The sequence below is a fragment of the Typopeltis vanoorti genome, chromosome 5, assembly GCF_054136105.1.
Source record: "Typopeltis vanoorti isolate ZY-2024b chromosome 5, IOZ_Tvanoo_1.0, whole genome shotgun sequence".
Classification (NCBI taxonomy): Eukaryota; Metazoa; Arthropoda; class Arachnida; order Uropygi; family Thelyphonidae; genus Typopeltis; species Typopeltis vanoorti.
In genome coordinates, this window is record NC_143553.1 from 169,730,190 (window position 1) to 170,218,568 (window position 488,379).

Sequence of the window (488,379 nt, forward strand, 5' to 3'; positions counted from 1 at the left end):
TAACCAGGTTCAGAATATTCTCCAGTAACCAAGTAATCCGATGAGCTATTTTAGCGACTTTAACAATATGTCCTCTAAATATCAAGTCTCTGTCCCCAACATCCCCAAAATCCCTGGAATCATTAATTTCTTGGAGTAAATTTCGATCATTATAGTACATAGTTGGTAATACTTTCACCACGAAATGCATAACTTCACACATTACCACATTAAACGGATATCCATTTTCCTTTGTCCATGCATCCAAACTATTTAAATAATCCTGCAAAATTTTAACATTATCTTTATCCACTATTGCTCTACCCAATTTTGCATCATCGACAAACAATTGAATATTTGCTCTCAGATCATTTCCTATAATATTAATGTACATATTAAATAGGAATAAACCGAGTAGAGAATCCTTCAGCATTTCACTAGCCACAGGCCTTCTAATGGACATCACTCCTAAATGAACTATTGACTACAACTCCATCAACCGCCCTCTTACTCATTTCACCAACTTCATATCCACCTTCGTTTGCTGCAATTTATTTATCAGCATGTCATGCGCTATACTGTCAAAGTGCTCTGCAAAGTGCAGCAGTATCACTGTACTTTAGCTTACATTACCATATGTCTATTACCATTATCCAAATAAGCTGACACATAAAAAAGTAAGTTACTGAGGCATGGCCTACCCTTCGCGAAACTATGTTGGCCCCGATACAGTATCCATTCCTGAATTTTTCTCAACCAAGTTCTTCAATACCTTGACCATCACCTACTAACATGCTGTTCAATCAATAATTGTTACCTAGGTTTCAGAACCTTCTTTATGTAATGAAACTATTTAAAGCTCCCTCCATTCCTTGAGTTGGGATTAACCCAGAACTGAGACATATAATAAACAATGCGATCAAAAGCACCGAATATTCCTAGCCACTATTAGAGTATTAGAGAAAGTATATACCATCCAATCCATAACTGTATTCGCATCAGTGTTGTGTAATATCTTATGCTCTTCCAGTACATCCACCTATATTTCCATATAAGCCATTGCCTCTACTATTATTATTACAATAGCCATCCATCCATCCATCAGTGGCTTTAACAGGCACTTAAGCACCCATAGCGTTCCAAGTGCCCTTAGATTTCTTCATCGGTAATACGAGGATAAGGCAGTTACTCTTATGCTACCAACTATTCTTGTGTGTAAATTGCGTGTATTCTACTGGCCGGTTAGCCTGTTCTAAGTGACGAAAAACAAAAATCCCGAGTTTCGGGAGGAAAAACCCTTAATCTTCAACTACAGGAATAACTTGTTCCAGTAGTTGAAGGGCCTTATGATAATAACGTGCAGCACTCGCATTGAGCATACCGATGCATACTCTCCGCATCATCTTTTACATCCATTGGTTTACAATAGAAAATCAACTGTATATTTGTCTTCTTGATGCAGAAGATCAGTTTATCAACAATACCTGTACCTCCCATTCTTTTCTGTCTATCCTTTCTGAAAATAATATATTATGCTTCACATTCTATACCACTCAGTACTAAATATAAACTCACTCAACAACAACACACACACACACTCACTCATCCTAGTTTTTTTTAATATAAAGGGATAAGCAAAACGTTTATGTTGGAGACCACTTTGGATCAGAGCATTCGTTTTTATTGCAAATCTTTGTTAATTAAAAATTTAGCTGTTGTGTAGCTAAGAGGAAGCGGCATGTGCCGTCCACGGGCCTGGATCGCACGAAGAAACAGCGTCTTAAGATCAATTCTACTCGCCAATTAGAGAAACCTTTACTAAATCTTTTTTCGACAAGTGCCGCCATCTCGTGGTCTCTAACCCTCACACAATATATTTAATGTCTGAAATAGTGTGGGCTATACGATCGAGTTTCTTCAGTTTACGGGACGAAAAACCCGAGTTTCCGGGAGAAAGAAACCGCTTGCCGGTGCCAGAGATCGACTAACTCGGTAACCGGTCGTAAAAAGACTTAAAAAAATTACCTCTAGTCGCTGACTAGGTCGAATTTTATTAATACAGAGCCTTATCAACTTTACCTATACAACTTGCTTTTTACATCTTTATCTCACTCAGAGTTTCTTATTCAAAGTAAAAGCACCTTGTAGCAACTTGTATAGGTAAAGTTGATAAGGCTCAGTATTACTAAAAACCTTGGTATTTAGGTCTAGCTACTCACTGAGGAGACCTCAAAAAAAAAAGGTTGAAACCGGTCTGGGTAGTGATCCTCCACCCATAATGTATAACAATATACATCTCCTAGTGAGATGTGGTGAGATGTGTTTTTATATGGGAAATACTAAGAATAGTGATCAGAGCTTTATCCATCTTTACAACCAGTTGCCCTGGTGTTGCACTACCTTTAGACTTGAACTACATTCAGGCACAAACTTAACTGTTTTGCTTACTTGGGAGGAGTAAAAAAAAAAAAAAAACCAAGTTTATAAAATTACTTGGTATCCTTAATATATATATATAAATAATTAAATAAAAATTTATTGATGTAATTATTTACCTCCAAACATTTTCTCCACCCCCTCCTCTGGAAAATTTTTTACGGTCATCCATGGCCTTCGGATACACAAGTGAATCCGATTCCTGGAACATCGATTCAAAATGACTCTGTCGAATCAATTTCATAAAATAATTTATTAGAATATGATATTGGTTCTTACGTTGGAGTTTCTGCTTATAGCACCAACTTTAAAATTTGAAATCCTTCCTAATAAATATGTTCCCAACAAGGACTATGATTTCAAAAAAGATTCTTCTGGAAAGAGATTTGCTATAATTAGTTAGAGGAATACTTAGGTGTGTTATTCAAAATTACAAAAAGATGCGTTTTTTTTTTTTTTTTTTTGTACCAAAAGTACATGAGCGCTGTCACGGTGTGTTTATAAAAACTTCATTTATAAAATATAACGATTTTAGCCAAGCCGCCAGAAATCACAGGTCACCTCAATGGCACAAAAAAGCTGCTATTGATGCACAGAATTTTCCAACAATCGGCAAACATCCAGAAAAAGCTATAATTTGTCAAATTGATAAATCAATACAAAAAACTATAGAGTCCAATAGCATTAAATTAGGTTATATTTTATAAGCCATTGCATTTCGGCCCACACATTATTCGCCGTTACGGGGGAAAAGGTGTGATTCTGGAAAGTTACATGATTTATTTTGATTTCGGATCGAAGCGGCAGACCTAATTTTAAAAGATCATTTGATGAAAGCTCCTGCAAATGGCTGGTACACTTCTGTAACAACTAATTATCAACTAGTAGCACTTTGTGAAATGGAAATACTAGAAAGCATTGTATCTGCTGCAAATAAATCTATTGGATTTTCAATAGGCGAGAGTCAGACCAGAGTGTTGCCTGTTTGGTCTGGGTGAAGGTAACACCCGTGGAGAAAGACTGTTGGAATTTGTCCGTGCTAACAGATTAGTGATTACCTATACCTGCTTCCAGAAACGTCCACAACGGACCTATACTTGGACATCTAACATTGACACGTCAAGGCACCAGATAGATTACATCCTGATTCTCCAGCGGTGGAAGGCGAGCATCTCTTATGGGCATGCTTGTCTCGGAGCAGATTGTGGTGAAGACCATCAGCTAGTAAGAGCCAAAGTAAGAATAAGACTCTGAAAATTTCCAGATCAGGCATATCCCACTAGATTGGATGTTAGAATAATTCCTAGTGCATTCACAGAAGAAACATCAATTCAGTTAGATGATTTTTTGGAGACCAATGAAGGAAACTCACCGGAAATGCTTTGGGAAGTAGTCAAGGTGATAATACAGGATAGAGCGAAGAAGTATCTTGTCCCAATAAGAAGACCAGAAACCCATGGATATCAGATTCAACATGGGAAATAATCAAAAGAAGGCGGTTGGAAAACAAAGAGACACAGGGACTGAAGAATACAAGAGATTTCATATAAAAGTCAGAAGTAGAATCAAGCGGGACAAAGAAAAGTTCTATACTAATAAATGTGAAGATATAAAGTTCCAGATGAGGAAGCAGAATTAAAAAATGATGTTTTATTTAGTTTGTGACTTATTTTACCACAGGTTTATGCCTAAATTGAATGTCATCAAAGAAAGGAATGGAATATTACTAACAGAAGAGTAGGAAATCAAAAACAGATGGAAAGAATACTGCGAGGAACATACAGCAGAGTGCACATAGAGAAAATGTGGAGCCCTCTCACCAGGAAAATTTTCATTTTGGAAACACCTCCACTTAGGCATGAAGTTGAAAGAGCAGTTAAGCAGCATAACAGCAATCAGGCCAAAGATGGAGATGAAACCCCAGCAGAGTTAACTAAGACTACAGGGGAGAGATACATAAGCCCTCCATCATAGAAAAATGTAAAAATTCAGACTCCCTTTGCTAACGTGCTTCTTAGAACTACTCTAAAGCTTTAACTGTGTCGAGCACGTGAAACTTGTGAAACATGTGAAATAATAAAAAGAATGAGTTTTCCTCAAGACACTATCAGGTTGATAGCCAAATTGTACAGGTAGCAAGAAGACACGGTAAGAACAGGTGTTGGTTTGACTGACTGGCTTCGAGTTGCAAAGGAGATAGGCAATGATGTTTACTTTCTCCTCATTTCTTTAGTATATACGGAGGACATCTTGCGTTAAGCATTGGATGAGCTCAGGACAGGAATTAGGATAGGCGGTATATTGATCAGTAATCTGAGGTATGCTAATGATATGCTACTCCTATGTAATGACATGGAAGAACTAGGAAAAATTCTTGATGGACTTAACAAGATCTGTAACAACAGAGCACTTCAACTCAATCCTAGAAAAGACAAAAATCATGGTTCTCAAAGGAGATACAAACAGAGAAGCTCTTGAGAAAGTTGTGTACCTTAATGGAGAAAGAATTGTGGAAGTCAGCAAGTTTACCTGGGATCCATTATTAATGTGAAGAATAATTCCTAGTGCATTCACAGAAGAAGCATCAATTCGGTTAGATTATTTTTTGGAGACCAATGAGGGGAAACTCACCGGAAATGCTTTGGGAAGGAGTCAAGGTGATAATACAGGATTTTCAATGTTCAGAAGACGTCAGAAGATGGTTAGGAATGGCGACTTATGGGACTTGGAACCTGAATAAGTCAGATAAGCTGCTTTTGAGATGTGGTGTTGCAGAAGGCTGTTGAGGATACTATAAACTGAAAGGCATACAAATGATTATGTGTGTTAGAAAAGATCAGTAGAACTTTAAGGTCCTTAAGGATATTTACAGAAAAAAGTTTTTACAGAAGAAATATTTATACACATAGAAAGGCCAGAAGGGGGACTTCTCAGAACATAATAGATAAGTTCCTGGAAAAATAGAAAGGGGTAGACCAATGATATGAATAGATATTGTGAGTGGAGTGACTGATCTTCAGAGAGTTGAGGTCGCCAGAAAAGCAAACAATAAGACAACATGTAGTTCTGGTGTGGCACATCACCGAGCATCAGAGAAACCATATGGCATCTGAAGATGCCCATATGCCAGATGCCCAGTGAATATATAGTTAGATAGATAAAAGATTTTCAATGTTAGCTGAGAAAGCTGCAGATATTGCTGGAATATCACTTGACATTAGGTTTGTGACAACAATAAAAATATAAAGGAAGAATTTTTCGTACTTACAAAACTCTATGATATGGAGCTCTTTTAATTATTTAATTTAATTTAATTTTTAATTATTGATTTTAATTGATTTAATTTTTCCTTAACTAATTAATTAATTAATTGAAAATTTATTGATGTAATTATTTGTCTTCAACCTTTGCCTCTTTCCCCCCTTGACAATTTTCTGCAGATGCCGATACAAATTGGTGTTCTATAATTTCATAATTCGTCATACCTGGACTTTATGATTTCGAGTGTTTCTCTGTGGATCTCATCAATCGCCGATTGATGAGGGGATCTCACTCCAGAAGTGAGGCAATCTCGCTCCAGATCAAAATCCAAAAATGGTTTCACTCCATGAGAACCCACTTGCCAAAAAAATTATGGCAAGGATATTACTTAAAGGTAAACCAACAGACATCTCCACAGAAAAAAGGATAATTCTGTATCCTCTGAAAGTAAATTACATTTAGTCTATGACCTTAGCATATCAGATGTATTGAATATTTTATCAGAAAAGATGAACACTCGCCTACCAGACTTCCCACAGTCAGTTGAAAAATATAAATCTGTCTAAGATAAGCTCGAAAACTGGACAAGCAAATCTAATTATCGAATAACTATAACTATTACTATATGTCATCTTTTTATATCAAGATTTTGAGATAAGTTAACGCAGAAATTCGTAATTTAGCAATCAATAGTAGCAATAATAATAACAAGATAGGTAAAACAGTATATAAGAAAAAGATGACATATTTGTGCGTATTTTAGTGCGTCTGTTTGTGTGTTTTTGGTGTGTTATAACCTATAATTTGATAAAACACGTTGCAAATAAGAATGGTAACTGTACGAAGGAAAATGGCGGCCAGTAATGATGGTTCGCCATCTTTATCAAAGAACGGTAGTATAAAAGATATGAGCCAGTGTACTAGCTGTGAAATGTACGCTTTGCGGAGTGCGGTCGGAGTGTGGTTAGAAGATAATAAAGGATTGAATGTATGTAGAAAATGTAGGGAGAATGAGGAATTAAAATATATTTCGGATAGTGAGTGTGATATTTTTGTCAAACTTCAGAATGAAGAAACTAGGGATATGACAAGAAACGGCAAGGTTGTACATGAGAATTGTGAGAGTGTGAATATAGAAAGTGTGAATGATAGTATTAATGATTTCTCAGAGAATAAAAAAGATGAGATAGATGCATTGAGTGAGATCGCGTTGTTGAAAGGTGCGATAGAAAGGGCAAAACAGCAGCTAGAGTGCATGAACAAAAGTAGACTGAATGAACCAACCAATAATAAAAGATATGACATGAAAAATAGACGTATGAATGTGAACATGAACAAAATGAAGGATAGAGTGCTGTATGGAAACTCGTTAGTACGAGGTGTGTTAGTAGAGGATTTGACAAAATCGTACCAACCTGGTGCAACCATAAAGGACGTAACTGAGTCTATTAGAGAGCAAAGGAAAGGGTGAAAGAAATGATTGTGTGGCAGGTACAAATGACTTGAAAGGAGATAAAATGGAAATGATAGAAGACCTGAATGAATTGTTTGAGGTAGCAAAAGAAAAGAGTGAGAGAGTTAAAATGATTAGTCTTTTGCCACGGTATGACAGTGAAATGTTTAAAAGGAGGGCCATAATTGCAAATGACTTTATGCGTTGGTTATGTATGACGAGTGGTGAGGAATTTGTGGATGTGTGGAGTGAGTTTGATGGGCGAAAGGATCTGTATAAGATGGATGGCTTGCATTTGAATGGTTACCGTGTAAGAAGACTTGAAAAAGTGTTGCTGAATGTAGTAGATGTGCCAATTCAGGGAAAGTAAATTTGTTAAGGGTGGGGAGTAGATATACAGTCCTCAGGGAGGTAGTTCAATGCAAGAATGAACATAATATGCCAGCGCAAATAAGGACAACAAATCAGAGTGGGATTGTTAATATAAGGCATCGAGGTAGGGTTGGGGCTGATGGGGATCTTAAATTCATGCACACTAATACTAGGAGTATTAGCAACAAGAAGGAAAAGTTTTTGGCCATGGTTGGCACTTCCAGACCACAGGTTATTGGTATTAGTAAAAAATGGCTGACTGTAGATGATATAGCCAGTGGGATTGAATGTGATGTGTATAGTGTGTTCAGGAATGACAGAGAGAATAAAATGGGGAGGAGTATTGTTGATGCTAGCTGATGAGCTACAGCCAAGGAGAATAGAAGTTGAATTGCGGGATAGAGAAAAGAGCACATTTGAGGCCATTTGGTGTGAGATTGTGGCTAGCAGAACTAAATATACAATTGGGTGATGCTATAGACCAGGCGATGGAAAAGATGGTGGTGACAGTATGCACAAGCAAATAGAAGAAATGAGTGAAAGGCGGGTGATTATTATGGGAGATTTCAACTATGATCGCATTCATTGGAGTGAGGATAGGACACACGGGAGGAAGGAATTGGATTCTAGGGGTCAGAGAGTGCTTGACCTGGTAATTGCATCTGAGGATTTGGCTGTAACAAATATGACCATATTGCCACCAATCGGTGAGAGTGATCATAGGGTCTTGACTTAAGAGGTGGCTAAAGGTGTAGAATTTTCAATTAAGACAGGGTACATGTGGAATTATCGGGCTGGTAAGTATGACAAGCTTAGGAGTTTGATTGGCTCAGTGCCGTGGCATGTACAACTGCAAGGACTAGAAGTTGGTAGTGCATGGGAGGTAGTTAAGAATTGCCTGCATGAAGCAATGGCTGACTGTATACCCAGAGTCGGAATAATAAATCAAATAGGGGTTAAATGGATGAATAACACCATTAAACTTGAGCTGCAAAAAAAGAAACAACTATGGAGGGAATTTAAGGAGAAAGGTGACCGGCAGGGCATAAAGTGCAGGCCAGAAGGGTGACGAGTGTGGTAAGAAAAGCAAAAAAGGATTACGAAAGAACATTGGCCATGCAGGCTAAAGAGAATCCTAAACAGTTTTTTAGATATGCAGCAAGTAAAAGGAAAAATGTACATGGCTGAATGATTTTAAAGAATGCCGATGGTAGGGAGGTAACTGAATCAGTTGAGATAGTTGAGTTACTGAGAGAGCACTTTGCAAGAATATATCATCCAGGTGGTGACATTGCAGAAACGAATAAACCAGTAGATTATACGGGAATTGTGGTGAATGAAGTGGAGGTGAGTAGTCTATTGCATAACCTCAATGTCAATACATCTGTGGGATTGGATGGTATACCAGCTCGTGTTGTACGAGAAGCAGCTAAAGAATTGTCAGTATCCTTGACCATTTTGTTTAATTTGAGTCTCGGATCTGGGTTAGTCCTGAGCGGGTGGAAAGAGGGGAAAATATTTCGACTGCATAAAGGTGGTTCCAAGACTACTGTTGTAAATTACCGACCGATTAGCATATCAGGAATCATTGTCAAGGTCTTAGAGAAATTAGTCATGAAAAGAATAAGGATTGGATAGATGAAAATAGGATATTGTATGGGGGACAACATGGTTTTGTGAAGGGTAGATCATGCCTCAGTAACTTGCTCACGTTTTATAACACAGTGACGGCTGAACTGGATAGGGGTAAGGGGTTTACAGTGATACTACTGGACCTTGCCAAGGCCTTTGATAGGATACCACATGGAACCCTAATCAGTAAACTGGAGCAGATGGGGGATAGATATAGGGTTGGTGAGATGGATAGGAGGGTGGTTGAAGGAGAGATACCAGAGAGTGGTTTATTCAGGAGTGTAGTCTAAAAGACGTCTTGTGACTAGTGGAGTGCCGCAGGGCTCTGATCTTGGACCACTGCTTTTCAATTTGTTAATCAATGATATTGGAAAGGATTTGAGAGGAAGTATTCACTTGTATGCTCATGATGCAAAGTTGGGTAGAGCAATTGTGAGTGCCCAGGATGTCAAAGTTTTTGCAGGATGATTTGGATAGTTTGAAGAACTGGGCTCGGAAAAATGGATGTCAATTTAATGTGGCAAAGTGTAAGGTTATGCAGTTTGAGGTGAAAAGAATAGCAGCAGTATATCGCATTGGTGGAACCGTACTCTAGGAGATTGATGAGGCCAGGGATTTGGGAGTGTTGGTGGATAGGGAGTTGAAGTTTAGGGGACACATTGCAAAAGTGACTAAAACAGCTCACCAAATCACTTGGCTTCTGAAAAATTCTTTAACATGCAGAGACAAACAAGTTGTTGTTCCACTGTATCGAGCCTTGATAAGACCCAATCTGGACTTCTGAGCCCAATTATGGGCACCAGGGTTTCTTCGTGATGGGGAGGAAGTGGAGAGGGTCCAGAGACGAGTGACTAAATGATAGCAGGTCTGTGGAATGAACCTTATGAGAATAGGTTGAAGATTTGTTGGTTGCAGAAATTGGACGATAGGCGAAGGAGGGGTGATATGATTGAGACAATCAAATTACTGAAGGGTTTTTATAAGATTGATCCAGAAGATATTTTTGAAAATATGACTGGTGGTGGGAGGACTAGGGGCCATGCATGGAAGCTGGGCAAGAGCGTGGTTGACAAGGGTGTTAGAGCTAGGTTTTTTACTTGGAGAGTGTTGAATGAGTGGAATAAGCTTTCAGAATTTGTTGTGGGTGCTACGACCGTGTACGAGTTCAAGGCAAGGTATGATAGATACTGTGTGAATGTTGAATAGTTGTTCTTGACATGATGTTAGGGCCTCCTTCGATGAATCTTTCGACTCCGTGGAGTTTCACGGAACAATAATAATAATAATAATAATAATAATAGTAACAGTTATAGATATTCTATAATTAAATTTGCTCTTGACATAGGAGTAACTACATCGAGCTTCCAGGAAGCTAAAATAAAGGATGAGACAATGGCAAAAGAGAAACAAGAAAGGAAAGGAAAGGAAAGGAAAGGAAAGAAAGGAAATGAAAGTAAGGAAAGGAAAGTAAAAATGATGGTAGTGCTTGTTGGAAGTAATGAATTTAGAAATGACAAATATATTATGCGAGAGATAGGATATGAAAGGATTGTCGGAAATAGCGAGAATTAAAAGTTAGAGGGAAAAAATTGCTAGTTTATTAACTAGATAAAAGAACACTGAGTTAAGGAGAGCTGCGAAAGCAAATGAATTAGCGTTCAAGCAGTATAGAAGAAATGGATGTGAATGTTTGAAGTGAGTTTGATGGTAGAAAGAAAGATTCGTAGGCGGCTGCAGTTGAATGGATTTGGCATTAGGAGCATACAGAAATCATTATTTGGATTGAGGCCTAACAGACAGCAAAGAAAACCAAATCATCTTGGGAAGAATGCTGAGGATGTATATCTAATTCCAACTAGGATGTACACACACGTAATAATGTGTACTATTATGTGTGTACATAAGGCTGCAGCCGTGGACTGCGCTTTGGGTTAATGAATTTTGAGTTTGTCTAGGAATGGAAAAGAAATGGTTTCTTAACCTAGCCAAGCATCAGATGTAATTCTGCAGTCTAACTGCCTGCTTGACTGAGTGATTACTGTATCCACTCTACAACCAAGGTGTAGCTCAGTGGATGTGATGTTTGCATACCACGGCGTTTGGCCGCACGAAGGAAGACTTGGTTTTGAGTCTAGCCGGCGACTAGAGGAAATTTTTCTAAGCCTTTTTTCGACCGGTTCCCGAGTTAGTCGATCTCTGAGACGAGAAAGCAGGTTTTTTCGGCCGGAAACTCGGGTTTTTTGTCCCGTAAACTCAAGAAAATCGACCATGTAACCCACATTATTTCAGACATTAAATACGAGTATTAGGGTTAGGGACCACGAGATGGCGACACCTGTAGATCCATCTCTCTTCACTACGTGCCGCTTAATTAGTGATAGCGTTGGGTCAGCTATCTCTGATTGGGTACTAGTGGAGATTGAACTGTGTTTTGAGCTAAAAACGGCCTCACCTTCTCCCTGTATATATGGGAATAAAAAGGCGTTAGTTGATTTTTTTTGTATAATAAATAAATCAGCTAACGCCTTTTTCACTCCCTTATAGTAGGCAGTAGGCGTGGCCTTTAAACCCTATCTAGCTTTTAGAGACTGAGTGACCAGTTCAATCTTCACCAGTAGCCAATCAGAGATAGCTGGCCCATGTCACTCACTAATTACATGGGGATACTGATGAAGAGACCAGGAAACAAGTGTTACCATCTCTTGGTTCCTATCCCTAACAGGATATGTTACTGTCTGAAATAATGTGGGTACGACGGTCGATTTTCTTGAGTTTACGAAACGAAAAATCCGAATTTCTGGTAGTAAAATCCCGCTTGCCCGTGTCTGAGAGCGACTAACTGGGGAACTGTCGGAGAAAGGCTTAGGAAAAGTTCCTCCAGTCTGCGAATAGACTTGAATATATATACTGTATATATATATATATATATATATATATATATATATTTATATATTTATATGTTCAAAAAAAAAAAAAAAAAAAATATATATATATATATATATATATATATATATATATATTTATATGTTCAAAAAAAAAAATAATAATAAAAAAAAAAAAATATATATATATATATATATATTTAAACATAGATTTAATGACTTAAAAACCAAGATAACTTATAAAGATTTTAATGAGAATAATACAACTAGTTTCGGCTTATAACAACCTTTCTCAGGTATTTATAAAGGAAAAGAATAGTAATAAACATTGAAGTATCTAAAATAAAACTGAAATCACAGGTAAAAATTGCCACACATAGTTGATACATAAAAAACGTTGTATTTTTTCAAGTTGTTCTAACAGGCGTGCCATTGTTTATTTCAAGTGTGCGTGCAGGCTCACGTGAACGCCAATATTGAATAAGTGCAGCATGGCTATCTGGGATGTTATAGCTCAGATTGTTGTTTAAGTGGACAGGGTTCAGCAGGATATCCCTTGATTTTTCAATTTTTCTCTCAAACTCATCACAGCGACAAATATTTTCTGACCTATCCCAGCAAACAGAGTGGCCTTGTTGATCATCATTAGGATTATTTGAAAAAAGATTATGACTGGATAACGCAGTTGCATGAGATCGTTTTCCAGTCATGTTCTTTTTTCAAATAATCCTAATGATGACCAACACGCCACTCCGTTTGCTGGGATAGATCAGAAAATATTTTTCGCTGTGATGATTAGTTTGAGAAAAAAAATTATAGAATCAAGGGAAATGCTGAATCCTGTCCACTTAAACAACAATTTGAGTTATAACATCCCAGATAGCCATGCTGCAGTTATTCAATATCGGTGGTCACGTGAGCCTGCACGCACACTTGCAATAAACAATGGTACGCCTGTTAGAACAACTCGAAAAACAACGTTTTTTATGTATAGATTATGTGTGGCAATTGTTACCTGTAATTTCCAGTTTTTTTCAGATATTTCAATGTTTGTTACTATTCTTTTCCTTTATGAATACCTGAGGAAGGCTGTTATAAGCCGAAACTAGTTGTATTATTCTCATTAAAATCTTTATAAGTTAACTCTGTTTTTAAGTCATTAAATCTATGTTTTAAAATATATTAGAATAACCGAGTAAAAGCCTATGATCATATATATATATATATATATATATATATATATGATCATAGGCTTTTATATATATATATATATATATATATATATATATATATATATATATATATATATATATATATATACACACATTCTCAAAAAAACTGTCAAAAAACGGACTCTCACATGTGTTTAGGAAGTGGACGCAACGTTGGGACAAATGCATCGCGTCTCACGGTAGTTACTTCGAAAAAGACCATGTAAATGATGACGATTAAAGGTAATCTGTTTTCTGTATAAATATAGTCTTATTACTTATTGAACAGCCTACGTAGATTCTGACAATATGATTATTTTGTTTTCCTCCTCCTGGACAACTGTTTATTTTGAATACTTTTTTCAAGAAACGTTCAAAAGTAGATGAAGTTGGCAATCACCGTATGGAAACACAAAAAATGAAATAGACTACATCTTAACAGACTGTAGAAGACCGATACACAAAATGTTGGTGAAATAGGCGAAACATATTTCAATATACGTGGGCTATTCAATAAGTAATAAGACTAATTTACTGTGGCGAACCCACTCATCACAATCTTAATTTCTGTGGAATAAAGAAATGTTGCTGTATGTATTAACAAAAGAGGTTGATAGATGGCGTATACAGGCTGATGTGCCAGAGTGTCACGTGACTAAACGCAAGTGCTCATCGGCGCGCCTACGAGGTGTAACCAGTCTTCGAAATGGAAGCGTCCTTGGATCAGCGTTATGCGATTAAATTTTGTGTGCGTTTGCAAAAATCGGCATCGGACACTTATAACATGATACGCGAAGCTTTCCACGATGAAGCCGAGGGCAAGTGTTTTTCGCTGGCATAAAACTTTTAAGGAAGGAAGGCAAAATGTGGAAGATTTTGATCGTGAGTGAAGACCTTCAACGTCTATCACAGAGACAATGATCAACACAGCAGCGATTATCATCAAGCAAAAGGAAGCGTCCATTGCCGAAGCATGGCTTCTTATTGCACCACGATAATGCAAGGCCACATATTGCTGGTTGTGTAGTGGACGTTTTGCAGAAGAACAACACAGATATCCTACCACACCCTCCATACAGTCCTGATCTCGCACCGTGCGATTTCTGCCTGTTTCCGCAGCTCAAGAAACCACTAAGAGGCCGCCATTTCGAAAGCAATAAAGCAAGTGTAAAAGCTGTGGAGGCGGTTTTGAAAGAACTCTCAAAAAACGGACTCTCACATGTGTTTAAGAAGTGGACGCAACGTTGGGACAAATGCATCGCGTCTCACGGTAGTTACTTCGAAAAAGACCATGTAAATGATGACGATTAAAGGTAATCTGTTTTCTGTATAAATATAGTCTTATTACTTATTGAACAGCCTACGTAGATTCTGACAATATGATATGAAAAATGTGATGTGAGGAGATCATGGCCTTGTTATGGGTCGGTCATGTTAGTAATATACTAATTTTTTATATTAGATTAATAGCTGAGTTGGATAAAGGAAATGGCTATACGATGATTCAGCTGGATTTTGAAAATTAATTTGACAGAATATCACACGAACCTCTGTTACGCAAATTAGAACAAATGGGAGGCAATTATGATACTAGTCGTAGAAAACAGGGTAGCTGCTGGCCAGATATCAAAAAAGAAAAGTGGTATATGGAGGAGGAAAATCAAGTCGAAAACAGGTGACTAGTGGTGTACCCAAAATTCAGTGCTGTGTCCACTATTGTTTAATTGTATATAAAAGATATAGGAAATAACGCGAAAGGAAACAGTCAATTATTTGCTTATGATGTGAAATTAAGGCGATATAGCGAACTTGCAGGACGATTTAAATAGGCTATCTGTATGTGAAAAAAATAACGTTTTGTATTTTTGGAAAAATAGATTACCAGCAGGGTATCACATTGATGGAACTATACTCCAGGAAATAAATGAAGTAAGAGATTTATGGGGTGGTAGCCGGGGTTAAAGTTTAGTGGATATATTGCTAAGCTTGCTAATGTAGCCCATTATTATACTTGGCTTTTGAAGAAAATATTACAAAGTAAATATAAGGAAGTTGTCCTTACTCTTTATAAGGCAGTTCTACATCCACACGTGGATTACTGTGCTCAGATCTTATCTTTTGGGTTTCATTAGCATGAGGTAAGTGACCAACATGGTATCTGGTCTGTGAAATATTCCCTATGAAGATAGACAGAGTGTGTATGGATTGCAGAAGTTGGTTGATAGGATAAAAAGAGGGGATATGATAAAAATATATTAGTAGCTTATAGGGCTTTTATGAGATTGCCGTAGGGGAAATATTTCAGCACTTAGCCAGAGGGACCAGAATAAGAGGTCATCTCTGAAAGTTGAATAAAGGTACGGCTACTTGGGGTGTGAGGACTAGATATTTTGCTTGGAGAGCTGTCAGTGAGTGGAATGAGTTGCCAGAGTCAGTTGTGAGTGCTTAGTCTGTCAATGATTCACGAAGAGGTATGATATGAAAACGACCCCTTGCTCAATAACAAAAACTTTAAAGTTACTTTGTATAAATTAAACGAATCAGATTAATGAATATTTTCTTCTTCTTTGAATGCCATCTCCTATCGGAGTTTGGCGACCACCTTGACAAAATTTGAGCGATAATCTGAATAATCTTCCAGAGCTCATGTCAGTCTACTGTGTGATGTCTGCCAGCAAAAATCTTCTTCGTCTTCCTTGTTCTTCTTCCATTAATAATCCCTTTTATAATCAATTGAAGTATCGTATATTTTTCATTACGACGTAGGTGATCATTATATGCAGGCAGGCCCGTTTGGTGGTGTGTGCGAAATGTGCAATATACACAGGCGCTGCAAAAGAAAATGCGCCTAAAAGATGTCAAAAAATATGAGATAAGAGTTTAAACGAACAACGAATGGTATATATAATTATGAATGTACGTTGTCTTCCGTTCGGGCCCTTTCAGATCTTCCCAGAAACGAACAAATAAATTCTGAAATTATATCCTGAACCCGATTATATCACTGTAATTTTTGATTAAAATTTACGAAAATATACCTAAAATAGTTATTCTTTATTTTTTGATGTATCATAAATCAACTTATGATTAATTGTTCAGTTTCGTGTTAAAAAAATCGTATAAGCAGAACTAATCCGTAGGTAACATTATACTGTAAAGCGATTTTCATTTGTTTTTCATTTCCTGTTGGTTTTATTCACACTTTATTCAAAAAAAACATTTTTGGAAAGGCGCCAAATATTAATCGCACATACAAGAAAAATACTAGGCGCAGGCGCTGTATGCAGGTTTCTTCTTTTTATGGTATGTAAAATTTACGTGATTTCCCCCATTTGTTCCAGTAATGCGATTTTTAACATTCTTTTGTTTAACAACTTCTCAGAGACTTCAAGTTTTGCTTTTTATCGATGGTTTTTTCAAGTTCCACGTTTGTGCACCGTATAGCAGTCAAGACCATGCATAGCATTTAACCATGTGTATTCTAAGCTCTAAATTTAATTGCAGTTACACGGTGTTTATTTCATTAGGAGAAAATTTTTCTTGCCATTTCAATTCTAAGATTTATTTCCATTTCTGGGTTGTAGTCTCCATTTAACCAGCATCGAAGATATATAAATCTTATCACTTTTTCAATTTGTTTCCCGTTTAAAGTAACGTTGAATTAAGTATTAGTTTCCTTTGACATTATTCTTAATACCATATTTTCATTCTCTTCGGTCGCTGGTTCGAAAAGATTTTGAAGATACTGAATATTGTTAGCAAAGAGAGCTGAGTTATCAGCATATCGGATGTTATTGATGATTTACCATTTATATTGATCCCTTTCTATCTTTCTATTAAGATTTTTTGAAATATATACCTTCTGAGTATATGTTGGAAAGGAAAGGCGACAACACACATCCTTGGCTTACTCCTCCATTGATGTTAATTGAGTCTGTAATAATGTCATCAATTTGAACGATGTCTTTTAGTTCGAATATAGGTTTTCGATGATCTTGATGTCTTATCATCTTAACTTTACCATCTTTTTAATAATTCAATCACTTTAGTCTGTTGAATCTTGCCAAATGCTTTCTGGAAGTCGATGAAACAAATAAATACTTCTTTGTTTCGGTTACTATATTTTTTGGAATAACATTTGAGAACAGAAAAGAGCCTCTCTTGTTTCTTAAACCGCTTGTAAAATCGAATTGGGTATCACTGATGGTATCTTCACATTTTCTGTATATATTTTTTGAATTATTTTCAGAAGTATTTTGAGAACATGAATCATTAGACTAATCACTGTTATCATTACAAGATTTATCATTTGTTTTTTTTTAGGTATCATGCAGGGGTGCGCCGTCCATATGTACAATGTGTGCGACGCATACGGGCGTCAGGATAGTAAAGGCGCCAAAGAGGAGGAAATACTAAAAAGAAACCATTTTTTTTAAAGTGATTTTTTTATTAGAGGGAGGGGGATAGGGGCGCCTACTAAAGTTTTGCACACAGGCGCCGAACACTGCTGGCGCGCCCCTAGTATCATGATGAAGGTCGATTGTAACCCGTCTTGAGAGATTACGTATGTATCATAGATTTCATTAAATAGCTTTACTAATATAGTAATTTTGTCTCCTAATAAATTTACTATTTCTGCTGTTATGCTATCAGGGTCCATGGCTTTATCATTTCAGCTGAGTTCAGCGCATATTGCACCTCTGGTCTTAGATGCCTGGAAGTTCCATCTGTTCATAAATATTTTCTGAACTTTGTCTGTTATAAGTAAAGAGTTTTTCTACATTATTATTATTATTATTATTTGACACCTCTAGAGTCCAAGGACTCATCGAGGGAAGGTACCTGCTCTCCAACTGCGTCTCCACCAGTCAATCGCCAGCTGACCGCAACTGCACCAACGCCATCTACCTCCGACCACCACCACTGGAATTTCCACAGACAATCACAAACATCCATGCCCACGGCTGGATTCGAACCCACATCCTTGTGGCAAGAGAGCGGATAAGCTATCTATCCGCTTATGATTATTATTTCATCCATTATGAGGTCGAGATTATGATTTCGTCTATTGTTTTATTTTATCACCTTTTCGGATATTTAATCTCCCTTTTTGTTTCGAAGACTACAAGTTATTTTTTCTTAAATATATTTGAGTTCTCTTTCAGCTTTTTTGTGTAGATTAAAACTATCATGTTTTTTCTGTAGAAACTCTATTTCTTTCAATTTCTCATTCATCCAGATTTCTTTTGCTTCTTTGATCTTCCTTTGAACAATTTTGTGAACATCTTTATATTTTGTTGGACTATGATTTTTATGATGTGCATTGATCTATGAGAGAAAGCAGTTCATCAATTATCCAGTCTTTCTTTTTTTACTGCTCAAACAGGACATGTGTTGACACATTTGTCTATCTATAAAGGCAGATTTTAATGTCTCATGATTCATTAACACTTATGACGCTATCATACTTTACAACTGTTATCTCTTGCTTCGGTTCTTGACTCAGTATTTTTCTTATTTCTGGTTTCTTTTTAACTTTTCATACTTTAATATTTTTTGTTGATGTTCCTTAAGTATAGTTTGCAATCCAAGGTTTAATTCTGTGATTAGAGTAGATTATGATCAGAAACAATATCTGCTCTAGGATAGATTTTTTGCTCTTTATGGAACTTCGAAATCGTTGATTAATTCGTAACTAATCAGTGCAATTTCTGACTATATCTGAATGATTATCCTGTGGTGATCGCCAAATATATAGTCTTTGGAGTGTAGCTTAAACCATGTGTTTGTGAGTCTTATTTCCTTTTCTTTACAAATTGAATAAGATGATATCCTCTGTCATTTTTGTTCTCAGGCCATGTTCGACAAGTATATCTCCACCTCTCCCAAGTTTATCATTGAAATTATCCATGCTGATATCAATCTTATGTTCCTTTTTGTTTTTCATTAGTTCTTTTAATTGATCATAAAATTCTTTGGTCTCGGTATAATTCTTGGCAGCAGTAGGGGCACTGATCTGTATAAGATCGATATCTAATGGTTGACTTTTCAGTTTTAATAACATTATCCTATCTGAGTAGTGTGTGGAGGCCAACAGTGATATATTGGTTTAAACAAACCAGCTAACGCCTTTTACACCTTTATAAAGAGTAAGCGAGGATGTTTAATCCTATCTAGCTTTCGCAGACTGAGTGAGCAGTTCAATCTCCACCGATAGCCAAGCAGAGATAGCTGGACCGTGATTATATCTAATTATTAGCTGCAGCCGATGACGACACGAACAAAAAAGTGCTGCCATCTCTTGGCTGCACTTGCATTTCAGCATTTCTGAAATAATGTGGATTCTACGGTCGATTTTTGTGAGTTTATGGGACCGAAAACTCGAGTTTCTTGGAGACAAGATCGACGAGCACTGTCTCGGAACACTTCTGCATCCCGCGCCTCATTCGTGATGGACCTCGCAGTCAACCTAGGAAATGCTCCGTGAACACCTGTCTGCATCTAGAATTGTCTTCAGACAGTTGCATGCCTTAGGTTACCACAGCAGAGCTGCTGCAAACAACCCACACATCATCCCCCTCTTCGCCAGACGACCTGCGGACTGATGCCTTTCACACCGTTCCTGGACCGAATGGAAAATTGTTCTGTGGAGTGACTAATATAGTTTCCAATGTTTCATAATCCTGTTTGGAACTGGAGATTACCGGGCGGAGCGGCTCCATCAGGACAGTATCATTCCAACTATCAAGTTTGATGATGCTCGGTACCGAGATGTTTCAATTGGATGGGGCTTGCTCCATTTGTCGACATGCCCCAAATCACGACATCTGATGGCTACATAGACAACTTCATGCTTCAAACGCTGTGAAATATTTCGGCAATAGCCATTGCATCTTCAGCATGACAGTGCTCCGTGCTATACTGCACTGCTTCTTCGAGACTGGTTTCCACAAAACAATGTTCAAGTGTTGGTCTGATCTTCTCTGAACCCAGACCTTAACCCCATCAAGTATCTTTGGGCCGAATTCGCTGCAGACTACAGAGGCTGTCATCAGCAAAGTTGTTAAGAATGTTGTTGCAATTTTAGGTCTGTTATAATTTAATTTTCACCAGATAACTTACTATTTTTAGTGCTTTAATAACATTGTCACCTGCTGTCAGGGATGGTTCATCGATTGTGGGTTCTTCAGCGTTTTCTTTTACACATTGTATCTCTGGTGAATGTTTTCATCTCGTCCGAAATTCTCAACAATATCATCGTCTTCTGAGCAATTCAGATATAGGCTTTTTATGTCCTGTTCCTGCTCTGCTGATGAAGTTTGTCTTTCCATCTTTGTCTTGGACGTCCGCGGTCTCTTCTTCACCGAGATCGACATCCTCAGCAATATATTTTTTGTAAATATCAGTTGCCCACTAATGTTCAAAAGTTAGGTCTAAAAGTCTTGCCTACTCCATTTGGGGAATAAAAGGGGTTAACATGTTTCCCCCCTCGTTTATATCCTTTTTTATGTATCCCACTACAAGGGAAGAATCTCTTTTGGTTATTTGTATTATTTTTAGTTTTCTTTTCAATATATATATTTTTTGTACATATTTTTGGTCATAAAGTGTTACAAAATAAATACTTATTGTTACATAGACCATGTATTTATAACGTACTTAAGCTCTTACAAATTGCCTACCGGTTTCGCTAGTAACTGACTAGCTTTCTCAAGGCTTGCATAGTACAAAAAAAGGTAAATGCAAAAAAGGTTTAAAAATACAAAGAACCGTTAGTAGCTGTTAGGTAGCTAGGGTGACACGTTCGCGTGACATATCTACTCAGCATCATGAACACGCGTAACATGCAAACGCGTAATATGATTATTTGCGTACTGTAGCGCTGTTGAACTGAGGGAGTTAATTATATTTTCCCAGGTATCGTTCAGAATGGCCCCTTGATTTCTGTTTAGGTTACTTCCCGTACGTAATTAGAAGAAACACACGTATAAACCACAGTGAAAATTATTTAATTGTAAATATTTCATCCTAAGTATCTTAGGACATCATCAGTACAGTATTTAAACAAAAATTAGGAATAACATGCAGTTAGGGCGCATGATTACAATAGAATCTCATGAAAACGTGCTAAAGTAGTACAACAACAACAACAACAACAACAACAACAAAAAAAAAAAAAAAAAACACGTTAATTATTTAACACAGTTTTGTATGATAATTTCCCATACTTTAGGAATAGTAAGAACGTCGTTGCGGTTTAGGTTTGGTCTGTGTAGTAGGGCTTCAGAACTTTCTTTGTATAAACATTCATGTTTAAATAAAGCTCTATGTAAAAGTTTAGCCTTTTCCCAATGGATCCTATGGTGTGGATTTTCAATTACGTGTTGAGAGAGGCCAGATTTCTGCGGTTTAAGAAGACGAATGTGGTCTTGATGATCAAGACCACATTCGTCTTGAACATCAAGACGAATTTTTTTTTTTTTTTTGTTGTTGTTGTACTACTTTAGCACGTTATGCACGTTTTCATGAGATTCTATTGTAATCATGCGCCCTAACTGTATGTTATTCCTAATTTTTGTTTAAATACTGTACTGATGATGTCCTAAGATACTTAGGATGAAATATTTACAATTAAATAATTTTCACTGTGGTTTATACGTGTGTTTCTTCTAATTATGAACGCACCACAGGTTTCGTTATTTAAAAAAAAAATTCCCGTACGTAGTACAACTGCCGCTTCTTTAAATACTCGATGTCTGTAATCCTCGTCTATGTAGGGCATGGAGCTGTTATTCCAGTCTATAGTGTGGTTCGAAGTTGAAGAGTGATGTGCCAATCCTGAGGTGATCGTTCTGTTGTGATTAACATTGCCTACATGTTCTTTCTGTCTTATTTCCAGGCTTCTCGAAGTCTGTCTAATGTAGGAAAGACCGCACATGCATGGAATATTATACACACCTGGATATTTATAAAATGGCACACTGTCTTTAGGAGATCTTAGGACCTGTCTTATGCTATTTGTTGGTTTAAATACAACCCTGATGTTATATGTCTTTAACAATCTTGCAATTTTTGTGGAAGTTGAACCTATAAAGGGGATGACTGCTGTTGAGATTTGCTGGGCGACTGTTCTTTCTTGTTGGTTATCTTTGTTTAGAAATTTGTTGATGATGTGTCTAGGATAACCATTTTGTGATAGAGTTGTAGCTATTTGAGACAGTTCTGTTTGGACTTCCTCGTCAGAGATAAATTTTCTAGCTCGGTTTCTTAGCATGTGGATGATGCTGTGTTTCTGTGACCTATGATGGTTAGAAGAGTAATGTAGATATCTTCCATTGTCCGTTGGTTTTTTGTAAATCGACAGTTTGATACTGTTTCCTTGTCTTTTTACTAGTAAGTCCGAAAAGTGTAGCTGTTCGTTATTTTCTACTTCTAGAGTAAATTTTATTTTATTGTGGAGTGCATTGATTCTGTTAACAAACATGTAGGCTTTCTAAATATGTAGGCTTTCTAAATTGTCTTTCCATATGATGAAGATGTCATCCACATATCTCCACCGTATAGAAGGTTTAGGAGTAATGCTGGTGAATATTTCATCTTCAAATTTCTCCATGAAAAAATCTGCACATGGTGGCGACAGAGGGCTGCCCATGGCTAGGCCTTCTAATTGTTTGAATATCTTGTTGTTAACTTTGAAAAAATTTGATTGTAGGCAATGCTTGAACATCTTTGTGATATCTGCAGGAAAGAGACCTTTGATAATGTTCATTACTTCTTCTACTGGTACATTCGTAAACAAGGACACTATATCTAGGCTGGCCATTATGTCTGTTTGTGTAATTTTTATGTTTTTTTAGTTTGTCCACAAAGTGTTGAGAATTTTTTAAGTAGGACTCTGTTTGTCTAATTTTTCCTTTAAGTAAATTCGCTAGGTGCTTAGCCAATAGGTACTTAGGGGAGGACCTGCCATCCACAATCGGACCAAGTGGCACTTCTTCTTTATGCATTTTAGGCGCCCCGTACAGTCTAGGAGTAATGGGATGTGAGGATTTAAGTTTTCGTTTTAGTTCTTCAGGCCAAGTATTCATGTTACGGATCAGGAAGTTTGTCTCATTGTGGTTCTTCATTGTAGGATCTCTGCTGAGGATTTTGCGGAACTGTCAGATAGTAAGTCGTTTAACTTGCCGGCAAAGGTTGGTCGATTGGTAGAGCCTCTGCTACTAATGGCTCAGTTAAGAAAGTTTGAGCGCGGTTAGTAGTTGGAAGGGGGCCAATCGTTCGATGCTGTTGGCACACTCTCCCTCGATGAGTCTTTGGACTCCCTGGAGGTGTCAAATAATAATAATAATAACTTCTTAATGTAGTCTTTTGAGTTAAGGATAACGGTGGCATTCCCCGTTATCCTTCAATTTTTTTGTACTATGCAAGCCTTGAGAAAGCTAGTTAGTTACTAGCGAAACCGGTAGGCAATTTGTAAGAGCTTAAGTACGTTATAAATATATGGTCTATGTAACGATGTCTTTATTTTATATATATTTTTTCCTGCTAGTCTTTTTTCTCGACACAGTATTGGACTAGTTAAATTTTTGTAGGCCCTCAATAATTTTCAATATTTTCCGGTGATGGGCACCTAGAATTTTTAACGTCACCTTATTATTACGATAAAGAGCCAAGAGGCTATTATTTTAAATTTTTTAAAGTTACCTTATTATGTTTCTTCAAGTGTTTTTCTTTGTGAATTGAAGATGTCTTCTGGTCTGTGGAGATGAGGCGCTAGTGAGTTTAAATGCCTCTGCTAGTTTCATATCACGTGGTAGGTTTTGGCGGGAATTCAGCATTTCGTTGTTGTCAGTTACATGCACTGTACTGTGCTGTGCGAATTCTTGTTGCCGTGTGGGTCTACACAGTTGATAGTTTAAGTTATACAGCTAGCTGATGTATCTGACAGTATCTTTCTCAAGAAGAGAAATATCCTAATAATACACTGTTCTCGAGTATAATATATTAAACCATGGATGTGGAAGTTGATCAGAGGCTTCGTGATATACAAAAGGAATACTTAGACTTCTTGGATGATGATGTAGGTTTTATTCGGTGTATATTGCCCCCCCCCCCGCCCTTAACATACGTATGTATTTTATGACTGTATATCCGTGTATGTGTGTTCACGGGTCGGTTTTCCTGTTCTGAGGGACGAAAAACCGAGTTTCCAGGCGAAAAAACCCTCGACCATCGTATGAGACCGGTTAACTCACATTTAGTCGAAAGAGACCTGATAAAGGTTTCCTCACGTCATGGACGGGAATCGAACCCAGGTCTTTCCGACCAGAGGGCTTCGTCTATACTGAGCTACGGAAGCTTTGTACTATTATTAATAGGTATACCGGTACTATGGTAGCACTGCAGGATAAAGTTTACGTTATTATTAACTTCATATCAAGAATTTTCCACCAAATTAATTTATTATTTGTCTGGTATCCAATATTTAAGACCTTATATTTTGGTCTTCTAAAATGGTTCCAACAGCATCAGTCCATTTAGAATGGTCTGGGTATTTTTCAGGGTTCCTATATCAAAAATATTAACGTCAAACACCTGTTTTTACCAACTTTTCCTTTCTCCTTCAGTGACCATACCATTTAACTCTGCTCACCCACGTAATGCTGACAATGCCACGTTCCTTTTTACTACCATTTTTAATATGATGATGCCATTGATTCAATCTGTTCACTCCCCTAATTTTTCTGAAACTTATCTTTCATGTTTAGCCTTTGATTCACTGTTTTATTTCTAATGTAACTGTCAGATGTACAAGTCAAAATTAGTTTGAACACTGTTTTCTAATCTGTTACTCCTAGTGTTTTGGCTAATTTCTCTCTTATTCCATATAAATTTATTCATCTGGGTTCCCACCTTGCTAGGTTTGCTTTTTCTATATGCTGTTTGTTGTTCCATTAATCCCATATAACTGCAACATTTTGAAAATATTTCATCTTTGCACCTTTTCATGTTCATTTTCCATATCTGCAAAACTTTAATATTCCCTGCTTTTTTTATGTTCCCATCGATTTTTCAGCTACTGGTTGTAAAGTGAAATCTCTGACAGATTTCACCCTAATAAATAGTTATAATGGTACATGTGCATGAGACATTATATTGAAGTTTTTGAATAAAATTCTATATATATATATATATATCTTTTTACAGGTGTAAGCTGTGAAAGTTATTTAAATAAATTTGACGACTGCTATTTCTTTCAACTCTTCACTGTATGCAGATCCATCCATGTTTAGAATACCTCTCACGTTTGGGGTAGTACACCTAAAACTTCCCTTAAAATCCTAAATGCCATCCAGATCATGCAATTAGGCTCATAGACGATCCGTCCCTTATAGACTCATTTCAACCTCCATCTCACAGGTGCAGTTTTTCATCACTGCATCTGTGATGCATCGGGGGGGGGGGAATGATGGTTGTCAATTCATTGGAGCAGTGATCATGGAAGTACTTGTCTATCGTACAGGCTGCATGATCACTGCTCCAATGATTTGGCAACCATCATTCCCTCACTTTCTGTTGCACCTGTCAATAAAAGAGCTGCAGCTTCCTTGCACCACCTTTACTGTGCTACTGCAAACACACTGAACATGATCCTACTCATCGTCTTTTATTCAGTCCACCTCTGTTCTCTGGAATGGCCATTCTCAAGAAGTATTCCCAAACAACGACCTCAAACTCTTCAAAAAAATAAATAAAATAAAAATCAAACTTCTGTCTCAGTTTTCATCTGTACCTTCACATGTGGCACTGATGCATCTGTAGGTCCCTCAACCTCTTGTGTATGGGATCTCTCTCTCTCTCTCTATATATATAAATTTCTCCCAGTTTGTTCATCCCTAAGTTTCTCTTCCAAATTTTTTTGTAGATAGGAATATGTCTTCCTGATAAAAATTTGGGAATGCTATGTTTTCTTTACCCAACCAACTTATGGTGTTATCTTGCAATATTTAATTATTTATTATAAATCACATAAATCCCTTTCTATAGTGATAAGTATATAAAAAAAATCCTATGTATATATATATATATATATATACTTATATATATATATAAGTATCTACATAGCCAAAATAGTCAAAAAAAGGAGAGCCAAAATAATGGTATGCTAACGGAGCTATGTGAGGAGAAGGGAGTGGAGTTTATGGATGTATGGCATGTGTTTGAGGGTAGAATGAAATTATGCAGGCATGATGGGCTGTATTTAAATGACTTTGGAATGGGTGTGCTGGAGAAAGTGTTGCTGGATCGAAGTATTGTGTGGAAGTGCAGTATGTGATGCGTGCCAGAGATCAGAAGAAAGAGATGAAAGGAAAAATCAGGAGAATAGTACTGAAGAGACAGAAGTGCTTGGCAGTAGAACAGTAGTGTGAGAGAGAAAGAAAGAACGGGAATACAAGAGGAACAGGGAAACGGGAGGGGGAGGCTCGGGTGGACAAGGAGTCGTGGCATAGAGAGAGTGAATGTTGAAAGTGAATGTGTGTATGAAGATGGAATATATGCAATGTGGGTGGAGAATTGAGACTGAGCAGATGTATGTGGTAAGCAGTAATAAAGGTGATTGGGCAGGTGTAGTGGGGAAATCACAACCAACACATGGCTTGGGTAGGACTAACTATAGACCTAAGAATGAACTGCTGTGTCTGTTTACAAATGCCAGAAGTATCAGGAATAAAGGGGATGAAATGGTTTCAGTGATTGAGTTTATTCACCCCCAAATTATTGGAATAAGTGAAACATGGTTGAATGAAGATATCATAACGGGAATAGAAATGGAAGGGTACAGTATTTTTTGCAAGGATAGAAAGGGGAAGAAGGGAGGGGAATGCTGCTGATGATAGCAGAGGAATTAAGTCCACATAAGGTAGATATGAAAGGGGGAAATAGTGGCAGTGGTTATGAGGCAGAGTGTGGTGTAACCTGGGAGTTGAGAGGAAGACGTATTTATTATTATTATTATTATTATTATTATTATTTCAGGCGACTCCAGGAGTCCTTAGACTCATCGAGGGAGGCCCTAAACATCTTGTCCACACAACTATGCGATTACATTCTCACAGTATCTATCATACCTTGCCTTGAACTCGTTCACCGTCATAGCACCCACAACAGACTCTGGCAGCTTATTCCACTCATTAACCACTTTAAAAGTAAAGAACCCAGCTCTAACACCCCTGCTAACCACACTCTTGTCCACCTTCCATAGGTGTCCCCTAGTTCTCCCACCACCAGTCCTGATCTCAAAAATATCCTCTGAATTAATCCTATAGAATCCCTTTAGCAATTTGAATGTCTCAATTATATCTCCCCTTTTCCGCCTATCAACTAGTTTCTGCAACCCACAAATCTTCAACCTGTTCTCATATGGTTCATTCCATAGACCTGTTATCATCTTAGTCACTCGCCTCTGGATCCTCTCCACCTCCTCCCCATCAAGAGGGAACCGAGGTGACCAAATCTGGGCACAGTAGTCGAGATGAGGTCTTATCAAGCTCGGTACAGAGGTACAATAACTTGCTTGTCTCTTGCTTGTCTATTTAGTTGGATGTTGCTATCGGCCTGGGAATGTGGAAAGTGGTGATGTATAAAGAACTTCGATTAGTGAGCAAAGGAAGGGTAATTATTATGGGTGATTTTAATTATGGTGGTATAGATTGGAATGAAGAGATAGCATCTGAGAATAAAGAAAATTGATTTCTCGAGTTCTTGAGAGATAACTATCTCAGGCAGCATGTAAAGAAGGGCACGCAAGGATCAAGAGTTCTAGATCTCATCATTTCATTTTAAAAGAGCTTTTAAAACATTTTAAAAGAGCTTATTTTATTAAATTATATATATATATATATATATATATTTAGTTTAATCCTTTATCCAAGTGTAAGCAAATAAAGTTTGACCCGAAGTATCTTCAGGACTGGAGTAACTCGTGGTAAAGGTGGTATAAGTTCTCATCACTTGCCTTAGTATCTCCCTTAATGCATAGCTTTATACATGTCTGCAAGGAGATGTGCTTTGCATTATGGGAGATACTAAGGCAAGTGATGAGAACTTATACCATCTTTACCAGGAGTTGTCCCAGTCCTGAAAATACTTAAAGCACAAACTTTGTTTACTTACACTTGGATAAAGGATTAAACTAAATATATAATTTATAGTTTAACCAAGTGTAAAAACTTCGAACAGCTTATTTTATTATTATTATTACCCTAAGACCCCATAGAGTCAAAGACTTATCTAGGAGGTCCTTTTGTCATACACACAACGCATCATAACATGCCTCAATCACATTCAAATTCTCTGCAGACACCACACTCTCAGGCAAGACATTCTAATCATTCACAACTCAGTATGCAAATAATCTGCTTCTCACTCCCTTGTTCATACTCGCCTTGTACAGCTTCCAGGAATGACCTTGTTCTTCCCTGATCTCCCACCATTTTATGAAAAACCTCTTCAACATTGATCCAATCTGTACGTCTCTATCATATCATCCCTCTTCCTCCTATCCACTACACTGTAAATTGTATCTTCTCAACTTTTCCTCATATTCAACATTCCAGAGATCTGAAACTACCTTAGTCAGTCGCCTCTGGACTTTCCGACATCTCTTCCTTCTTTTGAAAACCAGGTGACCACACATGGACTACTGTGCAAAGTTGTCCATGTATATCCTAATCAGAGTCCTATACAGTGGAATAAGAATCTCCCTGAAACATAGTTCTTTTAATGAGATCTTCAGCCTTGTGAAAATAAAAAGGTGATGCATTTAAAAAAAGGTTTATATATATATATGTGTGTGTGTGTGTGTGTGTGTATATATATATATAAAAATGTTGCCATTTAGCTGAATTATGATATGCCTATATACTTTTGTAGGATGACCAAGGAGTTTATAGCCAGTTGGTGAAGGATATGATCAATAATGATCAGTCTCGCATCATTGTTAATGTAAATGATTTGCGTCGGAAAAATCTCAAGAGAGCGCAGGGGTAAGTTATTTGCATGATTTTAAAATTTATAGATTTCATAGTTTCCATTAGGAATGTTTTTCACACTGCATATGTAACGACTTGAGCATTTTAAAAATATAGTTTGTAAGTGCATTATCTGTTAGATTCAATGATAATTTTCTGTTGGTAACTTTCCATATACATCGATATTATGTAATCATTTACATTGAACAAAAAAAAATTCTAGCAGCATGCAATGTATTGGTCCCTAATGAATTATTTTTTTGCATTATATTTCATTGTCAAATCTCTTTTGTACATCCTCAAGGAGTGTATAGGATACTATAATAGTACTATATGTAAATATACTATTATTGTACTATATGTAGTATTATAAGTACTACATATACACTCCAGGAATTTTTGTCATGTATATCAGTATCAGAATTGCATAAATAACTTTTTATGTTGTTCCCACTGGCGAAAGGTTAATTGTAAACTTATAGTACATTTTGTACTAGCGTGGGCTGCTTCTGATATCTGAGTGCTATAATAGAAAATGTGTTTTTCTTAGTTGGGGCTCAGTATAATATGCAAATAGTTTTGACACTATTTGGTCTGGGGTGTTTCCACCAGAGGCAAAGCTGCATGCCACCAGACATGTCCCCAGGTTGCAGATCAAGAAATGGCCTAGCTGCAAATAGCCAATAAGCAGTCCCAGACAAGAAGCAGCAATACTAACAGGACATGGAAGGTTAGTGTACAACTCCAATAACTCTATAATATGCCACAGAAGTCCAATGACAGTACTCTGTCAAGGTGAGCTTAGGCCTCCCTAAGCCTAAACATAACCTATATGCTCATTCTTACATCTCTCCCAAGCTCTTCAAGGAAGAATCAGGGTTTGTCAGATCAATGTCGATGTGCTGACAGTAAAGAGAAAATACAATTGAAATCTGATGCCAAAGAACAAGAGAAAAGACTCATGCCTGCTTGGACATCACACCGAGTCAAACAAGGTCTGCATTCCTAGTTGAGCAATCAGGGTTGGATCGAAAAATCAGCTACTGAAAACAAAGAAATCAAACTGAAGCCTGTAAGGGATGGAATATCAATAGGTACATGGAATGTCTGCACATTATGGGCAACTGGAAAATTGCAGTCGCTTCAATAAGAAATGAAGAAATACAGATGTGATATCTTAAATATTTCAGAAATGAGATGACCACTGTCAGTAGCAGTGGTGGCCCATGAAGTTTTAAGTGGGGGTGCTGCCTATACAAAATAATTTAAAAAAAATTATTTTTTTCCTAATCAGGAACCGATTTATTAATAAATAAATATTCATTAATAAATAAATCGTTTCCGGACCAGAGAACTTTTCCAACATTTACCCCACTTAAAACTTCACGGGCCACAACAGGGACCAAATGTTGGAAAAGTTCTCTGGTCCAGAAACGAAAGTAAGCATGAAGCTGATAGTTTCTGACCACTTCCCATGCACTACTGGCATTCTTTGTTACTTCTCAAGCCATGACATTTCCCTCAAGATTCCTCTGACAGACTTAGGTCTGTCAGAGGAATCTTGAGAGATAGATAATTATGATAATCTTGAGAGGAGATAATTGTGACAGACTTAGGTCTGTCATAATTATCAGCTTCATACTTCAACATAAACCTTTCCTTGATATTTGTACAGAAAGGCTTAGGTGTTGTTGTAAATTATCCATAATATAGCTTATCAGTATAGCTAACACCAAGAGGAAAAAATACATTTATTAAACTCTATTAATATTTTGCAAGTTTACTACCCAACATCATCAGAGCATAATGAAACTGTGACAGGCACACAGAACTAAACTAAGTAATTGTAGAAACAATTTAAATTGTAACTGATATCAAGTAAGTTTGCATTAATTTACCAAAGATCTGGAAGACTATCATTTTAAGACCTAATTGCCAGACTTCTCTAAATTAACTTTGTAGTTATCTGACCCATAGAGGGTGCCACGTAAGGATATTAGGTGTCAGTTACAATTTAAATTGTAACTGACACCCAATATCCTTAGTGAGTTTAATTTAATTTTAATTAAATTTAAATAAAGAGTTTAATTAGTGAGTTTAATAAATATATTTTTGTCCTCTTGGTGTTAGTTATACCTTCCTTGACAGAGAATTTCATGTTTGGCAACTTTCCAGAACAAGACAGCATGCTCACTGCTCACTCTCCCCAATTGGGGACAGAATGTTTACCTTGGTTATGAATATATCTTCTGATGCTATTGCAGATCCAACACTTTCAAAACCCTTGTCTCTTCTGTAATATGTTGTTTCGTGTAAATTTCCCTTAGCAACTGTATAAATTCCACTTCTATCTTACCATGCTCCCCTAGGGCTGTACTTATGCACAAGTGTATGATGTTCTAGCTTGGGGCCCTCAAAAAATTAGGGCCAATTTAAGGGCCCCAAACAATGAGATGGTACCATGGAGCACTCTAGCACCCCTGGCCCTGCCCTCATTGGGAAAAGTTTAAGTACAGCCCTGCATGTCCCCTTTTCTCCTTCTAATCTATCTTCCCATAGTTAAAGTTTCTCATAATGGTTATTCGGCCTGCACTCATTATGCTAATCTGCCAGTACACGGTATCTACATTTTCATGTGGATCCCCTGGTATATAACAGTATCTAACAACATATTTTTTCCTATTAGCCTCTATCTCACACCAGACAGCCTCAAATGAATCATATTTCCCAGACTTAAATCTTCTTTAATTTCTAATTTTGTTGGTTGTAAGTTTTCAACTATCATCAGCTTCTCTCCTATTCCTTCTATACTCCATGAAAATACAATACCCTTTACGTTCTGTCTATGTAACTATATCATTTTCTATCAACCAGGTCTCATTGATGTCTATAATTTTTGGCCAAGTCGAACTGACCAATTTAAAAAACGCCTCTCTCTCATTCGTATACTTGCATTTCAACATCCCCTTGTACCCACAATTTATCTTATACAATATCATTACCAACCCATTCAAATTGGAAACCTGGGAAATCATATTCAGCATTGCCTAATGGTTTACTAAACAGGAAGGTCATGTTTTAGCAATTTGCTCATATTTTATAACAATGTTACAGCCGATTTGGATAAAGGGAATGGATATACTATGATAATGTTGGATTTTTCCAAGGCATTTGAGAGGATACCACACAAAAGACTGCTGCATAAACTGGGGAATATGGGATTGTAATATAAACTCTTGACTTGGAACAGGGGATGGTTGACATACAGATATCAAAAAGTGGTATACAGTGAGTGTGAATTTGCCAAATTTAAGGTGACCAGTGGTGTATCTCAGGGTTCAGTCCTTGGGCTATTATTATTCAATCTGTACATTAATGACATCAGACAGGGTATAGCATCAGATGTGCAATTGTTTGTCGATGATGCGAAGATAGGCAGGGCAATTAAGGATGTTACTGATATTCAGCACCTACAAAATGATTTGAATAAGATGGAAATTGGGGCAAACAAAAATGGCGTTCAGTTTGATGCTAGTAAGCATAAAGTTATGCACTTTGGCATGATGAGATTTCCAGTAGCATATTATATTAGTGGGGTTATGCTACAAGAAACTGAAGAGGCAAGGGATCTTGGTGTATTTGTGGATAGGAATTTGAAGTTCAAACATCACATAGCAAATGTTGCAACATCTCATAGGATAATTGCGATGTTGAATCAAACCTTGACATCTAAGGATAAGGAAGTCATTTTGCCTCTTTATAAGGCTTTGATAAGACCACACCTGGATTATTGTGCACAGATTTGGTCTCCCAGATTCCAAGGGGATAAAGAAGCTGTGGAAATTGTGCAAAGAAGTGTTACAAAGATTATATCTGGATTATGGGATTTAGATCATGAGGACAGATTGCGAGTATGTGGATTACAGACTCTGGTTAACAAGAGAAAGAAGAGTGATATGATAGAGGTCTATAAACTTTTGAATGGGTATATAGGATGCCGTCTGATGAAATTTTTCATTATATGGAAGGTGGGGAGAGAACACAGGAGCTTCCATTAAAGTTAAGTTTGTTCACAGTCATGGAAAAAGGTAAGAGCTAGATTTTTCTCTCACAGAACAGTGAGTGAGTAAAATAGTTTGCCTTTAGGAATAGTGAGTGCATCTAGTGTGAATGAATTTAAGGGAAGATATGACAATTGGTTTGGGTTATTTATAGCCTTCCTGATGAGTACTTGACTCCCTGGAGGTCTCAGATAATATTAATAAATAATAATAATTTCTGTATACACACAAATTTATCACAGGGATGGCCAGACACATGCTTGATTACATCCCTAATATCTCTTGTTTCCCTGGTTTTGCACTTCCAAACTCTCATTAAACAACATTTTCTCCAAACATCTAACTCCAAAACCATTTAAATGTAGTTTAAATGCCAATGTAGTTTAAAAACCATTTAAATGCATTTAAATGTATAGACTTATATATGCCTAACAGATTACATTTAAATGTAATCTGTTAGGCATATATAAGTCCTTTTGTCCATCAAATTCACACCATACATCAATAAACTGCACACCATTCCTCCTGCACAGTCTTCTCATGGACTCATTAGCAATCGTGGTCCTTCTTCTCAACTCTGTTCTGTCATGTCAAGACAGCAGTCACAATTTTTTACTTCCTTACTCTTCAGTTTTCTTTCTTGCAACATATTCTCTCTCATTGTATATTTCTCTCCTTTCAAGTCATTTGTTCCTGCCATAATAATCATCTTTCACTTCTTCCTTCAGCAGACTAACAACATCACTAATATCCTAGATATTTGCACGTTGGAATAGGGCTGTACTTATGCAAATATGCACGAGGCTCTGGTTGGGGGCCTTGAAAAATTAGGGCCAATTTAAGGGCCCAAACATTGAGATTTAAAATTGAATTAATGAAAGTATAAATACTTCAAATTGAACATTAAAAAATTGATTGTTTTCTGTTAAATTTCCTATATCACTCTAATATATATACACACACACATATATAGTATACATATATTTTTTGTGTCCATGACATGTTTGTAGTCATGCATAAACAGGTAACATTCATTTTCTGTTCTTAAAAGGGTGAAAAATTATTTATGTAACTCTTTGCATCAGGATAAAATGTCAAATTTTTCACTATTATTTATTGAAAATGATGTGAATAATTTTAATTATGATATTATTGATCCATTTGTGGAAGAGAAGTCTAGGGAAAAACATTTATAACATCTTTACTTAGCATAAGTTTTTTTTAATAAATGAAATAAAAGTTTTTTGTATATATTGATTGTTTTTATTTGTTTTTATTCATTTTGTAAGGGTGGAGTCTCAGCACTTTAGCACCTTGGGTCCAGCCTGCTTCTGGAAAAGTGAATTAGGCCCTGTCTGGGAAACGTACTTTTGTCATTTAATCATTTAGTATACCTCTTATCTAACTAATCTCCATGCAATACCATATCCTTGTTTGCAATTTCTCACACTTTCACATTTTACAAATTCACATTGCTTTTCATTCTCCCACACTGCAATCATTTCTCCAATCACTCCAGATCCTGTTTTGTCCTGTGAAGGATACAACATAAATGTGCTATTTCACTCCTTACCATCACTTTATCAGTCACTTCTAATATATTGTGTATTGTACATATTATAAATTCCATGTGCAGCTTGGTGTAAGAACAAGCAGGAAAAGATTCCTCCAAAATGGCCTCCCTCTATGGATCGGTTTTTTCTCTAGGTCTCTTCAATGTTTATATATCATTATATAAACATTGACACACCTTCCATAGATTCCCACAAGTTCATGTATACTGATGACCTAGCTATTATTAGTCATAAGCCCAGTTTTGGCGACGTGGAGAAATCCTTTGGCAATGACGTAATACAACTGGGAAAGTATTCCAACTACTAGTATCTAAGACCTAATCCAGCAAAAACTGTCTCATCTACATTCCACCTACTCAACCCTGAAGCTAACCGCACACCGAATCTTAATTTCTGTAATAAAGTCATAACCCATGAAGATTGCCCAAAATATCTAGGAGTCTCCCTTGACAAAACTTTCACCTACAAAAACCATATACAACAACTGGGAAATAAGATTGAAGCTAGAAACAATATTATCTCTAAAGTGGCTGGGGATGCAGGGCCTCCATGCTTGGAGTGTCTGCCCTGGGTTTGGTCTTCTCAACAGCACTCTGCTGTTAAGAAGACCAAATGATCCGATCTCAGATGTACTAAACAATCTGCCATGAACCCGATTCAGATCACGTACTACCATTTGGTTTGAGGGACAGTTATCGGAAACTCACAACTTTAATCCTGAGGATGAATGGAGGAATCATTGGAACAATTCTAACATTAACCAATCGATCACTTATTGAAGATCCCTGTTTCCGAGCTTCCTAGATTTGATCTGCCACGTAAACAGTGATCCTCCCTAAACAGGATTAGGACAGGCCATGGAAGATGCAGATATCTACTTCATAAATGGAAAATTGCCATTCAGCTAAAATCACCATATTGTGAATGCTCTGTTCTGCAAACCATGTCTCACGTAGTGGAGTCCTGTCCAATTTTCCAGAGGCAATAGCAGAATTATGTCAGGCTATAAAGGGAGCAAGGTGCTTAAGGGTCAAAGCTGTATAACTGAGAGGAGACCTCCACATAGCCTTTAAAGGAATGCGGAAAACCGACCAGGGCTTCTTACCTAATGTCCAATCCTCACCTTCTTGTGGTGCACTCTGTTGGGTATCTACCTGGATACTGAACGAACGAGGATGGGCTGGCAATTTGGGATTTAGCCGACCAAATTGTATTCTTATTAAACCAAAACATAAAATGATGGTACAACATGACAAAATTTCATGCCGGCTGGAGCGTTGCCCAGTTAAACAAGGCCTATTGTTTTCACCAGGGAACCAGGGTGAACAGCAAAAAGTCAAATACTGGAACAAATCTGAAAAAACATCCCAACTCAACATCACCAGAGTTAAAGATCAGTACTATCAACATAAGAAGCCTGAATGGCAAAGAAATGGAGCTAGCTGAGGAATTAGATAAGAACCAGATCGACATAATAGGGGTGACTGAAACAAACAAAAAAAAACTGGTGAGATCTTTCTGAGCAATAAATACAAAATGTTATATTCAGGCAATGACAATCAAGGAAAAGAAAGAGTAGCCATAGCATTCAGCACTAAATACGAGGCTAATCTTCTTGAATGGCAGGCAGTCTCAAGTAGAGTGATGTGGGCAAATATGAGAAAGGGGAACTGGACAATGAGACTGATTTGTGCCTATGGTCCCACAGAAGGTTCTACTAAGGTAGAAGTGGAGGAATTTTTTGAGGATTTAGAGAAAGCAGCTGACACAACGAAAAATGAAAAGTTGGTCCTTGTTTGGGATCTAAATAGCAGAGTAGGAAATGATTGTCAGACATACAAAAATATTTTGGGAAAATTTGGAGAAAAGAGCAAAGCTAATAATAATGGCAAATATCTGTTGGATTTCTGCTCAGGACATGGACTGGTTATTACTAACACCATGTTCCAACATAAAAATGTGCACAAATTCACATGGAGAGAAGAGGCAAAGAATAACAAAAGTCTCATTGACTATATTATTATTAATAGTGATGTTTTCTCCCTGGCACAGGACACCAGAGTGGACAGAATATTTAAAATTGGAAGTGATCACTATTTAGTCTTTAGCAGGATGAAATTGAATTTCATATTGAAAACAAGAACATGTAAGAAAGTTTTAAAGTGAATAAAAGTTGATCAAGTCATGTGAACTGTAGATTAAAATACACAAAGATTATTCAAGAAAAAATGAAAGAGTTTGAGAACAGGAACCGAACCTTGGAGATTCACTGGCAAGCCTTGAAGAAAATCTTGATTGATTCAGCAAGAGAGGCATGTGATGAGGTTGTCTTCAAGGATAGAAAAATCATAACTCCATGGTGGAGGACACAGGAAGTTAAAGTGGCAGTGAAGCAAAAGAAGAAAGCATATCAAAAGTTCCTGGCAAATAAGTCAGCTTGTGCTCTTAGAGAATACAGAGACAAATGTAAGAAAGCGAAACACTGTGTAAAACTAGCTAAACAAAAGTCATGGGAGGACTTTGGCAAGAACATAGAAAATAAATATCAAGAAGGTGGCAAAATATTCTGGAGGTTGTTGAAGCTTAGAAATGGAGGAAAGAGTGCTGTAAAAGGAGTTAAAGATGATAAAGGTGACATGAAAATGGTAGAAAAAGATATCCTTGAAGTATGGAGTAATTACTTTGAAAAACTGCTAAATGAAACAAGCAGTGATGACAGCACAGTGATAAAAAAACACTGACCAGGCATGCAGTCAGGAATACATATCCATACTTGAAGTAGAAAAAGCCATCAAAGGTTTGAAATGTGGAAAGGCAGCAGGAGTAGATGATATTCGACCAGAAATGCTGAAGTATGGTGGTATAAAAGTCTTACAGTGGCCGCACTGCATAGTTCAGAAAGCCTGGACAGAGGGACGAATTTCCGATGATTGGAGTAGAGCTCTCATTGTATCTATATATAAAATGGGAAATAAAATTGAATGCTAGAATTACAAAGCTATTTCCCTACTGAATGTTCCTGGCAAGATCTATGCAAGTATACTTGAGAAACGGTTGAGAAGAATTGTGGAAGAAAAGTTTGGTGAAACAACAGGATTCAGGCCATATAGAGGCTGTCAGGATAAGATCTTCACTTTACGACAAATAGTCGAGAAAGCATGGGAATATAACAAAGATCTATATTTAAGTTTTGTCAATCTGGAAAAGGCATATGACAAGGTGCTAAGAGAGAAGCTATTCAATACGCTGCAGTTATATGGTGTCAATGGGGCATTATATCAAGCAATACTTAGTCTTTATTTGAGTTCCGAGGCGGGTCAGCATTGCTGATATCCGATAAGATGGCATGACGGCAATGTATTTCTAGTTGCTGAGTGGCACAAATCGAAGAAGTTGAGCACGAGATGACGACATTGTTTCGAGTTTCGGCCATCGGTCTGGTTCTAACCGATGAGAAGGCAGCAAAGGATTCCCTTTGAAGATAATTTGTGTTAAAAGCAGCGTCGCGAAAAGTTTGTAAGCTCAGAGGAAACAAAGAAAAAAAATCGGGATAAGCATATGACTCCACGTGCCGGCAGATCACCGTAAAAGGGGACGATCCATAACAAAGAACAGACGGAAGGATCGAGAAATCATCTAACAAGGTGGTAATGCACAAAATCTTCATTTTGTATTATCTATTAGTGATGATTGTAAAAAAAGAAAAGTGGACAGAGATTAGAAAAGATGATAGTGAGAATTTAGAGACAGTTTCATATGTTAAGTTGATTGAATTGGACTGGTAGTCTACGTTCTTAGATTGTCTAAACCCTAGTTAATGTGTATGGGTCGTTAGTAGCACTAATTTAATTTGATATCGGGAACCATGTTTGTGATTTAAATGAATCATGAGTGTGTATAAATAACTTGCCTGTTTGATTACCACTGCCTTGCTTTACCTGTTTTTTTAGTATTGATCTTGATTAGCTTTGAATATACGTGTTAGTCATATTAATCTAGTAGTCTGAAAGCATGAGAGCATGCAACGCTTAGTTGAATGTGAATTGATCTTTGTTAGCAAGTTTTATTTAGAATGTGAACTAGTGTTTTATGATGAATGTGTACTTATTTAACCTAGAGATGTGAGATTAGAGTATTTTGATAATTAGAATGTTCCTTATTGTTTAGCTAGAAAATTAGAATTTTGATATGACATATCTTTGATGTGTGGAAGCTTCATGTATGTAATCTTGATAATTAATAAACATGTTTTTCCTATGTAAGTCTGAGTGTCTGAACATGAGATTGAAATTACCACTTGCTAAAGTTTGAACCTGTGAATAAGGGGAAATTAAAGAGAGTTTAGAAAGTTTAGGCCATAACTGCAATGTTGAAGTCTCTATAGGCACTTAATACTTTAATAAGATTAGGTAATACTTAAACTCTGGGAAGGTTTCTTTGTACAAGAACTCTTCTGTACTAGAACTCTGGCCGGCGCAGCTAAAATGAATAAATTTTGTCAGAGTTCCAAATAGAGAAGCAGCCCCAGAGAGATACGTTAGAAATTTCAGGCTTAGTTGGTACGACAAGGATTTAAGATAGAAAATTAGCAAGAAAGTGACAGAACGCGAAGACAAGAAAGAAAGAATATATAACACAATACTTAGTCTGTATTTGAGTTGAAAGTCAGCAGTTAGAATTGAAGGAAGTACAGGTAGATGGTTTAATGTTAAATCTGGTGTGAGACAAGGATGTACATTATCCTCTCTGTTATTCATTATCTATATGGATCACATTATGAAGGAAAGTGGTATTAAACATGATATCAGAATTGGAGATGTTAATGTCAGCTCTTTGCTTTATGCAGACGATGTTATACTTATCGATAACAAGTCTGTAAGATTCCCTGTCTAAATTGAATAACTGTTGTAATAGATATGGTATGAAGGTCAGCAATAAAAAGACAAAGACAATGAAAATAGGCAAAATCATTGAAAATGTCAACTGCGTTGTGAATGGTGAACCTGTGGAACAAGTAAAACATTTCACCTTCTTAAGCACGATTTTTAGTGAAGATGGTAAATGAAATATGGAAATAGACAACAGAATCAATAAAGCTGTTATAGTAGGAAGTCAAATGAATAAATTCATATGGAATAAGAGAGAAATTAGTCAAAACACTAAATTAGCTGTATACAAGACAGTGTTCAAACCAGTTTTAACTTATGGATCTGAGAGCTGGGTTAGCAGTAAACACTTCACCAAAGACTAGAAACCGCAGATATGAGAATCCGGAGAAAGATTAGAGGTGTGAACAGATGGCATCAATGGCAATATCATATTAAAAATGAGGATATTAGGAAAGAACTTGACATTGTCAGCATCCAGGAATGTGTTAGCAGAGCTAATCTCATGTGGTATGGTAATTTAAACAGAATCAGAGAGGAAAGATTAGCAAAACAAGTGTTCTCTGCCAGGTTGGCAGGAAAACGACCCAGAGGAAGACCAAGATATAAGTGGATTGATATGGTACAGAGTGCCTTAGACGACAGAAATATATCTGATAATATTGGAGTCTTGACAAGTAAGAGACTGATCTGGAGGAAAATTGTAGATAGGAAGTTAGTAATTAAGTAAATTTTTCATGTTGTAGTATCATATCCTGTACACCCCTTGAGGGTACATGGCAGGAATTTGATGATGATGGTGATATAAAGGGAGCAGTGTAATGGTTGTCCAATTTAAAACTTGATTTGTAATAAATGTAAATAGCTCTGTTTTGCTGTATTTGACCATACGAATAAATAAATTTTGAAAAACTTTTCTTTTGGTTCTGTCATATGTCCTTTCCAAATCTACAATCAACTATAGCAAGCACCACTATAATAAATTATCGAAAAACCGCAACCGTAGCTCCATAGTTTGTTCTCTCTCTCTCACACACACACACACATGCTATTTTTTTTTTGTATTTCGTAAAGTATCCAGCAGTGATAGTTGACTGTACAAACTGATCCTTGTTATATTCCCATAATTTCTCAAGTATTTGTTTTAAAGTGTGTATCTGATAATATTGATGGGGCCTGAAACCAGCTCATTCTTCCCCAGATTTCCCTTCCATAATTTTTCTTAAGCTCTTTTCATGTATGTTTGCATTAAACTTATGCAGTGATTTGTCCAGATAAATCGCTGCATGTGTTGTGTCATTAGACAGTTTGTTTGCTAGAGAAACATCAGCCTAGTAATTGTTTGAACAGACTAAGTATAACTTATTTTAGGCTGATAATTATAATTTTGCTCACACTTCCAGCACATTTTGATATCATTAAGTAAATATTTTTGTGCTTTGACACTCAAAAAATGAAACAGCATGAAATTGTTTAAGTGAATGAAAAGTAGAAAAATGATTTAACTAGAATAGAAAAAAAATAATAAAAAAAATTAATTTACTAAATATATCATCTTATAACATTCCTTTCAGATTGCTCAATAGTGCATTTGAAGAATTAACAGCTTTTCAGAGAGCTTTAAAAGAATTTGTTGGAGCTGCAGATGCAACATATGCAAAACAATTTGAAGAATTTACTATTGGTCTCGAAGGAAGGTGAGTGGATGATACATTGCACTAGTTGCTTTTCTCTACATGATTGATTTGTTATACTTAAAATTTAGTTTATCAAATTTATTAAACAGATAGTTTATTCTAAAATATTTCTATTTTCTATAGTTTATTCTGTTTTACATCAGTAGTAATATTTTTTGTTAATGAGATTATTGAGATCTTAAGTCGCAAAAAGTTTCTCTATGACAATTTTCTGAAGTTCATCCTCTCTCTATAATATGTTTTTGAAAGAAGAGCACAATTAGTTATTATTTTATTTATTTAGTGTATGGGGAATAATACAAGAAATTAATGAGCAAAACTATATACAGATTGAGGGTTCACTTAACCAATCAGTGACACTATCTGGGAGTAAATGCAAGTTCCTTACTTCTCCAGTGAAGTGGTTTCTGTTTCTCAATAGAAATCATTTATGCATTATTTAATTTTTTATGAATTTTTTTATATCGATTATTCTGTTTCCAAATTTAATTTGTCATTTCCACTAAAATCATTGGGATTAACATATAAATAAATAAATAAATTTATTTATTTATATGTTAATCCCAACTGGTCTTAAGGCGAAAATAACTAGGAGGAAACCCCCACATAGACTAAGAAATGTGGATAACTAACTAAGACTTCTGATTGAATGTCCAGTCCTCCATTACTAATTCCCCCACCCTCCCATTACTGATCAAAATGGTAAGGGATTTAGGATCTTGGGATTTAGTCATATTACCCTCTCCACACACACACACACACATACACACTGTTGTACTCTTAGGTTTCAGAACTAACATTCATTCTCCTATAATACTCTGTTATACTCATCTGGCATCCTACAGTATTAAAGCAAGAATATATACAGGTATCCCTTGCTTAACGTGGATTTGATTATCGCAGCGAAATTAATTGCGGCAATCCCTTGATATACACGGCAAGAGTTTTGATTAATGCGCCTTTAAATTTACCACGTAAAATCATGCTCACGACTCATGGTCGTCCAAATTCTCTTAATGATCTGTATGAGAATGTGAAAGTTTTATTTTCCCCACCAAATACAACATCATTGTTACAACCTATGGACATGGGAGTCATTGTAACTTTCAAAGCCTATTTTCTTAAAAAGACATTTTCAAAGGCAGTTGAAACAACAGCGGGTGAAAATCATGAAAATCACGCCATGAGGCTGAGTGCCAGCCAGTTACTTTGCTGCTAGCATTGAGAGTGGGTACATTACAAGCTCCAGTTGTTCTGTTGTACGTATTTACAAATTACGTTCTTCGTAAATTTTACAGCCCATTGACCATGTCGAAGAATAAGAGCAATCCCACAATGGGTCATTAAGTGAAAAAAAAAAAAAAGAGGAAGGTAATTACCTTAGATACAAAACTTTATATAATTAAAAGATTTAAGTAAAAGTAAAATTTAAGTGAAAGTAAAAGTAAGATTGGATGTGAATTTGGTTTTAACGAGTCTACAATATGGATTATTTTATCCAAAGCTGATGAGCATTGCGAGCAAGGTAAAGTGGCATCTACATATGCAAGTATGCAATGCACACGTAACCGGAGTGTTATAATAGTTGAAATGGAAGATCTGTTGGTTATTTGGCTGGAAGACTGCAATCAAAAGAGAATTCCAATTAGTGCCTTTAATATCATGGCCAAAGCTCTAATACTGTTTTCAAGACTTAAAAAGACTAAAATATAAAGAAGACAATTCAAAATTCGCAGCTAGCAAAGGCTGGCTTGAAAATTTTAAATCTAGAGCTGGACTAAAGAATGTGAAAATAACAGGTGAAGCTGCAAGTGCCGATGAAGATGCTGCATCCACATTTCCTGCTGAGCTGCAGAAAATTATTGAAGAAAATTATTATGATTACCGCCAAATTTTCAGTGTAGATGAAACTGGAGTCTATTGGAAAAAAATGCCATCTAGAACTTTTATATCAAAAAAAGAAGTAGCGCAGCCTGGCTGTAAAGTATCAAAAGATTGCTTAACTGTTATGCTTGGAGGGAATGCTAATTGAGATTTTAAATTGAAGCCACTGCTTGTCTATCGAACTCAGAACCCAAGGGCTTTAAAAGGATGTAACAAGAACTCATCATCATCATCAAATTCCTGCCATGTACCCTCAAGGGGTGTACAGGATATGACAGTACTACATGAAAAAATTACATCATTACTAACTTCCTATCTACAATTTTCCTCCAAATCAGTCTGTTACTTGTCAAGACTCCAACATTATCAGATCTTATATTTCTATCGTCTAAGGCACTTTGTACCATATCAATCCACCTATATCTTGGTCTTCCTCTGGGTCGTTTTCCTGCCAACCTGGCAGGGAACACTTGTTTTGCTAATCTTTCCTCTCCCATTCTATTTAAGTGACCATACCATCTGAGATTAGCTCTGCTAACGCATTCTGGATGCTGACAATGTCAAGTTCTTTCCTAATATCCTCATTTTTAATATGATATTGTCATTGATGCCATCTGTTCACGCCTCTAATGTTTCTCAGGACTCTCATATCTGCGGTCTCTAGTCTTTGGTCAAGTGTTTTACTTCTGACCCAGCTCTCAGATCCATGTTAAAATTGGTTTGAACACAGTTTTGTATACAGCTAATTTAGTGTTCCGACTAATTTCTTTCTTATTCCATATGAATTTATTCAATTGACTTCCCACGATACCAGCTTTGCTGATTCTGTTGTCTATTTCTATATTTAGTTTACCATCTTCAGTAAAAATTGTGCCTAAGTAGCTGAAATGTTTTACTTGTTCCACAGGTTCTCCATTCACAACACAGTTGACATTTTCAATGATTCTGCCTATTTTCATTGTCTTTGTCTTTTTATTGCTGACCTTCATACCATATCTATTACAACAGCTATTCAATTTAGTCAGAGACTCTTGCAGACTTGTAGCAGATTTATTTAGAAGTATAACATCATCTGCATAAAGCAAAGAGCTGACATTAACATCTCCAATTTTGATATCAGGTTTAATACCACATTCCTTCATAATGTGATCCATATAGATAATGAATAACATAGGGGATAATGTACATCCTTGTCTCACACTAGATTTAACATTAAACTATCTTTCTGTACTTCCTTCATTTCTAACTGCTGACTCACAACTCAAATAAAGACTAAGTATTGCTTGATATAATACCCCATTGACACCATATAACTGCAGCGTATTGAATAGCTTCTCTCTTGGCACCTTGTCATATGCCTTTTCCAAATCGACAAAACTTAAATACAGATCTTTGTTATATTCACATGCTTTCTCGACTATTTGTCGTAAAGTGAAGATCTGATCCTGACAGCCTCTATTTGGCCCGAATCCAGCTTGTTCTTCACCAAGCTTTTCTTCCACAATTCTTCTCAACCGTTTCTCAAGTATACCTGCATAGATCTTGCCAGGAACACTCAGTAGGGAAATACCTGTGTAATTCTCACATTCAGTTTTATTTCCCTTTTTATATATGGGTACTATGAGAGCTCTACTCCAATCATCGGGAATTCGTCCCTCTGTCCAGGCTTTCTGAACTATGCAGTGCAGCCACTGTAAGACTCTTATACCACCATACTTCAGCATTTCTTGTCGAATATCATCTACTCCTGCTGCCGTTCCACATTTCAAACCTTTGATGGCTTTTTCGACTTCAAGTATGGATATGTATTCCTGACTGCATGCCTGGTCAGTGTTTTTTATCACTGTGCTGTCATCACTGCTTGTTTCATTTAGCAGTTTTTCAAAGTAATTACTTCATATTTCAAGGATATCTTTTTCTCCTGTTTTCATGTAACCTTTATCATCTCTAATTCCTTTTACAGCACTCTTTCCTCCATTCCTAAGCTTCTTCAACAACCTCCAGAATATTTTGTCACCTTCTTGATATTTATTTTCTATGTTCTTGCCAAAGTCCTCCCATGACTTTTGTTTAGCTAGTTTTACAGTGTTTAGCTTTCTTACATTTGTCTCTGTATTCTGTAAGAGTAAAAGCTGACTTATTTGCCAGGAACTTATGCTTTCTTCTTTTCCTTCACTGCCTCTTTAACTTCCTGTGTCCACCAGGGAGTTCTGATTTTTTTATCCTTGCACACAACCTCACCACATGCCTCTCTGGCAGAATCAATCAATGTTTCCTTCAGAGTTTGCCACTGAATCTCCAAGGTTTGATTCCTGTTCTCAAACTCTTTCATTTTTAATAATACTTCTGTATTTTAGTCTACAGTTCACATCTGAGAGCTGCTCAACTTTTATTCGCTTTAAAACTTTCTTACATGTTATACTTTTCAATATGAAATTCAATTTTATCCTGCTCAAGACTAAATAGTGATCACTTCCAATTTCAAATCCTCTGTACACTCTGGTGTCCTGCACCAGGGAGAAAACATCACTATCAACAATAACATAGTCAATGAGACTTTTCTTATTCCTAGCCTTTTCTCTCCATGTGAATTTTTGCACATTTTTATGTTGGAACATGGTGTTAGTAATAACCAGTCCATGTCCTGAGCAGAAATCCAACAGATATTTGCCATTATTATTAGCTTTGCTCTTTTCTCCAAATTTTCCCAAAATATTTTTGTATGTCTCACAATCAATTCCTACTCTACTATTTAGATCCCCAACAAGGACCAACTTTTCCTTTTTCATTGTGTCAGTTGCTTTTTCTAAAGCATCAAAAAATTCCTCCACTTCTACCTTAGTAGAACCTTCTGTGGGACCATAGGCACAAATAAATCTCATTGTCCAGTTCCCCTTTCTCATATTTGCCCACGTTACTCTACTTGAGACTGACTGCCATTCAAGAAGATTAGCCTCGTATTTTGTGTTGAATACTATGGCTACTCCTTCTTTTCCTTGATTGTCATTGCTTGAATATAACATTTTGTATTTATTGCTCAGAAAGATCTCACCAGTTTTGGTCTTTTTTGTTTCAGTCACCCCTATTATGTCGATCTGGTACTTATCTAATTCCACAGCTAGCTCCATTTCTTTGCCATTCAGGCTTCTTACGTCGATAGTACCGATCTTTAACTCTGGTGATGCTGAGTTGGGGTTTGTTTTCAGATTTGTTCCAGTAGCTGACTTTTCGCTGTTCGCCCTGGTTCCCTGGCGAAAACAACGGGCGACGCCCCAGCCGGCTTGAAATTTTGTCATGTTGTGCCATCATTTTTTATTTTGGTTTAACCAATAAGAATACAATTTGGTCGGCTAAATCCCAAATTGCCAGCCCATCCTTGTTCGTTCAGTATCCAAGTAGATACCCAACAGGGTGCACCACGAGAAGGTGAGGATTGGACATTAGGTCAGAAGCCCTGGTCGGTTCTCCGCATTCCTTTAAAGGCTATGTGGAGGTCTCCTCTCAGTTATACAGCTTTGACCCTTAAGCACCCCTTGATGTGAAGTTAACAGCCTCAATATACAAGTGGACTGGTCACGAAGCTACTTCACTTGCAAAATTTGTTTGCCTATGCTTGGGTAAAGTATCAAAACAAGAATGTAATACTTTGTATCCAGGCAGAAAACTTTCTTACAATATGAAGTCAGTGTGTATATGGATGAAGACCTTTCCAAGATTACTCCAGAACTGTCTATCCATGGCCCCTTTCCCAAGTCACTCCTGCAAATCTGATGATATCATCAATCCACCGTGATTTAGGTTGGCATTGTGGTCGTTTTTCCTCTCATGGAATCCAATCCAATACTTCTTTTGTGCATCGTTGATCTTATCTTGGAGCAATATGCCCAGCCCATTACTACTTCAGATGTTTCACTCTTCCTATAATGTTAGAGACTTTGGTTTGATTTCTTATCTACGTTTTCCTTTTGTGATCCAGTCTTGTGATACCAAGCATACTAAATTGTGTTGTTTTTAATTTTTGAATTTCCTTTGCATTCATTGTCCATGTTTCACAGCCTTATGTCAATATAGGAAAAATAGATTGGTTAAAAATGTTTCTTTTCAGGCATAATGGCAGTTGGCTTTTGAATATTGAATGTAATTTTCCAAATGCCTTCCACCTAAGCATCATGCGTCTTTTAATTTCGTCCATGATATTTTGTTCCATTGATATCTGTTGTCCTAAGTATATGTAATGATCTACTTGTTTAATTTCATCATTATTGATTTTTATTATTTCTGGTTGGACATAGCTATTAAACATAACTTGGATCTTCTTTAGGCCAGCTGTTTTGCTAGCAATTTAGAGTTCTTGGATACGAGTCTGTAATTCATGTGCAGTTGAAGTAAAGATAACTATGTCATCTGCAAACTGTAAATGGCTTAATTATCTTCCATTTATCTTCAGACCTTTCTCAATCAAGAAGTTTGAATATTTCTTCTAGGCATGCTGTGAATAATTTCGAAAATATTGTGTCACCCTGTCTTATACCTCTCTGTATTTCCACAGTAGGAATGTTTCCATTGAAAGAATTGCTGCTGTGGCATTGGTGTATGCTAATTTGATGGTCCTGACGTATGGCTCCTCTAGTTGTTGGTTTCGTAATGCTTTAAGTATTGCACAAGTTTTACTGAATCAAAGGCTTTCTCATAATCAATAAAACCAAGACATAATGGTAATTGATATTCCTTACACCGTTCAATAATCTGCTGTACAACTTGAATATGGTCTATTGTGCTAAAGCCACTTTGTAAGCCTGCCTGTTCTTTTGGTTGTGCTAGGTCCAGAGTCATATAAAGCCTATGAGCTAAGACTTGTAAACACTTTGTAAACCACTGATTGTAGACTGATGGATCAGTAGTTTATCAAGTCTTCTACCTCACCTTTTTTATGTAGTAGAATTAGGGTAGCCTTCTTCATAGTTTTACTAAGAGTTTATCAATCATTTCTCCACCTTCTTTTAGAAATTCAGCTATGACTCCACCTCACCTGCAGCTTTTCCATTTTGCCAGCTTTGGATGCTCCACATATCTTCTGGTAGAATCTGTGGTACTTCAGCTATTTCGTGGTTGTCTTTTTCTTCATTTAATTCATCATCCTGATATAATACTGAGTAAAATTCTTCATGCTATAGCATATCTGTCGCTAGTTAGTTTGACTGCAACCATCTGTTTTGCACAGTTCAGTGTATTCAATTTTATTGTGTAGATTATTCAATTGTTTAATTTCTCTTCGTTTCTTCATACACTGTTTTGTTTCTTCAGAAATTTTGTCTTGTTTCTGTTCTGTTGTACCAGCTATTTCAGGATCTTTTTCCTGCCAACCTGGAAGAGAACACTTGTTTTGCTAATCTTTCCTCTCAAATTCTGTTGAAGTGACCATACCATCTGAGATTAACTCTGCTGATGCATTCCTGGATGCTGACAATGTCAAGTTCTTTCCTAATATCCTTGTTTTTAATATGATATTGCCATTGATGCCATCTGTTCATGCTCCTAATCTTTCTTAGGACTCTCATATCTGCAGTCTCTAGTCTTTGGTCAAATGTTTTACTTCTGACTCAGCTCTCAGATCCTTAAGTTAAGATTAGTTTGAACACAGCCTTGTGTACAGCTAATTTTGTGTTCCAACTAATTTCTCTCTTATCCCATATCAATTTATTCAATTGACTTCCCACCATACCAGCTTTGCTGATTCTGTTGTCTATTTCTATATTTAATTTACCATCTTCAGTAAAAATCTTGCCTAAGTAGCTAAAATGTTTTACTCGTTCCACAGGTTCCCTGTTCACAACACTGTTGACATTTTCAATGATTCTGCCTATTTTCATTGTCTTTGTCTTTGTATTGCTGACATTCATACCATATCTATTACAACAGTATTCAATTTAGTCAGAGAATCTTGCAGACGTGTAGCGGATTTATTTAGAAGTATAACATCATCCGCATAAAGCAAAGAGCTCACATTAACATCTCCAATTTTGATATCATGTTTAATACCACTTTCCTTCATAATGTGATCCATATAGATAATGTACATCCTTGTCTCACACCAGATTTAACATTTAAACCATCTTCCTGTACTTCCTTCAGTTCTAACTGCTGACTTACAACTCAAATAAAGACTAAGTATTGCTTGATATAATGCCCCATCGACACCATATAACTGTAGCATATTGAATAGCTTCCCTCTTGGCACCTTGTTATATGCCTTTTCCAAATCGACAAAACTTAAATACAGTTCTTTGTTATATTCCCATGCTTTCTCGACTATTTGTCATAAAGTGAAGATCTGATCTTGACAGCCTCTATTTGGCCTGAATCCAGCTTGTTCTTCACCCAGCTTTTCTTCCACAATTCTTCTCAACCGTTTCTCAAGTATACTTGCATAGATCTTGCCAGGAACACTCAGCAGGGAAATACCTCTGTAATTTTCACATTCAGTTTTATTTCCCTTTTTATACATGGGTACTATGAGAGCTCTACTCTACAGGGTGTTCGGGATAAATTTGACATATTTATAATTAATTATATTTTTCCGTAAGTTACATGTATTAACACACACTTCTCTTCATTTAAAAGTTTGGACCCTTCTTCATTCATATACAAGATGTCAGAAAGGATGGATAGCTGGAACCCACCTGAATCATGGAAGAGAATAACTTGTATCATGATGATTCGTGCCCGCCATCAAAATAAGGATATTACGACTGCTGCCCAATGCTCCCTGAATACAGTAAAAACAATCAGGCATGAACTAGAGACTTGCAATGGTGACTACGAGGATGTAGCAAGAAGAAAGATCCCTAGCAGACGATCTGATTGCGTTCGTACAGCAGAATTCCTCGCAAATCTGCAGGAACAGGTGTTGAAGAACCCTGGCATTGGAATTCGGGCTTTGTTCGTGGAGTTGCTAACTGTAGTCAAGCCCTGGATAACAGGGGTAGCCAATGGTAGGCCGTATGTATGGCAGCAGGATTCGGCCCCTTGCCACACCTCTGGGAAAAGTCAAAAATGGTTGTCTGAAAATTTCTACGACTTCACCAGTCCAAATGTTTGGCCTCCAAACTCCCCAGACTTTAACCCCATGGATTATTTTGTATGGGGCGCAGTTGAAAAAGACACCAATCGCACTTCCAGTAATACAAAAGCCCAGTTAATGGATAAAATTAAAACAGTTTTTGCGGCCCTTCCCAGGGAGACTGTAGCATCAGCTTGTTCGAGGTTCCGAAGCAGAATTGAAGCTGTGATCGATGCTAATGGTGGTTAATTTGAGTAAATCTTGTTGATAGTATTGTAATTAACTCTGCCTGTAATGTTTTTTTGTCAATTCATTAAATTTAATAGATACAAAGAAGATTTTCTTTTTCCTTACGAAACTGTCAAATTTATCCCGAACACCCTGTAAATCGTTGGGAATTCGTCCCTCTGTCCAGGCTTTCTGAACTATGCAGTGCAGCCACTTTTAGACTTTTATACCACCATACTTCAGCATTTCAGGTCGAATATCATCTACTCCTGCTGCCTTTCCACATTTCAAGCCTCTAATTGCTTTTTCTACTTCAAGTATGGATATGTATTCCTGACTGCCTGGTCAGTGTTTTTTACCACTGTGCTGTCATCACTGCTTGTTTCATTTAGCAGTTTTTCAAAGTAATTACTCCATACTACAAGGATATCTTTTTCTCCCGTTTTCATGTCACCTTTATCATCTCTAACTCCTTTTACAGCACTCTTTCCTCCATTCCTTAGTTTCTTCAACAACCTCCAGAATATTTTGCCACCTTCTTGATATTTATTTTCTATATTCTTGCCAAAGTCCTCCCATGACTTTTGTTTAGCTAGTTTTACACGGTGTTTAGCATTCTTGCATTTGTCTCTATATTCTCTAAGAGCACAAGCTGACTTATTTGACAGGAACTTTTGATATGCTTTCTTCTTTTCCTTCACTGCCTCTTTAACTTCCTCTTTAACTTTCTCTGTCCACCAGGGAGTTCTGATTTTTCTATCCTTGCAGACAACCTCACCACATGCCTCTCTAGCTGAATCAATCAGGGCTTTCTTCAAGACTTGCCACTGAATGTCCAAGGTTTGATTCCTGTTCCCAAACTCTTTCTTTTTTTTTCAATAATCTTTGTGTATTTTAGTCTACAGTTCACATCTGAGAGCTGCTCAACTTTTATTCGCTTTAACACTTTCTTACATGTCATTCTTTTCAATATGAAATTCAATTTTATCCTGTTCAAGACTAAATAGTGATCACTTCCAATTTCAAATCCTCTGTACACTCTGGAGTCCTGCACTAGGGAGAAAACATCGCTATCAACAATGACATAGTCAATGAGACTTTTCTTATTCCTTGCCTCTTCTCTTCCAACATAAAAATGTGCACAAATTCCATGTGAATTTGTGCACATTTTTATGTTGGAACATGGTGTTAGTAATAACCAGTCCATGTCCTGAGCAGAAATCCAACAGATATTGCCATTATTATTAGCTTTGCACTTTTCTCCAAATTTTCCCCAAATATTTTTGTATGTCTCACAATCATTTCCTACTCTGCTATTTAGATCCCCAACAAGGACCAACTTTTCCTTTTTCATTGTATCTGTTGCTTTTTCTAAAGCATCAAAAAATTCCTCCACTTCTACCTTAGTAGAACCTTCTGTCCATAGGCACAAATAAGTCTCATTGTCCAGTTCCCTCATTCTCATATTTGCCCACATTACGCTACTCGAGACTGACTGCCATTGAAGAAGATTAGCCTCGTATTTTGTGTTGAATACTATGGCTACTCCTTCTTTTCCTTGATTGTCATTTCCTGGATATAACATTTTGTATTTATTTCTCAGAAAGATCTCACCAGTTTTTGTCTTTTTTGTTTCAGTCACCCCCTATTATGTCGATCTGGTACTTTCTGGCAGCTGGAGATTCTTTGCTGTCGAAATGATCTCTCGCATGACTGCAGCTGCTTCTGATTCTCCAGCTGCTTGGTCTGCACTGTTGTCATTCTGAGAAAAATTAGGAATGAGTTTCTTCTACGATGCACGAAGGGTTCTCTGTGTCACTCCATGTCAGGCAGTTTTAATAAAGGAAATGGTGTGGAGAACGTTGAACTTGGTATATTCCAGAACTGCTTGAATGTCTTGTCAGAAGAGTGAGCCACGTTGAAAAGCCGTGAGAACAAAACCTTGGTGTAAAGTTTTTTAAAACAAGCAATCACTTCTTGATCCATAATGATTTTCTTCCCAAAACACCGAGGATTTTCTGAGTGGTAGACCAGAAATGGCTTTAGTTTAAAGTTTCCACTTGCATTTGCTGCCAATAACAAGGTAAGCCTATCATTAATAGGCTTATGTGCTGGGAGATTCACTTAGGTTCGATTTTGCAAGCGCTTCCAAAATAACCCAATTTCTTCCCCATTAAAAATTTGCTGTAGCAGGTAGCCTTCTTTCCTGATTAAATCTTCAAATTTTTTCACAAACGTTTCTGCAGCCTCTCTATCTGCACTAGCAGCTTCTCCCTGTCTGAGAACACTATGGGTTCCTATTCTACCTTCGAATCTGTTAAACCAGCCTTAACTTGCTTTGAATTCCACAGTTTGATCTGAGTTACATCCTGGAGTTTTCTTCTGCAATTCTTAAAAAATTAACCTATCCTTCTCACAAATCATCGCCCGAGTTACTGGATCTCCCTTCATCTCTCATTCTCTAATCCAGGTGATAAGCAGCTTTTCCATCCCTTCATTGATTGAAGATCTATTATTGTCAGAAATCTTCATTACACCAGCAGACACCCTAGCACCCATAATCTTCTCGATCTGTTGCCAAAAAGTTGCCACAGTTGATCTAGGAATGCTATAACTCTTGAGCTACATCTGTAATTGTTCTACCTTTCTGCACGTCATCTACAATTTCTCTCTTCTTCTCTATGCTCAATCAAGTGTGCTTCTTTCCTGAATTATTTCTCTGTTCACTTCTCTTTAAACCCATTCTTATATTTTACTCAAAAAAATAATGATAACTGCGAATGCACAAAATTTTTACTTTCTGAAAAATGCAGAATTGAAAATTAGCACAAACAACACGAGCAAACACCAACGCAGCCCAACAAGAAATGACAAATGACATCGCACAATTCCATGCACTGGCCCACGAAATTCAACTGTCGAATTTCGAGGCACCACTGTATCAGGCCTAATACCACTTTCCTTCATTATGTGATCTATATAGACAAGGATGTCTGACACCAGATTTAACATTAAACCACTAAGTAATGCTTGATATAATGTCCCGTTGATACCATATAACTGTAGCATATTGAATAGCTTCTCTCTTGGCACCTTGTCATGTGCCTTTTCAAGATCTACAGAACTTAAATACAGATCTTTGTTATATTCTCATGATTTCTCTACTATCTGTCGTAAAGTGAAAATCCGATCCTGACAATCTCTATTTGACCTGAATCCAGCTTGTTCTTCACCAAACTTCATTTCCACAATCCTTCTCAACCTTTTCTCAAGTATACTTGCATAGCAAGTATACTTGAGAAACGGTTACTAAGAACACTCAGTAGAGAAATACCTCTGTAATTCTCACATTCAGTTTTATTTCCCTTTTTATATAATGGTACTATGAGAGTTCTACTCCAATCATCTGGAATTTGTCCCTCTGTCCAGGTCTTCTGAACTGTGCAGTGGCTGAACTGCATAGTTCATTGGAGTAGAACTGCTGCCTTTCCAGTCTTTTCCGTCTTATGTTTCAGGCTTTTAATGGTTTTTTCTACTTCAAGTATGGATATATATATTCCTGACTGCATGCCTGGTCAGTGTTTTTTTACCACTGTGCTATCACTGCTACCTTCATCACGAACATCAATTCTTTGAACTTGAATAATAAAACTTTCATAATGTTTACAATTGTGATCTAAATGAGTTGCTATCTGTGGAACAGAAACTCTCCACGCACTCAAGTTCTTTAAACGTGGATCATCTTCTATCTTATATGCATCTCCATCACCATGAGAATTAAGAGAATTTTCACACTAAGCAAAAAGTCTCCAAGGTGAACAGCCTCTAGTCGATAGAATAATGTAGGTAAGGGAAGTCGGCAAGACGGATCCGTAACCTCGGGACAAGGATTGGCTCTGAGGACTGGGCCGGTCGGGCTGGGGTCCGAAGCGGGTATGGCACTGCACCGGGACTGGGCGAAACTGTCCAGTGATGGAACGGTTGAGTCTGGACCAGCGTCGGGGCCTTCTTGTGGAATGCCTCAGCTGCGCGGCGTGCCAGATGGCCCCTTCTGGCGCGACCGTTTTGGCCGGCAACTAACAGCCAACTCAGAACTGGCATGGACCAGGGGAATCCGACTGTCTAATTAAAACGAAGCATACTGCGAAATGGTTGTTGAGAGTTGTTGACGCAATGTGATTTCTACCCAGTGCTCTGAATGTTTAAGTGAAAGAATATCAATTAAGATCGTGGGTGATCGGTGGTAGTAAACATGACTCTCATTGAGGTGGACATGTAATTACTGATTGTGAGTAATTGTAATGAATGAATAACAGGATAATAATTGAATGAAGTATAACTAGCCAATTTTATTTGTATATTGTGAGATTGGAGAGTGCATAATGCACAGTTTGTAAGAGAATTTTATAAATATCGAGCAGGATTATATTTGAATGATGTTTATATAGTCAAATTTCTATGGTGAGATGGGAGAGTGCATAATGCACAGAAGTTAATTCCCGGAGACAGCTCATGCCACACCGGGTCCGGTTGGCCTCACAGAGAGGTCCCGAAGGTGATTGCTATTAAAGCAACACTTGACGTGGAGAAGTGGCCTCCAGATGTCTTTTAAAGGCATCATTTTGATTTTCTTTTTCAGTAGCATAATTCGTTGGTGTGAGTCCATTGATGGCTGCTTTAAATCACCAGGGGAAGCCTGGTGAGTGCTTTTAGCACATTTGATAATTCCTGGAGTCACTTTGTGATAATTCAGGTCTGGTTGGTCTCCGAGTGAGGCCGCCTAAGGAGTATGCTCAGTAGGGATGTTACTACTGAATAATGCTGCTCTTAACGTGGGGAATTGCCATCCCACCCATGCACCTACGCACACGAGCTTTATCGTAGGAAATTTTGGCTATCTGACCCACTGTCTGTGGTCGGGAAGAGGTGAGAGTGCCCTAAAGGCTCTCGCTGCTCCCCTATGAGCATATAACGTAGGGAATCTGTCTTTAATCCCGACTCATTGGCATTGGGCCTCTCATGTGATTGCGGATTGTGGAACTCTGAGTTGACACATCTAATTATGAGTTACTCTAGATAAATATGTAGAAAGGCTCAAAAAGAATAAAGAGCAAAGTTTATGATATGGTGATGTTTTTGTTCATTGATAGGGTTAGGGGGAATCTAGTTAATAGTTTTAAGTTAGTATGTAAGTTAATTCTAAGCTACGTTAAGGAAATGAACATACAATGGATTGGTGAAAACAGTAGTAATTTAGAGCCTTTCAGGAGAAGTTCTAGTGGCCCAGCATAGGCTGGTGCATCTTTTGACGAGAGTGAGAGCATGAACTATACAGGTCTGTAGAATTATTAATAGTGGCAATTAATATGGCCTTTAGGTCATTAAAGCAAGAGTGTCTGAACTGATATTGTAATAGGTGAAGTTGGGGTGATGAACCTCAAGGTTGATGCAATTGTATACTATAAGAGAACACTAGAGTGGGCACTAGTGATATGAAATAGTATAATGAAAGACAGTATTATGAAGGGTGATGAACTTCAAGGTTGATGCAACTGTATACTGTAAGAGAACACTAGAATGAGCACTAGTGGAAATCAGTATTGAAGTAGTTGGGTATTGTAAGAGAGTACTAGTCAGGGGTATGAACCTCAAGGTTGATGCAATTGTATACTGTAGGAGAACATAACCTAATGATAAAGATTACAGGTGAGGTTTACCCTACTGATGACTAGTCGTTGCGATAGTAATCCTGCTCAGTACGAGAGGAACTGCAGGTTCGGACACTTGGTACATGTGCTTGGTCGAGTGACCAGTGGTGCGAAGCTACCATCCGTGGGATTATGACTGAACGCCTCTAAGTCAGAATCCCGTCTAGCCACTGCAACGATACAGAGCCTCCAGAACATTTTGCTAACCTCCTGATATTTATTTTCCATATTTCCATTTTCCATATATTAAGAGTGACTGACCTGCAGAGGGAGATAGATGAGCTGAAAGAGGAGGTGGAATGTCTTGTGAATGAGAGCAGAAGTATGAAAGATAAGATTAGGAGAATGGAAGAGATAAATGCAAGCCTAATCAGAGTAGGGGAAAGAGAGAATTTTTGGAATGTTAGAAGAGGAGAGAAAGGAAACAGTAGAAGAGAGGGAATGAGTGAGAGGTATGGGGGTGCTAGAAGAGGAGAGAATGGAAACAGTAGAAGAGAGGGAATGAGAGAGAGGTATGGGAATGCTAGCAGATGAGAGGATGGAAACAGTAGGAGAGATGGAATGAGAGAGAGAGATATGGAAGTGCTAGAAGAGCAGAGAATGGAAGTGGTAGGAGAGATGGAATGAGAGAGAGGTATGGGAATGCTAGAAGATGAGAGGATGGAAACAGTAGGAGAGACGAAATGAGAGAGGGATGTGGAAGTGCTAGAAGTGGAGAAAATAGAAACAGTAGGAGAGAGGGAATGAGAGAGATGTATGGGAGTGTTAGAAGAGGAGAGAATGGAAAAAGTAGGAGAGAGAGGTATGGGAATGCTAGAAGAGAGAATAGCAGTAGAGGAGAGGGAATGAGAGAGACCTATGGGAATGAAAGAAGAGGAGAGAATGGAAACAATAGGAGAGAGAGAATAGTAAGAGGTATAATGTATGGTGACTCAATGATCCGTGATGTTCAAGATGCGTCAGGAGTGTTTGCCAGGAGGAACAATAGAAATGGTGGCTATGGCAATTAAGAGAGGCGAAAGGGTGGATGAGATGATTGTGATGGTAGGAACAAATGACTTGAGTGGCAATGTAAGTCAGGCAGCAAGATATGAGATTTTTGCTTGAGGATGTACGGATGAAAAAGACAGAGAGAGGAAAAATAGTGTGCGTGTTGCCTAGGTATGATAATGATGAGCTGAGCAGAAGAGCAGCAATATTGATGACATAATAGCTAGAATGTGTGACAAGAGAGGACTGGTATATGTGGATGCTTGGAGTGCGTTTGAGGAAAGAGAGGAGAGAAGACTGCTTACATTTGAATGAGGAAGGATGTAGGCATCTGGAGAGATTGCTGTTCTGAACGAGTCAGTGTGTCCCAGGGAGGATGATAGCAGGGGTGGCCTCTTGTGGGAATGGATACTTGGGAGAAGGGACACGACATCAGGTAACACTGAGCCCAGTGGAGTTGAGTAAGGATAATGCTGGGTATGGAAACAATGGCATTTATATGCTTTATACTAATGCCAGGAGTATCTGGAATAAGGGAGATAAATTGGTGGTGCAGATAGCATCAGCCTGGCCAGAAATGATTGGGATCACTGAGACGTGGTTGACAGAAGAGGATATAATAACAGGAATAGAAGTCGCTGGGTACAGCATTTTTTGGCAGGATAGGAGGGGAAAGCGTGGTGGTGGGGTACTGCTTATGATAAGTGACGACTTATGTCCTCTAAGAGTGGAGGCTTTGGAAGGCAGCGAGCAAATGATTTTGAGAGTATATAGTGTGAGGTAGAGGTGGACAAGACAGGATATTTAGTGAGGTGTTGCTACAGACCCAGGAGCACAGAGGATGGGGACCAGGAGATGTTTAGACAGTTAAGTTTGGCAAGTGCAAGAAGAATGATTGTTATGGGAGATTTTAACTTCAGTAGTATTAATTGGAGAGAGGAAGATGCATGTAGCAATAGTGGAATGGAATTTCTAGAATTCTTGAGGGACAAATGTCTTAGGCAACATGTAACAGAGGGAACAAGAGGTTCAAGAGTTTTAGATTTGGTTATAGCATCAGAAGAGTTGATAATAACTGAGATGAGATCTCTCCCACCAGTTAGAGAGTGACCATATGGTTTTGACTTGGAAAAATGAATAGACATGCAGAAGTATCAAAAGATGGGAACTTATGTGGAATTATAAAGCAGGTGATTATAATAGTCTTAGACATCAACTTCGGGAAGTTTCATGGAGGGAGGAATTGGAAGGCTGGGATATCATTAGTGCATGGGAAATTGTGAAAGAATATTTGTTAGCAGCAATGGTAAGTTGTATACCACGAGTGGGGAAGAGGACACAATTTGGAGTAAAGTGGATGACAAACAATATTAAACAGGAATTGCATGCGAAAAAGAGACTATGGAAGAGATATAAGGAGACAGGTGAAGAGAAGATGCATATAGAATATAAGACACAGGCCAGAAGAGTGACTAGTGGTAAGGAAAGCGAAACTGGAATATGAGAGGAGATTGGCCCTAAGATCCAAAGACAATCCTAGGGAATTTTTTTAATTATGTGGCCAGTAAGAGGAGAAATAACTGTGGAAGAATGATATTGTGGGATAAAAATGGGAATAGAGTGACTGATGCAGAGGACATAGTGGAATTGTTCAATGAACACTTTATTGGAGTATTTCATCCTAGAGGAGTCAGTTTTACTGTTAGAGGGATAGGGCAGGTTCGAGGTTTAGAGGTACAGGAGGAGTGTGTGTTTCAGATACTGAGTACTCTGGATGTCAGTAAAGCTTTGGGACTGGATGGTATTTCACCACGAGTTTTGAGAGAATGTGCTAGAGAACTGACAGTGCCTTTAACCTGGCTTTTCAATGAAAGTCTGGCATCGGCAAAGGTGCCCAGGGAATGGAAGGAAGGTAAGATAGTGCCATTGCATAAGGGTGGTAACAGACTGGAAGTGTCTAATTAGGCCAGTTTGTGTGTCATCAGTAGTTGTTAAGATCTTGAAGAAAGTAGTCAGGGACCGTATACAGCATTGGGCAGATGAGGGTGGTGTTATCCATGAGAGTCAACATGGATTTGGGAAGGGGTGCTCTTGTTTTAGCAATATGCTAGCCTTTTATAATAAAGTTACAAGAACATTAGATGAGGGAAAGGCATATACTGCAATTTTCTTAGACTTAGCAAAGGCATTTGACAGGGTTCCACATGATAAGCTGATATTTAAGTTGCAACACATGGGTCTGGATGTCAGATTGGTCAACTGGATTCAGGATTGGCTGTCTGATAGGTATCAGAGTTGTGTATGGTGGAGCAGTTTCAAGGAGACAGAAGGTTACAAGTGGGGTCCCACAGGGAAGGAATCTTTATATCAATGACATTGCCAGTGGATTGCAAGGGCATATTCAGTTGTTTGCAGATGATGCGAAGCTGGGAAGGATTATTAGTAATAGTGCAGATGTGGTAGCCCTGCAAGAGGATTTGAATAAGCTAGATAAATGGGCAAATGAATGGGGGCGTCAGTTTAATGCAGCAAAATGTAAGGTCTTGAGGTTTGGGAAACATCGATGGGATGCTGCATACTCTATGGGAGGCGGTAGACTGGAGGAAGTAGGGGAGACAAGAGATCTGGGGTTGATGATTGATAGAAACCTGAAATTTAGAGGACATTGTAAAGGTGGTGAAAGTAACACAGAGGATTGCTGCAATTATGAGAAGGACACTGACCTGTAGAGATAAAAGGGTTATCATTCCGTTGTATAAGTCTCTGATCACACCACACTTAGACTATTATTCTCAGATTCGGTCCCCAGGATTTGAAGGGGATAAATTAACTGTGGAAAGGGTACAGAGATGGATGGCAAAGGTGGTTTCAGTACTGTACAATTTTGGTTATGAGGATCGGCTGAGGGAATGTGGACTGCAGAGTTTGGTGGATAGAAGTAGGAGAGGTGATTTGATTGAGACTTTTAAACTGTTGAGAGGTGGTTACAGGGTTGACACTGGGGAGTTCTTTCGCTTGCTTGAACAGCGGGAGGGAGTGATGACAAGAGTCCATCCCTGGAAGTTACGAAAGGAAACTGTGAGCAAGAGGGTGAGGAGTGGTTTCTTTGCATGGAGAGTGGTTGAACCGTTGAATGCATTGCCTGATGGAGTGGTGAGAGTGAGAACGGTCAATGAGTTTAAGGTGTGGTATGATAGACTTTGTGTTTCTTAGGGGGACCCCCCCCCTCGATGAGTCTTGAGAGACTTTATGTTCTTACGAAGGACCTCCCATGATGAGTCTTGACTCCATGGAGGCTTGAATAATAATAATAATAATAATTCTCACCAAAGTCTTCCCATCACTTTTGTTTAGCTATATAACAGAATGTTAGGTTCTCTATGTATCTGTCCCCTGTTTTTCAAAAAATATAATTTCTAAATATTGCAAGAATGATGGAGTTATTCAGAAAGTTCGATATTGTATAAAAATACTGAGAGAGATTTTTAATAAAACATAATTTGCATCACAATTTTGGTTAAACTTGAAAAGGGGAAAAAATGCATATTATTTATTTAATTTAAATTATAATAGAAAATAAGAAACTTAGAAGAGTTTGGATAGTTTATATATTCCAAGCAGTGAAAGAATTAAATTGATTTTCTTTATAACATCTTTTACTAACAGCAAAGTCACCTTTCTAAGATTTTAATATTCTCAACTCTAACTGGCTTCCCTCCTCTAACTACATGAACCTAAAGTGTAGAGATGCCTAGACATTTTTATCACCAGGTAACTAACTCCAACCACTCAAAATCTACATTCTTTTTATACTAATGACCTAAGTCATTAGTATAAAAAATATACAAGACAGTGTTCAAACCAGTTTTAACTTATGGATCTGAGAACTGGGTTGTTTTCCTGCCAACCTGGCAGAGAACACTTGTTTTGCTAATCTTTCCTCGCCGATTCTATTTCAATGACCAGAGATTTGCTCTGCTAACACATTCCTGGATGCTGACAATGTCAAGTTCTATCCTAATATCATCGTTTTTAATGTGATTTTGCCATTGATGCCATCTGTTCATGCCTCTAATCTTTCTCAGGACTCTGATATCTGCAGTCTCTAGTCTTTGGTCATGTGTTTTATTTCTAATCCAGTTCTCAGATCCATAAGTTTAAATTGGTTTGAACACTGTCTTGTATACAGCTAATTTAGTGTTCTGACTAATTTCTCTCTTATTCCATATACATTTATTCAATTGACTTCCTACCAGCTTTGTTGATTCTGTTGTCAATTTCTATATATAAATTACCATCTTCACTAGAAATCATATCTAAGTAGATGCAATGTTTTACTTGTTCCACAGGTTCTCTGTTCACAGCACAGTTGACATGTTCAACGATTCTGCCTGTTTTCATTGTCTTTGCCTTTTTATTCCTGACCTTCATAGCATATCTATTACAACAGTTATTCAATTTAATCAGAGAATCTTGCAGACTTGTAGTGGATTTATTGATATAACATCGTCTGCATAAAGCAAAGAGCTGACATTAACATCTCCAATTTTGATATCATGTTTAATACCACTTTCCTTCATAATGTGATCCATATAGATAATGAATAACAGATGGATTAACGTACATGCTTGTCTCACACCAGATTTAACATTAAACCATCTTCCTGTACTTCCTTCAATTCTAACTGATGACTTACAACTCAAATACAGACTAAGTATTGCTTGATATAATGCCCCATTGACACCATTTAACTGTAGCATATTGATTAGCTTCTCTCTTGGCACCTTGTCATATGCCTTTTTAAAATCGACAAAACCTAAATACAGATCTTTGTTATATTCCCATGATTTCTCGACTATTTGTCGTAAAGTGAAGATCTGATCCTGACAGCCTCTATTTGACCTGAATCTTGCTTGTTCTTCGCCAAGCTTTTCTTCCACAATTCTTCTCATCCATTTCTCAAGTATACTTGCATAAATCTTACCAGGAACACTCAGTTAGGAAATACATCTGTAATTCTCACATTCAGTTTTATTTCCTTTTTTATATATGGGTACTATGAGAGCTCTACTCTAATCATCGGGAATTCGTCCCACTGTCTAGGCATTCTGAACTATACAATGCAGCTACTGCAAGACTTTTATATCACCATACTTCCAGCATTTCTGGTTAAAATCATCTACTCCTGCTGCCTTTCCACATTTCAAGCCTTTGATGGCTTTTTCTACTTCAAGTATGGATATGTATTCCTGACTGTATGTCTGTTGTTGAGTGTTTTTTACCACTGTGCTATCACTGCTTGTTTCATTTAGCAGTTTTTCAAAGTAATTACTCCATACTTCAAGGATATCTTTTTCTCCCATTTTCACATCACCTTTGTGATCTCTTACTCCTTTTACAGCACTCTTTCCTGCATTTCTAAGCTTCTTCAATAACTTCCAGAATATTTTCCACCTTCTTGATATTTATTTTCTATGTTCTTGCCAAAGCCCTCCCATGGCTTTTGTTTAGCTAGTTTTACACAGTGTTTAGCTTTCTTACATATGTCTCTGTATTCTCTAAGAGCACAAGCTGACTTATTTGCCAGGAACTTTTGATATGCTTTCTTCTTTTCCTTCACTGCCTGTTTAACTTCCTGTGTCCACCATGGAGTTCTAATTTTTCTATCCTTGGAGACTACTTCACCACATGCCTCTCTAGCTGAATCAGTCAAGGCTTTCTTCAAGGCTCGCCAAGGTTTGATTCCTGTTTTCAAACTTTTTCATTTTTTCTTCAATAATCTTTGTATATTTTAGTCTACAGTTCACATCTGAGAGCTGCTCAACTTTTATTCGCTTTAAAACTTTCTTGCATGTCATTATTTTCAATATGAAATTCATTTTTATCCTGTTCAAGACTAAATAGTGATCACTTCCAATTTCAAATCCTCTGCACAGTCTGGTGTCCTGCACCAGGGAGAAAACATTACTTTCAACAATAACATAGGCAAGGAATAAGAAATGTCTCATTGACTCTTTTCGCCATGTGAATTTGTGCACATTTTTATGTTGGAACATGGTGTTAGTAATAACCAGTTCATGTCCTTAGCAGAAATCCAACAGGTATTTGCTATTATTTTTGTATGTCTGACAATCATTTCCTACTCTGCTATTTAGATCTCCAACTAAATAGTGATCACTTCCAATTTCAAATCCTCTGTACAGTCTGGTGTCCTGCACCAGTGAGAAAACATTACTTTCAACAATAACATAGGCAAGGAATAAGAAAAGTCTCAGTGACTCTTTTCGCCATGTGCATTTGTGCACATTTTTATGTTGGAACATGGTGTTAGTAATAACCAGTCCATGTCCCGAGCAGAAATCCAACAGGTATTTGCTATTATTTTTGTATGTCTGACAATCATTTCCTACTCTGCTATTTAGATCTCCAACAAGGACCAACTTTTCCTTTTTCATTGTGTCAGTTGCTTTTTCTAAAGCCTCAAAAAATTCCACTTCTACCTTATTAGAACGTTCTGTGGGGCCATAGGCACAAATAAGTCTCATTGTCCAGTTTCCCATTCTCATATTTGCCCACATCACTCTACTTGAGACTGCCTGACATTCAAAAAATCAGCCTCGTATTTTGTGTTAAATACTATTGCTGCTACTGCTTTCCTTTTATTATCATTGGCTGAATATAGCATTTTGCATTTATTGTTCAGAAAGATCTCACCAGTTTTTGTCTTTTTTGTTTCAGTAGCCCATTTGTTTAGTTCTAGTATGAATGCCAAATGAGATTATCTTTGTGATTCTCTGCCTCATTCTAAAGTCACCCTTGATATTACACACCGATCAGTTTTATTTGGCAATGTATTTCATTGTTAAATACTTTATACCACTTAGTATATCTCTCTCTCTCTGAGAGCCAGGTTTCATTAATGCCTATAGTCTGAGGCCTCAGTAAATAAGGAGAGTAAGATAATAAACTCTACCGTTTTGTTCCTAATTCTTTTTTTTTTTAATACAGTAGACCCCTCCCTTATCTGTGAGGAATATGTTCCAAGACCCTCAGCAGACTCCTTAAACCACGAACAGTACCTAACCCAATATATACCTTTTTTTTTTATATACATGCATGCTTATGATAAAGTTAATTTATAAATTAGGGCACAGTAAGAGATTAACAACAATAACTAATAATAAAATAGAACAATTATAACAATATACTATAATAAAAGTTATGTGAATGGAATCTTAGTAATCTCAGCATATGATTTTTTTCCTTTCCTTATAAAGTCAAGAACATTCACTTTTTCACTTAAAGGAAGCACTTTATGGCTTCTGTTTGGCATATCTGAATTGTCAGTATCATTACTCTTGTGCTTTGGGACTGTTATTAAGTAAAATACGGGTTACTTGAACACAAGCACTGTGATGCTGCGACAGTATATCTGATAATCAAGACAGCTACTAAGTAACCAAAGGGCAGGTAGCATATACTGTACAGTGTGGATATGCTGGACAAAGGAATTATTCATTTCCCGGGCTGGACGGCATGATATTTCATCATGTTACTTATAACAGCATGCAACTTAAGACATATGAATTTTTTATTTCTGGAATTTTCTATTTAATATAATAGTATTTCAGCAATGCTGAATTATAAGGCGGACCAAATCCAATGCCTGCTAAATTCAGCTTGTGTAGTAGTCCGAAGTGCCATAGTTTGTCAAATGCCTTTTCTAAGTCGAGAAAAACTGCTCCGGTGTACTGATGCCAATTGTAGCTTGTGGTAAGGAACGCAATCAGTCTATGGATTTGTTGAGGACTGCTGTGAAACTCGCAAAAGCCAATTAAAATGCCTCCGTAGCACAATTGGAAGAGCTACGGTACATTGCGCCCTTTGATTGGAAAATGCCTAAGTTCTATTCTCATCATGATGGGAGGAATCTTTATATGGACTTTTTCCATTGAAGGTGAGTTAGTCGATCTCATACGGAGGTAGCAGGGTTTTTTTTTATCCCGGAAACTCAGGTTTTTCATCCTGCATACAACAAATCGGCCCTTCAGAACACACGAAATTTACAGAGAGAAAATACTAGCTGTGATGGTGACCAGTAGATGGCACTGATGTTGTTGATTAGTAGTAGAGGTTCGGTGTAGTGGTGGAGACGGAGAGTTGTACAATGGGTGTCCTCCCGCGATGAGTCTTCGGACTCCTTGGAGGTGTCACGAATAATAATAATATTAATATTTTCGGACTGTGGTTGACTGTGGGTAACTTTTATTTATTTGTGTGGGGTTCCCCCTTTCCTCTGCAATCCCCTAGGACTGGTTGAGCTCTCCTAATGAGGGATTAAGTATGTATTTTATGACTGTAGATGCGTATTTGTTCATGGGCCAGTTTGTCTGTTCTGAGGGATGAAAAACCCGAGTTTCCAGGTGAAAAAACCTCTACCTCCATATGAGATGGCCAACTCACCTTTAGTTGAAGGAGACCATATAAATTCCTCACGTAATGAATGGAAATCGAACCCAGATCTTTCCAACCAATGGTCTCTGTCTATACTGACTAAGCTACAGGGGTCTCATGGGTAACTGAAACTGCAGACAAGGGGGGGGGGGAACTATTGTACTCATCTCTGCAGTCTGCATGATCCAGTTGGACAACTTGTGGATCTCTGTTTACATTTAATGTCTCATTTGTGCAGAATCTTTTGCACATACTTAATAAGTCCAAATTGTGAATGCACACACAATCATCTTTTCATCATAATCACCTCTGTGGTTATGCACATTTTCATAACTTAGTTGCTCTTATGCATAGATTTTTGCTAGGATCCAGTTTCCTGACTGTATTTTGTCTTATACTAATAAATTTCTTCAGACTCCTGATACCAAATGCATTCAGTTGCAGGTCATTCATCTTATATAGAGATATAGTAGCCTGCCTACAAAAGTTTGGAAACTACTTTAAGTCACCAGTAAACAAACTGTTGGTGATATCACCCTTTAATTCACTACCATCTGATAAAAATCATGTGCTGTCTGTTATGTAATAAATGACATTTAATTGATATCAAATATCAATTAAATAACATTATAAATTGTTATTTAATTGATATTTGACCTTATCTGAATTCAGTAAAATATTTGAAATGCATAATGTTTCACCAGAATTACTCATTTCATAACTTTTTTCACCAATAATATAAATTTCTTATTATTTTTATGGCTATTTTGCCTGTTTTTGTTTAGGAGTGCCCCTTTTTAATGTCATTGGCTTTTTACTCAAGAATTCTTAGGGCATTGCAGATGTATTTTAGAGACAAATATATGTTGCATAATAGAAGAAAATTCGCCCATACCTTTTCTTGGATGTTATTGCCTGTTTTCTTTCTGTGGTGTGCATACTTCTGCTGTTATGTTGTTGAAAGGGGAGTGGGGGGAGTACCTTAGGCAATGTGGGAGAATTGATTTGATAAAACCTATTTTTTTTTATATAATATATACATATATATTATGTATGTGGCGAAGGAGTGGAAAAATATGCTTTGGGTTCAGACCTTTTAGGTATGTCTGAGGAGGGAAAAGAGAAAATTCTAGAACAAGACCAAACACATTGCATATCTAATTATAAGAATATAATTATAGGTCGTAATTTATTGTGTCTATACACAAATGCCAGGAGCATTAGAAACAAAGGGGTTGAGTTTGTTGCTTTATTGAATACAGTGTGGCCTAAGATTGTTGGCATTAGTGAAACCTGGCTATCAGAATCAGATATGGTAAGTGGGATCGAGTGTAACGGATATACTATTTTTAGGAATGACAGAAGAGATAGGGGAGGAGGAGGAGTGCTACTAATGATATCAGATGACTTAAGTCCAGTTAGGGTAAAAATACAAGAAAACAATGATGGTAACAATGTCCCATGTAGCAATGAGTTTGAGTCTATTTGGTGTGAAGTGGAGGTTAACAGAATGAAATATATGATGGGGTGTTGCTACAGACCTGGCAGCTCAGTTGCAGGGGACGAAGAAATGCATTGCCAATTTAGCCTTATGGGCACCAGGTGAATGATCATTATGGGTGACTTTAATTTTCCAAACATTGATTGGGTAGAAGAGAAATTTCATGATCAGAAAGAACAGGAATTTATTGAATTGTTGCGAGATAACTTTCTCAAGCAGCATGCGAAAGAAGGAACTCGAGGTCAAACAGTGGATTTGCTCTTAGCATCAGAAGGGATCTCTGTCAAGAATATGGCTATTTTACCACCAATCGGTGACAGTGATCATGCTGTTCTTTCTTGGGAAGTATCTACATGTATTGAAACTCCAATTAAATCAGGCTACATGCTGAATTACAAAGCTGGAAATTATGATCAACTTAGAAGAATACTATCTTTGGTCCCCATGGTATCAGTTACTGAATAGAAAAAATGTCAGCAATGCATGGGAATCTTTGAAAAAGTGCTTGAATGAGGCTGTATCTGAATGTATCCCTAGTGTTCGAAGAATAAATATGTTGGGAGTAAAATGGATGTGCAGCCTTATTAAACTAGAGATCCATAAGAAGAAGATGATGATGTGGAAAGAATATCGTGAGAATAAGAGTGAGAGGAGTTATGAAATATATAAAACTCAGGCCAGAAAAGTAACGAGTATCGTGAGAAAAGCTAAAACAGAGTATGAAAAAAATTGGCCATGCAAGCTGAAGGCAATCCAAAAGAATTTTATCGTTATGCCGCAAGCAAAAGAAAGAATGAATGTGGAAGAATAACTTTATTGAATGCAGATGGTACACGTGTGTCGGAAGCTAAGGAGATTGTTCAGTTAATGAGTGTTCACTTTGCTAAGATATATCAACCAGGTGTATGTAGTATGGTGCATAGAGCTACTGCTATGTTGGATGAAGGGTTAGAGGTTCGTGAAAATGAGGTTGAAGAGCTTTTGCATAACCTGGATAAGAATTTGTCAATAGGGACAGATGGAATATCTCTGCCCGTTTGTTAAAGAAATGTTCAGCTGAATTGGCTAGGCCTTTCACACATTTGTATAACTTGAGTCTCGGCTCATGAATGATACCACAGGAATGGAAGGAATGTATGATAGTTCCATTGCACAAGAGTGGTGCAAAAACTGATATGTCTACCTACCGACCTATTAGTATCTCTGGTGTGGTAGTGAAGATTTTAGAGAAGTTGGTAAGAACTTGCATACAGAAATGGGTAGACAAGCATTCTATACTCTGCAAGGAACAACATCGGTTTACTAAAGGAAGGTCATGTTTTAGCAATTTGCTCATATTTTATAACAATGTTACAGCCAAGTTGATAAAGGGAATGGATACACTGTGATAATGTTGGATTTTTCTAAGGCATTTGATAGGATACCACATGATAGACTGTTGTGTAAACTGGAGAATATGGGATTGGAACATAATCTATTGACTTGGATCAGGGGATGATTGACAGACAGATATCAAAAAGTGGTACACAGTGTATGTGAATCTGCCAGATTTCAGGTAACCAGTGGTGTACCTCAGGATTCAGTCCTTGGGCCATTATTGTTCAATCTATACATTAATGACATCAAGCAGAGTCTATCATCAGATTTCCAATTGTTTGCTGATGATGCGAAGATAGGCAGGGCAATCAGGGATGCTACTAATATTCAGCAATTACAAAATGATTTGAATAGACTGGAAATCTGGGCAAACAAAAATGGCTGTCAATTTAATGTTAGTAAGTGTAAAGTTATGCACTTTGGCATGATTAGAGTTCCAGCAATATATTATATTAGCAGGGTTATGTTACAAGAAACTGAAGAGGCAAGGGATCTTGGTGTATTGGTGGATAAGAATTTAAAGTTCAAAGGTAACATAGCAAAAGTTGCAAATACAACTCAGAGGATAATTGCTATGTTGAAGTGAACCTTAACATGTAAGGATAAGGAAGTAATTTTGCCTCTTTATAAGGCTTTGATAAGACCACACTTGGATTACTGTGTGCAGATTTGGGCTCCCGGGTTCCAAGGGGATAAAGAAGCTGTGGAAAGGGTGCAAAGAAGAGTTACAAAGATTATATCCGGATTATGGGATTTAGATTATGAGGACAGGTTGCAAGTATGTGGATTACAGACTGGGAGAAAGAGGGGTGATATGATAGAGGGCTATAAACTTTTGAATGGGTGTTATAGCATTTCAAATGATGAAATGTTTCGTTATATGGGAGGCAGGGAAAGAACATGGGGGGCATCCATGGGATTTTTCTCCCAGTGAGTGAGTGGAATAATTTGCCGTTATGGGTAGTGAGTGCATCTAGTTTAAATGAATTCAAAGGAAGGCATGATAGCTGAGTTGGGTAATTTACAGCCTCCCTCAATGAGTCCTTGACTCCCTGGAGGTCTCATATAATAATAATATTATTATTTTTAAGGGTGGACGGACACTCTTTTTGTAGGGTGGGAAAAAGGTGAAAAAGGGGTTGAAAATAGAAACTGTTTTTTAGAGGATGGGGAAGGGTTTATGAGGAAAAGGGGGCTGGGGGAGAGGGTTGATGGGGTGTGAGCCATTTTGTGGGTCGTCGCCTGAACTCATGGAGGAAGTGTGTGCTAAGTTGTGTCGGCTTGGTGTTTCTGCCTTTGAAGTGTTTGTGTTATCACCTGTCCACCGACCCTACATAAACACTCGGAGTTTATGTAGGGTCGGTGGACATTGTTTGAGTTCTCGTCAAATTTTATGGCTATCGTTTCCAATATTCTAAGCATTCTTGTTGTCTTGTCTGTCTATTATGATGGCCTTGTCGATTTGCAGGGTATGTTTCTGTTCAAGGGCATGAACTGCTATTTCTGTTTTCCCTGTACTTGGTATTCTGTTTTTCTTTTTGATGTTCAAAAACGCAACATCAAAAAGAAAAATAGAATACAAAGTACAGGGAAAATAGAAATAGCAGTTCACGCCCTTGAACAGAAACATACCCCTCAAATCGACAAGGCCATCATAATAGACAGACAAAACAACGAAACAATGCTTAGATTATTGGAAACGATAGCCATAAAATGTGATGAGAACTCAAACAACGTCCATCGACCCTACATAATCTCCGAGTGTTGGAAGCTCCACAACATAAAAAAAATTAGATCACAACTCCGACTAATAGGCGATAACACAAACACTTCAAAGGCAGAAACACCAAGCCGACACGACATAGTATCCACTTCCTCCATGAGTTCAGATGATGACCCACATAGTCGAAATGGCTTGCACCCCATCAACTATCTTCCTGGCCCCCTCTTCCCATAAACCCTTCCCCTTCTTCTAAAAAACGGTTTCTATTTTCAGTCCTCTTTTTCATATTTTTCCCACCCTATAAAAAAAAGTGCTCCGCCCACCCTTAAAAATAATAATATATGTATATATTATATAAAAAAACCCCTTTCAACACCATAACAGCAGAAGTATGCACATTGCAGAAAGAAGACAGGCAACAATATCCAAGAAAAGGTATGTGCGAATTTTCTTCTATTATGCTACATATATTTGTCTCTAAAATACATCTGCAATGCCCTAAGAATTCTTGAGTAAAAAGCCAATGACATTAAAAAAAAGGGGCACTCCTAAACAAAAGCAGGCGAAATAGCCATAAAAATAATTGTTTTTAAGAGGAGTAACATGGGAGTTTTCCCAGAAGTAATACCTATAGATTTCTTAATTTAAAGTTTTTAATCTTTGCTTTTAGCTTTGGCAGTAAACATGTGACACCCCGCACGCTTACATCTCGTTTGCTTGGGAGTATAGTCTGTGTGGAAGGTATTGTAACTAAATGTAAGTTTCTTTTAATTAGTAATGCACAATTCACATAGCTTATCTATAATTATTTAGCTACACATGAAAGATTATATAGTAAGAGAATGTTCTATTTTTATGCAAGGAAACATTTTTCATTCATGTTTAATTTTTTTTTTTTTTTTGTGTGTGTGTGGGGGGGGAACAAAATAGTATAGGTCTTAGTTTCATAAAATACTATTTACTTACTAAGGAAGGGGAACCATTATGGTTCCTGTTTGGTTTTATGTAATACATTATGATACATCAATGAAGCTTTTTTTTTTTTTTTTGTGAGTTGTAGTCTCTTTTGATTATAGCAAGAGGCAGAGCTAGTATGTTGGAAATGAATAACTTTATCAGGATATAGAGTAATGTATCATGATTGGCAATGAAGAGAATGAATGATTAAAGAAAGGTCAGTGTGATAGAGGAGGAGTATGGCAGTTGAGATGGATAGATTTGACTGTATAGCTAAATTTTGGATGAGAGCAGGAATATTTGGAGAGGAAATTAAAGTTGTAAGGAAGGGCATGGAAACTATGTGAGTTAAGGAAGATTAATGAATAAAATTAGATTCAGGAAGAGATTAGCTGATGCATATAGAAGTGAGAAGTATAAAAAATGAGTAGAGGGGAAAGGAAGTCTGAAGAATAAGAGATCAAGAAAAGAGAAGAGAGAGAAAGTGGAAGGAGAAAGGATGATGGGTACTTGTGTAAGAAGAATGAGTAAGGCTGTAAGGAATGCAGTGCAGGGTGATTTGATCATTCAAATTTTGTGAAGGTTATTCCATATGACATGCATGATTCCTATCCCCCCAAAAAAAAGAAAATCTGGCCTTTCTGTTCATGCCCTGTATACTCTAAACAGAATTAACTGGAAATGCATTTCTTCATCACATCACACTAAAACTTAGTATGAGTGTAAATTTAAAGATGCCTGTGAAATTTTAATGTCACCTTATTCTGAACAATAACGATGTCCTAAAATTCTCAAGTCTTTTTTGTGTAATTTTTAGTAGTATTTTCGAAGCATGTGACTAACAAAGAAGGCTGAAGAGTACATTAGCAATGAGACCAGTTTAGATTCAGGAAAGAACAGGGAACAAGAGAAGCAATCCTAGCTCTAAGAACAGTTATCGGAAGAAGATTTTGAGAAGAATCAAAATACACTGGTATCTCGCTAATCCGAACATCTTTAGTCCGAACTCTCCAGTAATCCGAACTGCGGTTTGAAAGAAAATAAAGTTTTATTTATTGCATATTATTATTTTGTGTACTATTATTTTTATTTAATAATTATTATTTTAACTATTATTATTTATTTTATTATTATTATAATACAGTATTTTTTTCATACTGTCGATTGTATGGTTATACTGTAGGCCTATTTTGATTTACTGTGTGTTCACGTTTGCTTTTTTATGCTGTACACAAATGTAAATTTCACAAACAGATGTTACGGAATGGATTACAGGTAGAACTGAAAGTGAATTTGAAATCAAATCAGATGCTGAAATTATAAATATGAGGCTACAGAATAAATTAGAAGGCTATGATGACGATAAAGGACTCGAAGAAAGAACTAGAAAAAAAGGAAAACAAAACATGAAGAGGCAGTTGACAGTTTTAATATGTGTATAGAATGGGATAAGCAGAATGATATGCCATTCCACAAATTTTATCGCTAATGCAGCTCCAAGAAGAAGCATTAGAAAAAAGTTTAGCTTCTAAGAAGCAAAAGAAAATCAGTGACTTTTTTTTTACAAAGAAATAAAAAAAAACTTTTTTGTGTGTTATTTTGTGAAACTTTTTTTTATGTTGTGTACAAGAAAGTGATATTTTTACACAAATTAAGTTATGTACTGAACTATGCAATTTTATTAAATCAGACTCCTCAACAATACAGGTACATAAAAACTGAATTTTTTACTAAAATAAATGTGTACTGTATTATTTTTTAAGTTTTACATTGCAGTACAGTAGCTTTTTTTCTATCAGTTACTTCATTTATTTACAGAATTAAATTGATGTACTATTAAAATCTGATTATTTTTGTCTTAAATGATAGTTATTGTTGTCTCTTGGGGGAAAATTCGCTAATCTGAATGAGCACTGTTTTTATTAGTTCGGATTAGCAAGATGCCACTGTACTCTGATAGTCTTTCTGAGAAAGTTTTCGATAGTATTGACTGGAACCAAATGTTTTACCTCCTAAAAACAGTAAAGGTAGATTGGAGAGATAGAAAGCTCATATTTAATCTTTACAAGCACCACTAAGCCCTAATAGAAACAGCCAACAATAGAACAAAAACTGCAATAGCAAGAATACATAAAGGTGTAAGACAGGGTTGCTCTCTTTCACCCATACTGTGTAATCTCTACATTGAAGATGCAATAAATAAATTGAAAGAACTAATAGAAACAGGAATTAAGATAAATGGAATTGATATTAGCTGGTTATGGTTTGCAGATGATCTAGCAGTTATAGCTGATAACGAAGACAAACTGAAATCCACCCTGACAAAGATGGAAGAAATTTTCACACAGTACAGCCTAAAAATTAATTATAAGAAAAAACTATTAATTACAAGTAAAGCAAATTCAATGAAAATAAACCTGGAAATAAATAATAACCTACTACAACAGATATCCTCTTTTAAATATCTTTAAAAGAGGATATCTGTTGTATCTGTAGATACAACAGATATCCTCTGTTGTATCTATTGATATCTGTAGAAGGAAAGATGCCATGAGGCAGACCAGTTTCATATATAAATAACATAATGATGTTAACCGGCGCTAAGAGTTATGAAGAGATAAAAAGGAGGTCACAAGACAGGATGTTATAATGTGCTGCTATAACTAACCAATCTTCGGATTGATGCACCAAGAAGAAGAAGAAGAAGAAAATTCTCAAGAATATGAAAGACGCATATTAAACCCACATAACCTATTGCTGTAACAGGTCATAATTAGAACTGGAGTACTCTAAGATTCTAGCCATTGCTGTTGCTATATCAAAATTGAATAAAGGTAATATTAATTTGTTTTGTGACCATGTAAAACAGCACATAGCATTGGTGCAATTTTTTTTTTTATTTTTAAATTTGGTCCACTGCTAGTCTACTAACCTAACAGGTCAGGTCAGTAGACTAGCAGTGGACCAAATTAGTGTTACTTTGGCATACTGTTTGAATTGTAATGTAGCTTTTCTGTGTGTGTGTACTCCAAATGTTGACCTTAACATGAAAGTCAAGACGTTAGGAAATTATTATTATACAGTGTCTCCATGGGGTCCAAAGACTCAATGCGGGACACTCACTACTTTTTATACACACAAAAACTTGTCATACCTCTCTTTTAACCCTCACTATCAGGACACTCAACTAATTCTGGCAATCCATTTCACTTGTTCACCACTCTCCACACAAAAAATCTAGTCCACACACTCTTACTAACTATATTCTTACAAACTTCCATAGATGACCCCTAGTTCTATGACTATTTGTCATATGTTGAAAAATTTCCTCTGCATCAATTTCATAAAACCTCTTTAATATCTTATAAGTTTATATCATATTCCATCTTTTCTACTTATCAACTAAACTTTGTAACCCACACACTTTCATCCTATCCTCATAGGGAGCATTCCGCAGACCTGTCACTCATCTCTGAATCCTCTCTACTACCTCCTGATCTGTAAAAAGCCCAGGTAATAACCAAATCAGTGCACAGTAGTCTAGATGTAGCCAAATCATAGCCTTATAAAGAGGGATAATAACTTCTCTATTTTGACTTGTTAGCATGTTTTTCACTAACAATGTAATCCTTTGAGCTGTTTAACCAGCTTTTGCAATATGACTTCTGAACTTCATTCCTCACTCTGTCCATCATTATCTCCAAGTCCCTAGCCTCCTCAATTTCCTACAACGCCATCAATGTGCTATACGCTATACAACCTGAAGTTTAATCTTTAAAAGTACCTGTGGCATGACTATAAACAATAAATTACACGATAACCACAGTAATTAACTTTACATCATCAGTGTGTAGAAACAAGCAACAGGAAATCGGTGGTTTACCAATTAAAAATCTAACATGCTTTGGGCAGACAGGCCATTCTGTGGAAAAAAAGAATTAATGAACATCAGTATTATATCAAATACATGAAACCTCAAAAGTCTGGTCTGGCACAACATAGTATTGACACTAAACATAGTATCCAGTAGGATGAAGCTCATCTTCTTCATAGAAGCAGGTTTAAATATGAACGCCTTTTCAAAAAAAGTTGCAAAGCCCTTTTACATCGGCCAAATCTGAATTGGAACAGTTGTCTCTCTCTCTCTCCCAAAAGTTTGGGAGATTCTTATATTATGTAACCATCAAAAATAGTTTTTAATAATATTATTTATTAATATTAATATCTAGCATGCGGCAACAGTTTTTAATTAGTAAACCAGTGACTGCTGTATGTACCTTGTATTCCCATTCCTTTGATTTGCTTGTTTCTACACACTGATGATGTACTGTTATTTTCAGTACGAAATATCCGTATTTTCATTTCACTAAAGTTAATTACTGTGGTTATCGTGTCATATCGTATCATCCCGCAAAGCAGGCAGGCCTTGAGAACTTAACACTACAGGCCATAGGATATACCGGGGCATAGGGCTGGCCACTTTATCCTGTAAACGGATTGAGGTCCGATGATCAATGGACCCTCGACGCTGCAAGGTAAAAGAGGGTATAAAGAAGAAGAAGAAGAAGATGAGTTATCGTGTCATTTATTGTTTATACAACCTGAAGTGCATAACCTTACATTTTGCAGCATTAAATTGACAATCATTATCTTTGCTCACATTACCAATTTATTTAAATCATCCTGCAGAATATCTACATCCCTTTTATTAGCTATTGTCCTTTCCTAGTTTTGCATAATCTCCAAACAACTCAATATCCCCCCCCCCTCCTTATATTTTCCCTATATTAATAATACACAAATTAAAGAGTAGCGGTTCTAGTACAGAACCCTGAGATACTCCACTAGTCACTCTTGTTATCCTAGATTTCACTCTACCATATACTATTCTCTGGTGTCTGTCAGTCCCCCAATCCAAGCTACTGGCTTTATATCTATTCCCATTTGCTCCAGCTTTTGTAACACTTTTCCATATGGTATTCTGTCAGATCCCTTTGAAAAGTTAGCAGTATTACAGTGTAGTTATTTCCTTTATTCAATTCTGCTGTCAATTTATAATAAAAAAAAGAAGTGAATAAATTATTAAGACAGGACCCACCCTTTGTGAAGCTGTGTTACCCATTATAGAGTATCGCATCCCTATCCACCCAGTGATGAATTTTACCTTTAACCAACATTTTCAATACTTTAATAACCATACCTGGTATATTAATTGGTCTGTAGTTTGCTACTTCTGGAGCCACCTTTATGTAATGGAACTATCTTACCCTTTTTCCACTCCCTTGGAACCTTGCCAGAGCTGAGACTTAGATTTGAACAACTTCATCAGAAGCAATGCCAATTCTATTGCATCACGTAGTACATGGATTGACATGCCATCCAGTCCTACTGATGTAGTCACATTGATATATTTTTTAATATGCTGAAAACCTCCTCCCTCAGTATTTACCTCAATATTGACATGCATCTCTGTCACATCAGCAACTGCAAAATCACCTGGATTTTGCAGTTGCTGATGTGACAACTTCTCAAGAACTGCAAAATCACCTGGATTTTGCAGTTGCTGATGTGACAACTCGACTATTTCTTTTGTCTCTGTCATCTTCCTGCCATGAGCATTAAAGTCATCATACCATAGTCATTTTCCCTCTTTCTTGCTACATAATGGAAAAACTCTTGGATTTACTTGGCCTTCTTGGGTAATTTTCTCTCATAATCTGATTTGGCCTTTCTTCCTATACTAGTTACCCTTCTTGCTTGCATTTTGTTCTACTCGTGAGTATGCCAATCACCTTTTTTATATATATATATGTGTGTATGTATTTATCTTCCCTCCACAGTTTTTTTCAGCTCTTGCTTTATATCTCTACTCATTCACTCAATTCCCACTTGGTTTATCCTCCTGACCTTCGTTATGCAGTATGATACTTCAAACAATCACTGACCACTTCCCATGCACTACTGCCATTTTTTCCTTGTAGCTTCTCAAGCCCTGACACTCATCCAAGATACCTCCTAAGTCTGTCATAATTACCAACTTTATAGTTCAACATAAATCTTTTCTTGACAGAGAATTCCACATGTTTAGCATCTTTCCAGAACAAGACTACATGGTCACCCTCCCAGATTGGAGGTGGATTGTCTACCTTGGTTATGGATATATCTTCTGATGCTATTACCAGATCAACCATTTCTCAAATTAAAAGCATTATTCTTAACACAGTAGTAGTCTCCCTAATTTCATGGGGATTAATGGGCATTAAATCTACTATGTTAGTGTAGTTTAATGCTGTAATTTTTTTTTTCTCCCTGTTATAATTCCATTTTTATTCTCCAAACAAGGTGAAATCCCCTCTCCCCCTCATATAATTATATCATTTGAGTAGCAAAATTAAATCAGAGTTTTAGTGAAGATGGTAGACTAAATATAGAGAGAGACAGAATTAGTAAAATTGGTTTGGTAGGGATTCAATTAAATAAATTTATATGGAATAAGTGTGATATTAGGAAAATACTAAAGTAGCCATATACAAGACAGTGTTCAGATCAGTTTTAACTTATGGATTTTTGAGAACTGGGTTAGAAATAACACTTGATCAAAAACTGGAACCACAGATATGAGCTTCCTGAGAGAAATCAGGGGAGTAATTAGATATCATCGATGACAGAATCATATTAAAAATGAGGTTATTAAGAACTTGATGGTGTTAGTATTCAAGAGTGTGAACTGAGTTAATTTCAGATGATATGGTCACTTAAACAGAATGAGAGGGAAAAGGTTAGCAAATCAGGTGTTTTTTTGGAATGGTAGGAAAAAGAACAAAGAACTAGAGAAAGACTAAAATCTAATTGAATTTATTCTGTTCTAAAGCTTTTTTGGTCTTATAAAGCACTTCTGTAAGAAGTACTTTAGAAGACCAAAATATAAGATCTAACAATACTGGAGATGGATAACATATTAATTTAGAGGAAAGTTATCTATAGGAAGTTGATAATCATGTAAAACTTTCTATGTAATAATAATAATAATAATACTTGTATGATGATACATGCCGTGAGTCCCCTTTAAGAGGAGGTACGGCACCATCTCAGCCCCCCAAATTTTATCCGGGCTCCAGAACCAGCATAGCTGACAAATCGGATCTATGGCTGGGTCAGTATTCCTGACTGTAATCCATGTGTGTTCACTGGACCGGTTTGCATGCTTGTGGGATGAAAAACCCCAGATAAACTGGAGGAAAAAAACCCTGCTGTCCACGCCCAAGACTGGCTAACTTGGCTATGGCTGAGGAAGATCCTTAAGCTCCTTGCGTCATCGACGGGAATCGAACCTAGGACACTCCTTCCCCAGGCATATGGTTGCAAAGCGCATAGCCACTAGGCTAACTGCATGGACTTTCTATGTAATACTACCATAATATTCTGACCCCCCCCCCAAGGATGGTGGCAGGCTTTTTCATCCTTTCAAAGCTGGAAAACCAGCCATTAGAACACACACACACACACACACACACACACACACACACACACACACACACACACACACACACACACACACACAATTAATGCTCAATCTCATTTTGCACAAATTATGGACTCTACAACTGTCATAAATAATTATTTTAATTTCCCGACGTTTCGACCTTTATATTAAGGTCATCATCTGGAGTACAAGTCATTATCATAAATACCAGCTTGACCATAGTTATTATATTTAATGTGTAAAACCTCTTGCATAATTAAAGAACTTACTCAACACATCCAAGGATCCACTGGCCCACCCTTGGGTATACCGTATTCATTGCACCTGTAATTCGCCCTGTATAGGGGAAACAGGATGCACAATTCCTATCAGAAAAAAGGAACATAAACGACACATTAAATCTAATAACTATGGTCAAACTGGTCTTTCTGATCATGCTCTGAAAAAAAATTATTTATAACATGGTTGTAGAGTCCATAATTTGTGTAAAATGAATGCTGATCGGCGTGTAACACTAAAGGAAAGGAAAAGAATTAATGCTCAATAATTAATATCCTCAGTTGCTTTATCTATAAATTCAAATAAACCAAACCAAACTTTTCCTGACCTGAGGTTACATATGAATAATATGATGATGATTGTGGTGGTGGTTTTTCCCTTTCAGTCATTTCCGACCCTAAGTGACTTTGTTGCATTGCCCACAAAGTGTTCGTGGTGCGATTTTTTACAGGGAAGTTCACCATTGCTCCCCCCCCCCCCCCATTTCATCTTGGCTTGGGACCATCATATGGCTGGGATGTATTCATGACTGTAATCCATGTGTGTTCACAGGGCCAGTTTGCTTGTTCTGGGGGATGAAAAATTCAAGTTTCTGGGTGAAAAAAAAACCCTTACCTCCTTATAAGACTGGCTAACTCACCTTTCGTCAAAAGAGACCAGATAAAGATTCCCTCAAGTCACCCATGGGAATCGAACCCAGGTCTTCATTTATACTGAATGAGTTACGGAGGCCCTATGATGATGACAGTAAAGCAATATTACATATACCTTATTTTCAGATTATCTTATCCTTAACCCATCTCTAGAGATCAAACATGAACTTTTTTAAGCCACTTTAGTCCTCTGATAAGTAGTATTGGTTGCTATGATAATTAGTCTCACTATTCAAGAATGCCATTACAAAAGATATGATTATATGTAATTGTTTCCTTGTTCTATAGGCAAATTCCAGGAGTGTAAGGAATAAAGGGAATGGTGTATGAATAGATTAGCCCTTGATTATCTGTCAGAAAATTATTATCATCAGTGAAACGTGGTTGGCAGAAAACAGTGCTATAACAGAAATTGAGAGAAATTGATGTAAAGAAGTGTTACTTATGATAGAGTTTGTGTATTGAGGTAGAGCCATGCAGGATATGATATTTAGTGAAGTGTTGACTTTAAGTCTAGGAATTTGGCAGGCAATATTTGGTCAGATTAGCTGAACAAGTGTGAAGCAGGTGATCATTATAGGAGACCATTATAAATTGGAAATGATATGGCAATAAGGGAACATAGCTTCTAGAATTCTTGAAAAACAGATCTTAGGCATCAGTTGTGGGAGAGAGAGAGAGAGAATGCGAGGAGCAAGAGCCTTTGATTTGATCATAGCTTCATGATCTGATTATGATTGACATATTATCTGTGCTTCCTTTCACTGACTTGTGAAAATGAACATGCAGTCTTGATTTTGAGGAGGGAGGAAATTATTATTTTTACTACTCCAAGACCTCATGGAGTCAAAAACTCATCTGGGAGGTCCTTTTATCACACACACAGCTCATCATACTATGCCTTGAATGCATTCAAACTCCTTGCAGACACCACACTCTCAGGCAAGGCATTCCAATAATTTACAACTCTGCATGAAAAAACCTGCCTCTCACTCCCCTACTCACACCCTCTTTATACAGTTTCCAGGGATGACCTCTGGTTCTCCTGATCTCCGACTATTTTCTGTAGAACTTCTCCAGCATTGATCCTATAACAACCCTTACCAACTTGTAGGTCTCTATCATATCTCCCCTCTTCCTCCTCTCCACCAGACTCTGCAAATTACATCTTCTCAATCTTTCCTCATACTCTACATTCCAGAGGTCAGAAACTACCTTAGTCAGTTGCCTTTGGACCCTTTTCAACATCTCTTCATCCTTCTGAAAACCAGGTGACCAAATCTGAGCACAATAGTCCATGTGTGGTCTAATCAAAGCCTTATACAATGGAACAAGAATCTCCTTACTTCTACACGTCAGTGTCGTTCACATCATTTCTTCCACCTCCAACAATATATCCTCACCAAGCATAAATTATGTATCCCATCTTTGTTTTCCAAATTTTAAAACCTTACATTTTGCAAACATTGAACTCACATCCCCATTTCCATGTCCAATCACTCAATTTATTCAAGTCTTCTTGAAAGGCCACAACATCTTCACTACTCTTCATGGTTCGTCCCAACTTTGCATCATCTGCAAACAACTGAATATCCCCATCCAAATCTTCAACAATATCATTAATATACAAGTTAAACAGTAATGGCCCTAAAATAGACCCCTGAAGCACTCCACTAGTGACTTTCCTTTTTAGGTGGTGGTTTTGCAGAGAAAGGAATTGATGTGGAATTACAAAGTAGGAGATTACAATTAACTTAAGAAACAGCTTGGATTATTACCATAGATGGAAGAACTTGAAGGAAGGAAGATCAATATTATATGAGAGCCAGTTAAGAAATATTAGCTAACGGCAGTAGCATATTGTATACTTCAAGTGAGAAAGATAAATTGATTTGCAATAGTGTATTGAACTTACCAGTATGTTACTGGTTTTCAAGCCAGCATCATCAAAACACAAATTACAATTATAACAAGTGCACAACACTCCACTGGATAACTGTAGAAAGAATTCACATTGTGACTGAAAAAGAATTAATGTCATTTTTTAGGGAAGCAGATAACCATAAGGTTAATTTGGAGAAGTCAGGCTATATTTGGTCTAAGAATGACTATCATCATCTAATTCCTGATAAATACCCTCAAGGTGTGTACAAGATATGATAGTACTATGTGAAAAATTACATCATTACTAACTTCCTATTTACAATTTTCCTCCAAATCAGTCTGTTATCTGTCAAGACTCTAACATTATCACATCTTATATTTCTATCGTCTAAGGCACATTTTACTGTATCAATCCACCTATATCTTGGTCTTCTTCTGGGTCTTTTTCCTGCTAACCTGGCAGAGAACACTTGTTTTACTAATCTTTCCTCTCACATTCTATTTAAGTGACCGTACCGCCTGAAATTAGCTCTGCTAACACACTACTGAATGCTGACGATGTCAAGTTCTTTCCTAATATCCTCGTTTTTAATGATATTGCCATTGATGCCATCTGTTCATGGCCCTAATTTTTCTCAGGACTCTTGTATATGCGATTTCTAGTCTTTGGTCAAGTATTTTACTTCTGACCCAGAAGTAAAATACTCTCAGATTAATAAGTTAAAATTGGCTTGTATAGAGATAATTTAGTGTTTTGGCTAATTTCTCTCTTATTCCATATAAATTTATTCAGTTGACTTCCCACCATACCAGCTTTGTTGATTCTGTTGTCTATTTCCATATTTAATTTACCATCTTCACTAAGTAGCTGAAATGTTTTACTTGTTCTGTAAATTCTCCATTCACAATGCAATTAATATTTTCTATGTTTCTGCCTATTTTCATTGTCTTTGTCTTTTTAATGCTTCATACCATATCTATTACAACAGTTATTCACTGTTTAAATTATACATATTTTTGGTCATAAAATGTTAAAAAAAATAATAAGACCTGTACACTGACCATAGATTTTTAATTCGTACGTATGTTCATACAATATTGCCTACCAGTTTCACTAGTAACTGACTAGCTTTTTCAAGGCTTACACAGTACAAAAAATTGATAAATGCAAAAAAGGTTAAAGAATACAAAAAAACGTTAGTACCTGTTAGGTAGTTAAGGTAACACATTCGGGTGACATGTCTGTATTTATTGCGACTTTCTACTCAGTATCATGAACATGCGTTACATGCAAAGCGTAATATGATTATTCGCGTACTGTATTCTATTGAACTGAGGGAATTAATTAGATTTTTCCAAGTATAATTCAGTATGGCCCGTTGATTTCTGTTTAGGTTGCTGCTTGTACGTAGCACTACTGCCGCTTCTTTGAATAATCTATGTCTGTAATCATCAACTACGTAGGGCATAGAGCTGTTCTCCCAGTCTATAGTGTGGTTCGAAGTTGAAAAGTGATGTGCTAAACTGGAGGAGATCGTTCTGTTATGGTTTACATTGCCAACATGTTCTTTGTCTTATTTCCAGGCTTCTCGAAGTTTATCCAATGTAGGAAAGACCGCATGCGCATGGAATAATATACACACCGGGATATTTATAAAATGGAACACTGTCCTTAAGAGATCTTAGTACCTATCCGATGCTAGTAGTTTCTTTAAATACAACCCTGATGTTATGGGTTTTTAACAATCTCGCAATTTTGGTGGAAATTGAACCCATAAAGAGGATGACTGCTTTTGAAATTTGCTTGGAGACTGTTCTTATTTGTTGGTTATCATTGTATAGAAATTTGTTGATGTTGTTTCGAGGATAATAATTTTGCGATAGTGTTATAGCGATTTTGGGCAGTTCTGTCTGAACATCTTCGGAGATAAAGTTTCTGGCTCGATTTCTCAACATGTGGATGATGCTCTGTTTATGGGACCTATGATGGTTTGAAGAGTAATGTAGATATCGTCCAGTGTCCGTAGGTTTTTTTGTAAATGGACAATTTGAAATTGTTATCTTGTCTTTTAACTGGTATGTCCAAGAAGTATAGTTGTTCGTTGTTTTCTACTTCTAGAGTAAATTTGATTTTATTTTGGAGTGAGTTGATTCTATTGACAAACATATGTAGGTTTTTCCTGTTGTCCTGCCATATGATGAAGATATCATCCACATATCTCCGCCATATTGAAGGTTTAGGAGTAATGTTGGTGAAGATTTCATTTTCATATTTCTCCATGAAAAGCTCTGCACATGATGGTGACAGAGGGCTGCCCATGGCTAGGCCTTCTAATTGTTGGTATACAGTTTTGTTAACTTGGAAGAAATTTGATTGTAGGCAGTGCTTGAACAGCTTTGTAATATCAGCAGGAAAGAGATCTTTGATAATGTTCATGACTTCTACTGGTACATTCGTGAATAAGGATACTATGTCTAGACTGGCCATTATGTCTGTTTCTGTTATCTTCACATTTTTAAGTTTGTCAACAAATTGTTTAGAATTTTTTTATGTATGACTCCATTTGTCTGATTTTTCCCTTAAGTTAGCCAGGTGCTTAGCCAATAGGTAAATGGGGTGACGGACCTGCCATCTATAATCGGACGAAGTGGCACTTCTTCCTTATGCACTTTAGGCGCTCCATACAGTCTAGGAGTAATGGGATGTGAGGATTTAAGCTTTCTTTTTAGTCCTTCAGGCCAAGTGTTCATGTTATGGATCAGGAATTTTGTCTCATTATCGTTCTTCATCGTAGGATCTTTGTTGAAGATTTTGTACTTGGAACTGTCCGGTAGTAAGTCGTTTATCTTCTTGAAATAGTTTTTTGAGTTTAGGATGACAGTGGCATTCCCCTTGTCTGCTTTAGTTATTATTATTTCTTTGTTCTTCCTCAAGTTCTGAATAGCTTTCCTTTAATATGGAGTGGTATTAAGTTTTGGTTGTTTTGTTGTTGCTAGAATAATCGTGCTTTGGAATCTAATATTGTTGGCCACAGCTTGTGGTAGCAGGTAGAGACTTTTTTCAGTTCCGCACATAAAGTCCATTTTAGGAATGTAATTTGGAGTGATTGAAAAGTTAAACCTTTGTTTAGGATATCTGAGTGTAGGCAGTGCTTGAACATCTTTGTAATATCAGCAGGAAAGAGATCTTTGATAATGTTCATGACTTCTTTCCAAACATTAATCAGATATCCTAAAGAAAGGTTTTAACTTTTCAATCACTCCAAATTACATTCCTAAAATGAACTTTGTGTGGAATTGAAAAAAAAATGTCTACCCGCTACCACAAGCTGTAGCCAATGATATTACATTCCAAAGCACGATTATTCTAGCAACAGCAAAACAGCCAAAACTTAATACCACTCCATATGATAGGAAAGCTATTCAGAACTTGAGGAAGAACAAAGAAATAATAACTAAAGCAGACAAGATGAATGCCACTGTCATCCTAAACTCAAAAGACTATTTCAAGAAGATAAACGACTTACTATCAGACAGTTCCAAGGTACAAAATCTTCAACAAAGATCCTACCGTGAAGAACCATAATGAGACAAACTTCCTGATCCGTAACATGAATATTTGGCCTGAAGAACTAAAAGGAAAGCTTAAATCCTCATATCCCATTACTCCTAGACTGTATGGAGCGCCTAAAGTGGATAAGGAAGAAGTGCCACTTCGTCCGATTATAGATGGCAAGTCCGTCACCCCATTTACCTATTGGCTAAGCACCTGGCTAACTTACTTAAGGGAAAAATCAGACAAATGGAGTCATACATAAAAAAAATTCTAAACAATTTGTTGACAAACTTAAAAATGTGAAGATAACAGAAACAGACATAATGGCCAGTCTAGACATAGTATCCTTATTCACGAATGTACCAGTAGAAGTCATGAACATTATCAAAGATCTCTTTCCTGCTGATATTACAAAGCTGTTCAAGCACTGCCTACAATCAAATTTCTTCCAAGTTAACAAAACGGTATACCAACAATTAGAAGGCCTAGCCATGGGCAGCCCTCTGTCACCACCATGTGCAGAGCTTTTCATGAAGAAATATGAAAATGAAACCTTCACCAACATTACTCCTAAACCTTCAATATCGTGGAGATATGTGGATGATATCTTCATCATATGGTAGGACAACATGGAAAACCTACATATGTTTGTCAATAGAATCAACTCACTCCAAAATAAAATCAAATTTACTCTAGAAGTAGAAAACAACGAACAACTACACTTCTTGGACATACTAGTTAAAAGACAAGATAACAGTTTCAAATTGTCAATTTACAAAAAACCTACGGACACTGGACGATATCTACATTACTCTTCAAACCATCATAGATCCCATAAACAGAGCATCATCCACATGTTGAGAAATCGATCCAGAAACTTTATCTCCGAAGATGTTCAGACAGAACTGTCCAAAATCGCTATTACACTATCGCAAAATGGTTATCCTCGAAACATCATCAACAAATTTCTATACAAAGATAACCAACAATAAGAACAGTCTCCCAGCAAATTTCAAAAACAGTCATCCCCTTTATGGGTTCAATTTCCACCTAAATTGCGAGATTGTTAAAAACCCATAACATCAGGGTTGTATTTAAACAAACTACTAGCATCGGATAGGTATTAAGATCTCCTAAGGACAGTGTTCCATTTTATAAATATCCCGGTGTGTATATTATTCCATGCAGTCTTTCCTACATTGGACAAACTTCGAGAAGCCTGGAAATAAGACAGAAAGAACATGTTGGCGATGTAAACCATAACAGAACGATCCCCTCCAGTTTAGCACATCACTTTTCAACTTCGAACCACACTATAGACTGGGAGAACAGCTCTCTGCCCTACGTAGTTGATGATTACAGACATAGATTATTCAAAGAAGCGGCAGTAGTGCTACGTACAAGCAGCAACCTAAACAGAAATCAACGGGCCATACTGAACGATACTTGGAAAAATCTAATTAATTCCCTCAGTTCAACAGAATACAGTACGTGAATAATCATATTACGCTTTGCATGTAACACGTGTTCATGATACTGAGTAGAAAGTCGCAATAAATACAGACATATCACGCGAATGTGTTACCTTAACTACCTAACAGGTACTAACATTTTTTTGTATTCTTTAACCTTTTTTGCATTTATCAATTTTTTGTACTGTGCAAGCCTTGACAAAGCTAGTCAGTTACTAGCAAAACTGGTAGGCAATATTGTACGAACATACGTACGAAAAAATCTATGGTTTTATCTATAAGTCTTATTATTTTTTAACAGTTATTCACTTTAGTCAAGGGAATCTGGCAGAGTTATTTAGAAGTATAACATCATTCGCACAGAGCTGAGATTAACATCTCCAATTTTTGATATCATGTTTAATACAACTTTCCTTCATAATGAGATCCATATAGATAATGAATAACAGAGGGGATAGTGTACATCCTTGTCTGACACCAGATTTAACATTAAACCACCTTCCTGTACTTCCTTTGATTCTTACTGCTGACTTACAACTCAAATAAAGACTAAGTATTGCTTGATATAATGCCCCATTGATATTATATAACTGTAGCATTTCTAATAGCTTTTCTCTTGGCACCTTGTCATATGCCTTTTCCAGATATACAAAACTAAAATACAAATCTTTGTCATATTCCTAAGATTTCTCAACCATCTGTCGTAAAGTGAAAATGTTATCCTGACGCCCTCTATTTGTCCTAAATTCAGCTTGTTCTTCACCAAGCTTTTCTTCCACAATCCTTTTCAACTGTTTCTCAAGTATACTTGAACATATCTTACCAGGAACACTCAGTAGAGAAATAGTGTGTAATTCTGACATTGTTTTATTTCCCTTTTTATATATGGGTACTGTGAGCTCTACTTCAATCATCTGGAATTCATCCCTCTGTCCAGACCTTCTGAACCATGCAGTGCAGCCACTGTAAGACTTCTGTACCTCCATACTAGAGCATTTCTGGTCGAATATTCCTGCTTTTCCACATTTCAGGCTTTTGATAACTTTTTCTACTTCAACTATATATATTTATTCCTGTCTGTATGCCTAGTCAGTGTTTTATACCACTGTGCTGTCATCACTGCTTGTTTCATTTAGCAATATTTCAAAACAATTATTCTAAACTTCCAGAATATCTTTTTCTCCTGTTTTCATGTCACCTTTGTCATCTCTAGTTCCTTTTGCAGCATTCTTTCCTCCATTTCTAAACTTCTTCAACAACCTCCAGAATATCTTGCCACCTTCTTGATATTTATTTTCTATGTTCTTGCCAAAGTCCTCCCATTACTTTTGTTAGTTAGTTTTACACAGTGTTTAGCTTTCTTACAGTTGTCTCTGTATTATCTAAGAGCACAAGCTGACTTATTTGCCAGGAATTTTTATATGCTTTTTTCTTTTCTTTCACTACCTCTTTAACTTCCTGTGTCCACCATGGAGTTCTATTTTTTTATCCATACGGACATCACCACATGCCACTCTGTCTGAATCAGTCAGTGTTTTCTTCAGGGCTTGCTACTGAATCTCCAAGGTTTGGTTCCTATTCTCAAACTCTTTCATTTTTTCTTGAATAATATTTATGTATTTTAGACTACCGTTCACATCTGAGAGCTGCTCAGCTTTTATTCGCTTTAAAACTTTCTTACATGTTCTTTTTTTTCAATATGAAATTCAATTTTATCCTCCTCAAGACTAAATGGTGATAACTTCCTGTTTCAAATCCTCTGTACACTCTGGTGTCCTGCACCAGGGAGAAGTCATCACAATCAACAATAACATAGTCAATGAGATTTCTCTTATTCCTTGCCTCTTCTCTCCATGTGAATTTGTGCACATTTTTATGTTGGAACATTGTGTTAGTAATAACCAGTCCATGCCCTGAGCAGAAATGCAACAGATATTTTCCATTATTATTAGCTTTGTTCTTTTCTCCAAATTTTTCCAATATATTTTTCTATATATATTTTTTGTATATATATTTTGTGTATTTATTTCTGACAATCATTTTCTGCTCTGTTATTTAGATCCCCAACAAGGACCAATTTTTCCTTTTTCATTGTGTCAGTTGCTTTCTCTCAAGCCTCAAAAAATTCTTCCACTTCTACCTTAGTAGAACCTTCTGTGGGATCATAGGCACATATAAGTCCCTTTGTCCATTTCCCCATTCTCATATTTGCCCACATCACTCTACTTGAAATTGCCTGCCATTCAAGAAGATTAGCCTCGTATTTAGTGTCAAATACTATGGCTACTCCTTCTTTTCCTTGATTGTCATTGCCTGAATATAACATTTTGTATTTATTGCTCAGAAAGATCTCACCAGTTTTTGCCTTTGTTTTGGTTACCCCTATTATGACGATCTGGTACTTTATTATTATTATTACGGGTATCTCAATGGAGTCAGTAGACTCATCGCGGGAGACCCAAACTAGCAAAACAATATCTGTCATATCTCTTCTTGAATTCATTTACAGACAAAGAGCTCACAACTAAGTCTGGCAATGAATTCCACTCATTCACCACCCTCCAGGCAAATAACCTTGTTCTGACACCTTTGTTAACCACACTCTTCTTTAATTTCCAGAGATGACCTCTTGTTCTTCCATCACTATCACACAGCTGAAACATTTCCCCTGCATCAATCCTATAAAAACCTTTTAGTAATTTGAATGTTTCTATCATATCCCCTCTTCTTCGCCTATCAACCAATCTCTGCAATCCACAAGCTCTCAATCTATCAATGTAGGGAGCATTTTTTATACCACTCACCAACTTGGTCACTCTTCTCTGAACCCTCTCCACAGCCTCCTCATCTCCAAGGAATCCAGGTGACCAGACCTGAGCACAGTAATCCAAATGTGGAAGTATCAATGCTTTATAAAGGGGAATAATAACCTCTTTATCTCTGGATGTCAATGTGTTCCTCAACAACCAAGTAATCCTATGTGCAATCTTGGACACCTTAGCAATGTGTCCTCTGAACTTCATCTCCCTATCTACCAATACCCCTAAGTCCCTAGCCTCATCAATCTCTTGGAGTACCTTTCCATCGATGTAGTACACAGCTGGTAATCTTTTAATCCCAAAATGCATGACTTTACACTTTTCCACATTGAACTGACATCCATTTTCTTTTGCCCATTTTACCAGCTTATTTAAATCCTCCTGCAAACTTTCAACATCAGCTTGATTTTTTATTGCACTACACAACTTTGCATCATCAGCAAACAATTGAATATCTCCCTTTAAGCCATTTCCTATATCATTTATATACAAATTAAACAACATTGGCCCAAGCACAGAGCCCTGAGGCACACCACTGGTCACCTGCCTCATTCTGGACTCGGCTCCTCCATACACCACCTTATGGTATCTCTCCCTGAGCCATTCTCCTATCCATATCACGAATTTAATATCCATTCCCATCTGCTCCAATTTGCGTAACAGTGTTCTATGGGGTATCCTGTCAAAAGCCTTAGCAAAATCCAGAAGTACCACTGTGTAGCCAGTTCCTTTGTCCAACTCAGATGTTATTCTATTATGAATAGTTAATAGATTGCTAAGGCAGGATCTACCTTTAACAAAACCATGTTGGCCTCTATAGAGTATCATATCCTGATCCACCCATTCTTGAATTTTGTCTTTAACCAACTTTTCCAATACTTTTACCACTACTCCTGAGATGGTGATTGGTCTGTAATTCAATACCGCAGTTTTAGAGCCACCCTTATGCAAAGGAACCACTTTGCCTAACTTCCACTCCCTAGGGACCATACCAGAGTTCAAACTTAAATTAAATATCCAGGTAAGAGGGGTTGACAATTCATTTGCACATTCACGCAACACCCGAGCTGATATTCCATCTAAGCAGTGTTTGCATTTAAGTTTTGCAATATATTTAATACCTCTGATTCTTTAGCTTCAATTCTCACATTAGGTATTGCTATAGGTATAGAAATATCCTCACTTGGGTGACTTTTGAGAAGTGATCACTCAGTAACTCGACTATTACATCTGATTTTGTCACTTCAATACCATCAGCACCCACTAAGGTTATCCTTCCGAAGTCATTCTTCCTCTTACTTGCCACATAGCGGAAGAACTCTTTGGGATTACCCTTGATCTCTTTGGCTAAGGTCTTCTCATAATCTGATTTAGCTTTTCTTAGTATGCTGGTAACCTTCCTAGCTTGAGCCTTGTACTGCTCATGGGTGTCCTGATCGCCCTTCTCCTTGTAAATTCTCCATAACATTTTCTTTTTTTGCAGTTCAAGCTTGATACTACTGCTCATCCATCTAATGCCTGCCTTGTTTGACCTCCTGACCATAGGGACACAATCTGATATTGCTTTCCTCAGATACCCACTGATTTTATCCCAAGCACTGCTAACATCTTTCCCTTGCAATATGTTTTGCCATGGGATGGCTGCAAGCTCACTCCGAAGCTTGTTATAATTGCCTAACCTGTAGTTCCGTACATACCCCTTCTTAATAGAAAAATCCACAGATTTTGCAACCTCCCAAGTCAATACCACATGATCGCTTTCACCAACTGGAGGTAACGAGGACACCTTACTTATGCATATAACCTCTGAACCAATAACCAGGTCCAACACTCTCACACCACGTGTCCCTTCAGTTACGTGCTGTTTCAAGTAATTATCTCGTAGAAGATGTATGAACTCCATTTCCTTTTTGCTACGTGATATTTCCTCCTTCCAATTGATATCACCATAATTAAAATCCCCCATAATAATCACTAAGCCTTCACTCATTGCACTAAGTTGCTGATGCATGAATTCAATATCTCCCCCCGTACTCCCTGGCCTATAGCAGCATCCAACTGTATATTTGGTTGTGTTGGTCACTATTTCGCACCAGACTGCCTCAAATGAACTCTCATTCACATGTCTATCATCATGATATACTACTTTCTTTGGCTGCAACACATCAGCTATCATCAACAGTACTCCTCCTCCTGTTCTATCTTCTCTATCCTCCCTGAAAATACTGTACCCATCACATTCAATTCCAGTGACCACATCTTCTGCTGACAGCCGAGTTTCACTAATGCCTACAACTTTTGGTGAGATTTCACTGACTAATGCCAAAAATTCTTCTCTCTTATTTCGAAGCTTCTAGCATTGGTATACAAAAATTGCAGATTCCCTCTAGATCTTGTACCGGCTTTAGAACTGATATATAAGTCACTAACTACCGTAGTCCTATGTCGATTTTTATCCCCGCTCTTCTGCAATTTATTCTGCCTATAAGGATCAATAAATACACAATCAGTGCTAAAGTTTCTCTCTCTTACACTCAACCTTTTCAATATTAGTTTCCCTGCCCAATAACTTCAACCTGTTCAGAAAACAATAACTTCTTCAATCGCTTATGTCCTTCCATGTTAAGATGCAGTCCATCTCTAGCATACAATTGCCTTTTTCCTTCAAACACGCTCCAAACATCAACAAACTCCAGACCTCTTTTTCTGCACATTCTTGCAATCATATCATTCATTATCATTGCTCGTCTACTTAACTCGTAATTGTCAAAACGAGGCAGCACACACACTATTCTCCCATTGACACTTTTCCTCTTCACAATATCTAATAATGTTCTTAAATCTTTTCCTACCCGATTTATACTACCTCTCAGGTCATTCTTACCCACCATAACTATCATCTTGTCTGTTTCATGCCCTCTCTTTATTGCTAAAGCCACTCTTTCTATTGTCCCATCAGCCAAGCACTCCTCATGCATACCACTCTCCATACCCTTAATCATAGAATCACCATATATTTTACCACTCATAACTTCATTCAAGTCCACACTCATGGACTCATTTTCTACACTATTCAGCCTGACTCTCCTAGCTTCATTACTCAACTCTCTATTACTTACCCCCCCACTCTCACTACATCTCATTTCTTCTAGGCCACTTGTGGTTTTATTATGTTGACTCCCAATCACTCCCATACTATTTATTACTGAATCATTCACCAAAGACTCACCCATATGTAATCCTGTTCTAGTTACTTCAGCTGAAGTAATCTCTATAGTCCTAATTTCTCTGTTTAACACATTAAACTCATCTTTAACTTCCAGTATCTCCTTACCGATCACTTCCACTTCCTCATGAAGAAGATGAAGGTCATTTTTCATTTTCATAAACTCCCGCCGAAGTTCTGCCGCTACGGTCCCGATGTCAGCTTCCATTCTTAAACGCTCCAGCCTATCCCGACACTTCTCACATACGTCGACATTTTCCTTCTTCTCATTTTGCCAGACCGACCACAGATCCTTCACATTTTTCGGTGCATACATATAGCAGTTTCCGCAACACATCCATTGCGAAAAATCTAACGCTGAGCCAGCCTTTCGTGTAGTAGTAGAAGTCCTGCGCGCCGCTGACGTACGTTTCTTGTTGGACGCCATCTTTACACGTTGATATAGTGAAACAAACGGCAGTAAAAACACAATATATACAACACAGTTCTAAACAATAATACCACTGAAGGACACTTGTTTCTAACCGATGCACAATTGCAGCACAATTTGTGACAAAAAGCCACACTATATTTAACTTTAAAAACACGTTTTCTAGACTAGCTAAACTCGACCGCCACATTTACCAAGGACACTAGCGCCCCAGCTAGCTCCATTTTTTTTGCCATTCAGGCTTCTTATGTTGAACCGATCTTGAACTCTAGTGATTTTTAGTTGGGGTGTGTGTTTTAAGATTTGTTCCAGTAGCTGACTTTTCGCTGTTTGCTCTGGTTCTGTGGCGAAAACAAAGGGGGCCCTTGTTTAACCCAGCGACGCCCCAGCTGAAATGAAATTCTGTCATGTTGTACCATCATTTTTTATTTTGGTTTGAGCCAAGAAGAATACAATTTGGTCAACTAAATCCCAAATCGCCAACCCATCCTCGTTTGTTCGGTATCCAAGTAGATACCTAACAGGGTACACCATGAGAACGTGAGGATTGACTAGAAATTAGGTCAAAAGCCCTGGTCTGTTATCTGCATTCCTTTAAAGGCTATGAACCATGCTTTCTGAGGGTGGAATAAGGGTTCATAGCCATTGCGGATTCTAAAGCAAAGATTGTTCGATTGGTAGAGTCTGCTACTAATGGCTCATTTAAAGAGTTAAGCAAATTTGAGTGTGTTTAGTAGTTGGAAGGGATCAATCGTTCGATGCTGTTGGCACACTCTCCCTCGATGAGTCTAGACTCCCTGGAGGTGTCACATAATGATGATAATAATCATAATAATAAAGTTAGCTCTTTGACCTATAGCAACTTCTATGTAGTATAGATATCTCATTCAATTTAATCTTGCGTGAATGAATACCTAGAGCATAGTGTCCCAATCCCAACCTGCATTAGATCGTGGATGTAATTTTTGTGTTCTTCAAGGCTAATGTTAACAGGTCTCCCTCGCCAACAGTGCAACTCTTCTGGACTGCAATGTGGCAAGATAACATAGTAATGAATATATCTTCATGGGCACTTTCAGACACAGTCAAAACACTTAGTCAAAGTCATAATTTGGCCATCACCTCTTAAAAAAAAAAGTACCAATTTTAGAAATAACAACCAGCATGGAATGTGGTATTTGATAATCTGTTACCTGCAGTGGCTACCGACATTTGTGTAGAAGTGACCTGAATTTTGACAATATCCAAACATCTCACCTGAAGAATTATTAGCACTAAAAATTTATATGGAATGAACAAATTATTTTGACTAATGAATTGAAGATACCAAGAAATTATGTACTTGCTTTAATCCTTTATCCAAGTGTAAGGAAACAAAGTTTGCACCTGAAGTATTTTCAGGACTGGGGCAACTTGTATAAGGAAGCTAAGACTTCACATCACTTGCCTTAGTATCCCATCATGCAAAGCACATCTCCTTGCTGACATGTATAATGCTATGCATTATGGGAAGGATCACTAGCCAGACCAGTTTCGACCTTTATTGAGGTCTCTTCCGTGGGAGCCGGACCCTGAAATGATCTGAAGTCTTAGCTTCCTTATACAAGTTGCCCCTGTCTTGTAAATACCAATACCAAGGTGGAAACTTTGTTTGCTGACACTTGATTAAAGGATTGAACCAAGTACATAATTTCCAGGTATCTTTAATTTATTGTATAACCAAGTGAAAAAATTTCCAACTATTTTAACCAAAACTGATAAGAGAAATGCAACTGGATATATATATAGGATTACAACAGCAACAAAAATAGCAATCTTTTTAAGTCTCTTTTGTATATGTGATTATAAATTGGTTTCCTACCAAACATCAAAAGAATGAAGTATATAAAAAAATATTTATTTTATATATATTTTAAAAAAATTTACTTCTTGGCCCAAAGAAATTACCAAAAAGCTAAAACCTTTATCATGTCAAACCACCTTGGATATATTGGGGTTCCTAAAATTCACAAACCTAGTACTCCCCTTCATCCAACAGCTAACAGCATTGACAGCCCTGCCTATAAAAATCTCCCCTACATGCAACTCACCTTCATTTATTAAAAATTCTCTTCTCTTTGAAACATTAATACAAAATCTAATCTTGACAGACTAAGACATCAGTCAGCTTTGACATTTGAAATCTAGTTCCCAACACAGCCAGACATAAACCAATAGTTTGGTTGTGCTATATAGATGATGTGTTTGCTATTTGATCTCATTGCCTGGACATGTGAGGTGATAGGTTTTTTTGATTGAAGGTGAGTTGGCCAATCTCATATGGAGGTAGAAGGGTTTTTTCTTCCTTCAACTTGGGTTTTTCATCCTAAATACAGGAAAATTGGCCTTGAGAACACACCCAATTTACAGACACAAAATAGTAGTAGTGAACAATAGTTGGTGTTATGTGTAGTTAGTGATGGTAGTAGCTGTTCTGTGTAGTTGATGGATTAAATAGCAGAGAGAAAGAGTTGTAGTGTCCCCCCCCCCCCCCCAGTGAGTCCTTGGACGCATTGGAGGCATCACATAATAATAATAGTAATATATTCAACAGCCAACATCATTCAAAAATACCATTCACAGTACAAAGAGAAAGTAATAATTGCTCCCCAGTATAGGCACACCGTTGACCAATTACCAAATGGTTCATTATCCTTTTCTGATTATAGAAAACCTGAATATACTGGAGGGCATTTACCTAAGCAATCCCACCACCACTCATCTCAACAGTATGGTATCCTCAAAACGCTTAAACACAGAGCTAGTATTGTTTGTTTAAATGACACAACCCTCGAAACTGAGCTCAAGTAGGCCACAGTACATTTTTGGTTAATAGCTACAATCCTTATAAAATTAATAAAATACTACATGCACTCCCATCCCCCCTCCAGCCAAGAGACAAGATCATAACAAAACCATTCCCATCCGTTATGTTTAAGGTCCATCAGAAAAGATTATTAAAATTCTCCACAAATATATCTCCATGCCACTTTCAAACTACTCATTCAGCTAGCTTTCATCTTCTTGCACATCATGGAGAGTATGAAGTATTGCCTGCAGTTTAGCTTTCTTTGCACAGACTGGTAGATCTATTAACATCTGCCTTGAAGAACACAAAAATTACATTTGAGATTATATATGTGTATGGCAAGTCAGGACTGGCAGATCATGCTCTTGGTATCATGCTCCTTCATATAGGATTAAATAGATGACATTTATGGTGCAGAAGTTGCAGTAGATTTTTAGAGACTGTTTTTAGGATCAGCATTGGCTATGAAATGCTCCTTTAACATATGTGGCTGCATTAAATTGTCAAAGAGATGATCATTCTCTGACCACATATATTCTGACTTCTTCAAATTAATTTTATGTGTATCTGCCTCCTAAATTGTGCCATGGACGTTAGTTCTTTTTCCGTTACAGTTCGAAATGTTTCTACAACTACCTAATTGAGACCCGTGTGCTTTTCATGGTTGTCATTTGTGCCTCTGTTGATGCTAGCTTGAAAACCAGCAAAACAGTAACTTCAATAAATTATATTTTTCTCTTGGTGTTGTTTATAACGTAATTCACTGTTATAAATAATGACCAACACCTAAGCCTATCTATATATATGAGAGAAAATTTTAAAAATTAATTAGTAAATTTGTAAAGATTAATTAATTAATCTTTATGAATAGGAATGTAGACATGTATTCATTCTAGTGAATTTCCTAACATCTACATTTTTACATTCCTATTCATAAAGATAATATGAAAGAAGACTAGCACTTTCCAGTGAAAATTCTAACAGTTTATTATATAGCTAGTAGAAAGAGTACTGTTGATGTCTACAAAGTAGCAGTGCTGGATGAGATTTTTACCTCATACTTTAAGAGAATATACCAAATAAACTGACTGTTACTGATCTTTTTTTTTTGCCCAATAGAATCTTATAACTGGGAAATTCCCTAAGGATTGGTAGGAAGGTTACTGTCATTGCATAATGGAGAGATCACACACTTTAGACTGTTTTGTATTTCTTTTGGTTGTCAAGATTTTGCAAAAATTAGGTAGTATTGGGCAGATAATTCCATAGACCATCATGAAAACACACATGAACATCTCCAGGAGAAATGATTTAAAAATTGTATTGATTACAATTTGATCAAAAATATTTGGAAATCCTCAATCAAAAATGTATGAACTTTAATGAAACTAGATTTTGACTTTGATCAGCTGCAAAAATCAAATTCTTCATCGTCATTAGCAAACACCTTTTATGCCCTTACAAGGAGTTGGCGAGACCTTTTAACCTTATCTTGCTTTTGGAGACTGAGTGGGCAATTTAGTCTCCATCGGTAGCCAATCAGAGAAAGCTAATCCAAGACTACTACTAATTATAAGCAGCAATTGATGAAGAGACTGGCAAACAAGTGCTGCTATCTCTTGGTACATAATCCTAACATGATATGTTATTGTCTGAAATAGTGTGGATTCTATGGTTGATTTTTTTCAGTTTATAGAATGAAAAACTTGAGTTTCTGGGAGAAAAAAACCTGCTTGCCTGTGCCAGAGATCAACTAACTCAGGAACTGGTCGAGAAAAAGCTTAGAAAAAGTTTCTCTAGTCAGTGGCGATTTGAACTTCTTCGGGCAACCTAGCACAGAGGATGCAAACGTCAAGTTAAAAATAGCAAACTAAAGACCTTAAGAAATGTTATTAGCAACAAAACTGAAAGATAAAACTATAGAAACAACTCTTCTTCTTATGCTCTAATGGTGAAATCCAGAGGTCTTGACTTTGTGGTTTTCCCACCTCTAATCCTGTCTGTTCAAAACTTTGATTCTTCAGTTTTGACATTGTAACATAATGCTCCTGTCTTGACTAACGGTGTCTACCCAATTTTTTCTAGGTTTTCCTTTTGGTCTTATAGCAAGAATTTTGCTATTTATTATCTTCTTAAGAATACTATCATTTTTCATACAAAAAAAAAGTTCTGCACACTGCAACTTTTTGAACTTGATTATAGTATGGTTTCTTAAAATATACACATGAAAACACAAGGTAGAAGTATTATTTATTAAATATACTGCCATTTATTTCGGTCTGAAATTAGCAGACCATTGTCAGCATTCTACCTTGTAATAACTGTTACAAGGTAAATGCAAACAATTGATTTATTCAAAATAGAATGAGCTGCGTGATGTTAACTCGCCAATAACCTTTAACTGAAGAAAAGGTTAATCATAACAGTGTTAAAATAAACATATATAGCTTATAATATTATACTCAACAGATCATCAGATAGATTCAGTAACTAGTTGGTTTCTTAAGACCTTATGTTTTTATAAAATATCATTCTTGGTTTTAATAATAATTGGGAAAAAAAACTTTAATGACGTGTTATTTTAATTAAACTTTCCCATATTTTTAATGAGAATAGACATTCATTTCAATTCAAGTCAGGATGGTGAAAATTTTTATCGACATCTATGTAGAAGGCGTGTTTCAGACCAAAGAATGTTGTCTCTATTCTGTGTTGAGCTAATCCAGATTTATCAGATTTTTTTGTGGAAAATATATGACTATGTGCTCTTGTTTTCTTTTTTCTATTGAGCATCCAGTTTGTCTGAAGTAAGAAAGTGGTAGTCACGTGGAACTTGGTATACACCTAAAAGAGACATAGGAGAGTGTTAATCTTTAGAGGAGGGAAAATACGTTGAGAGTTTATTAATAGGAATAAAAGTCACCACTAAATCATATTTTTCTTCAGAATTCTTGAATTTGGTTCTGAAATGTCATTGAATTGGAACTCAACGTATTGATTCCTTGTTGTTTGGATTAGGTTTGTAGGAGTCAAACAGATGTGTAGTCCTTTCTGAGAAGTTATTTAATTTCATATGTTGTTTGATATTTGAGAGTCTTCCTGTAAGTGATGAAGAGTTGAATAATTAGTCTTAGCTCGTTGAATTAAGCACTTTATGATTCCTTTCTTTTGAGATGGATGATGTGCAGATTGTTGAAAAATGTAACGTCCATTGAAAGTGGGTTTTCTATAAACTGATGTTGTTAAATTACCCGACGATGAGTGGATGAGAAGAATGTCTAAAAACAATAATTTGTTGTTTCTTTTAATTTCCATAAATGAATTTGATACGAGTATGTAAAGTATTTATAGTAGCTAAAAATGTTGGTAAGGTGTCTATATTGTGAGGCCACACCACAAAAATGTCATCTACATCTAACCAAAATTAAGGATAAGGGTGTATAGATGAAAAAAGGATGTCTTCTACATGCTCTAAATAAAAGTTGGCTAAAGCAGGGTGAATTTCCCATGGCAGTTCCTTCTACTTGGTTGTAGAATTTGTTTTGACAAAGGAAATATACAGAATGCATCATGAATTTGAATAGTTTTACTATATCTTGTGTGAATATTTCACAAAGTAGTTGTAAAGCCTCTTTGAGAGGTACGTTTGTAAATAGGAATTCTACATCAAAGCTCACCATAAGATCAGTAGGTTGTATGGAGACATTTTTTTAAAATTTGTTTAAGAAATCTGAAGAGTTTTTTAAAAAAGAGCGAAACTTGCCTATATGTAATTTCAGGGTTACTAAATATTTGCCTATGCAAAGCGTAGGTGAATCAATGCAGTCTACAATCGAACAGAGAGGAATGTCTTTCTCATGGTTGTATCTGATCCTCCAAAAACAATTATCATTCACAGCTAAATATTTTTCTAAGGATTTTCGTTGCAACAGCTGAAATCAAATTCTTACCCTTGGCATAAATATTCAGGTTTCACATCCAGAGAAAACAGCTGGACAAAATATCGATTTATATATTTTTACTTTAGTCTTCCAGTGAATATCTTTTGAACTGAATATGCATGAGAGAGAAAACAAAACAACTGCAGAAACATAATAGAAAAAAAGAAAATAACTTTCGATAGTGTAGAAAATACATTTCTACTTTTCAACTAGAGAAGATCAGTTATGGTGGTAAATGCTGCAAGAAAAATACTGCAATAATTAGAGCAAATAATGTTGATTACCACAGAAATTCTGGAAATCTTAGAAGAAAAAAGAGTTGCAACAAAATACTTTAAACAGACAAAAATTACAGATGAGAATATGCAACTTTATAAAAGACTGAAAAACAAAATTGAGAGAAAGTGCATATCTGCCAGAAATGCTTAGCTGGAAGCAAAAGCAAACTTGTTCAAAGAAGCCAATAAAAAGAATGATAATAAGACTGTGTATAAAATTATTATTAACACTTGACCTCCACGGAGTCAGGGACTCATCGTGGGAAGTACTCACTATTGCATACAATGCTCATCCAACTGCATCTTAAACTGATTCAATATGTCTACATCCATAACACACTCAGGCAATGCATTCCACTCACCAACTACCCTCCATGCAAAGAACCTGCTTCTCACTCCTTTGCTCACACCCTCCTTATACAGTTTTCAGCAATGGCCTCTTGTTCTACTCCCCTCTCCCATTCTATGAAAAATCTCTTCCATGTCTACTGATAACAACCCCTGACCATCTTATATGTCTCGATCATATCCCCCTTCTTCCTCCTATTCCCGAGGCTCTTCAACTTACATTCTCTCAATTTGTCCTTGTACCCCACATTCCAAAGACCACTGACTACTTTTGTGAATCTTCTCTGTAACCTTTCCAACATATCTTTGTCACCATGAAACCTTGGGGACCAAATCTCTTCACAATAATCCATATGAGGCCTGATCAAGGCCTTATACAATGGAATCATAACTTCTCTATTTCTGCATATCAGGGTTCTCCTCATCATTGCCATTATTCGATGTGATGTCTTCACAACTTGTGCAATGTGGCTTCTGAATTTCATGTCCTTGTCCATCATCACTCCTAGGTCTCTCATCTCCTCTACTTCTGTTAAAGTTTCCCCCACTAAGTGTATACTTTGCATCCCATCGTTGCATACCAAATCTCAAAACCTTACAGTTCCAATTACCTGCCAAATCATGCAGTCTATTCAAGTCCTCTTGTAAGGCATTAACATCAGCCTGACTGTGCATTGCTCTCCCCAGTTTTGCATCATCTGCAAATAGCTGGATATGACTAGTTAAACCCAACCTGATATCATTAATATACAAATTGAACAACAATGGCCCCAAAAACTGACCCCTGCGGCACACTACTGGTGACATTTCTCTTTCGAGATACTGCACTCCCATATACAACTTTCTGATACCTATTTTATAATTATAAAAGAATTAACAAAAACACCCCAAAACAGATCATTAAACATGAAAGACAAAAATAATAGTGAAATTGTAACAGTTCAAAATAAAAGAAATTTGGAAAAAATATTACTGGATTCTTTTCCAGAGAGAACAAGACTTGAAAAATACATATGAAGAGACAGACGAGGAAAAATCACCACCTATAATAAAAGAAAACATTTTGAATGCATTAAACGAAATGAACTTGGTTAAATCACCTAGCTGTGATAAACTCCCTACCGAACTTTGGAAATTTGGAGACACAGCACCCTTCAGTTTCCTGATAGAACTTTTTAAACCAAATACAGTTGACGCTTGAAGTCCTCTTGAAGAACATAGGTTTGTGCGGTTCCACTTATATGCATTTATTTTTATTTTTTACATAAATATATTAGAAATATTTTTGGAGATTTGCGAAAATTAAAAAAAAAAACTCATACAAACTGTGTAGCCTAGAAATATCGAAAAAAATTAAGAAAAAGTTAGGTATGTCATGAATGCATAAAATATATGTACACTAGTCTATTTTATCATTTACTACCATCAAATATACACAAATCTATTATAAAAGTTAAGATTTATCAAAACTTAAGCACATAAACACTTATAGACCGTACATGGCCATTTGCAGTCGAAAGAAATGTAAACAAACTTAAACATGCAATATTAAATAATAACTGTATAAAATAACTTGCTAATTATGTATATTATTTCTAGGAAAACTCCCATGTTACTCCTCTTAATAAACTATTATAATTACAGCTATTTTGCCTGCTTCAGTTTAGGAGTGCCCCTGTTTAAATAGCCAATGACATTTAAACAGGGGCACTCCTAAACTTGCTAATTAATTAATTAGCATAAAATAAAAAAAATTATAACGATTCATTCATTAGTGTATAGGCTAGGCTACAGCGAAGCAAGCGTATCAATTGCACTAGGATACCATAAGCAATCCTATTGCTGCTGCTTCATTATCAATGCATGAATAGTTATACCTGTAAATAAATATGAGTTTCTTTTTCTTCGTATAAAATAACTTCGTATTCGTATAAAATAACTTGCTAATTATGTATATTATTTCTAGGAAAACTCCCATGTTACTCCTCTTAATAAACTATTATAATTACAGCTATTTTGCCTGCTTCAGTTTAGGAGTGCCCCTGTTTAAATAGCCAATGACATTTAAACAGGGGCACTCCTAAACTTGCTAATTAATTAATTAGCATAAAATAAAAAAAATTATAACGATTCATTCATTAGTGTATAGGCTAGGCTACAGCGAAGCAAGCGTATCAATTGCACTAGGATACCATAAGCAATCCTATTGCTGCTGCTTCATTATCAATGCATGAATAGTTATACCTGTAAATAAATATGAGTTTCTTTTTCACATTATTTGTTCATTTTTGATGTCTGGTAAATACAGTACTGTAAATGTATTTTCATTTCCTTATGATTTTCTTTTCTCCAGCTTACTTTATTGTAAGAATATAGTATATAATACATACATACCATATAAAATGTGTTAATTGATTGTTTATGTTATCAGTAAGACTTCCAGTCAACAGTAGGCTATCAATAGGTAAGTTTTTGGAGAGTCAAAAGTTATACATGGATTTTCGAATAACGCAGGGGGATCGGTGCCTCTAATCCCCCAAGGGTCAACTGTACCACATACTGGTCAAATGACAGTGACTGGAAAATAGGTGTCATAATGACAGTATTCCAAAATAGTAATAAATGGAGGTGTGCCAATTATCATTATCAGCAACAGCCATTTTCTGTCCACTACTGGATGAAGCCCCCCCCCTCCCCCAATCCTAAATTCAGTTCTATCTTTAGCTTTTCTATGTCAATGAATTCCAGTCAGCTCTTTAATCTTATCCTCCCTATCTCTTTGGTCTTCTAGCTTTCTTTCCATCTCTGGGATACTATTCTAATATAAACTTGGTCCATTTTTGAGTGTTACTTCTTGCAATATGATTAGCCCATTGCCATTTGGATCTTTCCATGACTGTTACAATGTCTCTCACCCTAGTCTGAGCTATGATCCAAGTATTGCACTTTCTATCTAGAACAATAATGATCTTTCCACTTTCCTCTGGGTAATACTCAACTCGTTGGTCAATTTTTTAGTCAGAGTCTCTGTTTTACTTTCATATATTGTGACCGAAAGTATATAACCGTCATATTTTCCTTTTAAGGCAGATTGGAATGTTTACTTTGAGGGCTTCATGTGTTTTCCAAAGGCTATCCAACCAAGTTGAATTCTGCTTATAATTTCTTCTTCATAGTCTCTCTCTTCACTGTGGTCTTTTGTCCTAGGTAAACATAAGAGGCTACTATTCAAATTAAGGGGATATTAAATTAAGGGATAATGTTTATATCACCGAAATGAAGCCTATTGGCTCTTTATATTTAAATAAGAGGCTACTATATCAACATCCTAGTATTCCATTTTTATTAGCTTTTTGGTGATATTTATTATACACGATTTTTGTTTTGTCTTTGTTTATATTTATTCCTTTCTTTTAACTTTCTGTATTTAATTCATTGATCATTTGTTGAAATTCTTCTGCAGAGTTTCCTAAAAGAATATTTTCATCAGTAAAATTTAAGTTTAGTTTTTTCCCATTTACCAAAATTCTTCTATTTTTCCAATCCAGGTTTTTAAAATTTTTTTCTAAGGACTGCTGTAAATAATTTAGGAGGAATGACATCTCCTTGTCTAACTCCCTTTTTTATAAGAAATTTCATATTTGTTCTTTATTTTATAGTTGCAGATGAATCTTTATATATATGGCTAAGTACAGAGTGATCAAAATTAAAGTATTCCTGTGGAGCAGCATCCAGTGATCCAAATACTGTGAAACTTTGCAGGGGGAAAAGAAAAAAAAAGTAGTTGCAAAATTCACCACCAGGGGTGTTGTAAATACCAAATGAAATGCATGAAATTTGCATATCTAGCAATTCAACAGGTGGATTTAAAAAGATGGACATGGGATTGTCAAAATGAAATGTAAAGCATTTAAAAAATTTATATACTTACTGGAATTGGATAGTTGTGTTACTTTCCGAAATTTTATTGTGGTTTAAAATATTAAGTGTTGTATTTTGTGAAGACATTCTCTTGTCGCTAACAGAGACAACGTGTTAGCCATTATACTTAGCTTCTCGCTTGCCACTTCCATGAAGTGCGCATGCTTGCCGAGGAGTGAATGAATTGCATGAAGTGAAAGTGTTTATACTTAGGTGAATTCAGAATATCTATACTTCAGTGTCAAGAAGAAAGAGTTCTTTTGTGTGCTACATGAGGCCTTAACAGAGAAACTGGCTATGTACATTTTGTTATTGTGCAAACAAAGTGTCTAGTTAGTAAAATGGGATGAAGTATATGTTAAACAAATCAGTAATAGATTGAGTCAGAGAATGGCTGATCTCTTAACTGTACGTTTATTTAAAAAGCCTTTGGATCCAATTAATTTTGTAATTATGTATTTTGTTTGAAGTGTATATATTGTTTTTGTTTTATTAAATGTGTTTATTTTGTATTTAGTCTGATTTTTTTTGAATTCTGAAAGAAAGAGTTAGTCATTGCACCAATCGGAGTGAACCCTTGTGCATATATAGGTACACTCGGAAATAAAAAAAAAAATGTTAGAAACAGAGATTAAATGATACAATTAATATCATAACAAATAACAATGGCACTAACTTTTCCCAACCATGCTTTACTCATGAAGCTATAGTACCTAAACAATTGCAATGCTATTACTTCACTCCATGAAATGTTGATGAGGTTCACTATCTCCATGTGCTCTGCTACAAATGATTAGTCATTCTGAAGAAACAGGATCATTGGGAGTTAGACCTGGCAGAGGTCTCAAACCAATCAGTTCACAACAAGTGAAATTGTTACTGCTCTTTGTGGAGCAGGCCATGAATAACAGCATTGGTTCATGCAGTGCACATGCTGTACTAAGATACAAGGATATGCCTTGCACATCTGTCTGGAAAATTCAATGGGGGATTCTACATTTCTACCCATTCAAGGTAATCCCTGAATCTCATCACGCCCACAGGACTTTGAAAGTTGATTGACATTCGCTTTAACGTTCCTTGCTCAATTGGAGTTGGAAGCTGCATGACCATGGATGATTTTGTGGGAAGATGAAGTTCACTTTCACCTGAATGGAGCTGTGAACACCCAAATTGCCTGGTATGGGCTATGCAAAACCTGCATGCAGTCAAACAAATTCCTTTGCAATCACCAAAGTTACTGTCTGGTATGGGTTTACAGATTTGTTTATCATTGGACATTTTGCCATTCAGCTGAATGATTGCATTGCTGCAAGGGTATATCATCCACTTGGAGATATTGCAGTAATAGTTCTGACAGAGACTTATAAGAAAATAGAGGTAGATAAACTAGATGCAAATACAATTTTGAGACTACATGGGATATCAGCTTGCATATTCCAAAAATATTATTTATGAGTACTCCATGGAGTCAAAAGACTCATTGTGCAAGGGCCCACTCTATCCATTAACATAATACCTATCATACATCTCCTTAAACCTATTCACTTTTCAGGTGTTCACAACCACCTCTGGCAATCCGTTCTGCTCTTTACCACTCTCCAAGTAAAGGATCTAGTCTGCACACCCATACTAACCACAGTCTTGCACAACTTCCAAGTGTGACCCCTTGTTTTCCCCCTACTCCCCGTGTATTGAAAATTTCTTCTGTGTCAATCTTATAGAATCTCTTTAGTAATTATAAGTTTCTCCTCTGCCTGTCAGCTAAACTCTACAACCTACACACTCTCAGTCTGTCCTCATCGGGAACATTTCACAGATCTGTCACCAGCTTGGTCGCTCATCTCTAAATCCTCTCCACCACCACCATGGATCCTCAAGAAACGCAGGTGACCTAATCTGTGCACAGTATTCAACATGTGGCTGAATCATATCCTTATAAAGAGGGATAATAACCACCCTATCTTTACTTGGATGCTAGTGTGTTATTCAGCATCCCAGTAATCCTCTGAGTTCTTTTGCAGCTCTTGCAATATGTCCTCTGAATTTCAAATCTCTATCCACCATTATCCCTAGCCTCATCAGTTTCCATTAAACTCGTATCATCAGTATAATATGAAGTCATGTTGGAGGTTTAATGGAGTAATAACAGCCTAGGAAAGGATTAAAAACTAATTTTAATGCTTCCAATATTTTTCTTCTGTCACTGAGACTTCTTCATGGAGTACAAATAACACTTGTAACACATACACAAAGACAACACAATACTTAATGAAACATGTGAGTGACTGTAAAGTCCTATCTAGGTGGTGCATCCTCTATGGGTGATTGTAAGCAGATGAGGATGTAAACTGACCTCTGATGATTATTGTTTCTCAAATTTTGGGAAGTTTTGTCCATCTGTATTTGTTTAAATTAGGTTGATTTCGGAGCGCTCCTGCAGATTGAAAAACAGTCTTTCCTTTTAACATTTGCTACAGTGGAGCATGGTGATTTTCTCCCAGAAGATCCTGTGAGTTTTGTCTAATACAGGGTTTGCTAGGCCAGATTGACCATAGTCATGATTGCAGATGTAAGAGTTGTGTTCATCTAAATGAATAGTGGCTGATCTACCTGTCTGTCCGAAGTAAGCCAACTTGCAGGGACAGTGCACTTTATATACTCCAGGCACTGAGAGAGGCGGAAGCTAATCTGTGGTAGAACAGAGAAGAGTAGCAAAGTTTCCGGTGGGGCTTAAAAGCTGTGTACAGGTTGTACTTTTTTAAAGACTTGGCTATTTTTTCTGATATGCCACGGACATAGGGGATGGTGGCGATGCATTTCTGAAATCCTTCTGAAGCGATGGGCGAGGAAGGTACTTTTAAAAAAGTATCTTTCTGGCCACTGGATATTACAAAAAAATTCAAAGCCCTTCAGTTCTCGTCCCCCTTTGTGTAAGGTTTACCTAAAATCCACAAACCTACCCCCCCCCCCATGATTTATAGTAGATGCCAATGACGCTCCATACTACAAATTGTCAAAACAGCTGGAAACATCTCTTACCCCGCCCCCCCCCCCTTACTGGACTTGCCACATCATATATAAAAATCTCCACCCATTTAGAAAACCTTGATTGAAAATCTAACTTGAAATAATACAGAATATGTTGGTAAGCTTTGACATCACCACATTGTTTACCAATATTCCCTTAATTGACATCTTCATCATCATCAAATTCCTGACATGTACCCTCAAGGGGTGTACAGGATATGATAGTATTACATGAAAAATTTACATCATTACTAACTTCTTATCTACAATTTTCCTCCAAATCAGTCTGTTACTTGTCAAAACTCCAACATTATCGGATCTTATATTTCTATCGTCTTTGTACTGTATCAATCCACCTATATTTTCTTTTTCCTGCCAGACTGGCAGAGAACACTTGTTTTGCTAATCTTTCCTCTCCCATTCTGTTTAAGTGACCATACCACCTGACATTAGGAATGCTAACACATTCCTGGATGCTAACAATGTCAAGTTATTTTCTAATATTTTCATTTTTAATATGATATTGCCATTGATGCCACTGTTCATGTCCCTAATCTTTCATATGTGTGGTCTATAGTCTTTGATTGAAGTCCGCGTGGTTAGCCTAGTGGCTTTGCGCTTCGCAACCATATACCCGGGGAAGGACTGTCCTAGGTTTAATTCCGTCGGAGACGTGAGGAGCTGAAGGATCTTCCTCAGCCATAGCCAAGTTAGCCGGTCTTGGGCGCGGTCAGTAGGGTTTTCCCCGCCAGTTTATCTGGTGTTTTTCATCCCGCAAGCAGGCAAACTGGCCCCGTCAACACGGGGATACAGCCAAGAATACCTTGAGGCATAGGAGTGACCATTCTATCCTCGTATTTCGGTTACGAAATCCAAGCATGCTTGGAAGGTTGTGGGCCTTAAAAGCCTGTTAAAGCCATTGGGATAGATAGATAGATAGATAGTCTTTGATGAAGTGTTTTATTTCTAACCCAGCTCTCAGATCCATAAGTTAAAATTGACTTGAATACTGTCTTGAATACAGCTAATTTAGTGTTTTGACTAATTTCTCTCTTATTCCATATAAATTTATTCAGTTGACTTCCAACCATATCAGCTTTGCTGATTCTGTTGTCTATTGCCATATTTAATTAACTGTCTTCACTAAAAATCATCGTGCCCAAGTAGCTGAAATGTTTTACTTGTTCTATAGGTTCTCCATTCACAGTGCAGTTGATATTTTCATTGTTTTTGAAATGACATCTTGACACTCTTAAATAAAGTTTTTCCTTCTGATATCTTAGATCTCTTTTCCTTTGCTCTCAATTCTGGTAATTTTTCTTGAAAGAATAAAATATACAAATTGATAGAGGGAACCTCCACAGGTCCCCCCCCCCCTCCTATTGCCAATTTTTATATAGAAAGTTTTGAAAAAATGAGCCATAGACTCAGCTCCTCTTAAATCTTCTATCTGGCTAAGATACGTAAATGATTTGTTCTCTATTTGGCCTCATGGCCACAGACGCCTTAGACTCTTCAGTCACCTAAATAGTCTACATCCAAGAATCTAGTTTACGATGAAAAAGGAAAATAACAATAGTGTATTTTCCCTTCCTAGACACCTTAGTAACATGCCTTCCGAATGGTAACCTCTCCTTCACTGCACATAAAAAAAAGCCCACTCGGACAGGCTAATACGTTCCCAAACTTTCCCACCACCACCCCTCTCAACATATAATCTTTGTTCCAGGGGAACTTCTTTTTCAACTGAACTCAACCATATACACATACACACCTTCTTATCCAATGGCTATAGTGATTACAGAATTTAAAAAAATAATCATTTCCTCCCTCATTCCTCGGCCATCGCTTCAGAAGGATTTCAGAAATGCCATCGTCATCTCCTACGTCCGTGGTACATTGAAAAAAAAAAAATACAACCTCTACACAGCTTTTAAGCCCCACCAGAAACTTACTACCTTTATCTGTTCTAATAAAAATCAGCTACCTCCTCTCTCTCTCTCAGTGCCTTGTATATAAAGTGCACTGTTCCTGCAAATTGGCTTACTTCAGACAGACAGGTAGATCAGCCACTATTCATTTAGATGAACACAACTCTTGCATCTCCAAACATGACTATGGTCAATCTGGCCTAGCAGAGCATGTATTGGACACAACTCAGGATCTTCTGGAAGAAAACCACCATGCTCCACCATAGCAAATTTAAAAACTTAGAAATCAATCTAATTTAAACAAATACAGATGCAGAAAACTTCCCAAAATTTTGGAAACAATAATCATCAGAGGTCCAGTTTACATTCTAGTCTGCCTACAATCACCCATAGAGGGTGCACTGCCTGGATAGGTCTTTAGAGTCACTCATGTGTTTCATTAAGTATTGTGTACTTATTATTTGTACTCCCTGAAGATGTCTCAGTGACAGATGAAATTGTGTACTTATTATTTGTACTCCCTGAAGATGTCTCAGTGACAGATGAAATATTGGAAGCATTAAAATCATTTTTTAATCCTTTCCTAGGGCTATTAATACTCCATTAAACCTCCAACATGTTGTCCTTCCTGCACTTAAGCCTTAACACTCAGATGATATGAAGTATTATTATTATTACCTGACACCTCCATGGAATCCAAGGTCTTATTGCAGGAGGACATTCTACTCTATTTTGCTAAATACATCTCGCCTCCTCCATTACTGTTTAATTCTCTTACTATCGTCAATGCCATCTACTACCCATCATTGGCAAGAACAGTATTTTTTGTCTGTAAATTGGGTGTGTTTTGAAGGCCGATTTGTCTGTGCGCTGGATGAAAAACCCGAGTTTCCAGGAGAAAAAATCCTGCTAATGTAATATTTCATTCTAAAGTGCATACCTTACATTTTACAACATTGAGTTGAAAACCATTGGCCTTTGGCCACACTGTCAATTTATTTAAATCAGCCTGTAAAAATATCTACATCGCCCTTATCAACTATTGCTGTTCCTAGTTTTGCATCATTGGCAAATTACTGAATATTTCATATCCATTCCCATTTACTCCAACTTATGTAATAGTTTTCCATATGGTACTCTGTCAAATACCTTTGCAAATTCCAACAATATCTTGGTGTAGTCATTTCCTTTATCCAATTCTGCTGCCACCTTATTATAAAATGTGAATAAATTACTGAAGCAGGACCTACCTTTTACAAAGCCATGCTGTCCTGCTATAAAGTATCATATTCTATTCCACCCATTTCTGAATTTTACTTTTAACCAACTTTTCCAATACTTTAACCACCACTCCAGAGATACTATAATAAGTTTAGTTTAATCCTTTATCCAAGTGTCAGCAAACAATGTTTGCGCCTGAAAGTATCTTCAGGACTGGGGTAAGGTAGTGCAACACCAGGTACCTCGTTGCAAAGGTGGAGAAAGATCCCATCACTCCTATCTCAGCATCTCCCATAATGCAAAGCACATCTCTTTGCAGATATGTGTAATGCTATGCATTAAGGCAAGGGCCACTACCCATACCGGTTTTGACCTTTATTGAGGTCTCGTCAGTGGGAGCCAGGCCCAGTAGTGGAGATACAAAGGCAGAAGCAATGAGAGGTCATCCTAACCTATAGGAGTTGCCAAAGGGTGTGCAACCTCATTATTAAATTACTCCGGATTCAGAGAAAGATGTTGAGAGTTTATTTTTCACTTGGTTAGACTTTAATAAGTTTAGTTTAATCCTTTATCCAAGTGTCAGCAAACAAAGTTTGTGCCTGAAAGTATCTTCAGGACTGGGGTAAGGTAGTGCAACACCAGGTAACTCGTTGCAAAGGTGGAGAAAGCTCCAACCAAGTGAAAAATAAACTTTCAACATCTTTCTCTGAATCCAGAGTAATTTAATAATGAGGTTGCACACCCTTTGGCAACTCCTATAGGTTAGGATGACCTCTCATTGCTTCTGCCTTTGTATCTCCACTACTGGGCCTGGCTCCCACTGACGAGACTTCAATGAAGGTCGAAACCGGTATGGGTAGTGGCCCTTGCCTTAATGCATAGCATTACACATATCCGCAAGGAGATGTGGTTTGCATTATGGGAGATACTGAGATAGGAGTGCTGGGAGCTTTCTCCACCTTTGCAACGAGGTACCTGGTGTTGCACTACCTTACCCCAGTCCTGAAAATACTTTCAGGCGCAAACTTTGTTTGCTGATACTTGGATAAAGGATTAAACTAAACTTATTATAGTCTAACCAAATGAAAAATAAACTCTCAACATCCAGAGATACTAATTGATCTGTAATTTGTTACTTCTGTCTTGAAGCCACCTTTATGTAATGAAACTATCTTACCCCCTTGGAACCTTCCCAGAGGTGAGACTCAGATTAAACAGCTTTGTCAGAGGCACTGTCAGTTCACCTGCACATTCTCTGTAGTACACAAGCTGACATACTGTCCAGGCCTAGTGCTGTATTCATGTTGATACTTTTCAAAATATTGAATATCTCCGGTTCGTCTACCTCAGTATTCACATCAACCTCTGTCACTCAATAACTGCAAAAAGTCACCATCTGGGTGATATACCCTTGCAAAGTGATCACTTAGTAACTGAACTATTTCTTCTGCTTCTGTCACTTTCCTACCATCAACACTGAGTAAAGTTCTTTCCATAATCATTCTTTCTCTTACTTGCTGCATAGCAAAAAAAAAAAAAAAAACCTTCTTTTCTCTCGAAATCTGATTTAGCCTTCCTGCTGCTTCTTCATGTAGCTTCTTCAGTGAGAGGGTGCAGCACCATGTCCTTCCAGTTTTCTCTGTTGATGACTTTCCTTTTTGTTTCTGCATAGACATGTGATCCTGTCCATTATCTTATATCTTTAGATCTTATAAAATTCAGAAAAAGTTAGGTATGTCATGTGAATGCATAAAATATATGTACACTAATCTATTTTATCATTTACTACCATAAAGTATACATAAAAGTTAAGATTTATCAAACTTATGCACACGAACACTTACAGATTGTACATGGGCATTTACAGTCGAGAGAAATGTAAACAAACTTAAAGATGCAGTATCTGTTTCTTTCTCTTCTCTCTCTCTCTGTCAGTGTTACTGTACTGCTGAACTACTATCTTTAGTATCACTAAGAAGTACAGTGAAAAGTGACTAATAACAGTGGAACAAAGTTGATTAAGGAATTCTCTCTCTCATTTTATGCAGTTTATTCTTAGTTCTGTTTCAAGTGACATTCATTTATTTTATCTGATATTTTCTTGTTTGTTGTTGTTCTTGGAACTTGCATAAATAATTCCATAACTCTTCTCTAAACCTATTAAGAAATAGTTGACTAACTACCCATTCCCACAGAAAGAAATATACAGAAAATTGTTGTGATTATTATTTGTTTTTGTTTTTCAGGATTGATGCAAAAATTTCATGGTGGCAAAAATGATAATCTAAACGAATGTAAATATTTTGTTGGCCTCATTCTTAGTAGGTTTCAGTAATATATCTGTTTTATATTTGTGGTCTTTTGCAACTAAATGTTCATTCATGCCAAATGCTGAAGAGATAGATGCTGGATATTAATATATATTTTAATGATATATTTTATTGGTTTCTGCATAATAAGGTTCTCTGGTGCGACCTAAAGTTGTTCGAAGTGTTCATTATTGTCCCACTACAAAGAAAACCATGGAAAGGAGATACACAGATTTGACATCCTATGATGCATATCCAAGTAGTTCTGTATATCCAACCAAGGTAAGTTCAGAATCTGAACTGGAATTAAATTATGCATGCTTGATTTCAGCCATATTTCAGGGCTAAGATATTCACCATGGAATGCTTCACTTAATCACTTTCATTTAAAAATTTTAATAACACTATATTGACACTAAAATATTTTAGATATTTAGGCAAATTACCTCTCAGACTATAAATATTAAATATGAAAATGGATAACAGAATAAGCAAGACCAGTATGGAAGGATCAGCTGAATAAATTGATGTGGATGAAGACAGAAAGTACATAAAACGCAAGGTAGCAGTATCGAAGAGTATTCAAACCAATTTTAAATTAATCCAGTTCAGCTTCACAAATTGAAAACTTCATGAATCTGAGTTTTGGACTGGAAATAAAATAGTTTATTGTGGATTTAGGCACACAAAAGTGAGTTCTGAGTAACATCTATAATATATTACTAAATCACTTAAGGAATTGACAATGTAGATAAGAATATAAATTAAATTACGCTTTAATAAATATTTCCGATATTTCAGCAACGTCACATTGCCATCTTCAAAAGGAACATTACAAAAAAGGCACATGCACATATAGGCATTACAACACAGTAACTGAGAATGAAGTGATGAAGCTATTGTTCTCCTAAAAGTACTGATGGTGCGTTCTAGTGTGCTAAGTAGGTGTTCTTGGTCGTTGGGCTGAAGGTCTGCTGATGTAAGCCTCCCAAATTTGGGGCAGTCTCATACAACCAAATTTGTTGAGGTTTGGAGAGTTTCTTAGGGCTGAGGCTGATTCCATGAATAGTCTTTCGAATTTGTATTTGTTGCGGTGTATTACTGTAGCTTTCTTCCACCGTATTCTGTGGCACGTATCCAGAGAATGGTCAGGAAGACCAGAGTGGCTGTACTTGTGAAAACGGATGTAGTCCTTGTGTTCTGAAATTTTGATATTCGCTGTCCTGCCTGTTTGCCGAAAGTTAGACAGTTTGCAGCTGCAAGGGACCTGGTATACACTAGGTAGGTCTAGGGGAAGTGGTTGGTCTTGCGGAGTGGATAAGGGATGCCAATTTTCTGTATGGTCTGTAACAGGAGGTCAAGTCTTGTTTTTTAAGATTTTGGTAATTTTTTCCGAGATGCCTCGGATGTAGGAAATGGTGATGGATTTAGAGTAAATCTTGTTGTGGAGGTGCGAGGGGTGTTGTGGTTTGTCATCATCATTAAATTCCTGCCATATACCCTCATGTGGTGTACAGGATATGACAGTACTACATGAAAAATTGACATCATTACTAACTTCCTATCTATAATTTTCCTCCAAATCAGTCTGTTACTTGTCAAGACTCCAACATTACCGTATCTTATATTTCTATCGTCTAAGGCACTTTGTACCATATCAATCCGCCTATATCTTGGTCTTCCTCTGGGTCGTTTTCCTGCCAACCTGGCAGAGAACACCTGTTTTGCTAATCTTTCCTCTCCCATTCTATTTAAGTGACCATACCATCTGAGATTAGATCTGCTAACGCATTCCTTGATGCTGACAATGTCAAGTTCTTTCCTAATATTCTCATTTATAATGTGATGTTGCCATTGATGCCATCTGTTCACGCCTCTAATCTTTCTCAGGACTCTCATATCTGTGGTCTCTAGTCTTTGGTCAAGTGTTTTACTTCTGACCCAGCTCTCAGATCCATAAGTTAAAACTGGTTTGAACACTGTCTTGTATACAGCTAATTTAGTGTTCCGGCTAATTTCTCTCTTATTCCACATGAATTTATTCAATTGACTTCCCTCCATACCAGTTTTGTTGATTCTGTTGTCTATTTCCATATTTAATTTACCATCTTCAGTAAAAATCGTGCTTAAGTAGCTGAAATGTTTTACTTGTTCCACATGTTCTCCATTCACAACACAGTTGACATTTTCAATGATTCTGCGTATTTTCATTGTCTTTGTCTTCTTATTGCTGATCTTCATAACATATCTATTACAACAGTTATTCAATCTATTCAGGGAATCTTGCAAACTTGTAGCGGATTTATTTAGAATATAATATCATCCGCATAACGCAAAGAGCTGACATTAGCATCTCCAATTTTGATATCATGTTTAATACCACTTTCCTTCATAATGTGATCCATAATAGATAATGAATAACAGAGGGAATAACGTGCATCCTTGTCTCACACCAGATTTAACATTAAACCATCTTCCTGTACTTCCTTCAATTCTAACTGCTGACTTACAACTCAAATAAAGACTAAGTATTGCTTGATATAATGCCCCATTGACACCATATAACTGTAGCATATTCAATATTTTCTCTCTTGGCACCTTATCATATACCTTTTTCCAAATCGACAAAACTTAAATACAGATCTTTGTTATATTCCCATGATTTCTCCACTGTTTGTCATAAAGTGAAGATCTGATCCTGACAGCCTCTGTTTGGCCTGAATCCAGCTTGTTCTTCACCAAGCTTTTCTTCCACAATTCTTCTCAACCCTTTCTCAGGTATACTTGCATAGATCTTGCCAGGAACACTCAGTAGGGAAATACCTCTGTAATTCTTACATTCAGTTTTATTTCCCTTTTTATATATAGGTACTATGAGAGCTCTACTCCAATCATTGAGAATTCATCCCTCTGTCCAGGCATTCTGAACTATGCAGTGCAGCCACTGTAAGACTTTTATACCACCATACCTCAGCATTTCTGGTCGAATATCATCTACTCCTGCTGCCTTTCCACATTTCAAGCCTTTGATGGCTTTTTCTACTTCAAGTATGGATATGTATTCCTGACTGCATGCCTGGTCAGTGTTTTTTATCACTGTGCTGTCATCGCTGCTTGTTTCATTTAGCAAATTTTCAAAGTTATTACTTCATACTTCAAGGATATCTTTTTCTCCCATTTTCATTTCACCTTTATCATCTCGAACTCCTTTTGCAGCACTTTCCTCCATTCCTAAGCTTCTTCAACAACCTCCAGAATATTTTGCCACCTTCTTGATATTTATTTTCTATGTTCTTGCCAAAATCCTTCCATGACTTTTGTTTAGCTAGTTTTAACACTGTTTAGCTTTCTTACATTTGTCTCTGTATTCTCTGAGCACAAGCTGATTTATTTGCCAGAAACTTTTGATATGCTTTCTTCTTTTCCTTTACTGTCTCTTTAACTTCCTGTGTCCACCATGGAGTTCCAGTTTTTCTATCCTTGCAGACAACTTCACCACATGCTTCTCTAGCTGAATCAATCAGTGTTTTCTTCAAGGCTTGCCACTGAATCTCCAAGGTTTGATTCCTGTTCTCAAACACTTTCATTTTTCCTTTAATAATCTTTGTGTATTTTAGTCTACAGTTCACATCTGAGAGCTGCTCAACTTTTATTCGCTTTAAAACTTTCTTACATGTCATTCTTTTCAATATGAAATTAAATTTTATCCTGCTCAAGACTAAATAGTGATCACTTCCAATTTCAAATCCTCTGTACACTCTGGAGTCCTGCACAAGGGAGAAAACATCGCTATCAACCATAACATAGTCAATGAGACTTTTCTTATTCCTTGCCTCTTCTCTCCATGTGAATTTGTGCACATTTTTATGTTGGAACATGGTGTTAGTAATAACCAGTCCATGTCCTGAGCAGAAATCCAACAGGTATTTGCCATTCTTATTAGCTTTGCTCTTTTCTCCAAATTTTCCCCAAACATTTTTGTATTTCTGACAATCACTTCCTACTCTGCTATTTAGATCCCCAACAAGGACCAACTTTTCCTTTTTCATTGTGTCAGTAGCTTTCTCTAGAGCCTCAAAATATTCCTCCACTTCTACCTTAGTAGAACCTTCTGTGGGATCACATGCACAAATAAGTCTCATTATCCAGTTCCCCATTCAGATATTTGCCCAAATCACTATACTTGACACTGCCTGCCATTCAAGAAGATGAGCCTCGTATGTTGTGCTGAATACTATGGGTATTCCTTCTTTTCCTTGATTGTCATTGTGTGAATATAACATTTTGTGTTTATTGCTCAGAAAGATCTCACCAGTTTTTGTCGTTTTTGTTTCAGTCACCCCTATTATGTCGATCTGGTACTTATCTAATTCCTCCGTTAGCTCCATTTCTTTGCCATTCAGGTTTCTTATGTTGATAGTACCGATCTTTAACTCTGGTGATGTTGAGTTGAGTTGGGGTTTGTTTTCAGATTTGTTCCAGTAGCTGACTTTTCGCTGTTCGCCCTGGTTCCCTGGCGAAAACAACGGGGGGCTTGTTTAACTGGGCAACTCCCCAGCCAGCATGAAATTTTGTCATGTTGTACTATCATTTTATATTTTAGTTTAACCAATAGGAATACAATTTGGTTGGCTAAATCCCAAATTGCCAGCCCATCCTCGTTTGTTCAGTATCCAGGTAGATACCCAACAGGGTGCACCACGAGAAGGTGAGGATTGGATGTTAGGTCAGAAACCCTGGTCGGTTCTCTGCATTCCTTTAAAGGGTATGTGGAGGTCTCCTCTCAGTTATACAGCTTTGACCCTTAAGTTGTGGTTTGTTGGTTTCATTATTTTTTGGATTTTTTTGGGGGGCAGTATCCATTGGCTACTGCCCCCCAAAAATGGGGTGCAGTAGCCAATGGGGGCCTTGTCATTAAAACAGATTAGTTTAGCCCTGTTGTATAGTGTACCCCACTCCATATTGTTGTGTGTGTGTCGGGGGGGGGGGGATTGTTTGGAATGTACCTGCCTGTATGGGTGGGTTTTCTATAAACTGAGAAAACCAAAGTTTCATCAGGCTGGTGGATGACTAGTGTGTCTAGGAAAGGGAGGCTGTTGTTTTCCTCTTTTTCCAGGGTGAACTTGATTCTGGGTGTTGGTTGTTTAAGTGTGTTAAGAAGGAGAGGAGTGTATCAGAGTCATGTGGCCAAATAGCGAACACATCTTCAACATAGCGAAGCCGTATGGTTGGTTTTTGTGGGGCGAGGCTAAGGCTTTTTCTTCAAAGATCTCCATAAAGAAATTGGCCAAGAGTGGGGAGAGTGGTGAACCCATCTCCTCTATTTGTTTTTAGAATTTTCCGTGCCAAATGAAATTGCCTGAATTCATTGTGAACTGAAATAGGACTGAGATATCGGGAGAAAATTTAGCTTGTATTAGCTCTAAAGTTTCCTTGAGTGGGACATTTGTGAATAAGGAGGAGACGTCAAAGCTGACCAATGCTGGCTTTGAAGTGGGCTGAGTTTTTTATATGTGATGGTGTGTTGCCAGTATAGTGTGTGAGCGCTTTGGCCAAATGTTTAGCTAATTTGTATGTCGGGGAATCAATGCCATCCACTATGTTGGTTTAATCTGTTTGGTAACTTCTACAAGCCAAGAAGTGACTTTCTTAAAGAGCCTGTGAAGTTTTCTGATTTGTGAGTTGGTGGGATTGTATTCGATAGGGAGGTAAGTAGCCCTATCTAATAGAAGAGCATTAAGCTTACCTGTGTGTAGTCCTCTTGGTTAAGTACTATCATTGCATTTCCCTTATACGTTTTGATGATAACTATTTCTTTATTATTCCTCATTTCTTGCAGAGCTTTATATTCCTTGTTGGATATGTTGGTTTTTGGTGGTCTTGCTTTGGAGAGGACGCAAGCTGCATCCAGTCTCACACTGTTGGCGATTTCATTCGGAAGGTGGTGGATTCCGCATTCGATATGGATTATAATATCCTCACTAGGTATTTTTCTGGGAGCAATGGTGAAGTTGTGGCCACTTGAAAGCGCGTTGAGTGCTTCAGGGTGACTGAAGAAAGGTTGATTACGGTGTTGGGAAGTTTTGGATTGACGGTAGAGTTCTTTTTTTAATTTTTCGAATTTTTTGATCTGTCGACCTCATATTTTTTTAAATTCTTTGTCTGCTGCGGTACACGAGACGTCTTGTAAAATTGACCAAAGCTCGTGATTTTAAGTGCACAAAAACTCTTCTTCAAAAGCACGAATAGCTTTGATAATGTTAACTAAGAGAAACCGTGTTGCGGTGTTTTTTTCCCAGAGCAAAGCGTAGCTATTGTGGTTATAGATACGGAGAGCTTTTTGTGAAACGAAACGGTGCCTGAATTTTATACAATTTGGGATTACCTAATTATCATGGCACTGATTTAGGAAAGTTAAATGATTTAATTGTCTAGATAACTTCAACTTCATTTTATGTTTTGGCGGGCATTCCGTGCGATGGCATCTCCATGGATGATGGTAATTCTCATAGACAGGCTTATACATTGGCTATGCATTACTAAATCACTTAAGGAATTGACAACGTAGATAAGAATATAAATTAAATTACACTTTATAAATATTTCCGATATTTCGGCAACATCACGTTGCCATCTTCAAAAGGAACTTACAAAAAGGGCACGTGCACGTAGGCACTACAACACAGTAACTGAGAATGAAGTGATGAAGCTATTGTTCTCCTAAAAGTCCTGATGGTGCTCCCTAGTGAGCTAAGTAGGTGTGTTCTTGGCCGTTGGGCTGAAGGTCTGCTGATATAAGCCTCCCAAATTTGGGGCAGTCTCATACAACTAAATTTGTTGAGGTTTAGAGAGTTTCTTAGGGCTGAGGCTAATTCCATGAATAGTCTTTCTAATTTGTATTTTCTAAAGTGTATTCTGTAGCATGTATCCAGATCATGGTCTGCAAGACCAGAGTGGCTGTACTTGTGAAAACGGATGTAGACCTTGTGTTCTGAAATTCTGATATTCACTGTCCTGCCTGTTTGGCCAAAGTAAGACAGTTTACCGCTGCAAGGGACCTAGTATACACCAGGTAGGTCTAGGGGAAGTGGTTGGTCTTTTGTGGAGCGGATAAGGAATGCCAATTTTCTGTATGGTCTGTAACAGGAGGTCAAGTACAGAAAATTGGCATCCCTTTTCTGCTCCACAAAAGACCAACCACTTCCCCTAGACCTACCTGGGGTATAGCAGGTCCCTTGCAGCTATAAACTGTCTTACTTTGGCCAAACAGACAGTGAATATCTGCTATAGGCTTTCCATATGTCCTGCTTTGAAGGTATGGTCCTGGGCAGTTTGTCATTTTGTCCCGGTTATTTGGTAAAAATTTAAAAGTGCAGAATATGCACGCAGTACAAAAAGTGCAGCCTTGGAAAATGGCGATTAGGCAACACGAATACCCCACTTTTACTCTGGCCTGTACGCTGCATCGCAAGTCATTGTTGAGCATGTGCAATCTTAGTTGAGTTTAGATTGCGAGTCAGTGTTTCTTTTCGTCGTGTTGTTTGGGATTTTTTTTACTTCATTAAATTAATTTAACCCCAAAATGCCAAAAAGAAACTGTGTGTTTACGGATGAATTAAAAAAGGATTATACGTTTTTGAAAAAAGTTTGTGGTCATATTGACAAAGTGAAATGTGAACAGTGCTCTTCAGAATTTTCTGTGGCTCATAGTGGGCGTTCAGACATAAAAAATCACTTGACATATGCGAAAACATAAGGGTAGTCTAGCAGAGGCAGGAACTGCCTCAAAGATATTGTCATATTTTAAAGGTGCCAATCTAAGTGAAAAAGAATTTTAATAGCTGCTAAAGAAGCAACTTTTGCATCTCATGTTGCTATTCACAATCTTAGCTTTAAGTCTGGCGATTGTTCATCTAAATTGATATTAAAGCTTTTTGAAACAAAGTTTATACTGGGTAGAACAAAATGCGAAGCTGTCATTGTTAAAGTGATTGAGCCACTGTTGTTTCAGCAACTTTGTGAAGATTTAAACAAAACAAATTTTGTGATGATATCAAGTGATTCTTCCAACAGGAAAGAAATTAAAACTGTGCCATGTGGAGTAAAAGTTAAACTTTTAGACTTTCAATCAGTCCCAGTGAAACTGCATTAATACTGACAAACCATTTAATGGCAGTTATGAAAACTCATAATATAACAAAAAAAAATTATTGGATTTTGTGGAGATAACTGCAATACCAATTTTGGGTTTTTTTTTGTAAAACGGAGAGGAGAAAACAATATTTACAGTTGATTGAAGAAGGAACTAGGAAGAAATATTGTAAGCATTGGTTGCGGTGCTCACATCATTCACAACTGTCTTCAAACTGCAGTTGATGTTCTACCTATTGAAATAGAAGCTTTAGTAGTCAAAATTTATAAATATTTCCACATTTATACGGTTCGAGTCACTCAACTAAAAGCATTCTGTGAATTTGTAGATGTAGAGTATAAAAAGGTTCTTCAACATGGCAACATCCATTTTCTTTCGCTACTTCCAGCTATTGACAGAATACTTGAAATCTATGAGGGACTGAAATCATATTTTATTTCACAAGAACACTGTGTCCGGTGATCATGAAACAGTTCTTTGATAATGATTGTGGCGAAATGTATTTGTGGTTTGTGCACGGGCAACTGAAAATGTTAAACAAATCTATCTTGATTATGGAAAGTACAAAAGCGAGTGCAACAGATATTGTCATTGAACTTAGAAAATTAAAAACGAATCTTGAGGAAAGGCATGATAACAAATTTATACCTCAAGAAGCAAAAAAGCTTTTTGGAATACTGGAAAATAATGGAAATATTAATACAATACTACAAGAGGTTACGAAATTTTATGACCGATGTCTTTCTTACATTGAGTTTTGGGAAAACAGTTTTGGTGGAGCAGAATCTTTTACTTGGATAAACAACAATGAATTAACTTTGTCGGAAATTGAAGCTTCAGGTGAAAAAAGTAATGAAACTCTTGCAAATAATGCAATAAACATTGATGAACTGTTTGATGAAGTGGTGATTGCAAAAGCTTTTTGGTCGGCAAACTATGACATTTTGAAAAATACAAGTTGCAAAGAAAAATGGATACAACTATTCAGTCATTTCAAAGAAAAGAACATTTCATTGCCCAATCTTGTCCAAATTATAGAATACATTTTCAGCCTGCCAGGCACATCTTCACCTGTGGAAAGGATATTCTCAATAATGAATAACATATAGTCTGAAGAAAGAGGGAGAATGGCTGAAACAACAGTAAAAGCTGTATTGCGCTGCAAACTTAATAGTGAACTAAATTGTAGTGAATTTTTCATCGCTATTAAAAATTAAGAATTTTTAAAGAAAGTTCACGCTAGTGATAAATAGTAATAAGTTATGTTCAGTTAAGAGTAATTAAAAATTATTACTACATAATGTTGTTTTTTGTTAACCACTCCGTTATTTAGCGTTTTGAATCATAAGTACTTAGCGTAGAAGCCGTTACTTTCTGTTTTGAGCAAACTCTCAAAAATGTCCCGGTTTGATTAAAAAAAAAAAAAAAAAAAAAAAAAAAAAAAAAAAATTATGGTAAGTCTATAGATGCCATCAGATCACTCCCCTAATTTTTTTATAACTCATATCTGTAGTCTCTAGTCTTTAATCAAGTGCTTTATTTCTAACCCAACTCTCAGATCCATCATTTAAAACTGCTAGTTTGGTGTTTTGGCAGATTTCTCTCTAATTCCATACAAATTTATTCAACTGGCTACCTACCATACCAGCTTTGCTTATTCTGTTAACTATTTCTAGATTTAACCTGCCATTTTCACTAAGCACTGTGCCTAAATAGCTGAAATATTTTACTTGTTCTATAGGATCTCCATTCAGAATGCAGCTTAAATTTTCTATGTTCTTCCTGCCTATTTTCATAATTTTGGTCTCTTTATTGCTGATTTTCATGCCAAATTTGTTATAGCTGTTATTCAATTTAGTTAGTGAATCCTAGAGACTTCCACTAGATATGTTTAAAAGTACAGCATCATCTCTGTAAAGCAAAGAGCAAAGTGTCACATCTCTAATTCTAATATCAGGCTTGATGCCACTTTCTTTCATAATGTGATACATATAGATGATGAATACGAGTGGATAAAATTCATCCTTGTCTTATACTTTACATCAAACTATCTTTCTTTATTTCCTTCAATTCTAACTACTGATTACAACCTAAATATAGACAATGTATTGCTCTGTATAATGCTCTATTTACACTGTATAATCGTAGTGGTTTGAAAAGCTTTTCTTTGTCATATGGATTTTCCATATCTACTTCCAAAACTTAAGTAGAGATCTTTGTCATATTCCTCTGATTTCTCAACTATTTGAAGTGAAAATCTCATCTTCACAACCTCTATTTGGTGTTGTTCTTTTCAGAGTTTCTCTTCCACAATCTTTTTCAGCCTCTTTCAAGTATGCTTGCATAAATCTTACCTGGAACACTTAGTAGAGAAATTCCACTGTCTCATATTCAGTTTCATTCTCATTTTTTATAGATGGGTATTATGAGAGCTCTACTCCAACCATTGAGAATTTGATCTCAACAGGCCTTCTGAATTATGCAATATAGCCACTACAAAACTTTTATACCTCCTACCTAAGAATTTCTGGTCGAATATCATTTACTCTAGCTGCCTTTCACATTTCATGTGTTTGACAGTTTTTTCCTACCTCAATATGTAGGAAATATTGAGGTAGGAAATATTTCCTACATATATGTACTCCTCTTTGCATTCCTCTTGAAAATTTTCTAGTATGGTTCTGTCACTTCTTGCTTCATTTAACAGTCTTTCAAAGTAATTATTTCAAACATCTTGGATATCCTTATCTTCAGTTTTCATGTCTCTTTTAACCTCTTTGATTCCTTCTACAGTATTCTTTCCTCCATTTCTAAGCTTCTTCAATAGCCTCCAGAACATATTGCCTTGTGGGCAAATATCAGAATGGGGAACTGGACAATAAGACTTATGTGCCTATTGTCCCAGAATATTCTGCTAAGGTAGAAGTGGAGAAATTTTTTGAGGCTTTAGAGAAAATAACTGACACAATGAAAAATGAAAAGTTGGTGCATGTTAGGGATCTAAATAGCAGAGTAGGAAATGATTCTCGGGGTGCTTAAGGGTCAAAGCTGTATAACTGAGAGGAGACCTCCACATAGCCTTTAAAGGAATGCAGAGAACCGACCTGGCTTCTGACCTAATGTCCAATCCTCACCTTCTCGTGGTGCACCCTGATGGGTATCTACTTTGAAACTGAACGAACGAGGATGGGCTGACAATTTGGGATTTAGCCGACCAAATTGTATTCTTATTGGTTAAACCAAAATAAAAAATGATGGTACAAAAAATGACAAAATTTCATGCCAGCTGGGGCGTCACCCGGTTAAACAAGGCCCCCGTTGTTTTCGCCAGGGAACCAGGGCGAACAGCGAAAAGTCAGCTATTGGAACAAATCTGAAAACAAACCCCAACTCAACATCACCAGAGTTAAAGATCGGTACTATCAACGTAAGAAGCCTGAATGGCAAAGAAATGGAGCTAGCTGAGGAATTAAATAAGTACCAGATCGACATAATAGGGGTGACTGAAACAAAAAAGACAAAAACTGGTGAGATCTTTCTGAGCAATAAATACAAAATGTTATGTTCAGGCAATGACAATCAAGGAAAAGAAGGAGTACCCATAGTATTCAACACAAAATACGAGGCTAATCTTCTTGAATGGCAGTCAGTCTCAAGTAGAGTAATGTGGGCAAATATGAGAATGGGTAACTGGACAATGAGACTTATTTGTGCCTATGGTCCCACAGAAGGTTCTACTAAGGTAGAAGTGGAGGAATTTTTTGACGCTTTAGAAAAAGCAACTGATACAATGAAAAAGGAAAAGTTGGTCCTTGTTGGGAATCTAAATAGCAGAGTAGGAAATGATTGTGGGACATACAAAAATATTTTGGGAAAATTTGGAGAAAAGAGCAAAGCTAATAATAATGGCAAATATCTGTTGGATTTCTGCTCAGGACATGGACTGGTTATTACTAACACCATGTTCCAACATAAAAATGTGCACAAATTCATATGGAGAGAAGAGGCTAGGAATAAGAAAAGTCTCATTGACTATGTTATTGTTGATAGTGATGTTTTCTCCCTGGTGCAGGACACCAGAGTATACAGAGGATTTGAAATTGGAAGTGATCACTATATAGTCTTGAGCAGGATAAAATTGAATTTCATATTGAAAAGAATAACATGTAAGAAAGTTTTAAAGCGAATAAAAGTTGAGCAGCTCTCAGATGTGAACTGTAGACTAAAATACACAAAGATTATTGAAGAAAAAATGAAAGAGTTTGAGAACAGGAATCAAACCTTGGAGATTCAGTGGCAAACTCTGAAGAAAACAATGATTGATTCTGCCAGAGAGGCATGTGGTGAGGTTGTGTGCAAGGATAAAAAAATCAGAACTCCCTGGTGGACACAGGAAGTTAAAGAGGCAGTGAAGGAAAAGAAGAAAGCATATCAAAAGTTCCTGGCAAAGAAGTCAGCTTTTACTCTTACAGAATACAGAGACAAATGTAAGAAAGCTAAACACTGTGTAAAACTAGCTAAACAAAAGTCATGGGGGGACTTTGGCAAGAACATAGAAAATAAATATCAAGAAGGTGGCAAAATATTCTGGAAGTTGTTGAAGAAGCTTAGGAATGGAGGAAAGAGTGCTGTAAAAGGAGTTAGAGATGATAAAGGTGACATGAAAACAGGAGAAAAAAATATCCCTGAAGTATGGAGTAATTGAAAAACTGCTAAATGAAACAAGCAGTGATGACAGCACAGTGATAAAAAAACACTGACCAGGCATGCAGTCATAAATACATATCCATACTTGAAGTAGAAAAAGCCATCAAAGGCTTGAAACGTGGAAAGGCAGCAGTAGATGATATTCGACCAGAAATGCTGAAGTATGGTGGTATAAAAGTCTTACAGTGGCTGCACTGCATAGTTCAGAAAGCCTGGACAGAGGGACGAATTCCTGATGATTGGAGTAGAGCTCTCATAGTACCCATATATAAAAAGGGAAATAAAACTGAATGTGAGAATTACAGAGGTATTTCCCTACTGAGTGTTCCTGGCAAGATCTATGCAAGTATACTTGAGAAAATGTTGAGAAGAATTGTGGAAGAAAAGCTTGGTGAAGAACAAGCTGGATTCAGGCCAAATAGAGGCTGTCAGGATCAGATCTTCACTTTACAACAAATAGTGGAGAAATCATGGGAATATAACAAAGATCTGTATTTAAGTTTATTTTGTCAATTTGGAAAAGGCATATGACAAGGTGCCAAGAGAGAAGCTATTCAATACGCTGCAGTTATATGGTGTCAACGGGGCATTATATCAAGCAATGCTTAGTCTTTATTTGATTTGTAAGTCAATTAGAATTGAAGGAAACAGGAAGATGGTTTAATGTTAAATCTGGTGTGAGACAAGGATGTACGTTATCCTCTCTGTTATTCATTATCTATATGGATCACGTTATGATGGAAAGTGGTATTAAACCTGATATCAAAATTGGAGATGTTAATGTCAGCTCTTTGCTTTATGCAGATGATGTTATACTTCTAAATAAATCCACTAGAAGTCTGCAAGATTCTCTGACTAAATTCAATTGCTGTTGTAATAGATATGGTATGAAGGTCAGCAATAAAAAGACAAAGACAATGAAAATAGGCAGAATCATTGAAAATGTCAACTGTGTTGTGAATGGAGAACCTGTGGAACAAGTAAAACATTTCAGCTACTTAGGCACGATTTTTACTGAAGATGGTAAATTAAATATAAAAATAGACAACAGAATCAGCAATGCTGGTATGGTGGGAAGTCAATCGAATGAATTCATATGGAATAAGAGAGAAATCAGTCGGAACACTAAATTAGCTGTATACAAGACAGTGTTCAAACCAGTTTTAACTTATGGATCTGAGAGCTGGGTCAGAAGTAAAACACTTGACCAAAGACTAGAGACTGCAGATATGAGAGTCCTGAGAAAGATTAGAGGCTTGAACAGATGGCATCAATGGCAATATCATATAAAAATTAGATTATTAGGAAAGAACTTGACATTGTCAGCATCCAGGAATGCGTTAGCAGAGCTAATCTCAGGTGGTATAGTCACTTAAATAGAATGGGAGAGGAAAGATTAGTAAAACAAGTGTTCTCTGCCAGGTTGGCAGGAAAACAACCCAGAGGAAGACCAAGATATAGGTGGATTGATACGGTACAAAGTGCCTTAGACGATAGAAATATAAGACCTGATAATATTGGAGTCTTGACAAGTAACAGACTGATTTGGAGGAAAATTGTAAATAGGAAGTTAGTAATGATGTAATTTTTTCATGTAGTACTGTCATATCCTGTACACCCCTTGAGGGTACATGGCAAGAATTTGATTATGATGATGGAAATGATTCTCAGACATACAAAAATATTTTGGGAAAATTTGGAGAAAAGAACAAAGCTAATAATAATGGCAAATGCCTGTTGAATTTCTGCTCAGGATATGGACTGTTTATTACTAACATTATGTTCCAACATAAAAATGTGCACAAATTCACATGGAGAGAAGAGGCAAGGAATAAGAAAAGTCTCATTGACTATGCTATTGTTGTTAGTGATGTTTTCTCCCTGGTGCAGGACACCAGAATGTACAGAGGATTTGAAATTGGAAGTGATAACCATTAGTCTTGAGCTGGATAAAATTTAATTTCATATTGAAAAGAGAACATGTAAGAAAGTTTTAAAGCGAATAAAAGTTGAGCAGCTCTCAGATGTGAACTGTAGACTAAAATACACAAAGATTATTGAAGAAAAAATGAAAGAGTTTGAGAACAGGAACCAAACCTTGGAGATTCAGTGGCAAGATCTGAAGAAAACACTGATTGGTTCACCCAGAGAGGCATGTGGTGAGGTTGTCTGCAAGGATAGAAAAATGAGAACTCAATGAGAACACAGGAAATTAAAGAGGCAGTGAAGGAAAAGAATAATGCATATTGAAAGTTCCTGGTAAATGAACAGTTTGTGCTCTTAGAGAATTCATAGACAAATGTAAGAAAGCTAAACACTGTGTAAAACTAGCTAAACAGAAGTCATGGGAAGTCTTTGGTAAGAATATTGAAAATAAATATCAAGGTGGCAAGATATTCTGGAGGTTATTGAAGAAGCTCAGAAATGGAGGAAGTAATACTGAAAAAGGAATTAGACAACATGAAAACTGGAGAAAAGGATATCCTTGAAGTATGGAATAATTACTTCAAAAACTTGCTAAATGAAACGAGCAATGATAGCACAGTGGTAAAAAAAAACTCAACAGGCATGCAATCAGGAATACATATCCATACTTGAAGTAGAAAAAGGACAGAAATGTGGAAAGGCGGCAGGAGTAGATGATGGTCGACCAGAAATGCTGAAGTATGGAGGTATAAATGTCTTACAGTGGCTGCACTGCATGGTTCAGAAGGCCTAGACAGAGTTACAAATTCCACATGATTGGAGTAGAGCTCTCATAGTACCCATGTATAAAAAGGGAAATAAAACTGAATCTGAGAATTACAGAGGTATTTCTCTACAAGTGTTCCCAGTAAGATTTATGCAGGTATACTTCAGAAACAGGTGAGAAGGATTGTGGAAGAAAATCTTGGTGAAGAATAAGCTGGATTTAGGCCAAATTTACCATGATTAGCTATTTAAGAATTGGAGGAGAAGTAGGAAACCAGGAGGTTGGCTTTTTCTGTGGGTGATGGTGCAATAATACTATCTTGGTTTAGAACTGGTGAGAGTTGTTTTGTGTAAAGTTGCACCCAATTGCTTTGGCCAAAGCCAAGAAGGCATGGCTGCCATTTGGGTAGGATGGAAGTCTCTTGCTTTTAGCTATCTCAGAATCAGTTTTTAATGTGGGGATAATTTTATTGCAGATTCTGGGCTTTGGTGTAGCTATATAGGAAGATGGAGTTTTGGATGCAAACCAGTTATGATATACCTGACTCTTCTTTTGTATAGCCTTGGCACACCTGTGGGAGAACCAAGGCTTAGATATGGGATCAGAATTTAGGGTAGAGTGGGTAATAAATGTTTCCATTGGCATACTTAGATGCATTTTGGTAATTCTTTTTGCACATAGGTTTGGTTCAGTGACCAAAAACAGTAATCTGACCAAGGAAATGAGGAATGGAAGTTGCAAAGATTGTCCCACTTGCCTTTTTAGTAGTTCCATATAATGCATGGAGGCATGTATGTGTTGCTCCATAAGGGAAGAGATCTACACTACATTGTGGTTTGAGCTGCCTAGATGGCAGACAACATTCACAGCATACTTCGGTTTGGTTCAGATGACCAAAAACAGTAATCTAACCAAGGAAATGAGAAACAGAAGTTGGGAGGATCATCCCACTTGACTTTCTGGTAGTGCCATAAAATGCATAGATTCAACTGTTTGTGTATGTTTTGCTCCATGGGGGAAAGAGATCTGCACTACATTATGGTCTGAGCTGCCTAGAGGGCAGACATTCACAGCATACTTAGATGGATCACTGATGAGGAAGAGGTCCAAAGGGTTTGGGAGTGGCTGGGATTGTCAGGTATTCTGATGGGTATATGGATAATTTGTGGCATGAGATCATTTGTGATTACAAAAGTTTTGGCCTCTCTAACCTGCTTAATCTGTGTAGTTGGAAGTGGGCAGCCAGCTAGTGTCATTGACGAAGTCCCTTGGACGTGACTTCGCTGTTTGGAGAGTTTGATCGGACAAAATCAACATTTAAGGAAAGGTGGTTGAAGAGTTTCGGGTGGTTGTTGGCATTAGGAGAGTGGAAGAGACATTATTGGGGAAGGGTGATTTTTAGCCAAAGGAGGTCAAAATTGGGAGATTCTAGATTGGATACTCTCTGATATGGTATATCAGAGTGAACATATGTGCAGACCTCACCTCTGAGGCAAAAGGAGTTAAAAGAATGTGCAATTGGGAAAGCAGAGATGGATAGTGTTTGAGGAGGTTCTGTCAGAAAGAGTAGGTGAGGTTTTGCAAACTGAATGTGGAAGTGAACATCATTAGGTTAGACCTGAGGCCATATATATTTGTGAAATGGATCTGAAAGGTTCTGTGAAGTTTGTTTTTGGCCACAGGAGTCCCACACATTTCGTACGCAATGATTGGGATCAGGTTTTTGCACTGGTTGTTTAAAGAGCTTGATTTTTTTATTAATATCTTTTTTTTTTTGTAATTGATTGTCCATGTTTCTTCTCTATTTTGACATTTGTTTTCTAGTTCTTTTCTTGATTGCTGCCATTTTTGTGCTGTGCATAGGTCAGATCTGGCTGGGCTCGTATACATGATGCTTTCTGACATGCTGTTCATGGCCAATATGAATGCCAATCAGCTTGTCGCTGTATCTCAGGTCACTTTTATTAAGTACAGGAGGTTTGTTTCATCTCTTTGTCTGATCATATACCCAAAACAGTGACACCTGATGATTTTCTTGGGTCAAAATTGCATTGTTTAGTGAGCCTGCAAATGTCGTCATTTAGTGTTGCATTAGTTTCCGAATGGAAGTTTATGATGATGGCATTGTACTTCTTATTTTCTGCTTTGATCATGTCTTGTACTGATGAAGCAGTGAAATCGCAAAGCTTGCTGGTGTTGTCTGCAATAGGAATGTTAACTTAGAGATGCTGATCATGGATTGTTTTGAGGTTTTTTTTTTTTCAATTGTATAAATTTTCCAGGAGAAGGTTTTGTCAAGCATGATAAGCCACTGTTCCAGGCTATCCATGTGCTTACTGCATTTTAGAAATTGTTTAATGGTGGGGAGGCACAGGGTACAGACAAATGGCTGGCTTGAGGGTGCTTAAGATTTTGAACTAGTTCTTTGATTTTAGCATGAGTCCAATAGCAACAAAAATCGTAATGTAAACTAATAGAAAGGGGGATGCTAAATCCCTTTATGTTTCTACAGCCGGGTACGAAACTCAGATCGAAATCCATAGAGTTTTATGCCGAAAAAACTATCGGCCTAAGTGATCATTTACACATGGGCCTGCCGATAGTTTTTTCAGCGGGCCTATGTGTACAACACCAGCGCAACTCCATGCAAAGGTGGAGCAAGCTCCATCACTAACTTTAATATTCTCTCATAATGTAAAACCCAGCTCCTAAGAGATGTATATATATTGTTTTACATTATGAGAAGAGGTCACTACCCAGACCGGTTTCAACCTTTTTTGAGGTCTCATCAGTGAGTAGGTAGACCTGGAATATCAAGGTTTTAAGTGAACACGAACTTACATACCTCTACTATCGAATTGCCGAAGTGGTGTACTTCTATATTTATTGTTAATTACTAAGTTAATAAGCCGAAAGGCTATTTTACTGGCGAATCTGTTAATAGACAGGGGGGATATACCCCCCTCCCCCCTTTCAACATATTCTCTGGTAAAATAGCATTTCGGCTTATTAACTTCGTAATGTAAACTGTTCTATAATGTCTAGTTTGCAACCTTGACATTTTAAAGCTTCAAGAGTTTATCTGTGGCAGCAAGACTCATAGCACTCTGTCATTGATCTGTTTTGTTTGCTGCCATCTTTGTTTCATGCTGCTTGCATGGCTAAATATTAGTTGCTAATGCTTCCTATAGCTGATATTCAAGTATGGGAAAAAAAAAATTTTGAAATGCTTAGACTACTTATGGTTGGTTTAGCTACCTTCAATCTCTCTAACTGTTGCTGTACTTTCTTTTGGGGCAGAAGATAAAGTGAAATCACTTTTTGAAACAGTATAATAACAGCACAATTTCCAAGTAACACAATCTGAAATACCATCTGTTGAGATTTTTATAACCAAGAATGGAGCACAAACAACTCACAGAGGTTTTTGCTCCATTCTTAGTTATGATTCCTGTGCATCTGGAACAGAACTGAGCAGTGTTACATGGGACTAACCTATTGGTAGAGTCTAAGAAGAAGAAAGTAATTAAGAATGAACAGCTGTTGTTGAAGTTTAAGTGGAGCTTTTTGAAAAAAAAAAGAGGGAAAAGATCCCAAGGAAAGAAGAGTAGCTTGTCAGAGAAAAGAGAAAACCAAGGAATCTTCACTCCTTCAGATTCAAAATAAATGCAAGGACATGCTATGCAGGGAAAATTCTCAAACTTTAATTTTATATCTATACCTGAGGGGAACAAGAGAATGCATACTCAACTTTGTCACACTGATATTTAGGCCTCAAACTTGAAAGCAGTTGACTGCGTGATTGAGGCATTCCTGTTCAAATTCTTGTTAGTAGAAGTTATAAGCATAAGTTCATCATTGGCAAATGCCATAGTATTAAGAGTGGTTGTGTCAAGTGATTAGGTAATATGGCTTAGAGTGAAAAAAAAAAAAAAAAACCATCAATGACACAATTGAAGAAAACAGGAGACAGATGGTTTCCTTGATATATATATATATACTTCCAAGTGTTTGGATGGAAGCTGAGCTGGAGCCCAGTGTGATAGTAAGGCAATTAACAGAGTGAATCTCTGAAACATATGCAAGAAAAGCTTTGTATATCCCGCAACATACAGCACTCAAAATATAGTTTGAAGATAGGAACGTTAAAGATCTTTTTTGGTCCCAGAGATGCCATAAAGAAAACTCAAAGTTGGCCTTTCATTTTGGCATCCTATTCTGTTCCTATATCTGATGAAAGGGTGGATGGTAGTCAGAAAGTGTCAATGCATCTTCCTTCTTTGGAATGAACTATGTTCTTGACTGGCAAAAATGAGATCCTGTACAGTTGTAAAGAGAAATAAATCAATTAGATATTGTAACACAGAGGGACTCACTGAAGTTCAGCAGCAGTAAGGCCATTTGGCCCTACAGCTGATGAAGTGGTTGCAAGAAAAGACTTTCATCAAAAGAAGATGGACAGAACAGCTGACTTGCTTGAATAAAGTTCCATGTTTGATCTAGAGTAGTTTTAGGGTTATCTAATCCTCAGTCCACTTATTCTGCTAAAACTGATACACTAGAGGCTTCCAGCCTTTCACAGGTAGGATTCACATAAACAAAAACTTTTGACAAAAGTCCATGGTGTGAGGAAACTAAATCTCTAACTAGGCCTTCTGTTAAGTCGGAGGACTTAACATTGTTATCACTCTCTTGAGGAAAATAATGATTTATCAGAAGTAAAGAAGCACTTGTATAGAAATCGTAATTAGTTTTTATATATCTTATTTAGTATTGTGAAATTTCATTGTATTAATTTTATATAGTTGCTTAGTCTGAATTGATATGTAAATAGCTAATGCTGGGTGAGAAAAATAATAATCTAAATGTGAAACGGCCGACTTCTGAAACATGTGGTGAATGTACTAGTATATCTGTTATGTAGCACGGTGCTTCCCTCCACCGTGACGCTACAAGAGTTACGAAAGGATTCCGCGAGTGGCACTAAGTGCCGCGTGACATAGTGAAAGCATGATGTACACATCGATGACGAAATAGAGAAATGGTGGGATGTTTAAAAGGAGATGTAACGCTGCGAACCAGGCTTTTAGACGTTTTCCTGCTGCCTGTATTCCTGTGCCATGGAAGTCCAGCTGGTATGGAGCCTCCACGTGGGTTTCCTTTGTTCGTGGAAGTTACGACCGAATGACCAAGAGAACTTACCAGTTGGAAACAAAAGCCCAGCAGATCATGATAGTGGAAAACTACCGAATAATTCCAGTTGAAGCATAGAGGAAAATAGTATAGAAAATCCCAAGGAAGTGTGAAGAAAAGCGATCATATAAGGTAGTTATCTGACGAAAGAATTGAAGAAGTGGCCAAAGTAGAATATCAGCAAATTGGTAAGGTGAAAACTTTATGTCTACTAACTAAAGAATTGAATGAGAAGATTTAATGTGTGTGCTAAGAGACATTTCTTTTAACTGTTGCTCATAGATTTAGAAGGAAATGTAATAGTGTCTCATAAATGTATCCTGGAAGAGTGTGAATTACGAATGTTCTTATTTAAATCTGAGATATATGTAAAATTTGAATAGGATTGTTAAAGAGAATTATGAATGGGATTTGATAAGTATTAAGAGTAAAATTTAAGTGATTAGAAAAATTGAATGAAGTGAGTAGAAAATTGAGACTAAGTGATTAAATGTTAGTATTTATGGTTCTAAGATAGAAATTCATGAAAGGGGATAATTAACTGTATGTACGAGTGTTACTGATGTATATATAATTTAGTTGAATGATTAACTAAGTGCTTCTAAGTGTAATATATGATGTCTAACTGTAATTAAAATGTTTTGTTTTAATGTGAATGTTGTCTTGCCTGTACTTCATCCTACTGCACTTGCTCATAAGATATAACGAGCCACAAGAGGGCAGGAAACTGTATAATATAAGGTCATGACTGCAAGTTGTAAATTTATAGCTGAGAAGACTGAACGCTGACTGGTTTCTAACTCCTTGGTCCTACTTTTAGTATATCCTAAAAGTAGGACCAAGTTCAGGGTGGTGCAGCTTATACAAATAAATTTTCTCTGAATTTGAATAGGGAGATAGAACCAGTGCGGAGACAAAGAAATAGGCATCCGCCAATTACATTTCTTTGTCTCACAAAACAACAGCTTCACTCTTATCAGGGATTCGGCCAGTAGTGTAATAGAGATAAGAAAGGGCATATAAAGGATAGGAGATGACACAACATTTCAGAATTGGTGGTGTTTGTTAGCAACCTAAGATTTTTCTCACAGCCATCAAACTAGAGATGCTATACAGAAATAAACCAATGCAGGCATGCCTGCATTGGTTTATTTTACAGGTTTATTGGTTTATTATGCATTTTTTACGGTGGTATCTTGCTAATCCGAACTAATAAAAACCGTGCTCATTCGGATTAGAGAATTTACCCCCAAGAGACAACAATAACTAGCTTTTAAGACAAAAATAATCAGATTCTAATGATGCGTCAATTTAATTCTGTAAATAAAACTAATAGAAAAAAGCTACTGTACTGTAACATAAAAATTTAGTTTGTATGTACTGTATTGTTGAGGATTCTGATTTAATAAAATTGCATAGGTCAGTACATAATTTAATTTGCATAAAAAATATCACTTTCTTGTACAGAACACAAAAAAAGAGTTTCACAAAATAACACAAAAATTTTTTTTTTATTTCTTTGTAAAAAAAGTCACTGATTTTCTTTTGCTTCTTGAAAGCTAAACTTTTTTCGAATACTTCTTCTCGGAGCTGCATTAGCAATAAAATTTTGTGGAATGGCATATCATTCTGCTTAGCCCATATTATACACACATTAAAACTGTCAACTGCCTCTTCATGTTTTACTTTTTTTTCTTCGAGTTCTTCATCATCAGCATTGTCTTCTAATTCATTCTGTAGCGTCATATTTATAATTTCATCATCTGATTTGATTTCGAATTCACTTTCGGTTCTACCTGTAATCCATTCCACAACATCTGTTGGTGAAATATGAACATCTGGATTTATATTTTTAACTAAATTATGCACGTTTTAAATTTCCTCATTTTGTGTATCGCCGTAGTTATCTTAATAAATTCTAGAAGGCCACAGTTTTTTCCATGATGCTCGAATTGCTTCAGGTTCGACGGCTTCCCAAACAGCAGCAACCGAGAATGCTACATCCTTCAAATTTATATTTTTTATATCGATGTGGTAACATCTTAATTTTGGGAAATTTCATTTAAAAGCAGGTCTTTATGCTATTTTAATTTAATGGATTGTATTATGTTCTGATCCATTGGTTGCAACAATGGAGTACAGTTTGGAGGCAAAAACATAACTGTAAAATTTTCATCCTTACTAATCAATTCATCTGCTGGAGGATGTCCAGGAGTTATCCAATAATAAAAGTGCTTTCTGTTCCAAATTTTAACAGACAGTACGAAATCGTTGTGACACCAGTTTGAAAAAAGTTGGATATTCATCCCTCCTTTACATTGACTTCGGTACAAAACCGGAAGGCAGCAGTTCTTAAATGGTCTTGGGTTTCTTGATTTTCCAATCATAAGTAACTTTAATTTAGGTTTTCCTGAGGCGTTTGCACAAGGCATTATCGTGACACGCTCTTTGGACATTTTTCAACCAGGTGCGGAGGCTTCATGTGAACTAGAGTTTTCTCTGGTAACGACCTCCAACAAAGACCACTTTCATCCACATTATAAATTTGATCATTGGTTAAATTTAATTCAAGAATTTTTTCTAAAAAAGCTTTTTGGAATAGTTCTACGGTGGAAAAGTCACTAGACATTTTTTCCCCTGATATTGATAGGTACCGAATACCATGGCATGTCTTAAATTTTTCTAGCCAACCATCATTTGCTTTGAATTTCTGATCTGGGTAAATTTGTGAATGGAAATGCTTAGCTTTCTGCTTTAAAATGTCTCCGGAGATGGGAGTATGACAACTTCTTTCTTGAAGAAACCACGTGTAAACAGCAGAATCAAGTAAAGAAAAATCACTTGTTTTCAGAGTTTGTCTCGTGCTTGGTCCTTCTTCTGTGGTTGAAACATAAGTTAAAATCCTATCTTTGTTTTGTTTTTTTATGTCACTGATTGTAGATTTGCTGACATTGTATTTAGTAGCAAGTTGTACGGCTGCTTCACCCTTTTCCATACACTGAATTATTTTACACTTATCCGACAATGATAATGTTACGTGTTTTCTTTTATTAGGCTTCGACATGGTAGCCATTTTAACGAAATAAATTTTAGTGTTAAAAATAGTAAAATAAAAAATGAAGTTAATATACAATAAAACTGTCACTTTTAAAATTTATCTGAAAAATAAAATCACTCACTAAAACAATCGATAATCATTCACTGAAAATTTATGAAAACACAAAACAATAAACGACAACTCAGACAACGTTTCATTGCAATATCCAAAGAAAAATTGAGCGTTATATACAACCAGGCTTTAGGCTAAATCGTTGTTGAAGGAACGTAAAGATAAACAAACACTGTGCAATACTGGTGACTAATCAGTTCATTAAGGACAGCGATGATGCATGCCGACAATACGGTATGTATTGTACAATATAAAAAAACAAACGTGAACACACAATAAATCAAAATAGGTCTACAGTATAACCGTACAATTGACAGTATGAAAAAAATACTATACTGTAATAATAATAAAATAAATAATAACATTTAAAATAATAATTATAAAATAAAAATAATAGTACATAAAATAATAATACATAATAAATAAAACTTATTTTCTTTCAAACCGCAGTTCGGATTACTGGAGGGTTTGGACTAAAGAGGTTCGGATTAGCGTGATACCACTGTATATCCCTACAAATGCCAGGCCTCTGTGGTGAACCACCATCACCTTGTTTATTGTCAAGTAACAAAAACCATCTTTGGACTTCAGTGCAAAAGTGCAAGATAACACAGTAGTACAATAAAAATGATGCAGGTTATAGAAAGATCCATCATTTCTTCTTTAAGGTATCACTTTAGAACTTTTTATTCTGCACCAACTACGAGATAACCTACATAGTACCGTAGTTCTTCCTTATTTGCAGGTTCACTATCCATGGACACCCAGCTCCAAAAATATTAAATGGAAAATTTCTGAAATAAAAAATTTATAATTACTTTGGCAACGTGGATATTAGATCCAACATTATTTCAAAGCCAAATGTTTGTAGAAACTATGAAAGTTTCAAGTTGACCTGAGAGCTTACGAGAATACAATCCTCAGCATCCCCGAGTTGCCTTAGCTTGCACTACTTAAGTAGCTAAGGCAACTAAGGGATGCTGAGGATTGTATTCTCATAAGCTCTCAGGTCAACTTATGAAACTTCCATAGTTTCTACAAACATTCGGCTTTGAAATAATGTTGGAGCTAATATTTACTTTGCCTATGTAATTTTACATCGCCAAAATGAAGCCAGCCGTATGGCTTTCTTTTAGTAATAGACAATTTATAAGTTTTAAATTGCATGCCTGTGCCTGTTCATTCTGAGTAACTCTTAGTTATCAGATCGAATGTCGCAGTATCATAGTGCTTGTGTTCAAGTAATTCTTATTTTACTTAATAATGGCCCCAAAGCGTAAGAGTAGTGATGCTGGCAATTTGGATATGCCGAAGAGAAGAGGTAAAGTGCTTCCTTTTAAGTGAAAAGGTGAAAGTTCTCGACTTCATAAAATAATAAATAAATAATAATAAAAATAATAAACATATGCTGAGGTTGCTAAGATTCCATTCACATAATTTTTATTACAGCATATTGTTATAATTGTTCTATTTTATTATTAGTTATTGTTGTTAATCTCCCGGGACAGAGCTGACTACTACCGGGTGCATCCCTAGGTGGCGGATCGGGGAACAGCCTTCAGATATGGAGGCTAGCTGCGATATAAGCAGAGCAATCTGGCGAATAAGCAGCCGTGGACCAACAGTGACTGAGCTATCAGGGCGTGGGGGAGCAGAAGTGGCAACTCTGTTTCACGTAAAACCTCACAAAGCCCAATGACAACTCGGTGACATGGCGAGTAGTGCTGCTATTAAAGAAGCACCGGCTGGGGTCACTGCCCCTGACATTGGGAAGCAGCATTGTCAGTACTGACACAAGGTTGAAGCCAAATGATGACGGAAAAGCTTGTGATCAGAGATTTGAAGATGGCAATATGATTATATTGTGTACGTCTGTAATACTGCAGAGCAGAAAGCAAACGGAGAAACTACTGCTCTACCTTATCTCCAGAACAACCAACATGGCAAGCAAACCCTTACAATTGGCACCAAGTTCCCGGCGTCCCTTAAATGGGACAGAGGTGCGAAGAATCTCTGGGCTCAAAATGGTGTCCACTTTTAAAATTGCAACTTGGAATGTCAGAACTCTGTATGAAGCTGGCAAATTAAGAAATGCCACAAGAGAAATAAAGAGGCTGGGCATCCGGATTTTGGGAATTTGCGAGACAAGATGGCCAGGATCTGGAAAGTGTCAACAAGATAATACGACAATGTATTACTCTGGGAATGATGAGAATAAACATCGACATGGTGTAGCTGTAATAGTAGATGAAGAAATCAATAAATCAGTGATCAATTGGATTCCATTTTCTGAAAGGATAATGCTGTTACAACTTAAGGGAAACCCCATTAACATAAATATCATCCAAGCTTATGCACCCACAGCTGACAAAAGTGAAGAAGATGTTGGAGAGTTTTATGAACACCTAAAAGAGATTAAAAACCTAACAAAGAAACATGATATAAACATAGTGATGGGTGACTTCAATGCAAAAGTGGGAAGAGGGGGGTGATGGCAAAATTGTTGGCGAACATGGCTTAGGCACCAGAAATGACAGAGGAGATCACCTAGTCCAGTTCTGTCAGGAAGAAGATCTAACAATAGCAAATACCTGGTTTAAACTTCCACCCAGAAGACTGTACACTTGGAAATCGCCTCAAGATAACCAACATAACATTGTCAGAAATCAAATTGATTATATACTGATAAATAAGATTCCACAGTAGTATAAAGAGTGCAAAGACTTATCCTGGAGCAGATATCTCATCAGACCACAATCCCATAGTTGCAGAAGTACGTCTTAGATTAAAATCAGCTAAAAAATCGCAAAAGAAGAAAAAGAAAATCGATGTAGAAAAACTGAAAGACCCGAACATAAATAAAAATGCCAAGACACAGCTTAACCTGTGATTACAACAGATTAACATAGAAGAAAATAAAAGTGTGGAATCTCTTTGGAATAGCTTAAAGAATGCCATTGTAACAACAAGTATTGAAGAAGTAGGTTATGTGAATAATATAAAACAACAGGAATGGATGACAGATGAGATTCTTTCTCTTATTGATACAAGAAGAATGTACAAAAACAAAGACCTTGCCAGGTACACAGAAACACATAACATCATCAAGAAAAAAATAAAAGAAGCCAAGGAAAATTGGATGAAAAATTTATGTACTGAAATTGAACTGCTTCAGAAGAAACATGATAATTTCAATCTGTATAAGAAAATCAACAAAATTTCTGGAAACCTGAGGAAAAAGCAAATGATGTCTCTAAGAGACGAAAATGGAAAAATAGTTCTAGAAGAGAATAAATCACAGATTTGGATAAAATATGTAACAGAACTTTTCAATGATACTAGACAGAAGCCTATAAATATAAAAGATAACATTCAAGGACCAGCAATCATGAAATGCGAAATAGAGAATGCTATACGAACAAATAAAACAGGAAAAGCTAGCGGACCAGATGGTGTGCAAACAGAATTTTTAAAATTAATAGAACCAGATAGCATCAAACTTCTTGAAAAACTATTTAATAAAATATATGAAAGTGATGAATTTCCATCAGATTGGCTGAAATCTACATTTATCACTGTCCCAAAGAAACCCAAAGCGCATTCCTGTGGTGACTTCCGACTTATTAGTGTAATGAGCCAAACATTAAAAATATTTTTGAAAGTAATTCAGAATCGTATTTATAGAAAAAGTGAAGAAACTTTAAGTGAAACACAATTCGGCTTTCGGAATGGTTTTGGTATTAGAGAGTCCCTTTTCTGTACCCAAATATTGATACAAAAATGCATAGAAAAACAGAAATCTGTCTTTGTGTTTCATAGATTTTGAAAAAGCATTCGACAAAGTCAGACACACTAACTTAATAGAAGTCCTTCAACAAATAAGGCTAGACGAACAAGACATAAGACCAATAACAAATCTGTATTGGAATCAGTCAGCTACCGTTCAATTAGACAACATTACCACCAGTGATATTAACATCAAAATAGGAGTGAGACAAGGATGTGTTCTGTCACCACTCCTGTTCAACATATATGCAGAGATAATCTTTAAAAAAGCATTGGAAGAATGTTCAGAGGGAATCACAATAAATGGAAAGATTGTTAACAACCTTCGATATGCAGATGACACCGTGCTAATTGCAGATAATAATATGGATCTCCAAAAACTCATTGACAGAGTATGCATAGAAAGCCAAAGAATGGGAATAAATATAAACATCAACAAGACAAAATACATGATCATCAGCAAACATCCAGCCTCATCAATGAAACTGACACTCAGTGGGAAAAATATTGATCAAGTGTCAAGATATAAATATCTTGGTTGCTGGCTTAATGAACGGTGGGATCCAGAAATAGATATAAAGACAAGGATTGAAGTTGCACGGCAGTCCTTCATGAAAATGAAAACACTATTCTGCAATAAAGACCTAAACATGGAAGTCAGATGCTGAATGCTGAAATGCTACGTGTGGTCTATTCTGCTCTATGGAGTTGAAACATGGACATTGAAGGCGACAACCATCAAGAAAATCAAAGCCTTTGAGATGTGGCTATACAGAAGAATGCTAAAGATATCATGGACAGAAAAAATTACCAATGAAGATGTCTTAAAATCCATTGGCAAAGCTAAACATCTTGTACAAATAATCAAGAAACGAAAAACATCATATCTTGGCCACATCATGAGAAACAGCAAATACCAACTTCTACAAACTATTTTGATAGGAAGAATTGGTGGCAAAGGAACTAGAGGAAGAAAAAGAATATCATGGTTTGACAACATCAAGACGTGGACAGGAAAGAGCAGTGCACAACTGCTCAGATTAGCACAAGAGCTCAATTTGTTCGCCAAGATGGTCGCTGACCTTCGATAGAAGATAGCACAATAAGAAGAAGAAGTTGTTAATCTCTTATTGTGCCTAATTCATAAATTTAACTTTATCATAGATATGCATGTATAGGAAATAACATAGTATATATAGGGTACTGTACTATCTGCAGGGTGTCTTGGAACGTATCCCCCGTGGATAAGGGGTGACTACTGTAATGATTTAGGAAACTTCCTGGACAGATAACTAATCATGATGGCACTGACTGTTTGGCCAGGTGTGCCTAGAGAATTCCACAAAGTAGTGCTATTGGGGGGGGGGGGGGCATTGTACAATTTGGGAAGTTGAAAATTCACCAAGTGTTATGGCTTAGAAAGAAAAGTTACTGTATATTTCATGTCTGTCTTAATTTCATCTTATTCTAAACAGTGCCCATGAATAATCAAGCAAAGAAAAAGCTTACATGTAGAAACATGATAAAACTCTCAGATCCTTTTCCAAGCACATGTGATCTTAGTTTCATTTCCTGTGATGTCCATTTCTATTTCTAGTATATATACGAAACAGCTACTTTTCCTAATATTCAATGTTGGCTTCAGCCACTACTTGTCTCACTTTTCCCAATTTCAAAAGTCAGAGGGTATTTATACAAAAACCTCTCTCTCTTTTTAAATCTTCATTGACTAAAAACCTCTTTCCTTCACTCTGTCGACTGTGTTTTTTCTATCACTCTTCCAAGTCACTAACCATTCTGAACTTTAGATTTCTTTTCCTTAACAATCTTAATTTTATCCGAACCAACTCTCCTAACAGTGAGCTCATCTTTCCTGGGAGAATTAATGTTCACAAATATTAACTTGACGTTGGCATTCAAGAATGTGTGAACAGAGCTAATTTAAGGTGGTATAGCCAGTTAAGCATAATGGGAAAGAAAAGGTTAGCAAAATAGATGTCTGATGGCAGGAAAAAAGAAGAGCAGATAAGACTAAAGTTAGGTGAATTAATGTAGTCAGTAGTGCCTTAGAAGATCAAAACATATCAGTGTGAGAAAATTATTATAGGGAGATGATAATAATATAAATTTAATTATGTTGTGCTACCATAGTATAGATGCCTGGTTGGCCAAGTGGTTAGCATATTTAATCTCCAGCCTATGGGTTCAAATCCCACTGTGAACAAGATTTATAACCTGTTTGTGATTATCTTGAGTATGTATATGTCTTTTTAATTACTCTTTTAATTACTCTTTTAATATAAATTAAAAATTATATATATATATATATATATATATATATGATCACTTATGATCATTGACTTACTTTTTTGCACCTGGGAAACAGGATTTTGTCACACTTTTGTTAAATACTTCAATAATCATTGAATCTACATAAAAACATCTCCTTAACTTGTTTTTCTTGTTTGTTCGGTTAGTCTTTATTATTCCTTCAGACCAACTGCTTCTTTCTCTTTTCAGCCCCAATGATTTCTTGCCGCTTCTGCAATTTTTCAATTTTGCACTTTGTCCTATGAAGGATAACTTTTAAGCATGCTGTTTCTTGATTAATATCGATTTTGTCCTCCTCTATTTCCACAACCGCATGTTCAGCATTAATAACATAATTGATTGATTTGAATTTATTCTTTCCTAGGATGAAGATGGAAACTTGTTAGAGACAGAGTTTGGGTTATGTACATACAAAGATCATCAGACATTTTCCATTCAAGAAATGCCTGAAAAGGCCCCTGCAGGACAACTCCCCCGGAGCATTGACATCATTGCAGACAGTGATTTGGTGGATTGTTGTAAACCAGGTGATAGAGTCCAGGTTGTAGGTACCTATCGTTGTCTACCTAGTAAACAAGGTGGCTATACTGCTGGAACTTTCAGGTATGTTATGTAAGGGATGAAAAATATTGCTGTACTGATGCACTACTCTGAATGCTTATTGATATATTTGATGCAACTAACTACAGAAACTTGCAAATCTAGTATAGTCTAGAAATCCTACTTCCAGTGTTTCAGATAATTTGGGGTTTAGGACCTGTGGCCTTCATGGGTCCCATAGGGTGTTGTGCTTATTGTGGTCTAGTGCTTGGTATAGAACATAAATATGAAAACTTCATGACTTCTAATTTATTAAATTAAGTAATTTTTTTACGAAGCGGGCATTTTTGAGTGATTTGTGCAGTTATGGTCATCAGGATTCGAGTACAACAATGAAGATATAAAAGCTCTTAGACCGGCCTTGCCAGTCACCAGCATTTGTTTAGACAACCACTGCTTTATATGCATATATTCTTGCAAAAAATTATTTATAGCCTTACATTTGTTAAGAACATTTATCATCATGTTGTTGAATTATATCAATCCAAAACGAACTACCAAAAAACGTAATGAGGACTTTAATAACTGACTGCTGAAAAACATGAGAAAGACCAAGTAAAACTGTTTAACATAACTCTTTGCAAGTTGTAACCTGTACAAGATTTAATAAATATGTTTTTGCATCTATAAATTATTTTTTCTGTCCAAAGTGTGAATATGAGTGTATGCATGGATATGTATGATATGACTATATGCATACTGAGAAGAAAATGTGATTTTCTGGTCTGCAAAATTCCTAGGTGCATTTTTTTTTCCAAGAAATTTTGGACCACACATTCTAATCTTGAACAGGATTCTACAAAATATGGAGCTCATTCTAGACATATTCTTACCATTGTTGGATTCAAAACTTACAGCCTGTTAATTTTAAAGCAGAAATGCTGTACACTCTGCCATTTAGTCAATTTAAAAAAATAAAATAAATATTTTTGTGTTTTATATTGGAATCAAAAAGAATTTTTTTTTTTTTTTAGTCTGTTACTTAGCATCCTTGTTTGCTGAGTGGATTACATGTTTTACAGTCTTTAAGTGTTCATAATAATTCTTAACAGTATAAACCACACCAAGAGGGAAAAAAATACATTTATTAAACTCAATATTTTGCTAGTTTTCTACCCAGCATCATGAGAGCACAGTGATAACTGAGCCACACAGCACTAAACTAAGTAATTCTAGAAACAATTTAAATTGTAACCAACATGTAATGAGTCAGATAACTATAAAGTTAATTTAGAGAAACCTGGCTATTAGGTCTTAAAATGATTGTCTCCCAGATCTCTGGTATATTAATGCAGCCATACTTGTTGAGGTTGGGAGAGTGCTTCAGAATAGCTGATTCTATGAATAGCCTCTTAGACATATGACTTCTATGTAATCTGGATGTTTTTCTGCACCTGATCCTGTGTGAAAGAGTATGCAGAACGTGGTCTGCCAGTCCTGACTTGCCATACATATGATTTCAGATATAATTTTTGTGTCCATCAAAGTGGATGTTACCCGATCTACCAATCTGTCCAAATTAGAGTAAACTGCAAGAACAAGAACTTTATACACTCCAGGACATTCAAGAGGATGTAGTCAATCTTTAGGAGAACATATGAAAGTATCTTGCTGAATGCAAGGTTTGAAAGTAATATGGAGATCATATTTGCAGAGAACTTTGGCTATTTTTTCTGATGTACCTTTAACATATGGGATGGAAATGGTTTATTATTTGTTATAAATTATTAAGAGATATATTAATACTCTGCTAGAGAGCAAGATGCTCTAACATAATTATTCACAAATAAATTAGAACAAATGATAGTGACCAATAAGGACTGAAATTATTGCTTAGAGTCCTAAGAGTTTACTTGAAAGAACTTATGTGGACTGAATGTATGAAATCCAAATACTTGGGATTTTTATGCCACTGTTATTGTTTGGATTAGGATGGTTGATCAAAATTTTCAGTATTCTAATCTAAAGAATAATGGAGGTAGAAAAGATAGGATGGTGGGATGTTACTGTTGATGATAGCAGATGAATTATAATCAAAAAGAATAGAGTAGTCAGGAGGATGGCTGTTCTTTTGAAGCAGTCTGGTGCATGATTTGAGGCCAGTAAGACAAAACATATCGTTGGTTACTGCTGTAGGCCAGGGTTTACAGTGATGATCACGAAGCCATGCGTCAGTAAATTAGTACAATGAGTGCAGGTTGAGTGATTATTATGGGGGATTTCAGTTATGGAGATATAGATTGGAAAAAATAAAGATAACATGGCAGGAAGGAACTGAATTTTTATACACTTCATATGTGCACAGTAGTGCATGGGAGATTGTTAAGGCCCACATAGAGGAAGCAATATCAGATTGTATACCCAGGGTCAGGAAGATTAATTAAGTAGGGTTAGATGGATGAATAGTATCATTTAGCATGAGCTTCAAAAAAAAGAAAAAATAAATTGTTTTGGATTATATATAGGAAAAAGGTGACCAGCAAGCTCATGATCAGTAAGGTAAGAAAGGCAAAATCAGATTATGAGAAAAAACTTGCCAAGCAGGTTGAAGGAAATTCCAAAGAGCTTTTGCTTTGTGGCAAGTAAGAAGAAGAAAGACTATGGAAGGATTACCTTAAGATTGTTCATGACAGTGAAGTGACAGAAGCATACAAAATAGTTGAGTTACTGAGTGACCACTTTCCAAGGGCATATTATCCGAGTGTACTGCTGTGACATGTGTGACAGGGACTGATGTAGGAGCAGAGGTAGATGAAGTGGATGTTCTTAGGATATTGCAGAATCTCAGTATAAATACATGGGATCAAGTAAGAAGAAGAAAGACTATGGAAGGATTACCTTAAGATTGTTCATGACAGTGAAGTGACAGAAGCATACAAAATAGTTGAGTTACTGAGTGACCACTTTCCAAGGGCATATTATCCGAGTGTACTGCTGTGACATGTGTGACAGGGACTGATGTAGGAGCAGAGGTAGATGAAGTGGATGTTCTTAGGATATTGCAGAATCTCAGTATAAATACATGGGATTAAATGGGATATCTGCTTATGCTTTATGGAAAGGAGCAAGGGAACTGACAGTGCCTCTGATTAGGTTCTTTAATTTTTAAGTCTCAGCTCTGGCAGAGTTTCAAGGAAAAAGAGGGCAAAATAATTCCTTCTCATAAGAGAAGCTTTAAGATTGCAGTAGCAAATTATAAACTAATCAGCATCTCAGGCATAGTGGTAAAAGCACTGTAAGAGCTCGTCAAAAAAAATTCAGAAATGGGTGGATAAGAATATGATATTTTGTGAAGAATGAGCTTTGGGAGTGATCAGCCATTCCTTAGTAATTTACTACTTTTTGTAATAGATTGACAACTGAATTGGATAAAGGGAATGGATACACGATAATTCTGCTGGATTTTGCAAAGGCATTTGACAGAATACCACATAAATTAGAACAAATGGGAATGGATATGACATTGATTATATGAGAGTGGCTAATGGATAAATACCAAAAAGTGGTATATAGAGGAGCAGTATGCAGGTGACTAGCAGTGTGCCACAAGGGGTCTATGCTAAAGCCATTACTGTTTAATATGTACATATATGATATAGGAAGTGATGATGATGATATAGAAAGTAATCCGAAGGGATATATTCAGTTGTTTGCTCATGATGCAAAATTGGATACTGTAATAGTTAATTAAGCGATGTGGAGAGCTGTCAGTTTAACCTGGAGAAATGTAAAGTTAGTTATGCATTTTAGAATAAATAGATTAAAAGCTGTGTACCACTTTGATGGATCTGTACTTCAGGAAATAAATGAAACTAGGGATATAGGGATGGTAGTGGACAGAGAGTTGAGTTTAGAGAGCACATTGCTAAGGTTGCCAAAATAGCTCATAGGATTGAAGAACACTCTGGATTCCTATGTCCACGGCTGGTCAGCCAGATTTCCTGGGGATGAGGAAGCAGTGGAGAAGATCCAGAGGTGAGTGGCCAAGATGGTGAGTGTTCTGTGGATTGCTCCTTATGAAGATAGATTGAGGGTTTGGAGGTTGCAGGGTTGCATTCTTTTTTCAAAAAAAAAAAGGAAAAAAAAAAGAATACAAATAAATATACTTGGAATGGCAGAAGACCAAGATGTATAATTGATTATATCATTTACTAATCAGAAACTAGCTCCACGTGTGAGAGATGTACATGTTTACAGAGGAAGTGGAATTTTTTCAGATCATTATTTTGTATTCTCTAAAATAGGAATACTAGCAAAATGGAGAAAGGAAGTAAATAAGAAAAAAAAACAAAGTATTAGAATGCCATATCTATCATGATTAACAGATTACCTAAAAGCAGCCCAAAATATAGAAAATACAATAAAAAAAAAAGGTGTACAAATCACTCCTTCAAAAACATAAAAAGAAAACAGAAGAAATATTCAAAAACAAAAGAAATAAAGCTACTAAAATCATCGTATGGAAAGCTCACCTTTCTGTACTGTGTCAGACAGGGATGTTTCTTATATAGTGAAACCCGTGGCGTATTCATAACTATAAATTCACACGTATGCGACAGTAATTAACTTTTTTAATAATATGTAAATTACTAAAAAGTTAATCACTGTCGCATACATGTGACAGTAATTAACTTTTTAATAATATAAATATTTCGTCTTAAGTATCATAATAGGAGTAGATTAATCAGTAATCTGAGGTATGTGCTGATGATACAATACTCCTTTGTAATGACAAGGAAGAACTAGGACAAATTCTTGACAATGTTAACAAGATATCAGTAATAACAGAGGACTTCAACTAAATCCTAACAAGACAAAGATTATGATTCTCAAAGGAAATACAAACAGGGAAGCTCTTGAGAAACAAGTATACCTTAATGGAGAAAGAATTGAGGAAGTCAGCAAGTTTACCTGGGATCCATTATTAATGTGAAGAATTGCTGTTCAGAAGATTAGGAATGGCTAAAACAACAGTCATAGGCTTGTTTAAAATCTGGAAGGATGGATCTATCTCCATGGGAACAAAGTTGAGGATTTTGGAGGCAGTTGTTTTTCCAACAGCAACTTATGGATGTGAGACTTGGAACCTAAAGAAGTCAGATAAGAAAAGAATAGCTGCTTTTGAGATGTGGTGTTTTGATGATATCTTATGCTGAAAGGTGTACAAATGAATGGGTGTTAGAAAAGATCAGTAGAAGTTTAAGGCTTCTTAAGGATATTGACAGATTAAAGTTAAAATATTTTGAACACATTGAAATGATGGAAGGAGGACTTCTCAGAACAGTAATAGAAGGCAAAGTTCCTGGAAAAAGAGGAAGGGTAGACCGTCAGTGAGATGGATGGATTGTGTTTGTGGAGTGACTGATCTTCAGAGAGTTGAAGCTTCCAGAAAAGCATACAACAGGACGACATGGCGAAGCCTGGTGCGGCACATCACCAAGCATCAGAGTGACCATATGGCATCTATGGATGAATGGAAGATAACATTTTCCCAGACATTTAGGATAGTAAGACAGTTGTTACGGTTAAGAATAGGTCTGTGCCATAAGGCTTCAGCACTTTCTTTATACAAATGCTCATGTTTATATATATGGATTGACGTAGTAGCTTGGTATGTGTTACCATTGGATTCTGTGGTTGGCATTTTCAACTCCATATTGTGCAACACCAGATTTGTGAGGTTTGATAAGGTGGATGTGGTCTTGATGTTCAGGGATGCATTTAGTTACAGATCTTCCTGTTTGTCCATAGTAAGACAAGTTACAAGAACATGGCACTTCATATATGCCAGGTAGCATCAGTGGTGAGAGTTTGTCTTTTGGAGAAGGTAATAAATTGTGAATTTGGTTTATTGGTTTATAGGTAGCAGTGAGTTCGTATTTCTTCAAAATTTTTAACAAACGTTCAGAGATGCCTTCTTGTCTAGGTTGATGTTTTGGAGGTTGGCTAACAATTTTTTGAGTTGTTATTGAATTAAATCCATTTAGTAAGGCTGTATCTTTAATAATTTCCAATTCTTGTTTTAAAGATTCTTCAGAGGAACAAAATTTGTGTACTCTGATACCAAATTTTGAGATGGATGGTGAGCCGACGTATTGTGGATATAATGACCTGAAATAGTTGGTTTTCGATAGATAGCAGTGGAAATGGAACCATCTTGATTATGTTGAATGTATACATTGAGGAAGGAAATACCTTGCGATGATTCCTTATCTGCTGTGAATTTGATGCGTGGATGAAGGTTGTTGATATTATGTAGAAATGAGTAAATTTCTTGTTCCGTGTGACTCCAGACTGCAAAGACATCATCAACATATTGTAGCGATATTGTTGGTTTTGGGTCAAGAGGGAGAATTCTTTCTTCTAAGTATTCAAGAAAAAAGTTGGCTAAGTTAGGTGATAAGGGTGAGCCCATTTCTGTTCCTTCCTGTTGTTTACATATTATATCTTTCCATGTGAAGTAACCTGATGCGATTGTAAATTTGAATAATTCCACAATATCAGATGGAAATTTTTGTGAGGGATATTAATGAAGAGAGAAAGACAATGTTATAGCCTACTAACATGTCTATATCTGACAGTTTAATGTTTTTTATTTTTGTGTGAAGTTCTGTGGAATTTTTTAGTGATGAAGCTGAGTGGCTTATGATGGGGATGAAGAAGGGTAGACAAAAATTTTGATATTTTATACATGGGGCTGCTTATAGAATCCACAGTAGGTCTAAGAGGACAGTGGCTTTTATGTAATTTAGGTGAAACGTATATTCTAGGAGGTCTTACATGGTATGTTTTAAGTCTTTTGATGGTTTCCTGATCTATGGATTTCATCCAGTAACTTGTTGAGTTTTTTTGAGCTGTCTTTTGGTAAGATCATAATTAAGCTGAGAGTTAATTACTGTAGCATACGTGTGAATTTATAGACCAGGGTGTATCTTACTTGCAACTGTATTCATTATATATATATATATATATATATTCCATCAGTGGCTCTAACAGGCACTTAAGCACCCATGACCTTCCAAGTATCCTTGGATTTTCTAACCATAATATGAGAATAAGGCAGTTACCCCTAAGTATTCTTGTTTGTAAATTGTGTGTGTTCTGGCTGATTTACTGTTCTGAGGAACGAAAAACCAGAGTTTCTTGGAGAAAAAACCTTCTACCTCTACATGAGACCAACTAACTCACCTTTAGTTGAAAGAGACCAGATAAAAGTTCCTCACGTCATAGATGGAATCTAACCCAGGTCTTTCTGACCAAAGGGCTTCGTCTATACCAACTGAGCTATGGAGGCTCTTTTTATATATATATATATATATATATATGATCATTAGGTACATTGACTTGGTGATTAGATATGTTCATCTTTTTTTGACTGACTGAAACAGAAAATAGATAAATTAATTTAATGGAGCAAACAACTTGTTTCGTCAAAACGACTTCTTCAGATGTGGTAACACTTAAAGCAAATTAAAAAAACCATAAAAACACTGTACCATTATAATAACAGACTTGTAAACTGAAGTTAAGTTTGAATTGTCGTTATAGTCTGTTCTGTAGTTCTATTGTTGTGCAAATTTAAGCGTATGAGTTCATGCGTACGCCAGTATCTAATGGCAGAAATATGCGAGTCAGGTAGACTATAACCGAGGTTGCTGTCAATGTGAGAAGGGTCTAGGACAATTTCTTTGGATTCCACTATGTGCCGTCCCACTTCATCATTCCACTATGTGCCGTCCCACTTCACCACTTCAATTCACGAATTGAAGCCTTTGGCTCTTCATATATCTAATAATTTATTAGGACACCTCATGGCAAAACTCGTAGAAGGGTTGTAAGTTCTGTTCGCTACAAACTTGATATTAACTAGGTCTGCCTACTCACTGATGAGACCTCAATAAAGGTTGAAACCGGTCTGGGTAGTGACCTTCTCTCATAATGTCGAACAATAATACAGCTCCTAGGAGCTAAGTTCACATTATGGGTAAATATCAAGAATAGTGATCGGAGCTTGCTCCACCTTTGACACGAGTTGCCTCAGCTTGCACTACCTTTAGGGTCAGTTGCTGCAGTATCCAGGTATTTGCTTACACTTGGAATCGCCGAACTTTATTATATTATATAGTTTCTACTATATTCGGCTTGAAACTCTTTGAGTTTCTTATTCGGCTAAGAAACGATATGGGATGTAATATCCCTTAACTTAAACTAGTATAAATATAGATTTATTTTACATATTTATCTGTCTTGCTTTGGCTGCCACAAAATTTTTAATAATATCTTTAATATCTAATGAATCCATAATATTATTTTTAATTTATATAATTGATAAATCCGTTAGACGCTCTCCAGACATTGTTGACCGCAAATAATTTTTTATTAGTTTCAGTTTTGAAAAACTTCTTTTTCCTGATGCTACGGATATTGGTAATGTTAAATAAATAAGCATCACAATCGCAGTATTCGGAAATGTGTCGGTTAATTTATTTTCATATATATAATTTAAAACATCCTGAGGAGTCGACTCTTTTTTAATAAAACATTGCAAAGTTTTTAATTCCTCAAATAAAGTCATACCATCAATATCATGATTGTCGGAATCTTGATTGTCGCTCAGTTTTAAGTGCAAATCTTTACAATGTTTCATTAAATCTTCATCGCTCCAATCTTATAATTTGCTAATGTCTCTTATAACTTTAAAGACTTCACTATGTTGTTTTAAGAGTATAAATCTTTCCGTGACTGAAATTATTGTCGTGTCAAAAATCGCGAAGAAAAAAATTATTTTAAAATTTTGTTTAGGATCATGCATTGTTTCATCTGATGCTTTGTAACCAAACATTTTTGTTTTTGCTCTTTTGCGAATGTCTGGAAAAATAGGAGATTGCTTGCTACTTCTTTTGCAGTTCTAATAATATTTTCAAAATATTGGTCTGTTCGGCGAGCATTTAATTCTTGTATAACATAATCAAGATTTTCTGTAATTTTTCCTATATCAAATATCAGATTCTGCATTATTTTGCTTGCAACATTTACGAGACTTAAGATTTCGTACCAAACATGAACAGAGCAAATAAATTTAAACGAATAAATCTTTGGAATTACGTTGTCTGCCTGAACTCTAGAATCGATATCTTTAGTTTCATCTTCTGTAATATCAAAAAGAGCCTGGTAAATTTCTTTGATATTATTTTTAAGTGGCTTTATTGCTTCTACTCTACTTTCCCACCTAGTAGCAGAAAGTGGTTTCAAATTTAAAACACAAATTAATATAGCCTAACGTTTCACAGATATTGAAAAATAATTATATAATTCCTGTATGACCCCAAAAAAATTTACAGTTTCACAGGATATCTTAGTTGCATCATTAACTACCAAATTTAATGAATGAGCAGCACACGGAATAAAAAAAAGCCCTTGAATTTATTTCAAGGATTTTTTCCTGCAGTCCATTATGCTTGCCTCGCATATTTGAACCGTTATCATAAGCTTGGCCGCGTAAATCCGAAATGTTAATATTCAATAATTTTAAATAATTTTTTATAAATTGAAATAGTCCTTGCCCAGTGGTATCTTCTACAGATTGAAAACCCAAAAAATGTTCATGAATTTCTGCTATATTTGTATCTTTATTTTGATTAACAAATCTAATAACAATAGATACTTGTTCTGTGTGGCTTATATCCAGAGTAGTGTCAAGAATTAATGAATAATATTTCACTTCTTTATCCTTTTCTAAAATTTTTTGTTTTATAGCTTCGGAAATTATACGGATGATATCATTTTGTATTTGCTCACCTAAATAATGAGCAATGTTCCTTTTTTGTGATGTTTGGATGCGATGTAAGTGTTCTACCATTATCGAATCAAATTTAGCGACAGTTTCTACTAACTTTAAAAAATTGCCGTTATCATTTTCAAAAAGTTTTTGTGAAGAACCTCTAAAAGCTATACACTGTCTTGATAAATATTGTATTATGTAGATTAACCGTTCTATAACAGATTGCCAATATTTTTTCTCATTTTCGTATAATCTTTGTTGTGCGCAATCAATAGTGCATTTTTTAATCAACAACAGTTTAAGTTCACTGTATTTTGAACAGTTTTTAATGTGCGCAGAACTTGTCTCGTATATTTTTAGTATATGACTCAAATGTTGCCAATCGTTACAACCGTATTCATTAGTGAGTTGGAAATTTTGACTACCACATATTTTACAATAATAACAGAAAACCGAATTTCGCGATTCTGAATAAACTAAATAACTTCATAAAAGTTTTTCTCCATTTGCTAAAGTTTGATAATAGTATGAATCGGAAAACTTGCGGCCAGATTCATCTTTGGGAAATTCTTTATTAACTACTTGATGCGGGCAGTGCTCAACTAAACAATCACTAACTTTGGTAGTTATATGATTCGGCCAAGTACCTGGATTATTAACATTAAAATTTGAAGTTTCGTGTTTCTCTGAATCGGAATCCAATATTTCTTCTGCTGCAACTTCTGTAGACAGTCCAGTTTCATTTTCGCATGTAACATTTGTTTCTTCATAGTTACCTTGTGTCCTCTCTTTTTCTGGAGTAGAGCTACATGGAGTACTTGCTTCGTCAGAACTTTCTGTTCTTCGTTTTTTCTGTGGTCCTGAAGTTAAAAATTTATTCAGCGATTCAGCCAGTTTATGTTCCAGTTGTACTCGCTGCAATTGTCTTTTCCTGTTTTGTGCACCAGATAACTTCTTTGGCTTTTTTCCCGACATCTAAAGGTTAACACACTTGGTTAGAGTTTAAAATAAGAAGAGCGTTAAAAGTTGTCCACCAAAATAAATAATAATTTCTGAAATTTTCCCTTCAACTTATTTTTTAATCCCTGAACCGACTATTATCTTTAAGGTGAATGGCCCAAGACAGACTATTTTTTTTAATTACAGAATTTGATTTTTCAGATGTTTTGAATAATAAATATGCTTACATTTTAGGTATTTTTTGAAAATTAACATTTAGAGATATTAGCCACTGATTGATTTCTCAGTGATATTTATTTAATATTTTTTACATTCTGGTAATTGTTTAATAATTAAGAAATTTCTAGAATATTAAAATTATTTATTAAAGAAATCAGTAAAAGGATCCCAATCCCAATGTCTTCCAACCAGAACAAGAACAAATATATAAATAAATCTCTTATTGAAAATTATTTACTTTCTAGACGTCTACCCAACATAACATAAAAATCTTTTGTTTTCAAAATAAGATAATTAACTAAAATTAAACAATTTAACTGATTTTCAAACTTAGCAAAAATATAATAGATGTACTTACTTTACGTGAATAATAATCCAAATTCACAAAAAATTTACTAAACAACCATAAATATATTTTATAAAACAAAAGGCAACTGCACAGTAACACTGTTAGTGTAATGCACAAAATGAAATGATGCAAAAATACACCAAAAATTATCAAGAAAGGGCCAATTGCAGTATGTGTAAACAAAGCTCATCTAAAGGGTTTTATAGCTCATAAATAACCAATGTTTATTAATTTAATTTGAGCTGCGTCAGCCTGATGCGCCGATAGTCTATCCCGCATATATACAGGATTTTTAGCTAAAGTCCCTCCGCTGATTAATATGTTTATGATTTATGAACTATTATCTTTAAAATTTTATTTGTCTATCAAAAATCTAAAAATAAGTACACAATTAAATTCAAAGTCAAATTGTCCAAAGTCACTTAAATACAGAATACACAATACACTCAATATGTTTCACATTCAAAATTGAAATGACTCTGAACAAAATGTAAGTGCGTGTTTGGATAGACGCTATTTCGTCTATTCAAATTCGAAGCAGAATTTAAGAAAACGAACATCATAATGTACATCTGTGTTTCAGACTAAATATTTTTGGATAGATCAGTGTTTCTGAAACTTCAGATATCCGTGTACTTTTCTTTAATTTTCATTATTACCAAGTACCTTTTCAAAATACCCTTATCAAAATAATAGTAATAATAATAAATAAATAAATAAAAATATATTTCATTGTAACTGTGTTTTATTTGAATTTAGATGTACATTTAAACAAAAAAAAACATGATTTATTTTTAATAGAACAAAATTTATAAAGATACTAATCATTTTTACTTAATACAAATAATTTATCATCAATCAGAGGAGTGAAATTGCTTATTTCTATATCTGCTATATTGCTCTCTTTTGTGCATTTTATAAATCCAGTCTTTAATCAATGATTCATACTTAACGATTTGAAAGCTAAAAAAATTACCGTATTTACTCGACTATAACTCGCACTTTTTTCCCAGAATTAAAGCTAAAAAATCGTGCTGCAAGATATATGTGGGGATTTTCGGAAACTAAAGTTTTCAGGAAAAAAAAACTTAAAATGGGTATGACTTACCAAGAATCTTCTATTCTCCATCACTTCTTCTGTCCTCAAGAGCGGTTTCCTTGTGTGCAATCAGTTATCTACCTAAAGAGAGTCATCTTCTTTCCCATTATATCAAGCAAAAATTACCAGTAATTTAAGACTTGAGATATGTAATGAACAATCCTTGACAAATTACTAAAGAGAAGCGAAAGATGTGTGCGATTGTAGGCCAGTATAAGAGAAAAAGCCACCATTAAGAAGTGCATATGATTGGTGCGGTATTAACAAAAGATCAAGCTACCCAAACAAAACAAGCTGACAATTGAATTGAAATGCTTATTCTCTTAAACCGATTTCCATAATATCTGAAATGCGTTCACTGTATATTTCTTAGTTTTAACACGTTCATGGCGGGGTAGTGTCAAGCAAAACCATATGTTGCACCTGCTGTATATAGCAGTTTCTGTTGGAGGGAAGATGTCATTCATTAGTTAGTGTTTATATTCCCAGTTGTCTGTAATTGCACTGTTTGTTGAGAAATATCTATTAGTCTGCAAATGATGTCTGTGAACCTTATCCAGTGACATGATAAAACTAATTGGTTTTAGTGTTTCTGCAGTATAATGGCTGTTGGGGATAGTGTATTGTTTATTGCAGGGAGCGAATTATCTCTCAAATGTGAAATTCGAGGAGATAGAAACCCGCAGTTTGAGTAGGAGAATTCATGCATAATATGATTTAATAGATATATATATTTATATATAGACTATAAAAGTTTATGAAATTCACATCGTATGATACTTTATGGGTTGTTTCCTTAAGTATCTAATAAGTGGGTTCGAAAATGTTTAGTTTTAGTATGTATGACTGTAATTTTTTTATTAATAAAATATAATAAGCAGATATTTAACTGTCAATGGGAAATGGTGACTTTTTATTTGTTAACTAAACGCTGTATTTTTGTAAAATATCTTGTTGCCGTAATACGGCTGAGCGAGCGCCCTTATTAAGCAGCGCCGTGAGGCAGGCTGCCTCTATGCTACATCCTGTCGATGGTACCGGGCAAAGCACAGCGTAAGAATGAATTCACGGTCTGTCTTAAACTAACAATTTCCACTAAAAATATAATAAACAATAGACAATATTTATAAAATTTTTGCTGAGTCGATGCTTACTCTGTGAAATAAAATCTGTGGTAATATTGATAACGTTTCACTTCAAACAATATAATTCAAGAATAAGAAAATTTATATTTTTTAAAATTATTTCTCGTGGTGAAATGGTGCCCCTATCTTCAAGTGCCCTTGTGCGGCGCACAATCTGCACAACTGCACGTCTCGGCCCTGCTTGAGGTTTTTAGGAATCTCTGTGTTGTTTCGAGGGCACTGGTATAGTTGCATCTTAATGTTTTTGGAATAGTATCCATTATTTAAGAAAGTTCTTTCTAGATATTTTAATTCATTTTTTAGTTCTTTTTCATTAGACAATACTGAGCGAGCACCGTGAGCCAATGTGGAAATGATACCTAACTTTTGTGCAGGATAGTGATGTGTGGATGATTGTAGGTATCTATCCGTGTGTGTGTTGATTTCCTGAAGATTGAGATCCTTAAAGAATCAGACATCTTAGTAAGCTTGATGTCTAGAAATGAAAGGGAACCATTTTCTTCAATCTTGTTGGTAAATTTTATGTCTTGGTGGAAGGTGTGAAGATTCTCTACACCATGCTCCCAAATAAGGAATATATCATCCACATGTTCTAGGTTTTAATGTTGCTTTAGAGATTGCTTTTTCTTCGAAGAAAATGTTTGCCAGTATTGGAGACATGGGGCTACCTATTGCTAGTCCTTTGTTCTGTTTATAAATTTTCTCTTCAAACTTAAAATGCCCAGAACTAATACAGTGTGAGAGGAGAGCAAAAATCTTTTTAGATATCTTGTTTTTTTAAAATACCGAGAAAATCTTGCTTTGGAACATTTGTAAAAAGTGCCACAACATCAAAGCTCACCATAATATCGGAATTCATCATCAAATTCCTGCCATGTACCCTCAAGGGGGTGTACAGGATATGACAGTACTACATGAAAAATTTACATCATTACTAACTTCCTATCTACAATTTTCCTCCAAATCAGTCTGTTACTTGTCAAGACTCCAACATTATCAGATCTTATATTTCTATCGTCTAAGGCACTTTGTACCGTATCAATCCACCTATATCTTGGTCTTCCTCTGGGTCGTTTTCCTGCCAACCTGGCAGAGAACACTTGTTTTGCTAATCTTTCCTCTCCCATTCTATTTAAGTGACCATACCACCTGAGATTAGCTCTGCTAACGCATTCCTGGATGCTGACAATGTCAAGTTCTTTAATAATATCCTCATTTTTAATATGATATTGCCATTGATGCCATCTGTTCACGCTTCTAATCTTTCACAGGATTCTCATATCTGCGGTCTCTAGTCTTTGATCAAGTGTTTTACTTCTGACCCAGCTCTCAGATCCATAAGTTAAAACTGGTTTGAACACTGTCTTGTATACAGCTAATTTAGTGTTCCGACTAATTTCTCTCTTATTCCATATGAATTTATTCAATTGAGTTTCAACCATACCAGCTTTGCTGATTCTGTTGTCTATTTCTATATTTAATTTACCATCTTCAGTAAAAATCATGCCTAAGTAGCTGAAATGTTTTACTTGTTCCACAGGTTCTCCATTCACAACACAGTTAACATTTTCAGTGATTCATTGTCTTTGTCTTTTTATTGCTGACCTTCATACCATATCTATTACAACAGCTATTCAATTTAGTCAGAGACTCTTGCAGACTTGTAGCGGATTTATTTAGAAGAATAACATCGTCCGCATAAACCAAAGAGTTGACATTAACATCTCCAATTTTGATATCATGTTTAATATCACTTTCCTTCATAATGTGATTCATATAGATAATGAATAACAGAGGGAATAACATGCATCCTTGTCTCACACCAGATTTAACATTAAACCATCTTCCTGTACTTCCTTCAATTCTAACTGCTGACTTACAACTCAAATAAAGACTAAGTATTGCTTGATATAATGCCCCATTGACACCATATAACTGTAGCATATTGAATAGCTTCTCTCTTGGCACCTTATCATATGCCTTTTTCCAAATCGACAAAACTTAAATACAGATCTTTGTTATATTCCCATGATTTCTCCACTATTTGTCGTAAAGTGAAGATCTGCTCCTGACAGCCTCTATTTGACCTGAATCCAGCTTGTTCTTCACCAAGCTTTTCTTCCACAATTCTTCTCAACCGTTTCTCAAGTATACTTACATATATCTTACCAGGAACGCTCAATAGGGAAATAAAACTGAATGTAATTCTTACATTCAGTTTTATTTCCCTTTTTATATATAGGTACTATGAGAGCTCTACTCCAATCATTGGGAATTCGTCCCTCTGTCCAGGCATTCTGAACTATGCAGTGCAGCCACTGTAAGACTTCTATACTTTACTTCAGCATTTCTGGTCGAATATCATCTACTCCTGCTGCCTTTCCACATTTCAAGCCTTTGATGGCTTTTTCTACTTCAAGTATGGATATGTATTCCTGACTGCATGCCTGTTCAGTGTTTTTTATCACTATGCTGTTATCACTGCTTGTTTCATTTAGCAAATTTTCAAAGTAATTACTCCATACTTCAAGGATATCTTTTTCTCCCATTTTCATTTCACCTTTATCATCTCGAACTCCTTTTGCAGCACTTTCCTCCATTCCTAAGCTTCTTCAACAACCTCCAGAATATTTTGCCACCTTCTTGATATTTATTTTCTATGTTCTTGCCAAAATCCTTCCATGACTTTTGTTTAGCTAGTTTTAACACTGTTTAGCTTTCTTACATTTGTCTCTGTATTCTCTAAGAGCACAAGCTGATTTATTTGCCAGAAACTTTGATATGCTTTCTTCTTTTCCTTTACTGTCTCTTTAACTTCTTGTGTCCACCATGGAGTTCCAGTTTTTCTATCCTTGCAGACAACTTCAGCATATGCCTCTCTGGCAGAATCAGTCAATGTTTTCTTCAGAGTTTGCCACTCTGAAATCTCCGAGGTTTGATTCCTGTTCTCAAACTCTTTATTTTTTTCTTCAATAATCTTTGTGTATTTTAGTCTACAGTTCACATCTGAGAGCTGCTCACCTTATATTCGCTTTAAAACTTTCTTACATGTTATTCTTTTCGATATGAAAATCAATTTTATCCTGCTCAAGACCAAATAGTGATCACTTCCAATTTCAAATCCTCTGTACACTCTGGTGTCCTGCACCAGGGAGAAAACTTTACTAACAACAATAACATAGTCAATGAGACTTTTCTTATTCCTAGCCTTTTCTCTCCATGTGAATTTATGCACATTTTTATGTTGGAACATGATGTTAGTAATAACCAGTCCATGTCCTGAGCAGAAATCCAACAGATATTTTCCATTATTATTAGCTTTGCTCTTTTCTCCAAATTTTCCCAAAATATTTTTGTATGTCTCACAATCATTTCCTACTCTGCTATTTAGATCCCCAACAAGGACCAACTTTTCCTTTTTCATTGTGTCAGCTGCTTTTTCTAAAGCGTCAAAAAATTCCTCCACTTCTACCTTAGTTTTACCTTCTGTGGGACCATAGGCACAAATATGTCTCATTGTCCAGTTCCCCATTCTCATATTTACCCACATTACTCTACTTGAGACTGACTGCCATTCAAGAAGATTAGCCTCGTATTTTGTGTTGAATACTATGGCTACTCCTTCTTTTCCTTGATTGTCATTGCCTGAATGTAACATTTTGTATTTATTGCTCAGAAAGATCTCACCAGTTTTGGTTTTTTTTGTTTCAGTCACCCCTATTATGTCGATCTGGTACTTATCTAATTCCTCAACTAGCTCCATTTCTTTGCCATTCAGGCTTCTTACGTTGATAGTACCGATCTTTAACTCTGGTGATGTTTAGTTGGGGTTTGTTTTCAGATTTGTTCCAGTAGCTGACTTTTCGCTGTTCGCCCTGGTTCCCTGGTGAAAACAACGGGGGCCTTGTTTAACTGAACGATGCCTCAGCCAGCATGAAATTTTGTCATGTTGTACCATCATTTTTTATTTTGATTTAACCAGTAAGAATACAGTTTGGTTGGCTAAATCCCAAATTGCCAGCACATCCTCGTTCGTTTATTATCAAAGTAGATACCCAGCGGGGTGCACCACAAGAAGGTGAGGATTGGACATTAGGTCAGAAGCCCTGGTCGGTTCTCCGCATTCCTTTAAAGGCTATGTGGACGTCTCCTCTCAGTTATACAGCTTTGACTCTTAAGCATCCCAATATCGGAATTCTTCAGCTTTATATCTTTGATTTTAGAAGCAAAGCCCGTTGAATTTTTAATGTAAGAGGAAGATTTTCCTACTAGACCTTTTAAGGAGGATGCTAGATATTTTGATAATTTATATGTCGGTGAATCAATTCTATCAACTATTGGCCTGAGTGGACAATTTGCTTTATGCATCTTTTTAAGGCCATATAATCTTGGAATAAGTGGATGTAAGGACCGAAGAGAAAGATGTGTGTTTCTTGGAAGTTCGTTGTCATCTTAAGGAGATTGTTTGTTTGATTATATGTCTCTCTCGTTGGGTCTCTGTCTAGTTCGGAGTAGGTATCTGATTCTTGTAACGTCATGATTTTTTTGCAATAAACTGTTTTATCTAGTACGACCATTGCATTGCCCTTGTCTGCTTGGAGGATAATAATATCTCTATTCCTTTTAAGTTTTTTGATAGCTAGCCTTCTCACATCAACAGTAACCTCAGTTATAGTCTACCTGACTTGCATATTTCTGCCATTAGATACTGGCGTACGTGTGAACTCATATGCTCGCATTTGCACAACAATAGAACTACAGACCGGACTATAACGACAATTCAAACTTAACTTCAGTTTACAAGTCTGTTATTATAATGGCACAGTGTTTTTATGTTTTTTTAATTTGTTTTAAGTGCTACTACACCTGAAGAAGTCATTTTGACAAAACATGTTGTGTGCTCCATTAAATTAACTTATCTATTTTCTCGGTTTCAGTCAGTCAAAAAAAAAAAATTAACACAAACACCTTGATCAGATTATTAAAATATGAAAAACAACAATAAAATAATGTATCCAATTAACCAGAAGAAGTGTTATCAATACAATGCTGTATGCAGAAGATCAGATTATATTACAAGACAATGATGATGACCTTCAAAAATTAGTTTACACATTAAACAAAATAAGCCAACAATACAATTTAAAAATTTCACAAAAGGAAACAAAAGTCATGGCATTTAAAGGGTTGGGATCATGTTAGATCAAAAATAGTTATAGAAAATAAAATAATAGAACAGATGACACAGTTTAATTATTTAGGCTGCATAATAACATATCTAAAAGATAAAGATATAGATTGAAAAAATAAAGAAATTTCAGAAAATCTGTGGAACAATTAAAAGAACACTGAATAAAAAAAACAAGACATGAAACTCGACTAAAATTTTACAAAGTAATGGCAACTCCCACTCTGTTATATGGTTCAGAAACATGGATGATTAAAAAGAAAGATGAAAATAAAACATAAATTATAGAGATGAGATTTTTAAGAACAATTAAAGGATGCACAAAATTGGATCATATAAGAAATGAAGACATCAGAAAATAACTAGATATCTATAACATAAATGAAAAGATCAAGGATTATAAAGAGAAATAGAAAGAACATTTATTTAGGATGGAAAGATATCGGATACCAAAAGAGGTGGATAGATATAGAACAATGGGAAAGAGAGAGAGAGGAAGACCATTGAAGCCAGAACAGACAATTGCGTAATCCTTGAAGGCAAAAGTTGAAGAAGAAAAAGTTGTTTGGGGGCAGGGGGAGAAGGGATATGATAGAAACATTTAAATTATTTAAAGAATTTTATAGGATTAATTAAAGGGAAGTGTTTGAACACGTGGCTGCTGGGAGTCAAACAAGATGTCATCTCTGGAAGTTGAGTAAGAATGTAGTTAGTAGGGGTTGTGAGGACTAGGTTTTTTTTGCTTGGAGAGTGGTGAATCAATGGAATGGGTTGTCAGAATCAGTTGTGAGTACTTTGTCTGTTAATGGGTTCAAGGAGGGGTCTGATAATGTGGGCTGCTGTAACTGCGTGGTTTGTGGACATGAGTGTCACCATACTAACTGTCCTCCGTAGAGCCCCAATCTCAACCCTATTGAACATCTGTGGGATGAACTGCCACAAAAATTCCAGGACTTCATTACATGCCTTCAGGAAGAATAGTCCAAAATTCCCATTGATCGCTATTGTACATTTGTGGAAAGTATGCACCATAAGATTGCTGCTGTCATCGCAGTAGAAGGAGGTCCTACATCTTATTAACGTGGGTGGGCTTGTTGTTTGTTCCTCACGCTGTGGTGTCCGTTGTTTTCTTTCCAAGTAGTGTGTGTACACAGAAGCACCACTAATGATAGCTGAAAGAGGTAAATATGGTATTGTTTTTAAAAAGTCACTATGCAGATATTGCCTGATTGGTATTAAATAATAGATATTTAGTATATTCCATAGCCCTGTAAGTAATTTAGCAAACTCTTTTATTATAAACTCTTCTTTTGGCTGGTTAAATCTGCCATAGTGAAAGTCGTGTGTATAATTTTTTATGAGAAAAATTGTATTAATTTGCTTTAATTATAAAATAATGGATATTTGATAGTCTTTCTCTAAAAGTATTACGTGGCCAAATTAAGCCTGTTGGCACTTTTGTTATTTTTTTTTTTTTACATTTGATTTTAAAAACACATTTGATTGCCACTAATTCGTTTTACTTAAAATTTTACTCATTTTACAAAAAAATGATTGCCACTAACTTTAAAACAAGTAGAATAGATCAATAACCAAGTTTAATAACTTCTGCTTTAAAGATTATGAGGCATGCATTATTGACTTGTTTCTCAAGCATAAATAAATTTATCAGTTTTATATGAAAATAACATAAAAGCTTAAAATGTTATAAAAGTTTTAGTTATGTAAAATCTGCATTCAAGAATTAATTAATGTGAATTTTTTTTCTCTAGAACTATTCTCATAGCCAACAATATCAACTTACTTAGTAAAGAAGTATCCCCTCACATTTCTGCTCAAGATGTAAGCAAATGCCGAGGCTTCAGCAGACAAAAAGGAGTAAGAGATACAGTAATTGTTTGTTAATAACCTTTTGCTTAAGAAATTTTGGTCGGAATATCTTGGGGTAAAAAAAATTACAAAAGTTTAGAAACAATTTATTTCTACAAAATTTGGTTGTTAGCATAATATTTCAGTATGGTTTTACCCAGTGAAATAGGTGAAACCATTATTTTCATTTTTATAAATCAATACACAAGCTAAGAAATGGATTTCGTAGTTGTAGAAAAGTAATTTTTTCCCCCTCATAGTATTGCAGATTTTGAAAACTTTTTCTGCTATTTAATTGCTCATGAATGGGCATATCACAACATAAACTAAAGGAATTCATCTTGCAGAAGTAACTCTTCAAAAATGTTGCTTGTCAATGTATGAGGACTAGTAACTTATTTTGTGCAATACTTCCCGTTATTGCCATTTCAATTCAAGATTGAAATGGCAATAATAGGAAGTAGCTATGGTGCAGTTACTTTTAATAAAATAGGATAACTATACTTCTACTCTTGTTTCGGGGGCTGTTACTTACATGCTACTATAAAAATCACTTATAAATACAATTGGGGGGGGGGGGGGATCAGCATTTCTTAAGTTTTATCACTGACCATTAACTACATTACACAATCTCATCTTTATCATGATCATTTTTAGATATGTACCTTTGAAGGGGAAAGGGTACAAACTATAATAACAGCACTACATGATTAAGTTTTCACTATTACTAATCTCCTATTAACAATTTTCATCCAAAAATAATGGGTGTTACTTGTCACCACTAGTATTGTTGCATCTAATATTTTAGTAATCTACTAAGACACTTCTGATTAAACCAATCCACCTAGATCTTGATCTTCTGGATCATTTTCCTGCCACTGTAGGACCAAACACCTGTTTTGCTAACATTTCTTCTCCCATTTTGTTTGTGACTATACCACTTTAGATTCAGTCTGCTTACATATTCTTGAAATCAGACAATGTCAAGTTCCTTCCTATTGTCTTCATTTTTAATATGATTCTGCCATTGAAGCCATCTGTTCAGGCTCCTAATTTTTCTCAGAACTCTCTGATCTGTGGTCTCTAGTCTTTGATTAAGAGTATTATTTCTGACCCAACTCTCAGATCCATAACTTAAAATTGGTTTGAACATTATCTTGTACACTGCTAGTTTAGTGCTTTGACTAATTTCTCTCTTATTCTGTATAGTGTATTTTTCACCTTATAAGATGCACGTTGAGCCTGTCTAGCTCAGGGGATGTGGCGCTTGCACGCCATGGCGCTTGGCTGCACGAAGGAAGACTTGATTTCGAGTCTAGTCGGTGACTAGAGGAAATTTTTCTAAGCCTTTTTTCGACTGGTTCCTGAGTTAGTCGATCTCTGGCATGAGCAAGAGGGGTTTTTCTCCCGTAAACTCGGGTTTTTCGTCCCATAAACTCAAGAAAATTGACCGTAGGACCCACATTATTTCAGACATCAAGTACGATTGTTAGGGTTAGGGACCACAAGATGGCGGCACTTGTTGAGCCATCACTCTTCACTGCATGGCGCTTAATTAATGATAGCGTTGGGCCAATTATCTCTGATTGGGTACCAGTGGAGATTGAACTGCCCACTCAGTCTCCAAAAGTTAGATAGCGCTAAAAACGGTCTCGCCTACTCCCTATATATACGGGAATAAAAAGGCATTAGCTGATTTTTTTTTTTTATAAGATGCACGTTGTATTGGACACATCACATTTTTCATGTCAAATTTTGGGAAAAAATAGTCTTCGCAGTATATGATCCACAAATCCAGAAGACCCAGGACTTCTGTGTCTGACTTTCACTGATGAGACTACAATAAAGATTGAAACTGGCCCTTTCCATAATGCATAGCGTTATATATGTCCATAAGAATTTGTACATTGCATTATGGGATACGAAGGTAGAAGTAACTGATGTGAAGTCATTAACCTCTATGTACAAGTAGTCTTTTCGTGAAGTTACTTCATGTGAAAACTTTGTTTCATTACACTTCGATAAAGAATGAAGCCAAGAATATAATTTCTTGGCATCTTTGATTTATGTACAGAATTCTGTTAATTAATTTGCTGACCTTCATGCCATATCTATTATAACAGCTATTCAATTTAATCAGAGAATCTTGCAGACTTGTAGTGGATTTATTTAGAAGTATAACATCATCCACATAAAGCGAAGAGCTGACATTAACATCTCCAATTTTGATATCATATTTAATACCACTTTCCTTCATAATGTGATCCATATAGATAATGAATAACAGAGGGGATAATGTACATCCTTGTCTCACACCAGATTTAACATTAAACCATCTTCCTGTACTTCCTTCAATTCTAACTGCTAACTTGCAACTCAAATCAAGTCAAATCAACTCAAATCAATACTCAAATCTAAGTATTGCTTGATATAATGCCCCATTGACACCATATAACTGTAGTTTATTGAATAGCTTCTCTCTTGGCACCTTGTCGTATGCCTTTTCCAGATCGACAAAACTTAAATACAGATCTTTGTTATATTCCCATGTGCTTGCTCAACTATTTGACGTAAAGCGAAGATCTGATCCTGACAGCCTTTATTTGGCCTGAAATAGGTTGTTCTTCACCAAGATTTTCTTCCACAATTCTTCTCAACTGTTTGTAAAGTATACTGGCATAAATCTTGCCCAGAACACTCAGTAGGAAAATACCTCTGGAATTCTCACATTCAGTTTTATTTCCCTTTTTATATATGGGTACTATGCTCTACTCCAATCATCAGAAATTCTTCCCTCTGCCAGGCCTTCTGAACTATGCAGTGCAGCCAGCCACTGTAAGACTTTCATACCACCATACTTGAACATTCCTGGTTGAATATCATCTACTCCTGCCTTTCCACATTTCAAACCTTTGATGGCTTTTTCTATTCAAGTATGGATATGTATTCCTGACTGTATGACTGTTGAGTGTTTTTTTTTACCACTGTGCTATCACTGCTTGTTTCATTTAGCAATTTTTCGAAGTAATTACTTCGTACTTCAAGGATATCTTTTTCTCCCATTTTCATGTCACTTTCATCATCTCTAACTCCTTTTATATCACTCTTTCCTCCATTTCTAAGCTTCTTCAACAACCTCCAGAATATCTTGCCACCTTCTTGATATTTATTTTGTATGTTCTTGCCAAAGTCCTCCCATGACTTTTGTTTAGCTAGTTTTACACAGTGTTTAGCTTTCTTACATTTGTCTCTGTATTCTCTAAGAGAACAAGCTGACTTATTTGCCAGGAACTTTTGATGTGCTTTCTTCTTTTCCTTCACTGCCTCTTAACTTCCTGTGTCCACCATGGAGTTCTAATTTTTCTATCCTCGCAGACAACCTCACCACATGCCTCTTTGGCTGAATCAATCAGAGTTTTCTTCAAGGTTTGGTTCCTGTTCTCAAACTCTTTCATTTTCATTTTTTCTTCAATAATCTTTGTGTATTTTAGTCTGCAGTTCCCATCTGAGAGCTGCTCAACTTTTATTCGCTTTAAAACTTTCTTACATGTTATTCTTTTGAATATGAAATTCAATTGTATCCTGCTCAAGACTGAATAGTGATCCGTTCCGATTTCAAATCCTCTGTACACTCTGGTGTCCTGCGCCACGGAGAAAACTTTACTATCAACAATAACATAGTCAATGAGACTTTTGTTATTCCTTGCCTCTTCTCTCCATGTGAATTTGTGCACATATTATGTTGGAACATGGTGTTAGTAATAACGAGTCCATGTCCTGAGCAGAAATCCAACAGGTATTTGCCATTTTTATTAGCTTTGCTGTTTTCTCCAAATTTTCCCAAAATATTTTTGTATGTCTGACAACCACTTCCTACTCTGCTATTTAGATCCCCAACAAGGACCAACTTTTCCTTTTTCATTGTGTCAGTAGCTTTCTCTAGAGTCTCAAAAAATTCCTCCACTTCTACCTTAGTAGAAGTGGAGAAATTTTTTCTTCAAATTTCTTCAAAGTGTCAACTGTTCTACCAGTCTGTCCAGAATAGGCCCTATTCTGGACAGACTACTGCAGGCATATGGAAAGTTATACACTACAGGATGCAAAAGGATGAAGTTGATCTTTCGGAGAGCAGGTGAAGGTACCTGCATGAGTGGTCTGAAAGTGGCATAGAGATTAATTATATTTAGAGAAAACTTCAGCTGTCTTTTCTAATGTTCCCTTAATATATGAAATTGGAATTGTTTTGCTGTGATCATGTGTTTTGTTGTGGGGGGGTTGGTTTCATGTATTATTTTATCTATTTTATATGGACTAACGCCATTGGCTAAAATAGTGTTACAGAGGTCCTTGAGCTCAGTTTTAAGGCCAGTATCATTTGAATAAATATCCCTTGTTTGCCAAGTAAGTGTTTTGAGGATGCTATACTGTCATTATTTAGTTAGCTTGAATAGAGAAGAAATACATGCATATGCCACACATGCACAAAAGAAGGACATACAAGTCTATAAGAGATGTATAAAAGGATATAAGTATATAAGAGAATATATCCAAATATATAAGAGATGTATAAAAGGATACAGGGATGCTTAAGGGTCAAAGCTGTATAACTGAGAGGAGACCTCCACATAGCTTTATAGGAATACGGAGAACCGACCAGGGCTTCTGACCTAATGTCCAATCCTCACCTTCTCATGGTGCACCCTGTTGGGTATCTACTTGAATACTGAACGAACAAGGATAGACTGGTAATTTGGGATTTAGCCAGCCAAATTGTATTCGTATTGGTTAAATCAAAATAAAAAATGATAGTACACCATGACAAAATTTCATGTGGGCTGGGGTGTTGCTCAGTTAAACAAGGCCCCTGTTGTTTTTGCCAGGGAACCAGGGCAAACAGTGAAAAGTCAGCTACTGGAACAAATCTGAAAAAACACCCCAACTCAACATCACCAGAGTTAAAGATCGGTACTATCAACATAAGAAGCCTGAATGGCAAACAAATGGAGCTAGCTGAGGAATTAGATAAGTACCACATCGACATAACAGGGGTGATTGAAACAAAAAAGACAAACACTGGTGAGATCTTTCTGAGCAATAAATACAAAATGTTATATTCAGGCAATGACAACCAAGGAAAAGGAGCCATAGTATTCAACACTAAATACGAGGCTAATCTTCTTGAATGGCAGGCAATCTCAAGTAGAGTGATGTGGGCAAATATCAGAATGGGGAACTGAACAATGAGACTTATTTGTGCCTATGGTCCCACAGAAGGTAAAACTAAGGTAGAAGTGGAGGAATTTCTTGATGCTATAGAGAAAGAAACTGACAGAATGAGAAATGAAAAGTTGGTCCTTGTTGGGTATCTAAATAGCAGAGTAGGAAATGATTGTCAGACATACAAAAATATTTTGGGAAATTATTATTATAAATTCGGCTATTATAGCCTGTTTTTGTTTAGGAGTGACCCTTATTTAAATACATTGGCTATCAGTACTCAAGGGGTATATATATTTAGGGCATTATTGGGAAGTAGAGAAGGCAAATTAAGGTAGAATAAAAGAGGTGGAAAAAATTTTTGGTACATACCTTTATTGATTCTACAATGTCTTCCACTTCCATGATCTCACTGGAGTTTGTTTACAAGTGGGGGGGGACGTGGGGGTGTGTTTAGATGCGGGAAAATAAGTTTAGATAACCCGGATTAATATTAGTAATATATATATAAATGTATACATATATCATTTTGAATTAGCGCGCATTTTGGGGGGGGGGGGAGGAAGGATAAAGACTATATGGCAACTGGGGGTGGGTTAATGGGGTGTGGAGCCGTTTTGGTCGTTAAACGGCTCCTCATCCTCAGAACTTTGTCGGAAATGAGTGTAGGGCTATGTCAGGGCAAAGTTGCAACTGCCAAATAAGGGCATTAGTTGTCGCTATATGGCCGGATGCGTGGTTTAAATTGTAGGTTCTGGATTGTCCAACATTCGGAAATTAGGTAGGGGCGGTGGGCGTTGATAGAATTTTCATCACATCTTATGGCAATAGTTTCGGATATTCTTAGCATTATTTCATTGTCTTGTTTGTCTATAATTATGGCCTTGTCGATTTGGGGCGGAAGGGTATGTTTTAGTTCAAGGGAGTGAGCTGCAATCTCAGTCTTCCCTGCACTCTGTGTTTTATTTTTCTTTTTGGTGTTGCGATGCTTTTTTGTGTTCAGATGTTACGGAATGGGAATATTGCAATCCCTGAAGTGCTCTTGTAATCTAGTCCATAGGGACCTAATTGTGGAAGCGGTGTAGGTGACATCACAATCCTCTTGACAAGGAAATTTGTAGACAACATTGTGGAGTTCAAATATTTTTTTGTGTGTGAGAGATTTTTTTGGTTTTTATCTAAACTTATTTTCCTGTGTCCAAACACCCCCCCCCCCATTTTCCTCCCCCCCCTTGCTTGTAAACAACCTCCAGCGAGATCATGGAAGTGGAAGACATTGTAGAATCAATAAAGGTATGTACCAAAAATTTTTTTCCACCTCTTTTATTCTACCTTAATTTGCCTTCTATGCTTACCATTAATGTCCTAAATATATATACTCCTTGAGTACTGATAGCCAATGTATTTAAATATGGATCACTCCTAAACAAAAACAGGCTATAATAGCCGAATTTATAATAATAGTTTTAAGAGGAGTAACATGGGGTTTTTCCCCAGAGTCTATACCTTATTTTGGGAAAATTTGGAGAAAAGAACAAAGCTAATAATAATGGCAAATATCTGTTGGATTTCTGCTCAGGACATGGTCTGGTTATTACTAATATCATGTTCCAACATAAAAATTTTCACAAATTCACATGGAGAGAAGAGGCAAGGAATAAGAAAAGTCTCATTGACTATGTTATTGTTGATAGTAATGTTTTCTCCCTGGTGCAGGACTCCACAGTGTACAGAAGATTTGAGATCGGAAGGGATCACTATTTAGTCTTGAGCAGGATACAGTTGAATTTCATATTCGAAAGAATAACATGTAAGAAAGTTTTAAAGTGAATAAAAGTTGAGCAGCTCTTAGATGTGAACTGTAGACTAAAATACACAAAGATTATTGAAGAAAAAATGAAAGAGTTCGAGAACAAGAACCAAACCTTGGAGATTCAGTGGCAAGCCTTGAAGAAAACTCTGATTTATTCTGCCAAAGAGGCATGTGTTGAGGTTGTCTGCAAGGATAGAAAAATTAGAACTCCATGGTGGACACAGGAAATTAAAGAGGCAGTGAAGGAAAAGAAGAAAGCATATCAAAACTTCCTGGCAAATAAGTCAGCTCGTGCTCTTAGATAATACAGAGACAAATGTAAGAAAGCTAAACACTGTGTAAAAGTAGCTAAACAAAAGTCATGGGAGAACTTTTGCTGGTAAGATATTCTGAAGGTTGTTAAAGAAGCTTAGAAATGGAGGAAAGAGTGCTGTAAAAGGAGTTAGAGATAATGAATGTGTCATGAAAACGGGAAAAAAAGATATCCTTGAAGTATGGAGTAATTACTTCGAAAAATTGCTAAATGAAACAAGCAGTGATAGCACAGTGGTAAAAAAACACTCAACATGCATATAGTCAGGAATACATAGCATACTTGAAGTAGAAAAAGCCATCAAATGCTTGAAATGTGGAAAGCTGCAGGAGAAGATGATGTTCCACCAGAAATGTTGAAGTATGGTGTTATAAAAGTCTTGCAGTGGCTGCACTGCATAGTTCAGAAGGCCTGGACAAAGGGATGAATTTCTGATGATAGGAGTAGAGCTCTAATGGTACCCATATGGTACCCATATATATAAAAGGGGAAATAAAACTGAATGTTAGATTACAGAGGTATTCCTCTACTGAGTGTTCCTGGCAAGATCTATGCAAGTATACTTGAGAAACGGTTGAGAAGAATTGTGGAAGAAAAGCTTGGTGAAGAACAAGCTGGATTCAGGCCAATTATAGGCTGTCAGGATCAGATCTTCACTTTATGACAAATAGTTGAGAACTCATGGGAATATAACAAAGATCTGTATTTAAGTTTTGTCGATCTGTAAAAGACATATGACAAGATGCCAAGAGAGAAACTATTCAATATGCTACAGTTATATGGTGTCAATGGGGCATTATATCAAGCGATACTTAGTCTTTGTTTGAGTTGTAAGTCAGCAGTTAGAATTGAAGGGAGTACAGGAAGATGGTTTAATGTTAAATCTGGTGTGAGACAAGGATGTACATTATCCCCATTTTATTCATTATCTATATCGATCACATTATGAAGGAAAGTGATATTATACATGATGTCAGAATTGGAGATGTTAATGTCAACTCTTTGCTTTATGCGGATGATGTTATACTTCTAAATAAATCCGCTGCAAGTTTGCACGATTCCGTGAGTAAATTGAATAACTGTTCTAATAGATATGGTATGAAGGTCAGCATTAAAAATACAAAGACAATGAAAATAGGTTGAATCGTTGAAAATGTCAACTGTGTTGTGAATGGAGAACCTGTGTAACGAGTAAAACATTTTAGCTATTTAGGCATGATTTTTACTGAAGATGGTAAATTAAATATGGAAATAGTCAACAGAATCAACAAAGCTGGTATGGTAGGAAGTCGATTGAATAAATTTATGCGGAATAAGATAGAAATTAGTTAAAACACTAAATTAGCTGTATATGTGTTCAAACCAATTTTAACGTATGGATCAGAAGTAAAGCAGTGAGACCAAAAACTAGAGTCCACAGGTATGAGAGTCCTGAGAAAGATTAGGGGCATGAACAGATGGCATCAATGGCAATATCATATTAAAAATGAGGATATTACGAAAGAACTTGACATTGTCAGCATTCAGGAATGTATTAGCAGAGATCTTAGGTGGTATGGTCGCTTAAACAGAATGGGAGAGGATAGATTAGCAAAACAAGTGTTCTCTGCCAGGTTCGCAGGAAAAAGTCCCAGACAAAGACCAAGATGTAGCTGTATTGATATGGTAAAAAGTGCCTTAGAAGATAGAAATATAAGATCTGATAATGTTGGAGTCTTGACAGGTAACAGACTGATTTGGAGGAAAATTGTAGATCGGAAGTTGGTAATGGTTTGAATTTTTTCATGTAGTACTATCATATCCTATATATCCCTTGAGGGTACATGGCAGGAATGTGATGATGATGATGTTTAAGTTCAACAGCCAATCAACAGCATCTGTAGGAAGCAGTGGATTCTGGCAAATTTTGTTATATTCGCGAATCAAATTGCCTTGGTGTCGTAGTGGTGGTGGTTGTATGTAGCTCAGAACTGGTAGCTAGTATGACGGAGTAGTCTTTATTGTTCCAGAAATGATATGCATTATCTGATTCAGGATGGTATCAATTAATTTAACATATGCGCTGCTCAGCCAGACAGCTGAGCAGTATTCAGCAGTTGAGTAAACGAGTCCCAGAACAGATGTCCTTAATGAGGCAGCGCAAGCTCCTCCAGGTTGTTCTGGCAAGGTTATCCAGTATATTATTTCTAAATCCTGAGTTTGGCAGCAATATTGGAGAGATGTATTGTGTATTAAAAGAGCAGGTTCTGTGTAGGGTTATATCCAGATACTTTTGATTAAAATTGTGTGGTAATATGTATGCCCATTTAGTTGCAATCATAAGGTATCAGGTGCCATGCTATTGTTCAAATGTAAACAGCATATTTCAGTCATGGTAGTGCTTGGAATAAGATGCCACTTCTTAAAGAAGTGGTTTAGCTCCTCTAGATCACTACTTAGTATGTGCTTTATAGTACAGAAATTCTGATGTTGGTATGTGATGCACAGATCATCATCATATGCAAATTTTCTGGACGTTATCCTTGGAAGGTCAGAAATATACAGATTGAATAGAAGAGGGGCCTGACCTGACCTGATGCTCGTGAGAGTCCATTGTTAAGTGTTGTCTTGCTCACATCATCATCTATAACTACCTGTATTGTTCTCTTTGACAGAATAATGTTGATCAGATGTGTCATTTTTTTTACATTTTAGTATTTTAAGGAGATTGTAGATTATGCTGCCTTCAAGTCTATAAAGACTGCGCCAGTTTTAAGGCATTCTTTGAAACCATATTCTGTATGAGTCGTTAGGGCCAAAACTTGAACTTCACAACTGTGCCCAGACCTGAAACTGGCCTGTGCATGAGGGAGAATGTCAATAATAATAGTGCTAATTCTATTGTAAATAAGTTTTTCTAATAGCTTAAAAGAGACACTGAGCAGTGCTATAGATCAGCGGTGGCAAACCTTTTTAATGTCCGCATGCGAAAAGTTTACAAATCGAGTTAATGATTCACGTGCCAAAAATTTACAAATCAAGTTGCTGACATGACAGGCATGTCAGCAACTAATTAATACAACACTAATTAATTAATTAACATTGATTAATACAAAATTAATTGCAGTATTTTATTGTAGACAAGTTTAAAAATTAATATACAATTTCATAATAACGAACACATAATTTGACATACACGTTGTCGTATACAAATCAATGTTAACCTTTTATTAATTTATCAATATATCAATTTATAATGAGATTTTTGCTGTTGTACATTTGATGCCCAATGCTTTATATCAGGTTCATATTTTGTCACTTTAAGTAATATACACGCGGAAATAGATTCATCAGTCGTACTGTTTCTTAAACTGTCTTTTATAAAATTCATTTCAAAAAATAATGATTCACAAGCACATGTAGGAGAGAAAATTGATAATATAGCCATCGCTAGTTTTTTTAAACAACAAAAGGTTTCAGGAATGGCATTCCAAGTTCTCAATATTTCCTCTTCTGCATTCTTTTTAATTTCTCCCAATAATCGATGATTTTCTATTATTTCCAAATCATTTCTCAAATCGACAAACTTTTGTTTTCATATAGAACTAGATTGAAAATCGATTAGTTGCATTTCTATATCTTCCAAATTCAGCCACTCTAAAATCTCCAAATTGAGTTTATCTGTTGATGTTGTGTCTGGATGCAAAATAAATTTTGATGTCTCTGCAAATTGCCTGAACTGCATAAATCTTGAAGAAAATTCATTGATTATCGTGATTATCGACTGAATAACTGTAGAAAACTCTTTTGTCAGTTTGACATGAATTTTTTCATGGGATTCTAGATCTGCAAAGACTTTTTGTATTTGGAAAATATCGGAAGGTATTGGAATTGACGTCACGATTAAAAATTGGTAATTTAGCTTCGAATGCTTTGATTAAATCATACATGATAATAATTGTATTGTTTAACACCTTGCAGTTTAACATTTAATTCATTTAAATGTAACAAATCAGTAAAAAAAACATTAATTTCGAAAGCCATTCGACGTTCATTAATTGATTGTATTTTTCAATGATTTTCTCATTATGTAAAAAAATTCTGACTTCATCTAAACACTCAACAAATCTTTGAAGAACTTTCCCACGACTTAACCATCGGACGTTGTTGTACATAAGTAAACCATTGTACACTGAGTTTACCTCACTTAATAATTCTATAAATTTTCGTTTATTTAAAGCGCGTGCCAATATAAAATCGACCGATTTTGTTACAATGCTTATAGTATCTTCCAGTGGCTTGAAACTAGCCTTTGCACATAAAACATGCTGATGTATAATACAGTGAAAACCCAGAACTGAATATCCAATATATTTATATCCAGTATATGGTAAATAAATTGACAAACCCATTTTCCTCTCCAGTCATACTGTGAGCACCATCAGTAGTTACTGATACAATTTTGGAGGGATTTATATCTCTTTCAGCAAGTGCATTTACAACTGCGTTGGAAATATCTATTCCTTTTGTTGTTGTTGCTAATGATGTTAAACTTATCAATTCTTCTTTGAAGTTATTCCCAACACAATAACGAATAAAAATTGGTAAATGAGCTGATTCAATTATGTCAGTATTCTAATCAAGACAAAGAGAAATTAAGCCAGAAAATTTTATCTGTTTTTTGATGATGGTGTTATATTTTTAGCGATTTCTATGATTCTATCTTTCACCGTGTTTTTAGCCAAAGGCATATCTTTTATTCTTTGAGTAATTTTTTCCTTGTTTTCAAAATCTTCAAAGAGAACTGGTGTGCATTTTAACCATGCTTCTTTTGTATATTCCCCATCACTAAAAGGTTTCCCGTGTTTAGCAATTACATATGAGGCAAAAAAACTAGCAGCAGTTATATTTGAATGACTGCCGATAAATTTCATTAGGGTTGTTGACTGGATATTCCTATTTTTAATTGCCCGAGCAATAAATTTTTTCTGTTCGTCCTTGCTTTTTTCAAGGAGCGATTTATGGTTTGTCTAATAATGCCGTTTTACTGACGACGTTCGGCACACAACTGTCCCGGAACATAAAACGCATATTGCTTTATTGTCTTTATTAATCATGGCATACTCTTCAGTCCACCTGCTTTGGAACTCTGCTGCTTGACTGATAATTTTCGTTTTTTTATTTTCGCCAGCCATGTTCGGTAGAACTGTAACAAAATAATTCACAACTTAAATCAAATGCATTTTTTATAATTTCAAAAAAATCAACATTTTATTATATGCCTAAATTAAATTATCTTTATAATTCCCATTTTCAGTAGCAAAAACAAAACAGTGCACATACGCAACAATAATGCACTTGCCGCTGCTTATTTCTGCCTACTGGCAGATGCGCTGTGCGAAATGCATAATGAACGCACGTGCGATTAGAAAAGGGAAAAGTCAGTCCCAACAAATTTACTCGTAAGTACCGTTCCCATTTTTTTAAAGTTCATACATTAAACTGACATGGGTATTAATATTATATAAATTAAGTGGATATTAAATCCAACAATATTTCCAAGCCGACTACAGTAACTATAGAATTTTCGTGGGAAATTTGGCCAGTGTATTCCCGTAAGATCTCTGGTCATATTTCACAAGAAACGTCTATAGTTTCTGTAGTCGGCTTTGAAATAATATTGGATTTAATATCCACTTAATTTATATAATTTTGTTTTGCCGATGTGAAGCCTTTTGGCTATTTATTTTAGTGAATAATAATTAATTATGGCATAATCATAAAGAGTATTAATTCACTTAATGTATACGGTTTAGCATGTCGACAAATATAAAAGTACGCATTTAAATTAGTTATCAATCACAGGACTAATGCTACAATATTGTAGTTTCCTCAGGCCAACATCATTAAATTAACTTCTGGTAAGTTTCATTGACATATCCCTTTCATCACAAAAAATTTATAATATTATTCAGTATTAAAATTGATTATTGCATTATTAAATTGATTTTAATGATGTTGGTTTGAAAAAAAAAATGGTAGTGAGAAAAATATGTTTAAAAATATTTATAAATATTGTAACTCACCATAGAAGTCAGCGGGGCAGGGGAAGCAGCAGAAGGAGACTTGTCTGTGAACGCTTACCGTCGAATATAACTTAACTTGCCCTCGCATATAACTGGCACCCCTGATTTCACTTTACGAAAAAAGACATTAAAAGGTTTTGCATATATACCTCCCACACAAAAAACAACATGCCCTCTCCAACAGCCATTATATACTGTAGATGCAAGAAAAAAAAAAGTTTTATTGTATCCCTAAATAAGATACATAGGCTTTTGCAGTCTGTGTAATATATTTCTCAACAAATAGTGCAATTAGAGACAACTGCAATAAAAACGGCACCTAACTAATGAATCACATGTACCCCTCTCACAGAAACTACACTGTATAGGCAAACAAAACCATGTGTTGCACCGGAAACACAGTATCTAACTAAAACTATTGTCCAATTTTTCAATTACATGAAATAAGTGTTTGTTTGATTGCATTTGAAATTCTCGATGTCATTATGACAGATCACAAAGGCTAACTTCAAATAAAATTCTACCACGAATTGAAACATTCCATATAATGCTTATTTCTGCCTACTGGAAGGGAAACTTGTGCAAGTTTCCCTTCCAGCTCAAACACAAACAAGGCAATAAAAACCAATCATGGGTGGAAACTTTGTCTGAGTTGAGCCCGTCGGTAATAAGAAGTTCTGTCTGAACGATAAACGACACCCCGTCGTGAATGTCTTAAAACTAAGAAATATATAGTGAATGTTGTTATGACAGTTGCATATGTTATAGAATTCGGTTGAAGAGAATTAGCATTTCAACTCAAAAATTGTCTGTTCCATTTGTCTTTGGGTCGCGTGATCTTTTGTTAATACCACACCAATCAAATTCATGTCTTCATAGCTGCTCTCTCCTGTAAAACAAAATTTAACTTGTACGTATTGTAACAATTAAAAAAAAGGCTGAATAATTTTTAAGCATATTAAAGGATATCGCATGTAAATCGTTGACGTGCCAGCAAAATTCTCTGGCGTGCCACCTCTGGCACGTGTGCCATAGGTTCGCCACCACTGTTATAGGTCTATAGCTTTCATGTTTATCAGCCAGGTTTCAGGATGGCTATTATCTTCGATTTTTTTAAATTCTGCTGGTTAATATGCTGCTCTGACAGGTGGTGGTGTAATTTCTTATGTAAGGACCTTACAGAGCCATTCGGTAGTCTTGGCACTAATGTATCTGGAAATGGTAGACGATTGTTACTTTCTTTTTCTACAGTGAAATTTATTCTTGGATGGTGGCTGTTTGAGATGTGCTAGAAATGTATTCAATGTTTCTGGGCCACGAAGCCAAATAGCAGCCACATCATTAACATACACAGCCAGACCGCTGGTTTGAGTGCTTGGTTTTCAAAATGTTGCATGCAGAAGTTGGCTAGCAAGGGATGGGGGGATTACATAGCTGTCTCCCATCCAGCTGTTTATATATTTTTCCTTTCCATAAGAAGTAACTAGAATAAATGGTGAATTTAAGTAATTCAGTTATATCAAAGGTGCATTAGTGAACAGTAAAGTAATGTCAAGGTTCACCATGATGTCTGAATCTGTCGAGGTTAAATTTTGTATTCAAGTTTTAAAGCGTAATGCATTTTTTTTTTTTTTTTTTATAAAACATAGAGAGTTGCCTGTGGGGGTGGGGGGGGGGGTAGAAGTGATTTGGATAAATGTTTGGCCAGTTTGTATGCAGAGCTGTCTATGCTGTCAACTATTGGATGAAATGGGTTATTAAGTTTATGGATTTTAGAGACCCAATATATCTTTGATGGTCTGACATGAAAGGTTTAAATTTTTTTGACAATTCTTTGGAGTATGAAGTTGAAAGAGCAGTTAAGCAGCTTAACAGCAATAAGGCTCCATGTGCAGATGTAATCCCATCAGAGTTAGTTAGTTAATTAAGGCCACATGGGATATGGGGATAAGAGTGTTTCATAGACTGATTACAAGGATATGGGAGACAGGATCATGGCCTAGAGACTAGAAGAAGTCAGTTTTCATACCACTACATATGAAGGCTTGCAAGAACTATAGAACTATTAGTTTAATATCCCATGCAAGCAAAATTTTATTGAAGATCATGCTAAATAGGATTCAGGCAGAGATACCCGAAGAATAAGCAGATTTTAGGAAAGGTAATGGCACGAGAGATCAGATCGTTTTGCCTTAGACAGATCATAGAAAAATATAAGGAATTTACACTACCTCTGGTAATGTGTTTCTTAGACTATTGTAAAGCTTTTGACTGTGTTCAGCAAATGAAAGTGTGGGAAGTAATGAAAAGAATGGGTTTTCCTCAACACTATCAGGTTGATTACTAACTTGCACAGGAAGCAAGAAGCCACGGTAAGAACAGTTGTTGAATTGACTGATTGGCTTCAGGTGGGAAAAAGAGTTGGGCAAGGATGTTTGCTTTCTCCTCAGTTGTTTAGTATGCATGTGGAGGACGTCATGTGTGAAGCATTGGATAAGCTCAAGACAGGAATTAGGATAGGTGGTAGATTGATCAGTAATCTGAGGTATGCTGTGGATACCGTACTCCTCTGTAATGACAAGGAAGAACTAGAACAAATTCTTGATAAAGTTAATAGGATCAGTAATAACAGAGGACTTCAACTCAATTCTAGCAAGACAAAGATTATGGTTCTCAAAGGAAATACAAACAGGGAAGCTCTTGAGAAACAAGTATACCTTAATAGAGAAAGAATTGGGGAATTCAGCAAGTTTACCTGGGATCCATTATTAATGTGAAGAATTGCTATTCAGAAGATGTCAGTGACTTCAGAAGAAGATTAGGAATGGCTAAAACAACAGTCAGAGACTTGTCTAAAATCTGGAAGGATGGATCTATCTGCATGGAAACAAAGTTGAGGATTTTAGATGCAGTTGTTTTTCCAACAGCGACTTATGGATGTGAGCCATGGAACCTAAAGAAGTCAGATAAGAAAAGAATAGCTGCTTTTGAGATGTGGTGTTACAGAAGGTAACACCACATCTCAAAAGCAATTGAGGATATGGTCTCAAAAAATGGTGTTGAGGATATCATATACTGAAAGGCGTACAAATGAATGGGTGTTAGAAAAGATCAGTAGAATTTTAAGGTTCCTTATGGATATTGACAGAAGAAAGTTAAAATATTTTGGACACATAGAAAGGATGGAAGGAGGACTTCTCAGAACAGTAATAGAAGGCAAAATTTCTGGAAAAAGAGGAAGGGGTAGACTGTCAGTGAGATGAATGGATGGTATGTGTATGGAGTGACTGATCTTCAGAGAGTTGAAGCCTCCAGAAAAGCATACAACAGGACTACATGGCGAAGCCTGGTGTGGCACATCAATGAGCATCAGAGTGACCATACAGCATCTGTCGATGTCCAGTGAACATATGATGATATATACATTTTTCTTTCGAGATTTGGTAGGATCCGATCTGTAATTTGATAAATGATGAGTCCTTAGAGAGAAGATTCATTTTTCTGTTATAAGTGGTTTGTTGATAATAACAGTATCATTGCCTTTGTCAGCTTTGGTGATGATAATTTTTTTTTTTTTTTTTTTTTTTTTTGTGTATAACTTTTTAGGTAGGTGAATATTTCTTTAGGTGGAATGTTATTCTTGGGAGGTTTGGATTTAGTTAGAATGCTGATCATATCCAGAGAAATGTTGTGTTAGCAACTGTCGATGTGAGATCATAGGTGTTGCATTCTACGCTATTCGTTATTTTTAAATCTGGTACTTTTTTGGGAGTGATGGCAAAATTGTGTCCTTTACTAAGTGGGTTGATAGCAACTTCTTGAGAGTGCCCGTTACGAAAGATTCACCACTACATATTCTTGCCTTAGTAGTGGTTGAGAAGTTTTATTTTGTTGAAATAGTGATCCTTAACTTTCTTAAATTCTTTAGTGGTAGCATTTTCTGAGATGTTATATAGAATTGACCACAGTTCTGGATTAAGTATTTCAGAAAGTTTTTCATGTAATGCAGTGATGGCGGCATCGATTTTTGCTAGCTCAAAGCAGATGCTGCAGATCTGTTCATGGATAAGTGCTAACCTTGCCCACATCTAGATATGTCTAACTTTTCTGAATTGAACTTCTGTTTGAATTTTGAACACTTAGGAATCATGTTGGTGTCCCAACATCTTTTAAGGAATGTAAGTCTTGGAGTGTGTAAAGTTCCTTTTGCCTGCAGTTTAGCATACTTTGGACAGACTGGTAGAGCTGTTAACATCCATCTTAAAGAACACAAAAATTACATCCGCAGTCATCTCTATGGCAAGTCGGGATCAGCAGACCATGCTCTGGATGCTGCTTCACATAGGATTAAATGGGAAAAGACTTTGGTTTTACACAGAAGCTGCTATAGGTCTGAAAGACTATTTTTAGAATCAATATCTGCTGTGAAGCACTCCCCCCCCCCTTTCTCCAACAAGTATGGTTGTTAATTTACCAAAGATCTGGGAGACAGTCATTATGAGACCAGATAGCCTGACTTCTCCAAATTAACCTTACAGTTAAGTTCATGCCAATAGAGGGCACAACAAAGGACAAAAAGGGGTAGACTGTTAGGACATTGGTTTTGAAATATTTCTATAAATTAAGATGCCAAGAAATTATATTCTTGATTTAATTCTTTATCCAATTGTACGCAAACAAAGTTTGCACATGACATATCTTCATGACTAGGCTACTTGTATAGGAGAGACTAATGAATTCACATCAGTTGCCTTAGTATCCCATAATGCAAAGCATCTCCTTTTCAGACATCTATAATGTTAAGCATTATGTGAAGGGCCACTACTCAAACTGGTTTTGTCCTTTGTTGAGGTCTCATCATTGGGAACTAGATCTAGACGAGATACCAAGGTTGAAGTAATGCAGAAGTTATATATTTCCCATGTACAGAAACATGAATTGCTTCTTTCTTTTAAGGTTACACAGTTGTCAGCATTCATAATGAAGAATTTATGGAGACAGAACACATGTTAGAAAAATTACTTTACTTAACGTTAAGAAAATAACATTCAGCATTTCAACCTCTGTATTGAGGTCATCATCAGGGAAACATACATCTGTATAGGATACAAGCTACATGACAATACACTACACAAAAGTAAGATGGATCTAAATGTTTGTTAATCATTTACCTAGCCTGACCTCTGGTGGAATAAAATAAAAAATAAATAAAAACAAAATAATAATAATAAAAATTAATAATAAATAAAAATAAAATACATAGAACTACATTGAACAATTTCTAAAGTCCTCTCGTATTAAGATTTTCTTCTGTTTAAGGTTGTTCTAGATGCTATATTGGCTGAAGATGGGTCTTCCAAATTCGTGGAATAATTAATCCATCATTCTTGTTCAGATTTTATGATGTTTCAGTGTTTCATAGGCTTCTTTCAATTTTCTTTCAAACCAGGTTTTGGTGCAGTGTAGGAACTTGGTGCCTTTCCAGTATATTCTGTGATATGCTTGAAGTGCATGGTCTGACAGGCATGTTTTACCATATTGGAGGTATTCAAATACCTCCAATATTGGAGGTATTCAAATACCTCCACTGGATATGTGCCATGAAAGTTTTGGAGAAACATTCAAAGTTTTCCCTTACATTTTTAGGGCTTTCAATTGTGTTGCCATCAAGGCCTTCCTTGCAAATTTCCTTCCTTCGATCTACCTGCCATCCTCTTTAACTTAATAGCCAGCATTTTTCTCTGGTTGTTCACTGCATATCATAGTAGATCCCACCCTCTCTTGCTTCAAGCTTTGTCACCAATGCAGGACTACAACAGGGCTCCATTCTCTCACCTACCTACATAAATGACCCACTTTCAACCAGTACAAATCCTATCCATAGCTTTGCCAACAAGAGCACTCTCTACTCATCCTGCTCCTTTGACAAACCATATAGCTCCCAAACCTCCCTTACATCAAGATCATCTGCAACCAGTGCCTTAAACACTGATCTCCATAAAATCCTTCACTGCAGCAAGGATAACCTAGTCATCTTCAATGTTGCCAAAATGCAATCCTGCCTTTTCTCTCACTGAAGGGATCTTAACTCTCTCTCTTGACTGACATTTACCTCCAACCTCTCTTGCCACAGACATATCACATAACTAGCTTCCTGCGCTCCTAAAAGAACTAGGCATTCTTTTCCATTTAAGAAGCTATTTTAAACTCACCCAGTTATTCACCTTATATAAATTCCAAATCTGCCATCCTTAAAATACTATACACACATTTGGGGTGGTGCACATAAAACCTCCCTAAAAATTCTTGATTTTGTCCAGAAGAGAAAGTAATTTGGCTCATAGATGATCCTTCCTTCATAGTCTCACTTCAGCCTCTATCTCACAGACACAATGTTTCAGCTCTTTGTCTTTTCTACACGTAGTATTTCCATGGTCACTGCTCCAGTGAATTGGCAAACATCATTCCTCCACTTACTGTTATGCCTGTTAAAACAAAAGCAGCTGCTGTCCAACATCCTCTAGAGTACAACTACAAACTCATCAAACCTGCTTCTCCTCTTCCTCAATTTTTCCATCTACATCTGTCCTATAGAACTGTTTTCCTCTTGATGTATATCCCAACAGTTTCAACCTACAGCTCTTTAAGAAGAATATTAATAGGTTTCTTTTTTCTCAATTCTCATCTGTACCTCACACACGGCACTGATGCGCTATAGGTTCTTGTACTTCTCATGTGGGATAAATATTAAAAAAAAAAGTTGATGTGAAATTAACAGCGTCTATGTAATAGTAGATGACTGTTGAAGTTATTTCACACTTATGCTTGAGTATTGGATTAAAACAAGAATATAATTTGTCAAGTATAATATGCATTGTAACCAAGCAGAAAAACTTTCCACAAATTCTTTTTAGACCACAGGTACAGTTAAGTCTCATTATCCATTTTGATAATTACTGTATCACTTTGCCTGTTATTGTCAGCCATTCAGAAAGCTAGTGTTACCGTGGTTATTGTTAAATTATTGATTTCCAAGATTGCAAAATGAAATTACATTATATAGAAGACCTTATAAAATCTTGTGAAACAGTTGAACAGTAAACATCATGGATTATTTTACTCCCCCCCCTTATATTTCTCCTGTATTTCTCCAAAATTTCAGAGTCTTTGTTCCAGAAGATATAGCCAATTTAATTTAAAACTTGTTTGTCTTGTATATATGGTTCTTATTTTATTTCTGAGTTTAGATCAGTTATGCAGTTTTTTCCAAATCTTGTCAGTCTTCATTATTTGTTCCATTTATCCAAAATATTTGAATAAAAAAAAATATTTTTAATCAATATTTTTGAATTGATATGGAAATAAACTTTGATTTCAAATTGCTCATTGAATTATGATCAGATTTGATAATAATACCAGATTGAAATATTTCACATAATTTAGGATGTTTTTGATATTTTATCACGATCTTTGGCTCCATCTATACATGGGCATGAGTACATCAAAAAGGCACTACTGTGTATGCTGCTAGGAGGAGTGGAAAAAGTTTTACCAAATGGAACTCGGCTCCGAGGGTATGTAGATAGAAATTGATATTTCAGATATTATAGGCATGATTTATGACATTATGACCACTTATAAATAATTCCATTATAATCTTAGAAATTATTTTCAAAGTCATACTGACAATTACTGAACTGTTATGAAATATATATTGCTCAATTATTTATTTTCTCAATAATTCACATGCTATTCTCTTGGCTGCTAATTTGATAAGATTTATCATAGTGATGATTCATGCAATACTAGCTAATAACATTAGTTGCTAATAGTGGCAGCCTGTGAAGTTTTAAGTGGGGGTGCTGTCTATACAAAATTTAAAAAAAAAAAAATCATTCTTTTTTTCCTAATTAGTAACCAATTTATTAATAAATAAATCTGTAGATTTATTTATTAATAAATTAGTTACTGATTAGGAAAAAAAGAATTTTTTAAAAATTATTTTGTATAGGCAGCACCACCACTTAAAACTTCATGGGCCGCCACTGGTTGCTAATCTTAGTGAATAAGTAGATTGTCTCAACTTTAAAACCAACAATCTGTGTGTTTAAATTCCACTGTGACATATGTGTTAATGAAAGTATTAAGTGATAGTTGATTTTCACCACTTTGTTTAGTGAAGGGGATCACTTTAAGTGTCAAAACGAGATAACTAGAAGGAGACTGCCACATAGCCTTCTAAGGAATATGCAGAAGCAACTGGGCTTCTGATCTAATATCAAGTCCTCACCTTCTTGTGTTTTACCCAAGTATGTATCTACTAATGAATGACTCTGGTTTATCTGGCAGTTTGGGATTTAGCTGACTAAATTGCATTCTTAATGGCTTAAACCAGTATGATGGCAGAAGGCGATATAATTTCATGTTTGTTGGGGCACTGCCTGTTAAACAAGGGCCCATCTGTTTTTGTCAAGGTGAACAGTGAAAATTCTGGAACAAAAAGAAGTGGAACTAGCAGAAGAATAGGAAAAGTACATTGTGGCATAGTAGGGGTTACCGAAACAAAGAAGACAAAAATAGGTGAGATTTTCTGAAATAACAAATACAAGATATTCAGGCAATAATGATCAGTGGAAAGGAGTAGCTATAGTATTCAACACTAAATACAACAGTAATCTTTCTGAACGGCAAGCAGTAACAAATAGTGATGTGTGCAAACATCAGAATGGAAAATTGGGCAATTTGACTTATTTGTGCCTGTGGTCCAACAATGGGTTCTACTAAAGAAGTGGAGAAAGTTTTCAAGGCATTGCAGAAGGCAGGTGACACACACACAAAAAAAAAGGGAAAGTTGGTGGTTGTTGAACTTAAAACAGCAGCATAATTCAGATATATAATCATCTCCACCATGGGATCCTTAGGGGTCTCATGCCAGTCCCAAGCCTGGATAAAGGAGGAGGGTCGGTCAGATGAGTGTCGATGCTCTGACCGTAAAGAAAAACACGATTGTTATCTGATGCCTATACAATCAACAGCCACAACATGTTGGCTCGGGCATCGCCTGGATAAACAAGGCCCACGATACCAATCGAGCGATCGGGGTTGGATTGAAAAGTGGGATACCGAAAGGAAACAGAAACTGAAACTAACACAACTTTTATCGGTAGGAACGTGGAGTGTGCAGGCACTCTGGATGTCAGGAAAATTAGAACTACTTCATGAGGAAATGAAGAGATATTGGTGGGATATACTAGGATTGGCAGAGATGAGATGGATATCATCTGGAGAGATCAATGGATGCAAAGTAATATGGTCAGGACATGACACCATGCATGAAGCATTGGCTTCCTTCTTAGCAAAAAAGAGCTCGAGAAGCACTGTTAGGCTACAAACCAGTTAATGAATGAATCATAGTAGCAAGATTTCAGGCAAAGCCATTCAACATATCAGTAGTCCAGCCCAGATCTGACAGCACAGATGAGGATATTGACTTATTCTACAAAGATCTGACAGAGACAATAGAAACAATACCAAAGCAAGATGTGCTAATTATTGAAGGAGATTGGAATGCCAAAGTTGGAATAGATAATGATTGTTGGGAAAGAGTCATGGGAAAATATGGTTTTGGAGAAAGAAATGAACGAGGTGAAAAATTGTTAGAATTTGCTGTGGACCACGAGATGATAATCTATAACACAAGATTCCAAAAAAGGAGTATAGAAAATGGACGTGGTGATCAAATGATGGGAAAACCAAAAACACGATTGATATGATTAAAAGAAGATGGATAACATCAGTACAGCAATGTCGAACTTTTCAAGGAGCGGATATAGACTCGGACCATAGTTTAGTGATTGCAAACATCAAGTTGAAATTAAAAAAGAAATATAAACCCCAACATCAGAATAGAAGAGATACAGCATGAATAAGTGAAGCAGAAATAGGAAGAAGGTACAGAATAGTGTTAGCAGAGAAACTTAAAAGTGTGGAGAAAGAAAAAAACTCGAATTTAAGAGTGAAAAGAGTAATGAAGGCGATAGAAGATGCAGTTGAAGAAACAGTACCAGAAGAAGAGAAGATCAAGAAGAAATGGATTACACAAGAAACATTGAAGTTAGTACAGGAGAAAAGAATGTTGAAGATAAGAAGGGATGCATCATAACAAATAGAAGTGCAATATAGAAGAAAGTGTAATGAGGTGAAAAAAGTAGTCAGAATAGATAAGATTAAATGGTTAGAAGCCCAATGCAACAATATAGAACAGTACCATGGAGAGCATAAAACAAGGGAGGTATACAAAATGATCAGAACCATTAATAGAAAGTGGCAACCAAAACAGACCAAAATTAAAGATGAAAAAGGCAAAGTATTGATGAATAAAGAAAAAATTGTACAGCAGTGGACAAGATACTGTAGTGAGTTATATGAAGAAAAACTAGATTCAGATACTATTGGGAAACTGGCTGAAGAATTGAAGCAGATATCACTGCCAGGTAATGAGCATGATATGGACATTTTAAGAGGAGAGGTAGAAAAAGCAATAGGATGGCTAAAACACAACAAGAGTTCTGGTAACGATAACATTACTGGAGAAATGATTAAATATCGTGGTGAAAGTATGGTTACAGAAATGCACCAACCATGTAATATGGAAAGAAGGGAAAATGCCAGAGGAGTGGGTGAAATCGATATTAGTGGCATCGTAAAAGAAAGGAAATAAGCTAGAATGTAAAAATTATAGAATAATTGCTGTGACGAGTCACCTTGGTAAGGTGATGATGATGATATTGACAGAAAGATTGAGAACACAATTGAAAGTATACTTTGCAAACAAGCAAGCAGAATTTAGGAAAGATGGACGTGCAATTCAACAGATTTTGACAATGAGGTTAATAGCAGAGAAAGCTATGAGAAAAAACAAAAACATATATACTTGCTTTGTTGATTTTCAGAAAGCATTTGACAGTATTGACCAGAAAGTGACATTAGCAGTTCTGGAATCCTATGGAATTGATAAAAAACTAATAGCTATATTAAAAGATGTTTATCAGAATGCAGTTGCAGCAGTTAGAATAGGTGATGATTTGGGGAAATGATTTAAAACAAGCAGAGGTACTAGACAGGGAGACCCAATATCACCAAGCATTTTCACCGCACATTTAGAAAGAGCAGTGGACAAATTGAAGGAAGATGCCAAAGGAATATCTGTACTTGGAATAAGAATTAACAATCTGAGATTTGCAGATGACATTGTTATTATTGAAGAAAACGAAAGAGAACTACAAAAAACACTGAAACTGTTAAATGAGGAAGGGAAGAGATTTGGACGTTATGAACTTGGAAAAAACAAAGACAATGGTATTTGGTGAGAAGAACATGAAACAAAAGATTCAAGTGGATGGAACTGATATAGAAAATGTAGAACAATTCACATATTTGGGAAGTAAACTGACATATGACTTGGACTGTAAAAAAGAAATAAAGATCAGGATTGCAAAGGGAAGAACAAATCTGAAGGCCATGAATAATATCTGGAAAAGTAAAGTGATCAGTCTGCAAACAAAACTAAGAGTACTGGAAACATGCATCTTCAGTGGTGTACTGTACGGATCTGAAATGTGGGTAATAAATAAGGAATCAAGAAAAAGAATTTTGGCATTTGAAAGAACTTGTTACAGGAAGATTCTAAGAATAGGATGGGTACAGAAAATCACCAATGAAGAGCTCTATCAGAAGATACAACCAAAACAGAATCTAATGCAGAAGATTATAAAACGGAAGCTGCAATTATTTGGACACATCTGTAGAATGAGTGAGGACCGGAAGATAAAGACATTTATGTTTGGTATTTTGGATGGTTTAAACAGAAGAGGTAGACCATACAGAGAATGGATAGATGATATAAAAGACTGGTGTGGAATGGGTGTACAAAAACTGCGACACTATGCACTGGACAAAGAACGGTGCAAGAAGATAGTGAAACAGGCATCAGACATCAACGGGCAGTGAGCCCATGGTTCGTGATGATGATTATGATGATAAAACAGATGATTACCAGACACACAGAAATAGTATGCTAGTATTGTTGGCAATAAGGAACTTATTCACATTTGACTTGCAAAGCTGTGGATTGCATTCCTTGGGAAACGTGGTGAAAGACTATTCCATAGAGCAAGCCTATTGCTCTGTGGAAAGTGCTCTATGGGCTTGCAGTTGAATTGTGAGAGGGTGTTGGTTAGTTGCTGCACACATTTGGAAAGATTTGCAAGAGAGTGGGAAAATTATTGATGACAATTCTGATGAACAGCAGCCATAGAAGTATTTATAGAAGATTCAGGCTGTGAAGGCTAAACACCTGTGTGAAAGTGAGTGGAGTATATTAGTGAGAGAGGGAGTCATCAATCAGTCTAGCTGCTCTTTTCTGTATAGAATCTTGTATTTTCAGGGAGCTCTTAGGTGCACAATCATCGAATATGAGAGCAATATTCGATGATTGTGCAGATTTGTGATTTATATAGGATTTGGAGCTGTGGAGTTAAAGTAATGTCTCGAGTGAAAGAGAAAGTCTAATTTTTTTTTGAATCAGAAGAAGCAATATTTGTGCCAAGAGCGATTTGAGGTTAGAGTTATTCTGATCAGGGGAATCTCATCTTAAAAAAGATTTGAGTATGATAAGGTTCCAAAGGTAAAATTGGAAGAACAGGGTTCTTTTTTGTGAGAAATAATGCATAGCTGTTTTACTGGCATTGAAGTTGATAATGTTATCTAAACCCCACTGATGAATGGTTTGAAGATCAGAATTTAGGGTAGTAGAGGTTAGAGTTCTGGAGATTGTGGTGATTTGTGCTTTGCAAGGTTTGTCAAATGAAAATGTGGAGTGCAGTGTGCTCATCAGACAGTCAGCTAGAGTAGATCGTTTATGTACAGAAGGAAGAGGGTGGGTGAAAGAACAGAGTCTCTGGGACCTGAGCATTAGTTGTATAGATATAAGATAAGGAGCCAGCAACTATCACTCAAAGTAAGCATTCATTCAAAAAGCTGGCTTCCAAATTGCAGAAGTCAGGGGCAGACTGAATGATAGGAGTTTTCTTAATAGACCTTTTTACCAAACTTGGTCAAAAGCCTAGAATATATCAAAAGCAACCACTTGAGATTCACCGAACCTTTTCATGGTGTTTGTCCAGAGATGGGTGATGTAGCTTAGTAGATCCCCTGTTGATCGACAGTGCTGGTCATTTATTAGATGAGTCCTCAAAGTAGTGTAGGAGTTGGCTTGATGGTTCTTTCTATTACTTTAGAAAGAATTCAGGTGTGAGGAATTGGGTGGCTGTTTGAAGGTAAGAATTTGTCATCCTTCTTAGGAATAGGTTGTATATAGGTTAGTTTCCAGACTGCTGGATAGACCAGTCGAATAAAAAGTGTAAATAGGAAGCGTAAAATGGGAATCAGCCCTGAAGCACAGACCTTTAGAACAATTGAAGAATACACGGTTGGTGGTTTTTTCCTTTTCAGTCGTTTCTGACCCTAGGTGACTTTGTGGGCAATGTGGTAAATGGAATATCATTACACAGAGCAATACATAGCCTATGTTTAAGTTCTAAGTCAGAAGTAAGAATAGAAGGAGATACAGGAGGATAGTTTAATGTAAAATCAGGGGTATTACTGCATATTATCTCCACTGTCATTCCTCATCTACCTATAGATCGTGTTATGAAAGAAAGTGGCATTAAACCTGATATTAGAATTGGAGATATCAATGTTAGTTGTTTGCTTTATGCAGATGAGGTTATGCTTCTAAAAACATCCAGTGCAAGTCTCCAGGATTCTCTTACTAAATTGAATAACAGCTGTAAGAAATTTGACATGAAAATCATGAATAAAAAAACAAATTATGAAAACAGTCAAAAACATAGAAAATTTCAGCTCCATTCTGAATGGAGAATCTATAAAACAAGTAAAATATTTCAACTATTTATGCAAAGTTTTTAGTGAAGATGGAAAATTAAATTTGGAAATAGAGAACAGAATAATCAAATCTGATATTTGAATGGTTGATATCATACCATTCCTTGAACTCATTGACCGTTCTTGCTCTCACCACTCTATCAGGGCACATTCCATGGTTCCACCACCCTCCATGCAAAGAAACCACTCCTCACCCTCTTACGGATCACTTCCTTTCGTAACTTCCAGGGATGGCCCCCTTGTCCTCGCTCCTTCCTTCTGTTCCACCAACTCCCCAGTGTCTACCCTGTAACTGCCTCTCAACAGTTTAAAAGTCTCAGTCATATCACATCTCCTTCTTCTATCCACCAAACTCTGCAGTCCACGTTCCCTCAGCTGAATCTCATAATTAACATTGTACAGTCTTGAAACCATCTTTGTTATCTGCTTCTGTACCCTTTCCACAGTTAATTTATCCCCTTCAAATCCTGGGGACCAAATTTGAGAACAATAGTCTAAGTGTGGGCTAATCAGGTTTTATACAATGGAATGATAACTCTTTTATCTCTGCAGGTCAGTGTCCTTCTCAGTATTGCAGCAATCCTCTGGGTTACCTTCACTATCTTTGCAATATGCCCCCTGAATTTCAGTTTTCTATCAATCATCACCCCCAGATCTCTTGTCTCCTCTACTTCCTCCAGTAGAGTTCCTCCAATCGAGAATGCAGCCTCCCATCACTGTATCCCAAACTTCAAGACTACATTTTGCTGCATTAAACCGGAATCCCCATTCATTTGCCCATCTGTCTAGTGTATTCAAATCCTCTTGCAGGACCACCACATCTGTACTATTACTAATAACCCTTTCCAGCTTCACATCATCTGCAAATTACGTGGAATAAGAGAGAAATTGGCCAGTACACAAAACTAGCAGTATACAAGACAGTATTCAAAGTTTTAATGAGTTTTAAGTTATGGATCTGAGAGTTGGGTTAGAAATAAAACACTTGATCAAAGACTAGAGACCATAAATATGAGAGTTCAAAAAAAAAAATTAGAGGAGTGAACAGATGGCATCATTGGAAGAATCATATTAAAAATGAATACATTAGAAAGGAACTTGACATTGTTAGCAATTTCAAGAATGTGTGAGCAGTGCTAATCTAAGGTGGTCATCATCATCATACGTATCAAGTATTTAGGCCTAGTATGGCCTGTTCCAGCCTTAGAAGTCATAGTTGAATCGTTTAAGAGGACATCCTGGTTTTCTTTTTCCTAATGGCTTGTACTTTAAGGCTTGTTTTGGTAATCTTTCTGTTTTCATTCTTTGAACGTGTTCCATCCATCTATGTTTATATTTTTTAATTTTTTCAATTACTGGTTCTTGGTTTAATTCTTTCATAATATCTTCGTTTCTTTTGTGATCAAATAGGGTATACTTTGCAGTTTTTCTCATAAACTTCATTTCTGCTGTTGTTAATCTTTGTTTGTCTTTTTGTTTTATTGTCCAGATTTCGCTTCCATACGTTAAGACCGGTAGGGCTAATGTATTGTATACTTTTAGCCTGGTTTGTTTTTGAACTAGGTTTGGTTTAAATATAGAGTTAATTACTCCTGTTATTTTTAAATATTTTGCAATTTTTATGTTTATATCTTTTTCATTTTCATAAGTGATCATACATCCTAGGTAGTTAAATGAATTCACCTGTTCTAAGATCTTGTTATCTAATACTATTTTAGTTCTTGCTGGATCTTGTCCTTTAAAGGCCATAGTTTTTGATTTTTCCGTTGATGTTATCATACCATAATCTTTGGATATCTCGTTTAGATTTAAAATAGCTTTCTGTAAGTTACCTTCAGAATTTGTAATTATTATTTGGTCGTCTGCAAAGAGGAGAGTGTTTAAGTTAACTGTAGGTGAAAGTTTAATTCCTTGATGTAAATTTTTACTCCATTTTATTATTATTTCATTTAAGTAGATATTAAAAAGAGTTGCTGAGAGGGGACATCCCTGTCGGGCCCCTTGGTTTATCTCTCTTGTATATGATAGCCCATGATTTAATCTTATTTGTATTTGATTATTTTCATATATACTTGTGACAGCTTTTAGGATGTTATTTAGTATTTGTCTTTCTTTTAATATGTTAAATAATATGTTTCTTTTAACTTTGTCAAATGCTTTTTCAAAGTCAATAAATGCAATATGTGTTTCTAAATTATATTCTCTTCTTTTCTCTATTATTAATTTTAGGCAGAAGGCTGGGTCTATACATGATCGTCCTTTTCTAAATCCATTTTGTACCTCTAGAATAAAGTTTTCGGAATATTTCATGAGTTTGTTATTTAAGATTCTGCTGTATATTTTGTAACATGAATTTAGTATACTGATACCTCTATAGTTTTTAGGGTCATCTCTATTACCTTTCTTAAAGATAGGAATCACAATTGCTTTTTTCCATTCTATTGGGGGGATACCAGTTGAGTAAATTTTATTTAAAAATAATAAGAGTCTTCCTTTGAATCTTGTTCCTGCATATTTATATAGTTCTGAACCTAGCTTATCTTCTCCAGGTGATTTTCCGTTTCTTGTTTTTTTCAGGCTGATTTCTAATTCTTCTTCAGTTATTTCCTTTTCATTTTTGTTAATTGTTTGCCAATTGTCTTTTTTAAAATATTTGTCTGTCCACAGTTCTGTGTAGTAATTTAGAAATTCTTCTAATTTCAATTCAGTGTTTAATTTTATGTTTTCTTTGGTATCTGCATTTAGGTGTTTCAAAATCTTATATACATTGGGTCTTATTTTATATAAATCATGTTCTAAATTAGAAACAAATTTATTCCATGATTCTCTGTCTTTTTCTGACTTCTCTTTTAGCTATGGCTCTTATTCTTTTATATTCTATTTCATCTTCTAATCTTTTGCTGCTTAACCATTTGTGATAGGCTTCTTTTTTCTTTTTGATTATTTCTTTGATTGTATCATCCCAGATCTTCAGTTTTTTCTTTTATTGAATTTTTTGGGCTTTCATTTGCTGCTGCATTTAGTATCGTTTTTATATTAAGCCATTCTATTTCTATTTCTTCATTTTGTTTTATTTTATCTAGATACTGGTTAATTCTTTGTTCATATAGCCATTGTACATTTGTGTCATTCAATAGTCTAGTTTTATAAACAAATGTTTCAATTTTTCCTTCTGTTCTTGTTACTTGTAGCCATTTAGGTGGTAATCTTAATTTTATTTTAACAAGGAAGTGGTCACTGCTTATTTCATATCCTCTGTGATAACATCTAGTGAAAATTTTGATGTCTTTTCATTTAATATGAAGTAATCTAATATTGATTTCCATCCTCTTGCTGCCCAAGTATATTTATGTATGTCTTTATGTTTATAGAAGGAATTCATTATTTTTAGGTTATTATAAACTACAAAGTCAATCAATTTTTTACCATTTCTGTTTAGAGTGTGTTCTCCATGTATTCCTATATTATTATTAATTTTCGTGTTTCCAATTCTTGCATTTAAGTCTCCTGCTAAAATTATGTAATCATTTTTATTTATTTTATTATATATGTTTTGTAGCTGATTCTGAAAATCAATATTATCCTGTTCTCTTCCTTCTTCTGGGGCATATAAACCAATTATTGTTAAATAGCCTCTATCTATTTTTATTCTAGCTTCTATTATTCTTTCATTCCATAATTTATAATGTTTTAACTGTTTTGAAAGGGAGTTATGAATCCAAATCATGACTCCTGCTTGTGCTCTTTGGTCTCTGTCGACTCCACTGTATATCACATTAAAATTTTCAGTTCTCATAGTTCCTTTTAATTTCTTTTTTGTTTCAGTGATTACTGCTATTTTAAAATTTCTTTCATTTAATAACTGGTCTAATTCTATTTCTTTATATGCTATTCCTCTTACATTCCAGTTTGCTATGTGTATTATATTTTGTCGTTTCCATTTTCGTTTTCCCTTTTCCATTCCAGGGTCGTTTCCCATAGATTCAATCCGATTATCTTTTTCTGTCAGATTACAAGTATGGTTATGTTCTCCATGTCAGGGGACTAGCCTGACGATGGAATAGTTCAGTGGTAGGGCTGCTACCTTAAGGCTTCTGAACTAGCCTTCTTCCGAATTTAAACCCATAGGAGGAATAGGGTATTGAAGGGGAAAGGGTAGATTATAGAAGAAATATAGTAAGGTTTATAGAGAGGACATAGTTGTAAGGCCAGAAATGAAAAGACCCCATGGCCCTCGAGTACTCTAATAGCACAAGGGTCATAAAGTAAGAAGAGTTGGCTGATAAGGCCTTATAGGAAAGATTAAAGTAAGTGGGTCTTCCTCAAAGTAGAAGGAGAGGATAGATCCAGCTAGGGGTCCATGGGAGTGCCGCTTCCCTTACAATCAAGATGATTGCCCCTTATGGCTCTGTTGGTCCATGAGTCCTTATTCAGTATATTCGGACCACCCCACCACATATATATATATACACACACACGCACGCGCATGTACACACACACACACACACACACACACACACACACACACATGGTGGGCTCCCCTATCTGCCACCCAGGGGACGCGCTCTCTAGGAGTTACAGGGTCCCCTGAGAGAATCTAAGGTGGTATAGCCACTTAAACAGAATGGTTGAGGAAGGTTAGCAAAACTGGTATTTGATGCCAAGATGGCAGAAAAGAGACCCAGAGGAAGACCAAGGTCTAGGTGGATTGATTCGGTCAGAAGTACTTTAGAAGCACGAAATGGTTGATACAACAATATTGCAGTGCTGACAAGTAATAGACTGATTTGGAGGAAAATTGTTGATGGGAGATTAATAATGTAAACTTAATTATGTGGTGCTGTCATAATAGCCTGAAAGATGCTTGAGGGTACATATGAATTAATTGATGATGATGATAACAGAATTAACAAAACTGGTATGGTAGGAAGTCAACATAATTTATATGAAATTAGTCAAAACACCAATCTAGCTATATGCAGTGTTCAAGCTGATTTTAACCTATGGATCTGAGATGTGGGTTAAAAATAAAAACACTTGTTCAGAGACTGTAGACCACAGCTATCAGAGTGCTGAGAAAGACCAGAGAAGAATACAATGGGCATCATTGGCAAAACCATATTTAAATAAGGGTATTAGAAAGAAGCTTGACATTATTGGCATTCAGCAATGTGTGAGCAGAGCAAAATACATGTTTGGTGGCAGGTGGTAGGAAAACACCAAGGTCTAATGTATTGATACAGTAATAAGCGCCTGAGAAGACCAAAATATAGATTTTGCAATATTGGAGTTCTGAGAGACAGATTATTATAGAGGAAAATTGTTGCTAGGAATGATGTCGACTTTACAAATGGTACTCTCATAATATCCTGTACATCCTCTGAGGGTACATTTCAGGAATTTGTTGAATGATGATAGTGCTTGAAAAATATGCTTGTTCATGATGAGTGAGAATTATTAGTTAATGAGTAAAAAGAATAATGAGAAGTTTTGATTTGTTTCCAGTTAGATTTGCTATCCAGGTCTATGTCATGTTTTAATAGTCTCTTGTGTTTACCTTCTTCTTCAACCTAGATCAGTCCACTGCTAGAATGAAGGTCTTCCCCAGTTTTCTTTATTCCCATTCTATTTTCAGCTTCTCTCATCCATTTCATTCCAGCAATCCAAACAGTTTTATCTTGCCATCTTTTTCTTGGTCTTCCCATTTGTCACCTGCCCTCATTGGTTCTTCTTTGTATCAGTGATTTAAGCTATCTTGCATTGTTATATCTTCAGTATATCCAGCCCATCTCCATTTTGAATGCATAAGTTTTAAAAGAAGTATACCATGAATAGACATATCGATACAAAATTAATAACGGAAAACTCACGTACAAAGATTATTTAATAGTATAATTTTCGCCTGTGTGTCACAGGCATCTTCAGTACACATTAAGCTCAAATTAAACAATAACTGACAATTCCAAAAAGTGCCACCTAAGCAGCTGGTTTAAGATAACTAAAAAGGTCAATAAATTTCCTAACAAAAAAAAAAAAAAAAAAAAAAAAAAAATCTATACAATAAAAAGTTAGGAAAGATTAGCTGATTTGTAAAGTACTATCTCCTATAAAGGGGATAGATGTAATGAATGCCTTTATAAAGAAACATGTGAAACTTTACTTCATTCTCCTAACTTAAACAGATCCGACGGCTTACGTCTATCCTCTTTATGGGAGATAGTACTTTACAAATCAGCTAATCTTTCCTAACTTTTTATTGTATAGATTTTTTTTTTTTTTGTTAGAAAATTTATTGACCTTTTTAGTTATCTTACACCAGTTACCTAGGTGGGTGCTTTTTGGAATTGTCATTTATTGTTTAATTTGAGCTTAATATGTACTGAAGATACCTGTGACACACAGGCGAAAATTATACTATTAAATAATCTTTGTACGTGAGTTTTCCATTACTAATTTTGTATCGATTTTGAATGCATAATGTAGCTGATGATGTCTCCCGTACATCTATTCTCAATCTTTTTCAAAGGGATGGTATCCTGTCTTTAAATCTCACACCAAGCATATTCCATTCCATTCTTTTCTGTGTAACTTTCAATTTGTGAATCATATTTTGTTAGGTTTCACTACTATACATAATTACAGCTTGTCTCCTTGTCTTATTCCTTTATTTATTGGAAAATTTTCACTTTTCTTATAGCTTGATAACAGAGGTGGCATGACTATGTATTTCAAGGTTTCTATGTAAGTTTTTTCTATTTCCTTTTTCAAGAGAGATTCTAGGCTAGCTGAGTCTACACATGCTAAATTTTTCAAGTCTACATACGCTAAACAAAGAGATACTTTCTTCTTCTTCTTCTTCTTCTGCAGCTTCTCCCACTTAAGTAGGGTCACTATTGATGATGAGTCTCCTCCTCCTGTCTTGGGCTGTCACCACATCCAAGTTCTTCATCCTCAAGTCCTCTTCTACCAGCTCCCTCCATCTCTTCTTTGGCTGCCCACGCTTCCTCCTGCCTTGCACATCCATCTGCATGACCCTTCTTCCCACATATTCGTCCTCCCTCCTCATCACATGACCAAATCATCTCAATCTTGCCTCCTGTATTTTCGCTCCTAAGTTCGTAACTTTCACTGTTCCCCTCACATAGTCATTTCTCAGATGATCCTTTCTGGTCACACAGCACATCCACCTAAGCATTCTCATCTCTGCTACTTCCATCCTGCTGATGTTATTTTTCCTCAGGGCCACAGTTTCTATAGCATGCGTCATAGCTGGCCTCACTACTGTCCTATAGATTTTGCCTTTCGGATTGATCGGTACCCTCTTATCGCATAACACTCCAGCCATCTCCCTCCAATTCCTCCAACCTGCTTGTATCCTGCATCCCACTTCCTTCTCAGCTCCTCCATCTTCTTCCACACTGTTGAACCTAAGTATCTAAAGTCCCTCACCTTCCTGATGACTTTTCCTTCCAGCTCCAGATCTGTCTCCTGGCCGCCGTCCACTGTGCAACACATATACTCTGTCTTACTTCTGCTCAGTCTCATACCTCTCTCTTCCAGTACTTTTCTCCATCTTTCCAGTTTAGTTCCCGCTTCTTCTCTTGAATCTACACACAGCAAGATGTCATCTGCATACAACATTGTCCAAGGCGCATCTTCTCTCACCTCCTCTGTCACCACCTCCATCACAATGTTAAACAGAAATGGACTTAATGCTGACCCTTGATGCAAGCCAACTGTTACTTGAAAACTTTCTGTCTGTCCAAGATAGGTCTGAACACTTGTCTTCACATTTCTGTACATCTCCTGCACCAACCTGACATATTTCTCTGGAACCTTCTTCTCCCTCAGACACCTCCAGACTTCTTGCCTTGGCACTCTATCGTATGCTTTCTCCAGATCAATAAATGCCAGATGTAGCTCCCATTGTTTCTCTCGAAACTTTTCCATCATCTGCTGTAACCCAAAGATAGCATCTGTTACTTATCATATATATATTTATTAGGGAATGCTGGTGATTATAAACACCTATTTTGTTGTAATGGAATAGGACCAATAAGAGGATTTAGGATATGCATGCATTATAGTGCTCAGTTATACTGTAAAGTAATCAGTTAATTGTAACATTAACCTGAATTAGATATCCAATGATGAAATATGCAGAATTTTACTGTTACTAGTGGATATTAAATCCTGCAAAGTTGAGAAAGAGGTATTTATTTTCCCAAAATATTTCATTATATAGATTCTAACCTAAATATTTTTATTTATTTATCTTTATTATTATTTTTTCTGAGTTGTTGCAGTCATATGACATCACTGGCCTTTTTCAAAAGAAACACACTAATGTAGTTTCTCTCTTGGGATGCTCTCTGCATAGTTTAGGCCCAGCCAGTGTTTTTGAACCATTTGTCACTATCTTTCTTGTCTTTCTTCTCTCTAATAAATCTTTTTGAAGACTTGCAATATGACCTATATATGATATTTTTCTTTTTTGTATGTTCTTTATTAGTTCCAGTTTAGCACCCATCATCTCCAAAACTTCATTTCTCTTCTTCTTCTGAATCCATAAGCTCTTCAGTGCTCTTCTGTACGTCCACATTCCCAAAAACATAAATTCTTCTGCTGTCTTCCTTGTTCATTGTCCATGTTTCTGCACCATAGTAGACCAGATAAAACATTTAATAATTCTTAATCTAGTTTATTTCAGTTATTATTATTATTTCTCTTGATGTTAGTATATTCTTCATTCTGTTAATGGTTGATTTTGCAATATTTAATCTTCTCCTAATCTCTCTTTTGAATTTTCCATCCTCTGTAATTAAGTGACCTAAGTAAGTGTAACATTCAAGGTTTTATACTTGGATTTGTAACTTTTGGATATATTTTTCTATGCTTACTTTCATAACTTTTTTTTTGAAATTTAATATAAGGCCATATTTTTTACTCTAAGTATTTATTTGTTCTGTTAACTTCTGCAAGTCTTCCTCTTTCTCAACAACAATGCATAACGAAGATTATTTATATTTCTTCCTCTTGTTTTTACTCTAGTTTTCTAGTTACTCTCAAAAATTTCTTAACTATAGAGTTTGAACAGAAGAGGAGAAAGCACACATTCTTGCCTAACACCTTTTTTCATTTGGAAAGTTTCTGAGAGTTCTTTGTTGATTTATATGTTTGCAGTTTGGTTTCCTATGTCATTTCTGTCTGTTTTTTTCTTTATTAATGTTTCTATTAATTTCTTAGGGTGAACACCATGGCATTACTAACCTGTTACTTTCACTTCAATTCTTTTTAAAGTAATGGAGAAAACAATCAGCTTCTTTGTTATTAGAAGCTGATAAATGATTTGTCAGTATGGATTTTACCATTATCAATCAACAAGAGTTTCTCGTGCTTATTTCTCCTATTTTTCGACAAACACTGTGAAAAAGTTAGGACACATTCAAGTGGTTCTTGATTTATCTAAGGCATTTTATCTGGTTTGGCACTGCAGCTAATTAAGCCCAATCTGTTTTTTCTTCTGAAATGGGGATTCCACATTTGTTGGTGCATAGATCTTTGTCTTCAAACTTGCAACTCATGCAAATTCCACAGGAACCTATTAATTCACTTTTTATTTTTTTTATTATTATTATTACGGGCAACTCCAAGGAGTCCTTAGTCCTTAGACTCATCGAGAGAGGCCCTAAACATCATGTCAAGAATTATTCAACTCATTTGAACTCATCAATTATCCGTCCTCCACTCATTGAGTCTATTTGCCGATGCATATTATCTCCATCATCCATTCCATTCCCTGGTCTATAGCAGCAATACCCAACTGTATATTTTGTTCTGCTGGCCTCATTCTCACACCAGATAGCCTCAAATGTGCTATTTTCACTATCCTGCTGTCGAACTTCTATTCTCTTTGGCTACAGTTCATCGGCTATCATCAATAACACTCCCCCCATTTCTCTCTACCCCCCCCCCCCCAACACACTATATCCTTCACATTCTATCATGCTAACTATATCATCTTCTGTTAGCCATGTCTTACTAATGCCAATAACCTTTGACTGGGATGAGCCAACCAAGGCCAAAAATTCCTCCTGCTTGTTCCTTATGCTCCTTGCATTAGTGTACACAAAGTGCAAAAGCCCCCTAGTAATAAACAACCTGACATTACCCTGCCTATCATACTGTAGATGAATTGAAGATAAGGATTTTGAATGGTGAAAGTTTTTTTCCCTCCCATTATGATGACTGAAAAGCTGTTTATTCCTATTCAAGATTTTTTGCTTTCACATATTTCAAAAAAAAAACAAAACAACCTGTTCTGTTTATTTCACTTTTAATCACCGTCATATTTTTTTATTATTTTCTTTTATGTTTTAAAACAGTTTTAACTTCATTTTGCTAGTAACTTAGAAAACTAATTTTTATCTTAGATGCCAAACAAATATATAAAACATGCACCCTTTTTTAACAGTGATATCAATGTGTTGCTCATTGGTGATCCCTCAGTGGCTAAATCTCAACTCCTTCGTTATGTTCTTCATACGGCTCCACGAGCCATTCCAACCACTGGCAGAGGTTCATCAGGTGTTGGTCTCACTGCTGCTGTTACTACAGATCAGGAAACAGGTTAGGATGCTGGATGTCACATTATTAATATAGTAGTTGAATTCATTTATTATGCATGGTTTTAATTTTTATTATATAACCAAAATCTGTACATTTCATCGGAGAATGTCATTTGAAATGTGATGTAAATTGATAGGAAAGCTAATCAGTGGGACTGTACTTAAAGTGGGCAGTAGCATCAAGAGAAATTTGATGAAACCATACAGCATTCTGAACTATCAAATTTTATCAATGAATAGTAAATGCGCTTTTCCTGAGGTGAGTACAGTAGCTCTGGATACCTAGTAGGGACAAATATGCAATATCCTGACTTACCTCAGTAGGTAAAATAGATGCAAAAGAGGAAGCAGAAGAAAGAGTCTAGTTGATATTAATAAAGACTGGAACAATGATTCCCAACTGAAATAGAAGTGAAGAAAGTGGTGTTTACAGTGCCAACCTTCCTGCCAGAAAATGCAATTCATGAGTGTTTTCATTCTTAGAATAATATGCTCTGATAGTTCTCTAAACATTATATGAAAATATATTTCACACCAAGCAATGTAAAATCAGTTTTTTAAAGGATATAATTTATTTGTCTGTTTCAGTTCTAGCATCTATATTTTGAGTAAATCTGCATTGTATAAAACTAGATAAATAACAGAGTTAGTTACCTTTATGTATACTTTTCAAAAAAACTTCATAATCGATCAAAATTAGGACAAACTAAGACAAGGGTTTGCTCTGCCAATTAGCCACTTTAAATGTCTTAGGTTAGTTATTTTATGCAAAATGAGTATATGCTAATTCCTTTTGATTATAACAGTTATTCTTTAATGCATGTTAAATATACAAGAAATGTAAACAGACATCAAAGTCACTTCATATATTGTGGATGTAACTGATTTCTTGTATCTGGTGACTTATGTTGAAACAGAAATGAACTGTTCAAGTAAAAACAAGTAGTTCGTTAAACATAATGATGATATTAATATAGTCTGCCTGCTGATAAATAAAAAAAAAATTAATGATGCGTAAATTAGGCAATGGGAAGAATTCAGTGAGTTAGATGTTACAATAACTGACCTCGTTGCATCAGGAGCAGGAGAATCTTGAGAGACAAGTAATGTGATAGGTGAGAATAACAAATGAAATATGAATGAGAAAATAAGAGTGGAGAGTAAAGACTTGAATGATTGTGAAGTTTTCGGAGATGGTCTTGATTGGGAGGATGAATGGCGAGTAAGAGCGACTAACTTGCAGAGAGAGAGAGAGAGATAGAGAGATAGATCAGTTGAAAGAGGAGGTGGAATGTCTCGGGAATGAGATGAGAGTAGGCGAAAAGAGATGAATGCAAAGCGAATCAGAGGAGGAGTGAGAGAGATTTATGGAATGATAGAAGAGGAGAAAATAGAAACAGTAGAAGAGAGGGAATGAGAGAGAGAGAGAGAGTTATGGGAATGATAGAATAGGAGAGAATGGAAACAGTCAGAGAGAGCAAGTGAGAAGAATGCGAGGGAGTGCTGGAACCAGGGATAGAGTGATGACAGTACAGCAGGTAAGTAGGGGAACACTGAGAGAAAGGGTTAGAGGAGAGAAAGTGAGGGATGCAGGTGAGCAATCAAGAAACAGAGTGGTAAGAGGTGTGATGTATGGAGACTTGATGATCCAAGGTGTGCAAGATAGGAAGCCTGAGGAGTATTTGCCTGGAGGAATGATAGAAAGTGTGGCTATGGCAATTGAGCGGGATAGATGAAATGATTGTGATGGTGGGCATGAATGACTTGAGAGGCAGTGTAAATCAAGTGGCGAGAGATCTGAGATTCGTGCTTGAGGTTGTACAAAAGAAAACGCAAACAGGAAAGATAGTGTGTTTGTTACACAATTATGATAACGAGGAGCTTAGCAGAAGAGCAGTAATAATGAATAGCATAATAGCTAGCATGTGTCAGAAGAGAGGATTGGAATATGTGGATGTTTGGAGGGCATTTGCGGACAGAAAGGAACTCTGTGCGAGAGGCCGCTTGCATTTTAATGAGGAAGGATGTAGACATCTGGAGAGATTGCTGTTTTCCAAACGAGTCGGTGTGTCAATGCAGGGAAACTAGAATTCCCAGGTTGGATAGTAGAAGGGGTGGCCTCTTGTCAGAATGGGTGCTTGGGGGAAGGGGGATGACATCAGGTAACACAGAGTCCAGTGGGGTCTGAAGGGGATAATGATAAGTATAGAAGCAGTGACATTTTTATGCTTTATACTAATGCCTGGAGTGTAGGGAATAAAGGAGATGAATTGGTGGCATTGATAGCGTCAGCTTGGCCAAAGATTATTGGGATCACTGAGATGTGGTTGATGGAAGATGATATAATAACAGGAATAGAAGTAGCAGGATACAGCATTTTTTGGCAGAAAAGGAGGGGAAAACATGGTGATGGAGTACTTCTTATGATAAGTGATGACTTATGTCCTCTCAGAGTGGAGACTTTGGAAGGCAGTGACACTAATGTTTTTGAAAGCATATGGTGTGATGTAGATGTGGACAAGACAGGATATTTAGTGGAGTGTTCTACAAGCCAAGGAGTACAGAGAGTGGGGAGCAGGAGATGTTTAGGCAGTTGAGTTTGGCAAGTGCAAGAAGAATGATTGTTATGGGAGATTTTAACTACAGCAGTAAAAGCTGGGAAGAGGAAAATGCATGTAGTAATAAGGGAATGGAATTTCTATAATTCTTGAGGGACAAATGTCATAGGCAACATGTAATAGTGGGAACAAAAGGTTCAAGAGATTTGGATTTGGTCATAGCATCAATAGAGCTGATAATAACTGAGATGACACCTCTCCCCCAGTTAGAGAGAGAGTGACCATCTTGTTTTGACTTGGAAGATGAATACACATGCAGGAATATCAAAGAAAAGGGAACATATGTGGAATTATGAGGCGAATGATTATAATAATCTTGCATATCAACTTTGGGCAGTTCCATGTAGGGCAGAATTGGAAGGCTAGGATATCATTAGTGCCTGGGAAATTGTGAAGGAATATTTGTTAGCAGCAATAGTAAGCTGTATTCCACAAGTGAAGAAAACGTGGTGATGGAGTGCTGCTTTTGAGTACTGGTGAAAAAAAGATTATGGAAGAGATATAAGGAGAGGGATGGAGAGAAGATGCATGAAGAATATAAGACTCAGGCCATAAGAGTGACTAGGATGGTGAGGAAGGCAAAACTGGAATATGAGAAGAGATTGGCACTAAGATTCAAAGATAAATCTAGGGAATTTTTAGCTATGTGGCCAGCAGGAGGAGAAATAATTGTGGAAGAATGACATTGTGAGATAAAAATTGGAATAAAGTGACTGATGCAGAAGCAATAGTGTACTTATTCAGTGAGCACTTTATTGATGTATTTCATCCTGGAGAAAAAGGTTTTAGTACCAGAGTGGTAAGGCAGGTTTGAGGTTTAGAGGTGCAAGAGGAGGGTGTGTTCCAAATACTGAGTACTCTGGATGTCAGTAAAGCTGTAGGACTGGATGGTATTTCAACACTGGTTTTGAGAGAATGTGCTAAAGAACTGACAGCTCCTTTGACTTGGCTTTTCAATGAAAGTCTGGCTATGAGAAAGGTTCTCAAGGAAAGGAAAGAAGTTAAGATAGTGCCATTACATAAGGGAGGTTGCTGGAAGTGTCTAATTATAGGCCAGTTTGTGTGTCATCAGTAGTTATTAAAGTCTTGCAGAAATTAGTGAGGGACTATATACAGTGTTGGACAGATGAGGGTAATGTTATCTCTGAGAATCAACATGGATTTGTTAAGGGGTGCTCTTGCCTAAGTAATATGATTGCCTTTTATAATAAAGTGACGAACATTTAATGAGGAAAAGGCATACTCTGCCATTTTTTCAATTTTGCAAAGGCATTTGACAGAGTGCCACATGATAAGCTGATATTTAAGTTACAGCACATGGGTTTAGATGTCAGGTTAGTCAACTGGAACAGGATTGGCTGTGTGATAGGTATCAGTGAGTTGTGTATGGTGGGGCAATATCAAGGAAACAGAAGGTTACAAGTGGGGTTCCACAGGCCTCAGTACTGGGACCTGTATTGTTTAACCTTTATATTAATGATATTGTCAATGGATTGCAATGGGATATTCAATTGTTTGCAGATGATGTGAAGCTGGGAAGGGTTATTAGTAATAGTACAGATGTGGTGGCCCTGCAAGAGGGTTTCAGTAAACTAGACAGATGGGAAAATGAATGAGGATGTCAGTTTAATGCAGCAAAATGTAAAGTCTTGAAGTTTGGGATACATCGATGGGTGGCTGCATTCTTGATTGGAGGAGCTGTACTGGAGGAAGTAGGGGAGACAAGAGATCTGGAAGTGATGATCGATAGAATACTGAAATTCAGGGGACATGTTGCAACGGTGGTGAAGGTAACCCAGAGGATTGCTGCAATACTGAGAAAGACGCTGACCTGCAGAGATAGAAGGGTTATCATTCTATTGTATAAGACCCTGATCAGACCATACTTAGGCTATTGTTTTCAAATTTAGTCCCCAAGATTTGAAGGAGGATAAATTAACTGTGGAAAGGGTTCAGAGGCAGATAACAAAGATGGTTTCAGGACTGTACAATGTTAATTATGAGGATCAGCTGAGGGAATTTGGACTGCAGAGTTTGGTGGATAGAAGAAGGAGATGTGATATGATTGAGACTTTTAAACTGTTGAGAGTCAGTTACAGGGTGGACACTGGGGAGTTCTTTCACTTGATAGAGCAACGGGAAGGAGCGATGACAAGGGGCCATCCCTGGAAGTTACGAAAGGAAGCTGAGCAAGAAGGTGAGGAGTGGTTTCTTTGTGTGGAGTGTGGTGGAACCGTGGAATGCATTGCCTAATAGAGTGGTGAGAGCAAGAATGGTCAATGAGTGCGAGGAGTGGTATGATAGGCTTTGTGTTTCCTAGAAAGGACCTTCCAGGATGAGTCTCTTGACTCTATGGAGGCCTGAATAGTAATAATAATAATGATCAGTTTCTTATAGCATAACCCCCACAAATATACTACTAGCATCACACTGATAGTCATTTTTTATACACTCACAATTCCAACATATTCAAATTAATCTGCAAGTACTGCATATCAGCTTCATTCCTGATTTCCCTGCCAATCTTTACATCAGCAAATAGCTGTGCCTCCTGTCAAATCCTTCCCAATATCAGTAACGTACACATTAAATAACAGTGTACCAAAGTGATCTCTAGGATACACTACAGGTTACCTGAAATCTTGCAGACTCATATCCCATATATACTACTTCTTGATGCCTGTCAGTCATCTATCCTCTTATCTATGCTAGTATTTTATAATCCAGTCCCATATTCTGAAATTTTTTCAATAGTCTTCCATTCTGTATTCTATCAAGAAGTCCAAAAGTATCATGGGTGTATCCATTCCCCTTATCTATAGTATATGATCAAGTTGCTCAAACATGACCTTCCCTTACTAAACCCATGATGTTCATTATAAAGTATAGATTCTCTGCCAACCCGTTTCTGTATACAAGCCCTGACCAACTTTTCCAAAACTTCACCACAACTTCAGAGGTACTCTTAGGTTGATAGTTGGATACATAGGTCTTTGTTCCACCCTTGTATGTACAATGGAATTACCATACATTTTTTCCACTTCTGTGGAATCTACTCTGTTCTGAGACTCAAGCTATATAACCTTGTCAAAGGAATAGCTAGTTCAGCTAAACACTCTTTTAGCATCTTGTAGATATTCCATCAGTCCCTTATTGCCAAATTCTTGTTCAGTTTGTGCAACAGTTCTTCTAGTACCTATTGGTACCTGAGTTTCTTCATCCACTGAAGAGGCAGCAGTGACCTCAATGTTGTGTACACCAGGTTGATAGCTTTGAGCAAAATGGGAACTCATTAGTTGAACAATCTTTTCTGCATCTGCTATTCATATACCATCTGAATTCAGTAGTTTCATATTCATTCTTTTACTTTTACTTCCAGCATAATGATAGAATTCTTTGGAGTTGTCTTTAGCTTGTAAAGCTAGTTTATTTTCATACTCAGACTCAGCTTTCTGTACAACAGTTGTGACTCTTCTGGCCTGCTCCTTATAATTTTTATAACCGATATTATCCATATGCACACAGTATTACTTCCACACAAACTTTTTCTTACGAATTTCTTGTTTAATAAGACTACACATTCCAATATTACATCATGTGGCAGCGAGTTTGAAGCCATTTGGTGTGAAGTGCAATCTAACAAGATCAATTACTTAGGGTGTTGTTACAGACCTGGTGGATCAGTTGCTAGTGATGAAGAAATCTATCACCAAATAAACAAGATGAGCATGAAAAGAGTAATCATAATGGGAGACTTTAATTATCCAGATATTGATTGGATAGCAGTAGAATCTCATGAGAAGAATGAAAATGCATTTATTGAGCTGTTGCAGATAACTTCCTCAAGCAGCATGTGACAAAAGGAACATGAGGTCAAAGAGTGTTAGATTTGATTATAGTGTCAGAGGGCATTTTAGTTAAAGACATAACTATTCTTCCTCCGGTTGGTGACAGTGATCATGCGGTACTCACTTAGGAAGTGACTAAGTTTATACGAATGTTCCGTTCAGAAAAGGTTACATGCTGAACTACAAAGCAGGAAATTATGACCAACTGAGTTCAGTGGAATGGGATTGGTTGCTGGATAGGAAGAATATCAACAGTGCATGGGAAGCATTTAAACAATACTTAAATTATGCGATATCAGAATATTTTCCAAGATTTCAAAGCATAAATAGGGTAGGAGTCAAATGGATGTGTAATCTTATTAAGCAAGAGATTCATAAGAAAAGGATTGATGTGGAAGGAATACCATGTGCATAAGGATAGTGTCTGTTATGAAAATTATAAGTAGCAGTCTAGAATAGTCACAACTGTTATATGGAAAGCAAAGTCTGGGTATGAAAAGAAACTGGCTCTGCATAATAAAGATAACTCACAAGAATTCTATTGATATGCTGCAAGTAAAAGAAAGAATGAATATGAAAGAATAAGTCTTCTGAATGCAGATGGTGTGATGAGGGTGACAGAAGCAGAAGAGGTTGTTCAACTAATGAGTGTCCATTTTGTTAAAAGCTATCAACCTGGTGTATGCAACATTGGAGGTGTACTGACTCCCTGGAGGTATCTCTTAATAATAATTTAAGTATTTTTGAAATGCCTTCCATGCACTGTCAATACTCTTCCCATCCAAAAACCAGTACCTTGGTGCCAGCATACTCCTCATCTAGGCATAATTTCCTGCTTTGTAGTTCAGCATGTTAACTTTTCTGAAAATAACATTTATAACTTCCCCATTCATGAGTGTCCTTAGTGTGGACTACTTAAAAGACATAGGCACCACCCAAATGTCTATGTATTTGCTTTTTATTAGTCCATTTTTATAAGGTTTCACTGGCCTGACAGCTGTATTGAACTGGTTGGTTCTCTTCAGAAAAAAGGCAGAAACTTTAAGAGCAAAAACTCTCATTCAGTAGTAATGAACTTGAAATGTCAGAGAAATGTATTTTTCGTAAATGAACTCTCAGTCGGTGTGTAAAAGTAATTACTAAAATAAATAATAATCCATTAATAGTCTGTGCATTTTATCTTGTTAGACACCACCTCACACTATATAGCTTCAAACTCACTGCCTCATGGAAAACTTTTGCTATTATTGCAGCCGTAGGTCTCAACTCTAACTGGGTTCGCATTATCTAATATCATTAGCAGCACACCCCTTCTCTACTATCCTGTCTATCCTTCCTAAATATAGTGTACCCTTTACACTCGATACCATTAGTTTGTCTAGTAATTAGTATTAGTAAGATTATATGAAAACAGTGGTCTTAGTGTATTTATACTTCATATGGAATTGCAATTTCTGCTAACTATAATGTTTTTGTGTGTGTGTGTGTGTGTGTGGTTATATTTCAGGGGACAGACGTTTAGAGGCTGGCGCTATGGTTCTAGCTGATCGAGGAGTTGTATGCATTGATGAATTTGACAAAATGTCTGACATTGATAGAACAGCTATTCATGAGGTTATGGAACAAGGAAGAGTGACCATTGCTAAAGCTGGAATACATGCTAAACTGAATGCACGTTGCAGCGTTTTGGCAGCAGCTAATCCAGTGTATGGAAAGGTATTCTCTTTTTTCTTTCTAGATAGCTGTTAAATGAATATAAATAAGTAAACAATATTCATACACACTTTTAAGGCATATGAAATCATTTTTCAGAAAAACATGAATATTTGAAAAGATATTCAACATACTTCAGATCTAAATTAAAAGCACTTATTTAAACACAAATTCATCCATCCATTATCATGTTATTCCTGAACTAGATTTTATTGATATTTGGTATCTTTATGAAAATATTTTCATAAAGATACCAAACACTAAATTTCAATAAAATCATAAAATTATTACTTTATATTATGTTTAATGGACTTTGTCCATTAAAAAAAAGGTTGCAAAGTAATAATTTTGTTTTGTCAGATGGAATTTAATGAAATTTGGTGTTTTAGATGGCCTCTAAATGATAGTCAACTCAGTTTTGGTTTAAATAATAAAACATTTTTAAGCATTTACACAAATCCCTAAACATGAAAACTATTCTGAGGTTGGGTTATTTGTGATTATACAGGTGAATCATGATATCATGAGTGGAAGAGGACACCAAATTTTTTTGGAAACTGGAAGAGACCTCCACTAATCAAAACAGTGGTGTTTACTGGATGAAATTAATCGACTACTGAAGGTTGGCATTTCACCAATTTGAAAGATATCAAATGTTTTTTTCTGTTTTTCAGCAGAAATACTCACTAAATTTTCAGTGTTTTCAGAGTTTCCTTGTGGAAATGAGCCATATCATGATAAGGTATGATTGAAATAGACTTGAAAAGGTTGCATATTTTAGTACACTAGTCCATTAGTGACCCAGAAGTTCTGAGTGTCGAATAGTAGGCAGGAGATATTTCCTGAGATCATCAGTAGATTGAATTTTGGGGGGAATAATAGTGTAGTAAGCCATTCAAGTGCAAAATAGATGGATTCAAGGTTGTAAAAAAGTTACGTCTGATAGTCTTTGCAACGGATGAGAAAGCAGGACTTCCATTTGTGCTGGATGCAGTTTTTCTGCTTTTGTTTGTGATTAGTTTTTGATGACAAAAGACAAAATACATGATCATCAGCAAACATCCAGCCTCGTCAATGAAACTGACACTCAATGGGAAAAATATTGATCAAGTGTCAAGATATAAATATCTTGGTTGCTGGCTTAATGAACGGTGGTATCCAGAAATAGATATAAAGACAAGGATTGAAGTTGCCCAGCAGTCCTTCATGAAAATGAGAACACTATTCTGCAATAAAGACCTGAACATGGAAGTCAGATGCCGAATGCTGAAATGGTACGTGTGGTCTATTCTACTCTATGGAGTTGAAACATGGACATTGAAGGCAACAACTATCAAGAAAATCGAAGCCTTTGAGATGTGGCTATACAGAAGACTGCTAAAGATATCACGGACAGAAAAAATTACCAATGAAGATGTCTTAAAATCCATTGGCAAAGCTAAACATCTTGTACAAATAATCAAGAAACGAAAAACATCATATCTTGGCCACATCATGAGAAACAGCAAATACCAACTTCTACAAACTATTTTGATAGGAAGAATTGATGGCAAAGGAACTAGAGGAAGAAAAAGAATATCATGATTTGACAACATCAAGACGTGGACAGGAAAGAGCAGTGCACAACTGCTCAGATTAGCACAAGAGTGCAGTTTGTTTGCCAAGATGGTCGCTGACCTTCGATAGAAGATAGCACAATAATAAAAATAAGTTTTTGATGCACATAATTTGCTTCAAAAAGCTTTGGGATATGCTTGATGCCATGTGAATTTGGAATGTTCCTCCATGGAGGAAAAAAATTGATATTAATTGATGATATGCCTAAAGGACTAACAACAGACATTGTGTGCTCAGAAGAATCATTGATGATGCAAACTTTCAATTTGAGAAACATTTTGAAACCTCTAAGTAATTAATAAACCTTGCAGTGCTCAAATGATCCAAGCTTTAAAATCTATAAAAATATCTTAAACACTGTCTCCAGTGGGTGTTAAGATAATTTAATCAACTTCAACACTACTGAGACAGTTTTGTTTTATTCCTCATAAGAAAGTTTGCACTTTCCTTCCCCTTATTTTCAATAATAATTCAATCTCCAATCAAGATCAGATTTTCCTTATTGACATGCATTACATATTTAGTCCTTCCTGGTATGAAACATTTCTTAAAACTTGCCATTTTCTTCCATTCAAGACATTAACTTCTTACCTGCGCAACTGTTAATGCTATGTAAATTCCAAATCTGTTCCACCTTAGAAGACTTGTTGAATTTGGGATGACACCAGAAACCTCCTAAAGAAAACTTGATGCATAAAAGGACAGAGTGCGCGATAGATTGCCCTCCCCCCCTCCCCCATTTCTCTCACACACTCTCTCAAGTCATTTTCTCATAGATGCTTTCCTTATAGTGGAAAGTATCAATGAACTGATGTGCCAGTCCATTCAAGAATGCAGTCAGGGATGGATATCAATACTTGAGACAGAAAAAGCTATCAAAAAGCCTGAGATGTAGTAAGGCAGCTGGAGTAGTGATATTCAACCACAAATGCTGAAATATGGAAGTATAAATGTTTTACAGAGGTCACACTGAATAATTGAGACGGCTGAATTCCAGATGATTGGAGTAGAGCTCTCATAGTACTCATCTATAAAAAGTGAATGTATTACGGAGGAATTTCCATACTGAGATGTTCCTTGTATGTTTTATCATATCAGAAAAGGTTGAGAAAAAATGTGGAAGGGAAACAGAGAAGAACAATTTGAGATGAGACCAAACGGAGGTTGTAAGAATCAGATTTTCACTTTAAGACAAATGGTTTGAGAAATCACAGATATATAACATGGATCTGTATTTAAGCTTTGTAAATCTGGAAAGGGCATATAACAAGGTACCAAGGTAAAAGCTGTTCAAAATGCTACAATTGCATGGCATAAATGGTACATTATACCAATCAGTATATAGTCTGTGTTTGGGTTGTGAGTCAGCAGTTAGAATTGAAGGAGATACAGGAAGATCAAGTGTGAGGAGGACACACACACACACACACACACGCGCACACTTTTTGAGTGTGTTTATGGATGGGAACGAGAAAGTTGTCCAAGCAGACTAGATGTAAGTATATGAAAAAGCCAGGAGGTAACTTATGTTTAACACAAATGCCAGAAGAATCAGAAACAAAGGGGCAGAGTTCATTGCATTTGTGAACGTTTTGGCCTAAGATTATTAGCATTAATGAAACTAGTCTGTCAGAATCAGATGTAGTAACTGGAATCGAATGTAAAGGGTATAGTATTTTTAGGAAAGACAGAAGTGATATCAGAGGTGTGTGTGGGTGGGATACTAATGATATCAGATGAATTTTGTCCATTTAGGATAGAAATTCATGAAAGTAATAATAGGAATAATGTCTTATGTAGCAGTGAGTTTGAGGCTATCTGGTGTGAAGTCAAGGCTATCAAGATGAAATATATGGTGGGGTGTTGCCACAGACCTGGTGGTTCAGCTGCTGAGAAAGATGAAATTCATTGCCAGATTACCTGATAGGTGCTAAATGAGTAGTCATTATGGGTGACTTAATTATCCAACCATTGATTGGGTAGAAAGGAATTCTTATCATACTGGAGAATTTATTGAGTTGTTGCAAAACAGAGTATTAGTTCTGATCGTAGTGCGAGAAGGGGGTCTCAGTTGAGAATGGGACTGTTTTACAATAAATTGATGACAGTGATCATGCTGTACTGAGAAATAGCTAATTATTGAGTGGTGCAATTAGGGCTGGTTACTTGCTGAAATCTGGAAATTATGAAAACTCAGGAGAATACTATCTTTGGTCTCATGTTCCTGTCCTCTCATGAGTCATCTCCATCTAGGAGGTTAACTGTTATGGATCCATAGCAGTTAACCTTAATGTACAGTAGATGCATAAGATAGTAAGGCTCTAATCTCTTCCATCTCACAATTAATATTCATTGTCTGTAGATATGTTTCTCTATTTTGAGAGATGAAAAACCAGAGTTGCTAAGAGAAAAACTTCATCTCCATATGAGACTGGCTAACTCACTGTTTGATCGAAAAATACTTGATAAAGGTTCCTCTCATCATAGACAGGATTTGAACCTGGGACTTTCCAATCAAATTGCTCATATTACCAACTGCTGAGTTATGGAGACTTGTCCCATGGTATCAGTTATTGAATTATCAATACATGGGAAGCTTTGAGAAGATGCTTAAATGAGGCAATATCTGAATGTATTCCTAGAGTCAGAGTGAAGTGGATATACAATCTTATTAAATAGGAGACCCATATGAAAAAGATTATGTGGAAGGAATATAATGAGAATAAGAGTGAGAGGAATTAGGAAATATATAAAGAAGAAACCAGAAAAGTTATGAGTATTGTATGGAAGACTAAATCAGAGTATGAAAATAATAGCTGCATGCTCAAGATAACCCAAAAAGAATTTCATTACTGTGTTGCAACTAAAAGAAAGAATGAGTGTGGAAGAATTACTTTGATGAATGATGGTACCCTTGTGTTAGAAGCAGATGACATTGTTCAAATAATGAGTGCTTGCTTGATTAAGATTCTATCCACTAGGTGTACATGATATAATTTACTGTGCTGCCATTACATTGGACAAAGAGACAGATGTGCATTAGAATGTGACTCAAAAGCTGCTGCATAACCTGGATAAGAATTCTGTAATAGGGCCAGATGGGACATCAGCATGTATGCTAAAGGAATGCTTGGCCAAATTGACTTGTCCTTGACATGTTTGTATAACTTGAGCCTCAGCTCAGGAAAGATTCCACAGGAATGTATGATAAGTGTGTTGCAAAAAAAAGAAAAAAAGAAAAGAAAAAAAAACGATGCCTAGCTACTGTCATATCAGTATCTCTTTGGCAATTTTATAGCAAGAATTCACATATAGAAATGGATTGACAGACAATTTATAATTTGCAAAGAACAACATGGTTTACTAAAGGTCATGTTTAGTAACTTGCTCATATTTTATAATATTACAGCTGGGTTGGATAAAAGGAATGGATACACTATGTATGATATCGTTGACTTTGTTAGAGCATTTGATAGAATACTACATGAAAGGCTATTGCATAAACTGGAGAACTTAGGATTGGAATAATTGGCTTGGATAACTGGGTGGCTGACAACAGGTATCAGAAAGTTGTATGTGGTCGGTGTGAATCTACCAGATTTGTGGTGTACCTGAGGAATCAACCTTGGACCATTGTTGTTCAATCTATATGTTAATGATATTGGGAAGGACCTGTTCAGTTGTTTGCTGATGATGCAAAGATACGCAGGGAAATCAGGGATGCTATTGATATACAGTGTTTACAGAATGATTTCAATTAGCTAGGACAGTGGGCCAATGATAATGGCCACCAATTCAGTGTCGTCATCATCATCATCATCAAATTCCTGCCATGTACCCTCAAGGGGTGTACAGGATATGACAGTACTACATGAAAAAATTACATCATTACTAACTTCCTATCTACAATTTTCCTCCAAATCAGTCTGTTACTTGTCAAGACTCCAACATTATCAGATCTTATATTTCTATCGTCTAAGGCACTTTGTACCGTATCAATCCACCTATATCTTGGTCTTCCACTGGGTCGTTTTCCTGCCAACCTGGCAGAGAACACTTGTTTTGCTAATCTTTCTTCTCCCATTCTATTTAAGTGACCATACCACCTCAGATTAGCTCTGCTAACGCATTCCTGGATGCTGACAATGTCAAGTTCTTTCCTAATATCCTCATTTTTAATATGATATTGCCATTGATGCCATCTGTTCACGCCTCTAATCTTTCTCAGGACTCTCATATCTGCGGTCTCTAGTCTTTGGTCAAGTGTTTTACTTCTGACCCAGCTCTCAGATCCATAAGTTAAAATTGGTTTGAACACAGTCTTGTATACAGCTAATTTAGTGTTCCGACTAATTTCATTCTTATTCCATATGAATTTATTCAATTGACTTCCCACGATACCAGCTTTGCTGATTCTGTTGTCTATTTCTATATTTAGTTTACCATCTTCATTAAAAATTGTGCCTAAGTAGCTGAAATGTTTTACTTGTTCCACAGGTTCTCCATTCACAACACAGTTAACATTTTCAATGATTCTGCCTATTTTCATTGTCTTTGTCTTTTTATTGCTGACCTTCATACCATATCTATTACAACAGCTATTCAATTTAGTCAGAGAATCTTGCAGACTTGTAGCGGATTTATTTAGAAGTATAACATCATCCGCATAAAGCAAAGAGCTGACATTAACATCTCCAATTTTGATATCAGGTTTAATACCACATTCCTTCATAATGTGATCCATATAGATAATGAATAACAGAGGGGATAATGTACATCCTTGTCTCACACCAGATTTAAAATTAAACCATCTTCCTGTACTTCCTTCAATTCTAACTGCTGACTCACAACTCAAATAAAGACTAAGTATTGCTTGATATAATGCCCCATTGACACCATATAACTGCAGCATATTGAATAGCTTCTCTCTTGGCACCTTGTCATATGCCTTTTCCAAATCGACAAAAACTTAAATAGAGATCTTTGTTATATTCCCATGCTTTCTCGACTATTTGTCGTAAAGTGAAGATCTGATCCTGACAGCCTCTATTTGGCCTGAATCCAGCTTGTTCTTCACCAAGCTTTTCTTCCACAATTCTTCTCAACCGTTTCTCAAGTATACTTGCATAGATCTTGCCAGGAACACTCAGTAGGGAAATACCTCTGTAATTCTCACATTCAGTTTTATTTCCCTTTTTATATATGGGTACTATGAGAACTCTACTCCAATCATCAGGAATTCGTCCCTCTGTCCAGGCTTTCTGAACTATGCAGTGCAGCCACTGTAAGACTCTTATACCACCATACTTCAGCATTTCTGGTCGAATATTATCTACTCCTGCTGCCTTTCCACATTTCAAGCCTTTGATGGCTTTTTCTACTTCAAGTATGGATATGTTTTCCTGACTGCATGCCTGGTCAGTGTTTTTTATCACTGTGCTGTCATCACTGCTTGTTTCATTTAGCAGTTTTTCAAAGTAATTACTCCATACTTCAAGGATATCTTTTTCTCCTGTTTTCATTTCACCTTTATCATCTCTAATTCCTTTTACTGCACTCTTTCCTCCATTCCTAAGCTTCTTCAACAACCTCCAGAATATTTTGCCACCTTCTTGATATTTATTTTGTATATTCTTGCCAAAGTCCTCCCATGACTTTTGTTTAGCTAGTTTTACACACTGTTTAGCTTTCTTACATTTGTCTCTGTATTCTGTAAGAGTAAAAGCTGACTTATTTGCCAGGAACTTTTGATATGCTTTCTTCTTTTCCTTCACTGCCTCTTTAACTTCCTGTGTCCACCAGGGAGTTCTGATTTTTTTATCTTTGCACACAACCTCACCACATGCCTCTCTGGCAGAATCAATCAATGTTTTCTTCAGAGTTTCCCACTGAATCTCCAAGGTTTGATTCCTGTTCTCAAACTCTTTCATTTTCTTTTCAATAATATTTCTGTATTTTAGTCTACAGTTCACATCTGAGAGCTGCTCAACTTTTATTCACTTTAAAACTTTCTTACATGTTATTCTTTTCAATATGAAATTCAAGTTTATCCTGCTCAAGACTAAATAGTGATCACTTCCAATTTCAAATCCTCTGTACACTCTGGTGTCCTGCACCAGGAGAAAACATCACTATCAACAATAACATAGTCAATGAGACTTTTCTTATTCCTAGCCTCTTCTCTCCATGTGAATTTGTGCACATTTTTATGTTGGAACATGGTGTTAGTAATAACCAGTCCATGTCCTGAGCAGAAATCCAACAGATATTTGCCATTATTATTAGCTTTGCTCTTTTCTCCAAATTTTCCCAAAATATTTTTGTATGTCTCACAATCATTTCCTACTCTACTATTTAGATCCCCAACAAGGACCAACTTTTCCTTTTTTCATTGTGTCAGTTGCTTTTTCTAAAGCCTCAAAAAATTCCTCCACTTCTACCTTAGTAGAACCTTCTGTGGGACCATAGGCACAAATAAATCTCATTGTCCAGTTCCCCATTCTCATATTTGCCCACATTACTCTACTTGAGACTGACTGCCATTGAAGAAGATTAGCCTCGTATTTTGTGTTGAATACTATGGCTACTCCTTCTTTTCCGTGATTGTTATTGCCTGAATATAACATTTTGTATTTATTGCTCAGAAAGATCTCACCAGTTTTGGTCTTTTTTGTTTCAGTCACCCCTATTATGTCGATCTGGTACTTATCTAATTCCTCAGCTAGCTCCATTTCTTTGCCATTCAGGCTTCTTACGTTGATAGTACCGATCTTTAACTCTGGTGATGTTGAGTTGGGGTTTGTTTTCAGATTTGTTCCAGTAGCTGACTTTTCGCTGTTCGCCCTGGTTCCCTGGTGAAAACAACGGGGGCCTTGTTTAACCGGGCAACGCCCCAGCCGGCATGAAATTTTGTCATGTTGTACCATCATTTTTTTTATTTTGGTTTAACCAATAAGAATACAATTTGGTCAGCTAAATCCCAAATTGCCAGCCCATCCTCGTTCGTTCAGTATCAAAGTATATACCCAACAGGGTGCACCACGAGAAGGTGAGGATTGGACATTAGGTCAGAAGCCCTGGTCGGTTCTCCGCATTCCTTTAAAGGCTATGTGGAGGTCTCCTCTCAGTTATACAGCTTTGACCCTTAAGCATCCCTCAGTGTTAGTGAGTGTAATATTATGCACTTTGGTTTGAGACTTCCTGGTTCCATATTATATTCTTGGGATTATGCTACAAGAAACTGATCAGGCTAGGGATCTTACAGTTATGATGTATAGGAAATTTAACTTCAGAAATTACATTGTTAAAATTGCAAATACAACTCAGAGGACAATTGCAATGTTGAAACAAGCATTGACATATAAATGTCATATTACCACTTTACAAGGTCTTGCTAGAACTGCATCTGGACTACTATTTGCACATTTGGACTCCTTATTGGTAGAATTGGTTTGGAGCAGATAAAAGGGACTGAAGAAAGGGTGCAAAGAAGAGTAACAAAGATGATATCAGCATTATTGATTGTAGATTATGAGGACATATAAGAGAGTATGTGGACTACGGACATTGGCAAACAGTAGGAAGGGTGATATGATAGAAATCTATAAGCTTCTGAAAGGATGTTAGAAACTATCAACTGATGCAATTTTTCATTATATGGCAGTAGAGAGAGAGAGAGAGAGAGAAGGGCACTTCAATAGAAGCTAAGTTTGCAGTTAAAGGCATGCGAGTTAGATTTTGCTCTTGTAGAGCAGCGAATGAATAGAACAGTTTGCCTGTTAAAGTAGCAAGTGCATTCAGCGTGAATGAGTAATAGAAAATATGATAGATAGCGTAGGTGATCTACAACCTCCTTTGAGTTCTTGATGCCATATAGGTCTTGGATATTATTAATAATAATGATTATTATTTCCACTGTTATTCATCATCTATATGGATTACATGAAAGAAAGTGACATTTATCTGATATCAAGATTGGAGAAGTTAATCTCATCTCTTTATTTTATGCTGATGATGCTATACTGTTACATTAACCCAGTGCACATCTGCAGGATTCCCTAACTAAATTGAATAACTGTTGCATTAAATTTTGTATGAAAATAATAAAACAAAAAAAAAAAATTTGAAAACAGACAACAACATTGAAAACATTACCTGCATTCTAGATGAACAAGTAATACATTTCAGGTATTTAGTAAGAATTTTTGGAAAGACGGCAAACTAAATATGAAAATAGACAAGGGGGGTGCTTAAGGGTCAAGGCTGTATAACTGAGAGGAGACCTCCACATAGCCTTTAAAGGAATGCAGAGAACCGACCAGGGCTTCTGACCTAATGTCCAATCCTCACCTTCTCGTGGTGCACCCTGTTGGGTATCTACTTGGATACTGAACGGACGAGGATGGGCTGGCAATTTGGGATTTAGCCGACCAAATTGTATTCTTATTGGTTAAACCAAAATATAGAATGATGGTACAACATGACAAAATTTCATGCCGGCTGGGGCGTTGCCCGGTTAAACAAGGCCCCCGTTGTTTTCGCCAGGGAACCAGGGCGAACAGCGAAAAGTCAGCTACTGGAACAAATCTGAAAACAAACCCCAACTCAACATCACCAGAGTTAAAGATCGGTACTATCAACGTAAGAAGCCTGAATGGCAAAGAAATGGAGCTAGCTGAGGAATTAGATAAGTACCAGATTGACATAATAGGGGTGACTGAAACAAAAAAGACCAAAACTGGTGAGATCTTTCTGAGCAATAAATACAAAATGTTATATTCAGGCAATGACAATCAAGGAAAAGAAGGAGTAGCCATAGTATTCAACACAAAATACGAGGCTAATCTTCTTGAATGGCAGTCAGTCTCAAGTAGAGTAATGTGGGCAAATATGAGAATGGGGAACTGGACAATGAGACTTATTTGTGCCTATGGTCCCACAGAAGGTTCTACTAAGGTAGAAGTGGAGGAATTTTTTGAGGCTTTAGAAAAAGCAACTGACACGATGAAAAAGGAAAAGTTGGTCCTTGTTGGGGATCTAAATAGCAGAGTAGGAAATGATTGTGAGACATACAAAAATATTTTGGGAAAATTTGGAGAAAAGAGCAAAGCTAATAATAATGGCAAATATCTGTTGGATTTCTGCTCAGGACATGGACTGGTTATTACTAACACCATGTTCCAACATAAAAATGTGCACAAATTCACATGGAGAGAAGAGGCTAGGAATAAGAAAAGTCTCATTGACTATGTTATTGTTGATAGTGATGTTTTCTCCTTGGTGCAGGACACCAGAGTGTACAGAGGATTTGAAATTGGAAGTGATCACTATTTAGTCTTGAGCAGGATAAAATTGAATTTCATATTGAAAAGAATAACATGTAAGAAAGTTTTAAAGCGAATAAAAGTTGAGCAGCTCTCAGATGTGAACTGTAGACTAAAATACAGAAATATTATTGAAAAGAAAATGAAAGAGTTTGAGAACAGGAATCAAACCTTGGAGATTCAGTGGCAAACTCTGAAGGAAACATTGATTGATTCTGCCAGAGAGGCATGTGGTGAGGTTGTGTGCAAGGATAAAAAAATCAGAACTCCCTGGTGGACACAGGAAGTTAAAGAGGCAGTGAAGGAAAAGAAGAAAGCATATCAAAAGTTCCTGGCAAATAAGTCAGCTTTTACTCTTACAGAATACAGAGACAAATGTAAGAAAGCTAAACAGTGTGTAAAACTTGCTAAACAAAAGTCATGGGAGGACTTTGGCAAGAATATAGAAAATAAATATCAAGAAGGTGGCAAAATATTCTGGAGGTTGTTGAAGAAGCTTAGGAATGGAGGAAAGAGTGTTGTAAAAGGAATTAGAGATGATAAAGGTGAAATGAAAACAGGAGAAAAAGATATCCTTGAAGTATGGAGTAATTACTTTGAAAAACTGCTAAATGAAACAAGCAGTGATGACAGCACAGTGATAAAAAACGCTGACCAGGCATGCAGTCAGGAATACATATCCATACTTGAAGTAGAAAAAGCCATCAAAGGCTTGAAATGTTGAAAGGCAGCAGGAGTAGATGATATTCGACCAGAAATGCTGAAGTATGGTGGTATAAGAGTCTTACAGTGGCTGCACTGCATAGTTCAGAAAGCCTGGACAGAGGGACGAATTCCCGATGATTGGAGTAGAGCTCTCATAGTACCCATATATAAAAAGGGAAATAAAACTGAATGTGAGAATTACAGAGGTATTTCCCTACTGAGTGTTCCTGGCAAGATCTATGCAAGTATACTTGAGAAACGGTTGAGAAGAATTGTGGAAGAAAAGCTTGGTGAAGAACAAGCTGGATTCAGGCCAAATAGAGGCTGTCAGGATCAGATCTTCACTTTACGACAAATAGTCGAGAAAGCATGGGAATATAACAAAGATCTGTATTTAAGTTTTGTCGATTTGGAAAAGGCATATGACAAGGTGCCAAGAGAGAAGCTATTCAATACGCTGCAGTTATATGGTGTCAATGGGGCATTATATCAAGCAATACTTAGTGTTTATTTGAGTTGTGAGTCAGCAGTTAGAATTGAAGGAAGTACAGGAAGATGGTTTAATGTTAAATCTGGTGTGAGACAAGGATGTACATTATCCCCTCTGTTATTCATTATCTATATGGATCACATTATGAAGGAATGTGGTATTAAACCTGATATCAAAATTGGAGATGTTAATGTCAGCTCTTTGCTTTATGCGGATGATGTTATACTTCTAAATAAATCCGCTACAAGTCTGCAAGATTCTCTGACTAAATTGAATAGCTGTTGTAATAGATATGGTATGAAGGTCAGCAATAAAAAGACAAAGACAATGAAAATAGGCAGAATCATTGAAAATGTCAACTGTGTTGTGAATGGAGAACCTGTGGAACAAGTAAAACATTTCAGCTACTTAGGCACAATTTTTACTGAAGATGGTAAACTAAATATAGAAATAGACAACAGAATCAGCAAAGCTGGTATGGTGGGAAGTCAATTGAATAAATTCATATGGAATAAGAAAGAAATTAGTCTGAACACTAAATTAGCTGTATACAAGACAGTGTTCAAACCAATTTTAACTTATGGATCTGAGAGCTGGGTCAGAAGTAAAACACTTGACCAAAGACTAGAGACCGCAGATATGAGAGTCCTAAGAAAGATTTGAGGCGTTAACAGATGGCATCAATGGCAATATCATATTAAAAATGAGGATATTAGGAAAGAACTTGACATTGTCAGCATCCCGGAATGCGTTAGCAGAGCTAATCTCAGATGGTATGGTCACTTAAATAGAATGGGAGAGGAAAGATTAGCAAAACAAGTGTTTTCTGCCAGGGTGGCAGGAAAACGACCCAGAGGAAGACCAAGATTTAGGTGGATTAATACGGTACAAAGCGCCTTAGACGATAGAAATATAAGATCTGATAATGTTGGAGTCTTGACAAGTAACAGACTGATTTGGAGGAAAATTGTAGATAGGAAGTTAGTAATGATGTAATTTTTTCATGTAGTACTGTCATATCCTGTACACCCCTTGAGGGTACATGGCAGGAATTTGATGATGATGATGATGATGACAATAGAATTAAGAATTATAAACACGAATGTTTTAATGTTTGCCAAATATTTCAGTCTGAAACTAACAGACCATCCTCAATGGCTTGATAAAAACAGCTTTTACAAAGTGGAATACAAAAAATTGATCATTCAAAAGTAGAACGAGCCACATGATGTTACATTGCTAAGCATTAAAGAGAGGTAAATTTCATCAGAGTGATGAATAAATTATAGGTATTAATTCACAGTTTCATATAACAATCTTAATTTATTCATTAATTTATTCAATTGAGACCTTAATTTAAAGGTCTCAATTTAAAAATTTTTTTAATTTTTAAATTGAGACCTTTTATTCTTACATTAGACTAATGTAAGAATTAAAGGTCTCAATTTAAAAATTAAAAAAATAATAATAATAAAATAAAAAAAAATTTTAGTGTGTTATCTCCCATATTTTTGACAAGGATATACAGTCATTTTGATTCAAGTTAGGGCATTGAAGTAAGGACTCGGCACTGTCTTTGAATAGGCGTTCGAATTTATAGAACTACAGAAGAAAAATTTCTCTGTTACTTCAAGATTGCTCAACATACCAAGAACTTGATCATGAACCCACCAACAGGCAACTGAAGAAATTAAATTCCCTTCTAGAAGAGGTGATAAGTTTAGATGCAGACACTATAGAAAGGTTAAAAACACATTTTGCAAGACCTCCTAGATTTTATGGTCTATCTAAAATTCACAAGACAGACATTCCTCTCCATCCTATACTTGACTGTATTGATTCTCACCTACTTATCGCATTATTTAGTGAAATTATTGAAATCACATTAGGCAAATTATGCTCTTTTTTGAAAAACCCTTCGGATTTCTTAAATAAATTAAAAAATATCTCATTACAACCTACTGATCTTATGGTGAACTTCGATGTAGAATCTCTATATACTAATATACCTCTCAAAGAGACTTTACAACTACTTGCTGACATCTTCTCACAAGATATCATAAAATTATTTGATTTCGTGATGCACTCTGGATATTTCTTGTGTCAAAACAAATTCTACAACCAAGTGGAAGGAATGGCCATGGGAAGTCCACTTTCACCTGCTTTAGCCAATATATTTGGAACATCTAGAAGACATCCTGTTTTCATCTATAATTCCTCAACCAACCTTTTGGGTGAGATGTATAGATGACATCTTTTCAGTGTGGGCTCACAACAGAGATTCGTTACCTTCCTTTTTAGCCAAAATCAATTCCTTGAGATTCCATGGAGATTGAAAAAGCAAGTTATCCTTTTTAGACATCCGCTCACCTTCAGGTATTCTGATAACAACAGTTTAACAGAAAACCCACTTTTACTGGACATTACATTCTCAAACAATCTGCCCATCATCCTTATTAAAAAACAGGAATTATAAAATGTTTAATTTGACGAACTAGAACTAATTGCTCAACTCTCCATGAATTACAGAAAGAACTTTCAACTATCAAACATCACATGAAATTAAATGGCTTCTCTGAAAAAACTACACAACATCTGTTCAATTCCTAAAATTCAGTCCAGAATGACAAAGAATCAATACATTGAGTTCCAATTCCACATATTTCCGGAATTTCGGAATCAATTTCAAGAATTCTGAAGAAATATGATTTAACAGCCATTTATATCCTTATTAACAAAATATCCATCTATTTCCCCTCTTCTAAAGATAAACGCTCAACTATGTCTCTGCCTGGTGTATATCAAGTTCCTTGTAACTGCAATCTGTCGTACTTTGGACAAACCAGATGCTCTATAGAAAAAGAATGCAAGAACATCAATCATACATTCTTCACAACAAATCCGATAAGTCTGGATTGGCGCTGCACAGGATAGAGACAAGCCACAACATTCTCTGGTCCAAGACTCGCCTTCTACACAGATGTTGCTATAAATTCGAACGCCTATTCAAAGAGAGTGCTGAGGCCTTACTTCAATGCCCTAACTTGAATCGAAATGACTGTATATTCTTGTCAAAAATATGGGAAAGTTTAATCTGGATAACACACTAAAAAAAAATTTTTTTTTTTTTAATTGAGACTTTTAACTCTTACATTAGTCTAATGTTATCTTTAATTGAATTTATAAATTAAGATTGTTATATGAAACTGTGAATTAATACCTATAATTTATTCATCACTCTGATGAAATTTATCTCTCTTTAATGCTTAGCAATGTAACATTACGCAGCTCATTCTACTTTTGAAAGATCAATTTTTTGTATTCCACCTTGTAAAAACTGTTCCTATCAAGCCACTGAGGATAGTCTGTTAGTTTCAGACTGAAATATTTGGCAAACATTAAAATATTCTTGTGTTAACGTGTTTATGATTCTTAATTTAATGTTACAAGTGTCTCTATAAGGAGTAAGAGAGAAATTAGTTAAAACATTGAACTAGCTGTGTATGAAACAGTGGTGAAACCTATTTTAACTTATGGATCTGAGGGCTGACTTAGCAATTGTCAGAGATATGAGAGTTCTGAGAAAGACTAGCAGAGTGAAATGGCTTTATTATCCTCTTATTCAGTGTTGAAATTTGTCAAGATGTCTGGAACAATAAATCATGGCCTAAGAATTGGTACACCTCTGTTCTGATTCTTATTGCTATTAAAAAAAAAGGGGAATAATACAAAATGTAGCAATTATAGAAGTATCAGTTTAATGTCATCTAAGCAACATCTTTCTAAAGATTTACTCTAGGATTGAGAAGAAAATAGAAAGTTTACTTTCTAGAACCAAGGAGGATTCCATAAAAACGAGATTACAATAGATTACTTATTTATACATCTCATTGGGGAAAAATATATTGAACATAGTATTTTATTATGTCATAATTTTATAGATATACAGAAGGCCTTTGATTCATTATGGCATGAGGCATTGTGGAGAATACTGAACCAAGATGGAATAGATAATAAAATACTACATGATAGAATACTTTAGCCCAATTAAAACTCTCTGCTTCCTCAGAAATGCTAATAGAAATCAATGATAACTATAGCAAATCTTTCAAAATGGAAAGAAGTGTGCATCAAGGCTGCATACTTTCACTGATGCATTTTAACCTACTATATTTGGAATATATAATAAACTTAGCCTTGGAAAACAGCAGTATCAGAATTACAGCTGGTGACAAAAAAAAAATCAATAAGCTCAGATTTGCTGATGACATTGACCTAATAGCAGAGAATGAACATCTGTTGCAAGAATTAACAGACCAGATTTTCTAAGGTACGTAATGATTATGGATTAACAGTCTGCATTCACAAATAAAAAAAAAATGTCTTCAGGCAATAAGCCTATGAAAATTTCAGTTAATGATGAAAAATTGTAAGTAGAAATATTCACCTATTTGGGAAGCATACAACACAGAAATGGCTGGTCTAAACATTATATTAAAGCACACATTGCTAAAGCAGCTATTGCTCTTCAGAGGTTGTAGGAACTTTGGAAGGTATCTCATCAATACCCTTGTTAACTCTATCTTATTATAAGGATGTGAGAGTTGGACATTGCTAAAGGAAGATGAGAAAAGACTATTAGTCTTCGAGATGAAGTGCTACAGAAAACTTTTGAAAATACCATACATGGCATGCTTAACAAATGACGAGGTTCGAAGGAAAATCTGCTCCATTGCTAGAGCACAAGAAAATATCATCATTAAAATGCACTGGAAACAACTCTGGTGACTGGGCCACATGGCTAAATTAGATACTTTACCTAAAATTGCACTAAGAGGGCTTGATATCTAGTAAAAAAAATACGTTTATACCCTAGAACATCAACGATATGATGCTATTAGGAACCTAAAGAAGTCAGATAAGAAAAGGATATCTGCTTTTGAGATGTGGTGCTACAGAAGGCTGTTGAGGATATCATATACTGAAAGGCGTACAAATGAATGGGTGTTAGAAAAGTTCAGTAAAACTTTAAGGCTCCTTAAGGATATTGACAAAAGAAAGTTAAAATATTTTGGACACATTGAAAGGATTGAAGGAGGACTTCTCTTCTCAGAACAGTAATAGAAGATAAAGTTCCTGGAAAAAGACGAAGGGTAGACCATCAATGAGATGGATGGATGGTGTGTGTGTGGAGCAACTAATCTTCAGAGAGTTGAAGTCTCCAGAAAAGCAAACAACAGGACTAAATAGCAAGGCCTGGTGTGGCACATCACTGAGCATCAGAGTGACCATATGGCATCTGTGGATGTCCAGTGAACATATAGATAGAGGAGTCTAAGGAACAATTTAGTCAACCAGAAAGTATCAGCTTCCTAGCTATAGTGTACAGGGTGTTTCAGGAGGAATAATAAATATTCTGGTAGGTGATAGTATTGATTATTCTGAGTAAAGAAGTTCATATGAACATGTGTCCAATTGTCAAAAAGGAATGCACAGATACAGCTGTTTGAAACTGGCATACACAGGTCTCTGTAGATCAAGTGACCAGCACCCAGCTCTCTGAATCAGATGTAACCAAGAAGCAGTTATAGCCTGACACAATTTCATGTTAGAAGTGTTGTTAAGAATGCTGCATATCTTTACATATGCTGATATAATGCTCATTTACACTTTTTGTAATGGAAGTGCTGTTGCTGCTTGGAGAGAATACTGTCAACAGTTTTCTAACCTCAGGATTCAAGAGTGTTTATTAGCATTTACAACAAACTGCATGAGACTGGTGCTGTTCCCAGGAGTCATATTTTTTTTGAAAGTGAAATGAACAAAATGTGGATGAAGTAGAACACATTCTTCAGTTGGTAGAACATAGTCTTACTATAGGCACATGGAGAATTTCTGCATGTATCAGTGTTCCACATAGAATAGTATTGCAAATATTATGTAAGCAAAGTTTGTACTCATTTCACAGCAGGTGCAACACCTTCCAGGAGATGAAGGCATTCGATTGGAATTTTGTTGGGGGTAAATGCTAATCGCCGATTAATTCCATTAATTCTGATCACTGATGAAGCTACTTTCACCTGTGACTGTATTAACAACACCCATAACTGCCATTAGTGATCTGACGAAAATCCACATATCACTGTAGAAACAAATTTCCAATATTGTTTTAATGTAAACGTGTGGTGCAGTATGATTGACAATCACTTGATTGGGCCTGTTATGTTACCAAATTGTCTTGCAGAGTCCATTTATCTACAATTTCTGCAAAGCAAAATTCCACTACTATTGGAGGATGTTCCTTTGGATACAAGGATTGGTATGGTCTTTCAGCACGATGGAGCTCCTGCACATTATAGCCATCAGGTGACACAATATCTAAATCGAACTTTCCCTGAATGATGGATCAGCCGTGGTGGTCCCGTTCATTGGCCACCAAGGTCTCCAGATCTCACTCCCTTTTGCTTTGTGGGGACAAAGAAAAGGTAAATACAAGAGACTATCGCTTGCATTAAGGATAATGCTACTCTCATAAAAGAATGTCAAGATGACCTCAGAAAAACATGTACTACCACAAGAGTTCCAAACAATTTTCGAAACATTTATTGTGAACTGTAAATTACGGTATTTGTCAATTATTTGTGTTTTGTATCATTCTAACAGCACAATAAATATAAACATTTATCATTCTTCAATATTTCTCATAATAGCTTTTTATGTGCTGGTTTCAAACAGCTGACAATTGGACACGACACACATGTTTATATGAACTTTTTTTACTCAAAGTAATCAATACTATGACCTACCAAAATATTTACTGTTATTCCTGAAACACTGTATATGCATGTCTAATGTAAAAGAACTTACTCATGCATATGTATAACCTGATGAAATAAATAATTAGAGATAAAAAGATTAAAAGATATTTTATGAATTTATTTCAAGGACTTAAATTGCAATAGATAACTCTGCAGTGATAAAGTAAGAACTTGAATGTATGCGAGCAGTGTAAAAATAAGCTTACATTCACATATTTTATCTTTGTTTAAAATCAGTCATTACTGTGTTAAAATAGATTTTTATTTATTTCTAGTATGACCAGTATAGAACTCCTATGGAAAACATTGGTTTGCAAGATTCTTTATTGTCTAGATTTGATTTGTTATTTATTATGCTGGATAAGGTGAGTTTCAGTATTATAATTTATCTTTAATTTGAAGTATTCAGTGTTTTATACTGATACCATCATCAGTCAAAGATATTTTGCATGTTTCTAGATATTCTTAAATATCTAAAGTGATTTTTGCATTATTATCTTATGCTTGAAAAAGAGCACTATCATAGTGAGCTATAATAATGTCTGGTTGTAAATGGATATAAACATAGAGAGCACAAATTCACCATAGTTCAAAATACTGTGTGAGGACTTGTAGCATTAGTAACTTAGAGTGACATTATCTGTGAATTTCACTCATTTGATACACCTGTGTAAATCATTTAGAGGCAATGCCCAAAGTTTACCCACCTAGGCAATAACAAGATAAAGCCAGAATAACAAGAAATATTATGACTGAAAGCTAAACCCTTCATGACAAAACTGTTCAACAATATTTGTTTGGTTTAGTCCTCAGCAGTTAAAGATCAGCAGTTGTTTCTCACTGTAGAGGACCTGTAAAGATTGTGCAGAAAGTTTATTATTGTAGTTAGTTTGGAGTAGTGAATTTCTTTGGTATTGTACCTGTGCAGCTTTACTCAGGATTTTCCAGTAGTTTGTTATAGTGAGTGTTATATGTTGTAATATTTGATATAGTGAGAATCATAGGTATTTGCTTCAACTATAACAGTGTCTGAAAGAAGTGTATTATATATATAGTATATTTATTTGAACTGCATTGTGTGTTATTATTTAAGTATAGCTTATTATGATAAAGTAAAAATACTAATGTTTTAAATTCTGTCTGAATCCTCAGTCTGAAGATTATGATGCTCATATATTTGATATTAAAACCAAAAAAAAAAAAAAAAGCAAAGATAATTTTGGTAACAGAGTTGGTACAGTGGGTGAGCCAAGAATGTTTTTCCATTTTTATTAATTTAATTTAATTTATTTTTTTATTTACCCAACTAGGTTAGAGAGAAGATAAATAAATGTGATTATATTAAAATAAAGATTATCAATTGGAGATAACTGTGTGTATTTTTTTTTGAAGGTAAAGATTATGTGTATTGTACTTGGGCCAGGAGTTGATCAGACTGAGATGGTATGTAATAAGGAGGTGTTGAAGAACTGATAATTTCAGCATAGACATACTTATCAGATAACTAAAAAAACATGAAAAAAACAGTAACAATAAAATAAATTTAAAAATTTTGATTCTTATTTTTTTAATTCATTTTTTTCTTCCTTATATAATGAAAAACTGAATTTAAAAAAATAAGAATCAAAATTTAAAAATTTATTTTAACAGGTTTATTTATTTAAACAGGTTTACTCGTGTTTTTTTTTATCATCTGATAAGTATCATTGCTCTCAGAATGTTGGTTCTTTGTCTTCAACACCTGTTAATCATATACCATTTCAGTCTGATCAAGTCCAGGCCTAAGTACTATATCATCTTTAGTTTCAAAAAACACACATGGGTATGTCAAATTAATCATCCATATTTAATATAATCTAGTTTATTTAGTTTCTTTGTAACCTAGTTGGATGAATTAAAAAAAAAAAAAAACAGACTGGGGAACTGGATAATGAGAATGATTTGTGCCTATTGTCCCCACAGAAGGTTCAAAATTTGGTTCTTATTGGGGATCTAAATAGCAGAGTAGGAAATGATTGTCAGACACAAAAATATTTTGGGAAAATTTGGAGAAAAGAGCAAAGCTAATAATAATGGCAAAATACCTCTTGGATTTCTGCTCAGGACATGGATAAAAATATGCATAAATTCACATGGAGAGAAGAGGCATGGAATAAGAAAAGTCTCATTGACTATGTTATTGTTGATAGTGATGTTTTCTCACTGGTGCAGGACACCAGCATGTACAGAGGATTTGAAATTGGAAGTGATCGCCATTTAGTCTTGAGCAGGATAAAATTGAATTTCATATTAAAAAGAAGAACATGTAAGAAAGTTTTAAAGCTATTAAATTGAGCAGATCTCAGATTTGAACAGTAGACTAAAATGCACAAACATTATTCAAGAAAAAATGAAAGAGTTTGTGAACAGGAAAACCTTGCAGATTCATTGGCAATCCCTGAAGAAGACATTGAGGTTGTCTGCAAGGATAGAAAAAAATCAGAACTCCATGGTGGACACAGAAAGTTAAAGAGAGACAGTGAAGGAAAAGAAGAAAGTATATCCAAAGTTTCTAGCGAATAAATCAGCTTGTGCTCTTAGACAAATGTAAGAAAGCTAAGCACTATGTAAAACTAGCTAAACAAGTCATGGGAAAACTGGGAAGAATATAGAAAATAAATATCAGGAAGGTGGCAAAATATTCTGGAGGCTGTTAAAAAAGCTCAGAAATAGGAGAAAGAATGCTGTAAAAGGAATTAAAGATGATAAAGGAGACATGAAAACTTGAGAAAAAGATATCCTTGAAGTATGGAGTAATTACTGTATTTTTCTTTGAATAATACTTTGAAAAATTGCTAAATGAAATGAGCAGTGACAGCACAGTGATTTAAAAAAAAAAAAAAAAAAAAAAACTCAATAGGCATGTAATCAAGTATGGAGGTATAAAAGTCTTGCAGTGGCTGCACTGCATGGTTCACAAGGCCTGAACAGAGAAACAAATTGCAGATGATTGGAGTAGAGCTCTCACTATATATAAAAAGGGAAATAAAACTGAATGTGAGAATTACAGAGGTATTTTCCTACTGAGTGTTCCTGGTAAAATTTATGCAAGTATACTTGAGAAACAGTTGAAAAGGATTGTGGAAGGGAAGCTTGGTAAAGAACAAGCTGCATTCAGGTGAAATAGAGGCTGTCAGGATCAGATTTTCACTTTACAACAAATAGTTAAGAAATCGTGGAAATATAACAAAGATCTGTATTTAAGTTTTGTAGACCTGCAAAAGGAATATGACAAGGTGCCAAGAGAGAAGCTATTCGACATGCTACAGTTATATTGTGTCAATGGGACATTATATCAAGCAATATTTAGTCTTTATTTGGGTTGTAAGTCAGCAGTTAGAATTGTAGGAAGTACAGGAAGATGGTTTAATGTTAAATCTGGTGTCATCATTATCCCCTCTGTTATTCATTATCTATATGGATCACATTATGAAGGAAAGTAGTATTAAATTGGAGATGTTAATCTTAGCTCTTTACTTTATGCACATGATGTAATACTTCTAAATAAATCTGCTACAAGTCTGCAAAATTCCCTGACTGAATTTATTAACTGTTGTAATAGATATAGTATGAAAATCAGCAATAACAAGACAAAGACATGAAAATAGGCAGAAGCATTGAAAGTATCAACTGCATTATGAATGGAGAACCTGTGGAACAAGTAAAACATTTCAGCTATCTAAGCACAGTTTTTAGTGGAGATGGTAAATTAAATATGGTAATAGACAACGGAATCAGCAAAGCTGGTATGGTAGGAAGTGAACTGAATAAATTTATATGGAATAAGAGAGAAATTAGTCAAAACACTAAATTAGCTGTATACAAGACAGTGTTCAAACCAATTTTAACTTATGGATCTGAGAACTGTGTTAGAAGTAAAACACTTGACCAAAGACTAGAGACTGCAGATATGAGAGTCCTGAGAAAGATTAACGGCTTGAACAGATGGCATCAATAGCTTATTATATCATATTGAAAAGGAGGATATTAGGAAATAACTTGACATTATTAGCAGAGCTAACCTCAGGTGTTTTGGTCACTTAAACAGAATGGGAGAGGAAAGATTAGTAAAACAATAAGTATTCTCTGCCAGGTTGGCAAGAAAAAAAGATCCAAGGGAAGACCAAGATATTGGTGGATAGAAATATAAGATCTGATAATGTTGGAGTCTTGACAGATAACTGATTAATTTGGAGGAAAATTGTTGATAGAAAGTTAGTAATGATGCAAGTTTTTCATGTAGTACTATCATAATATCCTGCACACCCTTTGAGGGTACATGTTAGGAATTTGATGATTATTATTATTTATTTATTTTATTTTTTAAATTTATTTTTTTGCATAGTCCAGAAACCTTGATTTAGAGATCAAACATTGAAGTTTTTCAAACCACTTTAGCCCTCCAATAAGCAGGGTGATTTTACACCAATCAATGAAATTCATCTCCCACCTAAAAACAATCACAAACATCCATGTCCATTGTGGAATCTGAACTTTCAACCTGCCAAGCAAATACATTTACCACTCTTTCCAACCAAGGTAGGAAAAAACTAAACCAAGCAACAAAAGTAGTTTTTGTAAAACTTGAAATATGTCGTCTTTCAGTTTAATGTTAAATCTGTTTTATAAACTGTCATAGTTAGCTTATGTGTTTTACATAGATGGATCCAGAAAGTGACCGTGAAATATCAGATCATGTTGTTAGAATGCATCGCTACAGAGCACCAGGAGAAGCTGATGGGGAACGTAAGTAGCACATAATGTTAGCATTTCTAAGAAAGAGCATTGAACTAAAATTAGTTTCATACTTTTGTATTAGGTTGTATTTTGCCCAAAGTATTTTATTAACTCATGCACAGCAAATAAACATTATTGTACATTCTTTTAACTTTTTTTTTTTCTTTTCAGCTGTGATTTTTTTTCTTTCTTTCTATAATTAGCAGAACGAAAGTATATTTCCTCTTTTTTTATTCATCATCCTCAAATTCCTGATATGTACCCTCGAGGGGTACAGGATAACTATGATAGTACTACATGAAAAAGTTACATCATTACTAACTTTCAATTAACAATTTTCCTCCAAATTAATATTATCTGTCAAGACTCCAACATTATCAGGTCTTATATTTCTAATGCACTTTTTACTGTATCAATTCACCTAGATCTTGGCCTTTCCTTGGATATTTTTCTTGCCATCCTGGCAAAGAATACTTGTTTTGCTAACCTTTCCTCTTTCATTCTGTTTGACTATACCACTGAGATTAGCTCTACTAAACATTCCTGATTGCTAACCATGTGAAATTTTTTCCTAATATTATCATTTTTAATATGATACTGCCTTTGATGCCATCACTTCACTCCTCTAGTCTTTTTCTGAACTCTCATATCAGTAGTCTCTAGTCTTTGATCAAGTCTTTATTTCTAAACCAGCTCTCAGATCCATAAGTTAAAATAGGTTGAACACTGTCTTGTATACAACTAATTTAGTGTTTTGACTAATTTCTTTCTTATTGCTTATAATTTATTCATCTGACTTCCTACCATACCAACTTTACTAATTCCGTTCTCTATTGTCATTTTGAATTTGCCAACCTGAAATATTTCACTCATTCTGTAGGTTCACCATTCAGGATATAGTTGATGTTTTCAATGTTTCTGCCTGTTTTTGTTGTCGTTATCTTTTTATTGCTGATTTTGATTATTTTTATTATTAACATAAACCTCCAGGTTGTCAGGGACTCATCAAGGGAAGCCACCACCAAATTTATTATTTATTTTCATACCAAATTTATTATGTGACAGTTATTCAGTATACAGGAAATCTTGCAGACTTGTGCTGGATTTCTTCAGAAGTATAACATTATCTGCATAAAGTACAGCTAAGATTGACATCACCAATTTTGATATCAAATTTAATACCATTTTCCTTCATAACACGATCCATATAGATAATGAATAACAGTGGAGATAATGTGCACCTTTGTTGCACTCCTGATTTAACATCAGACCATCTTTCTTTACCTCCTTCAATTCTAACTGCTGATTACAACTTAAATAGAGACTATGTATTGCTCGATACTTTTTTTTTTTTTTTTTTTTTTAAATGATGTTAAAAGTTGTAACTACCAACATCTGCTACTATTTGGAATTTCTTACTTTTTTTTTTGTGAATACACGAATAATGCATTCCAAAAATCTCGAGATGATATTTGGAATGTGTTATTATAGTCAGTGGCATATTAGCCAGTTAATTTAATGGGTAGAAAAACTCTATAATAAGATCAAACAAATAACAGCTCCGCTGAAACTAGAGAGGAGCAAAAAAGAAACCATATAGCATGCAATATGGAATGTAGATTTGATTTATATCATTCTTATATGTGAAGAACATTTAAAGTAAAGTTGCATAAATCCTTAGAAAACTTTATATTATGTTTTCTATATTATTATGTTGTGATCCTCATCCCTCTTCAGCAGATACAATTTAAATTCACAAGAGTTAACCAAAACACTGAAAGAACACTCACAAAGAAAGAAACTTCAAGCCCTGTTTGTTTATGAAGTCATATCCTATGTTGTTGACATATACAATTGAGGAAATCACTTCAGTTTACACTGAAAAATGTAAATGCCAAAAGCAGCTGAGGTTCAAAAATAACCTGATGAGCAGCATAAATCTAAGTGATTTGGACAGCACTTATCACATTGCACAGTAATTCTGATTATGGGTTTATCAGTCAGAATCACATAATCGGTTAGAGATCATCACATATTCAAATGTAGAGAACAACTTGGATTCCATCCCAGTGTCCAGTCTTCATTTACCTGTAGTAGCACTGGGCTATTATTAGATATTAATGTGAATTTTGAAGAAACAAAAACAGGCTGGAAATTTTGAACTTAACCAAACAAATTATTATTGCAAGTAACCTCCATGAAGTCCAGAGGCTCATTGCAGGGGAGACACTATCCACACATTGTTCCTTAAATGCATTCTCTGGTAAAGCACTCACCACAGTCTCTGGCAATCCATTCCACTCATTCACCACTCTCCAAGAGAAAATCCTCGCAGCCTTGCTAACTAACTACATCCTTACTCATTTTCCAGGAATGACCACTTGTTCTGTTTCTTCTAGAAAATGTGCTTAGAAATGACCTCTGCATTAGTCCTATAAAACCCTTTTAATAACTTCAAAGATTTCTATTATATTTTCTTCTGCCCTATCAACCAACTTCTGCAATCCTTAAACCCTCAGTCTAACCTTGTAACAAGTCATGGAATGACTGTTTATCTTTATCATGGCCACTCCATCACTTCCTCATCGAAACCCAGATTACCCGACTAGATTTGTATGCAGTAATCCATATGTGCCATAGCAAAGCCTTGATAACTTCCTTCTCTCTACTTGTTAAGGTATGTTATTCAGTAACCAAGTAATCCTATGAGCTACCTTGACCACTTTTGCAGTATGCCCTCTGAACTTCAACTTCCTATCCACCAATACCCCAAATCTCCTGGCATACAGTTCTATCAATTGTACACAGCTTGTAATCCTTTTCATCCTGAAATGCGCAACTTTACACTTTTCTACATTAACCTGGCATCCTTTTTTTTTTTTTTTTTCATACCATTAACTTATTTAAATTCTACATGCTCTCTAAATCAACTGTTACACTACCCCAATTGTACATCATCATCAGCAAACAACTGAATATTTTCCTTCAAATCATCGTCATCAAATTCCTGATATGTATCCTCTGGGGATGTACAAGATATTATGATAATACTACATGAAAAACATTACACCATTGCTCATTTCTAATGAAAAATTTTCCTCCAAATGAATCTGTTATCTGTCAAGACCCTAACATTATCAACTCTTATATTTCTGTCTTCTAAGGCACTTTTTACTGCAAAGAACAATGGCGAGTCCTTTCCTAATATCATCATTTTTAATATGATACTGCCATTGATGGCATTTGTACACTCCACTAGTCTTTCTCAGAACTCTCATATCTAGTCTCCAGTCTTGATCAATCCACCTACATCTCGGTCTTCCTCTGGGTCTTTTTTACCCTGGTAAAGAACATTTGTTTTGCTAATCTTTCTTCTTCCATTCTGTTTAAGTGACCATATCATTGGAGATTACCTCTTTTTGGATAACATTTTGGATCCAGGATTAAAGATTGGTTATTAAAACTATACAACACCTGCCTCAGAACTGTAAGGATATCAACTATCTGAGTTGGATACCAACCAACTCTGCTAACACATTCCTGAATACTAGCAGTGGCAAGTTTTTTCCTAATATCATCATTTTTAATATGATACTGCCATTGATGCCATCTGTACACTCCACTAGTCTTTTTCAGAACTCTCATAGCTGTGGTCTCCAGTCTTGATCAAGTGTTTTATTTCTAAGCCAGTTATCAGATCCATAAGTTAAAATTGATCACATAACAATAATCAGGGCATTGCACCAGAAAAGGAGAAAGAAGAAGAGTAAAACCTTTCAAAAGACATATTTCGTTGATTACACCACATTTTTTTATTATTCAGTTCTATAAAACACTGAAATAATAGTTCCCGACTAGTTTCGTAAATCATAGGATTTACATCTTCAGGGGTAAATAGATCACATAACAATAATCAGGATTACAATAACAATTCTCTTGTTTAAACTTACAGTTTAAACAAGAGAATTAATAAATACAAATCATAACCGTCTGGCCATTCATAAAACTCAAATAACAGAATGCAGATATATATAACGTTATTCACGTTGAACAATACTGGATGATGTCACGTGTGCTTGTTCTTGTTCATACAGTCCAAGCTCAGATTTAGGTAGATGTTTTATTAGAGCTGACCACACTTGATGGAGAATTAAACCTTGATTTTTATTGTATTGGGTTGGGTTTTTTAGCATATTAGCAGCTTCTTTAAATTTTCTTATGAATTTTCTTACAGCACTCTTTCCTCCATTTCTTAAGAAGCTTACAAATGGAGGAAAGAGTGCTGTAAAAGGAGTTAGAGATAATGAATGCGTCATGAAAATGGGAAAAAAGATATCCTTGAAGTATGGAGTAATTACTTTGAAAAATTGCTAAATGAAACAAGCAGTGATAGCACAGTGATAAAAAAAACACTGACCAGGCATGCAGTCAGGAATACATATCCATACTTGAAGTAGAAAAAGCCATCAAAGGCTTGAAATGTGGAAAGGCAGCAGGAGTAGATGATATACGACCAGAAATGCTGAGGTATGGTGGTATAAAAGTCTTACAGTGGCTGCACTGCATAGTTCAGAAGGCCTGGCAGAGGGAAGAATTTCTGATAATTGGAGTAGAGCTCTAATACCCATATATAAAAAGGGAAATAAAACTGAATGTGAGAATTACAGAGGTATTTCCCTACTGAGTGTTCTGGGCAAGATTTATGCAAGTACACTTGAGAAACGGTTGAGAAGAATTGTGGAAGAAAAGCTTGGTGAAGAACAAGCTGGATTCAGGCCAAATAGAGGCTGTCAGGATCAGATGTTCACTTTATGACAAATAGTTGAAAACTCATGGGAATATAACAAAGAACTGTATTTAAGTTTTGTCGATCTGGAAAAGGCATATGACAAGGTGCCAAGAGAAAAACTATTCAATACGCTACAGTTATATGTTGTCAATGGGGCATTATATCAAGCGATACTTAGTCTTTATTTGAGTTGTAAGTTAGCAGTTAGAATTGAAGGAAGTACAGTAAGATGATTTAATGTTAATCTGGTGTGAGACAAGGATGTATTATCCCCTCTGTTATTCATTATCTATCTTCTTCTTCTACAGCTTCTCCCACTTAAGTGGGGTCACTGTTTGTTATGAGTCTCCTCCACACCTTCCTGTCTTGGGCTGTCACCACATCCAAGTTCTTCATCCTCAAGTCCTCTTCTACCAGCTCCCTCCATCTCTTCTTTGGCCGCCCACGCTTCCGCCTTCCTTGCACATCCATCTGCATGACCCTTCTTCCCACATATTCGTCCTCCCTCCTCATCACATGACCAAACCAGCTCAACCTTGTCTCCTGTATTTTCGCTCCTAAGTTCGTAACTTTCACTGTTCCCCTGACATAGTCATTTCTCAGACGATCCTTTCTGGTCACACTGCACATCCACCTAAGCATTCTCATCTCTGCTACTTCCATCCTGCTAATGTTATTTTTCCTCAGGGCCACAGTTTCTATAGCATATGTCATAGCTGGCCTCACTACTGTCCTATAAATTTTGCCTTTCAGATTGATCGGCACCCTCTTATCGCATAACACTCCAGCTATCTCCCTCCAGTTCCTCCAACCTGCTTGTATCCTGCATCCCACTTCCTTCTCAGCTCCTCCATCTTCTTCCACTGTTGAACCTAAGTATCTAAAGTCTCTCACCTTCCTGATGACATTTCCTTCCAGCTCCAGATCTGTCTCATGGCCACCGCTCACGGTGCAACACATATACTCTGTCTTACTTCTGCTCAGTCTCACACCTCTCTCTTCCAGTACTTCTCCATCTTTCCAGTTTAGTTCCCGCTTCTTCTCTTGAATCTACACACAACAAGATGTCATCTGCATACAACATTGTCCAAGGTGCATCTTCTCTCACCTCCTCTGTTACCACCTCCATCACAATATTAAACAGAAACGGACTTAATGCTGACCCCTGATGCAAGCCAACTGTTACTTGAAAACTTTCTGTCTGTCCCAAACAGGTCCGAACACTTGTCTTCACATTTCTGTACATTTCCTGCACCAACCTGATATATTTCTCCGGCACCTTCTTCTCCCTCAGACACCTCCAGAATCATTTTCTCTTCGACTCATAATCATAGTTTGAGTTGGCACTGAAGTTTTCCGACCGGATGCCCTTCCTGACATCAACCCTCGCATTTATCCAGGCTTGGGACCGGCACCTATTGAGGCTAGCTTGCCTCCTTCAGTGGCTGCATAAGATGAAATAACTTAGCAAGATAGGAAAGACTCACCTCTAGCCCTCGAATACTCTAATAGCATCAGGGGGAAGGAGCAAGGAGAGGAGAAAGAAGCAAAGAAAGAAGAGGAGGGACCAGTCTATAGAATAATATAACAGATATATATTACATGAAGTAAGGCATGGTCCAGCATCAGGTACCTCGGGTTTGCCATGCCCGTACTCACTAAAGTGAGCCCTTGAGGAATATGATATCAGAATTGGAGATGTTAATGTCAACTCTATGCTTTATGTGGATGATGTTATACATCTAAATAAATCCGCTGCAAGTTTGCACGATTCCCTGAGTAAATTGAATAACTGTTCTAATAGATTTGGTATGAAGGTCAGCATTAAAAAGACAATGAAAATAGGTAGAATTGAAAATGTCAACTGTGTTGTGAACATGGTACCTGTGGAACGAGTAAAACATTTTAGCTACTTAGGCAAGATTTTTACTGAAGATGGTAAATTAAATATGGAAGTAATCAACAGAATCAACAAAGCTGGTATGGTAGAAAGTCAATTGAATAAATTTATATGGAATAAGAGAGAAATTAGTTAAAACACTAAATTAGCTGTATATACGTGTTCAAACCAATTTTAACTTATGGATCAGAAGTAAAGCAGTTGACCAAAGACTAGAGTCCACAGGTATGAGAGTCCTGTGAAAGATTAAGGGCATGAACAGATTGCATCAATGGCAATATCATATTAAAAATGAGGGTATTAGGAAAGAACTTGACATTGTGTGCATTCAAGAATGAGTTAGCAGAGCTAATCTCAGGTGGTATGGTCGCTTAAACAGAATGGGAGAGGATAGATTAGCAAAACAAGTGTTCTCTGCCAGGTTTGCAGGAAAAAGTCCCAGACGAAGACCAAGATATAGGTGTATTGATATGGTAAAAAGTGCCTTAGAAGATAGAAATATAAGATCTGATAATGTTGGAGTCTTGACAGGTAACAGACTGATTTGGAGGAAAATTGTAGATCGGAAGTTAGTAATGTTGTGAATTTTTTCATGTATTACTATTATATCCTATATATCCCTTGAGGGTACATGGCAGGAATGTCATGATGATGTCTAAGTTCGGCAGCCAATCAACAGCATCTGTAGAAACTTATAAAGTTTGTTACAGGTACCATATAGGCTCTGTGAGGACAGTCAAACATGATAGGTTGTATAGTTTTTTTATCCGCGCCACAGTCACAAGATGAGTTTGGTCTTATTCCCCAAGTAAACCAGGAAGCTACGCACTTACCATGGTTGATGCAGATCCTATTTAGAGAGGTCCATATTTTTGAAGGTAAGTCAAACCCTGATGGAGGGATGATTGGGTTAAAAACCGTCTGTCAGTTTACTGTTGCTTAGGCAGTCCATTCCATGTTCCATGCTATTGTTGCATCATAGCCCTCAGTGACAAGTCATTGTGCTATTATAATAGGCGGGTGTCTTGACTTATACTTCTGTGATCTAAAGCTGTCAATATCAGAGTGTATAGGAAGCAGTGGATTCTGGCAAATTTTGTTATATTCGCAAATCAAGTTGCCTTGGTGTCATAGTTGTGGTGTTGTATGTAGCTCAGAACTGGTAGCCAGTATGATGGAGTAGTCTTTATTGTTCCAGAAATGATATGCATTATCTGATTCAGGATGGTATCAATTAATTTAACATATGCACTGCTCAGCCAGACAGCTGAGCAATATTCAGCAGTTGAGTAAACGAGTCCCAGAGCAGATGTCCTTAATGAGGGAGCACAAGTCCCCCCAAGTTGTTCTGGCAGGTTTATCCAGTATATTATTTCTAAATCCTTAGTTTGGCAGCAATATTGGAGAGATGTATTGTATATTAAAGGAGCAGGTTCTGTCTAGGGTTTTGCCCAGATACTTTTGATTAAAATTGTGTGGTAGTATGTTCCCATTTAGTTGCAATCATAAGGTATCAGATGCCATGCTATTGTTCAAATGTAAACAGCATATTTCAGTCTTGGTAGTGCTTAGAATAAGATGCCACTTCTTAAAGAAGTGGTTTAGCTCCTCTAGATCACTACTTAGTATGTGCTTTATAGTACAGAAATTCTGATGTTGGTATATGATGCACAGATCATCATCATATGCAAATTTTCTGGACATTATCCTTGGAAGGTCAGAAATATACAGATTGAATAGAAGAAGGGCCTGACCTGACCTGATGCTCATGAGAGTCCATTGTTAAGTGTTCTTGACTTGCTCACATCATCATCTACCTGTATTGTTCTCTTTGACAGAATAATGTTGATCAGATGGGTCATTTTTTTTACATTTCAGTATTTTAAGGAGATTGTAGATCATGCTGCCTTCAAGTCTATAAAGACTGCACCAGTTTTAAGGCATTCTTTGAAACCATATTCTGTATGAGTCGTTAGGGCCAAAACTTGAACTTCACAACGGTACCCAGACCTGAAACTGGCCTGTGCATGAGGGAGAGTGTCAATAATAATAGTACCAATTCTATTGTAAATAAATTTTTCTAATAGCTTAAAAGAGATACTGAGCAGTGCTATAGATCAGAGGTGGTAAACCTTTTTATGTCCGCTTGCCAAAAGTTTACAAATCGAGTTAATGATTCACGTGCCAAAGATTTACAAATCAAGTTGCTGACGTGGCTGTCACGTCAGCAACTAATTAATACAACACTAATTAATTAATTAACATTAATTAATACAAAATTAATTGCAGTATTTTATTGAGACAAGTTTAAAAATTAATATAGAATTTCATAATAACGAACACATAATTTGACATACACGTTGTCGTATACAAATCAATGTTAACCTTTTATCAATTTATTAATTTATCAATATATGAATTTATTAATGAGATTTTTGCTGTTGTACATTAGATGCCCAATGCTTTATATCAGGTTCATATTTTGTCACTTTAAGTAATACACATGCGGAAATAGATTCATCAGTTGTTTTGTTTCTTAAACTGTCTTTTATAAAATTCATTTCAAAAAATAATGACTCATAAGCATATGTAGAGGAGAAAATTGATAATATAGCCATCTCTAGTTTTTTTAAACAACAAAAGGTTTCAGGAATGGCATTCCAAGTTCTCAATATTTCCTCTTCTGCATTCTTTTTAATTGCCCCCAATAATCGATGATTTTCCATTATTTCCAAGTCATTTCTCAAATCGACAAACTTTTGTTTTCATATAGAACTAGATTGAAAATCGATTAGTTGCATTTCTATATCTTTCAAATTCAGGCACTCTAAAATCTCCAAATTGAGTTTATCTGTTGATGTTGTGTCTGGATGCAAAATAAATTTTGATGTCTCTGCAAATTGCCTGAACTGCATAAATCTTGAAGAAAATTCATTGATTATCGACTGAATAACTGTAGAAAATTCTTTTGTCAGTTTAACTTTTCAGTTTTTTCATGGGATTCTAGATCTGCAAAGACTTTTTTTGTATTTGGAAAATATTGGAAGGTATTGGAATTGACGTCACGATTAAAAATTGGTAATTTAGTTTTGAATGCTTTGATTAAATCATACATGACAATAATTGTATTGTTAACTCCTTGCATTTAATTCATTTAAATGTAAACACAAATCAGTAAAAAAACATTAATTTCGAAAGCCATTCGGCATTCATTAATTGATTGTATTTTTCAATGATTTTCTCATTATGTAAAAAAATTCTGACTTCATCTAAACACTCGACAAATCTTTGAATAACCTTCCCATGACTTAACCATTGGACGTTGTTGTACATAAGTACACCTTTGTATACCGAGTTTACCTCACTTAATAATTCTATAAATTTTCGTTTATTTAAAGCACGTGCCGATATAAAATTGACCAATTTTGTTACAATGCTCATAATATCTTCCAGTGGCTTGAAACTAGCCTTTGCACATAAAACCTGCTGATGTATAATACAATTAAAACCCAGAACTGAATGTCCAATATATTTGGTAAATAAATTGATGAACCCATTTTCCTCTCCAATCATACTGCGAGCACCATCAGTAGTTACTGATACAATTTTGGCAGATCTATATCTCTTTCAGCAAGTGCATTTACAACTGCGTTGAAATATCTATTCCTTTTGTTGTTGTTGCTAATGATGTTAAACTTATCAATTCTTCTTTCGTGTTATTCCCAACACAATAACGAATAAAAATTGGTAAACGAGCTGATTAAATTATGCCAGTATTCTCATCAAGACAAAGAGAAATTAAACCGGAAAATTTTATATGCCTTGAAAACAGGTAAAAAAGATATCCTCGAAGTATGGAGTAATTACTTCAAAAAATTGCTAAACAAAACAAACAGTGATAGCACAGTGTTAAAAGAACACTCAACCGGCATACAGGCAGGAATACATTTCCATACTTGAAGTAGAAAAAGCCATCAAAGACTTAAAATGTGGAAAGGTAGCAAGAGTAGATGATATTCGACCAGAAATGCTGAAGTATGGTGGTATAAAAGTCTTACGGTGGCTGCACCGTATAATTCAGAAAGCTTGGACAGAGGGAGAAATTCCTGATGATTGGAGTAGTGTTCTGATAGTACCTATATATAAAAAGGGAAATAAAACTGAATGTGAGAATTACAGAGGTATTTCCCTACTGAGTGTTCCTGGCAGGATCTATGCAAGTATACTTGAGAAACGGTTGAGAAGAATTGTAGAAGAAAAGCTGGGTGAAGAACAAGTTGGATTCAGGCCAAATAGAGGCTGTCAGGATCAGATCTTCACTTTACGACAGATAGTGGAGAAAGCATGGGAATATAACAAAGATCTATATTTACGTTTTGTCGATCTGGAAAAGGCATGTGACAAGGTGCCAAGAGAGAAGCTATTCAATACACTACAGTATGATGTAAATGGGGTATTATATCAAGCAATTCTTAGTCTTTATTTGAGTTGTAAATCAGCAGTTAGAATTGAAGGAAGTACAAGAAGATGGTTTAATGTTAAATCTGGTGTGAGACAAGGATGTGCATTATCCACTGTGTTATTCATTATCTATATGGATCACACTATGAAGGAAAGTGATGTTAAACATTATATCAAAATTGGAGATGTTATTGTCAGCCCTTTGCTTTATGCAGACGATGTTGTGCTGCAAGTTTGCAGGATTCCCTTACTAAATTGAATAACCATTGTAATAGGTATGGTATGAAGGTCAGCAATAAAAAGATAAAAGACAATGAAAATAGGTAGAATCGTTGAAAATGTCAACTGGGTTTTGAACAGAGAACCTGTGGAACAAGTAAAATATTTGAGCTACTTAAGCACGATTTTTACTGAAGATGGTAAATTAGATATGGAAATAGACAACAGAATCAACAAAGTTGGCATGGTAGGAAATCAATTGAATAAATTCATATGGAATAAGAGAGAAATTAGTCGGAACACCAAATTAGCTGTATACAAGACAGTGTTCAAACCAGTTTTAATTTATGGAGCTGGGTCAGAAGTAAAACACTTGACCAAAGACTAGAGACTGCAGATATGAGAGTCCTGAGAAAGAATAAAGGGGTGAACAGATGATATCAATGGCAATATCATGTTAAAAACGAGGATAATAGGAAAGAACTTGACATTGTCAGCATCCAGGAATGCGTTAGCAGAGCTAATCGCAGGTGGTATGGTCACTTAAACAGAATGGGCAAGGAAAGATTAGAAAAACAAGTGTTCTCTGCCAGGTTGGCAGGAAAACGACCCAGAGGAAGACCAAGATATAGGTGGATTGATATGGTACAATGTGCCTTAGACGATAGAAATCTAAGATCTAATAATGATACTATTGGAGTCTTGACAAGTAACAGACTGATTTGGAGGAAAATTATAGATAGGAAGTTATTAATGATGTAAATTTTTCATGTAGTACTATCATATCCTGTACCCCCCTTGAGGGTACAAATCGGGAATTTGATGATGATGATGATAGAAAAGGGTATAACTAAGCCACAACCAAAAACCTCTATAATAATAAAATACATGAACAAAGAAATGAAAGAAAAGGCAAAAATGCAAATAGTAGATTTAGAAACATGGGTAACTTATTTTCAAAATCTCTGTACTGATGATAATAAAGAAGTAAAATTTTTACAACAAAGAATGATCTAACAGAAAATATTACAATGCCAGAACTAAAAAATACAATAAATAAGATTTTAAAAAAAAATAAGAAAACACCAGAAGACAATATAGACATGGATCTGTACATAAATGCAGTGAAATGTTTAATGAAAGACTACTTAAATTCTTTAACATGGTCTGAGTATCTGAAAAAAAACTCTACTTTTGGAAAAAAAGCTCTGGTTATCTCAGTTTATAAAAAAGGAAATAGATGACTTCAATAACTACAGGGGAGGTAGTCTGCTAAATGGGTACAAACTATATGCAGGAATGTTAAAAAAAAAAAAAAAGAAGAAGAAGAAGCTAAACAGTAGAGGACAAACTACTAGAAGAACAAAATTGATTTCCTAAAGGCCAATCTTGCATAGACTCAATTTTCACTCTAAAAATATTAATTGAAAAGCAAAAAGAATTTCCAAAAGAAACACATGTGGTCTTCATTGATTATGAAAAGCCTTTGATAAAATCATCAGACAAAAGTGATTTAAAATATTAATCAATCTGAATATACTAAAACAGCTCTTAAATTCTATTCAAGAAATATGCATAGGAAATAAAATAGCAGTCGAGTTAGAACAGATATCAGAATAAAAAGACATGCCAAGAGGAGTATGGCAAGGATGTATCCTGTCACCTTTGCTTTTTAATATATATATATATATATATATATATATATATAATTATAACAATCTGGAAACAGTATGACCCATTTGGTGTACAAATACACCCACAAATAAAGATGCACTATTATTTTCAGAAGATCAGATTGTATTAGTTGCATCAGAAAAAGATCTACAGAGATTAATAAAATCATTAAATGAAATGTCAGAACAATATGATATGAAAATATCAAAAGTAAAGACAAAAATAATGCTTGCCAAGGAGAAAATCCAGTAAGAAGTAAAATAGTCATAGATAATAAAATGTTAGAACAAGTAAATACTTGAAAATAACTGAGTTGTGACTTATCATATAAAGATGAAAAAGATACAGACATTAAAATATCAAATTTTTAAATAGCATAATGAATAATATATTTAAGCCATCCTTGGTATAAAAACACACCACAATCAGACTATATAACATTGTCCACACCAACTTTATTATATTGAAGTGAAACATGGACCATAAAAATAAAGAATGAAAGGATTCAAACAGCAGAAATAAAATTTCTCAGAAAAGCAGCTAGTGGGACCATAAACCAAATGAAGATATTTTACAATCCCTGAATAAAAACTACTACATAAGCACAGGTGATATTTGAAATATTCAACAACTGGTATGCTTAAAAAAAAAAAAAGAAGTATCATAGACATTTATTTACTTATAATTATTTATTTACATGTCATATAAATAATAATAATAATAATATAAAATCTACCCTAACAATTTCCATTGTTATATCAAGATGTCAGTTTCGAGCATGTTTGGACTTGTTGGCAGTTGAAATTTAAAAGTATGGGTGTTTTGTAAATAAAGTAAAACACGCCGAGTACGTCACTACACATGCATCACCGCTTGTGACCAAGTGCTGATTGTACACACAATGATAAATCTGGTGTACTCTGGTGTACTCAGTGCATTTATTTCTTTTTTTTTTTTAAATCTATGAATATGTTTGCATTTTCTTTATTTTTATATTTATTCATTTAATTAACTAATGGCTATTATTTTAATGGCTTTTGAAAAAAACCTAGGTTTTTTTATATATGTATAATATTATTATTATTAAGGGTGGGTAGAGGGTGTTTGGGGGGGTAAGAAAAGGATCTGAAGATAGAAATTATTTTTTGGGGGAAGAGGAGGGATTTAAGGGAAAAACTCAGGGTGCGAGCTGCTTCGACAGGTGTCGTCTTCGGGACTCGTGGGGAAGTGCTCCAGCACTCCCCCCCCCCCAAAAAAAAAAAACTTCCTTTAAGAGCTTAACAGCATATGAAGGCACATTGCCAGGATAAGGAGGCAGAAAACAATATGCAAAAAGGGTATATCTAAATTTCCTCCTATTTTATTCTTCATATATTATTTTTATAACACTTCAGTAATGCCCTAGAATTTGGGTGAAGAGCCAATGACATTGTAAAAAAAGGGGCACTCCTAAACGAAAATAGACCATATTAGCCATTAAAATAATAGCTTATTTCAGCGGAGTAACGTGGGAATTTTCCCAGAAATAATATCTTAACTAATGGCATTATGATAAAATTAAATAACGCCTTTGAAAACCAGTACAGAAAACTTTGAAAATTTTAACTGGTATAGTTAAAATTTTAACTATACCAGCTGATATCACCTCTGTACATAGTACGTATAAATAAAAATGGTTAGCACATCTAATTTGAATAGACAATAGCCGACTGCCAGAAATATTATACAGATCTCAAATAAATGGGAAAAAAAAATTGGAAGGCCAAGAAAGTGATGACATGAGATTGGAACAGGTCACTTGGCTTAAAATCCATGATAACAAGAAAGAAACTTCCACTATACCATATCATCTTTACTAATTCTGTTGTCTATTTCCATATTGAATTTGTCATTGTCGTTATCTGAGCAATTCAAGTATAGGCTTTTTATGTCCTGTTCCTGCTCTGCAGATGAAGTTGATCTTTCCATCTTAATCTTGGACATCTGCTGTCTCTTCCTCCTGTTTTTTTTTTTTTCCTTGATTTGTATCCTAAACTTTCTTCTGCTGCTTTTAATGTGGTTTCCTTTATATTTTTCCAGTCAGTTTCAATATTATTTGTGGTTGGTTGGTTTTGTTTTATCTCTTATTCTGCTTTTATATAAGTTTCTAATACTCTTCTGTTCCAGGAGGTGAATTTTAAACTGTTTATTAGATGTTGGTTCATTATCTTTTTTTCTTTTGAAGTGTGTGGTTTTTTTATGGATTCAAATGTGCTTTCAGCTAACATGTGATCACTATCAATTTCGCTTTCTCTAAAAAGCTTTGTATCCTTGATATTATTATTTACTTTGTTGTTAATAATAATGTAATCTATTGGTATTATTTCTGAGAAATAATACCAATATTATCCTATGTTATTCCTCTTGAAACTATTACTTTTACGGCTATTATAGCCTGTTTTTGTTTAGAAGTGTCCCATATTTTAAATAAATTGGCTTTTTTACTCAAGAAAATTTTTAAGGCATTATAAGTGTATTTTAAAGCAAAATATAGCAGAATAATTGCAGAAAAAAATTTTGTACATACCTTGTTTAGAAGCTAGGATGACTTCATTCTCCATATTTCTGCTGTAGGCTGTTAAAAGGGAGAGGAACGTGGGGGGGGTGTTTGACGCAAGGCGGGAAGAATAATTTTGAAAACCCGGATTTTTTTCTCTAAAATAATATATATATATATATATATATATATATATATATATATATATATATATATATATATATATTATTATTATTATTATTATTATTGTACTTACGGGCACTTCTTTGGGGAAAGGGAAGTGTTTTATGGAAAAACTGGGACGTGGGAGAGCTAACAGGGTGCAAGCCATTTCGGTCGTCTGACCATCATCCTTAAATTATGATGGAGTTGTCTTGTGTGGGTCGTGAGGCGGTGATGTCTGAAGGAATGGGAGCTGTGCGTAATGTGTATTGTGTGCCTGTTAATGTAAACCATTTTTTTTTGCATGTCGGGCTTCAATTAACTGCATGTAGTCATTGTTGTGTGTTTGGGTACTTTCAGAGAAAACAGCCTATTCCTTTGGGGTCAGTAAAGTTTTCAATCTACGTTTTATATTGTGAATGTATAAATATGCTTGATTTTTCTTTTTGAATCTGTCATTTATGGCCTGTTTGATGAGTGCGCATGATGCCCAGTAGCAGATTTTTTTGTTTCCAGGAATAAAGCGATTTCCACGTACCGTTGCAAAATTTGGTGCGACGTTGTGATGGAGGCAATTTTTAAGGAATGTTATGTGTATTTTTTGTGCATAGGATGGTTTTCTGGTAGGTTTCTTTTGTGAAAATTATACATTCATTGAATGTATGATGTGAGACCATGGCATAGCCTTGTGTTTGGTGCGTGTGCTAAACCGATCTTATTTTAAGGCGTTTATTGTGATGGAGGGGCAGAAATGGGGGTTTTGAGTAGAGAGCCAATGGATGAAAGGTTGTATGGTCAGGTAGGATGATGGTCAGACGACCGAAACGGCTTGCACCCCCGTTAACACTCCCCCCCCCCCCCCCCCCCCCAAGAAGCACCCTTTAGTATAATTATATATATATTATTTTAGAGAAAAAAACCCGGCTTTTCAAAATTATTCTTCCCGCCTTGCGTTAAATACTCTCCCCCCCCCTTTAACAAGCCTACAGCAGAAATATGGAGAATGAAGTCATCCTAGCATCTACACAAGGCATGTACAAAATTTTCTTCCGCAATTATTCTGCTATATTTTCCTTTAAAATACACTTATAATGCCCTAAAAATTTTCTTGAGTAAAAAAGCCAATGTATTTAAAATAAGGGACACTTCTAAACAAAAAGAGGCTATAATAGCCGTAAAAGTAATAATGTAATCTATTATTGATTTAGTTCTTCTTGTTTCCCGTGTATGCTTATGTATATTTTTATGCCTGAAGAAAGTATGGCTGATTTTTAGACTGTTAAATACGTAGAAGTCTCTTAATATAATTCCATTGTTATTGATTACTGATTCTCCCTCTGTTCCAATGCATCCTGTTATTGGGTTATTTTCCACTCTAGTGTTGAAATCTCCCATCAAGATTGTTGCTTCAATTTTATTTGTTTCATCAATACATTCCTGAAGTTTTCCATAAAAATTCTTTTGTTTCTTCCTCTTTTCCATCTACTGGTGCATAAATACTGAAAATATTGAATGTTTGTTTCATAATTTTCATTCTAATTTTGATTATTCTGTCTGATACATAAGTATAATCCAAAATTTTGTTTTTCCATTTTGTATTAATCCAAATTGCAACCCGCGACGAAGCCCATTCTTCTTCTAGAACTCGGAAGAAGATCCTGACATAATCTTCCAGAATTTGAGATCTCTTCTTTTTCTTTTTTGTCTGAGTTATTGCTGCTATATCAATGTTTCTATTTTTTAGTTCTCTGTCATCATCAATGTGCTCATCAGTTTTGTGTGCGATTCCACGAACATTCCAAGTAGCTATTTTTAATTTCTCAAAGAGAAGTTCTTATCCATTAGCCAGGTCAATTCTGATTAAATCCATTCTATTTTTCTTCTTCAGAACTTTGCGAGTAATTGTAAATTTCCACTGGATAGGCTACCAACCTTTCAGGGTGAGTTTGGTAGTGGGGCTGCCACTTTAGGACCTACAAAACTGCCTTTTGGTAGGGAAAGCAGACTTCCATTGCATGAGAGGGAAAAAACACAGTATAATATTAAAGATTAACCCCTAGCCCTCGACTACTCTAATAGCATTGGGGAGCAGGAAGGACCGGTCTACAGATAATATACAGATGTATATTATCTGTAGTGCCTTACATGAAGTAAGGCACGGTCCAGCATCAGGTACCTCGGGTTTGTCCCTCCCTTACTCACTAAAAGCGAGCCCTTGAGGGTATTTGATTTGTCATCTTCACTAAAAATTTTGCCTTACTAGCTTGAAATGTTTTTCTTGTTCTATAGGTTCACCATTCAGGATACAGATGATGTTTTCTGTGTTTCTGCCTATTTTCATTATCTTTGTCTTTTTATTGCTGAATTTCATACCAAATTTATTATTACAGTTATTCAATATAGTCAGGAATCTCTCAGACTTGTACTAGATTTATTCAGAAGTACATCATCTGCATAAAGTAAAGAGCTAAGATTAACATCACCGATTTCATTATCAGAATTAATATTACTTTCCTTTATAATGTGTTCCACATAGACAATGTGCACCCTTGTCTTCCACCTAATTTAACATCAGACCATCTTCCTGTACCACCTTCAGTTCTAATTGCTGACTTACTATTTAAGTATTACTCGATATAATGTCACATTCACATTGTATAACTGTAGTGTTTTGAAGCTTTCCAGCTTGTTCTTCACCAAGCTTCTCTTCTGCAATTGTTCTTATCTGTTTTTCAAGCATACTTGCATAAATCTTACCACAAATAGGGATATACCTTTTTGTAATTCTCACATTCAGTTTGTATTTCCACTTTTATAGATGGACACTATGAGAGCTCTACTCCAATCATCTAGAATTTGACTCTCTGACCAGGCCTTCTAAATTACGCAGTGCAGTCACTGTAAAAATTTTATACTTCTATAATTGAGCATTTCTGGTCGAATATCATCTATCCCAGCTATCTGTCCACATTTTAGGTATTCAATAGCTTTTCCTACTTCAAGTATTGATACATATTCCTGTTAAGGGTTTTCTAACACTGTGGTGTCACTACTTGTTTCATTTAGCAATCTTTCAAGTAATTACTCCAGACATCTAGAATGTCTTTATCTTCAGTTTCCATGTCACCTTTATCATCTCAGATTCCTTTTAAAGTAACCTTTCTACCATTTCATTTTTCAATAGCTTTTAAAATATTTTACCACCTTCCTGATATTTATTTTCAATGTTCTTACCACAGTCTTCCCATTACTTTTGTTTAGCTAATTTTACACACTGCTTTGCTTTTCTACATTTTTCTCTGTATTCCCTAAGAACACAAGGTGACTTACTTGCCAGGAACTTTCAATTTGTTTTCTTCTTTTCCTTGATCACCTCTTTAACTTCCTGAGTCCACCATGGAGTTCTGATTGAAGACAACATCACCATATGCCTGTCTGACTGAATCGATCAATGTTTTCTTCAGAGTTTGCCACTGAATCTCCAAGTGGTTGGTTCTTGTGTTCAATCTCTAATTTTTTCTTGAATAATGTTGATGTATTAGTAATAGTCTAGCAGAGCTAGTCCATATGCTTACCAGAAAATATGATAATTCTCACCATCTTGCCAAAACTTTGACTTTTTTCTCAACTTTTCCTTCCAGATACAGATGTTAGCTTTCTTGATAATTCAGATCACAACCTTGTCCAAGTTACATTTACTACAAAACCTTTTTCTTTTGACACATTATCAGTGTCATATCCTTTGGTGGTACAAGAATGCCAGATGGAGTGAACTCTGTGACTACTCTTTCTTTCCATCACCTGATTACTGTTTTCATTCTCCTAATCTAAATGTCTGCTCTGACCAAATAACAGAAATAATTCTTACTGGAATGAAGTTGCTCCATTTTTCAACAAGTGTGCCAAGGCAGTTCAAAAATAAATAAATAAATAAAGACCCAAGACTAAAATTCCTATATGATATGCATGAGCAGACTATAAAGGAACAAGAATATTTTCAGTGTTTATGTTAAGTGAATGTCAGTAAAATGCAGTGTTTGTATTATAAATCATCCACACAATCTTAAATTTCAATTGTATGTTTTTGTTATTACTTTTATTTTGTTATATATTAATTTTAATTGTTAATTCTTACTTTGCCAAATGTACAGTAATAATGTACAGAAAAACTTGTGGGGTTTTCATTCTGTGGTTATGTTTTTTCTAATATTCAACAAACTCACCATCAGCAGAATTGAAGATGGGCACAATCGATGAAAAAGAAGTTGAACTGGCAGAAGAATTAGGGAATTACTCTGTCAACATACTGGTATTATTGAAATGAAGAAGAATAAAACAGGTGAGATTCTTTTAAATAATAATTATAAGAGGTTATTCAAGCAATAGTGATCGTGGAAAGGAAGGAGTAGTTATAGCATTCAGCACTAAATATGAAAATTACCTCTTGAATAGTAGACAAATTCAAGAAGAGTAATGTGGGACGAATTTCAAAATTGGACAATGAGACTGTTTGTGCCTATTATCCCACAGAAATTCTAAGAAAGAGGTAAAGAAGTTTTCAAGACATTAAAAAATGTGGCTGACAAAGGAAATGTGATCTTGTTGGAGGTAAGCAGAGTAGGAAATGAATATCAGATAAACAGATATGTTTTGGTCAACATGGACTAGTCATTGCTAATACCTTATTCCATTAAAGATGCACCAATTCACATGGGAGAAGGTTTTGATAAATGATTCTGATTGGATGTCTTCAGACTTGTTCAGGATACAAGAAGAATATGCAGAGAATTTGAAATGGGAAGAGATCACCGTTTAGTTTTGATGAGGATAAAAATGAATATCATATTGAAAAGAAGAAGGTGCAAGTTCAGGAAGAATCAAAACTGAAAATTTCTGAGGATTTTAGTTCTAGTACTTTCCTCGGCACTAAGTTAATGATGACAGCAGCTGCACCTCCAATTACAAATGTTGTATCACCAAGTCATTCCCCATTCAAGGATTCTATTTTGCATAACATAATAAAGGATTTTTGTGACATGTATGCGTCAAAGCAGTTGGATATGTGGTGGGAGAGAGAAGGGGAGGTGCGTATATGCATAAAATGTAGGCAATGAGAGGAATTCAGTGAGTTAGATGTTACGGTAACCAACCTCATTGCATCAGGAGCAGGAGAATCTCGCGAGACAAGTAATGTGATCGGTGAGAATAACGAGTGAAATATGAATAGAAAAATAAGATATGATAATGAATAACTTGCAGAGAGAGAGACGAGTTGAAAGAGGAGGTGGAATATCTCGGGAATGAGATGAGAGTAGGCAAATGGAAGAGATGAATGCAAGGCAAATCAGAGGAGGAGTGAGAGAGAGTTATGGCAATGATAGAAGAGGAGAGAATAGAAACAGTAGAAGAGAAAGAATGAGAGAGAGGTGTGGGAATGATAGAAGAGGAGAGAATGGAAATAGTCAGAGAGAGCAAGTGAGAAGAATGCGAGGGAGTGCTGGAACCAGGGATTGAGTGATGCCAGAACAGCAGGTCAGTAGCGGAACACTGAGAGAAAAGGTTAGAAGAGGGAGAGTGAGGAATGCAGGTGAGCAGTCAAGGAACAGAGTGGTAAGAGGTGTGGTGTATGAGACTCGATGATCCGTGATGTGCAAGATAGGATTCCTGAGGAGTGTTTGCCTGGAGGAACGATAGAAAGTGTGGCTATGGCAATTAAGCCGGGTGGATGAAAAGATAGTGATGGTGGGCACGAATGACTTGAGAGGCAGTATAAATTGAGTGGCGAGAGATTTGAGATTCATGCTTGAGGTTGTACTAAAGAAAACGCAGAGAGGAAAGATTGTGCGTGTGTTACTCAAGTATGATAATGAGGAGCTTAGCAGAAGAGCAGTAGTAATGAATAGGATAATAGCCAGAATGTGTCAGAAGAGAGGATTGGAACATGTAGATGTTTGGAGAGCATTTGAGGACAGAAAGGAATTGTATGCTAGAGACCACTTGCATTTGAATGAGGAAGGACATAGCCATCTGGAGAGATTGCTGTTTTCTGAACAAGTCAGTGTGTCAATGCATGGAAACTAGAATTCCCGGGGTGAATGGTAAAAGGGATGGCCTCTTGTGGTAATGGGTGCTTGGGGGAAGGGGATAATGATAAGTATAGAAGCAATGACATTTTTATGCATTATACTAATGCCAGGAGTATCTGGAATAAAGGAAATGAATTGGTGGCATTGATAGCATCAGCCTGGGCAAAGATTATTGGGATCACTGAGATGTGGTTGACGGAAGATGATATAATAACAGGACTAGAAGTGGCAGGATAGTAGGGGAAAACATGATGGAGTACTGCTTATGATAAGCGATGACATGCCCTCTCAGAGTGGAGACTTTGGAAGGCAGTGACACTAATGTTTTTGAAAGCATATGGTGTGATGTAGAGGTGCGCAAGATAGAATATTTAGTGGGGTGTTCTACAAGCCAAGGAGTACAGAGGGGCGGGGAGCAGGAGATGTTTACGTAGTTGAGCTTTGCAAGTGCATGAAGAATGATTGTTATGGGAGATTTTAACTACAGCAGTAAAAGCTGGGAAGAGGAAAATGCATGCAGTAATAAGGGAATGGAATTTCTAGAATTCTTGAGGGACAAATGCCTTAGGCAACATGTATTAGAGGTAAGAAAAGGTTCAAGAGATTTGGATTTGGTCATAGCATCAATAGAGCTGATAATAACTGAGATGACATCTCTCCCCCAGTTGGAGAGTGTGACCATGTTGTTTTGACTTGAAAGATGAATACACATGCAGGAGTATCAAAGAAAAGGAAACATATGTGGAATTATGAGGTGGGTGATATTCTTAGATATCAACTTGGGGAAGTTCCATATAGGGTGGAATCAGAAGGCCAGGATATCATTAGTGCTTGGGAAATAGTGAAGGAATATTTGTTAGCAGCAATGGTAAGCTGTATTCCATGAGTGAAGAAGCAGACACAATTTGGTATAAAGTGGATGACAAAGAATATCAAACAGGAATTGCAGGTGAAAAAGAGATTATGGAAAAGATATAAGGAGATGGGTGGAGAGCAGATGCATGAAGATATTGACTCAGGCCAGGAGAGTGACTGGTATGGTGAGGAAGGCAAAACTGGAATATGAGAAATGATTGTCACTAAGATCCAAAGAAAATCCTAGGGAATTTTTTAGTTATGTGGCTAGTAGGAGGAGAAATGACTGTAGAAAAATGACATTGTGGGATAAAAATGGGAATAGACTGACTGATGGAGAGGACATAGTGGAGGTGTTCAATGACCACTTTATTGGAGTATTTCATCCTGGGGAAGAAGGTTTTACTACTAGATGGGTAGGGCAGGTTCTAGGTGCAAGAGGAGAATGTGTTCCAAACACTGAGTACTTTGGATGTCAGTAAAGCTGTAGTACTGGATGGTATTTCAACATGAGTTTTGAGAGAATGTGCTAAAGAACTGATAGCTCCTTTGACCTGGCTTTTCAATGAAAGTCTGGCTATGGGAAAGGTTCCCAAGGAGAGGAAGGAAGGTAAGATAGTGGCATTGCATAAGGGAGGTAGCTGGAAGTGTCTAATTATAGGCCAGTTTGTATGTCATCAGTAGTTGTTAAGGTCTTGCAGATATTAATGCTATATACAGCGTTGGACAGATGAGGGTAATGTTATCTGTGAGAATCAACATGGATTTGTTAAGGGGTGCTCTTGCTAAGTAATATGAGTGCCTTTTATAATAAAGTGACAAGCAGTTGTTGAGGGGAAAGTCTTTCGCTGCAATTTTTTTGGATTTTGCAAAGGCATTTGACAGGTTGCCACATGATAAGCTGATGTTTCAGTTACAGCACACGGGTTTAGATATCGGGTTAGTCAACTGGATTCAGGATTGGCTGTGTGATAAGTATCAGAGAGTTGTGTATGATGGGGCAATATCAAGCAAGGAGAAAGTTACAAGTGGGCTTGTAACTTTCTCCTTGACTGATAAAGAGGACATCAGGGCTCAGTACTGGGACCTTGTTTAACCTTTATGTCAATGACAATTTCAGTGGACTATAAGGGGATATACAGTTGTTTGCAGATGATGAGAAGCTGGGAAGAGCTATTTAGTACAAATGTGGTGGCCCTGCAAGAGGATTTCAATAAACTAGACAGATTGGGAAATGAATGGGGGAGGGGGTCGGTTTAATGCAGCAAAATGTAGTCTTGAAGTTTGGGATACATCAATGGGAGGCTGCATTCTTGATTGGAGGAGATATACTGGAGGAAGTAGGGGTGATGATTGATAGAAAACTGAAATTCAGGAGGCATATTGCAATGGTGGTGAAGGTAACCCAAAGGATTGCTGCAATACTGAGGACACTGAACTGCAGAGATAGAAGAGTTATCATTCCATTGTATAAGACCCTGATCAGACCACACTTAGACAATTGTTCTTAAATTTGGTCTCCAGATTTTGAAGGGGATAAATTAACTGTGGAAAGGGTTCAGAGGTGGATATAAAAGGTGGTTTCAGAGACTGTACAATGTTAATTATGAGGATCGGCTGAGGGAATGTGGACTGCAGAGTTTGGTGGATAGAAGGAGGATAGGTGATATGATCGAGACTTTTAAACTTGTTGAGAGGCAGTTACAATGTAGACACTGGGGATTTCTTTCACTTTGTAGAGCAGCAAGAAGGAGAGATGACAAGGGGCCATCATGGTGGAGGGTTAATGGAATGTATACAGCACTTGGAAAGGATTAAAATAGATTTTAATACTCCTATATTTATCCTCAGTTACTGAGACATCTTCAGGGATTACAAAAAAACTAATGTATCATATATACAAATACCACACATTACTAAGCTAACCACGTGGGTGACTCTAAAGTCCTATCTAGGTGGTGCACCCTCTATGGGCGATTGTAGGTGGCCTAGAATGTAAGGTGGGATCTCTGATGGTTAATGTTTCCCAAATCTTTGGAAGTTTAATGCAACATATTTGTGTAGATTTGGTTGATTTCTTAGAGCTGCTGCAGATTCTAAAAATAGTCTGTCTTTTTTTTTAATTTACTGTGGTGGAGCATGGTGGTTTGTTTTCCCAAGAGAACTTGTGGGTTGTATCCAAAACATCGTCAGCCAGGCCTGACTTTTTCCACTGTACAATGGAAAAGGAAAATAACAATAGTTTACCCTTACTAGACACCTTAGTTACATGCCTTCCTAATAGTACACTTTTCTTCACTGTATATAGAAAACCTATGCACACAGGCAGATACATCACAAACTCTCCCACCACCACCCTGCTCAACAATATGGCATTATTAATACTCTAACCAAGAGAGCCCACAATCTTTGTTCCAGTGGAACTGCCCTTTCAACTGAACTTTACACAACGTCTTCCTCTCCAATGGCTACAGCGATTATAGTATTAAAAAAATAATCAGTTCCTCCCCTATTCTTCAGCATCTCTTCAGAAAGAGTTCAGAAATGCCATCACCATGCCCTACATCCGTGGCACTTCAGAAAAAATACTTAAGACTAAAAAAGGACAACCTTCACACATCATTCAAGTCCCACTGCAAACTTGCTACCCTTATCCGTTCTAACAAATATCAGCTCCCTCTCTCAGTGTCTGGAGTTTATAAAGTACCCTGTTCCTGTAAGCTGCCATACTTTGGACAGAGGTCAATCTGCAACCATGACTATGGTCAGTCATGGTTGCAGATGGATTTTTGCTACCTGGTCTTGGATGCCCGGTAGCAAATTTTTTTGCTACCAGGCATCCAGAGTTCTTATAAAACAGACCCTAAATGAGAGATTTAAAAAGACAAAACAAGCATATTCTTACATTCACCAAACAAAACACAGACTGAAAACTCTACTGACCCCAAATGGGCACTTTTTTCAGAAAGTACCCAGTCACGCATCAGTGACTACACACAATTAATGGAAGCTCGACACACAAAAAAACGGAATGCCCTAACTGTCTCCCAATACAACAAATGCACAGCTTCCAACCCTTCAGATATTACTACCTCACAACCCACGCAAAACAGTTCCATTATTAATCTATCACATTACAACCTCATTCCCGACAAAATCACCATCCTGACAAAGGGTTAAACTTCGCTATATCCCCAAAATATGTACAAAACAAAAACATTATCGAAATTCACTCAAAACTAGAAACGACCTGAACAAAGAAATAATATTCCAGAAATTAAACAGCAAAATAATAGTAAAGCCCACCATTACTCCTAACTTACACAAAGCCCTGATATCATTAAAAAAGAACCCAAATATAATGATCACAAAAAGCAGACAAATGTGATAACAGCATCATAAACCAAACAGATTACTCAACAAAATAACAGCTATTTTAAACGACGTACCAAAAAATCCAAAATGACCCCACCACCAACCTCATAAAACAAATCCAACAACACCCTACACACTCTAAAAAATCAGAACAAGATAGACAAAATCACAATGAAAAACATCCTGCATCACACATACCCCTTGTATGTACGGCCAAATCAAAACCCACAAAGTTGGTTACCCAATACGGTAACCAATACGGCTAAAAACATCACCCTTATCTTAATTCGTAACCAAAATACTCGAACCAAAATTTGATTACAAAACTATTCGTAACCAAACTACTAACAACATCAAAATCTATGGTGATAAACACAGACGACCTTTTCCAAAAAATAAAAAAACCTAACTTTATCCCACGAAGACGTCTTGACATCACTGGACACAACTTCGTTATACACCAATGTGGACGTTCCCAGAACACTAGACATCATACTCACAGAAGACCACACACTACATTCACAAACAAAATTGACACCCATTGATATCATAAACCTAATCAAACTAGTAATCTCAGCAAACGTTTTCAGCTTTAACAACAACATGTACATCCAAATGCTTAGACTCCCTATGAGACTAAACATCAGCGGACATTTAGCTGAATTGTTCCTAGCACACATAGAATCACTCCTAATCCCCCCCCCCTCCCACACACACACACACACATACACCCCAACATCTCCTTTTATGGCCAATACGTGATGATATTCTATACATTGGAGGACCAACACACATCACCACCTTACAGGCATCCCTTAACAATTACAGCAACAGATTAAAAGTCAGAACAAACAACAAAATAGCTACGAAAATATTCCACAAACCCAGACACATCCAACTGCTTGGACTCTCTATGGGACTAAACATCAGCGGACATTTAGCTGAATTGTTCCTAGCACACGTAGAATCACTCCTAATCCCCCCCCCCCCCCCAACATCTCCTTTTATGGCCAATACGTGATGATATTCTATGCATTGGAGGATCAACATGCATCACCACCTTACAGGCATCCCTTAACGATTACAGCAACAGACTAAAAGTCAGAACAAACAACAAAATAGCTACGAAAATATTCCACAAACCCACACACACAACTGAAACTACCTCCATTTTAACTCATACCATCCTTATTCGATTAAAAAATCAGTCATCTTAACACAATTCATAAATGCTTACAAGTTTTCAACAAACTGCAATTATCTAAACACAGAAATAAAGAAGTTAACAAAAATTTTTCAAAATTGGAATTACCCAATACAACTTATAAATTATGCCAACAAAACAGCCAAAACCAGGAAAAACAACCCGATTACCAAAACAAACTATCCAACACAAAATATTATCAAACTGCCATACATCCAGAACACATACAAAGCCTACAAATACATTTTCAAACATATTATTATTATTATTACGGGCAACTCCAGGGAGTCATTAGACTCATCGAGGGAGGCCCCCAAATCATATTCATCACAACTATTTGACATTCATACAGTATCTATCATACCTCGCCTTAAACTCATTCACTGTCACAGCATCCACTACAGACTCAGGGAGCGCATTCCACTCATTCACTACTCTAAAAGTAAAGAACCCAGCTCTAACACCTTTACTAACCACACTTTTACCCAGTTTCCATGGATGTCCCCTAGTCCTCCCACAACCAGCCCTGTTCTCAAAAATATCTTCTGAATTAATTTTATAGAAACCCTTCAGTAATTTGAATGTCTCAATCATATCTCCCCTCCTCCGCCTATCAACCAATTTTTGCAACCCACAAATCCTCAACCTGTTCTCATTCGGTTCATTCCACAGACCTGCTATCATCTTGGTCACTCGCCTCTGGATCCTCTCCACCTCCTCCCCATCAAGAAGAAACCTAGGTGACCAAATCTGAGCACAGTAGTCTAGATGGGGTCTTATCAAGGCTCGATAGAGAGGAACAATAACCTGTTTGTCTCTGCTTGTCAACGTATTCTTCAGCAACCAAGTGATTTGATGAGCTGTTTTGGTCACTTTTGCAACGTGTCCCCTAAATTTCAATTCCTTATCCACCAACACTCCTAAATCTCGTGCCTCATCAATTTCCTGGAGCAGGGTTCCACCAATGCAGTAAACTGCCGCCAATCTTTTCACCCCAAAATGCATAACCTTACATTTTGCCACATTAAACTGACATCCTTTCTCCTTAGCCCAGACCTCCAATCTATCCAAATCATCCTGCAAAATTTTGACGTCATCTGCATTCACTATTGCCCTACCCAACTTCGCATCATCCGCAAACAAATGAACTGTTCCTCTCAGATCATTTCCTATATCATTTATGAACAAATTAAACAGCAGTGGTCCAAGAACAGATCCTTGTGGCACACCACTAGTCACAGGCCGTCTTGTGGACTCTACTCCCGAGTAAACCACTCTCTGATATCTCTCCGTCAACCACCCTCCTATCCATCTCACCAACCCTATGTCCATTCCCATATGCTGCAATTTACTGATTAGAATTCCATGTGGAATCCTGTCAAAGGCCTTGGCAAGGTCCAGTAGAATCACCGTAAACCCATTACCCTTATTCAGTTCAGCCGTCACTGTGTTATAATACGTGAGCAAGTTACTGAGGCATGACCTACCCTTCACAAAACCATGCTGTCCCCGATACAGTATCCCATTTTCTTCTATCCAATCTTGTATTTTCCTCTTGACTATTTTCTCTAAGACTTTGACAATGATTCCTGATATGCTAATCGGTCGGTAATTTACAACAGCAGTCTTGGAACCACCTTTATGCAGTGGAACTATTTTCCCCTCTTTCCACCCGCTCGGGACTAACTCAGACCCGAGACTCAAATTAAACAAAATGGTCAAGGGTACTGACAATTCTTTAGCTGCTTCTCGTACAACACGAGCTGGTATACCATCCAATCCCACAGATGTATTGACATTGAGGTTATGCAATAGACTACTCACCTCCACTTCATTAACCACAATTCCCGTATAATCTACTGGTTTATTCGTTTCTGCAATGTCACCACCTGGATGATATACTTTTGCAAAGTGCTCACTCAGTAACTCAACTATCTCAACTGATTCAGTTACCTCCCTACCATCGGCATTCTTTAAAATCAATCTGCCATGTACATTTTTCCTTTTACTTGCTACATATCTAAAAAACTGTTTAGGATTCTCTTTAGCCTGCATGGCCAATGTTCTTTCGTAATCCTTTTTTGCTTTTCTTACCACACTCGTCACCCTTCTGGCCTGCGCTTTATACCGTTCATGTGCCTGCCGGTCACCCTTCTCCTATTACTGACTATAAAAAACATACTGACTATAAACTGGTGTTCACCAAAAATTGGCAACACTTCTAAACCTACAAACCTCGCACACAAAGAAATATTAGAACACCATAACGTTGTTTAGAAATTTCTCTGCCAAAAAGACTGTGATGTCACCTACACAGGTTCTACCCTGAGGTCTTTATGGACAAGACTACAAGAACACTTTCGTGACTGTAACATCCCTATTCCAGAACATTTAAACAATAAAAAAAACGCAACAACCAAAAGATAAACAGGATACAAAGTACAGGAAAAACTGAGATAGCAGTCCACGCCCTTGAACAAACACATACCCTGCAAATTGACAAGACCATAATATTAGACATACAAGACAATGAAACAATGCCTAGAATATCGGAAATGATAGCCATAAAATGTGACAAAAACTCAATAAACGTCCACCGACCCTACTTAATCTCCACGAGTTGGAAGCTCCACAATATAAAAATTATTCTTGTTGAGAGGCTTATAGGCTGGTTAAACATGATAACTAATATTTAAGGAGTTGACAGCGTATACTAGAAATATAGATTAAATAAACTTTAATATATACTTTCCGATATTTCGGCGAACGTCACGTTGCCATCTTCTTGGGAACTTACTACAAAGACACGTGCACACAAGTACTAATAACAGCAAATGAGACTGAAGCTAGGAAGCTAGCGTTTCCTAAAGTCCTGATGGTGTGGTGCCCCCTGGAGGGCTATATTGGTAGTTCTTGGCCTTTGGGCTGAAGTTCTTCTGATAAAAGTATCCCAAATTTGGGGCAGTCTCATGCATCCAAATTTGTTGAGGTTTGGCATGTTCCTAAGGGCCGAGGCTGATTCCATGAATAGTCTTTCATACTTGAACTTGCTGCGGTGTATTACTGTGGCTTTCTTCCATCTTATTCTGTGGCGAGTATCCAGAGCGTGGTCTGCAAGCCCAGAGTGGCTGTACTGGTGAAATCGGATGTAATCCTTGTGTTCTGAGATTCTGATATTTGCTGTCCTGCCTGTTTGGCCAAAGTAGGACAGTTTACAGCTGCAAGGGACCTGGTATACACCAGGTAGGTCTAGGGGAAGTGGTTGGTCTTTGGTGGAGCGGATAAGGAATGCCAGTTTTCTATGTGGTCTGTAACAAGTGGTCAAGTCATGTTTTTTTAGGATTTTATTGATTTTTTCCGAGGTGCCTCTGATGTAGGGAATAGTGATAGATTTAGAGTAATCTTTTTTGTGAAGGGGAGGGGGTGGTGGGTTGTGGATAACTGGGTTAAGTATTTTTTGGATTTTTTGGAGGGGGTAGCCGTTGGCTGAGAAAGTGTCACGGATGTGATTTAGTTCAGTGGTTAGGGCTTGATCATTAGAACAGATTATTTTTGCCCTGTTGAATAAAGTTTTAATAACTCCATATTGTTGTGAGGGGGGGGGGGTTGTTGGTGAATGTATCTGCCTGTATGGGTGGGTTTTCTATAAACTGAGAAAACCAAGGTTCCATCAGGTTGGCGGGTGACTAGTGTGTCTAGGAAGGGGAGGTTATTGTTTTCCTCTTTTTCCAGGGTGAATTTGATTCTAGGGTGTTGGTTGTTCAAGTGTGTTAGGAAGGAGAGGAGTGAATCTGGGCCATGTGGCCAAATAGCGAAAACATCATCAACGTAGCGAAGCCATATGGTAGGTTTTTGTGGAGCTGAGTTTAAGGCTTTCTCTTCAAACATCTCCATGAAGAAGTTGGCCAAGGGTGGGGAAAGTGGTGAACCCATGGCTGTCCCCTCTATCTGTTTGTAGAATTTTTCCTGCCAAACGAAATAGCCTGAGTTCATTGTAAACTGAAATAGGGCTGAGATATCGGGAGGAAATTTAGCTTGGATTAGCTCTAAGGTTTCTTTGAGGGGGACATTCATGAATAGGGAGGAGACATCAAAACTGACCATTATGTCATTATGTTGGAGTGTAAGGCTTTCTATACTGGCTTTGAAGTGGGCTGAGTTTTTTATGTGTGATGGTGTATTGCCAGTATAGTGTGAGAGCGCTTTGGCTAAATGCTTGGCTAGTTTGTAAGTGGGGGAATCAATGCCATCCACTATGGGACGTAATGGCACATTTTCTTTGTGTATTTTTGGGAGCCCATATATGCGGGGGGGGTCTAGAGTTATAGGGTTTTAGTCTGTTGGTAATCTCCACCGGCCAAGAAGTGACCTTCTTAAGCAGTCTATGGAGTTTTCTAATTTGTGAGTTGGTGGGATTGTAATCAATGGGGAGGTAAGTGGAACGATCTAATAATAAAGCCTTGAGCTTACCTGTGTAATCTTTAAGATTAAGTACCACAGTGGTGTTTCCCTTATCCGCTTTGGTGATCACTATTTTTTTGTTTCTTTTCAATTCTTGTAGTGCTTTGTATTCACTACTGGATATGTTGGATTTTGGAGGTTTTGCTTTGTTGAGAACACAGGCTACATCCAATCTGATATCGTTGGCGATGTGGTTAGGAAGTTGGCGAATCCCGCGTTCAATTTGAATCATTAATTCCTCGGCCGGTAATTTCCTAGGAGCAATGGCGAAGTTGTGACCACGTGACAGAGCGTGGAGTGCTTCTGGCTTTAAGGTAGCTGACGATAGGTTAACAACAGTGTTGGTTTGTAGTTTGGGTGCCGAGTTCTTTGTTAATTTATCAAACTTGTTGATATGTCGGCTTCGTACTTGTTCAAATTCTTGAATTTGAACAAGTACGAAGCTTCAGTCTCATTTGCTGTTATTAGTACTTGTGTGCACGTGTCTTTGTAGTAAGTTCCCAAGAAGATGGCAACGTGACGTTCGCCAAAATATCGGAAAGTATATATTAAAGTTTATTTAATCTATATTTCTAGTATACGCTGTCAACTCCTTAAATATTAGTTATAATATAAAAATTAAGTCAGGACTCTGACCAACAGGAGATATCACAAGTACACCAAAGACAGAAACACCTAACTAACCGACATGACATAGCATGCACTCCCATGAGTCCCGAAGATGACAATTTTCGAAACGGCTCACACCCGTAACTCCCACCCCTGACTTTTTCCCTTAAATCCCTCCTCTTCACCCAAAGGAATAATTCCTTTCTTCAGATCCTTCTCTCACTCCCCCCCCTTCCAAAACGCTCTCTACCCACCTTAATAATAATATTTATACATTATATTAAAAAACCCTAGCTTTTTCAAACAATTCTTCCACATTACTTTACCCCCACTTCCCCCTCAAAAAACCTTCCTTTAACAGCATATGAAGGCACATCGCCAGAATAAGTAGAAAGAAAACAACATCTAAAAAAAAGGTATGTCCAAAATTTCTCCTATTTTTTGTTCTTCATATATTAGTTTATAATACTTCAGTAATGCCCTAGAATTTTGGGTAAAGAGCCAATGACACTGTAAAAAAGGGACACTCCTAAATGAAAGTAGGCTATATTAGGCATTAAAATAATGGTGTATTTTAGAGGAGTAACATGGGAATTTTCCCAGAAATAATACCTATTAAACCATTGTTTTCAACCCAATTCTGGATCCTGATTCTCATTAGCCTTTCCAACGCTTTATCCACAACACTGGACACACAGATTTTGCCTATAATTTCATGCTTGAATTCTGTCACCTCCTTTATGAAGCGGTACGATCTTGCCTTCCTTCCACTCATTTTGGAACTTAACCCAATATAAGATTTGTATTAAACAAATATGTAAGGTAGGTGTCAACTCATGGGCACATTCCTTCAAATTATGTGGCATTTTTACTTTGGTCAAATATCCCACTTCTCCTGACAGGGTTCTGAAATCAGGAGGATTAACCAAGAGATATAAAGCAAGAGCTCCAAAAAAAAAAAAAAAAAAAACTGCAGAGGGAATATAAAGAAAAAGGTGATCAACATATTCATGAGCAATACAAAGTGCAAGCACAAAGGGTGACTAGTATGGTAAAAAAAAAAAAAAAAAAAAAAAAAAAAAAGGCCAAATCACATTATTAAAGAAAATTAGATAAGCATGCCAAAGTAAACCTAAGAGTTTTATCAGTATGTAGCAAGTAAGAGGAAATATCACTGATAGAATGACTATAAAACAATGCTCATGGTAGGAAGGTGACAAATGCAAAAGATAGTTGAATTGCCTAGTGATCATTTTGCAAAGGGTATCAACCTGGTGGGGATTTTGCAGTTGTAACGTGACAGGAATGCATATCGAAATTGAGGTAGATGAAGTGTGTTCAGCATATTGAAAATATATCAATGTAAACACAGCAGTAGGACTATATGGCATGTCAGTCCATGTATTATGGGAATGTGCAAGTGAATTGGCATTGCCGCTGATGAAGTTGTTCAATAAAAGTCTCGGCAGTTCTGGCAGAGTTCCAGTGGAGTGAAAAGGAGAAAAAATAGTTCCATTACATAAAGGTGGCTCCAAGACAGAAGTAGCAAATTGCAGACCAATTAGTATCTCTGGAAAAGTTGGTTAAAAGTAAAATTCAGGCATGGGTTGATAAGAATGATACTCTATAGGGAACAGCATAATTTTGTAAAAGGTAGGTCATGCCTCAGTAATTTATTCACATCTTGTAAAAAAGTTGTTGAAAGTTTATTTTCCACTTGGTTAGACTATAATAAATTTAGTTTAATCCTTTACCCAAGTGTAAGCAAACAAAGTTTGCACCTGAAGTAGTTCAGGACTGAGGCAACTCATAGCAAAGGTGGACCAAGCTCTCATCACTCCTTGTCTCAGTATATAGATCTAAATCCAGAGTAAATTAATAATAAGGTGGTACACCTTTTGGCAACTCGTATAAGTAAATATGACCTCTCCATTGCTTCTGCTTTAGTATCATCACTTCTGGGTCTGCCTCGCACTGACGAGACCTCAATAAAGATCGAAACCGGTCTGGGTAGTGGCTCTTCCCTTAATGCATAGCATTATACATGTCTGCAAGGAGATGTGCTTTGCATTATGGAAGATAATGAGACAAGGAGTGATGAGAGCTTGGTCCACCTTTGCTACGAGTTGCCTCAGTCTTGAACTACTTCAAGGCGCAAACTTTGTTTGCCTACACTTGGATAAAGGATTATTACTTGTAAAAAAGTGACAGCAGACATGGATAAAGGAAATGGCTACAGCATGATACTGCTGAACTTTGCAAAGGCATTTGACAAAATACCACATGGAAAATTGTTACAAAAGTTGTAGCAAATGGGAATGATATGAAGCTAGTAGCATGGATGGGATAGGGGGTGCTGACAGACAGATGGTGGAGTGGAATCTAGGAGAATGAGGGTATCTCAGGGTTACTAGGGCAACCACTCTTTAATTTGTATACAGTGATACAGGGAAAGATTTAAGAGGGAATATTCAGTTGTTTGCTGATGATGCAAAAGTTTATAAAGGTAATGTAGTTTCTCTGAAGGATGATTTAAATAAATTGCCATTGTAGGCAAAGGATAATGATTGTCAATTTAATGCACTTTAGGATAAAAAAGGTTGCATAGGGGGTATCATATTGATGGTACTGGATTGCAGGAAATTGATGAGGCTAGGGACTTGGGGATAATGGTGAACACAGTTGAAGTTCAGTGGGCCTATTGCAAAAGTTGGTAAAAGAGCTCAAAGGATTACTTTGATGCTGAATAATTTTTTTTTTCCCCTCCCATTTTTCCCACATATGCCTTTTCCTCATCAACCGCTCTTGTCACTTTATTATAAAAATGCAATCATATTACTCTGACAAGAGTATCCCTTAAATCCACGCTGACTCTCACAGATAAGGTTATCCTCATTTTTCCAACACTGTATATGATCCCTCACTAATTTCTTCAAAATCTTAACAACTATTGATGAAATACAAATTGCCTATAGTTTGACACTTCCGGCCTGCTACCACCCTTATGCAATGGCACTATCTTACCCTCCTTCCACTCCTTGGGCACCTTTTCCATGGCCAGACTTTCATTGAAAAGCAAAGTCAACAGAGCTGTCAGGCTTTAACATATTCTCTAAAAATCCAGAGGCAAAATCCTCTCCTGTCCCATTGCTTTATTGATATGCAGAGTATTCAGTATTTGAAACACACTCTCTTCTCATTTCTAAACTTCGAACTTTCTAATCTAACCTAACCTAACCTAAACCTGCCCTATCCCGCTACTATTAAAACCTACTTCTCCAGGATGAAATACCCCAATAAAGTGTTCATTGAGCAACTCCACTATGTCCTGTTCATCAGTCACTCTATTCCCATTTTTATCCAACAATGTCATTCTTCCACAATCATTTCTCCTCCTCCTGGCCACATTGCTAAAAAATTCCTTAGGATGTTCTTTTTATTTTAGGGCCAATCTCTTCTCATATGCTAGTTTTGCCTTCCTTACCATACTAGTCACTCTCCTGGCCTGAGTTTTATATTCTTCATGCATCTGCTCTCCACCCCTCTCCTTATATCTCTTCCATAACCTCATTTTCACCTGCAGTTCTTGTTTGATTTGATATTGTTTGTCATCCACTTTACACCAAATTTTGTCCTCTTCTTCACTCGTGCAATATACCTTACTATTGATGCTAACAAATATTCCTTCAAGATCCCAAACACTGATGATATCCTGCCTTTCCAATTCCTCCCTCCATGGAGCTACCCCAAGTTGATATCTAAGACTATTATTTATCACCTGCCTTATAATTCCACATACATTCCTTTTTCTTTGCCTGAGTGTTTATTCATCTTCCAAGTCAAAACCACATGGTCACTCTCTCCAGTTGGGGGCAGAGATACCATCTTATTTATAATCAAATCTTCTGATGCTATGACCAAATTTAAAACTTTTGAACCCCATATTTCTTCTAGTACGTTGTCTGACATTTATCCCTCAAGAATTCCAGAAATTCCATTCCTTGCCACTACCTGCAGTTTTCTCTTTCCAATTTATATGGCTGTAGTTAAAATCTCCATTAACAATCATTCTTTTTGTACTTGCCAAGCTCAACTGCCTTAACATCTCTGCTCTTCACCTTCTATGCTCCCTGTAAAATTTTTATTTGCTTTCTAGCAAATAAAAAATGTAAATGTCCTGTCCTGCCCATCTCTACTTCACACTATATGCTTTCAAAACCATTAGTACCATTGCCCTTCAAATCCTCCACTCTAAGAGGACATAAGTCATCACTTATTATAAGCAGCACTTCACCACTATGTTTTCCCTTCCTATCCTGTCAAAAAATACTATACCCTGCTAGTTCTATTCCTGTCAGTATATCATCTTCTTTCAACCACATCTGAGAGATTCCAATAATTTTTGGACGGACTGATGCTATCGGTGGCACCAATTCATCTCCTTTATCCTGGATACTCCTGGCATTAGTATAAAGAAACAAGGCATTGTCACTGTTTCTATACCTATCATTATCTCCTCCAAACTCCACTGGATTCAGCATTACCTGATATATGCCCCTTTCTCGTAAGCACCCATTACCACAAGAGGCTACCATTCCCCTGATAATTATTGTTTCCCTGCATTAACATGCTGACTTGTTCGGAGAACAGCATTCTCTCCAGATGCCTATGTCCTTCCTCATTCAAATGTAAGCCATCTCTCACATACAGTTTTTTTCTGTCCTCAAATGTCCTCCAGACATCCATGTATTTCAAGCCTCTCTTTTGACACATTCTGGCTATTATACTATTCGTTGTTGATGTATTCTCTGCAGCTCTGCATTATCATACCTGGCAACACACTATCTTCCCTCTCTCTCTTTCTCTCTCTCAGTCTTCTTCCTTACAACCTCAAGCATGAACCTCAGCCTGTCACCTGATTTGCACTGCCTCTCGTCATTCAGCCCATCATCACAATCACCCCATCCACCCTTTCACCTCACTTAATTGCCATAGTCATACGTCTATTGTTTCTCCAGGAAAATGCTCCTCTGGCATTCTCTCTTGTACACCACAGATCATCGAATCTCTGTACATCACACTTCTTACATCAGATTTCTTCCTTGCTTACCTCATTCTCCTCTAATACTTTCTTTCTTTGTTCCCCCCCCCCCTTAACTGTTGTCCTGTAATCTCTCCATCCCTGGTTTCAGTGGTCTCGCATTTCTCTCATTCTGTCTCTTTTACTGGTTCTCCTATTCTCTCCCCTTTCATCATTCTAATGGCAAAAAAATAATGGACTAGAAATAATGGCAAAGCTGATTCGCTTTGCCATTATTTCTAGTCACCTAATCTCATCCTTCACACTTCTCAGCTCGTTCTGATGCATTCCACTTCAGCACATGTATCTCTCTTTCTGCAAGCTACCTACTCTTGCTTGACATTCATCCTCCCAATTAACACCATCTTCAAAAACTTCATGTTGTTTCAAACCTTGCACTCACATTGCACTCGTTATCCTCGCATTCAATCATGCTACTTGTCTCTCTCTTGGTTGGTATTCACCTATTTCTGACATAATGTTGCCAAGTTCTGTTATGCTAATTTCTAAATCACAAAGTTCTTCTCAATTTCTACATTTTCCATAGACATGCACTCCCTGATCTCTCACATGCCACATATCTAACTGCCAGGATGCATACATGCCACAAGCACTGCATACCACAAAATCCCATAGTATGCTGTGTAAAATGTAGTTCTTAAATGGCAGGGAACTTGATGATAAGCCATTGGCAAACTGAGCTGCAGCTACTGCCATTATTTAAACCCTGCACAAATAATACTATACTATACTGAAATATTATGTTTAAGTGCAAATTACCCACAGGCTATACATTGTATCTAGCTTAGATTCCCTGTAATATAAAGTAAAAAAACTGTAATAAATAATAACGAAAACTTTTTCACTGCTACCTCATAACACATCCGACTATGACCTCGCTTTCTGTTAGATTCAAATCTATACTCTATGGAGATACTGTGTAATAATAATAATGAAACAAAAGAAATTGCAGGAAATAAAACAAATTCAATTGCAAGAAACAGGAAATAGACAAAGGAAATTGTGAGAAATAAAACAAAAAAATCATTGGAACATAATAAAAGCAAATCATCAGAACAAAAGCAATCACAAGGAACAGAACAAAAACAATTATGTATTAAAGATGGAAAAAGCATTGGCAAGAAACGTACATAAATCACACAATAAAACAGAAAAGTACAAAGTACATGTAAACAACGAGAGACTATAAGAAAGAACTAGAAGAGTATGAAATATGAAAATCTAGAAACAGTACTTAAATTTTGAAATGTTGCTTTAGCTTAAATTGATGTGTTACTCAAAATCTTCATAATAAACCCAAATATATGAGGTCTGTATCATGAAAATCAGAAAAATAAAACAAGAAGAGGAACACAAGTGATAAGCATGAGTCAGCATTAGTCCATTGTGAATGTTAGCTTCCTAATGGGAAGAGACCAAATGATGTTATAATTGGCATAAATCAATACTGTTTTTTTATTCTTAGAACTGTAAATTAAAACCTACTTCGTTTTGTGTTGCGGGATTCTGTTAGTGGTACAGTCTGTGCATATTTGGTTCGTTATGAAGATTTCAGGTAAGTGACATTGTGAAATTTAAACATTAATTGTGGACTTTTATGTTCATAATGTTATACTCTTCTAGTTCTTTCTTATGTCTCCCATTGTTTTATACATTATTTTGGTACAGGTATTCACTATAGTGCATGTCTACTGTATCTAATTTCATGTAACACTTTAAGCCGTATTCATTTTATAATAATTAATCAAGAGATTGTTATTCTTCTTTGTATTAGCATTGCCTTTTCAGAGTAGTGCTGATTTTTTGGCTACTAAAGACCCAGATATTGTAGAGCAACAGGAGGGAGAAACAGCTATATATGAAAAGCATGATGCACTTCTTCATGGAGCTAAGTCAAAAATGTAAGAATTCTTAATATGCCTCTAATTCTCTCTCTCTCTCTCTCTGTATACTTTCTGCATTCTTATTTATAAAATATGATACAGTTTGCTTTAAGAATGGATTTTATTTTTTTTATGGCACAAAGACACTTCGAAGATCATATTGCACCAGGACACAGGTTATAGCAGGATATGTGGTAAATGGTTAATAGGATAATCACAAACATCCATGCCCTTGGTGAGATTCGAACCCACAGCCTCTTGGTTGGAGAGATGATATGCTAACCACTTGGCAAACCAGGTTGGCTTTGCTTAGGATCAAAGTTAGATAACTTTGATCCTTTGATCAAAGCTAGATAACAGTAAGGAATGTGAAAACAACTGCAACTTCTAATCCAATATCCAGTCCTTGTTCGTGGTGTGTCTTGTTACCAGATATCCATTTAGCTACTGAACAAATGAGGATTGCTAGTCCCGATATTCTGTTTGGACTTAGCCAACACAATGTTGTTACCCCTCACGCGCACACATACACACACATAATATGATGGTACAATATAATCATATATCATGCTGGCTGAGATGTGCAATTAAATAAGACTGTGACTATTTTATTCAGGAAACCAGGGTGAACAGTGAAAGGTCATCTACTTGAACAGACTCAGAATTGTAGAAGAATGAGAAGACATGAATGACAAACAGCTCTTCTGAAGTAATTGTAGCTTTTTTATATATACAGTAATAGCTCAACTTCAGGACCCTGTATGCTTAAAAGTTAGTCCACATTCAGAGGTTCCAGATTTCTGAAACATTTTAAAAACCTGACGTAATATCATCATCATAATCAATTTCCTGATATGTACCCTAAGGGGATATTAAGGCTACTATGATATCACTATCAAGTTTACATTATTATTTATCTTCTGTCCACAATTTTCCTCCAAATTAGTCTATTACTTGTCAGCACTTCAAGATGATATTTGACCAGAAATGCTCATGTATGGAAGTATAAAAGTTTTGCAGTGGTTATTCTGCATAAACTCATCCAATCTTTTATGAAAGAGTATTCAAGGTGTAGTCTAGTCACACTTGGATTGTCCTTATATTTATATTTTACATTTATAGTTTAGATTATAGTTATTTTAGCACTTTGGATGTCTTTTCTGATGTTCCCGAGACATATGGATTAGAAGTAGTTTTGCTTGAGTTTTTTTTGTATCTGAGAAGGGATGGGAGGGTATATAGTATTTTAGCTATTTTATAGGGCTATAGCCATTGCCTAAAAATGGGTGGTAAAGAGAGTTAAGGTCTGTGGTGAGATTAGTATCATTGTAAATAAAAAAATAAAAATAAAACGAAATATAACTGAATATGAAAATTATACAGAATTTCCATGGTAATTGTTCCACTTAAGATTCAAGCTTACTTGGTTTTAGGCAAAGCTGCAGTTGCTTAAGAACCAAACTTTTACTTTAAGATTTATAGTTGAAAAATAACATCAATATAAAGTGGTTTTATAGGTTTGGAAGAGTATTTTATAAGGTGCCAAGAGAAAATGCTCTTCCAAATTCCTCAGTTATATGGTCTGACTAGTGTGTTATTTGTTGCCATACCTATACAACTAAAGTATAGGCAGTTAATTAGCATTTGGAACAGAAGCATATACAGAAAGATGTGATGTAAGATCAGTGAAACAAGTATAGTTCTTATATCCTGTTACTCTGCATCTAATAGATGAAGAGTAAATATGGAGGATGTGGCAGTAAATCTAATATTAAAATCAAAGATATTTAAGTTCAGCTTGCTTGCCTAGTGGGCTGACTGGCTAATGTATATGTTCCTTATCCAACAGGATGTAGGTTCATGGACATGGATATTTCTAAATGTCTTTGGGTGGTGCATGAGTTTCACTGCCTGGTGTGACACCACGACCCCATTTTATAGAGGTCTAAATTAGCTAAATGGTTCCATGTTTGGTCTCAAGAGCAGGATTCTGGATTATATATCCTTTAGCCTACCCATGCTGTTAATACTATAGCACCAGAACAGTGATTATAAGTTTACAACTACTTATGAAAGGGATTCACATAAAAAATAAATAAAATGCCTTCTTCAGATGTGTAAAACTTAAATACAGATCCTTATTATATTCCCAAGATTTTTCAACCAGTTTTCTTATTCATTTCTCAGGTATTTTTGTAAAAGATTTATGCAGCATACTTGAGAAGCACACTCAGCAAAAGTCATCTATAATTCTCACATTGTTTTATTTCCTTTTCATATATGAATATTATGAGAACTATACTGCCGTCATCTGGAACCCTTGTAATCAACCTTTTGAATTATGCAGCATGTCTGGACTGATTACTTGCACATGATTCTTAAAATAAACTGTGATAGAATAGGGAATAATATATTCAGGAAGAATGCATCTTTCACAGTAACTATTTCAGGCATTCTTTATTTTCAGTTTTTATGTACCTTTTATCATTTTCAATTCCTTTATGGTAAGACTTTCCTCCATATCCAAGTATTTTGATAATTATCTTCTATATTCTTATTAAAATTCTCTTGTGATTTGGTTTAGCTAATTTTGCACATTGCTTTTTGTATATATTTCTCTGTATTCTCTGACGGAATCTGCTTGCCTGCTTTTTAGAAACTTTCAATATGTTTTCTTTTCCAGTACTGTCTCCAAGATTTGGTTATTGTTTTCAAACTAATATTTTCTCCAATAATATTTCCATGTTTGCATAATACTCAAGTCCTCCTGTCAGGTGTCTTCTCCCTCCAGGAGATTGACTACCATGTGTCTCCACCGTGTCCTATTCTGTGCCTCTCTGCTGCATTCCTCATATGAGAGATAGGTCCAGTCTTCAATATTTTTCATCCAATCCAGTCTTTGTCTTCCTCTCTTTCTCTTTCCCTCAACAGTTCCTTCGAGAAGTGTCCTTTGTAAGCAGTTATGTCTCAGAATATGTCCAAAATACCTGACTTTTCTCTTTTTAATTTCTTTCATCAGGCTCCTGTTGATGTCTACCATCTCTAGTACCTCTTCATTTGTCTTTTTTTCTTTCCATGATATTCTCATAATTCTTTGCAGCATCCACATTTCAAAGGCCTCCAGTTTTTTCACACTCAGATTGGAGAGTGTCCATGTCTCTACTCCATATAATAATGTAGACCATATGTAGCATTTGGAGATTCTTAGTCTTGTTTTCAGATTTAATTCTCTAGATGTTAGTAGATTTTTCATACTGTTGAAAGTTGACCTTGTGATTTCAATCCTTTTTCTAATTTCATCTTCTGTCCTGCCATTCTCTGTGATCAAGTGTCCGAGGTATATGTATTTTTGCACCTGTTTTAATTTATTTCTTTTTATATCGATGCATATTTTTGGTATTTTCTTTTCTCTTGAAAGTATCATGATTTTTGTTTTTTTAAAGTTGAAACTGAGGCCATACTGTTCGCTATGCTTGAGGGTTTCATATATAAGAGTTTTGAGATCACATTTGTTTTCAGCTAGAAGAACCGTGTCATCTGCATATCTTAGGTTATTAATATTTCTGCCCCCTACAGTGATTCCTTTGTGGTTACTAATTTTATTAAATATTTCTTCTGTGTATAGGTTAAAGAGAATCGGAGAAAAGACACAGCCTTGTCTCACACCTTTCTGAACTGGGAATTCTTCTGAGGTCTCTCTATTTATTCTCAAAGATGCTGTCTGTTCCCAGTAAAGATTAGTTAATAGCCTAATGTCTTTTCCATCCATGCCTATTTTTGAAAGGATTTCAATTAATTGTTCATGTTGGATATTGTCGAATGCCTTTTTGTAATCTATGAAGCAGAGGTACACATCTTTTTGTTTTTCTAGATATCTTTCTGTGATGGTTCTGACGTTGAAAATACCTTCTCTTCTACCTACATTTTCCTTGAAGCCACTTTGTGTATCATTTATTTCTATGTTTATTTTTCTTTTATTTCTTTCAAGAATAATGTATAGGAGGAATTTTGATACTTGACTGATGAGGCTGATTGTCCTGAACTCTTCACATCTTGTAGCTTTTGTTTTTTTGGGAATTGGAACGAAAATTGAGCGAATAATATCTTTGGGTAGAAATCCATTCTCGTATATTTTATTGCATAATTTTGTTAGAAATTTCAGTCCTCCTTCATCGAGAGCCCTCAACCATTCTGCCTAGATGTTATCTATTCCTGCAGCTTTATGTGGGTTTAGTTTTCTGACGGCATTTTCAACTTCACAGAGTAAAATGGATGGTTCTTCTAAATCAGTCTGTTCAGGAATATCATTTCTTTGTTGTTCATATAATTTCCTTGTATATTCAATCCATCTTTCCATGATTTCTTTTTTATCCATTAGAATATGGTCTCTTGAGTCTCTAATGACATTTGCATGGTTTGCTGTATTTGTCCTGCTTGTCATTTCTCTGATCTTTTCATGCATTTTTTTGCTTCTGTGTTTTCTATCAAGGTTTTCTATATCTATACATTTATATTTAATCCATTCCTCTTTGGCTTTCCTGCATTCTTTTTTTATTTCTTTATTCATGCTTTTATATTCAGGTTTGTTCTTTAACTTTTTTCTTTGTTCCATCAATGTCAGTATTTTTTCATTCATCCAAGGTTTATTCCTTTTCATTTTTAATTGTGGGAGTGTATTTTTGGCTGCTTCATTGATGCTATTCTTGAATGTTTGCCAGTTCATGTTAATTTCATCAATTGGCGTTCTATTTTCTGTGTGAGTTGTAGTGTCAGACTTGTTAAGGGATTTTGTGAATTCTTTTATAAAGCAGTCTTTAACTTCTTGGTTATTAAGTGAGTCTGAATTATAAGTTTCTCTTATGAATGGTTGGCTTGGTATCTTAAGTTTTATTTTGAATTTTGCAATCACTGGGTTGTGGTCTGCTCCAGGATATGTTTTTGTTTGTGTTATTGTATTTCGGAATCTTTTGCTTATTATTATATAGCCAATTTGGTTTCTGTAGATGTCCCCAGGGCTTGTCCAGGTATATAGTCTTCTGGGAGGATGTTTAAACAGTGTGTTGGCTATTATTAGGTCATTGGTTTTACAGAATTGAATTAATCTTTCACCTCTTTCATTTCTGATTCCAAGCCCTTGGTTTCCCATGCAAAATGAGATTTTTTCTGAGCCCATTTTTGCATTTAGGTCGCCCATCAGTATGATAACATCATCTGATTTAGCACTGGAGATTGCAGTTTGGATGTCTTCATAAAATTGTTCCAACTCTTCATCTGGGTGATCTTGGGTTGGTGCATATGCTTGGATAATATACAGGTTGAATGGTTGTGCAGTTATTTTGGCTGTTATGATTCTGTCATTTATGAACCAATATCCCTGTAGAGATTTTGCAATTCTATTACTTAGGATTACTCCATTAAGGTGTAAGTCACTGCCAGAATAGATTATAGTGTGATTTTTTCTTCTTATTATGCCTGTATCTGTCCACCTCACTTCACTGATACCTGCAATATCGGCCTTCATCACTTCTTATTCCTGGAGTAGGTAATCTAATTTGCCTGCCGCGTATTCCATATTACTATTTTCAAGAGATTGCTCCTGGTTTTCAGACAAGGGATATCTGAGAATATCCTCCCTGGAGGGTTTGGGATATTATCTTCATACACTACCTTAGTAGTTCTTGTCTTACCATTCCCAGTTTCAAGCTCTTCTTCCCTGTAGCTATAAGAACTGATGGTTGCAGGGGTCTCAACCACATCTCTAACTTCATATTGTGACATGGTGTGTTTCATGGTTGACAATGGATAAATACATGGTGAGGCTCTGATCTCTTCCACGACGGCTGGCCACAAGTCCCTTAGATGTCAGGAGTGTGCCCTCGATGTGCCGCACATCTTGCTGTCATGCCATTGATCAGTCAGTATTGATTCTTCTGCCATCTTGGCCATTCCAGACTTCGTGCACATAAGGGGTGACATTCCCTATTTACAGCATTCTATATTGCTGATACCCTCACTTAGTTTAGTCCGCCAGCCGAGACGGTTTACCGGGGTGTGGCCACTGGTGTGCACTACCAACTTCTTGGAGCCATAAGTTAGAGTTGAGTGTATGTGGGGACCACAGCCCAACATCCTGACCCTGAGATCAGCGGCTGACATCGATACTAAGGTGCTACCTCTCCATACACCCCAAATACTCAAGTATGGAGGTATAAAAGTCTTACAGTGGCTGCACTGCATAGTTCAGAAGGCCTGGACAGAGGAACGAATTCTGGATGATTGGAGCAGAGCTCTCATAGTACCTATACAGGGTGTTCGGGATAAATTTGACATATTTATAATTAATTATATTTTTCCGTAAGTTACATGTATTAACACACACTTCTCTTCATTTAAAAGTTTGGACCCTTCTTCATTCATATACAAGATGTCAGAAAGGATGGATAGCTGGAACCCACCTGAATCATGGAAGAGAATAACTTGTATCATGATGATTCGTGCCCGCCATCAAAATAAGGATATTACGACTGCTGCCCAATGCTCCCTGAATACAGTAAAAACAATCAGGAATGAATTAGAGACTTGCAATGGTGACTACGAGGATGTAGCAAGAAGAAAGATCCCTAGCAGACGATCTGATTGCGTTCGTACAGCAGAATTCCTCGCAAATCTGCAGGAACAGGTGTTGAAGAACCCTGGCATTGGAATTCGGGCTTTGTTCGTGGAGTTGCTAACTGTAGTCAAGCCCTGGATAACAAGGGTAGCCAATGGTAGGCCGTATGTATGGCAGCAGGATTCGGCCCCTTGCCACACCTCTGGGAAAAGTCAAAAATGGTTGTCTGAAAATTTCTACGACTTCACCAGTCCAAATGTTTGGCCTCCAAACTCCCCAGACCTTAACCCCATGGATTATTTTGTATGGGGCGCAGTTGAAAAAGACACCAATCGCACTTCCAGTAATACAAAAGCCCAGTTAATGGATAAAATTAAAACAGTTTTTGCGGCCCTTCCCAGGGAGACTGTAGCATCAGCTTGTTCGAGGTTCCGAAGCAGAATTGAAGCTGTGATCGATGCTAATGGTGGTTATTTTGAGTAAATCTTGTTGATAGTATTGTAATTAACTCTGCCTGTAATGTTTTTTTGTCAATTCATTAAATTTAATAGATACAAAGAAGATTTTCTTTTTCCTTACGAAACTGTCAAATTTATCCCGAACACCCTGTATATAAAAAGAGAAATAAAACTAAATGTTAGAATTAAAGAGGTATTTCTCTACTGAATGTTCCTGTAAGATATATGCAAGTATTCTTGAGAAATGGTTGAGAAGGATTGCAGAAGAAAAGCTTGGTGAATTTGAGCTGTAAGTCAGCAGTTAGAATTGAAGGAAGTATAGGAAGACGGTTTAATGTTAAATCTGGTATCAGACAAGGATGTACGTTATCCCTTCTGTTATTCATTATCTATATGAATCACATTATGAAGGAAAGTGGCATTAAACATGATATCAAAATTGGAGATGTTAATGTCAGCTCTTTGCTTTATGCAGACAATGTTATACTTTAAATAAATCCGCTACAAGTTTGCAAGATTCCCTTACTAAATTGAATAACTGTTCTAATAGATATGGTATGAAGGTCAGCATTAAAAAGACAAAGACAATGAAAATAGGTAGAATTGTTGAAAATGGCAACTGCATTGTGAATGAAGAACCTATAGAACAAGTAAAACATTTCAACTACTTAGGCACAATTTTTAGTGAAGATGGTAAATTAAATATGGAAATAGACAATAGAATCAACAAAGCTGATATGGTAGGAAGTCAACTGAATAAATTTATATGGAATAAGAGAGAAATTAGTCAAAACACTAAATTAGCTGCATACAAGACAGTGTTCAAACAAATTTTAACTTAAGAATCTGAGAGCTGAGTCAGAAGTAAAACACTTGACCAAAGATATGAGAGTTCTGAGAAAGATTAGGGGCATGAACAGATAGCAGCAATGGCAATATCATATTAAAAATGAGGATATTAGGAAAGAACTTGACATTGTTAGCAGAGCTAGTCTCAGGTGTTGAACAGAATGAGAGAGGAAAGATTAGCAAAACAAGTGTTCTCTGCACAGTTTGCAGGAAAAAGACCCAGAGGAAGGCCAAGATATAGGTGTATTGATACAGTAAAAAGTGCCTTAGAAGATAGAAATATAAGATCTGATAATATTGGAGTCTTGACAGGTAATAGACATACGGAGATAAATTGTTGATAGGAAGTTAGTAATGATGTAAATTTTTCACGTAGTACTCTCATATCCTGTACACGTCTTGAGGGTATATGTGAGGAATTTGATGATGATGTTATTTGCATGTTCGAGTCTACATTTTACCTCTGAAACTGGTTTAATTACACGCTTCTTAAAACTCTTATTTTTTTTTATCACTTGTGTACTCTTGTATACTGAGCCATTGTGGAGATCACTGTCAACAACATAGTCAGTCAGACTTTTTTTTTTTTCTTGTGTGTTTTCTCTGAGTAAATTTATGCAAATGATATAATATTCCTAAATTTATCCAGTAGAAGTTTCTTTTTAGAATTTTAGCTACATTGAATGTATAACAAATTTGATGTTAAATTCAGCAATAAAAAGAAAAACTATGCAAAGAGACGTGAACAAACTTTTCAGCTTTTAGGCACAATTTTTTTTAGTGATGATGTCAAATTAAATATAGAAATTGATAAGTTGAATAGAAAAAATATATTTGGTATGGCAAGAATTCAGTTGCATAGATATACATGTAAAACAGTATATCAAAGAACCAGGGCTGGCTCTACCGACGGTGCAAAATGTGCATTTCCACGGGGAGACAAGTTTTTTGGGGGCAGCAAAATTTGCATAAACTATACAAAAAATAAGGGGGAAGGGGTGACAAAATATGCTACTGCATGGGGCGGCCAAATTCCTAGGTGCGGCCCTGCAAAGAACTAAATTTCGTGCTTCTTAGAATTCTGAGGAAAATTCGAAGAGGGAACACTTGGCATGAATATCAGTATCATATTAAAAATAAAGATACTAGAAATGGACATGACATTAAGAAATGATTAGAACAGAGCTAATCTAAATACTTTAGTATAGTGAAAAGTTTTATTGCAGAATATCTAAAAACTTCAGATGTATCTGACAGTAATAGCAACTGATCTCAGATAAGTCTTTTTTAACCAGGCAGCAACTGAATTTATTTATAGATAAAATATTAAATAAGAAAGTAGTAAAAGTTAATACATATATTTCTACTTTATGATATTTGATCCTCCTTTTAGGGATAAAATTGTGAGCATCAAGTTCATGAAAAAATACATTCATATTTCTAAGGCTCTTAAGCCTACTTTGACAAAAGAAGCTTGTACATGTATTGCCGAAGAGTACTCCAGACTTAGGTCCATGGATACAGAAAACACTGACCTTGCTCGGGTAAGCATTTTAGAAAGCAATTACTTGTCTTGATGTATTAAATGGTTGCTAGAAAAGTAAGTTCCCCCCCACCCCCGTTCCTCCTCTGTTTTTGTTTATTAAAAAAATAAAAAAAATACAATCAAGAAGCATTTAATCATCAAATTCTAGATATGTGTTTTGCATTCTGTACTCTGTATATATGTACTTTGCATTGTGTACAGAGTACAAAGCAATTCCTATCAACAGTTTTTGCTTCTAAATTTGCCTGTTAATTTCAGAACTCTAATAATTCTCAGATTGTATAGATTACCAAAGTACAGTAGTCAAGTAGTAGAAGTGGAAACAATTCAAAATTGTACCAGACATAAGAAGATCAATTAATATCCTATTTTGGTGCCCTCTGATATTGTATAAAAAGTTATACAGCTGTTTGTAGTTAGTCTTAGAATGTCTGTCTTCCCAAATTTTGTCCCACGTCGAACAGCATCCCCCCCCCCCCATCCAATCCTGTATGAAAGAGTATCCAAGGTGAAGTCTATCAGTCCAGATTTGTGATAATGATGGTTACTTTGTTATTAGTAACTTGGCTATTTCCTGTCTGTGGTAGCCAGAGTTACTAGTTATAGAGCACTTTATTCACACTTGGAGTTTGTCCTTATATTTATTTTTTACATTTATAGTTTACATTATAGTTATTTTAGCACTTTGAATATCTTTTCTTATGTTCCTCAGACATATGGATTAGGAATAGTTTTGCTTGGGTTTTTTTTTGTATCTGAGAAGGGATGAGAGAGTATATAGTATTTTAGCTATTTTATAGGAGCTATAGCCATTGGCTAAAAATGTGTGGTAAAGGGAGTTGGGGTCTGTGGTGAGATTAGTATCATTTCAACAGATAGTCTTGGCTCGACATTAGTTCTTGTTTCTCTGCCAGTGACGGTCCTTGTCACACAACTCGCTACCTTTACACATTTCTAATCACTATGTAACACTTATGGTCAAACTAATCCTCTATCACATCCAGCATTGCTCCATTTTATCTATGTTGGTGGGAATTCTGTAGGCCCTATCATGTAAGGAATGGATGACACTTGTTTTTTTCTGTTGAAGTTGAGTGTGTTTTGTTTGAATACTTCAACTAACATATCCAAAAATGGTAAAGACCTGTTTGTTTCTAATTCAACAGTGAATTTAATTTGAGGATGAGTTTTTGAGGTAGGTGATCACATTCTTCCCAATAAACTCGGTCTCTAATCACCTGAAATCTCCTAAACCTACACATCCACCATTTAAAAAAAACCAGGTGTCTACAAGATCATTTGCAGTGGTGGTTTACAGTACATAAGACAGAGGGCAGATCTGGAGAGGTATGCCGGTTAGAACACTTCAAAGACATTGAGAACAAAAGAAGATACAAATCAGGGCTGGCAGCATATAAAACAGAAACAAAAATTACGTAGCATGGCAACAAAAAAATGCTTTGCATAGATTACTATTTTTTCTCAAGAGTGGTTTATTCTATAGTTTATTCATATAATTATCTTGATGGAGTGAAACAAAAGAATTTTCATGAACCTAGTCAAGAAAATAGTTTTAATGGGATATAATTGTGAAAAATACTGGAAAACATATTCCTAGTATAAATACATTTGCTCCATAATTAACAGGTCACACTTTAGCTACTCCTGTCACTCAGTATTCTTCTTCTTCTTCAAGCTGGATTGGACCACTGCTAAATGAAGGTCTTCACCAATTTTCTCCATCCCATTCTATTTTCAGCTTTTCTCATTCATTGCATGCCAGCAATCCTAACAACTTCATCTGGCCATCTCTTGCATGGTCTTTCCTTTTGTCTACTATCATCCATAAATTTCTATTTTGTCAATAATTTAGGAGATAAAAATCCCTTATTATTTTACAGCCAGTATGCGAAACTCTAAGATCGAAAACTACGATCTACGAGTTTCATGCCGAAGAACTATCGGCTAATCCAAGCGTAAGTGACCACTTGGTAGTACCACACCAAGGCAACTCGAAGCAAAGGTGGAGCAAGCTCCCTCACTATCATTGATATTTTCTCATAATGTGAAAACACAGCTCCTAGGAGATGTAATACTGCTTTACATTATGAGGAGAGGTCACTACCCAGACCGGTTTCAACCTTTTTTGAGGTCTCATTAGTGAGTAGGTAGACCTGGATGATATGATATCAAAGTTTAAGTGAAAAGCCGAATAACTATCAGATTCGCCAATAGTTCTTCAGCATGAAACTCGTAGAGCGTAGTTTTCGATCTGAGTTTCACATACTGGCTGTAAAATAATAAGGGATTTTTATCCCCTTAATTTAATTAACTTCGCCAGAAACTATAGCCGTTTGGCTTTTCATCTTAATTATAATATAATATATAATATATATGGGCACACCACTCTGGCATTCTTATAGTGAAGGTATGTAAGTTCTTTTCACTTAAACTTTGATATCATATCATCCAGGTCTACCTACTCACTGATGAGACCTCATCAAAGGTTGAAACCGGTCTGGGTAGTGACCTCTCCTCATAATGTAAAGCAGTATTACATCTCCTAGGAGCTGTGTTTTCACACTATGAGAAAATATCAATGATAGTGAGGGGGCTTGCTCCACCTTTGCTTCGAGTTGCCTTGGTGTGATACCACCAAGTGGTCACTTAAGCTTGGATTCGCCGATAGTTCTTCGGCATGAAACTTGTAGACGTAGTTTTCGATCTTAGAGTTTCGCATACTGGCTGTAAAATAATAAGGGATTTTTATCCCCTTAATTTAATTAACTTCGCCAGAAAATATAGCCGTTTGGCTTTTCATCTTAATAATAATTTAGGCTATCTTGCATCATTTGCAATGTATCCAGTCCATCTCAATTTTGTAAATGATGATGTTCTATACACAGGATTACATGGAAAAAAAATTAATGTTACATGGAAGCTGTTGCACATTACTGAGAGAGAAAAAAGACTGTTTTTGGCCAGGAACGTAGCACCCCCCAAAACTTAAACATTACTTCAACAAAAATTTGAATGACAATCATTCAAAGACTAATTCCTACCTAAAATGAGAAATTCTTTTTACTCAACTAATAGAAAGCACTAAAATATGGCATTAGTTCTTTTCCTTATATCCATTACGGTTTTTAAAGGTTATTTACACATTTGTGCTAAAGATGGAGGTTTGAAATCTAGCCAAATATTGGCAAATAAATAAATATCTAATTTATATTGATCATGTGGTGTTTATTATTAATTTAGAAGATCTGGTCAGAGGATCAAATTCCAGATGATTGGAGTAAAGCTCTCATTGTACCCATTTGTAAAAAGGAAAATAAAACTGAACAAGAAAATTAGAGGAATTTCCCTAATGAGTGTTCTGTGTAAGGTTTATGCAAGCATCCTTGAAAAACAGGCTAAGAATTGTGGAAGGGGAAACTTGGAGAAAAACAAGTTGTGTACAGGCATAATAAAGGTTGTGAGGATCAGTTTCACCTGAAGACAAAGAATTGAGAAATCATGGACACTTAACAAGGATCTCTATTTAATTTATATAGATCAGAAAAAGGTTTATGACAAGGCGTGAAGAGAAAAGCTGTTCAAAATATTACAGGTATATGATGTATTGAATAGTCTGTATTTGAGTTGTAAATCAACAGTTAGAATCGATGGTGGCACAGGAAGATGGTTTGATGTTAAATCAAGTGTGAGACAAGGTGCACATTGTTTCCAATGTTATTCATAACTTTTATGGATCACTTTATGAAGGAAAGTGGCATTAGACTTGATATCGCAATTTGTGATGTTCAACACACATAGCTCTTTACTTTATGCAGATGATATTATACTGTTCAAGAAATCCAGTGCAGGTCTCCTTAACTAAATTGAATAACTGTTGTAATAAATTTAGTATGAAATTCAGAATAAAAAGACAGACAATGAAATTTGGCAGCAGCACTGAAAACATCACCTGCATCCTGAATGGAAAAACCTTTAGAACAATTAAAACACTTCAGCTATTTAGGCACAATTTTTAGTGAAAATGGTAAATTAAATATGGAAATATTTAATTTACCATTTAATATATGACAGCATTCTAATCAATTTTAACTTATGGATCTGAGAGCTTGGTTAAAAATAAAACATTTGATCAAAGATTGGAGAACCATAAATATGAGAATTCTGAGAAAGATTAGGGAAGTGAACATATGGGAGAATCACGTGAAAAACAAGGTTATTGGGAAGAAACATGATATTGTTAGCATCCAGGAGTGTGTGAACAGAGCTAATACAGTAGGAAGTGCCCTAGAAAACCAAAATATGAATTCGGACAGATAGCAGATTAATTTGGAGGAAAATTGTCAATATGAAGTTGGTAATGATGCAATATCCTGTCCCCCCCAGGTACTTATCAGGAATTTTATTATTATTACATGCTATCTGAATGGAATCTAAAGTCTCATCATTTGAGACCCTCACTGACAAGACTCAAACTGCACCTCTGGCAATCCATTCCACTTATTTACTTCTCATTTACACCCTTGCTAACAACACTCGCACAGCATTCAGGTATCAGCCATTGTTTTTGACTATCTAGTCATGTATTGAGAGGTTTCTTTAATATCTGTTCTATTAAACTCCTTTAGTTACTTATTTGTTTTCTTGTCCCCTCTTTTCCTGCCAGATAAACTTCATAATTTACAGACCTTCAGTCTGTCATTATAGGAAGCATTCCACAAATCAGTCATCCTTTTGATCACTTTCTTCTGAATTTGCTTCACTTTTGCCTCCTCAGCAAACCCATTCTACCCAAGTCTGTGCACTACAGTCCAAATATAGTCATATTAAAGAATTGTAAAGAGATTTAATAACTTCTTTGTCACTGTTTTCCAGTCTTGTCATCTAAATTTGTCCACTTTTGCAATATATCTTCTGAACTTCAACTCTCTGCTCACCTATTACACTTAAATCCCTACCCTCATTAATTTCTTGTAGCACAGTTATTGTTAATTATTGGAATCAACAGGACCTTGTTGTCAGAGAAGATAGAGCAAATAGAACAGAAGGAGGGGTATTATTAACCATGCTACTGGCCAAGACTTCTATAGATGTCAAGGTTATCATGGATGCAAAGTGCATATTAAAATTCTAATGCCATTGATATTACATTGAAATATATGATGGATACGAAGCATATGCTCCGCATCCGCATATACGAAGCATATGCGGATGCATATTTGATCCATAATGGCCAGTAAGGTGGTTAATGATAGCTGAAGCCCTTCAACCAAAAAAATAGAAGTTAAGGAAGATTGTAGACCTAATGGAATTGGTTCATTTGAGTCTGTGTGTGAGATAGAGACCAACAAGACAAAATATATAGTTGGTTGCTGCTATAGACCTAGGGATCCAGAAGAAGATGTGGATGACATGCATTGGCAGATTAGCAGAATGAGTGCAGGCCAAGCAGTTGTCATGGGAGACTTTAACTATGGTGATATAGATTTGAAGGAGGAAAGGGCACATGGCAATATGGAAAATGAAGTTATAGATTACTAAGGGATAATTGCCTGAAATAGCACATTGTTGGATTCTGAATGAGGAGAATTGGAAATTATTAATACTTCATTCAGAGTCCAACATAATCAGCCATTCCCTAAGCCAAATTTGCTCATCAGACTAATAATCTCTCATTAATAGTATGCTATTCATATGAATTCTTTCAAGTTATGTTTATTAATATTTATTTGTTCATTTATTGTTTTGAGATGAAGTGCGGTTGTGAAAACTGTGTATTAAATATCACTTATTATTATGAAATTAATATTACTAAAACAGAGATAAAAACTGTAAAATATGTAATCTTTTTATGTTATTAGTAAAATGTAATGTATCCAAGTAATTCTTCAAAATAAGACTGGATTGGTTGTTGTGAGAAATTATGTTATTTTTAGCTAGCGCGCGCCTTATCATGAGATACTGTACAGTATGAAGAAGCCAGTTCAGTATCAACAAAACCAGCTAGAACCAGATTTTGGCAGGAAAGGCGAGTAGGATGTCATGAGTAGTACATGAAAAAGATAGGGGGGGGGATAACTTGGGGCTGAACGGAGTAGGAAGGACTGGGAACTGCTCTGTATTTTGACTTATCTTTCTTCAAGCTCTTATTTTTTATAAATTCCTATCGTCTCGCAGAAGGATAGCGTTGGATGGAAAGATAATAAGAATGAGCAAGAAATATTGAAAGTTAGGCAATTACGAGCAAGAAGATAAATTCTCCCGAGTTAACTAATCAGTTACTGAAACCCAGGATTCTATAATATTTGTGTGTTCCCAAAGTGAAAGTATTCAAGAACCAAGGAGAGTTTCCAGGATTCTCGATAATGAGGAAGCTATACTGTCTATACCAGTAAGGATATCTTTTCTATGCCTCGTGTAAAGTAGTGAAGCTTGTTTCTGGAGAACATGATATAGTTCATATTGCTGGAATTAACAGTTCAAGATTGAATGTGTGATGCAGTGAAACATTTCCTCGTAAACGTAATATATGAAGTATCTCTGAATTAATAGTTTGAATTTTCTGAGAACTATTGTGTTAGATTGATAAACTTAAAGGTTGCTTAATGAATGTCTGATGACTTGAGCTTTGTGATTGTTCTGAATAGTTAAACTGAATCAATATTTGAATTGCATTGAATGATTGCTTTGTTCAGAGTGAAATTGTATTTGGAATCTTGGATAATAAGAAGAGAGAAATTAAATGCATAAATTCTAATTGTAAATGGTATATTCAACTGAGTGAATTAATGTCTTAAAGAGGACTTATTCATTTTTAAATTGTATTATCCCTACTAGAAATTTTTGTTTTAATGGAAATTTACGTGTTAAAGCATTAAATAATTTTTTTTGAGTTGAATCTTGTGTTTGCCTGATTTCTTTCATTGCACTGCTCCTTATAATAAGGAGAATTTCGACTTGAATTAAGTTGATGACAATGTTGTGCTAGCTGATGGTCTATTTCACAGCATTGATTATGCAAATTAAAACATAGAGTGGTGCAGTTAAAAAAAAAAAAATTCTCTGTGTTCATGTGGAGTCAGTCAACAGCTAGAATATACATTGGAGTAGTATAGGATCCAACAACATGATGGAAGGGACCAGGGGGTTTGAGAGTGTTGGATTATATATAACTACAGTAGCAACTTGACCTCCATTCAAGGAAAGTAACCATACATTCTTGTCTTGAGAGGTTGCTCAATGTTAGGAAATTTCAGTCAAGAAAGTGTTTATGTAGAACTATAAAGCTGGCAATTGTGACAAACTTAGGAGCCAGCTTACAGTAGTGCCATGGCAGCGTAGGAAACTACATGGAATGAATGTCATTAGTGCATGGAAAGCAGTCAAAGATTGTTTGAGAGAGGAAGTATCAGAGTGCATAGCCAAGGTTAGGAGGATAAACCAAGTAGGGATTAAGTGGATGACTAGCATTATAAAGTAGGAGCTAGCAAAAAGAAAGCATTGTGGAAGGAATATAAACAAATAGGTGATCAGTATGCCTATGAGCAATATAAGGCACAAGCAAGAAGGGTAACTATAGTAAAGGAAGGCTATATCAGAATTTGAGAAAAAATTAGCTAAGTAGGCAAAAGTAAATCTAAGAGTTTTTTCACTATGTAGCAAGTAAGAGAAAGAATGATTATAGAAAGCTCACTTTCTTATCATCAGCACTGAGTAAAGTTATCTTTCCATAATCATTCTTTCGCTGTCGACGAATTGTATGATTTGTAAAATTGTATAACTCAGTATATTGAAAAATATCAACATGAATAGAGCAGTGAACCTGGACAGTATGTCAGCTTGTATGCTATAAGAGCTTACAAGTGAACTGACAGTTTATTAATCTTAAGTCTCAGCTCTAACAAGGTTCCAAGGGAGTGGAAAAAGGGTAAGATAGTTCCATTACATAAAGGTGGCTCCAAGACAGAAGCAGCAAATTACAGATCAGTTAGAATCTCTGGACTGGTAGTTAAAAGTACTGGAAAAGTTGATTAAAAGTAAAAGTCAGCAGTGGGTGGATAGGAATATGATACTCTATAGGGTGCAGCATGACTTTGTAAAAGAGGTCCTGTCTCAGTAACTTATTCACATTTTATAATAAGGTGATAGTAGAATTGGATAAAGGAAATGGCTGCATCACAATATTGCTAGACTTTTCAAAGGCATTTGACAGAATACTGAATGGAAAACTATAACATAAGTTGGAGCAAATGGGAATGGATATGCAGCTGATGGCATGATTGGGGGGTAGCTGATACACAGAAACTGGAAGATGGTGTATGGTGGAGTAGAATTAAGGTGAATGTGGAGTGCCCCAGGGCTCAGTACTAGGACTACTGCTTTAATTTGTATATTAATGATATAGCAGATTTGAAGAGGGGTATTCAGTTGTTTGCTGATGATGTAAATGTCTTACAGGATGATTTGAATAAATTGGCAGCTTGGGCAAAGGACAATTGTATGGTATGATAATGCACTTCGAAATGAAAAGATTACATACTTCATATCGTATTGATGGAGTACTAGTTTATAGGAAATTGATGAAGCCAAGAATCTGGGGATGATGGTGTATAGAAATATGAAATTCAGAGGACATATTGCAAGAGTTGGCAAAATACTCAGAGGATTACTTGGATGCCAAAGAACACATTCATAAGTAAAAATGGGGAGATTATTATCCCTCTTGATAAGGCTATGATTCAGCCATGTTATCTACTATGCACAGATGCACAGATTTGGTCGCCTACATTTCTTGGGGATTGGGAGGTTGTGGAGAGGATTCAGTATGACTAAGTAAGCTGGTGACAGGTCTGTGGAATGTTGCCTATGAGGGTGTGTGTGTGGGTTGCAGAATTTTGCTGACAGGCAAAGGAGAAGGGATTAGTAAGGGTGTAAATGATTGCCATAGGTGGCTGAGAGCACTCCAACAGTGACTAGGCTTAATACTATTATTATCAACAGACCTCCATGAAGTCAAGGGACTCATCGTAGTCAGTTCCACTCTCACATGCACAGTTCATCATGCCTCGACTTAAATGAATTCCAATCACTTACTACTCTGCATGGAAAAAATATACTCCTTACCCCCTTTCTCACACCCGCCTTATACAGCTTCCAGGGATGGCCTCTTGTTCTACAACACTGGTAGTACAACACTGGGCAATAGGTAAAGATGACCTCACTATTGCCTCTGCCTGATATCTCCACTTCTGGGCCTGGCTCCCACTGAAGAGACCTCAATAAAGGTCGAAACTAGTCTGGGTAGTGGCCCTTCCCTTAATGCATAACATTATACATATCCGGAAGGAGATGTGTTTTGCATTATGGGAGATACTGAGATAGGAGTGATGTTAGCTTGGTCCACCTTTGCTATGAGTTGCCCGGTGTTGTACTACCTTACCCCAGTCCTGAAGATATTTTCAGGTGCAAACTTTGTTTGCTCACACTTGGATAAAGGATTAAACTAAATTTATTATAGTCTAACCAAGTGAAAAATAAACTTTCAACATCTTTTTCTAAATCCAGAGTAATTTAATAAAATGGTGGCACACCTTTTGGCAACTCCTATAGGTAAAGATGACCTCGCTATTGCTTCTGCCTGGTTTCTCCACTTCTGGGCATGGCTCCCACTGAAGAGACCTCAATAAAGGTCGAAACTAGTCTGGGTAGTGGCCCTTCCCTTAATGCATAACATTATACATATCCACAAAGAGATGTGTTTTGCATTATGGGAGATACTGAGATAGGAGTGATGTTAGCTTGGTCCACCTTTGCTACGAGTTGCCCGGAGTTGCACTACCTTACCCCAGTCCTGAAGATATTTTCAGATGCAAACTTTGTTTGCTCACACTTGAATAAATGATTAAACTAAATTTATTAGAGTCATTAATCAATCTATCATATTTGATGGCGTATAAGATGCATCCCTTTTTTGTACACATTTTTTAGGAAAAAATGATTTTTTAGATCCTCTTCCTGATTCCGCCAAGTTCTTATCATTTTCTCACTCGGGGGGTGGCCAAAAATGCCTCTCTGCAGCCCTGTTTCCATGTTGTTTAGCATATGCATAGCTTGTATGCAATATTGGAGCAATTCAGATGTTTTTCAGCCATAATTTGCTAAGAAATTTAGAGAAAATTTAACGGCAGAAATTTATCACTGCTCACAACAAGCATGACAACAATTAGAAAGTTTAAATGAACAGGAACACAGCTGTGATCATCGATGACAGCACATGCACATCCACTGAACTCTACATAACTGGAATGCTCTCACACACTGCAAGGAAGCAAGAAAGAAATTGTGTAACTTGGAACAGAGGAAATTTCCAGAAATGAAAGTAATAAGAAAATGAGTATCAGTGTAAAGACACGCCCTGTTTTTCAGACCTATTTTCAAAGAAAAAAAGTGTGTCTTATACGCCGGCATATATTGTAATTGCTCTCTTCTGTATTGAATCAAGCATTTTGAGGGAGCTCTTAGGGCCCACTTCAAATGTGAGAGCAGTATTCAATTACTGGGTGGATTTGTGCTTTGTATAAGATTAACAGCTGTTCAGAGGTGAAGTAATGTCTTGAGCAAAAGAGCAATCCTAGTTTTCTAGAAGCTGAGGATGCAATGATTGTGATGTGTTTGCCAGGAGAGGCTTGACGTCAGGATAATTCCAAGAAGAGAAATCTCATTCATCTTGTCTGGATGGTAAGAAAGACTAAATCATATGAGAGAAAATTAGCTAATCAGGAAAAGTAAATCCAAAACAGTTGTTTCATTAAGTAGCAAGTATGAGGCAAAAAAACTACAGACCTATAAGCCTACTCCCCACTATATATAAAGTTTTCACAAAAATTATAAATAATAGAATAAAATCTAAACTAGAGGAATGCAATCCTGTGAACAAGCTGAATTTAGAAAGAATTACAATACTTTGGACCATATTCACACATTAAAACAGCTCATTGAAAAATCAATTGAATACAATAAACTCTTATGTCTGGCGTAGAAAGTATTTTTAACTTGGGTATAATTATGTTAAAGATACCAAGCAATTTTAAACCTGGCTTTACTCCATTTTTCCCAAGTAAGCAAACAGACAAAATGTCAAGTTTATGCCTGCAATTGATGCAAGACTTGCTGATCCCACAGGTAGTGCAAGACCAAGGCAACTCGTGGTAAAGGTGGAGTAAGTTCTGATCACTAATCTTAGTATTTACCCTTAATGCCAAAACACATCTCCAAGAAGGGGATGTATGATGTTTTGTATTAAAGGCAAGGGGCCACTACCCAGACCGGTTTCAACCTTTATTGAGGTCTCATCAGTGGGAGCCAGGCTAGAAATACCAAGATTTAGTAATGCAGAGCTTGTAAGTATTTTACCAAAACAAGGCAAGGGGCCACTACCCCCGGTCTGGGTAGTGGCCCCTTGCCTTTAATACAAAACATCATACATCCCCTTCTTGGAGATGTGTTTTGGCATTAAGGGTAAATACTAAGATTAGTGATCAGAGCTTGCTCCACCTTTACCACGAGTTGCCTTGGTCTTGCACTACCTGTGGGATCAGCTAGTCTTGCATCAATTGCAGGTGCAAACTTGACATTTTGTCTGTTTGCTTACTTGGGAAAAATGGAGTAAAACCAGGTTTAAAATTGCTTGGTATCTTTAACATAATTATACCCAAGTTAAAAATACTTTCTACATTTATATCTCCTCCTGAGATTTTTATTTAATAAGGTTATAACACCTTATGGTAACTTGTTTTGGTAAAATACTTACAAGCTCTGCATTACTAAATCTTGGTATTTCTAGCCTGGCTCCCACTGATGAGACCTCAATAAAGGTCAAAACCGGTCTGGGTAGTGGCCCCTTGCCTTTAATACACAACATCATACATCCCCTTCTTGGAGATGTGTTTTGGCATTAAGGGTAAATACTAAGATTAGTGATCAGAGCTTGCTCCACCTTTACCACGAGTTGCCTTGGTCTTGCACTACCTGTGGGATCAGCTAGTCTTGCATCAATTGCAGGTGCAAACTTGACATTTTGTCTGTTTGCTTACTTGGGAAAAATGGAGTAAAACCAGGTTTAAAATTGCTTGGTATCTTATGTCTGGCCTATATATAGACTATGAAAAAATTATTTGATTCAATTAAAACATCTGCAACACTAAAAGCACTTGAAACCCAGGGAACTGAGAAAAATATTGAAAAACTAAAACATATTTACAATAATGCAACTTCTGTAATTAAATTATATAAAAACAGTGAAAAGTTTCCAATACAAAGAGGCATCCGACAAGGCGACACCATATCTCCCAAATTATTTACAGCTGCACTAGAGGAAGTCTCTTTAGAAGTCTTGATTGGGAAACAAAATGAATAAACATAAATGGAGAAATGCTGCATCATCTGAAATTTGCAGATAATATTGTCCTAATAGCAGATAATCTTGAAGATCTAGAAGAAAGGTTAAATCAGCTAAATGAAGCCTCCAGAGTAATTGGATTAAAAATAAATAGAGAAAAAAACAAAAATAATGATGAATAAATATATTAACCATAGAACTGTCAAAGTTGAAAACCATGAAATAGAACAAATTAATTCATATGTATATTTGGGCCAATTGTTATCCTTTAAGGAGTGCCAAAGAAAAGAGATTGAACGAAGAATTCACCTTAGATGGATGGCTTATGGGAAAATGAGAGACATATTCAGAAGTAACATCCCTATGAGTCTAAAAAGGAAAGCTTTTGACCAGTGCATACTTCCTGTCCTAACATATGAAGGAGAAACATGGACTTTAACAGAAGCCCTAAACAAAAAGCTGAGAGCAACACAACATCGCATGGAAAGAAGTATGCTAAAAAATAACATTAAGAGATAGGAAGACAAATACCTGGATAAGATCTCAAACAGGTGTCATGGATATTGTAAAATACATTAAACAGGCTAAGTGGAGATGGACTGGCCATATTGCCAGATGCAGTGATGGGAAATGGACTAGAAAAACAACAGAGTGGAGACCAATGGATGGAGCAAGACAAAGAGGAAGACCGAGAAGAAGGTGGAGGGATGAACTGGAACAAATTGCAGGAGTGAGATGGATGGGAGAGGCAGAAAACAGAGTGATCTGGAAAATTATGGAGGAGACCTTCGTCCAGCAGTCGACAGAACCAAAAAGTTGAAGAAGATGATGAGGCAAAATGATTATGGCAGAATGACTTAAACAATGTTGATTGTAGAAAGGTGACAGATGCAAAAGAAACAGTTGCTAAGTGATCATTTTATCATATCATGGAGGTGGAGATTTTGATCATTGATATCATGGAGGTGGAGATTTTGCAGTTGCTGATGTGACTGAAATGCATCTCAATATTAAGGTAAATGAACAGGAGATGTTTAGCATATTGAAAAATATCATTGTGAATACAGCAGTGAGACTAGATAGTATGTCAGCCCATGTACTATGTGAATGTGCAAGAGAATTAGCATTGTTCGTGGACAGTTCCAGGGAAGTGGAAAGAGAGTGAAGATAGTCCCATTGCATAAAGGTGGCTTCAAGACAGAGGTAGCAAAATACAGACCAATTAATATATCAAGAGTGGTTGTTAAAGTATTGGGAAATCGGGCTGTAGGTAAAATCCAACAGTGGGTGGATAGGGATGTGATACTCTATAGTGGGCAGCATGGCTTTGTAAAGAGCAGGTGCTGTCTTAGTAATTTATTCACATTTTTTATAAAGTAACAGTGGAATTGGATGAAGGAAATGGCTACACCTTCATACTACTGCACTTTGCAATGGCATTTGACTGACTACCTCATGGAAAAATGTTATAGAAGTTGGAGCAAATGGAATAATTGGAATGGGAATAATTCTGTCTTCTAAGGTACTTTTTACTGTACTCCCCACCCCCACCCCCTAAGTAAAGGCTGTATCAATCCACCTGTATCTTGGTCTTCCTCAGGGTCTTATTCTTGCCAACCTGGCAAAGAACACTTGTTTTGCTAATCTTTCCTCACCCATTCTGTTTAAGTGACCTGAGATTAGCTCTGCTAACACATTCTTGAATATTAACAATGTCAAGTCCTTTCCTAATATCCTTGTTTTTAATGTGATAATGCTATTGATGCCATCTTTTTCAGGACATTCATATCTGTGGTCTCTGGTCTTTGGTCAAGTGTTTTATTTCTAACCCAGCTCTCAGATCCATAAGTTAAAAATAGTTTGAACACGGTCTTGTATACATCTGATTTAGTGTTTTAACTAATTTTTCTCTTATCCCATATAAATTTATTTACTTGACTTCCTACCATATACAAGCTTTGTTGATTCTGTTCTCTAGTTTCATATTTAATTTACCATTCACTAAAAATTGTGCCTAAGTAGCTTAAATGTTTTACCTGTTCATAGGCTCTTCATTCACGATGCAATTGATGTTTTCAATATTTCTGCCTATTTTAATTGTCTTTGTCTTGTTATTGCTAATTTTCATAACAAATTTATTCCAACAGTTATTCAGTTTAGTCAGGGAATCTTGCAGACTTGTAGCAGATTTATTTAGAAGTATAACATTGTCTGCATAAAGCAAAGAGCTGACATTAACCTCTCCAATTTTGATATCAGATTTAATACCACTTTCCTTCAAAATTATCAGTATATGACATTTGCTAAATGATACAAGTAGAGATAGCACAATAGTAAAAAACACTCAACAGGCATACAATCAGGAATACATATCCATACTTGAAGTAGAAAAAGCCATCAAAGTCTTGAAATGTGAAAAGGCAGCAGGAGTAGATGATATTCGACCAGAAATGCTGAAGTATGGTGGTATAAAAGTCTTACAGTGGCTGCACTGCATAGTTCAGAAAGCCTGGACAGAGAGACGAATTCCCGATGATTGGAGTAGAGCTCTTGTAGTACCCATATATAAAAAGGGAAATAAAACTGCAGAGAATTACAGAGGTATTTCCCTACTGAGTGTTCCTGGCAAGATTTATGCAAGCATACTTGAGAAATGGTTGAAAAGAATTGTGGAAGAAAAGCTTGGTGAAGAACAAACTGGATTCAGGTGAAATAGAGGCTGTCAGGATCAGATCATCACTTTGCAACAAATAGTTGAGAAAGCATGGGAATATAACAAAGATCTATATTTTTAAGCTTTGTCAATCTGGAAAAGGCATATGACAAGGTGCCAAGAGAGAAGCTATTCAATGCACTATAGTTATGTGTCGACAGGGCTTTATACCAAACAATACTTAGTCTTTATTTGAGTTGTAAGTCAGCAGTTAGAATTGAAGGAAGTACAGGAAAATGGTTTAATGTTAAATTTGGTGTCAGACAAGGATGTACATTATCCCCTCTGTTATTCATTATCTATATGGATCACATTATGAAGGAAAGTGGTATTAAACCTGATATCAAAATTGGAGAGATTAATGTTAGCTCGTTGCTTTATGTAGATAATGTTATACTTCTAAATAAATCTGCTACAAGTCTGCAAGATTCCCTTACTAAATTGAATAACCATTGTAATAGATATGGTATGAAGGTCAGCATTAAAAAGACAAAGACAATGAAAATAGGCAGAATCGTTTGAAAATTTCAACTGCATTGTGAACGGAGAACCTGTGGAACAAGTAAAACATTTCAGCTGCTTAGGCACGATTTTTGTGAAGATGGTAAATTAAATATGGAAATAGACAACAAAATCAACAAAGCTGGTATGGTAGGAAGTCAATTGAATAAATTGATATGGAATAAGAGAGAAATTAGTTGGAACACTAAATTAGCTGTTCCAACTATACAAGACAGTGTTCAAATTAGTCTTAACTTATGGATCTGAGAGCTGAGTCAGAAGTAAAACATTTGACCAAAGACTAGAGACTGCAGATATGAGAGTCCTGAGAAAGATTAGAGGCGTGAACAGATGGCATCAAGGCAATATCATGTTAAAAACGAGGATATTAGAAAAGAACTTGACATTGTCAGCATCCAGGAATGCGTTAGCAGGGCTAATCTCACGGGGTATGGTCACTTAAATAGAATGGGCGAGGAAATATTAGCAAAAGAAGTGTTCTCTGCCAGGTTGGCAGGAAAACGACCCAGAGGAAGACCAAGATATAGGTAGATTGATACTGTACAAAGTGCCTTAGACAATAGAAATATAAGATCTGATAATGTTGGAGTCTTGACAAGTAACAGACTGATTTGGAGGAAAATTGTAGATAGGAAGTTAGTAATGATGTAAATTTTTCATTTAGCACTATCATATCCTGTAGACCTCTTGAGGGTACATGGTAGGAATTTGATGATGACATTTTTGTTTGTTGCCAGAGTACTTGATGACTAGTAATGGTTGTGTGGAATGCCAGGCCTGATTTATGCTCTCTTATTTTTTTCAATGTCTTTTACATGTTCAGATATGCTGATCTCTCCTACCCTTCTGTCTGGCCTACAGAAAAAATGCCACAAGAGAGCACTGAAGCTCATAGGCACCTTATTTTTTCATTGAGGTGATGTGGAGGTTTTGGTGGATGTAGGAATCTTGAAATTTTTGTAAAGATAAAAAAAGTCACTTTTATCTTGTACTTGCGGAGCAACGCAGCCACTTATTCCGTGACGTGTTTGAGGTAAGGCAGCATGATTGCATTCTTGAAATCTTTAAGTAATGGAGTTGCAGGAGATATATTGAGAATTTTCTGATCATCTTCAGTTCAAAATCATTAAGTGTGAGGTTCTGTTTCAGGTGGTGCAGTTCTTCGTTCCTTTTAATTGACGTGCTTGATATGTTGTATGCAATGAGACTAGATGTCTTGTCTTGTAAAGTTTTAATTATGCCTATCTTTTGCAACTGATGGTGGTGTGAAATGGCATTTGATAAAATGCCTTGATAAAAATCAAGACTTAATTTTACATTAAGTGCGGTCTGCTTTCATCAATAATTTAATTGCCACGGACCTAGGATGTGGCATGTCTGATACCACAGAACGTGATAGCAATAACTAGCAATGTCCTAACACACATGCAGTAACGAGTTTATCATTTGTATTCCGGTTTATCAATTATTTAACAGTTGTGAAGTTATCAAAAAAAAACATCTAATATGTGTAATTAATTGTTAACAGGCTTTTGTAATGGAAAACTTTCGTGTACCACTACCCCGATGATGTAAATCTTATGATGCACAAAAATTGTTAGTTTTAATAAACTCCTTATATTACGATGTGGTCTTAATACTGAAAACTTCCTACATAACTGACATTTTATAATGATATTGCAGTTGAGTTTGACAAGGGGAACAGATACACCATGATACTTTTGAACTTGTCAAAACCTTTGACAGGTTACAGCATGGAAGGCTGCTAAATATGGAGTGGTGTATTATATTTGCATGATTATACTAGAAGAAATTGACTAGGCTAGGGATCATGGAGTTTTAGTAGATAGACGGTTAATGTTCAGAGCTCCTATAGCAAAGATTGCAAATACAACTTGTAGGATAATTGCAATGCTGAAACAAACATTGACATCTAAAGATAAGAAAGTCATTTTGCCTCGTTACAAGGTGACACAACCTTTTCTGAACTATTGTTTGCAGATCTAGTCTCCTAGTTTCTGAGTCGATGTAGATTCATTGAAGAGAGGGCAAATAAAAGTGTTAAAGATGATATCAGGACTGTGGAATGCAGGTTATAAGAAGAGATTGAAAATTTGTGGACTGCAGACATTAGCAAAGAAGTGAAGAAGAGTGATGTGATTGAGACTTGCAACCTTATACAGGATACCAGTAGATGATTTTTTTTTTTTTTTTTTTTTTTTTTTTTTATTGAGGGTGAAAAGAGGACTAGAGGATGGCCATGAAGGTGAGAATGAATGCAGTGAAGAAAGGGATGAGAGCTAGATGGCTGATTAATATTAGAAGAAAAGACAGGAAATTTAAAATGGTATTGTCTGATTTATAATGTGGCATTTCTTTTTGGCAGTTTATAATGTGGCATTTCTTATTTCATGGCGTCAGAAATGAGTAAGAAAGAGGAAGAAACTGCTAATTTTAGCCACCCTGATATATGCACAAGTATCACTAGCATTTTTTTCTTTCAAACTTGTAACATTTGGTAAGCATTGCTGTATTCCCTTAATTCGATTTTTCTGCATGCATGTGGAGATAGTGAATGCAGATACTGTAAATGAATTTGTAGAATGTATGACAGATGTGTTTGTGTAATGCATAGACTTAAGGTCTCTTCTTCTAATAATAATAATAATTTATCTGTATTTCTTATAAGGAGCAAGTTCTTTATAAAAATTTCATCATTTTTTGCTATCAAGAAATAATATTAGAACAAAACACAGGAAATTTAAAATGGTAATCGTCTGATTAGTTTATAATGTGGACATAATAAACAGATGGAAAATATACTTTGAGGGACTTTTGAATGAGGAAAATGCAAGGATTCACAGAGGAGATGGGCAGCCTTCTGAGGGGATGGTGCAGAACATCAGTAGAATGGAAGTGACGGAGGCCATGAAGAGGATGAGGAATGGAAAATCGGTGGGCCCCGACAGAATTCCAGTGGAGGCATGGAAGGCACTGGGGGAAGAGGGAATTGACCTGCTGTGGGACCTGTTCATGAAAGTTTGCCAACAGGAAAATATACCCAAGGAATGGAGGGAGAGTACTCTTGTTCCCATCTACAAGGGTAAAGGGGATGCACAAGACTGTAAAAATTACAGAGGAATAAAGTTGATGTCCCACACAATGACGATCCTAGAAAGGGTTCTTGATGGTAGATTGAGGAAGGAGGTGGAGATTGCAAAGGAACAATTTGGCTTCATGCCTGGTAGATCAACAGCAGATGCTATCTTTGGGTTACGACAGATGATGGAAAAATATCGAGAGAAACAAAGGGAGCTACATCTGGTATTTATTGATCTGGAGAAAGCATACGATAGAGTGCCAAGGCAAGAAGTCTGGAGGTGTCTAAGGGAGAAGAAGGTGCAGGAGAAATATGTCAGGTTGGTGCGGGAAATGTGACCTGTTTGGGACAGACAGAAAGTTTTCAAGTAACAGTTGGCTTGTATCAGGGGTCAGCATTAAGTCCGTTTCTGTTTAATATTGTGATGGAGGTGGTAACAGAGGAGGTGAGAGAAGATGCGCCTTGGACATTGTTGTATGCAGATGACATCTTGCTGTGTGTAGATTCAAGAGAAGAAGCGGGAACTAAACTGGAAAGATGGAGAAAAGTACTGGAAGAGAGAGGTATGAGACTGAGCAGAAGTAAGACAGAGTATATGTGTTGCACAGTGGACGGCGGCCAGGAGACAGATCTGGAGCTGGAAGGAAACGTCATCAGGAAGGTGAGGGACTTTAGATACTTAGGTTCAACAGTGGAAGAAGATGGAGGAGCTTAGAAGGAAGTGGGATGCAGGATACAAGCGGGTTGGAGGAACTGGAGGGAGATCGCTGGAGTGTTATGCGATAAGAGGGTACCGATCAATCCGAAAGGCAAAATCTATAGGACAGTAGTGAGGCATGACGCATGCTATAGAAACTGTGGCCCTGAGGAAAAATAACATCAGCAGGATGGAAGTAGCAGAGATGAGAATGCTTAGGTGGATGTGCGGTGTGACCAAAAAGGATCGTCTGAGAAATGATTATGTCAGGGGAACAGTGAAAGTTACGAACTTAGGAGTGAAAATACAGGAGGCAAGGTTGAGATGGTTTGGTCATGTGATGAGGAGGGAGGATGAATATGTGGGAAGAAGGGTCATGCAGATGGATGTGCAAGGAAGGCGGAAGCGTGGGCGGCCAAAGAAGAGATGGAGGGAGCTGGTAGAAGAGGACTTGAAGATGAAGAACTTGGATGTGGTGACAACCCAAGACAGGAAGGTGTGGAGGAGACTCATTACAAACAGTGACCCCACTTAAGTGGGAGAAGCTGCAGAAGAAGAAGGATTAGTTTATAATGTGCCATTTCTTATTTCATGGCATCAGAAATGAGGAAGAAACCGCTAATTTCAGCCACCCTGATATATGCACAAGCCTCACTAGCATTTTTTTCTTTCAAACTTGAAACATTTCTTAAGCATTGCTATATTCCCTTAATCCTTTTTTTTTTTTAAATAAAGTTTTTGCTAGTGCTTCTGGATAGTAAACAGATGAAATTTCTTATAAGGAAAGTTGTTCCTAACTGATAAATCTGATTACCCAATCCAGCTTGATGCTTTTAAAGAAATTTTTATTTGAAATATTTTCTTATATATATAAAATTTAAGGTTTAATAGAAATTTGATAAAATAAAAATATTTGAGGTTTTCTTATTTTTAGACACAACCTGTAACAGCACGAACACTCGAGACCCTAATTCGGTTGTCTACTGCTCATGCCAAAGCCCGCTTTTCTAAACAAGTAAGCCTGGAAGATGCACAAGCTGCCATCGAACTAGTACAGTTTGCTTATTTCAAAAAAGTAATGGAAAGGCCTCGTAAGCGGCGCCATCATAGTGAGGATGAGTCAGAAGAGAGTGAAGATGATGAGGGAAATGAAACAGGAAAGAAGACAAAGAAGAAGTATGTGTTTATAATATATAAAGTATTTTATTATTAAGTAAAGGATGAAAAATAACCTTAGTGCAATGTGGTATCAAATATATTAAAATACAGTATTATTTTGTAGAAAGTTTATTCACTTTTTGACAAAGTAAATTATACTTGACAAGAATTATATTCAAAAGATATATTTCGGTGATTACACCACATTTTTTATTATTCAGTTATACAAAATACTGAAATAATAGTTCCCGACAAGTTTCGTAAATCATAGGATTTATATCTTCAGGAGGTAAATAGTATAACTTAAAGTTTAAACAAGAGAATTAATAAATACAAATCATAACCGTCTGGCTATTCATAAACTCAAATAAAAGAATGCAGATATAAAACGTTATTGACATTGAACAGTACTGGACGATGTCACGTGTTCTTGTTCTCATTCATACAGTCCGAGTTCAGATTGAGGTAGATTTTTTATTAGAGCTGACCACACTTGATGGAGAATTAAACCGTGATTTTTATTGCATTGGGTTGGGTTTTTTAGCATATTAGCAGCTTCTTTAAATTTTCTTATATAACTGTTGTTTTCTATGTATGACATCATCGTTTTTTGCCAGAGTACATCGTGTCCAGTGGAGGTGGTATGGAAAGCAAGACCCGTTTTTTGTTCTCTTTTGTATTGTACATCTTTTTGGTGTTCATCCATGCATTTAAAATGTTTAAAAAGATTTAAGATGTCTGGAGGGAACCGCTTCATCATCCTCTTAAAAAACCAGGAGTCTAAAAAATCCATTGCTCTTGCAGGATTTGCTACGTAGGATAGACAGGAAGATCTGGAGAAATACGCATGGCTGAACATCAAAAAGACATACAATACAAAAGAGAACAAAAAACGGCTTTTTTGTCTTGCTTTCCATACCACTTCCACTGGACACGATGTACTCTGGCAAAAAATGCCAATGTCATACATAGAAAACAACACTTATATAAGAAAATTTAAAGAAGCTGCTAATATGCTAAAAAACCCAACCCAATGCTATAAAAATCAAGGTTTAATTCTCCATCAAGTGTGATCAGCTCTAATAAAAAATCTACCTCAATCTGAGCTCGGACTGTATGAACGAGAACCTGTGACATCGTCCAGTACTGTTCAACGTCAATACGTAAATTAAATGCTAATTGAACCAATTAGCCACAGAAGTCTATGCCTGCAAGAATTATATTGTTTAATCCTTTATCCACATATTGGTCCATGGGGTTAGCCTAGTGGCTTTGCGCTTCGCAACCATATGACTGGGGAACGAGTGTCCCAGGTTCGATTCCTGTCGAAGACGTAAGGAATTTGAGGATCTTCCTCAGACATAGCCAAGTTAGCCAGTCTTGGGCAGGGGCAGTAGGGCTTTTCGCCAGTTTATCTGGTGTTTTTCATCCCACGAGCAGGCAAACCGGCCTCGTGAACATATGCTACTACAGCCAAAAATAATAATAATAAATATCCCCCCAGTGGCAGGCTAGGCAACAGGTCGGTTGGGAGTGGTACTAACAAGTAGTCGCATCAAAGTAACACACGGATGCTGCATAGGAAGCGGGAATAATGCGTAGTGAGAGAAGAATCCCTTATCCACATTTTGGCAACCCAAGTTTGCATGTGAAATATCTTCATGACTAGGCAACTTTCACTAAGAGTAAAAAATATATTTAATAGCCAAATATTTCAAACCTAAAAATTACAGGTCATCATCAGGGGTATCATTCATTTGAATGCAAAGTATAACATAAACCATGGATTATTTAAAAGAGTTAAGAGGCAGTATGTTATACATAAAACAGCTCAAAAGAATAACCGAGGAAACATAGTATTATTATTTTTTTAAAAAATGAATCGTGTGATTAGAATTACTCTCCCATAGCTCTGATAGGAGAGGGTAATTCAGGTTTATACAGTGGAGTAAAGCTTCAGTGCTTCCTTTAAATAAACATTCAAACTTATGGAAGCAACAGAGTAAGCAAATTTCCTATTAATGGGGATTTAATGTATGATTAGTATTCTTGCATTCTGAATATCCAGTTTGTCCAAAATGAGAAAGATGACAGTCACACAGAACTTGGTAGATGCCAGAAATAGCGAGAGGGGGATCGCTTATCCTTAGAAGATAGGAACCATGAAGCTAGTTTGTTGAAAGGAATGAATGTAGCCACTATACTTTTTAAGGATTCTAGAAGTATCCTCTAAGGATAGAAAAATCAGAACTTCAACTCCATGGTGGACACAAGAAGTTAAACAGGCAGTCAAGGAAAAGAAGAAAAAATATTGAAATGATCCTGGCAAGTATCATTTCCTAACCTAACCTAACCTAACCTAACCTTGTGCTCTTAGGGAATACAGAGAAAAATGTAAGAAAGCAAAGCATTGTGTAAAATTAGATAAACAGTTTAAATAAAGTATAATACTGGAATAACTCACATAAAATATTGTTTTATTAGTATAATTTTTGCCTAAGTATCAAAGTCATCTCCAGTACAAAGCTAATCAAACAATAACTGACAATTCCAAAAGATGCCACCTAAGTAGCTAATGTAAAATAACTAAAAAAAAAAAAAAAAAGTCATTAAATTTCCTACCGTATTAAAAATAAATAAATAAAAATTAATTAAATAAAAGATATATGCATCCTGATTTACAGTCATGCATAGATCTACACATTTTACCATGTAGGCATTCGGAACTGAAATCCTACAGAATAGGTTGGTTACTCCTTATTCCTGGAGGCATCCTATGTCTGTAGCTATGTGTGTTCACGGGGCCTGTTTGCGGGAGGAAAACCCCGGATGAATTGGGGAGAAACCCTGCAGTCCACGCCCAAGACCGACTAACTTGGCCATGTCTGAGAAAGATCCTAAGCTCCTCACGTCAGTGATGGGGAATCGAATGCAGGACACTCCTTTCCCAGGCATGTGGTTGCAGAGCACAACCACTCGGCTAACCGTGCGGACACACACACACACACATATATATATATACATACAATTTAAAAAAATAAAAATAAAATAAAGTTAGGAAAGATTAGCTGATTTAAAGTGCTATCTCTTTTTAAATCAGCTAAGCTTTCCTAGCTTTCTTTTATTTTATTTTTATTTTTTTTAATTGTGTGTATATATATGTATATTAGTTAATTAATTTTTTAATTTACTTACTTTTTTTTTAATAAGTAAGGAAATATAATGACCTTTTTTTAATTATCTTGCATTAGCTACTTCGGTGGCACCTTTTGGAATTGTCAATTATCCTGATTAGCTTTGTCCTGAAGATGCCTTTGATACTTAGGTGAAAATTATACTAATAAAATAATATTTTATGTGAGTTTATTCTGGTATTATACTTTATTTAAATATCCCTACTCATGGTATTTCCTTATTGAAACACAATTAGATAAACAAAAGTAATGGGAAGACTTATGGTAAATAAATATCAGGAAGATGGTAAAATATTCTGGAGGCTATTGAAAGAGTACTGTAAAAAGAATTATCGGGCATGAAAACTTAGGATAAAGATATTCTTGATGTTTGGAGAATTACTTTGAAAGATTGTTAAATGAAACAAGCAGTGATAGCATAGTGGTAGAAAATACTCAACAGGAATGTAATCTAGAATATATATCTGCACTAGAAGTAGAAAAAGCTATCACAAACATGAAATGTAGAAAGGCAGCTGAAGTAGAAGAAATTCGACCAGAAATGCTAAAATATGGAGATATAAAAGTTTTACCAGTGCATAATTCATTAAGGTTGAATTCCAAATGATTGGAGCAGAGCGCTCATAGTACCCATCTGTTTAAAAAATTAAAAAAAAAGGAATAAAGCTGAATGTGAGAATTACAGAACAATTTCTCTACTGAGTGCTCCTGGTAAGATTTATGCAAGTATTTTTGAGAAATGGCTAAGAAAAATTGTGAGGAGAAGCTTGGAGAAGAACAAGCTGGGTTTAGGTCAAACAGAAGTGTCAGGATCAGATTTTCAGTTTGAGACAAATAGTTGAGAAATCATGGGAATATAACAAGGATCTGTATTTGAGTTTTGTAGACCTGCAAAAGCATATGACAAGTTGCCAAAGAAAAGCTATTCAAAACGCTAGTTATATGGTGTAAATGGGACATTACATCAAGCAATACCATCTTTATTTGAGTTGTAAATCAGCAGTTAGAATTCAAAGAGGTACAGGAAGATGATTTGATGTTAAATCAGGTGCGTGACAAAGGTGTACATTATCTCCACTGGTATTCATCACATTATGAAGAAAGTGGTATTAATCCTGATATGAAAATTGGAGTTGTTAATCTCAGTTCTTTACTTTATGTTGATGATGTTATAATCCTAAATAAATCCAGGACAAGTCTGCAAGATTCCCAGACCAAATTGAATAGCTACTGTAATAAATTTGATATGAAAATTAGCATTAAAAAGACAGACAATGAAAATATGCATAAACACTGAAAACATCAACTATGTCCTGAATGGAGAACCTATAGAAAAAGTAAAATATTTCAGCTATCTAAGCACAATTTTTAGTGAAGATGGCAAATTAAATTTGGAAATAGGTAGCAGAATTAGCAAAGCTGGTATGGCAGGAAGTCAATTGACTTCCTACCATACCAGATTATTGACTATAAGAGAGAGAGAGATTTCAAAACACTAAACTAGCTGTATTACAAGACAGTGCTCAAACCAATTTAAAATTATGGATCTGAGAGCTGAATTAGAAATAAAACTCTTGATCAAAGACGAGACCACAGATATGAGAGTCCTGAGAAGATTAGGGAATGAACAGATGCCATCAGTGACAGTGTTATATTAAAAATGAGGATATTAGGAAAGAACTTGACATTGTTAGCAGAGCTGATCTCAGGTGATATGGTTATTTAAACAGAATGGGAAAGGAAAGATTAGCTAAACAAATGTTCTTTGCTCGAATGTCAGGAAAAAGACCCAGAGGAAGACCAAAATGTAGGTAGATTGACACAGTAAAAAGTGCATTAGAAGACAGAAATATAAGAGCTGATAATATTGGAATGTTGACAGGAAACAGGCTAATCTGGAGAGAAATTGTTGATAGGAAGTTAGTAATTATGTAACAGTTGCAGTACTACCATAAGATCTTGTACATCCCCTGGGAGTATATGTCAGAAATTTGAAGATGATGATGAGGATTCTAGAAACTGGTTCCAAGATGACAGAAACATATGGTATAGGAACTCATCATATTGTTTCATCTGGCCTTGTGTGACATAGAATTGATAATGATCACAATATCCTATGGTTAGAAATATATTTATGCTATCATTGCTGCCATAAGTGCAAACATTTATTTAAAGAAAGTGCTGAATCTTTATGCCACTGTCCGAACCTGAATTGGAATGACTGCCTCTCACTATTGAAGATATGATAGAGTCTTATTCTAATCACACATCATTAATTTTTTTATTTTTTAAATAATAATAGTATGTTTCCTCAGTTATTCCTTTGCATTGTTTATGTTCTACTTTGTATTCAACTCTCTGATGTCACTGATGATGACTTGTAATTTTCAGGTTGAAATATTTGGCTTTTAAACATGTTATTCACTCTTTCCTTGTGCTATCATGCTAATTTATGAAACCTTATGGAACAAGTATCATTGAAACAACAACTAGGCTACTTGTATATGAAAACTGTTGACTTGACATTAATTGCCTTAATATCTCCATAATGAAAAGCATATTGCCTTTCAGACATGTGTATTGCTATGCATTATGGGAAAGGTCACTAGCCAGATCAGTTTCTACCTTTACTGAGATCTCAACAGAGGAAGCCAGACCTAGAAAGATAACAACGTTGAATTAATGCAGAAGTCATATATTTTCAAGTTCTAAAAAGATGTGTCAGCTTACTATTAAAATACTCATGGTCAGAGATAGTTCTATAAAAGTTTTGCAACTTGGTTACAAAGTAAGTTATACTTGACAAGAAACCAAAAGGAAATGTACTTTGCATTATGGGATACTAAGGCAATCTATATATATATATATATACAGTAGCCTAGTCATAAGATACTTCATGCACAAACTTTGCTTACATTTGGATTAACTACCCAAAGAGCCACATGGATAAATTATATCAAAAATATAAGCTTTGTATCCATGTTCTTGCAGCAGTTTCCAAATGTTGTATTAACTCCAGTGGACACTTCACATTTATGTAATTATCATCATCATCATCAAATTCCTGACATGTACCTTCAAGGGGTGTACAGGATATGATAGTACTACATGAAAAATTTGCATCATTACTAACTTCCTATCTACAATTTCCCTCCAAATCAGTCTGTTACTTGTCAAGACTCCAAAAGTATCATTATTAGATCTTATATTTCTATCGTCTAAGGCACATTGTACCGTATCAATCCACCTATATCTTGGTCTTCCTCTGGGTCGTTTTCCTGCCAACCTGGCAGAGAACACTTGTTTTTCTAATCTTTCCTTGCCCATTCTGTTTAAGTGACCATACCACCTGAGATTAGCTCTGCTAATGCATTCCTGGATGCCGACAATGTTGAGTTCTTTCCTAATATTTTCGTTTTTAATATGATATTGCCATTGATGCCATCTGTTCGTGCCTCTAATCTTTCTCAGGACTCTCATATCTACGGTCTCTAGTCTTTGGTCAAGTGTTTTACTTCTGACCCAGCTCTCAGATCCATGAGTTAAAACTGGTTTGAACACTGTCTTGTATACAGCTAATTTAGTGTTCCAACTAATTTCTCTCTTATTCCATATGAATTTATTCAATTGACTTCCTACCATACCAGCTTTGTTGATTTTGTTGTCTATTTCCATATTTAATTTACCATCTTCAGTGAAAATCGTGCCTAAGTAGCTAAAATGTTTTACTTGTTCCACAGGTTCCCCGTTCACAACACAATTGACATTTTCAACAATTCTACCTATTTTCATTGTCTTTGTCTTTTTAATGCTGACCTTCATACCATATCTATTACAACAGTTATTCAGTTTAGTCAGGGACTCTTGCAAACTCGTAGTGGATTTATTTAGAAGTATAACATCGTCTGCATAAAGCAAAGAGCTGACATTAACATCTCCAATTCTGATATCATGTTTAATACCACTTTCCTTCATAATGTGATCCATATAGATAATGAATAATAGAGGGGATAATGTACATCCTTGTCTCACATCAGATTTAACATTAAACCATCTTCCTGTACTTCCTTCAATTCTAACTGCTGACTTACAACTCAAATACAGACTAAGTAGTGCTTGATATAATGCCTCATTGACACCATATAACTGTATTGTATTGAATAGCTTCTCTCTTGGCACCTTGTCATATGCCTTTTCCAGATCGACAAAACTTAAATACAGATCTCTGTTATATTCCCATGCTTTCTCATCTATTTGTCGTAAAGTGAAGATCTGATCCTGACAGCCTCTATTTGGCCTGAATCCAGTTTCTTCTTCACCAAGCTTTTCTTCCACAATTCTTCTCAACCGTTTCTCAAGTATGCTTGCATAGATCTTGCCAGGAACACTCAGTAGGGAAATACCTCTGTAATTCTCTGCAGTTTTATTTCCCTTTTTATATATGGGTACTATGAGAGCTCTACTCCAATCATCGGGAATTCGTCTCTCTGTCCAGGCTTTCTGAACTATGCAGTGCAGCCACTGTAAAACTTTTATACCACCATACTTGAGCATTGCAGGTCGAATATCATCTACTCCTGCTGCCTTTCCACATTTCAAGCCTTTGATGGCTTTTTCTATTCAAGTATGGATATGCATTCCTGACTGTATGACTGTTGAGCGTTTTTTACCACTCTGCTATCACTGCTTGTTTCATTTAGCAATTTTTCGAAGTAATTACTCCATACTTCAAGGATATCTTTTTCTCCTGTTTTCATGTAACCTTTATCATCTCTATCTCTTTTTACAGCAATGTAACCTTTTACAGCTATGTAATTATTAACATGTATATATGTCAAAGCCAGTTTGGTGGTGAAACAAGAATATAATTTCTTGTTTATTTCCTGATATGCTTTTTTCTACTCATATATATAAAACATGTGACTTCTGCATTAATTCAACCTGATGTCTTCTTGGGTCTGTCCTCCACTAATGAAACCTTAATGAAGGTTGAAAACTGGTCTAGATTGTGACCCTTCCCATAATGAATAGCAATATACATCTTCAAAGTGTGTTTACATTGTTGGATACCAAGGCAGTTGAAGTCACCAATCTCTATATACAAGTAGCCTAGTTGTGAAGATACTTCATGTGCAAATAAAGTTTGCATGAGGGAAAAAAAAAAATGTTTAAAAGAGAGAAAAGGAGAAACACTTATATTTAAGTGTTATCAGTCTCATGTGAGAGGCTTCAGAACCTATAAGACACTGGTACAATGTGTGGACCAAGATGCAGATTTTTCTTGGCAATCTGGAATTACATGACTATTGATTAATTACATATTGAAAATATTTGTTGATCATTATTTCATGTTGACATACCATGTGATGGTAATTTTCATCTCCTTTCTCAATCAAATTCTTGGCTGTAAGCTTGTTTCAATATCTAAAGGTTTTTTTCATTATTTTCCTAGGTCTTTCTATATCTATTTTATCTTTCAGGTTTCTGTTTAAGTACTTCCTTTGTTAGTTTTCCATTTGTTGTGTTGAACATTCTTTCCAATGAAAGAATGTACAACACAACTCCAATTCTTTTGTAGTTATTTTCTTTTCTTTTATCATTTATTGCACTTATTTGTAATTCATTTCTTATTTCATCATTTCATATTCTAACCATTCTTGTATATCCGTAACTGCTGTAGAAAATTTTATTTCAGCTATTTGTTCATCTTTTCAACTTTCCAAACTATATAATATCATTGGTATTGCTATAACTTTGTGAAATTTTAATTGCTTTCTTTCTTGGTTTGGCTAATTCACCTTACAGTGAGTACCGCGGATTGCTTGATAAACTACATACACAAAACATCAATGAATCTTCCAGAATATCAACTGGTAAAATGCTAACTTCTCACCTCCAAAGTATTTCCCGATAAGGTATTAATAGTCTTGTTAATTTTAAAACTCAGTCTTCCTTTCTTGCCTTTTGCTTTTGACATCCAAATCTCTGCATAAGACTTCTCTGAGCTAGATAATTCTGACTTCCAGTCTTTCTTGCCATAAATATATTATAAATATCACTTTCTCAGCTTCCAGAAAATAAGCTTGTCTTTCATTAACTATATGCAAATTGCAAATTCATTCAACCATAGACTACTGATCCCATATTCGAGATGGTGCATTTAATAGGGCAGAAAGTTTTCCCAAATCACTTGACACATATGGATGAGAGCAATTAAATTGATTAATATCCCACTCTAATCAATTTACTTGTTCTCACATGATTCAGTATTAGCTGCATGCTTTTACTGCAAATATTGCCACTTTTGATCAGAATTGGCATTTATAATTCTGCTTTTATCCCTCCCCTAAATCTGTTAAACCATGTGGAGCAGCTATTGAACATTCTTAACAGTTCAACTCCAAACTTAGTGAACAGATTTATTTCTTTCTTATTCATTCCTTTTGCTGCTTCTGTCTTATGGAATATACTGAACAACCACTGGTTATATTGAAAAGTATTAAAATTCAGCAATTCATGTATAAAAAGGAGATAGTCACGGATTTAAAAATATTATGATTATTATAACACTACTATAGAGTCAAAGGATGCATTGTCAGAGCCCAGTCTATGACATATCTAAAAGATCCACCTTCTACACTGCATAGTATCATGTGTTAAGGCTTAAGTGCTGGGAGGACATCATGTTGGAGGTAATGGAGTGGGAAATGATCAAAAAACTATTTTAATTCTTATGTATTTCGTCTCAGCCACAGAGACATCTTCAGGAAGTATAAACTAATGCTTGTAACACACACAAAGGCAACACAATTCTAAATGAACCACATGAATATAACATTTGAGTCCTGTCTAGGTGGGATTGCCCTCTATGGATGCCTGTAGGAGGCCTCATTTGTAATTTGAGATCTCTGAGGATTAATGTTTCCCATATTTTGGGAAGTTTCTTTCATCTGTATTTAAAATTCAGTTAATTTCTGAGGACAGCCTGTAGATTCTAAAACCAGTCTATTTTAAATTTCTGCGATGGAACATGGTGGATATTTCTGGTTGATCCTTCAGTAACATAAACAGTTATGTTCCAAATTTGATCGAAAGTGGTTAAACACTGCATCCTGTACAGGTGTCTTAAGAGGAGTCAAAGAAGAAAAGAAAATTAAGTTTGGGGAGAATTTGGCTGTTTTAAAAATGCTCTATTTTTTTCATTACTTGAATCAAACTGGAAAATTTGGCATGCCATGTCATGTTGAATAAAAAATTATAGAACAATAAATTTCAACTTAGAACCTGTGTTGCAGCAAGTTGAACTTTTGGCCATAATGATTCTTATTATTGCCAAAATACACTACTTAATACAGTATTTAGCTTAACACGTTCGCTGCCAACTACGAGTATACTCGTATGGCACTTACCGCTGGCAACGAGATTACTGTACTGACCTTGAAGAAGTGAAAATGCTTGGCTTGTGGAGCTAGCATCAAAACTGTGTATTCTCATAGATGGTATATGCTCTGCACAAGCCAACTACGAGTATACTCGTATGACGCTTACTGCCGGTAACGAGATTACCGTACTGACCTTGAAGAAGTGAAATTGCTCGGCGTACGGGAACAGACTATGCTGAAGTAGTGTGGCAGCGAATGTGTTAAATATCACTGTTGTAATTCTTAAGTCAATATATACCTATTTTTACTTAAGCTTAAAAGACAGATAAATATATGAGATTTCTATCCTTATGAACCAGGATTATCCTTATTTATCTTACATGTAATGATGGTTCATAAATGATGAGATGTGATAGTTTAAATTCAAATACTTAATTGAATTGAATTTTTTTTTTTTTTTAGAAGACATACCAGTGCTGGCCATCTAGAATCTGTACCTCGTCAACCACATCGCAAACCTGGAGATGAAGGTTATGATCCTTATGATTTTGATGAGGATATGGAAACAGAAGGTAGGTCTTAATCTCAATTGTCTCTTTGGTTGCTAATAGTGTTTGTATATATATATGCAAATTATTCTGGGACGCTTGTCTGGATTTGATATTTGAAATTCATAAAAAAAAAATTTGTCATACCATTCTGCCTTTTGTTTCAATCAGGCCATTGCAAGATCTTAAAGCGATAAAACATGAAATTACATATTGTATTAACTCCATTCTGACCTGGATGCAAGTTATTAAAATTTAAAATTTAGGATCTTAGCATGATGTTCATATGATTAACAAGGTTTACACAATCATTTTATTAACTTGCATTCAGTAAGAATGGAGTTAATACAATATGCAATTTCATGTAAATTTCAAAATAATTAAAAATTGATGTTGATAATTCCATATTGGCTAGATGGTATTTAGAATTGAAAGTTTATTTTTCACTTGGTAATAATATAATAAATTTTGTTTAATTCTTTATCCAAGTGTGAGCAAACAGAGTTTGCTCCTGAAAGTATCTTCAGGACTGGGATAAGGTGGTGCAACCACCTTACTACCTTACCCCAGTCCTGAAGATACTTTCAGGCGCAAACTTTGTTTGCTCACACTTGGATAAAGGATTAAACTAAATTTATGGTATTTAGAATCTGTTACAATTTCATGAATTGTTTAAATTTTAGTTTCAGTTTGACTATTTCTAATGTCAGAAATAAGTAAAACAAAATTAAATACCTAAAGTACAAAGTGTGACAATTAAATTCCCAGAATGGTCTTGAGTCAATAAAACAATCAAGCCAGTAGCTGATAAGTGGTGGTAGAGTTTGCACATGCGGTTTGTTATTTTGGGCAGAAAAATGAGTGAATGGAATTTAGAACAATGCATTAACTTCAAGTCTTGTTCAAAGTTAGGCAAAAGCACAAGTGAAACACTAGATATATTAGGAGTGGTTTATGGTGATGATACCATGAAAAAGTGTGGTGTATTTCAGTGTAATAAGAGGTTTAAAGGACAAGAAGATATGACAGATGAAAAAATTGGGTGACCACAAACTCATCGGTTGTGAAAAGGATGCAACATTTAGTTTGGTCTGACAGATGATAAACTACAGTAACAATCCACCTTATGATGTTTTGTTTTATGACGATCTGCTCATACAATGCTTCTCAGTTATGATCACTGCTTGTTTATACAACGCTGCATTCACTCATGTTATTGTTTTAGCAACATGATGCTGCCATGAATCAACCAGTGAACACTTTCTTACTGTTACAGTTTTTAAAAACAAGTTAGGATTATGCTACAAGAAACCAATGAAACTAGAGATTTTGGCATAATGTTGAATAGGAATTTGAAGTTCACATTGCAAAAGTTGCAAATACAACTCAGAAGATAATTGCAATGTTAAAGCAAACCTTGATATGTAAGGATAAGGAAGTCATTTTACCTCTTCATAAGAGCAAGGAAATAAAGAAGCTGTGGAAAGTGTGCAAAGAAGAGTTACAAAGATTATATCAGGATTATGGGATTTAGTTTACAAGGACAGATTGCGAATATGTGGATTACAGACTAATTAACAGGAGAAAGGGGAGGGTATGATAGAGGTCTATAAACTACTGAATGGGTGTTATAGGATATCATCTTATGAAATTTTTTGTTATATGGAAGGTGGGGAGAAAACACAGGGACATCCATGGAAGTGAGTGTATCTAGTGTGAATGAATTTAAGGGAAGATGTGACAGCTGATTTTTTTTTTTTTTGTGATTTGTAGCCTCTCTCGATGAGTCCTTGACTCCCTGTAGGGTCTCAGAGAATAATATTGTGTGTGAACAGTTAAAGTTCTTGGTGCGATATATATTTAGCCATATTGGTATGCTACAATACAGTAAAATGAGTGTATTAGCGAGTCTTAGGTTAAAAATTGTTTGATGGAAGGTGCTACCTTCCATCAACCCCCCCCCCCCCATCATAATTCACTTTTTCTTGATAATTGCACTGTACAAATCATTTGGCAAAATGAGAAAAAAGAATCTATCACTGATTATTACAGTAGGTTGCTCACCTTAGCTAATAGCTTGAGCATGTCCAGTGATGAAAAAAGCCACTTTGATTGGGCTGTCTTCAACCAATTCAGGTTAGGAGTGAGAGAAGAATATAAAGAGACAGCATACTGTTAAATTGTGAATGAAGAATTTTATGATTATTAATACTTCATTCATGATTTAACATAAATTGCATATCCTGAGCTTATTTTACTCCTAAGTAAATTCTAATTTAAATACTTACTGTTTTTTTTTTATTGAAATAATAATTGTAATTTTTTTTTAGTTATTTATTCTGTATAAATTCATTATATAATTTATAAATGTATCCTAAGTGGACCTTAATATGTGCATTTTATTTATTGTAAATGAAAGTGAAAGTAAATTTAAGAAATTCTACTAATGAGATTTGATTGGCTGATGTCAATGAAACAGAGTTAATTTTAGATAGCACGTGCGTGGAACGTGAGCTATGGTATTCGAAGGGAGAAGGAGTTGATATGAGCTGAACTGGCTAGAACTGGATTTTGGCGGGAAGAATGAAGGTATTTTATTGGAAAACGAAAGTAAACAGAGAGAAGCATTCAGGACAGCACGGAGTGAAGTAACGGGTGGCAGTAAAGGGAGTTTGGAAATGCCATAAATAAATTAAGAAGGGACCGGGAAATTAATAGGCAGTTAGGAATATTTCTAACGAATTCTAAAATTACGTCGAATTCCAATTGTTTTGAGGAAGAATAGTGCAAAGCTAAAATTAATGCGTAGAAGAAAATAAGGAATAAGTAGATTACCTGAAACGAGTGCAGCAAGACTTGTGAAGCTCTATGTTTAATATTTCAGTTATATAGTGAAGATTCCTTTTGAATAGTGTTACTTCAAAGTGATAGTTAACTTCAGTTTTAAGTGTGCCTATAGTGAATCCAATGTGCAAAGGATGTAAACTCGGTAAGAGCAGTCCATTTTTTTATATTTCAGCATGAAAAAATAAGAGTTAGCTCCACCCGATATATCTTAACATTAACTGAGGCGTTCTACTAAAATTAACTGAAGTATAGCGCTTTAAAGTGTTTCCCCCCCTTGAAGCGATAACTGCCTCATAATTGAATTAAGTGTTTGTTGACCAAGAGAGAATTAGAGAATTCTACTTTAAAAATATTTACTGTAAGATTCTGTAACATTGAACTGTGTGAACCATTTTTAATTATTCGGAAGAATGTAAAATTGACAGCTGGATGTCTGATGCCTAATGTTTTATGTTTGTTATGAGTATTTGAACTAAGTTGATTTGCATTATCTTGTTTTCAAAGTTATACTTAATGTGCATGTTATGTAACCCTGCATTAAATGTTTTGTTTTATTGATTCCAATTTGGTGTTTGCCTGATTCTCTTTCTTTGCACTGCTCATAAAGTTTATCGGACCTTGCGGAAGCCTTAAATGATAATATTAACCTCGGCCTGTAGAAAAGTGAGATTGCAAAAGTTAGACTAATCTGAATATAGGGTGGTGCAGGATAATATAAATTTCTCTATATTTGGATCAGTAATCAACCAACAATTAATAAAAGAAAAAAAACATTACCGAGGTGTCAGATCAAAAGAGAGAGGTTAAGAAAGAGAAAAATCCAGAGAATCCTAAAGAAAAAAGTAAAGACAAACTGAAGGGAGGAAAAGAAGAAAATAAGGCCATAGAAATAAATAACATAGACCACAACAGACTGAGTGTTGCAGAGTCTATTAACATGGAAGAAATACACTCTTATATAAAAAAAGAGAAAGGCTACAGCAGCCCTTGTTAGATAAATTTGACTCCATTCTAAACCAGTTAGGGCAGTTCAAAGCAAAAACCTCCAAGGAGCAGCTGGGCTCTGAAGTGTACTAAAAGGGAAAACAGGAGGAAAGTACAGTGCTATAGATGCAATAAGTTTGGGCACATTGCCAGATATTGCAATAGTGGTAGAAGAGATTCAGGTAGAAGGATGTATTGGGAATCTAATGTCGTAATGATTCTCCATCATCCCACACGGAGGACTAAGAAGTGGCCAAAGAAACATTAGAAACCAACATGGAGATTCTATGACAGTAATAAGGGGGGAAATAAGAGGGCTAAAGTGTAGAGTTTTTTGACTGGTTCCCAAAAGTCAGTGATAACCAAATCTCTATTCAGGAAATTGTGATCCCAAATATCAGACGATATCACTAAACGTAGAACAACTGTCGTGTTGAAGGGAATAACAAACTTCACCATTTATGCCTTGGAGAAAGTGAAGGTGAACATGTGGCTGCTGGATTTTAATTTAAGTGTTTCCCCTGAGTTGTTAATTCTCCCAGAATCGTTTCAAAATACGGAAAAGATAGTACTCAGAACTGACTTTTTAGAGAAACATAAGTTCTCTTGTGATTTCTCTTAAGGGGAGAGTTCCATTTTGGGATTTAACTGAGTTGCCAGGCAGAGAGGTAGTCAAAGGCATTACGCTAGTGAAAATGTTGATGAGAGCAACACACAGAACGACCATTCCCATTTAAGAAAAAGGAGGGTAAGTACAAATAATAAAATTGTTGATAAGAAAGACAGGGAAAATTCTTTGCCTGATTCCCGAACTGTTAGAGACACTGAACAGATAAAAGGGGGAGAGACCTTCCACATCATGAGTGTCAAGGTGGTGGCAAATGAGAAAGAGGAATTAGAGGCAACAAATAAAAATGCAAAGAATGGAATAGAAGTAAACATATTAGAAATAAATGATAGTAGAGATCACCCAGGTAATGGGAGAAATAGAAAGAGAGCAAGAGGTCAGAAAGGGGTAAAATGCCTGAGGGATAATGACAGACATGAGTCACAACGCAAATCGCATTCAAAAGAGCCCACAGGTCAGGCTGATGGCGTGATGGCGTTCCCTGCTCAAAATTAAAAGTTAAATCTGAGTATTGTCCGACCCAGAGAAAGCATGAGACACGATACAGAAACAGATTAAAGAAAATATTTTTCATGAAGGGGCGGACCTTTGTAAAACTCAAGGTAGCTAAGAAATACCAAAGCACTTTACATCGATTTTTACAGAGGTCAAGTCTCATGAGACTGTTACAAAAATAACTTTGTTTGTCTCTATGTATTTTATGTAAAATATTAATGTTAATAACCCTATGGGAATTAATTGTATTTACTGTTGTAACTAAAGTTTATAGAATGTCAAAAACAAAGGCAAAGGTCATATATTATACAAAAACAAAGGCATACATTATACAAAGTTCCGATGGCAAAGCATTGCTTTGCCATCGGAACTTTGTATAATGTATAATAGCTATATATAAGAGCACAAGAAAGTTGTTTACGATTGAGTGTGTGAGAAAGTTGTTTGTAAGCTCTGCACATGAACCCACAGCGGAAACTTCTTGTCGGGCAGTGGAAACCTCTTTCAGAGAAGTTTCTGCTGAAACTTCTCTGAAAGAGGTTTCACAAGACAAGGAAAAAAGAGTGCACGGAGAAGAAGAAAGAACGTGCCGGCCTTAACAAAAGGATCAAGGAGAACTGCTGATTTCTTCTGGGTTTATAACCCTTGGTGCAAGGTCCCAAGAAGGCGAAAATAAAAGAGGACTGAGCCGAACATCGGGGGGGGGCAGTTTTCAGCAGAGAACCAGAGGCAGTCAAGAGGAGGCAAGGTCCAGTTGTTGACAGAGGGGAGGTGAGATCCAGCTGCCGAGAGAGCAGAGGCGAGGTCCAGTTACTGAAGCAGGAGAGGCAAAGCGTTGTTATCGAAGAGAGGCAGTCGGTGGAGAATCAGAAGCATACTGACCCAGAGAAACAGACTTTACGGCAAACCCTGCCAGAAAAAAAAAAAATTGGGAAGTCAACCGAAGCCAAAAGCCGCAGAACGATCTTCAAGTCTGTATGCTGAAACTTCTTGCCTCAGCTTTTGAGTACTGGGAAAATTGCAGTCCAAGAATTGCTAATACTCCGACGAAATGCCCCCTATAAAAAGTTTGTTTTTTTATACCAAAAGGATAGGTAGAGAGAGAGAGAGAGTAACCTCCCTATCGCTTATTTAATGTACTTTATTTTTAATGTAAATAAATGTGTTTTAATTATATGTCAATAGAGTGCCACCTGATTGTTTATTTTACAATGCACTCTTTCTAAAAAAAAATATCGGACTTGTGAGCAGGAAACCGAGTGAGATAGCCGAAGCTTATAATTAAGTGCAAATAGACCACGACTGTTTGTGTAAAGTTTTACTAATGTTAGAGAAAGAGAGAGAGAAATCAACCAGCCATGTTACTGAGTTTTATGCCAATTAAAAGATATTAGTGGTGTGGTCTCAATAAAAATAAATTTTCTAATATCCATAGGCATAAGACTTGTAGTGCGAAAGATAATAAGATAAAGATAGTACGCAATAGTATAAGCAAGAAAGGTTATGAGAGAGAGAGAAAGCGCGCACTGCTAATTAGAATAACAGTATTTCAAAGGCGCAGTAACCAAGCAGGCATATGAATAGCAAGTAATAGCATCACAGTTTACAATGGACTTGTTATTACTAACAAGTAATAACAATTAATAAAAATGTGCACAAATTCACATGAGAGAAGAGCCAAGGAATAAGAAAAGTCTCATTGACTGCGTTATTGTTGGTAGTGATGTTTTCTCCCTGGTGCAGGACACCAGAGTGTACAGAGGATTTGCAATTCGAAGTGATCACTATTTAGTCTTGAGCAGAATAAAATTGAATTTCATATTGAAAAGAATAACATGTAAGAAAGTTTTAAAATGAATAAAAGTTGAACAGCTCTCAGATGTGAACTGTAGACTAAAATACACAAAGATTATTGAAGAAAAAAATGAGAGTTTGAGAACAGGAACCAAACCTTGGAGATTCAGTGGCAAGCCTTGAAGAAAACCCTGATTGATTCAGACAGAGAGGCATGTGGTGAGGTTGTTTGCAAGGATAGAAAAATGAGAACTCCATGGTGGACACAAGAAGTTAAAGAGGCAGTGAAGGAAAAGAAAGCATATCAAAAGTTCCTGGCAAATTAATCAGCTTGTGCTCTTAGAGAATACAGAGACAAATCTAAGAAATCTAAATGCTGCGTAAAACTAGCTAAACAAAAGTCATGGGAGGACTTTGGCAAGAACATAGAAAATAAATATCAAGAAGGTGACAAAATATTCTGGAGGTTATTGAAGAAGCTTAGAAATGGAGGAAAGAGTGCTATAAAAGGAGTTAGAGATGATGAAGGTGACATGAAAAAGATATCCTTGAAGTATTATTATTATTATGGGCGACTCCAAGGAGTCCTTAGACTCATCGATGGAGGCCCTGAACATCATGTCCATCCCAACTATTCGACATTCACACAGTATCTATCATACTTTGCCTTGAACTCATTCGCCGTCATAGCACCCACAACAGACTCTGGCAGCTTATTCCACTCATTCACCACTCTAGAAGTAAAAAACCTGGCTCTAACACCCTTACTTACCACCCTCTTGCCCAACTTCCATGGATGTCCCCTAGTCCTCCCACCACCATTCCTGCTTCAAAAATATCCTCTGAATTAATCCTATAGAAATCCTTCAGCAATTTAAATGTCTCAAACATATCTCAATCATATCTAAATCAATGCTAAAAAATCACAAAAGAAGAAAAGGAAAATTGATGTAGAAAAACTGAAAGACCCGAAAATAAATAAAAGTGCCAAGACACAGCTTAACCTGCAATTACAACAGATTAACATAGAAGAAAATAAAAGTGTGGAATCTCTTTGGAATAACTTAAAGAATGCCATCGTAACAACAAGTATTGAAGAAGTAGGTTATGTGAATAATATAAAACAACAGGAGTGGATGACAGATGAGATTCTTTCTCTTATTGATACAAGAAGAATGTACAAAAACAAAGACCTTGCCAGGTATACAGAAACACATAACATCATCAAGAAAAAAATAAAAGAAGCCAAGGAAAATTGGATGAAAAATTTATGTACTGAAATTGAACTGCTTCAGAAGAAACATGATAATTTCAATCTGTATAAGAAAATCAACGAAATTTCTGGAAAACTGAGGAAAAAGCAAATAGTGTCTCTAAGAGACGAAAATGGAAAAATAGTTCTAGAAGAAGAGAATAAAGCACAGATTTGGATAAAATATGTAACAGAACTTTTCAATGATACTAGACAGAAGCCTATAAATATAAAAGATGACATTCAAGGACCAGCAATCATGAAATGCAAAATAGAGAATGCTATACGAACAAGTAAAACAGGAAAAGCCAGCGGACCAGATGGTGTGCAAACAGAATTTTTATAATTAATAGAACCAGATAACATCAAACTTCTTGAAAAACTATTTAATAAAACATATGAAAGTGATGAATTTTCATCAGATTGGCTGAAATCTACATTTATCACTGTCCCAAAGAAACCCAAAGCGAATTCCTGTGGTGACTTCCGACTTTTTAGTCTAATGAGCCAAACATTAAAAATATTTTTGAAAGTAATTCAGAATCGTATTTATAGAAAGTGAAGAAACTCTAAGTGAAACACAAATCGGCGTTCGGAATGGTATTGATACAAAAATGAATAGAAAAACAGAAATGTCTTTATGTGTTTCATAGATTTTGAAAAAGCATTCGACAAAGTCAGACACACTAACTTAATAGAAGTCCTTCAACAAATAAGGCTAGACGAACAAGACATAAGATTAATAACAAATCTGTATTGGAATTAGTCAGCTACCGTTCAATTAGACAACATTACCACCAGTGATATTAACATCAAAAGAGGAGTGAGACAAGGATGTGTTCTGTCACCACTCCTGTTGGTGACAGAAGATAATCTTTAAAAAAGCATTGGAAGAATGTTCAGAGGGAATCACAATAAATGGAAAGATTGTTAACAACCTTCGATATGCAGATGACACCGTGCTAATTGCAGATAATATTATGGATCTCCAAAAACTCATTGACAGAGTATGCATAGAAAGCCAAAGAATGGGAATAAATATAAACATCAACAAGACAAAATACATGATCATCAGCAAACATCCAGCCTCATCAATGAAACTGACTCTCAATGGGAAAAATATTGATCAAGTGTCAAGATATAAATATCTTGGTTGCTGGCTTAATGAATGGTGGGATCCAGAAATAGATATAAAGACAAGGATTGAAGTTGCACGGCAGTCCTTCATGAAAATGAGAACACTATTCTGCAATAAAGACCTAAACATGGAAGTCAGATGCCGAATGCTGAAATGCTACGTGTGGTCTATTCTGCTCTATGGAGTTGAAACATGGACATTGAAGGCGACAACCATCAAGAAAATCGAAGCCTTTGAGATGTGGCTATACAGAAGAATGCTAAAGATATCATGGACAGAAAAAATTACCAATGAAGATGTCTTAAAATCCATTGGCAAAGCTAAACATCTTGTACAAATAATCAAGAAACGAAAAACATCATATCTTGGCCACATCATGAGAAACAGCAAATACCAACTTCTACAAACTATTTTGATAGGAAGAACTGGTGGCAAAGGAACTAGAGGAAGAAAAAGAATATCATGGTTTGACAACATCAAGACGTGGACAGGAAAGAGCAGTGCACAACTGCTCAGATTAGCACAAGAGCGCAGTTTGTTCTCCAAGATGGTCGCTGACCTTCGATAGAAGATAGCACAATAAGAAGAAGAAGAATCATATCTCCCCTTTTCTGCCTATCAACCAATTTCTGCAACCCACAAATCTTCAACCTGTTTCCATAAGGTTCATTCCATAGACCTGCTATCATCTTGGTCACTCGCCTCTGGATCCTCTCAACCTCCTCCTTATCAAGAAGAAACCTAGGTGATCAAATATGGGTACGGTAGTCGAGATGGGGTCTTATCAAGGCGCAATACAGAGGAACAATAACTTGCTTGTCTCTGCTCATCTAAGTATTCTTCAGCATCCAAGTGAATTGATGAGCTATGCCCCTTATTTAGTCGCTTTTGCAATTTGACCCCTAAACTTCAACTCCCTATCCACCATCACTCCAAGTCCCTGGCCTCATCAATCTCCTGGAGTACAGTTCCACCAATGTGATATACTTTGTATATCACATTGGTGGAACTGTGCTAATATTTTCACCCCAAAATGCATAACCTTACATTTTGCCACATTAAATTGACATCCATTCTCCTTAGCCCAAACCTCCAATCTATCCAAATCATCCTGCAAAATTTTGACATCTTCTGCATTCACTATTGCCCTACCCAACTTTGCATCATCAGCAAACAAATGAACCGTTCCTCTCAGATCCTTCCCTATATCGTTAATGAACACATTAAACAGCAGTGGTCCAAGAACAGAACCCTGCGGCACACCACTAGTCACAGGCCGTCTTTTGGACTCTACTCTGAGTAAACTACTCTCTGATATCTCTCCATCAACCACCCTACTATCCATCTCACCAACCCTATATCCGTTCCCATATGTTGCAGTTTACTGATTAGAATTCCATGTGATATCCTGTCAAAGGCCTTAGCCAGGTCCAACAGTATCACTGTAAACCCATTACCCTTATCTAGTTCAGCCGTCACTGTGTTATAAAACCTCAGCAAGTTACTGAGGCATGATCTACCCTTCACAAAAATATGCTGTCCCCCATACAGTATCTTATATTCATCAATCCATTCCTGTATTTTTCCCTTGACTGCTTTCTTCAAGACCTTGACAATGTCTCCTGATATGCTGATCTGTCGGTAATTTGCAATAGTAGTCTTGGATCCTCCTTTATGCAGTGGAATTATTTTCCCCCTCTTTCCACCACTTCAGGACTAAACCAGACCCGAGAATCAGATTATGGAAAGTTGAAGTAAAAAAAGCCATCAAAGGCTTGAAATATGGAAAGGCACCAGGAGTAGATGATATTCAACCAGAAATGCTGAAGTATGGTGGTATTACAGTGGCTGCATTGCATAGTTCAGAAGGCCTGAACAGAGGGATGAATTCCCTGTGATTGGAGTAGAGCTCTCATAGTACCCATATATAAAAAGGGAAATAAAACTGAATGTGAGAATTACAGAGGTATTTCCCTACTGAGTGTGTTCCTGGTAAGATTTATGCAAGTATACTTGAGAAACGGTTGAGAAGAATTGTGGAAGAAAAATTTGGTGAAGAACAAGCCGGATTTAGGTCAAATAGAGGCTGTCAGGATCAGATCTTCACTTTATGACAAATAGTTCAGAAATCATGGGAATATAACAAAGATCTGTATTTAAGTTTTGTCGATTTGGAAAAGGCATATACCAGAGTGCCAAGAGAGAAGCTATTCAATATGCTACAGTTATATGGTGTCAATGGGGCATTATATCAAGCAATACTTAGTCTTTATTTGAGTATTAAGTCAGCAGTTACAATTGAAGGAAACACAGGAAGATGGTTTAATGTTAAATCTGGTGTCAGACAAGGATGTACATTATCCCATCTGTTATTCATTATCTATATGGATCACATTATGAAGGAAAGTGGTATTAAACATGATATCAAAATTGGAGATGCTAATGTCAGCTCTTTGCGTTATGCGGATGAAATTATATTCTAAATAAATCCGCTACAAGTTTGCAAGATTCCCTGACTAGATTGAATAACTGTTGTAATAGATATGTTATGAAGATCAGCAATAAGAAGACAAAGACAATGAAAATAGGCAGAATCACTGAAAATGTCTACTGCGCTGTGAACGAAGAACCCGTGAAACGAGTAAAACATTTCAGCTACTTAGGTACGATTTTTAAAGAATGTGGTAAATTAAATATGGAAATAGACAACAGAATCAGCAAAGCTGGTATGGTGGGAAGTCAATTGAATAAATTCATATGGAATGAGGGAAATTGGTCGGAACACTAAATTAGCTGCATACAAGACAGTGGTCAAACTAGTTTTAACGTATGGATCTGAGAGCTGGGTTAGAACTAAAACACTTGACCCAAGACTAGAGACTGCAGATATGAGAATCCTGAGAAAGATTAGAGGCATGAACATATGGCATCAATGACAATATCATATTAAAAATGAGGATATTAGGAAAGAACTTGACATTGTCAGCATCAAGGAATGTATTAGCAGAGCTAATCTCAGGTGGTTTGGTCACTTAAACAGAATGGGCGAGGAAAGATTAGCAAAACAAGTGTTCTCTACCAGGTTGGCAGGAAAACGACCCAGAGGAAGACCAAGATATGGGTAGATTGGTACAAAGTGCCTTAGATGATAGAAATATAAGATATGATAATGTTGGGGTCTTGACAAGTAACAGACTGATTTGGAGGAAAATTGTAGATAGGCAATTAGTAATGAATGTAAATTTTTCATGTAGTACTATCATATCCTATACACCCCTTGAAAGTACATGGCAGGAATTTGATGATGATGATGAGTTTGATGTAAAATCGATGAATGAGGAGATTAAGCATGAAATCTCCAGTAGATGCAGGCCAGGGGAGCGACTCAATAAGGACAACAAAAGTGCAGTATGAGCAGAAATTAGCAAATCAGGCCAAGAAAAACCATCGTGAGGTTTTTCAATATGTGGTGTTGTGTCCTGAATAAACTAAGAAAGGTTTTAACATGAATTATTCAGGCCTCAACTTTAGTTAAACATAGGCAGAGAATGTAGTGTGTTGGCTATATACCGGAAAGGTAATTTTATGTATATAACTCTAGATTAGGAGCAAGTATATCAAATGAAAGAAAAATTATAAGACCTAACTTGTAATGCATGTGGATCAGATAAAGAAATTAATTAAAGCTGTTAAATTTATTTAAGAACCCCATTTCATGTATTATAAAGTAGCAAAGCCTGAGCCAGAGTCCAAGGGTCACCTTTAACCGTCCTGTGTTACGTATACCGGGGCTGGGGGGGGGGGGGAGTAGTTATAGGAAAGAGAAACTAGAGCGCTTTCCAAGAAAAACACAACAAGCGCACGCGCGATGTGATAGAGGGAGCTGGACACCATGACGTATACCCATGTGACCGCTTTGGCAGGCATCGCGATAGCCGAGAAGAGAGAGAAAACAAAAAGGTCAAGCAACCCCCCACTCAAGGCTTTTTTGGTTCCTGTTTCCTGACCTCTCGGACGTAAGTCCAGTCCACATCAACAGAGAAGTTCCTGGCTGGCCGTGGAAGGCATGGTTCGTCTGCCGCAGCGTTTGAAAAGGGCCTAGCTGTTTCTTAAGACTAGGATAGCTGAGCGTCGTCGTGCGACGGAAGAACCAAGCAGATGCCGTCCGTTCTGGCTATGCTCCTGAGCCATATCGCCCCTCCCGCCGTGAAACTGGCCGTATAGTTTGTCGATGGTGATCAAACGAAAAGCAGATTGAAGAAGCCTTGATGCCCAGACAAGGCAAGAAGAAAGACAGAGTATCAATTTGGGAACGGTAAAATAGACTTTTGTGTTATAATTTTCCAGTTGAGAAGGTGTCTGTTTCCCTAAGAACATTTGTGAAGTGGACTCATTTTATGGAACTTTAAGAATTGTCTACAACTTGGCCTAGCAAGGCCATGTTTATTCTGTATGAATTAGTAGTAATGTGCAAAATGATATAACTAATGACCACGTGAATGTAGAAAGTGTAATAAGCGTTAATGAGATAGTATTAAATTACTTATAGAGGTAGTCTAAGCAAGTTTGTTATATATTTTGTATAATAGTATTGAACCAAGGATCTTACTTGAGAATAATTCTGATTAATTAGTAGTAATGCTTACTTGTATGATTTCTCTATTTAATAAACATGTTTCTTAGTACCTGCCTGATCTGTTTTAGTATATGAATTCAAACAGCCACTCATAAAAATATTGACGAACTTAGCAGGAAAAACCCACGTGTATGATTAAACAAAGCAGGCCACGACTGCATGTAAGAATTTAGTGAACAGAGATTAGATTTCATTATAGTTTGATTATTGTGTATCATTCTGAGAGAGCCATCCTGGGTAAGAGTCCCATCTATACTCGGCATTGGCTGGCACAGTTATAATATAAATTTGTCAATGCTTATCAGGTGGACTCTCAGATGATGTGTTAATGGTCACGTCCCACACAAGGACAAAGCCCTAGATACTAAGTAACCTACACGTGGTTAAACTATAGAGAGGCCAATAGGACTGCATATTTAAATAGGGGAGATTTAAATAAAGAACGGAATAAGTATAGGATTTCTTAGAAGGGAAGGATATACAAGAATAAGAGATAAGATTAACTAAGAAGTATAAGAAATAATAAGGATACAATAGATAAACATATATAACAGTGGCAAGTAGAACGAAGAATGATCATGGTAAGATGATATTAATGGATGAAAGTGGGTGATTGGTAACATCTGCAGACTGCATAATTAAGGTATTCAGTGAGCATTTCATCCTCGGTGTGAAATCAGAAGTTCAAGTGTAGGGAATGAAATGAGAGAATATTTAATGGTGAGCGAGTAAGAAGTATATGAGGAATTAAGTAAACTAGATGTCAATAAGGCAATAGGACTTGATGACATCACAATGTGTCTTAAGGGAATTTCCAAGGAATTAGCATCAGCCTTACCTGTTTAACAAGAGTATTGCGATTTCAAAAGTCCCAAAGAATGGAAGGAAGGCAAAATTGTTCCACTTCACAAAGGTAGTGATAAGGCTAAGGCAACAAATTATAGGCTAATCTGTATATCTGTAGTTGTAGTTAAGGTATTAGAGAGGTTGGTGAAAGATAGGATACAAAAGTGGGTTGATAACAGTGGTATTCTTTGTGCTTGTCAATTAAATGGAAGTCGTGTCTTACCAACTTGCTTTTGTACTATAACAAAGAGGCAAATATATTAGACAAATGAGATGCATATACAGTGGTATGCTTAGATTTTACAAAGGCTTTTGATAGATTGCCACACCACAAGGTGGTAACTAAACTGAAGCTGATGGGATTGAATGATAGACTAGTGAGTTGGATAGGTGACTGGCTATCAGATAAATATCAGCAAGTTGTGTATGGGGGAAGGGGGCACTATCTCGAAAGAGGAAAGTCACTAGTAGTGTGCCACAGGGTGTCTGTTTTAGGACCATTTTATTTCTGTATTAATTGGGATGGGTTTAACTGGTAATGATACTACTGTTTGCAGATGATGCAAAACTGGGGAGAGTGATGAGGAATCAAGCAGATGTTGTCGCCTTACGGGTGGACTTGAATAGATTGTATGAGTTGGCAACAGTATGGAACAGTCAGTTCAATGTTGCAAAGTGTAAGGTTTTGAGATTTGGTAAGCAACAGTGGGATGCAAAGTATACTTGGCAAGGAAATTTTGGAGGAAGTTGAGATAAGAGACCTTGGAGTTGTGGTGCACAAGGATCTGAAGTTCAGAGGTCACATTGCCCAAGTTGTGAAGACATTAATCACACCAGATTATAGCAACGATGTGGAGGACTGATATGGTGTTAACTTGTAGAAATAAAAGATTCTGGTTCCATTGTATAAGGCCTTGTATGGACTATTGTGTACAGATTTGGTCCTGGTTTTCATGTTGACAAGGATATTTTGGAGAGGGTTCAGAGAAGACTAAGGTTATGACTGGTCTTTGGGATGTTTGATGATTGAGGGGGATATGATTGAGACATTTAAGTTAGTAAAGGGTTATTATCGAGTTAATGTGGAAGAAATTTTTCATAGAATGAGAGAAAGGAGTAGAACAAGGGGGCATACTTGGAAGCTATATTAGGAAGATGTGAGCAAGTTCTTTTTGTGCAGAGTGGTTGGTGAGTGGAATGTATTGCCTGACATTGTGGTGAATGAGTTTAAAACAGTTTGATGGGCTTTGTGTGTAACAGTGTTTGTCTCCCATGATGATTCTTTTGATTCCATGAAGGTATGGTGTTAATAATAACTGGTATAGAGATCTACTTAGTTATCTGCCACTAATACTAATAATAGGATAATCATACTCCACAGGATCTGTTCAGAATAGGATAATGTGCGTAGTGTGCTTTAGAACTTTTACAGCCTTTTTGTAAGTAACCTGCTTTTGTGTAGGAATATAATTTTCTTTCATTAAAGCTAAGTGTGGAAGTGATGGCATATCCCAAGTCCTGACTCTTCTAGCTTCATGGTATCAGATGTTAGTTGTACTTCTCTTCTATGTGCTGAAGATCCCCCATAATGAATATCATTAACCAATAGTTGCATGGTTCTTCTCTAGAACAGGATCTATAAATTATTATTATTATTAGTGTTATTACATCCTAAATAGTAGTTAGTCAAAGAAACAAAGGAAGGAATGATAATGGGAAATGATGAAAATAACCGCAATCTTGAACATTTTGGAAAGTATTTATTTCTTCATGTGAATCCATCCTATCCATGAAAGGTTGCAAACCCACAGTACATTAGTATTGTGTGGACTAAGGATTAAGTTCCATGATCCACATAATACTAATGTATAGTAATAATATTCCTTCCTTTGTTTCTTTGACTAACTACTGTGCATTGTTTGCACTGTTCTTGAACATAACCTTTCTTATTCACCTGTTGTCTCTTATTTCATTTGCTGCACCCTATTTTCTTAACTTGTATTCACAGAAATAAAGTTCTGTATAGCAAGTTTCACTTTTTTTTGATCATTTTGAAATAAAATTTATAATCATTAATTATTGAATTAACCACTTTCATATTTTGATGTTTATTAAGCACTCTTTAACTATACATCTAAAAGCCACTGAAAGAAAATAAAATAAATTCATTGTAAAAGTAACATTGATTAAAAAAAAAAGTCGGAAATCATTTTCACTTCTTTGTAATGCAAGCTGTAGACACTGATGCTGCTAACTCTTCACTGGATTATTAGATGTGAACCAAAAGAATCATAAGGTTAGCATAGCTTTCCTTTTACTTGGAGGTCAAGACACTAAACAGGGAAGGTTATTTGAATTAAATAAAGTTTATTATAAAAGGCTTTTTTGTTTATGTATTAATATATGAATTGTGTTTGAATTAATGTTTCTGTGTGTCTTTAATTTCTTGACCATGAAGTTCTGATTTTTTTAGCCTTGCGAATTACTTTACCACATGCTTCTTGCTTAATCAATTACTATTTTTCTTATTCTGCTACTAGGTATCTCTTTATTTTGTCTATTTATTTTCAAACGCTTTTTTTTTGTTTTGTTTTATCCAATAACCTTTGTATGTTTGGGCCTATGGTTCACCTCTGGAAGTTGCTTGGCTTTGAGGCTTTTAAAACTTTGATATATTTTTTTATTTTCAGCATGATATTCATTTTTATCCTGATTAAAAGTGAATGATGCTTTCTATTTCCAGTCTTCTGTATATACCCTTCTATTACTGAACCACTGTGAAGATATTACTGATAGTAATAGCTGTTACTATTACTTAATAGTCATATTACTATTATTACTATATATATATATATATAGAGGTATACTGACCATTATTATTAGCTTTGCTCTTTTCATCATATCATATTTTCCTAAAACATTTCTGTATATATGAGATTTATCTTCAACTCTGCTGCTGCTATCCCTAACAAGAACCAGCTTGTTATCAACTATCCCAGACACTCAAAATGTCACAAACCTATAATACAACATTGCTGTGTGTGGACAGGTAGTTGGGGAGAAAGATGGAGTCTCTTTACATTTCTTGAAAATCTGGGGTTTTATTCCTTGGGATAAACAGTATAGGAGTAGGCTTTTCCAAAGAACCATATCAGAAGGAATGAAAGAAATAAATGAGATTGGTTTGATAAGTGGAGAAATGCCAATGAATGAACCCTGTAAAAAAAGAAAGAAACATGCAGAAACAGAATAGATCACTATGAGAAAGTGACTGGAGAGAGCCTGTGTGAGCGAGAGAGAGGGTAATCTATTAGGTGGATTGCCTTCTTCTGCTTTAACTGAGAATTCTTAGGAAGGTTTCAGGTATACCAACCCTAAACACTTGAGAACAGTATTTCTCATGAGTAACGTGTTAAGAATTAAGCAGGATAGTGCTTTGGGGGGGGGGGGGATATGTTAGGATAATGTAGATGTGAAAGTCAACCCAAGATAAGAAAACTAGTTTTCATTGAAGCTGGAATCATTTGAGAAGTATGAGTTTTCTCGAGTCCGCGCGGTTAGCCTAGTGGCTATGTGCTTCGCAACCATATGCCTGGGGAAGGAGTGTCCTAGGTTCGATTCCCGTCGGTGACGTGAGGAGCTGAAGGATCTTCCTCAGCCATAGCCAAGTTAGCCAGTCTTGGGTGTGGACAGCAGGGTTTTTTCCTCGGTTTATTCTGGGGTTTTTCATCCCGCAAAGCAGGCAAACTGGCCTTGAGAACTTAACACTACAGGCCATAGAATATACCGGGGCATAGGGCTGACCACCTTATCCTGTAAACGGATTGAGGTTCGATGATCAATGGACCCTCGACACCGCAAGGTAAAAGAGGGTATAAAGAAGATGAGATGAGATGAGTTTTCTCGAAGAAATAGAAAGTATTGTCATCAGCAAACTATGGATAGGATTTGAGATTAGAAAGAGGTTATTGATGTATGCAAACATACATAACCCTGGGATACTCCAGCATTCATAAAGAAATCTGATGAGAAGAAGCCATCATTAGGCCTTCATAATGCTGATTGCATTATCTTTGGGTGGTGCCACCATGGCACCACCCAATTTGTCGTTGACTGCAATGGCAAATTTTTTGCCAATTTCTATTGCAGTGTGGGGAATAAAGGCCTTCATTCTAATAATGATTTGCTTGATCAGAGCAGGCATTTGGATGAGGAGAGCAGAAACAGTAAACAGATCATGGAAAAGAAGCATGGAAGTCTCGGAGGTCATCCCATTTGCCACCATTGTAGTGCCATATAATACAAGACTGAGCTTGAAGAAGAGATCAATCTGAAGAAAAGGAAATGCAGATAAAGGTTATGGTCATAGCTGCTTAGTGAAGAGCAAGCATCTAGATTGTATTTAAAGGAAGAGCTTGTTATTGATGAGAATTATCTGGTTGGCAGGTTAACAGTTTGTATTTGATCATAACTAATATCAAATGATATAGCTGCCCTTTCCACTTGATCTGTGAAGTTGCGAGTGGAGGGAAGTTTGAGTTATGAACATTAAAGCAAACTAGGAAGATAAACTCACAGGTTTGATAATTAGGCTGTATGAAATCAACTTTCAGAGATAAATAATCAGAGATTTTTTAATTTTTTATGCAAAGACATCAAATGTCATACTTCTCTAGGACACAGGTTACAGCAGTGCATATGGTAAGTGGTTAGTAGGACAATCACAAACATTCGTGCCTTTGATGGGATTCGAACCCACAGCCTCTTGGTTGGAGAGTGGATATGCTAACTACTCGACCAACCAGGCCAGGGATTAGCTTGTTCATCTGAATTAGGAAAGCAGTAAAGACAGCAGATGAAAAGTTATAAAGTGGGATAAGAAAAATCTTCAGGCAGAGCAGATCATATACTTGGAATTCTAGGTTTCATAACCTTTGCAAAGGAATGTCTATTTTGAATTTGTCTTGGTATCAGCTGATCTTTCTAATGATTTTAAAAATTCCTCTACTTCTTTCCTACTGGAACCATCTATGACAATGTTTTTCACTTTTTGTCTAACCTGATCCACAGTATAAAATGCATTTATTGTATCCAAGAAATGCATTTTAATCCATAACCTAAATTTGGTTTTATAATATATATTAAAAAAGTCATAACATAATAAAAAGTCAAAATAACATTAATAAACATGAGTTTATTAATAATTAAATACAGAAAGAAAATAGTGCCAAAAAGAATCAGTAAAAACCTTAATGTCATTAAGTTTAAAAGTATGATAATTGCTATTATTGATCCTTCCTGTTAATCAGGAAGACTAAGTAAAAATTCGTTTCTGACAATCATCCTAAGTTGACATGACCCACACTTTGAAAAACAGTGATGTATATCCAGTTTCTCTATTTCGAAACTTTCCTACCTTACTCTACTTCAAACAGGCTACTGTCCTTGAAGTTTAAAAATAAAATAACATGATATAGTTATTTATCAATATCCCACCTTTTTTTTTTCTTGTAGACAGGCTTATATGTTGGTTATGCATACTTCTAATTTTTTAGGAAATGATAATGTAAACTATATTATTAATTATAAAAACTTTAATTAATAACTACCTATATTTTGGCAGTGTTACAATGCCGTCTTTAGGTAGCACAAAACAATGATATATGCACTCAGGCACTAACACTAAGCAAATGAAGCTGAAGAAAGGTCTTATGTGGTTTGTAACTAATTGTGAAGTCATATTTTCTTAGAATTTTTGTTAGTTTTTCAGATGTACCCTGGATATAAGGAATGGTGATAGATTTAGAGCAGGGGTTCCCAACCCTATGCCTGCGGGCACCATGGCTCCGTCAACCAATTTGTGTGTGCCTGCCGCTGTTCAACCATGTGCCGTATAGTTTGAAATAATCATGCAACAATTCATGGCATGCTATATGATGCATGCGTTAATGACACATGACATGTATTAAACACATACAATGTAAAGTAGACGCGCATTCGAAGTTGTTCATTCCAGTTTAAGAACTGGAATATCATCATATTCTCCTAATTATGAAGCACTGGCCAATGAAATGCAATGCCAAAGATCACACTAACTTACATATATATATATTTAAATTTTTATATAATGTAAACTTTTAAGTAATAAAACATTTGATTATAATGTAAACTTCGTATGTTTTCATTATCAAACGAATTCAAAAAATTTGCTTGAAAAAATAGATGATGCCCGTCGTCCTATCGGTATTTTAGAATGTGCTCTAGGAAACAAAAAGGTTGGGAACCCCTGTTTTAGAGTAATCTCTGTTATGAAGGGGGGAGGGAGTTGCAAGTAACTGGTTTTAATTTTTTTGGGGGGTTGGGGGGTTGGAGCCATTGGCTAAGAATGAGTTAAGGATATGGTTAACTTCAGTAGTTAGGGCATTGTTATATGAACTGATTAATTTTTCTCCCACCTGTTTTTGTTACAGTGAACACTTATGTCAACATGGAGCCTATTGCCCTGACAGTGTTAGCAATAAAATATCTGGGTTTAATAGTCGTTAGTATTATGTACAAGTGGTTAATGCACTGGCTGTTTTAACACAAGTTATTAGTGGTTTCTTCTGAATGGTAGATTAAGAAGCAAAATTGTGTATATTGAGAGATCTGGTTAATGAATGATTTTCAGGTGTCGTTTAAAATGAGACCCTTGTTTCTGTTAGTAAACAATATGAGTCAATGACTGCAGTTGATTCAATATGAAAGAAGTTGTCCTCCAAATAGGGCATAATGGCTGTAGTTGTATCCCAGTCAGTGATGTCACTTGTGGTATGTGAATGTTGTGCTAGTCCATATTTTTCTTTTTTTCTGTGTTCCATATCGGTGAGATGTTCCTTTTTTCTTATTTCAAAACTTCTGCTTGTCTAACCTGTATAAGGTAGACCACAAGAACATGGAATTCTATAAACACCAGATATTTGTAGATTATATTATGTTGTTTATATTTATATTTTGATAGTTTTTTCAATTAATTATGTTTCTTTTTAGAAGATAGCCAACAAAGACGCCCAAGTATCTCAAAGCCTGTGAAACCCCATTCTAAAGGTGAAGATATGACAGCAGATAGTTCTGAAAAGAAATTGGAATTATCAGAGGAGAGGTGAGGCCAATCATTTATTATATATGAATCCATTCCCTAAAGGTTTGATTCATTCTGCTAAACACACTGTTTATGTTTGGCAGAATTTAGTCCTTTTTTTTTTTTTTTTGTCATGTTTCTAAATTGTTTTTGTAGTTTCAAAATAAAGGGATGGTGGTCGTCTGTTGGAAAAGACATGAGTTCAGTTCTCAAGAGGAATCTTTGTATGGAAAGTTGAGTTACCCAATTTCATATGGAGGTAACTTTTTTTTTTTTTTTTTCCTTCTTCTTCTGCAGAAGAGGCAAATCTGCTAGATAACACATGAAGTTAACAGGTAAAAATACTTTATAGTTGATGTTGGATAGAATAGTGTAGTGTAATGGTAATGGTGGATTGTATAGGTGGATCATGTAGTGTAGTGTGGCCTTTCTTGATGATCCCGAGTCCTGTGGAGTATGACTGCAATAATAATGTTAAAATGGTGATTTTTAAAAAAAAAAAAAAATTTTTTTAACATTCTCAGCCTTGTTTGTTTTCTGGAGCAGAATTTCAAATATCAGTGTTGTCTCCCTATTGTGTCCCAAACATGTTCTATGGGATTGAGATCTGGGAAGCATGCTGCTACTCAATTTGATTAATATCCTTGCCCTCCAGAAATAACTCCACTGCTCGTGTATGATGTGGTATGGCACTGTCATCCATAAAAATGAATTCTTCGCCTATAGCACCATAGAACAATCGAACATGGCATTCAAGAACTGTCAGTGAGAAAAACTGTGGAATCGGTAAGCAGGAAACAACATGCATTCATGTGTTTCAGAAAAAAGTTTCCTCTTGTAATTACTTCATTATTATGATTCTCAAGTTCTATTCGAAGAAATGCTTAAGTACTAAACTGAAATTTGCATAAAACACACACACACACACACACACACACACACACACACACACACACACACACACACATATATATATATACACACACATACAAGTTTCAGTTCTGCTGACAAATATTTTTTTGTGATTTTTCAAGCTGGTATAATGAGCAGTCTGGCATGAAGTTTAAAAATTTAGTTCATTGTGTGAATTAATTACTGGAACATTAACTTCACTAGATGACTGCTGCCAATTACAATACACATGACTCAGCTTACATGACTTTATATATATTTTCTTGCATCAGTTAGATACCATCCATTTTTGTAAACTAATTGTTGATTAAATAAAAAAAAAAAAAAATCTAGGATCCAGAATCCTGTCATGGCTCTGCCATCTGTGCTTTGCCTCATGTGGCAGTTGGATCACGATTACAGACCGTAAGAGCAAAACACCAAAATGCCCTAATTGTGAGGGAGCATACTCAACAGACCCAGCATACCAAAGGTGGAAGAATGAAAAGGAAATCTAAAAACTAAAAACCTAGCAGAGCATCCCATGCCAGCAGACAAAGGGGCAGTACCATGAAGGTAGCAACATCTAGTGGCAAACCTTCTTATGCTGAGAAGTTTTTTTTTTTTTTCACTAATAGATTCTCATGTAATGGGACTGTTTATGGCATATTCTCTGGAGTGAGCTTCATACTGATTTTTCTCTTTGATATGCTCTAAAGAGATAAGCAAATCATATTGTTCATGGATGTTGCAGTTGCTAGAAGGCAGGACTGACATATGCATTGAGGTCCTTTACTGACACTTTATTTATTACAGTGTCATTAGGGACCATAATGCATGAGACTAAGAGACCTATGAATATCAGATTCAATGTACAGATCCAATTAAAAGAAGGCAGTTGGAAAAACAGAGATAGGGACTGAAGAATATAAGAGATTACATAGAGAAGTCAGAAGAGCCATCAGGCAGGACAAGGAAAAGTTTTATACTAATCAATGTGAAGAGTTGAGTTTCAGATGAGGAGGAACAATTATAAAAGGATACATTATGAAAAATTATGGAGACAACTAACGTGTTAGAGCAAAACTTTAGTTTAATATAAACTAAAATGAACACTCGACATTTTGACCTTCGTATCAAGATCATCATCTGGAGCATACACATATATAAAGAAAGAAGCTGCACTACAATCTACATGGTTTGTTAAAGTTACTGACCAACCGTTACAACAATTATTGGCCTGACCTCTAGTGAGGGAAAAAACTTTACTACATCAAAGCTAGAGTCCTATTATTATTGTCTATTAGGTTACAAAATTAAATTGGGCTGGAGAGCAACATGTTTATATATATATAAACTATGTGATTATACATATAAATTTCAAAATTGCTTGAAAAGTCCTAAAGTATGCTGGAAACTAAGTAAGCTGAATATGTGCCATTCAAATTCTTGGAATTTTTATGCCACCATTATTGTTGAGATTAGGGTGGTTAATCAGAATTTCACATGCTTCTTTAAATTTTCTTTCATACCAGGTTTTTGTATGATGTAAAGAGCAGGTACTTTTTCAATCTATTTGGTGTAGGATGTTGAGAGCATGATCTGAGAGGCCTGCTTCACCAAAATTGTTATTTAATGATTAAAGAAAAAAGACAAGGAGCGACCAACCACCTGCAAGCAATAGTCATGTGATCAACTTATCAACTCTTTTGTATTTTTTTTTACGTATAGGGATTGTACGTCCAGTTTCACCAATATAAGGTAAGTTACAGGTGCAGTAGAAGCAGTCAACTCCAGGATGTGCCAATGGGAGGAAGAGATCTTTAGAGGAGTTTAATGTTTTTTTAATTTTATAGGTGGTTTAAAAGTGGCATTAAGATTATAATGGTGTTTTATAATTTTTCTGATAACCTTTTAATGTATGGGATGGCTATGGTTTTACTGTAATCTATATTCTTTTTTGATGAAGTTTTATGAAGAACTTTATTAATAGTATTTTTGTTATAGCCATTATTTATAAATGTGTTGCTAATAATCTTTAATTCTTGTTTAAGAGCTTGTTGATTAGAGCAAATTGTTACAGCTCTGTTTTTACGGGTATTAATGACTCCAAATTTTGCGATGGGTTGTGATATGAGTTAGCATGTATATATTGGCCAGTATGTGTTGATTTGTGGTAAACCATGAAGGATAGACTGCCTGAGAGAAGACGTGTGACCAATGTATCCAGGAATGGGAGCGAGTTCTGATTTTCAATTTCAATGGTAAATTTTATGCGTTCATGTCGTTTGTTCAGGTGACTAAGGAATATGTTTAAAGTTTGTTGACCCTGTGGCCAGATAATGAAAACATTGTCAATGTATCTAAGCCATACTGTAGGTTTTAGAGTAAAGGAATCAAGAGCAGTTTGCTCAAATCTTCCATATAAAAGTTAGCAATTTTTTTTTTTGGGGGGGGGGGGGGGGATAGTGGTAAGGGCATGGCCATACCTGCATGAAAGAAAGGATTCTCATCATCCATGGAGATGGTACTCACAAGCGTTGGAATCAGTACGATAAGCTAAAGATATGTGTTTCCCTTTTGATCAATTGGCTGGCCTTTTCAAAGAGATGCAGAGACAGTAATCTTATTCCTAACTGCATCAAGCTGAAAAAGAAATTTACTTCTGCTAAAGCACTTCGTATCTATGCATGCACAGAGAAAGCAATACTTAGAGAGCAAATTCAAACAGCCCACAAAAATCTAGCAATAACTCAAAAACAGGTTTTAAATTTACAATAGAACCTCTCTAGATATATGAATCCAGATATTTTGAATGTGCTTGAAAGAATCACTGCCAATTCATCTAAATATATTCTAGAAAGTAATAAAGAAAAACTTAAGGCCAAATTTCATATTTTAAAACAACGGCGAAATTTGAATGCCAATCATATGAATTTGACCAATCAGGATATCTCTTCTCCATAAACAACTCCAACAGGGAACAACAAACTGTTATGATCAACTTATCAAGCCACACCTTAAATAACAGTCAACTTGTATTACTCGATAAAGGCCTTAACTTCGCAGTAGCACCTAGAACTGTTAATAAACTGGATTTTATATACCACATAGAAAGAGGCATTAAATCTCTTTCTATTAATATAGCCGATAACAATTTGTTTAGAAACCAGCAATATTCTGAATAAAAAGAAAACCATATATAGCAATCTTACAAAAACAGAACTAGCAGCAATCAAGTCACTAAAAGCTAATCAAGACATAATTATAACAAAATCGGACAAAGGTAATGCCACTGTCGTCCTTTACAGATCAACTGACATCCATCAGATGAATCAATTAGTCTCTGATAACAGTACCTATCAGCTTGTAAACTATAATTCAACTAACAGAATAAAGAGAAAAAAACTTGAGAAATTACTTAACACTTCTTGGCCGTCAGACATTGTTAAAAAAATTTATACTCCATTACACTCGTTCTCCCAGAATATATGGTGTTCCTAAAGTACACAAACAAAACGTTCTGCTTCGGCCAATAATTGAAGGAATGGCAATTTGGGATTTAGCTGACCAAATTGTATTCTTATTGGCTTAATACAAAATGATGGTACAAAACGACAGAATTTCATGCCAGCTGGGGCATCACCCGGTTAAACAAGGCCCCTGTTGTTTTCGCCAGGAACCAGGGCAAACAGCGAAAAGTCAGCTACTGGAACAAATCTGAAAACACACCCCAACTCAACATCTCCAGAGATAAAGATCAGTACTATCAACGTAAGAAGCCTGAATGGCAAAGAAATGGAGCTAGTTGAGGAATTAGATAAGTACCAGATCAACATAATAAGGATGACTGAGACAAAAAAAAGACAAAAACTGATGAGATCTTGCTGAGCAATAAATACAAAATGTTATATTCAGACAATGACAACCAAGGAAAAGAAGGAGTAGCCATAGTATTCAACACTAAATACAAGGCTAATCTTCTTGAATGGCAGGCAGTTTCAAGTAGAGTGATGTGTGCAAATGTCAGAATGGGGAACTGGACAATGAGACTTATTTGTGCCTATGGTCCCACAGAAGGTTCTACTAAGGTAGAAGTGGAGGAATTTTTTGAGGCTTTAGAGAAAGCAACACACAATGAAAAAGGAAATGTTGGTCCTTGTTGGGGATCTAAATAGCAGAGTAGGAAATGATTGTCAGACATACAAAAATATTTTGGGAAAATTTGGAGAAAAGAACAAAGCTAATAATGGCAAATACCTGTTGGATTTCAGGTTAGGACATGGTCTGGTAATAACCAGATTATGACTATGTTATTGTCGATAGTGATGTTTTCTCCCTGGTGCAGGACACCAGAGTGTACAGAGGATTTGAAATTGGAAGTGATCACTATTTAGTCTTGAGCAGGATAAAATTTAATTTCATATTGAAAAGAAAACATGTAAGAAAGTTTTAAAGCGAATAAAAGTTGAGCAGCTCTCAAATGTGAACTGTAGACTAAAATACACAAAGATTATTGAAGAAAAAATGAAAGAGTTTGAGAACAGGAACTGAACCTTGGATATTCAGTGGCAAGCCTTAAAGAAAACCCTGATTGATTCAGCCAGAGAGGCATGTGGTGAGGTTGTCTGCAAGGATAGAAAAATCAGAACTCCATGGTGCACAACCGGAAGTTAAAGAGGCAGTGAAGGAAAAGAAGAAAGCATATCAAAAGTTCCTGGCTAATAAGTCAGCTTGTGCTCTTAGAGAGCACAGAGACAAATGTAAGAAAGCTAAACACTGTGTAAAATTAGCTAAACAAAAGTCATGGGAGGACTTTGGAAAGAACATAGAAAATAAATATCAAGGAGGTGGCAAGATATTCTGAAGGTTGTTGAAGAAGCTCAGAAATGGAGGAAAGAATGTTGTAAAAGAAATTAGAGATGATAAAGATGATAAATTAGAGATGATAACGCCAGAGGCAGTAGCTTACGTGGAAAGTACTTCGACACGAATTCCGTGAATACAAGAGTATATCAGCAAAGGAGAGAGCAAGGGATGAACCCAAGGGGAGAAAAGATACAGGTCATGTGCAAAGGGGGCACTCGAATGAAGAATATAAGGGAATGAGTGCAGTATCGGCTCGCTCTTGTCTTATCATTTTTCCTGGTTCCTGGTTCGGAAGTTAGCTGGTGGTTCGAGTAAGGGGGATGAAGCATCGGTGCTACGATGTTAGACGACGAGGTTTCCTGAGAATGTTGTAGGATTCCACGCAGGGCTGAAGGTTTCCAGCCCTAGCAGAATCGAGCCCTCGCTGAAGAGTCCCATCGAGAGGAATAGAGATGTTTCCTGAGATGCAAAGAATCTAGTCTGTGATCAGCAGTAATTATGAAGATAGCGTAACCGCTATGCTGGCGTAAGGACAGCCAATAGACAAGTGGTAACCAGACGTACACGTGGTGCTGAAAGACCAGAAAAAAGTTCGGTAAAGTAGAATTACTTTATTTTGTGTTTAGAATTCCTTAGAAGAGAGAAAATTACTTTTGAATGTAAATTATGAACATTATTATAAAGAACTTTGTAGACAGACTCTAATTAGATAGTTAGCCTCCTTTTGAGAAAAAGAATTGTTTGGAAGAGGTCTTTTGTGTTGTGTTGTTGATTTGACATAACGAGATTAGGACTGTAGACTTATAGTAATTGAATAACATTAGAATGCTAGTTATATTATCTTATGAATAGCTTGCAGAAGGGAATTTTAGCTTAACACCATATAATTTGCTATTTATCCCAATTATCAGTCATTGTGTCCTACATGCTTTATAACCTTTGATTTAAATTTAAAGTGTGTTGATCTTTTAACTCTAGTTTCCTTATTTAGTATTGAGATAAATTGAATGCCTGGATTTCTTTAGTGTATTTTGCTTTGATACAATAAACATGATTTATTTGCCTATACCTGAGTCATGCCTGATTACGATTCCAAATTACCACTTATAAAAATAGAATCTCTTTTGGCGGTAAGGAATTAAAAAGTGTATATAATTATAGATTTAGGCCACGACTGCAGTCTGAATCTATACAGCCATATTAAAGTGAAATATAGTGTAAGAACGCCTCAGAATCTAGTATTGTCTCCCTGAGTAAGATCTTTTCTGCTATAGGATACTGGCTGGCGCAGCATAATATAATTTGCCAGTATCCGAAGAGGAAACAATCCTAGATGTAAGTATATTAGGCCTGATATCTGAAGAAGTAAAATAGCGATTGAAAGATAGAAAGGGAAGATATAAAATAAGAAAAACAATGACATGACAGTGACATGAAAACTGGAGAAAGATATTTTTGAAGTATGGAGTAATTACTTTGAAAAATTGCTAAATAAAACAAGCAGTAATAGCATGGTGGTAAAATACACTCAACAGGCATGCAGTCAGGAATGCATATCCATACTTGAAGTAGAAAAAGCCATCAAAGGCTTGAATGTGGAAAGGCAGGAGTAGATGATATTCAACCAGGAATGCTCAAGTATGGTGGTATAAAAGTCTTACAGTGGCTGCACTGCATATTTCAGAAGGCCTGGCAGAGGGAAGAATTTCTGATGATTGGAGTAGAGCTCTAATAGTACCCATATATAAAAAGGGAAATAAAACTGAATGTGAGAATTACAGAGGTATTTCCCTACTGAGTGTTCCAGGTAAGATTTATGCAAGTATACTTGAGAGACGGTTGAGAAGAATTGTGGGAGAAAAGCTTGTGAAGAACAAGTTGGATTCAGGCCAAATAGAGGCTGTCAGGATCATATCTTCATTTTATGAAAAATAGTGGAGAAATCATTGGATTATAACAAAGATCTGTATTTAAGTTTTGTCGATCTGGAAAAGTTATATGACAAGGTGCCAAGAGAGAAGCTATTCAATACTCTACAGTTATATGGTGTCACTGGGGCTTTATACCAAGCAATACTTTGTCTTTGAGTTGTAAGTCAGCAGTTAGACTTGAAGGAAGTACAGGAAAATGGTTTAATGTTAAATCTGGTGTCAGACAAGGATGGACATTATCCTCTCTGTTATTCATTATCTATATGGATCACATTATGAAGGAAAGTGGCATTAAACCTGATATCAAAATTGGAGATGTTAATCTCAGCTCTTTGCTTTATGCAGATGATGTTATACTTCTAAATAAATCCGGTACAAGTCTGCAAGATTCCCTGACCTAAATTGAATAACTGTTTTAATAGATATGGCGTGAAGGTCAGCAATAACAAGACAAAGACAATGAAAATAAGCAGAATCACTGAAAATGTCAACTGCGTTGTGGATGGGGAACCTGTGGAACAAGTAAAACATTTCAGCTATTTAGGTACGTTTTTTAGTGAAGATGGTAAATTAAATATGGAAATAGACCACAGAATCAACAAAGCTGGTATGGTAGGAAGTCAATTGAATAAATTCATATGGAATAAGAGAGAAATTAGTCGGAACACTAAATTAACTTATGGATCTGAGAGCTGGGTCAGGAGTAAAACACTTGACCAATGACTAGAGACTGCACATATGAGAGTCCTGAGAAAGATTAGGGGCAAGAACAGATGGCATCAATGTTATTATGATATTAAAAATGAGGATATTCGGAATGAACTTGACATTGTCAACATCCAGGAATGCGTTAGCAGAGCTAATCTCAGGTGGTATGGTCACTTAAACAGAATGGGCGAGGAAAGATTAGCAAAACAAGTGTTTTCTACCAGGTTTGCATGAAAACTAGCCAGAGGAAGACCAAGATATAGGTGGATTGATACGGTAAAAACTGCCTTTGACGATAGAAATATAAGATCTGATAATGTTGGAGTATTGACAAGTAATAGACTGATTTGGAGGAAAATTGTAGATAGGAAGTTAGTAATGATATAAATTTTTCATGTAGTACTTTCATATTCTGTACACCCCTTGAGGGTACATGGCAGGAATTTGATGATGAACTATATGAAGCATAAATTCCGATGAACTTCATGAAGGTATAGACTAGAAAATTGTGATGATAATATACATATAAATAACTGTTTTAAATATCCCCAAATAAATTATGATGGAGAAACAAAAAAAAAAATCTGTATTTAAAAACTTCTGGTGTAATCTTGTGGATAACTCTGAAATATAGAATTCAGTCCATAGGCTGATTTAAGACCTCTACTGTAAAATTTCATTCACTTGCCATTTGGTTAAAAAAAAAAAAAAATTGTATGCCTGTTAGTTTTTTTCCACAAAAATTAACTGAGAGGAGGTTATCCACTATGCAAAAACAAACTGATCAGAGAATATGTATATTTACATAGTCTACATCTGCATAAATACACACATCTCTCTCTCTCTCTCTCTCTCTCTCTCACTGATCAAAGAATGTAGTATTCATTTTCAGATAGGAAACTAGGTGAGCTTATGCATAATAAAATAATTGAACCTCAGAGTGTTTCATTTTTTTGTTTTCTAAATTATTTGTGGAATTAATAGTTTCATTCTACACTCATTTTTTATGCTCTTTCATTATGGTCTTACAGCTGGATATTTAACAGATAATACTTTTTGTTCAAGAATTATTAAATTCAAACTACTCATCAAAATTTAAAAAGATATAAAAAGTCAGTTGATCTTAACAGACCATCTGGAAAGAAAAAAAATGAGGTGGTATTATTGACTACTTAAAAATCAATTTTTATATCAAGTGTTTACTGTCTATATCTCTTTCAGATTACAATCTTTTCGCTCTCTTGTGATGGAAATTTTTAAGGAGAAACATATTCAATCTCTTCCTATTGCAGAAATTATTGAATTTGTAGCTAAGGAGGTTAAACAAGATCCTTTTACTCGTGGAGAGATTAATGTAGCCTTAGAAACAATGATGGATGATAACCAAGTGATGGTTGCCGATGATGTGGTTTTTCTTATTTAGCACACTGCAGTTGGTAGTTGTACATCGTAATTTGTATATTAAGATTTTTAACTATGTTGGATTAGTAATTGCTGTTATTCTAAGTATTTTCAATTCATTTAATCCTGGATTATAATTTTATTATGCATAAGCTGCTTCAGTTTTTAGAAATGAATATAGTATAATTCATTTGTTCATATTTAAGAAAATGCATAAACCATCTATGAACGCTAATTTCTGCAAAAGAGTACCTCCCTGTTTGATCATTGAACAGAACAAGTTGTAAATTCTATAAGTGAACTTATACATAAATGAAATAATTGAACCTCAGGCTGTTTCATTTTTTGATTTCTTAAAATATTTTTGCAACTAATAGTTTCATTCTACACTCATTTTTTATGCTCCTTCATTTATGGTTTTACAGCTGGATATTTAACAAGATAATACTTTTTGTTCAAGAATTATTTAAATTCAAACTCATCAAGATTTAATCACAATTACTGGTATTTAAAATTCTTAATGAAATAAAATTAGTATCTTTATATAGATAATGCTTCATGGTATAAACAACACCAAGAGAGGAAAAATCTGTTTATTAAACTCACTAATATTTCGTTAGTTGTCTTCCTATCATCATCAGAGCACAATTATAACTGTGACAGACACACAGCACTGAGCTAAATAATTGTGGAAAACAATTTCAATTATGACTGAAAACAGAACATGGTACCCTCTATGGGACGGATAACTATAACGTTAATTTAGAGAAGTCAGGCTATTACATCTTAAAATGATAGTCTCTCAGATCTTTGGTAAATTAATGCAGCCATGCTTGAAGTTGGAAGAGTGCTTCGTAGCGGATGCTGATTCTGAAAATAGTCTTTCAGACTTATAACAACTTCTACTTCATCCTTCATCTAATACTATATAGCAGTGGTGTTCAACCCGTCGATCGCGGAGCGATTTTTGGTCGATCTCTTGTTTATTCCTCCTTTCTTACAAATTTAATTAAAACTGAAAACATAATATTTTATTTATCATTATTTTGTATTATTTTTTAATTCTCTTTAAGTGTATTTTGCTATTGCTATTGTTTATTTATTTTTTGTCAAAATTGTCAAATCAGTAATTTTCTTATAAGTCCGGTAAATGAATTAATTTGGATCAGTGGAAGTCAAACAACGAGCCGAGTGAATACGATTATAAGCAAAGCATCGTATGTGTTTCGTTTATAATCGTGTTTACTTGTAACTACATCACACTTCCCACTACCCACTGTTAGAATTTCAGTTGAGTTTCAGTTGCTCTAAATTTATCGTTAGATTTACCATTATTTTGTTCGCTAATTGATAAGTTATAAAAAATTTTTATTTTAATAAAATATTTAAAGGTTATTTTTTTTTTTTAAATTTGAGGATAATCATGAGTGTATCAACGAAATCGAAGACATATCCTTTTCACAAGGAATGGGAAATGGATTATTTCTTTATAATGGTAAATGGAAAGTGTTGTTGTTTGATTTGTAATTCATCTGTAGCAATTCCAAAAAAAAGGTAATATTAAGAGACATTTTTGATCGCTACATGCAAAATATGATGAAGATTTTCCCAAAAATTCCGAAATACGTGAATCAAAAATTATAAATTTAAAGGCAGGACTTTCTGGACAACAAAATATGATTTCGAAAGTAATAAATAAACCAATATCAGCCACTATTGCATCTTTGAAAGTGTGTCATTTATTAGCAAAAGCAAAAAAGCCTTTTACTGATGGAGAGTTACTAAAAGAATTGTTTCTTTTGCAGCAGCAGAGTCTTTATTTTCTGATTTTAAAAATAAAAATTAAATTATTTTGAATATTAAAGCTTTACAAATTTCCAGAACAACAGTTATGATAAGAGTTAAAATTTTAAGTGCTGATCTGAATACTCAGTTAATGTCAGACATTCACCACTGGGTTGCATTTTCATTACAATTTGATGAATCAAACGACTCCACTGATACTGCTCAGTTAATGGTATTTATTTGTATGGTATTTCAAGATTATTCAAGTAAAGAAGAACTTTTGAAAATTGTACCATTATTGGGAAGGACTGGTGAGAAGACATTTTTTCGGCATTTGATGAATTTGTGAAACAACACAAACTTCTACTTTTTAAACTTGTGTCTATTACTACTGATGGTTCTCCTGCAATGATAGGTAATAAATCAGGCTTCATTTCATTATGTAAAAACGATGACAAATATCCAGATTTTTTAACGTACCACTGTATTATCCACCAATAAGTACTGTGTAGTAAAAGATTAAACACAAAAGATGTTTTGGATATTACATTTAAAATTGAAAATTCTGTTCAAGGAAAAGCCCTGCAATGGCGGTTATTTAAATTATAGGCAGATGATGATAGGAAACTTCTGTCGTACAATAATGTTCACTGGCTCAGCAGAAGTAAATTTTTAGAAAGATTTCTTGTATTAATTAACGATATAAAATTTTTTCTTGATGAAAAAGGAGATATTAATCCACAGTTGAGTGATAAAAGATGGTTGTTACACTTATCATTTTTAGTAGATTTCTGTACAAAATTAAGCAAAGTTATAAGGTAGAGATAAAAATTTAATTGACATGTTAAGTTCAATAAAACGTTTCCAACAATACTTACTTTTATTAAAGAAAAATATAAATCGAATTTAGACATCTCCCATATTTATTAAAATGTTTTGAACAGAATCAAGAAATGCTTCACTGTGATTTAAAATAATTTATTCGTGAAATAGAATTAGTTGAGGAAGAAATAAATTCAAGATTTAAAGATTTTAATAAAGCTGAAATGATTGTATCTTTTATCATAATCCATTTCAAGAAAACTGGAACATCACAGAAATTTCAAATAAAATTAGTGGGCTGTTTGATGTAAATAAAGCTGAAGTAGAACTTGAGATAATAAACATTCAGAATAGTTTACATTTAAAATCAATAAACAATGAAGTCATTGGAAGTACACACATGAAAAATTTCCAATATTAACTGACATTGCGTGAAAAATTCTGCCGTGTTTCGGATCGACATACTTGTCAGAATCATCATCAAATTTCTGACATGTACCCTCACAAGGGATGTACAGGATATGATAGTACTACATGAAAAATTTACATAATTACTAACTTCCTATCTACAATTTTCCTCCAAATCAGTCTATTACTTGTCAAGACGCCAGTATTATCATTATCAGATCTTATATTTCTATCGTCTAAGGCACATTGTACTGTATCAATCCACATATATATTGATCTTCCTCTGGGTCGTTTTTCTGCCAACTTGGCAGAGAACTTTCCTCAAAGATTTTTTGAGGAAAGTTCTTTGAGTCTTTCCTCAAAGACTTTCCTGCCAACTTTGCTAATCTTTCCTCAAAGGTTTTTCTTTGAGGAAAGATCTTTCCTTTTCTGTTTACGTGACCATACCACCTGAGATTAGCTCTGCTGACAATGTCAAGTTCTTTAAAAATATCCTCGTTTTTAATATGATATTGCCATTGATGCCATCTGTTCATGGCTCTAATCTTTCTCAGGACTCTCATATCTGTGGTCTCTAGTCTTTGGTCAGTGTTTTACTTCTGACCCAGTTCTCAGATCCATAAGTTAAAACTGGTTTGAACACTGTCTTGTATACAGCTAATTTAATGTTCTGACTAATTTCTCTCTTATTCCATATGAATTTATTCAATTGACTTCCTACCATACCAGCTTTGTTGATTCTGTTGTCTATTTCCATATTTAATTTACACCTTCACTAAAAATCGTGCCTAAGTAGCTGAAATGTTTTACTTGTTCCACAGGTTCCCCATTCACAACACAGTTGACATTTTCAACAATTCTACCTATTTTCATTGTCTTTGTCTTTTTAATGCTGACCTTCATACCATATCTATTACAACAGTTATTCAGTTTAGTCAGGTAATCTTGCAAACTTCTAGCAGATTTATTCAGAAGTATAACAACGTCTACATAAAGCAAAGAACTGACATTAACATCTCAAATTCTGATATCATGTTTAATACCACTTTCCTTCATAATGTGATCCATATAGATAATGTACATCCTTGTCTCACACCAGATTTAACATTAAACCATCTTCCTGTTTAATGTTACACATCCTTCAATTCTAACTGCTGTCTTACAACTCAAATACAGACTAAGTATTGCTTGATATAACGCCCCATTGACACCATATAACTGTAGTGTATTGAAGAGCTTCTCTCTTGGCACCTTGTCATATGCCTTTTTCGGATCGACAAAACTTAAATACAGATCTGTGTTATATTCCCATGCTTTCTCATCTATTTGTCATAAAGTGAAGATCTGAACCTGACAGCCTCTATTTGGCCTGAATCCAGTTTGTTCTTCACCAAGCTTTTCTTCCACAATTCTTCTCAACTGTTTCTCAAGTATACTTGCGTAGATCTTGCCAGGAACACTCAGTAGGGAAATACCTCTGTAATTCTCACATTCAGTTTTAATTTCCCTTTTTATATATAGGCACTATTAGAGCTCTACTCCAATCATTGGGAATTCGTCCCTCTGTCCAGGCTTTCTGAACTATGCAGTGCAGCCACTGTAAGACTTTTATACCACCATACTTCTGTATTTCAGGTCGAATATCATCTACTCCTGCTGCCTTTCCACATTTCAAGCCATTGATGGCTTTTTCTACTTCTAGTATGGATATGTATTCCTGACTGCATGCCTGTTGAGTGTATTTTACAACCGTGCTATTACTGCTTGTTTCATTTAGCAGTTTTTCAAAGTAATTACTCCATACTTCAAGGATATCTTTTTCTCCTGTTTTCATGTCACCTTTATCATCTCTGACTCCTTTTACAGCACTCTTTCCTCCATTTCTAAGCTTCTTCAACAATCTCCAGAATATCTTACCACCTTCTTGATATTTATTTTCTGTGTTCTTGCCAAAGTCCTCCATGACTTTTGTTTAGCTAATTTTACACAGTGTTTCGCTTTCTTACATTTGTCTACTAAGTGCAAAAGCTGACTTATTTGCCAGGAACTTTTGATATGAATTCTTCTTTTCCTTCACTGTCTCTTTAACTTCCTGTGTCCACCATGGAGTTCTGATTTTTCTATCCTTGCTGACAACCTCACCACATGCCTCTCTGGCTGAAGCAATCAGGGTTTTCTTCAAGGCTTGCCACTGAATCTCCAAAGTTTGGTTCCTGTTCTCAAACTCTTTCATTTTTTCTTCAATAATCTTTGTATATGTTAGTCTACAGTTCACATCTGAGAGCTGCTGAACTTTTATTCGCTTTAAAACTTTCTTACATGTTATTCTTTTCAATATGAAATTCAATTTTATCCTGCTCAAGACTAAATAGTGATCACTTCGAATTTCAAATCCTCTGTACACTCTGGTGTCCTGCACCAGGGAGAAAACTTTACTATCAACAATAACATAGTCAATGAGACTTTTCTTATTCCTTGCCTCTTCTCTCCATGTGAATTTGTGCACATTTTTATGTTGGAACATGGTGTTAGTAATAACCAGTCCATGTCCTGAGCAGAAATCCAACAGGTATTTGCCATTATTATTAGCTTTGCTCTTTTCTCCAAATTTTCCCAAAATATTTTTGTATGTCTGAAAATCATTTCCTACTCTGCTATTCAGATCCCCCAACAAGGACCAACTTTTCCTTTTTCATTGTGTAAGTTGCTTTTTCTAAAGCATCAAAAAATTCCTCCACTTCTACCTTAGTAGAACCTTCTGTGGGACCATAGGCACAAATAAGTCTCATTGTCCAGTTCCCCATTCTCATATTTGCCCACATCACTCTACTTGAGACTGCCTGTCATTCAAGAAGATTTGCCTCATATTTTGTGTTGAATACTATGGCTACTCCTTCTTTTCCTTGATTGTCATTGCCTGAATATAACATTTTGTATTTATTGCTCAGAAAGATCTCACCAGTTTTTGTCTTTTTTGTTTCGGTCACCCCTATTATGTCGATCTGGTACTTATCTAATTCCTCAGCTAGCTCCATTTCTTTGCCATTCAGGCTTCTTATGTTGATAGTATCGATCTTTAACTCTGGTGATGTTGAGTTAGGTGTGTTTTCAGATTTGTTCCAGTAGCTGACTTTTCGCTGTTCGCCTTGGTTCCCTGGCGAAAACAACAGGGGCCTTGTTTAACCGGGCGATGCCCCAGCCGGCATGAAATTTTGTTTCATGCCGGCTGGGGTACCAGTAAGAATACAATTTGGTCGGCTAAATCCCAAATTGCCAGCCCATCCTCATTCATTCAGTATCCAGGTAAATACCCAACAGGGTGCAACACGAGAAGGTGAGGATTGGACATTAGGTCAGAAGCACTGGTCGGTTCTCCGCATTCCTTTAAAGGCTATGTGGAGGTCTCCTCTTAGTTATACAGCTTTGACCCTTAAACACCCCTCTGTCAGAATCTGCTTTTTCAAATATGAACGTCATAAAAAATAAATTAATAAACCAAATTACAAATGATCATTCGGATGATTGTCTGCAATTGGCCACTTATGAAGTGGCCAATTGCAGTCAGGTTGATACTGACTCTGAAAATATTGCGAGGTCCAAACAATGCCAAATTTCACATTAACTTTTTATTTAATCAACCAGCATTTCCTGTAATTTGTGAGTTTGTAATCAATCTGTTGTTTTTTCTAACTTTGGTTTTCCAAAATAGAGAAATATTTTATTCCAATATATTTGTTTTATTTGTTGTATTAAAATAATTAAAAGTGATAAATAAATTTTTAAATACGCAAATAAAGTTTTTAGGGCTGGGAGAGTGGGTCTTCCGAAGTGAGTGAGTGCATTTAACAACTACGAGTATACTCGTGGTTGGTATATGAGCCACACAACCCAGCTATGAGTATACTCGTATGACTCTTACTGCTGGCAACGAGATTATCCGTACTGACCTTGAAGAAGTGAAAATGCTTGGCTTGTGGAGCTAGCAGCAAAACTGTGTATACTCATAGAGTATACACAGTTTTGCTGCTAGCTCCACAAGCATGTACCTCGTAGAAGGTATATGCTCTGCACAAGCCAACTATGAGTATACTCGTATGTCTCTTACCGCTGGCAATGAGATCACCCTTACTGACCTTGAAGAAGTGAAATTGCTTGGCATACAGGAACAAACTATGACGAAGTAACGTGGCAGTGAACATGTTAACTGCATAGTTGTGCGTAATCAGATATCAGGTTGGGGGAACGTCATCTATATGAGAGTAGATCGCCGAATAACTTAGTATAGAAAAGTAGCTCGCATAGTATAAAAGGTTGAACACCACTGCTATATAGCGTAATTCATTAAACTGTAAGCACAAGAAACTTTATACACTGCAGGATGTTCAGGGGGATGCAGTTGATTAGGATAATCTGTGAGGGAAGCTAGCTGAATGGAAAATTTGAAAGTGGCATGGAGATCATATTTTCAGAAACTTTGACTGTTTTTTTTTTTTCTTTCTGATGTACCTCTAAATGTGGGATAGGAATGGTTTTGTTGTGTTCCTGTGTGTTGAGTGTACAAAGGATGCAGGGTGCATGCAATATTTTATCTATTTTATATTGGTATTGTCATTGGCTTAAAAAAGGTGTTGAAAAGGTTCTTGAGCTCAGTTTCAAGGGCTGTGGCATTTTGGTAAAGAGCCTTGGCTTGGTGAGTAAGAATTTGCAGCTCTTCAACAGCAAAGCTGTTTCCAGCTGTAATGACAAGAACACATAGTAGTGAATCTATTGTAGCAGACACTCTCTGAAGATATAGTCAATGCACTTAGTCACAGGCATGATTTTGCCATCGCTCAAAAAAAAAAAAGTACTAGTTTGGAAATTATGACTAGCATAGAACTTGGTATCTATGAACTTGCACTCACAGTGGCTATTAACTTTTGTTTGGATCTGGCTAGTATTCTAATGAAATCCAAACCTCCCAAGATATTCCATCCAAGGAAATGCTGCTGTTATTATGAACTAAGCAGATTAGAACAGAAAAATTAATTATCTTAAAGATTCCTCTACTTATCATAGATTGGGATGCTACAACCCCCCCCCCCCCAAAAAAAAGTGTAGAAATTATTTTAAAAAGTTACATCTTGACCGAAAAAGATTATCATAAAGCTTAAACCTTATCAAGTCAAACTACCTAGACTATATTGGGTCCAAAAAATTTACAAAACCTAACATCTCCCTTTGTCCAACAGTAGACAGCTTACATACAAACTGATTAGGTAGTATAAAGTTAAAATTAAAAAAAAAAAGATAAAAATTAGTATAAAGATACTAATTTACCCAAAACCAAAATCATTTTCTTCCTTACAGGCAACTCTCCCTCATCTATTAAAAACTCTCCACACTTTGAAACATTAATAAAAAAAAAAAAAAAAATCTAACTAGCAAATTCTGACATCATGGTCAGTTTCAGTACAGTTGGTTTTCTATGGGTCCTCCCCCCCCCCCACTTGCTTCTGGGTGGAGAATTTTGAAAATCAAGCATTCAGCACATCTACGCTTAAAGCAAAGTTTGGCTGTGCTATGTTGATGTGTTTGCTGTTTGGTTGTCTCATGGTCCAGACACGTTCATTAGATACATTTTTGGTGCATCTTAACAGCTAATATCTTAAAATAAACTTCTCCATAGAAAAAAGAAAGTAATATCAATTCTCTCTCCTTTTTAGACGCACCAGTGACATGACTTCCCAATGGCTTAATGAGCCATTCTTCTCTGTTTACAGAAGATAGAGAAGACATAAAGCCCACTCATACAGGAGGGTATTTATATAATCACGCTACCACATTTCCTAACAGTATGGCATCCTCAAAAAACTTAATCACCAAGCCAGGACTATTTCTTCAAATGACACGGTCCTTGAAAAAACTAAACTCAGGAACTTTAGTAACGCCTTTTTAGCCAATGGCTACTACAGCCTGTATATAATACATAAAATATTACATGCACCCCCATCCCTCCTGCACCCAACACATGGGATCATAGCAAAACCATTCCCATCCCTGGATGGAGATATTCAGTTGTTTGCAGATGATACAAAGTTGGGACGAACCATAAAGAGTAGTGAAGATATTGTGGCCTTGCAAGAAGACTTCAATAAATTGAGTGATTGGGCAAGCAAATGGGGATGTGAGTTCAATGTTGCAAAATGTAAGGTTTTAAAATTTGGTAAACAAAGATGGGATGCAGAATTTATGCTTGGTGAGAATATATTGTTGGAGGTAGAGGAAATAAGAGATCGGGGGAGTGATAGTGGATAAGGATCTAAAATTTAGGGGACACATCGCCAAAATTGTGAAGACAACACAAAGACTTCTGGGAATGATGCAGAGGACACTGACATGTAGAAGTAGGGAGATTCTTGTTCCATTGTATAAGGCTTTGATTAGGCCACACATGGACTATTGTGCCCAGATTTGGTCACCGGATTTTCAGAAGGATGAAGAGATGTTGGAAAGGGTCCAAAGGCGACTGACTAAGGTAGTTTCTGACCTCTGGAATGTTGAGTATGAGGAAAGATTGAGAAGATGTAATTTGCAGATTCTGGTGGAGAGAAGGAAGAGGGGGAGATATGATAGAGACCTACAAGTTGGTAAGGGGTTGTTATAAAATCAATGATGGAGAAGTTCTACAGAGAATAGTGGGAGATCAGGGGAGAACCAGAGGTCATCCCTGGAAACTGTATAAAGAGGGTGTGAGTAGCGGAGTGAGAGGCAGGTTTTTTTCGTGCAGAGTTGTGAATGATTGGAATGCCTTGCCTGAGAGTGTGGTGTCTGCAAGGAGTTTGAGTGTGTTTAAGACATGGTATGATGAGATGTGTGTGTGTGTGATAAAAGGACCTCCCAGATGAGTCTTTGACTCCATGAGGTCTTGCTTAATAATAATAATAATAATAATAATCCCATGTGTTAAGGATATATCAGAAAACTTAGAGTTCTCTGCAAATACGATCTCCATGCCTTTTCAACCTTTCATTCAACTAGCTACTTTTATACATTCTCCTAAAGATTAACTACATCCTGGATTGTATCAAGTTCCTTGTGCCTGCAGTTTAGCTTATTTTGTTACAAACTAAAGTTCCTTGTGCCTGCAGTTTAGCTTATTTTGTTACAAACTGGTAGACAAAAATTTCATCTGTGTGGCAAGTCAGGATTGGCAAACCATACTCTGAATATTTCTTCACATAGTATTAGATGAAGGAAAACATCTAGACTGAATGGACAAAAGATTAAAGATAGGGTGATGGGACACTGACACTGGCATCCCTTGTGCAGTGTGAAACATACCCAAACCAAATGCAGACAGTAAATAGGCAGACATTGAGGCTTTCCAACAGTATATCACAATCGATAAACATGGATAAATGTGTTAATCTTAGCAACTTTAATCGTGGACATATTATTGGTGCAAGACAGATGGGTCATTCTGTCACCCAAGTGGTAAGAACCGTAGGTTTCTCAAGAGCAACTAGGTCTACTGTAAGTATACTATCAACAGATGTACCAGAGAGCAAGTAGTGGCTGACCACACACCATTGAGGACTGGGCTTGATGTAGACTGTCCAGCCTCATACAGATCAACTGCAGGGCAGTGGCAGCACAGATCACATCCAGTTTCAGTGCCAGAGGTCAAAGCAGCATCAGTAAGTTAATGGTATGGCATACCCTGCATACTATGGGCTACAGGAGCTGACACCCTAATCGTGTACCATTGTTGACTGCTCATCATCGGGGATTGCTCCTCACCTGGTGTTGGGACCATCAAAACTGGACCTCTGCAGAGTGGACCAGTGGTGTGGTTCTGATGAATCCCATTATCTGTTGTAGCGAGCTGCCAGGAGGGTGCAGATGTGGTGTCGACAGCATGAGGCCATGGTCCCATCATTCCTGGTCAGCTCTGCTCAAGGAGGTGGTGGCTTTGTATTAGTTTGGGGAGCCTTCTCATGTGACAAAATAAGTCTGTGAGTGTGTCTGGAGAGATCCTTAAACACTGCTAGCTACTTGAATGTGCTGGTTGATCCCTTTCATGGCCTTCACACATCCTGCAGCACCCACATGTAATGAATGACAATACACCTTGCTGTTTCTTTTGTTCAAGTTGCTCACTGGTGTTCTTTGTTTGCACTGATGTCGTCTTATAATACATAAGACAAAATACCTGTACAGTAAAAATTTTTTACTGTGTTACATGTGTCATTTTATAACCATAGTAGCACACTGTTGTTTACTAAATACTTCATGTCGGTACTAGGGTTATTTCGTGCAACATAATAATGTTACTTTTTTAATGGAGCTGTTGAATTTTTATCATGGTAAAATTTATAATTAAAAAAAAAAAATTCTTTCTTGAAGAAGAATTCACAACAGTTGCGAAAACGATTGCTATAAAAAGTGCTCATTATAGTCAGTTCATCATCTCAGAGGATAAAAATTGCCTCGGAATCAAACAGTAAGTGGGGTAATTGAGTTTTATTTCATGTTACCATTTATGCTGCAGTAATTTTAATTTAAATGCCATATATTAAAATAGATGGTATTATGGATCTATCCATATTTTATATCCAAATATAGAAAAAAATTTAGAAGTTTTGAAATTTACAAGAGTGCTTATGAAAATATAACCTTTGTCACCATCACAGTTGCCTTGGTTTGCACTAAGACACAAGCTCCAGGAGCCCATGTGTTCGTCTTTTTAATACTTCAGTTAAACTTCTCTGCCTGACAGAAAGAGGGTTTATTCAGAGCATAAACCCTCTTTACAGTACTATAACAATCTAGAAAGTTAAATTCATCATAAGTGAATTCTCAGTAGGTATATAGTCAATTACTAAAGAATAAGATTGAAAGGCTTCAATTTGGCATACATGTGATATTAAAATGGGAGGATATTGTGGATTATAACCACAAAAAAGAACATACGAGGATATAAGAACATAAGTTACCTTCATAACTCTGCTACTAGTATGTTCTTTTTTGTGATTATATCAGTTGCTTTAATTTTTTTTTCCCCCAGATATTTATCAGAACTTTCCATATCTCCCCTCGTATATGTAGCATTTTGAACAGGTTTTCTCTAGACATTACCATATTCCCCCCCCCCTTACACACACACACACACACACAAAACTTAAATGTATTTAAGTCAAGAAATCCTATGATTTCTTGATTGCTTTTCTGAAAGAAAAATTTGATACTCAGAACCTCTTTATGACCCGAACCCAGCTCGCTGTTCTTCCTGAAGTTTCCCTTCCATTTTTCTTAGACCCTTCTTAAGTATGCTTTCATAAATCTTACCTAAAACACGTAGCAGGGATTTTATAATTCTCAATTTCAGTTTTGAATTTTATTTTATAGATGTGTACTATGACAGCTCTACTCCAGAATTTGACCTCCTGTCAAACCTGAATTAAGTGGTATAACCATTGTAAAATTTTTATATGTGGATTTTCTGGTTTATTCGTCTACTCCCAGCTGCCTTCCTACATTTAAGATTTCTGGTGGCTTTTCCTGCTTCCAATGCTGAAATGAATTCATTATTTGCATTCTGTTTGGATATTTTCTGTTACTGGTCTGTCAGGTTTCATTTAATAATTATTCCAAGTTACTCAAGACATCTAAAATATTCTTATCTTCAGTTATTTTGTCACCTTCTCCATTTTTTTTAAGTCTCCAAAACTACAAAGGTTGTTTAAAGATCAAAATCAAAGAATGCCTCCTATGATGAATTCTGGAACACCATAAAGGTACTGAAATAATATTTATTATTTTTATGTGAAACCCATCTCAAAAAAATTGTAACTTTGTTGCATTAGTATGATTGGTGGACTAATTGTTTCAAACTTGTAGAACACTAACTTTAGAGACCAAAAGCAAAACTTTTCAAGTCACTTCAGACTTCCAGTAAGCAGAGTAGTGTTGGTGGTGATTTCAAGTTATCTACTAGCTTATAGCATTCATGAGTATCTACAACACACCAGGATTCAAACTCACATGTTGGGTGGATGGTAAGATGCTCTTCTCTAGTTAAGCAGGCTGGCTGTTAATGAATACAGGGTGATCAAAATTAAAGTATCCCAAAATGAAACTTTGCAGGAATACATTGTGGAAGTGACATCTGAGGAAAAATAAGTAGTACAGAATTTACCACTAGGGGGGATGTTATAAATACTAGATGCATGGAATTTGCATATCATGCAACTCAGCAAGTGTCAGGAGGTTTAAAAAGATGGACACAGGATTTTTCCCTTCATTCTGGTTGCTAATACCATTCACAGTGATGGCACTAACCTTTCCTAACGTGCTTTGTTCATGAGCTGTACTACCTAAGAATTGCAATACTGATGCTGTACTCTGCAAATTTCATCACCTGAACAAATGTCGATGAGGTTCACTATCTCCATGTGCTCTGTGACGAATGATTAGTCCTTTTGAAGAAATGGGATCATTGAGAGTTAGACCTGGCAGAGATAGCAAACTAATAATTTCACAACAAGTCAATGAAATTGCTACTGCTGTTGTGGAGCAGGCCATGAATAATACATGCTATATCAAGACACATGGATGTGCATTACACAACTCTTACATGGAATATTCTGCATTTCTACCCATTCAAGATAACCCTAATACAGAAGTTGGATGCTGCATGGCCATGGATGATTTTGTGGGGAGATGAGGCTCACTTGCACCTGAATGGAGTTGTGAACACCCACAATTGCTGGGTATGGTCTACACATACCTTTCCATTTATCCAAAGTTACTGTCTGGTGCAAGTTTACAGCTTTGTTTATCATTGACCTATTCTTTGAGGACATTCCAGTCAGGTCCTGTGATCTGCTCAATTACTGCTGAGAGAGGTATTGTGATATGATAACTAATATTGTTGAGCCACAGCTACAGCAGCACCTGTGCATGGATTCAGTCATTTTTGTGCAGGATGGGACCCCTTCACACACCAGTCAATTCATACAGGAGATTCTTTGAAAACATTTCATGGAAACCAGAGTGATCATCCATGCATTTCCCACTGCATAGCTACCTCGTCCACCTGATGAGATCCCCTGTGACTCCTGGCTCTGGGGATTTCTCAAAGACTGGGTTTATTGGGATCATCCTGATAACTTGCCAGCGATAAAAGAGCATGTGTACAATATCAAACATCAGTCCCAACCAGCTGCATTCTGCTGTTGAACACACTATGCAAAGGATGTGGTTTGTGGCATATCCATAAGGATAGCAGAATGAATAGTACAGCTTATGAATGGAAGTGAATAAAAATGTGTTATTTATGCTTGTGTTGTTTTTCTCCTTCTTTCATTCACAAATAAATTACCAACTCTACATTTGGTACATTGTACAGCAACCCCTAGTGGTGAGTTTTGAACTACTCCCCCCCCCTCCCTCAGGTGTCGCTTCTGCATGCCACACAATGTATTCCTGCAAAATTTTGCAGCATTTGGATCACTGGGTGGTACTCCACAAGGCCTTTAACAGGGATGCTTTAATTTTGATCACCCTATATATTAATAATAATTTCACCTTTGGATACAAGTCTTGTGCTGGAGAAATAAGTGTAATGTGTCACATTTGATCTTCTATAATGGTATAGAAATCCATAGTTATTTGCATAAAAATGTATCACAGTGGAGCAGCTTAAATTCTGTTTTTGCATTTTTATGCAAAAGTAGAATTTAAATGATAGTAATGTGAGACCTTTGTTATGTGTTGTCTTGAGATTGCAATATTTAAGACATTTATCAACAATTCCACTTAAGTTGAATATATTCATGGAAAATTTTTAGTTCATGCTTGCAATATATTCACAATATATTATTATAATAATATTGACATAAATTAACTTGAGAAAAATAATTACTTGTTTTGATTCATAATTGGAATTTTTTTTAATGTATTGTAGTTCCCACCCACAAAAGGTTATTAGTAAACCCATAGTACATTTGTATCATGGGTGAACTAAGTTTTTTTTTTCCATCTTTATCAATTTTTTTATTTATTTTTACATAGTCTGGAAAACCTGATCTAGAGACAAAACATGGAACCTTTTCAAGTCACTTCAGGCCTCCAATAAGTGGGACAGTGGTTTCACACCGGGTGATGAAATTCATCTCCCACCTAAAGACAATCGCCAACATCCATGCCCGTGACCTGTTTGTTGGAGAGCAGGTATGCTAACCACTTGATCAACCAGACCATTTGCCTTTGAAATGTTCAGTGCTTTCCTCACTGTGTTTGTAATTGTTGCAATGTAGTTCTTTTTGGCAACTTGCATTGAAATAGGCCATATTTCATGAATTAACAGATTTTTAATTGTATGTGTATAGTATCCAAAAATTAGTCTGATAAAATAATTTCTTTATTAGATCCTTTAACTCATAATAAGCTGAGTACAGGATAAGTAATGATTATAACAATAGATATTATTAACATACATGAGCTACAAAAATTCTAGTGGGAATTTCTAAAATTCTTATTTTTTTATTTTTTTTTCTGTTGTTGTTTTCCTCCAGTAGTGAAGATACTTCATGAAAATGTATGGTGGCTTTGTTCATGTGAACTAGTATAAAGCTTAATGCGATGTGATGTCTCAGCATAAAAATGAAGTCCTTTGGACCATCTGGTGGTCAATGTACATACATACATGACTAACAAATTCTTTCATTGGAGTTAGAATCCACTGTCACTTACCACCAGGATATTATTACCTACAATGAATGATTACTTGAAACAGTAATTGCCTAATATGTAAATATAAAATGTTGTCCACCAAAGAATGACAGAACTGTTATTCACTAACAGAACAAACATTGGGATATTCAGAATTCAAAGAAAAAAATATATATATATTAAATATTTTTCAGCTGGAATGTTAAATAAGTTGAGCTTCAAGGAGAATTTTTAACAAATTCTGTCAGCATTCTACAAATTTTTAACAAATTATAAGAAATTATAATTACATTTATTAGTGCAAAAAAAAAAAAAAAACTGAAATGTAAAATATACAGGATGAAATTTCTTTATATCTCAAACTGTGTATTTGCATTTTGAAATGAAAAAACGCAATGATTATTTTCATGTAATTAAAAAATTACAAGAAGCCAAGTGCATTGTGAATTCTCTGTAACGGTGTTTTTGTAATATTTGTATTTGACTGGAGCAGAGTGGGCGTCTTATTGAAGAAAGGAGCCTACAGTCTTCATTTGTTTGTTTCAAAACTATTAAATGAAATGTTAGTAAATAACAAGGCAAATGTTAGTAAATATCAAGGAAATGTTAGTAAATGTCAAGGCAACAGCTTAAAAATAAACAAACCTTTGGAATAAGTTGTCTAGGATATTGCGCTACTTAAGATACAAAATCTCCTCAAGTTTTGTCTTTTAGTTGAAACCCTTTGATCAAAAGTACTAATAAAAGGCAAATAGATGAGCTTCTGGCTAGAGTTTGTATTTTAAATAGTGCAGTACTCAGCTGATCTGAAGGTTTGTATTTTTTAAGAGCTCTTGATTTTCTTAAATCTTTTGAAATTTGAAAAGCAATCACTATTTGCTTAAGTGGTATGAAATAACAACAGATGCTTATCCTTTTAATAGTTTGAACTTATTCCCACATAGTCACCTGAATATTCCTTGTGCACATCAAATAGTTTTTCTACTTCTAAAGTAGAAAACAACTAAGTCGAACTAATCCAGCATTAATAAAATAAAAAAAAAATCTTAGGATAGTATAGACTAGAATTGGTTATATGTCCAACAGTGTTTGACATTTCATAATTAATCATTCAAGGTGAATTTTTTTTTTTTTGTCCCCTCAATATTCATTATATTTCTCTGTATTTTGTTAAGCAGACTACAGATAAACACCATATCATTTGTAAGAATGAAACCATAAGTTTTTAACAAACAATTTTGATAGCATTTTGCATTTTCTTTGCTGCATTTGACAGGACATAATTAAATTGAGCTACTTAGTGCAGTAGAGTAAATGGCATTTCAAATTACATGCATTCACATATATAACACAACATTAAATTAATTCAGTTAAGTGAAATCTTGAAGGATTAAATGAGCATTTGGCAATCATGTTTTAGCTTATTATACAGATAACAACAAAAGAGAAGGGTGATTCTAAGTATGCTTACAAATGATTTTGCCTAGTAGACAAGGACAGGAATCTTGTTTAGTAAACTAGATTCTTGTCAAATATCAATTAATACATACTTGATAATGAATTTGGAAAGGTGCAATTCTATGATTGTGTTTTAATATGACTCCCACCTACAGAAAATTATATAGTATATTGGTACTGTCAGTGGGCTAAGGGATTTTTTTTTAAATTTAATTTAATTTTATTTGTTATTTATTATTTTTTACATGATCTGGAAACCCTGCTCTAGAGACCAAATATGGAACTTTTTTCAAGCTATTTCAGGCCCCCAGTAAGCAGAGCACTGATTTCACACCTGATGACGAAATTTAACTTCCACCTAAAAACAATCCCAAGCAGAATTCAAACCTAGCCTGTTGATCAGAGAACAAACATGTTAATCATTCAGCAAACCAGGTAGGCATAGCTTGATTTGCATTCTGAGAAAGAAATCAGCAGTTTTAATTATCAGTAATTATTTCACCATTAACATAAAAGATTTTTCTTTTCACATTCAGCAAGAAATCTCCAGGTTTAATTCATATATTTGTAATTAATGGGTGAGCACATATCTCCACAGACATCAATGATACAAAACTTCCATCCATACTTGAGCTAGTATTATGAATTAATTAAATTAATTATTATTACATGACACCTCCAGGGAGTACTAAGATTCATTAAGGGAGGGCACCTATTCTACATCTCTCCATCATCATCTACACCAGCGCCATTTTCACAGACAATCACAAACATCCATGCCCATGGTGGGATTTGAACCCACACCTTTTGGCTGGAAAGCAGATACATTAATCACTCGGCCAACCAGGCCTGCAATCATATCATGTACTGTTTGTAGCTGTAATCTTCTGTGCAAATTTAGAGAATGCTAGTTGCAGTCCTGTGATGTCCCAGCTGTATAAGGATGGTCCTTAATACATTCAGAAGGTAAAGACCATTATCGTTAAATCAGAACATCTCTGTGATCATGAAACTGGTCTCATTTTATTGGACAATTGCTTGCCCAGTGTGAGTACCAGTAAACCAATAAACATTTGCTTATGTTTATTAGTAATCACAGCGAATAATTTGGAAAGATTTCCTGAAGAACTTTAAATAGAAAAATGTTCTTGTTCTGCATTAACAGTGTAAATAAATAAGAACGTATACCTTCAAAATTCTTCGTTGGGTATCGCGTATTTTGACAAAATTCTAATGTTAATCTTTCTTTACTAAGAATTAGTGATATGTAACAGAGTATAGTATCAGAAGCCCCTCTGTCTTCTTAGGCACATGGCAAACTTTGTCTGCATGATGCACTACTTTAAGGAAAAGGAAAGGAAATGGCTTTAATGTTTGTCATTCTTTGTTGGACTTATTTTTTTTTTTTTTTTACACAAATGAAGATCTAAATAGAAGACATTACCACCAACACATATATATATAATGATGATGATGAAATATACATCTTAATAATAAATATTATAAATTAATGAAAGTAATCAAATAAATAATATAACATAAATATATTTTACAGAAATTTGACTAGGACAGAGACAAATCCGAAGTTGTGAGTAACATAAAATGAACTTTTTGATTTCTCTAAGTCAAAGCTCATCATTTATCCTTTATTCCTCTTCAGGAAATGTACAAAAAAATACTTCAGTTCATTAGTCCAGAAGTTGGATACTACATCTAATTCATGGTAGATATTTGATCTAAAATGTGAAGTAAAATTATCCAACTCTGAATTAATCTTCAGTGTACTTCATTAATGACGTATGTAAAGTTTTAGCTTCAGTTAGTGGATCTCACTGAAAGAACTACTTTAAAAAATGAAAAGATTTATATTAAAGATGAATAACATAGTTACTGAACATTACTCTGAACACAGATATACCTTTGGATGGACTGAAGACTAGTTAAATGAGGTATTTTTTATAACTCAATTAATAATTAGTTTTTATCTGAGAGCTGAGATAGTTCATCACTTAACTGAAATCATACAAAAGAATGCACAAAATGTCAAACAGCAAGTTAAAATCTTTGGCATGCAGTAATGATTTCAGCACTGAGGCTCAGGATATGTATTCTTAGATTGGTTTGGTAGTTAAGTCTAATACCACTTCTATCTCATATTTCTTTAGAAACATACGGTTTGTTTGGATTTTGGTTATTGCACGTAACTTTTCTCTACTTTTAATATGCATTAATTTTTTTTATCTTACAGAGCATATAATTGGTTCTAAATCTTATCCATTGAAGACAGATTCATAAAATGAAAGTGAAATAAAATCTCAGTTCTTTAAACCCTTTAAGATTAATTACTTTTGCCCTTATCCTATTAGATAAATGGAATTGCAAAGCTAGATCTGTATGATTCCCCTGTACAAAAGTAAAAGCATCTAAAATAGTTGCTTTAGTGGATAAAATAATATAAACATTCTGAAATTGCAATGTATAAATGGCATGGAGCAATGTGCAGCAAATGTGTCTAATTCATTTTATGCAACCTATGAAATGTGGTCCACCTGTAGTCTTTTGATAAAGCAAAAAATTGCTTGCATTTTTGCCATATTGGTTGGAAAATTAATATGCTTTCTAATTTTAGTTGAATACTGTCACAGATATTCAACCAAAATTTGTTGAAATTAAACTTTAAAACTGTATGTATTTTTGCCAACCTCGTTGGCTGAGTGGTTAGTGTATCTGCTCTCCAGCCAAAAGGCTGCAGGTTCGAATCCTGCCGTGGGCATGGATGTTTGTGATTGTCTGTGAAAATACTAGTGGTGGTGGGCAGTAGATGGCGTTGGTGTAGATGATGATGGTAGTTGCTAGTGGTGGAGACGGAGAATTGTAGAGTAAGTGTCCTCCCTCGATGAGTCTTTGGACTCCTTGGAGGTGTTACGTAATAATAATAATTTTTAATACTTTAAAAATAAGGTGAAATTCATTGCTGATATTAAAAAGCTAATGGCAACAATTCTTAAATATAGTTCAAAAATTTGTTGATTTAATATAGAGTTGAGTAGGAAGCACAGAATATTTATTTAAAAAAGAGGATTAGACTAGCAGCCAAACCCATCTCTGTCTTAGTTGCCAATAGGCAGATACTGATGTATAATATTGCATGAAACAGTCAGATAGTTGTGAAATGTGAGTTCAGTGAAGTGTTTTAAATTATGTAAAATATACTAGACATGGCAATGTGCATGAAATGCTGTACCTCAAAACTGTTCTACCATTATTTTTAAAAAAAAAGGCTGGGGGAGGCATATTTATGCAAAATGTTGAGTACAACAGATACTGTAATATGATATGAAAATGGCACAGTAGCTAACTGGATCATTTAGTTGCAGCTCTGAGATTGATGTTTATTCCACTGGTCAGTTCAGATTAATACTTGCATATAGGGGAAATGGTGCTGCAACAAATTCCTGAAAACTGCTCCATACTATTCTGATCAACTTCATTTCTTAATAAACCATGAATTCATAAAGATTTTTTGTATATGATAGGAGGAACTTGAAGCCTTTTTTGCTGAGGGCTAAGCTAGTTGGTAATTGATGAGATGGCAAGATTTTCCTCTAACAAAATAGGCAGACTAGCCCACGAACACTTGCATTTGACAGACTGAGAACAGGACTGATCACCTTATTCCATTAAGATCCACTTCGGTATTAAAGAACTCAATGCTGCCACATTACTTTTGAAATTTCGCTACAGAAAGCTAGGCAGAGCATTATATTCTCTAAGTGTTTTGTATGTTTACAACAGGAACAACAGGAACCCCGCTGGACTTGGAAAAAGTTTTAGGGAAACTTCTTGGTGTCAGCTGTCAACATGCTCCTGACACACTAAGAGCGGTTGATGACTAGATTAGATGACTTGCATGCTTTATTCATCTGATTGGCACAGCCCTGCTGGGTTAAGAACACAGAACTTGTTTACCCATAATGCTATCATCAAAAATATCAGTTTGTAAGGATGGAATGCAGTTAAACAGGAATGAGGGGTTTATATTGTAAAGGGCTGAAAATTGAGAATATTTAACAAACAGAAAGGTGAAACTTCAGTATTCATTATTTTATCATGCATTTTCTTCAGAATGCATAACTTATAGCCTCAGCAAAGTGTGAAGTGTCAAAAGAAAAAAAAAATTCAACGTAAGATTTCAGCCTTATCTTGCTCCCATGCCTCACCAAGAGTACAGAAAAGGTTCAAAAACCTTTCACAAATGAAATTGCTCCAAAGAATAAAAACAAACACATCCAAATGTATACCAATTACATTTAAGATCCAGCTTAACACTTAAAAAAAAAAAATGGAAAGGGCTAATGCTCCTCTTTAAGGAAGAAAAACAGCTAATGTATAAGTGAATTCTGGAAAGTCGAACCCTAACTTGCTGTTTCAAAGTTGTGTGGCTACTGATGCCATTTGACATTTGTTCTGTTTATGTGAAAGAAGTTGTAAGGTTTTGCATTATAACTTAGCTTTAAAATTAAAAATCACAGTAGTTATCATTTCAAATGACATCTTTAAAATCATTTTGATTTTATTTTGTATCATAAAATATGCTTTTTGTTAATCCTTTTCTAAATGCATGAAAGCTAATACTGGCAGTTGACTATTTTATGGAGATTGATTTTGATTAAATAGTGATTTAGTTATGAATTGCAGTGCTAACAGACCAGAAAATTTTGGCTTGGCGATATTGTTCCTGAAATTTCTCTAAAAAATTTATTGGATTTCAATTCATATTTTTATGAATTGCAGGAGTCTGTCTTGTGTGTATCATATAATGTAAAATGCTCAGCCACTCAGGATCTATTCGTTTTTTTGGGGGGGGGGGGGGGGGCTAGACACCCATATTATATAATATTGTATTGACATAGTGATTTTGTCCAAGCTATGAAGCTCTATATTTTCAATTACATTTAAAAATATAACTAGAATTTGGATCATTTAAATATCCATTTTATGCACAGTTTTTGTAATGTAAATAGCATGTTACAATTTTAAGAGAGAGAGAGATTCAGGCTTTTATTTTATTTTATTTTTTTAATTAAAAGGCCTATTGTTTTAAAGCCCATAAAAGTTGTAACTATTGGATCCTATTAAGGAAGTAGCTAATCATTTGATAATTGGGTTTAACATTTTTGTACTGTTGGTTGCTTGTCTCTGAAATGGAAATATTTTTGCTTTTATGAAGGATTATGATGAAATTAAAAGGAATAAAGATTGATAATACTATAGTACATCAGATCTTTACTACAGTGCCTTGATGGAGAAACAGACACATTTTTCTGTGTTTCGAGGGCATTTGATCTGATCCTACCATAAAAATCTACTTCTCTGCCAGAATCAGATCAGTTTGGATCACCAGCTTCCATTCTGGTCATTCATGCATCTCATGATGATTCCTCTCTTTGGAATTTTCTATCGATGCATGAGTATCTCAGGGCTTTGGCCATGCTCTTATGCATTAATGACCTTTTGCTAACCGTGCACCCCATTCTTCGTTTGATTGACCTTATGCTGAAATGATCCAATCTTCAAAATTTTCAGTGACAATCTTAAACATTAATTTTGGAAGGTTTGATGAGATTTCCTTGCCGTTACCCACTGGGGGAGGATGCCTTCATTTCCTGTTATTTTTGACAATATTCAGATACATATTGACCCTTGCAATATGTATCTGAAAAGCTCTGGACTCATAACCCAACAGTTCCATATGTGATCAAATTATTAAGGAAAAAGCAATAAATTTAGTTTAATCCTAAAAAAAAAAAAAAAACTATTGGCAAGTTTCGAAAATCTGGGGGCTGTATTTGCTGGGAAAAACAGTATGAGAAAGCTATTCCATAGAACAGATGGCCAAATGAAGGAAGATCATGAGACGTCAGTATGATATGTTTGGAGTTAGATTGTGCATGGATGCACAATAGTGTCCACTTCAGCAGATCAGTGCTCACGAAAGTACTATTAAAAAAGGCATAATGCAGAAACAGGCCACCTGGGAAAGTAACTGGAGGAAGGTCTTTGAGAGAGGGTAGGACCTATTAGGTAGAGTGCACTCTTCTGTATACAATCAAGAATTCTGAGGGAGGTCTGGATGCACCATTCCAAATGTGAGAACACTATTCTAAGGTTGAGCAGGAGAAAAGTAATATTTTGAATGAAAAGGATACCAAGTTTGAAGAGGCTATGTTATTAATGAAAACCCAAGTTAAAGGGAGGAAATACCCTGTTGCTTACTCTCATAAAGAGGCAACAGGATATTTCCTCCCTCTAACTTGGGTTTTCATTCCACACAACGGCAAACCAATCAGATGCAGTTTGCAGACAAAATACGCCGGTCTGAGCTTCTTCAGCCATAACTCCAAACATCCAGTCAAGAGGTATCTCTTCTTGGCTGACTTAAACATCTAGCCCTTCCTGGTACAAAGTACAAATTGATCACATTCGCACCCTCAGCTCAGCCTGCAGAAAACTTAGTGTCATCTTCTGCTGAAGACTACTCACCCGTACTACCTGTAACACTATATATAAATTATAAATTTGTGTGAGAATATTGTTCTCACACTTGGACGAATCATATTAAATGTTATAACGAAACACTTATTTTATAACACCGTCTCTGCAGTGATGTCCTTACTCTTAGTATTACTATTTCGCATCTTACGCAATAGAAAAAAAAAACTCCCATTCCGTATCTTGAAGCGTTTTCTAAATAATAATAAAAAAAAAAAAAAACTTTTTGGTGTGATGGATTCATATTTTTCTTCTTCGAATGCCGCTTTTCGATAAACGGTTACTACCCACCTCCCCGATAAACATTTCGATCTGTTAATGGTTAACAGGTAACAAATATTACTTTTACTGAATGTTCTAATTATTCAATTCACAATAAAATAGAAATTTGACAGGCGGTACCTTCGCAAATTTATAGAAAAGTTTCTTTAAAATTTTAAATATAAAATATATCACTACCACATGGAGGCAGAAGCAGTTCACAAATGACCTCTTCTTTCTGACTAAAAATTTACTAATGAGGGAAGGGAGGAAGTGATTTCCCCCTAAGTGCATGCTGTAATCCAATAAACAGGTCGCTTAAGATTCAGTTTGGCAGTCGCAGCGTGACTGTCCCGCTCTTATTCTCTAACAACAAAACTGCTATTTATAGTACTGTTGGACAATTCATCTTGGCTACCTTTGCTGAGACAAGCGGAATGCTACTGGTGATTCGCTAGCTGATAGAGATGCCCGAAAACGGCTCTAGCCCACGGGGCATATTTATTCCTGTTTTTCATGATTTTTTTTTTATTTAAATTTTATTATAAATGAGTGCACTGCGCTGAGCAAAATCGCTGTTTATATAATTCTCTTATCTTGAGGTATGCAGTATTACTGTTAATCGTAACAATGACCACTAATTTGATTAATAGAAATGAGAATATACATAAACACTTCCAATAACACCAGATATGAATCAATCAAACGAGAACAAAGCGTATTCCCTGCAATTTGTGTTTATTATCATCGTTGCTTATATTAATGACTTACTTTTTTTTTTAAACATCTTTGGAATATTTCGCTAGCTTTTCTAATTTGTCTGGAATGAGGCAGCGAAATCATAAGACGTTTCAGTTTCTTGTCATTTTACTTAACTGAAATGAACTATTCAACAAAAGTTGCAAAATGCCTTCAAGGGTGAGTAGAAATGGTGACTTCCTCATAGCGCTAAGCAGAACAAAGCCTAGAATTGATTCTAATCGACCACAAACTTTTTGTAGGCCATTTTTAGTCGGTTTGTTATGATTTAGTCTCTCTTCGTCAGTGACAAGTAAAGTGTCCCCTCCTAGGTTTCTAAGTCTTCAACTCGAAAAAAAGGAACGTAACGCACAAAATATTTCATACATAATATACGCCTCTTAATAGTTTACAAATGTGAGGTGGCAGCAGTCTGCCCTCACCTGATTTCTCCTAGAAATCTCCGATACTGTTGAGCTCATCTATCAGTGGATGGTAATAGCAGATACTAGCTGCCCTACACCAAAAGATCCTTGTGTTAGTAGAAAAAAAGAATGCACATCTTTAGGTTAGTGCACCCTTTTGAATCTGTGCGTGAGTCTCGCATAATTTGTTTCCATTTTTGATCCGAAGTCCATTAATTATCACTGAGCATGAATATGCTAGACACACTCGAACTGTGGGACTGTAAATGACATAATTTTGTTTAATTCTGTATCAGAGCCTTTCTGCATTCAGCTTAGGAAAGAAATAAAGACATGAAGTCCACTCTTAGTGTTGACTACAACTTCACAGATGCCTCGGAATTCACAAAAACTTCGTATAGTTTACTCAATCGATAATCTCACGTGCTTTCTCCCACTACTTCATTACTCTCCTTATTTTCTTATATATTAAATATTCATTTATTCAAAGGCACTTTAACTAATGCCTTTTAATAAACCATAGTCTATATCATGAGTAAAAAAAACATACTTTTCATTTAAGATAAAGTTTTTTTTTTTTTTCTGAGAATGGCGTCTTATGTAGGGTTTTGCACAATTTTAAAAACTTATTCAAACATTGCAAAACATGGGCAGGAAAGTCTTGTAACCCATTGTTTTCAGCGAAAAGATGCAAGCTAACCTTCGACGAGGAGACGCCGACATCCACTTCATTTACGGTTTTTGTAGCGGCAAGGCGAGAACACTTGTTAAGCAAGCGATGAGAATTTCCTTTAACCTTCACGGTGCTAGTGATATACACCGATTGTTTGCGAGAAACCAAATGATTTAAGAAACTGGTTGTGAGCGGGACATTAATCACAACGTTCAAAATAGCATGCTTCGATCAACATAATGTATTTCTGAAGAAACATGGTGAATATTTTTTGCCAGCAAAGGTTGTTGGTCGATTGGTAGAGCCTCTGCTACTAATGGCTCACGCAAAAAGTTAAGCAAGTTTCAGCGAGGTTAGTAGTTGGAAGGGTTCAATCTTTCGATGCTGTTGGCGCACACTCCCTCGATGAGTCGTTGGACCCCCTGGAGGTGTCACATAATAATAATTTTAGAGTTCCTAAAACGACTGTTCGGAGATCGCTAAATAGAGCATTTATATTATATTTGCAAGAAAAAGCACATTGAAGAGGTAGGTTAGGAGTTGGGGTGAATTCTAGTCGTTCGATGCTTGGAAATTACGTTTGCATTTTATTCACTGATGAAGTTAGAGTTGGGGCGAAAAATACTCGTATTAAGTATTATTTTAGAGGTTGACGAAACACACTGGGATAAATAGATTACAAGCCATGTACCAGATTGATGCAACACTGTACTCCAAGAAAACTAGATTTACAGGTGGTGTGGTAGACAGAGTTGAAATTTAGAGGACATATCGCTAGGGTTGCAAATATTGCTTGGCTGTTGAAGAACACTAAGAAGTAGAGATAAGGAAGTTGTTATTCCACTTTATACTGCCCTGATACATCCACATCTGGATTATCAAGTCTGACCTCTTGGGTGTGTCGGGGATGAGGAAGCGGTGGAGAAGATTCACAAGCGAGCGACCAAGATGGTGAGTGATCTGTGGAAGGTTCCCTGTGAGGCTAGATTGAGACTGTGTGGATTGCAGAAGTTGGTTGATAAGAGAAAAAGAAGGGATATGACAGAAACATTCAAGTTGCTTAAGAGGTTTCATAGGATTTATGCAAGGGAAATACTTTAGCATTTCCCTTGCATCAATATGTAGGGGTGTGAGGACTAAAGTTTTTTGCTTGGAGAGTTGTGATTGAGTGGAATGAGTTGACAGTCAGTTTGATAGGGTGAAAAAAGAGGGGATATGATAGAAACATTCAAGTTGCTTAAGAGGTTTCATAGGATTGATGCAAGCGAAATGCTTTAGCATTTCCCCTGCATCAATATGTAGGGGTGTGAGGACAAGAGTTTTTTGCTTGGAGAGTTATGATTGAGTGGAATGAGTTGACAGTCAGTTTGATAGGGTGAAAAAAGAGTCGATATGATAGAAACGCTTAAGTTGCATAAAGGATTTTATAAGATTGATGCATGGGAAATGTTTTTCAGCACCTGCCTAGAAGGATAAGAACAAGGGGGAATCTCTGGAGGTGGAATAAAGGTGTGGTCAGATGAGTGTGTGGACTAGATTTGTAGCTTGGAGAGTGGTGAATGAGAGGAATGGGTTGCCACAGTCAGTTATGAGTGCTTTGTGTGTTAATAGATTCAAGAAGAGGTATGACATTGGGATAGTTTGGATCTCCTCTGATGAGTTCAGAATCCAGGCCTGTACAATAGTAAAAACTCTTGAAACGAATATGTTGGGAGCCATTTAATTGAACCAGACTTATTCAGCAATCCTCGTAGTGAAGAAACACTCCTTAATTTGCAAAATCAGCTGCAAAGCCCTCTCAAAGATGTTTCTTTATAGGCGCGACAGGGTTTGGATTTTCAAAGTGTTTGTTCTTTTAATCTGACTTGTCCGATTATTTGAACCCTTGAAACGTCAATGCTCCACCCATTGGATTGGTCGAGACAGTTTTTATTTTGCTATTTTTTTTCCATAGCTATTTTGTTTAGTCACATGAAAATGTGAGTATATAAGACAAACCAATCTAAAAAGTTAATACATTGCTCAAAAAAAAAAAAAAATAGTCTTAAAAATTAACGTACACACGCATGGTATATGGTACACAGTTTTCTCAACTTTGTTCCTAACTGTTGGAAAAATCCCAGTTTCCAGAGGGAAACCATACTTCTGCTCCAAATATTAATTTGTGAATGGTTATTTATTTACTTTGGCATGCAATACGCTTACTGTTAATGGCTATATGAGACCACTAGGGACATTTTGCACTTAAAGATTCTGCTGATGTTTTGAAGTCGATGTTGTTTAAAGTTTCCTTCCTCGCGTCGAATTTTGTACTAAAATAATATAATACAAAGGATGTACTGAAACACGTGTCGAATACCACACCGTGTTGAGGTCAATAAACTTTGACGTATTCTCTACCCACAAGCTGAATAATCAGAGCTATCTTTCAGTGCAGCATTCTGGTTCAACATTGTTTCCAAAGACGTTCCGAAGTAGAAGCACGTGCTGGTACCACGTTTTGCTTCTAAATTCGAATTCTCTAGCAGGATATTGCTTCTGCATGCAATAGTAATTTGGCGTCAATTCATTCAATAACTGAAACAAATCTCTGCTCTCTTTCCTAATTATTCCACTTCAGTCTATCACGAAAGTTAATAACTTATTTAAAACTAAAAATCTTAGCTGCAAACTATTTTATGCCTTTTTAAAATTAGTGATAGTCTTGGACCAGCTATCTCTGATTGGTTACTGGTGGAGAGTGAAGTGCCCTCTCAGTCTCCCAAAAAAAAAAAGGATTTAAACTGCCTCGCCTACTCCCTGTAGGAAAATAAAAGGCATCATCGTATTATTTTAAGCTACTTATGTAATAAAAAAATTATGTCGAAAAAAATATAGTTGCTATATTTCGAAGACATTTTCAGTGCAAAAAACTACAGTATGTTTAATTCAAATACATCATTAAAAAGCGTTTGTTTTAGCTTTTTCAAAGTATTTTTTTTTAATCGTCATAAGTGAAATAGTTTTTAATAAGAAGACTCGATACAAACTTCTTAGATGCAGTAGTTAACGTCACAGCTGGGTAAAGCTTGTTTTGGCAAAAGTATTCGCCAGAACACTGAACAGCGAAATGGACTAAAATAATAATAAACAGTTGTGAAGCTGATTTATTAAAAGTTTTTTTTTTCATAAAAATTACATTACATCTGTATTTTATGCCTTGAAGTATTGAAATTCATTAAGGACAAGGTTCTTCCACCCTGAGGCAAACTTATGCACAGTGAGTTATAAACTAATTTCAAGTTACAAACTCATTCCGTCTACCTTTATTTCTTACTTGTAAACAAAGATACAGCGTAAATTTATAAATTACTTTACTGAAGTTCATGTGATCACGTACCTGTCTGGATGATGCTTATTTATGATGATAAATGAGAAAGTATTCGCAATGCTTTATGGGATTATTTTCCCGATAAGGTTTACCTGCTAATTTACACGCATGAACATGCCCGCTCCGCTGATATCACATGCATCAAAGAGAGTGAACGGATTCCATTTTTATGAGCTGCGAGTGTAGCAAGGGAAGAAGACGCATGCTCAAAGTGATTTGCTACAACGAAGTGTGTGAACAAACGCGTACAAAATTAGCCAAACAGTCTTCTGATGAAGAACGATCAGGATCCCATCACGACCAAATAAGAAAATTGAAAAAAATCTACACATTTATTCTCGATCACTGAAGAGTGAGTGACTAGCGATAAAGTTCAACATCCTCCCAAACCTCGTTAACCATGAGGATTGTGAGGATGTCCCAAACAATTTGCAGGGGAGAGAAAACCATGTGGGCAGCTGTAATTGCGTTTTGTACTGATATCGTAAACAAACTGACGGTTTCGTCACCAGTAACTGGTAACAAAACATGGATGCATCGAGAAGAGTTTGGAGCAGAAACACGTGATGTTCCATGGTAAGGAAAACACTCTCACAAACCTCCAGCAGGAAAGGAGAGGTTAGCACATTTCTACGATTAATAAGATGCAATCCTTGAATGAAGAAAGGGGCACCGTGGTAAACTGTAAGACTGAGTGATAAAATAAAACCAGCAATTGGTAGTAACGACCGAGGACCACTGTTACAAGGTGTTGTGTTTCTGCACAACATCCTCCATACAGTCTAGACCTACTCTTTCCTACTATATCTATTTGAGTCGCTCAAAAGTTTCTAAAACACTGTCACTTTGCCAGCATTAAGCTGAAGAAAAGAAGGCGGTGCATACGGGTATTTGGCACTCATCCCAAAAATAATGCATTTATGCTGTTTTAGTTCTGATTATTGTTTTCTGATTATAGAAAAAAAATAAAATAAAATCGGTGCAGTTTTATTTATTCCAAACAGGTAGCATTCCCTAGTCCTAATTTTTAGTAATCATCATGGCCAGAATATTAGTGTGGTCGACCCAATAATACCGCAGACATCTGTCAACATCTGGTGTTCTTAATCCTGCCATTATTGCTGTGTAAGTTCTATAGCGGATTTGTCGAGGTGTGGGGTTCTGTAAACTCGGGAAAATCTTCTGGGAGACGGGGAAAAAAAAACTATATCCACCAAAGATAAACTAATTCTAGAATTGTCTGAAGAAAGATAAACAACAACAAACAAGGGCCTAGAAACATTTTCTTTAGTAGAATCTACCACGGTCTTTCTGCAGACCCACATTTCCCACAATCTCTGGCAGATCTACGGGAACTGGAACAACAGCTGTTCAACATCCCTTTGAGACGAACCGATACTCATCGAACCTGCTACTCCCAGTCGTCTTTCGTTCCATCCATCTCGCTTCTGTAGAACAGCCTCTCTCACGAAGTATTTTTCAAAGGATTAAAACATCCAGCTAAGAAGAATATCCACGGATTGCTTCGCTCCTGCCCACAAACGACATTTATTGCTAATAAGTCCTGCAGCCGCTCCTGTGTGAGAGTAATATCAAAGGGGGAAAAGACCACGTGTCACGAAGTAATGCAAGTCATTTTCTGATCAATGTTTTATTATTATCATTATTACTGTTACAGAACGCGCCCAATAATTGCTAACAGATAATTCGATCAGTGTCTTAAAGTACGATGAACATGGTTGCTACTGCAGGGGAAAAATTAAAATCAACTTGTCTTAGGCCCTCGATTGCTTCCACATTAAATACGTATAAATTAGCTCGTCTGGAAAAGGCATATTTTACAGAAATCCTGATTGCGGCTGACAATCGATTCCGCAAGGTTCGAAAAACTGAAAACCGACGCGGAAAATTATCTGTTCCTTCACTGATAATGATGTTGTCTGTTTCCTTCCCATTGAAAGAAAAAAATAACCCCATTAATCAGTTATGAACGATATATATGCCAAGTAACAATGCCTGAATAATCTGAGGCTTGCTGCGACAGGCAGTTTTATTGGGCCACTTCGTTAACAGCCATTCAAAAATAGAACTGAGTTTCATCACAGGGGAGAATCTAACAGTCATTCCATTAAAGTTTGCAAGCTGTTTTATTTTATATCCTCGAACGCATCGCCAGGACCTCCATATTTGTTATTACGATAAAGACTGAAAGTAATTTATTATGCAAAGTAAAGTGATCCGCATTTGGGCTCTTTTTCCTCGAGAGTGTGCTATTTGTGGTTCGCATTGTAATTCAAACTCTTGGTTTACGTGAACAGCGCGGATACTTAAATTTTGCTCAATTGGAAGCCGCGAATGATATCGAGTTACCTTATTCGGCAAGTCATCATATACGTTTGAGGATTTTTATGGGCGAGATACGAAAGAAAATGAGGCTGTTAAAATTTTACAGAATTTTTTAACTTGGATGTTGAGTAAAAAAATATAAATTATTGGAATACATATTGATTTTTTTTTTTTTACAAATAAACAAAGGAACATGTATACCAAGCATACTGAAACACACACACACACGTGAACCTAGAATATCTTTATTAATAAGGAGATTATAAAAGTCCTTTATATCCCCTCTCTACCCTTTCCCGTATGTTAAAAAAAAAAGATAATTTTTCTGAGTTGTTTTCATATGCAGTATTTTATATTCTCGATCCATGTATTACTTTAAAAAGCTGATATTCTTTTCAGAAGAGGATTAATACCTGATAGTAACGTAATTCTTCATTTTCAGTAATATTTGTACGCATGCTATTTCACTTCGAGATTGAAATCTCGTTTCCGAATTATTATTATTATTTTTTTTTTTTGGAAACTCATTGCGTTGCGGTTAACTCTTCATATTATATATACCTTAATTTCAATCCAAAAGAGAACATTATATTGCGATTTATATTTTTAATTCAACCTAACACCTTCAATTTAATCCAACATTTGTGTGCTGTTTCTGCGCGTGTAATTAATTTTTAATGTAAATCTCATCCCACAATGGGTGTCAACCTCTCTTTCATCAGTACTGCCATGAAAATCATTATCTACTCGGCCAACCAGACTCACCTTAAAAACACTTTTTTTTTTATTTAAAATTATTTTATATGGAGCGCCACATTTTTTGTCGAATATATATGATTACCCTAAACATTACACGAACTGTTTTTAGCGATCCCATACGCGAGAGGCAGAACCTGGAGCACATCAGTTCAGTAGGATTGGGAAAGAAGAAATCTGTTGAGAGTTTTTCTTGACGAGTTGGATGGGGAACATTTTATGAAAAAGGCTCTCCCCCTCTGGAATAGCCTTTCATGAGAAAAGCTATTAGGATGGGTGTATTTGCATTGTCGTGAAAAGATATACGAGGGTGCTGCTCTTGTTTCAACAGGCCCAACAGGAAATGGAGGAGTGTTGGTTGCCAACTGCAGTAGTAACTATGGAAGTACCTGCAGAAGAGAAAAAGAGACGAAGCACTTCATCTGTGAGAGAGAGAGAGAGAGGTTGGAGTGAGTTAGTGAAAGATGAAAAGACTTCTATATGGTTAGGTGTGTGTTTTTCCATATTTTCCTTCCCCCCCCCCCCCTCTTACCAGTAACGAATCTAAATGAAGCTGAACTCCATCTATCAGCGGAATCGCTCTCCCGTGGAACAATGTCGAGAATTTTGGGGGGGGGGGGTTCAGGTGCACCACTACAACCCTATGAACAGTATTTAAGATGGAAAGACTTCTATAGGGTTAAGTGTATGTGGGAATAAAATACCATCTTCAGGGCAGAGAATGCCTAGATTTTTGGATGCTGAGGAAGCTGGTGACGTGATTTTCTTTACCACGAGAGGATGGAGGTAAATGGCATTGCAAGAGAGGGAGAGATCTGATCCTGCTTGGCGATTTCCGGTGAGGATAGGTGAGCTGAGATCTCTCTTGCGAGAGAAAAGACGGCGTTTTGGTGGCATTGAAGGTAACCAGATTGTCCTTGCGCCATTCAAGGATGGTATGAAGATTTGTGTTTAAAGCATTGTTGCAAATTATCTTAAAGCTTGATGTCTGAGCACCGCATGCTTGGCTAAATGAGTAAAATGAATGAAGTGCACTGTTATTGGCAACCGGGGGGGGGTAGGATTTAGTGGAGACTGAGTACTCTCAGTCTCCATTTATGTCTAGGAGAAAGGGGGCGATACAAAAGAGGTGATATAACAGAGCCCTCAGACACTCCTCAGAGCTGTGCACATATAAAACCAATCTAAGAACCAGCTAAATTTCATCCCAGCCAATCTATGTCTGAAGCTTTCTTATTGTAGTGTCTCAGAATCTACAATATTGGGATTTAGAATTTTGCAAAAATTAAAAACAGCTTGTAAGACACTGATGTCAGCTAATATACTGAAGATATTTAAAGAAAAACGTGTTTGTTTTATATGTTGTAAGGATCATATATGTGTGTAGTGTGGTGCTGATTATTCTTAATACTATTTTTTGAATTTGAATAGCAGTTAATTTTCCAATCCATCGATCATACTAAACAACATAACAGTGCTTTTTTTACATATTTTCCTTTTTTCTCTTACCAGTAACGACACTAAATGAAGCTGAAGTCAATGTTTAACCTTACCACAAATCCTCATTGAGCGACCATTTCAACTACGAAATGAACAGAATCAGATGGTGGAGTATCATTTTGTGGCGACCTTCTTTAATATATGCAAGAGTTTCCTCATCACTTATTATCATCGCTCTATTCAAATTTAAAAAAAAAAATGACCACAGTCTTCCGGTCTTACCACAACATCGACGGCTACTCAGAACTCGGAATAAGCACAGCATGGGATGGGTCACGTTGAAAAGAAAGAACTGCCGACCATTGTCTTCACCAGCACAGACATACTGACAGTTTCCATGGTAACCACCGAGTCAACACGATGCAGCGAAAGTTAGGCTGGATCTCGTTACTCGAGACGTCACAAAAGACAAACACAAACACTAAAGTAGCTGTTAGGTCTCTCGGCTGCGAAGTCCCTCCGATTACGTCCGCAGTTTTCACGTCCACAATGTGTCGTCGTGACCACCGTCTACATCCGCGAGTCTTGAGATTGAGCTCCGTACGGCATCGGGAAAGGCGTTCCTGCAGGTATCGTGTAAGCGTAAGCGGCAGGGGGTAAGTAGGGACCTCCTCCGTGTCCCCCAGGTGGCGTCGCTGCTGCTGCTGCCGTGGCCATCGCAAACGGATAAGCCGCTTCCAGACCGTTTGCATATGCCGAAGGGTAAGCCGGGGTGTAGTCGTAGAAGGGGTTGGCAGCCGCAGCTGCCGCTGCAGCAGCCGCAGCTGGAGACAAGGGATTGTGTGGAGGGAGGATTAACCCCGGAGTCGGTAAGTAGGCCGAAGGATACACATAGTGCGAAGGTAACCTGCAATGAGAAAACAACGGTCAGCGATAGGCGTTTCAATTGATTGTCGGCTCCAATGCAAGGAGTCGTAAAAATTAAGCAATCATAATCCACCATAAATAAGTTATTTATGCAACCATTACAAGTTATCAAATAAAAAAGGGCCTTTAAAAGCCCTTACTCACGCAGAACATAATAATCTGAGTTATAACATCTTAATGCTGTACAGAAATACGCGCAAAGACACCAAACCTTGAAGTTTTCGCATTTCTCGCAACCAAATTATTTTCCGGATGAATACAGAAACACCATGCGTCCGGTGGCGAAACGAATCTGTCGGATATCGTGAACGACTAGGAATAATTCTTACAAATTTATCGGCTCTTCATTCACCTGACGCCAGTTGCATTTCGCATCATTTAAGCGAATGCGCTTTTAAACATGCTCGAACGGTATTTTGTTAAGCGGCAGTTTATTTTCTTTAGCAAGAAGAGTTTTGCAATTTTGTTAATCCAGGATTTTAGTTTTTAATTCTGTTAAGCCTTGTTCCGGACTAAAATTACATTTAAAAAAAGAAAATAAAAAACCGTATAATATGACTAAGTATTTTCCTCCTCTCACATGTAGAAATACTGAAAATGTCAAAATGCAGAGATTAATTCCTAGAGTGATTTTAAGCAAAAAAAAAAAAAAGTTTATATTATCATGGATACGATTCCAAATAACGATTACTCGGTAAGATCGATCATTCCAAGATTGAGCTATCCACTAACAATTGCAACCGGCCTAGTAATGTCAGACACATCCACGGTCTAGTTACTAGAGGTTGTAAGCAGTGTTCCAGGGGAACCTGCAATGGACCTCTTTCATTTGGCACTTTGCGCCTCCAAACAGCGGTTTTAGGAACTCCAGCATATGCTGGTATTCTCCAAGTCCTACACTTGTTCTAGCACGTTAATTTGAACCTTCATGATTATTGTCACGTTCAGGCGTTTTCCGCAGAAGTCGGTGTACACACCTCCTTGTAGGTCAAGGACAACAACAGAGATCGTGAAATTGCCGTCAGTGTTTCTCAACAAGTGCTCTAGGGTTGCCCCTATGTTCTTTAATTGTTACTACACCTTGCACCATTACACAGAAATATCCTTTCTGTGGTTTGTAATGTACGCCAGTAACACTTCGATCCATTTGCATAAGGGATTGTGTCGTCCAGGGTGTCTTTTCTTGGTTGCAAATGCCATTCATCCACTGATTTGTCTGGAACGACGGGTAGTGACCATTACCTTAATGCATAACATCATACATCTCCACAAGGAAATGTGCTTTGCATTAGGGAGAAATTCTGAGGAAAGTGATCAGAGCTTACTCCACCTTTACAACGGGTTGCCTAGTATTGCAGTACGTGCAGCCACAAACTTGACTGACTTGAACGTTTGCTTACTTGGGATATAGGATTAAAACCTAGCTTATAAAATTGCTTGGTATCTTTAACATAATATTAATATAATACATACTCAAGGGAAAAAACTTTCTACACACACACACACACACACACATATATATATATATATATATAATATATATATATATACTGCTCAAAACAATTAGGGGATATTTTGGTTTTCGTGTAAATAATTTACAAATGTAACATGTAATAAATATCAATTATTTAAACCTCATCAATGACAACCTATCCATAAGTAAGAAATATTTATTCATGTATAAAGTACCCAATAGTTACAATTATTTCAGAAATTAATAATTATTCGACAGAAATTGAAATATCCCTAATTGTTTTGAGCAGTGTGTGTGTGTGTGTGTATATATATATATATATATATATATATATATATATATGTGTGTGTGTGTGTGTGTGTGTGTGTGTGTGTTACTGTAAAAGTCAGAAAATTGGTAAATCCTAGCATTTACCATAGTGAGGTGGTAAAAGTCCGAAAAATGCTTGTAAATGCTTCCATTTCGAGCTTTTACCAAACCATTTCGGTAAATGCCAGCATTTACATATATATATATATATATATGTATGTGTGTGTGTGTGTGTTACTGTAAAAGTCAGAAAATTGGTAAATCCTAGCATTTACCATAGTGAGGTGGTAAAAGTCCGAAAAATGCTTGTAAATGCTTCCATTTCGAGCTTTTACCAAACCATTTCGGTAAATGCCAGCATTTACAAACACCAGTTGGTAAAAAACCGAGTACAGTGCAAATATAGACAGGTGTGAGCGGCTACGATCTAGAATCAGTTTAGGTTAGGTTAGGTTCCAAAAACCGACTCTCGGACAAAATGTTAGAATAAAAGTACCAGATATTGATAGAGAGAAGATGGATCCAAAATCAATAATAGCCGTTTTCACAGATATTAATGGCGAAGAATTTTATGGACTTGGTACTAAGTTGGGTAAACTAAAAGCGTTGTACACCAGAAACAATTTTACCTTGTGCTAAGAAAAAATTTTTAAGCTTGGAAAAAGAAGAAATAAGTGCACGTGAAGTGGTAAAAAACTTTCTTTAGTTGGTGCACAACGGTTCAAAAAATGCAACGGTTCAACGTTGTGTTCCACGAACATGTGTTTGTGCAAATCAGCCAATTTACTTTGTAACTCCAAATGCCACAACAGTCAACCTCGCTGTAACAAATAAGTTTAATTATGATTTGATAATGTTGAGGGAAATTGTGATTAAGGAGTTACTTTTATTTCATGAAGATTTTCTTATAATTATAATGAAATGTAGTAAAATAATAAAGCAGTTATGTTTAATGTTATTCTGGACATGTTTTGAAATTTAAATTGACAAAGGTAAATTATTATAATGTAAACAAAATGGGCTTTTACCAATTCGTGTTGGCAAATGCTGGCATTTACCGAAATGGTTTGGTACTAGACTTAGTACCAAGTTTACAAAATTCTTCGCCTTTAATGTTTGTGATAACGGCTATTATTGATTTTGGATCCGTCTTCGCTCAATGAATATCTAGTATTTTTATTCTATCATTTTGTCCGAGAGTAGGTTTTTGGAACCTAACCTAAACTGATTCTAGATGTCGGATGTCGCTTTTAATCAGTTATAGTCGTGGGCACTATCTCCGATCGAACTCTCTACTCAGTCTCCAAAAGTTAGATAGGGCTAAAACAACCTCGTCTCCTCCCTCTAAGGGAATAAAAAACCTCTGCTGATTTTTTAAAGACATTTTCCGCTGTGTTATCAAAACCATTATAAAACCCCAAAAGAAGTACGCGCATTTTGTAACGTTAGCCCTGTTCACATGAGGTTGTAAAGTGACGCACAAGCGATAACTATATGGTACCTCTCGTAAGTCGCGTCTAGCTCCCATAAGAGCAAGGAGGGGTACCTCCCCCCATCACAGAGCAATTACATTCATCTACCATCCGAAGGCATGAAGCCCATGATGGAATTCGAAACCAGAACTGTTCCTTGGAGAGAGAAAGTCTTATCTCCTTGGCCGACCAGGTCGGACACGTGCACCGCACAGGAAAATAAAGACTCAAAAGATGCAAATGAAGCGTTCTAGTGAAACAAAAAAGTGACTTAACGAACACGACTTTGTTCTCGATGCAAAAAAGTATTGTGTTGTGTTGTGCTCGGTGACGATGGGCTGTGCCGTAAAAACTGACTTGGAAACTGGGTGGAGGGGGAAATAAATGTTTTGGAATGAAAAATCTTCCGAATCAGGTTGCGAATCTTCCGAAACACTTGAATCAGGTGAGCGGATCATAAAGTGAAGCCTACTAAGGCTTGGTTTGAGGATTAAAACCTATATCTGATACGATCTACGTGTAAGGAATTATCGCAATATTAGTGGGAGTCAATTTTCCCTAAAACGTATGGAATACAAGTTTACCAAATAGATGCATTTTTTTAAGTGATGCATTTTTTATAGTGATTATCATAATAAAAAATTATACTATTTCTGGAAAAGCAGTGTCTTTGTCTCCAGCTATAATAGCTACTCATTAGCGCTGTGTTTTTGACTGCTTATTCGCTGAAGTTTATCGTATAATCCATCATTTCCTCGCTGTGAGCTTTTCATGAAGCCGGAGCAAAATGGCATCCCTTAGAAATAGATCAGCATTAAGAAGCACCCCCACACACATACACACATTAGGACTAAAAATATGCTTAAACTACCCCTAAATCCCGCTTTCTGAAATGGAAGAAATCAATTCTTTTTAGCTAATACAGACAAGCAGTAATTCAAGGAAGGACCCAGACCAGACCATCCATCGAAAGAAACTCAGGAATGGCGTGCCTTCGTGAAAGAAGCTCCACTGCAGTGGTGAAGAAAAGCATGATAAGTCTTCCTCCCTGAGCTAGGTTTCTAGTTATCTGGAGAATCAGAAAGACTCCAGTTTAGTGTGAGAACTTTGCCCTTTTCTAGCTCTCAACTAAACGCCAGCCAGTTTTGTATTTAGGAGACGAAATAACTCCGAGAGTATACAGAGATTCGAGCAGATGATCGCACAATCGAACATTCTGCATTATCACTGCCCCACCACCACCACCATCATCATTATGGAATGAGTTCGACCCAATAATAGCCTGACACAAACAGGATGCAATCTTTCATTGTAGGAGTTCAACATTTGAGCGTGACTTGAGTTTATCATGCTCAACCGACTGCTACTTCGTATAAAGTTATCCGTCAACAAGAGGCACGATGAATAATGACTCATCATATACACACGAATGACATTCCTTCACCGATGTCAGAAACCTGTTATCTATGAGTGATCCAAAAAAGGGCACACCTATAAAATTGTAGTCGGCAAGAATTCACACCAGTTTGCTTAAATCATCCGAATGTTGGGCTATTCTGGATGATATTGAACGAGATAAGACTAAGGATACGAATTATTGGTCGCCCTTTGTGTCTTGGGTTGTGGTTAAGGAGTTAGAGAGGTTGATGAAGGCTAGGAGTCATGTTTATCGACAATGGCAGTATTCTCTATGATGGTTAGCATGCGTTTGTTAAGAGAAGGTCGTGTTTTAGCAAACTGCTTAAAACACGACCTCCCCTTATCTGCTTATGTACTGCAACAAGGTTACAAATGTCATCTTGTTGAAGTGCATAAACAGATTTCTAATCATTAGTGATCATTAGTAGATTCTGATAAATTGCCATACGAAAAGCTTTTAGATAAACAGGACCTGATAGTGTTGAATAAGAGATTAGTGAATTGGATAGATTATTGGCTGTCAGATAGGTATCAGCAGATAATCTCAGATGCAAAGTTGAAATGACTATGAGGAGAAGAGCAGGTTTTGTGACTTTACAGGAAGATTTAAACAGAGTGTGAGTGGAACTACCAGTTTAATGTTGCAAAGTGTAAGCGCTTGAAATATAGTAAGCAAAGATGGGGTGAGGGTACACAATTAATGGAAAAATTTTGAAGGAAGTGGAAGAGCTACAGGATCTGGGAAGGATGGAGGACAGAGACTTGAAGTTAAGAGGAAATATCTCAAAAACTGAGAGAACATCAATCACAACAGATTATGGCAATGATGAGACAGACCTCTACCTGTAAAAGCAAGGAGGTTATGGCTCCCTTGTATCAGGCTGTATGTGAACTACTGTGGGCTGATCTGGTCACCTGGTTAAGGAGATGAAGATATCTTATATATATATATATATATATATATATATATATATATATATATATATATATATATATATATATATAGCGAGAGAGAGAGAGATCAGATACACTATTCACTAAGTCGATTTGGGGTCTGTGGAATGCGAGATATGAAGACAGATTTAGAGAATGCAATTTGCAGAAACTTGTGAATAGGAGGAGAGGGGATATGACCAATATGCATGTAAGTTGGTGAGGGGCTGTTACCATATTTAATGCGAAGGAAAATGTAGAGAAAGACAACAGGGTAAAAACAAGAAGCCGCCCTGGAAGCTGTATAAAGTGTGCAAGAAAGAGAGTGAGCAGCAGGTTCTTAGCATTAAGAATGGTTGGTGAGTGGAATGCATTGCTTGAGAGTGTGGTGAGTGCAGCAACTGTGAATGGGTTTAAGTACAGTTTGGAGCGTGTAGGATTCCAGCAATGAGTCTTTGGACTCCACGGAGATTTGATGACGATGAGGATGCCTGAAATCTCGTGGAAATAGCGTTTGCAATGGAAATAGTGCTAGGATGCTCAAAGAGGAACTTTTTCTGGGCCTTTCCAGTTTTCGTGTTATGGATCACTGGCACGAGTAAGAAGGGGTTTACTCTCGAAAACTCAGGTTTTAAATCAACGATCTAAGAAAATAGAATGTAGAACGCATACAATTTCAGACAATAATATACTGCATTGGAGAACACGAGCTAGTGGTTGTCTGCCATACTCTCTTCACAAGATACTGTTAAAATCAGTGATAGTCTTGGGCCAGTTACAAAGGAGTGGCAAAGGACTGACTGGCAAAGAGTGTTGATTGTTCCCCCCCTTCCCCTCTCTTATCACGAACAACTAAAGGGCTGAATGGTCGTCCCGGCCTCTTTGGGTAATGAATGGCTTCATCGCAATTTCTGCAGATAATAATAATAATAATAATAATAATAATAATAAATCCGAGTATCTGGAAGAAAATTAAAAAGGTCTAAGAACGCATGCAGTTGGTCGAAATGATGAACTGATACCTTATAGCCATTTCATGTGGAACTGAGCATCTTATGAATCCCCCCCCCCTCCTAAACTCACAGAAATCAGCCTGGGTCATTAACACTCAGTGAACCCGGTCAATCTGTCTCTCCAGTTACTGATGATTGTTCCAGGTTTTGCAAGAGAATAAAAGCAGGAAATATACGAATACTGGTTCATCTTGTGATAATGCATATTTCCCTATATTCTTTAGCTGAAAGTTTGGGGATCAAATATGATTTCTGCGTAAGGCGATTTGCTACAGTTTTGGATGCAACTTCATTTTTCGTAATGTTCGAAATATTCCACGAATACGTTTGCTATTTGGCTATGGTCCTCTCATCATTGAAACAGTGCAAATGCTTTACAGAGATGCACACTTCTGTTTAAAAATCAACAACAGGCTCACTCTCACTTTGTCATACTCTCAAGGGATCAAGCAAGAATGTCCCCTCTCCAGTCAATTATACACACTGACCATAGAACCCTTCTTAAAAAGAGTACATGACACCATCATCTCCAGACGAACTAGCATAATAGAGCCACATCAAAAAATTACCCTATCAGCATATGCCGATGACGTCACTGTAATAGTCCGAAATGAAGAAGAAATGACAGTAACCGAGGAAGCACACAGACTATATGCACAAGCCTCACAGGTCAAATTAAATTATGCAAAAACCAAGGGCTTGTGATCAGGCAGATGGAAGTCTAGAAATGATTCTCCGATCGAATGTACCTGGTCAAGCGAAGGACAAAGATACTTAGGTGTGCACCTTGGCAACACCAAAATATATAACACGCTGAACTGGACACAGCTGCACAACCATTTTAAACAGGTGCAAAGTAAATGGAACAGCGTTCGTTCCATCTTCACTTAGAGGAAGAGTACTAATAGTTAACCAGACGGCTGCGAGTATCTTATGGCATACCCTCAAAGTACTCACACCACCTGAAGAATTTCTCTACCACATTCAAAAGGAAATCAAACGTCTCCTCTGGAACAAAACTCACTGGACAACATACCCTCAACTCTGCAAGCCACTCAGCAAGGGAGGTCAAGGCCTGATTTCCCTTGAAAACAAGATTAGATCCTTCAGGATAATCCTCTTAAAGACACTTCAATGCAATCACACTTATGTAACCACCTTCGATTACATCACGAAATCATCTACCAGAGGACTTACACTTTCCACAATCCTCTGAATGGCCAGTCCTGCACCATCTCCTCCTAAACTACCTCATTTTTACAAAGATGCTCTACAGCGGTGGAAAAACACAGGACTTCATCACACACTTACAGGATCAACAGAGTCAGCTGTACTTACAGAACCACTATTTTCGAACAGAAACATAACAAGTCTCACAACTGGCCAGCCCTTTCTTTTCCCTACATGGAACTGGGCAGTAATAAGAGTCATAGGTGACCTCCTAACCCAGACCCTAAAGTGGAAAGCATTCACAAGCCCACCAATGAAGAACCCAAAAACTGAAAAGCAATATCAACAGCTGCAAGTCTCCATTATAAAAGCCTATCCAGATATCGCTACACCTCAGGAAATCCGTATTCCTTCTAGAAACTGCTCGGGGCCGATATTTTATCTTGTACAATCTGAAGTCTCACTTCCAATTCTTCCCTCCAACTACAAGAAAATATACCACTTCCACATTTCAATGTCTCCATCCTCGCTCTTCTTATATTCATCCTTAACCCTCTCATCTACAAGGCTGCATATGCCACTCAGTTTTCAGCGGGATCTGTCATATAAATCGAAGTGTGCCAAACCAGATTCCGAGATACAGTGGAGACTATGGCATAACATCTTGCCAACGCCTTCTAAGCTCTACAAATTTCAGCTAAGAGAAACGAATCTGTGTCTATTCTGTGACGTTTCAGGTACCTTGGAACACACATATCTAATCTGTCCCGCAAACTAAGTGATAATCATCTATGCCCTGAATACTGCCTCTAGCACCTGTAACTACGCACACAGCCAAGAAGACTACTGGAATTTAGTCCACACAGAAGAAAACAGACACAGAACATGCAATTTCCTCTTCATCTGTACATAAGGCCGTCATGTACAGCTTCTACCTAAAACAGACAAGAAATAACCAGCACCCATCCATCACTGAAACTGCACAAACCCTCATGTATATCCTCCGTCGGAAACTAAAAAGCAGGTTTTTATTGGAATTTGGGTACTTCAAAGAAACAAGAACTGTCGCGAAATTCATAGAGGAGTGGAATCGAACTGGTACCCTCTTCTGGATTAACGACGACAATACTCTTCATCTGAACGATAACTCAGACTATACCCGAAAGGAAAATGTTTCTTTCTCTGTAATATATATATACTTATATATACTTATAAAATGTAAATAGACCTTGTTACCTATCGTCTAATGTATATTTTAACAAGTTAAATAAAAATAAAAAATAAATATTGGTAGGTAGAAAGCGAAGCGCATTGCCTTGATCTAGATATCCTGATATCCTTTTCACAAAAAGCACTCAAATTATGACAGAGGAGATTAAATAGCAATTTTTCCTTCTGTTTTACCGGGAATGGAAGAAGAGGTCATTCTCTCCTTTTTATTTCCTGTTTATTGCCAGCATTTAAACTTAAAATGTTGTAGATAGTTATCTGGTTTGACGCATCCAAAATGGACAACGAAAACGAAACAAGCGACTCTGTCAGTACACCTGGAAATGCATTTTCCCCTTCAAGACAGGGATCTACACAGTTGGAACGTCAACATTTTTCGCTTTTTCACTTCAGACATCAGACCTGTTCTTGACCACTTTTGGCGTAGGGTAGTTCAGGAAAAACCGTTGAAATAGCTGAAAACATTTAAAATCGTTATAGCATAAGTATTCGAAAATTCAGAATCATTATATAGGTCTAAAAAAGCAGCTTCTAAGATAGCATCGTTGCAATGTCGTACTCCCACATGACCCTTCTTCACCCACTCTATGGAATGAATCTCGGGGTTGCATTCGGTCTCCTCACTGCCCTTCTCACCACTATTTCTAAGCATTCCTTTCAGCAAAGTTTAATTCTTTTTTTACCTTAACTCACCTTTCCAAACATCTCCGATCATTCCTAATTCATGTGAAGGTTCTAGAAACTGTCCTTCAAGCATACTTACGAGCAGTATCCTATTTTTCCGAAGCTCGTGTGGAGCAGTCGGAAGCCCAGTACACCACGTATATTTTAGTTGAAAGAAGAAAAAAAAAATTGCTGCATTCGAATCCCATGAAGGAAGCGAGTGATCCAATGAAAAGTCGCATTTTGCCTCATGGCTTATCTCCTTGTTAATTCTCCTTTTCCGCATGCAAGCTTTCCTGTCAAAATTTAAACTACAGGTCTTTTTAGGTATTTCATTCTAAAATAAAAAATAAAAAAGATAAATACTAGTTATGCAAGAAAGAACACGGTATTGCTTTCTTGCCTAACAGGAGAAGCGATATCTGGTTCTTTTGTTCTCCTCCTCTCCCTCACATATTGATTACGTGGGGGGAGAGGAGGAGTGATAATTTATATATACAAATAATAAAAAAAAGTAACGTTAAGTACCTCCAATAAGGAGGTCCTAATTTTTTTTATGATAATCGCTACTGTTAATCTTCTTTAATATTAGTACCTCCTTATTGGAGGTCTAATAAGTATTTAGTACCTCCAATACTTATTCGATATTGGATATCGATATTGGAGGTACTTAACGTTACTTTTTTTTATTATTATTCATCAACAATCGCCTCTCTCTCTCTCTCTCTCTCTCTCTCTTTTATTATTATTATGATGATGATTTTACTTTATTTTAAAATTTTTTTTTTTTCAACGGGGGCCACGACAGTTTTCTGAAGTTTTCTCAAAGCTTGTTCTAGAGGTGGGGAGTAAAAAGTAGCACCAATGATTTCCGAGTTTCCCATTCTTTCATTAGAAACATTCCATGACGAATGACACCTAAAATCACCTAATTTTTGCTACCTTGGACTATGAAGCCCAAGTTAGTAAGAATTAGGGCTAGGATTGGTTAGAATCACACTCGAGATATGTAAGATCAATATCTATCAACGTCTATTAGCCACGCGTGTGTCTGTGGCCAGTTTCCTCAGTGATCCAAGAGGGGAAAATGCGTATGAAAGTCGCTAACTCACTTGCAACTGAAAGGAAATTGCACAAGAGAGAGAGAGAGAGAGAGAGAGTGGAAAAGTGAAACCACTTCAGCTAAAAATAAATAACGCATTTTCGAGCTCTTCTCACATTTCTCACAAATGATTCATATAAATTTATTGCAATGATTTTTTTTTTTTTTTTTGATAACCGCTCAAATTTGGTATTTTAAAAGAAACTAATCATAATTTAGCAGCGACTCGACGGACAGTTTGGTGAAATGAATCGATCCTTATTTTGACAATTTATGCTGCACAAAACCAACAAAGTGAGCAATTAATACGAAATTTAAGAAAATGCCCCAAGGGGAAATTTCAGGAAATGAGTTATCTTGCTTCGCTGAAATCTTATCGCGAAAATATAGGGACGAATTATTCTGCAACCCAGCAGGTGAAAGAAGGGGAAACTCTTCATTCCGGGTTTGGTTTCCTCCATGTTTGGGATTGTTGTTGTGTGAGTAACGGAGTTTTCACGAAGCTTAAAAATTTACTGCGATGTCGCTAGTCGACAGCTGCCGCAGCAACAATTGATCAAGGCTCGTGTTTGGGCTAAATAAAGTACAGCGGTGATGCCAACTTTTTTGCAGAGGGAACATGCGACAGAAGAACGAGGTGGGAAGAGTTCTCTAGCATCTATAGGAAATCCTCCGACGTGTGAAAAATTAGAAAATAGACTTCCAAACAAATAACTCATCAGTAATGGTGGATGGAAATAATTCAGTTTAGTCAATCTTGAAAAGTTTCATTTGTAACAAATTTCTGTTTCATTACGACACTCAACGTTTAATATGCAAATATTTACAAATATGTTTATGTAGCGGAAATGTTAATACATAGTTAAGTATGCAAACAATCTCAGATTAAATTGGCTTGGTTAAATATACTAATATAACATAATAAGCAAGTAATAATCAAAGGAGCTACGCCAACTCCGCAAAGGTAGTGGGGGGGGGGGAGCCCTAATTCACTTTTTGAAGAGTAGTCGGCGTTTACATTCTTCGAGCAATTATTCCTAAAGAGCACAAACTACGAATAAATGGAAGCTTTTCTGAAATTATGATATTTGTTTAATGCTATAACGATTACTATGATTATGATTATTAGTATTATTCTATTCGAGTATATGTTATTTATAATTATATTTATATCTAATTTATATATAGAAAGTTAATATATATATATTTATAAAGAATTGAATGACTAGAACCGAGATTTAAGTAAAAAGGTTTTAATATAAAAACACGACTAGTTTCGGCCTAACAGCCTTCATCAGGTGAGATTATAAAAGAAAGAAAAAAGAAAAAAAAACACTAAAACACTGAAGCTTAAATAAACTATGAACATCATAGAGAGTCTCTATACATTATTGACATTAAAACGTTGTGGTTGTATTTAAAGCTGTTCTTTCGTTAGAAATTAGTTGTATTGTTGTTGGGAAAGTGCGTGCTAGTAGCATCTCGTGAACGCCAGTACATGATTACAGCTGTATGACAATCTGGGAGGTTGTAGCTCAAGTTGTTATTTAGATAAACAGGATTGAAGATGATTTCTCTAGATTCCACGATTTTTCTCTCTAGTTCGTCACTGCAACGGAAGATGTTAGTAGATTAATTATATATATATATATATATATATATATGGGAATAAATTTTTAACTTGGGTATATTGTATATTAGGATAACCAAGCAATTTTATATGCTTGGTTATTTTAGCTCCTAATCCTGAGTTGCCCTGGTGTTGTACCATCTTTAGACTTGAACTTTGTTTCAGGCGCAAACTTAATTGTTTGCATACTTGGGATTAGGAGCTAAAATAACCAAGCATATAAAATTGCTTGGTTATCCTAATATATATATATATATATATATATATATATATATAATTATTTAATGCATTAATTAATGCATTAAATAATTAAATAATTAAACATTAATTAAACATTAATGTATTAATGCATTATAGTTTAATAAAATTAACTATAATGCATTAATTTTTTTCCATATTCTCTCTTTCTTAGTGTCCGTGACTCACTTCCATAACTTGCAATACTCCAAACTGTTGCTTTAACTATTCCAATTCTAACGCCTATTTTAGTGTTCTTGTTTATTAAAATTCTCTTCATTTCCATAAATGCCGATTTAGCTTTGCCTATTCTATTTCTAATGTCCAACTCTGAAGTTCCTTTCTCTGAGATCCAGCTACCTAAATATTGAAATCTTTCCGTTTCTTCTAAAATCTTTCCTACACATCTTATTTTTACATTATCTCCTATTTTTCTACTCATTATCTTGGTCTTTTTTGTGTTAATTCTTAGTCCATACTCTTTACAAGAGATTTCAATTCTTTGAATAATTTGTTGTAACCCATTTTCACTTTCTGCCATCACCACTACATCATCCGCATATCTTAAGTTATTAATGATTCTTCCGTTTATTTTTATTCCTTCTTCTATATCCTCAAGTGCCTCTCTAAACATTTGTTCACTATAAAAGTTAAACAATAATGGTGATATATATATATATATATATATATATATATATATATATATATATATATATATATATATATATATATATATATATATATATATATATATATATATATAAAATATATATACAGTATATATATATATATAATAGGCTGCTTTGTTCGGCACAGCTTTCATTTTCAGAAAGTATTTCCACAACTCATAGGCCCTTGGGTAGGGCTCGAATTAGTGGAATATAACCAGCCTTTTCTTAAGACTGAGGAAGCAAATCAAGCTTTGATGAATATTATATATATATACCAATAATGTCCGGACATCCTGTTATTTGAAGTCATTGAACATTCCAGGTTTGTTAATAACATAAAAATCGGTGTACAGATCGTACGAAGCGGTATTTCATCGTAGCAATTGAATACAGGTAGTATGGCAACACGATGTGAACTCAGTGACTTCGAGATAGGTGTCATCGTGGGCTGTCACATTGGTGGCATGTCGATATGTGCCATTGTGCTCAACTGGAGCATCCAAAATCAACGATTGGCGATGCAATCGACAAATGGAGACGTTCTGGCATCACTAGTGAAGGAAAACACCCGGGGCGGCCGCCGAAAATGGCTGACAAGGACAGGAAGGTGTTACAACGGATAGTACGCAAAAATGTACTGCGTTTGCATGGAAGAGCAGCGGCACAGAAGCCGAACATCACAATAACGAACAAGGCAGCTCGTCTGGCCTTGTGCAAGAAGCGTGTGAATTGGACAATTGACCAGTGGAAAACGGTCAATGTTTCAGCACCTGTTTCCAGTCTGACAGCAGGGCGTAGAGGCAGCCTGGTGAACACTTGCTACCATAGTCGTCCGGCAGCATCCTCTAGCAAGAGGGTTGTAGCAGATGAGCAGCTCTTCTCCATTTCTGTCGCTTCCATCATTCTTAAACCAGTCCATTCCGCGATGTCATTAAACCACTCTCTAGTTGGTCTTCCACGTCTTCTCTTCCCCTCAACTTTCCCTTGTAATATAGTTCTTGTCAGGAGTCCCGAAGAACCTCTCAGAAGATGTTGTATACTCACAGTAAAGTTTGGTGGTTGAGGAGTAATGGTGTGAGGTGCATTTAGCTGGTTTGGAATAAGACCACTGGTCGTTGACCATGGTTCCATGAAGGCAGCTCAGTACCTTGATATTCTGAATAATCAGGTGCTGCCTACACTGTGGAGTTTTTATGGAACGGACCCGTGTTACTATCAAGCAAACAATGCCCTATGCCACAAAGCTGCAACTGTTATAGAATGGTATGAAGAGATGGGTATTAAACGACTGCCCTGGCCTCAGGAGTCCTGACCTAAACCCCTTCGAACATCTTTGGGACGAATGGGAGCAGCGATCGAGGTCCGGAGCAACAAGGCCTCGATCTGTCGCTGAACTCAGTGCTGCTTTGATGAAGGAATGGAGATAAATTCTACTTGATGTCTGCCGCACATTGATGGAAAGCCTCCCTCAAAGGGTGCAGGAGGTGATGAAAGCCAAAGGTGGACATACCCGATATTACGGCTCACCTGCTGGTATCAGTTGTAAATTGCTAGTGTCTGGACAATTATTGGTAGATAGTATATATACCCATATATCTATAATGAATTTCCATGGACATCGATTATTAAATATAATATTTACGAAACTCATTAAATCTCTCTCTCTCTCTCTCTCTCTCTCTCTCTATATATATATATATATATATATATACTAGGGGGATCCTCCCCCCTAACGCCTATGGCTCCCCCCCCTCCCCCGAGTTCCGGACTGGTAGGCCGGTTCTCCTTGAATTCTGATGACTCCAATTTTGAAGACTCGACACTCACAGTAGCCCTGAGTTTCAAAACGTTTCAAATAACTTGACAAAAAACGTGACACAAAAACGTTACAAAAAAGGCTTATCATTTTATATTATAGGGTAGATATATATATATATATATATATATATATAAAACGCTGAGACACTCTAAAGCTATACAATTATACAGCTATAATATTTGACTGTAAATTACAGTTATTATGAACTTGAGCTATAGTCCGTGTTAATTTTGTACATCCATTTAATATTCTATATTAGATGGATTTATTTCTTATTATTTAATGTGCATAAAGCCATATTATATTTGATTTAATAAATAATTTCATTAATTTGGAAAGTTTTGAGTTCAATGATTTCATTAAATAGTAAAATCGCTTTTAAAATTTTATTTAATAATATTAAACGCAGTTTCAATATTTACAATATTTAGAATATTTATAATATCATGATACTTATAGTTTCGATACTTTGAATAATTAATTAGGATATTAATTCATATGTTAAAAATTATGGGACAGAAAAATTTCTTTCTAATAATAACTGTTAAAAATTTATGTATTTTTTCCACGAAATTTTGTTCATGTATTAGAACATGATTAGGATGTAACAGTTCTTTGAGTCGTAGGATTGGAATCCAGGTGTTTACATGGCAAGAGGCAAATCTTGTACACACGATTCTTCAGGAACTTGGTTCTTTGCGCAGTGTGAGTCTTCGAGCTTGGTCGATTGTTTAGGACCACACCGAGGCGTGTTATTTACGAAATGAATTTATGATTATCACCTGATGGTTACTGCACTTTTGGTGATTAATGTCGAGACTGGTTTCGCCAGAGAGCAAACCAGACAAATGCTGCAGGTCAAAAATCAGGATCTTTTCTTATCTTAAGAGATAGTGACACTAAAAATCTGGTTTGGCTACCGCCCAAAATATGCTGAACGTGGTGATATTTTTATAGACTATAAACTTGGAAATAATTTAAGGTAAAATTATAGTAATTATAGTATTCAAATTATAGTAATTATAATAAAATTATAATTTAAAGTAAAAGCTTGGCCTAGTTGGAAGACAAATATAGCAGAGCATTTGCGTTTTTGCATATCAAGTTTTCGCTCATCAAGAATGCGGATATCATAATAATAAATCTCCTTTTAGTCGAAAGGCATGCTCACATTCCGCTGAACTCCGAACACATATCTATTTCAAACAGGTGTGGGCTCGGACCTCACTGCTGACTACTAGCAAATCAAGTGTTCTCTGCCAGGTTGTCAGTTAAAAGACCCAGAGGAAGACTAAGATATAGGTGAATTGATACGGTACAAAGTGCCTTAGACGATAGAAATATAAGATCTGATAATGTTGGAGTCTTGACAAGTAACAGACTGATTTGGAGGAAAATTGTAGATAGGAAGTTAGTAATGATGTAATTTTTTCATGTAGTACTATCGTATCCTGTACACCTCTTGAGGGTACATGGCAGGAAATTGATGATGATGATCGGGATCGGCTAGGACTTCAGCGCTGACTACTGCTTCCATTTTTATGCAGTGAGTTGAGTTAATATATAAAATTATTAACAATAATAATTATCATCACGCATATCAAGGATTTAGGCCTGTTCCGGCCTTAGAAGTCATCGTTGAATCGTTTAAGAGGACGTCCTGGTTTTCCTTTTCCTACTGGCTTGTACTTTAAGGCTTGTTTTGGTAATCTTTCTGTTTTCATTCTTTGAACGTGTTTCATCCATTTATGTTTATATTTTAAAAAATTTTAATTTTTATAAATTTTTGTAATTATTATTATTAATAATAATATACAGCTACGACTGAATAAAACCTACATTTTAATTTTAATAAACAATATTAATAACAATAATTTCTTCTAATTTTTTCCATACGTTCTGTTTATATTACTGCTATATGTGCGCATGTACATATTCATACATTAGTTATATCCACTTTTTTTTTTGACAGATATGTACAGTACTAAGTGTTTTTTTTTCCCGTTTACAATGCTGTAGTTGCAACAAATGGATTTTTCCCTTGAATTAAACAGATTTAAATAAGAAAACAGCAGTTGGAAAAACTAACATCGCTGAAGTTACCAGTAGATTTGTGAAATGAATCTAGAAAGGCTTCTGCTTTTCCACATATCATCTATTTCTGTGTGGCTAAGGTTTCGTCTTTGTTTAAAATGAAATGTAATTCAGGGGACTGAATAGAGAGTAATAGATTCTTACTAAGTCAAAAAGATCCGTTCTTTCCATAACTTTTCCACTTCACAGCAAATCTAATCCACAGTTTTTCTGATGACGCTTTCGTTCTCACTTGACAAGTATGCACCATACAGATAAAGAGAATACCAATTTTTACGATCCACCCTACATTCTAATCTGCAAATCACTCTTCAATGAAGTTCTGATAATCTTATTAATTTCAGTCTTCCTTTTGGCGATACTCAAATGGATGAGATTTCCCTTCTTGGGGTAGTTCTAATCATGAGTTCCGTACAAATATCTTTTCAGCCTCCAAGATTTCCTGTCAAGGCTTCTGAAGAGCTATTAAGTCTCTGAAAATTACACTCTATTTAACCACCGAATACTTTTCTAAAAATTGGATGCACCTCAAGAATTCCCAAACATCACTCAGTATAGGTGAGGGCAATTAGGATGATTAACGGCCCGTTTCTTATCAAAACACCGCAGTCTCTTTCACACAAACGTTAATTTCTGCTGCTTGCGATTTCTGTAAATATTTCCGCGATCAAGATCGCTAATTCGCACTAAATCTGTGAATACGCATTGGGCGCTGAAGTTACCAGTTTTGTTATTTGCAGTTGGGCGCTCCTCACAGCGCTCAATTGCAAATAGCAGAACAAGTTTTTCTTTCTCCTCATTCATTCCTTTCTTCTAAAGCTGTCTTTCAGAACATTCCATCCTGTTATGCATTTCCTAAAGAGTACGGCCTGCTAGTGTCAGGTTCATTGCTAACACGTTTTTTCTTTCTCATCCATTTTCGTTCTATCAAGAGGACTAATGCGCTATATGTTGAAAACAACCTCTCGTGTAGAAGAGTAATATCACAAAAAATGATGCAGGAATGATGACGCCAGATGCGGTCCTGTGGAATTACGGCCGAATCCACAAAGACCATCGTATAGTGTTTTGTTTTTCTAGCTGGTCTGCGTGTTTGCCATGAAAAACCAAAGTTTCCGGGAGGGAAAAATCCTACTACGCCTGTACGGGAATCTTTCATTTTCTTTTCGATTTCTTTTCATTTCAGATGAAAAAACCGTTGTAAAGGTTCATTGCGTCCTAGCCGGAACCAGGCCTTGCAAACAAAGGGCATCGACAGTACCTGCCACTGACAGAAGTTTCTTTCGCCCAGCGGAACAGGAAGCCGTATTAGGAAACTACTTAAAAAGTAAATCATTTGAACTAAAAGAGCAAATTAGATTTGCTGCTGTTGGTTTGGAGCTGAAGCAACGAAATCCGCATGAAATCGACTACGAGTAGTTCATTTTAGTTGAAAAATTCTCCTAGATGGGATTCGAACCTGTCTTTCTAACGGAAAGGTAAGTGTCGAGGTGCTGTTTCTCTAATTCATCTCTGGAGACTGCTCTGTGCAGGTCACAGGTCAGGCGCCAGTGGTAAATTAAAGAAAGCTGTTTCTTTATATCCAGGAAATTTCCAAATTGCTTATATTGAAATTGTAGGTCATACGTTTTCCTATCTGTCTTAAAACTGAAAACTTGTCAACACAAATTATCAACATCCCTTGATATTCGTAGTCTGAATCAATGGATTCAATTCCTCATAACAGCTGCAAATTCTCATCGAAAAAAGATGGAAGGTGTTGTTAGATCTTCATGCAAGTCAAGTTGATAATATTGCTCCTGTTGGAGAAAATCACATTTGTTCTGTGATTAGAAGCGCTTAGAAATGTTTCGATGCCGTCGCCTTCAGCGACTTCACCTCCTAACTTTAATACAGTGCTATTGATCATTGATATTTCCGAAAATAATTCCGCCTGCGTGAATTTTGATTTGTAGCACTGTCATCACAGGAAAGCCAGAAATGTATAGTACGATGGTACCATAGATATTAAATGGTACGTTGGTACCATTTAATATCGATAAAAACTTGAAAGCACTTTACGATTTTTTTTTTTTTAAAACAGCTGCAATTTTCCTGGAAAATACTGATGGAGGAAGTTTGCCCTCACAGAACAGAGGAAGCAAGCACAAACAAAAGGAAGAATGTAAGGCGAGTCTGAATTTGAAATTAAGAGAAAAGGGAATGAGGAGATTTTTGTTGGTTTCTTCTAACATTTGGAAAACTGCAGTTAAGATATTTGCAATGAAGTCCAGTCGTTTAGATTACGGCATGTTTTTTTTCTCCTCACAGAATCTTGAGATTAAAAGAAATTAAAAAAAATTCAAGTTCTAAATATTAAAAAAAATATAGCTAGTCCGTAACTCAGTTCCTAAGACGATGCGATATTTGCCTTTCGATGGAAATATCTAGGTTCGAATCCCTATATAAGGGCTTGTCGACTGAAAGTAAGTTGGCCGATCTCGTAATCAGGATCTTTCATACTAGTTTTTAATGTCTCAAAATAGCCAACAGACAACTTAGACTATAAGGCCAAACAGACAACGACGGCTATAAGACCAGCTGGTCTCGTAGCCTGAGTTACTGTTCTTATACCGGAAATATACCATTATCTAGTGATAATGGTATATTTTCCTCTTCTTTTCTCTTCTTGGACTGACATTTACCTCCAACCTCTCTTGGCCCAAACATAACACATCGCTAGCTTCCTCAGCTTCTAAGAAATTAGGCATTCTTTTCCACTCAAGAAGCTATTTAACACCCACCCAGATACTAACCCTATACAAATCCCAGATCCACCCATCCTTAGAATACTGTTCGCAGATTTGGGTGGTGCACCTAAAACCCTCCTTAAAGATTCTTGATTCTGTCCAGAAGAGAGCAATTCGACTCATAGATGAACCTTCCCTCACAGGCTCACTTCAACTTCTGCCTCACAGATGCAATGTTTAAGCTGCTGCTTCTACAAGTACTTCCATGGTTACTGTTCTGCTCCAGTGAATTGGCAAACATTCCTCTTCTTGTTGTAGGCCTGTTAAAACAAGAGCAGCTGCTGACCAACATCCCTTTACAGTACAGCTGAAAAGTCATCGAACCTGCTTCTCATCTTTTATAAATTTTTATTTTATTAAAAAAAAAAATCGGGCTTGAAAGTCTTCCTGAATCAAAGAAACAAAAGTCAATGAATAACTAGTAAATGATTTCATTCATTGTGTTCATTTATAAATTCGGGCGGGTGGTGGTGAAAGGAAACTTCCACTGCGGTCTGAGACTAGCTAACTCAGTCTCGGCCGAGAGGCGTAGAAAATGTCCTTTAACGGGAATCCATCTCAGAGCCGATTTTCCTAGACCCTCTCGTTCCTACAAAGGCGTCAAAAGCGCCCTCCATTTACGCAGGAAGCTGTCTTCAATTCCCGATCAGTCCTGTCGCTAGTAATGACGTCTCATGCAAATTTCGTCAGGCTAGCGAATGTGTGAGTAATACACAGAGAGAGACAGGCGTAGCAAGCGGGTTAAATGCCTTATAAGGCATTTCAGAAATGCAGCCGATTACCTTTGAAGAGTGACGTCACTGCTCAGCACGTTTCTTGGTGCAGTTCGCGCTTCTGTTATTATTTTCCAGACATCTTGCCTTGCACAGGAAACCGCTGCGCTCATGACACAGCACGCTGGCCATCTACCAAGAATTCCTGCAGCAAAATGTAACCTCTCGAGGAGGACGGTGGAGAAAGAGAATGAGGTTGAAACAAAGGAAGTCTGTGTCGCGTTGCACGAGATTGTGTCTGCCTCTTTTTTTCAGACATTAAAACTAGAAATACTATTTGCATCAAAACGTTTTATATTAAAGTAACAAATTCCTTTGCGAATTTTCCTTAAGGAATGCACTTCGATTTGTGTTTATAAATTCTCTCGATATTTTTAATATCGAATTATTATTTTATTAAGCAAAGCATAAAGACGGAGCCAGTGTAGCCCACTTTCCATGGAGCTTTAGAGAATTTTGGGATTTAGAGAATTTATTTTTATAATTCGATGCCTCGAGCAGTTTGCCTAAGCATAAATAGGACATGGCGACTACGTCAAAGCGTCCAGTGGGTATCGGTGCTGTCCTGTTCAGTGCCAGGCGACGTTTTAAAAGTCGACGCACAGTTCTGCAAATGAATGTGGAGTAGAAGCTGATGAAAAACGCTCGCTTGTCCATCAGACATAACACTTGGACATTCTTGTTGAGAAACACGCAAACACAGCTGAAGTTGTATTGCTTAAATCTGCTTCAGGATGTTTTATAAGACAACACTTTTGGTTTTATGACAATGCGTCTCCTTTATCGAATGCTTAAGCAAATACATATTTTCCCTTCGTGATAACTACTCGTGCGCATTTAGCTTAATTTCTTTCACTCGCCACTTGGTTTTTAAGTGCATTAATACTGTACGTGGAAAAACTGTAAAATAATCACAAAATCCTACTTTAAAGGCTAAACATGGAAATTTTTAAGCCATTTCAGGTCTCCGCCAAACAGGGTGATGATCTAATATATATAAAAGATTAATTAAATGCCAGAAGTATAGGCAATTGTGCGTAAAAACTTCAAGTGTGAATTACTGTGTGTTACTTTAGTTCAAGAATTATTAGTAGAATACTGAATTGGTCAAGTGATGTCAAAGGTGGTACAAGTGTTTTGATCTGAGCAAGAACGTTTAACTATGTGAATTGCGACCGTTAATTTATTCAGTTATTACTAAGAAGATTTGTTTAATGAGTGCTATTAATTGTTTTTATGTGTATACAGTTATAAGAGATGTTCGTATATAAGTAGATGAACAAGGAAGATTACCGGTAAGAATTATCCAACTATTGATATTCCTATGCGGAGATATGCGTGTGTTTCTTCTAAAATATCCCTATATTAACAGTAACTATTGCGGAGATTAGCTAGAGTGTGGAATTAAGAGTGTATACTTGTGAAGAAGTGTTACTGCCCTTTTATTGTATTTGAAACTTAAGTAACTATGGGATATTAGTGTAATTGATCACTAAGGAACTTTATGACATTGAACTTTATTAAATAGTTAAGTGAACCTTGTGAAGTCTGTATTTTAGACAACAGATTAACCATTGTCTGAGATTATATGACTATACTATCAGTTGAACTAAAATGTTTATAATACTCTATTCAGTGATTTAAATTAAAGTGTATAAATTATAAGCCTAAATTAAATGTTTGTTTATTGATCTAAAGTTGTATTTTGCCTGAATCTCTTTTACTGCACCATTCATAAAATATTCGAACCAAAGCAGGAATAATAAATAAGTTAAATATACTCGGCCAGTATTTATAATAATAACACATAAAAGAGAAATCATTGTGAGTTGGTTTTACCTTAATTCTTGGACTAATGTAGATATAGAGTGGCACAGTCATTGGAATAGAAATCAACTAGCAACTTATTTTTTGTTTAAGAACATCGTAGTGATAAACATGTCGGATCCAAAGTATAGGTTAAGACGAAGTAGGATCCAACAAAATTTTTTTTTTTTTAGATTAACAAAAACAAACATATAATTTAGGCTTATAATTTATACACTTTAATTTAAATCACTGAATAGGGTATTATAAACATTTTAGTTCAACTGATAGTATAGTCATACAATCTCAGACAATGGTTAATCTGTTGTCTAAAATACAGACTTCACAAGGTTCACTTAACTATTTAATAAAGTTCAATGTCATAAAGTTCCTTAGTGATCAATTACACTAATATCCCATAGTTACTTAAGTTTCAAATAAAATAAAAGGGCAGTAACACTTCTTCACAAATATACACTCTTAATTCCAAGGTTCATCTAGCTAATCTCCGCAATAGTTACTGTTAATATAGGGATATTTTAAGAAGAAACACACGCATATCTCCGCATAAGAATATCAATAGTTGGATAATTCTTACCGGTAATCTTCCTTTGTCATCTACTTATATACGAACATCTCTTATAACTGTATACACATAAAAACAATTAATAGCACTCATTAAACAAATCTTATTAGTAATAACTGAATAAATTAACGGTCGCAATTCACATAGTTAAACGTTCTTGCTCAGATCAAAACACTTGTACCACCTTTGACATCACTTGACCAATTCAGTATTCTACTAATAATTCTTGAGCTAAGGTAACACACAGTAATTCTTTAACTTGAAGTTTTTACGCACAATTGCCTATACTTCTGGCATTTAATTAATCTTTTAAGCACTACATCTCTTAACACAGCTATCATTTAATTTCACCTTACTGCCTCTACTTATTCTCTTAGTTACTCCGTGCTATTCTTCAAGCTTCTGTGTGTTCCTGAAAGGTCAGAATTAAATCTCAACAAAATTTTCGCTAGTCATCCGGTTGTTACTTTGCTATCTTCCGTTGCTTTATTTGTTGCTCTGCAACTTACTAGCCAACCGCTCCTCGACTAGTAGACTTTAATTAGCTACTTGAGTGACTCGCCGACTCGCTGTTATCGCACTGTGATCCCCCGAATGCTTCTCCTCCGATTCCGCGTTCTTAGCTTATATATCCCTTCTTCCCGCCGAAATTGTTCTCGTGCTCTCTTCAACTAAAATCCTTTCCAGCCCTTCAATTCTCTCTCTCACGCTCTGTTCTAAACTCGCGCTCGCTCTCTCACATACGTCTCCATGACAATCAAAACAAAATATAATAAAACTGAGGTATTGCATAACATTATATCTCTACATACAGGAAAAAATAAAGAATATTTACACTTCAATTAATACGCAGTTAAAATATTGAATACAAACTCTGATAATATTAACATAGCAATAAATAAAATAAACTTAATAATATTTTAATACAGAGTCTTATCACTATTAATACATATATCCTTGATTAAATAATTGAATATCAAATAAAGTTAAAGGTAGTTATATGAATATTAATTTATAAACAAGTGATTTACGTTAAATAATAATTACAAGTTCAACTTATGTGATGGAAGATTATGTTGGATTCTGAAGCAAATAATAATTACTCAAATCTCTATATATTCAGAATCCAACAAAATGTTGGTACCTTGTCATGTGCTTTTCCAGATCTACTAAACTTAATACAGATCCTTATTATATCCCCGAGATTTCTTGACTATTTGGCCCGAATCCAGCCTACTGTTCTCAATTTTTGACCCCATATTTTCTTAGCCGCTTCCCAAGTATACTTGCATAAATTTTACCAAGAAAACTCAACAGGAAAACGGCACGGTAATCCTCGCATTCAGTTTTATTTCTTTTTTCTTTTTATTTTTAGAGATAGGTACTATGAGAGCTCTCCTTTCATACCTGTGTATGTAGGAAAGAAGTTCTAGACCTGTAGAGGGAAGATGAAGGAAAGAAAATATAACATAAAAACGAATGAAAAATGTCATGAACTAGGTAGAGTTATAAAAAATGCAGAATAAAAAATGAATGAATGTGAAATAATCGAGAAATTCTGATAAAGAAAAATAAAACAAAAGAAATATACCGTAAAATATTTTAAACTTGTATAAAGGACCTCCTCAGCTCAGTCGGTATAAACGAAGCCCCTTTAGTTAGAAAGACCTGGGTTCGATTCCCGTCTGTGACGCGATGAACCTTTATCATATATTTTCGACTAAAGATGAGTTAGCCGGTCTCATTCGGTTATGAGTGTTTTTCATCCCTTAGAACAAGCAAATCAGCACGTGTCATATCTACAGACATATTGGAGAATGATGATAGTGCAATGGCCCCCAGCTTGGAAAGTAAATAATTCTGGCTAATACCTCATCTGTGATCCAAACAATTTGTATAAAGAAAACAAGATCAAATATACCGACAGACAAAAATGATAATTAGATAACAAAGACCAGTGGATAAAGAATTATTGACTGATAACAGATCAGAAGAAAAATTGTTCCCATACTAAATGAAGAGATTAAAAAAATGCTATGAAGAACTTACAAGATGGGAAAGCTATGGGATGAGATATATATCTGTGGAGAATTCTTAAAAAGCTTTAAAAACAAGAGTATAAATTAGGATAATTTACAGTATCCTAATTTATACTCTTGTCCTAAAGAAAAATAACGCCAACAATCAAGAAAAGCACGGAGAACAGTGCAAATAACTCGATATGTATCTAAAATACTTTTCGGAACAATTCAATAGAGAATACTATTAAAAGTATACGACACAACATTGGCTAACATGAAAAGGTATTCGCAACTGAGATTCGAAGGAATTAAGTATTATTGCTATATTTGAGTGAAGTACGGGTTTTAAACGATAGTGGTGGAATTAGACCAAGTAGTTTCGTTGCTGCGCAGAAAGCCTGAACAAGTAATTCGTAAAAAAAATCATCATTGTATTGGAAAACTAGGCATAAACAAAAACTACTTTTAGTAATAACCATTGGAAACTATAAGGCGATACCGCTAGAACATGCTTTTTTTTTTTAAAGTACAGCAAGAATGTTTATTGCTACGTAATTTATACAAAGTAAGAGAACTTAAACAGAATAATTTAGAAAACAAATTAATGTTATGTGAGATGATGTCGGCTTTTAGAACAATAAGTTGAAGGATCTACAGGAACCAGCATCCTCAGGAGAAGACATTTCGGGAAATATTAAATTTATAATGAAACTGTAATAAAATAAAATTAACGAGGTAGAAAACGGAAAAACTAAAACGAACAATGTGCGAACTTTAATAACAGAAAGCAGACGAAGAATAAATGAAATCAAAAACGTAATTAGGAAAGAATTTTGAGAGAATGATGGATATATTCTTTGAAGTGACAAATAAGGAACTAAAGTAAAGATTAATAAAAACGTGCACCGCTATGGCTTGTGGGAAAGCAAGATATGAAGCAATGATCTTCAATCAATACTTATATCCTACTTATAATGCATCGATTGTAGATCATGCCTCACACGTTGTTTTCCAACAAGCAGCTGGTATCCTACTGACCAGTTTTTGTTTTAATCTGACCGTCCCCACAATGTGGGATGGTTAGATTAAAAAAAATATAAAAGGTAGTAGATATCAAAACAATAATAAAATACAGTAAATGTCGCTGAACAGGAACATATGATGACAACAGATGGACGAACAATGAAATTGTCACCAAGAACTGGACAACGAAAATGAGGTAGACGAAATTAAAAAGACATTACGACCATTTGTAGTTAAAATAGGATCGTTTAAAGAAGGGAAGAAACATGGTGTTGATGACGAGGAGGAGAAGGAGGATACGCGCAGTTGAAAAGTAGTGCTTCAACAGAGCCATGAAGACAACTTGAAGAGGAGAAAATTAATTTAGAAATTTTAAACATGCTAAATAAGCAACTGCTTAGAAGAAAAGATATTGAAAGAAGGAGACAAGCATTTTAAGATTTTTTATCTCTTAATTATTGAATATCTTTATCGAAATGGATATGTTTTTATTCCATTGCACAGCATAGTATTATATTGCACTCTATTATGTTCCAGGGTTTATTGTTGAGTGATCGACGTTGGTCGTGGACAAGTTGGATCTCCCATAAAGTTAAAAACAGCCACCATAAAATGATATTTAGTTTTCGGCACACTACATTTGTTGGAATGGTAAAAACGTTTTTTAGTAATAAATGAAAATGCACACAGAGAAACGAAAAACAACGCTATAGGTGGGTATGAAAAACCCAAGATTCCCTCCCCTACCATTATATAGCTTTAGTTGCTTGCCGCATTCATTAACACAGTCCAGTTGAACAGGACGTTCAAGTGGCTGTAAGCAAGGTCGGGTGTATCCCATTGCCACAAACTGCCGCAAAAGCTCGTTAAAACTAGTGCCATTTTAGTACGCAGAACTTTTGAGTGTCCTTTGTATCTGCGTGTCCTCGTATCTGACTTAGAGCCCGGACAAATTGTGCACGATTCTGTTTTGAGTCCCGTTTTAGCCTACAAATGGATTCTAGATGTTGTATGATTTAGAGAGAAGTGAGGAAGTAAGATTTCTCCAACATTAGATAAAAGGATACTTATGGCGAAAGCAGTATTTTCGTGCGAGGCGAAATAACGATCAATGGCAGCACCCCCTCTTCATATTTTTGGAAGGGATATCGTACTGCTCAGTGGCACCGAGAACAGATCTTCGAACCTCATGTGTGAATTTGCAGGGGTGCTATTCACCCAGATTTTCTTTTTATACATGGCAAAGCCGCTGCCCATAGAACTCAAGTGGTGGCGGAGTATCTTGAAACTGAAAATATCCCAACAGTCGTGATCAAGAGATACCCTAATATTGAGCATGCATGGCCCACTGTAGTCAGGCCTGTTTACTCGTTAAGAGCGTGAGGGATCGTACGCCGTGCTGGTGTTATGTAACCATGTCTTCGAGCATATTGTGTCGACATCTGTAATTTTTATGTACACCGCGGAATTCTTAAACGCCCTGTGTGTAATCCCTGACACCAGTCCGACGTTTCTCACTGTCTTCTCATTTTATTGTTATTCTATTTGCACGCCGCCATACGAATTTTGTCCTGCTTTTTCACACAATATTTCATTATTAGTTCGGGCGCGACAAATTTCTTCCAAATTGGAGTGTCATTCGTTACATGTCTGATGGATTATTTTTACATTTCAATATTTCAAACCACTCCTGACTGTTAACAAATATAGATATTATTCTTCCTCTGATTCATTTTCCTGCCGTTTTTGCTAATTTTATTTATTTAGTTATTTTATTAATTTTATTTTATTTATTTCTTTATTATTTTTGTTAACACTGCTCGACAAATAAATAAATAAATAAAAATAAAATAAAATGATTAACACAGTCAGGTTATGTTTTGAATTACCGAAATAAAAGTTAATCAAATCAGATACGAAACGAATAATAAACCGATCTGGAAGAGAGTTGTCGACAGGAAACTAATAATGAAATATTGTTTGCCTGCCATAACGCTATACGACACCCACTTGAAGCTACACACCAGAAAACAGTGATATTTCCATTATTATAAGGTTACATGCAATTATTCTGAATGAACAACGGAACTAGCTGGCGAAACCGATCATGAAAACCCTAAACGGATCTTATTCCCCTTTCGTAGACACCGCGAGATGTGCAAGTGCCTTCCAAAATGCATCCAAAAACTAATAGTAGTTTGTTCAATTTGTGCTGATAGTTTGCGAAAAAGAATTGCTAAAAACGATTCTAAATATCTTTATGCCTGGGCATGCTGTTGCAAATTCGTCAATAGAAGTTAAACTGAGAAAGCTGTCCGACAGGGAAAAAAATTTCATGACATCTCAGTTATTTCTTAAAATTTTCAATACAAACATCAGTCAGAAAGGAATCAACGCATGAGTGATTTCGACTGGTACCTCTTTTCTAACTTCACAAACTAAGCAGGAAGAGAAGAAGTGTTTGATGTCTATAATCATCTAAAGCAGTGTTTCTCAAACTGTGGTACGCGAAAGGTCGTTAGGGGGTACGTGGCAATTTTCGGCTATGCATAATTAAAGGGGTCATTATATTTTTCAACAAAGAGTGCAATTAGAAATAACCGGGATAAAACGCCACTAACTAATGAATCACATCCGCTCTCCAACAGAAACTGCTGTATAGACTCAAGCAAAACCATATGTTGCCGGTGGAACATATGGTTTTGCTTGACACCGCTCCAGTTATTAACGTGTTAAAACTAAGAAATATAGCGAATGTGTTTCAGATATTATGGACTTCGGTTGAAGGGAATTAGCATTTCAACTCAACTGTTGAAATGCTAATTTGTCTTTGGTTAGTTTAATACCGCACCAATCATATGCAGTTCTTCGCTGCTCTACGTATCTCAAGTCTTGTAAATTACTGGTAATTTTTGCTTGAAATAATGGGAAAGACGATGATGCTATTTGGGTAGATGACTTTGACGATGCACACAAAGAAACTGTTCTCGATGCCAAAAGCAGTGATAGTGAGTAGAAGCTTCTTGGTAAGTTGCACCATTTTCAGTTTTTTTCTGAAAACTTTAGTTTCCGAAAATTCCCGCACGTATCTCGCAACACGATTTTTTAGCTTTAATTTTGGGAAAAAAGTTAGAGTTATATTCGAGTAAATACGGTATTTTTTTTTTAGCTTTCAAATTCTTACGTATGGATCATTGGTTAAAGATTGGATTTATAAAACCCCCAAAAGAGAGCAATATAGCAAAGACAAGTAGCTGTAAGCAACAAGAAAACGTTGATATTGCACCTGCATCAAATGAAATTGATGAGTGTGTCGTCTGACATCTCTAGAGAACCAAACTTTAAAAATAAATCATATTTTTTGTTTACATGAACATATAAATTCAAATAAAATAGATATTTAATTTTAATTCATATTTTAAATAAATAAATTAATTTTAATTAATGAATGAATTTATTTTTTCATTAATTAATTACGGGGTACTTGGTAAAAATTAAAATTTAAGAAGGGGTACGCGATATCTGAAGTTTGAGAAACACTGATCTAAAGTAATCCTCATCATTCTCGCAACGTTCTATACATCTTCTTAACCAGATCCCCGTTCCACCAGTTCTCACACTGTTGATGATAGCGTTCCCCTTAAAAATGAGATCATAACCCTGGCCACGTTTCCTTTTCTACAGATCTACCTTCTGCCAGCCAACTTCAATCTCATTTTCTTTGACATTACAAAAGTTCCAGTTCTGATCGAATTAACACCCATCCTCCTTCTTCTATGGAAGCGTTCATACTCATCTGGCATCTACCAACAGCATGGAAGCAAGCGATTATCTGGCCTGAGGAGAGATAAAATTCAGCCATGAAACTATCGCCCGTTGCCATCACCTGTTACTTTCCAGAGTAATAAAGAAAATCATTTACTTCTTCACTGCCTCGAGATCAGAGGTCCACTAATTAACTGTGAGCGAGAACAGCAGATTCCAACAATGTACGTGCACAATCGGTCATTCCAATTTCACAACAGATCGCCTAACCAAATTTACCTAAATTTGAACGCAAGCATGGAACAGTTTGGTGAAATCATGTGGTCGTCCCTGATATTTCTAAACCAAGTCTGGCATAGTGGCCTTCTTCTCAAGCTTGTCCTGCCCTTTGTGATTCCATTGCCATCTTCCTCTCTAGTCATTCGTTGCATTCTATGGCAGATGATTTCCTCTAATCAGATTTCTCTTTCAATGTCAGAGTATCCCAGGGCTCTCTGCTTTCACCCACGCGCATCTTCTTATATATTAATGACCTTTCTCATTAACCTGAAATTCTATCCAGAACTTTGCTGATGACAGTACACTCGAATCATCTTCTTCTAGTAAAGTCAAGACAAAATAAAATAAAACAAAATAATGTAACTGCTTTCAGTACTACTTACACAAAAATCATTTGGTGAATGGAATAAGTTCGGAGATGACTGAAGACAATCAACTATAATTTTATTTTTGATAGAAGCATCATTATTATTTAAGTATAAAGAGCTAATAAGCTTCATTTCGGCAATGAAAACATTACTTAAATTAAGGGGATATTAAATCCCGCATAGTTTTAAAACCGAATAAGAAACTCAAAGATTGGAATCAGAGAGTTTCTTGCCGAATATAGTAAACTATAAAGTATCGGCGACACTAGCGTTAGCCAATGCAAGTGATCCTAGTACGTAGTACAATACCGGACGACTCGTTGCAAAGGTGGGGGAAGTTCAGATCGCTATTCTTAAGTATTTTCCATAATGTAAAAACACATTTCCTGGGAAATGTATGCTGTTATTACATTATGGAGGGAGGTCACTACCCAGACCGGTTTCAGCCTTTTTTGAGGCTTCATCAGTGAGTAGCTAGACCTAATACCAAAGTGTATAGCGAAAAGAACTTATATACTCTGCGAACGAGTTATCCAAACAGGTGCAACCATCAAGTTACTTAAATATAAAGAGCTAATAAGCTTCATTTCGGCAATGATCCTAGTACGTAGCACAATACTGGTCCGGTATTGTACTACGTACTAGGATCACTTGCATTGGCTAACGCTAGTGTCGCCGATACTTTATAGTTTACTATATTCGGCAAGAAACTCTCTGATTCCAATCTTTGAGTTTCTTATTCGGTTTTAAAACTATGTGGAATTTAATATCCCCTTAATTTAAGTAATCATTATTATTTTTTTTATGTAACACCTCTAAGAAGTTCAAGGACATTACGGGAGAGTAGTCCGCTCTGCACAACCCACTGTCTACACTACTTTAAACTCCAACTGCACAGAACGTCACTAATCTACGCCACACTTTCTACGCCAAAATTAAAGCATAATTTTATTTTTCCCAATTTGCCATTAAATTGGTTAGAATGAAACGAGTCTTTTTTGGGGGAGGGGGAAATTATTATTATCATTTCGAACAGTTTCGTTAATAAACAAAAGTCCAACGATAAGGAACAAACAAAACTATTATTTTTGCAAATCGTATTCCCCCCCAACAAAAGCAGATTTTTTTAAAGAGAAAGGTGGGACTGGTTGAATTTAACAACGAAATTACTGCCGTGCAGCAAACCTCAATTCCCAAAGATGCATCGCCGCAGCAAGTCCTTATTTACATATACTGGAATTGTTCAGGTTGGAATTGCCGAAATTTTGTTTTCAAGAACTATCACGATGCACTTCCGCCAAAGTTATGTTACTAGTATACGTGCTGGGTGTTAGGCCTTTTGTCGAAGAATGTATCAAGTGTTACAGCAAAGATATAAGACGGCACCTTTTTTTTTTTTTTTTTTCTTTCCCCATATATAATGATGTTCTTATCTCTAATTTCGCCACTACAAATGAAACGTTCTTAGAAAATTTCGGTCATCATCACTGTGTGGCGTGTACCCGACAAACTTTACTAGACGTCTTAAATTTGTTTGCAGCAAATTTCACCAATTCCTTGCGGAATTCTTTTTTTTTATTACCCTTTTGCCAGTGAATGCGATCACACTAAAATCAAAACCAAGTCACATGGGCATATCTACGAAAGCATATTCCATGGTGTACATGCTTACCCCCCCCCCCTCATTTTCTTTACTAAATTCCATCCACCTGCAGTTATTGCGATTTATACTTCGACGCGTGTGTTTCCCTTGGTCGTCATCACCGTGTGAATGGGACCTCTGCAAATAGTCAGATTCGACAAAAATTGGAACGGATCGACAATTTTTTGTAAGAATTTCAAGGAACGAATTTTAATAAAAAATCCGTTCGCGGATTTTATTGAAATTTTGGTTGAAATGCCATCAAACCAGTCGAACCATAGCTTACTCATTTGGTGAAACGCACTGAAAATGATGTTCATAAGAACATCATTTCGGTTCTGATTGGAAAGTAAAACTTTTGAAACATTTGTAAAGAGTTTCTGATGTCCTTTATTTTATCTTTAAATTTGTTATTCAGAGAGCACCAAAAGGCGCTACACATCTCCTTGCAATTACACTCCCACTAAAAATTCAATTTTTAATACAAAATACTTTTTTTTGCTTAAGTTTCTATTTTGATGAAAATGAGTCATTCGGTTGACCTGTCCTGTAAATAGAAGAAAAAATATTTTTGTTTTTGAGATTTTTTCTGGCATTCCATTAATTATGGCCGCCATTTTAAAAATCCTGTGGATTCAAAATTTCAGAGGGTTTTAAAAAAATAGCCACAGATTATTTCTAGTGTCCAATTTCTGATTTTTCTCTGCTATTTTAATGCTCTGAAGGCGAATATTTTTATATTTCTTATTTGCCTTTCCTGACAAACTCATTTTTTAAGATGGCGGCTGCGTGCTTTAGGTATTCCTTCGGGATGATCTTTTCCACTTTTACTCTATCCTGCAAACGCCAAGTCGAGCCCACAAAGCTGTTAATAAAACACGCAAAATGGAATATTTCCGCTTAAAATCACTTTGCATGATCGAAAAAAAAGGCCTAAAATTTGGGGGAAAAAATTGATTAATTAAAAACGGCTAATTTTGAAGTCCACATAAAGTTATGCGGAGACAAAATAAAAGTTTTAAATTTTTCTGAGAGATACTCTTGAAAGTAAAATTGATCTCATTCTTTCATTTTCATTCCTTTAGCTAAGACAGCCTTTTAAAATGAAGAAAACAGCAATTTTTTTTTCGAAGCGTTCAGCACATTAACCTACCAGGACCATTTATATGTGTGTGTGTGTGTGTGTGTGTGTGCGTGTGTCCTTCCCATCGGAAAGATCATTAAAGTTTGGTTGTCATTAAATGTCAGATTGCAAAGGACTATTCGGAAACTACATAGTGTCATCGCAAACCATGCTCGACTTGTGTTCTAGCAACATTACTGGTATAAAACTGCTTCTGCATTGGTCATTTGATTATCACTACCTTGCTACTCACTATTCATTTAGTACGATTTTCCATGGACAGTGCATTGGTTAGCACCAAAATAGTTTGCCTGTAGCACTAACGAGAGCCAAGTATGTATGGTAATCGTACCCACTTTAAAAACAGCTTGAAACTTCGATGGCATACATCCCCGGTACAAATGCGGTGCTGAATGATTTTTGCTAGAGTTCTACTGCGTGCTCATTACAGAAGACGCAGATGAAGAGAGAAATTTCATGGAGGTGCATTCCAAAAGTTGGCACAAATAAAGAAAAATTGGGAATTACGCCTTTATCGGATTTGAACCATCTGGAGAAAGAAGGGTAGTGAAACGAATGAACAAAAACCAATTACGCTGCCCTCGATTAACCCATTTTTCTTTTTCCAAAAGACAATAAACCTCACACTGCTCCGTCTGTGTGTCCAAATTATTCATAAACAGAAACCCGCGGAGTCTGAAGGCAAAGGCGCGTGGCCAAAATCAACAACTCGCTCACTCACGAAGTGTCCTTGGCAGCTGTGTGTGTGTGTGTGTGTGTGTGTGTGTGTGTGTGTGTGTGTGTGTGTGTGTGTGTGTGTGTGTGTGTGTGTGTGTGTGTGTGTGTGTTTTGTTCACTACGCGTTGCTCAATCACTCGTCTGATTGCTACCATTTCTCATAGAAGTTTATTTTTTCCTCCCAAGCATTAAATTTACAGGGGAAAAAAAGGAAAATAGAAAGAAGGCCAAGCTTTTACAGAAAACCACGAAGAAAAAAATCTGAACTAAACACGCAGAATTTTTAGTGTGGTGGGGCTAACTTTCGATTTGGAGCAGAAAAATTATCCTGTTAGTGCATAATTTCCAAAGAGATGTCACGTAAACTCCCACATACTGTTAGCGAAACTTTCTCCATCTTATATGAAGAACAGGAAGTTCAAATGTTCTTTTGCCCCACTGCCTGTCTGTTTGCACATCAAGTTCAATCAGAAATTTGAATTTGGTTGGATAGGAAGCTGACCTGGAGTCTCCAAAATGGACTATCAACAGGTACATGCATGAACTAGAAACAGAAGGCTTGATGATTAAATACCGCTGTTTGCATCTGTTTATGGCTATTTCGATGGATAAAATCTGCAAATACTTCTCTTAGATGTATTTCTGAATTTACTTAGGCAGGCAATGACCACCAAACCACACGATTCGTTTCGATTCAACTAAAGGGATGATGCGTGTGTCATAAATGGAGATGGCATCTGCATATGATACCTACAACTTCGGTTCATCCTCCCATTTTTTCCCCCTCACAAACGAGGTGAATCGACTGAAGAAATACACTCCGGCAGCTGGTCCTTCATTACTTCGGCCGTAATCTCGACCAAACCAAGCGAAAACTTCCTCTCATGCAGATGAACACGATGTACTAAACAGAGACCTTCAGGTTTATAAGAGGCTTCACAGATGTAACTCGTTTCCTCATATTTCTTGATTAACTTGCATCGAGAAGCACTCGAGCATAGCACATCGACTAGTTTGATGCCAATTTTACTCAATGGCAACATTGAAAATGGCATGAAATTTTCACAAATCTCTGTAAAGTATTACTGCACATTTCGTATCTACGATTCAGATTCTACAACAAATTTGTTTCTGAATAAAGACAATAATTTAGAAATTTGTTACTGATTACGCTTGGCGCATGTCTTACAAGTATGTTAAGTGTTCTGGTTCTACTCTAGGAAATGCGTCCAATGAGGAGGAAGATCCCGGAATTTAAATGAAAGACATGAATTAAGTTAAAATGGTCCAGTCCTTCGACATACAAATCTGAAATCAAACTAACTTGTCTGACTCACCCGTACTGGCTTGGAATTACAAGTGGATATCCTGTTCGGAGCGGTGACGGAAAACCTGGAAAGAGAAAAATGCTGTTAACTGCTTGGGAAAACTTGCTTTAGCTGTTTTCATTAATTAAATAAAAACACAAAATATGTCGCACACCTTCCAATGCAAGAATCGCCAATTCATTTTAGATCCGTATTAGAATCTCTTTGAAACATTCAGCAGTAAATTAATAAAATAAGTCAATATTAAATTTGCTTGCAGGCTTTTACTTCTCTTTATTAATTACGAATTATAACCCACGTCCAAGCAAAAAGAATGCGAGTGAGAAGATAGTCAAATTGTTAGATGCTGTCTGATGGAAGAAAATTCCTTGGGAATCCCGAACGCTCTGCAACTTCTGAAGCTGCGGCAGGCCCAGCAAGCTGGCAGTGGATTTATAATCACGAACCAAAACATTATGATCACCTACCTTGTAGCGTGTTGGGCCTAGTTTGGCCCAGTTAACAGCATGCACCCGTCATGACATTGACTCTACTAGACCACAGAAGGAATTCTGGGCCAACCAGATAAAATAACGTCCCGGAGTTCAGCAACCGAGCGAGGCACTGGCATCCACAGGTGGATGCTGCGTGCCACATGATGCCACAAATATTATGTGGGCAGTAGAGCATACAAATACTTGGATATACTCTTCGAACCATGCTTGCATAATTCAAGCCTTGTGACACATGGCGTTGTCTTGCTAGATGCATCAAGACATATTGTCACCGCGTAGGGCAATACCTCGTCCGAAACAATCCCCCCCAGATAAGAGTTAGCGGTAAACATGTGCGCAGTGGAGAAGATAAGAGGACCCAGTGATGTTCATGAGAACAATTCCCATACGAAGATACCACCATCAGCGGTCTGTTTCCGCCAACCATGCAATCTGGTTGGTCGAAAAAGAAAAAAAAAACAGGTTGTGTGGTCGTAATGTTTGGTCATTGGGTGTATTTTAACTAAACAGGAAAAAAGGAATAAAAGCAAGACGGATATAAATGATACCTGGAATGGAAAGGAGATTGAATATGAACATCGAACATATTGAATATGTTATTATGAAGTGCAATATAGGATTTGGCTTTGAGCGAGACAAAATGGGAGGGGGGGGGAAGAGAAACATAAGAAGACACTCTGTTATGCTATGCTGTTTTTGTTATGAATTCGTGTGAAGGAATTATGGACAGAAGGATAGTGAGGTTTACACCTGTAAACAAATCTCACTTATCCAGATGTAAACCTCATTCTCCATTATCAATAAGAGATTGTTTTATCCCTGATAAATAATGGATCAAGAAGGTCATGGATGTCAAAGTTTTGCCTTCAGTTGCTTTAGATGGAGATCAAAGGCTTCTTACACCTACTTTTAAGATGTATACGGACGATAAACGTAACAAGAAAAGGAGAAATAGAAAACTGAAACATTAGATTTTGAAACAGATTGGGGGAAGCAAGAATTTGAGTCTCGGATCACGTCCAAGGTCCTCCATGAAAAAGAAAAAGCTACATGGGAAAATGAGGAACAGAAGAAGAAAGAGCAACGAGGAACCAAGTCTTTTAATAAATGGAGATGGGGATGCTGTGAATACCGGAAGGGAGAGATCTTATTTTATTGCTGTTTCATTTGGAGACGGGTCGAAAACTTTGAAAACTGAAACGAAACCGACCTGGTTTGCCTCAAGGATAGCTGACTGCCTGTTTTCCAATGAACAAGCCGTGCTTGCAGTCGAATTCCACAAACCAGGTGGACGCTAAACGCCTGTTCTAGAAAGCTTGCATAGTTCGTTTACGTTTATAAAGCTTGTCTTTTTTCTGTTAAAAAAAATAAAAAATACTGGTCGCCAATGAATTTGTTCGATCGCAAAGAAAATAGCAGGTTTCTAATCGCCAAGGATGTAGTTAAAAGTAAAGAGGGTTTATATTTTATCTGCCTCCTTTTAGCGTGCTAATGTTCTTTAGGATTTAGCGGCATATTCAGTGTAAAGTTTTTAATATAAGTTAAAATATTTTAATATAATTTTTACTATAAGTTACATATTAAAATAACTTATTTTTAAAATAAGTTATTTTAATATGTTTATGCTTATCCGAATAAAGCTATGTGGGAGCTGCTTAACCGCTTCTCCGTTTCTCGCTACATTCGCGACAGGAATTTTTTAAAATTATTATTTTATTTTTATTAAATACAGATTGATTCGTATGTGTGCAAGATGCTAAGCTTAATACTGTTTTTAAAATCGTCTTTAAAATGACTGAATTTGAACTATTTTAATGATTCGTGGAAGCTCTCACAAAATTAATGTTATTTATTTAGACGAAACAGAATTCGCGCTTCCAATTGACGAAACAAAATTGCTTTATTTTGATGAAACTGAGGTTTCGATACGTGGTTTTTGTCAACCACGAACCTTTACATCGACGATGGTCCAAATAGATCAGAAACATACTACAATGAAAACGGAAACGCGAGTCCCTCGGCGATGGTGTGTTCCAGCGACTACCAAAAGCAGTCAGCTCACGCAAAAGGTAGTCAACTCCTAAGAGCATACCGAAACTTCGCTTTCATGAAAACAAGCATTCCTTCTGGTAATAAACATGACGCTGTGTTCGATTTCTTCTAAATATTTAGAGAATTCTCTACGGCAGTTATTGCGAATATTTATGCTTTCTTAGGCATAAATTAATTTTTAGTGACAGTATCGCCTACATTTGTCTTTTTATAGTAACCAGTTTAGTTACGGCTGTTGGTTACTCACATTGTGCAGTTCCTTTTAAAAAAAGTCCATTTCTGTTTTCTGTTCTTTATTCGTAAGTCTTTTCTTTAACTATCAATCTCTATACTACTACTTCGAAAATAATTGCGTCATATTTTTTATAACACATGTAGTATTACTTTTTACTACCTACTATTCAGTCGTTGCTTCGAATATTTGCTGCATCTATTGTATCATATTTTCATTTGCACTACTTCTTCAGTGGTAATCAATTTTAATTTCAAAAAAACCCATAGTACATTTGTACCGTCGGTGGGCTAAAGATGCTTTTTTAAATTTTTTTTTGCTTTATATATATGTCACGGTTAAAGTGATAAATCCGGTTATTATTAATAATTACCGGTTAAAGTGAATAACTAGAATTAATCACTGTAACCAGTTAAAGTAATAATTCGTTGAGGAGTCTGGTAAATAATAAAAACATGTTTATAGGTTTTATATATAGGTTTTCATTCTCAATCGAAATTATTACAGCTTAGGTTAGGTTAGTTTATAATGAAAAAAAGCAAGGAACGTACTTCTTTTGCACTCAATGAAATCAGAAATCATTATAAACTAACCTAATCTAACCTAACTTAACCTAACCTCAACTAACCTGGATGTCGCATGTCGAACCAGAGTGTAGTCGTAGTTTGTCGTGGGAAGATTAATGGGGATGACTGATAAACGTTGTTGTGGGCCGAGCTTAATGATTGCGTGCAGATAAATGGGGATAACAAATAAAAGTCAAAGACAATGAAAATAGGCAGAATCATTGAAAATGTCAACTGTGTTGTGAATGGAGAACCTGTGGAACAAGTAAAACATTTCAGCTACTTAGGCACAATTTTTACTGAAGATGGTAAACTAAATATAGAAATAGACAACAGAATCAGCAAAGCTGGTATCGTGGGAAGTCAATTGAATAAATTCATATGGAATAAGAGAGAAATTAGTCGGAACACTAAATTAGCTGTATACAAGACTGTGTTCAAACCAATTTTAACTTATGGATCTGAGAGCTGGGTCAGAAGTAAAACACTTGACCAAAGACTAGAGACCGCAGATATGAGAGTCTTGAGAAAGATTAGAGGCGTGAACAGATGGCATCAATGGCAATATCATATTAAAAATGAGGATATTAGGAAAGAACTTGACATTGTCAGCATCCAGGAATGTGTTAGTTAGCAGAGCTAATCTCAGATGGTATGGTCACTTAAATAGAATGGGCGAGGAAAGATTAGCAAAACAAGTGTTCTCTGCCAGGTTGGCAGCAAAACGACCCAGAGGAAGACCAAGATATAGGTGGATTGATACGGTACAAAGTGCCTTAGACGATAGAAATATAAGATCTGATAATGTTGGAGTCTTGACAAGTAACAGACTGATTTGGAGGAAAATTGTAGATAGGAAGTTAGTAATGATGTAATTTTTTCATGTAGTACTGTCATATCCTGTACACCCCTTGAGGGTACATGGCAGGAATTTGATGATGATGATGACAAATAAAAGTTGTTGTGGGCGGATGAATGGGGATATTAGATAAACATCGTTGCTGTACCTCTTTCCTCATCAATGCAGAAAAACACCGATCACTTCCTCTCTGATTTATCTATTATCCCTATTCATCTGACCACAAAAACTTTTATTTGTTATTCCCATTTATCTGCACGCAATCATTAAGCTCGGCCCACAACAACGTTCATCAGTCATCCCCATTAATCTGCCCACGACAAACTACGACTACACTCTGGTTCGACATGCGACATCCAGGTTAGTTTAGGTTAGGTTAGATTAGTTAATAATGATTTCCAACCGATAAAGGTTAGGTTAGTTTAGATTAGGTTAGTTTATAATGATTTCCAATCGATAAAGGTTAGGTTAGGTTAGTTTATAATGATTTCTGATTTCATTAAGTGGAAAAGAAGTACTTTCCTTAATTTTTTTCATTATAAACTAACCTAACCCAAGCTGTTATAATTTCTATTGAGAATGAAAACCTGTATATAAAACCTATAAACATGTTTTTATTACATTTACCAGACTCCTCGAGGAATTATTCTCTTTAACCTGTTAAAGTGATGAATTCTAATTATTCACTTTAACCTGTAATTATTAATAATAACTGGATTGTTGAGAAAGTGCGTGCTAGTAGCATCTCGTGAACGCCAGTACATGATTACAGCTGTATAACAATCTGGGAGGTTGTAGCTCAAGTTATTATTTAGATGAACAGGATTGAAGATGATTTCTCTACTAGATTCCACGATTTTTCTCTCTAGTTCATCATTGCAACGGAAGATGGTAGTAGATTTTTCCAGCAGACTTTGTGACTTTGGTTTCCATCATTAGGATTAGCCGAGAAAAGGATATGACTTGATAATGCACTGGGTCGCTGTCTCTTGTAAGTAATGTCCATCATGTGTTCTTCCATACGCAATTCGACAGATTTGTCTGTCTGCCCAAAATAAGGAATATCACAATCACACAATATTTTATATACACCAGGGTATTTGAGTTGATGATGACAAGGTTTTGGTTGGCTTATTAAGAAACGGATCTTAGGAAGTGGAGAGAACAAGGTTCTGATATTGTATTTTCTTAGAACCTTTGCTAATTTGTGTGAAGCTGTACTTATGTAAGGAATAGATATATTGCCTTTTAATCTATTTGTTTCTTCTGAGTGATGTACAGGAGGATTAAGAAGGAATTTTTCAATGATTCTCTTGGAATATCCATTAACTTTGAAAGAAGTTTCAGATGGTTTATTTCTGTAAGAAGTTCATTTGGGTCATCCAGAAGAGAACGGGCTCTATGTCCCAAGGTGGAAATTATCCAAGTTTATGAGTAGGGAAGTGACGGGACTGACTATGCAGATATCTGTTGGTATGTGTGGGCTTTCTATATATCAATATTTTGAGTTTACCAGAAGAGCGAGTCAGTTTGACATCAAGAAAAGGCAAGGAATTATCCGTTTCAAGCTCGGCAGTAAACTTAATACTTTGATGTCGGCTATTGAGATGTTCGAGGAAAGCCATAAGGCCATCACGTCCATGGCTCCAAATGATGAAGACATCATCTACATAGCGTTTTTTCCAAACTTTAGGTGTTAAAATAAAGGAAGAGATAGCTTTGGTTTCAAAATCCTCTAAGTAAATATTTGCAAGTACGGGGATAAAGGATTACCCATAGCCATTCCATGATTTTGTTTGTATATATTATCTTGAAATTTGAAGTAAACGGACCTGATGCAATGTGTAAGCAAGGTTAACATTTTTTTGGATAACTTGTCCTTGAGTAATGTTAGGACTTCATCTGTTGGGACATTAGTGAACAAAGAAGTTATGTCCAAGCTATCCATGATGTCATCTTCATTAACTGTAATATCCTTGATGTATGTAACAAATTCTGTAGTGTTCTTGATAAAGGATGGTGACTTGCCTGAAAAAACGTTTTAGGCATTTGGCAAGATATTTTGAAACGTTGTACGTCGGAGAATTGATACATTCTACAATTGGGCGTAATGGGGGTGTTCTCTTTATGAATTTTAGGAACACTATATATGCGAGGAATTAACGGATGGAGAGATCGTAGAGATAAGCGAACGTTTCGAGATAATTCGGTTGTTGTTTTTAATAAGTTGTTTGTACGATTTTGAAGTTCACGAGTTGGATCTATTTTATGTAATATATTTTATTACATACTATTAAGTTAATTTTATTAAGTTATGTCCAAGCTAGCCATGATGTCATCTTCATGAACTGTAATATCCTTGATGTATGTAACAAATTCTGTAGTGTTCTTGATACATAACGTTACTGGCGCGCTTTGGAACTCATCACGAATGGTCCGTGCCCATTGTAGCCGGTTTTTGCGTGCCATCCGTATTAATACCCTCCTGTTTCTGTCAGTCATTTTCGGCGGCAGCTCTGGATGTTTTCCTGCACTTGTGATGCCAAAACGTCTCTATTTTTTTTTTTTATTACATTGCCAACCGTTGATTTTGGATGGTGCAGTTGAGCGGCAATGGTACATGCCACCAATGTGACAGCAGCAATGACACCTCTCTCGAAATCACTGAGTTCACGTCGTGTTGTCATACCACCTGTATTCAATTGCTACAATGAAATACTGCTTCCTTTTATCTGTACACCACTTTTTATATTATTAAGAAACCTGGAATATTCCATAACTTCAAATAACAGGATGTCCGGACAATTATTGGTAGATAGTGTATATTGTGCTTTTATTAATTTTTTTACTTCGTCTTGAAACCCTGCTCTACAGATTGGCGGAACTTTTTCAAGCCAGTTTCAATGACATCTGCAATAAGCAGTTTCACAAGGCACAATGAAATTCATCTCCTGCCCAAGGACAATCGCAAACAATCATGCCCGTGGCAGGATTCGAACCTGCAGCCTGTAGGCTGAAGAGCGAGTACGCTAATCATTTGGCTAACCAAGCCATCAGATGTCTCTATGTAAACCAGTATTGCCATTTATAATTATAATATTTTTGCAGTCCATTCAAATGCGACAAGAGAAAAGTAAGCGTTGCATTTTTTTCACATCACAATTTAAAAAAAAATCGCAGGCATCAGTTACCAACTTCTAAACAGAACACGCTTGTGTGGGCTTTTAACAAGGCGTACACTGCTGCAATCACCAGCAAGAGAACTGTTTCGAAAGGAAGAGCACGGAGCAGCAGGTAGATGTTGTTACTTAAAAAAAAAAAAAATCACCTCCACCTCGTGTGAATGGGTCCCGATCTTTTCCAATCGAGTCATAGGATCTGGCCCAACATGGTAAACACGGTGCCCCATGTATTTCCATTGCTGTCCAGAACTGTGTTATGAAAGTTCGAGTTCTTTTGTCGTCTTCTAAAGATGACAAGAATTAACGACTTCGAAAGAAGAGGTAACTCAGGTTGCTTCCAAATCTCCTCACTTTTCTTTCATACTATTATTTATGAGATCAAAAAGTTTGATGTCTTCTTCGAAATTCGTCCGCTGATTACACGATAACAACCCTGTGAGATTGTTTCAAGGTACGAAAATGGGGAACAAAAGTAACTCATCCTACTGACTTATTTTTATTTTAAGAAATATTTATTTTAAGAAACCCACCCAGCGGGAGGGGTATGAATTAAACTGCACTTGTCAATAGTGAATTGGCTACGAAGTTCCACAGTTATGCCCCTAGAGGTTCCATCGTCCAAGAACTGTGTCCATGGAAGATGGTCTTCGCTTTTTTTTTTCCAACCCTCTCAAAACACAACCCAGATTGACTTCAACTAATTTTATCTCTTCTCAAAACTGAAGGAACATTTAAAAAGGCATTGCTTCTTATTAGGCAGAGTCTCGTCGACGAGATGATCAGTTCTGTCTTGACAGACTTACGGAAGAATTGTGAAAAATTCTTCCGAGTCCGTCAGGGAAAAAAAGTAACGTTTTCCTTTGAAAGAAATACTTCTTTTATCGCTGAAAAAAAAAGGGAAAGCAATAATTTTCAGTCTGCTTAGTTATGAATCTTATCATCATCACAGTTTATTCAAGAATGAATAGGAAATATATACAATCACCTCAAGTGACTCTTTCTAATTGTTTTCATTGCTGGCTTTCTTCAAGAATGACAGCATTAAGATTGTGATCTTGATAATACATCCCAATACTGATCTAAAGGCATTCTGTCCCCAAATGATCGATGATATTAACTGCTCGTTGAGTGCTGATCTTCCATCTGGGAACCATGTGTATATACGGATGGATTGGTGTTTCTGTACAGCGAATTTTGTATTTGTGGTGATGGGATTGGATTTCCAGATATTAGTTAGGCTTTTATAGAATGGATTTGTTTCTTTTCACTTTTCACCACAATAATGAAAATCTTTTACTTTTCGCAGAGTGTGGTCATTTAATGTTTACTTGTATTCTGTTTCTTAGAACTTTAGTTTTACTGTTGTTGACTGCCAACCCAATCAATGCTGCATTTTTACAAAAATCATCTAGGAATTTTTGGGAAGTCTGAATGCCGAAATTCGATTAAAAATTCGAATCTTTAAAATGCCCAGCCACGTCCCGTGAATCTGAAAACATGATCAAAGATAATAATAAAAAGATATGTCACTAAAGAGTCTCCCTGAAGAATTCCAGTGGAAATAGAAAAGGTTCTGATATTGATTTAACTATTTTCAAGGGTATGCGATAAAAACCGAGAATTTTGAATGCTCTATGTCTGTTGAGTGAATCGAAGGCTTCTGAGAAATCTATAAAGCTTAAACTTAAAGGGAGACGTTTGTTATCTCTTGCTCTTTCTATTAGCCTTCTAAAATAGTGGATGGGTTCAACAGATGTATCTTATACGCTGAAATATTCTGTATGTGTGTGTGTGTGAGAGAGAGAGAGAGAAACAGATAGATCAAATACGGTCCAGCGTCTTCTCCCAAATACAAATAAAATGATACTTTCAATTATAAAAATCTTCCATTCAAAATGATCAAGACTTCGCTTATAAGTAATAGTGTAACCTTGTGGCGACGTTTCTGATACCACAAAGCTTAACAGCAAGAACTGGCAGATTAGATTAAATTCTAGTCGCGAAAAAAACAACTATTTCTAAGCCTTTTCAGCCTGTTCACGCGCTAATTGATTTCTGGAACAGGAAAGTAGAGTCTTCTCTCCCAGAAATTCAGGTTTGACTCCATCTCATAAAAATCTACTGCGAAAGTTGCATTTCATAGAGCAATGATAAAGTTTAGGACCACGAAATGGCTGCAATGGTCTACCTTGCTTTCTCTCCCTGATCAAACTAACAGCTGGGAGCTCAGCTATTAGTGAAGGCTAAAGGTGGAGTCCGATTTTCTATTGATTTTCAAGTTAGTCAAGGCTGAAAGAGTCCTGCCTAATTCTTTTATGAAAAAAAAAACGCATTATAAATGTTTAAATGCATTATAATTTAATTTTGACTGCGTTACTTCAAAGTATGAATGTATTTACGCTTTTACAAGGCTGCGAGTTTTGCCGCTGCAAAAACATATCTTGCCTAGTTAGAGGAAGTGCCAACTAGACCTGTAGATGGCAGATGATTTTCATTTTCATCGCCCGGTGAATCGGCAACATCTTGCTTGTTGTAGGCCTGAAGTGCGTCCTTCCATATTCAGAGTAGCACCTTCGGTTTCTCTTTTTCTGTCCCTCTGAAGTGCAATGTGAATGAAACCCTTCGAGGACATGTCCCTTCTCTGAGGATGCAAAAAGGAGATGATCCGATTAATTAATGATTCACTCCAATCATTCTCTCATAGGCGATCTGTTTCTTTTATAGATTATAGATGTTTCAGCAGACAATGTTCAGCTGAATTGGTCGCCAACATTCCTCCAATTTCTTCCAAAACTAAGAACGAGCAGTTGCTAGTCAGCATCCACTTACTGTCCAGCTTCAAAACTTACCGAATCTAGTTCTTTTGTTTCTCTTTCATTCCATCTAAGTCTGTGCAATAATTTCTCTCATTCTATCTTTCTTAAAACTACAATCTTCAGATGTCCAAGAAACACGTCAACGGATTTCTTCCTTCTTATTCTCTTGTCTAATAAGGCAAAACCTATATGGCACTCTTGCCATATAGGTTTGGAAATATTTGTGTGATTCTATTTTTTTTAAATAGAATCACACCCGTGCACACCCATCTGTTCCCAACGATCCAAAATATTACAGCACTAAAGTTCTTCGCTGTTTTTCAACCCAAATATTTTGGGGAGAAAATTAATCGAAATTATTGTATGTAGATTCGTGTTTGCAGGAGTTAACGCAACATGTGGGAATTGTAATTAAAAGGTTCGCTTCAGCATGTACTTCGCTGTTTCGTTCATCAAGACGGTTTCGTTATTTATCAGCTGACTTGAACGCTTGCCAAGAATGTGGCCGTTGCGCACTAAAAGCTGCAAGCAGTGAGCGATAAGGCCGCGCAGTTCCCGTGCTGCTAGAGTTTTACTTTTTGTCCCCTGGAACAACAACAAGCAGCAACGCTCGGATAACAGAATTTAATATCGCAAACACAATGTCTCGAAATTCAAAGAGGCCCCAAAGAGGTCTCAGGGCCTTCCGTTATTCTAGAAATAGCAGCAGTCTGAGAGGGGAATGTTAATTATATTTTTTTTTCTTTCTGTTTGAGGCGGAGTGTGAACCATCTGTTTTTTTTTTTTTTTGCTTGCTTGGCATGAAAGGGGACGTCGGCTTGTTGTGCCTATCAAACACGTGATTTATTTGATTGGTTTCTGTTTGAAAAAGGAAACGTTCGTGTTTAGTAAACCTGTTTGCAGCTAAAAACCAGCCCTCCAGTCCATTATGGCAACTGGGAGCGTGAAGAAAGCGCAGAAAAGTTAAAAGTTGAAGGTCGCATTTACTACTCTTAGAGGCGAAATGATTATAAAAAGAAAGAACACTATTCAGTAGCAAGCAACCATCGAAATAATTAATTACTAATCCCTTACTGTGACAGTCACTTTACAATATGAAATTATTATTATTATTATGGGCACTTCTGTGGAGTCCGCAAGCTCTTTTTTTTCCCCCCACTAACATTACACCAAATACTAACCCATTCATGCAATTCCTGTCATACTTTGCTTTGAACTCACTCGACAGAGGACTTATTCTGGTAAGTTATGGTAACCCATTCGACTCATTCACAACTGCGCAGAAGCAAAAGATTCTGTTCCGCAAGCTAACTACATTCTTATTTAATTCCAGAGATAACCCTTAGTTTTCCCCACACTATTCGTATACTGAAAAACTTCCTCTATATCATTCCTGTAAACTCTTTAAATACCTTCTATGTTTTTATCCCATTCTTTTACGCCTATCAAATGTAACCCACAAGCCTTCTATCTTTCTTCCTATGGGATGTTCCATATAAGGAGACTCGCTTCAGGATCCGCTCTGCCCTCTTCCACATCTCAAAAAAAAAAACAAAAAAAACCCTCAAAATACTATATGCGGGGCAGTATAAGGCTTTCTAAAGAGATATAGGAAATATAGAGAAATAAAGAGATATAAATAAACCTCTAAAAATATAATAATAAAAAAAAGAGATATAAGAATCATTTCCTATATCATTAATGAACAAATCAAATAGCAGTGGCCCGAGTACAGAGCCCTGTGGCACATCACTAGTTACACGTCTTCTCCTGGACTCTTCTTCCATAAACCTATTCTGATGTCCTTGTCCGTTAGCCATCATCTCCATGTCCTTCATATCCAACCTCTTTGTTCTAATTTATGTAACAGAGTTCCGTGCTATATCTTGTCAAATGTTTTTGCAAAGTTCAACAGTATCATCGTGTCGCCTTATCCAAATCAGCCGTTACTTTATTATAAAAAGGGAGTAATTTAGGACATGACCTACCCTTCCCAAAACCATGCTGCGCCCACACACAGTATTCTATTCTTATCTACTGTTTCCCGAGTTTTGTGTCAGTACTTTGTCCACAACTCCTGAAATGCTGAGAGTTCGGTAATTTGCTACTTGTGTCCTGAACCTCCTTTATGCGACGAAATTATTTTCCCTTCATTCCACTCCCTCGGGATTCTACCAGATTACGATATCCAATCAGAGGTGCTTCCATTTTCCTAGCACCTTCTTGTAATATCTCATTTAATTCTATAGCTGTATTTATGATTTGATATGAGCTAATCTGACCACCTCTATTTCTCCCTCCAAGGAATGATGGGTAAAAGACAAAGGGACCAGATAGGAATGAAAGGCCATCCTCACAAAACGAGGAAGTCACTTATAATTTAATTTATTATTCAATTTGATTTTAGAAGCCTTCGTAGGTTTGTGGTAAACTTTCTTGGCGATTTGTCGGCAGAGCAAAGATCACTGTATGATCTATTATAATCACGATTGAACTTTTTTTTTTTAGTCGACTGTGAAACACAAATACTAGTTAGGATTATGCTCATCACTGTTCATTGTTAAAATTACAATAGCATTCATTTTCAAAGTATGTATTAATATTAAAAAAAATGTGCCTCTAGAATGAAAAATCCCCTGGGATAGATGATTTGCCTGTTGAACTGATCAGCGCTGGAAGTACAGAATTGAAATGGTTATGTGACATCTTTAGACTGATATGGAAAAAGAAAGTGATACCTGAATGAAGGGGATTATTGTTCCATATATATATATAAAGGGAGATCAAGAAGGGAGTTACTAACTATAGAGGAATAACATTATTCTGTCAACGTGCAAAGATTTATGAAAGGATAATGGCAACAAGAATAAGATATAAAATGAAGGAAGGTCTAAGAGAAGAGCGGTTTGGTTTCAGAAAAGAGCAATCAACTGTTGAATTGATTTTTGCTCTAAGAGAAATGATGGAAAGACGCGTGAAATTTCGAAAATGTAGGGCATTTGGAAAAAAGCCTTTCATTGGGTTCAACGGGAAAACGTCTGGGAACGTTTGGAAAAGATAGGCATAGAAAAAAGAAGAAATAGTCATAAAGAAGAATATGTCTGTTAAGCCGTGCAAATTATAAGTTTGGTAATTTAGAATGGTTCAAATTTAAAAAGGATTGCGATAAGGAAGTGTTTTATCTCCATTGCTGTTGCGATGAATAGTGGCCTAGATACCGTTAATGACCAGAAAGAAGAAGCAGCTGTGTTTGTAGATTTGGGCATATTCAGAAGAAGAAAAAACTACAGAAGAAACTGGACAAATGGAACAGCGTGACACAGAATGATGGGTTACCTCTTAATAACAGGAAGAATGAGAGCACGGTTTTAAATCGTAATGAAAATGTTAATATTGGTGTTAGACTCAATGGGCAAGATCTGAAGAGTAGTGAAAACTTCAAATATCTCGGAAGTATACTTTCTAGCGATGGAAGTTTAGACCAGGAGATCATGAAGAGGGTTCCACTGGGTCAAACATTTTTAACAGTGTAAGTAGTCTACTTTGAGCGGTGAAGTCCCACTGAAGAGCAAGTTTTTTTTATTTTTTATTAACAAACGGTACTTTTCACTCATTTTGGCTGATGCAGCAGAGACATCGAGACTAATATAAGTAGAACACAAGCAACGGAACTGAAAATTTTAAGGACAGTATTGGCAAAAACAAGGAAAGACAGAATAAGAAATGTGGACATTGGGAATAGTTTAGGACTAAAAAAGTGTTGAAAAAATGCTTATGAGCTTTCGCTTGAAGTGATTTGGACATTTAATGGGAATGAACTTAGAAAAAAATCAAGAAGAATGTATGAAGTGAAATTTGAGGGGAAGAGGAAGACCATATAAAAAAAGATCTAGAAAAAACAAACCTGAACTGGTACGGTGTTCATGATGGGGAGGATAGAAAGAAATGGAGAAATTTGATCCTCCTGATCTGCCAGTTTCTGTTGGAGCAGATGTTACTAAAGAAAGAAGAATTTTTTTTTCTCTGTTGTACTCTGAAATTATTTTCAGTGACTTTTTTCTACGTATTACCACCTCTCAAAAAGGATCAGTAGTGGAAGAACTTCAATTAGTTCTATAATCAAAATTGGCGACAAACAGGAAAAAAATCGAATGGTTTGCAAAAGGCCAAAACAAGTCTAAATGAGTAAACTTGTAAACCTACAACACAGCAAGAAATAATGGTGACAACAGCACATCAGTTCACGAAACTGCAATTTTTAATGACACTCCAACCAATGGAATATTGTAAATCTGGACTATGTTAGTACCATGACTTGTGAGATAATCCGGGAATCTTGTTCTAGAGTCAGCTACTGCAGAGGTCAAGTAAGTCCTCGTACTATCAAACTACACCATGAAAATCATCTCTCGTCTAAGTACAATCGCAAACATCAGTGGGATTCGAATCAACAGCCTGCTCGTTGCAAAGCGAGACAAGACACTCTCTATTCAGCCAGTCAGAATGGAGAAACTGACGTGAATTTTGCTACGCCAAATATTCCACAACAATTTTAGCTTCGATTCTTCCTACTTGGATTAGACTCTAGCCAGCACAAAAGTAAATTTTCAGAAACATTTTAACAGCTAACTACAGAGGTTAGTGACGCTGCATTCAGCGATCCTCTGCTCAGTGGCCCCAAAATAGATGATTGGATCATGCTTATGAAGTGATCATTAGGATTAAGGGCATCATATCGTTTCCTACAAAGGTGCCAAGCAGGACGACCTCCAGAAATCCCCTTTCCTTTCCATGGCATGATCACTGCTTCTACTTCTCCGATCCAAACACCTGTTCCGAGTGAATCACAGAAATTATACCATTGGCATGAAGGCCATCATTCTCCGTTCTATCCAAAATCCTCATCCACGTTCCAAGTACTGGTTCAGCAGAAAGTGTACCAAAGTAGTTGAAGGAGAAAATTCAGCTTACCGCAGATGGCTCACAAAATAATCATAAGCAGATCTAAACCTGAGAACAGCAGAAGAAAAGTTTGTCTCCTGTCCATATGGAAGCCATACCATCTGGTCCTCTGCTACAGTCATCGGACGCAACTTCTGCTCACCTGTACATTTCCATTGCTCTCTCTCTCTCTCACCCTGATAGCACCACTGTTGCAGTACTCAAACTCCTATATAAGTGACGAAGGCAAATCATCTACCATAACAGAATCCGAGCACCGTATGCTTCCTGTAATTTTTCTGCAAAAAAGACATCAGAAAATTACTAAATAACTTGGGCACTAAAAAATTTCCTGGTTCTGATGGAATCTCCCAACTGAGTTAAACATTATGCTCCAGAGCTAACACCTGTGCTGTATCATCTCTGCAATCTTTTATACTTAGCTGGTATTCAATGCGAGCAAGCAATTACAGTATATATCCAGCCTATGTTAAAAAAGAGTCTACCGTCAAACTACGGAAAAAAAACCCATCAAACCATCACCTCGGTCCTCTGCAAAATAATGGAAAAAGTTATTAAATGTGAATTTCTCCACCACCAAAAGGCGACCACCAGTACAGATTTCGCCATTTTCTAAGATTTGATTGTCCGGTACTGTCTTCTTTTTGTTTGTTATTTATTTTTATTTTCATTTTATTTACTCTTAATTCGCCGGTCAAGGAGGCTTCTTCGTCGAGTTTTTATTGTTTTTGTCTTCATACGTTGTTGTGTGTGTGCTAGTAAAGATATACAGTAGCGAAAAAATTAATTCCAACACTCACATTTTGAAGAAAAAAATTTAATCTCGCAAGTTTAATTAACTTTACTTAATAATTTATATGTGCTCCTCTGCTCCTAATAAGTTCATTAATTTGATTAGCCATGGATTATACCAAGGTAGAACACATTTTTCTTATTTCTGCATCTCGAAACCATACTTTTATAATGGATTGTATTAAGTCACCCATTGTATCACAATTTAATTGTCCAAGTCTTTTTTTCGCTATGGCCCAGAAATTTTCTATTAGGTTAATGTCAGGAGAGTTACCTGACCACTGAAACAATTGGATGTGATGTTTGAGGAATTCTTTCACTTTTTCTGAAGTGTGGCATGGAGAGAGAGAGAGAGAGAGAGAGAGAGAGAGAGAGAGAGAGAGAGAGATCCTGCTGGAAGATGAGTTCTTTGTCTTTCTGGATATGGGGGGGGGGATATTCTTTTCTCCACTATTCACCAGTGTCAATAGAATGCAGTCAAATCTTAATATCAAGTTTGTGTTGATTTTGACAAAGCTATTGACAGAGAAGTAATATGGAAATTAATGTCGTATTGTGGCATAATGGTTAAGAAAATTTATGAGACATGTATAATGCTATACATTATACATGTCTCATGAGGTCTGGGTAGTAGTCCTTCCCTAGATGTGCTTTGCATTATGGGAGATACTAAGGCAAGGGGGTGAGAACTTATACCACCTTCACCACGAAGTGCCCCAGTCCTGAAAGTGCTTCAGGCGCAAACTTTGTTTGCTAACACTTGGATAAAGGATAAAATCCAATATATAATTAATGGATAGATTATAATTCACCGTTAAATCTATGTCTAATTTTAATAGTTCATTTGGTATCACAGCTGCTTTTCCGTTTTTACTTTCTTTTAGTGTTTTTTGTATTTTACTTCTTTTTTTTTATTTCTTTGGTGTCTATTTTTAATTTTTTTTTCTGGTATTTGAATTTATTTTTCAGGTTTTCTCTATTCATTATCGTTTTGAAGCATTCTACCCATCTTTCTAGTTTCTTTTTACATTATACAAATCTCAAATCCGACTATTCTGAATTACTAATTATCCTAAAAATTATTGATGCTATCCAGGCTATCTCACAGGCTCAATGTTTTAGCACTGTGTCTATTTTACGAGTACTTCAATTGTCACTACTCCACTGAACTGGCAACTGTTACCCTCCCCCCCCCCCCACACACACCAATTTCTGTTGGACCCGTTAAAACAAAAGTAGCACTGTTCAGCAGCCTCTTTTTTAATGAAACTGCAAGCACACCGAACTTTCTCTCGTGCTCTTTTATACCATCTAACTCTGTCCTCTGGAGCAGCTTTCCTCCTGAAGCATTCACAAACAACTTGCAACTCTTCAATAAAAATGTCAAGAAACGCATATTTTAATCCTCACCTACACCACACACGGCACTGATGTGCTTGTAGGTCCTTCGACCTCTCTACTCTATGAGATTAGTGCATGTGTGTATGTATGTGTATATAATTTATATATAAATTAAAGACGCCAAGAAATCGCATGCTTGGTTTTAATCCTTAATCCAAGTGTAAGCAAACAAAATTTGCGCGTGAAGTAACTTCACGACTGGACTACTTGTATATATGAGCAGAGGCGGATGATTTCGCATCACTTGTCTTAGTATCCCATAATGCAAAGCACATATCCTTACGGTCATGTATAATGCTATGCATTATGGGAAGGGTCACTAACAGATCGGTTTCGACCTTTATTCGAGGTGTCTTATCAGTCGGAGCCAGACCCAGAAGTGAAACCAAGGTTGAAATAATGTAAACGTCATATTTCCATATACAAGTAGTCAAAAGGTGTCACCCCTTATTATCAAAATACTCTGGATTAGAGATAGATGTTGGAAGTTTATAGCATAACCAACTTAAAAAACAAACTTTCAACATCTTCTAATCCGGAGTGTTTAAACACCAGCTCAACATATTACAAAAACGTTCATCCTGTGTTTAAATGTAATACTTGGAAATAACCTACACAAATACTGCCATTCATATCAAATACAACTAATTAGATCGTGTTATAAAAGAACAGTACAACATTGCCCAGCTCTGCAAGGATTTACTGGTTTACAGAGTATGCAGGTGTATTTTTGGAGAGTAACTTGAAATAGAAAACTGACTTCGACAACAGCAAAATAACGAAAATGTGTTCTACACAAACCTTATTATTTCTCCAACTCTCTGATTTAAAACAAACTGTACAAACAAAGGAGATTTATGTGCATATTTTATTACGAGTGGTTACAAAATACACTTACACTCGTTATTCTCTGTTCATAAATCTATAAATTAATATTCACTTAATGATGTTACAGCTCTTCAAGTATACAACGTATCCCATGAGATGTGAAATTATTATTATTATTATATATATATATATTAATCCCTGATTTCATCTTCATAGTCTTTCCCCATTTCAATTTTTCTTCGTATCTACAGTGAAATTTCAAATTTCTTCCTGGCGATTTTCTCCATCGGAAAAGTTATTTTCATGTACATCTTCATCTTTTATACTCCCAAGTACATTTTAGGTGATGTTGAAGCAGATAATGCATGTGGTGTAGTGCCGAAAGTTGCATCATAGGGGATCCTTTTAATTACCCGAATGGTGTGATCTATTTTTTAATAAATTAGATGACGAATGACAGCGCCTTACTCCTGAGGTGAGGTGATATATTATTCTGTATCGATGTTGTCAATATATTTTCAGTATCGTCAGTCGCTCTTTCACCCTACAATGACTGGCTGTACTATCTTGTACTAACACGTGCAGTTTTCAAATCTGGCCACACATATCTTGCAAATTTTCAATTATTTAATTGAAATAATTAAATAATTGAAAATTATTTAATCTGAAAATTCTCTACCACATGAGATGGAAGAATTCAAGGCACTCCAAATAGTAAAAATATACCAAGTATTCAGCAGGCAACTTTCTCTGCCTGTTTTATTTCTAATGGGGTTAGAGTTCCAGATTTCATTAAATGGTTCTGACACATTGTAATAAACCTCGACTTTCATCACGGTGCGATTTAAGAATATGTGAAATCTACTTGACAATGATTATTAAGTCCATGCCCACTTTTCTTTTTTCTGCTGATACGTTCAAAAAATCTTTATATTTGTCTGTGTTGTATTTTTATAACGCCCACATTTAATTCCTTAATTATTCTATCCATGACCAAATGTCACGGATAGGTTTCATGCAAAGCATCAAAATAAATCTTCTTTAGCGATTTAGTATATCGGTACATGAATCTTTCATTGGAACAGATAGTTGTTCAGTCTTTTGAACCACGAGGAACCTTCTTTTCGACATTTTTATTTTTGTTTTTACTTCATTTATTAAATCTAGGTATTTATTGCTCACCTATCTATCTATGCACTATCAAATAATCAACAAGGTTCAACTGCCGTATCAGAGACGAGAGTACAAAACTGAGGATGGTTTTATAAATTGGGCACCGAGAATTGTTGTCAGTTATAAGAGAATTATGCAAAGGTCACAATTTGGTATTCGTGTCGATAAAGGTAATTCCTCCGAAGAAGTGCGCATTATCAGAAAAGGTCTTTTCGAAATGAAACGACACTTTTTCATTTCCTGATGTATTCATTTCATTCACCTGATGTATTAAAAACCGCAGAATCAGTTGACACAGGTCAAGGTTTTGTGAAATCTGCGCGTAAGCAGAAATGCCACACCACAAAATGTTTACAATTCGGATACTGTTAGAGCTCATCATGTGCAAATTAATAAAGAAGTACCGCTTTTCACACTATAAACGTTAACATATTATTTCTACTATTAATGTCTTCATTCAGCGGACCTACAAATTGATGAAAGTGGAAATAATATTCTTTATTTTAGAAATATAAACGGACCACTGGAACACTCTGCAACCATTTTTTTTTTTAAATATTTTAACTAAATCTGCTGAGTTGTTGCATAGAATAACTTGGTATTTCATAAATTACTAAGATAGAGTGTGAAATAATTTTATTTCATGCTTGAATTAAAATGAGCAGTTATTCTATACAATAATGGAAGTGCATACTTGAAGGGTAAAATAAGACAGGCAATCCTATCTAAGATAATCTGATATATCCGATAGGTGCATGTATTCTCGGGACAGTTTTTATCCGATGTCTTGCAAGATAAAAACCCTTCGATCTCCCTATAAGATTCACATAATTAATTTCCCAGTTATTTTTGCACCAAAAGAAAACTGCCTGAGCTACGGAGGCTGTTTAGACAAACTTGTACTAATATTGTATCCACTGTTTCATGTCTGAATGAGTAATACTCAACTGGTCTTTTAGTTAATTTCAGCACATATAATATAATACATAATTTCGCGTTTGATTCATGCCTTTATTTCGATGATGATTTGTATCGTTTCGCGTGAAACCACCAGCACTCTGCTTATTAATAGCTCGAAATGGATTCGTTCCAGGTTTGGTCCCGAAAGCAAGAGAGGATGATTACTTATCCAAACACCCCACTCTTGGTATTAAAATGCAAAATACGTTTTTCAGTCATTCACCAGAGCGATTATGACTAAAAGAAAGGGAAAAAAAGCTCAAAAAGGTGCGTAAATTTTTAAAATCATCATGAAATTACTGACATGTATCCTCAGGATGGAGGCGTACAGGATATTATGATAAGTACCACATGAAAAGTTTACATCATTACTACCTTCCTATCTACAATTTTCCTCCAAATCAGTCTGTTACTTGTCAAGATTCCAACATTATCAGATCTTATATTTCTATCGTCTAAGGCACTTTGTACCGTATCAATCCACCTATATCTTGGTCTTCCTCTGGGTCTTTTTCCTGCCAACTTGGGAACACTTGTTTTGCTAACCTTTCCTCTTCCATTCTGTTTAAGTGACCATACCACCTGAGATTACTAAAGGCTCTACTAAATTCCTGGATGCTGACAATGTCAAGTTCTTTCCTAATATCCTCATTTTTAATATGATATTTTCATTGATGCCATCTGTTCATGCCCCTAATCTTTCTCAGGACTCTCATATCTGCGGTCTCTAGTCTTTGGTCAAGTATTTTATTTCTAACGCAGCTCTCAGATCCATAAGTTAAAATTGATCTGAACATTGTCCTGTATACAGCTAGTTCAGTATGGTAGGAAGGAAGGTAGTGTTATAAGTTGGTAGGGTAGGAAGTAAGTCTTGACTTCCTACCATACCAGCTTTGCAAATTCTATAGTCTATTTCCAATTTTAATTTGCCATATTCACTAAAATTGTGCCCAAATAGCTGATTCATCTATTTTCAGAATCATTCTTGTTCATGCTTTAAGTTTAACAACTGATATGATAGTAGTTTCTCATTAATACGAGTATATGAGAACTGTGAGAGCTCTACTCCAATCATCGGGAATTCGACCCTTTGCTCAGGCCTTCTGAATTACGCAGTGTAACACTGTAAAACTTTTATACCTTGAAAAATGAACATTTCTCGTCGAATATCATCTACTCCCTCTGCCTTTCCACATTTCCGTTTTTGACAGCTTTTTCGAATTAAGTATTGCACTCGTGTTTGCATTCTCTTGAATATTTTTCTACTAATGTTCTGTCACTACTTCTCTCATTTAGAAATCATTCAAAGTAATTAGTCCAAACATCAAGAATATCTTCAGTTTGCGTTATCATTGCCCATTCCTTTTGCAGTGCTTTTTCCATTTCTAAGCTCTTTCAACAGCCTCTAGAATATTTTATCACCTTCCTGATTTTATTTTCTTTGTTCTTACCAAAGTCTTCCGGTGACTTTTGTTTAGCTAGTTTTACACAGTATTTAGCTTTCTTACATTTGTCTCTGTATGTTCTAAAAGTACAAGCTGACTTATTTGTCAGGAACTTTCAATATGCTTTCTTCTTTTCCTTCACCGCCTCTTTAACTTCTTCAACTCACCATGGAGTTTTAATTTTTTTTTCTATCCTTACAACCTCACGACATGCTCTCTGGCTGAATCAATGTTTACTACAGGATTTGCCACTGAATATTCAAGGTTTGGTTCTTGTTTTCAAATTCTCTCATTTTTTTCTTCAATGTTGTTTGTGTATTTGAGTTTACAGTTCACCGTCTGAAAGCTGTTCAGCCTTGATTCGTTTTAAAACTTTCTTACTTTTCTGTTTCATATGAAGTTCAATTTTATCCTCAACAACACGAAATGGTGATCACTTCCTGTTTCAAATCCTTTGTATACTCTTTGTGTTCTGAACCAGTGGGAAAACATCGCTATCGACTATATCGTAGTCAATGAGATTTTTGTTATTTCTTGCATCTTCTTTCCATGTGAATTTGCGTATTTTTATGCTGGAACATGATGTTAGTAATGGGCCCACCTTTATTTTTCATTTAATACTTATTTACAGATTTGATAAATTTTAGACATGAGTTTATAAAGACAAATGCATAAAATTTATATAACATGTATTTCGAATAATTCAGAATGTGCTTTCCTTTCCTCCATATTTGCATATTTTTGCAATTTTTTATAGTAAATATGGAATTTAAAAAAATTCTAAAAGTATGTCGTCAGCATATACTGTGATGCTACTTCAGTCACTAAGTTGCATTAGTCGCCGCCAGAAGGAAAACGGCGACATCTCACAGCCGCCATACAGTTTGTTGGGCGGTCAGCAGAAAGTCTTCTTCAACCAAACAAACCGTCGATGAGGGCACCGAGACGATGCGCTTTATATCCCTTTCATTTCCCAGCAAAGCATTACCGACTTTGAGGCGTGAAGTGTCTATTGCATTCGTTCGTTTCTAACCGAGGTCTCTGGCTTCTCCCTTTCTTCTTACATGCAGTGCGGGTAGTGGCCTTCATGGCCATGTTCTACACACTACAGTCATTGAAAATGTATGCAGTCAGCATACTTTTCTATAGTATAGAGCCCTGGTACCGCTGCTATTCGGGGTACAGCAGTAAAGTTTCCACAGGCCGGTCGCCAGAGTATGCTGGACTGAACCTGTCCTATTGGTAACACTTCGGAAGATTTCCTGATCAGCTGTGAATAACTTGCTACTGTTTACTCTGCAAGATTGTGCATGGAGGGAGTCCGCATAAAGCAGCTTGCAGGAAGCACTGTCGAGACCACTCTTGGATTGGAATCTGGGCTATGTGGCAGTTTTGTCCTTCACCTACTGCATGTGCTTGCACTATAAATTTTCCCAACATTCTAACATGAAAGACAACCTAAAAATTATAGTGCTACTGTAGTTAAAAAATCTCCCACAAAAAATCAAAATGTATCAAAAATACAACAAAATTGAAAGAAAAATAAATAAATAAAAATATACTCAAAAGTCCATCTAAAAAAAAACAAAGAACAACACTTCCACACCAACATTCAGGGGCTTAGTACCACCAACTCAGATGTGCATACCACTTAACCACCCACTTAAATGCGAATTGTTAGTCATCACTGAACCTCAACTGACATCCTCTATCCCAACTTAGCCAAACTTTCCACATTACCTTACGCAATGATACCTCGCGCAAGAATGGGGTAACACGAGCGGTTATTAGGTCTGATATCCCATGCCAAAGGTTGTCAGTTCTGGAATATTTTCTTCATGATCTCCTCTGTTTTCCTACCTTTTACTGCTCTCCTCATTCTGATTATTAATCTGGTATTTTTTTATTATCTGTGTTGATAATACATAGTCTCATTATCAGAAAAGAGATAGTCTTCTTTAGAGATTTCATCTTCCAAAATTCTGAACTGGCTCTCTTTCTCTAGCTTCAAATACCAAGCTGGAAGAGAAGCTGAAGTGTTTGCTGTGAACAGTGATTTAAAAAGCAAATTGTTAACCCAGCTACTTACTTACCTATCTACCAAAATGTCAAATAATCTTCACCATTCTCCCAACACCATGCACCTTTTCTTAACCATCTCTTCTTCTAAATATACCATGACGTTAACTCTCCTCTTGGCAGGTTTGACCATATAACCTTGTCCATGTTTATTTTCTTGATCCTTCTCCACCTAAACAATCTCTTCCACGTATTCTATAGCGCTACAATGATGCTAATTGATTTTTTCCCTATACCTCTTTTTCCGATTATTTCTCAGGCTCTCTTGATGCAAGTACCTTTTCTGATCTAACAGCTGTAATTATTCTTGATGGGAGTGCTTTACTTCCCATTGCACTCAAAATCCCCTATCATAATTCAAGCCTTGATTTACTATGAAATGTGCGAAAAAAAGGAGTCCAAGCTAAAACTGCAGCATACACTGAACGGTTGTATCGAGAAACTCCAGTCCCTCACTCAGCCCATAAAAACAACTGCAGCGAAATCAGCAAATCTAAATCGGACTTTATCAGGCTAAATGCAATTTCCTGCTGGTCAAACGGCGGTCGCGTCTTGTGGTCCCTTGCCAACGTTACTGCACAAAACTTTTGCCCAACTACGTTTCCATCTCTCTTTCATCCTAATGAAACAAAGGTAACATTGTTAAAAGATAAGTCAGACCTCTTATTGGCATCAGTCTTTTCCAATTCTTAATTACTTGACCAAGGAAATCTACTCTTGGTATGTCTCCTCCGGACTTTCGTCAGAAGGACATCAGAAAAATACTTAATAGCCTTGATACTAATAATTCGCTGGCCAAGAGGAGGCATACCAAGGGCAGATTTGCAATGGTCATCTAAATAAGAGTTGGAGAAAACTGATGCCAAGAGGTTTGCTCATCTTTTAGTGATGTTACCTTTGTTTTAGAATGAGTGCTAATTCCGGAGCACAAGCGCAAGAATTAACACTCATTATGCATCGCCTTTACAAGCTGTCCTTCTCATCTGACATCTATCCAGTCGTAGTTTGAAAGGAAATTTTAATCAAGCCTGTTCCGAAAATGTAGATAAAAGTAAACCATCAAATTGTCATCCCATTTCCACTGAACTTACTCTCAAAGTGATAGTAAGGTCAACAACCAACTTCTCTACCTAGAGACTTATCGGTTAATTGGTATCAACATTATGGATTCCGCCATTCTTGTTCTACAGCAGATCTGCTCGCTAATCTTCCCCACCTTTGGAAAGAAACCATGGAAAGGTTTAGAGAATCTCATGGTTGTCGTGGTGGATGGTTCCGTCTCGTTTGAGTTTTCCATCAATGCCGAAGTACCACAAGGTTCCAAAATGTCACCTAAATGTCACCTACTTTCACCTATATTATCTCCTATACATCAATAATCTTCTCTCCCTAACGTCCAGTCCTATTCGTAGCTTTGCCGATGACAATAACTCCATTCATCTTTGTCATTCACGAATCTTGTAGTTCTCAGATGATGCAAGCTTCAAGATCTTCTGTGGCCAATGCCTTAAAGTGTGACCTTCTAGCCATTGAAGTTGTGGCGAAGATAATTTACTAAATTTTAGTGCTATCAAGCATAATCGTGCCTTTTTATACCATTGCGCTCACCAACTACCGTTTTTTTTTTTCTTCTTAGGCTGACTTTCAGCTGACTAGCGCCTGTATTAGCAATACATCCCGTCCATAGCCTCTTCTACAGCCAAAAAGCTTGGTCTTTTTCGTTTTGAAAGTTACTTCTCTTCAGGTCAACTGCTGCTAACACTATAAATCCTCCAAACATTAGAATATTGTTCTCGAATCGTGAATGGCGCATCAAAAACCTCGCTCTTAGATTATATCCAGCATTCTGAAGAGAGTTATTCGCTTAAATAGAAGACCTCCTTCCAATTGCTTTCCCATAGAATCAAAAATATTTTCCACATTATGTGTTTTCTGTAGGTATTTCAATGTGCGCGTTGCTCCTAAAAGTCAACGCCCATGTTTTCATTGCGTGTTTCTTTATTCCACACTGCCTCCGTCATTTAGAAGAACAGTCCTTCCGCACAGCGTTTTTCCCGATGAATACGACCATCAACTGTTTTAGACACACATTAACATATTCCTTTCTTGTCTTTGATCACTCCCTCACACACAATACTGTTGTGTTATAGGTCTTGAGACCTCTCGCATGTGGAGATTGATATATAAATACAAAACATCCAAGCGTGGTTTAGCTCATTTTAGCTAGCGGTGAATGCACTCGAGCAGCCTGAAGACGCGCATCCACGTATTTCAGAAGAAAAATTCGTGGTGAGTTCCAGAGCAGCTGGAATAAATCCGTTCTTCACTGAAACGATCATGCAACACATAAGACAGTTCTCCGAGTGGCTGAATTTGTATGCATTCAAAATGGAGATCATCCACAAAGTGAAGACAAAGATAAGAGTGGCACAAGAAAAACGTTGGTAAGGGTTAGATATAGACAACATTTTGCGGCGTGGCCTCACAATATAGATACATTACCAACGTTTTTAGCTAATATAAATGCTTTACATCCTCGTATCAAATTCACTATGGAAATTGAAAGAGACAACAAATTATAATTTTTAGAAATGGAAATCAGACACTACATAAAAATTAGAGATAAAATGTATAAAAAGTTTAAAAAATACCCGCACAATCAATATTATGAACCCAGTTTCAAGTACTATAGGAATCTGATACATCATAAATTAAAAGAAAGTAAAAACGAGTACTACAGAAATGAATTCCTAAAATGCTAAGGAAAGCCCAGAAAACAATGGAAGTTTGTGAATAAATTAATCGGTAAAGATACACACAAACAAAACCTCCCCGTGCTTAAAGATATCGATAGGAATAGAGAAAATGGAGACAGAGGATTAGCTGAAGAATTCATTAACCATTTTGCCACAGTCAGTGAAAGCTTTCTAAATGCTAAACCCCCACCCCCCTCGGAATTGCACTTGAAGAGACTTGATAACTGCATCTATCTTTTCCCCACTTGTGAAAACGAAATCAAAAATGTTAGAGCTAGCCTAAAAACAACCATAACTTCAGGATACGATGGTATTAACACAAACATTGTGAAAGAATGCCAAATGTACATCATAGAACCCTTAATGTACATTTTTAACTTATCACTGATGACAGACAAGTTTCCATCAGATTTTAAGAAAGCCGTTGTTGTACCTATTTACAAAAAGGGAAACAAAAATAACTTGAAAAATTACAGACCGATCTCCCTTCTATTGGTCTTTTCGAAAATATTAAAGAAATTGGTAAAAATTAGATTCGTGAAATTTTTGGACAAAAAAAACTTCTTTTCAAAGAATCAATTCGGGTTCAGGCAAAAGTTTAGCACAGAACATGCTTTAATGAACTTCATAAACACAGTTTATACCTCCCTTGACGAACATAAACTAACATTAGCAGTATTTCTAGATATACACAAAGCTTTTGACTCTGTATCACATGAAATTTTAATAAAAAAATCAGAAGTCATAGAAATACGAGGTACTGCCCTAAACTGGTTCAAAAATTACTTAAATGCCAGATCACAAATTGTAAAAATAAACAACAGCTATAGCAGTTCGAAAACAGTAGACTGCGGTGTACCACAAGAATCTGTCTTGGGACCAATTTTATTTAATATTTATATCAATGACTTCTGCAATCTTAAACTAAACAGTAAAATAAATACTATTGTAGATGATACAGTATTAATTTTCTCTACAGACACAGCCGAACAAATGAAAACCAAATAAATTTTAACTTGCGAAATACAACTGGCAAAATGAACTTCACTGCACAATTATTTTACATGATTGGAATTGCAGGACAAATTCAAATTGTAACTGCGAGAAAAGAGAAAAAGTCAGTGTAATAACTTACTTGGGATTAAAAATTGATAGTAATTTAAGCTGGAAACCGCATATCACCGATGTCGTGAATAAAGTAAGGATTATGTTAAACAGACTTTACTACCTAAACAAATTCTTAAATTTAAGTATGCTAAAAATATTATATTCTGCCTGGATTCAAAGCACACTACAATATGGTATATTGAGTTGGGGAAGAAGAATCTATCGCACTACTCTGAAACCTTTAGTCTTGACTCAGAATAAAGTAATTAAAATCTTAATTAGAAGCAAATATAAGGATATGCAATGTGTATAATAAATACACCATACTAAACATACTACCCCTTAGATATTTATACGTCTATCGGGTACTATTATTCATAAAAAATGACAACGAATACGTAAATATCAAACAAGATGCTTTCCTTAGTAAACATAAGGGCCTAAAATATTTAGTTCCAAAAGCAAATAAAGAAGCAATACACACAAACATTATACTTATTTCGCGCCAAAGTATTCAGCACACTACCCTTAACAATAAGAAATGAAACTAACCCAAACAAATACAAAACTCTAATCAAAGAGTATTTATTTTCCCACAGAAATGAGGAAGTTCTGTTCAAAATAATCGTATAAATTATTGGTTTTTAGCATATTTTTATTCAAAGATCCAGTCTTATGTGTAAAACGTAAAATTTAAATTGCCAATTATATGAAGAGCCAAAGGCTTCAATTCGACGACATATGACTTGTTTAAATTAAGGGATATTACATCCCATATCGTTTCTTAGCCGAATAAGAAACTCAAAGAGTTTCATGCCGAATATAGAAATATATAAAGTTTGGCGAGTCCAAGCGTAAGCAAATACCTGGATAGTGCAACATCTAACCCATTTGGTAGTGCAACACTGAGGCAACTCATAGTAAGACAATATGGGATGTAATATCCCTTAACTTAAATAAGTTCATGTCGCCGAATTGAAGCCTTTGGCTCTTCATATAATTAGCAATTTATTAGGACACTTTCTTGGCAATTCTTATAGTAGGGTACATGTAAGTTCTGTTCGCTACAAACTTGGTATTATTTAGGTCTACCTACTCACTGATGAGACCTCAATAAAGGTTGAAACCGGTCTGGGTAGTGACCATCTCTCATAATGTAGAACAGTAATACAGCTCCTAGGAACTGGGTTTCACATTATGGGTAAATACCAAGAATAGTGTCGGAGCTTGCTCCACCGTTACTATGAGTTGCCTCAGTGTTGCACTACCAAATGGGTTAGGTGTTGCGCTATCCAGGTATTTGCTCACGCTTGGACTCGCCGAACTTTATATAGTTTCTATATTCGGCATGAAACTCTTTGAGTTTCTTATTCGGCTATGAAACAATATGGGATGTAATATCCCTTAACTTAAGTAAAATTTAAATGCTATTCAACTGCTTTGTTTTATTTTGTTCCTAATTAATTGTTATGCAACTTTCTCTGTACATATTAGCATGTCTCCTGTGATTTTATTATGTAATTATATTATAATAATATGTGTATTATATGGATGTATATAATGAAAATGCCTCACATGCATCTTTGTGACTTTATGCAAATCGCAACCTGGATGAGCTCTTAAGTTGCTCTTAAGTTACACGTAGGATTATTCAACATATTGTACTATTATAGGAAGATTACAAATAAACATGATTTTTTGATTTGAAAAAAAAAATTGATTTTTGATTCCTTATGAGTCCATTTCGAAAGATAAAAAAAAAAACAGAAAACGGAGGAAAGCAAAATTTTATACACCAGAAATAAAGAGTGCATTTATAAAAGTTGACCCTTTAACCAAAGTTGAATAAAATACTGGTACATTAAAAAAAAAAAAAAAATTATATCGACAAAACGACCTCTGCACACACAGAAGAAATTAAGTAAAACCAAGTTTTAATTAAAATGGAAACTTAGAATTTTACAGGTTTACTGCTTATGTTTTTAAAATGAACTTTTAAGTATTACTGAGAGCCTTCCGTAGCGCTCGCGGATTCGAAGTATCTTTCCTTTTTTCTTTTCTTTTCATTTCTTTAGTCGGAAAGACGTCGGTTCAAATCCCGTCTAGGAACGTGAAGAACCTTCATAAGTGTTTTTCACTTGAAAGTGAGTTAGCTGGCTTTATTCGAAGGTGGAAGGGTTTTTCTTCCCGCAACTGTTACATCGCAACACAGCTTCACACCGTTGCTCACTAAACCACTGTATTATTCGTGGACGATTTTTCCGCTTTGCAAAATGCGTCCACATTCATTTTGGACGCATTTCGGAAGTGAAATTCATTTCGTCCATGATTACGCGCGCAACTGATTCTGAGACTTCCACTGTACGAGTTCTACTCCCACCTGCCGTGTCCCAATCGCTTTCCCCATAAAGGCTCCGTCGGTTGTTTTTTTTTTTTTTTAAATGATTATTTGTATTTACATGGAAGGATCATTAATCCTTAATAATCATCGCCATAACTCTTATTAATCTTAATTCAGTTCAGATTCAATGTGTTCTTATTGTATTAAGCTTTAACGATATGAATGCGGTGTCAGATCTTTCGCACTATCAACAAACGAAAGAACTGCGCTGTCCTGTAGCCTTTTTTTCAATGAGCTGAAATACTTAATCAGAAAGGGGTGTGATTTTGCATCCTCCGCCTCACTGCTATCAAAGTAAGAATGCTATTCCACGTAAAGAAATGAAAATCTTTATAAATTTCAAATTTTCATTAGGCGACTTAAGGATTTGTTATCCCATTAAGCTTTGAAGAAATTATATTTGACATCTGATTTACTTTAATATTGTGTATGTGATATCAGCTGGAATGCACTGCTCTACGGACTAACTTTTTTTAAGCATCTGTTGAAGCTCCGTAGCTCGGTCAGATTCGACAAGGCCTTCTGGATGGAAAGACATGGGTTGGAATCCCATCTAGAAAGCGAAGAACCTTCATAAAGCATTTTTTATTATTATTTGAAGAGGGGTTAGCTGGTCTCATAGGAGTTACAGGACTTTTCTTCTTCTGGAAACTCGGAAGAAAAACTACCTAACCTCCCAGAAGAAGACACCCTATTTACAGACATGGGAGAGCAGGAAATAAGAATTAACCGTCGTATTTCTTTCGCGAGCAAGGGTACGATTCGGTTGTCTTACGTTTGCGTAAGACAACCGAACAGAAGCAGCTCTGCCATTTGCGTTTAAATTAACGCCAAAATGAGGAAAATACAGTCAGGAAAAACGCAATTTTAGGAATACTTTAGTTTAAGCTGGTGAATCGTCGTAGGAATTATTAAAGAAACCTAAGAGACAGACAGAGAGAGAGAGAGAGAAACCTACAGCAAATCAGTGGTGTGTGATCTCATCATGCTAAAAATGATCAGAATTTGTAGAGTAATAAAGGCAGCGAACAATGCTACACAGCAGGGAAAGGAAATTCTAGCGGTGAGTCTTTAAAAACAGCAAATGAAATGAAAAATAAACAGTGGAAGAAAACTAGAATATCTTGAAAGACGACCATTTTCTACCGGTCTGGTTGGTCGAGTGGTTAGCGTATCCGCCCTCCAACAAACAAGTTGCGGGTTCAAATCCCGCCGTGGGCATGGATGTTTGTGATTCTCGTTAGAAATTTTGAAAAGGTCCATGTTCGGATTCGAGAGTAGAGTTTCTAGACTAAATAAAACAAAAATATAGTGTATGTGAAAAATGCACTGCATCTTTCATTTATTATATATACACACACACTGAATATATAAAATAAGGAAAAAATCCTTAGCGTATCCACGGTATTCTGAGGGGAAAAAAGTATTTCTTCGATGAGAAAGTTGAGATTGAAATTTTTTGGGAAAAGTCGAAGGTGGGTGTTTTTAATTCAAGTTAGCTTAACGTTAAGTTAGGGTGGTTAGTCCTGAACGTGTTTTATGCACATCATAACATAAGTGGGTTCAAATACGGGAGGGAAAAAATAGGATTTTACATGTGCAATGATCTTTACATGATATCACTTTTCGCCCATATTGCTACCATATTTGCGGTGGTATGCCAAAAAAAAAAAAAAAATGCTCTCTAAGATTGCTCGATTCTATCCAGAAGAGGGCAATCCTACTAATTAATAATCCCTCTCCAATAGACGTTCGGTTTCTTCATTGTGCCTCTTCTACAGATACTTTCATGGACAGTGCTCTGCTGAATTGGCCACTACTATTCCTCCACTCTCCTCCAAAATCATTAAAACAAGAGTCACTGCTAACCAACACCCTTTTACAGGTCCATCTTGAAACTCATCGAACCAACTTCACTGCCTCCCCTTTCATCCCATATACTGCTGTCCTTTGGAACCCCCCCACCCTTCCTTCAACAAAGATTACAACCTTCACCTGTTCAAGTAAAACGGGAACAAACTCCTCCTTTCTTCTACTCCTCTTGCCCCCACACACGGCAAGAATGTTCTATAAGTCTTGAGGCCTTTTCGCGTATGCATTAGATATACATAAAGAAAAAGTTAAGTCAAATGCACTGATAAGAGGAAGGTGAAGTAAATTGTGCTATACATGATCTCCTAGAACAAAGAAACTGACATTTTTATGTGAATGGAATATATTTTATAATTTGGAAATTCTGACCAATTTGTATATTTTATCTAGCAGCATTCCAATCTGGTCCGATGTCTTTTATGGAATAGAAAGTGTGTGTGTGGGGGGGGGGGGGGTTGAGAATGATAATGAATGAGAATGATAGATTATTGAGCATGTGCGTGGAATAAAAAGTGCGGAAACACATACAGAAATTACAGAAGGATGTACCAAAGAATGTGAGAGAAGAACAAGGACAAAAATCAGCAGTAGTGAATAAAAAGGATTAAAATGAGGAGGAAAAGATGTTGTGCCGTATGGTGATTCTATAATTGGGGGTTGTATGATGGTAGAGTAATTAAAGCATGTTATCCAGGATCAAAGATTAGGATATAACTGAGGCTATGAAGTTGCAAAGGGACAGAATGAAAGAGATTATTGTAGTGGCGGGAACGAATGATCTAGATAGCAAAATGGTTTCTGTGAGATAGGATATGAAACACTTGATGATAGCAGTGAATGCAAAGAGCGAGAGAAGAGTGTGCTACCTAGAATTGACAGTGATGAATTAAACAAAAGAGCGATGATAGAAAATGGAATGACATCAAGATTGAGTAAAACTTTTGCAAAGAAATGAAAAAAATATTCAATGAATGTCTGGGATGAGTTTGATAAAAGGAAGCAATTTTTTAAGAGTGATGGTTTGCATTTAAACGAACTGGCCGCTTGGCATTTAGAACATTTATTGATAAAGGAGAATAAATGGTCAAAAAGAGAAAAATGGGATTTACAAAGGAGCAGTTGATAGAGTCAGCTGTTAATAGTAGATGTCAATAAATTATTTCTGTGCGTGTGGGATTACATGTCAGAAAGTGAATTGTGCACAGAGTGAGCTAATTCACAGGCAGTGTAGTTGTGGGAGGAAGGAAGTATTGCAGTTTATGTACACTAATCCAGAAGTATTCGGAATAAGTACGAGAAATGTTTGGCATTATTTATTACAACTTGGCCAAAAATTACAGGAATTAGGGGACTTGTTTGACTAGAGATGATAGAGTCGTAGGGATTGAATGTAAGGGATACAGTATTTTCAGGGAGGAGAGAGGGGATTTGCTAATGATAGCAGAAGAATTTAAACCAAAAGGGTAGGAGTACATCAAGAATACAGATATGCAGAGGGAAATCATTTGAGGCTATTTTGGTGTGACAGATCAACAGGATGAACTATATCATTGTTGCTGCTATAATCCAGGGGGTCCGAGGGAGAATGGCAAACTTGCATGACGAGTGCAGGTAATTATTATGAGTAATTATTATGAGTAATTATTATGGGAGATTTTAACTATGGGGACATAGATTGGGAGAAGGGGAAGGAAAGAAAGCAATGGAGTTTATGCAGCTTCTAAGAGATAGTTACCTGATACAGCATGTAATAGAAGGGACAAGAGGTTCGAGAGTCCTGGATCTGACCATAGCATTGGAGAACTTATCAGTAACCAATTTAGCCACACGATCTATACTTGAGGAAAGTGATCATGCGGTCTTGACTTGGAGATTGCAGACATGCTGAAAGTTGAGGAGTCAGCTTTCAGTAGTGTCATGACATGATAATGTGGCAGTGAGAAATGGCGGTGGTGCATGGGAGGTTATCAACGAACGTTTAAGTAAAGCAGTATCGGGCTGTGTACCCAGAGTCAGGAGGATAAACCAAGTAGGAGTTATTTATTTATTTATTCATATGGGTTTTCCTCCCTATTCTCCCCCGTCCCTATTGGAGCGAGTTGAGCATCCCTCATGGGGGTTAAGTATTTATCGCTGTAGATCTGTGGGTGTTCATGGGGCCGGTTTGCCTGCTTGCGGGATGAAAAACCCCAGATAAACTGGGGGGAAATTCCTGCTGTCCACGCCCAACACCGGCTAACTTGGCTATGGCTGAGGAGGAAGATCTTTAAGCTCCTCACGTCGGCGACGGGAATCGAACACAGGACACTCCTTCCCCAGGAGTATGGTTGTGAAGCGCAAAGCCACTAGGCTAACCGCGCGGACAGTAGGAGTAAGATGTATGGATAGCATTAATAAACAGCAGTTGCAGATAAAGAAATGATTGTGGAGGGTGTATAAAAAAAGAGGTGATCAGAACACCCATGAGCAGGACAAGGCACAAGCAAGGAGAGCGATCTCTGTGGTAAGGAAGACCAAAGCTAATTATGAGAGGATGCTAGATGATGAGTCCAGAAGAAATCCCAAAGAGTTATTACGCTATGTGGCAAGTAAAAGGAGAAATGACTATGAAAGGCTGAGTTTAAAGCGTTTTGATGGTAGAGAAGCAACAGAAGCAAATCAAATAGTTGAGTTACAAAGTGATCATTTTGCAAAGGTGTACCAACTTGGTTGTGATATTGCATTTCCGGATGGGAGAATAGAGAGAGAGGTGCTTAGTATATTACAGAACCTTAATGCAAACACTGCCATAGGGTTAGATGGCATATTGGCCCATGTGTTAAGAATTAGCACCACCTCTAACCAGGCTGTTTAATTTAAGCTTTCAGGTATCCATAGTTCAGGTGTCCATAGAGTGGAAAGAGAGGAAAATAATTCAACTGCATAAAACAGGCGACAAGACAGAAAATAATGCTAATTATAGGCCAGTCAGAATATCAGGAGGGGCGGTCAAAGTTTTGGCGAAGTTGGTAAAAGTCAGAATTCGAGACAGGGTGAACAGAAATAGGATACTTTATTAAGGAGTAAGATGGTTTTGTGACGGGTAGGTCTTGCGGTAGTAATTTATTTACTTTCTATAATAAATTAACAGTAGAGTTGGATAAAGGAATTGCTTACTCGGCGATACTGTTGGACTTTACAAAGGCATTTGACAGGATTCCACTTGGAACTGTTGCATAAACTGTAACAAACTGGAATGAATCTGAAGCTGGTGATTTCGATTAGAGGATGACTGACGGACAGATATCAAAGATTGGTTAATGGAGAAGTTGGATCCAGGAGAAGGCAGGTGGTGTACCTTAAGGCTCAGTAGCTGGTCATCTGTTGTTTAATTAGTGCATGAATGATAGGAAATATCCAGTTGTTTGCTGATTATGTGAAATTGTGAAGAGCTATAGTCAATGAAGATAATATAGATGGATGACTTAAATAAGCTGACGATATGAGCAAAAGGTAAATGATTGTCAATTTATTATTATTATTATTATTTCTGTACATTAGTAAGACATATGCATGAGTGGGAGAACAAGAACGACAAAATAGGACTCCTGAAATGATAACATCGAAAGAAATTTCTCAAACTGTCAAACTGAAATGCCGATGGACAGAACTTCTTGGGCTAATCGAATATTTACATTGTCGGTTTTGTTATATGAATGATGTGAAGTTGAACATGTGACCATCCTGAAACTAAAGGCAAATCCAGAGGAGGACTATTGTAACTGTAATGATACTTGATTAACACAGGGGAAAAAATCTGGAAGAGTTCTACCGATTGCCTTCCCCCCCCCCCCCCCCAAGAAATCAGAATTTTCTATTAAATAATGATAACTGCAAAAAATATCTCTTTTTATAAAACCTTTTCACTAGCAAACAGCAGGTATTAAGTACGTCATTTTTGTCCCCTCTTATAAAACAGCTCCAGAATGAATAAATGAATCGATTTTGATAAAAAGTTATTAAAGTTTAGAAAAAAAATGTCGAGAACTTTAAATTTCTTGTAATCTGTTAAGTTCAACTGGCGTCTTCGACACCAGATAACGTGACTTTTTAAATTAATGACAGAACAGTAATACACAGTCTGTTATGTCTTCAGTTGCGCGCAGGGCCACCGAGAGAAATTTTCGGGCCCGTGACAGGTCTATGGTCCGTTCCCCGCTTAAAAAAATGCATCACTTTTGTTTAAGGAAAAAAAAGTCATAAAACATTAAACATTCATTTAAAATAGTGTACAATAAATTCAAATTTCGGTACATTGCATACCCATACAAAATACGAACACTAAATGAAAAGAGAATTTTTAAATTTTTATTGCCTCATCCACTTCCTCACTTTATGGTTAGCGAAATCTTTAACCACCTCGTTATAATCAATTTTCATTGCCGGGTTATGTTCTATTGATAGCAAAGCTAAGCCGTTTAATCTTTCCTGGAGCATTGATGATCTACAGAAGCTCTTTATTGCTGAAAGTTTACTAAACGCTCTTTCACCTTCGGCAACTGGTATCGTGCAAAAAATTCTGATTGAAGTACATATTTCGGGAAAAACACTGGAAGTCGAAATTTATAAATGGTATTTAATAAATCTAGTCCTGGTATAACATCTTTAAGCGTGGCGTTATAAATCTTTTTTATGTGATAGATTTCGTCTTTCAGAGAAAAGTCTTTCGAATATTTGTTTATTAAATTATTGCACGAGTCAGAAATTTCTTGATGATTCATTGTTTGAAAATTTAATATTGGTGAAAATAAATTCTGAATGGTTTTTAAAGATGCGAAACGCGTGTGAAGTTGGGAAATAATTGTATCCAGTATAACAAAATATACAGTTCTTTTAAAATGTTCTTGTGTATCATCCCCATCTGCACTTTCTTCATCTTCTAGCTTTATTCTCTTCGCTTTCGACCATTTTTCGACATTTGGGGTCATACCCAATTCAGTTGCAACAAGTGTAGCTTCAGAGGGAACATTTTGCCACTTATTTCTAAAATGTTCAAGTTCTTTCAGAAGAGACTCAACATTTGCTGTTGCAATATCAATCGATATGGTACTAGATGGCAATATTTTATTTCGGCTAAAGATTTTATTTAGACAGACGGCTAAAGAGCGTAGCGTCTGTCTAAAACAAAACACGGTATCATTCTCGATATGCCTTTCTCATTGTTGTATTATTACGAGAATTAAAACCATGCACTATAAACACAGTTATGTGACACGTCGGGCCCTTTTCGATGCCGGGCCCGTGACAAAAGTCTCAGATGTCACCCCCTCTCGGCGGCCCTGGTTGCGCGTATTGTCTAGCCGGCGTGTCTGTCTTGGCGGATGAAATCCTCCACTTCCATATGGGAATGACGAACTCACTAACACCTGAAAAGCTCTGATAAAGGATCTTCGCGTCGTCGACAGAATTTGAACTCGGGTTTTTCACCCAAACAGCATCGTCGATAGAATTTGAACTCGGGTTTTTCACCCAAACAGCATCGTCGATACCGACTGAGTAGGGAGGCGAAATTTTTGTCCAAATCGGTATAATAGTACCGCTCTTCATTGTTTTATGTGAATCACACTCAAGAAAGATTATACACCACCCTTAGTATTGTGGAAGGGCCCAAGGCTTAAATGAACGCCGAAATATATTTTGCAATGCCTGGGTAATAAGAGACTGACTCGAGTGGCGCAGTTACCACTGGGAGTCAGCGACTTCACTCGTTCCAGTGAACGTAATCTTGTGCTACTCCTCTGCCCTTTTTATTCTAAGCTTCGTATTGAAGTACAAACGTTTGAACAATCCTGTGTGTAACCTAAGAGCAACAGCTCGTCCACTTTACGATATGCATAAAGTTACAAAAGTTATGCAATGCATTATCAATATATACACTCGTATAATATACATATTATTATAATACCGTTAATATACGAAAACACCATTATACGTTGCATAAATTTATACAATCGTTTATACGATTATTTTGAACAGAGCTTCCTCGTTTCTGTGAGAAAATAAATATTTTATAATATTCTTTCATTCCAGTTTTGTATTTGTTTGAATTAGTTTCATTCTTATTGTTAAAGGTAATGTGCTGAATACTAATTAAATATAATGTTTGTGTGTTGCTTCTTTATTTGCTTTTGGAACTAAATATTTTAGGCCCTTATGTTTACTAAGGAAAGCACCTTGTTTGATATTTACGTATTCGTTGTCGTTTTTTATGAACAAGCGTCTAAGGGGTAGTATGTTTAGTATGGTGTATTTATTATACACATTGCAGTATCCTTATATTTGTTTCTAGTTAAGATTTTAATTACTTTATTCTGAGTCGAGACTAAAGGTTTCAGAGTAGTGCGATAGATTCTTCTTCCCCAACTCAATATACCATATTGTAGTGTGCTTTGAATCCAGGCAGAATATAATATTTTTAGCATACTTAAATTTAAGAATTTGTTTAGGTAGTAAAGTCTGTTTAACATAATCCTTACTTTATTCACGACATCGGTGATGTGCAGGTTCCAACTTAAATTACTATCAAGTTTTAATACCAAGTAAGTTATTACATTGACTTTTTTCTGTTTCCTCACAGTTGTCATTTGAATTTGTCCTGCAATTCCCATCATGAAAAAATAATTGTGCACTGAAGTTCATTTTACTTGTTATATATCGCAAATTAAAATTTACGTATTTAGTTTTTGACACATTCAGACTGAGTTTATTTGACTGGAACCAATTTGTTACTTTTACAAGATCAGCATCCATTATAATTTGCATTTATTGCTGTGTCCGCAGAGAAAATTAGGACGGTATCATCTTACAAAGGCTTACAAAGGCGTTTATTTTATTGTTTAGTTTAAGACTGCAAAAGTCATTGATATAAATACTAAATAAAATTGGTCCTAAGACAGATCCTTGTGGTACACCAGGCCTGTTTTGGAACTGCTATAGCTGTTGTTCATTTTTACAATTTGTGATCTGGCATTTAAGTAATTTTTGAACAGTTTAGGACAGTATTCCTATGACTTCTAATTTTTTTATTAAAATTTCATCTGATACAGAGTCAAAAGCTTTGTGTATATCTAAAAATACTGCTAATGTTAGTTTATGATCATTTAGGAAGGTATAAACTGTGTTTGTGAAGTTCATTAAAGCATGTTCTGTGCTAAACTTTTGCATGAACCCAAATTGATTCTTTGAAAAGAAGTTGTTTTTGTCCAAAATTTCACGAGTCTAATTTTTACCAATTCCTCTAAGATTTTCGAAAAGAGGTAGAAGGGAGATCGTTCTGTAATTTTTAATCAGTTCTACTTAAAATCCTATGGAAACGTGCCTGTCATCAGTGATAAGTTAAAATTGTACATTTTGTTTAGTAAGAAACAGTCGTGAAGTAGCATAAATTAACTTCGTGAACGCACCTGCCTAACTTTGTACGCACATTTCCTAACTTGTTTGATTCGTAATATAAATTAAAATACGAAATAGATATTATAAATTTAAAACTTCAAAGTAAATAAGAAATGTTTCCTACATAATCCCCCTTCTTCCCAAGGTGTTGTCTTCTAACTCGTTCTTCCTCAATACCATTTTTTTTTTTAAAATGTGGTCTCCACTCACAAAAGGTTATTACTAAACCTATAGTACATTTTTACCGTGGGTGGGCTAAGGATTTTTTTTTTCATTTTTTTGTAATTTTTAATTTATTTTTCCATAGTCCCGAATCCGTGCTCAAGAGAGCGAACATGGAACTTTTTCGAGCCACTTCAGACCTCCAATAAGCGGGGCAGTGGTCTCACAGCGAGCGATGAGATTCGTCTGTACTAAAGACAATCATAAACATCCACACCCAAGGCGGGATTCGAACCGCGACCTGTTGGTTGGAGAGCGAGTACGCTAGCCACTCGGCCAACCAGGCTGGCAAAGTGAGTGCGACTCTAAGAGCAACCAGTGACGTAACTGATTTTTTTGGCTCTCATTCATAACACGCGAGTTCTTGAGAGATTCAGCCCCCCCCTCCCTTATCGACAACACCCTTTGGAGTGCGGGACTTCCAGCATTACAGGACAGTTCGCCACTGCTCAGCAGTAATTGGCTCATCTCTTCGTTCTTTTCCCGTACGCAGGAATTAAATGCTGTGCAGCGGCGTACTTACTTGGCATAGCACTGACTGCTCATTTTCTACGAAGTAATCGAGGAGTGAACCTCGCAAGAGTACTGCGCTACTTGTATGGAGCGTACGCGAAATCAGTTCCCTCTCCAAAAAATGACGAATTGGCACACATCGCAACTGGCGTCTCGACAAAATTAAGTGGTAAAAATATGAAAAAATATGAAGATTTCATCAATGAAAATCATTCACGCATATATATACAAATTAGAATTTTCCAGACAACCCTTCTTTGAAGACAAGCTAACTATTATCTGTCTTAGCTGAAATTTTTACCCTCTGTTGAAGTAAAACGAAGCAAAAGAACGGTTCATAGAGAAATGCATTTCATTTTTTAAAAGTCCACTGTTTGAGTCGATAAGAAAAAAATAAATAAATAAAGCTCTTAATTTACTTTCTCAGCATTTAAGATCATTTTTACACTATCAAAGTTAAGCATCTTATATTTTTCCTCTTTACTTCTACTTGCTCTCAATATTTTTTTCTACGAAAAATTATACCTTTTTTCCTCCGAAAAAAAGGTATCATTTTTTTTTATCTGTCTAGAATTGCGATGCTTCCCAGAGAGACCGCTTTGTGCCCTACAGGAAGTAGGGAGATTGGCTTCTACTGTTCTCGAGAACAGGGGAATAAATGCTCTGAGTCTAACCTTCCTATATATTAAACAGCTTGTCAGGTAGCTAAAGAACTGGATGCACTCATCTGCATCTGCAAACAAAGGCTTATCCAGTAACTTTATGAAATGGTGCTACAGTTAGACTTCGTACATATTTTCCAGATTGTAATTGTAGAAATGTTAATTAAGGGTTTGTTTTTCTTCCTATTTCTGCTGGTAAATCGTGGAAAGGCTGATTTCGGGTTGTGTGTTGTGTTAGTCTTTTGCTGGCACTTCGATTGCGTGTCGAGTGAGGTGAGTTAGTGCCAAGAATCTACACGTCACTGGCAATGACTGGGCCACCCAGCAATCTCATGTTGTCGTTCCACTTTCTCTGCCTGGCGACAACAACAAAGAGAACACGGGGACGGGATAATACAGATCGAGATCGCCACTTGAAAACCTCTGAGTGGATTTCCATTTAGGAGCACCACGAGGGAGGAAAGAAGTAGCAATTCTCTCTGCATAATCTCGTTGAAAAAACCATTATCAGTGAAAATTATGAAACCGCTTATCAAAAAAGTTCCTCTCTCTCTCTCTCTCTCTCTGACGATCTCTCTTTTCATTAGACCTACGTCACTTTACTACTCCCCCTTTCCTCCAGCTTCTCTTTCATGCATCAATCTAAATGTGTTTACATTGATTAAGAATCGAGTTGTTGTTTTTTTTTCCTTGTCTTCCGTTTCTATTTCTGCCTCATCTAGCCACTCCAGTTGCCTTCTTGAATGTTCTCACTGTTTCGTCAGCGGAGGTCATTAGTGCAACCCTCATACTTTAGTTTCGGAACTCTGGTTGCAACGTGCATTAATCTTTTTGCTCTGCCCTCCAGTGGAGAAAATCGATTAATCAAACGACGAAACTCTTTTCAATAGCGTAGTCAAACCAATAGAACAAATTCTTGTTAGGTGCGTTTCGCGAAATCTTTACTGCAAGCCATGATTAGATTTGTTTTTCCGTTCGTCAGCATGCAGCTTAGCGGGGCTCTAGCTGTACGGATTTTGAAATTTTGTATTATGCACATTACAACATGCAGTGTGTCTGCTTAATTTTGGTTTTAACTTAATCTTCTTTTAATTTTTAATTTCTCAAAATGATTTTCTGATATTAATAATTCCACATTGGCTAGATAGAACTTCGAGAGATTTCGTATCTTTATTTTCTAAATTATGAATCTTTATTTTCTAAAATATGGAATAGTTGCAATTTCGGATTCAACTGCATAACAATAATATTTTTCGGCATCTCCATAGATTCCGGAGAGTCATCGCGGGAGACTCAAACCAACCATCATACACACACAAATCTTATCATACCTCTCCTTGAATCCATTCACCATCAAGGAACTCACAACCAATTCTGGTAATCACTCTCCACGCAAAAAAATCTGCTCTGAACATCTCTACTAATCACACTCTTATTCATCTTCCACGGATGGTAATCTGACTATTTGTCATATATTTAAAATTTTCGCTTGCATCAATTTTATAAAACCCCTTTAATATCTTAAAAGTTTCTATCGTGTCTCCTCTTTTCCACGTATCAACTAAACAACCTTCAACCTATCCTTGCAGGGAGCATTCCGCAGATCTGTCGGCATCTTCGCCACTCGTCTCTGAATCCTTTCGACCATCTCCTGGTAGAAAAGTTTCAAAGGCTATAAGGCTGTGATTCAGCTGCAAGATGCAGCTGAATCATAGCCTTATAAAGAGGGATAATAATTTCCTTATCTTTATTTGTCAGCGTGTTTTTCAACATCAAATTAATTCACTGAGTTATTTTATCAACTTTTGCATTCTGAACTTTAACTCTTTGTCCACCATTATCCCCAAGTCCCTAGCCTCATCAATTTCCTGCAATCCAATATCATCAATATGATACACCATATGCAACCTTTTCAACCTTACTTTTGCACCATTAAATTGACAATCATTATCCTTGCCCACAATGGCAATTTATTTAAATCATCCTGCAGGATATCTACATCACCTTCATGAACTCTTGCTCTCCCCATTTTTACATTATCAGCAAACAACCTGAATATCCCCTCTTAAATCTTTTCCTATGTCATTGATATACAAATTAAAGAGTAGTGGCCCTAGTAGCGAACCTTGAAGTACTCCACTAGTCGCCATCATTCTCCTAGACGCCATATACCATTTTCTAGTGTCTGTCCATCAGCCATCCCCCTATCCATGCTACTAGCCTCATATCCATTCCCATTCTCTCCAGTTTTTTGAAATGGCTTTCCATGCAGTATTCTCTCAAATGCCTTTGCAAAGGCCAGCAATCTCACGGTGTAGCCATTTCCTTTGTCCAATTCTGCGGTCACTTCATTATAAAATGTGAATAAGACAGGACCTACCCTTTACAAAGCCATGCTGCCCACTATAGAATATCGCATCCGTATCCAGCCACTGTTGTATTTTACTTTTCACCAACTTTTTCCATACTTTAACAACTACTCCCGATATATTAATGGGTCTCTAGGGTGTACAAAAACTGCGACACTGTGCACTGGACAAAGAAAGGTGGAAGAAGATAGTGAAGCAGGCATCGGACATCAATGGGCAGTGAGCCTATGGTTCGTGATGATGATGAGTGTTCTACCTCTGTCTTGGAGCCAATTTTATGCAATGGCACTATCTTATCCTCTTTCCATTCCCTTGGAACCTTGCCAGAGGACTTAGACTGAAAAGTCGAATCGAATTCGGACATTCCACGCTTATTTTGGGTTTAAAAAAAATATATTTAGAAATCACTTCCTTGTCAGTGGTCTTAACAGGCACTTAAGCGCCCACGACCTTTCCAAGTATTCTTGGACTTCGCAACCGTAACTCGAGGATAACGTAGTTGGCCCTATGCCTCCCGGTTTGTGTCCTATGTCTGTAAATACGTGTGTTCACGGAGCCGGTTTGCCTGTTCTGGGGAACGAAAAACCCGAGTTTCCGGGTGAAAAAAATCCACCAAAAATGAGACCGGCTAACTCACATTTCGTCGAAAGAGACCAGATAAAGATGTTCCTCACGTCACTGACGGGAATCGAACTCAAGTTAGAAATCACTTAGCAACTGAAATAAACGGCACACGAAGGCGTCGGTTATCTTCGTGTATCATGTATAGATCCTTCATAAATGAAATCAGACCACTTTATCTACGTATAAAATCGGAAAAATTTCATTATTTGCTTTATTAATAACAACGTTGAGAATCATATATTATGGAAGCATCCAGCATATTCGCAATACAAGAAAATCAAAAAGTAAAAACCTACGATGCGCACATCGCATGAACACAATTTGTGAAAAAATTAACATTATACAGTTTGGGGAAATTTCGGGAACAATATCAACCATGTGCACCCCATAAAGTTTGCCATAGATTGCATTGAATAGTTGAAAGCTTCTGGCAAAGCCCTTTCGCTAAAGGTGCATTGAGGCGTTCGGCTCTGCAACTCCTCGTGCAAGGGAATGAGTGTCGCATTGTCATCTAGGACACTGTCCCCACATTCGTGTCATCGCCCGTTGCATCGTTCGCTCGTCGCGAGCATCTACATTCCCTGAAACTTCGCACTTTTTTCGGCAGGAAGTGATTTCGCATATTTGCCCTCTCTATTTGTGCCCTTTTCAGACTCCGTGAGAGCGTCACCTTTTTGCAGAATCACATTTACAACGACGATGGTGATCATTCAGTGTGTGTGTGGATTTTATCCAGTAGCGTGACTACAATCACCACGAGGGAGGTTACATACTTTAATGGAGGAACTCCTCCCCCCCCCCCAAAAAAAAAATGCTACTTCTCGGAGCGCCGATCGAATGGTTCTTGTTGAATATACAAAAATCGGAATGAATTACATCATAAATAAAAATAAAAGAATGAAAAATTCCATTCTTTCACTCCCACGTACGAATTGTCGGCAATTTCTAGCGCAAAAGTTAAACATGAAAACTTTTAAAGCTATTTCAGGCCTCAAAATATGCAGCGCAGTAGTTCCACTCTGGACGAGTACAATCTGCCCAGAACAGGGTCGCCGTTTTGCGAAGAAGGGTGAGGGATCCTAATTGAGAAAAGTGAATCAAACAGAGGAAATGCAAAGTGGGTTTCCTGAATGCACTTCAGAAGTTCTAATTCGAGTAGCTTCGTTTAATAGCCGAGAAGGATTTTCAAAAATTTCTGTAAATTTACTTTTTGGTAGCCGTAAACTTTTAGCAGAATTCGAGCTATTTTGACAGCGAATTCCCGTTGGGTGCTTTGTGAGGCATCTTTGTAGTGGTGATGAATAATTTATCTCAGTCTTGAACTCGCTTTGCTCGCGAACTTGGCACCGACGTGTATTTAGTGGCAACTGCGTCACCACCTACGTTTGTCACCCGAAAAAATAAATAAATAAAAATGCTGCATTTTGCTTGTGCCCCCCCCCCCCCTTCTTTCCTCACGAGATAAGTGAACTGTGACTTGCACATTATCTGATGGGATGATTCAGCGCGACTGTTGCAAAAATTCTTCCACTTTGGTGACAAAAGAAAGAAAAGTAGAGGAAGCAAAGTGGAATCAGTAATTAATTTGACCATTTCCAAAAGCAGAAGGCGACGCAGTTTCTACTTATTACCTGCAGGAGGGGCCTTTAATTTTTAAGTGGCTTAAAAATAAAAAATTTATTTTCCGGTTAAAAAGATGCATATTTATTTTAGCAATTTTTCCCCGCTGTTGTGTATGTAAAAACAGCCTTAAAAATGCTTCATTTAAAATTGATTCAATCGGTAGCATTTTTATCACTCCTTTCCATCGCGTTGTTTTGTTCCCCTAAAACAACGCACTGGCTGCGGTGGAGTTTCGATCCCGTTTAATTCTCTCTCGCCATCTCCTCGTCCACCACCGAGTCTGCGGTGTACGCACTAAACGATGCAAACCTGTAAAAATGTTTCCTTTTGAGTGAACTCGCTTTGCGTCTCATGAAGTACGCTGAATAAAACAAACGGGGAGAACTGAATTGCTTCGTGCTCTTTCCGCTGGCATCTCGTACATATTACGGGTGTGAACCCATAATTATGTTTATATTATGCTTTCATCATATAAACGTTTTCACTGCGGTACGGGACCAGCTAACTGACAAGAATACTGGAACAAAAACAGTGAACAGAATGAACCGAACGGAAAGAAAAATTATCTTCCGATGACAATAATTACGATTAGTCGGAAAAAGGAGACGACGACTTGCAGATAATCACGTGATTGGAATCTTTAATGCGTGGACAGGAAAATAAATTTTACATTAAAAACTAACATGTGAAGTAAAACTCTGACTCGACTTATTCGGGCGTAGAAGTGTCTCATCCCAAGAAAATCACGAGAATATTCTTGGTGGGCAACGTGGAGAAAGAATTCGCGTTACGAATGCAACTGTCGGTGCTGCTCAGTGCGGAGGGGTTTTGTGTTTCGGGATTACATCCCAATAAAACCTCGGCGATCATAACTCCGCCACAGAAAACGGTTTTGAAATCGAATTAGATTCAATTCCTGAAATAATCGGTGAATTTAAATTAAACGCAGCGTGAAAACAAACATCTTGAATATCTGATGAGGAAGTCTTGTCCATGGCATTGATTTTTGCTCTCTTTTGAAGTAATGACGAGCGCATTCCAACATCTGAATGGAATTTTATTTCTAGAAAAGTTACTTCAAAATCATCCACAGATGTTAAAGAACCCACGTCTTCGTGCCGGTGAGCAGCAGTTTGGAGCAGAAAATATTAACGAAGCCTTAAAGTATTGGATTCCACCGGATACTTTCGTCCTAGCAAGTCTCGAAGAGCAAATGAGTGCATGCATGTACATAAACACCCGCTTCGTGCGTTTCAGACAAAGATCCCCTTTGAAGGAAACCCCTAGTGATGAGATAAGAGTTTATTTCTTAGGATCGACTTTCCAAAAGTTCTCGGTGCTCTGATGACGCTAGGAATGTGCATAAAATAAATGAGTACGAAGGCGTGGAAATAAAACATCTCGTCCAAAACTCGCAACAACGCGATACAAAGCGGGCTAATGGAAGTAGCTCGTGCTGTATGCTATTACTACTGAAGGAGAAAGCCGGTGAATCCGCGATTGGCTTCAGTTTTCAGACACACCAACTGCCTAGATAAAATAAAAACACAGAAATCAGAAAACACACGCACGCACACACATTGGCTGTTTCTGGTACTGTTCCAAATGGTTATGCAATAACTACTGAGCGATGTCGTCCCTTTCCCGGAAGCATCCTTCCGACACTACTGAGATGACTTCTCAAAAGTCACTACGGAAATTGTTCACTTTTCATTAATGGAGAAGCATTTCATGAACGTATGTCGCACTACTATCCACAAAGAAAACAGTCACCGACTCATAAGCCATCTGTTCATATCTGCCAGGGAAAATAAAGTTCGGAAATTAAGGGATGTGTTTTCCACTCTGGGAAAACACTCAACATTAGCAGGACAGCTCGTTTACTAGCGACGACGTCCTCATGCTGGAAAGACTCGTGCTGTCTAGGATGCGCCGAACATTCCAGGAGGCTTCCAGTTGAAGGTGAATCAGCGGGTCTGTTTTGGAGGCGAAAGCCCTAACCTGGTAGAAGTTTCACTGTCCTCTCTCTCTCTCGCAAAATAGATGAACAAACTGACCCCAGAATGTATGCAATTTCAGAGCATCGTCAACTTAGTTACTTGGGCTATCATTTCACCCCATACGCTATGCTAAAACCTACCGTAGCCGATTTGCTATTGTTATATACGGCGATTGAATGATCATCGATGCTCATCATTCGTCCAATTGTGTGTCAGATGGAGAATTACATCTGTCACTGGCACAGAAACGAAGTGTCCGTTTTATGTGTGGGGGATCCCCTGACTGGCTATCACTCATGTCTAAGTATGGTTATCGCAACCTTCGGCATAGTTTTAGTTCCTCACTTCTCGCATTCAAACCATATCAGTTGAGATACCAAAACAGCGACACGTTTGTGTGATCCAAGTATTATCCACACTGCAACTTTACATATAAACCCGTACGAAAGTGGAAATGCCTTATTCATAATTGTTTCACCATCGCTACTTTTAGATAGATTCGGCAGGAAGTTCACCACTAAATGACGAAGTTCTGGTCTGTATGTTTCCTCAACACGTCAGCCAAACATGTTGGCAAATCATCAAATGATTTCAACAAACGGTGGGCTATTGAACTCAGGGAATCGGCACTAAATTGCTCAATGTTATCTTACAGCCGATCATTCCTCTTTCACTGTCTTCTCCCCCTACATATCCTTTCTCGTCACTCTCTAGATGCTATATGTGTCTTGGCTATTTTCCTTCTTAGCCAGCCATCTCATCACGTTACTGCTTTGTTGGCTAGAGAGTGTAAATCTTTCATATAAAGATATTTCGGCTGTTTTTATGAGAGATTTCGAGAAGGGCTTTCTGGTGCATAGCACGGCACATGATTGCGATATTTGCGCTGCAGCCGATGAGGGCGGTTAATAGCAGCCTCTAAAATGCAGAGCTGAACTTGCACGCTTTTCAACTTGCACTACTGAATTTAAAGAATGGCTTGTTTAAGGTTTATTTATAGCCTTATTTTATTCCCTTTGGCAGCAGTAACAGAGGAGTAGGGTATGGTTGTTGTCCGTTGTTAAATACGTGACCCCATAAACATCCAGTCGACTTAAGGAACTTTTTTCTTTTTTTAATCGACTGATCAATCCACGCATTTTAATCGTAAATGGGAAAAAAAAAAAAAAAAAAAACTGCCAGCACACATCCGAGTGATTTCAAAAGCAATGGACTTGATTTTACACTGTATGTGTATTTTAGTGTCAACGTCTCGAAACGATTTTAACTACGCCCGTGTCCATGAACGTAGCTGGGAAACGGCGACTATTTTCGGAAGCATCGATGGTGAGCGGTGGCTTGGAACACTCTGCTCATACCCCACCTGCCCGTGGTTTCGACACTCGCTGTTCCGCTACTCAATAAGCGCACAAAAATTTTGTGCCGATCGACATAAACAGTTTGCCACAAAGCGGAGCTGTCTGCAGGGATGAGTTACATTTCGATTTGTTGTCGTTCTTGTTCTCATATGTCCCAAAAGTCACATACAATTCCCAAAGTAAACGATCGAGTTAAAGTCAAAGACAACAAAGTCACAATTCTCTTAATAATAACAATAAAATCTTTCGTTTGGAATCGGTTTCTAAATTGCTTTTTGTATAATTTTGTTTAACATTTTCATTTCCCCCCCTTCTTAATAAAGATTAAGTAGATGTAGTTCTAAAATTACAAGACTCGTGGGTCGAAATTTTTCGATGAATTCACTTTTACCTCAAGTGACCAACCACTTTGGCAATAGCGCTTCAAAGTTCATTTGAGTTAGATCCAAGTCGAATGACATCCGGTTGGATCGCTACACACTTCGGATGGCTATTCGAATTGAAACGGGCAACATTAATTTCGAAGCTTTAATCGTGAGATTTTAATTGAGCCAGTTTAGTGTTTAATAGTGGAAGAGCATTAATTGAGCGAGGAGTAGAATACGATTAAAAACAGGAACTATTTAAATGCTTCTTTAAACATACTATTCATTTCACCAGATTAAATTTAGATTTTTTTTTCATTTGTGTCTTTTTTTCTTTTTTCTGGGAAGGAAACTTTTGACTCAAAGCGCCACAGAAAAACTTTCGAATTAAATTCCTAGTTTAGAGAGAGTAGGCATAAATAATAACATAAAAACTGGTTAATGAGTTAATACCATATCCCCAGGGCTAAAATAATCTTACCGTTCTGAGCATTAATCCTCGGTTTGGCCCCTAGATATGCTAAATTTACGTTTGCTTTCCTACCATCGATTATGGGATTCGCATCCTTGACGGCTCTCTCTGCTGCATCTCTGTCTGCCATGGTGACCTGCAATGAAATTACAAACACCTCACAAATAGTCACATTTTTATTACAGAAAGCGATCATACTAACTAGCAAAGCCAATCACTCTCTACCTCACTTTCTATTCATAACGATGTGAACTGAATAGTATTTCAGTAACATGAAAAATTCAAGCGAGGGGGAAATTGCTACATTGGATTTGCGGAAAGCTGGTCCTAAGAAACTGTCTTCTCAACAGAAGCCATATGCGGTTCGTCTCTGAAGAGACCATGGGAGCTAAGCTGAAAAGGATGGAGTTAAAATCATTCTAACGAAAATCGCATCTTGCCTAGAGATTTAAACGCCATCAAAAGAAATAAATAAATAAATTGCTTTAGAAAAACTAAATGAAGTAATTATCCAATTTTCGCTGGAAACCAACTTAAGCTGCATTAGATATCAGAAGTTTTGTTGGTTCCTGCATTACAAAAGGTTGTGAAACAGAAACAGCAGCACATTAGCATGGCAAGAAAGGAAAAGAACGAAGAGAAAACTTTCAGACATTTTACCTTTCGTTGAGAAGTTTCAAGATGAAGAGTAGTCTGTCAATACACGCGGCACGTATTCAACACAGAAAGCATCACTTCATTACAACATAGGTGACTAACAGCAGGCCAACCGGCAGCATGCGGCCCGTATCGTGATTTTGTGCGGCCTGCGGCAGGATAAAAACTATATTAAATTATATGTGCGAGGGCTGTTCAATAAGTAATAAGACTAATTTTACTGTCGCGAAACCACTCATCACAATATTAATTTCTGTGGAATAAAGAAACGTTGCTGTCTGTATTAACAAAAGAGGTTGATAGTATATGGGCTGATGTGCCAGAGTGTCACGTGACTGAACGCAAGCTTGTTTCGGCACGCCTACGAGCCGCGACCAGTCGTCAAAATGGAAGCGTCCTTGGAACAGCGTTATGCGATTAAATTTTGTGTCGCGTTTGCAAAAATCGGCATCGGACACTTTTAACATGATACGCAAAGCTTTCCACGATGAAGCAATGTCGAGGGCAAGTGTTTTTCGCTGGCATAAAACTTTTAAGGAAGGAAGGAAGGCAAAATGTGGAAGACCTTGAACGCGAGGGAAGACCTTCAACGTCCATCACAGAGACGATGATCAACACAGCAGCGATTATCATCAAGGAGGATCGCAGCATTACAGCACGCCAGCTGCATGTTGTCCTGAATATTTCTGTGGGAAGTGTTCACTCAATCATGGCTGAACATTTGGGACTGAAACGTGTTTGCGCCCGATGGATTCCCAAACTCTTGACACCGGAGCAAATGCAGCATCGAGTGGATGTGTGCACAGAATGGAAAGAAAGACTGGAACAAGAAGGCGACAACTTCTTAAAATGCATCATTACAGCAGATGAAGCTTGGTTGTATCACTATGACCCTACAATGAAACCACAAAGCAGTGAATGGAAGCATCCATCTTCGCCTACCCCCAAGAAAGCAAAAACTGTAAAATCGGCTGGTAACGTTATGACCATAATGTTTTTTTGATTACGAAGGCATTGTTTACCAACACGCTGTAGAACCCGGGAATACTGTAAACGGCTCATACTATGCGGATGTTTTACGGACAATGGTACAGCACATCAAAAGGAAGCGTCCATTGCTGAAGAATGGCTTCTTATTGCACCACGATAATGCAAGGCCATATATTGCTGGTGGTGTAGTGGACGTTTTGCAGAAGAATAACATAGATATCATACCACACCCTCCATACAGTCCTGATCTTGCACCGTGAGATTTCTGGCTGTTTCCTCGGCTCAAAAAAAACCACTAAGAGGCCGCCATTTCGAAAGCAACAAAGCATGTGTAAAAGCTGCGGAGGCGGTTTTGAAAGAACTCTCAAAAAACGGACTTTCACACGTGTTTAAGAAGTGGACGCAACGTTGGGACAAATGCATCGCGTCTCACGGTAGTTACTTCGAAAAAGACCATGCAAACGATGACGATTAAAGCTAATCTGTTTTCTGTATAAATATAGTCTTATAACTTATTGAACAGCCTCCGTATTATCAATTTAGCTATTAGTTTCGACCGCAGATTTTCAGATTGATATACTAGTTATATTCATTATTTCTGATGACGGAAACAATTTATATTCTCAACGCGGAATCAAAATTGCTTTAAGAAGATTACCCAATTTATAAAATCTACTGCTTCTCTGTGCGAGTTGTAGTAGTGGGAGTGGGAGATTTCTATGCGCTCCAGAGTAGCGCATCGTTGAAAGTCACTTGCTCTGCTCTGGTTACAGTGATCCGTTTCAGATACTCAGTTTCACACTTAACAGTGTTATTGTTGCAGTTTGTGTCCCCTGGTCAGTTACTTCGGTTGTGTGACCTTCAAGTGACCCCTTTTTCCAGTTAAGGGTGGAGATAGGCATTGACTTTTGGAAACTGGTACCAAGGGAAAAATATCCTGCATTGAGTGATTTCAGCTTGAGAATTGCATCTGTGTTTGGAAGCACATCCATATGTGAATGCACTTTCTCAACTGTGAGGGCGGTTAAATCGTCACAAAGAAGCCGACTGACTGATGAGCACCTTCAGGATTTGTTACGAATATCGTCATCATCGTTGAAAATCTAATTTGGTGAACTTGTTGCCGCACATGAACGCCCACAGTGTTCTCAATTAAGTTGTGTTACATATAAAAAACCAGAAATGTGTAATTAAATTTAATTTAACAACTTATATTTAAATCAAACAAGTATTTTATATTGTTCTCCAAGTGGTAAAGTGATTTAACAAATATAGTAATTCAATACATGTAACTATTGCCTTGAAAAAAATGCAGAGTTTAATTTTTATTTAAGTTCTGTGTAAGAGTGTGCGGCCCGTGAAGCTACCACTCATCATATATTGGCCCTCGTACAGAATGAAGTTGGCCACGCCTATTTTACAATAAACGGGGGAAAATTAAAAGGGCGATGACTTAGCCTTTTAGGCTAAACCATGTTCACTGAAATATTTCTAAGATGTTTCAGGGTCAACTATCTTAATGTCTCCAGAATTTATTTTTCATTGTATTTGTCAGAAAGCGAGTGGCATTCTTGTAAATCGCTAAGGATTCAACATGTCCACTTATAGTGGACAATTACAACCAGCTTGAAGCTAGTTATATCAAGCAACGCCAGCAGTGATGAGCAGTAAGAATTCTCTTTAAAGAACATATTGAAAGATTTTAGGGTGGTGAGAATGCCACCTACATAGAATCCAAGAGATTCTGCATACTCCTCTCTATGCCTCTGAGCAATCACCATCATTTCGGAAAATTTGAAAACTGAACTGAATTTCTGTTACTAATTTTTAGCTAATAGCTGAAAAATTTAATGAAAATTAAAGTACATGTCTTTAATGTACTTTAATAAATCCAAAATAAATCATTTTGGATTTATTTATGTGTGTATGCACACGCGTATTAAAAAATATTTACGTGTTGCTATTTCAGTCTACCTACAGTAAATAAATTTACCCGAGTTTTAACTCAGTAAAATCAAATGTTCGAACTGGCAGCGTCCCAAAAGGATCATTTGTAATTATAGCATTCAAATAAAGACACAGAGCATTCTTATTCTTATCAAGAATTTTTCACCTGTATAAATGTTGTAGTTCTGGGGAAATATTGAAAAGTAAGTCACTTTTAGTCACAATATTTATTTCTTTTTCAGTATTATTTCTTTCAAGATAACATGGTGACTCAGTACCAACTTCGTGGTTCTTAAAAATTGTCCAGCGACTCGCTTAAAGATATCACTGATTTTACATAAGAAATTATTAAAATGATGGTAATTGTTTGTGTAAGGCGAGGAAAAGAAGTTATGGCGAAAATGAGGTCGGTCGGTAACGTAGGGAAGCTAATGACCCACTCACGCTTTACTTAAACGCAAATTATTCATTACCAAATGCATATTTGCACGGCCTTGCGTTTTGAAATCCCGATTTGTCGCTTCTTAACATGCTGGTTTCTTTCTTTTTTTTTTTTTTTTTTTTTTTTTACACGGCAATCATTTAAATTTATATCAAACAACTTTACGTCGTAATTGTTTACCTAGCAGTATGGTATCCAAACATTAAAGGTCTTCTCGGCTCTACCTCTTGTTTAATTACTATTGTGTGTATACAATCTGTTTCAAGCTAGTTAAAAATATAAATAAGAAAATAAAATAAAATCTTCTATTTATTTAGTATGTTTTTGCTTATACATCTTTTAAATATAGTTCTCCTAGCAAATAAAACTTGCCAGTAAGAATTACAAAAACAAATACTTACGTGGTACAGGTTTACGAGAAACAGATTTTTTTGTGTGTGTGTCTTCTGCTGCGCATGTCGACACTGACATCTGGCAACAGAACACGCAATGACGATGCCACTAGTTGTTTTCAAATGCACTTTTATTTTTATATTTCCACGTTATTTTTATTTCAGAAAAGCATCATAATGAGGATAAAAAAAAAAGTTTATCGGATCTCTATTCTGCCTAATAAAATCAACAGGATGAACGGTCTAGTGAAATATATAAATATTAAATACAGTATATAAAAAGCAGTGGTGTAGCTAGAGCTTTTGTCGCCCCTCTCAATACACACCAAAAATACTACAAAAAGTCAAAATGACGTATAGGGAAATAAATTAAAACACTATTTTTGTTTTTGAAGTAAAACTTCAATTTCAACATTTTAAAATGTTATTTTTCTTGCTTTTCTGTTAGCAAAATCGTCGATGACATTGGCGAAGTCTATTTCATAGTAATGTAGGTAATTCTTAATCTATTTTTTTTAGAAAAACTCCTCTCACAACTAACAACACTTACAGCAATTGTGAGGAAAATTCGCAGCAGTATTACAATATTTGGAAATGAGTTCTCGAGACTGTATTTTAGAATTAACTGCGAAAGTTCAAAAAGGTTCAAAGTGCCGCCAGGGGCGGACCGTCCCCTCCGCCCCTCCCTAGCTACGCCTCTGATAAAAAGGCTTAATGAAATAGATAACCATGGAATAAAAGAACTGGTAGACTGCGAAATACATATAATCGATTATAACTAATTATTACTATTACTACGGGCTACTCCAGGGAGTCCTTAGACTCACCGAGGGAGGCGCTAAACATCATGTCCACACAACTATTCGACATTCTCACAGTATCTATCATACCTTGCCTTGAAACTCACTCACCGTCACAGCACCCACAACAGACTCTGGCAGCTTATTCCACTCATTTACCACTCTAAAAGTAAAGAACCCAGCTCTATAATGCGTCAGATATTTCTCATAAATTCCTTATATTTATCAACAAAATGGCTGACTACGTTTGCTTGGGGGTGTATTAGAATCCCACTGTAGCATGCATGTTCGTGAATGTTTTTAATGATGAAAAGCTAGGTCATGTTTATTCATCACCTAGCTTATTAGAGGCCTAAACTAGCTTGAGTCACAAGTGAAATAATAATGAAACAATTTATTGAAATATATAATGTATATATAATAATATATAATAAAATCATATATATATTGGCACATCTACATGTTACTGCAGTTTTTAGCGGGCGTCTTTTTCCCTTGGTTATAAATTAAATTAAACTTGCCAAAAATTATATTTGGATTAAGGATTCGGAAAGAACAGACGTATACGGACTGAAGAAAGAGGACAAGAAGTTGGTTCAGTGCAGTAACGCACTCAGGGAGGGGGGCCAAGGGGCCCTTCCCACTAAGACAAAGGGGAAAAACTAGAAAAATTTCCAAAAATAATTTCCTAATTAAAATTCATTTTTTTTTATTTTATGTTGTGTCTTCTATTTCTATACTACTTATGAATTAGCGGCCACATAAGGTGGGAATACCCTATAGCTCTCGGGAATCACGGCCACTGTGAACGCAAGGCGAACGAAGTAGTGCTCTTGAGGACCGAGCGCTACTTCGTTTGTCCTAGCCGAGCCAGAGGAGATCGCAGGTATTGGCGATCACTGCAGATGCTCAGTCATAAGTCGTATGCAATGTGCATTCTCAAATAGTCTACTCAACTCCCCCCCCCCCCAAGATTAAATCATGAGTGCTCTCCCCCCCCCCTCTCTCCCCAAGATTAAATCTTGAGTGCTCGGCCTCCTCCAAGATTAAATCCTGAGTGCGCTACTGGTTCAGTGAGTCTGGAGCTAATCACTATACGGATGTTGAGCAGCAGCTGTCTCCATGTTCGTACATGATTAGAAGGAATCATGTATGAAATAAAAGCAGAGGCACAGTGGCGGCCAGTTGGTTGAAAGCAACGGCTATGGAAATACCTACAGACCTGAACATGCGGAAATAGAGTATCCATGAAAAAGCAACTAAACGGAGTCAATGAAAGAAGTCTTCTATTTAAGCGAATAATTCTCATTTTGGATATAATCTGTCATTCTGAAGTGGTTTTTAGTTCACCCACCCCACCTGCGAGAACAACATTCTAAGGTTGGGCGATTTAAAAAGTGTTAGTGGCAGTTGACCCGAAGAGAAGCAACGTGTAAAACAAACTTCTGTTTGAAGTTGAAGAGGCTGTGGATGTGTTTATGCCACGATGTAAAAGTCAGTCCAAAAAGGGGAAATGATCTTGTTTGGTGAGCAGAATGTTGTCAAGCGTCACGGAGAGTGGGATATGGTTTTCCTTACTGGAAATAAGAGAGGATTGTATTTTGGTGGCATTAAAATTCACTAAATTATCCCTGCTTGAGAATGGTTAGAAGATCGGTGTTTAATCCATTGGACATTGAAGATCTTGAAACTTGAGTACTGCAAGGTTCTGTGAATGGCAAAGAGGAAAGAAGCGCACAGTTCCCATCAAAGCTATGAACAGGACTGGACATCAATGAAAGATCATTGATATACATAAGAGAGACTGCGGATCAACGCATAGAATCTTATAGTACTTCAGCATCAATAGAAAACTAGATGAAAGCCATCCACCATGCCATGCAGTGAACGACAAGAGCAAAAGTTGGCAATCCACTCACCAAGAGTAGGAGAGAAACTATAAGATGGCAACTTGGAAAGAAGGCTGAGATGAACGACCACGCGAGATTCTCCAAATTTTTCCTTGGCCTGAGTCCAAAGACGGTTAGCACTATTGAGGAGGTCTACACGAAAATAGATAGATCCAGTTGGTGATCTGCAATTAACCAATTAATGTTAGGTAGTGAGGGAACTGGTTGTTAAATGATCTCCTCCAACACTGGGGGAGGAGATCATTTAACTCATTACTCTCACTGTCGAGAGTAATAAGATAAGGAGGAATGGGATGACCATTTGATGGCTGGCTTACCTCTCTTTTTGGAACAGGCTAAATACAAACTTTCTCTCACACTGGAAAGATGAAAGGTGAATAAGACAGCTTATTGTAAAGGCAATCGGGATCGGTATTCATTGCTGAAAACAATCTCTTAGCGCAACTGGAAGGATATCATCTGGGTCACAGAACTTTTTTTGTGTGGCGAGAAACTACACAAGAAACGTTTTATTGCAAATGTATAGTGCATTCATACCTTGGTGGACTACGGATTTTTTCTATTTTTATGAATTATACGAGGTGGGAGGGGGGTCTGGAAAGTTTTGATAAACACTAGAACAAAAATGATATTATTAAAGCAAGTGATATAATCACAAGAAAGAACATACGAGGATATAAAAACATGTTAGCTTCATAACTCTACTGCTAGTCCTCTTAAACGATTCAACGATGACTTCTAAGGCCGGAACAGGCCATACTTAGGCCTAAATCCTTGATACGTATGATGATGACTTAATCTGCATTAGATTGTTAACAATCTAACGCAGATTGTTGACAGCAAACATTTCGACTTCTCTTACAACTTGGTCTGTGAAGTTGACTGGTTTCTCAGAAGGGGAACCAATCAGAACTGTGGGCGTTGAAATCTCCAAGGAAGATTATCTCACTTTAGTGGTGATGAAACTGCATGTGATCAACATAGGTCACCAAAGATATCAGCATAATCATCAGAATTAGGAAAGCGATAGAATGAGGCAACGATGTCTTGAGCCAAAGCGGATCATATAAACTAGGAAATTTCAGTTATGAGAAGCTTCGGCATGGGTTATTAGACTTGACAAAAGCGCATGCTCCACTCTTTGCACAAGGCTTCACGCATAACGTGATGTGGAAAGTTTAGTTGGTCGTGATAGGCCTTTGAGCCCGGCATGAAACGGAAAACGAGATGAGTTCAGTTGAGCTGTAGTCGCAGCTGAGGTTCGGCGGTGAATAGGAAAGTCGGGTTGCGCTGTTTGTAGCACACGATGATTCGCATCGTTCATGTTGGAATTAAGTCCGTGGGTCTTAGTAAATCCATTGGGAGCGAGGTTTTTATAATGGAGTTTTGTTTGATTTTTAGCTCGTTCTTTCTTTTCTTATTAGCTGCGACCTGAAATGTGCATCTTCAAAAATGGGAACTTTTTTTTAATGAAGATTTTTCGCCTTCTCTTGCAACATGAAGTAACAGAACTGGGAAAGCATCCGCCATATACCCCAACTCTTCACAAGATGGATCAGATTTTTTCATCATGAACTGGGCATGCGCGATTGATCAGTCGCTTTCTGCTATTCATCAACATCGTCGCTAAACTTCGGGTTTCTACGGGGAACCGCTCGATTGTAAATAAATTAATAAATCCAGCACCGGTGAATTACGCATCCGTGCAGTAATAATTCCTGGCTTGAACATTTTACCGATTTAAAATAATAATAATAATTACGAACAAGCAAACAAATACCTCCATTTTAATCTAGGGTAAGTCAAAAGTCAGTGAACTTACGTAAGTTCATTTTGACCTTCACAGCAACTGATGTTTTCCAGTTTCCGTTTCTACATCAAACGGAGTTCAAACAGCGCTCCAAATTCGAGTCGGTTTCTTGCTTTAAGCTCTCTGCAAGCATTCTCACGAAGAATGAAGATGGTTTCTTAGACGCGATCTCCTTCTTTCCCCAAACAACGAAGATTCCTTCTCGGATGCGGAAGAAATCGGTCCGATTACCGTCTGTAAGGGAGATGAAGGGAAGGCAACAACATTTTTCGATTCTCGCGTTTCATTTCCAAGTAAAAGTCTTTTCTATCTCTATGGCGTTCGTTCGTTTTCTCTCGCTCTGAAGCAAGCAAGAAGGGCAGCTGACGTTTCTGCTGACACGAATGAACAAAATTCCAACTGGAGGGGGGGGGAAAGCAATTGTTGAAACTGCAACATTCGCAAAAAAAAAAAAAAAAAAAAAGGAATTGCATAACAGCTTGCCATTAATAGAAAATTCCTGAATGTTTCAAGAAGCAAATAAGAGGAAATAACATCACGGAAATAAATACAAATAGGAAACATTTTATGAAATTACTAATTGGCATCGATTCAGAACGTGGACACATTCCAAATAGCAAATAAGTAGAGAAAGGGTCGCCTTAATTCCGCTTGAATTGAAGGCGTGTGTAGGGAATCACTCGGTATACTACTCGCAGTGCCGGTTGCATAACAGTGCGATAACACTTGAGGGCCCGTGGACCAACTGATCGTTACGTTATTATTACGTGACATTGAAGTCTCATCTCGCTATGCCACTTAACGCTACGGCGTTCACCTTCTGCACTGCACTCCACCGTCATCAACAACCGCATTCTGTTCATATGTAAGCGGCGTGCATTCGTTGACCGATTTGTCAATTTTGCAGTATGAAAAACCCGAGTTTCCGGGGGGGGGGGGGGACGTTCGTACCAGATCGGCTAACTCACCTTCAGTCATGACGATAATCGAAGTCGGTCTTTTCTAATGGAAAGACGCGACGATATCCCGACGTTCTTCCAGTTGCGCTTTGAATTTGAATCTTCGTGTGGCAGAGTGGAGGTTTCGCCTGCGCCGCACTGCTCGTCGAAGGCCTGGAAACGCTTTGTTTCGCCTTTAGATTCCCAGATTACGTAATCCACAGCCCACGAACAACGGCTATAATCCTACGGGAATGTTACGGCCTTCGGGGGGGGGGGGGGGCTGAAGTAAAAATCAAACAAACACTTCGAGAAATTTTGACTTTTTTGTTGCAAAATAACTACATCGCCTTATCACGCACGCACACACAGACGTGACGCCTCCGTAGATGAATTTGTATGGACGAATCCCTTGGTCGAAACACACATTAGTTTGAATCCAGTCTAAGAATGCGAAGTATCTTTTTGAGGGCGTTTCGAAAGAAGGTGACTTAGCCAGTGTTAATAAAGAGGGGGGAGAAAAAAGTTTCCCCTCCGGGAACTCTGTTTTTTTTTTTTTTTTTTTTTATCCCATCGAATAAGCAAACAGAGTTACAAAAACTCACACAATTTGCAAAACCAAAAACCACCAGTCTCAGTTTACGCTGCTTCGGCCTGAATTCGAAACAAAGCAGCAGCACACGGAGAACTTTAGCAACGTGACTCGGCAACACAACGAAAGAGCTTCGCTTAAATTGCTGTTCGTCCCCGTCCTACGACTTCAGTGGCCTCGTTTCGCGCTTCTCGAGTTCCATCGCGTCGAGATTTTATTTCACGAGTTAAAGGACGGCTTTGGATTATCGCTGAAGCACATTCAATACTCGGCGTGAATTAAAGCAGTCCCCAACAACATTCTATCCCCACCCCCCCCGCCGTCGATTATCGTTTAACGTGTGGATTGGGTGGGCGCATTCGCTTTCTTGGTTGGTCTTGAAAAATCTGTAAATATTGATGAAGATGATGTTGTTGACTAGGAAGAATATCGAATGGTGGCCTGCCTGCTCAACACCAGAAGATTGTTTATTCTTGTTGATATTCCAAAAGGTAGGGACGGCAACTCATGATAAATGTTTTCGTATGTTATTACGGCGAGTGCAAGCCATTGAAGGCCACCCTTTCAAAGGCTTCGTACAACACACCGCAGCCGATCGCCATTTAAACATTCCAAGGATTTCAGCAGAGTCTCGACAGATTTCGGAAACGACTTCGAACACGAAATTTCATCAAAATCTGTCGTGCACGAGGCATCTCTCTCCCGAAACAGACGGATGATGAAAGGGTAAGACGACACTGATGCCGCTATGTACGGCTGCAAGACGCGCCTAAAAATGGCTCTTCTTCTAGCAAGGTTGCCGACCCCTGCCGTGTGCTGCCTGTAAATGCACTGTAGAGCCGTAAATCTCAAATCACTCGCGACACCATTGCGACGGTGCCCACTGGACATCAACACAAACGCGGATTGCGACCGGCCACTTCTACGGAACACAAAACTCGCGCCATTCCTATTTTCTATCCGAAGCGACTCACTTCCGCAGTATTTTTCGGCAGTTTAATTTCCTTCGCTTCATTTAGTTGACCAGACGAGTCATCATCCGCGTCTCCCGTAGCACTTCAGCGGCGACCATCTGCGGACGGTGCACAGACGACGACGACGCAGAATTCATTAAAAAAAAAAAAAAAAAAAAGTCGCAATCTGCCAGCTGGATCTGCACCTGGTGCACTTTCTTTCCGCTTCCAGTGTCATCCTAGCAGCGATGCACGTGCTGCTACTGGAGAAGGGTTAGTCCACTTCCCTCCCCTTATTTTTGGCGCTGCGTGTTACAACTTGCAGCTTTTCGTGCGTGTGTGGCAAAAGACACGCCTTGGGAATTGTAAGGAAGCACGTGGTCGAGCACTTCCTTTGCCTCCCGCACACAGAAGGAAAACGAAAGAATTCCGTTTTCTTAAAGTGACGTTCCAATTAATTCCAATAACACTTCTTTTTAAAGATTAGATATCTGCTTGTTCTTGCTTCACATCTTTCTACGTTGTAGCTGCCCCCCCCCCCCTCCGGTCTATATTTATCCACCTTTTTTTTTTGTAGCCGACATCTTTCCATCCTAAATCGATGCTTTTCCATTTCTCTCTTCATTCCTTATCTTTTCATTTCCTTTGTAAGTAGGAAGCTCTCTTCCGATGCCTTCATTGTTCACATGATCCAATTTTGTGCATCGTTTAATTGCTCTTAAAAATCTCATTTCTGCAGCTTGTTCGTTCCAGTAACAGTAGCATTGAATCGTCATCGATGCCCCAGAGATCAGCGCAGCAGATTTGTGCTTTCCAAACTTATTGATGAACTGAAAATTAAAACTGAGTTCATTTAAATTAAGGGATATTAGATCCCACATTGTTTTAAAACCGAATAAGAAACTCAAAGATTGGAATCAGAGAGTTTCATGCCGAATATAGTATAGTAAACTATAAAAGTATCGGCGATTACTAGTGTGAGCTAATGCAAGTAGTCCTAGTATGTAGTACAAACTCGGGCAACTTGCAGCAAAGGTGGTAAAGTTCTGATCGCTATTCTTGGTATTTTCCATAATGTAAAGACACATTTCCTAGGAAATGTATGCTGTTATTACATTATGGTGGGAGGTCACTACCCAGACCGGTTTCAGCCTTTATTGAGGCTTCATCAGTGAGTAGCTAGACCAAATAGATACCAAAGGGTATAGCGAAAAGAACTTATATACTCTGCTATACGAGTTGTCAAAAAGGTGCACCCATTAAGTTACTCAAATATAAAAAGCCAACAGGCTTCGTTTCGGCGATATTAAAACTGAGTATTCACAGTTTGTCATTGGAATCGCGAGAAGTCCATAAATGACGTAAACCCTCTTTTAAAAAGAGGGAAGATTGGATTCTGTGAGGATTCCAAGAATATGTCACTTATTCTGACTTCCACAAACATTATAAACAAAGACATTATGGAAGAGACTGAAAGTGCAAGAATATCGGATACATCCGAGATATTCTTGTAACTGAGAACTGTTTCGCCCCCAACTGGTGAAAGAGGGGGGGTTATATAAAAGAACTTGGAGAGTAAAAAGCAGATAGCAGTTTTGTTTAAAAGAGGGGACATCTGGAAGTATAAGAAGACAGGCAGTTATAGGAAACTCGGCTGAGAAGGCAGCGTGGAGCCGTCATGGGAAACTGCGCAAAGGAATCAGCGAAGCATGGAAAGGGTATGAGTGACGAAAATTATATCTAACTGCATCCATCCCCTTAGCTAGGAGAATAAATCGAAGGGGGGAGGTAAATGGATAAACAAAATTTTAAGCATCAACCTGCTGCGAGTCCAATCGCGTGAAACGTGGTGAGAAGTACGAAGAGAAGGCCATGCGAGTGACAACCAGAGTGGGGAAAGGGAAATCAGAGTGTGAGAAGTAAGAGGAAAAGGTGATGCGGCGAGTAAAAGGAAGAAGAAGAAACCATCGAAGGATAACTTGAATGAATAGAGATGCAGGAAAATGTCGAATCCGAGTCATTTGAGTAGTCATTTTGGTAAAGCACGCATTCCTAAGAGACAACAGTCATTATCGAAGAAGACCTGGAAAGAACAGTGCTGAAGAAGAAAGGGGATGGGGTGGGGATGAACGTAAAAAAAATAATAATAATAAAGAAAACAAAAAAGGGAGGATGAAAAAGCAAATAAAGGTCGATGGGAAATTGCTAGAAGAGGTTAGGAACTCCACGCAGTGGCGTAGCTAGACTTTTTGCCGCCCTGGGCGGTCCCTGAGTTTGCTGCACCTCTCAGTGCACACCAAAAATACGCAAAAAGTCAAAACGACGTAAAGGGAAATAAATTAAAACACTCTGTTTTAATTTAAGTGTGTGTGTGTGGGGGGGGGGTGCTTATATATAAAAATATTTTCTTACCGTAATAGCACGCTTGAAAGAGCTAGGGACACAAGAAGTCCGGAAAAGATCTAAAAATTCAATTTTATTGGGCTTTTTTTTTTTTAACTGAATGATGAGTTAGTCATCTGGTGGTGAGCTAGCAGAGTTTTTTCCTTCCTGAAAACTCAAATTTCTCTTCCCACAAAACAGGGAAGTCCGCTCGAGAACCCCGAAGTAACGGGCGAAAATAATTTCATGTTTCATGCGGTGGATAACACCGTATAAAACTAGATCACAGATGGGGGCAGTGACCTCCTGCAATGCTTCCTCGGACTTCACAAATATCACGTGATAACAGTTTTCACCCGTATTTCAAAGTATATTTCTCAGCAAAACTCCTCTACCTCCGTATGAGACCGTTAACGCAACTTCTGCTAAAAAGTCCTTAAAGGTTCTTCCATCCTAGACGGGGATCCGAACGCAGGTTTTTCCACTCCAAAGGACATTGTTGTTCCAGAGAGATTGTGAGTAGATGAAAGATATTTGAACAGAAGAGTGCCTTTGGCTGAACTTATTCGGCAGGATGAGCCGTGGGGCCCTGATGAACCTCGCACTTCCGGGATGTTGTAGGCAAAGTCTAAGCGATCTGCGCTTGATAACTTTAAAAAAATAGAACTAAGATGAAGGAACGTTACTGACCCTTTTATGAAATTTGTGGTTCGTGGAGGGGGTGGAAATGATTTTATGTATCGCTTGCGGAAAGTTTAAAGAACATATGAAGGAAGGAGGGGGGTCGGAAAAACTATTTTCCAAAGTTTTTTTTTTTTTTTTTTTATGAATAATCCAAAAACTTTTTTTTAATAATTGCTTGAAAACGTGCTGGTTAAAAACTAGTTTTCAGCTGCTTTGCTGAACTAAATATGAAATGAGGAATTTGAAGGATGTTTTCGATATTTTAGACAGATTAGATGTAAGGATTTGAGTTTAAATCCTTATGTGAACACACAAGATTTTGATGTGTGCTATTTAATATTACCAACTGATACATGCGTGATCACAACCGCCAATCAATTAAAATAGCAAATGAAGGGCATCCATTAAAAGCTCGTTTGCAATTTCCATGCAAACTTGATTATAATAGTTGTCGTCCTCTTCTTTTACTGCAGAGAATGTCTTTAGAGGATGCTACGGAAGCGCCAGACAAACTCACTATGAATTTAACGCGAAAAATCTCCAGCAACAGTTGGCTGCCCGCACAGCGGGAAGAACAACATGGCAGCTCGGTCTAAACGAAATGCATCTCATCATGAGGCGGGGAACATTGATTACGACTTTTACAAGTGAAGGGGAGCTGGTCATTCTCATATAGGAGTGAGAGGATATTCTTCCTTTTTTTTTTTTTTTTTTTTGTAATTTCACAAAACAGACATACCAGTATATGAATTAGCACACAAAATTACATTCAAAGGATCAAATAGATTTGGACTGTAAAAAAAAAAAGGTTTGAATGGGCTCCTGCGGTAAGTCCTGGGACATCGTGAAGGTGCTACGTGTTTTATTATTAATTCCGCACAAGAGGTTGCAACCCCTAAAGCACAGGAGTGTTCTGTGTGAGCATGTGATTAAGGAGGAAGAAGATTCTGCTAATCCGATTCTTGAACAGCTGCATGGGGATGTTCGTGAAACGTAGATAGAACGAAAGAGAAGGAAGAGCTGACCTCTAATTCCAGCATTATTCTGAATGAAGAGCATTTATTCTCTCGTATTTTGGCTTAGCAGACGGGAACCCCAGTTTTTTAAAAAAGCTTTTTTAATTAAATTAAATTACTTTTTTTATTTATGAAAAATTAAAAAAGCCAATACCTTTGACTTTTTATAAAAAAGTCAAAGGCATTGTGAAATAAGAAGATAAGGTTTATTAATAGTATTTATTTTGATAAAAATGCGATAAGAATAAGTGGTCGTGATCTTTCTTATTTTCCCCCTCAATACATTTCATTTAAGATTCTAATTTATCTCAGAAGAATGGTTACAAATACCTTCAACAACATGTACAGGCAAACACTTCTTTGGTATCGGTCGTCTTGCAGTTTAAAATATTAGTGTCCGCTAACGCGAGTCCTTCTCTGGCCACAGATGAAACCGTCGTTCTTATCCTTCATTAAAGTGTGGATCAGGTTCAGAACTTCATGCGAGGAACTCCTCCGCGAAGTTAGCAGGACCAAATACTATGCCATGCGAGTAAGAGGGGTTCGGTTTCATAATTGGGATCTGATCTTCGAAGCCACAAAAAGTAAGCAACGCCACATTTTCACTAACATAAAGGAGGCCTCCATAAATTGTGTGAAGCTGATTTTCGGATTTTTATACCTCGAAAGTATTACGCAATGTATGGATGACTCCTGGGGAAGTTCAGGGTCTGTTTGTCGCGAGGACTACTTTCACACGCCACATAAGCAACAAATTTTAGCACAAATGAAAGTACGAATATGAAAAAACAGCAAACGAAGCTTTTGTGCTATTAACATGTTCGTGAAAGGATTTTTTTTATGAACCGCTAAATATTTGCGGATTGTTGTTTCCAGTCTTGCTTTTCGGCAACGGTCTGCATCACCTTCCCACGACATCAAAGCGAAAACGTGCGAAATCCCTCAAAGCTTTTAAGCAGACTGACTACTCGCACGAGTGTAAACCTGAGAAGTGATTCCCACAGCTTTTTCGTCGCAATTATCCCGAAGTAGATAACGAAGAAACAGAAATGCCATCTGGGAATGTGTCAGTGGACAAAACTATCCAACTTCAATAAAGTATTCCTTTCGTAGCCATCTGTTTTTGAATTTGTATCACCCCCATGTCTGCCGGACAGTTAAAAATTGCTACTGAAGAATGCTTCTAATAATGAGAAAAGACCATCCTGTCGGTTGCTAAACTTAAAGCTTGAACAAGGAGGAGTCTGAAAATAGATCAAACAGAGGTGAAGGCGAATGCCGCTATTAGGGGAATGTCGTTAAACAAGTATTCAGAGGGCGTCACGTCAGTTCTGACTTCGAGTAAGAAATAGCCGAGAGTCAATCTATAATTTATTGCAAGAAAGTGATTTCAAACAAAAGGAAAAAAAATATATTTTGAATTAACCAAAACAAATACATATCATCATCATGCGTATCAAGGATTTAGGCCTAGCATGGCCTGTTCCGGCCTTAGAAGTCATCGTTGAATCGTTTAAGAGGACGTCCTGGTTTTCTTTTTCCTAATGGCTTGTACTTGAAGGCTTGTTTTGGTAATCTTTCTGTTTTCATTCTTTGAACAAATACATATGAAACAACTAATTTAATCACACAGTAGCGCAAGCTCGGAAGAGAATTCTTATACGTAATTGGGGTTGTCTTTGACTGTATCTTGAAATGGTGGAAGACTTACTTTAATAGGGGAAAGCCATGTACAGATGCTGCTATTTGAAAAACCAATTGTATTTCACAGAAAATTATATTACGCTCGAGTCTACTCAGAATTTAAATATGGAATAAACAGTAAATAAACCAACCAACTAACATCCAATGTTGAAAGCTTCTCAACCATAAAACTGCTTCAAACTCACCACCTTTGTAATCTGCAGACACCTTTCATTTGAATAAATACCGGATATCAAACAGAACAATAAATTTGCGATATGAAAACAGTTCACTCGATGCGCCGCTAAGCGAAAAACAATTGAAATGGGGATGGCGAATACGCTTTCAGATCGATCCATAGTGGGGGTGGATGGTTGGTGGGGGAATTTTTATCGCCCTTAATGGTGAGACCACCACCTTGAAAATTAAAAGTGGATTGGAAAAAAAAGTTTCCATTTTTGGTGCCTAGAGCAGAGTTTACGAATTGGAAGGTGACGGTACTAACACGAAGGTACTGTTTTAATGTACGTTAAAAAACCCTTCTATAAACAGCCTTCATTCAAAAATAAGACACCAAAGTAACCTTTCACGACTTAAAGTTATGCTGACCAAAACATATCCTCACAATGGCTAACTTCAAAGGCTTGTTTAAATTATAACTCGTATTTATTCAGTTCAGAGCTCGAAGTAATGAAAGTTCTCACACAAACAAGTCACCACCGAACACGAAACACCTTGAAAGCGGAATGCGCGTACTGTACCCGAAGGTTTCTAGCGGAAATACAAGAAGTTTTGTTTTCCATGTTCACTGTATTTTGCTACTTCTTTTTGTTTTATATTGTTGGGTTGTATTTAGTATTTTAAGGGATCTTCGATGCCATGTGAAAAACTGCAGACAGCGGGAAAATAAGCTATTCAAGTGCGCAAATGAAATTACGAGTCGGCAGCATCTAAACCCAGGAAAATCCTCTGGATGAGGTGACATTTGAAATATTTGCACCACAGATGGCGCGGTGTGAAGTTCACGGCTATGGTCAGGTGTGCAAATACTCACTTCAACAAGTGGAAAGGCCCAGGGAACCATGGGTCCGTTGAGGAAGGCACCTGAAGAAGAAATACAGCAACTCCTGCGACGATAAATTTGGTTCTGAAATCTTGGGAGTTCTTATTGAAGGAGGGAAAAGTTTGGGAGGAAAGGAACCACTTCGTAGAAAGCGATCCGCACTGAAAATATCTCAGCGAAGCCAACGTCCCAAACTGACCCCCTCTGGGAGAGGGTTATGAGGCGGTTTACGAACTTTCGCCAAGCCACGTCAGGCCTGCTGTCCGAGAAAGCATTGCGCAATCTATTCACGTGCACAATTAGCATTCCTTTAATGGCGCTGGCGAGGTGATCGGAGCTTTGTTCGCACCTCCATCCGGCAAAGTCGGTGCTTCGAGGAGAGTCACCAAACCACCGTTTGACCCCCGGAGTTTGTTGAACGAGGAGTCTGTCAGCGAATCCTTTTCTAACACTGCGAAGCATTTTCTTTGTGCAAACCTCGCGAGCATTTATCTCCCGAAAAACCCCCTCCACTTCACAAAGGCACCTATTTATATCCGATCTTCCCCACGGCGAACGACAACATTTCTCCGGCGTACGCATTGCGTCTGCGAATTCCTGTCTGACGGCCTTCTGCCATGCGTGACTTCAGCGAGTTTGCTGCGTGTGGAAGGGGCTTAGCAGTTCGGAGTCGCACGGACAAAACTTCCGCTTCCGATATATTAATAGAGCGCCCTATTGATTAGCGCGTGTGCAAACGATCAGTGCGTAGTTGTGCGAATCCCTACCGTAATGGGGATGCATTCCTACACGAGCAAGCCTTTAAATTGCACAACTCAAGTTTGGTCTTTGGGCTCCTCGCATTGTGGCAATTGAGACATTTTCTGCTTGTGATTATCGTGGCTGCTACTAAAGATCTTTCCTTTTAACAGCTTCCCCCTACCGGAATAAAATCATAGAAAGCTATTCTGAGCAACGTTATTTCAATCCCAAGCCTAAAAATCTGTTTCTTGTACATATCGATGTATTTTCTATTTACTGTAGGGTGCTGTACCGCGAGGGTGCTGTAAGGTTTACATGCATATTAATAATGTCCGGATGTTCTGTGTGGGTATTTTATTTTTTATGTATAAGTTTTGAATTTCGATAATAGTGGTGTGCGTAATATGTCATACTCATTATTAGTAGTAACGGTCTTATAATAACAGTGTCGTATTTTCGTTATTATAACGGTTTCAGTACTAAAAACTATAACGAATTTCATTACAAATAAGTCAACGTATAATGAGATAGAACGTAAACAGACGACAAATGCTATTTCATTTTCATTGATATTCAGCATTAGCGTAGGGATGAATTTTATTACTAATATATTTTATTGGTGTTTACTTTTTGAAAAAAAAAAATGAGGCCGTTTTAAATCTTCGTTTTCCAGAGATCGCTATATATAGAGGAGGGAGAACAACAACAACCCAAAAAAAAAAAAAAAAAACGTCTATTTACAGTTGTATTGCCTATTTCACATTCCCTTGTTTATAATGTAGATCATTACACTGCATTTAGATCGACCTCTCCCCAACGCTCTGTACTTCAAGTTTTGAATTTTGATACTGAAGAGAGCTACACGCCCACGCTTAAGGTCATCTTTCGCTGTCCACTTTAGAAACGGGTGATTGGCATTTTGTGAGGAAGGGTACAGCTAATTTACAATAACGAAGTGTGACAATGTAGTCAAAACGTTTTTTTTTTTTTTGGAAAAGATTTTAATTTTTTTTTAAAATGCACCGTATTAAAAAAATTAATTTTTAAATTATTCGAAAAATTGTTGACGAACGAACAGATCCAATTATCCTTAGGATTTCCAAATTTGGTAGTCTTGTGGTGACTGACTAGCCCAATATAGCAATACATTTATCACGAAATGTTTCAATCACGGATTGCATATTTTATCTGAAAATATCTTTTTTTTCTCTCCTTTTGTTTGAATCCAAAGTTCCGTAATATTTTTTGACGGATGGGTGGGAGGGAGGGGTCAAAATGTCCGGAAAAAGTGAGACCGCAGCTGATATGCCAACCTTGATCGGAGGTGTATATATCATTTTTATTTTTTTTTCTGGGGGGGGGGGGGTTGACATTCAAAGAGATTTGCAAACAACTAGTTAGGCTCATCAGAGCTTAAACTCATTCACGTGAAAACAAGCAATCAGGGAAGTAATTTCAGAAGTGAATTTGCTTTTGAAACGGTAAGCTGAAGGTCACATTAACTGGAAACAGCGTTTAACTCAGAAGTGTTGCAGAATATCCCCGGGCTAAAGATCCCCCTTTCTTCGTTGGAGAAATTAACAACCTTTCCAAACTATCTCCATTTACTGTACCCCCTGCGAACCCGAGCATGCTGTGGCCAAGAGGAACTTCGCTTCAGGGCACTGCCTGACAGCTCCGAAAGAAGATCGTACGATCCCACCATTCCGCAGAAATTCTTTAAGTTTGCATTAAAAAAAAAAAAAAACTTGAATGCGTAAATAAATTGTAATCGCGGCTCTAATTCAGCAGGCCGGACTTCTTTGAACACCTCCCCAAATTGTTTTGGTTTCTGCATTTGTGCGCAGATGCAAACGAGGCAGAAAACGGTGCTTTCGAGAGAAAATGTTGGCGAATGAGTTCGGAGACTCAGAGAGGGTGTTTGCGAAATGACAACGAAACGGTTTGCGTTGTAGGCTATTCGAACACTACTGGGATGGACAATTGGACAATATCGTCAGCTGCGAAACCAAGTAAACCTCAGGTTGAACAAATCTTCAAAAGCGAGCGCTTTAAATGAAATCTGAAAGGTAAAAATTGAACTTGACGAGTTTCCGAAACTTTTGATGCATTTTTAAGTAAGCGGCTTAAAGTATACAGAAGTAGCTTAAGCAACGCAGTGGGCCGTATACAGAATGCCAAACACGAACGAACCTGCGTTTGATCGTCCATTCCCACGGGGTGCATGAAAAACATCCCCCCCCCCCCTGGAAATAAATAGCTCAAACGTTTCCCCTTACGCTAAGACCAGATTAACGTTCATCTGGCATCGCCATGCGGAGTTTTGTGCAGCTCGGTAATGTTTACCGAGCAGCACAAAACTCGCAGCCAAGTTCATAAATACGAGCTGTCTGAGTGAAGTCATCTGTTATTTACGGTTTTCTGAGTTGCACGCGTGTCCCGTTACACGCATGCAAATCTGCATTCGGGGCAGTTACAAGAAATAGGCGAAAGCAGTTTGGAATTCGGAAACGAAGGAAATAAAAGTGAAATTAAAAGGCGGAGATTTTCAGCAGGGGGAGTAGCTGGCGAATCACCGAGGCAAAGAGGACAAAGGAAACTTATCTGTGAGGAGTTTGAGAAACATCTGTTCGCAATATCTGGGGGGGGGGGGATAACGAAAGTGCGTGTATGAGAGGGAGTGTGTTCAAAGTCGTTGGTGTGGAGGGTATTCGTATGTGGTAGCGAGTTCGCTTAATCCATTGTGAACCCAGAGCTGCAAAATTGGCGCTGAGGGACTGCGTCACTCACTCCCCCCCCCCACTTCCCACTCGGACCCCCTACTGCATTAGCTACCCAACAAACCCTTCGGTAATGGAGAGGGGTGTTTACTTACGAAACCGTAACCTCGACTTTTTCCTGTTTGCCGATCTGTGATGACGACTGCTTCCTCGATCTCGCCAAAAGACTCGAAGAACTGCCGAAGGGACTTGTCGGTCGTGTGGTACGGGAGTCCCCCGACGAATATCTTGGTGAACGTCGTGTCCTTTTGTTGCAGTCCTCCCGGGACCTGGTGGAGATCGCCGATGTCTGACATCATTGACCTATCCGGAGGTCAATTGGACGGCACGAGCGAACGATTCGAGGTAGCGTTAAAAATATTCGAGTGTCGTTATTGGAACGCAATTACTCCTGCGACAATGAAGCCACTCGCCGGCCCGCGAACTTTCAATAGCTGCACGTTACGCAACAAGCAGCCACTAGAGGGCGCTTCCGTCGCTGGACGGGTGACACCGCTAAATGACAAAATGCCAGGAGTCCCGTGTCGTCGGCAGCTGTCCGACTGTATTTTTGGCTGCTGCGAGCGTCTGCCAGGCGGCCCAGTCGACAGCTCGAGATGAGACTCCTCCCCTCTGGATGGCACGAGGAGCTCGCGCCCACGGGGTG

General features: G+C 36.5%; 2 protein-coding genes across 2 annotated transcripts; one reads left to right on the forward strand and one right to left on the reverse strand.

Moving 5' to 3' along the window:
• Positions 1-24,063: 24,063 nt before the first annotated feature.
• Mcm3 (minichromosome maintenance 3) lies at positions 24,064-346,513 on the forward strand. The gene is made up of 18 exons (XM_090392917.1): positions 24,064-24,306; positions 29,160-29,272; positions 41,353-41,475; positions 71,071-71,156; positions 113,138-113,268; positions 143,381-143,619; positions 164,130-164,235; positions 185,078-185,208; positions 202,074-202,228; positions 210,201-210,409; positions 229,635-229,724; positions 234,060-234,144; positions 273,342-273,468; positions 282,761-282,911; positions 303,295-303,536; positions 314,557-314,666; positions 336,292-336,403; positions 346,003-346,513. Exons 1-18 carry the CDS (start codon positions 24,238-24,240, stop codon positions 346,202-346,204), a joined length of 2,481 nt encoding a protein of 826 aa, XP_090249043.1. The 5' UTR covers positions 24,064-24,237; the 3' UTR covers positions 346,205-346,513.
• Positions 346,514-375,149: 28,636 nt separating this feature from the next.
• LOC150107053 (RNA-binding protein 24-like) lies at positions 375,150-488,164 on the reverse strand. The gene is made up of 4 exons (XM_090392918.1): positions 487,829-488,164; positions 465,963-466,089; positions 416,347-416,401; positions 375,150-380,840 (listed from the first exon to the last, which is right to left on the reverse strand). The coding sequence occupies exons 1-4, from the start codon at positions 488,030-488,032 to the stop codon at positions 380,504-380,506; spliced, it is 723 nt and encodes a 240-aa protein (XP_090249044.1). The 5' UTR covers positions 488,033-488,164; the 3' UTR covers positions 375,150-380,503.
• Positions 488,165-488,379: the final 215 nt, after the last annotated feature.

Excerpts from the sequence above, each read along its gene's own strand:
- Mcm3 (XM_090392917.1), top strand. The coding sequence starts at position 24,238 with ATGGATGTGGAAGTTGATCAGAGGCTTCGTGATATACAAAAGGAATAC. Across the intron at positions 185,209-202,073 it reads AATGGAACTCGGCTCCGAGG|TGATATCAATGTGTTGCTCA; the intron begins GTATGTAGATAG and ends CTTTTTTAACAG. Across the intron at positions 210,410-229,634 it reads CTAATCCAGTGTATGGAAAG|TATGACCAGTATAGAACTCC; the intron begins GTATTCTCTTTT and ends ATTTATTTCTAG.
- LOC150107053 (XM_090392918.1), bottom strand. The coding sequence starts at position 488,032 with ATGATGTCAGACATCGGCGATCTCCACCAGGTCCCGGGAGGACTGCAA. Across the intron at positions 466,090-487,828 it reads AAAGTCGAGGTTACGGTTTC|GTCACCATGGCAGACAGAGA; the intron begins GTAAGTAAACAC and ends ATTTCATTGCAG. Across the intron at positions 416,402-465,962 it reads GAGGATTAATGCTCAGAACG|GTTTTCCGTCACCGCTCCGA; the intron begins GTAAGATTATTT and ends TTCTCTTTCCAG.